At 37.2% G+C, this 576,716-nt stretch overlaps 2 protein-coding genes and 1 long non-coding RNA gene across 6 annotated transcripts; 2 read left to right on the forward strand and 1 right to left on the reverse strand.

The window, feature by feature from the left end:
- NEIL3 (nei like DNA glycosylase 3) lies at window positions 120,584-336,824 on the forward strand. 4 transcript variants are annotated; one of them, XM_021076035.1, is made up of 12 exons: window positions 120,584-120,652; window positions 251,710-251,893; window positions 263,179-263,410; window positions 303,599-303,726; window positions 313,011-313,145; window positions 313,438-313,651; window positions 316,142-316,216; window positions 317,763-317,929; window positions 326,831-327,000; window positions 328,743-329,130; window positions 334,829-335,003; window positions 336,420-336,824. In XM_021076035.1, the coding sequence occupies exons 3-12, from the start codon at window positions 263,291-263,293 to the stop codon at window positions 336,600-336,602; spliced, it is 1,755 nt and encodes a 584-aa protein (XP_020931694.1). In that variant the 5' UTR covers window positions 120,584-120,652; window positions 251,710-251,893; window positions 263,179-263,290; the 3' UTR covers window positions 336,603-336,824. The 4 variants fall into 4 exon arrangements, with proteins under 4 accessions (XP_020931694.1, XP_013839462.1, XP_013839465.1 ...); XM_013984008.2 differs by lacking the exon at window positions 120,584-120,652 and adding an exon at window positions 245,452-245,598; XM_013984011.2 differs by lacking the exons at window positions 120,584-120,652; window positions 251,710-251,893 and adding an exon at window positions 271,865-271,995 and having other exon boundaries at window positions 263,305-263,410.
- LOC106506213 lies at window positions 337,207-400,198 on the forward strand. Its single transcript, XR_001301379.2, has 7 exons — window positions 337,207-338,866; window positions 341,187-341,320; window positions 345,629-345,747; window positions 368,826-368,866; window positions 378,838-378,953; window positions 388,875-389,030; window positions 400,097-400,198. It is a non-coding gene; the product is annotated as an uncharacterized LOC106506213 (long non-coding RNA).
- AGA (aspartylglucosaminidase) lies at window positions 407,411-419,077 on the reverse strand. Its single transcript, XM_001927332.7, has 9 exons — window positions 417,759-419,077; window positions 415,338-415,491; window positions 414,180-414,292; window positions 413,005-413,117; window positions 411,752-411,866; window positions 411,070-411,145; window positions 410,185-410,292; window positions 409,087-409,220; window positions 407,411-407,683 (listed from the first exon to the last, which is right to left on the reverse strand). The coding sequence occupies exons 1-9, from the start codon at window positions 417,874-417,876 to the stop codon at window positions 407,583-407,585; spliced, it is 1,032 nt and encodes a 343-aa protein (XP_001927367.2). The 5' UTR covers window positions 417,877-419,077; the 3' UTR covers window positions 407,411-407,582.

The following is a 576,716-nucleotide window of genomic DNA, read 5'->3' on the forward strand; positions in this document are numbered from 1 at the left end:
GTACATCTTGTAGTCTACGTTACATCCAATAGTTTTACTTTCCACTCCCTATCCTTATACTGCCCCTCCCCCATCCCCACCAGTAACCACTAGTTCATTCTGTCTGCTTCATTTTTTGTTGTATTCCTACCAGTAACCACTAGTTCATTCTCTGTCTGCTTCATTTCTTGTTGTATTCACTAGTATGTTGTATTTTTTAGATTCCACATATAAGCGATATCATACAATACTTATCTTTCTCTGTCTGATTTATTTCACTAAACATATGCCTCCAGGTCCATCCATATTGCTGCAAATGGCAAAATTTCATTCTTTTTTATGGCTAAGCAGTCTTCCACTGTATATGGCTACCACATCATTCTAATCCCGTCATCTGTTGATGGGCACTTAGGCTGCTGCTGTATCTTGGCTATTGTAAATAATGTAAATAATACTCCTATAGGAATTCCCATTTGTGGCTGAGCAGAAATGAACACGACTAGTGTAGTGAGGATGCAAGTTTGATCCCTGGCCTTGCTCAGTGGGTTAAGGATCTGGCGTTGCCATGAACTGTGATGTAGGTCTCAGACATGGCTTGGATCTGGCTTTGCTGTGGCTGTGGTGTAGGCTTGCAACTGTAGCTCCGATTCAAATGCTAGCCTGAGAACTTCCATATGCCATATCTGCAGCCCTAAATAATAATAATGATGATAATGATAATAATAATACTGCTATAACATTGGGGTGCAGAGATCTGTTCAAGTTAAAAATAACAATTATTTTTAAAAAGTTTTGTAACACTTACCACTCTTTACAAGCTACTTTTTGTTTTTTTCTTTTTTAGGACCGCACCTGTGGCATATAGAATTTTCCAGGCTAGGGGTCAAATCAGAGCTGCAGTCGCTGGCCTACACCACAGCCGTAGCAATGCAGCATCTGAACTGCATATGTGACTACACCACAGCTCACAGTAACGGCAGATCCTTAACCCATTGAGCGAGGCCAGGGATGGAGCCTGCATCCTCATGGATACTAGTCAGGTTCGTTAACTGCTGAGCCACGAAGGGAACTCCCTACAAGCTACTTTTACTTTTAACCACATTTAACCTAATCAGTATAAAAATATCAATGCATACATTATGAAGATTCTGAAAAATATAAAAGAAAAAGAGACTCTATTGCTAACCCAAGATGTAAAGACTAAGATTTTTGTGTCTCTTTCTATGTACTTTCTCTTCTTGCCATGTCTAAAAATGCAACAAAATAAGTGGGATTTTAATGTTCCATCTATGAAAGTTCTTCAGACATTTGAAATCCTGGATTTCTTTTTTTTTTCATTTATAATTTTTATTTTTTCCATTATAGCTGGTTTACAGTGTTCTTTCAATTTTCTACTATACAGCAAGTTGACTCAGTCACACATACATTATACATTTATACTTTTTCTTTCTTAAATAGCAGCGCCCCAACATAGTATCGATTTGTTAAGAGCATGAAGTAACAATCTCAGCCCTTGTTATTTTGAAATTCATATAATTTCACTGGAATCTTCTATATTTAAAAAAGATTATTTTGTCTGTCCCTGTTAGTGGCAACAGTGGTTTTGTTTTCTTTACCCTCAATAAGGTTATTACTTCCTATAATCTTGAGGTATAACTGTAACTTTATACTATAATTTATATTACTGGCACTAAAGCTTAGCTAGATAGAATTCTCAAGGACATAAAACCCTTTTAATTAAATTTTTCAACACATACCACAAACCCAGTGGTCAAATAAGATTACGCATTTTGGCATCTGCTTAGATGTTTACAGCTAAATGTACTTTGGACTTGGGGTAGTGCTAAGCCAGTCCCTTCTTTGGTAATGAAACACTAAATTTGAAACTGGAAGTTGACTCCTGTCTTGTTCTGCTACTAACTCACCAGGTGGTAACTGGAATTCAGTCTCTCTCTGTGTAGAACGTGATAAACAGGGAAGATCTTTGGTCATTTTGTGATGTCAAATCACCTCTTTTGTCTCATCACACATTCCAAGTAACCTAGGAGGAGCTATGAAAGTTATTTTGCAAAGGGTAATCTTCATTGGTGAGATGCAATAGAGATAAATACATTCAAAGGGACAGGTTGGAATCAACCCCTCAAATTTCCACCCTCTCAAATAGAACATTAGAGCGGTCCTCTCAGAAGATGAGACAAACTCGGTCTCCCCCTTTGCATGCTGCTGCTTCTGTAAACCAGGGCAGTGCTTGCCAAAAAGACAGACAGATGCCTTTGATTTGAACAAGAATGGCATAAAATTGTTGCCTCATCCTTTTTCAAAAAAGGAAATACATATGTGTACATTTTTAAATCCATTTAGAGTTAAATCTCAGTACCTGGAATAGATGGGAAGAGAAAGGTATTGGTAGAAACATATAGCACTTTGGAGGTGGAGTCAACTAAGGAACAGTGTGATACAAAGGGACAGAACCGTAAAGCTGTAGGGGTAGAGAACTCTGGGTGTGTTTTTTCACTTACTGCATCACCTGAACCACACGAGAGGTCTCCTCTAAAGGTCTTCCCCTCAGCTGATAATCTCTTAGACTGGTAGGCTTCCACAAATGAATGAATGCTTGGTATCAAAGAAGTGCATCTCTGATAATATTATGACTTAAAAATCTGGAGAAGAGGGGGCTCCCAGTGGTCTGGTGGTTAGGATTCAGCACCTTTACTCCTGTGGCCTGCCTTCAGTCCTTGGTCTGGGAAGTGAGATCCCACATCAACCTGCTGCATGCTGCAGATGAGAAAAAAAAATAGGAGAACATATAGGAAAACATTTGACTGCTGTCCTTTAAAAAAAAAAAAATGCAGGGGCATTCCCATTGTGGCTCAGCAGGTTAAGAACCTGACATAGTGTCCATGAGGAGGCAAGTTCAATCCCTGGCCTTGCTCACTGGGTTATGGATCTGGTGTTGCCACAAGCTGCAGTGTAAATCATAAATGTAGCTTAGATCCAGTGTAGTGGCTGTGGCATCGGCTGGCAGCCCCAGCTCTGATTCATCCTTAGCCTGGGAACTTCCATATGCTGCAGGTGCCACCATGAAAAGAAAAAAGACACAAGGATACATACATTCTAAAATAGAGAAGCAGGATATCAAGTTGAGAATAGCCTAAAAGGAATATAGAGACAATGGCCAAAATACAAAAACAAGAAAGAATAAACCCCAAAGACAATCAAGGTCCATATCGGGGTGCATTAAAGAGTGAAATTGCACTAGAGAAAACTTAAAGAAACAGGTCGTGGTAGGTTAAACCATAGAAGCATCATCCAGCATAAAAAAATAAAAGGTCAGAAAAAATAAAACTGAGACAGATGATTAAATTTCTGAAGTAGAAAGAATGAACATCAAATCAGAAAAGTATAGAGTATCCCAAGTATCAAGCCAGAACAATAGAAGCAGAAAGAATACAACAATAAGACTCATTTCTGAGGCCTGGATTGTTTGCATGCCTGCCTCCACTCAAGATCCAAGAGTTGCTCTGTCTTGTGTGTCTTCAGCTGGAAATAGAGTTTCCTTGATTGCCCTGCAATTTTTGCACTGGCATGGCCATTTCCTTAACCAAGAGAAAAATGAAAGAAACAATTCTTTGTGCTCTGGGTCACCATATTTTCTTTTCTTTTATTCTGACAGTTGGTCATATACTTAGGCCTACCACCTACCACATGTCAGAACTCTTTCTAAAATAAGAGCCTTTCTATACTCTGTGCTATTGTGTGTGGTATTTTCTTGTCATAGCATTTCTACCCCAATAAAGCACTATTGCTAAAACTGTCAACATATTTCATGGCTACTTAAATGTGTGTTACATATTAAACTGAAATTTCCAAGCAATTGCTTTCTACCCAATATTCTGTGGGTGTAATAGCATTATTACTGGTAATCTTATATGAAAATCACTGTTATTATTATTTTTGTCTTATTTCTTGGGCCGTTCCCTCGGCATATGGAGGTTCCCAGGCTAGGGGTCGAATCGGAGCTGTAGCTGCCGGCCTACACCAGAGCCACAGCAACATGGGATCCGAGCTGCGTCTGCAACCTACACCACAGCTCATGGCAACGCCAGATCCTCAACCCACTGAGCAAGGCCAGGGATTGAACCTGCAACCTCATCGTTCCTAGTCAGATTCGTTAACCACTGAGCTGTGAAGGGAACTCCGAAAATCACTATTAAATTGAAATTTTAAACGAGGAGGCTAATTGTGTGATTAAGGAACTTTTGAGTTGTGTGTATCTTAATTATATCCTAGCAACATCCTTATACTTGGCAATTATTGTATTTGAATTTGAACACAACAGTACAAGGGCATTATGCTTGTATTGTTTCCAGCATTTATATTGCATTAATTGAAATTCTTGAAAAAGAAAAAGCAAACACATTCTCTGTTTCAGGTCGTCAACAGTTACCACTTTTGTTGTTTGGACAGTAATATGTTTACAGTGCTAATTGCAGTTGACACTGTCATTAAATATTAGTCTGAAGTATGTGTTTCTCTGGTTTCCTATAGCGTGCTTCACTGAGCTGGTTTATTTAAATTTCTGAAAATAATTTAACAAGTTTCATGTCACTGTCCAGTACAAAGACAAGGACTGTTCTCTCAGTCTAATGCTATTTCTTTTTACTTAAATCCTATGAAAAATTGATTTAATGGACACTGAATTATGTATATTCCATGTGAGACAAAAAGGGCATTTGTTTATCATACTTCAAACAAGAATGTTTATTTTTTTATTTTTATTTTTATTTTTTTGCTTTTTTTTTAGGGCCGCAGCTGTGGCATATGGAAGTTCCCAGGCTGGGGTCTAATCAGAGCTACAGCTGCCAGCCTATACCACAGCGATAGAAACACCAGCTCTGAGCTCTGTCTGTGACCTACACCACAGCTCACAGCAATGCCAGATCCTTAATCCACCGAGTGAGGCCAGGGATTGAACTCTCAACCTCATGGTTCCTAGTTGGATTCGTTTCTACTGCACCACGAGGGGAACTCCCCAACCAAGAATGTTTAAAATATGATATCTATGATATCTAAGCCTAAGTCTATAGTTTCTTCATGAGACTCAGAAATAGATTTCAGTTGATTTCTCCAATATCCAAAGTTTAAATATGATGCTTGCTTTTTTCTGACAGAGAAATACTTGGTTTATCCATTCAAGGTCTCCGAAATTTAGATTAAAAATTAACCGTGGTAGGAGTTCCTCTTGTGGCTCAGCAGTAACAAACCTGACTAGTATCCATGAAGATGCAGGTTCTATCCCTGGCCTTGCTCAGTGGGTTAAGGATCCAATGTTGCCATGAGCTATGGTGTAAGGTGCACATGTGGCTTGGATCCCACATTGCTATGGCTGTGGTGTAGGCCAGTAGCTGCACCTCCAGTTCAATCCCTTGCCTGGAGACCTCCATATGCTCTGGATGCAGCCCTAAAAAAGACAAAAAAAAAAAAATTAATGGTGGCAATGAATAGCTAGATATTATATAATCAGAGGTATGATATCTAGACAAAATTAAAGATTAAAACCTTCAACAATATTTTCTCATTGGCCTTTCAGTCTAGCCACATGAATTCTCCAAACATTCCAAGAATTACCTGAGTAAAGCAATGCTGTTGTATAATTACCATCCAACCAATATTTCTCTAAATACATTTCAGTTTTCCTGTGACTTTCTGCCTCCTGATGATCTCTAGTCTCCCTACAGGAGTGTCAGGGTATTTATGGTAAAATGACATGAAGTAAAGACTATGGATGATAATACAAAAAGCCCAAGATGACTGTTGGAGTTTTGTGGGAAATGATATTACAGCTACTTTTCGAGGTTCTGACAAGTAGGTGATTAGCCTTTGTCACTAGTCTTTTCCAACCCTGGTGATGAACTAAGCATTTCCCACAGCAGGCTGTCCTCTGGAGAGTGTTAAACACACTTTTTTGAAAAAAAAAACAGCCCCCAGTACCTGTTTATACCATTGATGGCACTAAAGCCAACAACAAAAAGTCCAGACTTGACTTAACAACTTGACTAACAAGAAAAAGAAACAACTCTGGTGTGTCAGGAGGTTTCCAGAGGATTCCAAGACACTTTTCTTATAAGCCCTGCTCTTTGTAGACACAACATTTGAAATACATTTCCAAACTTACACCTAACGTTATCTTGAAAAATAAAGCTCCTTGCACCAAGTCCACTTTTTGTATGAAAAAGTAGAAACAGTGCTTTTATGTGGAAATGAAGGAACTGAGAGCCAGTTTCCAAAATGACTTTTGCTGGATTCATTTCACCGTGAGTCCATCACCTCAAGGTCTCCAAAGCTGCTGAAGTTTCCAAAGAGAGTGACTTCTCTCTTTGCATTCAGGAAGCTAAACTTCATTCAGACAGCAGCTCAATTGTTTCTATATTTACAGTCTCCTGTGGAGACATTGTCTTCAACTTTTAACTCCCATAGACATCAGCTCTAACACAGTGAAGAAAGTCAAGGACAATTTCCTGCTCACAGTGGCAAACAAAACAATCTGGGAGAAAGCCTAGGTGGTAGGTACAGTGACCCACAGCACTGTTTCCATTTCTTTTCTTATGTAAATAGAGTAAACACAGAGGCTAAGAATCTCCAATCTCTGTTGAATTTGATACATAACTTCTTTAGACCTCTGATTTCCCTTTTTCAGACATTTTCATCTCATCTTACCTTTTAGAGTCTTCATTAATGAAGTATTCTTGGGCTTCTCTTTTTATGAATCATCATTTAGATAAGCTTTTTCACAACGGAGTATTCTTTGGAATTTTTATACAGTTGAGCGTATGTATTTGTGATGAGATCTCATAATGTCACTTCCTTAGGCTTTAAAATATGAACTTGGTTTTTAGCTTTGTAATGCAGCTACTCCTCAACTATGGAATAAATAGGTAGAATTTTGTTTCCGTGACCATTCACATTGCTCTTTAGAACTTAATACATAAAGGACATGAATTAACACTGCTTCATGGAGACAATTTTGTTGAATTTTTGGCAGTGACTTCTGTCTTTCAGGCTTGGCCTTGCTGCTGCTTCTTTTCTGGTGTTTCTTTTTCTTTGACTTATTCTTTCAGCAGTAGTAAAAATGACAGACTATTAGCCATAAGTAATTTTAAATAGTATGCAAAACTGGTAGAAATTTTTAAGAGTTATGTTAGGAAGGATGTTAATTTTCTTCACATTCGAACATTTAGATGCCAACAAATCATTTTATTTGATGTTTTAGAAAGACATTTTCAGAATTTTTAGTATTTTCCTTTTTTTTCCATGTGAAAGGACTCAGTTCTCTAGGGTTGATTCTAATAAAACCTATCCCCTAAAATTTGGACAAATTCATAAGCTGTCACTGGAAGAGAGGTAATACTGTGATACATTTAGATTTTTTTTCTCTAGAAAAGGTGTAACTTTAAAGTGCAATTGCTATACAAACAGTAACCATAATAATTACTTCCAAATTTATTGATCAAAATTGTGTGGTTTGAGCAGAAAAGTACTAACATTAGAGAGAAAGCAGAGGAAAAAAGACACAAAGAAAATTTAAACTGGTACGTTTTTCTCAATATGGATCAATAGCCATTAAAAACTGACCCAACTGGGAGTGTTATACATCTTACAAGTATGGTAGTTACATAAGGGCACATGCATATGTAAAAATTCATTGAGAAAGAGTTTTAAAAGTTTACTCAGCACCCACTTCTGCAACACTTAGGAATACATACTCAATATAGAACTAAAAATATGCAAACTAATTATGTAAAAAAGATGGTTTTAGTAGTGACATACAATGGTTGACTATTAGAAACATCTCAGATGTCCATTAAATTAATTTTTGTTTATGTAATGGTATACCATCCAGCTATAAAGTTACATTATTTTACAAAAGACTATTCAAATGATATTTAAATGTTTTCACAGTATATCAATTATTAAATTATAAAAATATGTCTACAGTATAACAACTTTTTAAACCAAATTTATGGATATATTAGAAAGAGGTAGACCCATCTCCTGAAAGATATATATAAACTTTTAATAATGCTAATAACTTTGGTTAGATTACAGGTAACAGTTTTTCTTCCTTGGGGTTTTGTGCTCTTTCCCAGTATACTATAATGAATAAATGATTCTGATAGAAAAATACTAAAGGAATATTATTTTATTTTATTTTATTTCTGTATTTTTAGGGCTGCACCCCCGGCATGTGGAGGTTCCCAGGCTAGGGGTTGAATTGGATCTGTAGCCGCTGGCCTACACTACAGCTACAGCAATGCCAGATCCAAGCTGCTACTGCAACCTACGCTACAGCTCTCGGCAACGCCAGATCCTCAACCCACTGTGAGAGGTCAGTGATCGAACCCACATCCTCATGGATACTAGTTGGGTTCATTAACCACTGAGCCACAATGGGAACTCCTAAAGGAATATTATTTAAAAATATGTGTTAGGAGACATCATTATTGCTCACTCCTCTGTCTGTGAAAGAACATTTGTTCTGGCCCTGCTTCTTCCACCTTTGTGGTCAGCTCCTTCTAAGCCTATCTGGGTGGCTGCCATTCTCCATCCGCTCCAAGTCTGAATAAAACAGTACTTTTGGGTGAGATACAGGAAACTAGTTTCAAAGTAAATATGAATTTTTTTTCATAGTAGAATTAATATGCTGACAGTATGTTAGAAAGAAGTCCAATTTGTAATATAAGCACAATAGAGTTTTATATTGTTATCAATGATTATATTTATATCAATCTATCTACATATGCAAGGAATAATTTATCTATCTATATGACACGTATATATGACGGTATGAAAAAGTAAAACAAAATACCTGCAAAATTTAAGCAAGAAACCCCTGAAAGTGACTGACATTAACCTTTTAATGGATATGTGAAAGATGTGGCTTTGGCCTGGAGTAGGAGACACTCTGTGTGGATGGGAGAGAATAAAATGAAAAACACAACCACTGAAGCTGAGTACAACTGCGCCTTTGGACAAGCAGTTAACCTCCTCATGCCTGTAGTAACTCATGCCTCTGGGGGTCTTTGGGAGTGAAATTAGTGCAGGTAGGAGTTCTGTGCTCGAGAGAAACTGAGATGTGAAATGGGAACTGGCTAGTTTATTCAGGTTTTCACATTCCCAGTGCACCACCACCTTCCTGACACATCACAGAACCAGAGACTCCTTGCCTAGCAGTGTCTCCTTCTAATTCAACCTTACCTTCAAAGGTCAGGATTTCAGGAGTTGTTTTGTGGAGCTGAGGTTATTGACCATGGTATCTAGTGCTTACAACTCAAAATCTGAGGATTCCCCATTATTGTATTTCCTGAGCCCATTAATAATCACCAGGACTGGTGTCTAGCCTTTATATACATTGCCTAGTAAAAGTAGCCAGTACCCCCAGAAGGAAATGAACTCATGGCCCAAAATACTACCCAGATATTGAGGGGTACAACTTTTTCAAAAGGGAAATGCCCAGTGTTTTACAGATCACATTCTAACCAGAAATGTTACTAGACAAGGACCAAGAAATTAAAATTAGCCTAGTAAACCTTTAAGAGAGGTAGATGAGGGCATTAATAATGGGAAACAAGAATAGAAGAATATAGAAGAAAAATTAAAGAGTAGAAATATGAAGTGAAAAAAATAATAGTTTGAATAAACAGGAGACTTTCTGTAGAGGGCAGAAGTAACGCTTCAGATAACAATTTAGGAAAACTCCCAGGAAGAAGGAGGGAAAAAGAAAAAAATAGAATAGGTAATAGGAAAGTTAATATCAGAATTAAAATATAAGTTCTAATATCTAAACAGGTGTCCCCCCAATAGCAAGAAATTAAATTTCAGAAAAAAGAAATTTTTTGGTGGAGATAAATTTTCCAGAATTAGAAGGGAAAAAAAATTAAGCAATTCAGACTAGAAGTCCCCTTAAAAAGCCAAAGGAAAGTAATAAAAAAAGGCAAAAAACAAACACCTCATCAAATCATAGTAAAATTTTTTAGTGTCAGCTTATATTAGAAACTGAAAGCAACACAGATTATTATTTACACAGACCAAATATTGGTTTAATAATACGTTTTTCAATAATTAGCAATGCAAGATGATTATGAATTAGTATTTTCAAAGTGCTAAAGGAAAATAATTTGGAATCTAGAATTTCATATTCAGTCAAAAAACTACTGAAGTCAAGATTCACCATTACTTCTTGGCATTCAAGGCCTGAGAAGTTTTGCCACATAAAGACCAACACTGAAAATAGTTTTGGATAAAGTAATTTAAATAAGGGAAAGAAAAATCCCAGGAGAGGCTTAAGATTTAAGATAACAGACATAGGTATGAATATATCCATACTTACAATAAAATTGTATGGACTAATCTCACTAATTAAAAGACAAAGATTGAGAGTTTGATTTTAATAGTTCCACATACGGGTTCTTATTTACAGGAAGACACCAAAAGCATGAGAGTATGGGAGAAAAAAAAAAGAATGCAAAGAAGACAAAAAGACATAGGAAAAGACCAAATGAAAAGCAAGTTACTATGATGTGTTAAAGCCAAATAAAATAAACAGCACCACCAACAGAACATGAGGAGTGGGGAGGCTTGTTACTTAATGGTAAAACGTTCTAGTAACTGAGAGGCTATGGTAATGTCAAAGACTACACATCTAAAACAGCCTAGAAATATGAGGCAAATTTGATGGAACTACAGGAGAAAATTCCTAAGAGATTATAATTAAAATATTTTCTTAATAATTATGGACAAACAAACAAAAATAGAATATCTAAAAATTACAGTTAACAAGAGTGACCCACCAGGAGTTCCCTGGTGGCCTAGTGGTTAAGGATCTGGCATTGTCACTGCTTCAGCTTGGGTTCAGTCCTTGACTTGGGAACTTCTACTTGCCACAGGTGCAGCCAAAAAAAGTGACCCACTGGATACATAGAGTGCTGCATCCAAAATTTTTTTTAACATATGTTTTCCCTCTAAAACTTAGAACATTTATAAAAACTGATCAATACTAGGCCACAAAAGTCTCAAATTTTAATGAACAGATTCACATAGCACGAGATTTTACAAGTCGGAAGGTAATAGAGAATGGTAAAGTAGTTTTGCTGTTTCAACTCTCAGAAATCAAGGAAAATGCAATGCAGTAATAACCATCAAAATCAACAGCATTATTTTAGTTTTCTCTGTTTTTTTGTTTGTTTGTTTGTCTTGTTGCTGTTTTACCGTTATCACATTTTTTTTCAATAAATGATGAGGATTTTTATCTGCCTTTCTGTCAATTGCATATTGCTTGCTTTGTTATTTTACTACCTGTTAAACCTCTCAAAGTCTCCCTCTTTAATTCTCATATTGATTTTCATTTTAAAAAGTAGAATAAGCACTGAGGAGTTTATATTATCATTAAAATGTTCCATCTAGGTTTTATGTTACAAACCTCTTAAGTTTGGCTTTCTTATGTTTTTGTAATATCAAAACAAAAATAGAAGAAAAATCAAACAAAACAAAGTGAAAACTTGCTGAGTTAAAGCAGTTATTTCAGACAGTTAAGTAATAATATAAATGGGTCATTGGTGAATATTTATAATTGAAACCGATAATGGGGAATGGAAAAGTTTACACAAATACATTTTTAAAATCAATAAATATGGAGCTCCCGTCATGGCACAGTGGAAACGAATCCAACTAGGAACCAAGAGGTTTTGGGTTTGATCCCTGGCCTCGCTCAGTGGGTTAAGGATCCAGTGTTGCTGTGAGCTGCTGTGTAGGTTGCAGACGCAGCTCGTTTCTTGCATTGCTGCGGCCATGGTATGGGCCAGCAGCTACAGCTTCAATTAAACCCCTAGCCTGGGAACCTCCATTTGTCGCGGGTGCAGCCCTAAAAAGACAAAAAATTAATATAAAATGAAATCAATAAATATTCAGTTTTAATCCCAGATTCTTCAAAGAGTGATAAATTAGAACAAAAAAAAATTGTGGGAGTATGATATATTATTTCCAGGAAAAATGCTAACGTATATTCTGTGACTTAATCAACAAAATAGTTTTCTTTCCTGTGACAAGATAGAGTTTTTAGATGGAACTCAAGAGGAATTAATACTGCTTTGCCTCCCTGGAAGTATTCAAAATTCCTCTTCTTATCTTTGTTCCTAAGAGTTTTTACTTTACTTGTTCATTGCCAACTGGAAGGTAAATGGGTCTACAGAAAGTACTCTTAGAAGTAAATGAGAATTTGTGGAGGGACACTGAGCTTCTCTGGCTGGTAGTTTGCTTGATTAGTTGCATATAGTGTATGTGTTCATGTTATTCTGAGATTTCTCTTGTGCATACTTTCAGATCATGTGTCCTTTTTTCCATATGTTTCTTATCCTTTCTTCCCCTTGGAAGGAAAATGTTGCCTGTGACAACTGAAGTTATATATTTAGTTCATTTATATTACTTGCTAGAACATTCGTTTTTTTCTTCCAGAATGAGGTGGAATGTAACCAAAATGTATTCTTGTATCAGCCAAATGTCATCCTCACTTCTCTCCACTAAAAGTTGTGGCTCACTTTTTTAAGACTCTGTGCCAGAGGCCAGAGAAAATTCAAGCTGGAGTCTCAGTTAAGATAATCTGCTTTTCTCAGTCCAAAATTTCTCAATCAAGATTATGTTACTTTTCTAGGTCTCTATGAAAAATTCATGGCATACAAACACCACACACACACACACAGGATGTACCCATACCTGTGAATACACATACATTTACAAGAAAAAAATTTCAAACTCTCACTTCATTTTTGAAATCAAGACTATCTCAGAAAATACAATATATGTGTTCAAAAACAGCTCTTATATTGTTTAAACCTACTTGGCTTTTCTCTGTTTTTTAAATTTCAGTTTTTCATAGTGAGAGTAGATGTCCACTTGTAGTTTAGGGACATGATTTCAAATTTTTCTTGTGTCTACATCTAATTGTATTAACACTAACCTCCACCAAATAAAATCCCACTTAGTGAATATCGAACTATCCATTCAACAATGTATGATTCAGTGTCTGGCTTAGTAACATATGTAAGAAGATCTTTGATGGTGCTAGTTAGTAAGCTATTTTCTCTGTTTCAAATCCCACCTTCCGTACTCAGCCTTGGGATGCTAAGCTTGGCACCCTGCAAGCCACACTTTCCTTTTGCAGGTGGTTCCAGCTGTGCCAGGAGGGGGTGGTACAGAGACGGGGTAGGCTGGATAAGAAGAACTCTTCATTCCTGTTTTCCACTCTATCCTGTTCAGATCCACCCAGCAATGCCCCTTCTGCAGGCTGTAGTTTAATAGCAATTTTCCCAACACTTAAAGAAATACCTCTCTGGGGAGCATCATCCCCAGGGGCGTGGCCTGCCTTCTCCAGGATATCAATCCTGGCTCCACAGGCCTCTGCTCTAAGCCTCTGAGGCCTGAGCCCCAGCCCAGTGTTGTCCACCTCAGAGATTTGAGCCTACGCTCCTGCAGATTTCTAAATTTCCAGACTCTTCCCCCTCTTGTCCAGTCCTAGTGAAGCTGCTGGTAATTGTTTCCTGAAGTGATTACCTCTGTGGTACTTGAGTGTTCCCTTTATTGCCATTTATCTTTAATATCTGGTTAATAATCCTCTATATTGAATTACTCTAGAAAAATGAACGCTGCACTTTCTGTCCTTTGACTCAACACCAGTACAATGCATCCTGTTCTTATATAAGATCAGAATCTCCACCACTTACTAGAGTAGATATTGTTAACACCTACATATAACCTATATAATATCGACATATGACATACAACTGTCAGCAAACCTTTTATATATTTTAAGGGAATGGCTTTTGTGACAGAGGGTCCTAGACACATCATCAGGAGGTTATTTACAAACATCATTTAAGGGTATTAGCTAAAATTAAAAGGGTATGGTAGTTAAGAAGAGTTCACTATAACCAACTTATCCAAAGAATCTGCTATATATATGTATTATTGGAAGTAAAAGTCATGTTTAAATTGGGAGTTCCTTCTTGGCTTAGCAGATTAAGGATCCAATGTTGTCACTGCTGTGGCTCTGGTTATAGCTGTGGCATAGGTTTGATCCCTGGCCCAGTAACTTCTACATGCTGTGGGTGTGGTATATATATATATATATATATATATATATATATATATATATCTGTAAAACCTAGAAATAATTATGTATATTTTAGTCATAAACATTGAGAAGCTTTATCCATGTATATACCATATCAGTTATTTTGTTTTGTATCACAAGGCATATACATCAGTACATATTAGGTTACAATGATTAAAACCTAACTTTCTGAAATTAGGATGACTACTTTATTTTTATGGTTTTTTTTTTTTTTTTTTTTTTTTTTTTTTTTTTGTCTTTTTAGGGCCATACCAGCAGCATCTGGAAGTTCCCAGGTTAGGGGTTGAATTGGAGTTGTAGCTGCTGGCCTACACCACAGCCACAGCAACATCAGATCCGAGCTGTGTATTCAACCTATACCACAGCTCAGTGCAACACTGGATCTTTAACTCACTGAATGATGCCAGGGATCGAACCTGTGTCTTCGTGGATGCTTGTCAGATTCATTTCCACTGAGCCATGATGGGAACTCCTATTTTTATCTATTTTTTAGAGCAGTCTATACATATAGGAAAAAACTAAACTAAAAAGTCAAAATAGCACCATTTTCAGGGACATCTTATCCATTGGAAGTTCAGCCACCGAACTGAACTTTATTTATAAAATTGAAGAACTACATTGACGTAGTCCAATGTATATCCCTTCTCTCTACCTTGAACATATTCTTTGGTTTTAGCTACCCCAGATCCCACCAGTGTGGGTAATTCATCAACTGCCTAGTCTACGGCCATGCCACCACCTTCAGACTCCTCCTGTGAATAGAAACTCAACGTATTTTATATAATCAAATCAGCCAGTGTTAGACATGCAGGAGAGTATGGAGAGGGGCCACTGGAAAGGGCCACGTGGCACCAGGGTGGAAATGGAAATGCATGGTGGAGATTGGGAGTTGCATTAAGAACCATTGGCCCTCATCTTACTAACAGGACTATAATGACCATATTCTCAGTCAGGCTCTGTATTTCCCAGATACACTGGAAGCTGGTTCAAACAGTGTAACTAAGTGCAGTTAATGAAGTGTAATCAGAAGTGTTATGTGGTGTTTTCAGGGTGTTTAATCAAAAGGCAGCAGGTGGAAAATACACTTTGGGTAGAATAGATTAGATAGCAGTAGAAGAGCATTTCTGTGAAACATAACTGAAATCCAGTTAAAATACAGAAGCAAAATGTTTAATGGCAGTTAAAAGACAAGAACTGAGGAAAGAGAGCTGGAAATAGGTGGTCAGGAGCTCAGCTGAGCTGGGAAGGAGAAGGCTGAGCTTAGGGATTACAGAGCTGATTAGAGCAACAAGCCAAAAATGGAAGAGTTAAGCCTTTAATCACTTCCTGAGATGGTGTAAGTAAGAAGCTAAAGCCAAAGAAATGCCGACTTCCCTGTGGAATGGGCACCCGTTGAAGGTCAGGCCGATCAACCAGATGTGGGAGTGTCCCACAGATGAAGGGGCCCTGAACAGAAGGCTCCCGCAGTTTTACAGACCATGGGGTCTGAGTGGGGTGAGGGGGAGGTGCAGGAGTGGAATGTGGGTACTGAGTCAGACAGGGGAAAAGTGGTTCCCCTCCCCTCATAAGGAGACCTTGGCAGAGACACCCAAGGCCTCAGATAAAGAGATCTAGGAAGGAAGGCATGTGGCTAGGCATTTAAATATGTGAAGTGCATGGCCAGTCAAAGGGGCCCAAGTCCTTGACCGCAGCTCCTTTCAGAGATGTCAAGGCACTGGCTGTGTACCAGATCTGAGTCTGTCAGTGAAAACCTTGGTAATGGCCTATGGTGAGGCTGGAGAGAGCACCCAGAGCGTTCAGTCAGGAGCCACTCCTTGGATGTAATCATTTGTGCATCGCCTTTAACTCTGGGGTGAATGGCTCTCAGAGCACAGGGGGCTCAGAATCTAGGCTTTTAGCCCCTGGAGGATGCTGCTAGAGAGCACTGTGGGTTTGTCCCTTTCTCTCCAGGGGCCATCTGTCAAGATCTGCAGACATCTTTGGTTGTCACAACTGGGAGGGTACCACTGGCATCTAATGCGTAGAAGCCAAAATACTACTAGATATCCTACAATAGACAGCGCAGCCCCCAGAGCAAGGAATTATCCAGTTCACATGTCAGTACTGCCTAAAAGGGGGAGAAACCTGATGGAAATGCCTGACTGATTGATTGATTACCTTGAATGGAAAATAAATAAATAGAAATGAACTAATATAGGGGAAAAACTATTTTAAATGCAGAAAAAAATACTGAGTTAATTTTGTTTCTTAGCAATAGAACAAGGTGAAAATTCATAATTTTAGCTACTTTGGGAAGTCCACACATTTCTTGTAATGCAATGCTATGGCACTTTTTTAAGATTAAAAAATAAATACTTTTTCATTCCAAAAAACAGAGTAACTCCTAAAGAGACTTAGAATAACTCCTAAAAATGTTTCTAATTAGCAGTTACATTTTTTATACAGGTAGGGGCCCTGTTTACATTTTTTAGTAATTTAAATGACAATAATGTCCTAAAGTATCTAAAATAGTGGAAATCTTAATGTGAAATGCTCCTTCTGTATCCCCTAGCCCTTCTCTCAACATATATCCCTTAAACCCTATTATTTTCACTCTCAGTTTCACAGCATATTTTTTTCATGGAAAGGACAAAGCAAGTTTCAGGAAAAATATAGCATGATAAATAGAATAAGCATTTACAATACATTGTATAATTGCGTATCTTTCTGCTAATTTAAAAAATACGTTGTTAGCATAAAAAGCATTTCATGGAATCAACTTAAATATTTTATTAAGATGATAAATTCAGCTATAGTGGTTAAATGCAGACATATTTTTTATAGTACATGTTAAAAATTTGTATTAGGACAATCCAAACCTTCAGAAATGTCCTGTATTTAACTCTGTCCCTTTCAAAGTGAAGGTTATCTGCCATTTCATTATTTTGTTATCAATCTGGAATAGTCATTTGGGGGAATGTCATAGCTATAATTCTGTTGATGTATTCTAAACCCAAGCTAAAGTTTAGACATAAACATAGTAACACAAGACTAATTTAAGATTAGATATGGGGTATCTCTCTTAATGTTGTTTTAGTTTGCCCAGTGGGAAAAAGAGAAACTCTAAAGCTTAATCCTGTTAATTAGCTTTTGGCAAACACAGCTACAAACAATTTAAAAATCCTATCTCACTCTAGAGTATGAAAGTTTAATAAAACATGCTGATAGCTATAGCTTGCCCTTACTGCTCTAATTTTAATCACTCTTCCAGCTCATTATTACTGTGGCTCCCATTCTACAAAGAAGAGAATCAGAAGAAAGGTGGGGCTGAGGTTTATTTTCTAAAGATTATCTTAAAATGTTTCTTAAAAGGGCTAACCATATCACATTAGCTCTACAACATCTGTCAATTCTGGTTTTATTATATGGTGAAGTCTGAAGTGACTTGGTAAAAATAATGTCCAGAGCTGACTCCCCATCATGGCACCATGAAGGACTGAGAAGCTCTTACAAATATAATTAGGAAAGACTATGAATTACCACACAACTAGGCAAGCATTGCTTAAATGGAATCTAGTTCTTATAATCAGCTTCAAAGAACACCATAGCTCAGTTGGTTCAACCCAGAGGAAGAGCTGATGGAAAACACCTCAGTGAAAGAAATACAGAAAGAGATAAACCAAGGCATATGACTGTAGTTGGAAAATGAACATGGAATGCAATTCCTGTGAGCTTTGTCTATGTTCCCTAATTATTTTTAGGCACAAAGAAAATTTGTACTTTGGGCATTTAGATGTATAGCCCTAAAGGAAGAAAGTATATACATGTTGAAAATAAAATCACTAGACTCTTACTGTAGAGTTAATTGTCTTAATAGGACAATTGCCAACATGTTGAAGGGAGCAGATTTTCTATCACTATTTTTCTTTACTCCTGTTTTTGTATCATTAAAGTATATTAAAAAACAACTCTGCACAAGAATTTCTATGACCAATTGTACCTCTCACATTTCGATCTTTCTCTTATATTTCTCTTTTCTTTTACTAGTTGTTTCCAGTTTATTTTAGTCTCTAAAATCATGTATTGAGAACTTACTATACACTAGGCATTGTGTCAAGCACTTAAAAAATGTGTTTTCCTTTAAATCCATGGCAATCTCATGCTAAGTACTATTACACACCACATAGTTGTGAAAAATGAGGTTTACAAGTTTAAATAATCACTCAGTCATTCATCTAGTAAGTGACAGAATTAGAGTTTAAAATCCCAAACTCTGCCTCTCACCACTTTCCATATCACTTGCTCCTTCCATACTGCTACATCTCTCAATGTTTTTCTCTTGTCTGAATGAAAGCTGTGTTGCCTACGTCACAGGATTCATGTGTGTATTGTAAACCCTCAAACAGGACTTCCTCTTTGAACCACCTAAATTCCTTTCATATCAAAAGTAACTTAAAAAAAAGTAATTTGAAGAAGAAAGTAGAGAGTTTATGTATGGGTAGCTGTAGAGCAAACCACAATAAATTATCACTATTTTATTATCAGCATGATGTGGATGACTTTTGCATAGCTTAAATTATCTCGGTTTTTAAATGTAAAGATGATGACTGACATTGTTACCTCAAGGGGAAGCTGAGATTATGCCAGGAATGTTCTAAACTCTTGTCTCTTTCATAGTAACCTTCTCATCCAAGAGAAGTGTCACTGCTGAAATGAACGCAGATGCTAGCTGAAAGAGAGAAAAAGGTTGTTTAGGGCTCAGCAAACTGAACATCTACCGAATTCAGGGGCAATACAATTACTGGGATCAGATATGGCCACCATCTCATGAATGAGGATACTAGAGAAATCATAATCTGGAAACAAATGTGTGGGTGTCTGGAGGAAATATCTTGGCTCAGCATACTTTTCTGAATGGCAGATACTATGCTAGCTGCTCCCTCTCTAGGGAATTTCACCATCTATTGTGATTTATAAATAAATCTGCACAGTGCAGGTCTAGAATTATATTTATATATTTTAATTACATATTTTTGTATGTAGTGATCCTATCCTAGGATAGTATAACATGCTCACCTGTTGGTTACCTCATCTTACCTTTCTCCAATTCAAAAATCATGTGCTAACTCCTACCCTAAAATAGACTGAGCTTGTAGTAGAAAGGAATCCTAACCATGCAAGGCCCTAGTCATTCTGGTCCAGCGTTTTATCTCTGAACTTTATTAATGGTTAAAACATCTTAAAATTTAGATAACTCAGAAACCTGTGATGCAACCAGGAAGTGCTATCTTAGCACATTGTTTGCTAGTATCTACTGTTGACTCTGTATTTAAAAGAATGTTATCCTAGGTAAGTCAAAGTTGAAAGATAAATTCTGCTATTCACTTCTATAGCACAAAAGATTACAATACGTGTACAGTGGCTGCGTGTGACAGTCATATGTAACATTAGTGTCACAGCTGGGTAATCTGAAATAGTTTAGGTAAAAGGGTGGGATTGTTTTCAGGATAAGATTACTCATATGACTGAAGGGCAGGCTTAGAGATGGATGTCAGGAGCTACAGGAACAAAAAAACTGCTCTCATCATCTCTTACATGGGCTTTTTTCTTTCATGCTGCTTATAGCAAATGGCAGGAAACATGCCTCCCACCACCTACTGACCTTAAATCCATGAAACCATGAGGCCCTACCACAGAGGGATTTACTCCTGCCCAGTAGACCCAAAGAAAGACTCAGATGCAGCAACTTAGGTCACATGCCTATCCCTCAATGCAGTCGCTCTGGCCATGAGAAGGTGTGGCCCAGGCTATCAGCCAATAGAGCACCATGCCTCAGTGGGCATAGTAATAATATTGATCACTTGCTCATGTCCCACTGCCAGGTACAGTTTTGAGTAATGTGCGTATATGGAAATGGATTTAATCTCACATTCCTTAAGACAGACCATGTTATTATCATACTTATTTTACAGATGAGAATCAAGTGAGACCTAGAGAGTTTAAGACACTTGTTCAAAGTCTGAGGAACTTGCACAGTTAAGTCGTACAGCAGAATTCAAACCCAGGCAATCTTTTTTTTTTTTTTTTTTTTGTCTTTTTAGGGCCACACCTAAGGCATATGGAGGTTCCCGGGCTAGGGGTCAAACTGGAGCTGTAGCCACTGGCCTATGCCACAGCCACAGCAGTGGGAATCCAAGGCGTGTCTGTGACCTACACCACAGCTCATGGCAATGCTGGATCCTTAACCTGCTGAGTGAAGCCAGGGGTTGAATCCACATCCTCACGGATACTAGTCAGGTTCATTACCACTGAACCACAAAGGGAACTCCAAACCCAGGCAATCTTTGAGCTTAGGTCCCATTTGAAAGCAGGGCTTTTGAGACCCTTAGTATATTACAGTCTGTTGTACAGTGGCACTTAGAGGTGAGGGTAGAGTTTTTCTTGGCTCATTATTTTACCGAATGTTGCTTTTTAGAGTCCTGGCTCTGTTCGGAGATTCATCAAACTTCCAAATGTGTGCTGACCCTAGATGTTGTCTCCAGTTCTCTGTCTGTCTGTCCCATTAAACTCAAAACTTCCAAGCTACAAGCAATGGGCAGATGTTCTCAGGGCAATTATTGGCTTTAGAGCCTTGTTGCTTTTGTGAATTATACTTTCTTATAATTTTTGATCTCCTGTTTTCCAGTCCAGATATACATTTTTAAGAAATTTTATGATATTTTTTATTCAGCATAAAATTTGATCTTTATCAGTAGGAACTACCAGAAAATGAAACCCTATGATATATTAGGTATGTAAATAACAACAAATATTGTTTATTAAGAGTGAACACTTAGTAAAAGTTGATAAACCTATTGTGTCATGCAAAAAAAATGCACAGGGAATATCTAATTCTTAGCAGAATGGGATCTGAGAAAAAATCAATGCCTGCTAAAACTCCATATTGGCAGCATCCATCAATTAGTAAATTTGCAAACTATTTAGTGATTATAAATAACAGAAATCTCCTAGAAAAATCTAAATATGGAGGTGGCATTTTTTTTTTTTACCTGAGTATTACATTCATCTATATTTTTTAATTGGCCAAAGCATACTAATGAATGTTTTTGAAAGTAGATTTTGTCCAAGTGTCTTGAGGCTAGGTGGTTTGTGTCTAATTTTCTTAAAGATGACCAAACTGGGAGATGAAGAGGATGGGAGAATAAAGAGTTCTTCCAATACTCTGGAAATAAAAGCAAAAATAGGAATTATTTGAGAAACTTTAGAAGTCAGTTCATAATGGGTTAAATAAAGGAAAACAATTGTTTTTGAGTTTCAGATGAATTTACATTTCCTTTGGCTATAATGCAATTGATTTTAGCATCTAAGGGGAGTATGATCCACTTCCATTTTCACAAACATGTGGAATATATTGGTAGATTCATGCTTCTGGGAAAAGCAACAAAAATTTTTATATAAAATATGAAAAACATGTTTTTAATGTAACTGAATGTTAATAAGAAAGTCGGGAACACTAAGGCTAGGTCCTGCATGAAGGTGGCAACACTGAGAGGCTCCAAAATTATTTTTTCAGATCCAAATGGACTTGAACACATGTTTTCACACACTTTGCAGAGTTTTCTGATAGAAGCTATCAAACTCCCCACCTCAAAACTTCTCAGACTCCAAAAGGGCTGTAGCCTGAAGATGAGAAGTAGAAATAATTCCGGTGTACCACAAAGAACTTCAAGGAAAACACTGGCATTGTCGTACTTCTCCTGAGCAGAAGGGAAAAGAATATTCCTTTGAGAACAGGTAATGAGAAACCTGTCTTCTCAGAGGATGATAGCCTGAATTCACACTACCTGAGTGACACACAAGTGGACTAAAGGTAAAAATGTGGCTAAGTGAGCTGGACTGTATCTGCAGAAACAAATGCCAGTCTGTTCTGGAGAAAAATATCCTGGGCATCAAAGTACTTCCATATATAAAGTTTCAAGGCAAATTGAGCACCTCATAGTAAAATAAAATCATAAAAATATAGATAGAAACAAGGTACCCTAAACAATCCTGGAAGAAATTACAACAGCACAATCTGGGTCCTGCAAAAACACAATTTAGGAGAATTATAAGCATTTTATAAAACCAGAAAGAACTTTAAAAAATAGTAAAGAACAAAAAGATTGGGGGAAGAATCAAAAGAATTCCTAGAAATAAAAATAATAACACTCGAAGTTTTAAATTAGATTAAATCAAATTAAAAACTGAACAAAATATCTAGAATTCAGCCCAGAGTAATAAAAGAATAGAAAGTATGAAAATATTAAAGACATGGAAAAGTTGAAAGACATAATAGTTCCTGACAGAAAGGAGGGAGAGAATTGAGGCAAGGGTATTTTCTAAAGGTATAATGACTAGAACTTCCCAGAATTTGAAAGACACCAAATTGTATTAATTGATGAACCCTCATGATTTTTATATAAAAATAAATATAATATTAAAAAACAACTAAAAAACAAACCTACACTTAAAACATATGATAGTGAAATTAAAAACACCAAAAACAAAGGCCAAACATTTAAAGCAGCCAAAGAGAAATTTAGATTATTGAAATGAAGCAATAATTAGACTGACATCTGACTATATATAAAAAATGAAACCTTAACCACAATGGGATAATATCTTCTGTATACTTAATGAAGATAACTGTCAACCTAGAATTCTGTAGCCAATAAAATAGTCTTTTTTTCAAGAAAGAAGGAAAAATAAGGACAATTGTAAATAATAAAAAACTGCAGTTGCCACCAATAAATCCACATTATTGTAGCCAGAAAAAATAGTGTTTTTAGATAGATGGGCTGGATATTACATAGGTGTTGGATATTACAAAGCTAGGAAATTTGCAAATATGTTGGGAAATCAAAGGAAACATTCACAGAAAGAAGCTCTAAAGACTGATCATGGGCTTAGACTCTGAAGCAAACAGTGTGCATTGAAAAATCTGACTCTGTCCTTTCATTGGTGTGATGATGTCAAAATTAATTAAACTTGGTCTGCCCTTTTCTTCTCCTTTGTAAATTGCTGATAATAATACTATTTCCCTTACAGGTTATTAATCAGGGGGATATTAAAAGAGTATGGTAAAGTGTTTTGGTAAATATCTGAAACATAGCATGTGTTATGATTATTATTACTGCTTTATAAAACAGTTATGGCAAAGATGTCTAAAAGATCTTAAATTTCATTAAAATAATAGCCTCAAGCCAGGAGTAGAGAATATAATTATATTGTTTAGGAAAGGGTAAAGATGTTGATTTTTAATTTTTTATAAGTATGCATGTTAATAATTTCTGTAGGAACCACCAAAAGTATAGAAATAGAGTTGAATGCCTCCAAAAAAAAGTAAGCAAAGACTAGAATGAGAATCCTTCCAAAAGCTCTCTTGCGGTTAGGTTCAGCCAGTGAGAGGCGTTGCCAGGAGATTGGAAGTGAGAGGAAGAAGGAACTCAGATATTTCTCCCCTTCACTTTCTGCCCAGAAGATTGTTTCTTTCATGGTTCCCCCCACCTCCCCACCCTTGGCCCCAGCCAGCTGAATAGACTCACTGCAGTTCTAGTTTTGGCCAGTTGACCCAGTGGGCTCTATAAACCTACTTTCTTCTTTACTCTCTCTAGTCTAGGAAAAGTATAGTAATAACTTCCCACTGTTGTTAACACTGTCTCCTAGTTAGTCAGTCTTTTCCACCATTATATGTTCAACACAGAGAGTGGTTTCTGTACCTTCGTTCCTTCCCTAATAGGATAGATCCATAAAAGCACAATAGCAAATGGCAGTAAATATGTAATAATTTATTAATTCTCTTTGCTCTGATTCTCTGCTCACTGAGTAACTTTCCAACCATAACAAGATTTTTTTTTTTCAGATAGCTTTCTTGAAAGAGTCAATCAATGTACTAGTTATATCTGAGAAGGCATTTTTATTCTTTGGACAGCTATGTTCTTGAGTTCCTGTAAACTTTGAAACAAATCTCTGCTATAGAAAGGCAAACCTGCAATGAGTACTGACATTTAGATGTCTGATTTTACAATATTGAAGATCAGATCCAGTAAGAGAGTTAATTCTATTAGTGAGGTCTTTTACCTGATAGCCAATTGGACTTTCCCAGTGAGCTAACAACCAGCCCCATTATTTAGATTACTTTATGCAGTTTTGTTTTTTTGTTTTTTTTGTTTTTTTGTTTTTTTTTTTGCTTTAAAGAGTGCTCTGGGAGTTCCCGTCGTGGCGCAGTGGTTAACAAATCCGACTAGGAACCATGAGGTTGAGGGTTCGGTCCCTGCCCATGCTCAGTGGGTTAACGATCCGGCGTTGCTGTGAGCTGTGGTATAGGTTGCAGACTCGGCTCAGATCCCGCGTTGCTGTGGCTCTGGTGTAGGCCGGTGGCTACAGCTCCGATTCGACCCCTAGCCTGGGAATCTCCATGTGCTGCGGGATCAGCCCAAGAAATAGCAAAAAGACAAAAAAAAAAAAAAAAAAAAAAAAAAAAAAGAGTGCTCTGAAGATAAGCCTATCAATACTGCTTGTAGAAAATAGGAAATTCAAGACACACTCGTTTTCTGATGCCAGTGGAAGTATGGCTCTTGGAGATAATAAATACTCTCTACTTCTACATAGCCTTTTACAGAAAAACAAGATTTTGAGAGTCTTAAAGGACAGGCCTTTAAATATTTTAAGAGTATCAACTCTTTGAAAAAGCCCTTATCTTTTTATTAGGCAATCTAAAAATTTCCAACCCTATATAAACAGATGGGAAAGGAAATTTCACAATAATAAGTTAGTTAAGAACTTTGCAACTCTTAATTAGTGTGTAAGACTTAGATGGCAATGCTTTCCTTTGCTCAGTGTATCCTCAATACATTATAGTTCACAGATGCTTGCTGATGGTGTCAGGAAGGGCCAAGAGGCAGCCCCAAAGGAGAGCACATAGGAGGAAAAATCTTCATGAGCTTCTTAAATGACATATTCCTACCTTTATAGCCAAGAATTCTCAGCGTAAGATTATGTGACAGAATCAACTATTTCTAATAAAATATTAAATTAAAAACATTTGTCTTTGAGTTGAAAATGGCATGATATTGTTTTTTAGGCACCTTGTGAAATGCCTGTCCCTGTTTTTTAAAAAGGGCAAGATATTAGAGGTCTACGTGGAAGATAAACATGTTCAAAATTTTATATTCTTACTGTAGAAAATTCGATGGGGTAGAAAAAATGAGAACTCAAAAGACAATTTTTGCAAAATACAATAAAGTATTTGAAGTTTATGAAACCATCTAACAGTTAATTAAAAGGTGGGATACACTGGGGACATGGAAGAGCCATTAATTTAGCAAGCAAGAGGGAAAATGATCTCATTTGCCTCCTCTGCTATTAAAGAACCTGGTCAGGATTGATTTAAGTAATCAACTGATGAATCTTTGAATGAGAAAATAAATGCTGGTAAAGAAAAGAGAAGAAAACACACCAGTAAACACTCTTAGAAGATGAAGTGTTAGAGCAGCAAGGAGCATTAGAAAATTCTTTATTTCATGTAATAAGCTCTTCCACATATAACAGAAGGAATCTTGGAGATGAGGTGACTCACTCAACTGGCCAAGGTGGTGCCTAGTTCAGAGTATGGGGTGCAGGAGCCAGCAGCATCCATTATCACCTGGCAACTTGTTAAAAATGTGGATGCCCTGATTCTACCCCAGATCCACTTGACCTGAATCTGTATTTTATCAGATCCCAAGGTGATTCTCATCACATTAAAATCTCAGAAGCATTGCTCAATAGTGTCTCATGTTGTTTTCCACAGCTGTCTTGTTGCCTGAGAATGTCAAGTCCCCATGGACAGGAATTTATTCTCTGCTTGTTTGTGTATCTCCTGGCAAGCACTTAGAATAGCAGAACATCTTTTGTTCTTTTGGTCATTTTTGTTAGTGTATGATAATGAAATAATTGGTAAAATGTATGCCCCTCAACAAATATTAGTTGATTTGTGAGCAAGATTATTTTAGATACTATATCCCTGGAGAGCAGAGTCCTTGAAAGACATGGAGCCACCAATGGACTAACTTGATTCTATGGATTCAAAAGATCATGAGGAATTGCAATGGGTGAAAAAGTCACTTCAAATACATTTTTGGAAATAGGTAAAACATAAATAATAATTTTTTTAAAAAACAAACTTTGTAAGCTTGGCACAAACATGCAGTTATTAAATATTGTTTGGATAAAATTATCAAACATGCCTTTACTGGATGTATATTTCTATATCATCAAAGTATTAGCTAAAATTTAGAGGAAATGAACTAGCTGATTGAATATTTCTGTGCCTTTTGATTTTTTACCCGTGCTGTCTATCTTTCCTGACAAACTGAAGGATTTTAGTTTTTTTAAGAAAAATAAGTTTGTGTGATTAATTTTCTCTCATTTCAGTGTCATGTCTATAGACTAGTGGGTAGTACTTATTGTCAAGTGCCCCAAACTCCATGAAGAATACATGGCTGTAGGATTGTGTTTATACAATTATGAATTTTAGTGAGAAATATGCTGATTTCATGAACCCAAAGTAAGAAGTAACTAATCAGTCATTTATGTATGCAGGTAGGAACACTTGTGCAATGTCTCTGGGCCAAGCTTGTTTTTATAGATTCTTCTCCATCTGATTCTCTGCTCAGTGTCCTTAAGCTTAAACAGAACTTTCTTTCTTGAGCTGATTGACTTTAATCTATAGTTATTTGTGCATAACATTTTCATTTTATCCTAGCTACAGTATCTTGGGGAGGAGGAACACAGGGAGGGCTAATGTTTCACAATCAAAAATTGTTATTAGGATGTTTTCTTCAACATAGAGTCTTTTTTTTTTAAAGAAAAAAATTTCTCAGCAATTTGAAGAATAGGAATCACAATATATTTCTAAATGTATTCACATAGTAAGGGTCAAGTTTGTGCTAGCTACAATAACAACTCATACTGTGTGAAAATCAGAAGTGTTATATACAGGCTGTAAAACAATGAAATAAAAATAATTTTATCTAAACAAGAAGTATGCATGATATCCTACTGCCAAAGTCTAATAGTGGTATGGTAGAGATAAGAAAGTTAATTGAGTAACAGAAGAGAAGTAATTAATTCAAATCACCATCATTAATAAGTCCACAAATAACAAATGCTGGAGGGGGTGTGGAGAAAAGGGAGCCCTCCTGCACTGTTGGTGGGAATGTAAGCTGGTACAACCACTATGGAGCACAGTATGGAGGTATCTTAGAAAACTACACATAGGACTACCACATGACCCAGCAATCCCATTTTTGGGCATATATCTGGACAAAACTTTCCTTAAAAAAGAAAAGTTAGTGACTGATTAGTTACTTCGTACTTTGGGTTCATGAAATCAGCACATTTCTCACTAAAATCCATAATTGTATAAACACAATCCTACAGCCATGTATTCTTCATGGAGTTTGGGGCACTTGACAATCAGTACCACCCACTAGTCTATAGACATGACACCCACATGTTCATTGAAGCACTATTCACAATAGCCAAGACATGGGAACAACCCAAATGTCCTTCTACAGATGATTGGATTAGGAAGATGTGGTATATATACACAATGGAATACTACTCAGCCATAAAAAAGAACAAAATAATGCCATTTGCAGCAACATGGATGGAACTAGAGACTCTCATACTGAGTTAAGTAAGTCAGAAAGATAAAGACAAATACCATATGATATCACTTATATCTGGAATCTAATATATGGCACAAAGGAACCTTTCCACAGAAAGAAACTCATGGACTTGAAGAACAGACTTGTGATTGCCAAGGGGAAGGGAGAGAGAGTGGGATGGACTGGGAGTTTGGGATTAACAGATCCAAACTATTGCATTTAGAGTAGGTAAGCAATAAGATCCTGCTATATGTAGCACAGGGAAGTATGTCTAGTCACTTATGATGGAGCATGATAATGTGACAAAAAATAATGTATATATGTGTGTGTAACTGGGTCACCATGCTGTACAGTAGAAAAAAAAATAGAAAAAAATTAAAAAAAGAAGAAAAAAAATGAAGTGGTTGATGTACCTGAAGAAGGAAAATGTGATCTCAGCCTTGCATTTGAACATGTCAGGTGAGGGCTAAGACATGGTAGGTAGAGGTTAACATCATGAGGAAAGGTAAGGAAGAACAAATTATCATGCCTGATTGTGAACAGATTGTAAACTTACAGTGTTTTCTATCTATAGTGATTATAGTTTCAATGAAAAGCACAAGATATATACATTTTATATGCAGATACCTGTAGGTCATAAATATGCCTCAATAACTTTGATTATGAATGTATTCCTTTTTTGGTATCATTCACCTACTTAAATTTTGATAGACTGAACTTTAGAGATTGAACTGAGAATTTCTCTCTTACATAGATTTTGTCCACCATAAGTTTTCACTGATGTCTTAATACTAAAATGTTTTCCTCTGTTCCACTCTTAAGATCTTGACAATTTCTCATGCCAAAATCAAATTTAGCATGATTATCAATTTGACATATTGTCTCATACTCTTCTTCCCTAATGATACTTCTACATTAAATTTATTAATTTTATTAAATTATTAATTAAAATAAATTGAATATACAGTAACATTAAATGAAGAGAAAAATAAAGATATGAACAAAGAAAACTTTAAAAATGAACAGTTACTGTAGCCTAAGATTAAGTTATTAAAATCTCCCTTGTAGGAGATTTTTAGTTTCTTCCTCATAGAAGGCTGGACATTCTGTTGAAGGAATATTTGTTTTCTTTTTTTAAGGGCTGCACTGTGGCACATGGAAGTTTCCAGCCTAGGGATCGAATTGGAGCTGCAGTACTGGGTTACACCACAGCAATACCAGATCCAAGCTGCATCTGCTCCCTACACTACAGCTCATTGCAAGGCCAGATGCTTAACCCATTGAGTGGGGCCAGGGATCGAACCTGGATCCTCACAGACAATAGTTGGGTTCGTTACTGCTGAGCCACAATAGGAACTCCCAACATTATTCTGACTGACCCTAAACACATTCTATTTTTCAAGAAATTAGAATCAGAGATATCTTTATCAGAAATATATTGGAGAAAGATCCTAAGATTGGAAAAGACTGTTTTTAAAAAATATTTGTCTTATCTTGAATACTTAGCTCGCCTACTACAAAAGAACTGAAGTGATGCTAATTTTAGATAAAATTTTAAAACTTTGATAACAAGAAGGGATTGGATTCTGACAATTGCCAGTTTGATATTGTTACCAGTAATGAAGAGGGGGGAGTAAAAACTGAAGGCATGCCTCTATTCTAGAAATAAAAGCAATTTTATAAGATTAATTTAGCCTAAGATTTCAGAGTTGCATTACCTTTTGAATTCACGCCTACTACAATAGCACACATTTTCAAAGCAAGCCCTCAGAAAATCTTTAAAGTCCATACAGTCTATGGGGAATTATCTAGCAAAAAATGGATTTCTAAAGATGTGTCTTTAAAACATGCCTGTGAATAATCACTTTTTAAAAGTTTCCAAGATTTCAGAGAAAAGGAAATTTTTGCCATTGGAAATTATGTTTCTTAGGGCTTATTTTACTGAAAACAGTAATAAGTTTTATTCAGTCCATTTTCTAAGGAATTTTGGCAAAATTCTACAGATATGTTTATATGATTTAAGGGTAATTCTCAACTGAAGTGTCTTTCTTTTACTTCAATACTTATGGTCATTAACATTCATTATAAACCCGATATAGTTTATTTTCATTACAGAAACAAAATTGAGTGTTCAAACTTTATAGATATGTGGTTGTATCTATCAAATGACAACCATCAATGAAAGGTAAAGATTTTGCTAAAATGTGTTTTTAGTATTTCTTTGTCTCTACCAGGACATGTAAGTTGTATGAATTATTTTCATACTTTTTGTTTCTGTTTCAAAAAATTAATTCCTACTTATTATACAAGGACATTCAGTAGCAAAGCTCCATTGATACATGAAGATTGCATTCTTACAGTGTGAGGGTCCTCCATACAGAAGGAGATATATTTTGATGTGACTTTGTGTGCTGAGAATGAGTAAACTAGGACATAGGAAAGGATAGCAAAATACTTGGAAATGAATATATTGAAACTGCAGTGCCATCAGATCAACTTTTCCATCTGGCCCAATTTGGCAACCATGTGAGTGTCTCTGTTTTGCCAAAATATGACTAAAAATTAAACATAAAAATTATTGGAGCTAAATCTTGGGTGGATAAAAGTGATCTTGTAAGGGGGAGGACACAATATATTTCTAATTAACATAAACACACTATTGGTTGATATTTTGTTTCCAAAGCTTTATAAAAACACTTGACTCGGCTGTTGCTAAGAGATTTATAATTCAATAAGATCTACAATCATCAACAAATATCTTGTTTATTATAAAATAATGTAATACAGTAGGTTCCCCCATGTGGTCATACTGTTGGCACGTTATTCTTGAGGAGATGACATTAATTTTTGAAACAAAGTGATACATGTAAAAATTCTATTAGCATGAGACCATATTTATAATCCACAAGCTGAAAGAAAAACTTATAACTCTGTTATGTCTAAACAATATATTAGAATTGACTGGCTTTCAATTCCTATTCAAATTACTATTTAATATTATTCTACAGTGATTTATGCCTCAGAACATAAAAAGTGATGATACTGGGCACATTGATGGTCTTGAGAAGAGAGCTTTAGCCATAAATTCTGTATAAACTCAGTATAAATTTCAGGAATTTTAATATCTGTAAAAATGAAAACTTATTTGCCTACACTTCCATATGGTGGCCATATAAATTAACTTACCAATATCATGATCTAAGTGGCTAGTGAAGAGAATTTATTCCTTGCATAAATACCCTTTTATTAATATAAGCTTCCTTTATCCATGAATTAACTAGCCCTCAATAAACCAACTAACCATGATTTTTTTAAAAAAGCATACTAAACCTATTTAAAATAAACAAAATTAAGGGGAGAGGAAAATATTTCTCTCCACACTCTACCTTTTTAAATAAAATCAACAGACTTCCAATGCTTCTTACCTAGCCTCTAATAACTTATTTCCTCAAAGCAGGAGGACTGTTGATCTGATTCATCAGAACTTGAGTTATTAAGTCACAATTATTAGTACTCTGAATAGTTTTACACATACAAAGGTGTCGCCATAAAATAATCAGAGGATCTCCCAGCAGAATCTTTGCAAACCACAAGGGTTCAGAATAATATATTTAAAGTGTTGAAAGAAAAAAAAAAAAAAAACCTGTCAAACAAGAATACTGTATATAGCAATTGACCTTTAAGAATGAGAAATCGAAAAGGAAAAATTAAGACTTTCTAGGATAATCAAAAGCTGAGGGATTTCATTACCACTAGACTTGTTCTCCAAAGAATACTAAAGTCATCCTATCAAATTAAAATGAAAAGATGGTAGATAGCAAAATGAAGCTGTCCCTAAATATAAAGTTCTCCGGTAAAAGTAAAGAAGGGCAAATACTATAACTTATACTATTGTAACTTTGTTGCATAGAATGTAAATGACAAATACATAACAAATATAAATCTATGTATGTGAAGATAGAATTTGATTTCAGTACTATAAACTGTGTGGTATATGCTGTTTACAAGAAACTCACCTTAAATCTAGATTTAAAGTGAAAAGATGGAAAAAGATATTCCTATGCAAATGGTAACCAAAGGAGAGCAGGGGTGGCTATGAAAACATCACACAAATTAGACGTTAAGTGCAAATTTTTATAAGAGACAAAGAAAGACATTGTATAATGATGAAACTGTAAATTCACCAAAAATATATAATAGTTGTAAATATTTATGCACCAGATCTCAGAGCTCCTAAATATATATGAAACAGACTTGGACAAAATTGAAGAAAGAAGTAGACAGGAACATGATAATAGTGGGAAGCTTCTTTAATGGACTAAACAACCAAACAGAGTATTAATAAGGAACTAGGGGACTTGAACAACATTATAAGCCATTTGAACTTAACATACATATACAGAACATTCCACCACCAACAGCAGATTATACATGCCTGTCAAGTACAGATGGCATATTCTCCATGATAGAACACATGTTAGGTCACAGAAAAAGTCTTAACAAATACAAGAAAAATCACACAAAATTACTTCTGATAAAAACTGAATAAAACTAGAAATAAATGGAACAAGGAAAAGTGGAAAATTTACAAATATGTAGAAATTAAACAATCAGTAACTCAAAGAAGTCCCAAAGGAAATTAAAAAATACCTTGAGATAAAAGTAAATGAAAACACAAAATTCTAAAACTTGTAGGTTTCAGTGAAAGCATTGCTAAAAGGGAATTTTATACCTGTAAATGCATACACTAAAAAATAAGATCTTGAAACAACAACATAACAAACAACAACCTTACCTAAAAAAATTAGAAGAAAAAAAAATTCAGAGTTAGTAGAAAGAAGGAAATAATGAAAACTACAGCAGAGATAAATAAAATAGAGAATAGAAAAAGTAGAGACAAAATCAACAAAACAAGGAATTTTTAAAAGATAATCAAAATCGACAAGCCCTTAGCCTTAGCCAAACCAACTAAGAAAATAGAGACAACTCAAATAACTAAAATCAGAAGTGAAAGATAGGACATTATGAAGATGGGATTAAGATGGTGGAGTAGAAGGACTGGAGCTTACCTTCTCTCATAAAAGGAACAAAATTATAACCAACTTCTGAACAACCTTCAACCAAATAGACTGCAAACCATCAGAAAATATATCCTATTCCAGAAGACAAAGAGGCCACATCAAAACAGTAGGAGGGAAGATTACATGATATAAGCAACTCCATATCCAATGGATGGGCAGCCCATAGAATGGAAAGTAGCTGTATCACAAAGACAAACCCACAGGAGTGAGAGTTCTGAGCCCCAAGTCAGGTCTCCATGCCAGGTATCTGGCTTTGTGAGAAGGAGCCCCCAGAGCATTTGGCATTGAAGACAAGTGGGGGTTGTGTAAAGGAGCTCCACAGGACTGAGGAAAACAGAGAGCCATTCTTGAAAGTGCACACAGGCTTTTGTGTACACTGGGTCTCAGGGCAAAACAGAGACTGCATAGGAATCTGGTTCAGACCTGACTGCAGTTCTTGGAGGATCTCCTGGGAAAAGAGAGGGTGACTGTGGCTTGTTTTAGGAGAATAACATTGGAGGCAAACGTCTCAGGAAAAATCATCAGTGTGTGCTGCTCTAGAGGTGATTATTTTGGAAAAATCTGGCCCCACCCATCAAGACTAAGAAGCCCCAGGCTAAACAATAATCCTGGTTGGATCACAGCCCTACCCATCAGCAAACAGGCTGCCTAAAGACCCCCAGGCACACTCTCCATCTAATCTCACCAGAGACAAAGCCCCACCCACCAGAGGGATAAGAATCAGCTCCATCTACCAGTGGGCAAGCACCAGTCCTTCCTATCAGGAAGCCTACAGCAACCCCCCATACCAACTTCAGCCAAAAGGGGGGGCAGACATCAGCAGCAAGAGAGGCCATAGCTCTATTGTCTGCAAAAATGAGATGACACCAAAAATCTATACAAAATGAACAGGCAGAGAATTACCACTCATGAAGGAGCAGGAAAAGCCCCTAGAGAAATAGCTAAGTGATCTGGAGATGATCAACTTGATGAAAAAAGACTTTAGACTGAGGATGGTGAAGATGACTCAAGACATTGGAAATAAACTTGAGACAAAGATTGGTAAATTACAAGAAACACTTAGCAAAGAAATAGAAGATTTAAGGAATAAGCAAGAAGAGATGCAAATTAACTGATACAAAAATTCATTAGAAGCAACCAACAACAGAATACAGGAGGCAGAAGAATGAATAATTGAGGTGGAGGACAGACTAGTGGAAATCACTGATGTGGAACAGAAAAGAGGAAAAAAGATTGAAAATAAATAAAGACAGTATAAGAGAACTCTGGGACAATGTTAAATGCACCAACATCCATATTATAGGTGTGCCAGAGGGCAAAGAGACAAAGGGCCAGAGAAAATATTTGAAGAGAAAAGCTGAAAATTTCCCTGACATGGGAAAGGTGTCACGCACTCAAATTCAGGAAGCATAATGGGTACCATATGAAATAAACTCAAGGAGGCACATGTTAATCAAACAGCCAAAATTAAAACAGAGAAAATATTGAAAGCAGTTAGGGAAAAGAAACAACATAAAAGGGAACCCCTAAAAGGTTATTGGCATATTTTTCAGCAAAAACTCTGCAGGCCAGAAGGGAGTGGCATGATATACTTAAAGTGATGAAAGGAAAAAAAACCTCCAACCAAGATTACTTTACCCAGCAAGTTTCTCATTCAGATTTGAAGGAGAAATGAAAATCTTTACAGACAAGCAAAAGCTAAGAGAATTCATCATCACTAAACCAGCTTTACAACTCAAGGCACTTGCCTAGGTGGAAAAGAAAAGGGCACAACTAGAAACAAAAATATTACAAATGACAAGGTTCATGAGTAAAAGCACACATATAGTAAATGTAAGAAATCATCCACACGCAAATATGGCATGAAAATCAGGAATTGTGAGATTAAGAGGGTACAAATGCAGAATACTGGAGATGAACTTGCAATTAAGAGACCAACAACTTAAAACAATCTTGTATATATATAGACCCTATATCAAAACTTCAGGGTAACTGAAAACCAAAAATATACAATAGACACAGATAAGAAAAAGCAATCCAGATACAACACTAAAGATAGCGATGAAACCACAGAGAAGAGAACAAAAGAAGATGGGAAGGAAAAAAGAGCAACAAAAACAAATCCAAAGCAGTTAATTAAATGGCAATAAGAACATACATATGGAGTTCCCATAGTGGCACGGTGGTTAATGAATCTGACTAGGAACCATGAGGTTGTGGGTTTGATCCCTGACCTTGCTCAGTGGGTCAAGGATCTGGTGTTGCCGTGATCTGTGGTGTAGGTTGCAGATGCGGCTCAGATCCTGTGTTGCTGTGGCTCTGGCGTAGGCCAGCAGCTGCAGCTCCAATTAGACCCCTAGCCTTGGAACCTCCATATGCCATGAGAGCAGCCCTAGAAAAGGCAAAAAGACAAAAAAAAAAAAAAAAAAAAAAAAGAACATTCATATCAATAATTACCTTAACTGTAAATGGACTAAATGCTCCAACCAAAAGAAATAGACTGGGTGAATGGTTATAAAAACAGTATCCATATATATGCTATCTTCAAGAGACCCACTTCACTTCTAGGGACACACACAAATTGAAAGTGAGAAGATGGAAGAAAATATTCCACGCAAATAGCAATCAAAAGAGAGCTGGAGTAGCAATACTCATATCAGACAAAATATACCTTAAAGAAAATTATAAGTGACAAAGAAGGTCATTACATAATGATCAAAGGATCAATGCAAGAAGAAGATATAACAATTGTAAATATATATGCACCCAAAATATAATCACCACAATATATAAGGCAACTGCTAACATTCTTAAAAGGAGAAGTTGACAATAACACAACAATAGTGGGGTACTTTAACACCCCAGTTATAGCAAAGGAGAGATCATCCAGATAGGAAAACAATATGGAAACACAGGCCTTAAATGATGCATTAGACTAGATGGATTAATAGATATTTATAGAACATTCCATCCAAAAGTAGAAGAATACACATTCTGCTCAAGTGCACAGGGAACATTCTCTAGGACTGATCATATTCTTGGCCACACATCAAACCTGAGTAAATTTAAGAAAATTGAAATCATATCAAGCATCTTTTCCAACCACAACACTATACGACTGGAAATCAGCAACATGAAAAAAACTGCAAAATATACAAACATGTGGAGACTAAACAACATGCTACTAAACAACCAGTGGATCACTGAAGAAATCAAAGAGAAAATTAAAAAATACCTAGAAGCAAATGACAACAAAGACACAACAATCCAAAACCTATGGGATGCAGCAAAAGCAGTCTTAAGATGGAATTTTATAGCAATACAAGCCTACCTCAGGAAACAATAAAAAACTCAAATAAACAACCTAATTTTACACCTAAACCAACTAGTGAGAGAAGAACAGACATGACCTAAAGTTAGCAGAAGGAAAGAAATCATAAAGATCACAGCAGAAATAAATGAAATATAAATGAAGAAAACCATAGAAAAGAGCAATGAAACTAAAAGCTGATTCTTTGAAAAGATCCACAAAATTGATAAAACCTTATCCAGACTCTTCAAGAAAAAAAGAGAGAGGACTCAAAATCAATAAAATTGGAAATGAAAAAGGAGAAGTTACAATGAAATCACAGATGTACAAAGCATCATGAGACACTGCTACAACCAACTATATGGCAATAAAATGGACAACCTACAATAAATGGACAAACTCTTAGAAAAGCACAATCTTATAAGACTAAATCAAAGAAATAAAAAAGATGAATGGCCCAATCACAAGTACTGAAATTGAAACAGTGATTAAAGTCTCCCAACAAAATCCAGGACCAGATGGCTTCACAGGCAAATTCTATCAAACATTTAGAGAAGAGCTAACACCTATCCTTATGAAACTAGTCCAAAAAATTGCAGAGAAAGGAACACTCCCAAACTCATTCTATGATCCCACCATCACCCTGATACCATAACCAGACAAAGGTACCACAAAAAAAGAAAATTACAGGCCAATATCACTGATGAACATAGATACAGAAATCCTCAAAAAAAAAAAAAATAGCAAACTGAATCCAACAATACAGTAAAAAGGTTGAACACCATGATCGAGTGTGATTTATCCCAGGGATGCAAGAATTTTTCAATATCCACAAATCAATCTGTATGATAGACCGCATTAACAAACTGAAGAATAATAACCATAAGACCCTCTCAATAGATGGAGAAAAAGCCTTTGACAAAATCCAATACCCATTTCTGATAAAAACCTCCAGAAAGTGGACATAGAGGGGAGGTGCCTCAACATAATAAAGGCCATATATGACAAACCCACAGTGAACATCATTCTCAATGGTGAAAAGCTGGAAGAATTCCCACTAAGATCAGGAACAAGACAGAAATGTCCACTCTCGCCACTACTCCTCAACATGGTTTTGGAAGTCCAAGCCACAGCAATCAGAGAAGAAAAAGAAATAAAAGGAATCCAAATTGGAAAGGAAGAAGTAAATCTATCACTGTTTGCAGATGACATGATACTATACCTAGAAAATCCTAAACATGCTACCAGAAAACAATTAGAGCTCATCAAGAATTTGGCAAAGTCTCAGAATATAAAATTAATACACAGAAAGCGACTACATTTCTATATACTAACGATGAAAGATCAGAAAAAGAAATTAGGGAAACAATCACATTTACCATCGCATCAAAAAGAATAAAATATCTAGGAATAAACCTACCTAATGAGACAAGAGACCTGTATTCTGAAAACTATAATATGCTGATGAAAGAAATCAAAGATGACACAAACAAATGGAAAGACATATCATGCTCTTGGACTGGAAAAATCAGTATTATCAATGACTGTACTACCCAAGGCAATATATAGGTTCAATGCAATGGAGAAAAGACAGTCCCTTCAATAAGTGGTGCTGGAAAAACTGGACAGCTATATGTAAAAAATGAAATTAGAACACTTCCTAACACCATACACAAAAAATAAATTCAAAATGGATCAAAGGCCTGGATATATGACCAGATTTTATAAAATCTTAGAGGAAAACATAGGCCAAACACTTGCTGATCACAGCAATATCTTCTCAGATCAACTTCCTAGAGTAATGACAGTAAAAACAAAAATAAACAAATGGGACCTAATTAAACTTAAAAAATTCTGCACAGCAAAGGAAAATGACAAGACAGCCCACAGAATGGGAGAACATATTTGCAAATGAAGCGACTGTCAAGGGATATATCTCCAAAATTTATAAACACCTCCTCCAGATCAATACAAAAAAAAAAAAAATCAAAAAATGGACAGAGATCTAAAGAGACAGTTCTCCAAAGGAGACATATGGATGGCCAAAAAACTCATGAAAAGATGTTCAGTTTCACCAATTTTAGAGAAATGCAAATCAAAACTAGTATGAGTTACCACCTTATACCAGCCAGAATGGCCATCATCAAAAAGTCTACATACAAAAATGCTAAAGAGAGTGTGGAGAAAAGGGCACCCTCTTACACTGTTGGTGATGATGTAAATTGGTGCAACCACTATGGAAAACAGTATGGAGATTCCTCAAAACACTAAAAACAGAATTACCATTTGATCCTGCAATCCCATTCCTGGGCATCTTATTAGAGAAAACCATGACTCAGAAAGATAAATGTATTCCCATGCTCATTGCAGTGCTATATATAGTAGCCAAGACATGGAAGCAACCTAAATGTCCATGGACAGAAGAACGGATAAAGAAGATGTGGTACATAAACGCAGTGGAATATTACTCAGCCTTAAAAGGGAAAGAATGGCATTTGCAGCAACATGGATGGACCTAGAAATTATCATGTTGAGTAAAGTTAGACAGTGATACACCAACCTCATATGCTATCACTTATAATTGGAATCTTAAAAAAAAAAAGGATACAATGAACTTCTTTGCAGAACAGAAGGTGACCCATAGACTTTAAAACTTATTGTTTCCAAAGGACACAGGTTGTGGGGTGGGGAAGATGGGCCTGGGGTTTGGGATGGAAATGCTATAAAATTGGGTTGTGATTTTATATGATTGTTGTATAACTATAAATGTAATAAATTTTATTGAGTTAAAAAATAAAATTTATTAAAAGAAAAAAAGGACATTAAAACTGATGCCACAGAAATAAAATGGATTATTAGATACTGCTATGAATAATTGTACTCCAAAAATTGAATAACCAAGAAGAAATGGACACATTCCTAAAAAATGCAGTATCTACCAAAGCTATCTGCAGATTTAGTGCAATCTGTATCAAAACCCAAGGGCATTTTTGATATATAAAAATTTAATCCTAAATGTATATAAAATATCAATGGATTCCAAATAGCCAAAACAATTTTGAAAAAGAGAGACAAAGTTAGAGGGCTCACACTTTCTGATTTCAACACATATTCCAAAGCTACAGTAATTAAAAAATATTCTATTACCCTTAAGACAAAAGATAGATGAAATATTATATTACCCTAAAGACAAATAGACAGATGTTATTTATGTCCAGAAATAAATCTTTGTGTAGATAAATCAAATGATCTTTGACATGGGTGCCAAGAGCACTCAGTGGGGAAGGAAAGTCTCCTCAACAAATTGTGTTGAGAAAATTGGATATCTGCATTGCAAAAGAATGCAGTTAGACCTTTATTTTCTACCATAAGCAAAAATAAATTTACTATGGATTAAGGGCTGATATGTGAGATCTAAAACTCTAAAATTCCTATAAGAAAACATAGGGGAAAAGCTTCATGACATAGGACTTGGCAATAATTTTTGGATATAACATCAAAACCTCAGCAACAAAAGCAAAAATAGAGTTACTGGACTATGTCAATGATAACAACTTTTGTGCATTAAAGGCCATAATCAATAGAGTGAAAGGCAACCTATGGAATGGGAGAAAATATTTGCAAGTCATCTATCAGATAAGGTAGTATCCAGGATATATGAAGAAGTCCTAAAACTCAACAACAAAAAGTCAACTAAACCAATTGAAAAATGGGCAAAGAACTTGAACTGACATATCTCTGAAGATGGAAGATGAATGGCCAAGAAGCATAAGAAAAGATACTCAACATCTCTGATCATCAGAAATTGACAGATGAAAACCTTAGTGAGATATTACCTCATACCCATTAGGATGGATATTATAAAACAAAACAAACTTAACAATCCCCAGAAAATAACAAGTGCTTACAAAGAAATCGGAATCCTTGTTCACTGTTGGTGTGATTATAAAATGGCACGATTGTAATGGAAGATAGTACGGAGGCTCCTCAAAAAATGTAAAGTAGAACTATCATATGATCCAGCAATCCCACTTCTGTGTATATATCCAAAAGAATTGAAAGCAAAGTTTCAAAGCAGTAGTTGAACACTTGTGTTCATAACAACACAGTTCACAATAGCCAAGAGGTGAAAGAAATTCAAATATATATTAAACAAAATGGGATTTACGCATACAGTGGAATATTGTTCAGCCTTAAGAAGGGAAAAATCCTGTAACATGCTACACAAGTGAATTTTGAACACATTATGATAAGTGAAATAAATCAGTCACAAAAAGATAAATGCTGTGTGATTCCATTTATATGAGGTATCTAAAGTTGTCGGATTTATAGAAACAGAAAGTAGAATAGTGGGTACCTGGGAGTTCTTGTTTAATGGGTGTAACATTTCAAATTCCCATGATGAAAAAGCTCTGGAGATCTGTTTCATAATGATGTAAATGTACTTAATTCTGTTGAACTATACACTTAAAATGGTTAAGATGACAAATTTTATGTTATACATTTTTTATCAGAATAAAAAAAAATTAAAAACTTAGATATGGAACTAGAAGGTGAAGAAAATTAACTGGTTTTTACTGTTACATGATTTCCTTTAGTATTTTAAACAATGTTTTGATTTGACTATTTCCATTAATTTATTATCATATGACTTATAGATATGACAACTAGGATTTAGAGTGAAGTCCACCTGTCCCAAGCCTATGTTCTCACTCCTCTGCTATGTTTCTATAAAATAACTTCAGAAAATATTTATCAGGGATTTCAGATAAGTTTTTGATATATCATTTTGTCAAAGGATATCATCTAGCTGCATCTGTAGATCACTATTTGGCTAAAATGAATATTCGGTTATTTTTATTACTTAAGCATACTTATTGGGATTATTTTTTATAATCTTGTGGATATTTTATATTTTCCAAAGATAATATCCAAAATAATTGATACTGTAGCAAACAAACATTTGGGAAACAAAATTTAGGGTCCAGTGTTTTAACAAAATGTCTATTAGGAAAAGAGACAAAATTAGAGTCATGTTAATAAGCTTTAATTTATAAATACTCAAATATAGAAGACATGTCTATGGATATTTTCTGTCAAATTACTTAATTAAAATACAGTAACATGGAGACCAGACTTGAAAATTCTCCCATCAGACAAAACTAGTTAAGCCACATAAGCCATATTTAATCCAGCTTAGTTCATGACTATAAGTAAAATTTAGCTTAGGTTATTTGTTGTAAATGCTTTTAATAACCATAAACTAAACTTAAATTGTCCTCCTAAAATGATGTAAGATAATCACTTTTAACCAATCCCAGCTGTCTGGAAACTCCCATTGTAATAACCACCAATCACTGGTCAAACAGATTCTTCATTCTTTGTAAGGCATCTGTGACATCATGCTTCTGAGTCATATACCACTTTTGGGTTTTGATGTGTTCCTGTTTGAGGACAGTTAGTTTCTTACTTGAAATATTTATAGCAAATAAAGCTCTCTGATTTTTTTCTTTTGACATGTAGATAATGGTTAAAAACAGTATTTGCATCATGTTTTCTCTTTCTCTTTTGCAGCTTTTTAAAAAATTAATTTTAAAATAAAATTAAAGTGTGCTATAGGAGACAAATACAAAACAACTAAACAGAGCAGATAGAAAAATGAAATAAAAGTTTGAATGAGGAACACAACATGTTTATTGAAATCATGTAATGTTTCATGGATCTATGAGCCCTGGAACACTGAGGAAAAATTAATATTATTTGTTTTATGACTTAGAGGAGAGCATGGAATGACAATGAAACTCTCTTAATGCTGTCTATCAATTCTGAGGCTGTGTTGCGCTTGCAGAAAGGGAGATATCTTTTGATCATTACTCCTGGGTACTTTTTGTTGTTTGTACTATAATTTTGGAACTTATATGATACTGATTGTTTAAAAACACACGCTATTTTCTTCTCTTCATTATAATATCTGAAAATTGCTTTACATTCTTTGGGCAAAGTCAATTAGATTTTTTTAAGCTATGTAAACTTAAAAATAAAAAGAGGTCATTTCCCCTTCTTCTACTCTGGATCTTGCTCTCCTTTCCCAAGACTATCTTGCAAGTTGCTACTTAACTCTTTGCTTCTTGGCCCCATCAGCATTAGTTGCTCCTTATCTTTTTTATCATTCTCATGCAAACATATCTCATCTTAAAAGATAACAAAAACAATTTTCCTTTCTTCTCACGTACCAGCTACCTCTCAATTTCTGTCCTTGAAACTGATGATTCTACTTGCTTCTCTCTCAGTCATTCTTCAGATTACTACAGTCAGGTTTGGTCAAAATATGCAACAGAGGAGTTCCCGTCGTGGCGCAGTGGTTAACGAATCCGACTAGGAACCATGAGGTTGCGGGTTCGGTCCATGCCCTTGCTCAGTGGGTTAAGGGTCCGGCGTTGCCGTGAGCTGTGGTGTAGGTTGCAAACGCGGCTCGGATCCCGCGTTGCTGTGGCTCTGGCATAGGCAGATGGCTACAGCTCCGATTCGACCCCTAGCCTGGGAACCTCCATATGCCGCGGAAGCGGCCCAAGAAATAGCTAAAAAGACAAAAAAAAAAAAAAAAAAAAAAAAAAAATGCAACAGAAATAAATATCGATATCACCAGTAAAATCCAATGAATCCCTATCCATTCTCATCTAATTAAAACATCTGCAACTATTGTGCAATTTAAAATTTGTTAACATTCCTCTTCTAACACCTTTTTTTGGGGCTTTCATGATGTCTGTCTCTTAGGTTGCTTTCTACCTTCCTAGCTCCTCTTTCTCACAACTTTGAGCATTGCCTTTTCTTACTTGATATAGAGATCAGACCTCAGGCTTCTTTCCTTATGCCCACTTCCTGGGTGATGACAATTTGAAGTCCTGAGGCTAAGAAGAACAAACTTACATTCCTGACCTCCTCTGAAATTCATATTATTTATTTAACTACTACTTGGGATTTCCACTTGGATATCTCCTAAGCACCTGAAAGTGACATTTTCTTGCTCTTTTCCTATCCTCCTATTCTGTTCCATTTCCACTTTCCCTTGTAAGTAAGAGGAATTATATTCTGTTGGACTTGTTTTGGCTGGAATCATCCAGGATCCTATGATTCTAACTCCAGAATACATCTCAAATCAATCTAACACTGCCTATCTTCACAACCAGTGTCTTAGATCATACCATCATTATTTCTTGCTGAAATACTAAGAAAGCCTCTGGATGCAGGTACCTGGGTAGAAAAACATGGGACATTAGAACTTAGTAATTGAAGAAGGTTTTTGACAAGGAATTATTTGCAAAGCTATTGGCAGGGTTTATGCAAAGACAATGAGGGGTAGTAAAGATCTCCCAACTAGTCTCAAGGAAACAAATGTTAAGAAAGTGTTATCAGCACCTGGGCAGAGAGCTGAGTGCTGAGGGCCATAGGGCAGTTACTTCAGCCTCTAATAGAGGGACACAGCCAGGTGTGGCAACCTCACAGAGATTCATAAGTGTCTTTATCTTACTTTCTCCCTCTCTCTCATTTTCTACCCATGGTCCCCACTGGCCAAGCAGAGCTGGAAGCCGCAAGGAAAGGAATATTGCTGGTGTTTCAGGCCATGTAGGTGGCCTCCCGGGGCCCAGGAAACTATGAAGAAAGGTGGAGAGAGTGTATGTGGGGGCCAATTAAACTTGATGCCCACAATCTACTCACTTCCGATTTCTATTCTTAGTCCTCATCCTTTTAGCATCTAGAATGACCTACTTAAGGGGCAAAGTGGATTTTATCTCTCCTCTTCTTGAAAGCCATCACTATGATCTTATCAAATTTAAAATCCAAAACTCTTACCACCTGCTAGACCCAGGATAATTTGGCTCATACCTCCCTCTCCAACTTCATTTCCGTTTACTTCCTTTCATGCTCACCCTGTGAAAGTCACCTTGCCTTCCTTTTACTCTCTCTGGCAGAGCAAGACCTTTTCCACCTGTCTGGAACACTCTACCCTACAACCTTTTCCTGCCCTGCCCATAGTAGTCCTTTAAGTTTTAATTTAAATGTAGACTCCCCAGAAAAAAAGTTTCTGATCATTCTACCTCATGTGGATCCAAGTACCTCTCCTTCATTACCCTTTATTATATCATTCTGTTTGTTGACTAGTTATCACTAGCCTCAGTTGCTCATTATTTCCTTTGCATGAATGTTTATTTTTTATCTCCCTCACTATAAACTCCACATAGTTGGGAATCATGGTTACCTTGCTCATTATTATACCATTATGACCTTATGTAATGCCTGACATGCAGTCAGGAACCACATTTATAGTTAAATTAATAAGTTAAGTGTGTAAGTGAATGGTTGCACATTTTTCAAAGTTTCTGTAACAAATAGTGAAGTGATCTACTGCCAACTAACTGGCTCAGGTGGAGTCTAAATTTTTAAACTTGACCTCATTACCACTACCCACCATATGAATGATTGAGATTTATGGTTTGGAGTTCCTACAAAAGAAAGGCTCTTGTAGTTTAGCCACAAAATCCCCCTTCTCCGCTTTGCTGTAGGAGTAATGGGGTGGAGTAATGCAAGTGATAAAGGATCAGACTCCTCAGAGCTACAAAATACACAGTGATACGTCTTATGGCTGATAGTTCATTTAAATCATTACCTTCTCAAGCTGGAAAAAAGAAACAAACAGATTTGAAGTCCTTACAGCGGGCAGAACTTCTCTTCCTTCAAAATACAGGCCCCAAAGAACACCCATTTCCTTATAGATTTATGACTTAAAATCTCCATCCTCTTTTGGCTGTGGAAAGATGGGCTATTCATAGAACTCTAGAGAATGTAAAGCCAATTCAATATTTTATTTAATATTTGAGCAGTTCTCCACAATCCAGGGTATTCTGGGATTTTCAAAGATGTGAAAGAAAAATACTGTGTAATTATGAGCTTCCCGAGTGGTACCAGCACATTCTATGACTTACAAGTGGAATGCTGGTGGGGCAAGTAAGATGCATCTGCAATGGTGAGGTCACTGGACTTATTTCAAGGGACACAGTCAATTCTCTTTAGCAAGTAAAAGCATCCATAACAGTGAGAAGTGTCGACTTAAGGATCAAAACCTCTTGTCATGATTGCAGAACGTGATAATGCTTGCTTTTCAGAAAGTGTAATTTCTTCTTCTTCTTCTTCTGTGTGTGTGTGTGTGTCCATCTTTGTCTCTCTCTCTTTGTCCTATCTCTCCCCACCCTTTTTCTTTCAGAATAGTATCTTCTGAGAGACAGACAAGCAAAAAAAAAAAAAAAAAAAAAAAAAAAAAAAAAAAAAAAAAAGCAAACCCTTTGTGACTACACAGGCTGTGGAGTATATCATGAAATCTACACTGAACTCTTAGGAGTTTTTTCTACTTTGTTGAAAAGTTGGAAATGTTTTTAGGTTTTCTTGTTCTTAAAAGCTTCTTCAAAGCACTGTGTTTAAAAATGTTGGAGGACTCAATAATGAACCATTCAGAAGGTGAAATCAAAGCAATCTGAAACAAAATGACCAGCCAGTTATATAACAACCTAGGATGTACTACAGAATAGGCAGTTAGAGCCCTTCTCTAGCTTTTTAATGGTGTTAATTGGTTCCAGAGAAAGACCAGCTGTATGTACACATACAGTCAGCTGAGCACACATTACAGGCTCAATTCAGTAAATAGCTCTATGGAGCCATCAGATTTACACAAACTATTTCTGACAGAGTTTTTAAAATTTATATGTAAAAAATAGAATTTATACGTAAAAATAAAAGTGTTTACATTTACAAAATTAGTTTATGGCCAGATAAAACCATTGAATACAATAAAGAACTTAAGTCATAGTTTGTGTTATAATTATTCTCACCTTCATTAGTATTCTTAAATAACTCCCCTGCAGTAAATGTGGAAAAAAATTAATAATATCCTTGCAAGGAATTTGATTGAACATTTAGAAAGGAGAATTAATGAGAATATTTTGTTTCTATAATTAACTTAAAAAGGTAAATTCTGAAAAGGTATTTCTTTTTCTCCACCCCAAAATTTTGGCAACTTCAAATAAATGAGCAAAGAACATTCTTTCATTATTATTCTTTTTGTTGATAAAGGTAGGAGAAGTGATTAAAGCCAAATTCCCCAAGTGACTTAAGAAGATAATATTTTGTTAAGGTTTTGAAGGTTATGAAAGTATCTGCTTTTTTTAAAAAATAAATCCTACATCTAGTAGTGATATAGAAAAGTAATTTCATTACCCATTTTAGATAAATCAGTGAAAAAAAAAATACATTGGTTACTTTTTACCCAAAACCTGTTTTATATACTTGAAAATGCCTAGAGTATGCCCGGGATCAGTGTGTTTATAAGATCATCAAGGTCAGGAACTTTGCAGGGTATGAGATTTTAGACTAATTGCAGTTAACCTTTTGTTCTGCTAGTTTCATGGGTTGCAGCAGAAGCAGGAGAGTGTTGGATTTGAGATAAAGTACCATTCACAATCCATAAAGCAATATGAGGGTTCTCCTACATCCCCAGTTACTTGGATGTGATGCAGATAGGTCCACATGGTACATGAGTGGTAGGGATGCATCACAGCTGAGAAGCTACACACACAACCTAGCGTTAAACATACCTGGCGTTTGTTCTAGAAGAAGACATTATGTTTATTACACTGAATGGAAAGAAAATCTGCCCTTTGCTCCAAATGGAGCAGACATTATATTTTTCAAAGTTGTTTAAAGCACATAGATCTTTGAAAAGACAGCCTGGGACCAAAGGGCTATTTGTGCCTTGTTTGTGAAATGTGCAGAAATACCAGAAGCTAATGGCTCCCGACAATCAGGAGCTGATTGTTAGTTTACATAACTAACAATTGTATTAAATGTAACTTACTAGATTTTACTAAGCTGTTTTGCCCTCTTTTAAGTCATATACTCAGTGAATGATAAAGAAGCAACCTCATATTATAACTGTGCCTGAAGTAAAAGTAGAAATGCATATTTCTTATGGATTCATTGTATTTTATGTTTAATTTTTATTTGGTTTTAGACATTAAAGAAATTTATTGAGTCAGTGAGTAAATAAATAGTTGCTGTGATTAATCTGGCATTTAATACTGGGACAATTTCTGGAATCCGTTGATAGTCTCTCATTAGAAGATCTCTGATGTTAAAGTTTTAGGGCAAAGAGGACTAATTTATAACCTCCTAGCATAATTTTTATAGGCCCTCTTGTGCAATCTCTCTGTTTTAAAGTCACCTAATTTCGACCCTCAGTACACCGGTAGAATCCCTTCTCAGCAATACCTAGACTACTGCATGAATAATGGGAATAAGGTTTGCTCAGGGGGCTGGCAGTGTGGGAGCCACCTTAGAATTCTGCCCACCACACTGACCTCATACCTTTCTGAAAGTGTCAGAACTTCAACACACTTGGGTCTATTACACTGTCTTCTAGGAAGTGTAATTTCAAAATAAATTACAGTCATTTCATAACTGGCATTGAGGTACCTTGCAGCCAGTGGCAATTAGCTACTCCTGTGACCCCTTTGGGGCCCTTGAATCTCTGAAATGGTTCAAAAACCTGGTGCCAACATCCAGTTCTCCAGGGTACCCACCCAGCCCTCTCCAATCATTTTTCTTTCTCCCATTTTCTCTCTGCCACAGACCAACAAGTAAGCCCTACTCACTAGAGACCTCTTCATGTTTAAGCAAAATCATTTCTTTTCTCCAGCTATTTTCAAGGCTTTCTTCTTTCTGTGCTTCTTTCTGGGAGACCTTACTTACACACTGCAAAAACAGTGCCCTCAGGTAGTTTTTGCAAATGCTCCTGAGGTAAAGGAATAGAAGGATCTCAAAGATTTTATTTAAGGAATAAGATGAAAAGAAATAAGATGCAATAAAGAAAATAAAAAATATATCAAGGGAGGGACAAATTCCAAGTATGTGGTTAACAGATACAAACTACTATATGTAGAATAGATAAGCAACAAGGATTTACTGTATAGCACAGGGAATTATAGCTGATATCTTGTAATAGCCGATAATAGAATATAATCAGAAAAAAATAACAGAATCACTGTGCTGTATACCTGACACTAATACAATATTGTAAATCAAGTATACTTGAATAAAAAAAGAAAAAAATTTATGTATCAAATTATCATGTCAAAAATAATTTTATAAGAGTTCCCTCCATGGTGCAGTGGGTTAAGAATCAGACTGCAGTGGCTCAGGTCACTGCAGAGGTGCAGGTTCAATCCTTGGCATGGATCAGTGGGTTAAAGAATCGGGCTTTGCCACAGCTGTGGTGTAGGTCAAAGCTGTGGCTCGGATTCAGTGCCTGGCCTGGGAAACTTCATATGCCTCAGGTGCAGCCATAATATGAAAAAAAAAATTTTTATAGTGCTGAAGGGCGTCAAGATTGATTCCTTTGGTTTTACAACTGAAAATGAACTGAACCATGTTAGTTCTAGGAAGAACTAACAGTTTGGGCTAGGATTTGAGTTCTAAGTGTCTGTACATAATAGAGCCCTTTTTGAATCTTGTCTGAGTAAAACAGGACTGCAAAGTAAAAATTTTTTAAATGAACTTTAAAAATAAATTTTAAAAGTAACAAAATTTTGAGTGTATCAGATAGTTTAGAAGCAGAAGTTTCATACTAGCATTGGTAAGGTTCTCCCACAAACTCCTAAGAAGAGCCTCTGGGCTTATCCAGCAGAGCTGTAATCACTCCATGTGCCACACTGCTGTGTGGAAGGGTCGTGTGCTCAAATAAAGTTGAAAAATGTGTGATTTTAAAACGCTAATCATTTAACTTATGGCAGGACTTCCAGGGAAAGGCAAATGTAGCCTACTCTTGCCTGTCTAACAAGAAAATTCTTATTGACTTTTTAAGTCTCAACTTATGTACTGACTTCATAAGCTTTTCCCAAGTTTCCTGGAACCTTTCTGCAGCCTGAGCAATTAGCTATACATATGACTTCCTCAGCATAGAAACTTCCAAAGCTTCTTAGAGTCAATTTCTAGCTCGTCTCTTATCCAACTCAATGGTTTTTATCTTTGTATTCATAACTTCTGGTTTGATGTCGTACACACAATATGCACTGAAAATGGTTGTTTAATAACTGCTTGACAAATGGGAAGGGTCCATGATACGTGGGAGGAGATAAGCACATTAAGGATAAGCATTCCTTTGGGGGGAAAAGGAGGACCACTTTTGATTCTATAAATAAGTATGTAATAAGTAATAATAGTAAGACTAGTAATAAGAAAATAGGACTGTGAAGTAGATGTCAATACAATTGTATTGTGGGCATGGAAAGTTAGAGGGGTTCATTCCTGTTGGACTCTGCTTTTTTAGGGCAAAATTGGTTGGGGGGGGAGTCACAATGGATGGGAAGAGTGTGTCAGAAAGTTTTAGAAATGTAGTTTAGGCTTAAAATAGTTGTGGGATATGGAAGAAAGAAATAGCTGGAAACACAAACAATGATCCCTCCATGACATTAAGAACCTCGATGCAGCTGGATGACATTAATTTTTAAAATGACAATGCAACAGGGCTTATACCACTTGGGGGGATGCGTAAGGATATCCACTGTCCAGGTAAAGAAACACTGTTCCAGGTAGCTAGGAGGCCACAGGGTACATACCTACAAATATACTCATCAAGGAAGAGTTTCCAACATTGTCTATTCATAGTCCATGAAGAGCTTACAAGAAGAGAATGTAAGCAATTAATCCTTGAGAGTTGCTCCATCAACAGATGTCTGGCACTCAACCAGCTGCCATAAATTTTGAAAAAATATACAAGGACAGGAAATTAGCATGAGGCAGTTCTAATAGTGAAACAATAGACAGTCTATAGTAATGAGGGGGGAGGGTCCAGCTCCTAGAAGAAGAATCTTCCAAAGAAAGGTATGTAAAATTGCTCCTGGTCTAAAAGTGTGACATGAGTTAAAATTTTGTACCAAATACCAGATTTGGGCCATGGTTTATTCCACTGGCAAATTAATATGTGCAGTAGGAGAGTCCTGATATTTATCGTATTTACTTTTCATAAAATTGGATGTATGTTTTTTTGCATAGTTTTGGAATAATAATTTAGAAATGTGAAATTTTTATCAAAAAATGTTTTCCACACCTCTTCATGTTTGAAAAATGTGATTGATAAGAGTTACTAAATATTTCCCTCTTCTTTTTTACTTAAAGAGGAAGTAATTGAGGAGATTCATTCTTAGAATTGCAAACAGCTGGATAATCAACATCAAGTCCCTATCTCTTGCGTAGGTTGCACGTTGAAAAATGAATGCCTGTTGTTTTCTTTGCACAGCCCCAAAGAGGGTCTGAAAGTGATTTATGGTTTCATAACTAGATATTTATGAAAATTGATAAAATTCTACTGGGGACTTACAAAGATATTAGCAACTTCCAACATAAAACAAGATTTTCCTTCCATTATTATGTTCCAAAAAATTTAAGTTGTGTGGTAATCCACATTTTTTTTCTGGAACATTCCTAATTAAAGAGAAAATCATTCAATGAATTAAAATTATTTCCCATGGAGTTCCCATTGGTGGTCAGCGGTAATGAACCTGACTAGTATCCATGACAATGTGGATTCCATCCCTGGCCTTGCTCAGTGGGTTAAGGATCTGACATTGCCATGAGTTGTGGTGTGTACGTTGCTGATGCTTCTGGGATCCTGCGTTGCAATGGCTGTAGTGTAGGCTGGCAGCTATAGCTCTGATTCAGTCCCTATCTTGAGAATTTCCATATTCTGAATGTGTAGCAAAAAAGCAAATATATATATACATATATACATATATATATATATACACATATATACATATATATATATACATATATACATATATATACATATATACATATATATATATATATACACATATATATATTTTCCATGATCTATCCTTCAAGCATTTTTTTTTTAACTTTTAGCTTCATACTATCTACTTCAGAGCTACATTTACAATATATTCCCTAGAGATGATTTCATTCTGGTAAATGCATAATATATTTTAGTTTACTAGGAAAGATGTTAAGGGAAAAAGCTTCTTTGTTATTTATTACCATGGTCAAGGACTTAATAGAAGGTGAAGTCCAAATCCATGTCTCTTTTTTATTATAGAAAGTGATTTTCTGGCCTCTCAGCTTATTAACCGGTACGGAATTAAAAGAGTCTCCATTATATTCTTCTACTTTATGCTGTAACTTTGGGGTTATAGATACATTTTTATCCACACAGAAATTTCTATTCCATCCATATAATGTATAATAATTGCATTAAAAATTATGAGAAATACTTCAATCAAATTCGAATAAAAGAGGCAAAGTACTTCCAGAATTTCTACTGTGTCTCAGAGGAAGTGAACCCGACTATTATCCATGAGGATGTGGGTTCAATCCCTGGCGTTGCTCAGTGGGTCAAGGATCCAGCATTGCTATGGCTATCAGCTGAAACTCTGATTCAGCCCCTAGCCTGGGAACTTCCATGTGCCTCAGGTGCAGCCCTAAAAAGCAAAAAAACAAAAAACAAACAACAACAACAACAAAAAAAAAAACTAGGAGACAGAGAATAAGAAGCACAGCCACATGTAAACATCCTTACAAATTAGAAAGTGTTTCAATGGGGCGTTAACAAAGTGGCCCATTTTATTAGAATCAGCAGAATTCCTCATCTGTCCACACTCAAGTTCTCACATCTGCACATGAAAAGTATCTCTTTCCTTCCCAAATGTCACCAGTGGTAGACCACCCCTTCCCATAGCCCTTCTTTACTCTTTCCCAGCCTGTGCCAAAATAATTCCACTTTTCACAGAGTAAGTGCACAGGGCCTTAAAGAGATAAGCAGATGGGAAGACCTGAGAGTCTCGTCTTCTCACACCCAGCTTTTGTTGTACCTCCGAGTCCCTAAACTTGAGACTGTGTCTCCTGACACCCAAGAGAAGCACTAAGTGAGGGCTCAGCCTGCCAGCGTTGCTACATCAAGAACCAATACAGGGCAGCAGAAACATGTATACTCTTAACAATCCAATAGAACTTAAATGTGCTATAGTGTAGCATTTTTTCTTTTCCCCTCATGGCAGTCTATCCAGTTCATGAATGCAAATACAACTACATAACAAATGAATTGGGGTGTTTCTGCATTTAACTGGACACCACAATGAATAGCAAGTTGGTAACCTGTCAAGCCAGAAGGCTAGAATCATAGACAGTGGGATCCAAGCCATGTCTGCGACCTATACCACAGCTCATGGCAATGCCAGATCCTTAACCCAGTGAGTGATGCCAGGGATCGAACCTGCATCCTCATGGATGCTAGTCATGTTTGTTAATTGCTGAGCCATGATGGTAACTCCCCATTATACTTTTAAATATTGTGAATTTCAAAGAGTTTCCATTTATGTAGGGTACATCTATCGGTATTTATTATATTAGGAATAAAAATGAGAATTTAAAAAATATTTTATATATTAAATCATTTTAATAAGATTTAATAAAGTCAAGATATCCACTGAGGGTTAACATGAATAAAATGTTAAATGAAACAAACTATATTTTCCAAAAACACACAGTGAGAAGAATAGCATTGTTTTAACATATTTGCAAATGTCTGTCTTAATAAAAAAGTGTAATCTCAGATTTGCATCTGCATTCAATCTGTTGCAATCTGTTGTTTTAGTTGAGGTATATAAAGAAATTATGGCCTCACGTGTAGTGCAAAAAGGGAAGAGTATTTTAACAACATTTTCAGATAATTGTAAATATTCTTTTTTTTTTTTTTGCTTTTTAGTGGTGCACTTGCGGCACATGGATGTTCACAGGCTAGCGGCTGAACTGGAGCTACAGCTGCCGGCCTTTGCCACAGCCACAGCAATGCAGGATCCGAGGCATGTCTGTGACCTATACCACTGTTCATGGCAATGCCGGGTCCTTAACCCACTGAGCGAGGCCAGAGATCAAACCTGCAACCATATATTTCCTAGTCGGATTCGTTTCCACTGCGCCACAATGGGACCTCCCTGTAAATATTCTTCTTGATACTAGATCAGACTCTATAAATGGTATATTCTTATAGTTACACTGTGATCTCTGAAATTATATCAGTGAACTTTATGTACTCTACTACATCAAAATCCATTGGTCTGTCTTTCACTACGATGAATCTTTTACCCATAAATGCTTTTTAAAATATTGTTCAATGGGCATTGGAAAATATTACTTTGATGAATTATTCAGATATATCATCCAAAAAAAAAAAAAGGATAGACTTCCAAATGTTGGCACCTTTCTTTATATAATTTTTTTCTTTATATATAATGATTTTAATTTTTTCCTTTATAGCTGGTTTACAGTGTTCTGTCAATTTTCTACTGTACAGCATGGTGACCCAGTTACACATACACGTATACATTCTTTTTTCTCACATTATCATGCTCCATCATTAGTGACTAGACATAGTTCCTAGTGCTACACAGCAGGATCTCATTGTTTGTACTACTCAGCCATAAAAAAGAACAAAGTAATGCCGTTTGCAGCCACATGGATGGAACTAGGGACTCTCATTCTGAGTGAAGTAAGTCAGAAAGAGAAAGACAAATACCATGTGATATCATATATCTGGAATCTAATATATGGCACAAATGAACCTTTCCACAGAAAAGAAAATCATGGACTTGGAGAATAGACTTGTGGTTGCCAAGGGGGAAGGGGAGGGAGTGGAATGGTTTGGGATCTTTATATAATTTTTAAATTTTTATTTTTTTATCAATGATATCAGAAGAAGTCTTCAAATGCTAAGAAACTCTCAATCTCAGGATAATGGTTATACAGCTTCTAAAAATCCTGATTTTCACTTGAAAGTTCAGTTTTCCCTACTGACATGCTATCTGTTGTTTTTCATCACTGGCATTTTTCAGGAAAATATTGCCTGAAACATAATTCCAAGTAACATATCTCTCAGTCATTTTTTTTCAAGTAAAAATGGTATTCCTTGAAAATAGTGAATAGTTCAGCTCACATCTCAAATAATCATACAAGGGCTTTTCTAGAAACAAATATCATACTTTAACATGCAGCAAAACTGCTTTACATGTAATTCCATTTTGTCACATGGAATATTTAAAAGATATGTATCAAGAGTTAAGACTTAACAAAAAATAACCATAAAATAACTGCTTTATAAAAATGGTTATCCTTAGGTGAAACTGGCTTTTTTTCCTTTCTGTTTGGTGTCTTTGGTAGTGAAGGTTACAGTGATCAACTCACACATGTCAGTGACACTGCCTTTCTTTTGTACTAAGACACTAGCAGTTTTCCCTACCATTTCTTCTGTACCATTTAGTGCAAATATCAACACAGTGAAAAGTTTTTCTCCCTCTGTTCCCTTCCCCTCCTAATGATGATGACAATTTTAAAAGCTTTGACTTTACAGACTCCTGAAAGGATCTTGAGGACTCTGAGGGGGTCTGTGGACTGCACTTTGAGAATCACTGCAAAATACCATAATGATGTGTTTTAGAATATCTTTCTTCTCTCCCTCCCTTCCTCCTTCCTTCCTCCCTCCCTTCCTTCTTTCTGTCTTCGCCACATTCTTTTCATTTCAATTAGACATGGCAAAACATTTGTATTCCTGGTGGTGTTAGGTGGCATGCCTCAGTTATTTGCTAGCTGTGTGGCCTCAGATGGAGTAATAAAAATGCCGAGAGCTGGTAAAGAGTCAGTGTTCTATTGTCTGATTCATCGATGCAATAGTCTCTGAATTCCCAGGTTTATACAAAGGGCCAACTTTTAGATCTATGTTGTCCAACATGGTAGTCACTAGACATGCTTGAAACAAATACTTGAGCACTTGGAATATGGCTAATCTGAACTGAAATGTGCTGTAAGGGTAAAATACTCATGAGATTTTGATGACACACAGAAACGTATGTAAAATAATCTCATTAACATTTTAACATTCATTATATATTAAAGTGAGTATGGTTTGGGATATATTGGGAAAACTGGACATAATAATTTCACTTAGTTTTTTTAAAAAAATTTAGTGTGACTACTAGAATTTAAACTTTTCTAGGTGGCTTGCATTATATATTTCTTGGATAGTGTTGCTATAGCCCTTGACAAGAATGAGACTAAACCAACCTCTATGTAACCTGGGATCATAATTAATTTGGTTGTTTTTATTAAATAAGACTGAATGAAGTAAGTCATAAAGAGAAAGACAAATACCATATGATATCCCTTATATCTGGAATCTAATATATGGCACAAATGAACCTTTCCACAGAAAAGAAAATCATGGACTTGAAGAAGAGACTTGTGGTTGCCAAGGGGGAAGAGGAGAGAGTGGGAGGGACTGGGAGCTTGGGGTAAATAGATGCAGAATGTTGCCTTCAGGTTGGATTAGCAATGGGATCTTGCTGTGTAGCACTGGGAACTCTGACTAGTCAATTATGATGGAACATGTAATGTGAGAAAAAAAAATGTATGCATGTATGTGTAACTGGGTCACCATGCTGTGCAGTAGAAAAAACTAAAGAAAAATAAATAAATAAATTAATTAATTAATTAAAACTGCAAAAAAAAAAGACAAAAGCTCTGTCAGTTAATTTTATATGGGAAACTATTGACATTTCTCTCTAATTAAAATGCTCTCCATATCCATTGGTATATGTAGATAGGTGTGCAAATATGGCTACATTTTTTTGTTACTATGATTTCTTTTTCTTAAGAAATATGTAAGCACAAATGCATGCACATATAAACACACTCACCTTTCTAATAGATTATATTAGAGAGAGAAAAAGAAATAAAGATAGCATAATATAAGGACCAATGTCAGACATTTCTGATGAGTATTATTTAGTATTATTTCCTTTATTCTGCCATATAGCAAAGTGACCCAGTTATATATATGCATTCCTTTTCTTATCTTTGACCATGGTCTATGCCAAGAGATTAGATATAGTTCCCTATGCTATATAGTAGGACCTTGTTGTTTATTCATTCCAAATGTAATATTTTGCATCTACTAACCCCAAACACTCAGTCCATCCCACTCTCTTCCCCCTCTCCCTTGGCAACCACAAGTCTGTTCTCTATGTCTTTGGGTCTGTTTCTGTTTTATAGACATGATCATTTTGCCATATTTTAGATTCCACATATAAGTGGTATATGGTATTTGTCTTTCTCCTTCTGTCTTACTTCACTTAGTATGATAATCTCTGGTTGCATCCATGTTGCTGCAAAGGAAGTGAGAGAAAGTAGTTGCAAACTATGAAAACTACAAAGGCTTAATCTCCAAAATATACTCAACAACAACAAAAAACAACCTAATCAAAAAATGGGCAGAATACCTAAATAGACACTTCTCCATACTGATCCAGTAGGCACATGAAAAGTTGTTCAACATTACTAATTATTAGAGAAATGCAAATCAAAACTACAATGAGGTACCACCTCACTCTGGTCAGAATGGACATCTTATAAGTCTACAAATAACAAATTCTGGAGAGAATTTAGAGAAAAGTGAACTGTTGATAGGAATGTAAATTGGTAAAACCACTATGGAAAACAGTATGGAGTTTCCTCCAAAAACTAAATATGGAACTATCATATGATCCAGTAATCTCACTTCTGGGCATAATATCCAGACAAACCTGTAATTTGAAAAGATGCATGCACCCCTATGTTCATTACAGCACTATTCACAGTAGCCAAAACAGTGAAAGCAACCTAAATGTCCATTGACAGAAGAATAGATTAAGATGTGGTGCATATATACAATGGAATACTACTCAGCCATAAAAAGACCAACCACATATTTTAAATGTTTACTACTTCTGTACAGTGAAAGGCAAAAAGATACTGGGAAATATGTGTGTGCATCTGTGTCTAACTACATGGATATCCATATTAGAAATTAGAAATCACTAAGATATTTGTCTTTACAGGCCTAAAACATTTAAAATTCTTTCATTGGCATCAGTTTGATTGATGATGAATTAAGTAGATTCAATTCTAATTGTCTCTTGTGACAATTAGAGTTCCCATCGTCACTCAGTGAGTTAAGAACCCTACTGAGGTAGTCATGAGATGCGGGTTTGATCCCTGGCCTCGCCCAGTGGGTTAAAAGACCCCACGTTGCTGCAAGCTGCCTTGTAGGTTGCAGATGTGGCTTGGATCCAGTGCTGCTGTGGCTGTGGTGTAGGCCGGCAGCTGCAGCTCTGATTCGACCCCAGTCAGGGAACTTCCATATGCCACAGGTACAGCCACAAAAAGAAAAAAAAATCTGTGATAATTAGACTGAAGTAAATCTATTCCCATTAGCCCCTTTCCATCAAAGAACTTACTTTATAGGAAATGTGGTGATTGAGGAGGGAGGAATGCTTGATTAAAACCCAACTCCATCACTTACCAGCAAGTTACTGCACAGTCTAGGTCTCTTTACCTCAAAAATGTACACAGTCTCTTTCACAGGGATTTTTTTTTTTTTTGAGACTCTAGACAAGATGGAATCATACATGTAAAGCATCCAGCATAGCACCAGAAATGCCTGAAGGTATAGAAAGCACTTGGAAAAAGTTCCTTTCCCCATTTTACTTCTCCAAAATTAATAAAATAGGTGTCTTTCCTGACAATGATTTTCTTTTGGCCCCCTGAGCCCTTCCTTCCATTCTTTCTCTCACTCTCCTTTTTTTCAGGTTAAAATTTATTTTTCTACTCACTCTCACACTGTTGTGTAAGCACACATTTTGTTCTTTGTGATTAAACAGTCCCCTTTGATTCTAGTTCTCAGCTCCTGGTTTATTGTTCCTGCTCTCTGATGTGAATTGTCCCTTAATAGTGAATTATAGGAACCAAGAATATCTGTGAAATTAGCTTTTCAGAAAAGGCATAAAAATCAAAGATGAGCTAGAAAATTGGTTTTATGTTTTGTAATGACTAGAAAATGTTGTTTGGATGGCTGAAAATGGCATGATAAACTTTCAGTCACTTTTAATTGTTTTAAATAAATATGCATCAAGTCTCAGAATTTGATCCCTTTTGAGCAGGACATAAATTATATCATCCATGTGAGCAAATCACAATATGATCAGGGCTGCAGAAAAATCAGACAGGAGCCAAAGATCCCCCAGGCAGAGTAAGGATAAAGGAATCAGAGATTGAAAGTCTCAGAAACATTTGATAATTTCCATATCTAATTGATTTTGTGAACTTGCCAGGTTTGATGAGACCCACTGACTTTCCTACATATTTAAAAATTCTGTCCAGGTAGATGCGTGTGCTCCGAGAAATACCTGAAGTTGACCGACATCAGAAAAATCTGGGTAGAGCTAAAACAGAGATGGAACTGGTGAAAAGTGCTTATGAGAGTCGCAGATGTTTTTGTTAATTGTCTGGGACTGCAATTTATAATATGGTACCTTAAATTTTCCTTTATTTGGTGTCTTGTATATTTCCCAGAACATAGTATATAGCTCACATGTTCAAATTGGAAATGTATGTCTGTGTGTGTGTGTCTGGTGTATTGCAAATCACACACATTCCCAGCTTTCTTTACTAATCCTAGTTAGTGCTCAAAATAGTGCCAACCTGACATCACTAGACGTATTACTCTTTTCCCCAATCCTGTACCATAAATATACACATTCTTATCTCCTCAATGCTATGGGAATTTCCTATGAGGACTCTATGAAGTTTCTCAAAGCATTCCAGTGATGAGAAACTGTCCATGTCAGTATCAGAGCATAAATTTCAATCTAATTCCTCTTTGCCAAATGTTCACAGGATTCTTGCCTTTGTATGAGAACATATTGCAATTATACCTCTGCTCTGCTGTGTATCCTGTACCTTTAACAAGCTTTAGGTTACATATGCTGGGTGGACCATCTTAGAGATATCTATCAATTAGTAAATGAGATAATTAAGGCACATTTGAGGGATTTAATTCCTTATAATTTGATTCTTATAATGGCATGCCTTAAATTGCAAATTATTTTTTCATATGATAATTCTTACATTTTCTCAAGACCACTTTCTGATATCTTTTCATGTGCTCCAAATTATGCTTATTTTTCTATTGAGCATTGCTGTTACTAAAATGATTTTATTATCACTTAATTTCAACATAACTCAGTCAACAGAGAACTGTAATGATGTCAAGCACCAAAACTGTAGTGAGTGACTTTGCCGGCATAATTAAATAATTTTCTCGAATATCTATTAGCTGTATTCTTGGTAGGCCTTCATCTCATGTATATCTGAAAATATTTTCATTTCAGTAATATATATTAAAAAATACTTCTTTTATCTCACCTCATTAGGAATGCCTGTGGTGTTTGAGCTGGTATTTAAGATAAAACATTTCCCTGCATGTTGCCCTTGAAGAGGGGTTTGGAAAATTATTCAGTAATGAAATTTCACTTGACCTACAGAGATTTGTTGCAGATATGCCCACCTTTACTTTGACCATTTCACTATTGCCCTTCCTGGGTGGGCATCACTCTTCTAACTGATCTTTCTTTTAAGAGGAGTAAACAGTAGTTGGTCACTAGCATGTCTCTCCATTTTTCTACACTCAGAGAAAATAAGTGGGAAGTTATTTGCAAAGAATGGTGGAATATAGTTCCTACCTTATGGTTTCACTGCTGAATCCTCATTACGTTTTTTGATATATTTTATGTCAGTCTTTGGGAAAGTTATAATTTTAACTGTTAGCTTCTAATTATTTGGAGAGATGGTTATGGAATTAGAAATATCTTGAGCATGCATTTTGGTTATATTCTGCTGTATAACAAACCATTCCTGATTTTTGGTAAATTAAATCAAGAAATATCACTTCTTGGAGTTCCCATCATGGCTCAGGGGTTAATGAATCCGACTAGGAACCATGAGGTTGCAGGTTCAATCCCTGGCCTTGCTCAGTGGGTTAAGGTTCTGGCATTGCCATGAGCTGTGGTGTAGGCTGGCAGCTGTAGCTCCAATTAGACCCCTAGCCTTGGAACCTCCATATGCCATGGGAGCAGCCCTAGAAAAGGCAAAAAAAAAAAAAAAAAAAAAAAAAGAAATATCACTTCTTTGACTCGCGTATGTGTACTTGGTACAGGGATCCTGTGTGTCTCTGCTCCACACAACATCACTTAAAGGGGCTCCTCTGCAGGACTGAAGTGTCTGTTTCCAGTATAGCTTTGCCAGAGGGCTCCCAATTTGGTGCTGACTATTGGCTGGGTCCATTGCCAGCTGACAAAGGCATCCTTTTCTCTTCATGGGGCTCCCCTATCATCTTTCTCACAACCTGGCAGGTGGATTCAGAAATGAGTATTCCAAGAGGCCTGGGTAGAAGCGACAATCTTCTTATGACCTAGCTTCACACTCACTGTGTCCTCTTGGCCAAGCAAATGACTCCAGCCAGCTGGATGCCAGGAGAAAGGAATCAGACTCCCTTTCTTAATGAAAGGAGTAGTGAGGAATTTGTGGTCATAGTCTCCACATCAACTATTCTGATGCCGTTATTTACCCTTATCTCACATCTGAAATCAAGGACATTTTTGGTAGTGGTAGTCCTTGGATTCCATGCTGTTTCTTTACTCTCTCCAGGCTGATCTCTTCTGTGTCTCCCTTTTCTCCATCGTTTTAAGAAGGAGGAAGTTCACTCCTGGATGAACTGAAGAGTAATGAGGGTATAATACACAGAAATAGAGTTTTATTTAAACCAGTTATAATTTGTGTTGCTGTTTCCCACCATTGCTATACTCAGTAAGTGGAAGGAGGGATGTTATCTGAAGAAGTTCATAGCAAGATATTCTCAAGAGGAAAACTTGGGAATAAGAAAGAGAAGGCTGTCATAGGATTGTCAACAGCCACCAATCTCAAGAGTTCTAGGAGGCCCTCAAACTAGTCTGAAAGGGGAACAAATTCAGGCAGTGAGAGTATTCATCACGCAGCAAAGGTAAACACCTTGGAATAAAGCTTCCATCAAGTTGTTACCAACAAGCAGCCTTTTTTATGGAGCAGAAGTGTAGTCAGGTCATATCAGAGACTGTACTGATATATTTGAGGCCACAGAGCCTTGGGGTTTCATCACCAGCTGATGTTCCTAAAAGAATTGTCCTTATCTCAACCAGTTGACTTAGTGTACCTCTTGCCTTTAACAAGACCTTTCAAGTCATGTCAATCACTCCATCCAACATACCATCCAACATTCAGATTGTTGTCACAATCAAAAAAATAATTTTAAACTTGTTTGATGTAGCTGTTACTGAAAACTCCCTCTGGGCATTGTTGGGAGTGTCCATTCTCTGAGAATGTCAACAACTCAGACTGTCATGGGGTTTCCCCTCAAGCTTATTGACTCTTCTTCCTTCACTCACCCCTTAAAAGATGAGAAGGTCTCAACATATGGCTTCAGGACTCTTTTCTCATATTCTATACTCTCATTGAATGGTCCCATTTTCCCCAATAACTTCAACTCTCATCACTACATGGATGGCTTGAAAATTTGTATCTCAAGCTCCATCCTTTTCTTATTCTTTCAGAACCATAATTTTATTTGAATTTTCCTTAGGAAATGTCTGTTAGCATCTTAAAATCAACAAATCCAAGACCAAGCTTATTTCCTATTCCCCTCTCATGAAAAACTATTTTTTCTGTTTTTCTGTTCCTCATAAGATTATTGTAGGCCTATATCCACTTGAGGCTCTTCTTTCTCTCTGTTCTTATAGTCAGTTGTTGCCTGAGTCTAGTGCTTTACCTCAGAAGTTATCTCTGGCTCAGTAGTCCTGATTCTCCTATAATTTCTGCTTAGCTCTGACCCTCATCTCTCATACTTGGCCCAGTATAATAATCTTGACTACTCCTACTCTCTCCTGACCTATCTAATCATTCCTCAGCACTGAAGGTCACATTACTGGACTAAGTACACATTTGATCACATCAACCCTCTTTCTTAAACTTCTTTATAAGTCCAGTTATCTTACTGAATTTATAAGTTCAGCCATGATCGGACCCAGTACACCTTTCAATTTCATTATCATCTTCTTGCTCTTCCTTCCTCCTGGACTTTGGCCAAAACAGACGATTTACCATTCCCTTAAAGATTCCATAAATTTTCACAATTTGGACTTCCCATACTTTATCTACTCTTCCATGAAATTCCTTTCCCTATGCCAAATCTGAAAAAAAAAAAAAACCCTCTCATTCCCAAAGACAAAACTCAAAATATCATAGGCTTTATGAACCATGACCTGTCAGACGGAATTTATCACCTCCTCCTCTTGTTCCTGTGGTACTAGGCAGCTTGGCTTGGCTATGGTGCTAAGTAATAGTTTCCATATAAGCTTTCCTCACTAGATTAGACAAGGCAGTGTTTTATTAATTTTTATATTCATATTTCATAGTGCACTAAATTTTCATTCAATGTCAATTGATAATCTGAATTAAATGATGGGAAAAATAATTTCTTCCATATATTTTAAAGGATTAAAACTGCTATACCCTTTTAAGAAGTCAAGAGACTTTACCATGTTCATACTTGATTTTTTTCACACTTGGAAATCCATCCTCAGGGAATCCTTCTAAATATGGAAAAGGCTTTATGACAAACAATAGAGCAAACACCTTGAAACCAATTTTTATATTTTATTCATCTTGGTATACATAGCATTTAGCACAATGTTTACCATCAGTTATTTATTAAGTCAATCAACCAATAAGATAATATTAAACAAAATTGTTTATCACTACTTAACCTAAATGTACACATCTCCAAGGAAATGACTGATTTCGCATATATACTTCATGGTATATTATACAGTCATTAAGAAGTTATTCACTCTATCTCTGGCCTCAAGAGGATGCTGGTTTCCCCAGGAATCATTCTCCAGGGGAAGCTCATGTGAGGATGAAAGCCCAAACCTCACTTTTTCCCAGCCTAACCTGCAACTCACCTTCTCATCATTCTTGTCCTTATCTCCTTACTATGCCTTCCCTCAGATCTTTATGTAGCTCTCCATATCATTTCAAATCATATTTCTAACTACAACTATCTCTAATTAGCTGAAAATAAATATTCTATTCCTGGTACCGACACCATTACCCATAAGAGCTAATGAGATTTGGGTGCCAGATATGCCAAATCTTATGCAGATACTTAAAAATGATCTGGATTTGTTATGAACATTTTTATAAAGGTTATTTAATCCACATTGAGGCAAATGACCTACTTAAGTGTGGGAGATTAAAGTCATGACTTTCTTGACAAATACTTACCTGTCTTCCATTGTTCTCCATGATTAGGTACTCATAATTCTTCTCTGTCTCCTAATTTATGCCACCCTATTATAACTCACAGCCCTTTTATGTGAAGTTTTTCCTTAATCATTTGCTTCCTTGATAGGTAAGAATTACATAGTTTTTGTATTTCCAGGTCTAATTTCTAGAATGTGTTCCAGAATGATAGAATTGCATTGTTTCCTTAGTCCCCACCCTGATATAGCAAAGCATTGAAACAGCAGGCACGTTACAAATTTATTAAAGCAAAAGTACATTTTCAGAGAGAGAGCACGCAGGCTGCCCTGTGAGTGAAAAAGAGGGCCTGCCTTGCTTTGCAATTGTTTTTATATCCCCATGCTGCAGACCTGAGTGGGGACCTGATTATTCCCTCCCCAGCCCAAGGATTCTTCCCCACACACATACCCCTGGACCACTCTGCAGGCATGCATAAGGGCTGGGTGTTGACCGGCCTTCGTATGGGTGGGTTGGGACATTTTGATCCTCTGCTAGGTCTCAGGCGGGATACCTTATTTGCATGGGGAATGGGCTCTATAGAGGCATGAGGGGTGGGACATATACTTTCCCAGTGGGGAGTAGGAAGGAACAGGCCAGGTTGCTCAAGGAGGTGCCAGGAGCATTACAATGAGACAAGGCCAGAGGCTTTTGAGTTTAATCTCCTTGAAGGGAATTTGAAATATTAATTCTGCGTGTTACAATATACAGAGAACTCACCAAAAGGAGATTTTATCACTGCATGAGACCAATTTGCCCATACTTTTCTAAATTTAGAATGACAAGCTTGTTGATTTTTTTAAAAATTTATTTACTTCCTGACTTTATCTTTAAGTAAAATTTATTTACTTCAACACAGGCTCACTGCCTGTGTTGAATTTGTTACAGCATTAATGTTGGGAGAAATAGATTGTAAAACATTGCAGTGGATAACAGAATTTTTAAAATATTTATCTTACACTTAAATTTTCTTTTTCATTTATATTTGTTTTTTAAATTTTCCTTTATTTTCATTTACTATAAGTGTCTGCTCCTCATTTCCCCATATGCCACCTAGCTCAGCACTAGGTGTGCTCAGCATTCTTTTCTCTCCACATTGCAGCTTTTGATCATCATCAATCCTTTTTTTTTTTTTTTTCAAATTATGAACAAGCATTCTCCCCAAATCTGCTCTTCTGCTGGCCTCCTATCTGTCTGTAATATCCCATCCCTCATCTTATTATTTCTACTCACCTACTACAGCAGAAACTGTATCCTTCTGGCCAGCCAGGTTTCACTTAATGCCAAGAAGTGGACAGTGTGCTCAGCTATGAGAGAGTGGATAATGAGGAGAGTGTTAGCCATTGGATTTGGGGGCAGTGGGCAGGGTCTTAGTGGGCAAAGAAGGAAAGTCTGGGGTGGAAGAGAGTGGAAGGGGTTTGGGTCAAGAGACAGTACATTGCAGTACAGAAATAAAAATAAAGAAAACCATGGGGACTTACATTTGTGATATGAAAAATGATGTGTTGGACATCTTAATATCCTTAATGTCATGGCATAATTAGCTGTCTTTTAGCATTTCTTTTACTCCAAATACATGGTTAAATGGATTGCATGTCCAAGAGTGATTGTGGATTAGATATGACAGCAGCCCTGCGTGGATGAGGGGTGGTGGTGAGAAAGCCAGCCAGGGAGCAACTCTAGAGAAAGACAACTAGAATCCGAATATGTTATATTTTAAGACAGCTGTTAAGCAGTAGAACAGATTCAAGCCCATCTCATTTGAAAGCCATGCTATTTCCAGTATGCTCCTCTGTAGTGTTTTTTTCTTCAGATTTTGAAGATGAGATACATATATATCCAATAGTAGTGATTATAGAACAATTAGGCAATGGAGATCAACAGCCCATTTATCCCCCATTTATTCTGTCTGAGGCACAGAAGGAGAAAAACCTATTCACAAAGGATGTCCTTTGGAGGAAATATTGGGTTTCAAAAATCTGAAAGTAAACACCACTAATTTAACTCAAACTGTCTCCTTGAGGTTAGAGGGATGTTAGGGCAGGGAGCCAGATAAGCCTTTAGTTATGGTGGAAAGAATATTTTACTTGGTGTCTAAATTAAGGGTTTGACTTCCAGCTCTTGTCACTAGCTGTGTGGCTTTAGGTCTAGTAATCTCATGTCTTTCAAACTTCTCTGAGCTGCAGTTTCCTTATCTATATAATATTTGTTGGATGAATGTGTCATGAAGAATACATTTTCTCATTACAAATACCAAATTTGTAAATTTTGACAAATTGGAGGCTGAGCTAGACAATAATGATTTCATCATCTTGTTCGTGTTTACCAGGTTAATCTCTTAGTTTGAACATAATCCTACCCTGATTCACTCTATCCAGAGGAACATCTTTTTCAGTCTGATTCTCAAGGAGTCTCTAGTCTACTTAGAACCTACCTTTCTAGCATAAGAACCTGCCCTTTTAGCATAAGTTCCTACTATTTTTCAACATAAATACTCTGGTCCAGCTAAGCTGGTTTATTTGCTACCCATTAAGTGCACCTAAACTTTCATCTCTAACTCTGATTTTCTCATGTGATCATTTTGTAACAGGTACAGATCTCACCCCATCTCAGCTTTCAGGACATTAAATTTGATTACTCTAGATTTAATTTTGTTAAGAGATTTTCTTCAGGCAAAGAGTTAGAGACTTATTCTGTCAAATTCCCCTTTCCTCTCCTCCCAAAATGTTCAAAATTCTTTTTCCTTCTTCCTCCACAAAAAAAAAAAAAAAACATTAAAAAAAAAATCAAGGGTTCTATCTACTTTCCAAAGGAATTCATCTGGTTTGGGTAATCATCTATGCAAGCTAGAATTTTCTAACCTCTCAGTTGTCTACCCAGCATTGGGTCTGTTTGGTTCTCTCTGTTTCAAGCCACTTTTGGAAAAATTAGAACCTCATTCCCACAGGGATCCTGTGCAGCTTTCTCAGGCTCATCAGCCTTAACATTCCAAACACTTTCTGCTCTGGGGTTTTGTTATTTTCCCAGGAAATTCCTATGAGTATAAGCACAAGACCTCTGTTTTCAGATACCTGCCCTTGAAACAATGAGTGAAAAGGATACTCCCTCCCAGTGTTTACTGACTTTTTGATTCTCACATGCATGTTTCATTTTCTCCAACTTAGAGGAACTTTATCTTGGGGCCAAAGGAGACCAATAGGGATTGGTTCAATGACACTTCCCTATTTTCTCAGACATGTATTGTCTGGGATACAAGCTCTACATGCTCCTATTAGGGGTAGGATTTGAAACACTCTCTGTTTCTTTTGTGTTCTATCTTCCCTGGGAAAAAATCTCTGTAAAATGGTTAAGTGTGAGGTTAGAAATGTGGCCTAATATTGGAGTAAGCTAGTGCATGCAACAAACCCTAATGTGAGGATGTCTTTTGCTTGAGGAAGTAGGTGGAAAGGAGTGGGGCTCTGGACCGTGTTGTGTGGTGGAGAAACATGCACTGGGGCCCTCTGGTCCACCAGGTGCCAGGGCTAGGATCACATGCTTTAGTTGCAGCATTGAGAAAATGAATGGGGAAAAAAAATCAGATTTTTGGAGTGTTAGCTATTTCTTTTGACTCTCCATAAAAAGACTGAAAAAAGAAAGAGAATTAATCTAAAACAGATCAATCTGAAGGCATATAAGGGGAAAAAGTACATAGCTCTGCTAAAAAGAAAAAAAAAAGGTGTATGTTGCTTTCAAACAATCATCTGTAGTGCCTCAAATATCTGTAATTTGAAATCTGGTAGAGTATAAAAGCCAAATACTTAACCCCAAGCTAGAGTCCCTGTGAGCAGAGGTGGAGAGGTAGGATTCACCCAGAAAAGAAAAGGTTGGGCTAGGTACCCCCAGGGGTCTCAGAGGCACATTTTATGAAACACTCTTTGACTTATGAAAGAGAACTCAGTCTCACTCTGAAGATGTGCCTGGGATATAACATGGGGACAAGAGGCAAATTATTAGCACCTCCCTATTAGAGGCGATTTTTCCATTTGCCCAGAGGCAAATTACAGGATGAAGTTAAAGTCTGTTGCATGGACAGCCAGAGGAGATAGACTGTGCACAGATGCCTATTACTACGGAGCATCACTGCAGAACAGAAACTCACAGGTTCGAGGACCTGGGGTCAACTCCATCTCTGCCTCTGGATGCAAGGCTGTGGAATTTACCAAAAGCAAATAGACCAAAGCTGGCTACATTTTTATGTGCCTTGGATCACCAAAGAAACCTCAAACTTGGGTGAAACCAGTCAGTGATTTCTTCATTCCCCCCCAACAAATCTCCTGAAACCTGAAATCATTCACTGACCTGGGAGGTGGTGCACTGCCTGGAAAGGACATTGTCCCCAGATATGGCCTATGATGGACAAGGAAGATCTTCCCAGAAAGCAACTTCCAGAGTAGTCACTGTCTGATCAAAAGACTGACTCCGTTTCAAGGAGAGGGGAATCCTTCTGGCCAGCAGCATATTGTTTTGTGCTGTGGAATATTGATGAGTATATGTTATTTCCCACTCCCTCCTTTATCAAGTGAGAATTTTCATTGGGGTAATGTTATTTCCCCATGATAACATATTTGAAAAATCAGTTATAGATACAGTATCTTTTAGCTGTAGGTCACTGGACCATAGAGAATTTCAGACGGTGCAGTGAAGAGGTTGGCATATCACCAAGAGGCCTTGCATGTGGATCTGAATGCAGCAAATAAAACTGCCTGACATTATCCTTTGGGGAGAATTAAATATTTTCCTATAGTTGTAGGACTTTTTGAAAAGTACATATAAAATTGTGTGTGTGTGTGTGAGAGAGAGAGAGACAGAGACAGAGACAGACAGAGAGATAGAGAAGCGAGAGGAGATAGAATTGGAGAAACAAAAGAAGCAAGCATTGTGTTGATATGCTGCCCGAACAGTCTTTCCATTGCAAATCCCCATGTGTTTTGGGGGTGGAGGGAGACACAAGATTCAGCCTGCTTCTATCTCTAAGCTGTTTTCAAACCTCTTGCCACAAAAGTAAATGCAGGAAATCAACAGCTAAGTCAATCAGTGCATAATATTATTCTGGGCAAAGTGATTTCTTGACTTAATTCAGACCAATTGTATATAAGAGTCTTCTGGTTTAGAATGTTCCTCATTCTTCTGGTCAAGCCTGTAGAAGCCATTGTTCTTTCTCCTTTTGGATGGTGTGCTCTAAGCAAATGAAACATCTGGCACTGCTGTAGTTTTCTTGCCACTATGAGGGAAGACCACCATAGGATGAAACTGTGACGGTGGAAGGTGGAACCCTGAGAAGAAAAGAGAAAGTGCTTTTGATTCTATCATTAAGCCATTGTAGCACTGAAGTCTGGCAACCTTCCACTTACATGATACAATCAGTTTTACTGTTTAAACGAAGTTAAGTTTTTGTGTTATTTGTAGCAGGAAAATTAACAGGTGTGATAATGGTTATTACTATTAATAAATAATGAATAAAACTTAGCTTTTATAATTTCTAAGGTGTTATAATTGCTATTATTAATAAATAATAAATAATATAATTTAGCTTTTCATCTGTTTCTTCTTTTTCACCTAACTAAAGGGTACATTCTTTGAGAGCAGAAGCTATGTCTTATATTACTGTTTCTAGCATAGCACCTCACACATAATAATGGCTTACAAATAGCTTTTAACTGGATCATCAAGGGGTCTGACATGACTGGGTGGTTTGGCCACTGATACAGCATTTAGATGTTTCCGAATTCTTATAAAAACAATAGTACTGAAAATAAACCTTTATTGAAATCAAAGAGTGGTTTATACTTGATGCTAAAGCTGATGTTTTTCAAATCATGTTTTCTGGCCAGTTCTTTAGGGTGATCCATTTCTTTCTAGTCACTGTCTGCAGAGAGCCAGCTCCCTCAAAGTCTGACTCAGTACCCTACTGAATCTCTGCAATGATGAATAGTCATAGATTGACAGTGAATACACTACCTAACCTGGGCAATGAAATCAGTCTTTGAAGATAAAGGTTATTTTTAATTTTAAATGTTTCTTTAAAAGTATCTGAGGATTCATACAGTTTCCTTCTCCAATTGCAGAGCATGAAAAAAGGTATTCTGTGGTCAAATTAACCATTGCAAGAAAAACCCCAAATATTTAGGAAATTTTCTCTGTGTGTAAATATTGATCTCAGATTGTTTTGCTTCCTCTAATGAAGCAAGAGTATTATTTATAGGGTCATGGCCCAATTACGGACCATTTCATTTGCTCAGCTCAACCTCATGACTGCTCACCAGAAATCCCTGAAGTAAAATTTATCATTATTTTTGTCAAGTTGTTTGAAAAGTCAATGTTAAATAAAATAGTTTCATCATATCTTGCAGCTTGTACATTTTTTTGGCCCTAAAATACAAAGACTATAGCAGAGATCCAGCCAAATGTCTCATATGAAGCTTTAAAATAATGTATTTTTTGAGGTAATCAAATCTCTTCCATCCAAAAGTCATATTGGATGGAAGTATAAGTGATTATTATTACTTTTTAAAATTATGGAGTCTAAAGATAGCCAGTTTTTCTTAAACTCTTTCAAGGTTATTTTGTCTTTCCTATTTTTAGTGTAAAGTTTCATGGGGTGTTACCATCTGTTATAATTCAATGCTGGATCATTGTAGAGGTTTTTAATATCACCTGTTTTCTGCTGTTTTTCATGAATCCCTTGTTAATTTTCTAGACATTTGACTCCTCAGTCTAGAAGCCCTTGTCTTATCATTTGTGTATCTGAAGGGCACCAAAAGAAAGCATGAAAGAACTCCAGTTTTTAGTTTTACTATTTCTTTTGTTATTTTTAATATCTGAATATTAGTGACTTTCCTACAAAGTTCATAAACGACCACAGTTTGCTAACATCATAACAAAATGGTTTTAAAACAAAACATTTTAATAAATTCCTCTCTGAAACTTCTGGTCCAGGTATTTCAAGCCAATTGTAGTTTGCTTTTTTTTTTTTTAATATAAAGGACTCTGTACCATTGTCTTTTACTACCATAGAGATGTGATCAACAATGAAATACTGATTTTCCCAAGATATGATCTCTCTGAGCACATTATTCCATTGTTTTCTTCTGTTCCCCCCACTTGTTCTTATTTTCCACTTATAGAAACACATGGAACCTACTCCAGAAGCCTATAGTTTAAAAAGGTATAATATGAGAGTCTCTAGTTCCATCCATGTTGCTGCAAATGGCATTATTTGGTTCTTTTTTATGGCTGAGTACTATTCCATTGTGTATGTATACCACATCTTCCTAATCCAATCATCTGTTGATGGACATTTGGGTTGTTTTCATGTCTTGGCTATTGTGAATAGTGCTGCAGTGAACATGCGGGTGCATGTGTCTTTTTCAAGGAAAGTTTTGTCCAGATATATGCCTAAGAGTGGGATTGATGGGTCATATGGTAGTTCTATGTATAGTTTTCTAAGGTACCTCCAAGGGAGAAGGAGTTGGATGGATGGGGTGCTTGGGGTTAATGGATGAAGACTATTTCCTTTGGAATGGATTAGCAATGAGATCCTGCTGTGTAGCACTGGGAATTATGTCTGGTCACTTATGATGGAGCATGATAATGTGAGAAAAAATAATTTATAGATGTATGTGTAACTGGGTCACATGCTGTACAATAGAAAATTGACAGAACACTGTAAACCAGCTATAATGGAAAAAAATAAAAATCACTATATATTTTAAAAATGTATAATATTATATGACTCACTTTATTTTTTAATTTTTTTATATGAGTTACTTTAAAAAGTTGAAAACAGCTTGCTTGAGAAAGCAAGGAAGGCAGAGTGATACTGTGAATGGAACTGAGCTATGAGTCCAGAAAACTAGATGATCAATTTTTCAATAATGGTCGTGACATTAAACAAGTATGTCATAGCCACTATTCTTTCTACTTTCGCTAAATTCTAGAATTAATTCACCAAGCGCTGCACCAACTGTTATGACTACACACAAGGCAGAAAGACAGATGATGTGTGTGGCTACCTGGGTTACATCCTCACGGAGACCCATTAGTACAAAGACACTTACATGGGGTCAGTGCTGCATACAGGGAGCCCAAGGGCCTGCAAGAAATCATGATAAGCCCTTACCACTCTCCATCTTAGGGGTCAAGGAAGGCTTTTCTTAGGGAAAGACATCCTATAATTTGAAATTGAATAATTAGTATGAATTTTGTCAGGTAAACAGATGCAGAGAAGGAGTCCTCCAAAAGCAAGAAATACAGGTGGGGAACTAAATGACATTCATTATGGATGTGTCACAGAGCAGGTGTCTGGCACAAGGTCAAGGGAGCAAGGAAGCAAGGGAGCAAGGGAGCAGGGGGCTGAATGCATATGATAAGACTGGATAAATACAGGATAGCAGGGGTTGGATACATATGGTAAGACTGGGTAATAAGCATAAGCAAGAGGTGTCTCTTCGAAAGAGAGAGGAAATTGATTAGGGAAATGCAGAGGGATTCTGGGTCAGTGCTGAGAGAACTGTCAGGTCAGAGAAAGTGAAAATGGTGCGCACTGTTCTTGATCATTTGTATCAAGTGTAAACATCACATCCAAGAAAGCATATAATGTTTTCTTGTCTCTATAGCAATCTTTTTTTCTGTTTGGTTTATAAGTATAGGAAAGAGTCAGAAACAACTATTAAAAACCAACAACAAATGAAGTACAAGATCCTTGAGACAAATAACTCAACTTTGTCACCTTTGTCCTTGAATTTTGGTACTAAATTTTCCCCTCTTGCAAAAACAATGAGGTTTGTGCAAACCATGATAATTTAGGAGTTCTTGGAATCATAGAATTGTAGAACTGAAAAGATAATGAGCAGATAGTTTAAATTGGGTATTTTTAGGTGCCTATTTTTTCTCGGTATTAAAACTGTCATATGTTAATGATATGTTTTAGCTTCATAAAAAAGGGGGAGAAAAAGAAACTATTCACCCTCTTCCAATATCATTTTGGAATATCATTCTAGAATATGTCTTTAACAAAATTGACATGCTTGTGCTTTACATATAAGCTTCTAAATTTCTTTTTCTTAATGTTATGTCATACTTAGGTTTCCATGGTATTACGAATTCTTTATAATATCTTAATACTGTATAATATACCATAAAGTGTGTGTATGTATGTATGTATGTTAGCCATTTTCCTAAAGATATATACATTTTTAGTTTGTATTATTTAACAGGTTGATTTATTTAATAAGTAATTCATGTTAAACATTGTGCCAAGTGCTATATATACAGTGATTGATAAGAAACAAAAGTTGGTTTTAGGGAGTTCGCCATTTTCTTGTCAAAAAGCCCTTTTCATATTTAGGATTAGTCCCTTAGGATCGATTTCCTAATGTGAAAGAAAAATAAAAGTATGGACACAGTAAAGGCTCTTGATTTCGTAAAAGTGTCTACCAATTCACAGTCTTTTCAAAAATCTATGAAAGAAATTTATTTGTCATCATCCTTTAATCCAGACCCTTTTTGTTATAACTGACATAAAGCTAACCCAAACTGGAATAAGTGAAAAAAGCAAAGTGGTGATGGTGGGATGGGAACATTGATATAAGCTGGAGTAACTGAATAATAATTGGATAATGTTGGCTTGGAGTGTTAAGAGATCCAAGGGCTCAAACAAGGGCATCTGGGTTCATTATCTCTCTGTATCACAGCTCGGTTTTTTTTTTTTTAATTGTTTGTTTGTTTTCTATTATGCCTTCATTCAGGCAGGCTCTGTTCATTTGGGAATACAGATATTATTCCAAGTTTCTTCCTCCTCATTTCAATTCTAGCAATAAGAGAGCTATTTGTACGTTTCAGTGGTTTTACCAAATGTCCCACAATTGCCTTTCATTGGCTTGGCTTGGTCCTTGTTAATCTTGGAACAGATCCCTGTGCCATAAAATGATATATGCTGATTGGCAAAGCCTGGATATCACACATGCCTCAAAAGATGTGACTGTGCATCTGAGAGGGGTTGTTTCACAGTGCAGACGAGGCTGCCCTCATCAGAAGAAGATAGGGTGGGTACTGGGAGTGCAAACATGATATCCATGGAAATTACAATATCATGCGTTAAGCAGATGAAAAAACCAAACAAAGGAGATAGAATAACTCAATGTCATCCTGCTAGTTAGGTACAGAACTGACAATAGGGTCCAAATATATGTGCTCAGACTTCAGTGGTATTTGGATGATGCTATGTTTCCTCTTTTCATTATCAACAAATAATTGGGTACCTGTCCTATATAAGGTTCTGGCTCTTTAAAGCAACTTAAAATTTAGTTGGAAAAGACAATAAGCTATCTTCTACATGAGCAAAATAAATAGATAAAGGTAAAGCCAAGAGAAGTATAGGGAAGCCTTACAGCTGAGATAGCAGAATGGGGCAAACCAAAAATTATACTCTTTGTTTTGATGAGCAGAATTTTTGTGGAGGAGGCTCTATCCTGTCTCAAAAAACAAGCCAAGCCAAAACAAAACAAAACAAAACAAAACAAAACAAAATCATTTCTCTGAGAAGGTCTCAGTCCCCTTTCCCCCATCATAACAAGTGTATAGCCCTACTAGTCATGCGTGTACTGTGTCACTTGGGACACTGAGCTCAGGCTACTTTATGGACTGAATGTTTGCACACACACACCCCTAAATTCATATGTGGAACTGTAAATCCCCAGTGTGTTGGGATTTGGAGGTGGGGCCTTTGGGGAGTAATTAGATCATGAGAGTAGGGCTCTCATGAATGCGATCAGTGCCTTTATAAGAAGAGACATAATACAGATAATCTCTCTCACCACCACGAGAGGGCACAGCAAGGTGACAGCAATCTGCAAGGCAGGGGTAGATGGACCATAACCTCACCATGCTGGCACTGTGATCTTGGACTTCCAGCCTCCAGACCTGTGGGAAACAAATTACTGTGTTTAAGCCACCCAGTTATGATATTCTGTTCTAGCAGCCTAGGCAGATGAAGACAGGTGGATTTGGTCAAGAGTGGACACTTGATCCAAACTGAGCCAGTAGGAACCTGGCTCAGTTGAGAAAGTTCTGTAATCTCAGAAAGAAACCAGAACTCCCCTGAGGGCTGACCCTGTGCACAGTTAAATGTTCAGAAAGGAAGCAGGGTCAAGAGATTACCCGGCCCTGAAGAGATTCCTGGATTTCCATTGACTTCTCAGTTTGCAGTTCTGGCTCTTGTGAGGCACAGCCATAGTTCTGGGCAGTCAGTGCATCACATCAATTCCCAACCTTTATTTGTTCAACTCAGCTTCTAATATTTGTTTCCAAAAAAAAAAATATTGGCTATGACTTTGGCCTCACACTCATCTTTCTTTCTTTTGGCTTCATACTCATCTTTCAATTCAACTCATCATGAGTTGAATTCTAATATCTCCTTATTTTACTTCACTCATTTCAAAATCTTAGGGCAAATCGTGTTTCTAAGAGGTTTTGTTCATGTAGATCTTTTTTGCTTTCATTTTTCCATAAGCTCCAAGCAATTTATAGTATAAATAATTTTGTTTACCTTGTGGGCTTTTTAAGTTTCAGGCAATATGTCCTAAGAGAAGGAATCATTTTTTCAAGTTTGTTAAATTTTTGCCTAACTTCCTAAAAGAAGATGTAGTTTATTGTTCATAAATAGTAATGGACAATCTATTTAGAAGGAATTTTGCATAATTATTTTACATAAACAGTCTTCCAGTAACATAAATATCCATAATTAGTTAAATACTCTTCTTATATATGAAACTACCCCATACAACCACACAAATACTACCTTTCCCACAGAAAATCCCTGAGTAGTGATGAATTGCTCAACCAGAGGCAGGTCCCTTGTTAGAAGCGCAGTCTGTATGTGGTGCACGTGCATCTAGGGAAAATCACATTCAGTATCTCCATACTCTTTCCACCAAACTTTGTTTAAAAGCCCAGTAGATTTAAATAAATATGAATGATAGCTGTGGTAAACAAACAAAAAATATAAGAAGTGGCATTTTCCACAGAACTAGAACAAAAAATTTTTAAATTTGTATGGAAACAAAAAAGACCCCAAATAGCCAAAGCAATCCTGAGAAAGAAAATGCAGCTGGAGAAATCAGTCTCCCTGACTTCAGACTCTTCTACAAAGCTATATTCATCAAAACAGTTTGGTACTGGCATAAAAACAGAAATATATATAAATGGAACAGGATAGAAAGCCTAGAAATAAACCCATACACTTCTGGTTAACTAATCTATGACAAAGGAGGCAAGAATATACAATGGAGAAAAGAAAGCCTCTTCAATAAATGGAGCTGGGAAAACTGGACAGCTATGAAAAGGAATGAAATTAGAATACTCTCTAACACCATACACAAAAGTAAATTCGAAATGGTTTAAAGACCTAAATATAAGACCACAGTCACAGCAATGTGGGATCTGAGCCACATATGTGACCTACACCACAGTTAATGACAATGCTGGATCCTTAACCTACTGAGTGAGGCCAGGGATCAAACTTGCGTCCTCATGGATACTAGTTGGGTTCATTACTGCTGAGCCACGATGGGAACTCCCAGTATGTCTTTTAGAGAGTTTGTTCTCAGAGGAGTGTAGAGGAAATACTGGAATGGGAAAGACCTCAGACCAGAGGGACTGGAGACTGGGTATGAGTTTATAGACATACAAACCCAGGATAATGCCTGTTGCAGCCTAAGCAGTCTGGCTGGGAGGGTGGGTGAGTGCCTGCATTTGTCAGGGACTGTGTTGCGCTTTTGGACCCTCAGTGCCAGCCCTCTGAGCAGTCAGCCTAAATGGTGTCACATGCTATCCTGTGTCCCTACCTGTTTTCCAAACAGGAAAATATGGCTTGAGGACCCAGACAAGTCAGGTTCCCACTTTTTTGTGAGTTGCCCAACTAGGAAATAGATTTGTGACAATTTCCTGTCCCCCATCTTTTGCTCTAAAAGAAACATGGCTTGTTTAGAGAGGCCAAGTTCCCACAAAGCTTCTCACAGACTTCCTTGCAAACACTGTGGCCCCATGATATGTTCTGGCCAATAAGAGGGCATTCTACTTGGGCAGGCAAAAAGAGAAAAGGAAGCAGAATAAGAAGCATTCAGCTTTGTGTCCTTTGCTCTTGACCCTCTTTTCTGTCTGTAAATAACACAGGCTGCCCGGAGGTGGAGCAGCTGCCTTACAACCATGGAAATGGAGGAGGAGGAAAGAAAAAAAGGGAAACTGAGTCCTTGGTGACTTCATGGAGCTGCCTTCCACGACTGCTGATACGTGACAAAAATCAACCTGTGTGTGATTAAAGCCCTGTGGTGGGTTTCTTCTGCATTCACCTGAAAACAGTCATGACTAAACCAGCCGTTTTCTTTGTCATTGGACAGAGCCTTCTGGTATTCTTTTTTATTTCCTTTCCTTTTTTTTTTTTTTTTTTTTTTTTTTTTACTTTTGTCTTTTTAGGGCCACACCAAAGGCATATGGAGCTTCCCAGGCTAGGGGTCGAATCAGAGCTGTAGCTGCTGACCTACACCACAGCCACAGCAACATGGGATCTGAGCCACATCTATGGCCTACACCAGAGCTCATGGCAACACCGGATCCTTAACCCTCTGGGCAAGGCCAGGATTCAAACCCATGTCTTCATGGATACTAGTCAGGTTTGTTAACCCCTGAGCCACAATGGGAACTCCCTATTTTCCTTTTCTATTGAAGTAGTAAAACAGAAGATCTTTAAGTGAACACATGTACTTTCCACCTCAATTTTTCAGGCACAGTTTTGTGATGGAAACATTCAGGGACATCTTTAAGGTCTCCGATGAAGCTGGGATAATCTTTCACCAAAAGAGTCTGTGGAAATATTGCTTCCTTTCAGAGCTGTGGCCATTTACAATTTTCCCAGTCACAAAGGGAGACTCAAAGCAAATTTGATTTATTCAGGTAAATAAATTCATTTTCACAACATAATAGTAAAGAAAAAAAAAAAGATAAGGTTTAACTCATTCATGAAACCTGACCTGTTTTTCAGTCGTGTAGATATGCTGTCTGTTTCAGAGACCTTGTCTTATCTTTGGAAGGTTACAAACCCCGCATGAAACCTCTGGCCCCTCGCCTACCTAATCCTGGTATGAAACGGTGTGCTGTTCATGCATTCATGTAGTTCTTCTTTCACTAAACGCTTCCTAAGTGCCTGTTCTAATTACTTGCATTGTACTGGCTATTAGAAATCAAAGCCCCCATTCCTGACTTTAAGAGGTACATTATACCAGGAAGTGGGGAGACACTTAACAAGCCGATTGTGACACAAGCCCCTGTGTAGTGCAGCTGGACAGGGAGCAGGGGTGAGCCGTTCTCATTGGAGATGAACAAAGTGTCCAGAGAGGATGCAGTGCTTCAGTGAGTCTTAAATCTGCAGCATATTTGCTAGGGAAAGGGGAGGAGTGTGGATGTCAGGCACAAAAAGCAGGCTCCTCAAATCACATAGTCAGAAATGGCCTATGGCACATGAGGCTACAAAAATTATAAAAGGAAGGTTTCAGGAGCTGAGGCTGCTTGGAAGGACATGAGGAACTTGGGCATGCAGGAAACTGTGATGTGATCAAATCTAAATCTGGGTGTTAGGAGGATCATTCCAAAATCACTGATGTGGATAGTCATGAGGTCCCTCACTGGACAAAGAGAAATGATCTATTTTTGACACCCAAGTTTGAAATCATGAGATTAATAAATTTCCAAGAGTGAAGTTTTGTGTCAGGATGAGAAAGCAGATATTAAAATAGGAAGAATATAAATGGTGTGAAGCTAATGATGGGAAGCAGGAGATCAGAGAAAGTCAGTTCCAGAGAAAATTCCCAAATTTCCTTCTCTTCTCTGAAATAGGAACTAGAGAGAAAGGAATAGGTTGGAGGAGAAAGGTTTCAATATGGTTTTAGAGATCAGGAAGCAGAGTGGTCTAATGGAAAGGTACATTTAGGAGATTGAATTGAGTTCAAACCCCAGCTCTGCAATGCAGGAGGTCTGTAGTCTGGGTCTCCCATTAACCTCCTGAGCTATGATTCCATCTGTAAAATGAGAATCATAATTCCTTCCTTGCAGAATCACTTTTTCCAAAACTTCATGGAAGAGTCTAACCATTTCTTCCTCCACCTTGGCTGTTTTTATTTCTTTGACAGTGAAGTGCCTACATGAAATCCAGGTGAAACTCTTCAGTGGTTGTTGGAAAGCAGAGATATATCAGTGCTTGTGTGTTTGTGCGCCGTCAGCAGCAAATAAATGTTTATTAAATTTAAGTAAATCTCACACTATGAGAGATGTGGTGAAGAGAAAGAGAGGATGGATGTCTTTCTTCAGGAAGGAAGGAAACATCTATTTATAAATTACTTTGGGCTGGGCAAATTTATATGCTTTTTCTCATTTCAATCTTAAACCCAGTGCTTTTGTCTCAAATTTAACTAAGAAAACTGAAATTCAAGAATAGGAAGTGGCTTTCCCAAGGTCATACAGCCAGTGGTCCTTGGGAATTGAGTCCTTTTTGACAACAAAACCAAGCTGATGTCACCATACCAGTGTGTGCATTTTTCCTCTTCTCGATTCTTCCTTTTCCCATTTGCCGCCAATTTTTGATGGGGAAAGTTACACGCTCAAACAATGGTTTGTCATGCATGTGGCTTAATGGTACAGGGAAAGGTCAAAACACAGGCCTGTAACAGAGCTCATGAGCACCAGCACTCTCATCATAGGCACTGTTGCAAGTGCAAGCAATTTGTAGAAGGCCTAGGGAGAGTGTAGTGTTTTGTCCTGGGAAATAAATCAAATCAGATTTTTTTAAAACATGGTGGTTCCTTCCTACATAATAAATGCCCTGCAGGTGGGATGTATCTTCATCCCACATAGGAGATTCTGTCTCAGATGCCTTTGGTCTTGTGCTGTTGCAAGAGCAGAAAGAGCAAGCCCGGCACTCTGCCTTCTGCTGAGTGAGCTTCCTGATGCAGGGGAGCCATTTATCAAGTGAGTGCTTTTGTTCTTACACTATGATGTGTAATTTCTTTATTCTCACATTTTACTTGTGTGATTTCACAGAGTGGTAAGTGGCAGCAACCTGTAACCTTCCTTTAAAGATACAGAAACAAAGATGGACATGCAAATATTCAGGCCTCAAAGCCAGGCATTCTGACTTTGCCCAAACAGTCTCTGAGTGAGCCCTTGTCAGCGACTCCAGTGCATGCAATTCACTTGGGGGTTTGTACCAAACAAGCCTGTCGCCAGTGACTCTGACTCCAGTCTGGGACAAAGGCCCTGAATTTGCATCTTTTAACAAATAAACACATATGCTGAGACAGGTCTACCACAGACCACGTTTTGACAAACAGTGACCTACAGTCCTCTCAGAGCTCCCAGAGTTTTACAGAAAGCTGATTTTCCAGGAACTTGAGTTTGTAATTTCTTTCCTCCTGTATCACGCTAAGCCACGTAGGCAGCCTCTTGAGTCTGTCTCTCCATCTATGAATGCTAAGTGCTTCCCACACAAAATCTGACCCTTTGTTACTTCTCTGAGTTTATGAACAAAAACGTATAGCACTTGTATGTTGTATTTCGTTTATAATGCATGTCTCAGAGGCCTCATTATTTTTAATCATAACCAAAAATTAGTAAACGGCCATACAGGTTCCCTTGTCCAGAGGGCATGCATCAGAAAACAAGTCTTGAGGACTGAGTAACAGCTGGTGAGGGCAAGACCTCACTTAAGCCTGATTCTTCTGACTTCAGATCCAATTCTCACGTTGCTACATACTCTGTCACCAGAAGCTTTTCTCGAAATTCTTAGGCCATATGTTTTTAACTAAGAAGTAAAGGCATGCTGAGTTCTCTCAGTGCCCCGCAAAGCTTTGGTCAAACTCAAGGGAAAACTCTGGAATGTTTCTCTGTTCTTCACAGTAAAGGTCCCTCACTTCTATAGAATGTTCTGCAGATATTACCGGGTTTAGCGCTTGTGCATCTGGTGACCCACACTTTGACCGAAATATAACTGCTGCTCTAATTCCAATCAATCTCAGCCCAAGACATATCTTGAACATGGGCTCCCATGACAGGCTAAGTTTAAGAGTTTTCCTGGCTAGAAACATACTTGTTCTTAATTTGATATAGAGTCTTAGAGATTGCATTTGACCCAAACACCCAAAGAGCCTCTTTTCCCTGCCTTTAAATCACAAAAATGTAGAGATTATCTCTATATGATTTATACTAAAAGTAAATTAAGTTTGGAAGTGGTTTTACAGATAGGGAAGCATTTATTCACAATTTGACTCTTATAGTCTATGTGTTAAGAAAGCACATTCACCAGCCCTTTTAAACATCTGTATCTCTGAATCCTGAAGTAAGAGAATCTGTTAAGAAATGTTAATATAAAAGGTGAGGTGGCTTTAAGAATTTTAAGGTCCCAAGCTTGTTTTTGCACAACTGAAGTAGAAAATCAAGGAAGGCTTTAAAAGAGAAGGGAAATTCAGCTATAATAAAAATAAGTAAATTAAATAAACTAAATATAACTTCTCTATTTGAAGAAAAAAGTCTTCCCTTAGGGTATCAGATTTTTTTTTTTTTATAAAAATGTAGATAGAAAGTTGAACTTGAAAGTTGCTAAGTCCAACCAAGGAAAGAAACTATCCAAGTAAAAAAAAAAAATTACACTGTATCACTAGATTTTTCAGGTCAAAATTTGGGTCAAAATGCAATTGTAGTCAGCCTTCTATTCTCTGAGCTGTCTAAAATAAATTCAAAATGCCTTAAAACTCCACAATGCAGATCAGCAGGAAAAATAAGACATGGAGAGATGGAAGGCGTTTTCTAAAAATTTGGTCCTCAAATCATAGTATAAAATTTGTAATAAGATAGTTGCCTCTCTTAGGAGTGATTAAATAAAATTTGCACAAACATACACAGCCACTTACTCAAAACACACTGTCTACAGGCCTGATGAATGGATAAATCTATTTAAAAAGGAGCTGCATTGGACATACATCTGACATAATTACACCACAGCTTTCAATTCAATAAATTTCTAATAGTCAAAACAAAACAAAAGCACTCTGCTCAGCTAAATTCCATATATTCATAATGCTTGATCCAAGAATACCTTTATACACTCTGACTTCAAATTACGTAATCTCTAACATAATACAAACTTGGTTATTTATTTCTATTTAATTAATGTTAAAGTTAGTTAAAAAAAAAAAAACTCTCAGGAAATCCCACATCAACTGTCAACATTAACAACACATATTTAATTGTACTTCCTTCTCCAATAAAACACCTCTTCCAGAAAATATCATTCTAGCTCTTTTCTTCAAAGACAAGGATAAATGCCTATGGTGGTTTTGCTTATTCTTTTTCTGGCGTTCGACCTTGTCCACTTTCTTTGTTTTTCTTTTTCTTTTCTTTTTTCTTTTTTGTCTTTTTAGGGTCTTCCACAGCATATGGAAGTTTCCGGGCTAAGGGACAATGGAAATTCCCAGGCTACAGGTTGAATTGGAGCTGCAGCTGCTGGCCTACACCACAGCCACAGCAACGTGGGATCCAAGCCATACCTGCAACCTACACCACAACTCATGGCAACGTCAGATCCTTAACCCACTGAGCAAGGCCAGGGATAGAACCTGCATCCTCATGCATGCTAGTCAGTTTCACTAACTGCTGAGCCATGATGGGAACTCCAACCTTGTCCACTTTCTATCATCACTCTTTACTTTTTTCTGTGCCAAGGGAGGCTAAACCCTGTATTGGGCATGAACCAGACTCCATTACTGGCTACTTCCAGTTGGCATACTCAGCAGGAGGCACTGTGGTGGAGACCAGAATGCAGGAATGGCTGTTCCCTCCCTGCTTTGTCACCTCCCTGCCTCTGGCTCCTACTGCGTGGCTCCAGTTTTGGATGGATTCTAAAAAAATAATTCTTCTACTTCTCCCTTTGACCCTGGAGTCATAAAAGCTTCCACTGTCTCTTACTTCAAAATAGCCCTTCCCCTACATGGTAAGGAGGCAGTGTGAGAATTCTGCAAGGTGCTAAGTATATCTATTCTGACTCTGCATTCAGAAACTTGGTACGACCCATGTGTGTTTCCTTGGGCTCACAGAACCCACTATGAGATAACTTCTGCCCAAACTCTACCTGCCACCTGACGTCTAAAGTCACCAGGCTCTTCCCTAATCCTTATAACCATTGGATCCTGGTGATGCGTCAAGTCATCAGGGATTAAGATAAACTCAGAGCCAGTGTTGGGAAACTCCTAGGGCATCTGGATATTTACTATTTCCTCATTCACAGTTACTGTGGTCAATGACTGTTGTCCCTCTAGTGAAGCACAGAAGAAAATGTAAGCATATGTTTGAGGTGTGGGGGAAAGCCCTCAATAGTTTATCCCTTCATCAGTGTACTCTAAGTCCATGAACTGGCTCAGTTCTAAGAAGTGAGTGAAAGATTTTGAATTACTACTATGGCAGTCCTGGTATTTTCTGCCCACCATGCTGGAGTCTTTGCAAATGATTTAGCTTAAGCGATACCCTTTTAGGCTGCCTACCTGGTATTATTTGATCCAGCAAATCATAAGCTGAGCACAGGCATCAGTATTTCATTGCTGAATGTCCTAAGCAGGTGCATAAAATATGAAAGAATTGCAGGAGCAAGTGTGCCAGATCCACACTTGCTGTTTTGTGGTCTTCCTCAGCTTACATCTGTGACTTAGTGGGACAGCCACCTAACCAGTACAACCAGTTATCCAGAGAGGGGAAAGTTAAGGCATAGTTTTTGTTTGTTTGTTTGCTTATTTTTTGGTTCATCGGCATAAGTTGTGGTTGGGTAGAAGTGGATTTATTGTGTTATAGCCCACTCAAAAATGCCCTTGATAGATGGCTGTGAAATAAGATTTTCCTGGTAGTGATGATCATGGGAACATATCTGGTGGTCCACATCGTTTTGTAGAAAAGGAATTTGACGTATGAATTTATACTGAATAATGAATATTGGATAAGGATTTGGCCAGGTGAAAGAATAAGCTTAGCGACAAAGTGATCTTTTGAAGGAGTCATTGTTTCTGTTTTGTGGAGTGGGCACAAGGTGCATAGATATCTTTGTGGTATAGAAATGCCCACAAGGACATCTTCTGCAGAGGATGCTCTCAGCATCAGATGACCAAGAGACACTCATTTTCTAGATATTGGGTAACCTCACTAGAACCAGAACCATGACGCTCAATGAAGGTTATAAATAGGCTCAATAGCATAAAATTCCCTCTTCAAGGCTGATATGGATACAGAGACTGCTGATATTTAGTGGCCTATCTACCAACTGTGAGTATCACCATAGAACTTCCAGCCTGGTGCTGATTTTGAAGTGATCAGGAGAGGCAAGTTACTATCCAGCCAAGTGGTAAGTTCATTACTCTGGATCCTTCCTGCTATGAAGTGCAGTAATTAATCCTTATGGGAAAAGATGCCTATCACTGATAGAGATGTGCCTTCCTGGTCTGCACAGCTTCTGCTTGCATCATGATCCCTTTTAAAAATTCTTCATTGTTGTATCCTGTGCAACATTATTTTAAGAAATTAACAAATTTTTTGCTTCCTTCCCTACAACTTCGGGCACACAACCCTTCTGCAAGGCATAAAACCATAGTTCCATTAATGTAGAAGCTAAATCTGCTTTTCAAACACTTAAAACTCCTCTTATTACTGAACAGATGGGCAGAGATTGACTTGTATTAATAAGAGGAAGTTGGTTGCTGCTTTACAAAGTGAATAGGGAGTTCTATATCTAGATTCCAGGGTATTCTTTGGAATACCTCTTAATAGTCCCATGACCATTAATAAAACTCAGTGGAAGGCTGTAAGGAGACAAAATAGAGAGTCTACAAAATCAGGGACTTGTGGGGTTGGGAAAACATTCCTCTGGGCAACAAAGGCTGATTAAAATTTAGCCTTGAAGGAAGAACAAATCAAGACTGGAGCTGTTTATTCCCATTATTAAAACCCTTTGAATAGATTAAGGTAGCACACAGTAAATCCTTTCAATTGGATAAAATAGCTCAGGGAAAAGAGATTAAAGGTGTGGATTGCCCACCTCAGCCTGATTGCCTAAGGCCTGTAATTAAGTTGAGAAAAAGAAAGTATAGGGCAGGAAGCAAGGAAATACTGTAACTCTAAGAAATGTATCTAGAAAGTATCCTGGATGTGGCCATTGGCATAAGTAACTGACTAAGTCAAACATCTTTAAAATTACTAAGGTTTTCAGAGAGTTTACTGCTGAAGAAAATATGAGCATGGAGATATATATATGTGTCTGTATATGTATGTATATATGTGTATGTGTGTGTGTATGTATATATAGAGAGAGAGAGACAGAGAGAGAGAGTGTGTGTGTTAAGGACCAAGATTCTTGATCTCTAACTTTCTAGGAGGCTGGCGAACCAACTGAGAAAGCTGCTTAGCCTTCAAAAAGGACATAGCATCACAGTCTCATTTCTAGATGAGCATATTTTACTTTCTAAGAAGAAGAATAAAAAAGGAATAAACAGTAAGAAAGAATAGACAAGAACCATTGAGAAAAGGTAGTAGGTAGGAACCAGAATTATAGTCTAAACTAAGAACATTCTCCACTCTCCCAACAAAAGGGCTCTTCCTGACATTTCTTTAGCATGATTTTAGAATTCCTACAGACCAGTAATTTCACTGTTTCCCATTCCTCAGCATTCCTGGTGATAATGGCAATCTTGCTTCTACCACTGCATGTCCCTGTTGGCACATGAGGGGGTGGTAGATGACAACTCATCTGTTTGGTATGTAGGTCTCCAGGCAAGGAGATAGTCTGGATGAATATAGACACTTGGCATCATTTGGAGATCATGGACATTGAAGAAGAGCCATGACTTGATGGGACTTTCCTTGGGAAATATGTTGGTATATGTTTTTATAGTTAGAAGGAGAAGAATTCAAATAGTGACCAGAAGGCAAACCATTGTAGTCATTAATAATGGTCACCAAATATTGTTCTCCCTCCCTCTTGGGCACGTGGATCAGATTATACCCTCTGACCAACTTGAAGTTGCTGTGATCAATGAAACATCAGCTGAATTCTATCTGTCACTTCAGGACAGATTTTACATATCAGGGCACAATTTGCCACCCCCTCTCTTTCACTCTGTCGTAATTACCCATAATACTCCACAGAATAATTTTTTGATTCTTCTTAACATAATAGTTTCTGCTTAACATTTTTAACCCAGCTACATTGATATTAGTTATATAGTATGTTTCTAAATAAATCATTTCTTAGGTATAATAAAACTCAAACCTTTGAAAGAAGTAATGAAACTGGGTCTGAACAATTATATACATAGTTAAATGGTACATGCTTGTGTCTTAAATCAAATTTAAGAGTTCTCAACATTCAGACACTGGCAAGGTGGATGTAAGGCATGAGATGTAAGACACGTGAGTTTCCTCTGTCACACTGACAGTGTGCAGAAAAGAAGAGCCATCATTACAGTTATCATATTTTATTGCCAAGAACAAATAGTGCTAGGCTTTTGTTTTAGTCATAATCATCATTCTACTCTAAACTGTGAAGCATCTTTGAGAATAAATCTGTTCCTCTAGTTTTTCTTTTCACAATCAGTGGATTTTATGCCACCATAAGTAGAAGCAGATAACTTGGTCAATACATGAACAAATTACAAAAGCAAGTAACCTGGACTTGATTTTCCCACTTCTTCAAGGACTAGTAAATGGAAGATGTTGTATCAGGGAGATGTCCTCTGCTGTTTTTAATAGATGAAGTTCTGGGCAAGTTTTGGAGACGTGCACTTTATAGACCCTTCTACATTAAAGTACACAGGTGTGAGGGACAGTAGGAGTCACATGCTGTAAGACTGGACAACCAGCCAGAGGACCTCCGAGATGCAACTGCAGCTGAAGCTGACACTGGCCTCTCATTTCTTAAAAGACCAGTTAATGATTTCTATGCATCAGAATCTTCTAAGGAGCTTTTTAAATCAAGAGATCACTTGATTCCTCATTAGATTAGTTATATGATAAAATAGTTAACATTTATCCCAAGGACTTTAGCAGGATAGAATTCTAGTCAAATTCAGCTTGGCTAATATACAAACACCTCTCTGTATGTGTTAATGATTGTGTAATACTTTCCACCACTCAAGATATTTAAAAATAGTTCTCCTTTTTATACTATTTTCATTCAACTTTAAGTTTCTCAGGGAAGAAAAATCCATACAAGAATCATCTATGAACAGAATTATTTCTTTTTCTATTATCTCACAAGGGTAGAACTAGAACAAATTTGAACCAAAACACAGTGGAGAAGTGAAAGAGGACTGTTTTGTCTTCCTCTCACTTTCCTCCGACAATGCCCCACTCTCTCTGGCAGTTCACATTTCTGATCAGTCTGGTGTTCAAATGCCAACTCCAGTTGTGGTCTGATCATGGATTAAGGTGTTAGCCCTCCCAGAGTTATTTGCACTTTAATAATGAATTCAAAGGATCACATAGCTTTAAGAACCCAAAGCCTAAAACCATCTCCTTGGACACAGTTCCCTGCCTTTCAAGTGCCTCTCCTGCACAGCTGCCTCTCCTCTCTAACAGAGGGCTTAGATGTAGGTTGCATGCTCTCCAGCCTCCCTGCAAGCCTTGTGCATTTTCTCCTATGGATGTTTCCACTGCAAGCCTGACCAGAGGTTAAAGAGTCAGGTGATTATTGTTCATAAACCACCAAATGCAATTACCTGACAGCATCTGTCAGAATAAAGGATAGTCAAGAGACATTTATGCCACCCTTAAATATATTAAGTTGTTACAGCCTATAAACATAATACTTCAACTAATACCACTTGCGGTGTCAGGATAAATATATAGAGGCAGTTCATATTTTACACTTAATTAACGTGTAATAATAGGCTACTTTCTCCATAATCGAATAACTGAGTCTTCTGATATGCTTTGGGTCATAAGCTTGAGTGGCCTTACTCAGGTTAGTTTAAAATATACCTGCTAATGCCTTTTTTTTTTTTTCTTTTTGCACAGATATGGGTGGTTTAGCAGAGTAGATAAATGTCAGGGAAGTCCTTTTGTTATGAACAATGAGTCACAAAAAGTTATGGGCATCAGAGGTCATTTATTGTGGTTCTAGGGCATTTTGAAACTGATCATTAGCATAATATGGTTGTGAATCTTTCTGATTTCTACATGTGAGGAATTAAATGGGAAAAAGGCCATCAAAGTACTATTCACTTTCATGCTTGGCTAAGAAATCCTACATAAAATAAATTTAAATTTTATGGCTTAAGTTTTGGGGATAGTTAGTATTTTATGAAGATGCTTCCATGTTTATAAAGACAGGGAGAGATATATAACCAAAAACCAAACCTCTACTTTATCTTAAATAATTGATCCAGGTTGAAAAGGTAATGATGTTTGGGAGTTCCTGTCATGGCTCAGCAGTAATGAACCTGACTAATATCCATGAGGACGCAGGTTCATTCCCCGGTCTCTCTTCGTGGGTTAAAGGATCTGGCATTGCCATGAACTGTGGTGTAGGTCTCAGAGGCGGTTCGGATCTGGCGTTGCTGTGGCTGTGATGTAGGCCAGCGGCTTATAGCTCTGATTCAACCCCTAGCCTGGAAACTTCCATATTCTGTAGGTGTGGCCCTAAAAAGACAAAAAAAAAAAAAGAAGGAAAGAAAAAAGAAAGAAAGGGTAATGATGTTTGCTACAAGTTTTCAAGCATGTTTGTGTGCTAGGCACTCTTCATCCTTTATCTCATTTAATCCATTTAAGACAAGCCATGAATAAGGTATTTATATTTCCATTAAACAGTTAAAAATATTGAAGCTCATAAAGGCTAATTTGCCTACTTTGAAGCTCAGGGTATCCTAAATGCAAAGCGCACACATCTCCCTCAGTGCCACACTGCTACTCTAGTTATGGCAGCATTGTGGAAGGGACAACATAAATGTTTTGATTCATTTAGAGCTATTTCCCAGTAGTTACCAGCTCTTTACTATACGCTTCTCTAAGCCGACCACGCTTGGCTTAAAGTAGTGGTCCTCGAGCAAGCGGCTTCTATTATCTGACTTTCCAAAGGATATTGAATCCTACCAGTCTTTCCTTCTTATAAGAAATAAAACAAATAAACTAGGCCTGAGATAAAACCTCTTAGAAAGAAATACACTATTTTTATAGCAAGCTTTAAGAAGCAAAATACACCAACTATTCGTAATACCATGCATGTTGCATTTTTTTATAGATAAAATACAATCAAACTTTCATGGGCGCCTCAAACCTCCTCTGTGACTATCACACATTTACATGTACAACAAATGGTTTAGTGAAAGAGGCATTCTCCACAGTGTTAGTACAGATGTTGATACATTTTACAAACTAATTTTGATACTTAGCGAGATTATGCATAGATTAAATATAATATTTTACTCCTTTAGGAAGATATTAGAGTACTTCTTGGGATGGAATTTTGCTTTGAGCTTCTTAGACACAGAAAACAACAGAGCTGAATTTTACTTGAAAGGTTTTAAACACTGAATATCATCAATCTTCCTATTTCTTTAGAAAATACTTTATGAATTTTTTAAAGAATATGCTCTAGAAACAGATATAAATGTGTGTATATATTCCTAGAAAACAAGCTTTAGTCTTATAAAACAAATACAATAAAGATGAAAATTGTTTGACTGACTGATACCTAAGGCAATAAGCTGGTTTAATGTATATTCAACACGAATATGTTTTCTGAAACTTAAAAAAAAAAACAAAAAAACAAACACATCTGTTAAGTCTGTGTTTTCAGAAGAAATTCAGAATGGGAGCATACCCTATATCCAGATTCTGTAATTAGCTTAAACTGAATGGATAGATAGAATTACTATATGAAATTTAGCAGAAGGTTTTATTATCTAGAAGGACCCTTTGCATTTCCTCTCATAAAAGCCCCTTGTTCTAACTTTTATATTCTTGGGAAGAATGTCTTCATGTTGATTTATCTATCAGTTGTTAGGACAGCTCCCAGTGTTTCATTCCAAATAAACAGTGTTACCTCTTGCCTTGATCCTCCTCCTTCTCACCGTCACATTATCAATGTCCACACCTTGTCACCCATGTAACACAATATAATCCATCACTCACCCTTTTATGATGGGCTTCTTCATGATCTTGCATTATCAAAGTGACCCTTTCTCTCACACTAGTTTTGTTCTTTTTACAAGCTACTGTCCAACATTTTTTAGCCTGAAAATATGAGGATAGCCTTTTTTTGTTTGACATATGTTACAGCACACCAAATAATTTCTTTAACTTATCGAAAGCACTTATAAATATTTTAAGTTTGAAGGGATGGGATCATGCATATTAAAGGTACTATTTTGGAATTTTTACTGTATTTGAAGGCTACAGTGATATAATTTAAATCATTAGATCTCAGCAGAGATATATATTAAATTTTACAAGCATAAATATTATAAAAGTGGCTTTTATAACTATGATTTTTAGAATTTACTGAAGACCAATAAATTCACAGCAACATTAAGACAAATATCATAATTTGACAAATAACATAATTTCACTTTGTGTATGTGCATATATATTATCATATTTTACATATAAATGCATATAATTATATGAAAAAAGACTTATGTATCATGTGTTTGATTATATGTAAAATTTTTTGAGGTCTTCATAATAAGAGGCAGAAGCATATTTTGTATTGAGTGTGATTTATATAAAGATAGTTATGCTGTGCATTTCAGATGAGGTGTTACTGTTCTCAATCTGGAAAAATATTTAGACCTGGGTTCTCTGCTTGACACCAGTTTCAAAAATAAGGAGGTTTTTATATAAATTGACATAATTTAATAATCATACATTTGTGTTTTTATTTTGGTTTATAAAATAATTGGTGTAAAAATTATATGACTTTGTTATGAACAACAGATCAAGAAGTGTATAGGCAGTCTGGCTTATAGATCAAATGCTCTATATTATACCCTCCACAATAGTCCTCTCAGAATATTCTGGATTCCAAACATAATTCACTATCCTCCATTTAATTCTCTCTTCATGTTATTTACTGGCATTTGAGTATATATGATAATGGCCTAATGAGGAGAATATAACTCAAAGTATTCAGGATATCACCATTTGATGAAAACAAATGTAAATCACTTGTACTAATTTAAAATTAAATTCAAAATTTGCTAAATGATGCTTGTGAACAGAATAGTACAAAATTATCTCCTTTAAGTTTTTTCACAAAGGACAAAATACTTTGTATAATGAGGACCAAAATAGTGATGAGAGCGAATTTTTTTTAATTTGATATAATTGATATGTTCATTATCAATGAAATAAACCAAAATGTCAAATGACAAAATATTAATATGTAATATCACATTTGAGTGTTTAGCTCATCTTAAGTCCTATTGTAATGCAGAAATCTTGGATGTTTTTAACAGGCTTTTGCTTTGGTAATAGTGTTGATTATTCATTGCTAGATATGGGGCAGTGTGAATGGCAATGGAAAAAATTTATACTAGCAGATTCTGAAAAAAGAGGTATAATATATTGGGATATAGCACTTAATTTTATAAGACTCACCATAGGGTTCAGTTTTCTCTCTGAACTAGCTCTCGTTTCAGGTCTTCTTAAAGAAATTTGTCTTCTCACTAAATGTTTAAAATTCTCCTGACTTTGTGCAACACAGAGAATCCTTATGGGGAGAGACAATGTTGCAAGGTTTTGCAGAAAGACCCCTTGAAATAGAAAGAAAGATCTTTGCAGAAATTCTCAAATTAACATTTTGCCAAATGTAATCAAGAGATTATCCTATGTTATAATGACGGTGATTTAAACTGAACCTTAAGATTCACGTTTGCACAAAGATTTTTCTGTACCAAGAATGACCAAAACTAGGTTTAAATATATATGTGTGTGTGTGTGTGTATACACACTGATACATAAAGATGTGTGTGTGTATATATATTTATACACAGAGATACATAAAGGTGAGTGACCAAAACTAGGTTTAAATGTATGTGTGTATACACAGATATACGTACACACACACACACACACACACACCACACACATGCATACATACATTAACACATGTTTCCCCACTGTCTTAAAGTAAAACATTCTCAATCCCAGCTCTGCCACTCAACTAGCTGTGTGCAAACCACTTACTTTCCCGGGTTCCAGTTTCCTTCTAAATAACAACCTACCCCATTGCATTATATAAATAGCAACCTTCCTTATTGTATTATTTGGATCATAGCACCAATTGTTAGCCCTCAAAACATCAAGCATTTTTAATACAGCTACCACATGATCCAGTAACCCCACTTCTGGGTATATATCCAAAGGAAAATGAAAGCAGGCTATCAAAGAGGTATCTACACCCCCATGTTATTACCGCATTAGTCACTGTGGTCAAGACGTGGAAACACGCTTAGTGGCCATCAATAGATGAATAGATAAAGGGTTAGGGTTATGGTTAGGGTTACCACAATGCTTATATACAGGCCAGACAGAGAAAGACAAATATTGTATTATATCACTTACATGTGGATTCTGAAAAGGCTATACTTGCAGAAACAGAGAGTAGAATGGTGTTTAACAGGCCTGGGGGATAGGGAAATTGGTGAGATGTTGCCAGTGGGTATAAACTTGCAGTTAGAAGATGGAGAAATTCTAGAGATCGAATGCACAAAATAGTGATTACAGTCAACAACTATATTATAAACTGCAAAATTTCTATGAGGCTGGATCTTAAATGTTTTCACAATAAAAAATAAATTATCTGATGTGATGGAGATTTAGCTAAAGGTACGGCAGCAATCATATTACAATATATAAATGTATCAAATCAACGTACACCTTATACTTAACCAATTGTTATATATCAATTATACCTCACTTTAAAAAATAATTGTACAGGAGTTCCCGTCATGGCTCAGCGGAAACAAATCTGACTAGGAACCATGAGGTTTCGGGTTCCATACCTGGCCTTGGTCAGTGGGTTAAGGATCTGGGATTGCCATGAGCTGCGGTGTAGGTCGCCAATGCGGCTCAGACCGTTGCTGTGGCTCTGGCGTAGGCTGGTAGCTGTTGCTCTGGTTGGACCCCTAGCCTGGGAACCTTCGTATGCCGCGGGTTTGGCCCTAAAAAGCAAAAAAAAAAAAAAAAAAAAAAAAAAAAAACAAGTACAGACAGATTTTTTTTCATAGAAGGGCTTAATTATTTCTCAATAAAATAACATTTTCAATTTCTGGTGGCTAAGGAATTTACTAAACTAAATATGGTGGTTAAACAGGGATGTAACGTTAGTTGCATTTTCTGACACATAAACACTAACATTTGTTCACCCTTTCCCAGTGGCTAGAACATTACCGGTCACAAGTAGATCCACTTAATAAACATTTATTGAAACAATGAGTCACAGAAACAATATATCATTTGCTACTTATTTATTTGGTTAAAAAAATAACAACAATAAAACACAATTCCAAGTCTTTATAAATTCCCATGAAGCCAGGGTGATCAGGTACCTGTGGCTTAGGCAACATAAGAAGCTGACACATTTTGTTCCACCTTCACATTCACTGTCCCCCACAACCCCCCTGCCTTGGTTTTTCCATCCTGGTGACAGGCTGCAAGAGAAAGAGGCACACAGCCAGAGAGAAGGGAAGAAGAACAGTCTTGAATATACATTCACCCTAACATCACACTTCATCTTGCATGTTATAAATCTTGTAAACCTGAACATCTCTGGACTAAGTTTTCTGTAATTGTTCATAGTGTCCAAGAGACAGTGATTTACATAGACCAGCCTCTCAGCTATGCCGGTTTGTGTAAAGGACATTGATGTGTTTCTATGTCCTGCAGAGAAATCTCCTTGTTTAGAGTTATATTCCCTTTGAGCCCTCATATCTCTGCTGTCTGAGTGTCAGAAGGAAAGCAGCTAATCAGAAGAGTAGAAAAGTTACACGATATTATACCATGGTTCCCTCAGAGGTAGAAGAAAGTGGTCAACTAAAACAAGACAGCTTGCAAGAGGGCCAAGAATGTGAAGAATTCATTCTTCTGGAAAATGCACAGGGCTTGGTGACAGGGCAGACTGGAAGGCTGAGTTAGGAAAGAAGGAAATAATTAGAGGAAAACACTGTTTGGAGAGATTTAAGACTTGAAGGGGAGCTAAAAAAGGGCAGAGAAAAAGTAAACTGGAATCCTAATATTATGAAAAAAGTAAAACAGAAAGTCAGAAAAAAAAAGTCTGAAAAAGAAGGAAGAGAAATAAAAGAACGAGGAATTGAAAATCAAAAATAGTAAAAAGATAAAAAATAAAAGAAATTAAAATCAGACAAATTGTTTTCATACACCTATAGTGTATCTTATTTGATTTTCTTTGTGCAGAAGTGGAAACTGTAAGGAAGCTATTCTTTATGAAAACCAAATAAGCATCAACAGGCAGTGATTCATATATGTCATTATCGAATGCTGTACTGACCCTCTCTCAGCTTTGGAGGGAATAGAATAAATAGAAAAATACAAGCCAATAACACACTTAATATACTCTGACCTTCAATATACACCTTCTATGAAATTTTGATTTGAGCGGGGGGGTAGGGAGGAGAGGGGGTTGAGCTAGCAAGAAGAGGGATTTAGATCTGATGCAACTATGCAGCTTGTCTGAGATAAAAGAGCATCTGACACCCAGGGGGCAGTAGTGTGGCAGGAAGGAAACCAGAACTTGCTGATGGAGATGTTCTATGTCCTAAAATCTGACCAACAAGTGCCCAGGCACTCAGCCAGCCCAACAGATGGGCATTAGTCCTGAAAGCAGTGTGACCAAGGATGCTCATCAAGGTTGTTTTCTACAGAGTGGAATTTTCACCCACACTTGTTCCAACAGCTGTTCACACTGAGCTCATGCACTTCCAGTTGGGACGAGATGTCATGGCCTGTTCATCTTTAAGTGGAATAAACTTTCCTCATGAAAAAAGAAATCACCATACAAAGTGACCGACCATTCAACGAAGGTAACTGATGCAAGACAGTGCTGTTGAAACCCCCAGTGGGGAAGGTCCACTGGAGAGCACTTCTGAATTTGTGAAAGATTTTTCAGGACTCTCAGACTCTACCCTCCAACTCCCAAAGTACTTTTATTTCTTTATAGTAGGTTCCCATATGTGTGTAACAGTATTTTCACAGACAAGCCGGATATTTGGTTTTACTTCAAATATGGACTTCCCAGAATAAGGATGTATTTTGTACACCACAAGGAACACTTAAGGTGCAAAGATTCAAATAACCTAGAATATTATTATCCCTTGTGGGAAGTACAGTCTTAAGACCACACCTGACAACAGATATTCCAGAGCAAAGCCTAGCTGGGATAAGATGGGGTGGTAAAAAGGGATGGGTCACCCACTCAGGCTATAACCTCCTTTAACAGAGGAAACAGACTTGTGTTCATCACTGAAGACTGTAGCGTAGTACCCGTCAGTGAGGAATACTCAGTAAATATATGCTGAATAAACATTATATATTTTACTTGTATTATAAACTCTATTATTTCCTAATGTGAAAAGTGTGTCCTTAGTTCCTCACGTTCTTATATAAAGGCTCTGCATGTGTGCATTAACTCTGATAGTGAAGTGTGAATTGTGTTCTAATTCATTTCAGCACCTCTGAACCATGGAGAGGGCTTGATTCTGCTAGTAGTATAAAGCAAAGCATACTCATCTGTTTTTTTAATTGATGTTGGTTGAATGGCTACCATCTTCAGGATAAATTATAAATCACTCAGGATGATATCCAAATTGCTTTCCATTTCTCCAGCCTCATCTCCCACTAATTTCCCAAGAAGACCCTCTTACTAAAAACTTGCAGCTCATTGAACACTCCCCGGATTCCCTTTTCTGCACCTTTGCATTTCATACCCTCTGACTTCTCACTACAGCTTAGCCTTCAGTTCTTCTTGTGTTTCAAGCTTTGATCCAGTGGTTAGTGTCCAGATGCACCTTGCCAACCCCATTCCTGCATCTTCAGGTTAAAGAAAATGCCTTTCAGCAGCCCCTCTTTATAGCAATTCTCATTATTTAAAAAAACATTACTGTAATAATTACCCTAGATCAAACCCAAGTGTGTAATAATTCATATATCTGTGTATGTGTGTATATATATATATATATATATATATATATGATCTAATTTAATCCAAACAACAGACTGTAATGTAATCCACATTTCATTGACAAGGAAAATTTTCCCCAGTCACATAATTAGTAATTGACAAATCAGAGGGATTGGAACCCATACATGTCCGTGTGACTCCAGAGCCCCTGTTCTCATCCACCTTGACATTTGCTATTTGATATTCAGACTTCTCAGACAGTAAGTTCCTTTAGGGCAAGAACTGAATTTTTTATTTATTTATTTTTTTTACTTTTTTGTCTTTTTAGGGCTGGCACCCTCGGCATATGGAAGTTTCCAGGCTAGAGTTTGAATTGGAGTTGCAGCTGCTGGCCTATATCACAACCATAGCAACACTGGATCCTTAACCCACTGAGCAAGGCCAGGGATCGAACCTGAGTCCTCATGGATACTAGCTGGGTTTGTTACTGCTGAGTCACAACAGGAATTCCAAGAATTGCTTTTTTTGTTTCTGTATCACTTGTGCCTGGTATATCATTTGTCATTTAGCATATTTTCAGTCAATTCTTACATTTTGAATGAATGTACCAGTGGATGAATGGTAGTTCTCTGTTATGTAAAAGAGGAGGAATGAAAATCCATCAGAATTGTCTGGCTTAGCTTTCCATTAGAATAAAGCGATATAATTTAACTAGTACTCAAACAAAAAAAAATGCCTTCTTGTGAATACATGAGTTTACCTCAAAACAAAAACTTTTAACATTCAGTAATTTAAACGAAAAACAGTACACAGTTCATTTAGTAATCTTTAAAAACTTCATTTCTCCATTAAATAGTCCATTCTGAACTATAGGCCTAAATCACAAAATCTATTTGAAAGTCTTCTCTAGGTTATTAATGGACTGTTGGAAAATAATCATCAACAAGAGCTTAAAATATAGACAGTATTAAATGAGAAGATTCATGCTGAGTCAGTTATCTTGGACTTGGTTTTATAGATAATTATTTCTCATTCCCACCCAAATAAAAAAGTTTATTTTTCAATAAACATTTTAGCTAAAATTTGAAACCTTTGAAATATGTGGAATGTTAGTCTTCAAGTTAGCATAGTACGTTGTTTTTCTTTATTTTAAAAAGCCTACAGGAGTTTCTGCTGTGGCAGAGTGGGTTAAGAATCTGACTGCAGGGGTTCAATCCCCAGCCCTGGCACAGTGGGTTAAATATCTGGCATTGCTGTAGCTGCAGCATAGGTCATAGTGGTGGTTTGACTTCAGTCCCTGGCCCAGGAACTTCCGTATGCTGTGGGTATGGCCATTAAAAAAAAAAGCATTCATATTAATAAATTCAACAGTCTTAAAAATAAAACCAGTAAAATGTATATGTAATAAACTTGAAAATGATGAATTCTGTAGGATTTTTTCTTTTATGAGCTTTAGAAATAATAGGTTATATAGAGTATCTATATTACTTTCTTCCACTTTTCTTCATATTTATTTCATAATTATTACTTCTGATATATCTCTTAATATTCTGTTCTCTAGAGACCAATAACTATATGTTTGATAGTTTCATCTGAAGAGTCTACTTTAGTTATTTATTTACAAATGCCAATGCTATTAAACAGCAAGAAGAAAGGGAAGAAATAATATAGCATTACTGAGAGTAAATAAGGAAGTACTTAACCTTAAATTACTGACATGTAGTAAATCATGTGTTTTGGTTCTGCAATTAGTTATTTTGATATACATTAACATTTGCCTACTGTCAGTCAATCAAAATTTATAGTGGAGTTATTTCCTACAAGATAAAAATCGTTTATCTTCTTTCCTAAAAGTATTTGCATTGACAATTTAGAATTAATAGGGCCACACACAGTTTAGTTTGCTGGGTCAGTCAGAACAGGTCAGGGTTTACTACATTAACAGGCAACTCCCAAATCTTAGTAGATTAAAAGAGTTTAGTTTTATTTCTCAAGATATGTGTCTAACATAGCATATCAGAGGAAATCAATTTATCATGGACACTTAGTAACACAAAATGATAGAAGCTCCATCTTTTTATAATTTTCTCACCATGATGGCAGGAAAAGAATAATAACATAGGAGGCAATTCAACACTACAACCTGGACATAATGCATTTCATTTCTGCCTATGAACTATTGCTTAGAACTAGTAATTTATATTGCCCAACCTGCAAAGACAGCTGAGAAAAGTAATTATTTTATATATCATGAAGAGAAGAACCAACATAGATGAACATTAGAAGTTTTTATTTCAAAAAAAAGAAGTTTTTATTTCATTTGCAATGCCAATGTAAAGTCATTCTGTATTTATTTACACATAAAAACTGAGCTTTCCATTTTGTAAGGAGTCACCTGTATGTCCTAGAACTTCCTGAGGATAAGTTCTTAGAGGTGGAAGCTTCTTACAGAGCATGGTGACCCTGCACCTTCTGTACACATGGGGGAAAGGCTCAAGGTAGCCCAATGCCACTAACAGATGAGTTGGTTCTAGAACTTATTTTTTCATTCCCAGTCTGTTTATGAATATTCACTGCTGTCTCATGTGCCCTTTCTTTAATGAATATTGGTAATTTTTGGTGGGTCAATCCAGCCCTCCTCACTAATCCCAGTAAAGCATACCCTTGCAGAATCGAAACTTCTTTCCAGTTTTCATCCTGCAGAGACTAAGTTAAGGGTGTCAACTTTCAAATGGCGCTCTTGGCAAACTCTAGGCACAAGCCCTCACTCCTCGCACTGCAACTACTTAACTACTTGGAAAGTTATGTATCCTGTTATAACCCAGTGAGGAGATGAATAGTTGCCAATGAACAGGGGTCTTTTCAGTTTCCACGTCCTCAGGTTGCATCATCTGACAGTGATTTCTGTCCATCATTCTTGCTTTTCAGCTCTCTAATTGCTATTAAGCCGTTCATTTAATGCCATTTGAATGTGTACATGACTGTCATTGCATATTAATATTTCTATGTATAATTCACAGTTTTAATTAAAAATAACTGTATATTGAAGTTAGAGATATTCTTAAAGGAAAACTTTAGTACAAGTGCTTACTACAAGTATTATCTTAAAAATTCACATAAGTACATTTTCTAAGAGTACTCTTTATGTTAGTATTAGGGATTTGAGTGTAAGGGAAAGGAAAATCACACATTTTGGAAGACATAAGTGGCAGCAGTGCCTTAAGACCAACATGAAATATTTTTTTTGAGAAGCTAACATGCATCTTTTAGTCAACTTATGGGAATTTGAAATTCTGTTTTTGTCATAACATGCAGTGGTTTAACAGTGAATTGTGTCTAGTTCTTCATTAATGCAACCAAAATAGCTAAATTGACCTCCAAATGGCTTTCTGGTCAGCTGTGGAGGGAGGCCTTTATATCCAAACAGTAATTTAGGCTCTGCCTCATTAAATCACTAAGCAGTGGTTTTATGTATCCTACATAAAAAAAGGCCCAAGGCTCAGCTAGCCAAGACAGAATGTTGATTTTCTTAGTTCTGATCAGTTCATCTAGGCCAGACCTTTGTATGAAATGATGGTCATTCAGTGTTTTCTGGAAGAATCAATCATAATCTGCTTTTGTTTTAATTATGAACATTTAAATTTTGTGCTTGACCAAAATGAACAACTAAGGGATTATTCTGTATAACTCTTTCAAAGTCCAGTTTAATAATATGCAAACCACTTTCTATTATTAGATGACAGGATTGCCAGAGTTGTAAAAGAGGATTATAAAGGAAAATATAAAAAATTAAAATCCTTTACATACATAAAAAAATGTGAGCAAACTGAAAATTTTGTATTCTGTTATCTTATAAAATTGAACACAAAGTTAGAAATCAACATCAAAATCGCTAAGATCAAATGCAAGCATCTTGGAAACAAAAGATAGTGCTTTCATCAATGTTTATCTAAAAATCAAGATCTTACTCATCTCTTTATCACAACTAAAGTTTTTCCTCTACTTCTTCCCTTTTCTGCTATCCTGTTTCCTGGATACACACAAACACACACACACACACACACACGTTTTTAATAATGTAATCACCAATTAATTTAGACAATGTCAAAGAATAGTTGAAATATATAATTAAAATATAATAAAACTATTGTTATGCTGTATTAACCTGTGTACTCATTTAATTAAAAAAATGCTGACCGTATTTAAACTTTCTTTGTATTATACTTGATTTGTGTGTCTGTGTGTGTGTGTGAATGTGTGCATGTAGATCACTGTTTCTGACTGTGGGCAAAAGCAGACAGTTAATAAAATTCTTAAGACCATCTAGAAATCTTCAGGAAAATTATTTCTCATTAAAAACAAATTATCTTTATTAGTTCTGAACCTCCTCTTCATGCTTGTGAGCCTGATGCAGCAGAGTTGAAAACTCAGTAAACAAAGTTACCGTAATCAAGATGAAAGTAATATTTCATTCAAGTTGTTTATAGTTTTTGCCCAAAAGACCAATGGACCCAGTCACTTAAAAAATAGTGACTCTTACTTATCTCAAAAAAAAATTTTTTTTTTTGGCTGTGCCTGCAGCATATGTAAGTTCCTGCAGGGATGGAACTTGAGTCACAACACCAACCTGAGCTGCTGCAGTGACAACACCAGATCCTTAATTTGCTGCACCAGAAGGGAACTTCCAATATACTTTTTAAAAATAGTAAACAAAAAGTCAGAAGCACCATCAGTGCTAATCAGGAAATGATTTTTTTTCATTATCTGCTCAATGTTACATTACATAGAGAGGAATAAAATTCTATTCAAACTATTTTTATCTAGCTATATTTTCATAAGATATTTTTCAGATTTAAGGTGTGTATTTCTGGTCCATTTTCTTTTTAATCCTACCTAGATCTGTCTAGTATATCTATTTTTTTCTTATTACAAATATCATTACTATGTGCATAAAGCTTTCTAGGAATGACACACTCCAATTAAAACTTTACCATCACTTAAGAAACTGCCAGTGTGTTTCACTTCCACCAATCCCCTAAGGGTAAACATAATCCTGGTTTCTAACACCGTAGATTAGTTAGGGTAGGGTAGGGATTACATTAATTACTCATTTACATGAGTAAGCTCTCATTTATTGAGCACTTACTATATGCAAGGGTAAGAGCTATTATTTTTAGACATTATCTCTTTTAATTTCTATGAAACATTGTGAATTAAAGGTATTATAATCTCTATTACAAAAAAAATAATATAAGCATTGAAGAGGTTTACATGTTCAAGATCATACACCTAGCTAGTGACAGAGTCAATGGTTGAGGTTGTGTCTGCTTTATAGCACAAGTTCTGAATCAGCTTAACACATGCTATGCTAATATCTGGGACATTGTTTGGAAGGAAGATGGGAAAATTTTCTTTTTTCCAATTATGTTCCAAAAATGTATTTTTAATATACATTACACATTAGTGGAATTATATGTTTTGGTTAAACTCCTCTGAACTATCTGTCAACTCCTTCACTAGTCACACTAGTTGAGCTTAAATTAGTTAACATTAAATAAAATAGACTTCTTCCCAAATACCCTTGAATTTGAAAATAATACATGTATGTACAAAACTAACTAATCTATGGTTTTAGAAACCAAGATTATGTTTACCCTTAGGGGATTGGTGGAAGTGCAGTGGGACACTGGCAGTTTCTTAAGTGATGGTAAAGTTTTGTTATTTGACCTGAGCACTAATTACATGGGTACATTTTTGCCAAACTTCTCCCTTCTAAAGGTTGTGACTCATGCCTTTTTCGATATGTATGTTATACTTCCATTAAAAGTTTTCTTAGAATTAGTATATGCAAAGCTGTCTACAGAAGCTCCGAAGTATTTAGATTTTGGAAATAGCAGTTCATGTTGTAATGAATGGTCTACACTTTGAGTTCTGGAAATGCTAATCTTCCCCTTAACCTGTTGGACCAAACCTAGTCACTGCCTTGTCCTTACTCCCTAACATCTCTTTCTGTAAATGGAGTTGATTTTTTTTTTTCTTTTGAAGTTCCTGTTCATTCTGATGGCTGGACCCATGTTCATGGTCAGTGGCCAAAGTTACTGGTAGTTATGTCAGAGATAGCAAATCAAGAAGAGGAATGTCAGGGGCTTTTGACTAAACAATATTTCACATCTTTTGTTTTCATGAGTTAAGTTTGGCTTTTGGTCAACTGATGGTTAAATTTGAGTAGGGATATAAATTTTGAAAGAGATGTCTCCAACCAGTAAGTAGCTATTAGTTAAAAGGATAGGATGGTAATCCTAGTAATCACCCAGCTGATAACTACGTTTGTGTACAGAAAACAAACACAAATGGTTATCATTACATGAGTCATTCAACAGATAAAGCAAATAGTTTTCCATTCTAATATATATATTAAACACCTTGGATACTGAGAGAAAAAGCATCTACTTAAATTAATTCATGAAGTGATACTTCTGGACCACCAACCCAGCTAATTTCTCTTAAGAATAGAAAATTAAGCTTTGCTTTCCCAGCGTTCATATTATGACAGTGTGAAACTATCAGATTGGTTACGAAATCCAAATGAAAGACTGTTATGACCATGCTTCATATGCTAGCCTAATCACACTGGTATTTGATAAACAGACTGAGACATTTGGCTTTAGGTATAAAGTCTGGCTTCTTAAAGTATTTTCAGAACATTAATGCTGTCACAGTATCCTGATCTTGAAAAGATGAAAAAGGAAGATGTGAAATATAAGAAGGAAAAGAAGGTGTAAAAGAAAAAACTTTTTGATGTAGAGGAAGTTCGTAGCCTGTCATCCTTTTCTTCTCTTCCTTGTTGTCTTGTCATTGGTCCTGTTAATTTTTAAGTATGAACAATGCCTAATTTGTCAGCTGTGCTTTATGTAGGTAATTCTATTATGGCCAGTTGACACATGTGGGAATAGATGCAATAAGTGCTATAAGTGCAATTTTAAAGCTGTGAGTTAGGATAAAATGAGAGGGATACTGTTACTTATGAATAGGTGAATATGGCCAGTCGGCATGAAAACACAGCTTTACCATCATTAAAAATTCAACCTATTAAACAAATCCTGAGTTACAAGTTAGTTGCATCATATAATAGAATGAAATGTACTCTTTATTCTGGTAATAATATAAATATACCAGCATATCCAGAAATGTATTTTTGATCTTTGAATAATGAATATAGATCATATTATTATTAACATCACTATTTTAAAGTAATTCCTAAAGAAGAGAATGAAAAGTAATACAAAATTGGAATTTTTAGCTATTTTTTCAAAACTTTGGCAAATAAAAAAAGAATGATTTCAATCATTGTCTTCAGTAAATACATTATTTGGCTTCCTTTACTGGTTTGAAATTCTTTATACATTTCACAACAATATAATATTATGATTAAATATGATCTATTCCCTGGACTTCACAGAGGATTGTGTATCAATCATAATTATTCTTAACAAAAAAATGTGCCCATATGTTTTTTGATTTTTGAGTCAGGAGTAACAATCACATCATATTCTTACAGATGAAAAAAGAAGTAGCATTAAAATACTAAGTATGTAACAATATATTTAACATGTCTTTATATTAAATTTTCATTCAGACTTAAAACTCTATAGCTAAATAAAAGTGTAAAACAGAAGCATACAAATGATCTACATTTTCCAGAAGAATTCATGTGCTCACAATAAATGCTCTGAAAAGAAATTTGGATTATTCTTTGAGATTATTTAGATTTTATTTTGACATGTTGTTTAAGGAGGGCAATTGTGAATTAGACAAATTCTTATTTCATCACTTGGACAGTTAAGATTTGGATTGCACATTGTAATATGCTGTACATTAGGTCAATTAATACTAGTGAACCGGAACCAATATCAATGAAGTAGTAAACATTCAGACTAAATTCTCTGGGTCAACAACTTCCATCACCTATGCAGAAACATATTCATGGTTTGATTAATCTCTGCGGCCAGGATATTAAATATCTATTGAAGATGTCACTGCTGCCTCCCTTGTCCTATAAACTTTATATAAAAATTTCCAGAGGTGACTAATTACACCTTAATGACCTAACAGTTCCCTATTTTGCCAAATACTTAATTTCCACTGAGTAAACACTGTCAGGACTAACTGTAGCATTATATACACACAATGAAATCTTATGTCAAGAATTCTTAGAATTGAAGTATCTGAGGAGCTGCTCTGAGAGTAAATTCAGAAAAGCCCTGTTAATTATAAATAATGCATCACATAGTATAATTGGTTCTGGAATTAGAGACGAATGCTTATTACTTGTTAACTGTGTAGTAAAGAGTACCTGAATAAAAAGTTCTGTGAATCTTTTCACAGAATATTTATAAGAAATCTAAATGTATTATCATATAGCTATATATAATTTGTCATTAAAACTCACATTTGTGTCTATTTAAATAACTGTCACTTTTTAATTTATGCATTTTATTTGTGCCTCAGTTTTCTCATTTGTAAAAAAACAATCATTTGACCAGAAGATTCAAATATCTTTCCTATTAGACCTCCTAAATTCATGCCACAAAGATATTTCCATCTTGATTCCCCTATTTTTATGCCATTGTTGATGCATTAAAATAACAATCTTATCTTAGATTTTTATTTATTGACTAGGGAAATAAATGTATGGCAAGTTACCAAATAAATGACATTCTTAAATGTTGGAAACCTGCCAAACTTGCTTTTAATTCAAACTGTATTTAGAATGTGTGGGACACTAGGACTATATTTATGTGAAAGGAAAATGACCTCTTTCCTGGTTTGTTCTATGCCCTGTAAATCTGAGAAAGTTTGAAACATCATTTTCTAATAAATAAGACTTCCTGACTTCCCACATACAAGTTTCTCAGAGTCAAGGATCATTTTTTGTGAATATATACACATTCCATATATATACGGAATATATATATATATACACACATACATATATATATATACACGGAATATATATATATATATATATACGGAATATATATATGGAATGTATATATATATATGAAAAGAGAGGGAGAGCAAGAGAGAGGATGAAAGAAATAAAAGAAGGAAGGAAGGGAGGGAAGAAGAAAGATCTACCAAAGACCATAGTAGGAAAAAGAATGCTGCAAAACATAGAAATAGACCCTACTGAATATACAGTTTATTGGGGATCAGAGTCAAAGACCTGGAGTATGGGATTAGTAGATGTAAGCTATTGAATTCAGAGTGTGGATAATCAATGAGATCCTGCTATATAGCACAGGGAACTGTATCTAGTCACTTGTAATAGAACATGACAGAGGATAATGTGAGAAAAAGATTGTATATATATATGTGTGTGTGTGTGTGTGTGTACACACACGCACACACATATGTATGTGAGTCACTTTGCTGCACAGCAGAAATCGACAATAATGTAAATCAAGTATAATAGAAAAAATGAAAACATAAATAAATAAAAACATAAATAAATAATAAGTCAGCTTGAAAAAAAAAAAAAGAGTCAAAGACCTGGAGTTTGGCCCAACATTAAAAAACAATTTTTTTTTTAATTGGGGTTCCTGTAATGGTGCAGTGGAGACAAATCTAACTAGTATCCATGAGGATGCAGGTTTGATCCCTGGCCTTGCTCAGGGGGTTAAGGATCTGATGTTGCTATGAGCTGTGGTGTAGGTCACAGGTGCAACTTGGATCCGTGTTGCCGTAGCTGTGCTGTAGGCTGGCAGCTGCAGTTCCAATTCGACCCCTAGCCTGGGAACTTCCATATGCCATGGGTGTGGCTCTAAAAATGCTAAAAAAAATTAAAGTGTAATTGATTTACAATGTTCTGTTAATTCCTGCAGTACATAAAAGTGACCCAGTCATACATATATATACATTTTTTGTCTCATATTATTATCCATCATGTTCTATACAAGTGACTGGATATAGTTCCCTGTACTATACACCAGGACCTCATTACCTATTCACTCCAAAATTCTATGGTTTGCATCTACCAATCCCAAACTCCCCATCCATCTCACTCCTTCCCCCTCCCCCTTGGCAACAAGAAATATATACTCCCCTGTCTGTGGATTTGTTTCTGTTCTGTAGATAGCTTCATTTATGCCATATTTTAGATTGCATATATGTGATATCATATGCTATTTATCTTTCTCTTTCTGACTTACGTCGCTTACTATGAAACTCTCTTTTTGCATCCATGTTTCTGCGAATGGAATTATTTCATTCTTTTTATGGCTGAGTAGCATTCCATTGTGTATATGTATTACATCCTCTTAATCCACTCATCTATTGATGGATGATGTATAGGTTATTTCCATGTCTTGGCTATTGTGAATAGTGCTGCAGTGAACATAAGTGTGAAAATATCTTATTGAGTGAAACTTAATGAATGAAAATTTTGTCTGGATATATGCCAAGGAGTGGGATTGCTGGATCATATGGTAGTTTTATATTTAGTTTTCTGAGGAACCACCATAATGCTTTCTACCAGCAGTGAAGGATGGTTCCCTTTTCTCCACACCCCACCAGCAGTGAAGGAGGGTTCCCTTTTCTCCACACCCTCTCCAGTATTTGTTATATGTAGACTTATTGATGATGGTCACTCTGACTGGTCTGAGGTAGCTCATTATAGTTTTGATTTGCATTTCTGTAATAATTAATGATGTTGAGCATTTTTTCGTGTGCCTGTTGGAGGCATTTCTTTGGAGAAATATCTATTTAGGTCTTATACCTATTTTTTATTGGATTTTTTTTATTCTTGTGTTGTATGAGTTTTTTCTATATTTTGATGATTAAGTCAGTTACATTGTTTGCTCCTATTTTCTCCTGTTCATTAGGCTGTCTTTTCTCTTTTTTTTATAATTTCTTTTGCTGTGCAAAAGCTTGTAAATTTGATTAGATCTCATTGGTTTATTTTTGTTTTTATTTCTATTGCCTTGGGAGTCTGACCTAAGAAAACATTTGCATGACTGATATTGGAGAATGTTTTGTCTGTGTTCCCTTTGGGAGTTTTATGGTATCATGTCTTATGTTTAAGTCTTTTTAAGACATTTTGAGTTTCTTTTGTACATGGTGTGAGAGTGTGTTCTAGTTTCCTTGATTTATATCCAGCTGTCCAGTTTTTCCAGCACCACATGCTAAAAAGATTGTTTTTTTCCCATTTTATATTCTTGCCTCCTTTGTTGAAGATTAATTGACTGTATGGGTCTGGGTTTATTTCTGGGCTCTCTATTCTGTTCCATTGTTCTGTATGTCTGTTTTTGTACCAGTACCACACTGCCTTGATTATGGTAGCTTTATACTATTGTCTGAGGTCTTGGAGAGTTATGCTTCCTGCTTGTTTTGTTTCCCTGAGGATTGCTTTGGCAATTCTGGGTCTTTTATGGTTCCATATAAATTTTTGGATTGTTTATTCCACTTCTATGAAAAATGTTATGGGTAATTCGACAGGGATCACATTCAATCTGTAGGTTGCTTTGTGTAGTATGGTCATTTTAAAAATACTAGTTCTTCCAATCCAGAAGCATGGGATATCTTTGAATCCTCTTTAATTTCCCTGATTAATATTTTATAGTTCTCAGTGTATAAGTCTTTATTCCTAGGTAATTAATTTTTGGGGGGTGCAGTTTTAAAAGGTTTTTTTATACTCTTTTCTAATATTTCATTGTTAGTATACAGAAATGAAACTGATTTCTGAATGTTAATCTTGTATCCTGCTACTTTTAGAATTTTATCAGTTCAAATAGTTTTTGTGTGGAGTCTCTAAAGTTTTCTATACATAGTATCATGTCATCATCATAGGGTGGAAATTTTATCTCTTCTTTTACAGTTTGGATACTTTTTATTCCTTTTGTTTGTCTGATTACTGTGCCTAGGACTTCCAATACTACATTGAATAAAAGTGGTGAAAATGGGCATCCTTATCTTGTTCCAGATTATAGCAGGAAGGCTTTCAAAAATTTTTCTTCCCCTGCATTCTTGTCGACAAACTTTACGAACTCTAAGAAACCATCCTTCTATATTTATGTTTATCATACATGTAAGATGTTAATATACTCTTGGTCTGAGTTTGCAGATTCTGTTTCCAAAATGTCCTCATTAGGTTCTCATGAGCCACTCTTTATAGGAAAAATTCATTGTATATCTCTAAACTCATTATAAACCTTTTGGTTAGAAACGTAGTGAGGTAAAGCCTACAAGTGTGAAACACAGTCAAGAGTAAGATGGGCTAGGACGTCATGTTAGGATAAAACAATGGATTATAATCATTGACCTCTTCAGTTATTCTTTCATTTCTGATTTTCATATTACTTCTTTCTCTCATAAGTCATGTAAGTGTAAGTGTTACTATCTCTATTTTTGGTTTTGGTCATAATTCATACTAACAAATATCAAATCTTTAAGTATTTCACTTAACCTCATCATATCATGTCTCCATATCTACACTGTGGAAATCCTGACCCCACTTACTGTATTATCACAGACCTTTAAAGTATTTGCTCTAATAATAAATATCTTTAAATGAATAACCCAGGAAAAATATCAGTATAACCTTGCCTGTGAAGCTTGGAGGGGTTACACTTAACATAAAATTTAGTGTAAATGTTATGATGGTGGTAGGTAGAATTCACATCATGATGTATTCCAAGGTGAGTAGGCAGCGAGAAGGTAAAATATCAAGCAGAGAAAAATTTTTCATAAAGTTTGCAACTGAATAGGAAGAAATGTAGCAGGGACTTGAGTGAAATATGAGAGTATATTCACTGGATTTAGCTCTTGCAAAAACCTATCTCTTTGGCTGTCCATGAGATTTTTTTAGGCATCTGTGAAGTTAAAACTATATTCATAAAAATACAAAGACATTATTTGTCCTTTTCACTCTCATTCTTACATGAGTGTGCAGTGAGTTTTTCACAGGCTGTTTGAGGTGGTGTGAAATTGCAATATGATGAATGTAGAAGCAGACAAAAGAATCCAGATTTCTTTAATTCAAACAAGACTTCCATGATGTAAAACAATCCCACCCTTCTCTTTAAATACCTTTGTTTTGGAAAATGTAGTTATCTAATGTAGTTATTATAAATAAGAAATGAGTTTATTGTTTTAAGTAAACGTGACTGATTTTAATATTCTCTGTTTTAATTTCTCATATGATAAATATAAAACAAATTAAAAACTCTAGGATTCTCAGTTATCTTTAGGAGTGTAAGGAGGCATGAAAACGGAAAGATTTGAGATTTACCTAATTATTTGGTACTATAATTATTTGCATAACTAAATGTTTTCTAAATTCAGTGTCTAGGTCTTGTAGATTAATAAACAAAGGAATATTTGAACCTAGACTTCAAACCTGAAAGAACTATCTTTATTTAATATGTTTATGCCTTATTGAACCTTCCATTATGTATTTATATTGCATGTCTCTCAGGTGAAATAGAAAATTAATTTTTTATTCATTGACTATAACTTGTGAATAGAATGCTGTTGAGTGGGAAAAATTATACTTTACAAACTACAATGAAAGACTCAAGTTCAGCAGTTTCTTGTAGTGTATATTTTATATTGTTTCTTAAACACTATAAAGTCTAACAGTATAGAATCAATTTGTCAAGGAATACAGTATTGTGATTATGCTGAGAATTTTTATATCTCCAGGTAAATGAGCTTTTTGAAATATTTTCATTTTAAACTTGGAAGATTTTTGTTTTGTTTTCCTTTCTCTAAAAAAATGCATTAAAGATATATTAACCCTTCATTTGTCACATAGACTACACTTCTATGTAGTCATTCTTTAATGACTAATTTTTAAAAATTGTAATAATAGGAGTTCCTGTCATGGCACAGTGGTTAACGAATCCGACTAGGAACCATGCGGTGGCAGGTTCAATCCCTGGCCTTGCTCAGTGGGTTAAGGATCCGGCATTGCCATGAGCTGTGGTATAGGTTGCAGACGCGGCTCGGATCCCGAGTTGCTGTGGCTCTGGCGTAGGCCGGTGGCTATGGCTCCGATTAGACCCGTAGCCTGGAATCTCCATATGCCGCAGAAGCAGCCCTAGAAAAGGCAAAAAAAAATTGTAATAATAATAATGATTTTACTTTGAGGTAATATTAAGTTATACAGAAGATATATTCTGTACAATAGAAATACAGAAGATATATTCTGTACAGTAGAAATTGACAGAACATTGACAGAACATTATCAACTATACTTTAATAAAAAATTTTAAAAACAAAAAGACATCAATGAAGTCATTTCGAAGGGACAGAAAGTCAGGTTGGTATTATCTTAAGAGTAATGTACAAAGGAAGAAGACAAAAGACAAACATTTTGAGGAACTGTGGGAAAGAATGCATTGCTAAGACTTCATGTCCAGTCAAGTGGTCAAATAAAGTAAATCAGTTGTAAACACTCAAATTTTAAGGATGCGCAACTGCATCAGAAGTCTTTCATGAGAAACCTATTGTGGAATAATAATCACCGAAGAAGCAGTGCTTTGGAAAATTGGCAAGGGACTGATTATCTTTTTAGGCCAAACAGTTTACACTTTAATTTATATCACTATTAAACATCTGAAGTTAGACTGAATCCACAACATTTGGAGTAGGTAATTTATTAGTGCTTATTATAAAATTCTATTTAAAGCTATCCATTCCAAATGTAATAGTTTGCATCTCCTAAAAGGGGAGAGGGGAGGGAATTGGATGGACTGGGAGTTTGAGGTTAGAAGTAGCATTTTTTAAAAACTTTTGCTTCTTGGGGGGCGGAGCAAGATGGCAGAAGAGTAAGAGGTTGTGCTCACCTTCTCCCACAAACACATCAAAAAAACACATCTACATGTAAAATGACTCACACAGAACATCAACTGAAAGCTGGCAGAAAAACTTAAACCTCCAAAATAGCAAGAGTTTCTTGACATAACTGGGTAGAACAAAGGAAAAAGAGAGAGAGAGAGGGAAAAGGAATCAGGACAGGACTAGCATTCCTGAGAGAGAACAGTGAAGGAGAAAAGAAACACACATCCCGGAAAGCCACCTAACTGACGGAAAGATCAGCCAAGTCAGCAGGAACGCAAAGTCTCCAAGAAAAGCACAGCAGCTGGACTGAGAACAGCAAAACAGAATGAGAGCCGCACAGATCATCTGAACCACTGGCCCCAACACTACAGCCTGAGATGCTCAGCGGGAGCTGGGCCCTGAGACTCAGGCTCCAGAGGTCAGTCCCAGGGAGAGGACTGGGGCTGGCTGTGTGGGGATAGCCTGAGGAGCAAAGGATCAGTGCGCCACTGGCAGGGGTATGTTATACCACGGGCTGAGGAGGGGAACACCATGGCAGAGGGAACCCAGGAGAAGGTCTGGACCTGCAAGAGAGGCAAGGTGCCATTGTTGGGGGGGGCGAGAGGAGGAGGGATGGATGCCATAAGAAACTCCCTGAACTGGAGTGTGCACATGCCTGTGGACTCTCAGAGGGCAGAGGGGCTCTGGTGCAGGCTGTGGGTGGCAAGAAGCCTCTTGCTCATTTAGGGGAGATTGGGCACTCCTTGTGCAGGCTACAGGTGGCCAAGCACCTCTTATGTAGGCTAAGGTCATCAGGGGGCTAAGTGTGATGTGGTGCCTCTTGCATGATCTATAGGTGGCAGGGACAGATCAAGGTGGTTGTCTCAGAGGCCAGAGGGAGGCATGGTTTCCCACCACTGGGGGCCTGTGAGTAGGCTCCACCCGTGACCCCAGTCTCCTCAGGGGTTGGCAAAAAAGAAAAAAAGAGTGCACTGCAACCAAGCACCATATGCTGTTGCTTTAGCTTCCCTGGAAGTACACCTGCCCTGAAGCTGCCAATGCCAAATGCTCTGGCAGCACGCAGACACTTGGTCACTGTCCCTTTCCAAGACCCTACAACTAGGGCCAGCTGGTGCAGCACCTCCTTCATGGGCTAAGAGGGACAGCGTGCTTTTTGCGTGGTCTTCAGGTGGTGGGGGCAAACCACCACAGTTATCCCTGATTCCAGAGGTGGGTGTGGTCCGCCAATGCTGTAGATACCTGAACAAAAATCACTTGTGGCCCCAACCAGCTCAGAGGGTACCACAGAGAAGGACATTGTGATGACACACCACCTGTTGTTGCTCTCGCTTCTATGGGAGCACATCCGCCCTGCTTCTGCCACTGCCAAACACTCTGGGCAGTTCCCAGATGCTTGATCACTGTCCCTTCCCTGGAATCTGCAACTAGGAGCAGCCTGTGCAGTACCTCCTGTGGGGGTTAAGCAGGATGAGGTGCTTCTGGAATGGTCTACAGGAGGCAGCAGCAAACCACCAGAGTTATCTCTGGCTCCAGAGATGAGAGTGGCTTGCCACCACTAGGGGTCTGTGAACAGACACCACTTGTAGCCCAATTCACCTCAAGGGCACCACAGAGAAGAGCACTGTGACCGAACACCACCTGTTGGTGTTCTTGTACCCCCAGGAACACACCCGCCCTGATGCTGCCACTGCCAAATATTCTGGGCAGTATCCACACACCTGATGTCTGTCACTTCCCAGGAACCTACAACTAATAAAAGCCTGTATAGCAACTCCTATGTGAGCTAAGTGAGATGGGTTTCTTCACGCATGGTCTACACGTGGCAGGGGCAAACCACCACAGTTATCACTGACTCTAGAGATGGTCATGATTTGCTCCCACTAGGGGTCCCTGAACAGGCACCACCTGTAGTTCCAATCACCTCAGAGGAGGGCATTGCAGTCGAACACAAGCTGTTGTTACTCTCACTTCCCTGGGAACTCACACACCCTGCTGCTGCTTCTGCCAAGTGCTCTGGTCACCTTGAAGATCTGCCAAAACTTATTACCACTTCCCAAGGCCATGCAACTAGGTGCAGCCTGTGCCACCTTCCTGGAGGTTCTTGTTGCCATTGAGAGCCCAACAACCAGGCACTGAATGCTGGCCCTACCCATTGCCTCCTTCTCCCTGAAAACACCCTGAGCATCCAGGGAATAACAGCCTGCTCACACTGAAGAAAGAGACAGCAAATATTTAAACTCCCACACCAAAAATAAATAGTAACCCCCCCAAAAAATACAAAGGGGTATTCTTGCATAGAGGTAGCCTTACAAGACTATAGTTTGGTTTCCCCAAACTCAAAGAAAAAGAAAAACAGAAGCAAGATGAAGAAGCTCAGAAATGATTCCCAGTTAAAGAAATAGGAGAATTCACCTAAAGCAGTCAACAATGAAACAGACCCCTGCAGTCTGACAGACATTGAGTTCAAAAGGGAGAGAGTGAAAATACTGAAGGAATTAAGAGAGGATATGAACAGTAATGCAGTTTTCTTTAGACAGGAACTAGAAAATATAAGGAGGAGCCAAGAAAAACTAGAAAATTCACTTGCAGAGATACAAACTGAGCTTCAGGCAATAAAGAACAGAATGAATAATGCAGAGGAACAAATTAGTGACATGGAAGAGAGAATAATGGAAATCACCCAATCAGGACAACAGACAGAAAACTAAATGAAAAAAAAAAAAAAAAAACATGAAAGCAATATGAGACCTATAGGATAATGTAAAGTGGGCTAATCTATGCATAATAGGAATTCCAGAAGGGAAAGAAAAAGAAAAGGGGATTGAAAATATATTTAAAGTAATTATGGCTTAAAACTTTCCAAATCTAAAGGATTGTGATATTAAGATACAGGAAGCACAGAGGGCACCAAACAAGTTGAACCCAAACAGGCCCACACCAAAACATACTGCAATAAAAATGGCAAATGTTAAAGATAAAAGAGAATTCAAAAGACAGCAAGAAAAAAGCTATCAGCTGATTTCTCTACAGAAGCACTACAGGCCAGAAGAGAGTGGAAAGATATATATAAAGTGCTGAAAGGAAAAAATTTGCAACCTAGAATACTCTATCCAGCAAGAATATCATTTAAAATAGAAGGGGAAATAAAGAATTTTTCCAACACACACAAACTGAAAGACTACAGCAATACTAAACACATTCTAAAAGAAATACTGAAAGGGCTTCTCTAAATAAAAAATAAAAAAAAGAAATAAGAAGAAATAGGATGGAGGAAACCATATTTGGAAAGCAATCACTTAAATAAACCAGCATACAGATCTAAACAGGAAGATGTTTAAAAAAAAAAAAAGACTTCAAAATCATACCATGTGGGGAAGGAAAATAAGAAAATATAGACTTTTTTAATTTTAATGATGTATTTGAGCCTATATGACTATGAGGCTAAAGCAAGCAGATATAGGAAGGGATTAACATACTTAAAAAACAGGGCAACCACAAATCAAAATTGAACATTACATTCACAAAAAATGAAAAGAAAAGTGCTCAAACATAAAATAAATGGAAACCATCCAACCAAAAAAAGAAGAAAAGAGAAACATATAATTAACTGGAAAACAAAGTTTAAAATGGCAATAAATACGTATCTATCAACAATCACCTTAAATGTCAATGGACTAAATGCTCCAATCAAAAGACACAGAGTGGAAGAATGGATAAAAAGCAAAAACCTGCAATCTGCTGTCTACAAGAAACTCACCTTAAGGCAAAGGACACATATAGATTGAAAGTGAGGGGGTGGGAAAAGATATTTCATGCCAATGGATAAGACAGGAAAGCAGAGTTGCAATACTCATTCAGACAAAATAGACTTTAAAATGAGGGCCATAAAGAAAAAGAAGGACACTATTTAATGGTTAAAGGATCCATTCAAGAAGAGGACATTACAATCATCAATACCTATGCCCCTAATATAGGAGCACCCACATACCTCCAACAAATACTAATAGACGTAAAAGGAGAAATTGATGGGAATATAGTCATAGTAGGAGACTTTAACATCCCACTCACATCAATGGACAGATCCTCTAGACAGAAAATCAATAAGGCAACAGAGATCCTAAAGGACACAATAGAAAATTTAGACTTAATTGACATTTTCAGGACATTACATCCAAAAAAAATCAGTATATACATTCTTCTCAAGTGCACATGGAACATTCACAAGAATTGATCACATCCTGGGGCCCAAAGCTCACCTCAACAAATTTAAGAGTGTAGGAGTTATTTCAAGTATCTTCTCTGACCACAAATGGCATGAAACTAGAAATCAATCACAGGAAATGAAATGAAAAAAACTTACTACATGGAGACTAAACAACATCCTACTAAAAAACCCATGGGTCAGTGAGGAAATCAAAAAGGAAATTAAAAAATACCTTGAGACAAATGATAATGAAGACACAACCACTCAAAATCTATGGGATGCTGCAAAAGCAGTGCTCAGAGGGAAATTCATAGCAATACAGGCCTTCCTCAGAAAAGAAGAAAAATCTCCAATCAACAACTTAACCCACCACCTAAATGAATTAGAAAAAGAAGAACAAAAAAAAATCTAAAGTCAGCAGAAGGAAGGATATCATAAAGATCAAAGAGGAAATCAATAAAATCGAAATTCAAAAAAAAAATAATAGAAAAAATCTGTCACACCAAGAGCTGGTTCTTTGAAAAGGTAAACAAAATTGACAAACCTCTGGCTAGACTCACCAAGAAGATGAGAGAAAAAAACCAAATAAACAAAATAAGAAATGAAAAGGGAGAAGTCATAACAGATATTACAGAAATACAAAAAAACATAAGAGAATACTATCAACAATTATGTGCCAACAAATTCAACAACCTAGAAGTAATGGACATCTTTCTAGAGACCTACAGCCTGCCAAAACTGAATCAAGAAGAAATAGATCATCTGAACAGACCAATCACTAGAAATGCAATGGAATATGTCATAAAAACACTCCCTACAAATAAAAGTCCAAGGCAATGGCTTCACAGATCAATTCTACCAAACATAGAAAGAGGAACTTGTACCCATCCTCCTTAAACATTTTCAAAGGTTGAAGAAGAAGGAACACTCCCAAAGACATTCTATGATGCCACCATCACCCTAATTCCAAAACCAGACAAAGATACCACCAAAAAAGAAAATTATAGGCCAGTAACTTTGATGAACATAGACACAAAAATTCTCAAGAAAATTTTAGCCAACAAAATCCAACAACATATCAAAAAAATCGTACACCACGACCAGGTGGGATTCATCCCAGGTGCACAAGGATGGTTCAACATATGCAAATCCATCAACATCATACACCACATTAACAAAAGAAAAATAAAAAACCACATGATAATCTCAATAGATGCAAAGAAATCATTTGATAAATCCAACATCCATTCATGATCAAAACTCTTACCAAAGTGGCTATACAGGGAACACTCCTTAACAGAATAAAAGCCATATATGACAAGCCCACAGCAAATATAATACTCAATGGAGAAAAGCTGAAAGCCTTTGCATTAAAATCTGGAAAAAGACAAGGATGTCCACTCTCACTACTGTTATTGAACATAGTACTTGAAGTCCTAGCCACAGCAGTCAGACAAACAAATGAAATAAAAGGCATCCAAATAGGAGGAGAAGAGGTAAAACTCTTACTGTATGCAGATGACATGATACTATATCTAGAAAACCCTAAGGACTCAACCCAAAAACTACTTGAACTGATCAACAAATTCAGCAAAGTAGCAGGATATAAGATTAACATTCAGAAATAAGTTGCATTTCTGTATATTAACAATTAAATATTAGGAAATGAACACAGAAATACCTATAAAAATTGCACCCCAAAAAATGAAATACCTGGGAATACACCTGACCAAGGAGGTAAAGGACTTATATGCTGAGAACTATAAAAAATTATTCAAGGAAATTAAAGAAGATGTAAAGAAATGGAAAGATATTCCATGCTCCTGGATTGGAAAAATTAATATTGTAAAAATGGCCATGCTACCCAAAACAATCTACAGATTCAATGTAACCCCTATCAAATTACCCATGACATTTTTCACAGAACTAGAACAAACAATCCAAACATTTATATGGAACCTCAAAAGACCCAGAATTGCCAAAGCAATACTGAAGAACAAAAACCAAGCAGGAGGCATAACTCTCCCAGATGTCAGGCAATATTACAAAGCCACAGTCATCAAGACAGTGTGGTACTAGTACCAAAACAGACATACCAACCAATGGAACAGAATAGAGAACCTGGAAATAAACCCCAACACCTATGGTCAATTCATCTTTGACAAAGGAGGCAGGAATATAAAATGGGAAAAAAGACAGTCTTTTCAGCAAGTATTGCTGGGAAACCTGGACAGCTGCATGTAAATCAATGAAACTAGAACACAGCCTCACACCATGCACAAAAATAAACTCAAAATGGCTGAAAGACTTAAATAGAAGACAAGACACCATCAAACTCCTGGAAGAGAACATAGGCAAAACATTCTCTGACATCAACCTTACAAATGTTTTCTCAGCTCAGTCTCCCAAAGCAACAGAAATAAAAGCAAAAATAAACCAATGAGACCTCATCAAACTGGCAGGCTTTTGCACAGCAAAGGAAACCAAAAAGAAACCAAAAAGACAATTTACAGGATGGGAGAAAGTTGTTTCAAATGATGCAACTGACAAGGGCTTCATCTCTAAAATATACAAACAACTTATACAACTCAACAGCAAAAAAGCCAACAACCCAATGGAAAGATGGGCAAAAGGCCTGAAGAGACATTTTTCCAAGGAAGATACACAGATGGCCAACAAGCCCTTGAAACAATGCTCAACATCACTGATTATTAGAGAAACGCAAATCAAAACTACCATGAAATACCACCTCACACCAGTCAGAATGGCCATCATTAATAAGTCCACAAACAGCAAATGCTGGAGGGGGTGTGGGGAAAAGGGAACCCTCCTGCACTGTTAGTGGGAATGTAAGCTGGTACAATCACTATGGAGAACAGTATGGAGATACCTTAGAAATCTATACATAGAACTACCATATGACCCAACAACCCCCCTCTTGGGCATATATCCAGACAAAACTTTCCTTAAAAAAGACAGATAGTTTTCTTTTTTGGTGGTATCTTTGTCTGGTTTTGGAATTAGGGTGATGGTGGCATCATAGAATGTCTTTGGGAATGTTCCTTCTTCTTCAACCTTTGAAAATGTTTAAGGAGGATGGGTACAAGTTCCTCTTTCTATGTTTGGTAGAATTGATCTGTGAAGCCATTGCCTTGGACTTTTATTTGTAGGGAGTGTTTTTATGACATATTCCATTGCATTTCTAGTGATTGGTCTGTTCAGATGATCTATTTCTTCTTGATTCAGTTTTGGCAGGCTGTAGGTCTCTAGAAAGATGTCCATTACTTCTAGGTTGTTGAATTTGTTGGCACATAATTGTTGATAGTATTCTCTTATGTTTTTTTGTATTTCTGTAATATCTGTTATGACTTCTCCCTTTTCATTTCTTATTTTGTTTATTTGGTTTTTTTCTCTCATCTTCTTGGTGAGTCTAGCCAGAGGTTTGTCAATTTTGTTTACCTTTTCAAAGAACCAACTCTTGATTTAATTGATTTTGCATCATTAATACCTCCATAAATAACAAATGCTGGAGGGGATGTAGAGAAAAGGAAACCCCCCTGCTCTGTTTGTGTCAGTGTAAGCTGTTACAATCACTATGGAGATCAGTATTGAGGTACCTTAGAAAATCATACATAGAACTATCATATGACCCAGCATCCCCCTCTTGGGCATATATCCAGATGAAATTCTCCTTAAAAGAACACATGGACCCACATGTTCACTTCAGCACTATTCACAATAACCAAGACATGGAATCAACCCAAATGTCCACTGATAGATAATTGAATTAAGAAGATAGGGGTATATATACACAATGGATTACTACTCAGCCATACAAAGAAGAAAATAATGTCATTTGCAGCAACACGGATGGAACTAGAGACTCTCATCCTGAGTGAAGTAAGTCAGAAAAAGAAAGACAAATACCATATGATATCCCTTATATCTAGAATATAAGATATGGTACAAAGGAACCATATCTTTTTTTTTCCCACAGAAAAGAAAATAATGGACTTGGAGAATAGACTTGTGGTTGCCAAGGAGGTAGGGGAGGGAGTGGGAGCTTGGTGTAAATAGATGCAGAATGTTACCTTCGGGATGGATTAGCAATGGGATTCTGCTGTTCTGTCACTTATGATAGAACATATAATGTGAGAAAAAAGAATGTACACATGTGAGTGTAATTGGGTCACCATGCTGTACAGTAGAAAGAATTGTATTGGGGCAATAACAATAAAAATTTTTTTAAATAAATAAATGAAATCTTTCACTTCTTGAAACTTGATTTTGTCTTGACTTTCATTGTTTGATCCTTTTTAAAATAAATTTACATTATGAAGTCTGCTTTTCTGCCAGTCTCTTAAATATCAATTTCCACCAAAGCATGGTCCACCACTAATTCTGATTCTACTTTTTCCTGCCCGGATGAGCTTATCTAGCATCATATTTTCAATTCTTAATCATAGGTTGGTGTCTTTGTATCTCCAGGATATCCTCCCCCATTCAATTTCTATAGATCCAGCTTCTCAATGAGTATATTTACAGGCATATTCAAGAGCCTCCCAAACTCCTAATATTCTTCCCACACCTCCTCCTCTTTCTGTCCCCTTAATCTGCCATCTATCAGGTTTTGCATGGCAAACACTGCAGTGGTCTTTCTTAAATTTTTTTTATCCCAAATAAACCATCCAACTGGTAACCAAACCATTTGACTTATGTCTAAGGAGCCTTTCTAACTTCTGTCTCCTGTCTATATCTGCTGCCACTTACACTCTGAATCCCTTTTCTAATTCACTAGATTTTGTTATCGTTTTCTACTAAGTCTTCTTTCTCCAGTGCTTTTGGGCCCAACTCTCTTCTCTTGTTGTTACAATAATATTTTTTATAAAATTCTAACTTGATTATCTCTCCCACTAACATACAAAATGTAATACCCTTAAAAAGTCCCCAGTAACCCACAAGAAAAATTAAAAGTCTAATTTCAAAGGGGTTTACAAAGATATATATTGTAGAGAAAAACAGAAGCTATCATGTTTTAAGTAAAATTAGAATATAAAATTTGATAATGTAAGAGGTAAAATTAACTTATACATATGTGGAGATAGGATTCAAATCTGGCTGTAACCTTCTAAGTAATACAAAAAAAGAGTTGAAGTATCATATGTAAGATTGAGGCTTTTTTCATAAGACTTTTTTTCCTTAGAAGAAAGTAGGTACTTGTGAAACTGTGTTTTAAGAGAAATTTCTCCCCTGGATCCTCACAAAACCATTGTTATGTCACATAATGGTCAATTTCCTCAGACCTGGCTCCATGATAAAATGCAGTCGTTTTTGTGGCATGTTGTCAAGGTAAAATTCTCTAGTAAAAAATGATTACGAGTTGAGACAAGGCAGTTGCAGTCTACCTGGTTTTCTGGTTCTCTGGTGAATCCGTTTCATCCAAGGATAAAATCTAATATTTTTGAAACATTTTGTCAGGTATTTTATATGCCCTGAAACTGATATTCCATGATATTATTAAACATTTGTTATGATTTAGGCAGCAACAAATTTATTGCATTTTCTAGCAAGTGCCTGCAAGACATTTTTTTAATGGTTTTAATTAAGGACAGATTTATTGTCCTTGATGTTGAAGTTGACAGGTGTTAAGATTTTAAAAGAGATGAGTTCATTTTTTTTTAATTAAGAACACAAATTGACTTGTATCTGAAGAGATTACTTTTTAATTCTCTACAGAATTTGGCAAAGTGAGTACCTGCAGATAAGGTCAATATTTCCCTCAGAAAACAGTTTGAGATTATTCAGCATCCTAACTGGTAAGTAAATATGTAAGTTACTGTGGCTACGGTGTACAAAATGTGAATAATGGAAATAAGAAAGGTATAAATATAATAACATAATAACTATAATAGTGACTTAAATGAAAGACCAAAAATTTTGCATATATTCTCACTTCCCTGTTTTTCTGCAAAAGTACTTACTCCTTTGCTTCAAAACTTTGAAAATTCAACACCTGTGGTATATATCTAGACTTTTCTCTCTCATATTGCCCCCAAAGGTGAACATGTTGATTTTACAATATGTAGTCAAATTTAGTAATCATAGTAGAAATGAAAACCTCACAGAAATCAAATCAGTATTCTATAGTTAATTTAAAGTTACTTTCATCTTCTTAATATATAGCTAGTGGCAAAATAAATGCACTGCTACCAAGCCAGCCTAAAGCACAATCAATAAATTTAATAGCATAAATTTTATAATAAAAATCATATATTGATAGTTAAGCCATTTGAAGGTGCTTAGATTGCCAAAAGGATATTGGGTAATTTTTAGTTTTGCATCTTTCTCGAGAGAAAAAGGAAAAAAAAAATACCCCTGAAAAAAGTCTACCTAAATCTTCAGAGTGATCATCTGAGTGATTTCTGACTTAGTATTTGTGCAGATTGATTCTTAAGATGGCCAAAATGCCAAATCAGCTTTGTTACTCTAAGCTAAACATGATCTTCCTAAATGTAATTTAAAGATTACGTTAATGCCCAGGAAATGAACACTCGATATTAAATTTGAAAGGAACACCCCTAACTTACTACTGTATTTATTAGTTGGCAGATTCTTTCTTCAAGTCTGTTTTAGATGAAAAACGTGTTTTAGGCTGTGCAGAAAGGTTTCCAGCACACAGAATAAATATATCACTGGCTTGTTTATTGGCCTAAATTACCCTATTATCTCTATGTCAAAGACTTACCATGGAGTTTACTATCTCAGTAGTGCTTATTCCACTAATCCTACCAACTGGAGTTTGTTAAAAAGCTGCTTATACTCTGAGTCATTGAGGAGAACTGTAGTCTGTGTGTTAAAATGTTTAAGAGTCACTCCACAAGTCACACTCTGTGCTACTAGCACTTTAAACAAAGTCATGCCGCATGACAGAAATAACTGATGGTTTGCAAATTACACCAGGCAATGGGTCTCCTGCATATTTGGCTTTGTGTCCTTGGAGTGATTTTCAGCATCATTAAGCAGAAAGTACATCATTTCCTAAGTCACAAGGAATGAATCACACAGAGAGATTGACTTGGCATCTCTTACATAAACTTTCTGTTTTAGATTTGCAGAATTTACATAATATTGGAACAAAACAATACCCAAACATATTTGTGGTGTCAGTTCAATTTCCCCACAGTGCCATTCTGTGGTCAACCCTGCCAAGGGTTTGTCTGGCTGTTAAATTTTATGACATGATTTTTTTAATGCAAAAATATCCTCCACTTTAAAAAAAATAATTATTTCAGAGGCTTTTTCCTACATAATAGATGTTATTTGAAATTTAGGATGATTGGCAATTATTTCATATATTGGAAAATATTTTTAGAATGGGCTGGTCATCAGTAATTTTTGAGATATCCACAACTCTTCTACTACAAAATTAGTCTCAACTAAAACCAAAGGAATTATGGTTTACGTATCACAGGAATTTTACATATGTAAAGGTTTTATAACTTTTCCTTTGCAAGTGCAAACTCTGAGCTGTATATAATGTGTTAAAGATTCTTTTTTTTCTTTGGGAGCTCAAAAACTATACCTCCATCTGCCTTTTGAACATCTCCACTTAGGCACCTGGCCTTTAAAATAGAACTGGATGTATTATCTACCTAATACACCTCTATCACCTCTGTAGAGGATTTGCCCATTACCTTTGCTCCTATAGGAAAAATATTTTTACCATGGAAGGATATTATTTTATTTATTGTTTTTGTAGGCAGCAATCTCTACTAAATAATATTTTATGATTAAAAGTCTGATCATTTTGATAATTAGAAAGGATTTAATAAAATCCCTCTCCTTCCCATGAAGATTGCAAATAAACTACGAACTTGCTTTGGTGAATGTCAGGAATCATCATATTGAATATATGTATGACTAGTAACTTCTACATAGTTACTTAGTTTCCCTCAGAAAACCCAAAGATAAAATTTAATTGCAGGCAGTTTATTTGGAAGCAGATTCTTGGAAGCATCAGTAAGGAAATGAGGAAGAGATACTAAGGAGTGGAGGGTGCTTATGTTGATACCATGAGTGGAGTGCAAGGCTGCTGTGGTCTTCCAGGAGATGGTAGATCCTGCGACTTAGAATTGTCTCAATCAGAGTATAAGGTGTTGGGGTGTTTGTGCATTTTTAGAGGTTGCATGAACATCTGGGCATATCTAGTTTTTTCTACAGCCAACATTGTGCATCCTTATTGAAAAGCCAGAGACAAGCCATGGCTAGACTTTCTGGTATTCTTCTCTCCAGTTCAGCCCAGGGCCCATGTGCAGGGGGCACATGGCACAGATTTGTACATTATTTTGGCAGAACTTTTTCTCAGTGGCTATAAACACCCACCCTCCTTCTCCAGGCCATAATTTTCAATCTCAGTGTAGTTGGTATTGAATTGATCATCTGCTAGGCAGTTGCTACTTCATGACAAGAGCAGTGGTTTTGGGCGGGACTGAGAAGTTGGTGAAGCATTTGGTGGCATCCAGCTGTTTTTGGTATATCTTGTTTTGACGTACAGACTTTGATGACAAGTTGGGCAGGTAATCATATATAGTGGAAATGTTATACATAATATAATGTGAATGTTTTCCTTTCCATCTTACCTTGGATTTACTGGAATAGTCAACATTATGCCAAACAAGGCATATTTTTAAATACAATTCTGAATTACTTAGGTTTTGCCATCAGAGTGTTGAAGGATGCCCAGGATTGTACTGACCTATCTGAAATCTCTCTCTGGTATATCTTACGTAGAATTTCTTTAATTCTCATGCAGATATTTTAAAAAATTTTAGGCCACTTAGTATTCTGAGGGCAAACGTACCATGACAGATGTGCTGACACTTCCACGATAGTCATCAAAATAATGAAATATCATGTGGAATGTTGTGTCCTTGATGGCGGGAAAGAGGGAAAACATTAATGAAAGCTTGGAGGTATTTCCTCCACTTTGTGCAGATCAATTTCTCCTTGGGAAAAATATTTAAAAATAAGTATTAGAAATGTACTGCTAAGAGGCCTGGACCTTCCCCTTCCAGAGCTAAGACTCAAAGGAGGTCAAGACAAAACCCAACCAGCCATAGACGCATCAGTTAGGACGGAAACTCCAGCCCCTGTCGTTCTTCACATCTGTGACTTCCTGTACTGACTTGGCTGCCAGGGAACACAGGTGGGAAGTGCTGGTTGACATTGTTCTCTGCAGGATCAGAGCAAAGGCAATGGGCTATCTCCACAGCTGCTCACAGGACAGTGTCATGATTGTTACCTGGCACACTTCCCTCATGGGAGGGTCACCTGAGAGCACCAACTTCACTTTGCAGCATGTTATGACTTTTGCACATTACAGATTACTAACACACTAAGTCAAGTCAGTGTTCTTTGTAATTTCTCCTTTGAGTCACATCCAACACTAAAGCCATTGCCCATACTTGCTCTCATGTATTTCCATTGAATAGCTGCTCCAGAGCTCTGCACTTGACCCTGCACTTTGGACACCCAATCCTGGCCTTTAGTCCCACAGCCCAGAAAAAGCACCACAGGCTGAACTGAACACTCTGGATAGGGATTGCAAGACTGAGGGATAGAGCCAGAGTATCAGAAGTGCCAGAGTGTTTTTAGTTAGAATTTCTGGGATTTTTCTTCCCTTTCTTTCTGGCTTGTGTTTGTGGGTGGACTTTCTCTCTGCGGTTGAAAGCTAAGGGATGGCGGAATCCAACTGTGTCACATCTTATTCTAGTTGGATTTGTGGTGGCAACCACATTTGATGTTCATTCAGCTGTCCACGAGCTGTTATTAGTGAATTTCCAGAGGTTAGCGACTCAAAATAAACAACGCTCCCATTTTTCCTCCTCTGCTGCCAGGGAAGTTCAAAAGAAGTCAAGCTATTTTACTTTAGATTTCGGATCCATTTCCACACTGCCTGGAGGGTCTTTAAGGGATTTTATCATGTAATTGGCCAACTACTAATCTAAACTGTACTATACTTTTATGGAAAGTTTGATGAAATTCGTTATCACTTGCAATCTGAGGTTCATCCTTTCAACAACAAAGCATGTTCCTGGAGTTGTGTTTTTATGTGGAGGAGAAAGTGAGACATGAAGTTCTGTCGTGAAGTGTGTTGGCTTTGCAAGGGAACACAATACAATGGAAGGTGTGATCTTATTGTATTCCAGTTTCTCATTAACATCTTACACAGTTTTTGTCTAAAATGTACCTTCCTTCATTACATTCAAAAGCATTCTTTGTCTTTACAAATACTAGGTTACCCAGGTTATAAAGAGCAGAGAATGTTTTTGAAGACAGTTTATCTGACTTCAAATATTTGAAAATAAATTTATGAATAATCCATTAACATTTTGAAAAGCTAAATCTCCATTAGTTCATAGTGGATTTTTAATTGATCTTCATGGCCCAATGTACTTAAAAAGAGTTTGAGGGAGCACATGGGGTTTAAGTTTACATAATTTCAGTCATCATTATCAAGTTTATTTTGGTTTTATTTTGTTTTCTGATTTGCAGTATGTGGGGATACTGGTGGTTTGGGAGAACTATAAGTATTATTTCAAATTCTTTGCAAATGTTTCATAAAATAGTCCCTGTGACATATCGTTAATATTAAAAACATAAAATAGAGTCCTACTAAAAGATAATCAAAAGATATAGCCTATTTAGGAAATCAGTGAAAGATCATGTTTATTTCAAGTTGCCCATCTGCAGATTACAACTAGAGTATTGATTTTATAGTTTGAGCCAAGCATAATGGAAATGGAAATGTATGTTCATGGAAATGTATGTTTTCATGGCAATGACTTCTATGACAAAAGAAGGGGATCCATCTTGCCTTTGAGATCCATCTAATTTTTTCTTAAAGGAGCATCTAAACAATAAGACCATTATTTGCATGTGTTCGCCTGCTGATGAAGCTGGGTCATGGTTATCTGGACCATCAAGTAGTTTCCATGGCACCATGGGCACTGTCAGTGTGGACTGTGAGAACTTTCAGTCCTCACACTACATATGTAGGCACTGCTTTTCTGTAACTTGTAGAAATTTCAGCTTTAAATTTCAATCTCACCCTATTCCAATTCATTCATTCATTTAACCAATACTTATAGAATGCCTTCCAGGCACTGTCCTCAGTGCTAAGTAGAAAGCAATGAGCAAAGACAGACACAAGCCCCATTTCTAATAGAACTCCTCATCTGTCGAGAGGAGGTGAACTTTCATTAAACAAGTACATGCATATAAAGTCTTAAGTTATCCTCAGCCAACACAGGGTGGTCTTCAGAGGGTAGCTGGTGGTGGGGCAAACAGAATTAGATAATCAGGTCATGAAAAGTCTCTGATCAGGGATCATGTTGACATGAGCACTGAGTGATGGTAGTGCAGACATGGAGAAGGGATTTCCTGGCCATGGAAAAACCAAGACAAATGATGAGAAGTGAGATTGAGCTTGGCCTGTCTAGGTATGGAAAGAGGACAGTGGAGCTGGAGCATGATGACAAGAGGGCAGAGCACCACACAAGTCTGAAGACAGGTGAGGACCAGCTGGGTAGGCCTTGTAGAAGTTCAGACTTAACTTAGATTGAAATGGAGAGTATTGGGGTGGGGTTGGTAGCAGAGGAACATGTGCTGACATGCACTGTGAGCAATCACTTTATAATCTGCCACGCAAACTCTTCCCAATTTCCTGAATACTGTTTCAAGCATCACACTGCCTATTTAGAATTCCCAAGTGTCTCTTCAGTTCCATCAGAATGAAATGACAGTTTTCATGAACAATAGTCTTGACCTCCCACCATGTGGAATTTATGGGAACCCTCAAACCTATTGAGCACAACTTCCATTCATGCACTTAGTGCTGCACTCAGGCTCTCTGGTCAGGATCTTCCTAAGTGTATTATTTCCTTTCTTGCCGTCACAACTGTGTCCATCACCCACTTCTCACCACTTCATAGATCATTTTTATTTCCCACAACTCTTCCCATTTTGTTCCTAATACCTGAACATTTGTATGACTGTCGCAGATCATTCTTGAAGAAATTGTTTCCTCCCTTATCACTCATTTGGCACTTAGTGAAGCCTGTCTTTGCATCATGGTACATGAGACCAAATAAATCAACTGTGAATTGCTGATCAGTGACTATGATTTTATCTTCTTTTTTCTTCTCCCATCACTTGCACATAATTCTTAATATAATGGATGCTCTTAAAGGCTTGGGGGAAAAAAAAAGTACTGTAACTAACCCATGATGCCATTTGCAGAAATGTGGATGCAACTAGAGATTCTCATGCTGAGTCAAGTAAGTCAGAAAGAGAAAGACAAACACTATGTGATATCACTTATATGTAGAATCTAAAACATGCCACAAATGAGCCTATCTATAAAAGAGAAACAGACTCATGGACATAGAGAACAGTCTTGTGGTTGCCGGAGGGGAGTGGGGAAAAAATGGGAATGATGGGGAGTTTGGGGTTGTTAGATGCAAATTGTTACATTTAGGATGGATAAGCAATGAGGGCCTACTATATAGCACAGGGAACTATATCTAGTTTCTTGAGATAGACCATAATGCAAGATAATCTGAGAAAAAGTATGTATGTATATGTATGACCGGATCAGTGTGCTGTACAGCAGAAATTGACTCAACATTGTAAATCAACTACACCCTAATAAAAAGTAAATAAAACAAAAAACAAAATAAAAAGCATGTGCTTATCTATCTAAACTTTTGTTGTCATTAAACTTTGAAGCAACAGACACCCTGAGATGGCTAGTTGATCTGGCATATAGCCCATGATCATTAAATTAAAAAAAAAAATTTAAACATGTAGAGGAAATGAGCCAATAGCCTTGAATTCACTGGCATCATTTTTAAGATTTCTGTCTAATAATTGTGGAATGTTAAATGTTTTTCTTTAGGGAAATAAAGAACAACATCCATGAAGGGATCTATTAATTTGTCTGAGATAGTTTCACCTCAAGCTCAAGAATTTTGTAAATGAGTGGAATGAGTTCATTTTCCTCCCAAATATCTATTTGGAACACAAAGCAACCACTTGCTGGAGTTTAAAAATAAATCAACATGGTCAGCTCTGGCCTTTTCCAGCACTTTCCATCAACCTTAAGTCAATGAAATAGATTTAATTAGCTTGTTTTGCTTCAAAATAAACTACAAGAAAGTCTTCAATATTAATGGCTCTCCTCCTCCTGGAGTACAAAGAAAAATTGATTTTAATGGAATATACCAACAAGGAGTGAATACTTAAAATGGACTGAGATGACACAGAAATGTAAACTCTCTGGCACTAAATGTCAAACTGACAATAGCTAAGGTTTTCATTTTCAACATTAAGAAAATAGAGTGCTTGTTGGTGTGTAATCTGTTGCTAATTATTATGCAGCTGGGAAAGTATGGTGCTATTTGGATATCTGATAATTATGCATGCTATTCACTGAAATACTTTATCAGTCATGTTTGAACTATGTAGAGCATGTCATCCCAGAAATAAAAATACTTTGAGACTAATTTTGTGAGCTCATAGAAGATGAATACCTTTATATTTAGTATATGTATTCTATCAGTGAATTTCAAAATCACTTTAAAAATTACTGAGAAGCGATCCTGGGCCATGGTATAGAAGAAACACACATGTATACATAAAGGGAAAAAGCTTCATTTAATATCCTGCTTTTTAAAAATATTTCTTTATCTCTGCTTTTAAAAAAATAAAAAGTGAAATTAAATGGGAGGAAAAAGAATGGGCTTATGATGCTGTGATTGGTATTTGTTATATGTTTCTATATCTATTTAAATAATAAATGTATATTATATATATCTATTCATATATCCCTATATCTACCTATTGAATCTATCTAATCTATCTATCTATCCAGAGAGAGAATGTATGAATACATTAGTGGTTTCTTAGGTATGAGGGGAAGGAAGAAAATTGGGAAGATTAGAGAATAATGACTAAGGAATGTGGGGTTTCTTTTATGAGTGATGAAAAAGTTTTAAAATGACTGTGGTAGTGGATATGCAAATATGTGAATATAGTAAATACGTTTGAATTGTGAACTTTCAATGGGTGAATTGTACAGTATATGAATTATTTCACAATAAAGTTCTTAAAAGTGGAGTGAAAGTAGTGACAATTCGATCAAGCCAAGATGAGAAAAAAATAAAGAAAATTTTTATATTATGATTAAGATGGCCAAAAAAATGCCAAATATATAGTAAACTCAGTTTCTACATGAAGGTAAATGAAAGGAGCATCTCTTCTTCCACAAATGAATGATCACTAACATTTTCTTCATACACATCATCAGAAACAAGATGAGGAAAAGTTCAAATTCAACTCAGCTGAAAAAAATCACACCTTCTAAATATTTATTTAGTGTTCATCTTCCTTGGGTCTCCTGAAGTGACTTCTGCCAAATTGGAGGAACATTTTTATTGCTGGAACTCAAACTTCCCCAGCCAGATGTGAAATTGATGTTTATGAGAATGCAGAGCCTAAATTATTCCATAATCAGTTTAATAACACAAATGTGAATTTTTTTTAATTGCGTGTATTCAATGTCTCTAGTATGGTATTTTAGGAGACGCAGATTTTAACCTAGAAATTAGTTTGGTTGTTTCTGTTTCATCATATGACTAATACGTGTCTGGCTATGTCAGGCTTCATCAGATGACTAATACATGTCTGGCTATGTCAGGCTTAACTCCTGTTGTACCTGTCTCTCATCCTACGTGTATACTAGTCTAACTCTTAGTAAGACTATGGGGGATTGCTGGAAATTTTAAACCTGCAAAATATACCTATAATTACCAGAGCCAGTGAGCACAGGGATAAGTCAGGAAATAAACTGCCAGCTGCACAAAACTAGCTTTCCTACTTGGAATTCCTCAAGTTGAGCAAAAATGTTTTTCTCCTCATATACATAACTATCTTTTTTGTTTTGTCTTGTTTCCTGAAGACTAAAATTCTGCAGGATGGTATGAAATCTAGCTGCCTTTTTTTTTTTGCTTTTTTTTTTTTTTGCTTTTCGGAGTCACACCCACGGCATATGGAGGTTCCCAGACTAGGGGTTGAATCGGAGCTACAGCTGCCAGCCTATACCTCAGCCACAGCAGCATGGGGTCCAAGCTGTGTCTGTTATCTATGCCAAAGATCAGGGTACCACCAGATCCTTAACCCACTGAGTGAGGCTAGGGGTAGAATCCTGGTCAGATTCGTTTCTGCTGCACCATGACGGAAACTCCTCTAGCTGCTTTTTAAAAGGACTTTTCGTCTCATACTCTAAGCCTCATCATTTGTGATCATTTGTATATGTTTGCTTAGCATATTTCTTTATAACTTCCATAGCCCAGATGCAACCAAGAATAAAACACGACATTAAAAGGCAAAGCAAAATCCTCATCCTAATGTTATTCAGACACTTTACTTATTAATTCCACATTGTAAATGTTTGAGTAAACCAAGTGTTTTCTCACTTTGTATTGCCTAGAAAAGGACAACCTTGAAATATTATTTGGCTTTTCTTCACAGAGGGCTATGTTCTTTGGAGCACTATTAAGTAAATCAAAATATCAATTTTAATTGGGAGAGTAACAGAATATTTACTATAATACACAGCAAATAAAGTATTTTTGTATTATTACACATCTGAGTCATCTCAAGTGAATTTGAACCAATTTAATTTCATAGCATTTCTTCCATAAAAATTAAAAGTGCTTCAAATTTTGTGATACTGACAACTACATTGAGTGTTTACAGGGGTGTGTTTCCCAACATGTTTATTCCCTTCTTTTTTTCCCAATTCAAGTGAATATTTAAGGAGCCCTCACAAAATGGACATGGTTACAAGATGCCCCTCCTCTGTGTACCATTCCCTCCACCCTGCTCTTTACCCTCAGTTGGGTTCATCCTAGTCCTTTGCAATTATTATGCCCTTCTTTTCATAATCAAATTTCAGGATGGTCATTCCCCACCTATAGAAAGCACATTTGGGGGATTTGCTTTGATTATCGAAATATGAATGGTAGGGATATTGAGGTGTTCTTGCAGAAAAGTCTTACCCTGAATGGCCTGACTTACCATGTTTGCTCTTCCTGTCTCAGCGTCAGTCTAAACGGTAGCTTTCTCAGTCTGGGTCCATGAGAGACTAGAGTAAGACAACCCTTTCCCACCAACCTGCCTCCAGCTCGTCAAGTGCATATGAAATAAATAGTTTGTGTATATGGGGCAAGGGGGTTTAAGCTATTGTAAACACTAGCCAATCCTAGATAGCCAATCTAGTACATTCAGAGGGGAAATAATCATAATAATTTAAAAAAGAATAGCATGGAGAGATGAGAAAGCAATGTGGATCAAATAAATAAATAAATAAAAGAACCATAAAACTTATAGCTACTGCACACAACAGTTGAAGAATACACATATATACATTCTTTTTAAACACATATAGAATGTTAATAAAAAAATGATTGGATATTAAGACAAAAGTCATCCTAGATATGTTTTGAAATGACTCATAAAATTATGAAGAATTAGTATCATACACTTTCTCACAAAGCAACTATTAAGTAATTAAGGGGTTTATTTCTAAAGAAGTATGGGTCAAGAAAAAATTATGAAAATTTAGGAACTATAACTCAATAGTGACAAAAATGAAATATACAAAAACATGTGTAATACAGATAAAGTAGAACATATGGGCAAATTCATTTCCATAAAGTTTATATTAGAATAGAAAGCTGAAAGTTAATGGGTCAATTACCATCTAAAGACATTGTAAGAACAAAAGCAAAGCAATTCAAATAAAGCAGTAACAAGGAAATTATAAAGATAAGAGGAAAAGCTGGTAACATAGAAAACAAACATATAATAGGATACAAAAACAAAATTAATTCTTTGAAAAAAATTAAATTGATGCAACCTGACTTGACTGATTAATTTTAAAATGAAAGAAGGCACAAATAAATGGTACTAAAAAAAAGGAGACACAATGATTGGTGATACAGATATTAAATAGATGATAAAAGGGTGTTATGAAATAGCTTTTTGTGGTTAATACTGAAAATTTCAATGAAATGGACAAACCCCCTAAATTATATACTTGTTAAAAAGAAGAACCTATGTTTACATTATCAAGGAATTTAAAACAGTAATTTATAATCTTCACACAATGACAACTCCAAGCACAGACTTTTTTTTTAAATTGAATTATAGTTTACTCACATTATATTTGTTTCAGGTATACAACATAGTGATTCAATGTTTTTATAGCTTTTACTCCATTTAAAGTTATTACAAAATATTGGCTATATTCACTGTGCTATACAATATATCTTTGTATCTTATCCATTTTATACTTAGTAGTTTGTATATCCTAATCCCATAACCCTCTCTTGCCCCTTCCCCTTTCCCCCTCACCACTGATAACCACTATTTCTGTTTTGTTGTATTCATTTATTTCATTTTTTTAAATTCCATGTAAGTGTTAACAAGCATTTGTCTTTCTCTGATTTATTCTACTAAGCATATACCCTCTGGGTCCTTCCATGCTGTTGCAAATTGCAATATTACATTCTTTATTATAATGGAGTAGTATTCCATTGTATAAATAGAATATATATATATACACACACACACACACATATATATGTATATATGTAAGGGTATGTGTGTACACATCTTCTTATCCACTCATCTGTTAATGGACACTTAGGTTGCTTCCATATTTTGGCTATTGTAAATAATGCTGTAATGCTGCTATAAACATTAGGCTGTGTGTATCTTTCCCAAGTAGTATTTTAATTTTCTTTGAACCTATACCTGGGAGTGAAATTGCTAGGTAATAAGAAGTTATAATTTAATTTTTTTGAGAAATCTCCATACTGTTTTTCACAGTGGATATACCAAAACTTTGCCAACGTTTGTTAATTGTGGTCTTTTTGATGACAGCCATTCTGATAGGTATGAGGGGATATCTCATCATGATTTTGATTTGCATTTCTTGATGATTAGTGATGTTGAGCATCTTTTCACCAGGCACAGAAATTTGATTGGGAGATTCTACCAACTTAGGAACACATAATTCTGATGAATCACAAGTTATTCCAAAGCACAGAAAAGTGAAGAATAATCTCCAGCTCACTTTATTGAGCAAGTGTAATCTTGATACAAAATTTCACACAGATAAAGGAAAAAAGAAAATTATAGTTTGATATCATCTCATTCATGAACATAAAAACAAACATCCTAAAGTAAATATTAATTAAATAAATCTAAAAACTCCTAGGAATTTAGTTTTCTTTTAATGTTAGATAATAAATACTTGCAATTTGTTACACTAACAGATTTTTTTAAAGCATACATATTATTATTGTATTAAATTCAGAAAAAAATTGATAAAATCAAATAAGCAATCATGATTTCTTTAATGTTTCAAAACTAGCAATAGAAAGTTTTTAGCCTGATAAGGAGTATCAACAACAATCCTATAGGAGACACCTTCTTTAATTGTGAAACATTGAAATGATTCCTTTAAGATCTGAAACAAGACAAGAATGACCCCTAACTTCAATTCTATTCAACATTATACTTTAATATTTATCCCCTATAGTAGAGCAATATAAAGAAATACTGCAGTTCTTGGAGGACCTCCTGGGAAAACAGGGGTGAATGTGGCTTGTTGTGGGGGAAGGACAATGGAAGCAAAGCTCTTGGGAATATTCATCAGCATTGCCTTTCTCTGGAGGTGGGCATTTGGGGAAAATCTTGCCCCACCCATCACTACTGAGAAGTCCCAGGCCAAACAACAATCCAGGGGGATCACAGCCCCACCCATCAGTAAACAGGCTGCCTAAAGAACCCCTAGGCACACAGCCACCTCTAATCTCACCCAGAGACAAAGCCCCACCCACCAGAGGGATTAGAATCAGCTCCACATACCAGTGGGCAGGCACAAGTCCCTACCATCAGGAAGCTTACAGCAAACCCCTGTACCAATTTCAGCTACAAGGGGGGCAGACATCAGAAGTAAGAGAGTCTACAACTATATTATCTGTAAAAGTTCACCACACCAAAAAGCTACAAAATGAAAAGACAGAGAACTATAAATTGGATAAGGGAGAAAGAAAAAAAAAAAAAAAAAAAAAAACAGAAAAAATAGCTAAGTGACCAGGAGATTCTCAGCCTCCAGGAAAGACTTTAGACTGTTGATGCTGAAGATGCTGCAAGACATTGGAAATAAACTGGAGGCAAAGATGGATAATTTACAAGAAACACTGAGCAAAGAGATAGAAGATATAAAACATAAACAAGAAGAGATGAAAAATACAATAACTGAAATAAAAAAAAAATCATTAGAAGCAGCCAACAGCTGAATACAGGAGGCAGAAGAACGAATAAGCGAGATGGAGGACAGAGTAGTAGAAATCACAGATGTGGAACAGAAAAGAGAAAAAATATTGAAAACAAATGAAGAGTCTCAGAGAAATCTGGGACAATGTTAAATGCACCAATATCCGCATTATAGGGGTGCCAGAAGAAGAGAGAGAGAAGGAGACAGAAAAAATATTCCAAGAGATAATAGCCAAAAACTTCCCTAACATGGAAGAGGAAACACTCACTCAAATCCAGGAAGCACAATGAGAACCATATAAAATAAACCCAAGGAGGAAAACCCCAAAATACATATTAATCAAACTGACCAAAATTAAAGATGAAGAGAAAATATTGAAAGCAGCTAGGGAAAAGAAACAAATAACATACAAGGGAACCCCAATAAGGTTATTGGCAGATTTTTCAGCAGAAACTCTGTAGGCCAGAAGGGAGTGGCAAGATATAGTTAATGTGATGAAAGGGAAAAAACTCCAACCAAGATTACTTTACCCAGCAAGTTTCTCATTCAGATTTGAAGGAGAAATGAAAATCTTTACAGATAAGAAAAAGCTAAGAGAATTCAGCAAAACTAAACCATCTTTACAATAAATAGTCATGGAACTTCTCTAGGCAGAAAAGGCCACAACCAGAAATAAGAATACCACAAATGACAAGATTCACCATTAAAGGTATATATACAGTAAAGATACAAAATCATCCACACACAACTATGCCACCAAAATCAGAAATCATGAGGAGGGTACAAATGCAGGACACTGGAGATGCACTTGCAATTAAGAGACCAACAACTTAAAATAATCTCTTATATATATAGACTCCTATATCAAAACCTCAGGGTAACTGCAAATCAAACTTCTACAATTGATACACACACAAATAAGAAAAATCAACTCAAATACAACACTAAAGATAGTCATCAAACCACAAGAGAGAACAAGAGAAGAAGGGAAGAAAAAAGAGCAAAAAAATCCAAAGAAATTAATAAAATGGCAATAAGAAGATACATATCAATAATTACCTTAAATGTTAATGGACTAAAAGACCCAACAAAAAGACATAGACTGGCTGAATGGATACAAAACAAGACCCACATATATTCTGTCTACAAGAGGCCCATTTCAATTCTAGGGACACTCACAAATTGAAAGTGAGAGGATGGAAGAAAATATTCCAAGCAAATGGGAATCAAAAGAAAGCTGGAGTATCAATACTCATATCAGACAAAATAGACTTTAAAATGTAGAACATTTTAAGGGACAAGGAAGGTCACTACCTAATGATCAAAGGTCAATCCAAGAAGAAGATATAACAATTTTAAATATATACACACCCAACATAGGTTCACCACAATATATAAGGCAACTGCTAACAACCTTAAAAGGACAAATTGACAATAACACAATAATAGTGGGGGACTTTAACACCCTACTCCCACTTGCAGCAATGAACAGATCATCCAGACAGAAAATCAATAAGGAAATACAGGCACCAAATGACGCATTAAACCAGAGGGACTTAAAAGATATTTATAGGACATTCCATCCAAAAGCAGCAGAATACACATTTTTCTCAAGTGCACATGGAACATTCTCTAAGATTGATCACATCCTGGGCTGCAAATCCAACCTCGGTAACTTTAAGAAAATTGAAATCATATCAAGCATCTTTTCTGACCACAACACTATACAACTGGACATCAACAACAAGAAAAAAACTGAAAAAACACAAACACATGGAGACTAAACAACATGCTACTAAACAACTAATGGATCAGCGAAGAAATCAAAGAGGAAATTTAAAAATACCTAGAAGCAAATGACAAAAAAGATATGACAGTCCAAAACCTGTGGGATGCAGCAAAAGCCATTCTAATAGGAAAGCTTATAGCAATACAAGCCTACCTCAGGAAACAAGCAAAAGCTTGAATAAACAGCCTAACTTTACATCTAAATCAGCTAGAGAGAGTAGAACAGACAAGACCTAAAGTTAGTAGAAAGAAAGAAATCATAAAGATCAGTGCAGAAATCAATAAAATAGAAACAAAGAAAACCATAGAAGAGATCAATGAAACTAAAAGCTGGTTCTTTGAAAAGATCAACAAAATTGATAAATCCTTAGCCAGACTTATCATGCAAAAAAGAGCAAGGATGCAAATCAATAAAATTAGGAATGAAAAAGGAGAAGTAAAAACAGACATCGCAGAAATACAAAGGACCATAAGAGGCCACTATATGCAACTACACACCAATAAAATGGAAAGCCTAGAAGAAATGGACAAATTCTTAGAAAAGTACAATCTTCCAAGGCTAAATCAAGATGAAATAGAAAAGATGAATAGACCAATCACAAGAACTGAAATTGAAACTATGATTAAAAAACGTGCAACAAACAACATTCCAGGACCTGATGGTTTCACAGGTGAATTCTTTCAAACATTTAGAGAAGGGCTAACATCTATCCTTCTGAAACTATTCCAAAAAATTGCAGAGGAAGGAACACTCCCAAACTCATTCTATGAGGCCACATCACCTTGATACTAAAACCAGACAAAGATACCACAACAAAAGAAAACTACAGGCCAATTTCACTGATGAACATCAGTGCAAAAATCCTCAACAAAATAATAGCAAACTGAATCCAACAATACAGTAAAAGTATTGAATACAATGATCAAGTGTGATTTATCCCGGAGATGCAAGAATTTTTCAATATCCACAAATCAATCTGTATGATAGAACACATTAACAAACTGAAGAATAATAACCATATGACCCTCTCAGTAGATGGAGAAAAAGCCTTTGACAAAATCCAACACCCATTTCTGGTAAAAACCCTCCAGAAAGTGGGCATAGAGGGGACCTATCTCAACATAATAAAGGCCATATATGACAAACCCACAGCTAACACCATTCTCAATGGTGAAAAGCTGAAAAAATTACCACTAAGATCAGGAACAAGACAAGGATGTCCATTTTCGCCACTACTATTCAACATAGTTTGGGACGTCCTTGCCACAGCAATCAGAGAAGTAAAAGAAATAAAAGGAATCCAAATTGGAAAGGAAGATTTAAATCTATCTCTGTTTACAGATGACATGATCTGTAAACAGAAAATCCTAAACATTCTACCAGAAAACAATTAGAGCTCATCAATGAATTTGACAAAGTCACAGGATACAAAATTAATACACAGAAATAGACTGCATTTCTATAGACTAACAATGAATGTTCAGAAAGATAAATTAGGGAAGCAATCCTATTTACCATCACATCCAAAAGAATAAAATACCTAGGAGTAAACCTACCTTAAGAGACAAAAGACCTGTACCCTGAAAACTATAAGACACTGATGAAAGAAATCAAAGATGACACAAATAGATGGAAAGACATGCCATGCTCTTGGATTGGAAGAGTCAATATTATCAAAATGACTATAGACCCAAGGATATCGACAGATTCAATGCAATCCCTATCAAATTAACAAGGACATTTTTCACAGAACTCAAACAAACTATTTTAAAGTTTGTTTGGAAGCTCAAAAGACCCAGAATAGCCAAAGATATCCTGAAAAAGAAAAATGGAGCTGGAGGAATCAGGCTCCCTGACTTCAGACTATACTACAAAGCAATAGTCATCAAAACTGTATGGTACTGGCACAAGGACAGACATATAGATCAGTGGAACAGGATAGAAAGACCAGAATGAAACCCACGCACCTACAGTTAACTAATCTATGACAAAGGAGGCAAGAATATACAACAGAGAAAAGACAGCCTGTTCTGTAAGTGGTGCTGGGAAAACTGGACAGCCATATGTAAATGAATGACATTAGAATACTCTTTAATACCATACACAAAAATAAACTCAAGATGGATTAAAGACCTAGATATAAGACCAGACACTATAAAACTGTTAAAGGAAAACATAGGCCAAACACTCTCCAACATAAATGACAGCAACATCTTCTCATATCCACCTCTTAGAGTAATGACAGTAAAAACAACAATAAACAAATGGGACTTAATTAAACTTAAAAGTTTCTGCACAGCAAAGGAAACCCTAAACAACACAAAAAGACAACCCACAGAATTGGAGAACATACTTGCAAATGAGGTGACTGACAAGGGATTAATCTCTGAAATGTATAAACAGCTTCTGCAGCTCAATACCAAGAAAACAACCCCATCAAAAAGTGGGCAGAAGATCTAAAGACAATTCTCCAAAGAAGACATACAGATGGCCAAAAAACACATGAAAAGATGTTCAACATCACTCATTATTAGAGAAATGCGAATCAAAACCACTATGAGGTACCACCTTACAGAATGGCCAGAATGGCCATCATCAAAAAGTCTACAAACAATAAGTGCTGGAGAGGGTGTGCAGAAAAAGGAACCCTATTACACTGTTGGTGGGATTGTAAATTGGTGCAACCACTGTGGAAAACAGTAGGGAGATTCCTCAGAAAACTGAAAATAGAACTACCATTTGACCAAGCAATCCCACTCTTGGGCATCTATCCAGAGAAAACCATGACTCGCAAAGACACATGTACTCCAATGTTCATTGCAGCACTATTTGCAATAGCCAAGACATGGAAACAACCTAAATGTCCATCGACAGAGGAGTGGTACATATACACAGTGGAATATTACTCAGCCATTAAAAGGAATGAAATACTGGCATTTTTAGCAACATGGATGGACCTAGAAATTATCATGCTAAGTGAAGTCAGCCATACGATGAAACACCAACATCAAATGATTCCACTGACATATGGAATCCGAAAAAAGGACAGACGGAACTTCTTTGTAGAACAGTCTTCTTTCTTTCACAGACTTTGAAAAACTTATGGTCTCTGGAGGAGACAGTTTGGGAGGTGGGGGGATGCACTGGGGGTGTGGGATGGAAGTCCTGTGAAATCAGATTGTTATGATCATTATACAACTACAGATGTGATAAATTCATTTGAGTAATTAAAAAATTAAAGAAAAAAGGAAACAGTGCTGTATTTTCCCAGTGATTGATTGATTGATTGATTGATTGTCTTTTTAGGGCCATACCCGCAGGATATGGAGGTTCTCTGGCTAGGGGTCAAATAAAAGCTGTAGCTGCTGGCTTATGCCACAGCAACGCCAGATCCGAGCCATGTCTGTACCTACACCACAGCTCACGGCAATGCCAGATCCTTAACCCACAGAGTGAAGCCAGGAATTGAACCTGCAACTTCATGGTTCCTAGTCCGATTTGTTTCTGCTGCACCATGACAGGAACTCCTTCCCAGTCTTTTAAAGTTGGTTCTTGTTTCATAATCTGAAAAGAGATCACTAGTTCCTAAATTTCCAGATCAATTCAATCCAGAACTTTATGCCCAGAGAGGCTCTGGCAAGATCAACACCACTTTCTTTAGAACCTCCTGAATACGGCTTTATGCTCACTGTCAAATCAGAGTCATGTGAGAACATACTAGAAACAGTAGGAATTTTGTCCTTAACTTCCAAGTTCTGGGGGAGTGCTGCTTTGTCACCCTCCCTCCTCACTACCCTCTAGCCTTGCTTCACACTGTCACAGAATGCTGCTAACAAAGGATGTGTCAGAACAACTTTGATACCAGTCTTCAGTATAGCTGTGTGAATAGATGTCACTGGGTGGGTTTGCCATAGGATATGTCACTGTTTTAATTACTATATTATATTTTGATCTCTGTAAGAACAAGTTTCTTTGTTATTTTACTTTGCAAAAATTTGTAATCAAGAACAAAGATTGGAGTTCCTGTTGTGGCTCAGTGGTAACAATCCTGACTAGTATCCATGAGGACATACAGGTTTGATCCCTGGCATTGCTCAGTGGGTTAAGGATGAGCTGTGGTGTAGGTCATGGCTCAGATCCCGTGTTGCTGTGGCTGTGGCTGGCAGCTGTAGCTCTGATTTGACCCCTAGCCTGGTGATTTCCATATGCCATGGGTACAGCCCTAAAAAGGCAAAAAAAAAGAAAAGAAAGAAGAACAAAGATTAGTATTAAAAATTAACTCTTCGTATAGATAGGCTCTGTACGTTGATACACATTATGTTGTTAGATGTGACTTCATTTCATCTAGTTCGTTTTATAATTTCCTTTTCTCTTTTCACCTTCCCCTGCCCGATTTATTATTTTCTTTTAGTTATCTAGATGTTTGAAAGTTTCAGAGCATATTTCTATTCATATGGTCACCATTATATTTTTACAAAGTAAATTTAATCTACATTTTCTATCACTGTAGAAAATTATTAAAAATCTGTGACCTCTTTCCTAAATAAATTGAGACTGCACACTTTTGCTGTACTTGATCTATTCCTCCTTTACTCTTAGTGTTTGTTGACATTTTCCAGGACTTTAAAATCAAGATTCTTTTTATGATTCTTATTTTTTATATTGTTATTTCTACTCTCTTAAAATTATGTTATTCTTTATAGATGTGTTACCCCAGTTACCTAAATTTCATTTGTTGAAGAATCTCTCACCAAAGTAAAATATCTGAGTAAAATCCCTTGTATCCTAGAAGTTTTCTCAGTGCCCCTCTCTATTTGCATTTCTCTCCTGGCCACCAAATATAATTACTATCCCAGATTCTATGGTAATAATTCTACTAATTTTTTAAAAATGATTTTGTCAATGAATGTATTTGTAAATGATATATTAGTTTTGCCTGCCTTTCAATATGAATGTGACTAGCTTATAAATATAGGAAACATCCTTCTTTCATTTAATATTATATTTTTTGATTCATCACTGTTGATATATTTAGCCTTACTTCTTTCACTTTCTTTGTTCCAGAATATTCCACATTCTGGCCTAAATATTCCATCACTGCATTAGCCATTCTATTATGGCATTACTTCTGGATTGGGGTAATTATGAGCAACTTTTCCTAGGAACATATTTGTATGTGTCTCCTGGTGTCACACGTATAGAGATACAGAAGTGGAACTGCTCTGGCGTCTGATTTGCTCTTGTTCAACTTAAATAGGTAAATACTAAGCCATTTTTCAGTTCAGCTGTACCAATTGACACTCCGCTAAAGCCATTGAATGTTTCCTCTGTTCTACATCATCTACAGAATTTTATATTTTCACACTAATTTTTTTTTTTTTTTTTCAAATTAATGGGAGTAAAAAACTATCTCACTGAGGGAGTTTCCATCATGGATCAGCAGAAACAAATCCAACTAGTATCCATGAGGACATATATTCGTTCCCTGGCCTTAAGGATCTGGCATTGCCCCAAGCTGTGGTGTAAGTCACAGATGCGGCTCAGATCCTGTGTTGCTGTGGCTGTGGTGTAGGTCAACGACTATATCTCCAATTCGACCCATAGCCTGGGAACATCCATATGCCACAGGTGTGGCCCTAAAAAGATTTTTAAAAAAAAGCTATCTCATTGAAATTTGCATTTCCCTGACTTCTTATAATGTTCTACATTTTTCAAATATTCTCCTATTGGGTTATCTTATTGACTCAGATTTTTAAAATATATATTTATCCATTATATGTTTTCCAAATACGTTTGCATAATTTGTGTTCTATTTTTTCACTTTCTTTGTGGTGTCATTTAATGAACAGAAGTTCCTAATGTTACTGTAGTCAAACTGAATAATTCTTTCCTTTGTGGTTTGTACTTTTTATAATTAAAAAATTTAAGAAATCATTCCCTACTTATCTGTAAGATTACAAAGAAATTTTCTTCTAGAAAATGTTTTGCAGTTTTACATTTAGGCCTTTCATCCGCCTAAAGTTAAGACTGCCAGTCTAATTGTTTTTCAGGTTAACGAAATGCCTCAGCAGAATTTATTGTCTGGTGTCTACCATGCCTGCTTAGTCATAAATCAAAACGCATGCATTTCTGCATGAGGCTATTTCTGAGTTTTTCACCCCATTCCATTAGTTTTTTTCTACCAGCAAAAGACCTTAACATTCATTTACTATGGATTCAAAAGAAACCTTTATATTTATTTGGACAAATGTCATCTTAATGTTTGTTTGTATTCATCTCTTTGATATTCTTGGGTATATTTTTTGTGTGATTTCATTAAAATTTAAGAATAAGCTTGTTAAATATCTTGAGGAAAACCCTAAAGAGTTGGGTTTTTTTTTTTTTGGCTTTCTTATTTATTTTATTTTATTTTTTTGGTTTTTTGGGGCCACACCCATGGCATATGGAGATTCCCAGGCTAGGGGTCCAATTTATCAGAGCTACGGCTGCCAGCCTATACAACAACCACAGTAACGTGGGATCCAAGCCGTGTCTGCAAACTACACCCCACAGCTCACAACAATGCCAGATCCTTAATCTGCTGAGTGAGGCCAGGGATCAAACCCACATTCTCATGGATACTAGCTGGGTTCATTAACCACTGAGCCATGACAGGAACGCCCCTACTGAGATTTTGATTGTTTTGCTTTGTGTCAATAATTCAGTTTGGAGAGAAATGTTTATCTTTATAATATACAGGCATCCAATTCCAAACGGTGGTATATTTTTGCATTTACCTAGGACTTCAATTTCTTTCAATAAAGTTTTAAAGTTATTTCATTGATGGTTATACACCATCACACAGTATTTTATTTTTGATAGTTTTGAAAATATCTGTTTGAAAAAGTTATTTTTAAAATTTTATGGTAATGTTCAATTGTTATTGATATATATGATTTATTTTTCCAGATTGATTTTAAATCAGCGCACTTGCTAAACTTTTGCTAAACTAAATGTGTAAATATATACACATGCTCTATATTTATCTGTAGGTTCTTATACATTTTGTATGAATATAGTCATGTCACAAAAATGAATGGAAGGTGAAAATTTGTTTTCATATATTTTTTGATTTTTTTATTATAGTTGATTTACAATGTTCTGTCAATTTCTGCTCCTCAGCAAAGTAGCCCAGTTATACACTTATATACATTGTTTTTTTCACATTATCCTCCATCATGTTCCATCACAAGTGATTAGATATGTAGTTCCCTGTGCTGTACAGCAGGAAGTGTGTTGGATATTAACATGGCGGAGATGATTGTCACAATAATGAGATCCAAGAACTGGGGTTCTTTGTGCAGCTAGAAATTGTGACTGTGGAACCCTTGTGTCTTCATGATGATATTTGGTCACACAACAAATATTTCTTGAGCTTCCCTCAGCACTGGGGCTATCCTAGTGAACAGAGCAGATGAAACTGCCTGCTCCATAATCTGGCGAGGGAATCCAGACCATAAACAAATTAAGTAAATAAAATATGTCCACAGTGGGCAGACTATTGGCTGATCCTGAGTCCTCTCAGAATAAGGCACAAGATAATACCTTCCTTGGGTTGAACAACTTTGCAGAGTGTCCACACTGCCAAGACAGAGTTTGGGTACTGAAAAATACAAAGCGATGTAAGCCTTACTATACGTATAACTAGCGTGTTAGACAGGTTCTTTGTTAAAATTGAATAAATTTTGTAGTAGACTTTGTTGGTCAGCTCAACAGCCATTACCAAACATTTTCTTCTTTGTGTGGTAGAGATCCCCATATAATCCATTTCTGGTCATTCAAATATATAGGTACCTTCTGGAAAATACATAAGAAGGGAGGCATAAACATTGCCAGTTCTGCATTTGCACTTGATAATGTGAAGATGTGATTTCAGGAGCTGTGGCAGTTTTTTTTGCAAGCTTGAGTATTCACGCCAAAGTGCAAAAGCCATTGAAGATGACCAAATACAAGGACTGAATGCACCTTGGCCCTGAAACCCTAAGCAGCGGAATTAACAGTGGGACTACCTATCCAACTTTGATTCAGTTTTCTTGGAATTGAAGTTGAAAGTATCTTTAACTATATATAAATATTTAATATATATATATTTATATACTAAATATATATTTCATTATATATATAATTATATATATAATTATTCAGTGAAATTATTACATTTACAGTTGTACAATGATCTTCACAATCCAGTTTTATTCTATTTCCATCCCACACCCCCAGTGCATCCCCCCACCTCCCAAACTGTCTCCTCCAGAGACCATAAGTTTTTCAAAGTCTGTGAAAGAAAGAAGACTGTTCTACAAAGAAGTTCCGTCTGTCCTTTTTTCAGATTCCATATGTCAGTGGAATCATTTGATGTTGGTGTTTCATCGTATGGCTGACTTCACTTAGCATGATAATTTCTAGGTCCATCCATGTTGCTAAAAATGCCAGTATTTCATTCCTTTTAATGGCTGAGTAATATTCCACTGTGTATATGTACCACTCCTCTGTCGATGGACATTTAGGTTGTTTCCATGTCTTGGCTATTGCAAATAGTGCTGCAATGAACATTGGAGTACATGTGTCTTTGCGAGTCATGGTTTTCTCTGGATAGATGCCCAAGAGTGGGATTGCTTGGTCAAATGGTAGTTCTATTTTCAGTTTTCTGAGGAATCTCCCTACTGTTTTCCACAGTGGTTGCACCAATTTACAATCCCACCAACAGTGTAATAGGGTTCCTTTTTCTGCACACCCTCTCCAGCACTTATTGTTTGTAGACTTTTTGATGATGGCCATTCTGGCCATTCTGTAAGGTGGTACCTCATAGTGGTTTTGATTCGCATTTCTCTAATAATGAGTGATGTTGAACATCTTTTCATGTGTTTTTTGGCCATCTGTATGTCTTCTTTGGAGAATTGTCTTTAGATCTTCTGCCCACTTTTTGATGGGGTTGTTTTCTTGGTATTGAGCTGCAGAAGCTGTTTATACATTTTGGAGACAGCACTGTTTCCTGATCTAACTTTTCACATCTCCTTTTCACTCTGTCATCTCCAACTATTGTCCCTAAGGAAGAAACTCTCCTTTGCTATAAACCTTCCCAACCCTTCTTGGCCTTGACTGAAACATAGTTCTCCTATTCCTTCTGCTGAGCCATTCAGAGGAAGATGTTCTTTCTGTCCCATCTCTGGCCTCCTCTCCTCCAGCAAATGTGAGATGGGATCTGGGCGTTTCATGCTACTTTTAGATGATCAAGTCCCCACTCATTACAAATGCAGGTGTTTCTTTGTGGTTTCTCCCTGCTGACTGTACCACTTTCTATTCCATTCGTCTCTGTCCTCAATCCACTTCCTCATCCTGCTCCCTCAGTATTGGAAATGCCCACACTTGGTTAAGAATCTCCCTCTACCCCAAGCCCCACCATAAATCTGAGCTATGTCAAAATGTTTAAAGACAGTTCTTCCAGCATCTTAGTTTCTTTGCTACCCATGCATTATTGTATATGCAATACATCCCAGCTTCTCCTCTCATGGATACATCCCAGAATGTCTTATCATTTGGAAACATACCACCTATGAAATAAAATGCCAAACTTCCTGCTACTGGTCATTAACTTCAATCCTTAAATATCAATTGCTTTATCTTTATCAATAAACTTATTTCTTAAAGCATTTCAGAACATCGGGCTTGACTCCCCTCCTTTCTCCTTATCTGTCTATTCCTGATTGTATGCACTCACCATCTGGTAAAAATGAATAGTCAAGAACTTCACTTCCCTTTGACTAAAAGTTTAAATGCCCTTGAGGAAAGTTATTTTGTTTTATTTGCCTAGTAAACCCCAGTGAGCTCATCCAATTGTCTAAATTGCTCCTGTGCCCAGGTTCTGAGTGTTGCTAGAGTAAATGCACAAAAATACAATAAAAATTGATACTGCTATGATATTCAGGGTCGTCATGATCGATTATGAACTCAACATGGCCTAACAGTCTTATGATATTTCCCTGGAACAATATATTTCTGGTTCTCCACTACCATATTGTGCAATATCTCCTCCCTTAAAATGTCTTACTCAGTGGGTTAAGGATCTGGTATTACCATGAGTTGTGGTGTAGGTCACAAATGTGGCTCAGATCTGGTATTGCTGTGGCTGTGGCGTAGACTGGCAGCTACCACTATGACTAGACCCCTAGGCCAGGAAATTCCATGTGCTATAGGTGTGGCCCTAAAAAGAAAAAAAAATGATTATCTTAGAAATTGTTAAAAGTGAGCTTTTCCTGTTAAAATGTTTTTGGTTCCTTTGCATTGCCACTCTTATATGTGACTCTACATAGTTACAGTGTTTCAATACCATTGATTTTCTGTAGTTTAAAACAGCCATTAATTTACAGTCTCAAACCATATTTTAAATTCTTTGTATCCTGCTTCGTGTTGACAACATCAAGGAACACATTTCCTATCTTTTCACTCACTAATTCATAAAAAGTATTGTTGTCTATTTTCTCTTGGTTTATTTATATTTGTATATTTAAGAGAAATGATTCCTACAATCAAGCTAATTAACATATCCATCTTTTCACATAGAAAAAGAGGTTTATTAATCCCCTACATCCTTATAGAAAATAAAAGGTAGACAATAACTCCTGAAGAACATTTTTTTAAAAACACTGTCTTCTTGATATATTATTCCCTTCATTTATTAATTTAATGAGCATTTTTGGCACTCCAGGCACTGTGCCATATATCTAATAAACAACCAGTGATAACAGTTTGCACATATTACATCTGATGATTTAATTTTAAAAATAGAATCCATGTAATCTCAAAAATAAGTTCAGCATATATTTAAGATGAACTATAAATATCTTACATGATGAAAAGAATTTAATAGCTAGAAACTTCTGTCTAGTATAATTGGAATATAAAATCACATAGTGGAAGACCCAAGGGAGGAACTACCTTGATTTAACACTGCCGGCACCTCCAGGATTGGGCTGACAAGCAGTGAACAATCACTGAAAAGAACACTAAGACTCACTTGCCATTTTCCCTCTGTAAGCTGAGAATCCATATGTTGCACATGAATCCAGAAAAATAATGAGGGTAAGGTGACCCCCAAACAAATGCTGACATAATTTTCTCTAGATGTAATCAGAGTTTTAACTAAAGATTGGAAGTAATAGAAAATTTGTCTCTGTAATCTGAAAAAGAATTGAAAGGGACAATAACACTCAAATTTTTCTACCAGTGGTTTTATGGACTGCATTAGATATACAAGATCTAATATGAAGAATTATGTTATATTACCAACATAGGATAACATATAGTTTTATATATATTTATGTAAACCACAAGAATAAGATAATTTGCCCTATATAGTTAGCATTGTCTTCAAAATGCTCAGTTAACACCAAGTCTTCAACCTTTTTACTAAAACTAAGAAATTTCCATTATTTGCTATTTAAGAAGAAAACAGTGAAAATTGGATTTTCACTGTTTTCTTCACTTTCCATGATCTGCAGGATACTCATAGAAGCTTGAAAACAAAATGTATTTCCTTTTTCACCCTGCTCCTTGCCATTGTTTCACATGTTTCAAATTAGCTGAATTAACATCACTGGATTTGTATAGCAATGACTTCAAATAACTGGACCCTTTGTCAGGCATTTTTTATATACCAGCACTATTTGTGATATTATAAAAGAAAAACAATATTTTGGGTAAATGCTGAGCAAAATGGCAGTGGGGATGATGGCAACAATAATCAAGAGATGCTGGTAAGGAAAGTTAAAACCAAAAATATGGACTTTCAGAAAAAACATTTCAAAGATGTGTGTGAATAAATATCTTCAGAGCCAGTTTCTTTTAGTCATAGGCTAAACATTTTCTCTTCTAAAATGTATTTAATATCTGCACATTATTCTATCATGATTACATGAAACAGACCTTATTTATCCAAATCCACTGGCATTTTATTTATTTTCAGTATCCTGTCATCATGAGTGACACATTTTTGCGTGGGTTTCCGATTATTTTCATAAGATACAATCCTTGGGTTGCAGTCACTGAGTCACAGGGCATGATCCTGTCATTTGGAATTTGGGGAGTTGGTTCCACATTGCAACGCCCATCAGTCCCAGGCAGGACCACCCTGCCACCTTAAAGTGGCCCTGTGTAAGCTCCCCACTGAGGTCGACCAGGTGTTATTAAAAACTCAATCTTCTCTGACCCCATAAAGCCTGATATTTTTTCTTTTTTTTTTTCATTTTTAAAAGCTTTATTGAGATGTAATTTTTTTATAATGCTGTGTTGGTTTGAGGTGCATAGCAGAGTGATTCAGTTAAACATATACATGTATCCATTCTTTTTCAGATTCTTTTCCCATATAAATTATCACAGAATATTGAGTAGAGTTTACTGTGCTATATAGCAGGTCTCCATTGACCATCCATTCCATATACCAATATATCTTTTCTCTCTGCCTTTCCCCTTTGGTAATCATAACTTGGTTTCTATGTCTGTGAGTCTGTTCTGTAAATAATTTCATTTGTATCATTTTTTAAAATTTCACATATAAGTGATATCATATGATATTTGTCTTTCTCTTTCTGATGTCACTTAATGTAATCTCTAGGTCCATCCATGTGGCTGCAAATAGCATTATTTCATCCTTTTTATGGTTGATAATATTCCATTGGATGTATGTACCACATATTCATTATTTTCCTCTGTCAGTGGACATTTAGGTTGCTTCTATGTCTTGGCTATTGGAAATAGTGCTGCAGTGAACACTGGGGTATAAATGCATACATCTTTTTGAATTTGGTTTTCTCCAGATATATGCCCAGAAGAGGGATTACTGGATCATATATGTGATTTTATAGAGCTTCCTAATCATACACATGTTTTGGTAGCTGACCCACTCCTCCAGCTTCTTCAATAAAGATAATTAGTTTAAATTAATATTAAAAATAATAACATTCTGACTTCAGAAAGGCTTAAATCCTATTTATACCATATAGAATAATTTAATGTTCTTGAGCAAGTATATTGACTTATTTAGCAGTTTGTATTTTCAGATCCTGAGTAGTGATATTTATTTCCATTTGAATGACTAGGAGAGTATCTGATTAAATTGTGAGTTGTGTCTACTTTGAAATATTCCTTTTCATGGATAAATTGAGAAATTAATTTGAATATTGAATAATAATTTGTCTTAACAAGTTAGTAGTAAATGAAAGTAAAAAATAACTAGCTTCCATTTCTATATAACAAAATACATATATTTGCCATACCTCCTTCTTGACAACATATTAAGTTGACTATTAAAAATGTACAAATAGGTAAGAAAAAAGAGCAAATGTAATGATGCTGTGGGAATTCCTGCATTTCCTTTTTCACAGCCAATGTGCTCATCCTCAAGCTGCCACAAATATCTGTTGCTGATTGGCTCACAGCTGTGTTTCTCACATGGAAACAGATTCCTCAATGAAATTTTGGATATGAATCAATTGCCAGATATCTGACATTAAGGACTCCATTACCAGTGGTGGATGGAGATGAGATAGCCCATGACTGCTCTAATAATGCAGTTGCTCAACATTTATCATGAGTGGACTGGAATGGAAAAATGGTGTGATGGAATGTATCAGCCAGAGCAATATTTCTGCACTTGAGAAGTTTGAGGGGATAGATTGTTCAATTGTGCAGCTGTGACTGAGTACTATTAATTCAGTGAAGGAAGATAATGACAAGCCCAGGATGATTAATTACCAATTAAGGACAAAATCTGAAAGCCAAGAAGCTTCCTTTCCAGATTTTAAAGAAGCCCTATCTCCTGCAAAAAGGAGAGCAGACAGAACAGAGTGCTGGGCTCAAGATTAAATCATAGGAATGGAGATGATTTCAGAGAAGATTTAAATACTGCAGTATTTACAACAGGGTCAGATAAGTGAAAGTGGTCACAAGATTCCATGAAGCATGTTCATGTAAAGCATTTCATAAAGACAAAGGATACAGCACAGAAGGACTAAGCGGACATAAGGGCCTAGGAGACTTCCAAGTGTAGCTACTTAGGGCATATTCCAACAGGGCTTCCTTGTCTCTGCAATGAGCCTCCGAGATTTGTGCAAACTAGGTTCTTGGATATCTTCAGCAGGGTACTCCATTTCCTTAGAGTCACCCTAGTCAAGTCAGGCCTTATAACCAGTTATGCCAAATAAAAGCCATCCATAAACAAACCTAGCCTAGGTAAATCTACTCAATAGTTTGTAATAACCTATATGGAAAAAAAAGTACAAATATATTTATATGTATGGCTGATTCCCTTTGCTGAACATTTGAAACTAATATGACACTGTAAGTCAACTATACTCCAATAAAATGATATTTTAATTTTTTTTTAATTAACAAACCTACCTGGGTCCCACCAGAGAGTTCCAGGCTTTGAAGAGTATGTTATGTGTCATTAGTTAGCTTCCTACCTATCGGGCCGAGAGTCAGTGCTGCACTTCTGATGTCCCCAGAGATAAGCATGGAACTGACACAGTCCATCTGTGAAATAACCATCCTACAAAATACTCAGCTTCAGGAAGTCTCCTAAGCCAAAGTCAAATCTCTAATAATGAAGAAATTGGACCTGGGGAAATGAGATGTGAATTTCTTAGTAGATTCAGTTTAAAAGTTTGAACGCCAAATTCCCTTGATCCCACTGGTCAGGCAGAAGTGGCCCGTTTCTCAGTAGAACATAGTGGCCACCATGTGACATCAGCATCATGGCAGCATCGGATACTTTTTTTTCATCCCCCCTTTAATGAGTAATATTTGGCATCCATCCACAAACAGAAGTGCCTCTGGGGAAGGTTGAGGGGTCCAGCACCTGCTGCCAAGGGACCTGGGAGGATTCTTGCCCACTTGTCCCACTTGTGTGGACATGGGTAACCGGCAGACAAATGTTGGAATGGGCTGTCGAACTAACCCACAGAAGCCTGTGAACCAGTTCCTCATAGCCCTCGTCTTGGAGTACCTGCAGAATGCCAACCTGGGCAGACATCCTTGGACCAGAGAGCCTTTGGAGGAGTCCAGGTGTCAGAGGAGAAACTCTGGTGTGCTGCTGGAGAAGAAATGCAAGTTTGGATGCACTGGAGAGAGGACAAGGGGCACTTTGCCAGCATTACCCCTTCCCCATGGCGGCACAGCTTTGTGCTGCGGAGGTCTGTGAGTATGTGCCAGGCTCCCCAGCAGCATATGGTTATGAAAAAAAAGAAAAAGGCATGTAAGAAATTCATGGTACAAATACAAAGCTAATTAAAATGGGTCATCATTTCAATAGTAATTGAAGGCATGTAAGAAAACATCATTGTTTTGACCTTGACCCAGGAACAGGTTTGTTGAGGCAACCCAGCAATGATGACATTGGAAATATAGCTATATTAAAACAATAAAAACAATTAAAACAATCAAAACTATAAAATGTAATCGTGACCACTCTCTAAAGAGAGCTACATTTATCAAGCCATATGTTTTTCGATGCTATGTTATTGGTTTTCCACTTTTAAAATCAATCTATAGATAAAACATGAAGAAACAAAACTACCAAGTTGGTAATATAAAAATAAAGGAATAACTGACAGAATGTAGAAGATATTTTTGGAAGAAGAAAGGAGGTTGGAAGGGTATGGCTAGAACAGAGAAACAGGGGGACATGATAAATTAATTGGAATAAAATAGAGTTTTAAATATATTTTTTAATCTACAGTGTATAATAAACAAGGAACAAATATTAACTTTCAAGTCCATCTGCTGGAAGAAGAAGAGAAATGACTGTGGTGTGAAATGAGACAGATCCTTTTTTCCTGAAGCAGGAAATCAGATGTCTTAGTGCGTTAGCATCAAATGACCCCATAAACTCATTCTTGGAATTTTAAAATAATTGCATAAAATTCTTTAAATAACTTGTAACTGCTTATGTTTAAACTATTTTAATGGCATCAGATCTGAGCAAACATTCTGAGTACAAATAATTAATTGCACTTTAGATGTCAGATTGAGGCAGTTTAAGTTGCAAAAAAGGTTATTATTTTGTGATTGTGTAAAACATTTATTTTTAATATTGCCAAAATATATGACATCAATTGTGTTAATAACTATGGTGAAAACCTGGATATTCCTGAAACTCCTGTAGCCATTATCTGATCCATAGCTTAAATTTTAAAAATCCTGGGTGGGGATCACAGAAATTAAAAGTTATCCTACACGTTTATATGATACATGGGTAGCCTGAAGTCTGTTCAAACCAGAATGGAGTGGTTTTTTGAAGTTATATCCTTCACAGCTGTGTGACCTTGTACTTAATCTTCTCGGATCTCAATTTCCTCACTTGTAAAAATAAAATAATATTAATTCTTACCTTACAGTGACTGTGACAGTAAAATGAGTTAATTAACATAAAATTACTCAAAGATTTCTTGACACATAATGAGCACAATTAATTATTATCATCATCCCAAAGAAAGAATGAGGCTTTATGAGTTTAATTTAAGTACAACGTAAATATATGGAGGGCAGTAGTCTGTGTCATGGATAGTACTGTAGCTGTGGGATCAGCTTGAAAACTAGCCCTGTGGATGCAAGTATGTACCAGAAAGTGGGAGAGAGAGAGAGAAAGAGAGACTGACTTACTTTAAAATTAAGTAATTTTTCTAAAATTTTAAAATGATAGGATACAAATAATGCTGACTTGTGTCAAGCCAAGGAGGAAAATGTCATTCTCCATCCCTATAGACACCTCAAGTCCCCAATTTTACCCTGTACCATATGAATAATGACATAGTGCAGCCTCTGGATAATGGCAATGAACTTCTGTGTTCAGCTCAGTGGCAAGAGAAATGACAGTGCTGGACAGGTCAGTCTGAAATGAGGTGATGTCCAGCAGGCTAGATGGCATATGAAGCAGGGTAATGAGAGCACCAGAGGCTGGACATTACCCTTCTCTCCCTCAACCCCTACTCTGCCCCCACAACTATCTCTCCAAAGCATACTCTCTGTTGAAAGGATGGCCCCAAATGTAATCATTACTCCAGAAATGAAATGTTAGACTTTCTTCCATATTGACAGCTGTCAAAGTCCCCAGAGTAGTTCAAGAGACCTACAGGGTAAAAATGTTTACATTTATCCGCATTTGTGAAAATGCCCTCTAAACACATCCATGAGTTAAAATCCATGGTAGATGATCATGGACATGGAGAGCAGAGTTGTGGTTGCCAGGGTGGAGAGGGGAGGGAGTGGGATGGACTGGAGTTGGTAGATGCAAACTCTTACATTTGGAATGGATAAGCCGTGGGTTCCAACTGCTAAGCACAGGGAACTATATCCACACTCTTGGGTTAGAACATGATGGAAGATAATATGAAAGAAAAATGTACACATATGTGTGACTGGATCACTTTTCTGAATAACAGAAATTGAAGGAACATTTTCAAATCAACTATAATTAAAATTTTTTTAAATTTTGAAATGCAAAAAAAAAGTAAGTAAATAAAATCCATGGTATCCAACAGAAACTTCTGTTCTAATATCAAAGTCCAAAGAAGACATATGTGCTTCAGGGAGGAAGAAATTGAGAGAATTCTCCTCTGTGATTGTTCTATAGATTTAATTCTGGAAGATAAATAGGTGATTCTAAACATTTTATAACTATTAGAAACCCTGACTTGCTGTTATGTCACAATTAATTTAAATGATATTCTTGCTTTCAATACAGAGCTTCAAATAAAATGTAATGACCGATTCAATTGTGTTTCCCTTATCAAGAAAACTAAGGTTAAATTAACTTGGACTCAGGTCAGTCTCTAAGATATAGAGTTTTATATTTGTTAAAAATGTGCACATTTAAAATAAAATTCCAAATTTCTCTTGCAGTTCCTGCCACAGTGTAGCAAGTTAAGGATCAGGCGTTGTCTCTATGACAGCATGAGTTCAATCCCCATCCCAGCACAGTGGGTTAAGGATCTGGCACTGCTGCAGCTGTAGCATAGGTTGCAGCTATGGCTCAGATTTGATCCCTGAATGAGAAATTTCTATATGACGTGGATATGACCAAAAAAAAAAAAAAAACCCCATATTTCCCTTTGCAATTAAGTTCTGACTAAAGGACAAAGCTTTTCAGCATAGGAAACAAAAATGCCCTTGTCTTATCTTCCTTCAGAATTTAAGCGCAGATGTTTCTTGGATTCATAAAACCACTGGGAAATGTTATTGGTTACTTCAAAATATTTTTAATAACTAAAAGGATATGATAATTTTAGTAAATTTCAGAGCTAAATAATTTCATCAATTTCTTTCCACTCCAAACCCCATCTGATCACTTACCAATCTCCTATTTACCAATTTCTAGGCAATATAAATAAACTTTACTATGACAAAAATAGTAAACTTCAATAATAGCTAAAGAACTTTCAGTTATTCCCCTAAACAAGGAGTCTGCTTTCTTCATTAGATACAAATGAGCATATTTTTATCATTGGGATATTTTGTATTTGGCTGAAAGTGATCATTTTAAGCTTTCTCACCATATAACCAAGTCTGACCTATACATGAGTAGAACAGTGATATTATAGATATTAAACTTAAATGGAAGAGGATTCTCTCCTAGTTCTTCTGTAATATTTGGAGAGTTTAAGAATCTGTAACATTTTGTTCATGCAGTCTTTTGGGAAAGCTTCCTGTCCTAGTTAAGTTTCAACAGATTGAAGTCATGCAGGAAAAAGCTTTGACTCCCCTGTCACTAAGCAAATAAAGAACTGACCATCTGGACTCCTGGTTTGATAAAAACTCAGGGAGCCAGAAAAATCCTGGCAAGTAAAAGAACAACTCCAATGGAACTCAGAAGAATTCCCAAAGACATGTTACATTCAGATACTGTTTTATAAATGCTGTGGACTTTAATACACATACACACACACACACATACACTCTTCTAATAGTAGGCTTTGTATTTGACAATTAAGAATGATGATTTGGTGACCATATACTTTATTGTTCTAATCAGGACTTTTTTTAAGTGTGAAAGGGAGTACTTTTTATTATTATTATTATTTTGGGGGCCTCATCTGTGGCATATGGAAGTTCCCAGGCTAGGGGTATAATCGGATCTGCAGCTCCTGGCCTATGCCACAGCCACAGCAACGTGAGATCTGAGCCACATCTATGACCTACACCACAGCTCATGGCAATACCAGATCCTTAACCCATTGAGTGAGGCCAGGGATTGAACCTGTATCCTCAAGGTTACTAGTCGGATTTGTTTCTGCTGAGCTACGACGGGAACGCCAGGGAGTACTAATAATTACTACACCAGGAGTGCTGTAAATCAGGAAAATCCCTGACCCATCAAATGGTGCAGTCACCCTAAAGTGAATTAAAGGAGAACTGGGTGATGTTCTCTTGGCTAAATAAATCCATGAAAAAGATAAAGAATATTTATGGCTGACAGGTGGATTCAGTCATAATAATATTTTATGCTACCTCTAAATATAACACATTCCCAAAGTTCACTCTAGCTGTGATGTCATAATTTAATCTATTATCAATTTTGACCAATTTTCCAAATGCGAAAATGGCTTCAAGAGAAAATCACTTGCCAATAGATTTATTTGGATATTGCTTGATGTAGTAGGACCAAATCCTTGCTAAATGAATAATCAGTTATAAATATAACTCCCACAGCATGAACACCACATTTTTTACTTTATTTTTTATTTTAACTTAGTAAATTTTATTACATTTATAGTTGTACAGTGATCATCACAATGCAATTTTATAGCATTTCCATCACAGACCCCCAGCCTATCTCCCCCACCCTCCAACCTGTCTCCTTTGGAAACCATCAGTTTTTCAAAGTCTGGGAGTCAGTTTCTGTTCTGCAAAGAAGTTCATTGTATCCTCTTTTTTTTTTTTTTTTTAGATTATCACATATAATTGATAGCATATGACAGTGGTGTCTCCCTGTATGACTAACTTTACTTAGCATGATAATTCCTAGGTCCATCTATGTTGCTGCAAATGCCATTATTTCTTTCCATTTTATTTTGAGTAATATGTACCACATCTTCTTTATCTACTCCTCTGTCAATGGACATTTAGGTTGCTTTCATGTCTTGGCTATTGTATATAGCACTGCAGTGAACATTAGAGTACATGTGTCTTTCAAAGTCATGGTTTTCTCTGATTATATGCCCAGGAGTGGGATTGCTGGATCAAATGGTAATTCTATTTTTAGTTTTTTGAGGAATCTTCATACTGTTTTTCATAGTGGTTGCACCAATTTACGTTACCATGGAGAGCATAAAAGGGTGCTCTTTTCTCCATGCCCTCTCCAGCATTTATTGTTGGTTGACTTTTTGATGATGGCCATACTGGCTGGTGTAAGGTGCTACCTCATACTAGTTTAGATTTGCATTTATCTAATAATTAGTGATATTGAACATCCTTTCATGAGCTTTTTGGCCATCTGTATGTCTTCTTTGGAGAATTGTCGGTTTAGATCTTCTGCCCACTTTTAAAAATTTTTATTTCTTTATATATATATTTTTTTCTACTGCACAGCATGGTGACCCAGTTACACATACATATATACATTCCTTTATCTCACATTACATGTTCCATCATAATTGACTTGTCAGAGTTCCCAGTGCTTAAAGCAGGATCCCATTGCTAATCCATCCTGAACACAACATTCTACATTTACCCCAAGCTCCCACTCCCTCCCACTCCCTCCCCTTTCCCCTTGGCAACCACAAGTCTATTCTCCAAGTCCATGATCTTCTTTTCTGTGGAAAGATTCATTTGTGCCATATATTAGATTCAAGATAAAGGTGATATCATGTGATATTTGTCTTTCTCTTTCTGACTTACTTCACTCAGAATGACAGTCTCTAGTTCCATCATGTTGCTGCAAATGGCATTATTTTGTACTTTTTTTGGCTGAGTAGTATTCCAATGTGTGTGTGTGTGTGTGTGTGTGTGTGTGTGTGTGTGTGTATACCCCATTTTCCTGATCCAAATATCTAGCAGTGGACATTTGGGTTGATTCCATATCTTGGCTATTGTGAAGAGTGCTGCAATGAACATGCAGGTGCGTGTGTCTTTTTTAAGTAGAGTTTTGTCTGGATATACGCCCAAGAGTGGGATTGCTGGGTCATATGGTAGTTCTATGTATAGATTTCTAAGGTATCTCCATACTGTTCTCCATAGTGATTGTACCAGCTTACATTCCCACTAACAGTGCAGGAGGGTTCCCTTTTCCCCACACCCCCTCCAGCATTTGCTGTTTGTGGACTTATTAATGATGGCCATTCTGACTGGTGTGAGGTGGTATCTCATGGTAGTTTTGATTTGCATTTCTCTAATAATCAGTGATGTTGAGCATTGTTTCAAGGGCTTGTTGGCCATCTGTATATCTTCCTTGGAAAAATGTCTCTTCAGGCCTTTTGCCCATTTTTCCATTGGGTTGTTGGCTTTTTTGCTGTTGAGTTGTATAAGTTGTTTGTATATTTTAGAGATGAAGCCCTTGTCAGTTGCATCATTTGAAACAACTTTCTCCCATCCTGTAAATTGTCTTTTTGGTTTCTTTTTGGTTTCCTTTTGGTTTCCTTTGCTGTGCAAAAGCCTGCCAGTTTGATGAGGTCTCATTGGTTTATTTTTGCTTTTATTTCTGTTGCTTTGGGAGACTGAGCTGAGAAATCATTTGTAAGGTTGATGTCAGAGAATGTTTTGCCTATGTTCTCTTCCAGGAGTTTGATGGTGTCTTGTCTTCTGTTTAAGTCTTTCAGCCATTTTGAGTTTATTTTTGTGCATGGTGTGAGGCTGTGTTCTAGTTTCATTGATTTACATGCAGCTGTCCAGGTTTCCCAGCAATACTTGCTGAAAAGACTGTCTTTTTTCCCGTTTTATATTCTTGCCTCCTTTGTCAAAGATGAATTGACCATAGGTGTTGGGGTTTACTTCCGGGTTCTCTATTCTGTTCCATTGGTTGGTATGTCTGTTTTGGTACCAGTGCCACACTGTCTTGATGACTGTGGCTTTGTAATATTGCCTGACATCTGGGAGAGTTATGCCTCCTGCTTGGTTTTTGTTCTTCAGTATTGCTTTGGCAATTCTGGGTCTTTTGAGGTTCCATATAAATGTTTGGATTGTTTGTTCTAGTTCTGTGAAAAATGTCATGGGTAATTTGATAGGGGTTACATTGAATCTGTAGATTGCTTTGGGTAGCATGGCCATTTTTACAATATTAATTTTTCCAATCCAGGAGCATGGAATATCTTTCCATTTCTTTACATCTTCTTTAATTTCCTTGAATAATTTTTTATAGTTCTCAGCATATAAGTCCTTTACCTCCTTGGTCAGGTGTATTCCCAGGTATTTCGTTTTTTTGGGGTGCAATTTTTATAGGTATTTCTGTGTTAATTTCTTAATATTTAATTGTTAATATACAGAAATGCAACTTATTTCTGAATGTTAATCTTATATCCTGCTACTTTGCTGAATTTGTTGATCAGTTCAAGTAGTTTTTGGGTTGAGTCCTTAGGGTTTTCTAGATATAGTATCATGCCATTTGCATACAGTGAGAGTTTTATCTCTTCTCTTCCTATTTGAATGCCTTTTATTTATTTTGTTTTTCTAATTGCTATGGCTAGGACTTCCAAGACTATGTTGAATAACAGTGGTGAGAGTGGGCATCCTTGTCTTGTTCCAGATTTTAATGCAAAGGCTTTCAGCTTTTCTCCATTGAGTATTATATTTGCTGTGGGTTTGTCATAAATGGCTTTGATTATGTTCAGGAATGTTCCCTCTGTACCCACTTTGGTAAGAGTTTTTATCACGAAGAATGTTGGACTTTGTCAAATGCTTTTTCCGCATCTATTGAGATGATCATGTGATTTTTGACTTTTCTATTATTAATGTGGTGTATGACATTGATTGATTTTTTTTTTGATTTTTTTTTTTTGGTATTGGCTGGAGGAGGTGTTTATAAGTTTTGGAGATTAATCCCTGTCATTCGATTCATTTGCAAATATTTTCTCCCATTCTGTGGGCTATCTCATCATTTCCCTTTGCAGTGATGAAACTTTTAGGTATAATTATGTCCCATTTGTTTATTTGTTTATGTTTGTTTTTATTGTCATTACTCTAGGAGGTGTATATGAGAAGATATTGCTGTGGTTTATGTCAGAGAGTGGCCTATGTTTGCCTCTAAGAACTTTATAGGTCTTATATTCAGGTCTTAATCAATTTTGAGTTTATTTTTGTGTACAGTGTTAAGAAGTGTTCTAATTTCATTTTTTACATGTATCCATCCAGTTTTACCAGCACCACTTATTGAAGGGACTGTCTATTCTTCATTGCATTGAACCTGTAGATTGCCTTGGGTAGTATGGTCATTTTGACAATATTGATTGTTCCAGTCCAAGAGCATGGTATATCTTTCCATCTGTTTGTGTCATCTTTGATTTCTTTCATCAGTGTATTATAGTTTTCGGAATACATGTCTTTTGTCTCTTTAGGCAGGTTTATTCCTAGATATTGTATTCTTTTTGAAGTGATGGTAAATGGGATTGTTTCTCTAATTTCTCTTTCTGATCTTTCATTGTTAGTATATAGAAATGAAGTTGACTTCTGTGTATTAATTTTGTATCCTGCAACTTTGACAAATTCATTGATGAGTTTTAATTGTTTTCTTGTAGCATGTTTAGGATTTTCTAGGTATAGTATCATGTCATCTGCAAACAGTGATAGATTTACTTCTTCCTTTCCAATTTGGATTCCTTTGTTTTTTTTTCTTCTCTGCTTGCTGTGGCTCAGACTTCCAAAACTATGCTGAATAGTACTGGTGAAAGCAGACATCCTTGTCTTGTTCCTGATATCAGCAGGAATTCTTTCAGCTTTTCACCATTGAGAATGATGTTCGCTGTGGGTTTGTCATATATGGCCTTTATTATGTTGAGGCACCTTCCGCTCTATTTCTACTTTCTGGAGTGTTTTATGAGAAATGGGTGTTGGATTTTGTCAAAGGCTTTTTCTCCATCTATTGAGAGGGTCATATGGTTATTCTTCAGTTTGTTAATGTGGTCTATCATACAGATTGATTTGTGAATATTGAAAAATTCTTGCATCCCTGGGATAAATCACACTTGATCATTGTATTCAATCCTTTTACTGTATTGTTGGACTCAGTTTGCTATTATTTTGTTGAGGATTTTTGCATCTATGTTCATCAGTGATATTGGCCTGTAATTTTCTTTTTTTGTGGTACTTTTGTTTGGTTATGGTATCAGGGTGATGGTGGGATCATAGAATGAGTTTGGGAGTGTTCCTTTCTCTGCAATTTTTTGGACTAGTTTCATAGGGGTAGGTGTTAGCTCTTCTCTAAATGTTTGATGGAATTCACCTGTGAAGCCATCAGGTCCTGGACTTTTGTTTGTTGGAAGTTTTTAAATCACAGTTTCAATTTCAGCACTTGTGATTGCACCATTCATCTTTTCTATTTCATTTTGGTTTAGTCGTAGAAGATTGTGCTTTTCTAAGAATTTGTCCATTTCTTGTAGGTTGTCCATTTTATTGGCATATAGTTGGTTGTAGCAGTCTCTTATGATCCTTTGTATTTCTGTGATGTATGTTGTAATTTCTCCTTTTTCATTTCTAATTGTATTGATTTGAGTCCTCACTCTTTTCTTCTTGAGGAGCCTGGTTAAAGCCTTTCAATTAACCTGGTTAAAGGTTTATCAATTTTGTGGATCTTTTCAATGAACCAGCTTTTAGTTTCATTGATCTCTTCTATGGTTTTCTTCATTTATATTTCATTTATTTCTGCTGTGATCTTTATGATTTCTTTCCTTCTGCTAACTTTGGGTCATGTCTGTTCTACTCTCTCTAGCTGATTTATATGTAAAGTTAGGTTGCTTATTTGAGCTTTTGCTTGTTTCCTGAGGTAGGCTTGTATTGCTATAAACTTTCCTCTTAGAACAGCTTTTGCTGCATCCCATAGATTTTGGAGTGTTATATCTTTTTGTCATTTGCTTCTAGGTATTTTTAAATTTCCTCTTTGATTTCTTTAGTGAGTCATTGGTTGTTTAGTAGCATGTTGTTTAGTCTCCATGTGTTTGTGTATTTCACAGTTTTTTTCTTATTGATTTCCAGTCATATAGCATTTTGGTTGGAAAAGATGCTTGATGTGATTTCCACTTTCTTAAATTTACTGAGGCTTGATTTGTGGCCAAGAATGTGATCAGTCCTAGAGAATGATCCCTGTGCCCTTGAGAAGAATGTGTATTCTGCTGTTTTTGAATGGAATGTTCTAAAAATATCTATTAATCCATCTGGTCTAAGGCATTATTTAAGGCCTGTGTTTCCTTATTGATTTTCTGTCTGGATGATCTGTCCATTGCTATAAGTGGGGTGCTAATATTCCTGCTATTTTGTGTTATTGTCAGTTTCTCCTTTTAAGAGTGTTAGCAGTTGCCTTATATATTGAGGTGATCCTATGCTGGGTGCCTATATATTTACAATTGTTAATATTGCAATAATATTCAATACAAAGGAATGATCCTTTTATCATTATATAATATCCTTCTTTGTCTCTTATTAAATTCCTTATTTTAAAGCCTATTTTGTCTGATATGAGTATTGCTACTCCAGCTTTCTTTTTTGTTTTGTTTTGTTTCTGTCAATCAAGATTTTTTTTTATAATTTTTTTTATTTTCCCACTGTACAGCAAGGGGGTCGGGTTATCCTTACATGTATACATTACAACTACATTTTTCCCCCACCCTTTCTTCTGTTGCAACATGAGTATCTAGACAAAGTTCTCAATGCTATTCAGCAGGATCTCCTTGTAAATCTATTCTAAGTCGTGTCTGATAAGCCCAAGCGCCCGATCCCTCCCACTCCCTCTCCCTCCCATCAGGCAGCCACGAGTCTTTTCTCCAAGTCCTTGATTCTCTTTTCTGAGGAGATGTTCATTTGTGCTGGATATTAGATTCCAGTTATAAGTGATATCATATGGTTTTTGTCTTTGAAAACCAGCTTTCTTTTGACTGCCGTTTATGTGGATTATTTTCTTCCATCCTCTCACTTTCATTTTGTGTGTGTCCCTAGAACCCAAGTGGGTCTCTTGAAGACAGCATATATATGGGCCTTGTTTTTGTAACCATTCAGCCAGTCTATGTCTTTTGGTTGGGGCATTTAGTCCATTTACATTTAAGGTAATTATTGATATGTATGTTCTTATTGCCATTTTATTAAAAGTTTTTGATTTGTTTTTGTTGGTATTTTTTCCTCTCTTCTTCTCCTATTCTCTTTTCTTGTGGTTCAGTGACTATCTTTAGTGTTGTATTTAGATTGCTTTTTCTTATTTGTGTGTGTTTCTATTGTATATTTTCAGTTTTCAGTAACCCTGATGTTTTGATACAGGAGCCGATATATACATATAGAAGATTATTTTTGAGATGTTGGTCTCTTAATTGCATGTGTATCTCTGGTGTCCTGCATTTGTACACTCCTTCTGTCATGATTTCAATTTTGGTAGCATATTTGTGTGTGGATGATTTCCTACCTTTACTGTATGCCTTTATTGGTGAACCTTTTTTGTAATATTTTGTTTCTAGTTGTGGCTTTTCTTTTCCACCTAGAGAAGTTCCTTTAGTATTTGTTGGAAATCTGGTTTAGTGTTGCTAAACTCTTTTAGCTTTTGCTTGTCTATAACACTTTTCATTTCTACTTCAAATATGAATGAGAGCCTTGCTGGGTAGAGTAATCTTGGTTGGAGGTTTTTCCCTTTCTTTACTTTAAGTATATTTTGCCATTCTTTCTGGCCTGCAGAGATTCTACTGAAAAATTTGCTGATAAATTTCTCAGGGTTCCCTTTTATGTTATTTGTTTCCTTTCCCTAGATGCATTCAATATTTTCTTTGTCTTTAATTTTGGTCAGTTTGATTAATAAGTGTCTTGGGGTACTCTTCCTTGGGTTTATTTTATATGGTACTCATTGTGCTTCCTAGGTTTGAGTGAGTGTTTCCTTTTCCATGTTAGGGAAGTTTTCAGCTATTCTCTCTTTGAATATTTTTTTATGTCCCTTTCTCTCTCTCTTCTCCTTCTGGCACCCCTATAATATGGATTTTGGTGTATTTAATGTTGTCTCAGTATTCTCTTAGACTATCTTCACTTCCTTTCAATCTTTTTTCTCTTTTCTGTTCCACATCAGTAATTTCCACCTGTCTGTCCTCTGCCTTACTTATTTGTTCTTTGCCTCATGTATTTTGCTTTTGGTTGCTTCTAATGAATTTTTTAATTCAGTCATTGTATTTTGCATCTCTGCTTGCTTAATACTTAAATCTTCTATGTCTTTTGCTCAGTGTTTCTTGTAATTTATCAGTCTTTGCCTCTGGTTTATTTCCAAGATCTGAATCATCTTCACTATCATCAGTCTAAAGCCTTTTTCATGGGGTTGATAATTTCCAGATCACAACATTTTTTCTGGGTTTTTTTTTCTTGAGTCATAAGTCTCTGTCTTTGCATTTTGTATAGATTTTTGGTGTGTCTCCTTTTAGCAGACAATAGAGTTGTAGCCTGTCTTGCTGCTGATGTCTGCTCCCCCTTATGGCTGAAGTCTGTGTGGGGCTTGCTGTTGCCTTCCTGATGGGAAGGACTGTTGCCTGCCCATTGTTGGTGGAGCTGATTCTTATCCATCTGATGGGTGGGGCTTTGTCTCTGGGTGTGATTAGAGTGGCCTGTGTGCCTGGAGGTCTTTAAGCAGCCTGTTTGATGATGGGTGGCAATGTAATCTCATCCAGAGTACTGTTTGGCTAGGGCTCCTCAACCCTTATGGGTGGGGCCATATTTTTCCAAAATGGCCACCTCTAGAGGAGCACACACTGATGATTATTCCTGAGACCTTTGCCTACAATTTCTTCCACCACAACCAGCCACAGTCACCCCCATTTTCCCAGGATATCCTCCAAGAACCACAGTCACATCTGACCCAGATTCCTATAGAGTCTCTCCTTTGCCCTGGGACCCAGTGCACATGAAAGCCTGTGGGCACCTTTCAAAAATGGGGTCTACATTTTCCCCAGTCCCATGGATCTCCTGTGCACCAGCCCCACTGGTCTTTAATGCCAAATGTTCCAGGGGCTCCATCTCCCAATGCCAGATCCTGGGCATGAGGAACTGTATGGGGCTCAGAACTCTCACTCCCATAGGTGAGTTTTGGTGATACAGTTACTTTTCAGTCTGTGGGCCACCACCTGTAGGTATGGGGTTGTTTATATCACACAATTGCCCCTACTACTGCTTTGATGTGGCCTCTTCTTTGTATTCTAGAATAGGATATCTTTTTTGATAGTTTGAAGTCTATTTGGTTGAAGTTTGTTCAGTGGTTGGTTGTAATTTTGTTGCTTTTTGGAGAGAAGGTGAACTCCAGTCCTCCTCTTCCATCTTAATCCCATCTTTTGAACTCCACATTTTTAAAAGGGAGTTATTATCATCACACAATTGAAAACTTATTAAAACTCAATATATCCTAGGAATAAATCAATCCTGAGAAATCTTTCAAAAATAGTGTTACTGATTTGGAGTTTGGTCTCTCTGCTGTAGAAAACTTGGAGGAATACAAATGTGATTTTTCAGTCTTCCACCAAAAAGGATTCATGCAAGAAGAATCTCAAACTATCCAAGAAGGGAATGAGATAAGCTCTTTCCTTTCAGAAGAATGTGGAAGAAACCTGACCCAGAAAAAGAGTGAATTCTCAGAGAAATGAAAGAGAGCAAGGTAACAGGATCCAAGGGTACATGACCTCAGTTGCTCTCTTGAAGGTCACAATTGGAAGAATAACCCTCCTTGGAGTTCCCATCATAGCTCAGTGGAAGTGAATCTGAATAGTATTCATGAGGATGCAGGTTCGATCCCTGACCTTGTTCAGTGGGTTAAGGATCCAGCATTCACATGACCTGTGGTGTATGTCACAGATGCAGCCTGGATCTGGTATTGCTGTGGCTGTGGCATAGGCTGGCAGCTGCAGCTCTGATTCAACCCCTAGCCTGGGAACTTTCATATGCTTTGGGTGTGGCCATTAAAAAAAAAAAAAAAGAATAAACCTCCTTGAAAGGACAGGGCAGCAATAATACCTGAGATCTTAGGAATAATTACCATGGGGTTACAATCCTTGGGAAAATTCCCAGTGGCCATATTAGCATGGATGATTGGAAACCATAGCTTTCCTTATGTGAATAGACATCCAGGCTGAGACACCTTGTGTTCCACCACACACTTCTAAGTCTATACTGTCCACCAATCATTACTGCATAAATAGCTTCCAGCACTTTATCTTGGTCCCACTGGGCATCTGATGCTCTTTGCTCTGGGGCATGGGCCATGCTTGCAGTCATATACATAAGGTTACAAAAGTATGAGCAAGTTGGGAACTCAGGAAGCAAAGTTGACCTTTGGAAGATAGAGGTCAGTGGATAAATAATAAACCTTTCATATCTCAGATGAAAAATTCTAAAGTGCATTCTGCAAAGCTCCTCAGAAACAGAAGACTGAATTCTACATACCCACTCAAAATGGATTCTGAAATTGGCTTCCCCTCTTCCTCCATTTCACTCTTCCAAGGCTCTCACTTCTCTGGGATACCTTCTCTGTACTTCCGCCTGCTCCCCCCAAAAAAGAAAATCTTATGCAAAGGTTAAAAGCAGTTAGAATGATAGTAATTTGTCCTCAGATGGATCTCCTCCCTCTAAGCATGGGGGCAAGAACAAAGTGGCATAATATTTTTTAAGTGTTGAAAGAAAGGAACCATCAACTCAGAATTCCATCTTCAGCAAATGTATCCTTCAGGAGTGAAAGGAAACTCAAGACCTTCAGAGATGAAGGAAAACTGACAGAATTTGTTACCAGTAATTCTACTATAAAAAAATGGCTAAAGAATTTCTTGAAAACATAAAGAAAATGATAAGGGAAAAAATCTTGGGACATATGGAAGTTGCAAAGGACAACAGAAAGAGTTCAAATATGAGTAAATGAAGTAGATTTTCCTTTTTCCCTCTTGAGTTTTTAACTTATGTTTAATGATTTCAGTAAAAAGTATAGCAATGTTTGATGTGGTTCTCAATAACATGTAGGAAATATTTAAGGCATTTATATTATAAATGGGGAAAAGACAAAGGATGTAAAGGGAGGTAAGATTTCCATCCTTCACTCAAACTGGTGTAGACACTGGAAAATAAAATGGAAGTTTCTTGAAATTCTAGCCATCAGAGAAAATTATGCAGCAACCATACTCCTGGGCATTTATTCTAGAGAAGTAAAAATTTATGTTCACATAAAAACCTCTACACAAATGTTCATAGCAGTTTTATATGTAATACCCAAAACCAGTATCAACAAAAATATCCCACTATAGATGAATATCACACACTGATGTACATCATACCACGGAAAGCCTCTTAGCAGTAAAAAGGAATGAAGTATTGATACATACAACAATTTTTGTGTGGATCTCAAAGGCATTATGCTAGGCGGGGAAAAAAGCCAAATACGAAAGACCGTATTGTATTTTCCTACCTATATAATCGTCATCATACAATCGTATTGTATTTCCTACATATATAATCATCAGAATGACAAAATTATAGTTATGAAGAAATAAAGTAATAGTTGCTGGGGGTTAAGAGTGTTGGTAGAAGGAAGGGAAGGGGCTACATGTTGTCTTACTATAAAGGGGTTACACAAGGATGATGCAATATTTATGAATCCTTATTGAGGTGATGGTTACACAAGTCTATGTGTGACACAATAGACTAGAACTATACACATCCATTGGGCCAGTATCAATCTCCTGGCTTTGATACTGTAATATTGTTACTTAAAATGTACCCATTGGGAGAAAACATGCCCTTTCTGTACTATCCTTGCATCTTCCTATGAATTTATAATTATTTCAAAATAAAAATTTAATAAAAGAATTCAAAAAGAAGGCTCACTATGGCAACTTATTAAAATTTATCTCAGAGAGGTACCTCATAAATGCCCACTTTTTGTCACTTACAGATTTCTTCTCCATGCTTTGGTAGCTTTCAGAGTGATTCCAGTTCTGCCTGAACTGCTTCCTTATACAATTTATCTTTCTTTTTGCTGCTTCACTCTAATATCTGCATTAAGGTATTTTTGCCTATCTTCCAATCCTCTTTAGAAGATGAACATTGTGTTCACTTCTGTCTTCCAGCATAAACATGTATTTTTCCAGAGTTTCAGTTAATGCAGAACAATTTATGGGCCCAATTTTTCTAAAGGAGCTATTAGCTCCTTTTCAGTATTGCCTCAGTAAAATTATTTAAAAGGAACTATATAATTTAAATAGGTTTGAATAGCAAAAAAAATTTTTAACATTTTTTAGTATATATATTCTATATGCATGTAAATTAACCAATAGTAATGTATGCATACACACAAATATATATGTAGACCTACATATATATACAAATTAATGCAAATTAATGTGGCCTATAGAGCAAATAAGTTCATTAACACTGAGGAAATACAAAGCAAAAGTGTTATCAGAATAACTGTTAATCAAAAAAAATTTACTTTATTTGAAAAGTACACTGAGATGCGTACCAGCCTCTAAGACATGATGAGGCTAGTGGTCTAGGAAAGAAAATAAGATTAATTACTAGTTATCACTCTAACATGTCAAACTCTTACTTCAAGATAACCAACTCCACAATTCTATACTTAACTCCCTACTAAAGACAAAATTAAATTTCTTAAAAATTTAAGCTAAAGCCCCCTAACCTTTATCATATGGCACACTTTTGATTTGTCAGAAATCTACTGAAAATGTTACTTTGGAGCAGGTGATCCCAGGTGACTGAACAGGAATCCATCCTCACTCCTCACGTCTACAACTTGGAAACAATCAGGAAATTCTAAAGCAGCCACCCCCAAATACTTTTCTCTCCTTTTAAGTTTTTTTCCATAACTGTTCTGTCAGTAGAGATAAATTGGATTAATTTAAAATTTTTGGAATGATATATTGTCTTTAGGATTGCTTTGGAAGTTTCCTTGCCCCTAAATATTGAAGGTAATTTGAAAGTAATTGGAGGTAACTTCACTAATCCAAAATGTTATTTCATCCAAAAAACCACAAACATTGAAAACAGGTCCTACCCGAATAGTACAAATCTTTCAACAATGGAAAGAGAGTTGACTGAATTATGAAAACTGATACGGTGATGAAGGAAAAACGCAGAGGAATTGGAAACCAAACACCATCTTAATAAAAACAAATGAAGACAGATTGGAGCACAATGCCTCATGGAAATTTACCTGGTTAATCATCACTATTAAAATGAATATATCCCTGTCAGAAAAGAGGGGTGAAGTGAACCCCCCAAAATTATCTACACAATATTTTTTAAAATGGTGTTTTAGAACATAAAATATTTCAGTTCTTCCTACTACAAACTCCTCAACCAAAAGAAAATAAAATAGGCTGGAATCTAAACAGCGCAATATTAACTAGACGTTTAAATGCACATAATCAGCTTACTATATGCAAGGCAAATATACTGAAAATACAAAGATGAGTAGGAATCTTGTTTCTACATACAAATTGCCAAGTACCTGATTACCTGATTAACAAAAGAAATACAGGTAATTGAAGAACTAGTATAATTTCCCCAATCTATATACCATGCATATATACCAAATAAATAGTCTTTCTCTATACATTGAGGTATGTGACCAAATCCCCAGTTCACTTCTCTTTGAAAAATGCACTGAAATATTGGTTACTTGTAACACATTCTTACCAAGGTGATGATATAATTAAGAAATACTACTCAGTCTTTCAGGTTATCCCTATAGCACATAAGGTTTTTTTCAACTAGTACGAAAGGCACAGTCTTAAAGAAATCAATTTGCATTTGTGTTTCTCAGCCTCTTTCTTTTGTGTGTGCTTTGAGCTCCGCCACAAGGACTATCTGACTGCTTCTCTTAACTACCTCCCTTTCCTCACTCCAGCCACACTGCCTCCCTGGTGGTTTCTCCAACAGGTCAGAGGTGATCACACCTTAGGTCTCTGCATAGGCTATTCTCTCTGCTTGGGGCTTCCTTCCTCAGGAATCATCTCTTTTAAGTATCTGTTCAAAGGTCACATACTCAATAAACTGTGTCTCTCACCCTATTTAACAGTGCAGACACCTTCCCTGCCACACCACATTCTTGATTCTCTCTTAACATTCTCTGCTTTTTCTTTTTTCCACTTCTCTTGTCAGTAACTTATAAACCTTATCTCATTCATGAGATCTGTTTTTCATCTTTTCACTTGTTTTCCATTTCCTCCCAGTGTAAACTCCATGGGAGAGGAGTCTTTGACTCTTTTATTCACTAACCTAACTCAATTTTCCAGAAATTCCTGGTGCAGAGTAGGCACTTGTGATCCATAAAGATTCGCTGAAAAAAATGAATGAATGAATGAATGAGTGAATATCTCACTTATCCTGAATCTTACTCAAAATATTGGTAGAGATTAAAATGGAGAATGACTCTCAACAGGAAACAGATCCTTTGCAATTCAAGTTGTTCCAATTCATTAATTGGAATACAACTAAAGAACATTTAAATAGCACTTCAGAAGACAATGTAAAGAAGTAATGGGGATATAGAGACTTTTCAAAATTATCTTAGATCATAAAATAAGCTCATAGATGAGCAAAAATAGTTAAGACCTCTGCCACAGAAAAGATCCTAAAAGGCAAATGTGGAGGATACTGGCAAACTGCTTATCAAATCCAGTTCCTCTTTTTCTAAGGCTAGCTCGTTACAGAGACCATGTTACCAAGTCCCAGACAGTAGATGAGAGAGAAACTGAAGTGCACTGCTTCCAGAACCAGCCTTTTAAAAGCTCCACCCTGGTGATTTCCATACCCTTCTCCATCGCTGGCTTGATGCAGATAAGCATGGGAGCCCACGGAGCCACTTGCTGAGCAGTGTGGAGCCACCAAATGAAAGAGGCCTTGGCCCTCAAATCACTACGTGGAGAGAGGTGCATGCCATTGTGAATACCCATGTGGATGTCACATTAACATGAAGTGTATATTGCCTGTTTTAAATGACTGAGAATTTGCAGTTCAGGTATTATGGTAGCTAACATTAAGTCATATAGGAATGTTCCCGCTGTGTTAAGCAGGAACTTTTTTTCTTTCAGAGACTAAAATTCTGGCATATTTAAATGTGCAGAGTCCAGATGTAGGTCTGAGAACCCAAAAGATATAAAAGATGTTTTCCTTAGGAATGCAAAATCCCATATGGTAAAGGCTTCAATAAATGTTTCTAATAGGTCTCCTCATCTTTCGAACACAGCCAACATTTTTGTGATAATAGGAAGTACAGCTGGATTGTTTGAAAAACTTACCTCTGAGAGGGATGAGATAGGAAGCTCATGGGTTAATTGCAGAAATGTTCACTGTGCCATCATGGGACTATTTTTAAAACAATCTTTTTTCCGGGGGGTGGAATTTCTTCTTGAATCAGATTTGGTTTTTAGTAACTGCTTGCCTAACCTAAACCTCTAGAATTTAAAATCTAATCATTATGTAAATCCAGTATTTAAGAAGCCCTCTATAATTTTTTTTCATTTACAAGTTTTAACAAGACAAATAATTAACAGATCTTCAATTTAGTAAAAGGAGATTTTGAAAATAGTAGACCCCCGAAAATAATACATGAGTAAATCTGGTTCATCTGTAGCTTCGAAGGGTTTTTAACATGTGAATCTTCCTCTAAAAAGTCATAATTTCACATATCCTAGAAAAGAAACATCTGTGAAATACAGTTATTTCCTTCATATTTGCTAGTGTAAAACTAGGAAATGGTCAAGCAGCTTAAATTACCAGCTGTTTATGAGGATGTTAGAATCATATTCTTAATTGACACCTCCCAATCTGGAGACATTGTATATTTTTGTCGCCTAAAATAACTATAGCCTCTTTAGAAAAATAATGATGAATATTTTAAATAGTGGCATAAAAGGTTATATTTTTCGGTTGTTTTCCAATATATATGTCCTCATAAGAGTTTACTTTTTATATCATGTGAAAGGATAATTGGTTCCATAAAGAAGCGAAGATTTATACCAGGAAAATCACTAACAAAAGAGAATGTCTCTGCATCTATAGGAACAGATGTTGCCTCTGCCTCTAATGTCCCTCTTCCCTCCTATTAAACCTCAGAAACTCAGATACTGCCACTTGTAATCACCCCTTTTCCCTCTTTACATGTAATTACACCTTCTTTTGTACTCCCTGAGAAATTAAGTTGTACATTGATTTTAGCATTTAGTTACTATATTATAATTAGTCACATAACTGATTTATCTAACCAATTGTAAATTCTCATATTCTTTTTTCTGTGGCTTGATATTTTCCATGCTGGCATATAGTAGGTTCTCAATGGATAGTTGTTAAAGCTAGAGGTTTTTTCCCTCAGTAAAACCATTTTATGCTGTTGGGCAAATTCAGGTATAATATTAGAGATTTCAAAATTAGATTCTCCCATATAGTTAAAAGTATGTCTGAGAAAAAAATATTTCTACATGAAAAAGTGTTTGTATAACATTCAACACCAAATGGCTTGGATTTAGTAGCTACAGAATAAAAGCAGGCTAGAGAGTTGTACTGAGTGGATCAAAGAATGCATCTGTAGTTGGGACCAGAGCCAACCAAAGGACCCAGAGAGTAGAGGCCATAAGGAGAGGCTTTGAGATTGTATCCATAGCAAACACCACACATATCCATATGCCATGAAATTAAGCAGAAACAATGAACAAAAGGGGAGAAATGTAAGATCTTACCAGAGGTTAGGTTACTGAAAACAAAGGGAGAGAACAACAAAGTCATCACCAAAGTGGAACAACAGTAGAAAAGTATTAAAGGGAAGAGTGTAGATTTTCTTTTCAAAAAATGAGAGACTAATTGCTTATGTGGAAAGTCTACACTCTTCCCTGGATTTGGACTCTGCAAAGTGAATTATACAGTTACCCATAGATGAAAGAACTGTGAATTACACAGTTACCCATAGATGAGAGAACTTTTGTGGAAGTCCAGTTTCCAAAGAATGATTTCTAGCATTTCACTGGAGCTAAATACATGAGTTTAGATGCATTGAGATCGTTAGTAGAAACTGGAAGAAGTGCTTGTACTTCATAGACAGAAACAATGCAAAAGTTTAAAGACCATGAACAATCAAGGTAGCATGACACCACAAAAGGATCACCAAAACTAAACACATGATGATCTGTGATTTACCAGGTAAGAATTCAAAAAATCTCTTTTTAGGAAACTCAATGAGCCAACATAAAATAGAGAAGGGAGGGGGTTCCCATTGTGGATCAGCAGATTAAGAACCTGACATAGTTTCTGTGAGGATTCAGGTTCAATCCCTGGCTTCATTTAGTGGGTTAAGGAACCAGCATTGCTGCAAGCTGTGGCACTGGTCACAAATGAGGCTTGAATCTGGCATTGTCATGCTGTGGCATAGCCCTCAACTGCAGCTCTAATTCAACCCCTAGTCAGATATGAGTCATTTTGCTGTATAGCAGAAATTGACACAACCTTTTATACCAACTATACTTTAATTTTAATTAAAAAATAGAAAGATATCAACTAAACAACCAAACTTTACATCAAGGAGCTAGAAAAAGAAGAACAAACTGAGCTGAAGTTTAGCAGAAGGAAAGAAAGAAAGAGTGAAAATAAATAAAATATAGACTTAAGGACAATAGAAAATACCAACAAAACCCAAAAGCTAATTTTTTGAAAGATAAAATAGACAAAACTTTAGCTCAAGTACAAAAAAATAGAGAAGAGTAATAAATAAAATAAATGAAAGAGGAGACATTATAATTGATAGCACAGATATACAAGGTATCATAACAGGTTAATATAAACAATTATATGTCCATATTGGATTACCTAGAAGAAAAAGCCAAGACTGAACCATTAAGAAATAGAAAATATGAATAGACCAATAACACGTAAGTAGTTTGAATCATTAATCTAAAACCTTCCAAAAGAAGTGAACCCAAGACCAGATGCTTTCACCGGTACATTCACATAAACATCTAAAGAAGAATTAATGCCAGTCCTCCTCAAATTCTTCCAAAAAATGAAAAGTAGCAAACACTCCCAAACTCCTTTTAAGAGGCCATAATTACCCTCATATCAAAGACAGATTAGGACACCAAAAGTAAAGAAAACTACAGACCAATATTCCTGATGAATATAGATGAAAAATTCTCAGCAAAATACTAGCAGACAGAGTTTAGCAGCACATTAAAAGACTCATATACCAAGATCAAGTAAGACATACCTATGGAAAGCAAAGATGGTCCAATGTACACAAAGTAATAAATGTGATACCCTACCATTAATAAATGAAAGATAACTATGAACATCAAAATAGAAGCAGAAAAAGCTTTGGCAAAATATATCATTTTAGGATTAAAAACCCTCAACAAAATGATTGTAGATGAGGAGTTCCCATCGTGGCGCAGTGGTTAACGAATCCGACTAGGAACTATGAGGTTGCGGGTTCAATCCCTGCCCTTGCTCAGTGGGTTAACGATCCAGCGTTGCCGTGAGCTGTGGTGTAGGTTGCAGACTCGGCTCAGATCCCGCGTTGCTGTGGCTCTGGTGTAGGCCGGTGGCTACAGCTCCAATTGGACCCCTAGCCTGGGAAGCTCCACATGCCACAGGAGCGGCCCAAGAAATAGCAAAAAAAAAAAAAAAAAAAAAAAATGATTGTAGATGAAATATACATCCATGAAATAAAGGCCACATGTGATAAACTTATAGCTAACATCATTTTCAATGGTGAAAGACTGAAAGCTTTTCCTCTAAGATTAGGAACAAGACAAGGGTGCCCACTCTTACCACTCCATAGTCTTGAAAATTCTAGCCAGAGTAGTCAGCAAGAAAAAAAAAAAATAAAAGGCATCTGAATCAAAAGGAAGAATTAAAATTGCCTCTGTTTGCAGAATATATGATCTCACATATAGAAAATCCTAAAGACTACCAAAAAGAACCCCTGCTAGATTTAATCAATAAATTCAGCAAAGTATCAGGATAAAAAATAGACATACAGAAATCAGTTGCATTTATATACACTAACATTAAAATATCTGAAAGAAAAAGAAAACTATTTAATTCACAGTAGTATCGAAAACAATAAAATTCTTAGGAACAAAGATAACATAGGAGGTGAAAAATCTATAGACTGAAAGCTGTAAGACTTTGATGAAGAAAACAGAAGAAGACACAAACAAATGGAAAGAGTTAATATTTGTGGTTAAAAGATTAATATGTTTAAGTTAATGTGTCCATACCACCCAAAGCCATCTATGGATTCAGTGCAATCCCTAACAAAATTGTCATTTTTCATAGAACTAGAAAAAATAATCCTAAAATTTGTATGTAACCACAAAATATACTGAATAGTGAAAGCAATCCTGAAAAAGAACAAAGCTATGGTCATCACGTTTCCTAATTTCAAACTATACCACAAAGGTATGGTAATAAAAACAGTATGGCATTGCCATTAAAATGGGCACATAAACCAATGGAACAGAATCAGGGGCCCAGAAATAAACCCTCATAATAAATGGTCAACTAATATTTGACATGAGAGCTGAGACCATACAACATGGAAAGAACAGTCTCTTCAATGAGTGGTTTCAAGAAAACTGGCTAACCATATGCAGAGAAATGAACTTGGACTTCACCCTTGAAATCTGATCCCCTATGTCATGTAATCAAATTCCTTATCCTCACCATTCTCCAAGTAGCTGATTACCTTTGCCTGCCTTCTACAAAAATCTGTAAAGTCTGTATAGCCAGAATCCTCCCTTATCACTGATGTTACATCTTAGTAATTTTGTATCCACTACCTTTCAGCTGCTCTTGGCTATAAATCCCCATTTGCCCATGGTGTGTTTGGACTCGATCCCAGATCTAGACTGAGGTCTCTTTTCCCCTATTACAGTAGCTCCTTAATAAAATACGTTTTTACTACTTTACTGTCCACCTCTGGTTTTCTTCAACAGTCAGTGGAAAGTGAAAGAATAGAAAATGACATACTATGCAAAAAGGAACTGATAGAAATGAGAATACCCAAATTAATATCAAAGAACATTGACTTCAGATCAGGGAAAATTACAAGAATTAAAAATGATAAAAAGGTCAGTTCATTAATTACACATAACAGTTTTAAATATGTCTTCATCCAAAAATGAAACTTCAAAATACATAAAGAAAATCTGCTCAAACTGAAATGAAAAATAGACATACCCACAATTGCAGTTGGAAACTTTAAAACATTTCTGAGTAATTAATACAAAAGATAGATGGACAGCAAGAATATAGAAAATATTTTTTAATTGGGCTTCATCAAAATCAAAAACTCTTGCTCTGCAAAAGACATTGTTAAGAGAATAAAAAGACGAGCCACAGTCTGGGAGAAAATAATTACAAATCATGTACCTAACAATGAAATGAAATGAAAACAATGAAAATCATTCAGAATATATAAATATCTTTCAAAAGTCAGTAATAAGAAAATGACCCAATTTTTAAAAATGGGAATATTATTTGATAGATACTTCACAGATGACATTTGAATATCAAATAAGTACATGGAAAGATGCTTAACATCATTTGTCACAATGTTAACCATCATAAGGGTTGTAATAGGCTCAAAATGAAATAATATTCAGCTGGCTAAACTGTTTATATACTAGAATAACAAAATACCAGAAGAAGCTCAATGTTTTACAATAAAATATTTACAACCTTCCTTTCATTTTATGTTGTACAGAAATAGAAATATAAGAATATCATAGAGTACAAAGTTTTAAAATGAGAATATGGGAAATATTGTATCTTTGTGTATGTGTGTGTGTGTGTATATATATATATATATATATATATATAGTTAATGTATCATTACCATTTCCAAATAGAGTAGCAAATAAGCCAAAATTGCATTTTCTTTATGCTATTGACTAAAGAAAATATTCTTACTATAACCCAGAGTCCCTGAAATCTAAAGTCTAAGACTTCTACTGAAAATATCTCTTCAGCTTGGATACACAGAACATTTTTGCTAGGGTAAATTCATTTTCAAAGTCTAACTTAGTTTAGATATAATTACTAGCAAATAATTATTTTCTTCAGTTTTCATATTCTTTCTGCAGTGGGTATTATGCAGGAAAATAAAAAACACTTTCATATACTTCTGGGTGGTGTGTATATCCATGAAAAAAAATATAGAGGGCAATCTTTGATTTTTAAAATAATTTTGAAAATAAAAGAATCATTTTGCCTTCAGCATATAACTTTAACAATTATTAACTAATATTGAGCACATAATACATTCTAGGCACTTTGGCAAATAAATGAACTTTATTATCTTCATGAATCATTTCAACAAGTGTATAAAGTAGGCAGTATTTTTGTTATATCCATTTTATCTGTGAGAAAATGAAGTGTTTGAAGTCTTATTCAAGGTCATACAATTAGTAGAAATAGAGCCATGAGGGGCTAAATATACATAAAATTCTTAGCATCATACCTCTCCAATAGTAGATGCTTAGTAAATGTTTTCTTAATAATTTTAAATGATTTTATACTCATTTTTCAAAATTACTACTAAAATCTCATTTATTTGGATAAAATTTGGAAAAAATGATTGCAGATATTTCTAGAGAACATTGTTTGCAAGAGCAAATGTAACAAAATGTGTTTAACAGTGAATATTTTGTAGTGAATCTGCTGATTGACTTAAAAAGGTCTGCTGGGGAAAGCATATTTCTTGAGGCCAAGGAAGGAAACAAGCATTGATTAGAAAGGAGATAATTAAATTCCTTGGTTCTAGCAAGAATAGAGATTGAGAAGTGTCACTTCTGTGGTTAAAACATCATTTGAACCTTTGCTAAAGATGAAGAAGTGAATTATGTATTTCCTCTTCTGCGTGCTTTACTTCTATTCTTCTATTCATTTTTTTTCTAAAAAACTAACTGAAACATATTTGCTGATAAACTTTTTTATTACTTTGACATCTACACAGCCTTCTTTCCTAATTTTTCAATGTAAATATCATATTAATCCTAAATTTGTATTTCCATGTAACGGGAGGTAGAAAAAACACTTCCTAATTGTTTCTATAATAATTATTTTTTGCAAACATCCCAAACACTCTGGACTTCCACTGTTATAAATGAGCTTAATGGAGGAAGATCTGGCTGGCTAATATCTAATTATAGTGCCATGAGTGGTAACAGTAGCATCACCTCTGCTTTCTTGCACTGTTGCTCATCAGGTAGCTTCTGTGACCTCTTGTCCACAGACCATAGGGCATTGATCAGTAATAACTGCCATTAATTTAAAAGACTGGAACTTTGCTTCTTAAGCTCATTTAGAATAATTTCCTGATGTTAATTGCTTTACCTTTTTGCACTAGGTTAATTTTCCTTTCTTTCAAAATAGAGCAAGAGTAAGTTACATCTTAGCAAAAAAAAAGTTCATCTTCAGCAGAAATTACTGGCCTGAACTGTTAAAGATTTCTTAAAACTATCTTATTTATTCTGGTTAGTTTGCCACTAATCATTAAGTTTATAGAAAAATTCAACAAAATATGAACAATATCTCCTTCTTTAAAGTATGGGACATGGAAATATAGTTTCAGTGATTCCCTTCTTTATTATCCTCTTCAATTTCTGTGCCAAATAGGAAAATGATACTTCTCACTCTGAGTGTAAGGAGTTGTCAACTATCATCATCTCTAGATTTTCTTCTCCAATAAATCTAGTATTCTTTCCTTGAAATGCATGCCACTTATGAAAAAAGAAAAAAATTCTGCTTTTCATTTGAAAACAGTGTCTTGACTAGAAGCTCATTAGGAAGAACCAACATCCTCTCTTCCATCCATATCTTCCAGAAATCCAGAAAGACTTTTTTATCTCATTCACACTTGCAGCCAGAGTACTTTCTTTATCTAGGATGCAAAAGAATTGAAAGTGAGATCACTCACAAGGAAGAGGAAAGGGAAATGCTCACCACAAAATGCAGATGGAGAACATAGTCCTCCCTGGCCCACCAAGGCATGAGGGCAGAGTTTACTGCAACAAGAACTCTGGAATTTAGTGTATTCCTTAGACCCAGAGTGACAGAAAGATTCCACCTCAGAATTGCTGAATGAGGGTCTAGGAGAAATTTACTTTAATTCTGTCCATAGAAACCATTCTTTCTCTCTATTTCTAAGAAAGGAATTTCAGCAAGACTCACGTAGCCAGTGAGAGATTCAAAAACATTCTGTACTACCTGTCTCCTCTAACTACCTCACCTAAGCAAAACACCCTTAGATCGAAAGGCAATGAATAAAATTATTTACCGGGAACCATGCAAAAACATTTCAGGTCAAGGGAAAGAAGAGGTAAATTTCCAAAACAGTTTGGGGAGTTCTCACTGTGGTTTAGTGGTAATGAACCTGACTAATATCCATGAGGACACAGGTTCGATCCCTGGCCTTGCTCAGTGTGTTAAGTATCCAGCTTCGCCGTGAGTTGTGGTGTAGGTTACAGATATGGCTCAGATTTGGTGTTGATGTGGCTGTGGTGTAGGCTGGCTAGTTAATAGGATTGGGGGGAGCTCCCTCTGCGGCTCAGTAGTAATGAAGCTGACTAGTATCCATGATGACACAGGTTTGGTCCCTGGCCTTGCTCTGTGGGTTGAGGATCCGGTGTTGCCATAAGCTGTGATGTGAGTCTTGGACTTGCATTGCTGTGGCTATTGTGTAGGCTGATAGCTGCAGCTCCAATTAGACTTTAGCCTGGCTTGAATATGCTGCAGGTTCAGCCACCCCACCCCCCGCAAAAAAAAAAAAAAAAAAGTTAAGACAGAGGATATTTTTTAATGGACTTGTAAAAGAGATATAGCCAAATATTTAATGTTGTTTTAAGGTCATTAAATAGGTGTGAGCCCAAAATAGCAATGATATCCAACTGGACATCCTAAAATACTAAATATTTAGGCTTCTAGTTACAGGATGAAGTGTCAGGTCACTAAAGCCCATCCCTTCTGCTGCACACAAGGAAATTTTCAGACAAAATTTAAAGAACAATTAATTACCCAAGCTCCCTGAAGGTTAAACAAAACAAGTGGATTATATTCAGGGGAATCAAAACTTGGAGAAGCAAATGAGTGGAATGGATTTTCCATTTTCCCTCTGTCTCAACTTTGCTCCCTTTTCTCTGGCACCAAGAATAAATTCTGTTACTAGGTGCATATATGATTATGAAATGTTTCTTTTCATCTCTGGTTATAATCCTATATTGAAATCTATTTTCTCTAATATTAAAATAGCCATTCTAGTTTATTTTTCATGCTATATGTTTCTTTCGTACATTTATTCTCAATCCATCGTTGACTTTATGTGTAAATCAACTTCCCAAATTAATGTTTAGCAAGTTTTCTTATTACAAGGTGCATATAAAGAATCAATTCTTTCTACATATTAGCAACATATAAGCGAAAAATGAAATATATAAAATAATGCCATTAACAATAGCATCAAAAAAGTCAAATACATAAAAATCAGTTTAACAAATATATGGAAAACTATAAACAGAAAAGTTATTGAGGGAAATTTTGGTTTTTTTTTTTTTATCTTTTGTCTTTTGAGGGCCGCACCTGTGGCATATGGAGGTTCCCAGGCTAGGGGTCCAGTTGGAGCTGTAGCCGCTGGCCTACACCACAGCCACAGCAACACCAGGTCCAAGCTGCATCTGCAACCTACACCACAGCTCACAGCAACACTGCATCCTTAACCCACTGAGCGAGGCCAGGGATCGAACCCACAACCTCATGCTTCCTAGTCGGATTCATTTCTGCTGCGCCATGATGGGAATTCCATTATTAAGGGAAATTTTTAAAGACCTAAATAAATGAAGTAATGGATCAAGTTGATGATTAAGAAGACTTAACATTTTAAAATGTCAATTCTCTTCTAATATTCTTTAGATTCTGTGTATTCACAATCAAAATCTTTATATGTATTATATGATAAACTTGTATTAAAATTTCCTGCTGTATAGCACAGGGAATTATATCTAGTCACTTCTGACAGAACATGATGGAGGATAATGTGAGAAAAAGAATGTATATATATATGTGTGTGTGTGTGTGTGTGTGTGTGTGTGTGTCTAACTGGGTCACTTTACTGTACAGTAGAAATATGACAGAACACTATAAACCAAATATAATGGAAAAAATTAAAATCACTTTAAAAATAAAATAAATAAAATAAAATGTATGTGGAAAGTCAAATGAGTAAGTCACTCTTGAAGATGAACAAAGTTGGAGAATTTCCCTACCTGATCGAAAAACTTCCTGTAGATATCAAATCTATAGTAAGAAGGCAGTGTAAGTTTAGGACAAGGTTTGAGGGAAATACACATCTGGAACTAAAGAGGAAGCTCAGAAACGCACACATGTGTGTATGGCCCCCTGATTCACAATCCAAGTGACACTACAGGGATGATTTTCAATAAATGGTGCTAGACAAGCTGGATATTCACATGAGAGTGAAAAAAAGTAAGCTTGACCCTTACTTTGTTCCAAAAGACAAATTCTGGATGAATCTGAATTTAAATGTACAAAATAAAACATTAAAGTTTTAGAATAACATATACAAAAATATCCTTATGACTTTGGCGCTTGGAAGGATTTTTGACAGGACTCCAAAACTAATAGCCATAAAGAAGAAAAAATGACCTATTGGATTTTATTACAATTATTCATCAAAAGTTACCATGAAAGAGTGGAAGATATATACACCTATTTTATGCATATAAATGTATATGCATATTCAGAATATATAACAAACATCTACAAAGACTGTCTAATAGCCAAATGGACAAAAAATACAATCAATGAGCTCTTCACAAATGGCCAGATATGTTCAATATCATTCACCATCAAGGAAATGCAAATTAAAACCATGTGCTCATGAGAACACTCATGCGAAACACACGTGATAAAGGGTAAGTGATGATTTGGAGCAACTAAAAATATGTGTAGTGCTTTTGGGAACCTGAGTTGATAAAATGACTCAGAAAAGGATTTTAGTTATCTACCAGTTCTAAACTATGATACAAGAATTTTACTGTTCTATACCCAAAAGATGTGTATAGATACTAATGGCAGCTTAATTTATGATGTTCACTTAAATAAATATCAAATGAAGAAAAATACTCTTTGGTGATGGAAATCAGAATAGTGATTACTTTGGGGAGGGGGAGGGAGGAATGATAAGGGACAGGCTTGAGGAAAATTTCTCTGGTGCTGATAATTTTCTGTTTGTTCTGCTGAGTGAAGGGTTTCCAAATGCATCCACTTAATAATCCATCTTAGATCCATCCGTATAATGCAGTTATGCTTCAGTAATAAAAGTTTGCTCAAAAAGATGAGATAGACAATGTAAAACTAAACTTAAAGAATTGCATTTTAACTTATCAACATTTAATTTAGAATCCCACCTGGTTCTGAACTCCAAACCCCATGTGGCTTAATCATTCTATGTTGCACTTCATTAACACGCAAAATATAGCATTTTCATGATTAACTTTCATTCAGTAATTTTCATCATTAATTTTTCTTATTTTATTAACTTTTATTAAGCCTCTCATGTCCATACTGTGGACATCTTTATATGTATACATTACATCCATAAATATTTATATGCCTCCAACACCTAATAAAATTCAGAAGAGTTTGGTATTTTTTTAGAAATTAGAATTAGTGAGAATATATTATTGAAAAATTCCATTTTCATCTCTATCCAGCTGTTGAACTGAGCAAATTGTTATTCTCACTGGGTGGCAGATATAATCGTGGTTTGAGCCTGGGACAGTCAGTCTCTCTGCTGTGTAGGTGAGCCATCAGTAAGCAAAAGGCCACCTTATTTGGTCACTGAGGTTGATTCTAACACACTATGATTCCAGTTTAATAGGTTTCCCTGAGAGAAAGTATCTCAACCAGTCTTTTTATTACTGTCTGATATAGGAGATGCCTCATTTCCTCCATAATTTGCTTGAATGATCAAATTATGAATTAATTGAAACCAGATGACTATTTCTGGCTTGCCCAGAATCAAATATATTGACTTTCCTTTGTTTGGTTAAGTTTTACTTAGTACTCTCTAAGTCATAATTAATAGGCCATGCCTTAGATTTTCCCAGACATATTAATCACATGACAGATGTTTGCTGCCTGAAGAGACACTGTCTTATAAACGATAATTGTAAATAGGAGAGAAGAGTTAATTAAGCCTAAAATCTACTTGTTAGATTCTATGAATGTGGAATCATTATTGCAATCTAGCAAGACTTGTGCTTTTACTATATTTTATGAAGGAAAGTTTAAAAATCTTTCTTCGAAAAGGCAAATTAACCTGTTTTATATTTAAATGATTTTAATTATATCTCCCGATCTCTTTTAGAGTTATTTTCAGATTGCAGTGTGACATAAATCAACAAAACATGTTACTATTGAATGCAGCATGAATTTAAGCAAAGGGGATATGTAATTTTATAGAGAAGGGGACAAGAACATTCTAAGCAAATCAAACTGTATGCACAGAATCACAGGGACCCCCAAGAGTAAGTCAAATTTCATCAATCAAACAGACTAAGAGAAGCACATACTGAGAGATGAAGCCAAAAGAGAGTTTGCTAAGATCATAAAGAGACTCCTATGACACAGGCCATTTTCCCTTCCAGGCACTGGTGTCACCATGATCAGGAGGCAGTCACAGATACGAGTGGTACTTAAGGAAAATTTAACCTGGTAGAAAATTTGAAATGTAGTAGTAGAAGGGTTTTCTGAATTCTCCAGTTTTAATTATCATTGTGCATACCCTGATTGTTCCCAAATATTTATTGCTAGCCCTTTAATCTCTTTAATTCTCATTCCATGTGCAAAAATAAAAGTACAAATGCATGGTTATCTGACAGGACTCTCAAGGTTAACAAACACGAAACTCGAAATTTTACCTTCAAACTCTTGTTCTGATCATATTTCCTATTCTCTTTAATAACAACACCATCAGCATCACTCTAAACCTAGAAGCCTCATCCTGCATCTAATGAATGTCCAGTTGGTTTTTCTGCCTTTTACATCCCTCTCATGTCTAGCTTCTATGGTCCCCATCTCCTCTGTACTGACTGAGGTTAAGGTTACATCCTTACAATTGGCCTCCAGCTGGTATTTCTCCCTTCAAAACCTTCCATCTTTCATTTATGCTATACCCTGTTGCTCCATAATTTAAAACAATGAAATACAAGTAAGCAATGAAGGAAATAAGTTATAAGCAAAAGTTCGAGGTAGCCAATTCATTCATGTCATTGTTCAAGTCTTTCAAGTCTCTTGAATCTAAAGGGCAAAGTTCATACATTTTTACCTATCACACGGGAGGGTGATAGTCAAAAACGTAACTAGTACAAGGTGAATGCAGAATCATCTGCAGATTGAAAGTCAATTCAGAAGGCAGTCTGCCTCTAAAGAGCCAGTGTGCTGTAATGATGAGCCCTGAACACAAGGTCCTTTGTGGTCTTACTCCTGCTTCCCCTTCAGCCAGTGCATAGCTGCTTCCACTGACCCACTTTGTGTTCCTAAGTTCCATCTTGGTCCCTGGAAAGTTCAGGGCTTCAGAACTCATCTTATGCCCAACTTTAGTAATTCCTTGGCATATCAGAGCATGCATTTCAAAGCACATATTTTCTTCTTCATGATATCTTATTTCGCTACTTCTCTCAATGTGTCCTTTGTCATAAATAGTAGTCTTAAAATATATATACATATATTTCTATTTTGTATGAATCTATATATCTTATATATACATGATAGGTAAGTGTTTAGGATATAAACATACACACATAAACGTGTGTGTGTGTGTGTGTGTGTGTGTGCATGATGATGGAATACCACAGAGCTCTTTCTCATTTCCACTCACTCTCCTGGAAATCTCAACTTGTACCGTGGCTTTAAAAGACTTCCAATTGTGTATCTCCAACCCAGAATTCTCTCCTGAACATCAGGGATATATCCACCAACTACTTGACATTTTTCACTTGTGTGACTGATGAATGTGTTATACTTAGTATATGCATAACCAATCTACAGATATGCCTCCAAATATTCTCCAACACTGCTGTGACCATCTCACCAACAGTTAATTCCATCCTCACTCATTCAAACATCCCAGAGTCCTATTTGACTTCGCTTTCTCCCACATCCCCATCCAACCCACCAGGAATTCATGCCAGGTCTATCTTCAGGTTAAATCCAGAACATGACCACTTATCCTTATCTCCACTGCTGGGACCTGAGTTCAAGTGGCTGTTTTCCTCTGGATGTACTTCAGGAAACTCTTTCCTGGTCTCCTTGCTCCCAATTTTTCCTCTGCAGTTTATTCACAACACAGCACCTAAAGTGTCCTTTTCAGACCTGTCTAATAACATCACTCTTTGCTCAAAAACCCTGCAGTCACTGCTGACTTCACTTAGATAAAAAGCTGAAGTCCTCCTGATGGCCTCTATAAGCTCCTTTGTGATCTATGACCCACAGCCCCCTTCGCTGACCTCTCCCTCACCCCTGTCTGTCCTTATATCCTCTCTCCCATGCTCATCCTGCTTATCCTGCACCCAACACCTGCTTTACTCCCTCTTCAGCCTGGAAGATGCCAGCCCTCTCTATCTCCTTACAGCCTTCATTCACCATTCCCTTTTACACCTTCATTGACTTCAAGCCTTTGATCAAATCATACCTTCTCCATGAAGCATAGCTTGTCTGTCCCATTTAATGTCGCCATATCCACATCCTCCCCATGCCAGATGTCCAACTACCCACTACACTGTTCTCCACAGCACCTATCATTTTTTGACATACTATATAAATTACTTATTGGGCTTATTGCTTTTGTATATACTTCTGGCTAGAAATTAAGTACCAAGAGCAGTAGGATATTTGTTTTGTTAACTGATGTGAACAGGTGAACAAGTGCCCATAATAATAACCAGGAGACATTAGGAGCCCAGTTGCTATTTATTAAAGATTGAATATACAAATAAATACCTTGAAAGTCACCTCATGGATCCTTTTTACGAATGAAGAGTGAAACTTCCCTGCCATGAAAATACCTCCAGATCTCATATGCTGCCCTCTTCTCTGCCTAGAACACTTTCACCCACTCAAACTCCTCACCACTGTGCACACCACACACATAAAACCTTCGGACTCAGGTCAGGTAGTACCTTTTATTTGAGGCTTTTCAGGCTTCCAGAAAAAGGAAATTGTGGTTTCTTCTCTAAAAACACTATAAGCTGTACCTATCTTAACAGTAGTTTTAATGTATTTTATTTTTATCTTCTATTCAAATGCTTGTCTGGAGGACATTTCTCTTTAAACATGTATCCACAGACCATGAGTTCCTAGAGGGCAAAGTCCATGTCTTATTCATTTTTGAATGGCAGACTTAAGACAGGATAAACATTACTTCCATGTTCGTTGAATGAGGAATTAATAAGGTGCTAGGATAGAGAAAACCAGAAGTCACATTCAGAGTCAGTTTATAACTTGCTCTTCTGCTGGCGCTGCCCTGTCTGCCTAGTAAACAGAAGCCTAGCCTTCTAGGCGTCACACTCAGACATCAAGGACCAGTGTCCTGAGATTATGACCACACTCGAGCATCATCTTTAGCTGAGCATTTCTTCTTAGACCATATTTGGGGGCAGTTTCTACTTTCTTTTATCAATCAAGGCACCACGCTCACAGTGGTCTATGATGACTGGGTATCTTTGTGCTGTGAGACATGCCACCTATGGAATATGTATTAAAAATTCCTGGGACGTTGAGGATGGTCCTAGGACTTAAGAAATGCCTATAGATAAGCAAATAAAGCTTGTTCAATGCCTTGCTATACTTCATGACAAAAGAAAAGCTTTGAGACACTACTCAATCTCTATTAGTGAGTTGGTTAATATGCGTTAAAAGTAAAGCTAGTTATTTTAATGACAGTTTTTAATGGTAGATTGTGTTCCTTCTCCACTTGTCATTCTGTGAAACGAATTGCATTTCATAAATGGGGTCGAGTTTTCATGAACCAGCAGATGGACACTGAGTAAAACCTGCAATGAGGCCAGGGAACACATGACGTGATGCATCTTTTTGAGCCTGTATAGAAGACCCTTTGCTAACATTCAGCCTAAGTGGAATGCTTGGTCTAGATTCCAATGATTTAGAATAAACATTTTAAGAAAAGCTTGGATAAAAGGCTTCATTTTCCAAGTTTAACAACAATGTTAGCAAAACAGCATCAACTTGTATAAAAATCTCTGAAGAAAGGGTTTTTTAAAAATCTATGTAATACTCCATTTTGAGAAGATCAATATAAAGTAAATATTGCTTGAGGTACTCAAATGTCACATATCCAATAAACCACACTGTTTGCATTGCTTTCAAAATGTGTTTATTTTAAACATAATATCTTGTCATTCCATAGTGCATTTATGCTGCACATATGACAAAAATGAATTTTCTTGGATTATAAGCATTTAAATCTCTGGTGACAGAAAACAGCAATGGTTGCCTTTGCCTGAGGTTGAAGTGGGAAAATTATTTGGGGAAGCCCCAGGGAATATAATTGGAGTAATGGAAATATCCTGTATCTCGATTGTTGTCCTGGTTACTAAGGCGTGTATAAATTTGTCAAAACTCACCAGAATTTACACTTAAAATAGGTACATTTTATTGTATGTAAATTATACTCCAATAAAGTTGACTCGTGATAAATAAAATGTACAACGTATCAGAATTTAAGAATGATAAAATATTAAATTTCTTCAAATGGAAACAAGGTCTAGAGATGAAGAATGATTGGTCAAAACAAAGAAAAGTAACTACAATTTATTGAGCACTTACTAGGTGCATTCTGCTAAGCCTTTGAATGCATTATTTTATGTTTTTAAATTAATCTACAGGGTATTACCATTAATCCCACTTTACGGGTGAGAAACTAGGACCTAGACAGTTTATGCTGCTAGACACCATGCCTGTTATTATACCCAGTAAAGCAGCAATGCTAGGCCCTGACTGTAGCCCTGCATGACTCTAAACTACTGTCATATTTTACCATAATTTTCATGATATTTCTTAAGGAACAAGAATAGAACCATTGAGAGAAGAATCGTAGAAGGATTTTATATTTAGAAATAATAATGTGCAATTGAGAAACTAGATTACATTCCACATACTTTCAGTATTGCTTAAGCATGGCTGAGAGTTTGGAATCCTTTGCTAAACATTTGTGCTCTGTCTCAGCTGACACAAACAAATGAGAAAACACAATACAAAGAAGTGTTGCAGTACAAATTCCAGACCTCAGGGTTTCAAAGGAAAGTGATTTAGCAAAAACCCCTGAAAACTGCCCACAAGAGAAGAGAAGGCAGTAGCTGACTGGTTTCCAGGCACAGATGCTCACTCTGTTTAGGGGCATCAATCTGAACCACAGGGAAGCTGGTCTTCTTCAGTAACTCACCCCTAATTGATCTAGAGTTATCTAGTGGAGGCGGTGTGGGGTCATGAACTGATCTAAACCCAAAAATCTGCATTCCTTTGTTAACCCTGAAACCATCCCAATTTCCTCAAATTCCTTCGGATCAGTGGCAAATTATCTAGAACAAAGTTTGAAGTTGTTTGGAACAAGCCTGAATCTAAAAATACCTGCTTGCTAACTTTTATCTAACTTCTAGTATTTTGTTACTATTCAAAAGACAGGAAAAATAGATATAACTTTTTTTCCTCCAATTCTATTGCCATGTTCTAAATATGAAGCCTTCATAATTAATTAGTTAATTATCTCATGGAGGAAATAATGCTAGACTCTATTTAAGGATCGAGTCATCTTCCATGAAGAACATATATTTATCTGTCATAAATTTAAGTATCGCAAATTGAGTTTTAACAAAAGAATTTAGGCCTCTGTTATAAGACGAACACTTGTTGATAAAAATAGTAAAACTAGAGTGCTTTACGGGTTTTTTTTTTTCCTATTTCTACTGGGAAAAATCACTGCCTGTTCAGAAAAATTCTGGCTGATATTAAAATGAAAAAAACAAACCCACTAATTTTAGAACAGATTTAGTATATTTGGATCCAGCATTGGCTATGAAGAAATTTCTTCTTTCAGATCTTTTAACACTGAAGCACCCAGTGGCTCAGACCTTGGTCTCTTTCTTTGCCTGTACTCACTCCATGGTGACATCATTTCTTCTCCAGCCTTTAAGCATCATTCATAGGTTGACCTTTCCCACATTCGTCATCCTCTCATGTAACCTTGCTGAATTGTGTAGCCTCCCCGTCATTTAACCTCTGCACTGGCATCTTCAAATAAACATGACCTCACCATCTCCACCCCAGCACACATTCACCCTCTGACTTGATTGCAACTCCATCTTTCAGTCAATCCGGCTAAAACCTTGGAGTTCTCTTTAACTCCTCACTTTCTTTCAAATTCCCATCCAGGGCATCAGCAGAACCTGTTGGCTATGCCTTCAAAATACATTCAGAATCCAGCATTTTTCCCCATCTCTACTGCTACATCCTGATTCAAGAGACCATCTTCTCTTGCCTGAATTCAGAAGCCTTCTTTCTAGTCTCCTTGCTTCCACCCATGTCTCCCTAAAGCCTTTTATGCACACAGCAGCACTGTGATCCACTGAAAGCAAAAGTAAGATGCTGTCACTCTTATACAGAAACCATTTGAAGGCTCTCCCAGCTCCATCACCACCAAAACCAAAGTAATGACTGGTCAGAAATGCCTACGTTGTCTGACTTGCTCTAGCTGTTTCTTTTGGGAGGAAAATCCTTTATCTGGGTATCCAAATAGTTAATACCATCACTTGCTTCAATTCTCCCCCAAATGTAACCTATTCAATAACGTCTAAACTTATTATTTATTAAAATTGCAGACCACAGTCCCTCGGCACAGCTTATCCTGCTCCATGTTTTTTTCTCTACTACGCATTTCTTTCTAAAACACTACATAATGTATTATGTTTGTTGTTTATTACTGGTTTTCCCACACTAGAAGGTAAATGCACAAGAGCAGGACTTTTTATTTGTTTCTTTTTTTACTGAAGTATAGTTAATTTACCATGTTGTGTTAGTTTCAAGTATACAGCAAAGTGATTCAATTATACTGTACATATATATATATATATATATATATATATGCTTTTCCAGACTCTTTTCCATTGTAGGTTATCATGAGATATTAAATATAGTTCCCCATATTACACATTAGGTCCTTGTTATCTGTTTTATATATAGTAGGGTGTATATGTTAATCCCCAGCTACTAATTTATCTCTCTTTTCCCCCATCCCCCGCTATCCCCTTTGGTAACCATGTCTTCTGTCTGTTTCTGTTTTGTAAATAAGTTAATTTGTATCAATTTTTTAAGATTCCACATAGAAGTGATACTATATGATAGTTGTCTTTCTCTGCCTGACTTAATATGATAGTCTCTAGTGCATCCATGTTGCTGCAGATGGCATTACTTCATTCTTTTTTATGACAAACTTTACATTTTATATATATAATGTATATATATGTATGTACTATATATATATATATATACATACATACACAAACACATATATACACACACACATATCACACCTTTTGATGCTGAAGTGTTTAGATAGAGGTTACCACTTTTAAGCCAGTTTTGGAAAAGCAAATTGAGGAGAACATACAATGTGGGAAACCAGTATTGTGAAGAGGTCTGTGCAATGAAACAGTCAGGGTGTCATTGCAGAGTAAATCCATCTGCCCTGATTTTCAGTACCCTTCCTGGACCAGTGCAGAATTGACAGGTGTGGACCAGATGAAGCCAGTCTAAGTCAGAGACAGTGGAAAATATGGATTGTTGATTATAGCAGAGAATGGTTCTTTTGGTGAGCTTCCGCTTTATATCCACTCCTGTTGCCTATGCTCTGTTACTAAGCTTGATAACCCATACATCTTACCACTATCTTTTAGAAATTTATTTATTTTTTTCATTTTTTTCTTTTTTTTCTTTTCAGGGCTGCACCTGAGGCATATGGAAGTTCCCATACCAGGGCTCAAATCAGATTTGCAGCTGCAGGCCTACACCACAGCTGCAGCAACACTGGATCCTTAACCCCCTGAGCAAGGCCAGGGATTGAACCCACATCCTCATGGATACTCTTCAGGTTTGTTACCAATGAGCCACAGGAACTCCTCTTTTAGAGTTTTAAAACTCCACCAAATGAATAAGTAACCTCATCCTTGCTCTTTTCTGACTTTTAATCATAAAAGTCACCTAAAATAGGGAATACTGTATTCCCGCTTTAAAAGAATCGTTAGTAAGAAATTGATATAAACATTTTAAAAAATCTTCCCATTGAGAAAGAAAAGCAAAGCTGTAGGTTTCCATTTCAGATTCTGAATATCTATTTCTTACTGACTTTGCATACTATCAGATCACCACATCTAAGACATGACAGTGCTATTTAAGAAAGTATTGTGGCTCATATAAGCTGGATGAATTAAAGTACCATGTTATCACTGTGGTAAATTAGATAAGATCTTTTTTTTTTTTTTCATATCTCAAGCTAGAAGTAGTCAAATTCTTCTGTGAATTCCAGAGAACATTGTGTAATCCCAGATACCATGAGTATGTTCCAAAGCCAAGAGCAAATGGTGTCTGGAATTAGGGTCCTGCCAGTTTTACACATCTTGAAGTAATATAGCTCTTAGTAACGTAGAGAGATTAGCTGTCATAATATTCAAGTGGCAATTGGCTACACAAAGGAATGTTATTTTCACACATCCGCCGATTCCTTCCTTAGCGTCTTACCCTTATATATACTGAACATTCTGTCAATACATTTTCCTATTTTTTCGACATTTATCCTAAGTTAGAGACGCGTATCTTTGAATATAATAGTATCCATGGTTTTGTTTCATTATGTTTAAGAGTTTTTGTTCCAAGGGTGCAAAGAAATATGAAGCAAAAATTATTAAGGCAAAGGAATATAAATTAAAAGATTAAGATAGAACTAATATTGAGGGAAGCATAATATGTGACACCCTGGAGCCCAATGCTGTAAAAGCCATGAGGGAACCCTCACCTTGGCATGAGCTTTTCTGGAAGCCAATGAGAATATGAAAGTATAATACAAATATCTCTCTAGTATTTATAAGTACTTATAGGATAAATATCTATTAAGTGGTTATAAGATACAAATGAGTTGTCATTCAGGTTAGGCCCAGCCATTCCCAGTACTGAGGGAAGCACAAGGGACAGTTTTCCCTTGTGGCTTCACAGACAGGACACTTCTTAACAATCTCCCCACAAGGACCACATTCATCTGAGAACTAATCCCAGCCTGGGCCCATTCCAATTTCTCCTTCATTCCTCAGGCAGGAAAAAAAAAAAAGAAACAACAAAAAACTTTAACACTAAAATCTGATGATGTTGCCCTGATGCTTAAATTCCTTAATAGGCTTTCCATTGCTTTTGGCAAAAAATTGAAATCCTTATGGTCACATTTAAAGTCCTTGGTGTTCTGGGCCTGTCTGCCTCTCTAACCTGCATCTCAGTTGAATCCTTCAGTAAAGTCATGTTCCTTTTTTGGGTGGGACTTCATAGACCCAGATATCTTTGTTCCAAGACGGTCATCTCTGTTCTTAACTCTACATTTATTCATGTGATGACCTAATTAATGTCTGTCTCTACACTGGAAGTTTCAGGAAGCTGGGTCCCTCTTTTGGTTAGTTTCCCTGGGCCAATCACATTTCTGTCTCAGTAAAAATGTGAATTTCAGTTGTTGGATGGATAAATGAATGAATTAGCAAATAAGGAGTGAGTGTTTTGTCCTTCAATGATGTTGTAAGTTAAGGGTAATTTTTAATACTGATAGGAAAGTATGAAATACATATCTATCAGGCAGTCTTCCAAAACTATTTTTTAAGTTTTATTAAAGTATAGTTATTTTGCAAGGTTGTGATAATTTCTGCTGTACAACAAAGTGACCCGGTCAAACATATACTTTCAGATTCTTTTCCCACATAGTTTATCACAGAATACTGGGTAGAGTTCCCTGTGCTATACAGCAGGTCCCCTTTTGCCAATCATTCCATATACACCAATTCCAATCCTCCAGTCCATCCCTCCCACCCCCCTTTCTCTTTTAGTAAGCATAAGTTTTTCAAAGTCTATGAGTTTGTTTTTGTTCTACAAATAAGTTCATTTGTATCCTTTTTAAAAGATTACACATATAGATGATTTATTATGTTTGTTTTTCACTGTCTTACTGACTTCACTTAGTATGATAGTTTCTAGGTCCATCCATGTTGCTGCAAATTGCATTATTTCATTATTTTTATGGCTGAGTAATATTCCATTGTATATATGTACCACATCTTATTTATCTATTCCCCTGTTGAAGGACATTTATGTTGCTTCCATGCATCTTTGAATTTAGAATATAATTTCAAGTATATTTTAAATGTATCAACATAAGATATTATAATTTTTAATGTGTGTTAAATATCAAATTTCAGGCTCTGACAATCATCTGACCTAGGTGATTATCTGTGATTCTAGATTGACTCACTGAGAAATATCTCTATGTAGTTCATCACAAGATACTAGGTAGAGTATGTAAAACCACTTTGACTTAAATGTCCCATCTGCATTATGAGGGGTGGGGATCAAGCTTATCTGGAGAGGATTATAAGAGATGATATTTCCAAAGTGGTGCTCATTATTTCAGAGGACACCATGTAAAGGGTGGTGATAAGTAGTAATTACATATATGACAGAGGTCCACTTCTAGTGATATTGATGCAGTGACTTTTAGAAGTAGTATTTTATCAGGTGAATTAATCTCAACTTGTGTTAACAGCGGTATCTACTTAGTGGCCTAAGGACAAATTTAACTTGAACTTACCAAAAAATTTATAGTTCCATGTTGGTTTCAACCTCAAAGTGCCTTTTTCTGGAAAGCTTATCAACTTTCCTTAACTGTTTATGAATTAGTATTATAAGAAAAAAATGTGGACATTTGTAACATTTACCAGTCTTGGTGGCTTGAGAAAAGTCCAAAAACAGTTGAAATAATTTCCAGTTAAAAAGCTAAGGAAAGGCTGAAAAAAAAAAAAAAAAAAAGAAGAAGAAGAAGGAGGAGGACAAGGTACTTCATGCACTGCACACAGTAGGGATTGGATGAAAGAACTCTTGAGTTTGTTGATCATGTTTGTGCTGTTTGCCCATGAGACATTGTAGAGAAGTTGAACATGTCCTAGCAGTTGCAGCACAAGGGTTATGTTCCAGGTCCTCAATTGCTTAGTAAGGCAATGCCAAATTAACTGACATCAAAAGGAGAAAGGGGAGTTCCCGTCGTAGCTCAGCAGAAATGAATCTGACCAGTATCCATGAGGACTCAGGTTCAATCCCTGGCCTTGCTTAGTGGGTTGAGGATCTGGTGTTGGCGTGAACTGTGCTGTAGGTGGCAGATAGACATGCCTCAGATCCCGTGTTGCTGTGGGTGGCATAGGCCAGCAGCTATAACTTTCTCCAATTTGACCGCTAACCTGGGAACCTCCATATGCCTCGGGTGCGGCCCTGGAGAGGGAAAAAAATAAATTAATTAATTAACAAAGGGAGAAAAGCATCTGGAAACTGTGTTGTTCTAGGTTATCAGGGTTTCCACATGATCCTGTAAAGCAAAAGGAACACTTACTTTACATGACTTTAACCTTTCTGATGATAAGTGAAGTATGGAGAAGGAATACAAATAAAAGACAAAAGTAGAAGGCAATAGGAAAACCATCAAGATGAACCTGACTTTTGCCAAAGCTAAAAAAGGAAACACACTTCCAGTGTTCTTTTGGTCCTTTTGTTTACAAACTGCAGGGTTCTTGTCTTCATTGCCTTCCTGCTCCCTCTCTGTACTTTTGCAGCCTGACTCTTGTCAGTGTTCCTGGGAACTGGGATGGAGTTCCCTGGACTGCTGATGGTGAATGCGGAAGGAGAGTTCAGATGTGCCTGCAATGCTCCTGCTCTGCATCTCTGTAGTCTGTGGGAAGAAACTGGGACTTCTCCCTACTTGCAGATTTGGCCGTTGCTATTTTCTGGATGATAGCAGAAGGCACAAGTCTCCTGTGTCAGTGACAAAAGACAAAAAACTCTAGCAAAAGCTTTAGCCAGTGATGGTTCTCAGGCCCCCTGATTCCACAAGGATGATGCAAAGGCCTCTTCATGGAGCCTGTGCACCCAGTGAGTTGTGATACAGGATGGGAATGCGGAGCTTGGGGGCTTGCTGCTTTCACAGTAAGAGCAGCAGGCCTACTCTGTGTCTGGGGGAGACCATATCATATCCCAAATTTGTACTCTACAAAGACAATGCTGGGGCTGGCCCAGGTGAAGGGGATCCAGGACCTGCATTCCTTCCACTTACTCACTTCAGGAAACATTTAACCACTCCGTGCCTCAGTTTCCCCATCAATAACTGGGACAATAATAAAGCCACTTCATAGGATTAAATGAGTTAATACACATTGCCTTTAGAACAATCCCTGACACATGGTAAGTGCTGTTTCTGTCTTAGTTTGTGTTTTAACTCGCCATTTACCTTTTGGGCAATTTCATATTTTTTCATTCAAATTAATCAGGATTTTATGGGACAATTAAGCCCTAACACCCCATGACCCATATTGTCAGCAGTAACTTAACTTTTCTCCTCTGCATCTAGAATAGTACTAGCTGTGTGCCTTCCTGGGAAGAATTGAGAAAATACTGATGGGTTGTTTTTGATGCTCTGTAGTTCAGCTTTGGAATTCCAGTTTAAAAAGTTAATTATTTGGAGTTCCCATCATGGCTCAGCAGTAATGAACCCAACTAGTATCCATGAGGATAGCCTTGCTTGGTGGGTTAAGGATACAGCATTGCCGTGAGCTGTTGGGTAGGTCACGGACGTGACTTGGATCCTGCAATGTGGTGGCTGTGTTATGGGTAGCTGCTGTAGCTCTGATAAGACCTCTAGCCTGGGAACTTCAATATGCTGCACATGCAGCCCCCACCCCCACCCCAAGAAAAGGTAATTATATTTGCTGTCAAGGAGCAGAGCATTTCATGCTTGTCTGGCCAGGGGCCACCCAGTTCAGGCAACAGCCTGGTGCCGTTTGCCTCAGCCTTTGCCTTGTTCACCTGTGTGTAATCAGAGCCTTGTACCAAGTCTGACACCAGCAGACACAGCAGAAGGATGTATTTATTCAGAGAAGGGTGTATCCAGGACCATGACTGAGAGTTTATCCCCGCTTCCCCAACCTGATCTTTTTCTTAGACTTGACTCATTAGTGTATGAATGATTTTAAAGGACAGCTCTTTTATCTCTTTTGCTGGGTTCTGTAAAAGGAAAATAGAGAACTTGGGAAATTCTCTGAGGATCAGTACTTTCCCTAAGATAAAATTTTTGTAATGCCCTTAGCTAATTTTTGCAATATGGATGACTTAAGATAGTTTATACATATCTGTGAGATCATGGAAAATATATTCCAGGTGCATTGCTTTCTGATGATAAAGATTAGAAATCTAGGAAAACAGTTGACAGATTCTAGATGATTTCCTTATAATATCATCTATCTCAAACAAGCTTTCAGGAAGTCCTGGATCACATTCAGCTCAGATTTGAATGTTCTGACATGAGATCCACATGCTTTAAATATCAGGCTGTCAGAAAGCAGAATTCCATTCCGCTGTGCAGCTTTTGGCACTTGACAAATTACTGGTCTCGGGAGCTATCACACTTCCATCTGAAGTTGGCCACAGGCTATCTGAAAATAGTTTAAAATGTTTTCTCAGAAAGGATGTCTTTTAAAGATATTTGAACACTGATAAATCCCAGTTCAGACCCCAGAATTCTGATTCACATAAAGAATAATTGATTTCATCTTGAAAAATTTTAGGACATTTTATTCATCAACAACAATTATTATAGATTATGTGTCTAAGTTCCTAAGCAATCAATACAAAAAATTTAGAGAGCATTTCTGAGCTCAGGGCTGAGTTAGTGGGATATGGGAAGTTCAGGTCTGTTTAATCTGCCTTCAAGGAACTTAACTCTGAGTCTTCACCCCAGATCCTCCTGTATCTACTCCTGCAAGCATCTGGCTAGAAAATCTACCCCTTCCAAAAGGGGATTTACTTTAGCTGAAGATCACTTTCTTTAAGGAAAAAAAAAGGCAAACTAATTACATGTTTCAAAAAAACCAACTGTTACCCATTGCAATTATTTTGGAATTTTACTGGATTCCTACTTAATTGTAAACCCAAGCTATCCTTCTCCATTACATTTCTGAAATCAGTTATAATAATTATATGATCTTTTCCTCAGGTGAATTTTAATTCTCTAAGTCTTTATGAAATCCAGAACCGTTTTGGCTTTCTTGTCATCTTTTAAACTCATGTACATTACAAACTAAAACTGCACTGCTATAAAAGTGAACCTAACTTTCTCCTACCTCAGAGTGCCTCCTGACCTATAGCAGTGTGTGTATTTTGATTTCTGCTGCAGATCCGCTGCATACAGAGTTATCTGGTTTTTGTTTTTAATTTCCATGAGCCACCGAAATGAAATGTGTTCCCAAAAGTGCTCATGATTTTGCATTACAGGAAGAGAAACTGGACTAATTAACTGTTGTTCACACAGGGCTTCTTTATATTTATTTATTTATTTATCTTTTTAGGTCCACACCCACGGCATATGGAGGTTCCCAGGCTGGGGGTCAAATCAGAGCTGTAGCTGCTGACCTACCCCACAGCCACAGCAATGCCAGATCTGAACTATGTCTGCAACCTACACCATACCTCACAGCAACACTGGATCCTTCACCCACTGAGCAAGGCCAGGGATGAACTTATATCCTCATGGATACTAGTCAGATTCATTTCCACTGAGCCATGATTGGAGTTCCAGGGCTTCTTTAAAAGACAGTGTTTCTATAGTTCCTGTTGTGGCTTAGTGGTGATGAACACAACTAGTATCCATGAGGATGCATCTTCGATTCCTTGTCTTGCTCAGCGGGCAGGGGATCTGGCATTGCCATGAGCTATGATATGGGTCACAGACACAGTTCAGATCCTGCATTGCTGTGGCCGTGGCATAGTCTGGCTGCTGCAGCTCCAATTCGACCCTTAGCCTGGGAACTTCCATTTGCCACATGTGTGGCCCTAAAAAGAAAAAATAAAATAGAATAAAATAAAAGGCAGTGTAATTTTCTAAATGCTATAGGTAGAAACTCTACTGCAGGGTCCTCACTGTATGGGGCAAATTGAAAGCCTTGTCCACAACCAACTGTGATCATTCCTGCTGTCGCTACCACGTCACTGATGGGGAGGATAAGGAGGATAATACACAGTGTTACATTAACTGTTGCTAAAGTTTCCCAAAGGTTCCTTTTTATGCATATCTTCACCTTCAACTATCAAATATGGAGAAGACACTCTGCATTGCACTCCCTTATCTGCCCTTCTTTTCTATAGAATAATAAAAATTTGAGCAAGGTAAAATTTGGAGATTATTTATTCCATCATCATTCACATGAAGAAATTTAAACTAACAAATGTTATAACTTGTTCAAAATTAAAACTAGAAATGACTTCTATGCATTAAATGCATTTGTTAAAATTGAGAATTACTATATGATCCAGTAATCCCAGTCCTGGGTATCTATCTGGAGAAAACCATAATTCGAAAAGATACATGCACCCCAGTGTTCATTGCAGCACTATTTACCACAGCCAAAACATGGAAGCAACCTAAATGTCCATCAACAGATGAATGGATAAAGATGTGGCATATATATATATATATATATATATATATAGTGGAATATTACTGGGTCATAAAAGGACATAATAATGCCATTTGCAGCAACATGGATTGACCTAGATATTATCATACTAAGTGAAGTAAATCAGACAGGGAAAGACAAATATTATATATAACTTATATGTGAAATCTAAAATATGACACAAATGAACTTATCTATGGAACAGAATCAAATTCTCAAACACAGAGAACAGACTTGTGGTTGCCAAGGAGTTAGGGAGGGATGGATTGGGAGTTTGACATTAGCAGATGCAAACTAGTATATATAGGACGTATAAGCAACAAAATCCTACTGTATAGCACAGGGAACTCTATTCAGTATCTCGTAATAAACCATAATTGAAAAGAATATGAAAAAGAATATATATATACACACACATATATACATACAAATATAAAATATTATATCTGAATCACATTGCTGTAGAGCAGAAATTAACATACTGAAAATCAACTCTACTTATAAATAAATTTAAAAAATTTTTAAAGAGTATGAAGTGCATTCACCAGTTTGTTTTTCCTAATATTTAAACATAGTGAATTTCAAAGTACATTTCCTTGGCACATGTATATGTACATATATATACATATATCTATATATATGTATATATATGTACATATATATATATGTAAACTCCCTAGAATTTACTAATTGAGTTGGATTGACATAAATTTATTCTTTCTTTCCTTCTTTCCTTCCTTCTTGCACAATGAGCTGTGAGAATGTTCCAGGCACTGCATTTGTCACTAGAAATTTTCCAAAGGAATGAGAAATAATTTTTGCCCTCTAAAAGATCAGGCAGATATCCAGTGCACTAAGGTTTTCTGCCTTAAAAGGTAAAGTTGCAATTAATATTCTCTCATCCAGAAATTTTATATGTTCTTTGGTTTAAAAGGAAATTACACATCAAGTTAGGTACTTTTCTTTTGCTATATATGGCACTTATTTTTTACTGCAAAAAATATTAATGTGAAGGTAGAAAAGTAATGGCAAACTCTTTTTATGGCTGACTCTGCAGAGCGTTACATCACAATTTGATTAATACACCTAGTTAACATTGAAGTGTCTTAAGAGAAATATTTTTCTTGTTTACAGCCCACATTTCTTCCTTCCCCCAAGCTTAATTTAATGCAAAAACTCCCACTGATATAATTGTTAATGCTTGAGTATTTTTGTTTCTGTTCACAAAGCATGAGATACATTTTTATGTGCTGTGTACTATATGTGTTGAAGCAGCAATAACATTTTTCATAGCCTTGCAAAAATAAAACTAAACTAGTGTGGTGATTTCAACAGCAAAAATGCTACGTTTAATTAATAACAAAGAACTACTCTTCCAAAGATTAAGTGAAGATTTTATTTAAGTCCAGCTCAGCAAAGAAAATTGGGTTCTTAATTGTTATTTGGTATCTGTCATATAGATTCTTAATGACTTCATTTTATTATCTGGAAGCAAAATTTTACTAAAAGTAATTTTCTGATTGACTTGCATTCTATGACATATGAATTATTAAAAATAAAGTTTAATTAATCAGACTTCATAGTATGTAACCAGGACTGTGCATATTCCAGTCTCTAGCAGCAATGAGTGTGTGAAAAGATGGTTCCTGAAAACTGTTTTATACAGGGTATCTGGATTCAGTTTGTCTTTTGTATGTATGGGAAGTACACTACTTCATGAAAAATAAAGGATTTCTTTTTGTAATGAAAACGGAAAGTTAGCCTGTTTGAAGTTTTTTGACAGACTCAAATTTATAAATTAACATAATTGCCAATGAAAGTTTCATTTTTTGTGAAAGAGTTGGATGCAGGAAGATAAAGTTGCAGGTTTTATATTCCCAACAAAGAACACTATTATTAATTCATTTAAAAAATTCATACCTGCAATCAACTCATATTAATAATATTTACTAAGCACCTACTCTATGTAAAGTTTTTTTTCCTGTCTTCAGATTTCCTAAAATGTGTTCATGTAAGATTATATGAAGCTACTTAGACAACATTCTTGCCTTTAAATACTAGTGCTGTGATTATACAAAACAGAGACATAAAAACATTTAAACGTAAAAAAATAATAAATATGGGAACTGGCAGTTTGGGGGATTTTTTTAAAAGATAGCAGATTTGGGAGTTCCTGTTGTGGCACAGCAGAAACTGAATCTGACTAGGAACCATGAGGTTGTGGGTTCAATCCCTGGCTTTGCTCAGTGGGTTAAGGATCCAGTATTGCCATAAGCTGTGGTGTAGATCAGCGATGTGGCTCAGATCTGCTCTTGCCATGGCTATGACGAAGGCCTGCAGCTGCACCCCCAATTTGATCCCTAGCCCAAGATACCATATGCCAAAGATTTGGCTGTAGAAAAAAAAAAAAAGAGAGAGAGAAAGAAAGAAATAGAGTCATGTCTACAAATGGTTCAGATATGTGTGTGTTTGTGTGTGCGTATAGATTAATTGTGAGGGTACAAGTGTTTGTTATAACAGTATCAACTTTTCAACAGTTTGATGTTTTTCACAATGAAGATTTGGAGAAAAAAATGACAGATGTGAACACTGCCTGATTCCTATTGCCTTTCTTTCCCACCAACAATGTATGAAAGTTCACGCTCGTCAATATAATGGAAAGTGAAAGATATCTCATTGTGGCTGTGATTGTACATCCCCACGCACAATGCATTTAAGCACATATTTATGTTGCTTGGAAATTTGGGGAAATAAACTAGAATAGTCAGTCACTTTTGAGGACAATTTGTCCGTTATATATTAAAATTTCAAATTTTCATATGACTGAGCAATTCCACCTCTCTGTATTTATTCAAGAAATAAATTAATTCACATCTACAAAGAGGTATGACTCTCGATGCTCACGGTAGTATTGTTTGCAATAGAGGAAAATGGGAGCCACAATTATGTACATCAATAATGGCATGGCAGGAGTTACCATTGTGGCTCATCAGAAACTAATCTTACTGGTATCCATGAGGATGCAGGTTCGATCCCTGGCCTCATTCAGTGGGTTAAGGATCCAGCATTTCCATAAGCTGTGGTGTATGTCACATACATGGCTTGGGTCTGGTGTTGCTATGGCTGTGGCCTAGGCCAGTGGCTACAGCTCTGACTTGACCCCTAGCCTGGAAAACTCCACATGCTTTAGATGCAGCCCTAAAAAGATAAAAAGACAAAAAAAGTGGCATGGCAAAATAGAAACACCTGTATTGTGAGTTCATATGTATAAGCATGTTCTGTAATTGTGGTGAAGACTGAGAGCTGATGAAAAAATGTGCTAAATATTCCATATTTTAAATAAAGTCTAAGCAGGTGAAGCCAACCATCTCTCTTCAGGGCTCCTGAAGAAGGGTCAGAAGTTGCCCTAATGCCTTTTCTGCTGGGGCCACGCCTCCTCTCCATCCCACTTTAGGAGTATCCCTAAATAGATATCTATGTAGATATATATAGATATGTATATGATGTCTAATCAAAGGTATATAATTTCCTTTATCAGGAGTACAGTATTTCCATCATAAGCTTTCCTTCATCAGGGTGATGAGAAGACAGGGATTCCAGGAGAATCACTTCTAAAGATAGAACATGCTTGTAAGGAGAGAGAACTGGAATTTTGTTCTCTAGATGGAAATTCTTTAGTTAGAAAATGTCTTAAACTACCCCTAAACTCTGAAGAAAGGAGAGGAGATTTGCAGAGAAGCAGTTGGTGAGAAGACTGGCAAGGACTTAGGAGGCCTGAACAGTGCCCTTGAATTCCCAGGTCCTGAGGGATCCAGAGATGTGTGCACAGGCGTGATGCCTGGAGCTGGCAATGATGCAGATTGGGAGTGAGATGTGGCCAGGACAGGCACAGCATGGAAGGGAGAGAGGCAGTCTCAGCAGAGGAATGCTTGTGAATGGTGCCAGCAGGATGAGTAGAAATGGCAAGCAAACCTCACACTCGGACAGACATCAGCACCTGGAGGAGGTGCGCGGAAGTAAAACCTCACATGAGCGCAACGTCCAGCACGATGTCCATGCACAAAGCTTATAAAGCACAGCTGCTCACCCATAAGAGAACTGCAGCTTCTGCCAGTTAAGAGGTGTTTTCCATTTTCCCGTTTTCTTCTCCCTCTCAAAAACACAAGAGGAGCTAGTATGGAGTAAAGGTGGAAAAACTGAGCTAAATCAAACCATAATGTCTACAAGCTTGAGATCTTAGGAAGGCTGTATTAGTGCGGTCAGATGACTCTCCTGACTGTCTCTCAATTTTATATCTCACAATGACTTTAGACCAGTAAACTCGACTGGCTTCATACCAAACTACATCACTTGCAAAGATGCCACATAAACCACGAGGACCTGAAGATACCCAGGCCCAGGCCCTCCATCTCACCACCCCATCTTCAAGTCATGAAAGTAAAAGTCGTCCATCTCAAAAGAGGATACACTGCTTTTGTGGCGTCCCATAGATTTTGAGCCGTTGTGCCTTCATTATCGTTTGTCTTGAGGTATTTTTTAATTTCCTTCTTGATTTCCTCACTGACCCATTGGTTTTTTAGCAGCATGTTGTTAATAAAAAAAAGTAGGAGTTCCCGTCGTGGCGCAGTGGTTAGCGAATCCGACTAGGAACCATGAGGTTGCGGGTTCGATCCCTGCCCTTGCTCAGTGGGTTGAAGATCTGGCGGTGCCTTGAGCTGTGGTGTAGGTTGCAGACGTGGCTCGGATCTCGCGTTGCTGTGGCTCTGGCGTAGGCCGGGCGGCTACAGCTCCTATTCGACCCCTAGCTTGGGAAACTCCATATGCCGCGGGAGCGGCCCAATAAATGGCAAAAAGACAAAAATAAAAAATAAAAATAAATAAAAAATAAAGTATACATGAAAAGCTGGAAAAAAAAAAGAGGATACAAAGTATAATTGCCTACTGTATTTAATTCCAAACGAATTTAACATTTCTGATTTTTCTGTTGCAATAATTTTTGTTTTGGAAAATTGGCAGCAACATGAATAAGAAACCTCTGAACTGGGAGCAAGAAATGTTGGCTTTTAATTCTAGTTCTACAGTTTGGAGAAAAACAGTCATTTAACCTGTTTGGTCCCATAATCCTTATCTTCATAAAGATTAAGATTTATCTAGATAAGTTATTCTTGAGTTTTTTAAGTCAGGAACTACAGTGGAAATCATGTGAGCCTTTCTAATTACATCCTGAGAAAGCTATGGACATTCACACAACAATTATGCTCAGACATATGAACTGAAAACTTTGTATGATATTTGAACAGGTTATGGACTCTCTGAAGTGATCAGATTAAGAGCCCTTAAACAATCTATATTTTTCTCATCTCCAACTCTTCATGAAATTTATAACTTTTGAATCAGAAGTTTTTCTTAAAGAAAAAAAAGTTTTCCATATAATGTAGGAAATGAGTAATAAATCTTTGAACAAAAGTATATGGTTAGCCCGAATCTTTAGTTGTGAGGTTTCTGTGGCCTAAGAATTATTGTAAAATAAAATTTGTTTCCAATGCTCTTTTATATCAGAAGTTGGTGAACTTTTTGTATAGATCATAAATATTTCAAGTTTTCTAGGCCAAATAATCTTTGCTGCAGCCACTCAACTCTGCCATTGTAGCATGAAAACAGCCAGGTACAATATATAAACAAGTGAATTGTGGTTCTTTTCCAGTAAAATTTAATTTATAAAAACAAGCAGTGGGTGAGGACTGGACCATAGATTACTGGCCTGTTTTTTTGAGGTATAATAACATTAATAGTCTAATTAATTTTTGTTCTAATATTGAGAAATAACAATAGCTGCAGTCTAAATTCCTTATTTGTACTGTACAAGTGTATAGTTGGGGGGAAAATAGTAGCCAAAAAGAATATCTTTTAATATATCCTACCTTTTATATATGTTAGAGCTACAGATTCTAAGAATTTAATGATTTAATTCATCTAAAATTGCATCCAATTTTCTTTTATGCTTTGCTTCATGAGTGGTATGTCAGAATAGTCCTTTTTTGCAAGGCATTACTATCAATTTGGTTCATCTAAATTCATAATTTAAAAAATAATAACTAGGTAGTAACTGCAAATGTTACAGATGCACTAGTAGTTATGGGATTTGTTGTATTGCTTAGGCCTTTAAAAGTGGGAAGGAGACTTTCAACAGCTCAGAGAAGATAGTAATCATTCAAGTAACTTTTCTATGTTTGAAGTATTTTCCTTGACTAAAGAAGGGATGATAAATGGAATCAATATTTTAAATACACAGCATTGAAAATCCTGCCAAATGTTACTGTACTGTCATTGGAGCTGAGCATCAGTCCAAGTTATTCATTCTGTTTCTGTGCCTTATTTTTAATAAAGTAGTTTAGCCACACATCTCTCCATTGAGTACACAAGTTCAATTTTTCATAATTCTGTCCTTAAGAAACATTGCATTCTTTTAAGAGTAAAGATTAATTACAACATAAATTAGATTGTTTCAGTTCAAGAGACTTCACAGATTTAACACTCCATTCTGGTCCATGAAAAATCCAAGATTCATTTCTTGAAGTTAAAAAGTCGATGTCCTTTTTCTATAGTACTTTTACAATGTCAATTAATTATTTTTATCTCCTACTTATCCTGAGATAAATATTTTTAATGCTAATTGAAGCTCAACTCTAGTTAACTGCCAAGGAAAACTTAAGCCTTAAACCTTCATTTTCTTATATACAGTTTTTTGTAGTAGCAGTTTAAATAATGTCTTATGTAAAGTGTCTTGGAAGAAGAAATACCCTTGGTCTGTAGAAATTTTATACTTGATATTATTTTTCCAGATCTCACAAATCTGCTAAGTACTTTTTACTGACTTTTTTCCTCTTTTCTCCCTTCAAGAATTTGAACTGTACTTTCTCTAGGATCTTTCCCCAAAACCCTAAACTTTGTGATAAATCATCTCTTTTCCCGTTACTTTCAAGTCGTAATTTTTTTTTCTACAATTTGCACCTCTATTGCTCTCTACAATATTGGTTAGGAATAGAAAGTAAATAAACCCCAATACAATTACTAGAGAATTTTATTGGCCTCCAATCATTTCACTTTTTTTTTAGTACATCTTTTTTTTTCTATTACTCAAATGAATTTATCACATCTGTAGTTGTATAATGATCATAACAATCTGATTTCACAGGATTTCCATCCCACAGCCCAAGCTCATTTCACTTTTCTGTTCTCTTTTGTAAACCATTCTAATATTTCTTCCTCACTTTCAGGTTTAGCTAACTTACCATTTTTTATTCCTCCAATCTGTGAGAAAGGTCATTACTAGGTTTCTGAGATTATCACTTTTCTCTATCTTCTATTAAAAAGACCTTCTGACTGACTTCTTGGTATTTGATTGGTCTGTCTGTTTCAAGTTTATGTTGCCTCACATTTGTCTTTATCCCAGTGGAACACCTTATATCTAGACAGCCAAGGTAGTAGTCAGAGGCTATGCCCTCACACATTTCAGTGCAAAAATAATGAACCACTATGCTATACACTTGACACCTAACACAATATTGTAATGCAACAATACTGCAATAAGAAAATGATTTGACCCCTGCATTGTCATCACAGTGGAATAGAAGATTAAACATCTCTTTTTTCTAGTCTTCTATTCTTTCAGTTCTTCCATTGATTGTGCAAAAGAGTGGACCCAGCAGCTCATCCCACAAATTTCATTCCACTTCAACCTCCTTCTTTTAAAAGAGCTTCTCTTTTAAAAAACAGAAAGAGAGTTACCATTGTGGTACAACAGAAACAAATCCAACCAGTATCCATAAGGATTCAGGTTCGCTCCCTGGCCTTGCCCAGTGGTCAGGGAGTGCCCAGTATTACCATGAGCTATGATGTAGGTTGTGGACATGGCTAAGATCCTGTGTTGCTGTGGCGGTGGTGTAGGCCAGCAGCTGTAACTCCAATTCAACCCCTAGGCTGATGAGAACTTCCACACACCTCGAGTGTGCCCTCCCCCCCAAAAAGGAAGAGAATGCATATCTGCGTGCCCGTATATATATCAGGTGATTCCATACACAATCTAATTTTATATTTCCATATTATATTCCCCATTTTACAGATGATAATGTCGAAGCTAAGGTGTTATTTTCCCAAAGTCATAAATATAGTTAGTGGCTCATGATTTAAGCCCTTATAGGTCTGCTTTTAAAATACCAGTTTCTAATATGTATCCGTCTCCTTAAAGAGGAAGCTATTGCCTTGACCCTATTATAACCATTTTGGATAAAGACTTAAATAGCTTTATTATAAAGTTTGGGGACTTCTAAGTGAACATTGCTAATATATTACCTTTTACAGTGTTTCCTGACTTATTGTACTTGCCTAAGTAGGAGAGGGTAAGAAATACATTTGTGATACTGAACAAAATTACAAATGAAGCAGTATTTTTGTTCATTAACTTTGTGATTTTATTTTGGGATGCAAAAGCTGAAAAGAACATTCTAGGAAAAGGGATGTAAAAGGTTTTATCTACTGAAATCCTAATATGCACTGTATAAGATGCAAGGCATTTTCTCATGTGTATTGGTATTTATTCTTTCTATAACCACCCTTATGAATGTTGTCAGTGGACACTCAGTCAAGCTTTTTCTAAGACTTGGAAATAAGGAAAACTGCATTACCCCTGACAAGTAAAGTATGAGACCAGCACATAAAGGATGACAGTAGAACTATTCACCATCATCTGCCAGGCCCCTAAGACTAAACCAACGCCGAGAGGACATATGAATTGGCATGAGAGTTGGGCAGAACCGGAGACTACAGTAATAACTTCTACTTAATGAGCAGGGACCCTGGGCCAAGCAGTGTGCTAAGCATTTTTCAGTCTTTTTCCAGCACTCTGAGAAAGGTGCAGTGTGGAATTTGCTCCTAGTCTGTATGACACTGGCGCCTGTGCTGCTGGAATTACAGTTCCCACCACCAGCTGTGGGGAGAAGATACCCACTGCAGCCATAAGGAGTCCTGGTGAATTTTTGCCCCCCTACCTTTTTTTGTTGGCTACCCAATATCAATCTCTGTTTCTACACTTGGGCCATTCATAGTGTGTGTCTTAGTAAGGGGCCTGGCCAAGCTGAGGTACTCCCAGGCCTACTGTGCAAAGTTAAGGAAGCAGAGTAGCAGGAGCAGTAGGGACATTGTTCTGGGCACAGGGAAGCCACAAGCCCATGAGTTTTAAGGAACCTCAGTGTCGGGGATGCACTACTAGCCCTGTGACCAGTGCCCATGGAAGCCTTGGACAGCACAGCATGGCTCTCTCGAGTGGCTTCCACACGGCCTCACTTCATTCCTGCTTATCATCTGATCCTGGCTCCTGTAACCTTCCTATGACCCTGAGAGTTAACCCACAACCTTTCCAACAGTCCTTATCCTTCTGTCATAACAGTGACCAACACGAGCATCATTGTCAACAGAACTCCAGGAATCCCTGTGGGAATGGTTGAAAGGAGCTATCACTGCCTCGCCCACTAAAAAAACTTAGTCTTTTAATTCACTCTCTTTGTTCTTCTCACCAAGGCAACTTTTGATCATGATTTGGTTTTGATCCATTGAGAAACATTGAACTAGTCGTGCTGACAGGAGGATTCCATTTGCCAGCCTGGTTCTCATCGATTTCTGTCTGGGCTTTTTGACAGGGTTGGAGTTTGGCTAATGTGAATCTGCTTTTGAAGGCTATATTCACGCTAATGTGCTAATATTGCATCTGCCAAGGGCCAGAACAAAAGGATTTTGGTAAATTCACCAAATGTCCACCAATATAGCCTCTTTGGGGAAAAAAAAATGCCCATTTCCCAGCATTGCTATTAGCTCAGCCTTGCCTTTCTCCAAACTTTTCCACCATGGAGATGAATACAAACAAATTAGTGTAGAAAAAAAATCTGGCAATATAACTGTCAAAAAATAAAAATTGAAAGTTTCATAATTCATAATTTGCACATGACCCAAGTGTTAGAAACTTACCAAATTGTTAACAATATCAGAAAATTCCAACTTTTAGGAGTTCCCGCTGTGGCACAGTGGGATAAGAATCCCACTGCAGTGGCTTGGGTTGCTGCTGAGGTATGAGTTCAGTCCCCGGCCTGGCACAGTGGTTTAAAGGATTTGGCATAACCACAGCTTCAGCGTAGGTCGTAGCTGTAGCTCAGATGCAATCCCTGGCCTGAGAATTTCCATATGCCATGGGTGTGGTCATTAAAAAAAAGTGAGGGAAGTTCAGATGGAGAGGTAAGATCCAAATTTCATCTGAAGGTATGGGGAGCCACAGAAAACTATAAATCATGTCTGAGTGTCCATGGTTAGGACTAGAGAGGATTCCTTTAGTAAATTACAAGGCAAGAATGATCTGAAGGGAGATTTGGGAGGCAGAATTTAGCTGAAGTTTTTCAAAGAGCCACAAATAAAGAAAGGAACTTCAGCTCACATGAATGGATAAAGGAGCTAATCCATGGCAAATACTGTAGCTAAGATTTTATCAGTTCCTAGAAATATGTAAATTAATTAATAAACCTAAGGATGAGGGGACAGCTACAATGGGAATTGTGCATCAGGAAACACTGGAGATGAGGGACCAGCTTGGAACTGTGGACCCAAACTACAGGCAATGGATGTTAAGCAAAAGGGGAAGAAAATGGGTTTTGTAGTGTCCATCAATCTTAATCACAGTGTTTGTAAAATGTGAGACTGTTTCATACCATGTATAGTACCAATGACTTCCAGTGCCTCAAGTCAACCTTAAAAACATGTGTTAAAATCCCCCAATCAGAAAAAAAAGCCCTTTGACATGGGCAATGGCATTATTTTCAAGATATGACACCAAAGATGCAAGCAACAAAAGTGAAAACAAAAAAGTGAGACTACATCAAACTAAAAAGCTTCAGCACACCAGAGGAATCAATCAACAAAATGAAAAGGCAACCTACAGAACAGGAGAAAATTTTGTAAACCACATATATGAAAATTTTGTAAACCACATATTGGTTACTATCCAAAAAAAAAAAAAAAAAGGAATTCACACAACTCAATAACAAAAAAAATGCAAATAATCCTGTTTAAAGATAGACAAGGACCTGAACAGACATTTTCCCAAAGAAGATCTTCAAATGGCCAAGAGGTACATGGAAAGGTGCTCAGCATTACTGAGTACCAGGGAAATGCAAATCAAAACCACAATGAGCCATCATCTCATACCTGTCAGAATGGTATGAGGTGACATACCATTGGTACCTACCTGTCATCAAAAAGACAAAAGATAAGTGCTGGTGATGATGTAGAGAAAAGGGAACTCTTACATAATGTTCTTGAGAATGTAAACCAGTAAAATCACTGTGGAAAACAGAATGGAATTTCCTCAAAAAATTAAAAATAGAACTACCATATGATCCAACAATCTCACTTCTGGTTATATATATGAAAGAAACAAAATCTGTTTCAAAGAGATAGCTCCACCCTCCTAATCATAACAGCATATACAATAGCCAAGACATGGAAATTACCTAAGTGATCCATCACCATTAATGATAAATAGATAAAGAAAAGGTGGCATATGTACAATGAAATATTATTTAGACATAAAAAACAAACATTGCCATGAATGGTTGAGGGTCTTATGCTAAGTGAAATAAGTTAGACAGAGAAACATAAATATTGTATGATCTCACTTAAAAAATGCCCTCATAGAACAGAGAGTAGCTTGGGCGGGGGGGGGGGGGGGAGTAGTAGGGGAGGGCATAGGCTCAACATCCTCAAAGGGTACAAACTTTCAATTATAAGATAAATGAGTTCTGAGGATTCAATGTACAGCATGTTGACTATAATTACCAATATTGCATTGTATGTTTGAAAGTTGCTAAGGAGTTCCTGTCGTGGCTTAGTGGTTAACGAACCCGACTAGCATCCATGAGGACTCAGGTTCAATCCCTGGCCTCGCTCAGTGGGTTAAGGATCTGGCATTGCTGTAAGCCGTGGTGTAGACTGGCGGTTACAGCTTTGAATGGACCCCTAGCCTGGGAACCTCCATGTGCCACGGGTACAGCCCTAAACGACAAATAAATAAATAAAAGGAAGTTGCCAAGACGGTAGATCTTACCCCAGCAACACAAAAATTAGCTGTGTTAGGTGCTGGATGTTAACGAAACTTATTGTAAACATCATTTAGCAATATATACATATATCAAATCATTGTTTTACACCTTAAATGTACACAATTCTATGTGTCAATTATATCTCAATAACACAGGGGAAAAAATGAATTACAATAACAAAATAAACAAATAAGATCCCCCAAAATTTTTGTTCAAATTTACTGAAAATGTGTGATATTTTGACTCCTTCTGTTTAAATAGTCTTGAAGTGTGAGGTACATTAAATAATATCAATTTATTTAATCTTTGAGTACGAATTCTCAGGTCCCCAAGTTAGATTTCATGCATTCAGCTGTCCAGCTGTAAATTCTAATTTAAAACCATTTATTATAGCTTTTCTTTTGTTCCTGTTAAAAAGATATCAGGAATTTCATTTGTTGACTAAATTGCTGCTGAGAAATTGTTTTTTTAACCCATCTCAGAATAAAACAAAAACAAAAACAAAAAACTCTTAGGTTCAGCCCAAGGCTTATCTTGTCTGTTTTGTTTTGTTATTTAAAACAGTCTACCACCAACAACCCAATATTTTATACTGTGCTTTTAAAAATGTATGAGAATGTACTCAGATAGTATTGTCACAAGTCTCGAGACATCATCCATCTTTAAGAATCATTTCCCTAAATCTGCACCATTGTTCTCAGGTCATTGTAAAACATACCTTTTCAGATTCCCAGCATCTTAAAAGCTTCCAAAGAGTTTACCTTTGAAAGTTTTTAAAAATGGTTTATTGATCTAAAGTGGCTCTTGAGAAGGTCTAATTTATATTTCCCATTTATGACCGCATTGTCTGTAGTAATCCATATTCTTCTGTTTGACAACTTTATTTTCTACCATACTTAGTATTTTCACTTATTCCATCTTTTCAGACATGTTCCATCAAAGCTAAAAACCAATAAAATGAAATAAAACAAAACAAAAAGGGAAAGAGAGACACATTGTACACAAAAGTATAATTATTTCTTTTATTCTAAAATCTCAATAGCTACTATCTGACAGTGAGTTTGGCTTCAGATAAAGAACTGACCTGAGTTGAATAAGTTATTTTATTTTAAGAAAGTCAACAAATGAAAACTAATTGTACTCCATTACTCCTAGGAAATAAAGAGCCATAATCAAGCTACAACTTAGTGTCAGTGGATTCCACCCCAAGAGTAATGTTAACTTATATAGTTTTATTTCTCAATGTTTCAATTACTTTATATATATTATACATGAATTTGAAAATCTATGTACATTCTTATGTCACTTAAGCAAAAAATAATGTGACAGTAGGTAATACCTCTGGAGTTAACTAATCCATCCACATAAATTAGATAAAGCTAGCAATTGGTGACAACACAGATCTTGCAATACAATAATAAATATGACTTCAACATTAATTATATTTCTTTTCCAGACCATTTTGTTAGACATTCACTAAGATAGGATGCTGTTCTAGAATCTCTCTCTAATGGTCTGATGCATTGAATACCATTAAGAACTTTAAGAGATGTCTTTTACCTCTGAAATGAAACACACATAATATACTCATGAAATGTATGAAATATAAAGTCCAAGGAAAAGCATTAAAATATTGATTACTGACAGAAAGTTTTATGCCTTTCTCTATATCTTTAACATATCACAATTTGCATTTATTTTGTTTCTTTTTTTGTAGTGGTTGGTTGTCTTTCCTTTCGTTTGACTATTAGTTCCATGAGATCACACTGATTTTGCTACCTGTCATGGCTCAGAGTATCACCTGGTAGCTGGCACAGACCTTTTGAATGAATGATTAAAAGGATCCAATGTTTGTCAGACATGTTTCTAATGGATCAGTGGTGAATCCAGCCCTTTAGAACTTCAGCTACCTTTGGACTATACCAAGAAAGAAAAAGTGTGAGAGAACAAAGATTGAGGTTTATTCTTTTCCCATGCTGCACAGCTGTATGGTTTCTTTATGCTGTTCCCAGACTTCCTCTCAAGCAGCAGTTATTTTCTCTACTTATCCCACACACCCCAGAAACAAGTGGAGCTGGAGATGCTGCAACAGTCACTCCATGTTGATCTGAACAATAAAATGAGAAATAATGACTAGATTACAACCAGCCCATGGTCAACTGGTTTGTTTTATGATCAAATTGCATCATTGTGCTAAGAAAATGAATTGTTTATCATTCTAATCCTCTCCCTCAGAATTAGTAGATTTTTAACTGCTGTTATTTAGTAAAATATTAATTATTGGCTAGAGGTTTCCAGTTAAGCTCCACGATATTGCACCGTGCCTGCAGAGGACCCACTCCAGTCCTGGGTATAACTTCCAAATTGACTTTAGCAAAGAAAGCCTGGTTGGCACTATCTGATCAGAGTTAGGATGGAGTTGAAATCTATTGTTCATCCTTCTATTGGTAACTCTGTCTTGTCATGTCAGAGTTGGGGGGATGTGTTCTTTCCACTACAGTAAAATAGCTAGAATGATTCACAGATACAATGCCACAAATTAAAATCCACTCCAAATACTGGCAGAAGGCATATACGAAGTGTATCAGGAGTTTGACAGAAAAAAATTTTAGAGCATTTTTCATTATGTAGAAATTGGATCAAAATGTTAATGTTTATGATACTTCTAGGCTAATGCATAATGTATATTAAAATTTTTAAATGCATGAAGAATTGTTTTAAGGAGAAATTATAAAGAAAAATGCACCAGAAAAAAAATGTATCTCTGTGGTAATGACTACTTAGTAAAATAATATTTTAGTGGGAAAAAAATGTGTGATCACTAATGAGTTGGTTTCTCTACCTGGAATTTAAACAGGATTCCAGGGTAAGTGTACAGAAAAAGTACCACAGGTGAAATTCATTCATGGCCCAATTCAAAAAAAAAAAGCAATTATAATCAATTAATTAAAAGTTGAAACTTTCAGGATGTCATTCATGTTATTAGTTGGTTGGGTTTTTTTGTTTTTGTAGTTTGTAGATGAATCACAAAACTTTGTTATAACATGGAGAAAAACCATGAAACTATTTTGCATAACACAGATTTGGAACACTATGTTTGTGTCAATGCAAAACATGGAACTTACTTTAAGCTTTCCAAATATTACAAATTCGGCAAATACATACTTGGGAAGAACGAATGATCCAGTTGATGAATGGATCATTCATTCTTCCAAGTATATATTGACAGAAAGTTAAAGTCCCAAATATGTAACAATTTTGGTAATAGTAGCTATCAGTAGTAAGATATCGAGCAGTGCCTTTTGAAAAAAAATCACATTTAACTAAACTTTTCAAAGAAATAAAGGACCCCTTACAATAATTAAGAATGTAACTGGTTATTTTTAGGATAACATTTTATTTTTTAAAAAAAAAACTTTCTAGAATGTATATATGTATATGTCACTGGGTCACCTTCTTGTACAGTAGAAAATTGACAGAACACTGTAAACCAGCTATAATGGGAAAAAATAAAAATCATTAAAAATTTTTTCAAAAGCTTCTGTTGGAGTTCCTTCTGTGGTGCAGTGGGTTAAGAATCCAACCACAGCGGCTCCAGTCACTGCAGAGGCACAGGTTCAATTCCTGGCCCTAGCACAGGCGGTTAAAGGATCCAGTGTTGCCCCAACTGTGGCATAGGTCACAGCTGTGGCTCAGGCTCAATCCCTGGTCCAGGAACTTCTATGTGAATCTGTCATTAAGTATTCCTTTTTGCTGAAAATAATATATCACTGCTTTTGTACCATGATTAAGTAATTTGTGAGTATTGGGGAAAGCGAGTGAGGCAGATGTGGAAACTCTACATGATATGCAGTTTCTCCATAAATTTAAAATTATTTCAAAATAAAATGTTTTGTTAAGGGTGCTCATCACTTGGTTAGGACTTATAGCTGATCTATGTGAAGAAAATTTATCATGATGAAAATCAATTTTATTAACTACTGTGGAGAGAATAGATAAATCAAGAGCATTTCAAAAAATGATTTAGCCATGCACTGAGTAATGCAGATTATGTGTGAGAGGTGACAGCTGAAGTGCTTCCAGAATGATCTCAACAGAAGAATAAATGTTGACCATTTTACTGGAACAGTAGACATGAAACCAGCCATGTGTATACAAAAATGAGCTAATTGATAAAGACAGCTAATGTTTATTGACTCTTATTTGCCAGGCATATTAAATCTCCCAGAAAGCTGATGAGTTAAATATCTGATTTGACCTCTTCAAACAGTCAAATCGCTTCCACAAGGTTACACAGCTAACAAGAGACTGAACTGTGACTTCGTTTAAAAATCCTAAACTGTGATTTCAACACAGGCAGATGAAGCTCCAAACCAGTGAATGTGACCACAAGGCTATGTGATATGCCTTTATTCTCTGAGCTTTAAGTTTATTCTGTAGCAGACATGCTAGATTTGCATTTCACCACATTCTGTGGCTACCATGAAGAGCAGCAGATATCTGTGAATAGAGGACAGCCTACAGTTTATGGTTGCAGGGCTGAGTTTCTCTTTGAGAGGCAGGGAATGATCACAATCTTGAGTTCATGGTCGCCATATACTAACCCATTCTACTAAATTGGCTTGAGGACTCTGATGCCACAGATATGCTGTGAAAGCAACTGAACCTGTCTGAGCAATAGAGCCCTCTTCAGAAGTCATAAACTCCATCTAGTGTTGGAAGGCACCATGCTGAACCACATCAATACAAGCAGAGGAGCAGCCTTTCAGCAGACCATGTTTTATGTTTCATAACTGCATTATTTAGAGTTTTGTTCCATGTATATCAAAAGCCTCGATAGCCCTAATTTCTAGTCCCTAGAATTTCTAAAACAGCATGTGACATTTCCATAAATGCAGACTGTTGTTGCCATCTTAGGGTTGTGCTTCAACGCAATTCATTATTCATTGAGGAATATGAGACAAAGAAGTATCTGGTTCTTGGCAATGCAGAAAAAAATAAACATATAAAAATGGAAAAAAAGAGCAAAGTTTAATATGAAATAACTGTATCTTGTTCTACTACTGCTAGCAATATTAGCTTTCTTGTACGAAAAATTTGCTGAATATACCGTAACGGTGTTGAATATCATTTAAAGGCTAAAATTTTGACATTTGTTTCTTATTCATAAAATGGAAAAAAGAGGGAGTTTCCAGTCCATAAAATGAGGGGGAAGGAAGAAATTAACATGGGTACTTAGCCAAAAGTGATCTGAACCTTCCTAACCACTGAACTAGAAAATCTTAAAAGAGCTGACTTCTAAGATAAGCGGTACCTTGTGGTGATGGCCAGTCATAAGAGAGTGCTAAGTCAAATGTTAATTCCCCAGTATTCCCACTATTTAAATCTCTGATTCAGGGAGTGAAAGGGTCATTTCTAACTATAGAGGGACTTTTTTCCTAGCGGTTTCTGCCAAAACTTGAAATAACCCATCACATGATTTCTGGTCAACATAATGAACTTGTGTGAACCTCAAAAAACATTGCAAATCTGCTTCAGTTTGGTGGTATTCCTGAAAGTGATTTTTAAATATGAAAATATTTTAAAGTCTATGGAAATATATTACACTCATCATTGTTGCATAGGCTTTTGTAAAAAGTAGAATATAAGAAGAACTGAGTTTGAGTTAATTGGACCATAGAATATTTTCTTCAGCTTTTACTAGATCATTTGTAACAATCACCCTCCTCTTCCACTCCCAGACTATCCTCATTCCAGGGACCCTAGAATCTCTAATTCAGTGCTAATTAGATCTGTGCCTTTGGGAAATTTGCTTAATATCTTTGGCTTCTGGTTTAGTATCTGTCAAATGAGAGCTGTGAGTAACTTCAAATGTACAACTTCAGTTTTCAAAAAAACATTCTGAATTTAAATTTCATCTTTATAGAAAATAGATATTAACATTTTAGGGTTCGTGGGAATGTATTCCCTTACAGTGTTTTATACGTTTTAAACTTCAGCTGTGTTATTCTTTTATCTGACATGGTTCGAAAATAATTCAGTGAGGTCAGTCAGGACACCAACATCATATGTAGGACACCAACATCATATACTATCACTTACATGTGGAATCTAAAAAATGAACAAGAGTTCCCACAGTGGCTCAGCAGTTAACAAACCAGACTAGCATCCTTGAGGACGTGGGTTCAATCCCTGGCTTCACTCAGTGGATTGAGGATCCGGCATTGCCGTGAGCTGTGGCGTTGGTCACAGACACAGCCCGGATCCCGTGTTACTGTGGCTATGGCTATGGCATAGGCCAGCGGCTACGTCTCTGATTCAACACCTAGCCTGGGAACCTCCACATGCAAAAGAGTGTGTCTCTAAAAGAAAAAAAAGACAAAATAAATAAATAAATAATTTTAAAATAATTAAAAAAGGACAGAATGAACTTTGCAGAACAAATACTAACTCACAGACTTTGAAAAACTTATGGTTTCTAAATAAGACAGAATAGGGGGTGGGGGAACGTGCTGGGGGTTTGAATAGAAATGCTATAAAATTGGGTCCTGATGATCATTGTACAACTATAAATGTAATAAAATTCATTAAAAATAATTCTACAGGTAGCTTGAAAGAGGTATTAATCAGTTTAACCACATCAGGAATTTCTGGGGAAAAAAAAATTATATGTGACTAGCAAGCCAAAATTGGAAGTGCCAGGTGATATTGACGGCTTTAGGCGTGTCTAACTGCCCATTTTTGTGCCATCCTGTATGTATAGAAGGACCTTTTCCTAAAGCTCTTTCTTGGGCACCAAATGCATGATTAAAGAACCTTTGTCATAAGACAAGAAAAAGATGTAGAGGAGGTATCTTACGTATAATTGAATCACAAAGGGTTATTCATTAGCTGCCTTCTAATGGACCATAATCTTTCATCAAACTAGGCCACATACAAAACTCTGTTCTTCCTTTCTACCCTCCTCCATCTTTCTACAATCCCTTATAATTATTGGCTACAAAAATACAATCATGTGATGCTATAAATCTCAAAATAAAAACCAAAGGTGTTAAGGAGAGAATGGAGGTTGTTGGCAAGAGTGTTGGGTTCCTTTTTGTAATAGGTTCTCCTTTTTTCAGGGGTAGGTCTTTGGCCAGGATTTTGAGGTTACTTGGTAAATAATGTTCCCAGTATGTTTTAGAACAGTATGTTTGAAAATTTAGATTTTCAAATTTGATGATGTATGTCCAAGTCCTGATTCATGTGTCTGAGATTTCCTTGCCCCTGAGCAGTTCTCACTGTTAGCGTCTCCTCAATGATGGAAGTGCAGGAGATCACCAAGGCTCAGTCAACACTGTTCCTGCTTCTCCATGAAAAACAGAGGAGACAGTTCTTGATATTCTTTAGCATTTTAAATTTTGAAAGAGAGAAAAGTTTTTTTTTTTATTGATGGTGATTCTTTATTTTTAAGTGAGAATAGAGGACTGATACTCCCATCTGTAACAAATGACATAGATATTGCCAGGATGGAGGTCACATCACTGTTCACTGTTGTCATCTTTGGTCCTGAAGTTCTATCAGTGTGATGTCCTCTCCCCCTTAGATATCTAAATGTATGCTCAAATTTAATCTGTGCCTTCTCTACAAATAACTCATGTCTTTTGACTCTCCTGGTAGCATTGATTCCACCAGCACCCCTAAATCAGTCAGGTGGTTATGCGTGGAGTCACCTTAGATGTCTGTCTGTCTTACTGTCTTCAGCAGCTCCTACCATTGCGCATCAAGCCTTGATGCCTTTCCCCACAATGCCTCCATTTTTCTCCAGATTTCTTTTCTAGACACCATGTGAATTCAAAATCGAATCACCACTGAGCTCGTGGAATACCAGTTTATTCATTCTATCCATGAAAGTTTACTAGCAACGTTTAGAAAGTTTAGCAGAAGAAAAATGAAGAGTATGAGTTGAAGTTATAGAAAGAGAAAGGGGAAAAGATGGAGTTAGCACAAGATGGAAAGACATAAAGATAGACATAGGGATAGATTAGGGATGGGGTGTGGTACAGATACATATTGGGTAGAAGGTTTTTCAACAGCTTTGTACCTACAAAATTGTAGCAGTAGAACTGATAAGAGAGATCTTATTTCTTTCAAAGAAAGCATTCATAGTGAAAGCTTGAAGATAAGTGAGAAAGGAATAGGTTTGAGAAGAACCCCAAAACCTTCTAGAAAAAAAATCAAAGCTCTCTTCTCAGAGATAATTTTCATGTAAGTTGGGATGGAGGAAAAAGTCTTTTGCAATATCTTGTGGTAAAGAAGCACGAAGGACAGTGAAGGACACCAGATCCCTCCAATAAAATCCTTGTGAAAATCAAAGCAAGGGTGAGAGTGACAACTCCTAAACCAGGATGGGTGGTAACAGAGGCTCTTTCAGGGTTACTGGCACAGCAGACTCAGACCTCTGAACTGCAGGGTTTGCACCACAGAAAGTGGTCATGCTCCTAAGCAACTGAGATCACAGTGTCATAAGGTGAGTCCTGGAAACCCCAGTCCACTCGGCACCGTGGGACACAAGTTAACACTGAGAAGGAGGCTTTGTCTCTTGCTGAGAGCCCATAGTGAGGCCTTCAGTAGAAGGCAGCTCCCATCCATCTACCAGAACATTAATTCCAGTGGCCACTGGGGCCACATTAGACCTCTGAGTCCTGGCAATGGGGTCAGGGTGCCATCATTGAGAGTAGGCCGCTCAGTGGATAGAGATTTATTTCTCTTTTTTCCTTCTTTCCTTTTTTCTCCACTTCCTCTTCCTTCTTTCATTCCTTCCTTCTCCCTCCCCCTTTCTTTCTTTTTTCTTTCTCTTTCTTTCTTTTTTTCTTTCTCTTTTTTAACTGTAGAAGGCAATAATAATAATCAGGACTGATTGCCTAGGGAGCCAAGAAATCTTTAGCTTTGGAAGTTCACAGCAGGTCATAGAGAACCTGTCATGAGCAGGTCATAGAGAACCTTGATTGTGTATTTCAGAACCTACCTAAGAGCCAGTTTTCTCCCTGGAGATGTTAAAAATGTGACCATTTTATTTACAAAGGAAAATGCTAAACTGAGCTAGGACAACTGTCTCCTGAAACAATTGGCACTTTGCAAATCCTTTAATTTTTTAAAGCTGTAGGAAAGAAAATGTTCTACTTGGGGACCTGAGTCTCTTTTATCCATGAAAACTCTAAGGATGGTTAACCTGAAAGTTTTTGTCTGAAAGGGAGGGAACTTAAATCTGTGGATCTGATTTTTTTTTAATACCATGCCGGATAATAAACTAAACTTTTATTTTTTTTTTACATCTGCCTGATCAAGAAGAGTTAGATATTTTCATGGTCTTTGAAAACCTCCAAAGAAACAAGATATGCCCAGCCATTTACTCAAACAAATGACTTCAGTTTAGCATAATGATTTCTTAAACATCACTTTTAAATCATTGTTGAAGAGAGCAAGTCAGCTCCATTCAGACCTTCCCGAGCTGTGTGGGGCTCTGTTGCTCTTGTTTAACCAAATTCAGGGGCTGGTATGATTAGGCTGCTGGGACCACTGGTCAGGAAGAGCGATGGCCTTGGCTGGCAAAGCTGGCTGAAGATGTGCATCTTCTTTTTGTGCTTTAAAAGCTTGTATAAAAAATGTTTTGCTCATCACATCTCCTATCATTTATAATAAACATCTGTATGTCTTAAATTCCATCTTTTAAAAAAAGTATAACTAATTTATTTGATAACTTCATCCAATATGAAATTGAAGCCAACACAGTGTGTAAGAGGAAGAGAAAGTCAACTTTTGTAAAAGTTATAACAGGAGTGGACTAGAGCTAAACAGATATGATTTTCAGAAGAATTGGCATGAGAAATAAGACCATAATGAACTTCTGCGAAGGGCATTTCTTTTTCCTCATTGAGGCTCCTATGTGCAATTCTTTCTCGATGTGAATACAGAAAATACCTATTATATTATTGTGAAATGAAAGTCATCTCTTTTATAAAATAAAGTCAAAGAATGCAACAGCAAAGTTTGACATGTGACAAAATGCATTCAGCAATAACCAGTAAAGTGCTGGAAACCCCGAAGGATAGGAGTTGTATTACATGGCACCAAGTCTGGGATTTGGAAGTTATTTTGTAAATATTTGTTGTCGGTCTCTGGAGTGTATGTTTCGTGTATTTCTTCCTTTTTACCCAGAATATAGTTTTGCTTGGGTGGTGACCATGAGAGAATCACGGCTCTGTGGGAAGAGGGTCATGTGGTTTTTATTGCAGTTTGATCAATACCAGTAAACAGTTTGTCTGAAAACTATTCATATAAAAATAAACTCTTTAGTAGCTATTATTCCAATGCTTAGAGAAGTGAACAGTTTACCTACAGGAGAGAAAGTGTCTTGAGCACAAAAAATGCATCAACTAACAACAAATGTTCTCTCAAGACATTGTCTTTACAGGAATCCCGCCCCCCATCATATTAAAGCATTAAAACAAAATTGACAGTGAAACAATCGTCACCAATGATTTAAATACACATTTAAAACTTGGCTTAATTATGTGGAAAAATCAGGTGAAGACTGAACGGGATTATATGTGGGTTTAGATTGGCAGGATAATCCGGGATAGAATTATGTATTGGTCATTGACAAGTCGTTCCAGGGTGCTGACATTGTGCCTGCCCCTAAATCTTGCATGTCCCTGGACTCATAGTTATCCTACTCAGTCCTTGATATTAGAAACTAGGGATTCAGGTTTCACACTTGCTTTTTTTTCCTCTCTCTACCTCATTCAATCATCAATTTTAATTTCTCCTCACTTGCATTTCTTCTTTTCCGTATCTCCTACTGCCAGTTCAGGTCCTCTTGTCATTTACCTGAACTCCTTCCGTGGTTTCTTTGTCTATTCCTATCCAGAATCATGTCCCACTCAAATTCATCTTCCAAACAGGCACTAAATGACAAATGAAAAGTAAATATCCCAATGTCAAAGTACACTTAAGACACAAGAATGACACATGGTGTATAAAACTTCTGTGATCTACCTATGCCTTTGTATCTTGATTACTCTATGTCTCAAACATGATTCAATTTGAAAATATTTAACATCATGCCATTCATTATAATAGCTTCATTTTTTAAAATTTTTATTATAGTTGTTTACAATGTTCTGTCAACTTCTGCTGTACAGCGAAGTGACCCAGTTATACCTAAATGTAGCACAGTTTCTTCAACATTAGAGAAACCTAATGCATATTGTACAACCTTAAATATCTCCTGAGTGGGTTGACCACAGACAACATTCAACCCAAGTTAGGATCTTGTCTGGATGCTGTAACAGCTTCTTAACACTTCTTCCAATACCCAGCCTGTCTTCCTTTCCTTTGTTAAATGCCTTTGATGTCTTGGGTCTGAGTTTAAATTCGATTTCTTAGTGCAGCAGTCCCTGACCCTCTTGACTGGGTTAAATTATTTTTCCCTGCATTACCATAGCATTGCTCCATAGCACTCATCACACTTGTAATTACTTGTTTAATGTCTGCAACTTCCTGAGAGAGACTCTCCCTAATCCCCTTGACAAGGGGAAGTATCTGAATTAAACATTCTCCTAGGTCATCGAACTTCTCCTTAGCATGCATCACAGTCCAATAAGTATTTGTGGAGTTGAATTGAAAATGTATCTCTAGTCCTCAAGGAACATTAGAGTTTGGCTCCAGCAATTGCTATATACCCCTAGCTAACAAACTCTTTCTCATTAAATCTCAACTGTCAACAACTCAAGGAGCCTTTGCTAATCAACCTTTACACCACCCCCAGGTAGATCCCATCCCTGTTCTTTGTACTCATGTAATACCTGTGCGCATTTCTGTCATCACACTTGCCAGAATGTATTGCAGTTATTTATTTATGGATCTGTCTTATTAGACAGTAGTTTCTTCCAGATTAAGGTTCATGTCTTATTCAGGTTTTATATTCCAAATGTAAAGGAATCAACATCCATACCCACTCAATGACTATCTAGCAAATGGATGGATGGATGGATGAATACATGTAAAGTAGGGATTAGATGATCTCTTGCTTCTAAGTAATATGCCATCTCTAATGGGAGTGAAGAGCATCTCAGTGGCAAACCTTTATGGACTGAAGAACTAGGACCCTCCTGGGCACTCCTCACATACCCACTCCCTAGACCTTGACATTTTATGGACACTTGGCTGAAATTGTGTTTGAGGCCCTTATAAAACAGTGATCAAAAGATAATTTAAACCAAGTTATAAAGAATAAGTAGCATCATATTATCTTCATCCTAAATTTGTAAGCTGAGAATTATATCTCTTAGATATATATGTAGGTGTGTAGGTATATATTCTACCTGTGGTGGGTAGAATGATGGTCCTTCAAAGATGTACACATCCTAGTCCCAGGTGAATTTGTTACTTTATATAGCCAAAGAGATTATGCAGATGTGGTTAAGGTAAGGATCTGGAGCTAGAGAGATGATCCTGGATTATCTGAGTGACCCAGTGTCATCCTAAATCCTTATAGAAGGGAGTCAAGGGTGTCAGAGTTGGCGGGAGATGTGAAGGTGTTATACAGCTGGCTTTGAAGACGGAGGAAGGGCCAGAAGCCAGGGAAGGCAGGGGGCCTTGACACACTTGGAAACACAAGGAATTAAGTTTTCCTTGAGAGCCTCCAGAAAGCACACAGCCTTGCTGATAGCTGTAGCGCAGTGGCACTTCTGGCCTATAGAACCATATATTCATGTTGTTTTAAGCAGGCAAGTTTTTGGTAATTTGTTACTGCAGCAATAAAGCAGCATATACACGTATGTCACAAATATGATGTGATATGGGTTTGTATCTGTATTGTATTTGCCAGCACTGCAGTACTGCTACCTTTCCCTTGAGTAAGGGACTAGAGGAAGAGAGAGCCAATAACAAACAGACACAAATAATCACATATTTAGAACTGTGGCAGGTGCTAAGGAGAAGTACAGCCACCCATGCTTTAACCCCCAGGCTTCCTGGGTCAAGAGGATTGGGGACAAAATTTATACACACACACACACTTTACAATAGCCCAAAGTTATAGACACAGAGTTAGTCATCTCTTTATATTTCAAGAGGATTTGCTTTTTTATCATGTATATAAATTCAAAAAATAGTTGTCCAGAAGAGGAGGAGCATGGGAAGTTTTGCATCCGCCTTTATTTGTAACTATACCTTGTTTATGTCTGTAGGGTCCATTCAGAACTGGAGAGGATTCTAACATGTTTTCTAAAAAAAAAAAAATTAATAGAGATTTCAAAAATAAGTTTTCTGGACCTAGTGGAATCATGTGAGATTTTAACAATTTGGAATATTTTAATGTTTAATATGAAACATCCCCCAAATCCCCTATATTACCCCTATGTGAGGATACTTTGCTGATGAATAGTTAATCTCCTTTCCACCTGAGATATTTTATTTTTAAATCACCAAAATATTTGTGATTATGTGTTTTAAAAGACTTAAAAATAAATTTCTTTACCTTTTTTACTCACATTAGGGTAACATTGTTTCAAAAATAAAAATAATTACATTGGTATTTCTCTGTTATATCTAGATTATCATGATTACTTTTACTGTAAGAAATAAACCATCTTCCTCACTGAGAGCCAATTATATTCTTCCAGAAAAAGATTACTGCAAATTCTGCACAATTATATGATGCAGATTAAAAATAATGAAGATAAGTAACAACATATTTACATAGTCATTAGTTGGCATGCTTAAATAAAAAAGGAAATATACTTAAAATCACAACCAATCTGCCCTACTTAATCCTGGGCTGAGGATTGTTGTTTTTATTGGCATAATTGATTCCTTGTTGTGTAATAAGAAATGTGCAAAAAATTTATGTGAACCATTTATCACAACTTGCATCACATGTTATTTTTTTAATATGCTCTTTCAGGAGGATGTGTGGTAAGGGCCACAGAAGACAAATATTAGAAGTGGATTTTTTTCCTAGTTTTCTCAAAATACTAGTATTTTTAAATATGTTGGTATTTCACATCAGAAAATCTGAAGTTAATCTTTCCCCCATAGGTTTATAATAAAAGAGATAACTATTTTGATAATTTATTTGGTTTTGTAACAATTGAATGTACCTTCTGAAATTGTGTTGAGAGAGAAACAGCCCTTAAAGGATTCAATCTAGGGAAGTGAATAAAAAAAAACCTGAAATTCAACCTATATAGTTGATTTAAAGTATGTGTCTAAGTCTAATCATCCTCCGAGGGTAGATCTCTTAAGGAAAGGACCACGTACGGAGTCCCTGTCATGACTCAGTGGAAACGAATCTGACTAGCATCCATGAGGATGCAGGTTCGATCCCTGGCCTCACTCAGTGGGTTAAGGATCCAGCATTGCCATGAGCTGTGGTATAAGGCACAGATGTGGCTCAGATCTGGTGTTGCTATGGCTGTGGTATAGACCAGTGGCTATGGCCCCAATTAGACCCCTAGCCTGAGAACCTCTATATGTCTTGGGTGCAGCCCTAAAAAAAAGAAGGATATAGGACTATGTAAGTAATTCTCACAATTTTCATTTGTAATGACTATACTCAGTAGGAATATTAGGATTTAAGGTATTCCCATGGTATTCTACACAATTTGTGAAAAACATAACATTCCTGAAATGAAGAATATATCAATATTCCCTAAAAGTATTCTGTCCTATTAAACATTTTAATTAAATATTAATAGATAATATGAAAAATGTACTTTTGGTCAAATATGTCTGAGAAATTCTTGATATAGAATATTTATTAGATATTTTTACTATAGGACTTATCAGAGCCTTAAAGTGTTAATGAGTACAGTGAATTTCTAAAAAAAAAAAGAAAGAAAAAGCGGGGTTGGGGGAAGAAGAGATAATATGAAGTGTTTCTTCAGCTAGGTAAATCAGTCTTCTATAATCTTTCACTCTATAATCCATCAGGTAAATGTTCTAAATTGAAATGATGTTATCCCCAAATTCTCTTGGAAGATGTTTTAATCTCTCTTCCTACCAAGAGTTCTAGGCACAGAGAATATGCGTTAACTTGAATTGTGGATCTAAACTGAAATTCATTTTATGGGCTTACCCTCAGCATTCATTCATCCTTATGTGGAATTAACCTCTGGTTTTTAGAGGATTCTGCCTCTTATTCACACTGATGAGGAAGGATTTCCATCCTGGGGCTGACATTGGTCAGAGGCAGCCATCAACATTTCCGTAGTCATTTATGCTCATAGCCAGTGGAGGATGATGTGGCCACACAGAACCACGTGGAGGCACCTGGGGCTGAGTGAACAACCAGGGACTGTGCAAAGCAGGCTTTGTGGCTTTTAGGGTCATTCCCACAGAAGAATGTAACTAGCCTGTTTGAATTATTCCGCAGGCTGGTAGGGAACTGACACTCAGGACTCAGGGATAAGAAGGACCTGTATGTGGTCTTCTTGAGGAAGAGGGATGTTTGGAGAGGTGACCTTATCTGCAGAACATGATGGGGACACAACCTGGTGGTTCAGCTCTTTGAGGCCACCTGGTTACAGACGTCAAGGCAGCATGCTCTGTGGGGTACAATTCCAGCCTTCTGCATACTCCCTTGCATCCACACTCAGTGCATATGGCGTAGGTAAGGCTTATACAACCCCTGGGACCAAACAAAAGCATGCAACCAAGTTTAAATGTATTGCAGCCCACATCCACAGAGATTAATTCAGGAATGAGGTTATCACCCAAAATGGGCTGATGATAGTCAAGCTAAGGATTTTTAAATGGGACTTTGAGGAAAAAGATGTGATATTTTTGAATGCAACTGCTAGCAGTAAGAATGGTGCTCTCAGGGACCCTGACACAGAGCCTGAGAATGAAGCCAACACAGACAAATCAGGGCCTAGAAACAGGAATAGAATAGTCTGCTGACCTTATCTGTTCTGTACCCAGTCATGTCTGATGCCTCTACTGCCAGCCTTTCTAGGCATGTGAAACATTCCTTTTCCATTTTTGATTAAGCTGATTTGAGTTGAAATTTGCCATTTAATATTTTAGTAGTTCTGTTTGATATATTAACTAATTTGAATTAGTGCCTGTGGACTTACACTGAATGGTTTGGTAAGAACCACTTCACTGTGTTACCTCTGGCAATATTTTAGAAATCTGCAAGGTCCTCATTCATATATATATTCTTTTTCATTTTTCCATTGTGGTTTATCACAAGATATTGAATATAGTTCCCCATGCTATACAGTAGCATTTTGTTGTTTATCCATCCTATACAAAATTTTTTGCCTCTGCTAATCCCAAACCCCCAATCCTTTCCTTCCCCACCCTACCCACCCTGGCAACTACAAGTCTATTCTCTATATTCTCTATATTTTGAGTCTGCTTTTGTTTTGTAGATATGTTGATTTGTGTCATATTTTAGATTCCACATGTAAGTGATATTTAGTATTTGCCTTTCTCTTTGACTTGTTTTGCTTAGTATGATAATCTCTAACTCCATCCATGTTGTTGCACATGACAGTATTTTGTTCTTTTTAATGGCTAAATAATATTTCATTGCATATATGTACCACATTTTCTTTATCCAGTCCTCTATCAATGGAGATTTAGGTTGTTTCTACGATTTGACTGTTGTATATAGTGCTGCTGTGAACATTGGGGTGCATGTATCTTTTCAAATTATAGTTTTGTCTGGGTATATACCAAGGAGTGGCTTTGCTGGGTTATATGGCAACTCTATTTCTAGCTTTTTAAGGAACATCCATACTGTTCTGTATAGTGGCTGCATCAATTTACATTCCCACCAGCAGGGTAGGAGGGTCCCCTTTTCTCCACACCATCTCCAGCATGTGTTATTTGTAGACTTATTAGAACTGGCCATAATGATTGGTGTGAGGTGGTAGCTCATTGTAGTTTTGATTTGCATTTCTCTTATAATTATCAGTGATGAACATCTTTTCATGTGCCTACTGGCCATCATAGGTCTTCTTTGGAGAAGAGTCTATTTAGGTCTTCTGCCCATTTTTCGATTGGGCTATTTGTCTGTTGAATTGTATGAGCTGTTTATATATTTTGGGAATAAAGCCCTTTTCGATCATATCATGTGTAAGTATTTTCTCCCAGTCTGTAGACTCTTTTTTCCTTTGGTGTGAAAAAACTTATGTTTGATTAGGTCTCATTTGTTTTATTTTTGTTTTATTTCTATTGACTTGGGGAAAGGTTCTCATTCATTACCTAAACTAAATCACAGCTCCCTTTCCAAAGTCACCTCATCGGATAGTTCTTCCTGCAATGTTCTTCTTATATGAGATTGATCAGCATTTCCACTTTGATGCAATAAATAATTTTTGATGATGATGTGCATGAGAATAAGGACAAAATGGAAAAGAAATGAAAGATAATTATTATCATGACACCTATGTTAGCAGACAGAAAGTGATTTGATCAATTCAGTCAATTAATAGATCTCAACTTACTAATAATTTGAGCAAATATTACCTTAAACCCCCCAAACAAAAACCCTCAGAGTTCCCGTCACGGCACAGAAGAAACGAATCCAGTTAATGTCTATGAGGATGCCAGGTTTCATCCCTAGTTTTTGCTCAGTGGGTTGGGAATCCCAAGTTGCCATGAGCTGTGGTATAGGTTGTAGACGTGGCTCAGATCCTGCATTGCTATGAATATGGTATAGGCTGGCAGCTGTAGCTCTGATTCGACCCCTAGCTTGGGAAATTCCATATGCCATGGGTACAGCCCTAAAAAGGAAAATAAATAAATACATGAATAAATAAAATAACCCTCATCTTTTTTTGCAGGCATTAATGAACTCTTTCAGATTTTTTTTATTCATGTATAGTTGATTTATAATGTTGTATTAGGTTCAGCTATACAGCAAAGTGATTCAGTTTTATATACCCATTCTTGTCTCAATTTCTTTTCCATTATAGGTTATTAAAAGACACTGAGTGTCGTTCCCTGTGCTTACAGGTCCTTGTTGAAGAACTCTTATCTTAATAATATGAAATTAAAAATTAATTTTAGTTGGCACTTTTCGTTAAAGAAAGACATGTTGGAATTCCTATTGTGGCTCAGTGAGTTAAGGACCCGGTATTGTCCCCATGAGGATATAGGTTCCATCTCTAGCCTCACTCAGTGGATTAAGGATCCAGTATTGCCATAAGTTGTGGTGTAGGTCACAGATGTAGCTCAGATCCAGTGTTGCTGTGGCTGTGATATAGGCCTGAAACTGCAGCTCTGATTCAACCCCTGGCCTGGGAACTTCCATATATCACAGGTTAGGACATAAGAGGATAAAGGAAAACGAAAAAAAGAGAGAGAGACATGCTGGAAAAGTGAAGAGCAAATAAATGTGATAACTCTGGCTGGATGAATAACTTTGAAACATAAGTAAATCAAATGTTAGAACTTGTGCCTGTAAATTTAATGTTTTCCCAAAGAAAACATTCGGGGAAATATCAACAACATTTACACACTCTTTGATATTTTCATCCAGATAAATCCTGCAGCTCATAGCCACTCAGCAGTGACTTGAAGCAGCAGAGCTGTTCTTAACATTTACACTTGCTTGATGAGAAAATGTTGAAATACTCACAAGTACACTTATTAAGCAAAAGAAATGACAGTGCACACTGGCTGTCTCTAAATGTTGACAAGGGACACAGAGGTAAAGGAGGAAAACACTTGCAAAATGCTAAATCCTACATGGAAAAAAGGAGGGGGCAGGCTTCTAGTGTTTCTTCATACATACTCCCAATACACCTTTGTTTATCACAAATATATTTTATCAATACTACAGTAAAATATGTTATCAGAAAGCAATTGAAATTAATTTGAATTGAGAGGTTCACATTATCCATCATAGGTGAAAAGAAGCCCCAGGACACAAATTAGTCATTCATGACCACTTGCCTCTGGTGACTTCAGGCACAGAGGCTGTAAGTGTGTAATGCATTTATCTGTGAAGTTAGTCATTTACTTGATGGATATGAGAGAATTTCAAAGGAAGGTTATGATGATGTTGGCATATGCTTTTCCAGTGTACCAGAAGATCTGCAATAAACACAGCATGGAAAAATTTTAAATATATTTAAAGTCCCAGAAGTCGAATTCATGAATAGCACTATGAAGGTATATCAAGCAGGAGAGGAGTGTAATTTCTTTAAAGTGCTATGTATAGGTATGAGCCATATACTTAAGGTCATCCAAAGAGCTGCAATCAAAAGGAGATGACTCTGAAATATTCAGTAAGGACTTCTGTTGGACCCATATTTTCATTTCTTTCACTTCATGATTTTGAGCCACAGAAGGTGAGGTTAAGCAGGCTGAAGGTGAAACATTGTGATGGTAAGGAATTCTTTACACCCTATAAAGTCCATTTACAGTCAACCAACCTTTGAACAGTTTTTTTTTTTTTTTCCCCTTTTCCAGAATGGGAGTTTCATAAACCATACAAGTCCTTTTTTTTTTTTTTTTTTTCTTTTTCTTGGAGCTAAAATATGAATCAATGGTGTAATATCCAGGAGGCATGTTTTAGAGAATCCTCTGGTTTCATGAACTTTAAATCTGTATTTATAAGAAAATATGTAAAGTAAAAATGTTGGAGTTCCTGTTGTGGCTCAGCAGGTTAAGAACCCAACATAGTATCTGTGAGGATATGGGTTCAATCCCTGGCCTCACTCAGTGGGGCTCAGTGGGTTAAGGATCCGGAATTGTCATAGGCCAAGGTGTAGGTTGCAGAAGCAGTTTGGATCTGGTGTTGCCATGGCTGTTGTGTAGACCACAGCTGCAGCTCAAATTTGACCTCTATCCCAGGAACTTCCATATGCTGCAAATATGGCCTTAAAAAGAGAAAAAAAGTCCCTGCCTCATGGAAGTTAATTAGCTTATTTCAAGTATAGAGGTGATGGAAAGGTATTGTTTATTGCTTGGATTGCTATATTTTTATTAAAATTTATATACAATATAAAAGAGTCAGCATCTTAATAGTGACACTGCATTCCTTCAATTTCTCTCAAAATAATTTAACCTCATTTTTATCGTGGATAAAATTTACACACTTAATTCTCTTGGATTAACGATTATATTTTTCGCAAGCAAAACTGTTGTCAGCCTGAAATCAGAGCCAAGAGTCTTTCTGTATTTAAATGTGAAACAATATTACTATGGCACAAATGAATGGCTTAATTATGTTCAAGTTGCAAAGAAATACATATGCCTTATCTATGGATTTGCAAATACGAAGCAGGGGCTCCCTCTGCACAACCATCTGTGCATTGCTTTTGTCTTCAAATTTTATAATACAAAAATAAAGCCAGATTCTCTGTAAAATCAGAAGTTGATAATTGGGACATGAGGCTGATTACATGTAAGACCATGATATTTCCTAACCACTCAGTAAATTTGAAATGACAGTAGTTGCAGTAGTACATGTATTTTTGAGAAAATAATCTACTGTTGGGCCATGGCAAAAAAGATATATGAAAATATTAAATATTTCAATTGCAAATGAAAAAATAAATTGCCAGGCTGCTAAACTGAAGACATTCTGGAAATATCAGCTTTGCAATCTTCGTGTTGCATTTCATCAAAGAGATAAAATGCAAAAGGATTCTCAATGTGTTCTAAGAACAAGAAAGGTACATTGGTTACATCATGTATCTAATGTCACCACCAAATGTGTGGCTTCTGTAGATGAATTACCCAGTAGTGTAGCTCTCCACTTACTCACCAGCAACTCCAAAGGCAGATGTTTCATTTTCACTTTTACAACCCATCCCTTAACCCACTTCAAGACTACAGCATCCAATCCTGCTTGTGTTCCCAATTTGCCTCCCTGCCCTGTGACATTGACTCTCACCTTGGTGTCCAGCCTGCTGGCACGAACTACGTAGTTCAGACTTGCAAGACTTTCAGTCACGTGAGCAAGTTCCTTCACCTCTCCCTCTCTCTCTGTCTATTCAGGCTACCATAAAAAAAATACCACAGGCTATGGCTTAAACAGCAGAAATGTATTTCTCACAGTCTGGAGGCTGGAAGTCCAAGATCAAGGCTTGCAGACTGCACCTACTTGCTGCACCCTCCTGTGATAGAGAGGAAGAGAGAGCAAGCTCTCTGGAGTCCTCTCTTATAAGGGTGCTAATTATGAGGTTCCCCACCATCAAGACCTCATCTAAACTTAATTACCTCCCCAGAGTCCCATCTTCACATATCATCACTTTGGGGGGTAGGGATTTAACATATGAATGAGGCATCACAATTCAGTCCATAATGTCTTCTCTCCTCACATCGATCTATCTACAGATATATATCTTACTATTCTATGGAGAACACTTACTAATCTTATCATTCCTAGAAAATCTAAACTCCAAAAGGGCTCCCTCTGACTCAATCATATTTCCAGATCACTTAATTTTTTTTATTAAAGTATAGTTGACTTACAGTGTTTTGTAGATCACTCTCTAACTGTCGCTTCAGCTGTCCTTCATCTCCATTGAGACTTCTAATCCCTGGGCCACTTAATTCTTTCAAAACCATCAGCTGAGCACTCAAGTTTCTAGCTCCAATTTCCATCCTCCTTCAAATCACTAAGGTTATCAATAGCTTTTATTTTTCCCAAGCAATCAAAACTTTTCTGCCCTCACTTAAGATCTTTGTGTCTTTTAACTCTTGATTCTCTTGAACACTCTGTCTGTAGACATTATTTTTGCTACAAACATAAAGAACATGTAAAGGAATTCCCGTTGTGGCTCAGAGGGTTAAGAACCCAACTAGCATCCATGAGGATGCGAATTCAATCCCTGGCCTCACTCAGTGGGTTAAGGATCTGGTGTTGCTGCAAGCTGAGGTATAGACCACAAACATGGCTTGGATCCTGCACTGCTATGGCTGTGACATAGGCTAGCAGCTGCAGCTCTGATTTGACCCCTAGCTTGGGAAATTTCATATGCCGCAGGTGCGGCCCTAAAAAGAAAAGAAAAGAAAAAAAAAAAAGAATATGTAAGGATCTCTTTTACTACAGGATGTATCTTACATGAAGGTCATGAGTCTTCACTTTATTTTACGTGGCGCTCCAGTGCTTAGCACAGTATCTGGTTAGTAGAAAGTAGGTGCTTAATAAAATCTCATTGAATGAGCAAGCCCTTTCATGAAGAAAACTTCTACACCAGTTAACAGTCATGATCAGTCATAATAATGGGTTTTACCATTAAAGTAGAAAATGGGGAAAATGTTGAGGACAAGGTATTTAGTTAATGATAATACTTCTTCCTCTTATCTTTGATAAGTGGCAGATAGGAGTTCATTTAGCCCATAGGACAATGATGCAGAAATGCCACACACTCCATTCTATCCTACAAGTTAAGCCAAAGAGACATGAACTTTCCTATACTGTGAATATTGTAGTAAAAGTACCATCTCATATTCTTTAAAATACATTCTCAACAAACATGATGCCTAAAGACACAGCCTGTTTCAGTGGAAAGCAGACCTCAATTGTAGCTCTGATTCTGGCTAATTTGCTATGTTTTGTAAGGGAAGTTAGTTAACTTCCTTAAAATTCGATGTCATTACTAGTAAAGGGACTGGATTTGATTATTTCTAAGATCTCTTTGAGCTCTAAATTTCTATTCTAGTCCAATGAGATTTAAATTTTTAAAGGTCTTCTTACTTTTTAAAAAATGTAAAAATTGGAGTTCCTGTTGTGCTCAGTGGTTAATGAATCCGACTAGGAACCATGAGATTGGGGGTTCGATCACTGGCCTTGGTCAGTGGGTTAAGGATCCGGCATTGCCATGAGCTGTGGTGTAGGTCACAGACACGACTCAGATCTGGCATTGCTGTGGCTCTGGCGTAGGCTGGTGGCTGTAGCTCCGACTGGACCCCTAGCCTGGGAACTGCCATATGCCGCGGGAGTGGCCCTAGAAAACGCAAAAAAAAAAAAAAAAAAAAAAAAAAAAAAAAAACCCAAAAAAAATAAAATAAAAAACGTAAAAATTACCACTGTGGTACTTTTCTTTGCAAAAAAAAAAAAAAGGTTTTTTTGTCAGCATTTCCATATCCTTAGGCATAAAACTTTACACACTCTAACACTAAAAAAATGCTAATTTTTCAGTCATCCTAACATTTTTAGACTTCATAAAGTCTGTCACATTATTAATTATTCTTAGTGGGACTACTAATGAATAATATAAACTAAAACTTTAGAGTTGGTATATATTTTGCCTGTTTTTTCCCTCTTAAATTGAATGTTACAAGGAGTTCCTATTGTGGCTGAGTGGTAACAATCCACTGGTATCCATAAGGATCCAGGTTTGATCTTTGGCCCCACTCAATGGGCTGAGGACCCAGCATTGCCATGAGCTGCAGTGTAGTTTGCAGAAGTGGCTCAAATCTGGCATTGCTGTGGCTGTGGTGTAGGCTGGCAGCTGCAGCTCCAATTCGACCCCTGGCCTGGGAACTTCCATATGCCATGGTTGAGGCCCTAAAAAGAAAAAAAAAAATGGTTGTTACAATATTTTACAACAGATTATTATATCAATTAAAACAGTGTAAATGCAGGTATATAATATCTACTAATACCTCATGTTTATAGGATCACTTTAAACATATTGAGAATGGTGTCCATTTGCTTTACTATTTTGATTCTCAAATGAGGATTAAAATACTACCACCATTATGGTCTCCGGAGGAGACAGTTTGGGGGGTGGGGGGATGTGCCTGGGCTGTGGGATGGAAATCCTGTGAAATTAGATTGTTATGATCATTATACAACTACAGATGTGATAAATTCATTTGAGTAATAAAAAAAAAAATACTACCACCATTAATATATGGTATAATTCAGCAGTTCCTCTCAGGTTTATAGAATCACATATCATTAAAAAATTCTCAATATAAAAAAGAATATTTCTAATCCTTAATTGATAGACAGTTATTATGGGCATTATTTAACATAGTCATATTATACAAGCATGTTGAAATTAACTTTTTAAAAGTCAGTAACCAGGACAGAGTATGAAATGTCACATAAAGCTAATTAAATTCAAAAATCCTGATTTAACTCTCTTAGTCTGCTTTTCCCCATCTGTCAAATAAAAGGCTTAGATTAGATGATTTGAGACAGAATATTTTGTGACTCCATGAAGAAAGGAGAGTTGAGTAATGAATGATAATGGGATTTAAAGTAGACCTGGAAACATACAGGACTGTCATAGAAGAGGGAGACAGGACCCCCAGGCAGAAAGTACAGCTTACTTATGTCCTGCCTCATCTCTTGTTTAAACGATAGAGCTAAAATGAAAACTAAAACTCTATCTGCATAGCCCAACATTTTAGCTACTAGTCAAGTGCAGCCATTAAAATTTAATTTTAAATTAATTTTTAAAGGAATTTTTAATTTTTCTTATTTAAAAAATTTACTGGGAGTTCCCGTTGTGGCGCAGTGGTTAACGAATCCGACTAGGAACCATGAGGTTGCGGGTTCAATCCCTGCCCTTGCTCAGTGGGTTAACGATCCGGTGCTGCCGTGAGCTGTGGTGTAGGTTGCAGATGCGGCTTGGATCCCGCGTTGCTGTGGCTCTGGCAAAGGCTGGTGGCTACAGCTCCGATTAGACCCCTAGCCTGGGAACCTCCATATGCCGCAGGAGCGGCCCAAGAAATGCCAAAAAGACAAGAAAAAAAAATTTACTATAGTTGATTACAATGTTGTATCAATTTCTGCTGTACAGCATAGTAACTCAGTTATATATATATATATATATATATATATATATATATATATATACACACACACACACACACATATTTTTTCTCATATTATTTTCCATCATGTTCTATCCCAAGAGACTGGATAGTTCCCTGTGCTATACAGGTAGACGCCAACTATTAAATTAAGATTTCATTTCCTCAGTCACACTAAACACATCTCAGGTATTCAGTAGCCATATGTGACTACTGGACATTTCAAATACAGAACATTTCTATCACAACAGAAAGTTCTATTGATCAGAAGTCCATCTAGGTAATAATTTTAAAAAATAGGGATAGGGAAATCCAGTGTCTATTTGATGATTTATCAAATAGAAATAAAATAGAAATAACTTTAGACCTTATCTTAAAATATATAATTATGTTTGCTTAAAAAAATAAAATTTATATTCTTTTCCATGCATGTAGAGAAAAAGAAGGGAGTGTAGAAAATGATTAACCCAATGGAAGTCATGTAAGAGAAAAGGGGGAAAAGGTAGATTTGTTAAGATTGGATGCAGCTACAAGAAACACACACAGATACACACATACATTTGATATGGATTTAAATAAGGAAAATGTGGAGTTCCCATTGTGGCTCAGTGGTACCAAACCCAACTAGTATCCATGAGGACCTGGGTTTGATTCCTGGCCCCAGTCAGTGGGTTAAGAATCCAGCATCACCATGAACTGCAGTGTATGCAGCAGATGCGACTTGGATCCCACGTTGCTATGGCTGTGGCCTGGGCCAGCATCTGCAGCTTCAATTTGACCCCTAGCCCAGGAACTTCCATATGCCATGGGTGTGGCCCTAAAAATAAATATATAAGGAAGGTGTTTATTTTGTGCTCACGTTAATCACATAAATGTCAAGAAAAGGAGACCAGAGCTAGTATGGTCACTCAGTTCAATGCTGGCCTGAGAAACTAACCAACTCACCATTCTGCCATTGCTGGGGTATGGTCCTGGTCCCCATGGTCTAAAGAAGCATCCATTTTTCAGACATGATAATGTTGGGAAAGATTTAAAAAAGAAGAAGAAGAAGAAGAAGAAGAAAGCAAGAGCATCCTCTGTAGTCTCGTAATAAAGTCTTGGGAAGGCTAGTCGTCTTTATATCCCATTGGCCAAAATGTAATGACATGCTCACGCTCAACTCCAGGGCAGCTGGGACATGAAATTTTTACTGCAGTCATCCATGTGCTCAGCTAAGGGGTCCGTTTATCCAGAAGAAAGGGAGAATGGCTATTGAGGAACACTGCCAAAGATAAAAACATGAAATATGTTTTAAAACTATGACATATCAGTAATTTTAAGTGTATATTATAAATATTAATGGATTAAAGTTTTATATGAATAGATAAAAATAGTTACTACTATCTAATCCATCTATAAACTCCTTGTAAGAAATATATAGAAAACAAAAATATACAGAAAGGAAGAAAATAAAAGAATGAGAAAAGTATACTGTGCTAATAATAATTTAAAAGATAGTCTAGTAATATTAAAATTAGACAAAATAATATTAACGACAAAGGGCATTAATAGGGATAAAAGGAACACAGAATCTTCCATGACATAGAAAAACTATGAGCTTGTATGCACCTAACCACACAGCTTCAAAATACATGAAGCAAAACTAGATTACTATGGTGTTCTAATGGCAATCCACTATTTCCTCACTTGTAATTATTAATTGGAATTTTTCAGTAAGAGAGCCATTCTCTCTCCCCACCTATTTATTTGTTTATATTAGTATGGACTTGTGGATTCTTTTTTTTAATCTATAGGTTAAAATACAATACTATCATCATTTATTTTGTTTCTCAAATTGCTGCCCCTTTGTTCATTGGGACCACCTCAGGTTAGCTCCTTTGCCTTTTCAACCTGCCCTTTCTTTTTTGAGAACTTCCTTACTTTTTGACATCAGACAATGTTCCAGGCTCACGTCTCATTTTCCCTACTTTAGCTGTGGAAAATACCACTTCCTCAAGGAGCCTTCAAAATGGTTAATTGCTTGTTGACAAAATTATTTTTAAAATTTCAAAAAGTGGGAAATATTACTTCACCATAATTTCAGCTGTTAGGTTGTTTGTGCAGCCACTGCACAGAACATCTGCACCATTAAATGGACATTCATTTTCAATTACAGTTTCATAAGGAGAAAAATGCCTTAAAGGAAGTTAAATATGTAAAAATTAGAGTTCATAGTTTCCTTCATTTAAATTGTTCAATAATGTGCTCTGAACAATTGCACAAAGATTAGAATTATCATGCAATCGCCAACATTCTGCCATGTATTGCTTAAACTGTATAAACATTTGTTGGTTCAAAAAGTACTGAATATTCTTTCTTGAGTAGCTGATATACTTTCTATTAATATGCTAACTTCATTCTCAATTCTAATGTAATCCTCAAATTTATTGTCCTACATATTTAATCATTTAAAAGTTTATAAAAGATTTTTCACAGTATTAACATTTTACAGTCATTATTAGTTACCACACTACTGTGCTTTTGCAATAGTAAATAAGTATTTTTATTTCAAAATAACAGATTTTCATCACAAAAACAACATAAGGAAAATTTTCTTTCTGAGTAACATCTAGAATATTTACGTATATTTGTAAATGAATATTCAGATATTCACAATAAATCCAAAGATCATGTCTTATTTGTATAACTGATGTTGTAACCTTGTTTAAAAATGAAATAAACCTTTGATATCACAGAATTATTGATCATACTCTAGTTCAGGAATATCAGAAATTATATTGAATCTGGCTTACAGCAATTTAATCTATTAAGGACCAAGGTTGAAATCCCACTAAATAGCTGGTTTTGGCCAAATATCAAAGGCAAACAAAATCTCCATGCAACTCTTATAACTAGGAGTAAATCTAACATAAATTATGATAACATGCTGAATAATATTAATAAGGATTTGTATCAATGGAAATAAATCATGCTTGTGGTTGCAATAAGATAAAAATATAATTCTCTTCAAATGAATTATTAACCTCAACTCAATTGCAAGCAAATTTCCAGTGGGGTTTTTCATAGAACTGGACAGTCTTATCACAAATTTACATAGGAGAATAGCAAGACAAAAATAAGTTAAAAAGAAACAAGAAAGAGTAAGGTGGGGGTGTCTAAGGCCATCTTGAGGAAGAGGAATCATTTTCTAACTTGAACAATGGTGCCACTTGAGTTTGCATGGCTCAGTGGGTCTTGTCCTCACAAATGGCAAGCCTTGGTTTAAATGTATAAGTTAGACCAATGCAATAAAAGTAAGAGGATAAAAACAGACCCATGAATATTTAGAAAATTGATATAGGACAGAAAGTCCATTAAAAATAAATGAAAAAAAATGAATAAATAAATAAATAAATAAAGGAGTTCCCACTGTGGCTTAGCAGGTTAAGAACTCAGCATAGTGTCTGTGAGGATGTGGGTTCGATCCCTGGCCTTGCTCTGTGGCTTAAGGATACAGCACCACTGCAAACTGGTGGCTCAGATCCAGTGTTGCTGTGGCTGTGAAGTAGGCCTGCAGCTGCAGTTCCAATTCAACCCCTGGCCTAGAACTTCCATATGGCACAGGAGTGGCCATAAAAAGAAAAAAAAAATTAAAATTAAATAAATATATAAAGAGTTTTCTATTCAATAAATTTTACCCAGGGATAAGATTTTATTACACATAATAAAAGTAAAATTAGAGATATACCTTACAAACCATTCTAAGTGAATGAAGACCTACTCTGTAAAATTTTGGAAAGAAAACAGTAGATATCTTTATAGTTGCAAGATAAAGATTTCTTCAACATGATTCAAAAGCTCAAAACATAAAAAGAGAAGATTGATCAATTTAAATACCCTAAATTTTTAACTCTTCAACTGAAGACCATACCCAAGTGAAAAGACCAATTGCCAATGGGAAGAGGCTATTTGCAATTCATGTAATTGACCAAGAATTAGTTATAACTATATATAAAGTGTTCTTAGTTAATAAAAAAATTGGCCAATAACCAAAAAAGTGAGAAAAAATGAATAGGTAATCCAACGACAAGCTTATGTCAAATAAATGTATGAAAAGATACTCGAGCTCATTTCTAAGTAGGGAAATGAAAAAATAGTTAAATATTATTTAATATCCATCAGATTAACAACACTGAAAACGCATTATGATATTAACCTAGGTAAAGTTGTGGCAAAATAGGGAAATTTTATACACTGCCAAAAGTGTAAAGCTATACAAATACTCTGGAGGGCAATATAGCACTGATCCTGATAAAGTTGTTGAAAAGCACATTTGAACATAGCAACCCTAGCACATGTAACAAGCAGCAGACATAGGGTGGGAATTCATGTTTATAATAATGAAAAACTGGACCCAAGCCTAACTGCTCATTGAATAAATCGTGATGTACTCCATCAAGGCATAATGTGCCAATACATAAGAATGAATAATTCAGGAGTGTAGGTATTAACATGGTGAAAACCCAAAAACAGAATATTGAAAACTACAGGCAAATTAAATATGATATTCACAGTCAAAGACTGTATAAAGACTGAAAATATACACGTCACATAGCGGGTGTGGATAGATCCTTGTGCAATAATAGAATAACTGCATGCATGAAATTGACAAACATTCTAGTGAACAAAATATGAGTGGAGGGCAGGGAGGCAGTCTGGAAAAGGCAGTCAAGTTCTGCAATTCTTTCTGTCGTCTTTTATTTCTTTAAAAAACCCAAATGTATCAAATTGTTAAATTGCTAAAGATTTGATAGAGCTTAGTGTGTTCTCTTGCATGATAATTATATCGTTTGCATGCTTTTCTGTGTGCTTGAAAAGAACTGCTGATAAAAAGAGAGGTTTTACCATGTTCAATTAATAAAGAATGATGATAGAGCCAGAACTAATGTAGCTATCATAGTAAACACAGATGCAAGATAAAGGACGTAAGTCAAAAAAATAAATAAATAAAATAAAAGGAGTCACAGCAAGCACTGCACAACCTTCCTCCTGTATATCTGTAAGTGCTACTTTTGCTTAATAAGGAAGGTTGCACAAGAATGAGACACAGCTGCCTTATAAACCAATCAGCAAAAGAGAAGATAATAGTCTTTAGCATTGTGTGTGCAGGAAGTGAATTTCCTATCATAAATAAAAGCCTCTTGTCCAAAACTAAAATAACATGACTATAATGTGGCTAATGGCATAAAGAATCTAACAGCAAAGAACAGAAAGAGATTCTTCTGAAATTTATAAGTTACAGTAGAGTTATGTTTAGGTAGGAAACAAAGACTTGGGGGGGGCACACTCGCAACATATGGAGCTTCCCAGGCTAGGGGTCAAATCAGAGCTACAACTGCCAGCCTACACCACAGCCAGAGCAACATGGGATCTTCGACCTACACCATAGTTCACGGAAACCCCGGATCCTTAACCCACTGAGCAGGGCCAGGAATCAAACCTGCATCCTCACGGATGCTAGTCAAATTCGTTTCCGTTGAGCCACGACAGGAACTCCCAACAAAGACTTTTTTAAAACTGAAAAGTTAAAGTTAAAACTGAGTTATCCAAGGAAGAGCATAACTAGTTCTTAAGGCACGTAAATAACTGATCATAATGATTTTAATTTACCAAAGTCATTTATTTCACAGGTAACTGATTATTTCTCCTAGACTTCCAATTGCACTTTCAACCACATACACGGTGATATTGGCTAGTGCCAACGTTTCATCTATTTATAAAATCTCATGGACCCTGTTGCCATTTAGCACAGTGAATACTCATTTGTAAACAAAATGGTGATGCATTATGATAGCCAAAGGGCAGAGCTTTACCTGGACAGATTCATCATGTTTTAACGTGGCACGGCTTGATGCTCACACTAACATCAAGCACTCTGAAAGGTGCTTGCCGGAGATTGATGACCTAAACGATTACTGAAACTTAATAATAGCATCAGCAACTGCAGGGTGCTGTTGCCCAGAACAGAAATAGTACTTTCAATTCTCAGCCATGCTTATTGTTGACCAAGTTATATTAAATACTTTAACCAGAGAAAATGTTAGAGAAAACTGTAATCTTACTCTATACTAGTCATTACATCATATTTTGATATGGTCTTAGCAAATATTGTATCAAAAATAATTCCCTTGCATGTATACTCAGCAGTAAGATTGCTATGGGACTTCTATTTTTTAATTTTCTTGAGGAACTGCAATACTGCACTCTTTTACATTCCCACCAGCAATGTTCAAAGATTCTAATTTCTCCACATTCTCAAAATGAAATTAGGATCTCAAAGAGATATCTGCATGTTTATTCTAATAGCCAAGCTATGGGAACAACCTAAATATCCATCAACAGATGAATGGATAAAGCCAATACGGTATATACATACATACACACATTCAATAGAATATTATTTAGTCTTAAAAAAAGAAAAGCCTGTCATTGGCAACACGTCTGAGCCTGGAGGACATGATGCTATGTGAATTAAGCCAGTCACAGAAGGACAAAGAATGCATGATTCCAATATATGAGGAACTTAATATAGTCAAACTCGGAGTACCCGATGTGGCTCTGTGGTGACGAACTAGTATCCATGAGGATGTGGGTTTGATCCCTTGTCTTGCTTAGTGGGTTAAGGATACAACACCGCTGTGAGCTGTGGCGTAGGCTGGCAGCTGTGGCACAGGCTGCCAGCTGCAGCTCTGATTTGACCCCTAGCCTGGAAACTTCCATATGCCATGGATGTGGCCCTAAAAAGTAAAAAAAATACAATAAAATAAAATAGTCAAACTCATAGAAGCGGAGAGTAGAATGGTGATTGCCAGGGCCAGAGGCGGGGAATCTGGGGAGTTACTGTTATACAAATATAAAATTTTGTGTATACAAAATAAATAAATTGTAGAGAACAACTGCACAGCATCATGCCTATAGTTGACATACTGCATTGTGCTCTTAAAAATTTGATGAGGTAGATGTCATGTTAAGTGTTCTTACCAGAATTTTATGTTAATCAACCATAAACATTATAAAACAATATATAAATGTGTTTATCAAGATAGTATTTCATTGACTATATGACACACGGGAGGCACCAAATGGAAATCTAGAAAGAAAATAACATAATCCTGGTCATATACATATTTAATATGAAACATATCCCCAAAAATCCATCCTATACTTTATTTATGTAACCTGCAGTATACATCTATGAGATAAAGGTATCAAAGAAGATGATTTTTTTGGTTTTCTTCTTTTTTACCCAGAAAAAGCTTTTACTTCCTGTTATTGACTTGATAGTTTGATAAAAATATATTTTGCCAGAAAGTGCCTCTATTTGGACCAAAGATTTTCCCGTTGTATAGTTTAGCAAATTTCAGTAATTTCACTGAGAAGTATCAGAAATGATGGCATGATCACTGTGAACAAAGCATTACAAGGTGAAGATACAGCTTCTGTAATATTCCAGAAGTAGCTGAGTTGTACATTTTAACACTGTGGTTGATTCACACTCATCCCAGAGCTTACTATTTATATCTTTTTTAGAGCTCTTTGCATGTCTATAAAATTTGAGGATACAATTCAATAAAACACAAGTCAGTGAGTGAATTTTTAATTTAAATTTTGTTGTGGGCATTATCAACAAAGGCAGGCCATTAAAAAGGCTGTTTCTTTACCAGTGAATTAATGATAGAAGGACAACTAGTGTAAACCATTCTGCCAACAGGCCAATAATGAAAACACAGTTAAAGCAGTAAAGCTTGCCAACTACTGATGAGACTCAGGAGAAATTCCTTAACAGATGTTTCCCTGAGCAAATATATACTTTGCCTACTCTGATTATGGTGGTCTTGAGAATTCGTGATTTGATTCAACATTCAGCTGCTTTTCAGCGGGCTCATAAAAATATGATTCTTACAAAGAGTATATTCTAAATTTTCCTTTTCTAAGAACCAATATATAACATATTTATGGTTCTCAGTCCCATATGGCGAAGCAGTGGTCCAACAGCACTGTTTATAACACTATAATTAAAGTGATGTCAGCATTTTATTCTGAACGAAAGGAGGCAATGCCTTTCTCTTTTGCTTTGTTTTGTTTCATTCTGTATGCTCCCTTTAGTTGAGTGCCCACTGGCTGCAGTAATCTGCTCCAAACTCCCATTTGCCTCCTGCTAAGAATGTCTCATGTCTTGCTCTTGGCTGAATGATTTGCGTACAAACAGTTTAAAAGAGCTTTGTTTTTGAACACTGAGAGATTGTTCCTGCCACACAGTTCCACCTTTCAGGTTAATCTCTAATCATGATAGTATTTTGAAGACTTCTTTCTGGAATGAGCATTAGCACGAAATAGTTGGCAGTTTGTAAAAGCAATACAACCAAATCTACAGGGAGGAGAGACCCACAAATTATTGAGTCCCGTTATGATGCCTGTCACTGGCATCTCTGTGGCTTTATTAATGTCTATTTGTGTGTATTAAAGACAAAATTATTTTAGTTATTTCTTTCTAAAAATCTTCTGTCTTCCAGATTTTTTTTATTGAGTGAGAAACACCAAAATATGCACTTAGTAGTTGTGTGACATTGGGCAGTTGATTTAATTCAGCTCAACCTCAAATTCCCTGAGGATGGGGTGTATAATAATAAGAATACTTACTTCATCAGATCATGTAAGGATCCAACTGGATAACCCATGCCAGGGCTGAACACAAAAGCCCTCCGTGAAAAGGGCCCGCATCCTCCCCCCTCCCTACCTGGAGCAGCTCCATCCTGGTCACCACCATCACCCCTCACTCTGCAGGTGCCTGAAGACAATTCCATGTATCTAACTCTCTACCCAAAGCCAATCCCTTTTTTTTTGCTTTTTAGGGCCACACCTGGGGCATATGGAAGTTCCCCAGGGCCAAATCAGACAGAGCTGCAACTGCCGGCCACAGCCACAGCAATGAGGGATCCAAGCCAAGTCTGAGAACTATACCAGAGCTCACGGCAACACCATGTCCTTAACCCACTGAGCGAGGCCAGGGATTGAACTTGTATCCTCATGGATAATAGTTGAACTTGTTTCCGCTGAGACACAACAAGAACTCCCAATGGCAATCCTTTTTAAACAGTTTAAACTCTTTAAAAAAAATTCAAATGAAAGCAACAAATTAACCAAATCAACGACTGCTGTTAAGATTAATAATTATCCTCTAGGTTCCATGAAGGGGCAAATCCGTGTCTGTTTTCTTAGTGCAGTGCCTGGCGAAGAAGTTATGTGCTTCATAAAATGGTCTTTAGAGTCGTTAAAAAAAATTGTGATCTTACGTGCAGTAACACAATTTGCTTAAGTGAAAACAATTCATTTTTGAGGCTGTTCTGGTTGGTAGTGAAAAAGTCAGCCTTGCTCTGGTATTACTTGATTATCAGCTTCCACACGAATCTAGTATTAGAACCGATATTAATTCACACTTTCAACAAGAGGCTTTAAGCTAAATCTGGAAGACATGCCATGATGTTATCAAAGAGCACTAAGCAAGCTGCTAGACATGGTGATTGGCAGGGAAACAAAACCCACAGAAATCCTGAGGCAAAGAACTGTCCAGTACTACTCTTTACACCTCCTGGCTGTGGCCTGAAAATGTTAATTGCTATTCAGTGCCTCTTGTTGATAAACCACAGTTGTCCCAGCTCTCCTAATTTACATTTGCAGAATTCATACTTCAGGAGCATCTCATATCCAACTCCATTTAAAAGAATAATTGCATCTGTGCCTCATTAAAAGAAAAAGGGTTCTGGCTAATAATATTTCCCACTTATCTTTTGAGTATTATATATATTTTAGGTCACCTTAAAATATGAATGAACAATCTCCTGCACAATTTGATGAGAGCCCAGTGATCATTTGGCTGTACTGAAAATTTATCAACAGTAAATTAACCACCAAGAGGACAGCCTTTCACCATAACAACAGAATCACAAGCACGTATTCTAGGCTGAACTCACAGGTGTTTTTATATTTGCATTCTCAAAGTTGACAGGTGGCAGATTCAACAATACAGCCTTTAAAAACTGCCCTTAATGCTTGATTATCACAACCACAATATTTCCACATGTCCCGAGAGGGAAGAACATTCAAATCTTGGAAGGATTTCCCTGTTATCAAGAGATAATTCACAGGTGCCATCTTCCCTTACCAGTTGTAACATTTTCAGAGGTTGAAAGCTGCTAGAATCATTAACTGACTCTGCATTATGCCATTTCTCTTGCTGTCTCACCTGTCACCTTCTGGCTCCTCTTTCCTTGCCTTACTGTCTCCTCCTCAGAAATGCCACCAGGATCACTGCTTCCTTTCCTCAGGCAGCCTGACAGGCTGCTGTTTTGCTATCGTCCTCAAGGGGGCGCTGGTGGACCGCGAGCCTGTTCTACATGTTTCGAGCGGGAGTTCCTGCCGATCTCCTTCCAGCCCAGAAGAGAAATACTCAGAGCAATAGTGGCTGCTTTGAACCAGTGCTATAGGCCACGGTTTTTACTTCTGATTCCAAAAGATAACTTGTTTATATGAATGAAATGTGAGTATCCAGCATCCTAGAGGTAGCTACCTTCTTTTTCTGGGTGGTGGTTTTGCAGAGTCAGTGCAAACCTGTTTGTCTTAGAAGTTGATTATACGAACTTCTTTTTACTGAATCCCACTAAAATGCTGGCTTTTCTTTGGCTTTTAAATCATTGTATTTAAAGTATGAATTAAGTAGTAAACCTGAGTCAGCTTGTTAATGCTATTATAGAATTATGTATTAATAATTATAATAGTTTACAGTTATGTCATTATAATTACATCGTAATTGCATATTGCTGCATCAGTAACCTTTATAGTAAGTATTGTCTAAATATTTAAATCCACAAATGTTGACATGTACCTAATCTACAGTGAGCATCATAATAGCTTGTAACTCTTATCAACAATACTATGAAGCACTTAATAGTATCTGTCACATATCTTCTCTTTAATTTCATAATAACATGTAGAGATTTTCTAAATTTGCTTTTTATACATATCATAGTTATTTATGTTTGAAAAACATCTGATTTCAAAACAGTTTTAAAGATGGTTTCTGTGTTCAAAAGCATCTTTCACATGGTGTCTGTGATACAAGTGAACTAGCTGAAATAATGAAGAAAACATCTGTTAAAAGGGATAAATACTCTGGGATAAATACTCTGTCAAAAATGTGCCATTAATCATCACAACTATTGCTATAAAAGTATAAAAAGCAGAATGAGTGATATTTATAAAACATAAATAGGATCATGTCACACATCCCTACCAAAATCTTCCAGTGACTTCCCCTTGAAATAAAATGGTATGCAGAAGTTAAAGAGTCTACGAAGCCCTGCATGATCCAGTCCCTCCTACTCTAACCTCTCCTTAAGGAGTCCTGCTTTCCTCTTCCCTGTGCTGCTCTCATCACAGTGCCCTGCTCCCATTTCTGTAAAAAGCATTCCTGCCCTGCCTTGGCCCTCTTCTCCTGAGCAAGAACCTCCCACCCTTTGCCTGGCTCACTGTTCCTCTCCTTTCAAGTATCAGCTTAAATGTCATTTTCTCAGAGTCCTACACTGCTTCTCCCTCCATTACACTCTTTTTTAACACCTTCTGCTATTCCTTCTTGACACGTGTTACATTTGTAATTTTTGATGGGCTTTTCAGGATTATGTATCTTTCATTTCCACAAAAGTTCGAGTAGGGGTCTTAGCTTACTGGTTAACAATATAGCTAACTAGAGTCACAATCCCAGCTCTGCCAGTTACTTCCTTTGTGGCCTGTGTGTCTCCTATGTAAAATGTGGTGAAGATTGAATAAGTAAAAGGCCCATAGTAATTACTATGCAAATGCTTATGCAGTATTTTCATCTTTATTGTATTGGCTTTAATGGCTACCACATTATAAGCCCTCAGAAGTATTCACCATCTGAATTAATGAATGAGAATCTTTTCCTTGTCCTTATAGAGAACTGTACACTAAATGAAGGAACTCTTCCAGTTCCTGGGACATGGATCTTAATTTTCTTGAGCATTGTGGGACAAAAATGCATATGAAAAATAAGAGGGTTGGGACTCATAGGCCTTGAAATTGATTTCCTTTCTACTTTGCCTGTTTCTTCTGTTATGCTCCAGAGTTGAGAACAAATCCGGTGTATATTAAGGCCATGACTTATGATACCTGTTTAATTCACTCCCTCATCAAGTATTGTTTGAGCACCTACTATGCTCTAGGCATTATTCTAACTGCCAGGGATATAGAAAACCACCCAAACAAAATTCTGCCTTTGTGGAATACACACTCAGTCACAGCAGGAAAACTTTGGCTTATCTCCAACTCTTTGTGGATTTCTAAAGTAAATATGATGAAATATCGTGTACCCTCTCTCTCCCAACCCTGGAAAATTCCAGAACTATTTACTCAAGTTTCCCTAAGCAACTGGGGAATTTCAGAGCTGATCTGAGGTCTGCAAATACAGCTATAGAAAATCTAACTAAATTAATGAAGTGTTTCTCAAAAAGTATAAAATTTAGTAGAGTCTGTTACTCAAAATGCACAATCCATGGACAGATGTGTATGGAGAACAATAGTTTTTTTTAAAGCTTTTAAAATTACCATTACTGTGGCTTTTCTTGCTTTGTTATGTTTCATCTTGCCTTGACTTTGGGACCCTCTCATTAACATAGCCGTTTAAATACCAGATCAGACTTTTCCTACTGTGCACACTTGAGCAAGGTACTAGACTTTTCTAGGTGTCAGTTTCCACATCTGTAAAATGGGTATAATAACAATTATCATTTCATAAAGTTATTGAGAATTAATGAGTCAGTCATGTAATTTGTATAGTTCAGAACTTGACCCATGATGGGGACTCAGTGTTAATTTTGTTATTGTAATTCTTGTTATACACCTCCCAATGAACCAAGAAAGTCTTTATTCCAGGAATTGATCTCTATAGAACACACTTGGGAGACAGTAAACTTCATGAAGACATTAAACATGCAGAAAATGCCAATTAAGTTCACTCTGGCCACTTCAAAAGAAGCCCTGGGTCAACAGACACAGACAAATCAGCTCTTGTAAGAAAGGCAAGTAGAGTAGATAAACCCCAGCCATCCATGCTCCAGGGGAGGACCAAAGGCCCCTGCAAGGACAGTGAAATCCTGTTCCAACTCAGACGACCTCCGTGACACGACAATAAACTGCAATGCACATGAATAGCCACACAGCCTGGCTATATTTAAAGTTAAGAGCTCTAATATTACTAATGAGATCACTTAGGTTTCCCCCAAAAATTGTGAATGTAAAAATGAGAAATGCATACAGAGTCTTATCATAACGAATGCCATTTAACCAAAAGCTTTTTTCCATGTATAACCAATAAATGTACGAGGAATGTCCTGCCTGTAAATATTGTAGAAGGCAATTCTTCTCTTGCCTCACTCCCAAATAAGTCATTTAAAAATTGTCAGTCTCAAACTCCCATCCTATCAGACTTAAATCTCTGAATGAACAACCACATAGAATAATTTAAAAAACAATCTTGCAGACAGAGAAGAGGTAAAGTTTACACCTTTCATCTTCTTATTTTCTCTACCAAGTCATTACACTAGGCTGATAACCAGTGCTGATGGGGGAAAGGGGTTAAAGGAGTAAATGATTTCAAGAATAGAAGTCAGATGAGGAATCAGGAATCTTGATACACAGATATATTAGAAAACAAGACAAGAGAAGTAAAAATCCAAATGTGGTAGAGGTGGGGGCTTGGTTATATGTGTTCACAGGGTTTGTAAAGCAGGCACCAGTTGGTAGTTTGCACCTAATTTAGTTGGTTACCCAGCCTAGCTTTACCTGTATGAGGTATGGTTATAAAAGTCTTCTGATGCTGAGACTTGGAGGTTCATATCAAAAAATAAAGTACATCCTGGCTGACTGAGGAAGGACGGTGAAAGACTGTGCCTGGAAATATTCATATGTCTCTACAGTGATGATCCTCTGTGAATTCTTTCTCCTGACCCTTGCCCTTTATAAAGGGCACCTTGTCTTTACCTAAATACCTGTCCTCCTTTCAAATATGCAACCCAATGTAACCATTACACCAACCTAGCTGAAGTATTTCTTTTCATTGCTAATTTCAAGGGTTAAATATGATGCTTGGTTCTATTGGTCCTTCAGTTCTATCCCACTAGCAGTGCAACTTATGCTAACATACTACCTAGATCTAAGTTCTGCGGCAACAAAATTCAGCTACCTCTTCTGTTTCATGATAATGCTATTTTGTATGTTATTTTCTGTCTCTGCAGTTGGGTGCTATCATTTTGATTTTTGTGATAGAATTCAAAATATCTTCAGTCAATTTAAAAATACCATGTGAAACAGTGTTTACAATTTTGTGCCATATGTCTATTAAGAGTATCCTTTTCATGGAGTTCCCGTCGTGGTGCAGTGGTTAACGAATCCGACTAGGAACCATGAGCTTGCGGGTTCGGTCCCTGCCCTTGCTCGGTGAGTTAAGGATCCTGCGTTGCTGTGAGCTGTGGTGTAGGTTGCAGACGCGGCTTGGATCCCGTGTTGCTGTGGCTCTGGTGTAGGCCAGTGGCTACAGCTCCGATTCGACCCCTAGCCTGGGAACCTCCATATGCCCTGGGAGCGGCCCAAAGAAATAGCAAAAAGACAAAAAAAAAAAAAAAAAGCAAAAACAAAAACAAACAAACAAACAAAGAGTATCCTTTTCCAAAGATTGGTCTACATTGTTCAGAGATTTGCAGAATGGAGTGAGTCTTATAGACACTCGGTCAGAAGAAAAGCTGTGTTCTTTCCCTGTGACAACTGGTATTTGCCACCCCAGCTTGGGCTGATGGCTTAAAAGCAGTCAGAGGACTTCACTTTGGAAAGGTGTTTTTTTGGTTTGTTTGTTTGTTTGTTTTCTTTTTTCTTTTTTAGGGCCACACCTACGGCAAATGGAAATTCCCAGGCTCAGGGTGGAATCCGAACTGCAGCTAGAGCCTACACCACAACCATGGCAACACTGGATCTGAGCCACATCTGCAACGTGTGCCACAACTTCTGGCAATGCCGGAAACTGAGTGAGGCCAGGAATTGAATCCTACTGGCATCCTCATGTACCAGTAGGATTCTACCTGCGCTGAGCCACAGCGAGAACTCCTGGAAAGTTCTTAAGTGTCAACTTCTCCAACACAAAAGGCCGGATAGTAATTGAAATTTGACTCTAATATGCAGCCACCTTACTTTCTTTCTTATATTAAGGAAATTCTTCTTACATCAGAGTTTAGGGAATGCATATTCTTAGGCAAGAATTACAAAGGTATTAACTAGTGAAACTTTGCAAACATAAGTTAAAATGTAAAGTGAAACTAAATAATTTACCACCAAGTGAAAACTTTTAAATAAGATATCAGAAAGATACTTTTTAAAAAGTTTCTTCTCTTGGTCTTTCATCCCTTTCAGGGAATTTCAAATAATGAGTGAGTCCTTGCTTAGAAGAAATAAACAAGTGTAAATAAAACAAACACAATGAATGTTAGTTTATGTCTAGGCACCTCTGCATCAGATAACTTTGTAAGGCAATTGAGCTTTCTTCCAGGGTTTCCATGTGGTTGATAATGTCTGTGCATTATCTTTCAGGTGAGTCTTTCATAATAAAACAAATCCCCCAGAGCCTCAAAACCAATTAACCTACAGTTCTATTTTTCCTTTTTTCCCTATGAATCTCTACTTCAGTTAAAAATACAGTTACTGATAAAAATAACAACCATGGCATCAAAGACATGTTTGCCACACACCTGTATCAACAACTCTATCATTTTAGCCAATCCGTTAGTTAACGGCCAAGAGGACACCATGTGGTTGGCATACTCAGATTGACCCTACTGCCTCACTGAGGAAATAAGACTATTTTTGACTGTTGGGTGGAATGGTGCCCACATTACCATATTGTAGAAAGATTGGTTGGGCCTTGTAGTACCTGAAGTGCAAATATATTAATGAGTCCTATGCAGTTATTGGTTGATTGACTTGAATATATCAAGGCTTCGTTAGAAAAGAAAAATGCATTACCATTAAGTATAAAGCTAAATACCAAAATCCCTTTAGCCATGAGCTGGGTGCTATCTATTTTTATGTTTCAAGAACATTAAACAAAAGAGGAAAACAAGTGTCACAGACTTCAGTCTCGGAGAGTCCAAATCATCTATCTTATGAGTTTTGTGATGTATGGTTTATATGTACATACTATGAGAACTGAGTCAAGTATTTGCTGCTTATAGCTCTCATTAAAAGTAGATAAGTGGGTTTGATTGTGCCTGCATCTAAGTGGTAAGTATGGTCATCCTTGATGGTGAGCCAGGCTAAATACAGGGGTTGGCTTGCTCAACTTAGATTCTATCCTATCTCTGAGATTTGGGAAAACTGAGAACAACATTTATCCATGGCCACTAGGATTCAGGATGCAAATTCAGCTCCTCAGACTAAATGCACTTGGGTGAGACTCGGTAAGTGAAAATGAGGTTGAAACCATTTCCTTGTCCCTTTTGAGTTTTTTTTTTCTAATGAAAAAGAGGTCATGGAAATATGAAGATTTTCTGCCCCATTAATTTTCCTTCTTTCTGCTTCTTTTGTTTTCTAGGAAATGCATCAGAGGTGCAGGATGGTGTTAGCCTTATGGGACTAGATCCCTACACCCTGCACCTTGGCGACTCTCAGCACCACTGGGTTGTCCCAGTACATTCAGTCTCCTATGAATCTGCCCTTGATGGTGGAAGTCATTCATGGTGACTCAGCTAGAATTTGTCCTTCCAGTCTTCCTTAACGTAAGCCCATAATTCTCTGTGTTTCATCCTTTCCTCTTTTAAAGATATGGAGTGGACCTTGTTTTCATATTGAATTCTGACTGATACAGAGTCTGGCACTAGAAACAGCTGCAAGCAGAAGTCCTCAGTGATGGGAATTTGGGAGTGACTGTGGGACCTATTGGGGTGTGAAACAAGGATGATGCCCTTTTTTTTCCATTAAAAAAAGGAAAAACATTGTTGATCACATTATCACATCCAGTCACTTGAAATAAAATGCCTACTGGAGGGAAAGCTTTAGTATACCAGATACCTGTTGGGATAGAGTGCTGGAGAGGAATGTGGACTGAGGAACCCTGGCTATTTCCCACGACACTGGAGAATTTAAAGAAGAAGCACACACTCTGAGTCTTAAATTCTCAGCCCAGGATGTGGTTAGAAAACTAAGGAACATTTGCAGCCAGGAAACTGACATAGCTGAAATCAGACAGAGTCAGTTCCTATAATTTGCTAAATCACCATATAAATTGAATGCAAAGTCTTGCTGTGCCTCTTGTGTCAAAGCTTCAGTATTTATTAAGAGAAAGTGTAGTCCTGACTGAGGACATTTCGTGGACTCAGATGGATTTGACCACTTATGCTTACATATTTTGGTATAGACTTACAATTATACAGAAAATATGCATAGTTATATATATATAAAACATATGTACTTATATATATGAAAGGAGGGAAGGAAGGAAGGGAGAAGGAAGGGGATCTTTGTTTAGAAGAATGCCAAGTATTGATTGGTAAGTGTGAAGGGAATGCTGGAGTTATAGTAAATATAGTAAATACTTGTTGTAGTAAATATTGGTACAGGCAAGAATCATTAATCGATGCTAAAACCAGGGGGACAGATTTTGATAAGAAGCAAAATATTTGTCTGATCTGAAGTTGTCCCTCTAGATTGTTTACTAACTGCAAGGCCAAGTGAAGAAATCTGACAGCACATTGACAGGGTGATAAAGATGAGATAGACATTGTGTGCCTCTTGATTTGATACCCTGAGAAGGCTGTCAATCATGATGTCCTTTACGTAGTGTTCTGGCTAGGAATATGGAACCTAAATCTAATCATGAGGAAACATCAAACTCAGAGTAATGACCATTCTCTTCTATTTTCTGAAAGGTAGGAAAGGATCGTATTCTACATAAATGTTAGTAATAGTAATAAATAATAATACAAGACAGAGAAAAGCTTTATAAATGTCTCAAATGAGTCTCCAAAAACATGACAACTATGTGCAATAGCCAACTCTAGGCTACATTTTATACCAGAGGACAAGCGAACTCAATACAAGACATTATTGGATCAATGGACCAAATGGGAACATGGATGATAGATAAAAGTATGAAATTTATGTTAAATTTACTTAAAACGATAACTGCACATTTATTAGATGAGAATATATCTTTTTGCTTAGGAAATAAGTTTAGTGCAAAGGACCAAGAGGTATGCGAATTACTGTCAAACGATTAGGGAGAGTCCACTGATAAAGCAAATGGAGCAAATTATTTAAAATAAGTGAGCCAGTGTAAAAGGCACTTTGTTGTTCTTTGTATACGCTTGTTTTTGCACCTTTGCTTTATATTTGAAGTTATTTCCAAATAAAAAAATGTTAACATATATTTTTATTTAAAATAATATATACAGCACCTTGAAAGATGTCCCCAGTAGGCCTTATGTAAGAAGGTCGGAAATGCTGCCGTTGATATAGTCTCACTGATTTCACTGAGGATGATTGGATCCCAGAGAGAATAAGACAAAGTGGCAGCAATTAACTGCTAGAAACAAGGTGCTCATGATTACAAAAACAGGCAGTGGGGACAGAAAGATAATCAGAAGGATGTTCCCCTTAAGGATCTTTAGTAGCTTCTAATTCACCCCAGACCAAGTTGGTCTGAGTCAACTTACAAAACTTGAGTGTTGGAGTTCCCGTCGTGGTGCAGTGGTTAACGAATCTGACTAGGAACCATGAAGTTGCGGGTTCAATCCCCAGCCTTGCTCAGTGGGTCGAGGATCCCGTGTTGCCGTGAGCTGTGGGTGTAGGTTGCAGACGTGGCTCAGATCTGGCGTTGCTGTGGCTCTGGCGTAGGCCTGCAGCTACAGCTCCAATTAGACGCCTAGCCTGGGAACCTCCATATGCCACAGGAGCAGCTCTAGAAAAGGCAAAAAAAAAGACAAAAAAAAAAAAAAAAAACCTTGAGTGTTGTAAGCAAAAGCCTAACTTTGACATCGTAAAAGGAGTCAAAAGCCACCTCCTCTAGTTCTTAGGGGAAAATATTTCTCAAGACTGTGAGTAAGAGTATACAGAAGTTCCCTAGTGGTTCAGCAGATTAAGGCTCCAGCACTGTCACTGTTGTGGCTCTGCTTACTGCTGTGGCATGAGTTTGATCCCTAGCCTAGGAACTTCTGCCTGCCATGAGGATGGCAAAAAAAAAAAGGTAAAGAGTAAGATAGATTCCCTTAAGGAAGGACCTGTGACTGCTGAATCTTCTTTCCTGTGACTGCTGAATCTTCTTTCTAGTCTTTCCCAAAAGGACATAGGGCCCCTTACCATGGAACTGGAGTGGTAAACCTTGCAGGTTTGAGCTGGGACTAACTACTGAGCTTGGAGTAAAACATGGTTTGTTTGTTGTTTTTTTTTTTTTGTTTTTTGTTTTTGTATTTTTGCCTTTTCCAGGGCCACACGTGTGGCATATGGAGGTTCCCGGGCTAGGAATCTAATTGGAGCTGTAGATACCGGCCTATGCCAGAGCCACAGCAATGCAGGATCCGAGCCATGTCTGTGACCTACACCACAACTCACGGCAACGCCAGATCCTTAACCCATTGAGCAAGGCCAGGGATCAAACCCGCAACTTCATGGTTCCTAGTCAGATTCGTTAACCACTGAGCCACGACGGGAACTCCAAAACACAGGTTTTTAAAGATCCTAGTATACTTTGCCTCTGTCTTCCTTGCCTGAGTTCAGAATCATTTGGCAGTCAAAGGAGATTTAAATATCTATGTATCTTTTTGCTTTTTTTGGCCGTGCCTCAGGCATGTGGAAGTTCCCAGGCCAGGAATTGAATCCACACCACAGCAGTGACCTAAGCCACAGCAGTGGACAACTCCAGGTCCTTAACCCACTGAGCCATGGAGGAACTCCTTGATGTATTTTTAAAACTAATAAATATATTGGAAAATTTTTATCAGATGTGGTCCAGTAGGTTAGGCATACATCAGTCACCCCAGGTCCCCATGGTGAAATTAATCAGACACTCATGTTGGAGCACAGCGTAACCGTCTGTTTCATACAGACGTTTTGGCATGAGAGTTGCCTAATTAACAGCATCATTGGAGGCCATGACTTCAGTTGACAAAGTTTGAGACTAAACAGAATTGACTATTTTATGACCTGCTTGGCCATTTGGCCCTTTATTTACAAGTCACTGAGGGGATAAATTGTTAGGACAAGGCATCTTAACCACTCGAATGGCTCACTGAATTAAAAAACAAGGTATAGAATTGCTATTAAGGGAACAAATAAATACTTACCTATGGAAGGTTTCAAATTCTCTTTCATTTTCAGATCAGGGAAAACATGAGGAGCTATGAATCATGTCAAAGATATAAAGGGATTACTGATAATGCAAATTTTTTTCAACCTAACAGCTGTGCGGAAAAATTTTCATAATAATGATTGCATTTAATTACATAAAGAGCGGTAGAGTCTCTTTCATTTTATCTCAATAATGAAGCTTTGATTTTGAAGATAATCCTGGCCTTTCTCTGTCAAGGCCAGTATGTGAGCAACAGTGAATTCAATTCCATCTTAGTTATCCTGAGAGGATAAAGCAAGAAAAAAATTTCACATACATTATGAAGATGAAAACTATTACCACAGGGCATATTTTCTTTAATATGCTTTAAAAATATATATATATATATGTATACATCTATATATGTGTAAATAGATATCCAAAAAAGAGAAAGAACTAGCTCCTGAATCTTTAGAGTTCACTGTTACATAATTCAACAAAAATTAAATGATACGAAAGTCTTTAAAAAAAAAAAAAAAAACAACAGTAGTTTGTTACATTTTCTAGTACCCTCAACCTATTTGAGATTTAACAATGGCTCTTATGACTTACATCTTCTTTCACCCTTTGTTTCTGGAAAGATCACTAGTTTTATGAAAATAATTAGGGAGCCCAGCTCTGCCACATAAACTAGAGTCTTGAGGTTAATTAAAATGGAAAGAACACTGCACATATGTGGACCACCAGGAACGCCTGACAGGCAGGTACACAGACTTCTGTCATCCACTGAGAATACCAGTGAAGGAAGATAGTGTGGTGAATTAACGGGGGACCTTCATGTTTACACTTTCTGTTATAGTCTTCAGTTGACATTGATATCTGACACATTACACCCATAGAATGAAGAGTTGCTTACTCCACTGATTTTATACACAGTATTCAAAAATTTCCAAAATATTTCTATGTATTCCTAATAAGGGGTGAATATTTTTCCCATGTGTTTTTAAAAGAGAAATGAATGGAAACATTTTTGAATAGGCTCACTGATTTCAGGTAAAATGTCAGTTGTTGTTCAGCCTCTTTAATTGGCCACTTCTCACAAAAACTCTATTTTAAAAATTAATAATTTCTAAGAGTTCCCCTTATGGCTCAGCAGTAATGAACCCAGCTAGTATCCATGAGGATTCAGGTTCGAGATCTCCAGCCTTGCTCAGTTGGTTAAGGATCCGGTGTTGCCATGAGCCGTGGTGTAGGTCACAGATATGTCTAAGATCCCACATTGCTGTGGCTGTGGTATAGGCTGGCATCTACAGCTTGGATTCAACCCCTAGCCTGGGAACTTCCATATTCCTCAGGTTCGGACATAAAAAAAAGATTTAAAAAATTTAACCATTTCCAAAAGCCATTCAAAGCCATGGTGTCAACACCAAAAAACTAGTTTCTTCAAAGGAGAATGACTCCTGAGCCTTGGTTTTTTTCAATATGAAATTGACACAAAAAGCCATCCCTTGTTGACTTGATGGAGTTTTTATGAAGATAAAATAAGAAGTATGAATGTACTTTATACTGCAAAATACTGTGTACGTGTTAGCATTTCATTATAGAAAATATACCCTTTTTTCCCTTTAGATGAAGAAGTTTTTTATCCTTAATTTGTTATGTGAGAGCAGTTTGGTGAGGGACAAGGAATTGTCCCTTCACAAATTCAGGAAGTATGGACCCCTGCCAGGTGGTTAATTAAAAGTTCACAAGAATGGGCAGAAATAAAATAGTGCATGAAACTTCATAGATTAACCAATAATAGAAAGACTATAAGTCAGGATAGATGAGGATGTGGAATGTCCATCCAAAGAGTTATTTGTGCCAATCATAAAATTTACCTGCAAGCTTTCAGAAAATATGCACTCAAACTAAAATGAATGTTGGTTTGTAGTACGGTGTGCAATTGTTAACAAAGCTAATGTATAGACAGCAGAAGTCTGAAGAGTATTATTCTGCACTTGTGAGCCCTGGGGGGTTTCCCAATTGGCAGTGAAATTGCAGTTTGTCAAGTTGGGATGTCAAAATGAAAAAATAGGGAGTTCTCTTGTGGTGTATTGAGTTAAGGATCCAGCATTGTCACTGCAGCGGCCCAGGTCGCAGCTTCGATGTGGGTTTGATCCCTGGCCTAGGAACTTCCACATGCTGTGAGTGCAGCCAAAAAAAAAAAAAAAAAAAAAGACAGAAATAGGATAAAATAGTATTGGGATAACTTTGCATTTTTATCCATCCTGAAACAAGCTTTGAGGGAGGAACTCAGAGCTCTTAATGAATTTCAGGAGCCTGGACTTTAGAGCATGGATTTTTAACCTCTTTACTGAGAGGTCAAAGGGGTTTTTCTCCTTAATTCCTAGTCCAATATGTTCTGAACAATATCTAGCTAAGTGTAATCTAAGCATTCTATGATCATACTGAACATATGAAGAAACACACACACACAAGCTGACTCCTTAATCAGAGAAGTTAAATTGATTTCATGGTTGAGTTCACTCTGCTCTCCAAGTGGTTACTTCTCAAAGTTAAGCCCAGATGGTTATGCCCAAGATAATGCAATACTAGGTTATGTTAATCCCTGTCTGGATTACACTGTAATTTAACTCGTGACTCCAAATCATTTGAGAAAGCTCCTCATGCCAAACAGACTTTTAATAATTCAGTCCATCTCATTCATAGAACAAATTTGCAACCTGAACGAATCAAGATATTTTGGCAGCAAGTTTCAGAACACACAGTGAACAACAGCCTAAACTATAACACCATGATGTTTCACCACCGAAGAAGAAAACCAGAAACAGGTGGTTGTGAGGTCAGTGCGGCTGCTCAACAGTGACAGAAAGCTAGGTCAGCATCACTGTTGATTGTTTGGTCTTTCATTCATGGTTAAAAGATGATGACTAAGGATCCAGAACGCATCGGCACATAACCGTGTCCCAAGGAAGAAAGATCGGAATGGGAGCAAACATGTGTAATCCTTTCTCTATGTTTGCTCTCAAGGATCTTGCAAGTAAGATCCTTTCCAGATGTGTCCCCGAACTTTCCCCTCCTGTTTCATCTTCCAGGACTGAGTCACACATCTACTCCAGACAGACCCCTAGTGGAGACAATGGAATTGCCAGTAACTTTGACCTACCCCACAGGTATGAAACAGTTCTATTAATGAGAGAGGAGGATGACTTTGAATAGGCAATGACTGGGGTCTCACTCCACAAATTGGTCTGAGTTCTGGCTAAAGTATGTATAAAAAATAGTTGTATATTTAAGAATAAAAATGGATCTGCAAACATTTTTCTATAAAGAGTCAGGTGGTAAGTATTTCGGGCTCTGTGGACCCTAGAGTCCTCGTCACATTCTTCCTTGTTATTTTTAAACCCATTAAAATATTTTTTTAAAAAATTCTTAGCTTGCAGGAGACATCAAAACAGGCCATGTGCTGACCCCTGGCTCAGCATATGATATGTATAGTTTGATGAATGTTTGATACAATTATCATCTGACTAAGTATTGGGGACACAGCCATGATGATGTGGAGCATATTCCCCAGAAAAGCTCACAACCTAGGAGGATATGCACAATAAACAAAACCCAAATTTAAGCTCATCCTTCATTTTCCCAAAATGATTCTCCTGAAAGGATTTTCTTTGCAACTTTATTTATTTATTTATTTATTTATTTATGGTCTTTTTATCTTTTGCTAAGGCTGCACCCATGACATATGGAAGTTCCCAGGCTAGGAGTCCAATCGGACCTATAGCCGCCAGCCTTCGCCGCAGCCACAGCAACGTGGGATCTGAGCTGTGTGTGCAACCTACACCACAGCTCACAGCAATGCCGGATCCTTAACCCACTGAGCAAGGCCAGGGATTGCACCCGCAACCTCATGGTTGCGAATCCTCATAGTTGGATTCGTTAACCACTGAGCTACGATGGGAACTTCATCTTTGCAACTTTAGAATATAAATTTTACAGCTAAAAACAGTCACAATGTTACTTACAAACATTTAATTAACCTGGGGAAATCACATGGTTTCTAAGGGATTCCACACTTTTGAATCATTTATGACTTTCCTGTGAGGAACAGAGAAGAAATGCAGAGCAGGTGTAGGGTTGCAGAACAGGCCACTCCAAAGTCCACCCTGTGGTTTATGGATTCCTTGGAGCTGGAGGCACTTGGAAAACAGCAAAGGCAGGGAGAGGCTTTCTCTGAACTCCCTTATCTGCCTCAAGACAGATTCCCCAAAAGGAACCAGTTGCATGAATCCCCTCCCTGGGGGTTTCATTAGCCAGAGAAGTGGAGACTGGAGGTGGACACCACACCCCCCCACACACGTTGTCACAGATTATCACACCTCCCATCAACTCTTCTAAGAGCCCTTTCATCCTCCTAAAAATCATTTCCTCTCCCCTAATAGGCCCACATCCTCCCTCCCTTTCCCTAATAAGCTGATACTCAAGCCTGAGTCCTAAGCCGCACGGGGGAGTCACTCATTTTTCCCAGGGCATCTGCCACGTGCATACTGAGGTCTACATGTTAATCAAATGCCTTGTGTTTTACTCTTGTTAATCTGTCTTTTATTACAAGGATTTTTGGCTAAGAACTCAGAAGGGTAAAGGAAAAATTATTTTTCCTCCCCTACATAGCCAAATCTGTATACAAATGTCCTAAAATATTGATGCCATTGCTGGTCCTGGTGCCAAATTCTTATTAATTTCTTGTCTAAAAAATAAATATACACACATGTATATACATACACTAAGGCCTAATAGCACAAGTTTAGAAGGCAGAAAGTCAGTAACTTTAATAACAGTAGTCGTCAAAAGAAAAAAATTCATATGCTGAATGTAATAAAACTCAGGATAGGCCACCATAAGTAAATGGAATCCAATTCTTAATGTAAGATATTAATATCTTATTCCCAAGATTTCAGTATTTTTAAAGGGATTTTCCTAAAAATACTATGGAAGACAGATATTCTCAAGGAAGAAAGAAACCATTTAATCTCAATCAGTCTGACTGGGTCAGAGTTTGAAGCATATTTGAGCTTAATTTGAAAAGTCTTTACCAGCATCACCAGAAGTACCTGCTTGTATTTAAGAGATGCCCTCAGTCTATTGCTTTGAGGCCATCAGAGAATCATTTGTTTGCTTATTCTTTTCCTTTTTCATGGTGACTAAGGAGGCACACTATACAGCCTTTCTAAGCAACCCAAAATAAAACAGCAACAACAAAAAAATCACCCAGGCATTTCTGAGAAAGAATAAAAGTGTCCTTCGGAAAACTGAAATTGCGTTTGGGAACTGCATGTTCTGTCTTTAAACAACACAATTGTTGCTCTCTTAGAAACGGTTTGTTTGTGATAAGTGAGCTTGCTTTCTATAGACAAGGCCCCCTGAGAAACTTTCCATCACCAGCGTTTTCTTTCTTTGGACTTGGGAAACGAGAGTCTGCAGATAGCATACTTGCCCAAGAGGCACAAAAATGTTACAAACTTCTGAACAGCTCTGGGAAATAGTGTCCCACAAAACTCCTGGCGAGTGCCCCAGAATGTTTATGGGAATCCTAACCCTCTACAGCCATGTGTTCGAAGCTTGTGGTTAAGTTTCTCAACGGGCCTTCCTGGAGCTTTCAAGATGAGGATGTCTGAGGCTGTTTTACAATTCTAAACACCATGAAATTGCTAGAGACAAAAATTTGAAGTACTCACAATACAATCTGTTGAAAATAACGTGACTCGATAGGTCAGGTTTAAACACTTGTGCAGTTTCAGTGATTTGCCAGAAGCAGCCTGGAGTCATTGAAAAGATAATGACTCTCAAGTCAGAAGTTCTAGTTTCCTTACCCATCTCTACGACCTTGTGAAATAGTCTTCAGTTAACCCGCCTGATTCTTTCTTTTCTCACCTGTCTAATAGGGATAATGTCATGAGCATCCAATGTAACAGTGCTTTAGTTCATTCTCTCACTGGGTGAATATGTGAGTCAGGAATTTTGTGTCAGCTCTAAGGCTCTAAGTTAAAGACTGGGAACACTGTGAAGACAGCCACAGCCCTGCCTTCTGGCAGGAGAAAAGCTTGGGAAACTGTAAAGCCATCTGCACAGGCTGATAACTCTCATGAAAAGAAAGATGCTGGTGTGGTTGGAGACGCAATAACGGATTCCTTTTCTGATAATCCATGACAAAAATGACTCAGCACTGAACAAATCAAAAGAGAAACATGTACACATACCAGGTGGAGTTTTCTTTCTTTGTTTGAAGTCCCTGAGATAAAGCACATGTGGTGATAGAGAAATGAAATGGTTCCTTCTACCAGAGTCTGATCAGTCCTTTTCAGTTAGGCTACTGATTACAGTCAAATTAGGCTACACAGTTAAAAGATTGCTCTCATAGGCAGTGAATTCTGAATGTGCTTTAAAAAGCCCAGTGCTGGGAGTTCCCATTGTGGCACAGCAGAAATGAATCCGACTAGTATCCATGAGGATGCAGGTTTGATCCCTAGCCTTGCTCGGTGGGTAGGGGATCCAGTGTTGCCCTGAGCTGTGGTGTATGTTGCAGCCGCCGCTTGGATCCCGAGTTACTGTGGCGTAGGCTGGCAGCTGTAGCTCTTATTCTAGGAATTTCCATATGTTCTGGGTGTGGCCCTAAAAAGCAAAAAATAAAAATTAAACATTAAAAAATAAGAAGCCCAGTGCTGAACTTCAAGTATGTATCAAGTTAGATTGCTGAGGGGTTGTATTTCAAAAAACTCTAGGAAACAGTTTAACAAAACTTAGTAACCATATACCAAGTATGTTTTTTAAGTGTTTATACTAACCAATGAAAGGACACTATTTATCTCCTAAAGCACTGTAGAGTTGAAATATTTTTAAGTCCTAATTTAAATCTCATAAATTATATTTAAATATAGATAAATAATACAGAATCTGTTATCAAAACTAAACCTTATGCTTTAAAAAGTATCATAGAATTTCAGAATTGATCTTAAAGATAACTTTCAGATAAGGAAATGAAAGAACAGAGAAGTGAAATTTTTTTGCTTATTTTCCCATAGCTTTTTTTCTTTTGTTTGTTGGTTTTTCTCTTTTTAGGACCGCACCTGCAGCGTAGGAAGATTCCCAAGCTAGGGGTCAAATCTGAGCTACAGCCGCCGGCCTAGATCACAGCCACAGCAACACGAGATCCAAGCTGTGTCTGCAAACTATGCCACAGCCTATGGCAATGCTGGATCCTTAACCCACTGAGTCAGGCCAGGGATCGAACCTGCTTCCTCATGGATGTTAGATTCATTTCTGCTGAGCCATGATGGGAACTCCTCCCATAACTTTTTAATGGCAAACTTGGTGTCTGAACATGAATACATGTTAATCTATGTGTTCCTCCTATAAAAGGTTTATTTTAGTTCATAAATAAATAACATAATATTTAAAAGACTATGAAAGTCGTGAATGCTTGAAATATCTGCCTGAAGAGCATTGTCTTTAGTCAGGAATAAAAATAAAATATGGTTTCCTTTATGAAACAGTCTTCATTCACCCATTACTTGATTCCATACTTTTTTTCTGAATAACCATCCAGTAACCATCTCTGTACACACAAAAAGAAATAAGACACACCCCTGCCTTTTTAGGATCCCCCACTGTAGAATGAGATAGGCACCCAGTCGGGTCATATAAAACATCATATATAAGGACTCTAATACTTTTCAGGGCAGTTTCAAGGTCTGAGGAAGAGCAGAACCCAAGAACTGCACTCTCTGCCTGCAGACACTCTGGAGAACAGGAGAACTGGGACCATCTGGGGAGCAACTGCCTGGAACTGATGATGGTGGATGAGTTGACCATGGACCCAAGGATGGCAGGAGAAGCTGACTGGGGTGAATTCCAGGATAGCAGCCTTGATCCCCTGCCCCTAAAATGGTATCAGTACCGAGCTCATAAGGTGTGTATAAAGAATAAAATAGAGGAGTTCTTGTTGTGGCTCAGCAATTAACAAAACTGACTAGGATCCATGAGGACACAGATTCGATCCCTTGCCTCGATCAGTGGGTTAAGGATCTGTCATTGCTGTGAACTGTGTTGTAGGTCACAGACGTGGCTCAGATCTGGCGTTGCTATGGCTGTGGCTTAAGCTGGCAGCTGTAGCTCTGATTTGACCCCTAGTGTGGGAACCTCCATATGCTGCGGGTACAGCCCTGAAACAAAAGCGGGGGGCAGGGGGAAATAGAGAGTGTCATGATGATGGTATTGATAAAATACAGTAATTCTAATATGGGTAAGTCCCTAGACAGCAAGAATGCAGATAGGAGGTGACTGGTGGTGGGCAGGTGTCCTCTGCAGCAGAACTACCCAAGTTCATTAGCTTTACTGCAGTAAGAACAATTCCATTCCCGCCTCCCCACCCGCTGCCCCAGGGCTATCTCCACCCTCATTTTACATGGCTGAATTTTTTGCTACCTTTATAGCATTGTGGTAGGTTTTTATTTTTCTGTTAAAAACTATTCACTAATTGTTTACATTATTTCATGCACTGTCTTCATTTAATCTTTACAACTCTAGGAGGGAGAACTCGTACCCTCTTACAGAGGGTTTAAAGAAGTTAAATAATTTGCCTGAAATCACAAGGCTCAGGAGGTGAGAACTGAGAGTCTCACTCTGTAGGCCCCCACAGTCTGATTCAGAGGTTGGCCAACAAAGCCCACAGGCCAGATCCTATCTGCCGCCTGTTCCTGCTCAACCCACAGCTGAGAATGGCTTTCACCCTCTTAAGTGGTTGGAAGTGCTACCCTTAACTACAATTATCAGGCACTGGCTGGTTGGAAATTAGCTTTTAGTGCTGACTGGATAACATTTTGTAATGAATTTGACATCAAATTACAAGGAAAAAAAGTGCTTATCTGCCAAACGTATTCTGTAGTAAAGTCATTTCTGTGATGACTGAGGCTGTTTGAAATAAAATAAAATAAAGCTCCCTTATACACATCAGGTACTATTAAAATTTAGAACAAGAAAAAGAGGTCTCCATTCCCACACAGATTTGCAGTAGTAGATAGTTTCCAAGTTCAAACTATATAGTTCTAAGAGCATTTTTCAGACCTTGAACAAAATGCAAGAAAAAATCCTCCATTTTTCAAAATCCAATTAACAGTGCAATGGAGGAACTTCTACCTAATCTTCCCTTGGAAATTACTAATATGTGATATAATATGGCAAGCTAAAATCAAATATCAAGATAAAAATATAATAGTATTCTATATGTCTTCCACTCAGTAAATATGCTCAGTTAAAAGGACATGCTCCTATATTGACATGTATTTAGTGATACCTATTTGTATGAAAAATATTCCCAAAGATGAAATACTTAAAATCTCATTTTGAGAAGTTCCACTGTGGCTCATTGGTAACAAGCCCAGCTAATATCCATAAGGATGCGGGTTCCTGGGCCTAGTTCAATGGGTTAAGGATCCAGTGTTGCTGCGAGTTGCAGTGTAGGTTGTGGATGTGGTTCAGACCTGGCATTGCTGTGGCTGTGTTGTAGGCCAGCAGCTTCAGCTCCAATTCAACCCCTAGCCTAGGAACTTCCATATGCCACAGGTTCATCCCTAAAAAGAAAAAAAAAAAAATCTCATTTTGAATCTGCAATTGATTCTGACCATAGTGAAAACTAAGTTTGAACCTCAATTAAGCAAAATGGTATCACCCCCCCCCAAAGAAAATTGCATTCTTCTCACTAGTAGGCTTATTGTTTTATAAAGGAACTTAATTATCATCCTTATATTTTGAATTTCATCCGTTAAAACTTTGTGCAAATCTGTCTTCCCTTTTGTCACATAAATACTACATAATATATTCAATGTTGCCTCATAGCTGGCAAAGCCTAAAGTATTTACCCTCAGACCCTTTACAGGAAAATGTTACCAACCCCTTGTTTAATTGCAACAATTGCTGGCTTCATATAATTTCTCTTTCAAAGTTGTCTGCTAGTTATCTTTACCTAGACAGCAATCCCTACCCTAAATTCACTTGCTTCAAAAGCTTTTGGTAAAAATTACAGGGTATACAAAAAATTTTATCCAGTTCCCTGGTGGCTCAGTGGGTCAAGTATCTGGCATTGTCACTGCTGTGTCTCTGGTTGCTGCTGTGACATGGGTTCAATCCCTAGCCAGGAACTTCTGCTGGCTACAGGTGCTGCAAAAAAAAAAAAAAAAAAAAAAAAAAAAAAATTTTTTTTTTTACACAGCTGCACCTGGAGCATATGAAAGTTCCCAGGCTAGGGGTCCAATTGGAGCTGCAGCCACTGGCCTACACCACAGTCAAGGCAACACCAAATCCCAGGTGAATCTTCGACCTATGGCACAGCTTGCAGCAACACTAGATCCTTAACCTACTGAGTGAGGTTTGAATCTGCATCCTCATGGAGACTATGTCAGATTCTTAACCCAGTGAGGGATTGAATCTGCATCCTCATGGAGACTATGTCATGTTCTTAACCCACTGAGCTACAAGGGAAACTCCCTCCAAAATTTTTTATGAACTTTATATCCCATTTTACAAAGGCTTCATGCTGCTGACCAGTCTCCTCCATCCCCTGCCCCACATCATCTCTACAGATGCTCATTGTTCATTGCCCTCCTGCCCATCAAATGTTCCTTGGACTCCAGTTTCTCTTCTCTCTTCCTGACTCTGTCACAGATCTTATATCTGAGTGCTTTTCTGTCTCAAGTCTTCCCCAACTTGTGTAGGCAGGGTTTTGGATCCCCAGGGAGTGAGGATCCCTGCCTCCAACTAACTCTTCTACCTTCCCAAGGGAGCTCTCCAACTGGATGAGCTAGCCCATCGATCTCATACTATATTTTATCCAAAGCCTGAGAAACAACTATCCATGAGCCAGTGAGCTATGAACAACTGGCTCCCAAGGTTTGAGGCACGGAGCCTTGGATGGAGGCAAAGAATAGCAGAAGGTTGACAAACTGCCTTTCAACACCTGTGCCTATGGCAAGCTGCCAAAGGGCAGGAGAATGGAGGGTACTGAGACTGCTTTTCTCGGAATGTCTTCTGAAATATTTCCTCTCCTCTCTGGCCAGCTTCAGAGAATTCTTATCCTCTCTGGTCCCCTGGTGTCGTGATCCAGGGAGCAACAGGAAGAAAATTGTGGAAGGAGGAGGTCCATTAATATTCTGATTAAAGACATTCACCCAATATGCTACAATAAACTAATCTTCCTAGAGTTATTTTTTTAAGGGAAATATTTCTGCACAAATGGATGTCTAATTGGTAATCTAGGAGTTCCCATTGTGGCTCAGTGGGTTAAGAACCCAACATAGTGTCAGTGAGGATGCAGGTTCAACCCCTGGCCTCGCTCAACTCAGTAGGTTGAGGATGCTGGCATAGGTCACACAGATGCAGCTCCAATCCGGTATTGCTGTGGCTGTGGCCTAGGGCTGCACCTGCAGCTCCAATTTGACCCCTAGCCTGGGAATTTCCATATACCACATTTGTAGCCCTTTGGGAAAAAAAAAAAGTAACCTATATGCAGGATGTATTTCTGAACAGTGGCTCCCCACTTTAAGAGCTTCTTGTTGAGCCAGTGTGTGGCTATCCCTTCACATAGCCAGTGTTTCATATGTAAAATTCTTGTCAATGGAGAGGCTTATTTATTTAGAAGTTACCAAAAGACAGCTTAAAAAATTAAAACATGGAGTTCCTGTCATGGCTCAGTGGAAACGAATCTGACTAGCATCCATGAGGATGCAGGTTCGATCCTTGGCCTCAGTGGGTTAAGGATCTGGTGTTGCCGTGACCTGTGGTGTAGGTTGCAGACATGGCTCGGATCCCACATTGCTGAGGTGTAGGCCAGTGGCTACAGCTCCAATTCAATCCCTAGCCTTGGGACCTCCGTATGCTGTGGGTATGGCCCTAGGAAGACATTAAAAAAGAAAAAAAGAATTAAAATATGAGAAGAGCAGGAAATTTAATTATCTTTAAGTGTTTCAATGTAGTACAATAAAAAGAAATAACTATATGTTCTTATTAATGGAGACATAGTACCAAAATAGATAAGCTTAAGTGGCAGAAGAAACTGACATAAAAATAGAAAACTAAACTTTCATAAAGTCAAAGCAAAGATTTCTAGACTTTTAAATTCATATAGATTATCTTCCTTTATGCATTTTATTGCATACACTATTTTTTTCTGCAGCCTTCTGTTAGTGTATGAGTCACATACATGCTGACTGATAATAATAGCATGTGATATAATGCTTTCCAACTACGTGTTTTATCTGTTATATTCCATGACCAGCCTCAGCGGTAAATGGAGCAGGCCTGCTTTACCCCAGAATACCTACAACACTCATGTGCAGATTTACATACTTATAGCAATCTAAGTCCCTTCTTGGTTCTTCTCCTGATTCAACAGTTTTGCTCACCTGGCTGGGCCCCCAACCCAGGCTGGCACACCCGCACACTTGTCTGGCCCATGGTTTTGACAGGGGCAGGTCCAATGTCAGGCTGCCTTATTCAGTACCTACTTAGTCATTTGCTGTGAGTGAGTCTAGTGCTTGCTGGTTTTCTTTCAAATGGGTGAAAATTGCATCATGATTCTGTGAGTGAAAAATATACAAAGAAGTTAACGTGTAATTTTCATGTATTTTTAGGCATCTATTGTTGTTTTGTTCCTCCTTTACATTTAAGCTCAAGTTTATTTGGTTTTGTTTGTTTTTAATGTAAGTCTTCTTTCCTTCACTTGGTCTATTTATTTCAAAAGTATATTCAGATGTGCTATTATATTTTATTTTGGTCTCCATCAGACTATATTATATAGCTGATCTTTTTTTCTACTAACCATATAATATTATATTTTATTTTCATCTCCATCAGATTATATTATATAGCTGATCTTTTTTCCCCCCTATTAACCATATAATCGTAAGGAAGTACATGGGCCAGAATATTATATTCTAAAATAATCATGCTTATCAAAGTCAATGCCTGAATATCAAGACAGTATGAGGCTAATGAAAAATGCTTTGAAAAGCTATAGACATGGTGTATCTCATGTTACCAGATGGGAAATGTGGGTTATAGGCCGGAGAGTGTGGAATAAGAAACAGGAGAGATTAATGCTATACCTCTGGGCTTTAGTCTCTAGTATAAACACTTCCTGTGACTGAGAATGATTAAAGAAAAGAGCAGCCTCTTTATACCAAAATCTGTAAAGAAGGAAACATGCAGAAAAAAGATCTTTAAGATTCCTTTTGAAAGTGATGATAGAGTTTAAAATCATTACAGATGGAATTATTAGAAACCGGGAAGACCATGACACTATGAAATCAAAGGCACAATTAGATTTGATAGCAATCACAATCTGCAGACACTCAGGTTCTTCCTGAATTGTTATTTAAGTGAGCAAGAACCTCAAGCTGTAATAAGTGCAGAATCTGAGACAATAAAAACTCTACAGAAAGGCCATCTACAATTGTAAAATACAGAGGGGAGAGGGAGGATTCTAAAACATACTCAGGAAATAAATGTGCAGTTAGTACCACTCAGAAATAATGCAAGAGGAGAATGTGGCTGATGTGAATGAGGATGAAAATTATGAAAGCACTCAAACAAAAGTAAGAAAGCACAAGTCAAATATAGCATCACTAAAACTGCTACTAAAAGAAAGAAGAGTTAAGAGCCAGAATAAACTATTAGGAAAACTTACACTTGATGGAGGACTCATAAAGTAAGCAGAATAAAGATGTAAATATGTACAGCAGAAATAAAGCACAATAAACAAGAATAGAGTATAATTTTAGTTCTGCTACATTAAAACGTACATAGTACATCATATACCTTGAAGAAAATAATACGCCTTATTCCTGAATTCTGTTAGACTTTTTAAGTCCCTCCACTTACTTGTGAAAGCACCTGTTCTCATGCAGAGTAACCACTGAGGTCAACAAGAGGTGAGGGTCTTTCCTTTCAGGTTAAACTGAATTCACTAGTGAGGTTGGGTTTTGTGACCCCTTGGTGAAATATTCTAACACTTCTTAAAGGACATTATTCTGTAGTTGAAAGATAATTAAATGAGAACCCAGGTTCAAGGTTAGTTTTGATCTTTCAACAGTTTATGTGACTTTGGACAACTAACCTAAACTTTTTTACCCATCTGCTGCTTCATCTGCAAAGTGTATGTACTGATTACACCTTCAGAGAAGTAACTCAAGAATGAAATATAAAGCAGTTAATACTGTTTCCGGGACTGATAAAATATTAGCTCTTTTTCTCCAAACCCCTTGAAGTCAGCAATGCCATTGCTGAGCTCTACAACGAAGAAAACAGTACCTGCTAATAGGCATGTTGAAAAAAATCCATTAATGATGAAGAAACTTAGCTATAAAGTGGTAGTGTCACTGTTTCATCAGATTCCTTCAGGGACGGTCCGCAGGATACAAAGCTCCACCTCTAGGTGACCGACAGCAGTGGATAGCACTGCTTGCAGTCAGAGAGAAGCTCAGTGTAAATACAACATCTAACAATCCGGGAGCAGAAGTAGGACAGTAAACATTTTGCACAGTGCAGTGCCATGCCCCCCGAGGAGACTCAAAAATATAATTCATGGTGATTATGACAATGAGGAACAGTCTCAGGCCCTGCAATGGCGTTGGAGCCATTAGCAAAAAGCTGTGCACTCAGGGAGGGGCGGTGACCACCTCTGTGGCCTTGACCAAGTCCATTTCCACACGCTGGGTTACAGGGCAGTGATTTAAGAAGCTAAGGGCTGTGAGACGACAGGAAATGGCCTGTTTTGTGACCCAGATAAAATGCTGACAGTCTGTCATGAAACCATTTTCAATTTGTGCCCTGAAACTTCATTTACATTTTTTCCCCTAAAGGTTCTATCTTAGGGATACTAAATTCTCCCAGGGGGGAAAAAATATATTTTCTGCAATTTATTTGAATCAGAAAGCTATCCACTTAAGGATATAGCTTCAGAGTTGCTTCAACTATCTGATATAAGGCCACAAAAGTCTCTTTTCAAATAAGGTATTGATTAGGAAACAGAGAGAGAAAGCCTAAATAAGTGAATAATAAATGGAATAGAAAAATTGAGACATGCTTCTCTGTTTTTCCTAATTTTTCTGTAGTAGGCGTATATAAGAATGGCTTGTCACTTGCCACAATCTAGTGTCTCCTTCTTCCTTGCTAAAAGAAACTCCAATTTTGTTGGAGATGATTATCAGTGTTCCCAACTAAATATATAAATATCTTCACTTCTGCAAGTAATTTTGCAGCTAGGGGAAACCATGTTACCCAGTTCTGGCCATAAGATATAGGCAGATACATCTGGGGAAAGCATCCCTTTTTCCTTTTTAAGACAAAATGAAGCCTTATGAGAAAGTCTTCTGAATCTTTCCCTTTCTTCCTACCTGGGATCAGAATGTGATGCCTGGAGGGGCAGTAGTCATTTTGCAAACATGAGTGCAAAGGCCACACTGCTGAAGAAGGCAGAATAGGAAATAGGAGTTTGAATCCTTGGAGGGGGCCTTCAGCTCCAGCAGCCCAGGATTCCCTATTTCCACAGTGTCTTGTATGTAAGAAAAATATGCCCTGTGTTTGCAACTGTTTTTCAGGTTTCTATAGCTCAGAGCCAAATATGATGCTATGTAGAGCATGTGTTATTGGTGGCTTCCTTTTTAAGTACCTAACTTTTACATGCATTGGGAAACCAAAAAGTTGCTGTCACTCACTTTATTGCAATAATTTCTTTTTTATCATGATCTGCAACCAAACTGGAAATATTTCCAAAGTATGCCTGTATTTATCAATGTGTAAAAATGCACACATATTTATATATTATATATATGTACATATATACCCACATACATATGTACACATAGTTATGTATTCATGTATATGGATGTTTGATAGGTACTTGCATACACAGAGAAATACCTAGTATATTTATTTGATTTGTTCTCACCATCAAGAAAACAAATCCATTTTTAAGTGGATATCAAAAGAATACTATATTATGAGTAGAATAATCTGAAACCTTAAATATAAATATCAGGAAGGAACCCTAGGTAATATATGAAATACGAAGTGAAGGGATTGATATTTTCAGTCCAAAAGTTGACCAAAGGAGTTCCCCATGTCTTAAACTTCATGCACTTAATTCCATTACCTACAATAATTAAAGGCTATATTTTCAATCCTCTCTGGCTCATGTACACAGACACTTAAAATCATAGAGTTGGAAGGGACTTAAGTGGTCACTTTGTCCAAATTCTCTGATTTTATGGATAATGAAGCTGAGATCCCAAAACAGAGGTTATTGTCCTGTGTGGCAAATAGGTCAATAGCTGAGCTACAACTCAAAACTTTTTCTCTGACATTCTTTCAGGCACAGACCCACTCCTATAATGTAGGTCCCTGCCTCTGTCAGCATGTGTTTGAGCCCTTCGTGTCACTTTCATGGACTTGAGAACCAGGGAACAGCCGCAAACATGATGATACCTATGTTGCTTGTTGTCTGTGAGTAATAAAGTCATTTGTCTCTGGCCCAAGTCCCACGTCTTCTGCCAGAATCTGTGAAACAGGAATAGGCTAATTTACTAATCTATGAAATAGGAATAGGCTAATTTACTAAACTGTAAGTCACAAAATATCAACTGCCAGGCCAGATATAAGGTTTATAGAAAAAGTTGGGACTTGGTAACTCCTCTATTTTATGTAAAACTATCTATAGGATTTGCATTATTTCCTTTTCAAAAAATTAATAGAATTCATCAGTAAAGCCACTTGGGACTCAAGTTTTAATTGTGGGGAGATTCTGATGGTAAATGCAATTCCATTATTATTGGGCTTCTCAGATTTTCTATTTTGTCAGTTTGGGTAACTTGTGTTTCAAGGAATTTGTCCACTTCATCTAAATTGTCATATATGTTGGCATAAAGTTGTTCATAGTATTCACATATTATTCCTTTAATATCTATAATATATGGAAAAAAAACAATTCTCATTTATTCCTAAAAGTAAAAGTTTTGGTTTTTCATTTTAACATTTTTGTCTTTATTGAGAGAAATATTTTATTTTTTAATTTTTTTTTTTGTCTTTTTGCCATTTTCTTGTGCTGCTCCCACAACATATGGAGGTTCCCAGGCTAGGGGTCGAATCGGAGCTGTAGACCCCGGCCTACGCCAGAGCCACAGCAATGTGGGATCCAAGCCGTGTCTGCAACCTACACCACAGCTCATGGCAACGCCGGATCCTTAATCCACTGAGCAAGGCTAAGGATCAAACCCGCAACCTCATGGTTCCTAGTCGGATTCACTAACCACTGAGCCACAATGGGAAATCCCAATCTTTTTTACTTTCCCAATTTGAGAATTTTCCTTTAAGTATTACTTTACAACATCCCACAAGTTTTCATAAGCCATATTTTCATTATAATTTTACTCAAATGAAGTTTTCTTTTTCTCTGTGGTTTTTATCCCTTGACCTCTTTGATATTTAGAAGAGAGTTCTTTAATTTCTAAATGTCTAGGCTTATCTAGATATGTTATTGATTTCTAATTTAAGTCTGTTATTATCAGTTAACATGCTTTAAAAGTCAAGCCTTTTAAGTTTATTGAGTATGGGTCTTTCTCAGCATATAGTTTATCTTGGAGATGTTACTATATACACTTGATAAAAATCACTGTGGGATTTGTCTGCTTATCTTATGAGTTCTACCAGTGTTTGCTTTGGGTTTTTTTGGTATCCACGTGGTTTATTCTTAGGTTTCAACTCTCAGGGCCATCATATGAGGAATGGTGTCATACTTGCTTTTGAATTTGATTTCATATCTGGGTTGACAGTCGAACATACCTTTCCAGCCTCTCTGCATGTATGAGTAGTTTGTGGTGGTGGTGGTGGTGGTGGTGGTGGTGGTCGTCGTTGTTTAGGAGCCCTGTGGAGGAATGAACTCCTGAACAATAAGCCTTCACGGTGTCATTATTCCCTAAGAACATCAATTCTGTGCATCAAAGTTCTGTTGAATGAAATCTACTTCTAATCAAGCAAAATAAGGACAAAAGAGCATGGTGTACGAAATAGCTATTGGAAAGTCATGGCAATGCCAGAACAGAACAGACACTAGTAAATATGTGGCAGAACATGCTGTTCGCCTACCCAATATCCACTCTCTCCTTTGTTTTTACTAGAAGAACTCTCATTTTCAATTTTTATTGGCCAGGCAGCCAAAACATAAGCCAAAAAACAAAACAAACAAACCCTACCATCTCTCAGACTGTTACAGCAGAGGCTGACCCCAGGATGTGGTGTGGTCGGTGAGATTAGCTGAAACCTAACCAGGAATGCCTTGTAGTTTTGCTCTCCTGACACAGGTTTCTCATTCTTCCTGCTTGGCACACAGAAGGGAGGCTAGTTAGGGGCAGAGAAGACTCTTTTGCAGCCATGACGAAACCATAAGGATGAAGGAACGAAAAGACAAAATAAACGCAGATGCTGATGATATTACAAGGCCACTATACCCACTTTGCCCACTTATGTCTATACTTCATATGTGAGAAGAAGCCTTTAACTGATTAAGCCACCATACTTGTGTTCCTCTTACATGCAGCTGAACATAATCCCTAGCTAATTTCAAAAAAGAAAGTCTTAAGTAACTCATGACTATCAGAAGCCAAATTCAAACTTCTGCCTGAGAATTATTCTTTCACACTTTCTACTCTTCAAGAATAACCTACAAGAAGTAAACCTAGGAGTTCCCGCATTGGCTCAGTGGTTAACGAACCCAACTAGAAACCATGAGGATGTGGGTTCAATCCCTGGCCTCGCTCAGTGGGTTAAGGATCCGGCATTGCTGTGAGCTGTGGTGTAGGTCGCAGATGCAGTTCGAATCCCGCATTGCTGTGGCTATGGAGTAGGCCGGCGGCTACAGCTCTGATTGGACCCCTAGCTGGGGAACCTCCATATGCCTCGAGTGCAGCCCTGAAAAGAAAGACAAAAAGACCAAAAAAAAAAAAAAAAAAAAAAGAAGTAAACTTAAAAACTCTCTATGTTATCATGCAAAGAAATCAGTGCAGACTTGTACCCATTTTGCATCATTTGGGTAATCAGAAGTCCTTTCTGAAATGACACCCCTTTTTCTGAAATGAAACATTAAGCCCAGGCTACACCAAGGAAGACTGTTGACTGCCCTTCTGTAAGACAATTTGACTCCCTACAACAGTTTGAAAGACATGGCAAGGTGAAATTTGTACAAAATTATTTTCTTATCTGGAATCTCTGCAAATGTGTTTCTGTAATTGCCATGCCCTTTCCTATCGGACCTGATGTCATACTTAAACCTTTTCTTCTGGGAAGTTCTGAATCCTCAAAGGACAGTGCGAATCCCTTTCCCATTAGCAGTGATCCTCGGAAGCAAGTTCCAACGTGCATATGCTGGCAAATTAATCAAACCATTTATAATCAAGCTGTCACATGAATATTTACTGATGCAAACTTCCACATCTAAAAAAGACAGCAGTTCCAGTCCGAGTGCCCTCGTTGAGAGTTAGTACATGAACAGAATGCAGTATTTCTCAGCTCTGCTAATCTTAATTAGAATACTTTGTAAAGGTTAGTGTTTATCCCTGAAAGACTATAAAACCTGTATGTGTGCATGCACAAGTATACACACACTACACACACACACACACACACACACACACACACACACACACACCCTAGCATTTCCCAATTGCTTCACAAATGAAAATAGCAGAACGGTAAAAAACCTAGGAATCAATATTTAGCAAGTAATCAAAAAGTGAAGCATTTTAAATACCTAATAGCTTTGGGTCTGATAAACCTTTCAAATCCAAGAGATTAATAATGGAAAATAGAGCCTACTGTGAATTAATCACTTGTCAAGATCAGGTCCAGGCCAATAAAAATTAGATCAGAAATGCCACAGAATCCTTCCTGAGATTTAACAGATAAACTCTGAAACCTGTCTGCATACTACGAACAGGGTCAAAATATTGTTCTTGTTATTCAAGACATCTACAAATTACTTAGCACTGAGTTTTTCTATTGGCTTTATAGTTGATTAAAATTGTATATTCTAAAAGTTTGGCAAGAAGCGATCTTCTATTTATCTGCTAAAATTGACCCTTCTGTTCTGCTAGAAATATAACTATTTTACTATATTATGACCATTGTGTTCTCATTAAGACATCAAATACAATAAATTGGACTCAATTATCTCTTGAGATTTTCATTTGTTCCATTACATAGGTAGAAATGGATACACATAGAGCCAAAGTTATATCCTGGGTATATAAATGTGATTTCCAAGACTAGAGCATGCCTAGCTGTCTTAAACATCCTCACTATATTTATATCTGACCTTTAGTTAATGACCTAACCTGCTTTGTATGATCCGTCAAGCTCAGGATTGAGTATTTTTGCTTAAACTGTACACACCTTTGATTGCTTCATGTTAGCAAGGTCTGTCTGTTGCTGTCATTTCACAGCTATCAATTTCAATGTTACCTAATCACACCCTGGTACAATCCAGCCGAACTTGGAATGTCTACAAAATTGATAACATGGTATAATGTTACCAATTTCAGGTGTTTCTGCTCTGAACTCCTGGTCCATTCTCAAGCTCAAGACCTGTCCTGTGCTCTTTTTCTTCTTTGTGGTGGCCACAGGGCCTTGACTTAATCTCCTCTCTTCTGGTCTGCTGTCACCTCCCTCTCTGTCTCCATTTCTCTGAATGCATTGATGTTCCTAAAACAGCACCAGGCTGCTAAGGTCCTAAGAGTTTTCCGGTTGCTCATTTTGTGAAACTGGCAATCATTTAAAATACAACAATGAATCTGCAAAAAAAAGATTTCAAACCTCTTATAATCTTCATCTGAAATGCCTGAGTTGCTACCAGAAAGCTATTAAGATTTCTGTTCTCAAATTTTATTTCTTAGCTCCGCACTAAACCCCTCCTCCACATTCTGACCCAATCGAGGCGACAGTGGTTGCCCTTTGCTTCATGGGGCAGAGCCTCATTTTTGAAGAATATCTTTGATGTAACTTCTCACTGGAACAAATGTGCTCACCACCAGAAATCTAATGTTTATAGTAATTGCCTTCTGAGACTTGATTTCCTTTTGCCTCTCAGTTTGCCCAATAAAATTTAGTTTACGTTGACATAGTTACTTTCATTCTTTTCATTAGTTATCTGCCAAGAATTGTGGGGAAATTGTTTTTGAAAATGGTTGGCAACTAAATGATAATGCATACAAAACATGCTAATGTTTTTATCCTTTCCAAAATTGCCAAACACTACATATTTCAAAATTCTGCTCTGAAGCTTTAAAGCTTACTTATCTTATGATGAATTGCAGAAAATATTTAACTGACTAAATATGTTTTCTCTAGAAAATGCCATAGTACAGTTTTGGTATCCTTCCTTTTCTTCTTTGGTAACAAAATACCTTTTTTTTTTTTTTTTTTTTTAGGGCCGCACCCACAGCATATGGAGGTTCCCAGACTATAGGTCTAATTGGAGTTGTAGCCTCTGGCCTACACTACAGCAGTGCAGGATCTGAGCCTTGTCTGCAACCTACACCACAGCTCACAGCAACGCCAGATCCTTAACCCACTGAGCAAGGCCAGGGATTGAACCTGCAACTTCATGGTTTGTAGTGGTTTGTTGACTGCTGAGCCATGAGGGGAACTCCTGGTAACTAAATACCTTTGAGTTAGTTGAAATAAGGCCCTTTAGGGTTTAAAGAACCTTAAAGTTTAAGCGAAATTTTAAAAGGCAGATAATTTTATCTCATGCAAACTTTTCCAGAAAAAACTAAGACTGCACAAGTCATTTTATGAGCTTAATATCTTCATATTAAAACTAGATAAGAACAATACAAAAGAAAAAGGAAAATAGTCCACCTCTGAACACAGATGATACTAAATAAAATTTTAGTCAAATAAATTCATGATCTATTAAAACAATACAATGTGAACTTGTAGGAATTACCTCGGGAGTGGTACAATGGCTTACTGATCAAAACTGTTATCAAATTGTAATTCATCACAACAGTGGACTAAAAAAGAAATCATCTCAGTAGATACAGAAAAAGCATTTAGTAAATTTTATACTTATTTAATGATAAAACAACAGAAACTAAGAAAACTGGGAGCAAATATGAGTTTTTAACTTGATAAAAGTATTAATTTAAAAGGCTCAGATAGATAGTGTTTATTGAAGAAATTTTTAATTCAACAAAGCAAGGATATCTTTTATCACCACTACTATTCAATGTAGTACTGGAGGCCCAGCCAACACAATAAGACAAGGAAAATAGTTAGCAATAATAAGAATTGGAAAGGAAGAGATAAAACTGTCATTATTTGTAAATGATAAGACTACTAAAAAACCCAAGAGAATGAGCTAGTTAGTTTATATAATAAAAGAGTTAAGTGAAATTGCCAGATACAAGATAAACATTAAAGATTAATAGCATTTTTCTACACCACTAGTCTCAAAATATTAGTTCCTCTAAAAGTTGATAAGTAAAACTTTAAAGAAACATATAATCCTTATCTTTAAAAAGTATGCCAACTCATTGTATGAGCCTAGTATGAACCCAATATTTATTTATAAAGTGCAATAATGTAGTTTGCGAACCACGTCGCATAGAGACTAAGGGTAAGATTGTCTTGGATCCAAATCTTGGTTCTGTAACTTACACCTGTGTGAACTTAGGCAAGTTATATAACCACTCTCTGCCTCATTTTTCTTGCCTATAAAGTGATAAAAAATGATCACTTTGGATATTGTGAGGATGGAATGAATTAATACTTGGAAAGCATTTGAATAGTAACTAGCACAAAGTTGGTGTCTAATAAAAATTAGCTATTGTTATTATTGTAGAATTAATGTATTCATACTTAGGTTCTATTTACCTAAAAACTAAAATGTTAAAATGAAATAAAAAATAAGCATTTATATAGAAGTGCTAATACTTTCTTCTCTTCCTTAATTGGGTGAACACTGTTTACATCAGAGTCCAACACCTTACACAGTAAAAACCAACTAAAAATATGAGAGGATAATAGGCCACTCAAAAACATCAGTCTGAACTATGAAAGACCTAGGAATTAGATCAATGAAGAAAGCACAATATCTTCACAGAGGAACTTATAAGATATCTAAAGTTAATCAAATGAGACTTTCATAAAAGAAGTCATGTTAACATTGTAAAGCTTTTAATGGTTTCCCAGGTTTATCTATAAACTCAAGGTAATCAATATCTCAGCAGAATTTGCAGAAGAACATGAAACCTATTTTAAATATAATTTGAAATTTCACAATACAAAGCTAATGTAATTTTAAGAAGTAAGACTAAAAGTGGGAACTCATATTTAGACACAGTATAATATTTCAGTACCAAAAATAGTATAGAATTGATATGGGAACAGATCAATGAAACCGAATCGAGAGATCAAACAGATACCTGTATATAACAATGATGGCATCATAGATAAAAGGCCTAAATGTAAACATAAATGTTTTAGACAGATTTCCCGAGGATATACGGCATAACAAACCATACCAAAGTCTCAGTGGCTTCCAACAGTGGACCCCTTATTTCACACTCACAAGTTTATAATCAGATAAGAGAACTTGCATTCAATGGATCAAAAGTTGCCCATGGCCAGTCCTGACAGTGGTGTGGTGAAGTCTGTTCTTTTATAGGAATACATGGCAAGAATGGGTTAATAATAGTGCTGTGGGTCATTGGGAGTAATAATCAATCCATGATAATAAAACTATAAGCAAAGTTAATAGAAAACAATGTAGAGAGACATTATATGACACTACAACACCTTGCATTGTTCAGGGGAGGTACAGTTCATAATGTGAAATACTAAGAAATTCAAATCAAAAGTAAAACTGTCAAGACAGAAAAAGTCAGAAGATGTAAAATGGATTAGGAAAGGAAGTTAGCATTATTCAGGGTTATTTTCTGAAATTTAGGAAGAACTCACACATACAAAACATGCACACACACAAAGCCCTATAAATTTGAAGGGAACAGAATTTTTTCTCTGCCTGGATCACTGTTGTATCTTCAGTGCTCAGGTGCCTGGCAGAATTGATACCTTCTCACTGTTTATTCTGCCTTAAGATTCGCTTCCTGTCTGTCTGTCCTCCAAAGCATATATTAATCTCCTATTGCTGCTGTAACAGTGTCACATGGATAGTGGCTTAACACAACACAAATGTATTCTCTCATCGCTCTGAGAGGTCAGAAGTCCCAAAGCAGCCTCACTGGCCTGAAGTCAAGGTGTCAGCATGACTGGCTCCATCTGGAGGCTGTAGGGGACCTTCAAGTTTCTGGAGGTTGCCTGTTTCCTTGGCTCCCTGCTCCCTCTTCTGATTCCAAGGCATCACCCCCATCTCCCTCAGTGACTGGATCCGTCCTCACATTACCTTTTCTGTCTTTGACCCTGTGCCTCTCTCTAATCAGGACCCTTGTGATTATGTTGGGTCACTCTGATAAGCCAGGATCATCTCATTTCACAACCCTTAATTTAATCACATCTGTCCTTTTAAGGACACACATTCACAAATTCCTTGAATTAGATCATGAACATGTTGGGGGTGGGGTGGGACACAGGCATTAGTCAGCCTTGCATGCCAGGGTTTCTCCACCTTGGGATAATTAATTATTTGTTCCAGTGGCTTGTCCTGCGCTTTATAAGATATTTAGTGGTATTCCTGTCCTTGACACGTTCGATGCCAGTAGGACCCCTTTCCCCTAGTTGTGACCAAGCATCACCATTGAGACCTACTGCTTCACACCACCCTGAGGATCGTTTAAAAGAGCAAATCTGAGTATGTCAACCTCCTGCAATTCTCCATTTGTTCTCCCCTTACTTTCGACATTTTACCCATTCTTCTTAGCATCCCTAAGATTTCCCATAATCTGACTTTGCCAACTTCTCTTGGCCCTGTCTGCCCTCATTCCTATCCACTTGTCCTCCTGACATTCTTGGAGTTCCCCGAAGTATGAGGTTCTCTCACACCTCCTGGCTTTGTAAATATGTGTTCCCCCATCTCCCTAAAAATCCCCTCTTCCTCTTCCTCATGCCACAAACATCTACTTATGTCTCCTGGAAGCTGAGCTGAGCTGCCTGGGATGGAGGTCTCCTGGTGTGTGCCCAGAGCACTCTGAGGTTCCCTCTGTCAGTGCACAGCCTTTTATTTCCTCTTGCCATGGCGTTAGTCCCTGTTCAGATCCCTGACTTTTCTCTGTACCTATGGGTCTAGCACTATCCCTGCAGCTAATTAGTTGCCCAAGAATTGGTTTTTGAATAAATGAGTAAGTGGTGGGTTTCATGCCTCAATCTGAATATGCTCTCCAGTGTCTGAGATGGATGAAGAATGTTGCTTCAAAATGTTTACAAAAAATAACCTGCTTTTCTATTTCAAGATAGACAAAGAGTTAATGCTCTTACTCTCTGTCAAGGAGAGAACCCTTCACAAAGAGATTATTTGGGCTCTTTTGTGAGTGTTTAATAACTATTTAGTTATTTTCCCAAATTATGTTCATGCTCAGAAACTACCTTTGCTTACTAAATACGCTTAAATTGAAAAATAAATTAGGGAGTTCCTATTGTGGCTCAGTGGCTTAAGAACCCAACTAGGATCTGTGAGAACACAGGTTCGATCCCTGGCCTCGCTCAGTGGGTTAAGGGTCCAGCGTTGCCATGAGCTGTAGTGTAGTGGCAGATGTGGCTCGGATCTGGCATTGCTGTGGCTGTGGTGTAGGCTGGCAGCTGTAGCTCCAATTCAACTCCTAGCCTGGGAATTTCCATATGCTGCAAGTGTAACCCTTAAAAAAAAAGCCAAAAACAAAAATTTACAAAATAATTTAGAATTTAAAAATTCCAATTTTATTATCATTACTATTTATTAGTTTATTATTTATTAATTAATATTTACTATTTTTATTAAAAACAAAAAATAAATCCTTTCCGTGGAGAATTTGGCAGAATCAAAGCACCCATTCCTAGATGTCACAGCACTGTAAAAACAGTAGGTATGTCAGAGTATACCTCAGGAATTACCTAAGAGCCCAGGAGTGACTCCGTAATTTACATTTTGACTTTGCAAGCAGAAAACTGTCACCTGGCACTTTCAGCCTTCACAATGGAACAAAACCCACTGCTATGCAAAGTTCCAGCTTTTGATATATGCTTCAAATAACGAAAGTGTCAAAAATGGTTTCTCTTGCTGTGCATTTTATCATTCTTCTGGTAGTCTAACTTTAAAAGTTTCTCTTAATGGGTAGCAACTGGAGACTCTTTAGTAAATACCACCGAAAACACCTGCATGTAATGTTCACTAATGACTCCTCTATTTAGTGCTCAAATTAAGAGGATGTTCAGGGAGGATGGATGTTATCGCTCTACTTGTTAAATATATTCAGGTAATTTATGTAAAACATGGAAATTAAAGAAATTTCCCCCATGCTACATTTTTATCATTCCAGCTAAAACTCTGCCCACAGACTTTGTAAAGGGAGGGTAAAAACAGTTTCATTATCCAAAATATGTCAAAACTTAATATGGTAAAGGGAGGCTTTGAGATTTTAATTTCCGTAGAAGGCAGACTAAAAGGTCCTTTTCCTCTAACCCACCATTTCATAAGTTGTTGCTAAAAATATCTGGGTTGAGGGCTAGTGTAATATAATTGATGTTGCTGAAAGTATTTGGCTAAGATCATAGTTTTTCTGGTTGAATCCCAACTCTGTGACCTTGATTATGTTCCCAACCTCTCTGTGCCCCAGTTCCTCATTTGTGAAATGAAGATAAGAATAGTGGGAACTTCAGAGGATTATCATGATTGAAAGAGTCTGTATTTGCAAAACACTGTGAAATTGCCTGGCACATAGAAGCACAAAATAAGTATCTGGGATTACTATTAGTGAAAACAAAAATTTTGAACTAAGGGCTCTTCAAAGTGTTAGGAACTCTGCATTGTGTAAAAAACTCTACCCACCTGCCAGCCACAGCTGTTCTCCATCTGTTTCTTATTGAAGAACAGCCAGGTAAGGGATCCCAAATGCAGAGCAGATTCCTCTCCAGAGCTGGAATGGAGTCCTGGTTTTTGGTTTTCGTAGCTATGTTCTGCGAACATGGGAGCTTGAGGTCGCCCCACCTGCTCAGCGGTTTCATTGGCTGCCTGTTATCCCAGGAAGATGAATTCTCCTTTTCTTTAGCCAGGGTTCTCCACAATACGGTCCCTATAAATCTCTCCAGTGTTTTCTACCACTTCCTGATCTCTGCTGTGACCACTGTGTTGCATATACATGACATACTGTATTCTTCCTGCTTAGAACTCCTTTCATTGACCTTTCTACTTGCCTAGGCTACTTCCTCAAGGCTCAGCTCAGTTCCCATCTCTTCTCTGGGCGTGTCCTAGACTATACTGCTTCTGAGTGATGTGTTCCTTCTGTCATTTCCTATAGTTTCTGTCTGCTTTTTGTGTGCATAAGATCTCTTCATTTTATTACATTTTTTTCTGCCAGTAACCCTGACTACTTTGTCCTTTTTTGTGGGCTGAAGCTCCTCTATGTTGCTTTTTGCAGCAGAGCCCCACTCTGAGCCTCACACAGAGCCAGCATTAGGTATATTTTTATTAATGATAATCTTTGGAAGTGAAATTCATGTTTACTTTCAGCTTTCATCTGTATCCTTTTGGCAATTTCTCACCCCTTTCAACACTTTTTTGCACTAGTGCTGTGTACTTACATGCTGTATATTGGCTACTTGAGGTCCTGAAGAAAGCTATCTTTTCCAATGTTTTAGACATTTTAATTTCATCCACACTTATCTATGTTGTTAGTGAAAAGAATACTGGTGTAGGAGTCAGAAAATTTGGGTTTCCTTTTCGTCTCTTTGTGGGCTCCTACATGTAATCATGGAAAAAATAACTGCTCTGAAACTCAATTTTTTCATCTATAAAATACTAATGATATTATCTACCTATCACACAGGGTTATTGAGAAGATACATACTTATAAGTTAATGTACACAAATGAGTGCACATAGAATTGGTCTGACTTCCTCAGGTATACATCAAGGTTACTGATATGCTGATCTAAGAAAAGTAAGTATGCCACAGGACAACTTAATGTATTACCTATTTTTGTTATCATTTAGTTTAGAGGAGCTCCCATTGTGTCTCAATGGGTTAAGAACCTGACAAAATGTCTGAGGATGCAGGTTTGATCCCTGGCATTGCTGTGGCTGTGGTGTAGGCCTGCAGCTGCAGCTGCAGCTATGATTTGACCACCAGCCTGGGAACTTCCATATGCTACAGGTGTGACCCTTAAAAGAAAAAAAAAAAACTAGTTGAGAAGGAACTTCTGAAAATATAAAATATCAATTCATTAAGATGACACTAAAGATATTAGGAAAGATATTTGGGGATAGAAAGGTCAATTTTTTTCCATCTTACATTAATAATCATAATTAAATTTAACAAATACTAACTGAATGTGTGCTATGTTCAAGAGCACCCTGGATGCTATGGGAAGTATAAGGATGACAGGACATGCAGTCTTCTGTCTTCAAGGAATGAGAGTTGAGTCCAGGAGGAGACCACTCTGTCCCCAGTTCAATCTAACACAAGGTAGTTTGGTAAAATCTATGGAAGAACCAGCTTCAGAAGATAAGAGATTAACTCTGTCTGTACCTGGAAGATTTCTTAGAGAATATGCATTCAACTAGGACTCAAATATCAGACTTTCAAAAAACTGGGATAAAGATTTTTTTAAAAGAAAGGCGAGAATAACAGCATGAGCTAAGAAGCAAAAAGGACAGAGCATATTCTGGGAATAGCAAATAAAATTTATCTTTATTCATTGAATTTGTAGTATTTTATAGTTTTGAAAGTGCTTTCATATTATTGGAGAATTAAAGCTATTATAGGGAGGTTTAAAGGAAAGGTGTATTTTATTTTACCTAAGAAGAAAGTGTGTTTTAGAGACAATGAATGACTTTTATAAAGTAATCAAGTAATTAATGTTTAAGACAAAATCGAGACTATACCAGGGTAGGTTTGCTTGCAATGGTGAGACTGTAAATGCTGCAGATGCACAATGTATGTGATTTTGCTCTTAATTGGCTGTAAGGAAGGATAATAAGGAGAAGCATCAGAAGACTTAGAGGCTAGTCACAGATAACAAAATCTGGCTTGGACTTGCAGGGCACCTCAGTGACATTGTTGAACCTCAGTATTCCTGCCCAGCACTTACTCAGCTCCCTGGAGATGGTAAACCTAGCTCTTGAGGAAGATTTTATTTGCTGTGAATGTGCGCCAGTGACAATAGCAACAGAGAATATGTCCATGATGAATCAATCAGACGAATGAAGATTGTGATGGTTTTAAAATGTTTACAAGTTATTTGATACTCTTCTTTTCAAGGGATAAAGCCTAATTCCCCACCCCTATATGGCTATATGACATAATATAATGACATAATGACAGGATGGTAATGAATCTAAGTAGTCAAGGTGTGGCTGTGTCACTTCGGAGACTAGGCAGTAAAGTCCATTACAGCTTCCTCCTTCTCCGATCACATATTCTGGGGATGTCATCTGCCATGGCAGAAAAACAGCCAAGCAACAGCTATGCAGAGACTCATAAAATGAGAAACTAAGGCCTCCTGCCCAGAGCTTTGTAAGAAAGCCCTTTCAGAAGTGGATCTTCTAGCTACAATCAGACCTTTAGGTGACTGCAATCCTGTCCTGTCCTGACCGCAACTGCTTGAAAAGCACTGAGCCAGAACCACCCAGCCGCACTCCTGCCAAATTCCTGACCTGAAGAAACACTGAAATAACAAATGGGATGATTTGTTTGCAAGCGGAAAATAATAAAAAGGTAAAGCGAATAAGGTGTGTGAGGACTATCTTCCATCAAGGATTCTTCCTTGATTATGCAGTAACTTGAACTAGAAGAGTAAACATCGTTAAACAAGGAAGTATAAAGAATCCTGAACGTGATCCAGCTAACTTTCTACCACTAATCTTTCTCCCAACAAATTTTTAAATTCAAGTCTCTATAAATTCTCCTGGTTTAATGACAGCAATGATATGCTTATTAAATCACTTATAAATTGACAATATTTTAATGTGATATACTTTTAATTTTTTAAAGGGATATTTTTCATTATTTACAAAATTGTATGAAGTCTTAGCTTTATATGCTGACATGCATGCATCCTTGTGTAAATCTGAAAAGCTATGCATTGCCCTCAAATTTACATAAAGCCCTGTCTTTGACAAAGAAATTTCAAAAAGTATTCATCTCAAGCAACCCCTACAGAATGATTGGATGAATTTTGGTAGGGCTCTCTCAGTTCAGCTATCCAAAATGAAGGGGATTTTAAGATAGATAATAAAATGTATTTGGCATATAAAGCCACGTTTTCTAAGACATGCTAACTCTATAGGAGAAAAAAAGCTGCTTGTTTTAAAAAACCCTCCTCTGAGTCCCTCCCCTCCCATCCACTTCCAAATAGGGCCTGTAGAAACCAGAGGCTTGCCAGCCTGTCTACAGCAACCTCGGATTTCAGAGCTGAATAAAAGCCACAAAATGTGTGTATACTGAGTAGTTCAAGGACAAGGGCAAAACCTCAAAGCAAAGAAAACAAAGTTGGAGCTTCAGAGGCTCCAGGCGGCTCTGACTTTAGAATTAAACCCCGGGGCATGGCAGTCAGGACTCAGGAACCCAAAACTCATTTGCTATTATAACCTCACTTCCGTACCGAAGGGGTGTGCCACTGCGCTTGCGCCCCGGAGCCCGGCCCGCCGGGGCGGGGAGGGTGCTGGCGGGGCGGGGCCAGGCGCGCGGGAGTTTTGAACTTCCTCTCCGCGGAGTCCACCCGCCCGGGGGAGTTTTCTCAGCAGGGCCTTGCAAGTTTGTGGGGCAGAGTGCGGGCCCAGGGATGGTGGAAGGACCAGGTTGTACTCTAAATGGAGAGAAAATTCGGGCTCGAGTGCGCCCGGGCCAAGCGGTGACGGACGTGCGGGGCAGCGCGCTGCAAAACGCGGGGGGCCCCGGCTTGCCTCTCTCAGCCTCGGAGACTGTGGTCCCCTCACAGGTGAGCCTCTCCTGTATTTTTCTGGGGGCCAGCAGGGGAAAAAGAAATAACCCCATCAAGTTTTCTGGGGTCCAAGGCGTCTTGTCCTTGCTTTGATCCTGGGCCCCCGCGTTTCCCAAAGTTTACTTTGATTTCACCTGTGGGAGAAGGCCGAGCTCTTGAGCCTGCGCAGTTGAGAGCTGTTGGACCGCTGGGCTCAGATGGCCACGGAGATGCCAGGTGGAAAGTGATGGAAGGTGTTTTGTTTCATATTACCTGTTTAACTTCTTTACAACCCAGCAAAAGTCTATAGCTACATTTTGTGCAGTTAATATTATCAGATCTCTGCAATTTCTGACGTGTTTTTTTTCTTTTTTAATACTTTTTAAGACAATAAGTTTTTAGGATTTTATCCTAAGCTTTTAGAATAAAATTCTAACTTCTCACTTGCGTAATATTCTGCAGTTAAGGTGTAACTCTGCAATTAATTTATAATTCTAAAATTGCACATGGACGATTTAGCACTAATCTTCCCACTCAACTTAATATTGCCGTCTAATGAAGGGGTAGTGAAACCCGTTCTGGTTCCCTTAAGTAAATTTCTTTCTTTTTAAAAGAAATCTTAGCACAGCTTTTTGCCACTCAGGCATGCATTGCAGATGGTGTGATATTCATTTGGTAAGAATTTAGAACTTGTAGTAAAAATTTTCTGATTAAGCCATCATGCCTTAAAAGCCCTTTAGATGTACAGATGATTATATTTCCTGGATGCATGCAATATTGTGCTGCACTTCAATTTCTCCTGCAAGGCTTCATCATAGCCTTTGGTCCTGGAAGAAAGTTGCCTGCTATGAAATTAGCATATGCTTACAGCTTGAAAGAAATGAGGTTCTAAGTCTGAGAAAATACATTTTCAAACTTGGCAAAAGAGCAAATTTCGCATCTCCTTCCAATTGCCCTTGTATTTTATATATTTTGACTTTAAATGTCAGGTAGTACTCTGCACCTGTATAGTATTTCCAAATTCATTTCAAGGTACCACAGAGATGGATCTTGAGTGGTCTCTTAGGAATATTAATGTTTATAAAAATGACTCATTCAATGAAATTTTGACAACTCAAGGGACTTGGGGAACAAAGACTAACACTTCCACTTGTAGAGTCTATTCTTTAGTTGGGAAGATATATTCATTAAGAACATAAAGAATTATGAATTGATAAGTTTTCTAAGGAGGAGATACATGGTTTCGTAAGAATTTACAGGAAGTTCAGGGAGGGCTTTGCCAGGAAATGAACAATTAAGCTGAGGTACCAAAGGATGAGGAGATACAGCAGACCTGAGCTGAAGGCTGGCAGGCAGAACGCATCAGGCAGGAGGATAGAAAAGAAGAGGGCTTCAGAAGTGTGAGAGATTGAAAGAAACCTGGTGTGGCTGGAAGAGGGAGGATGAGATGGAAGGTGGTTTGAAATAAGAAAAGGGATTAGTGGGTCATAGTCAGACCTTGGGGGTCTTTGTAGACTGACTGGGTAGGGACTTCCTATTCATTTTGGGAGTAATGGTGGTCTGTGAAATGTGATCCATTGACACTTTGAAAAGATCACTCTACTTTGCAAAGGAAAAACATAAGATGGAGGAAAGCCAGAGTAGATGCTGCTTCCATAGTTAGGCACAGACAGCAGGAATCCAGAGGGGTGTTCCTAGAGTCTGGAAGAGAGTAATGGTGGCAGAGATGAAGAGAAGGGAACGGAATCACTGTTTTGGAAGTAAAGGCAATAGGGCTTGGTAATGGATATGGCATGACTGTGTTATGGGTATCATAATTTACATCATTCAACAATACTGTGCTTCGTGTTAGGTTTTATGCTTGCTTCTGGAGATAACAAAGGTGAATAAGATAAACTTCCTTCTGTGAGAATGCCACTTAATGTTTTAAATAGACATCACCTCATTGGTATTTAGGCCAAAACAGCATGAACATTTCCTTTATAATCATTTGGGATTATCTCTAGGGGCAAGGTGTAAAGTGCCTTTGAAGTACTGTTCCATTTCATTTAGTCATGAGAAACATTAACCCTTTGATAAAGGATTAACCTGATTGTACAGATGAAGAATATGAGCAAGGCTTGGAGTAAGTTTGAATAAAATGTCCAAAATCACATGATTAGGAAGGGGTTTAGTCAAGGGTTGATCTCCCTTCTTTCAAACTCCAAAGCCTACACTCTTAACCATAGCTCCTCTCAGTTATAAAAGGTTTAGAAGGAAAATGGCTAATGTTTTATCGGCAGGAGTGCCACATTGCTCAGCATGTAGTGGTGATTATTTATTATCCAGAGAAGTGAGACCTTAAGTTTTTGCCTGTGCCTGGCGCCATTTTTAGTTTTGTTCGTTTTAGTTGATTCTGTTGCCTACTCTGATAATTCTGTGATGAATCCCATATTTCAAAGTCTTCTATTTCCATGTTCACAGTGCAGCCTGATGATAATAATACACCTGCTTCATCAGTGGTTGGGCAGTTATTAATTTCACTTGGAAACAATATTAAATGAGCTGTACCCCTTAAATAAAAAGCCCTTCCACTTAAAGCTAGTATATTTAATACCTTGACATAAAGAGGTATTAAAAATTGGGAAGGTCTTTATGATCGGGACCAGCAATCTGGTTCTCCGGGAACTGGATTTGTAAATCAGTGTGGAATGAATAAACCTTTTGTGGTTATTGGGAGTATTCTAATTATTTTGTCATGCCTTCACTTTCTGGGCCTTTGATCTAAAAACTAATAATAGTCTTTGTAAACATGAAGGATCTTTTTGCGTTTTAGAGTGTCACTGAATCCGTAGTAAATTTCATCAAAACGTGATAGCTTGTCACACATCTCTGGCACAATCATCACTGTAACAGGTGATCCTGTGTTTCCTAGGCCTTCATGACAGAGAGTTAAAGCTATTTAAAATTTCTGCTACAGGCTTGAAATCACTCCTTTTTACAAGGCAGCAGCTGAAAAATAATAACTGCATCAATCTTCTTTATACTGCAGTAAACATGAAAAAATAAAAAAATGCAAAGGAAAGTTAAAGAAATATTACTTGAGTACTTAAAATAAATGATTTAAACTTTAGATAATCCTTGTCCTAAAAAAACAACCAAAAACACCCTTACCTATGTAGCTACTACCGTAATGAACCAGTTACTCTGGCATATAACCTCCCCTTTGCTCCAGCTTAAATTTCATAGAGAACACATTTTAAGACATGTCTCCTTGTGGGAAATGATTCTCATTTTGAGGAGAAAAGCCTAGCCATAGAAGGTCCCAGCATCGGCTTGTCGTGTATGCACTGTATTATTTCTCTTAGTTCTGATCCACTGTCTTGTCAGCATAAGATTATGCAACTCTGTAAGCATGTTGCATAAAACGCTGCTGGAGTTTGTGGAACCTTATGGTAAGAAACAACATTGGAATATAAATGAATATGCCTGGGTTAATGAGCTGTGTAGAGTCAGTCCTCTGATTTTAATTGTTGGGTGGATACAATATTTTGGTGAAATTGGTGTGTCATCTGCCTATGTTTTTTATCTCCTTTCACAAAACAGGATATGAAACAAAGTTTCATTATAAGCATTGGTTTCTTTTGAAACAGGATCCTCTGGCTACTCCATCAGTCCTTGAGGTTTGACCCATGTGTTTAACATGCTGGCTACTTTCATTCATCTTGATCTGCCCCTGGCAGTGTTTTGAACAGAGTAGACATTTAGTAAACATTTGAATGGATGGAGATGAGCAACGTTTTAAATAGAGCAAAAATAGTTTTGATGAAGGATTTAAAAATAAATTCAGTTTAGAATCTTTATGAATGTGTATTCTCTTACGTATGTTAAATGGAAATTCCACTTACAAGAAAATAATGAAGCCACATAGTAAAAGTTTTCCTCCCTCCTTTCCCTTTTTCGTAGTGGGGGGGAAAATCCTAGCTCATTTTATTGTCATTATATAAAGGAATGAGCTAATCCACAGGGATTCATTCTCCAGCTAAATGAAGCTTTTTTGTTTAAATCCAAAGAGGTTTTAAAACTGTGTAGCAGGTGCATTTAGTACTTACCTTCTTAAATGGATATTGAAGATGTTTCACCTTGATGACCCAGGATCGTTATTTTTCAGTATTCAGCATTATATGGGATCACGGAACGAGAGATAACAGAACAGGTAACAATTCTGCAGATGAGGAAACTCAGGGAGATGATTTTCCATCGCCTTTGGAGCTTTTAACCCAACACTGAAGTTTTGGGTGTGATATGGAGAAAAGAACATCTGATCATCTTGATTTTGAATACTAGCTCCTTTGTAACTTCCTCAGCTGGAGGTGCCTGTATGCATATTTTTGCTTATTTGGTCAGGATTAGATCAGAGGACGTACAAAACTCTTAGTTTACTACCTAGCAAAGTAAACGTCCTGGTAATTGTTTGAATTGTTTGTTTCTTTTTCTCACAGATGAGGGCTTTCTCACTAGACCCATTTATCTGAGGCATGCCCTATTCCCTTGTGAAAGTTGTAATCTTTTGGTGCCTTCCAATTGTGTACAAAGCATTTAGCCTCTGAATAGGTATTTAAAACCTCTGCTCTTACAAAATTTTAGAGTATATTTTGATGTAAGGACCTAAAGACCTCTATTTGGGGGCTTAGAGACCATTTTAAAATTAGGTTCTTTGATGGCTTAAGTTGGTAGGTGAGTGACTTCTCTAATTACTGAAAGTATTGTTGAATTAGGAAGAGAAAGCATTAGGGTAAAAAAGGAGGAGAGACTATGAATGTAATAAATACGGTATCATTTTTTCTCTTTGGAGAAAATATGCAACTGCACCAGAGTTGAGACATTTATCTATAGAAAAGTCTTACTCTGTTCTGAAAAGTTCATCTTCCTTGTTCACTCATGGATAGGCAGGATAAATGGTAATCGGCACAATAAATCATGTACTGTCTCTGAAGATATATGTTGTTTTGACGATTTCATATTATTAAGCCACTTGAAAATGGGAAGGTGAACCCTTCTCAATCATACTTAATATTGTGGCAAAGGAGATTTTCGTCTCTATTTCAGGGGGAAAAAAGAGGATGAAATGTTCAAATAATACAGTAACAGGATTATAAGGGTCAACATGAGAAAGTCAAGTATATATTGGGCAATTGTGTATAGTTACAGCAAAGATAACAGGCTTATGGGAATTAATTTTTGAATTTGTCTGGGCAACTGAAGCTTATACAAAGAGGTGATAACCCACATTCTACAGTAGGACAGTGAATATCTTGTGTATCTTAGATTTATTGCAAAAGCCTTGCCCAGTTTCTACACAATAACTCTCAAAATAAGTGGAACAAACCATCACTGGTATACCAGAATTTTCCCCCTAAAATGAAGTTATATTAAAAAAAAAAAGTTTAAAATATATGCAGGTGCTTGAGATGGGTGAAACAAGTTATAAGTGAAATTTTTATTTTGCCCTGAGTATATACTATCCAGAGCTGATTATTTTAGAAATGATAGCATATGGAAAATCAGGTGATTTGGGTCAAGTGCTCATATGATGGACAACTGGATAAAAAAGATCTTTTTGTATCATCTCCCTCAAATAAGCTAATGGAATAGATACCTTTAAAGCATCTATTTAAATGCTGAGTAAACATCACAAATAAAAACCAGGGCACGCTGAGACTAATTGCTGAAAAATACATTAATCCCTTCCTCAACCTTCCCATAAACTTTCTTTTTACTTTATGGGAAAATCCTGTTAAATATAGTATTTTACTTCCTTCTAGCTTTGGAGAGTCATGAAAATTTGGACCCCTCATGTTTAAGTCTTACTCCATTGCACAAAATCAGAAGATAAGAGACTAGGGTGTTAAATTTCAAAGGAGATGAAACAGGTGGTGGAATAGAGTTTTCATCAAGAAACCTTAGGAAAGGTAAAGCAAAATGAGGTTGGTGGATGGGAAAGACAGTGAGCCTGTGTTTTAAAGCCATACTTAGTTTTTAAGACGGAAGGAAGGAGGGATCTGATTAATCCCACAAATGTTTTCTTTTTTTTTTTTTGTCTTTTGCCTTTTTATGGCCACACCCACAACATATGGAGGTTCCCAGGGGTCAAATCAGAGTTACAGCTGCAAGCCTACCCTACAGCCACAGCAATGTGAGATCCGAGCCACGTCTGTGACCTACACCACAACTCATGGCAATGCCGGATCCTTAACCCATTGAGTGAGGCCAGGGATCGAACCCAAGTTCTCTTGGATACTAGTCGTGTTAGTTAACCACTGAGCGATGACGGGAACTCCGATCCCACAATTGTTTTCTGAACTCTAGGTATTGGGTAAGGTCACAGGGCTATTAAACACAGGAGTTACTATCCCCAAGGAGCTTATAGACAAATAAGGGAGAAACGCAAGTCACAAACAATCATTCTGTTTGGTAAGTACTGTTATAGTGGTTGTAGTGCTGGGTCCCCAGACAGAAAACCTCAAGATGATTCCACTTCCCAGGCTGGGAAATTCTAGTACCAGAGAAAATGACAAACCACATATGTGAGCAAGGAGGAGGTTATACTAACGTTGCTTTTTAACTCCCCTGAAAATAAAACAATACGTTTAATCAAATATTAAAAAACTGATTCGGAAGCATGGTCAAGCCAAGGGCACATGGCACAGCCTCTGCTGACTGACCTCATTTGATAGTGTCAAGGCTCTAAGTTTTCACAGTACCTCTGTCTCCGGAGACCTGTGGTCATTCCTGCACTTGCCCACTGCTGACATCTGTGTTATAATAGTCACCTTCATCAGACCGTAAACATCTTCTTTCAGTATTTATAGAACCTTTAATATCATAACTTTCCACATTTCTTTTTTTGATGTCATAGTGAATGTTATTTTTAATTATGGAGAATACCATAATTAAACACCAGCAAAGTAGGTGAGACATCTTATCACACCGTCAAAGATTTGGTCTGTGGTTCTTTATGGCTCCGTCAGCCAGGACAATAGTTCACTTTTTATGGGCTGCTGTGTGAAGAGATTTAGTGGTCGCATGCATTGTAAGTATATTGGCCTTTGTGTTTTTTGATTCATCCTCCTATGTACAGTGGAACTTATTTCCAACTGTATGTACTCCTCTTTGTCTAGTTAATAAGTGGTCCATAACCATAAAGTTTTGGAGGGCCATCCACTGAGTCTTTCTTTTGCTAAATAACCAAATCTCTCATGCTTAAATGTTAGACTTTCTAAAATCTCTGATGGTTGACAATAATTTGGAGAGTATGACTGTTTGCAATAAACCTAAGATTTACAAGATATTTGCTTGTCCTACTCTAGAATCTGGGGCTATCACCTCTTTGTATAAGGGATTAATCCTGGATAGAAAAACATTTTTTTTAGCCTACCCCTCAGCCTTGGTTCTGGAGGGTATTTCATCTGTGCTCTCTACAAGCTCCACATGGAACCAAATTCCTCACAGTGCGGGTTCTATGCAGTCCTGAGGCAGGATCTAATAGATCCATTTAGTGCATAATTAGAAATTCCCTGGGGAAAATCTAGGATAAAAATCAGGATAAACTAGGTTTGAATTTCTTCCTAATAGACATTATTAGGAGCCCTGGGCATATAACTATTTAGGCAAGAAAAGGTAGAAGTTTTCATTAAGTATCCATAGTTTTTACCAGGTTTTTGTAGTTTAATTGATGTCTTCTGAAATATATGTCATAGTGGTTTAAGAATAAGTGGCACAAAATTTTTGGTATGAATTGTACTCAGATATTTTGTTTATATTCATTATAACAAAACTCAGTGATGTATTACTGCTGAATTACATTTGGGAGTTTTGATAATGGAGAAGTTTCAGATGGCCCAGTCCATCTGAACAGTGAGCAGTAGTCCTTGCAGAGTGGAAAACTTCACCAGAAAATCATCTGGGTTTTCAGAACACATAGAATCAAAAAATAAAAAAATAAAAAAATAAAATAAGTCAGGGAAAACTATGATCCTAGTGGGCACATGATTATATAGGCAAATACAAACAGGCCTACTTCCTTTCAATAAGATCTATACCCTCAACTAATGAGCATTTGGTTGGTGTACATAAAAAAGTTTACCTCATATGGTCCTATATGGTGAGACTTCATGAAATTTCTTCACTAATGTGACTACAGTGAAACCACTGACACCATTTGTATGAGGCCATTGGCCTCTGCCTATGAATGATGAGACTGGACATTTGTCAGAATCTGAGAAAGTTGAGTGCTAATTAATTATATGCTATATATAACCTTAGAGGATCTGTGTTCAGGGGGCCTCCCTTCTTCTCAGTTGATGACCTTGATTCCTGCTTTACTGAGAAACTGAATCAACCCATAGGAGAATTTTCACAGGCACATCTACCTACCTATCAACACCTGTACTCCCTCTAATCTGCCTTCCTTCCTGAGGCTGTACATAAACTGTCCATGTTCCTGTCAAGACCAGTAAACCACATATATCTTTGAACCCTCTCTTCTTGCCTAGTTAAGACAGTCTTCCACTGTAGAGTAGCGTTTTCCTCTCTGCTGAATCTTTCTATTAACATACAGACAAAACCCATCTTTTAAGATGGCTAACAGAGACACTCCCCTTAGCCATCACCCCATGTCTGTGTTGTCGTTTACAGATTTGTGTATTCACACTGCCTCTAATTCCTCTTTTCCTCTTGCCTCTTTTTTTTTTTTTTTTTTTTTTTTTTTTTTTTTTTTTTTTTAATTTTATTTTCCCACTGTACAGCAAGGGGGTCAGGTTATCCTTACATGTATACATTGCAATTACAGTTTTTCCCCCACCATTTCTTCTGTTGCAACATGAGTATCTAGACATAGTTCTCAATGCTATTCAGCGGGATCTCCTTATAAATCTATTCTACGTTGTGACTGATAAGCCCAAGCTCCCGATCCCTCCCACTCCCTCCCCCTCCCATCAGGCAACCACAAGTCTCTTCTCCAAGTCCATGATTGATTTTCTTTTCTGAGGAGATGTTCATTTGTGCTGGATATTAGATTCCAGTTATAAGTGATGTCATATGGTATTTGTCTTTGTCTTTCTGGCTCATTTCACTCAGTATGAGATTCTCTAGTTCCATCCATGTTGCTGCAAATGGCATGATGTCATCCTTTTTTATGGCTGAGTAGTATTCCATCGTGTATATATACCACATCTTCCGAATCCAATCCTCTGTCGATGGACATTTGGATTGTTTCCATGTCCTGGCTATTGTGAATAGTGCTGCAATGAACATGCGGGTGCACGTGTCTCTTTTAAGTAGAGCTTTGTCCGGATAGATGCCCAAGAGTGGGATTGCAGGGTCATATGGAAGTTCTATGTATAGATTTCTAAGGTATCTCCAAACTGTTCTCCATAGTGGCTGTACCAGTTTACATTCCCACCAGCAGTGCAGGAGGGTTCCCTTTTCTCCACAGCCCCTCCAGCACTTGTTATTTGTGGATTTATGAATGATGGCCATTCTGACTGGTGTGAGGTGGTATCTCATGGTAGTTTTGATTTGCATTTCTCTTATAATCAGCGATGTTGAGCATTTTTTCATGTGTTTGTTGGCCATCTGTATATCTTCTTTGGAGAAATGTCTATTCAGGTCTTTTGCCCATTTTTCCATTGATTGATTGGTTTTTTTGCTGTTGAGTTGTATAAGTTGCTTGTATATTCTAGAGATTAAGCCCTTGTCAGTTGCATCATTTGAAACTATTTTCTCCCATTCTGTAAGTTGTCTTTTTGTTTTCTTTTGGGTTTCCTTTGCTGTGCAAAAGCTTTTCAGTTTGATGAGGTCCCATGGGTTTATTTTTGCTCTAATTTCTATTGCTTTGGGAGACTGACCTGAGAAAATATTCATGATGTTGATGTCAGAGAGTGTTTTGCCTATGTTTTCTTCTAGGAGTTTGATGGTGTCCTGTCGTATATTTAAGTCTTTCAGCCATTTGGAGTTTATTTTTGTGCATGGTGTGAGGGTGTGTTCTAGTTTCATTGCTTTGCATGCAGCTGTCCAGGTTTCCCAGCAATGCTTGCTGAATAGAGTTTCCTTTTCCCATTTGATGTTCTTGCCTCCCTTGTCAAAGATTAATTGACCATAGGTGTCAGGGTTAATTTCCAGATTCTCTATTCTGTTCCATTGGTCTGTCTGTCTGTTTTGATACCAGTACCACACTGTTTTGATGACTGTGGCTTTGTAGTATTTCTTGAAGTCTGGGAGAGTTATGCCTCCTGCTTGGTTTTTGTTTCTCAGGATTGCTTTGGCGATTCTGGGTCTTTTGTTGTTCCATATAAATGTTTGGATTGTTTGTTCTAGTTCTGTGAAAAATGTCATGGGTAATTTGATAGGGATTGCATTGAATCTGTAGATTGCTTTGGGTAGGATGGCCATTTTCACAATATTGATTTTTCCAATCCAGGAACATGGAATATCTTTCCATTTTTTTACATCTTCTTTGATTTCTTTGATTAAGGTTTTATAGTTCTCGGCATATAGGTCCTTTACCTCTTTGGTTAGGTGTATTCCGAGGTATTTGATTTTGTGAGGTACAATTTTAAAAGGTATCGTATTTTTGTATTCCTTTTCTAATGCTTCATTGCTGGTATACAGAAATGCAACTGACTTCTGAATGTTAATCTTATATCCTGCCACTTTGCTGAATTTATTAATCAGTTCAAGGAGTTTTGGGGTTGAGTCCTTAGGGTTTTCTAGGTATAGAATCATGTCATCTGCATACAGTGACAGTTTGATCTCTTCTCTTCCTATATGGATGCCTTTGATTTCTTTTGTTTGTCTAATTGCTGTGGCTAAGACTTCCAAAACTATGTTGAAGAGCAGTGGTGAGAGTGGGCATCCCTGTCTTGTTCCAGATTTGAGTGAGAAGGCTTTCAGTTTTTCCCCATTGAGGATTATATTTGCTGTGGGTTTATCATAAATGGCTTTGATTATATTCAGGAATGTTCCCTCTATACCCACTTTGGCGAGGGTCTTGATCATGAATGGATGTTGAACTTTGTCAAATGCTTTTTCTGCATCTATTGAGATGATCATATGATTTTTGACTTTTTTCTTGTTAATGTGGTGTATGATGTTGATTGATTTGCGTATGTTGAACCATCCTTGTGAACCTGGGATGAACCCAACCTGGTCATGGTGTATAATTTTTTTGATATGTTGTTGGATTCGGTTGGCTAAGATTTTGTTGAGAAGTTTTGCATCTATATTCATCAATGATATTGGGCGATAGTTTTCTTTTTTGGTGGTATCTCTGCCTGGTTTTGGAATGAGGGTGATGGTGGCCTCATAGAATGTCTTTGGGAGTATTCCTTCTTCTTCAACCTTTTGAAAGAGTTTAAGGAGGATGGGCACCAATTCCTCTTTATATGTTTGATAGAATTCACCTGTGAAGCCATCTGGTCCTGGGCTTTTATTTGTAGGGAGTGATTTTATGACCTCTTCAATTTCATTTCTAGTGATTGGTCTGTTCAGTTGGTCTGCTTCTGCTTGATTCAGTTTTGGCAGGCTGTAAGATTCTAGAAAATTGTCCATTTCTTCCAGATTGTCAAACTTATTGCCATATAGTTGTTCATAGTATTCTCTTATGGTTTTTTGAATTTCTGCTGTATCCGTTGTGATTTCTCCTTTTTCATTTATAATTTTGGTGATTTGGGTTCTTTCTCTCCTCTTTTTAGTGAGTCTGGCCAGGGGTTTATCAATTTTGTTCACCTTTTCAAAGAACCAGCTCTTGGTTTTATTAATTTTCTCTATTGTTTTTTGAGTCTCTATTTTATTGATTTCTTCTTTGATCTTTACAATTTCCTTCCTTCTGCTGACTTTAGGACTCCTCTTGCCTCTTAAACCCACTCCACCCAGGCTTTTGCCTCCTGTCGCTTTTCTACAATTCTTGTCGCTCCTCACCTAGATGTTGCTGAATGCAATGGTCAGGTCTCAGATTTCCTTTTTCTTGATGTGCTAGCAGTACTTGACTCCTCTTCTCCTTGAGACATGTTCTCCCTTGGCTTCCAGGATACACCCTTGCTTTGTTTGCTCCTACCTTGCTGGCGGCCTTCTCGGTCTCCTTTGGTGGCTCCTCCTCCCCAACATGATAACATTACAGGGTTCTCAGTGTCAGTTCTTGGGCCCCTTTCCTTCTTTATCTCTGTTTTCTTGCTCAGCTCATCCAGTTTCAAAGCGTTAAGAGCCATTTGAATTGCTGACCACCAAATTCCTGTCTCCAGCCTAGACCTCTCTCCTGAACTCCACACCCATATCCAACTGCTGACTTGACCTCTCCACTTATGTGTCTATTAGACATTTAAAACTTGATCTTCCTCTCCCGTCTTACCCCAGATTCCATCTTCGCAAACCTTCATCTCAGTTGATAACACTGCTGTTTTTCCATCTGTTCAGGCCAGAAATCCCCTGTAGTCAGTGTGCCAGCGAGTCTCCTTTGTTCACCTTCAGGACGCATCCACAGATCTGGCCCAGATATGGCATCCGGACACAGGTCTCCTTTGTCTCTTGTCTGCTTTGTTGCAGTAGTTGCCTTCTGTTGCGTTTCTGTTGGAGAAAAAGCCAGACCTTAGAGTGGACCTTGTGGGCCACAAGATCTGATTCTTATCTTGTCAGACTTCATTTCTCCACCATCTTCCCTATTTTTAGTGCTCTAGCCACCTGGCCTGTTTTCTGTTCTACATATACCAGAAACACCTGCCCTAGGACCTTTGCATTGCCCTTCCTTTTGCCTGGATCATGACTTACTTGCAACTCCTTTAAGAGTTGCGTAAATGTCATTTTCCCAATGAAATTATACCTACTTCATTTAAAATTGCCCTTACCTAGTCTTGATTTCTTTTTTTCATCTTGATTTCTTGTAAAAATGTTCTGATAACATTGTTACTCTGTTTCTTCTTCCTCTTTCTCCTCAGACTATAAACTCCATAAAAGCAGGAGGCATTTATTTTTTTCATTGACATCACTTGCATTTAGACCCCACTGTGTGTGAGGTTGACAAAATTTTCTAAAAATCCAATTCCACAGCCAAGAATGGTGCATTTTTAATGGGGAGGGTTGTGTCCAGATGTCTCACACCACCTTTGTCCTCAGAGGATGTCAAAGCTGTAGACACAGTGAAGTGAATAAGATGAACTGTGGTAGCTGTTGACTGTGAGTTTTAAATTAAATGGTGTACATTCTCGTCAAAGCTATTAATTTAGTGATATGAGCAGACTTCACAAGAGGTAGTTGGGACCCATTTACTATTGTATTAGATATTGTGACAGCATTGTTTATTTCAAAATTACCTTGCCTGTCTCTTTGCCAGGAGCCATTATAAAACATGGTAAAGTAAGAATAAGGTTAGGGATAGAGGTCTGACAGGAAACAGAGATGTCATTGAGTGAGAGCAGCTCAGTCATGTGGTTCCCCATTTGAGGAGGTAGCAAAATGATGTGATTAGATTTAGAGCAGAACAGTGAGAGACAGTGATGTGGCAATCACAGAAGAATTTTCAATCATCTATTGATTGGTATTCAGTCAATCATCTATTGATTGGTATTCATCTATTGATCAAGTATAGTGGTTTCACTGTTCACTGGGTGGTCAGGCCGTACCAAAGGATAGACTAGAACATGGGTGTGACTACAGTCCAAAGGCAGATACATGACCCTGGAAGAAACTAGTGCCCGATGCCACATTGCTGAGAAAAGACAACATGCACACCAGGTTCAAGGGGTACAACGTTTGCTTACAGCCAGAGGAGAGAGTGCATGGGGCCCCAGTGGATCTAGTCCGGGTCACTGAGGGCAGTGTAATTGCACCTGCCCCACTTTCTGCCCTCCCCCTCGGGCTGGAACCCAGAACACTGGAGTGGGGGTGTGCCTGAGGGCCATTGACCCAAGCAGGTGCTTAAACTGGACATAGGAGTGAACTTGAACTGGGAACAGGAAAGGAATTCCTCACAAGGGGTCAAGCACAGGCCTTGAGGCTTCTGCCTCTCCCAGAAAGAAGAGATCCAGGTCCAAGACAGGGTGAAGGGTGTGACAGTGACATGATGACCTTTTCCTCCATATTGGGTAGATGTTGGGCTTTCCATTTAACTTGTGAAACTTAAGGGGTAATGCAAGCACTGGGGTGACAGACCCTCCCAACCAAGAAGTAGAGAATGCCACTGTGGTATCTTGGGCTGTACAGATGAAATGGGGTCAGATCATACCCAGCCTCTGCTGGGAACCCTGACAGAAACCAGAGGACTTCAGAGGGCATGGTTAAAACCAGCTGCTAGTAAAGTATTTGGGGAGGGGAATAAGAGGTGCTTGGCATGGAGCAATGGAAACACAAAGCCCTGAACCATTAATTTAGAAAATGAAGATTTAAAATGTCACAAGACCTTACAGCAGAGATCCTAAAAGTGTAAAGCCTAATATCTTGAGGCAGAGATTACTCATAACAGATCTATATCTGCTCTGTATATCATCATCTTCAGAGTCTCCTGGCTAGTTTCTAAGAACTTTCTACCTACTAATTGGTTGTCATGGGAATGCACCTTGAAACCTATCTTAATCTTCACTTGGCTTGAAGTGTATATAAGTGGCAGCGTTAAGTCTTGTTAGGTAGAAAAACATCAAACTCTTGGTGCTTCTCAGTCCAGGGTTCTAACTGATTCATTTACAAAAACGAGGCAAATGTGAAAGATACATTTCCCTCATGAGTACTCAGGCTCGTGCCAGTGCTTGAGCATCACTGATTTGCCCTAGAGTTCATCCAGGAAAGAGAAATCAGAGGCAGATGCTCTGAGGACATGGTGACACATGTGCCTGTAGTTCCTGATGCTAGATCCTCCCACAGTTTCTTTTTTGTGATTCATGCAGAACTGCAAGGCTGTAACTTTTAGGTGCTTCTGTGCATTTGTTCATTGGTCACTATAAGTCTGTGATTGATTCCCCAGTTTTCATTTTGCAAAGGAGGGTGTGTAAAGCCAGTTCCCTGAACTTCACACAGTTGAGAGATTCCAGCATTGGCTGTAGCCATTCCACTTGTGAATGGATTTAATGGGAGAATAGCGTGTTCTTAGTCTCCTCAAGCTGCTGTAACAGACTGGGTGGCTTGAACAACAGAAATTTATTTTTTCATAGTCTTGGAGTCTAGAAGTCCAAGATCAAAGTTCCAGCCAGTTGGTTTCTGGTGAAGCTCTCTTCCTGGCTTGCTGATACCACTTTCTTCTCACTTGGCCCTCCCTCTGAGCACGCAGGAGGGAGAGAGTGTTCTTGGCCATCTCACTGTATAAGAATATTAATCCAGTTGGATCAGGGCCCTATCCTTACAACCTGATTAAACCTTAATTACCTCTTAAAGGCCCTATTTTCAAATATAGTCACAGTAGGGGTAAGAGCTTCAGCATGAGAATGTTGGAGAAGACCCAATTTAGTCCTTAGCAGTTCTCAATATATATTTATATATACTTTAATATTTATTATCCCTTTATTCCTTTGAGCTAAATATTGCAGTTGTGTCTTTTTAAACACAGACCAATTTAGTAAAGAACAGAATAGACATATGCGCTTAAATACCCAGAATGACAGGTGTCTGTAAACCAAAAGTCTGAGAATCATTGAACAATACCGTTCTTCCATAAGTGGAGGGCAAGTTATTATTTGCTCATAGACTGTATCTAAAACTGTTTTATAATAGTCTCCCTGACACACATGATGGAAGGCTACCACCACCTCACCCATACCTCACCAGGATTTTATCCTGGATCTTCAGAGAATCCTTAAGTCCATCTGAGAGAAAAGGAAATAAAAGTTAAAAGTATTTGAAGATATTACCTTAGATGAAGTTATGTCTTAATACAACTATATGTACCTACTGCATCTTACATAACTGTCATGTATTTATAATATTTTAAAATTTTATTACATTTGAATACAAGTTAAATAATATTTATAAAACTTATGTCTCGAGAATAAAAAAAGTGACGCCAATATACATACTGCCCAGCTTAAGAAAAAGAGCATTATATGTGTCATCATTTTCTGCAACATTATGTCGTTGTTACTCAGAAGGCTAGTTGAGGTATTTAAAAAAATGATGCGTTAGCAACTTCTCAAGGGGATCTAAACTCAATCCATTCCTTTTCCTCACCTACAGAAGAGCTGAGATTTTGAATTTATAATTTCCTTGATCTTCTTTGTAATATTCAGTACGTGGATTGTAATCCTAACAATAGTTCTGCATGGTGATAATGGAAAAGTGTAGTGGGTTCTTTTCCTTTATTCTAAACATTGCAAATGGGGAAGAGAGAGAAGCAGACCTCAAATTAGTTTTGCCTGCTCAGGGGGACCCCAGGCTTTATCCCTCAAGGACCATGAGAACTGAAGCCCTTATACCTTAGCGCTGGTAAATGCCTTTCTGATAAAAGCTAGCTTCTTGCCTTTGGGGTTCTCTCTCACTCCTACTTGGTTTTTGACCTCTTATTCTTCCTTTCCTGGCATGTGAGTTCATCTTTACAGGTCAGAATATCTTGTTTTCCTATTTTATCCCCCATTTTTTGGTTGTTTTTAATCCGAATGCTCTTCCGAGGACCTTGGCTGTATTGCTGGAAATGAAATGCTCTGTGCCCAGCTTTTAGCTTTAAAGCATTCACATTATTTTTCTGTGCTTTCTTTTTATATGCACAGAGCTATATGGTCCTAGAAGAAAATCATTTTGATTGTGTGCCAATTACTTTTTTTTTCACTTAATTATTTTTTGGCCTCTCTTAAAACGACTACAATAATTTGATAAAATGTATGTAAACAACTGATTACATTACTTGACTTGTTGGAGATTCTTCTTGCTGGGATGCACCTGGGCATGAAGTTATATAAAAACATTAAGAATTAAATTATGATTTTGTTTTGAGTTTGTATGTGTGTGTTTACATGTGCGCATGTATTTTCTCTTAGGCTATTGCACTGAATAATAATAAACTTTGCAGCCAGAATTCCTTGAGACTGCTTAATGGACACGTTTACAGTGGTGTGGAGACTCTGGGGAAGGAGCTCTTTATGTACTTTGGGCCAAAAGCTTTACGGTAAGATAAACTTGTACAATACATCTTATCTCTCTATGTTTAAAGATGTGTAGAAGGCTTTTCTTGCAGTTTGCTGCATGTCGCATTTAATCATGTAGAAAGTACTCTATTTTTAAGAGAGCTGTAACACAAGAGGTTGAGATTCTATCCTGGAAAGCAATAAGCAGAAGAGGCATAAATTGTGATGTCATCCCTACTTGGCGGGCTAGTCAATTTATTTCTTTGAAAAAAAAAAAATGATAGTCTGTCAGAGCTTTCCAAGGGATATTTAGAGCAATACAGCTCTGTTTTGCTTGTCTCCAAACTCTCTCTGCTGCTCTTTCCCCATCTCGTTTTCACCAAATGTTTATTGCATTTAGCGACATCAGTTTCCTTATACTTATGACAGCTCCTAGGTTGGCTTAAATGTATCTCTGGATTTTTATATTTTTCTGCCTTCTTTCCCTGAAGCCTTGTAAAGAAATGGAAACTTACTTATAAAATTAAAAACTTTCAGGAGTTCCCTGTTGGCTCAGTGAATTAAGGACCTGGCATTGTCACTGCTGTGGTGCAGACTGGATCCCTGGCCCAGGAACACAAACTTTGCACTGATGTAACCGGTTCTCCGCTGTTTCACAGTGCTTATAGAAATTCATTGGCTAACATGTTGATTGATTCAATGATAAAAATGTCAAAATGTATCTTATCATCATCTAATTTTTGCAAAAAATACAAAAAAAAAAAAGGCCTGAGGATTACCATGTCTATCAAATCTTTATCTTCTCAGAGTTTAGCCTAAGCTATTGCAAACTGTAAAGTTTGGATCACTTCTAATATTACTTTAAGATATGAAACAGTTTTCAACTCCTTAAAAGAAAAGTTCTGTTACTGGACCCCATACTTCTAACTGAAGGTGAATAATGGACACAGAGAGGTGACATGACTATGTGATTGCTATTTATCGCATCTCATCTATCGCAACATTTAGCATTCATGTAATTGCTTTTCCTTTGAAGTATAATGGTCACAGTAATAATGGTCACAGAGAGGTGATATGACTGTGTGATTGCTATTTATCGCATCTCATCTATCGCACGTTCAGCATTTACGTAATTGCTTTTCCTTTGAAGTATTCTCTCTCCGTTGTCAGCAGCCGCTGTCCTTGGACAACATTGTCCCTTCGTGGTTTCTTTTAGTCTGGAATTGATAACCTCAGCATTCGCCTACCGGTCTGTGCAGTAGTGATCAGCCGCAGGCTACATTATTGTTGTATAGATTGATGTGATTGAAAATTCTTTGCTCTGAACAGAGTAGACACAGTGGGAGCCATGTAAGATAGTTGAAAACATTGATATGTTATTGATCTCTGGTGTGAGGTGCAGATTTATTTCTCTAGGATGAGAGGGAGGTTTTTATCAAATGTTCTCCACAAGACTGATAAGAAGGGAATCATTTCTCAGTGCAGGGCTGTCAGTAAGCATTCCATGAAATTCTAAACAAACTAAGTGAACTAGTTCCATCCCTGGTAGGTACGTGTGTCAATATATGGATGGGGAGCAGTGCAGCTTACTCCCTTTCAATTCCCTTCAGCCTTGACTACTGTTTGATGTCACAGCTCAAAGTCATTGGCAAATCAGCAGTTTGAATATAAACAGAGCAACCTAAAATCAATCAACTATAGTCTCTTTCACAATTTAACATAACCTATAGAAATGCTCTCCCAACCTAAGCTTCTTAGGAGGATGGATGACTATGGCAGAGAAATGGGATCCTTGTGTGAGGCTGCAGGTTAGGGACTGTGAGATAGAGATATAGTCCTCATTTTTGACCTCTGTTTTCTACACTGGTCTGCACTTTCAGAAAGCTGATAGCTGGAAACATACTTAACGATCACTTACAATGTCCCCTCCATAGGCAGCTTTTCATAATTAAAATTGCCCATGGATTTCAGTGCATCTTATAGGCCAGGCTATGAATCTTCCTGGGATTCATTTGTTATGAAAGTGGAATACCAGCCTAGCCTTCTGGAAGAGGAACGTGGAAAACCCACGCTTCAGAAAGATACAAATTAGAGTGTGACTATTTCTGTTGCTGAAAGATGTATCAAGTGCTCAGAATAGTGCCAGAAACTAATAAAAGTGATTGGGTATACATTTATTTTAGGAGCACAGTTGTGATGTTATATGTGATTAATACCTATACTATTTCTGAACACTTTATAGAAGCTCTCCATCTGTAACACAAAAAAAATGATTTTTAATTTTTTGTTAAGCCTGTATCAAATACTCATTAGAGCAAACTGAGAAATAATGAACAAACAAGAATAAATTTATACCGTCATAATCCCACTACTGAATATAATGCCGGTTAACTGTATTGCCAGTCCTATGCGTGTATATGTATCTGTTAGTCTATTCACCCACCCTACAAGCTGCTATTTTCAATCAAAATGAATACAGCTTATGTACTGGACTATATGTGTATAAAAGATATAAATATCTTTTAAATGAATGTCTTTTACCAAAACACTTTTACCTTTCCAATTTGTGATTTATATGACTCTGATTATTGCAATTATCACACATACTCAGAGACTAGAAACTTGTCTGAAATATTTTGGAGGCTTTGCCCTTTGAGAGAAGCATTGATGTTATCACTGTTGTCATTTTGTGGTTTATTGGGGTTTGAGTGATAGGATCCTCTAAAGAGAAATGAAAGACATAATGTGACAATCCTTTTAGTTTGCTGAAAAGTCTTAAAGGAATCCATGACATGCTACTTATTTGTGAGTTTTACAGTTTAAACGTAGTTGTAATCTGTTGAATAATATGTTAGGAAAAGTTGGCATGTGATAAGGATTCTAAACTAAATTACATACTTTAGAGTAGTAAATAACCTGCTGTTTGTCTGTCCAACATGCTCACTTTTCTTTGGGAAACAGCATTTCTTTTAGAGACTCGTCATCTGGCTACCATCACCACAGAGTTCACAGAGTTCAAGTTGAATTTAACATAATCTCATACACAGTCGATTGGGTGAGTCTAGGTTCTTTTGTGAACCTTCTCATCTGGAGCTGAGAGCATTAGGCTGTGATGGAGGCTGGGGTGTGAGGCCTCAGGACTTCTAGGTGGCTATTGGCTTGTCAGGAAAGACAGTGTCAGGGGATGGAAAATCTGGCCTCCATCAGGCAGAGAGAGAATCCCTTATTCCCTCTGTTCCCAAGATCTTGCCGCATTCCTGCTTTTCTTGCAGTTTGATTCTTCAGCCTTTCCTAATAGTCCACAAGCTACCAAATAGCCCTTAATGCCTAAACCTTTTTGAGTTGGATCTCTGTCTCTTGCAATTTAAGAAGACTGACAAAGTAATCTATAGGTAGAAAAATACATATTTTTAGTTTTTGAGGTGGTATAACTTTTATTTTCTATTTCAGTTATGATAATGCTTTCATATGTAACTGGAGAAAATATGGAAATCTTTACCTCAATCATTTACTTTCCTTTCTGCACTTGGCAGAGCCTACAGGGTCACTAGTTCTACCACTTTCTTTTTCTTCTTTCTTTTCATGATATACATCATTTTATTGCAATTTTCCCTATATTTTAAAGTAATATATAAGCCAAATATAAAACATTTAGTTCCAAAAAGGCTAAAGGAAAAAGTATATATATATATACTTATATAATTACTTATATAATTATATACATATATAATTACTATCATTGAAAAAAATACTTAAGTTTTTATAAATATCCTATATAAAATTCAGATTGTATACATACCATATGTCCATATAATTTACATTACATATGTGTGACTTACGATATTGCATGTTACAGTTTTTATGTAAATAGGAATTTTAATCTACATTTGTCTTTTTTTTTTTTTTTTTTTTTGCTTTTTTTAGGGGCTCACCCATGGCATATGGGAGTTACCAAACTAGGGGTGGAATCACAGCTACAGCTGCCAGCCACAGCCACACCATAGCTCATGGTAATGCCAGATCCTTAACCCTCTGAGTGAGGCCAGGGATCGAACCTGCATTCTCATGAATCTTAGTCAGGTTCATTACTACTGAGCCACAACAGAAACTCCCTATATTTGTGTTTTTTACCAATTATATTGGTCAGTGACAAAATATACACATACCATACATTATTATTGTTATTAATGTGCACAGAATGTTCTGCTATATAGATGTATCATTTTTTTTTAGTCTAACTGCTGATTAACATTTTCTCTCATTATTCACTTTAATAAATAACTTGCAGTTAACATCATTTGAGCACATATCTTTTACCATTTTGATGTTTTCTTAGGATAAATTCCTAGATATGAATTTGCTAGTTCTTGGTTGCTGATGTTTTATTATATCCATTTTGAAGGCATATGGGAATCTATCATGAATGGAAAACAAAGCATCTGCTGCTGGCTGCACAGGAGGGAATGACCTGTTCATGGTCTGCCGCAGCTCTGACTGTGGAATATCGATCCCCACTCGTGCAAGGTTTTACAACTCGAGAAACATGTTAATACAAAATCCATGTGCAGCATTGTAATGCTTGTGGAAGGGGTGGAGAACCTTATAGCACATTCACCTGGCATGGTTTTCTCAACAAATAATTTCAATTTTTAAATTGATTTTAAATTATTTGCCTCATAGCTTTAACATCTGGGACATCTTTGGCTCTGGTTCTCTTGACTAATTTGGCTCTTGACACTGTTTTATTCTTTATCTTATTTTCTTATGTGTCATAATTTTGTGGAATCTCAGATAGCATGCTTCAAAGAACAATAGAGAACAAGTTATATAATATTTAAGTCTAGAATTAGTAATGCCTCTTCTATCAGGTCATTAGTGTGGGGGATTGAGTGAGTCTAGTAGGTGGTTGAGCTTGGTTGTGTTTTGCTGTATTGTAGTACCTTCAATGCCCCAGCAATTTCAAAACCTTTAGGTGCTCCTGTTACTGTATGCCTCAGTTGTGGCTTGGCTGGCTTCTCTGTTTTTCCTCCACTCTTAGCGTTCAGCAGGCCCTGCACATCCTTTTCCTAAGGGAATCCCTCCCCACTCCTCCCCCACCTTCCTTGATGGTGAACTGCTTTTGCCTGTTGCTCAGGGAGAGGTTCGTGATGTGGGAAATGGAGATTCTTGTTTCTTCTGTACCAGCTTTAATCTTGGGCATACCCTGAGCACATGGGCCTCAGGGTTGCAGTTTTCTCAAGGCTGCTGCCCCTCTACTCCCTAAGGTAGCTGCACATCCTCAGGTGATGGGGTGGCCTCAGGTCAGAGAGAGTCTGCTTCCTCTCTCCCACCAGAACGGATACCTCCCTGTATCATGGCAGGATACCATGCCAGAATCCATTCCCCACCTCACCCCTAGAGGCAAATGGCCTTTGCTTCCACTCATCCTTACCAGTAGTGTACTTGGCCGGGGCCTGGAGGCAGAAGGTTTCTTGCCATCCCCAGTGGCAGCCTGCTTGTCCCTGTTACTTGGTGCAAGACTTCCACTGAGGGCAGGAAGTTTCCCATTGCTCCTTCAGGTACAGATAGCTTTTTGTTTGTCCCTCTCCCTCAGCTAGAGCAGCTTAATACTTTTTAAGACTTCTGCTTCATCTAAGAAGCATGTTCGAGAAGCAAGGAGACAGGGTTTCATACAGGCAGGTGCCATGCCACCAAGGGTGACTTTCAGGTTCCCTGCCATGACTCACATCTTACTTGTGTGCAACTAATTTGTGAGTGTGCCCATAGAAAAGAGCTTGCAACTGATGGGGTACTCTCCTTGTGTCTGGGACTCTGGGGGTTGTAAATTGTCCTACCAGCCACACTCCAGATTTAAAAGTTGATTACAAATATTAGCTGTTTTCTTATCCACTTTTACAATAGCTGTCTCTTTCACCCGTACTCTGCCATAGATGGAACAACTTATGAGTCTTTCTTACCAAGGAGGGGCATGTCACTCTTGAGAATTTATTTTACCCAGCTGCCTGTTACCTCATGTCTCTGATGGGCTCAAGAAAATTTAGAATTTTGTAAATATTGTCACTTTTCTCTTCTTGTTAGCATAGGATATATTTTCACTTATACATCCTAAATAGAAGCAGAGCTCCCTTCCTTTTCAACATAGTGAAGACCACATCTTTTTTTTTTTTTTTTTTTTTTGTCTTTTTGCTATTTCTTGGGCCCTTCCCATGGCATATGGAGGCTCCCAGGCTAGGGGTCGAATCGGAGCTGTAGCCACCGGCCTACGCCAGAGCCACAGCAACGCGGGATCCGAGCCGCGCCTGCAACCTACACCACAGCTCACGGCAACGCCGGATCCTTAACCCACTGAGCAAGGCCAGGGACTGAACCCGCAACCTCATGGTTCCTAGTCGGATTCGTTAACCACTGCGCCACGACGAAACTCCAGACCACATCTTTTTATACTCTTTCTCTGAATTACCAGCATGAGTTTTACAATCTTTATATTCAACTATTTTAATGCTATTATGCTTTGACCACTTGATCATTTTCAAAAGCAGCTGCCTTATTTGCAGTGTGTAGTTGTCATTAATCTGAACCTGTGACAGTACCATTGTTGATGCTATTTATGTTTGCTGAAAGATAGTCAGATTGTTCTATAGTGATAGCCAGGAAGAAGGTGGCTGATGGCTAAAAAAAAAAAAATAGTATCAAGTCATATTTATTGTTTTCTTTTAGGCAGTTATTTCAAACTAGAGGAATTTTCATGCTTTAGTTTGGACATAATTCTTCTATTAGAACTTTGGTTTCAGTTTAAAGGCCGGCTCAAACAAGTTCAGTAAGTTTTATGAGACTAAGTGTTTTGTGATACATGGAGATAATGCAGTCAGGCTTCAGGTAGAGATGGAAGCAAAGACTAGATGCTATGAGGACTTTGCATTTCTTGATTCTGTTCCACACTGAAATGCGCTCTAGGCTGCCTCCGCAGACAGGCTTGCCCTGGTTTTTCTGGAGCCTGTATCAGGCAGCACTCCCATTGACAGCTCCCATGAAAGATCCCCATCCTAACAAGAAACTCATCTCTCTCTGTCCCAGATAAATTCATTTAGAGAACCCTGATGAATCCAGCTTGACTCAGGTGTCCATTTCTGAATCAGCTGTGTCAAAGGCATGGGATCTGAGGAGGGATAGAGATCACTGAAGGCTGCGCCTAATGCCCACTGTTGGCAGGCAGGGTCATATTATACAGGGTGAATGATCTCCCTCAACCAGTTAGATTGGGGGAGGGGAGCTTGGGAGGATCAAGAGATAGAAATAAGGATCTAATAAAGTTGTTCTAGGAGTTCCTTTTGTGGTGTAGCGGAGATGAATCTGACCAGTATCCATGAGGATGTGGGTTCGATCCCTGGCCTCACTCAGTTGGTGGGAAATCCAGCATTGCCGTAAGCTGTGGTGTAGGTCGCAGATGTGGCTCGGATCCCATGTTGCTGTGGTTGTGGCATAGGCTGACAACTGTAGCTCCAATTTGACCCCTAGCCGGGGAACTTCCATGTGATTTTAGGGTGTGGCCCTAAAAAGAAAAAAAAAAAAAGTTGTCCTAGACTTGGTTGATAATAATGAGGAATCGTCTTCTTTTTTTTTTTTAAGAGCCACACCTGCAACATATGGCAGTTCCCAGGCTAGGGGTTGAATTGGAGCTATAGCCTACACCACAGCCACAGCAATGCCGGATCCTTAACCCACTGAGCCGGATCCTTATCCCACATCCTCATGGATACTAGTTGGGTTCATCACTGCTGAGCCACAATGGGAACTCCATAATGAGGAATCTTGAAAAGCAAATCTAACTCTTGAATGTAAATGCAAATAGGCATCTGTCTTAATCTAAAATAAAAGGTACTTAATGATAAACACACATTTTTTTTTTGTTTATTGGGGCCCAGTTACAACATTTTGCTGTTTCATAAAAATAATAAAAAGAAAATGTAATTACTATAAAATAGTATAAATCTATACTAAATAGATTTATAAGACCAAAAAAGGCATGCTTATTTGATTCGTAGTTCTTACTGGGGCTACTCCTGCATTTGAATTGGGTCTTAACCTTTGAGATTTTATATGTGGATGCAGTTTCATTATAGAAAGTGATTTAGAATATACTTTATGAGCCATGCAGCTGAAAAGATTTTAGGTATGATGGCTTTTGGGCATGACAGTTGTACACCTTTCACTGGGGTTGAACCTCCATAAGCTAAATTATGAAGTACTTACAGGCACACATTTTTCCTGTCAAGAACTATGGGGCATGTAAAATGTTTTTATGATTGATAGTAGGGCACACAGAGTTTAAAACCCACATTTTAAAAGTTAGACTGGTTAACCTTGTACCATACTATAACATGGTGCTTTGGAATTAGAAGCACAGAGCAGCAACATTTGCTGCCAAAAGAGCCGTATTTATTAACTCAACAAAGCTATAAGGAGAAAGATTTGAAAGGCAGAACACAATATTTCATCTTGAGAATCATTTCTGATCTTCATCATCAGAGGTCTCATAAAACCACTTTCTTTTTCTTTTTTTTTTTTTTTTTTTTTAACCGGACATGCTAATCAATCCTGTAAAACCTGAAAGGCTATGAATTTTTCATCACTGCATTGTGGCTTTCAAGTTAACCGTAAATATTTATAAATCCCCTCTTCCCAATATGTATAAAAGCAGAAGAAAACTGAAAGAATTGAAGACAATAGTATTTGACTTGTTCTCTTTTCTTTTGATTTGAAAGATTTTACAAAAAAATGGTTTCATTGTGTTATCCCAAAGCAGGGGGGTAGAAAAGAGTCAGTGTCTTAAACTGTAGATCTCATTTTGGAAGAAGTAAACATTTCCAATCCTCTGTGGCTAAAAACTAGGAACGTGAATGTTGGTGACTTTGTAAAATTCATAAGTACACCAACTATAGGCAATTTAAATGTAGTCTTATCTCACCTCAAGCCTTTGAATCTGAGAAAAAGCTGAGAGACAGTAGGCTGCTCCGTGAATAAAAGATACTTCATCTGACAAGACAAGAGTACAGGGATGTGTTTTCTTGGGCTTATTGTCACGGCCTTATTATTTCTCTAGGAATTTATTTTATTTGTAAGTTGAAAAATTGATTTCCACGTCTAGTTTTATTAGGCTACAAAGCCATTAACAGAAAAATATATATTAGCTACTACCATTTTGTGCCCTTTAAACCCATCTGTTTTGACCAATATTTATTTGCATATATTCCAAAAAGTGAAGGAACAAAAATAGGATGCATGATATACCTTCTGCCATTCAAAAATGGGTTTTCTTTTGTTCCAGGATTCATTTTGGAATGAAAGGCTCTCTTGCGATTAATCCACTTGAGTCTAAAAGTAAAAATGGAGTTTCTCCTGTTTTTGAAGTGCAGCTCACCAAAGATCTTATTTGTTTCTTTGACTCATCAGTAGAAATCAGGTAAAAAGTAAAATTAAAAAGGGCTCTAGCTGCAAAACTGCATAGTTGGTTCTCAGTTTGCTTTGGGATGTCACAGGTGGAAATAAATAAAAATTTTAAAAAGTGGTTTATATATTGATAAAATCTTATTTTAAAAGAGTTTTCAAGTAGCATGTGTTGGGGTCTTCATCGTTTGGCTCTATAGCTCCTTGGCTGATTAACGTAAAGTGTTTATATCAAAGTTCGTTTTAAATGACGCTTTGTGAATTGTAACCAGGCATATGATTAATCTGTTTTCTCTTCCTTTCTACAGAAACACAGCAGAAAGCCAACAGAGAATAAGGATGATGGAAGAATTAGATGTATGTTCACCTAAATTTAGTTTCTCAAGAGCAGAACGTGAAGTTAAAAAGCAGGGAGGACGAATGCTCTGTGATGTGTTAATGGATCAGAAAGTGTTGCCGGGGGTGGGGAACATCATCAAAAATGAAGCTCTCTTTGATAGTGGACTCCACCCTGCTGTTAAAGTAGGTTTTAAGTGTTTTTTAATACTCAATTTGTATATTTGTAAATAGTGTGAAGGAATCAACGTGGAATACTTAAATCTGAGTGGCAGTAACACATCCTCCCCAAACAGATTTCAGAGGTCTTTGCTCATGTCAACTTCTCCACAAGGCCAACTGTGACCACTGTATTTAAGATTGCTCTGTGCCTCTCCGCTATCCACTCCCTCCCCCTAGTCTTCCATAACTTGCTTTGCTTTTATTTTTTCCACACTATTGATCACTTTAAATATAGCCAAGTATTTCACTTGTGATGTATGTTATTTAAAATTTGTCTTGGGAGCTCCCATTGTGGCTTAGTGGGTTACAAACACAACTAGTATCCATGAGGATGTTGGTTCCATCACTGGCCTTGCTTAGTGGGTTGAGAATCCGGTGTTGCCTTGAGCTGCAGTGCAGGATGCAGTCATAGCTCAGATGATCTGGCATTGCTGTGGCTACAACTTGACCCCCTAGCCTAGGAACTTCCATATGCCACACACATGGCCCTAAAACGACAAAACAAACAAACAAACAAACAAAACCATGTCTTCTGCTAGAATGCAGTCTAAAAGAGAGAAAAGTGTCTGTTTTGTTCATTGATAGATCCGAACATCTAGAATACAGTGTCTGGCATTAAATATTTGTTGAATGTATGTATGAGTGAACTAGGCTCACAACTTTCTGTATCTGGCATATTAAAATCATACTCTATACACACTCATATATTCCTGTTTATAGCTATGTGTGACATAAAAAAATTCTGTTTTGTTGGAATGGTAAGAATAGAAGTCAGGTAGGAGGGACTAAGGAATAAGTGATCAATGAGGAAATAGAAGCAAATTTAGAGTGATTGTTAAAATAGCTTAGATTTGAGTGAAGGGAAAATATTAGATGCTAGAGGTGGGTGTCATGATAAGAACTGGTTTTGGGTTTTTTTTTTCTTGTTCTTCAACTGGAGAGATGTGAGCTTATTTATATGTTGGGGGAAAAAGTGGCAGAATGAGAGAGTTAAAGTTGTTTAAAAAAAAAAAAGAAAAAAAGGAGAATGGTGATTAATAGGACCAAGTTGTAAGATGGTCAGAAAGGTTAGAACTCAAACCCAGGTAGTATATGTATTTTAGTTTCTACAGGGGTGGGGGTGGCGGGGCAGGGAGAGGCTACGTTAGGGCTTTTATCTAGACCCAAATAGTCTCTATTAACTGTCATTTTTTACATGACTCCAAAGATATTTATTTTGTGTAATTACTTTCCAGATAGTTTGTGTAAAATCCAAATCAGTAGGAAATATGTTTTAAAAGAAAGCAGTGAATAATTGTTCTAGTTTGTTTTTTAACACCTGGAACAAGCTGGTCGAATTTCTATAAAATGGGAATAATGAAACAATTTTAACAAGAATGAGCTTATGAACTTTTAAAAATCACCTAGATCTCTGTGAAAAAAATGTCTTTGGAAAAAGAACCTAGATCATTGTTACCTAAAGCATTGTTAATATCTTTGATAAACCGATGATTTACTTGTCATCAGTACATTCAGCCAGCCATTTATCTAGTAAAAGATCATTTGCCCATAATGCCTGGAGGTTTAAAAATTAATGATATTTTTGAAGTTTAGCTATTAGTCCCCTAAAAGCCCATGCACAATTAGTGAAAAAGTGCAGTTTTAGCATTTTAAGATCTGACTGAATATAGTATATTAGATATGATAAGAAATAAATGAATTTTAGAAGTACCTATATTTTAAACCTTAAATAAATGAAAAAAATAGGTCATACTTTTAGAATTACTGTGTTGACTACATGGTTTTAGATTTTGTGATCACTGATAAACTTATTTTTGCTGTATATGAATATATGTATGTATTCATATACACACAACAAAGGTGAGTCACCGGACAGAATTTCTTCCTGAATTACCATTGAAACATGTGCCAAATGATAATTCTGCAAGGGTAACCCTGAGATTTATGCTAAGCTGTGTCAGAAAAAAATTCTTCAATCAGGTCTCTTTCTGAGTTCTTCCATGTGTTAACAAGTACTTTAATATTAATGCACGTATATAAATTCATATCTTTTTAAAGCGTGATAGTGACCTTGATGGTCATCTACTCTTGAGCCTATTTCCTCCCCCTCTTCTTTCTGTTTTTTTTTCTTTTTTCTTTCTTTCTCTTTTTTTTTTTTTTCTGCAAGACTTTTCAGGGTGGTTGGTTGACCATGCTGGGACTTTGAAGATGTTGGGTACAGAATGGATATTCCATAAATACTTTAATTTAGAATTAAAGTGTATAAATAACAATGGTATTTTGAATCCATAGTACTGTTACTTAAAAATACTTTTAATGGCACTAAGTAGGTATATGGGTTCTAGAAGAGATGCATATATTTCAAATCTATTTTCAAGTCTCTTAGAACTGGCAAATGGTATTATTTTTCTACAGTAATGAATAAGTTGTCCTGAGTCATTTTTCTATTTTAAGGTTTGTCAGTTAACAGATGAACAGACCCATCACCTTGTGAAAATGATACATGATTTCAGCATTCTTTTCTACAGGGTAAGAGCAAAATTTTTTCAACTATGTAAAATGTCAATTGAACTTTGATCACACCAAAACCATTAAGGCTCTATATAGCCATCTAGTGGTAAGAGCAGAGAGGTACAGTAGGAGAGTGTGATATGGGCATAATTAACACCTTGAAATTTTAGGTCGTAGGTCAGTCCAAACTTTTCTTAGTATAATTATTTAAATTATCTTTATACTAAGTTGGGGAACAGCTTTGTTAGCAGTTTCTAGGCCCTTGTTCTATTTTCGGACATATAAGAGTAAAATATAGGTAGCCTAGAGAGAGACTCAATAATTTGGAATAAATAGAGATTTCAGTTCAATCGGATTTGGTCACTTGCCAACTGTGTGGTTAATGTTGAGATAATTTAGCTTTAGTTGCTTTATCTGTAAAATGAGGTAATAATATTTCTCTGTCTACCACAGCGATTTTTGAGCATAAGTCCTCACTAAACTGGAAATTTTAAAAGTTGTGTGTATGCATATATATATATATATGTTTTACCTGTAAACAAGGCATCATAAATGTCGTTTTACTCTACAGTTCATCTATGGATTCAAAGTGTTTATTTTACTGTTGTCAGAAAGTCAGGTATTATAGGATTCTTCATTAATAGGCCTAGAGTGTTATAATGGGACTCTTGCTTTACATACGTGCCTACCTATGACTATTTTAATATTATTTATGCTCAATTATTATTCCAGGGAAAGATGATTACAGACAGCTACCCATCTTCTGCCCAGATTAAGATGGGCATTTCAATACTTTGCTTAAATTAATACAAGTTATGTATTTTTCAGCTTATGTATGGTGAGCCTCATTTCTGGACTTTTAAATGTTCACACTTCTGATGTAAATCCCAGAGATTCTCTTTGTAGGAGCTTTAAATGTATGTGAGTCGAATAAAACTGTGATAGAGAATATCACCGTCTTTTGAAATAGAACTTATGCTAAAACAGAATATGTTCTCTCCTAGGATGGCATTTGGATTTTTCTTTTTCAGTGATTCTGTAAGATTAAAAACGAAAAACTGTCCCTTTTCAGGTCAACAAAGAAGATGATCTTGTTAAATTTTTCTCCCTAGAAATAAATTTTTTGGCTGTTGAAACAAAGTGAGCAGCTTCGGTGGTTCTGAAAATAATCAGATTTAAAGCTAATCTGGTCTTTTTCTTATAACCACATAATTATGTTTAATTATAAAAACCTTAAAAGCATGAAAGGCACTTTAAATTATAGGACTTTTATATCCCATTTAGATAAGAGGGTAAAGCCAAGCAAAGAACAATGTTGAATACTAATAAGTTATAAAATAATGACTTAATTATTTCACACAAATCTTACTTGACAAATATTGCTGAATCTTGTCAATACCTTTTTCTTAGATGGAAGAAAAGATTATGAGGACATATGTACAAACATATGTAAATTTTTAACAAATTATTTTCAGAAATAACTTTCAAGAATGTTTCTTTGGCTCCTTAGCAACCCCGTTTTGTAGATAACATTATAATGTTTGGGTTTTTTTTTTTTTTTTAGTGCTGTAAAGCAGGATCTGCTGTCTCTAAACACTATAAGGTTTACAAGCGTCCTAATTGTGGTCAGTGCTTCTGCAAAATAACTGTGTGTCGCTTAGGGGAGAATAACAGAATGACATATTTCTGTCCTCACTGTCAGAAAGAAAACCCTCAACATGTTGACATATGGTAAGAAATCTAATTTAAAGTATACCGTTTGCCCCAATTCTCTAACCAAAAGGCTATTAATAAGAAAACATAACAGAATAACTATCAAGCTATTAAGAACAGAACATAACTCACGAGTATTTAAACCCCTGGAAGAAAGTAGTAAATAACATCATCCAAAACCCAGAATGAGCTGAAGATGATTTCTGGACCTCTTCTGAATTCAATAGAAAAATCTCTAGCTTGGTTGTTAATATCCAGGCTGTGGCCTTAATCTCATCCTGGTAAAGTGATTACCAGGAGGTGTAGTTTTGTCAATAATTGGAAAAATTCAGCTGTCTTCAAAAGCTCTTGTGTCATTTAGAAGAAATATGAATCATAACCAAGCTCTCTTTACAGAATTGCTGTTTTGTTGGTGAAACAGCTGACTACTTATTAAACACAAATGTGGTAACTGAGCCAGTGTCTGAATAAGTCTGTTCCCATGATACATTCCAAAACTGGGGAAGTAATCATGGGATGGGTTCAGGGACCCACTGAACCTGTTGTGAGATGAACTTGACCTAAAACCCCATTCACTGATCACTGACTCCACCTGACTTGTGAAGTACAGGGACATTTTGGGTCTTTTGGAATTACCAGCAGACAGAATGAGTGTCCAGTAGTCCTTAAAAGTTTTGATGATTTCCTTTTCCCCAGTGTACACTTATCCTGATAAGAGGTCAAGGGTCCCTTTGGAGAAGGCCGGGCCAAGTATTAGCAATATAAAGGAGCTGCATAGCAGTATATGGGATTATAAGCCAAAATAACCAACATAGACATGAAACATTTTAAAGGCTATGAGAGTTTGGGGATGTTAGAGGTTTATACGTACATAGAATCCTTGGAATATCTCATAGAAAGAGTATAATTTGAAGTTTCATTTAAAAATATAGCTGGAATTTTGAATAAATAAATGAGCAAATAAACATTATTTAATGGGAAAGAAGGAACATGACAAAAAGCGTTTAAGTCATAACACTGGCCAAGTCAAATGAGGTCTCCAAGTTGTTAAATAGTAAAAGGTAGTTTTATAGGTAGATGGGATCAACCTAGTCATCAACCTAGTTTGGGGAATCGTTAATTCTTTCCCAAATCAATAGATTACGGACTTTTAAATGATTCTAGCATAGTTAGAATTGAAAGTGAAGAGGCTTAAAGAACATGCAAAGCTTGTTCAGTGTAATGCATGAGAGATAGTTACCAGGTCTGAGGTCAAGACTCTGGAAATGGAGGAAAAAATAGGTACTTCATTTTTTTTTTTTCTTTCCTTTTTAGCTGCACATGTGGCATATGCAAGTTCCAAGGCTAGGGGTTGAGTAAGAATTTCGGCTGAGGCCCATGCCACAACGCTGGATCTGAGCCACAGGTGTGACCTATACTGCAGCTTGCAGCAATGCTGGATCCTAATCCACTGATTGAGGCCAAGGATCAAGTCCGCATCCTCACAGACACTATGCTGTGTTCTTAACCTGCTGAGCCACAATGAGAGCTCCTGTTACTTTAATTTAAAATGTTAAATGTCAGCAGGAATTATGACAGTTTTTTTTTTTTTTTTTTTTTGTCTTTTTTTTTTTGCTATTTCTTGGGCCGCTCCCACGGCCTTTGGAGGTTCCCAGGCTAGGGGTCTAATCGGAGCTGTAGTCTCCGGCCTACGCCAGAGCCACAGCAACGCGGGATCCGAGCCGCGTCTGCAACCTACACCACAGCTCACGGCAACGCCGGATCGTTAACCCACTGAGCAAGGCCAGGGAACAAACCCGCAACCTCATGGTTCCCAGTCGGACTCGTTAACCACTGCACCACGACGGGAACTCCAAGGAATTATGACAGTTTTGATATGTAGAGTAATGCATAAAGTTGCAGGCCCAAATAATAGAAATTTTCACTTTATGGGTCTGGGAAACATGGGTAGAATGGAAGAATTAAGTTGAGGATTTGTGAAGTATCTGGAAAACATGTCATACGGGCCACGTTCAGGGTGGGAGATAATGGCTTGAGGGTTATCATCACCATAGTGGTCTTAGTGGAAGTATTAAAACAGCATCAGTCCCCTGAAAAAGCATAAAGAAAAAGAACCAGTCTGAGCTTCAGAGAACACCTGTAACTGCAAAGGAGGAGGAAGAGAATAAGAGCGAAACCAAAATGATGTGGTCAGAAATAGGAGGACAAACGGAAGTGAGTACTTGGCTGTGTGGAAGCCTGGGAGGAAGGAGGTGCCACCTTGTCTGTGCAGAGCTTGGGGCAGCCTGAGGGATGGAGGGAATGTCCAAATACCTGTCACATCATAAGTATATCTGCAGCTGTGTTTTTCCCTCCTTATTTCTGTGTTTCATTTTCTTCATCACACCTCTCGTTCTCAATTACTTTTCTCTAAACCACACCATATCCCCCTTTTTCTCAGTTTCCTCACATGAGTTTACATGTCACAGAGATCTGAAATATGTTTAGATAATAGGTTATATTACACAGATCTATGGGTTTTTTTTTAATTTCTTGATGAATTTTATTACATTTATAGTTGTACAATGATCATCACAACCCAATTTTATAGCATTTCCATCCCAAACCCTCAGTGCATCCTTCTACCCTCGCAACCTGTCTCATTTGGAAAACTTAACTTTTTCAAAGTCTGTAAGTCAGTATCTGTTCTGCAAAGAAGTTCATGTGTCCTTTTTTTAGATTCCACATGTAAGTGATAGCATGTGATGGTGTCTCACTGTCTGACTGACTTCACTTAGCATGATAATTTCTAGGCCCAGCCATGTTGCTGCAAATGCCATTATTTCTTTCCTTTTTTAATTCCATTGTGTATATGTACCATATCGTTTTTTTTTTTTTTTTTTTTTTTTTTTTTTTTTGTCTTTTGTCTTTTTAGTGTCGCTCCCGTGGTATATGGAGTTTCCCATGCTAGGGTCCAGTTGGAGCTGTTGCTGCTGGCCTAAGCCAGAGCCACAGCAATGCACGATCCGAGCCATGTCTGTGACCTACACCACAGCTCATGGCAACACTGGATCCTTGACCCACTGAGCAAGGCCAGGGATCAAACCCTCAACCTCATGGTTCCTAGTCAGATTCATTTCCACTGCACCACAATGGGAACTCCTGTACCAGCTTCTTTATCCACTCCTCTGTTGATGGGCATTTAAGTTGTTTCCATGTCTTGGCTGTTGTATATAGTGCTGCACTGAACATTGGAGTACATGTATCTTTTTGAGTCATGGTTTTCTCTAGATAGATGCCCAGGAGTGGAATTGCTGGATCAAATGGTAATTCTATTTTTAGTTTTCTGAGGAATCTCCATACTGTTTATCACAGGGGTTGCACCAATTTACATTCCCACCAACAATGTGATGGGGTGCCCTTTTCTCCACACCCTCTCCAGCATTTAATGTTTGTAGATTTTTTGATGATGGCCGATCTGGCCGGTGTAAGGTGGTACCTCGTATGGGTTTCTTATTTTTAATATTATAGGTGTACATTTCTTTGACCAAAAGTGCATAACAGTATTTATCAGGTAGAAGACATTCAATGTATATTTGTCTACTGGATAAATGATTAATGTTCCATATGTATTTGTCTTCTATGAATTGATAGCTTTTGAAATTTTAAAAGTTATTATTCTTTCAGGTTATCAAAATTTTTTTATTAATGTGTAGTTGATTTACAATGTTTTTTCAATGTTTGTTGTACAGCAAAGTGACCCAATCATACACAGTTCCCTGTGCTGTTCAGTAGGGCCCTGTTGCCCATCCATTCCAAATATAAGAGTTTGCATCCAAAAAAATCCCTGAACTTCCCGTCCATCCCACTCCCTCCCTCCCCCCACCCCCCGAAACCACAAGTCTGTTCTCCTTGGCTGTGATCTGTTTCTGTTTTGTAGCTAGAAATCTGTGCCACATTTTAGATTCCACAAATAAGTGATATCAGATGGTGTTTGTCTTTTTCTTTCTGGCTTCACTAAGTATGAGAATCTCTAGTTCCACCCATGTTGCTGCAAGTAACATTAGTTTATCTTTTTTATGGCTGAGTAGTTTTCCATTGTATATATGTACCACATCTTCTTAATCCATTCATTTGTTGATGGGCATTTAGGTTGTTTCCATGTCTTGGCTATTGTGAAGAGTCCTGTGATGAACATGGGGGCGCATGTTCAATGAAAGTTTTGTCCAGATATATGCCCAGGAGTGGGATTATCAAATAAATACATTTATCATGTAAATAAAATCATTGTCTGTTCCAAAGGCTTTTTTGAAACTAGGATTCAAAGCTTCAGGTGTTTCCTGAGAGAGACTTGCGAATTACCTAGGAGTCAGGGAGGCCATGCTACACTGTCAACGTCCTGGGCCCTGCGGTCCCCCCTCCCTCCTTGCCTAGTTCTGTTTTATATATCGGCATCCAGCTTAAGACTCATTGCAGAATAAGTGTATACATAATAAAACATCACTTTGTTGTACAGCAGAAATGATCACAACCTTGTAAGTCAACTATACTTCAATAAAACTAAAACATGAAAAACAATTTGCATAGTCCCTTAGGACTCAAATAAATTTGCTATAATAGAAAAAAATAAAACATTTAAAAATCAGTAAGATTTGCTCCACTCTTAGAGATTTCTGTAATTAAATATATTCCATTCATTTTTTTTCTGTATTGAACACTTTTTATGTTGACTACATTTTTTTCATTAATTTAAAGTCATTTCAAATTAAAATATGAAAAACCCAATAATGTCTAAATTCTTGTGTTCCTTCAGTTGCTAAAGGTTTGTCTCACTCCTTCCTGAAGTCCTCCCCAGATTTTCCAGTTTTTATTGATCACACCACACTTTGAATACCTATACCATTTATTGTTGGCTCTTCTTTTTATACCATCTCATGTGATTTATGTGAGTATTGTTTCCTTGAGGGGAAACTGTTTGCTTTGTTCTTTGTCTTCACGAGAGTCTTTATCTTATTTTTCATGGTGTCATTTTCTTGCTATTTACTTCATTAGGGTCTACTGTACATCAGGTCCTGGGAATACAAAGGCAAAATAGAGTACAGTTGCTCAAAGTGGGTATAATGTGGGGAATAAGGAGATCCTAGGAACCTCATAATGGACATGCTACAAAGGGGCACATTTGTGCTAATGGCAGTGGAGGTATCGTATGGAGGAGGAAACCTCGAGTTTCTCTGAGGAAGTGACATTTGAGTTTGGTGTGGAAGGAAATAGGACCTCAGCAAAGATAAGAGGCAGGAAAGGGATTTCCTGGAAGGGAAAAGAGCCCCTGACAAGGTGTGTGGGAAAACACCATGTGCCTTTGGAGAGATGCACAAGAGAGAAGATATTCTCTTCCTCTAAGAAGACCTGTTCAGGTCTTTGGAAACCATCTAGTTTGGAAATGTGCTGAGAGCTGGTTGCTAGTTAATGAGAATCCAGTGTTGTTTGCAGACCAATTCTTAAGCAGACCTGACCTGACAGAGATTTTTCTGGGAGATGGACTATGACAGGGATCTTGGGAGAAATGAAAAAAAAATCTGTGCTGGGTTAATCTGGACAGGATAGCCCTATTTGGGGAAGAGAGTTTGATTACATGGTTGTCATGTTTAAAAACATAATTTAAAAAGGACTCTTTTGATTACAATGAAAAAAACCCAGTGCAAATTATATTAAAATGGGAATTTGTGGGTCATGTAGCCAAAATGAATATTGGGGTAATTCTCAAAATTAATGAAAAAGCTATAAAAACCCCTGTCTTGGGGATTGGAACTCATGAAGGTGACCTTGCCTGGGCTCTCCACAGATGGAACAAGTAGAAAGAATAAAGTCAGGTCTCAGCTGCTTCTTGCTTAAGCTTCTCATTTCAAGTCTCACAATAGTAGATTCACGGTGGTTTCAGAAGAAGAAACATTCTGGAGGGCTTCCTGGAAACATGGGTACTCTATGACCAAGGGATTTTAGCAGTTGATTCTGTGGAAGTATAATTTGTAAAACTTACTGGACCTCACCCCCAGAGTTTCTGGTCCAAAGGTCTGAGGGAGGCCTGAGACTCTGCATGACTAACAAGTTCCCATGTTGTGTTGGTGCTGTGGGTGGAGAACCTAACTCTGAGAACCCCAGCCATTGCTCAACACCACCCCCCACCCCGCCGCTGTCTCTCACTTGCCACCTCCACCAGGCTGTGACAGGTCAGTGGTGGGTGGTGCAGGTGTCGAATGGACTTGCAGCCCAGCTCATAACATCCCCTAAGCAAGGAGGTGTAAGACAGTCCACTTGCTCCTTGGTGTCACCAGGGCTCATGTCCCTGGGCACTGAGCAGGTGCAAGGTGGTGTGGGCAGCACGGGGGTCTCACCTGGAACAAACCCCAGGACTGACACAACTGACAGCACTCTCTAACACCTGCAGCAGTGTGATGGCTTCCATGGTCCATGCTCCCCAGTCCCCTCTACAGGGGCAGCATGGCAGCCCTGGGAGCTTCCTTAGCTCCTGGTAAATTTGACTCTGCAGCAGTGCCCACAGCATTTGCTGATGGAAGGATGTGGGGAGTCAGGGTAAGGAGTGTTAAGGACCACTTGCATGTTTCATGTGCACTCTACTGAGTGCAGGGGGATGCCCTTTACTGGGATGCAACAAACAAGCAGATTGGGGGCAGAAGGTCCTGAATTTTATTTGTAATAGTTTCCTGTGGCTGCCATAATAAATTGCCACAGGAGCACGTCTGATTGCTCAAAGCAACAGAAATGCATTCTCTTGTGGTTCTGGAGGCTAGAAGCTCAGCATCATTTTGTTGGGCCAAAGTTAAGGTGTGGGTAGGGCTGTGCCTTCCAGAGGCTCTAGGGCAGAATTTCTTCCTTGCCTTGTCCAGCTTCTGATGGCCCGCCAGTGTGCATTTGTGGCCACATGACTCTAATCCCAGCATATGTGGTCACATTGCCTTCTCCCCTTCTGTGTTGCTCTCCGTCTTCTATGTTCTTCCATGTCTTCTCCTCTCCCTCTGTCTTTTGCTCAGAAGGATACTTAGGTTTGCATTACGAGGTCTCTGATAGTCCAGCATCATCTCCCCATGTTAAGATCCTTGATTACTTCTGTGAAGATCCTCTTTCTTTTAAAGTAACATTTTACAGGTTCCTGGTATTGTGGCCTGCTATCTTTAGGAGGCCATTATTCAGCCAACTGTGGCCATGTCGAGGTTGAAATTCTTGTTACACATCCAACTGGAGATGGGAAAGAATTTATTAGAAGGTGATTAAGAAATGGAGCAGTAAGGAGGAAATGCTTGCAAAACTCCCATATGTAGCAAATATCCCCTCATAGTTTATGAAATTTATAGGATAAAAGGTGAAAATGGTGAAAAGATGGAGCACATTGTGTTTATTTGATTATGAGTAAATGCATGATGCTGCCTCTCAGTAAGTTAGCAAAGGGCAGGAATTAGGCCATGTACATACTGTAGAAGGTCTCTTGTCCCATAGGAGCAAAAAAATACTGAGTGGCATTAAAAGCCAAGGGAAGAAAAGATAAATGAACCGTAAAGAGCTGTGTCTTACTTTCAGATTTTCTTATGCTGTTTATGATTTTACCAGACAAGCCTGAATTTAAAACCAGATGTAATTATGTGTAAGTAGCAAAATGCTACAGAAGACACAACTACCTTTGAAAGTCAGAGAACTCATGTTCTGAAATGTAAGGTACAAAGCCTTTACCAGAAGAGCCCCTTTTCAATTTAATGTTTGGAATCATGAAAGGAATCCATGACACTGATGTGGTTGTTTAAACCATGTGCTGTGCTCTGCAGACCCAGAGCTGTGTGTTGAAGAACAGGACTGTATCACATATAACAGTATACTGTTACATTCCATATAACAGTAGAGAGTTAATTAAGAATTCCAGCTAGAAAATCATGACTTAGGTTTGTGGCCAAAAAATCATGGTTGGTTTTATCATTGCTTACTAATCTGTTAGTTAGATATCCAACAGTTTTATCTGAAGGGAAATAAGGCATTATGGATGAAAAACATATCTCTAGAACAACTAATTGATATAATGCCTAATGTATTTTTTTTTTTCTTTTTAGGGCCACATGCATGGCATATGGAGGTCCCCAGGTTAGGGGTCCAATCGGAGCTACAGTTGCCAGCCTTCACCACAGCCATAGGAATGCAGGATCTGAGCCACATCTGCGACCTACACCACAGCTCATGGCAATGCCAGATCCTTAACCTACTGACCAAGGCCACATATCCAACCTGCAACCTCGTGATTCCTCGTCAGATTCATTTCCCCTGCGCCATGATGGGAACTCCCCTAGGGGATATTGAGAAATTCTGGAGATGTACAAAGTAAAGGTAGAACTTTCTCACCCTGCAGTCAGTGCGCTAATTTCTACATAACTTTTTTCTTCCCTAGTTTGGTTGAATAAAAACATTTTAGTTTTGCTTTGGGAAGAGTCCCACTTACTTAAAAAATTAGTTGAGAAATGCTCCCTAGCAGTTATGTCACATGTTTTTAGTTGGGGAGTTCTCTTGTGGCACAGTAGGTTAAGGATCCAGCATTGTCATTGCAGCAGCTTGGGTCGCTGCTGTGGAGTGAGTTTGATCCTAGGCCTAGGAATTTTCAAATGCCATGGGCACTGGGCAATAATATATATATATATGTTAGTTGGTTTAAAAAAACACACAACTCCTTGACTCTGAATTAGATCTGTTATTTCTGTCTTTTATGGCAATCAGCAGGGCCCAAGTGAAAACATGTCCAGATAGCCAGATAGGTAGAACTCTAAGTAATAGCAAACATGTAGCATTTGAGTGTTACTAGTTCTGTCATTGTTTCTAGAATACCCAGCATGTAGAACAGGGCAATAATAAAAGTGATAATGAGTAACTTTAGGAATTCTTTTATAGCTTGCTACCAGCTAGAAACACTTTCGTCCCTTGGCCATCCAGCAGGGAGAATCATTTCACAGACTGTGTGGCTCGGAAATCTGAAGAGCAGTGGACGTGTGAGGTCTGTACACTAATAAATAAGCCATCTTCTCAGGCATGTGATGCTTGCCTGTCTTCAAGGCCTGTTGGTAAGACTGAATTTTGATTTTGTGTTCATTCCATTTCAAAGAGGGTTAATTACACAAAGTCAGGTATATATCTTGTCCCCACCTTGATATTTCATAACTAAAATGCTTTCTTTCTGAAAGGTTTAAAGGAATTGCCAGCCTCTGCATGTAAACCATGCTGATATTCTGTTGAGTACTTTTTTTTTTTTTTTAAACAGGGAGGGAAAACATGCTTGTACTAAAAGAGTATGTGCCTTTGTATCTCAAAAAAAAAAAAAACTGAGATGATCACATCTGTTCTCTACTGTTTCTAATGAATTATTCAATAAAGCTTTGTTTTATGCAGATTTCAGCAACTTTTGAGTTTGTTATTCAGTCCAAGCGTTTGATAAATTGAAAGGGAGGATTTCTGTAAGAATATCTTTGCAGGTGGAATAGAAAAATGCTGAATTTTTTCCTCTTCTTTATCCCTCCTACCCCTTGTTATTAAAATCTTTACCCAGACAATTGTACTGATTTCATTGAAATCCTTCAAAATAACTCTTTAGAGCTCACAATTTCATGCGTTCAGAGAATGTAAAACCTCAGAGGAAACCCGTGATTAAGAACCATCTCATTGACGCAGCCTCTATTGTGTTCTCGAAGTGTTCTTTCTTTCTTCAATTAGAGAGGAGAAAGTTCAGTCTTGACTTCTGGACCCCGCATTGTATGAGCTGTCGTATTCTGTTTTGTTCTCTGGGCCGGAAAGGCGGGCATCACCCTATCTACAGCATTGCTGGTAGCAGAAGGGATGCTCTCCTACTTCCATCCCTCTCCCTTCAGTAGCATTCAGCAGAGAGCCCTCAGAAAAACACAGTTGAGGTTTCCATACTCATTTTGACATTCTGAAATGCCTTTACACATCTCCTTAATTATTTTCTTATTGCTGTTTTTCTGAATATGATGGACATATATCTTAACTGCAATTTAAAATAAATTATAGTACAGATTCCAAAATCCTAGGATGCTTTGTTAAAACATTTAGTAAATGTTGTCTTTGTAATTCATCTTATTTTTAGTAAGCCTTTTACTTGGTCTTGTCGTTTACAGTAATATTCCTCATCATTTAGATATAAACTTGAATCGCTGATTGAAAGCTTTGTGGCGAGTTCCCATTGTGGCTCAGTTGTTTAAGAACTGGACTAGTTTCCATGAAGATGAGGGTTCCATCCCTGGCCTCACTCAGTGGGTTAAGGATCCAGCGTTGCTGCGAGCTGTGGTGTAGGTCACAAACACAGCACAGATCTGCTGTGGCTGTGTCTGTGGCATAGGCTGGCAATCAGCAGCTCCGGTTTGACGCCTAGCCTGGAAACTTCTGTATGCCACAGGTGCAGCCTTAAAAAAGATGAGAAAGAACAAGAGAGAAAGCTTTGTGGGATGTCACCTCTTAATTAAACTGCATAATATTTGGCCTAGTGGTTACAAAATTGATAATCGAATAACCTTAAAATACTTAAACATAATGTAAAGTGTAATAACTATAAGTCTTTTTTAAGCCCACCTCTGAGTCCCTGAAAGTTGTTGAAAATTTGCCCTTTATATAATACTTCATTCCCTAAACAAGAAGATGTTTAGTTCTCAGTTGCTCAGACTAACTTTGTTGTATTAATTCTCTGTATTAGGTCACTGTAATACATGAACTAAAATGTTTTAGTTAAGTAAAAAGATGTTTCATGTCAGTGTATTTATAGGAATACTGCAGAATTACTGGTCTCTCTTTCCAGATTCAGTGCTTGAGAATAAAGAAAATCCAACTGCCTTGAACAACTTAGTGAAATACCCTTGTAATAGCTTTGGAAAACCAAGGACAGAAGTGAAGATCAACAGGAAAACTGCATTTGGAACTACAACCCTTGTCTTGACTGATTTCAGTAATAAATCCAGTGCTTTGAAAAGAGAAGAAAGCCAAAAGCAGATTTTAGATGGGGAATTTCCAAACCCTCTCTCCTCCCCGGAGAGAGCAAACTATATAACTCAACTATCTAACAAAGTAAATGTATTACCTATGATCTGCACTCAGTCTAAAATATTTAGTCCAGCATATACAAATTTAAAAACAACCCACTACTCATCACCAGATCACAAAACTTGCAACCCTGGATTTTCTAACAGGTATGATGCTTCTAACCTTCATCTTTAAAGTATTTTCATGGAGTTTTAAGAATGCAGAAAAATCATCCATTGCTAAGGGGGCTGTATTGATTTGGGAAATGTAAATCAAATCAGTAAAGACTATTATAGTAATTGGCATCCCTTGCCTCCCCTAGCTGACAATATTAGAGAAGGAAGGGAATGAAAAACAGAATTTCCTACATCTGCAAAAAGTTTGCTTTTTCTGGCTATAACCATATATATGCTTAATACAGAATGTTTGGAAAATATTGGAAAGTATAAAGCAAAGTGATTAAATCCCCCATAATCTTACTGGTTATCCATCTCTACTGTTAGCAGTTGTTTGTCGTGTTTGTTTGTTTTTAACTCCCAATGAAATATAGTTCTTCTGAAAGGGAGACTATCATTAATAATATTTAATCAATGTCTTTTGTTTTAAAGAGAGAGATCTGAGATAATTTTAGTGACATTTCTGCTAAAAGAAGTGGCTGTATTTCAAACAACCAAGGGCGTGAATGGTGGCCTTTGTTTAAGCCAGAAAGGCTCAAAGAACATGCATACTCATTTTGGACTTGAAATTTAAAAGTTGTAATTCCGATTAATAAATACTACCAGACTGGATGTATTTTATGAGACTACCTGCCACACATTCAGAAGACCCTCAGGTGCAATCACCAGAGATACAGAAATTTTAGTAAACAGTGTTATCCTTGTTGCTTAATGATTAGTGGCATCCCTTTCTTTCCCAGCCTTGTTTAGTCCCTTTATCTGGGCCTCCTCACTGTCACACCTGATACCTCCATTAGGGAGCGTCATCTCTCCACAATTTCCTTTTCCTTCACAAAGCAGGTGCCGTATATCCAGCTTCTTTAAATGAGGGGGAGAACATTTTAAACGAAGTGAAGGTGAAGATTCTTCCTCTCCTGTGCCTTTTCTTGCTGATGGGAGGCGAACAGAGGAAGAGCTACTGTGGATGGGATCTAAAGTCATCTCAGGAGGGGTTCTGATTTCCAGCCTCTCCTCTGATGATCTATGTACATCTCTACTGATGGATAGATTCTTCCTTTGGGCAGTGAGATAAAGGACCATCTGTGTTCACATCTTGAACCAACTTCTGGGAACCCTTGAAGCTTATTTCATAACAGAATCCTGAGACAGGTTTTGGTCAATAGATGCTTTAATCTCGAGTTTCCTATACTAACTCTAAACTTACTATCAGTTAATCTTGATGACTTATCCTTGGCTGATTTTTTTTTTAATTTGTTTGTAATCATTTATAATAACTGGTTTGACTTTTGTCCATAGTACTCACAAAATGTAGACATTTGAATTAAGCTTTGGAGGGCAGACTTTTAACTGCCTGGGTCCGTACGCTATCTTCTCACTTGAAACCTAATTAATGTCTCATGATGAAAGTTCAGGAAGGAGCTAGTTAAAAGTGTCTGAGTCAGGGGGCTCTCCTGTAAGAAAATCATTTTTTCACAGCCTTTTCTGTTGTCTAGCTTAAGTGGAAAGAAGCAGATGTGATCATTTAAAAACAGTGTGGCTTTTGTTGTACTCAAATGAAGTATCTCAGCATATTTTTATTTCCTTAGTGCTTTGTAGAAAATCTCAGACAATTTAACTAATGAATTAGGGATTTAAAAAAGCATTAATGTAACCTTAAATTTAAATTATTTCTTCATAAGTCATTAGTAATAGGGTCATATGATTAATCACAGTGCACAGCATTACTTAGAAACACTACAGCATGTGTATGTGTTGAAAATAAGAACCCCAGGAATGAGACTCTAAAATCAATCAAGATCAACTAGCAGAATAAATGTCAAGTGATGAAATACATTCACCCAGCAGCCCTTCTGCACCCAGCTACTTTACAAGGAATAAATTGCAAATTACTGTCATTTATTTCATTTTTCTCCTTGTCTGGCAGCTACAGTGTTCATCTTGTGGACAAGATGCTGAGCAGACGCTCACAACATAATAGAATTAAAGCAGGTGGTCCACTCAGAGAATTTATAGCCAGTTCATTTTTTCTTTAATAATTATATGGTAATTAATTTGCCTTTTGTTCTCTTAATTACTGATCTCATCACCACATGATACATGCTCTGTTGATGGGGCATATTTTCAGATTGGTCTTTAGATAGACTTGAATTTTATCCAGCTACCAGGTTATAAATTGGATAGTTGGACCAATTTTTAAGCAGTTAAGAATGACTGTTAGACAGTGGTAAGTCTTTGATCCAATTATTGTGACTACAGAACGAAATACAGTGATACTTTTTCAAAGAACACTACCTGTGTTTTAGGTGTAAATTTTTCCTGAGCTGACACAAAGGCTCATGTAGATGAGGAAAGTGACATGAATATAATCACTAACATTTTCTCGGGTCTGCTGCCAGCAGCATTGCCAAATTCTACCTCTAATCACCAGTGAAGCACTGACACCTCATACGTGCTGCAGGTCACCTTTTGGAGTTTTCAGTCCCCAAGGATTTCAGAACCACCTGGGACCATCCAGGATGAGTCATTTAACCTCTGCCTGTTTGTTATTATCCTTGAAATACTGCTGCACTACAAAATTCACGTTCAGTGAGACTGATTAGTTCAAAAAATTTTAGTGTTTTTATTATAATGAACCACCCTATCTGTAAAATAAGTTAAACCATGGTAGATGGATCACTGAAAAAATACCCACCTGAAAATTACAGACCTGTGCTTGGGAATGTCCTCTTTCTTGATAAGAGTTTTTATCTAATCTCTGTTTGGGGGGGTGTTAAAAGATTTATTGAAGTATATTTAATTTACAAGTCTGTGATAATTTCTGTTGTACAACAGTGACCCAGTTATACATGTGCATACACATTCATTCTCTGATTCTTTACTCCCATAAATTGTCACAGAGTACTGAATAGAATTCTCTGTGCTATACATCTGGTCCCTGTTGGACAGTTGTTCCATATTTGAACAATATTTATTGAACATGTTCAGTGTTTACTTATTAATAAGTATTTATTGAGAACCTATTATGCGTTAAGCATTGGCCTTGGTTCTAATGACCTCTACCTCAGCAAAGTGCAGCCAGAGGGGCCAAATTCAGCTCACCACCTGTTTTTGTAAATAAGGTTTTATTGGGACACATCACATTCCCATTGGCTTACATCTTCTCTGTGGCTGCTTTTCATGCTCCAATAGCAAATTTGAATATTTTGCACCAGAGATCATAAGACCAACAAGCGTAAAAATATGTCCCTTCTGAGAAGATTTGCCAACCCCTGATCTATCATATTATATTGACCATTTATAATCCAGTATCAGTATTCAAAATGATGGTCCTAGTTATCAAAATAAGTTAAAGTCTTCTGTATGCTAAACCAAGAAAATGCTCATTACATTTTAGAGTGTTTTTAAAGCCATGATTGAAGCAAAGAGGAACAAAGATGTCCTCAATTAATCAGAACATTTAATTATGCTGGGTGATGTTTGCTATCATAAAATGAAGATTCCCTGTGCATATTTAGACCCGATGTGATCCCAGGTGGCATCAGTATCTTGGTTATATTAAGTCAGTGCTTCACAACTTAATGCGTATACACATCCCTTGGGAGTCCTGTTAACATGCATGTTCCGATGCTGCCAGTGGACTGGGTGGAGTAGGGACAGGTGATGCTATAGGTCTAAGGAGTGCGCAGGTGATGCTGATGCTCCTGGTTGGTGGACCACACTCTAAGGGCTGAGATAAGATAGCATAGGGCAGTTCTTTTCTTTAACCTTATCCTAAGGGAGAAACAGAATGGAAGACAGAAATGAGGAACCAGTAGGAGATACTGGGATCTTTCTTTTCTGCCTTAATCCCACCTTCCATCTTGCTTGTCTCCAGAAACCTTTACTAGTAAAAGAATCTAAACCTCTCCCTGGATTTGTGAAAACCTGGAGATTTCTAGGTTGAGGCAAGTGGATTCAAAAATGTTTAATTGTTATCTCTGACAGATTTCAACAGACTGTATAAAACTGTTTGCATGTGTGTACTTTTTAATTATTTTAAAATATGCATCATTTTATTTCTGTTAAAATTCTTACCCTTCTTTTTTCCTCCTTTAACATCTTTTTAAGCACAATTGATGGTTTATAACCCACATGCTTCAGTTTTGAAATCCCCCGACTTCTCTCCAGCCATCCAGATGTTTAGCTTCTCTTCAAGTTATAGTTTTAATACTGCTGTTTTTTGGTGGGGGGCTGGTGAAATGAAGGGGGTGGGGAAGAGAAGTCACCTTCCCTATTTCTGTTTAGTGTCTTCTATGATTCTAAAATGTAAGCTACCATCCCCCACCTTGAAAATGCTACCAACAAAATAGCTGCTGGAGAAATATTTAATTATAATGATTTCTTTAGCAAGGCCCACAGCTGCTTTGATCTTACAAATGCCTGCTGCACAAACAGCTTCAGATACTAGCCTCAGTACATTTGAGTTCATCCCAGACGTTGGGATGTTTAAGTCCATTTAAGGCAATATATTTAAGCATCTGTTATATGATTGTAAACCAATTTCCTCACAAATGAAAGATCTCATACAAGTCAATTATATCTCAATAAAACCAGGGAAAAAAGACTTCATACTCTGAACATTTCGATTAGATATGATGATGCCTTGAGGCATCATTATAGGAACAAGTCTGAGAAGAATGTATTTTAGGAGGCAAGGAAGAGGAGAACCACCTCTGATTTATAAATTTTTTAAAAAATCATTTAATAATGATTTTTTTCTTTAGAAATTAACAAAAAAAGAAGCTTTTTATCATTCAAAAGTTAAAACAGGGCTATTAAGGGGAAGGACTTCTAGTTTTAATGAGGGCTTTTTCTCTTCAATTGGTTTATTAAAAAGACTAACTATTATAAAGGCATTATCAAAAATATGCAAAATTTAAAAAATTAAAAATAGTCATGAAGCACCTCTTCAAAGAGAAAATTCTGTATAGCTACAGTGGAAGCCTGGCTTCTGGCCTTTCTCTGCTGTATGCAGGAATAACCTCTAGACACTCTTGATCCTAATCACAGGGGAGAATAAAGCTTCCTTGCCAGTTTTACAAAACACACATTTCTGCTGTGCCCAGCAGCCTGGTCCTTGCTGAAATATGATTGCAACTATTATGGTAGCCTTGATCAAAGCAGAGCATAGAAAATTGTCTTTAACGTGGACAGTAGAAAGAGTGATCTCTTTGGCCTTGTCAGAGCCATTGATGAGAGCTTGCTATGGATGAGAAAATAATTAGACAAGATTGTAACTCTAGTTCCTTTGGGGTGTGAGAGGGGAGTTGGACTTGAGAATATTTTATAAGAAATAAAAGTGGCCACACTGTCATGTTGAGTAAGAGAAGAGCCAAATATCACAAATGAAAACTAAGAAAATTGGATATATTGGATATGCAGTTCAGCTCCTTTCGTTCTTGAGAAATTTAATTTAAATTAGGCATTTAATTTAAATTTCGGTAGGTAGCTTTGGAAGGAAATGAGAGTTACCTAGGAAAAGCAAGAATTAAAAAGACAGAGGAGTGTATATAATCACGTAGAGTGGATCATGATCACTTTTTGGTATAATTTCATTGTACAGGCAGGATTCCGGCGTGGGGGTGGGGTGGTGTGAACAGCCCCTTTTAGCACCATGGTGCTGCAGTTATTTTGTAACTTGTCATTACAGTGAACTTCAGATTAATACGACAGATGGTCCTCATACATTAAATGCTGGCAGTCCTCGCTGCAGTAAACACGGCCGCCCCTGCATTCTCCGAGTGGTGAGGAAGGATGGCGAAAACAAGGGCAGGCAGTTTTATGCTTGTCCTCTACCTAGAGAAGCACAATGTGGATTTTTTGAGGTACCTGTATGAATTATCAAGCTTAATGATAATATCATGGAATACTTTGGTTACTAAAATGTAACCGATGGCAACCCATTTCCGGCTTAACCATGACATTTAAAAGCCATATTGAGTCCTAAAGCCTGAATGTTGAATAACTTAAAATTCAAAGAGGGTCATCACAGAAAGAAAAATTAATCAAATGATAGCTATTAGATTATTAAGTGTATCATGTTTGTAAATCACAAGGGTAGAAGCATTGCCCCCTTGGTTTACAGAGAGAAAGTTATTGAGTCACTACTCAGGTGGCTGATGATCCAAGATATAAATGTATGCTTCCTAACTTCAGTGCTACCTCAAAACCTGTGCCTTATGGGTTGGATAGAGGCACCTGGGAAAAATAATATACTGTCCCTGGATTTATAACAAACTTAGCAAATCCTACTGCATAAGCATACCCAAAGAAAGTGATGGCACAATAGCAATTTAGATTTAGGCGATTCCCCATGCCTTTCAATAGGTGTGTCCCTGCAAAGAAATGTGAAATAAGAGACAGGAATCTGGGCCCTTTTGGTCAGTCCCACATTCTGTCTGCGTTCCTGAATGTGAGCCTCTCTCTCACTGTTAAGGTTTGAAGATACGTAATTTTCCCCACTGCTTCATCGGATACCTAACTGGAAAAAGAAAATAGGGATCTGTTTCAGTGCTGGAGCAAAAGTTTTCTGGTTGCACATATTGAGAGAGAAATGATCTGTCTTCATTGTGGTACCTTCCTTAGGCATTCCCCAGGGAATATTGACAGTGATCTTAGAGCTTAACCTTTGCCCGAGATGTGGCTCCATCCTACTAAACTTAACTCATTTCCTCCTCTAGAAACTTGTACAGATGGGGAAAACATTATTAGCAATATCAATAATATCATAGCCTTCTTTGTAGCTCTCTTGAGGCCAAGATTAATATGGATAGGAATAATATAATGGAATCTGCCTAAATTAGTCCAGGTAATTCTATAGCAAATTCTTTCTTTGCCTGGAAGACTAAAGCAGTTGAGTGTTAAAGGCATAACAAATCTTTGGTCTTAAGAGCATTAACTACAACAGACCTGTAACAGGAAATTTGGTGGTTGTTTTACAGTGAGATTCTAGTAGTTTTCAACTATTTGCAATAAAGTGAAGGAACTTCTCTAAGTACTGTGCCTTTGGATTGAGAGAAACTTGAAATTACGACAATTTTCTGTGTGATTAAGGCAAATTTGTTATAGATGCTTCTCATAGGATATAAGGTTTTTAAGGGCAACAACTAATGACTTGCGTGTATTTTACAATGTCAAATTAGTAAGTGAAGACAATACATTACTAATCAAATGCATCCAGACTCAGCCTGTCTATCATTGTAACATCCACCTAAACTTTACAATCTGTTTTTCCCCCCTAGTGGGCAGATTTGTCATTCCCATTCTGCAACCATGGCAAACGCTCCATCATGAGAACAGTGTTGAAGATTGGACCAAATAATGGAAAGAATTTTTTTGTGTGCCCTCTTGGGAAGGAAAAACAGTGCAATTTTTTCCAGTGGGCAGAAAATGGGCCAGGAATAAACATTATTCCAGGATGCTAATGTTTTCTCCTTCTGTAGAACACCTTTTAATCCTTTCAAACTATAATTTTAGGTTTATTGTAATATTTGATAATATTTGATAACTTTCATTTTAGTTTGTCACCTTTCCATTCTGTGGCTGTATTTTTTATTGTTGTTGTGTTTCATCGAATATACAATATATTCCATTTAAAATGTATGTTTAATGCATTTAGTAATGACAATAAAGTATTTTTAGCATGTTCTTGGTCTCTTGTAATTTCTTTGGGGACACAGTGATTTTTTTTTTTTTTAGGAGAGGAGTATACAGTACAATCAAATATAAGGTATTCTGTCTGTAATGAATAATTTCTCCGGTATGACCACTATTCATGATATATGATTAAAGGAACTTCTTGTTTGCTTAAATGAAATGTGAGAAATGAGATCTTCTTCATAGAAAATAATGTTTTTTACTCTGTGCAACAAACATCAAGTTTCTCTAGATGCTATAAACATGCCAAACACTTGTATAGCTTCAAATGCATTTTCGCGCAAAGCTATGGGGATTAAAAATATAAAAGTAACATTTAGAAACAAAAGAAATTGTACATTTTTAAAAGAGAAGTTGGCTTAAATTTTTCTGATTTTATTTTCATACCTATTAATTTTTAAAAAGTTTATTTCAAAAGCTTGCTGTGCTATTTTTTTTTTTTAGTTTTAGTTTTAACTTCTTTTTTTTTTTTAAAGTTTATTTCAAGTAGGATTATTTACCAAAAGAAAGGACAAACATTAATCTCAAGGCATTTCCGCATGTTTGTGGAAAATTCCATTTAGAGCTGGTTCCATCAATTTCAAAAAGGACAGCATGGAAGATTCCTTGAGCCCTTTTCCCCTTCTGTCACTAAATTGCCAAGCAGAGCTCTAGAAGGTAACGGCATGTGAAATTACAAGCAAGGCCGAGCATATCATTCCTATCTGTGTTTGAACCCAACACTGAAGAGACAAAATTAGAACCAACCAAAGATCAGTGACCTTTACCCAAATTGCTCAACAAGGTAATAACTCTCCAGATCAGACCAGGAACTGGACTGGACCGTTGATCTTAGAGACCTGATGTGAAGTACACAGGGTGTGCATTTGGAAGGAAGGCGACATATTCATTGTGCAAATTAACTGCAATGAAAGATAGGCAAGTGACACGCAACAAATTTCAATATATACATTTAGAGGTTTATCCACTAAGAAATGTGCAGGATTTATGTGAAGAGAATTTTACTGACCAGAATCAAAGAACTGGATGGATAGACAAAATAAGATCTTATTTGGAAAGGATGAATGTTTAAAAAATGTTATTCTCCCAAACTTATTTTTTTTTTATTTTCCCACTGTACAGCAAGGGGATCAAGTTATCCTTACATGTATACATTACAATTACTTTTTTCCCCACCCTTTGTTCTGTTGCAACTTGAGTATCTAGACAAAGTTCTCAACTTTGGCGAGTTTTAGCAAAATTTCCCATTAAAATTTCAAGGGGGTTTTTGTTTCTGTCATGGAGTAAGATCCAACTGATCCCAGCTCTAGATTCTGGACAAAAATCAAACAGAACTAGGGAGTGAACCAAAAGCAGACAATTCTGGAGGGATATAAAATTTGGAAGAAGAAACCAGCCAGAGGTAATTTCCTATTTTTTTTTTTTCACACTTTCTATCTTGAGGGCAGGACAAAGACAATTTCAACCCACAGTCTTTCTAGCTTGAGGAGCCAGCAGACAGTCTAGGCAACCATAGTAGCTACTGGGAAGGAGGAATCTCAGAAGAGATTCAAGAGGGTGCACCCCAGGTTCTGTGTTTAAACTGTCCAGGTCCTTGACTGACCCCTGAACCACACATACATGCATGGGGCAGACAACACAGAGCAGCTCAAGAGAGAAGAACTGGACCAAGATTTGATCTGTCGCCCAAGAGAATATGCAGTTTGAAACCAACCAGATCTATTGATTTGCTGAGACAAAGGGACCAATATTCTCTAGAGGAACATTCCAGATCCAGAGGTGCTACCACATCATACTAATATATGCAAGATCCAGTTGGAATTGTGCAACATAGGAAGGGCCAGAGTAATCTGACCCAGATTTGGAGAAAAGACTAACAGCCAAGACCAACTCCACAGTGACCAAGATGTGGGAATTAACCAGGGACCTTAAAGCACCTGCTATAATAATGCTCACTGAGGTAAATGCTAAATGGAGAGGATGCCAAATGGAAATCCAGATCTTCAGGAGGCAATACAGAAACTCTGAAATGGTAAATATCTAAATAACTATAAAATACTATTTTTGCCTCTTTGTTTTGTTTTAATACATGAGACTGTTTAAAACAATAACATGTGTATGTGTATGTATGTATATATATATATATATATATATAGAGAGAGAGAGAGAGAAAACCTCTAAGATTTATAATATGTGTAGATATGACAACTACAGCATGAGAGGTCAAAGGAACTCTACAATTGCAAGTTTTCTATATTTTATGCAAAGCAGTTTCATATTCTAATTGTAAAAAGTTAAGGGTATATATATATGTAATAGCTATTACCAGATTTGGAAAGTTTTCAACAACTCTTTCTTTGAGTATTTTTTTAGTCTCACACTCTTCCTCTCCTTCAGAGATTCCATTTACACAAATATTGGATTATAAGATTGTTATTACCCCTCAGATCCCTGGACTCTATTTCTTTTTCATTCTCTTATTCGAATTGAGTCAATTTTATTGATCTGTTTTGAAGTTCACTGACTGTTCTCTGTCATTTTCATTCTACTATTGAGATCATTTAGCCAATTTTTTAATTTCAATAATTGTAGTTTTCGGTCCTGTCATTTCCACTTTTTTTTTTATAACTTCTATGTCTTTATGAGATTTTGCATTTTTCCTATTGATTTCAAGATAATTTATAGTTGATTCCAGAAGCACTTTGATAATGTCCACTTTAAAATCCTGAACAGATAATTCTTAATATCTGATTTACCTCAGGAGCTTCATCAGCTGAGTGTTTTTTCTTCTACAGATATGGTTTATCCAGTTTGGAACAGGACAGGTGATTTTTTTTTTTAAATTGTATCCTGAATGGTTATTATGTTCAGAGACTACGTTCTATGTAAATGGTTTCTTTTAGCATGTAGTCATCCTGTTTGGTTGAGTGTGTAGGTTCTGACTTATCTAGTTTTTGGAGCCATTGCAATGCAGTTCGGGTCTGCTTTAATCTGGTCCTGCCTTGGGTCTTCATCAAGCCCCCTGGTGCTGTCTGCAGGCTGCCTGGTGCTTCTAGGACATCTTCTGCAGAAGAGTGAGGGCAGAAGCAACCGTGCCCGTGTCCCCTTATGTCACCAGGTGGAGGGAAGCAGGTATTATTATTGTCCCCATCAACACTGGTTTCTGCAGCAGCAGAATCAGGACCAGACGTCAGCCCTCCGAGCCTGCCTCTGTTTGTCATCGTGCTAAATCTTTGGAAGGTGCTGTGTGGTCTGCTGATATTCATCACTGTGGAGTTTATCTTCCTACATCTTAGTATTTCAAGCCAATATATGAATATAAAGGCTTTTCATAATTTAGGGAAATCTGAGAGTGAGATGGAGGGTGAAAATGCAGAAGATGATTTTAAGAACTATTGTTTCTGAGCCCTTATTTTGTGACACCTGCTGTCACTTTGCATAGATTATTTCTTTTAATCCTCTTGACTACCCCATGAAATTTATTATTATTTCTAATTTTCCAGTTTAAGAAAGCTAACTTTCTGTAGGTTAGGTCAGAAATGTGTCACGTGGGCTGTGGTTTAATTGGAGTTTGTATAGCACTAAAACCTGCATTCTGAATAAGCTTCTCTCCTTTTCATGTATTAAGAAAAGGTGGCTGTACCCAGAATTGCATGTTATTGATATGAGCAAACATCATTATACACAAATGAAAATAATCGAGGGATGATGATAAGAAGATGGTCATGTTTTTCTCTAAACATTGTCATGTTAAAATTTCTATAAATTTATTTTGAATTTCCACTACTTTCCATTGCTTTTATTTAAATCCCTTTAATTTTTTTTAAGAAATCCATTATTTTCATGTTCTTTGTAAAGGTACCTGCCATTGCACATTCTAGACCATGATTATTAGCAAGTTGGTATGTAAAATGAAAAAACAAATGTTCTAATAAGTTTTCCCCAAAACTTAACCTTCTTTTTCTTCCCAGCACTTAATATCTCTTCTAAAGCCTGTGCTAGTGTTTGCCTTATGTTATAATACTTGTCCTATATGCATTTCCTAATGTTCACCTCCTTAAGGGATTGTATGTAGCTCTTCTTTGTTCTACACCAAATCTTACCAAGGATTGTGCCTTGTACACAGTATAAACTTGGTAAACATTTGTTGAATCTGATAGATGAAGGTTTAATATCATGTCAGTCTGCTGAACATTTTTAACCTTGTTACCACTGTTCAAACATTAATGCACTTAAATGTTATTGAAAAGTGTCTCTGGTTTATTATAAAAGAGAAAGAAACGCCTCGGTATCTAAAAGCTATTCTTTCTAGTAATTTAAATAAAAGTCTTTTTTCTTTTTTTAATTTTTAGAAATTTGCTTACACATGTACAGGCCGAAGCTAATCAGATCAAAGGGTATGCATTCATTGGAAAGGAAAGAAGACATTAAAAATAAGGCTGCCTTAGTGCTACACCATATTCATAACATAAAGATGAAAAAAAATGTGAGTACGCCTCAGGACACCCATGAGTTTGAACCTCTTCGTTTTACAGGAAGCCAAGTCACCTGGTTTCAATTACTTCTTAGCTTTTAATTCATTTAATCTCTAGTGGGCATCTACTATGTGAAAAATTCGATGACATATTTTAAAGTAGATCTTGGGAATGCCTGAATGAATGATAAGTATGGAGTAGAAATGATGAGTGTGGTAGCTCTGTAAGCAAAGTGCAGATGGAGCAGGAAGGGAGAGCCCACAGCTGGCTGAGGAGCTGGAGGAACAGTAGTAGGAATTTCACCTTGGTGAAGATTTGCATATGGAGAAGGGCATTTTGGGCTGTAGGTACAGCATTAGGCAAAGATTTCTCAGAGCACAGGGAGTGTGCAGGGAATAGAAAAAAGTCCTGCTTGGCTAGATCACTCTCCCCCTTAGGGATCTCATGCCAGAGAAGCAAGCCAGTGCACACTGGGACCTGTGCTGATTAATGATGCAACCAGAGGGCCTTCTGAACAATGAAAAAGGGGATCTATGCTGCAGTGTTATGCAAGATGGTATGCATGGTTTACTTATTTTCTAGGAAACAGTTGGGTTCTGGAGTCAGACTGCTAGTTCAAAAACCTGTGCTATCACTTTCCTTGACCTTAACCCTGTGACCTTGAATATATTTTATTAGTTTTGGGTATTGTGTGCTGAGTTTTAGCTACTTTATCTGTTACAAGGTGATAATAATGCTACCATCTCACAGCATTGTTTTGAGGGTAAAGTGCAAAATCCATTTAAAGAGCTGAGCATATTCCCTGGCCATCAAAACACAGGAATTCATTTTATTATCTTTATTATTCCTCTTCCTCCTCCTCCCCACACAACTGTTATCACAGAAAGCTTCAGAAAGGAAACAGCAGTGGTAGTGGCCTTAAAAAAGGACTTTAATTTCACAAGAGAAGTACTTAGGATAGACGGGAGCAACGTGAGGAAAGCCTGGGAGCAGAAGGAAGTACAGTTGTATTGGAGAGAACTGAGAGCCTGGAAATGTAGAAAGATGTTATTAAGAAGAAGATGTTGGGCTGAGTTTTATGTTTCCAGTGATGCATCAGAAGTTTAGGGATAGAAAATGTGAAAGAACTACAAAAAGCCTTTATTCATGAAGAATCAAGAGAGCCAAAATTTTATAGTAATTCAGGGATCCACTATCCTAGATAGAAATCATATATTCCAGCAATGAATGTACGTCATTATCAATTACAACTACTCACATGCTATTCTTGCCCTGTTTCTCTGACTGCGGAGGAGGTTCTGGCTCTGAGTGCCTGGAAACACTGTATATACAGTATTTCCAGAAAAGCAAGTGGGTAAGTCTCACACTTTCATGCAGTGATGGGCTCAAGCAGTGTGCAGGGTCCCATTCATTGAAATCTATTTTTATTTTTTTTTATTTTTGTCTTTTTGCTATTTCTTTGGGCTGCTCCCATGGCATATGGAGGTTCCCGGGCTAGGGGTTGAATCGGAGCTGTAGTCACCAGCCTATGCCAGAGACACAGCAACGCTGGATCCGAGCCGCGTCTGCAACCTACATCACAGCTCACGGCAACGCTGGATCATTAACCCACTGAGCAAGGGCAGGGACTGAACCCGCAACTTCATGGTTCCTAGTCGGATTCATTAACCACTGCGCCACGACGGGAACTCCTGAAATCTATTTTTAAAGGGATGAATCCAGGGCTCCATAAGGCAGAGCAAGGCCCCCAACACACCAAAGAGTAGATGAACCCTCTTGTTCTCGAAGTTGCAAAAAAAAAAAGCCAAAGGCTTGGAGATTGAAATATTTTCTATTTATTATTTGAATCCTATTTCTTCTCTAATAAAAGAGTACTGAAAGGTTGGCGGCAGAGGAGGGTACAGAAAGGTAAAAGAGATGAAGAAAGGAAAATGTGATGGCAGAGAAAAAAAATAGATCTTGTGAACAGATAGGGAAAGATAAATGCCTAAAGCATCTTTGCGGACACTATGTATCCGTTTTTAGCAATCAGAAAAACAAATATATGGATAGTCAACAAAAGAACAGTCTTGTAAATTTTTAAAACTATACACTAGCTTCTTGGACTAAATGCTATCATAAAATGGGAAACTGCCAAGCCAATTAGCTGTGCTGTTACAGCAGTTCCACACCTATGTCCATGTGTCTATGTTCATTGCTGTGTCACTTCCAATTGCTAGCCGTGGCATCTTGGTTTACATATTAATAAATACGCATCTGCTTTTAATATGCATATATCTTTCTCATTATTGTATTATTACACTCAGCATGTTTGGCACCATTTAAAAAGAATTTATTTTGCTATCATTGGCAGAAAACAATTTAGGAAGCTGAACATTCAGAGCAGAAAAAACGGTAAATCTAAGTATTTGAGTGGGTTATGGACTCATTAGTTTAATAACTTGTTTTCTCCAAACTTGAATAATTTGAATGCATTAGGAATGATACAGCATTTTAAAAAGTGCGTTCTTAAAATGGCAAACACTGGATCTAGGATCTGAGTTGGTAGTTGTTACTTATTTAAAATAAACAAGCAAATTCTGTTGAGATATGGTCTCATTTTCAGGAATGGTCTATTAGCAGGCAGCAGTGAGTGCAACAATTAACCATATCAGCGCATTAAAACCTCATGTGTAAACTCCACATAGCTGCACACACGCATCCTACCATGGCCTATTAAGTAATCAGAAATGATTGCAGATAATTAGTTTGTGAACAGCTGCATAAACTCAAGTATCCCATTTTTTATCAGACATGGAGACTTCAAGTGGAAGGGAGGTTTATCAGCTATGTCTTGAACTGGGTAGGGGTGTCACCATGAGAAAAAAATTAAGGATGATTATAAGGCTGGATGGCAGGTGGCCACTTGAAATTGTCTTCTGATAATACTCTTAAGGTTCCTGTGAATATCATTCTATAAATGAAAAGTATGGAAATAAGGATACTACCAATGACCAAATTGAAATAACACAGAGATCAATATGTAAAGTTCTTTTGGTGAGTGTATATCATTCATAGTTGTTTGTATTTTTTACTTCAAATTTGATTTGCACATTCCCATATATCCCTTCTGGATGAGATTATATTCAGATATATATCTGAGTGGTGATACAGTAAATATATAGATACACTTGATTTAATAATGTACTTAATAAGTATTTCTTTCTTAAATTAAAAAATGCAAAACATGGTTTCCTTTTTTTTTTCTTCTGTCCTAGCAAGGAAACATGCTGAATGTACCATGATAACCATCTTTAGAAATCCAAGAGACTGATAGAGAAAAGAGTTATGTTTATTCCATACAAGTCCAGAAAAACATGAGAGACATGGAAAACATTCCAAAAATTAGAGTTCTTAAAATGGCAGTGATACACTGTAAAGTGCTTAGGTCCTGCCAGGAATGTCATCAAATAATTTCAGTGACTGACTTCCCATAAGGGTGGATGTGGTCAGAAGGACCTCAGGTTCTATTAAAGGTTTTTCCTCCCATTGTCAAATCCTAGAAACTAAACCCCTAGAGAAGATGATTCAGCAGCAAATGAACGTATTATCCCCAGTTGCGCTTTGGATGGTACTTTCTGAGTACTTACATTGAAGATTTTGTATCATGTGGAATTACATTTATTGTTTTCTGACAGAAGTTAGTTTTCATTTTATTTATAGGCCTACCAATGATAAAACGGATGGAATAGAAGGATGGATGGATAGTTGGGTAGATAGACAGATAAAAGATAATGCATATATAACTAAGAGGCATGAATTTTACTCACAGAGAATTACTTCTATCATATGTAACATTTATTTTATCTCTAGTTATCCTCATTTTAAAAAGCATTTATTCAGCAAATTTTATCAATGTGCCTATTACTGTGTGAAGCTGGAAGTATAGATGTAGAATCAGGCCTCAAGGAGCTTAAAGTCTTGGGGAGGGAGTAAGTGTTTGAGGCAACCATCACATCTAGAGTTCAGTGTGACTGAGAGAGGGTGCAGAGAGAAAATGGGGGAGAGAGTGCAGTGAGAACCTGAAAGACACCAGGAGGTAAGGCTGGGGGTAAGGAGTGTGCCAGGTAGAGCTTAGGAGGAGGCGGTAGGCAGAGGAGAGTTTGTAAAAGGCTATTTGTCCTGGCAAGAGGCTCTTGATGATACTTCTGAAAGATGACTCAAGCTAACACCTACTAACTCTGGTGGTGATGATTCCCTTGTGTTCACGCTGCAAATTGTCGGTGGTTCTCATCCACATTTCCAAGAATGGCTACTTATTACTACTCTCTGTCTCCTAGGGCAAGGGCTAGGAAAAGCGCTAATAAAAATGTGGGCCAGCAACATCAGCATCACCTTGGAGCATGGTAAACATTCCAGGATTGAGGCCCAGGAATATTTGCTTTAACAAGCTCTCCAGGTAATGTTTCTACAAGCTCAAGTTGTGAATCACTGTTTTGGAGCAGGGTATCTGCTTATGTTTTAGAAACATTTAATATATTAGAATAAACATGTGACACTTTTTTTGTTTGAAGTGTGTTGCAATAATTAGGTAATTTGAAGTGGAATGGGAATCGGAGGTTGAGAAAAACAATGAATGGACTGGGAATCAGGCCACTTGGTTTCTAATTCCAGATGTGCCACTAAATGATAATAAAATACTTGTGACTAAATAATATGTAACTCTGCCCAGGTTACTGAACCTCTCTTGGACCTCACAGGCTTCAGCCATAATATGGGGAAGTTATATTGGAAGATTTCTAAAACCCTTTACCAAGTCTAGAATGCTGTGGTTAAAAAGGGGTTTAACATAAATTATTCATGTAATTAAATAATGTGATTGTGCCAGGCACTCTGCAGATTACCCTCAATTGTTTTCACCTCTTGTGTCTTTTGAAATCACTTCTGCCCTTGCTCTCTGCTGTGTTTCTGATCCATTTTTTTGACTTTTTAAAAAATTACTTAGTGAGGAGTTTCCGTCGTGGTGCAGTGGTTAACGAATCCAACTAGGAACCATGAGGTTGTAGTTTTGATCCCTGCCCTTGCTCAGTGGGTTAAGGATCCAGTGTTGCCATGAGCTGTGGTGTAGGTCGCAGACACGGCTCGGATCCCACGTTGCTGTGGCTCTGGCGTAGGCTGGCAGCTACAGCTCCGATTACACCCCTAACCTGGGAACCTCCATATGCCACAGGAGCGGCCCAAGAAATGGCAAAAAGACAAAAAAAAAAAAAAATTACTTAGAGAATTTTATTACATTTATATGTGTACAACAATCATCACAACCAAATTTTACAGCATTTCCATCCCAAAACTTCAGTGCCTCCCCCCACCCGCTAAACTGTCTCATTTGGAAGCCTAAGTTTTACAAAGTCTGTGACTCGGTATCTTTTCTGCAAAGAAGTTCATTGTGTCCTTTTTTTAGATTCTACATGTAAGTGATAGCATTTGAAGTTGTGTCTCATTGTCTGACTGACTTCACTTAGCATGATAATTTCTAGGTCCATCCATTTGGCTAAAAATGCCATTATTTCTTTCCTTTTATTGGCTGAGTAATATTCCATTGTGTATATGTACCACATTTTCTTTTTTCTTTTTTTGTCTTTTTAACTTCTAGGGCTGCTCCCACAGCACATGGAGACTCCCAGGCTAGGGGTCTAATCAGAGCTGTAGCCACTGGCCTACGCCAGAGCCACAGCAATGAGGAATCCGAGCCACGACTGTGACCTACACCACAGATCACAGCAATGCCAGATCCTTAACCCACTGAGCAAGACCAGGGATCAAACCTGCAACCTCATGGTTCCTAGTTGGATTCGTTGACCACTGCGCCATGACGAGAACTCCGCACCACATCTTATTTATCCACCCCTCTGTCGATGGACATTTAGTTGTTTCCATGTCTTGATTATTGAATATAGTGCTGCAATGAACACTGGAGTACATGTGTCTTTTTGAGTCATGGTTTTCTATGGATAGATGCCCAGGAGTGGGATTGCTGGGTCAAATGGTAGTTCTATTTTCAGTTTTCTGAGGAATCTCTCTACTGTTTTCCACAGTGGTTGCACCAATTTACATTCCCACCAACAGTGTAATAGGGTTCCTTTTTCTCTACACCATCTGTAGCACTTATTGTTTGTAGACTTTTTGATGATGGCCATTCTGGCCATTCTGTAAGGTGGTACCTCATAGTGGGTTTTGATTTGCATTTCTCTAATAATGAGTGATGTTGAACATCTTTTCATGTGTTTTTTGGCCATCTGTATGTCTTCTATGGAGAATTCTCTGTTTAGATCTTCTGCCCACTTTTTGATGGGGTTGTTTTTTTGGTATTGATCTGCAGGAGGTGTTTATACATTTCAGAGATTAATCCCTTGTCAGTCACTTCATTTGCAAGTATGTTCTCCAATTCTGTGGGTGTCTTTTTGTTTTGTTTAGGGTTTCCTTTGCTATGCAGAAACTTTTAAGTTTAATTAAGTCCCATTTGTTTATTGTTGTTTTTACTTTCATTACTCTAGAGGTGGATATGAGAAGATGTTGCTGTCATTTATGTTGGAGAGTGTTTGGCCTATGTTTTCCTTTAACAGTTTTATAGTATCTGGTCTTATATCAAGGTCTTTAATCCATCTTGAGTTTATTTTTGTGTATGGTATTAAAGAGTATTCTAATTTCATTCATTTACATATGGCTGTCCAGTTTTCCCAGCACCACTTATGGAACAGGCTGTCTTTTCTCTGTTGTATATTCTTGCCTCCTTTGTCATAGATTAGTTAACTGTAAGTGCATGGGTTTCATTCTGGGCTTTCTATCCTGTTCCACTGATCTATATGTCTGTCCTTGTGCCAGTACCATACAGTTTTGATGACTATTGCTTTGTAGTATAGTCTGAAGTCAGGGAGCCTGATTCCTCCAGCTCCATTTTTCTTTTTCAGGATATCTTTGGCTATTCTGGGTCTTTTGTGCTTCCAAACAAACTTTAAAATAGTTTGTTTGAGTTCTGTGAAAAATGTCCTTGTTAATTTGATAGGGATTGCATTGAATCTGTAGATCTCCTTGGGTCTATAGTCATTTTGATAATATTGACTCTTCCAATCCAAGAGCATGGTATGTCTTTCCATCTATTTGTGTCATCTTTGATTTCTTTCATCAGTGTCTTATAGTTTTCAGGGTACAGGTCTTTTGTCTCTTTAGGTAGGTTTACTCCTAGGTATTTTATTCTTTTGGATGTGATGGTAAATAGGATTGCTTCCCTAATTTATCTTTCTAAACATTCATTGTTAGTCTATAGAAATGCAGTCTATTTCTGTGTATTAATTTTGTATCCTGCAACTTTGCCAAATTCATTGATGAGCTCTAACAGTTTTCTGGTAGAGTGTTTAGGATTCTCTAGGTATAGTATCATGTCATCTGCAAATAGTGTTAGTTTACTTCTTCTTTTCCAATTTGGATTCCTTTTATTTCTTCTCTGATTGCTGTGGCTAGGACTTCCCAAACTATGTTGAATAGTAATGGCAAAAATGGACATCTTTGTCTTTTTCCTGATCTCAGTGGAATTCTTTCAGCTTTCGCCATTGAGAATGATGTTAACTCTGGGTCTGTCGTATATGACCTTTATTATGTTGGGGTAGCTTCCCTCTGAGCCCACTTTCTGAAGGGTTTTTATCAGAAATGAGTGTTGGATTTTTGTCAAAGTCTTTTTCTCTGTCTGTTGAGAGGGTCATATGGTTATTATTCTTCAGTTTGTTAATGTGGTGTCTCACACTGATTGAGTTGCAGATATTGAAGAACCCTTGCATCCCTGGGATAAATCCCACTTGATCATGGTGTACAATCCTTTTAATGTATTGTTGGATGTGCTTTGCTAGTATTTTGTTGAGGATTTTTACAGCGATGTTCATCAGTGAAATTGGCCTGTAGTTTTCTTTTGTTGTGGTATCTTTGGTTTTGGTATCAGGGTGATGGTGGTCTCATAGAATGAGTTTGGGAGTATTCCTTTCTCTGTGATTTTTTTGGAATAGTTTCAGAAGGATAGGTGTCAGCTCTTCTCTAAATGTTTGATAGAATTCGCCTGTGAAGCCATATGGTCTTGGACTTCTGTTTGTTGGAAGTTTTTTAATCCCTGTTTCAATTTCAGTGCTTGTGATGGGTCCATTCATCTTTTCTATTTCATCTTGGTTTAGTCTTGGAAGATTGTACTTTTCTAAGAATTTGTGCATTTGTTCTAGGTTTTCCATTTTATTGGTGTATAGTTGCATATAGTAGTCTCTTGTAATCCTTTGTATTTCTGTGTTGTCCATTGTTATTTCTCCTTTTTCATTTCTAATTTTATTGATTTGAGTCCTCTCTCTTTTTTGCTTGATAAGTCTGGCTAAGGGTTTATAAATTTTGTGGATCTTTTCAAAAACCACCTTTTAGTTTCATTGATCTTTTCTGTGGTTTTCTTCATTTCTATTTCATTGATTTCTGCTCTGATCTTTATGATTTCTTTCCTTCTTCTAACTTTATCTCTTGTCTGTACTTCTCTGTCTGCTTTAGATGTAAAGTTAGGTTGTTTATTTGAGCTTTTTCTTGTTTCCTGAGGTAGGCTTGTACTGCTATAAACTTTCCTCTTAGAACTGCTTTTGCTGCATCCCATAGGTTTTGGAGTGTCATATCTTTGTTGTCATTTGCTTCTAGGTATTTTTTAATTTCCTCTTTGATTTCTTCAGTGATCCATTGGTTGTTTAGTAGCATGTTGTTGAGTCTCCATGTGTTTGTGTTTTTTCAGTTTTTTTCTTGTTGTTGATGTCCAGTTGTATAGTGTTGTGGTCAGAAAAGATGCTTGATATGATTTCAATTTTCTTAAAGTTACTGAGGTTGGATTTGCAGCCCAGGATGTGATCAATCTTAGAGAATGTTCCATGTGCCCTTGAGAAGAATGTGTATTCTGTTGCTTGGATGGAATGTCCTATAAATATCTATTAAGTCCATCTGGTCTAATGCTTCATTCAGAGCCTGTGTTTCCTCATTGATTTTCTGTCTGGATGATCTGTCCATGGCTGTAAGTGGAGTGTTAAAGTCCCCCACTATGATTGTGTTATTGTTCATTTCCCCTTTTAAGGTTGTTAGAGGTTGCCTTATATATTGTAGTGAACCAATGTTGGGTGCATAGATATTTAAAATTTTTATATCTTCCTCTTGGATTGATCCTTTGTCCATCATGTATTGACCTTCCTTGTCTCTTCAAATAATATTTATTTTAAGGTCTATTTTGTCTGATATGAGTATTGCTACTCCAGCTTTCTTTTGACTCCCATTTGCTTGGAATATTTTCTTCCATCCTCTCACTTTCAATTTGTATGTGTCCCTAGAAGTGAAGTGGGTCTCTTGAAGACAGCATATATGTGGGTCTTGTTTTTGTATCCATTTAGCCAGTCTACGTCTTTTGGTTAGGGTGTTTAGTCCATTAATATTTAAGGTAATTATTGATATGTATCTTCTTATTGCCATTTTATTAATTGTTTTGGATTTGGTTTTGTGCTCTTTTTTCTTCCCTTCGTCTCTTGTTCTCTCCTCTTGTGGTTTGATGACTATCTTTAGTGTTATATTTGAGTTGATTTTTCTTATTTGTTTATGTATCAATTGTAGAAGTTTGGTTTGCAGTTACCCTGAAGTTTTGATGTGAGTCTATATATATATGAGGTTTTTTTAAGTTGTTGGTCTCTTAATTGCAAGTGTATCTCCAGTGTCCTGCGTTTGAACCCTCCTCTTCTCATAATTTCTGATTTTGGTGGCATAATTGTGCATGGATGATTTCACATCTTTACTGTGTATGTACCTTTACTGGTGCGCCTTGTCATTTGTGGAATTTTTGTTTCTGGTTGTGGCCTTTTCTTTTCTGCCTAGGGAAGTTCCTTTAGTATTTATTATAAAGCTGGTTTAGTTTTGCTAAATTCTCTTAGCTTTTGCTTATCTGTAAAGCTTTTGATTACTCCTTCAAATCTGAATGAGAGCCTTGCTGGGTAAAGTAATGTTAGTTGGAGATTTTTTTCCTTTCAGCACATTAAGTATATCATGCCACTCCCTTCTGGCTGCAGAGTTTCTGCTGAAAAATCCGGTGATAACCTTATCGGGGTTCCCTTGTATATTATTTGTTTCTTTTCCCTAGCTGCTTTCAAGATTTTCTTTGTCTTTAATTTTGGTCAGTTTGATTAATATGTGTCTTGGGGTGTTCCTCCTTGGGTTATTTTATATGGTACTCATTGTGCTTCCTGGATTTGAGTGAGTGGTTCCTTTCCCATGTTAGGGAAGTTTTGGGCTGTTATCTCTTCGATAATTTTTATGTCCCTTTCTCTCTCTCTTCTCCTTCTGGCACCCCTATAATATGGATGTTGGTGTGTTTAACATTGTCCCAGAGTTCTCTGAGACTCTCTTCATTTGTTCTCAATCTTTTTTCTCTTTTCTTTTCTGCATCAGTGATTTCCACTAGTCTGTCCTCCACCTTGCTTATTTGTTTTTCTGCCTCCTGTATTCTGCTGTTTGCTGCTTCTAATGAATTTTTTGTTTCTGTTATTGTATTTTGCATCTCTTCTTATTTAAGTTTTATATCTTGTATTTCTTTGCTCAGTGTTTCCTGTAAGTTATCCGTCTTTGCCTCCAGTTTATTTCCAATGTCTTGCATCATCTTCAGCATCAACAGTCTAAAGTCTTTTTCCTGAAGGCTGATAATCTCCTGATCACTTAGCTGTTTTTCTGGGTTTTTTTTTTTCTTTCTCCCTTGTCTGAGTTATAGGTCTCCGTCTTTTCATATTTATCGGTTTTTGGTGTGGTGACCTTTTTGTGGACAATAGAGTTGTAGCCTTTCTTACTTCTGGTTTCTGTCCCCCTTGTGGTTGAAGTTGGTACAGGGGCTTGCTGTAGGCTTCCTGGGACTGGTGCCTGCCCACTGGTTGTTGGGACTGACTCATATTCCCCTGGTAGGTGGGGCTTTGTCTCTTCCCGTTCATTATTTTTAAACCTCCCTATCTTTGTACCTTCCAGCTCTTGGGTCAGTAGTTGGTTTACTACACAGTTATTTAAAATGAGATGCTCTTACTTTTATAAATATTAAAACTCCCATGAAAACTCCTTAATTAAAACTCCCCAGTAGACTTTTAGAAGAAAACAAAACAAATAGCGCTCTTGTTTCAGGGTGTGAAACATCCTGTGTTGAATGTCATTTGAACAATTCACAGGGGATGGGAACTAAGCAGAAAGCAGTGTTTGACCGAAGCAGGGACCCAGGGAAGAATTTAACTCTTCCCTTTGCTTTGTACACAGTGAGTTAGACTTAGACTTTCCCTTCTTTCTCCCTTCCTCCCTTCCACATTTTTTTGTGCTGATTTCCTTTCTATAGAGCTGGGGTTTTTTTGTTTTTTGTTTTTTGGTTTTTTTTGGTCTTTGTCTTTTTAGGGCCACCCCCGAGGCATATGAGGCATATGGAAGTTCCCAGGCTACGTGTCAAGTTGGACCAGCAACAGCCAGCCTACACCACAGCCACTGCAATGCAGGATCCAAACCACATCTGTGACCTATACCATAGCTCATGGCAATGCAGCTCATGTCAGTGTCGGATCCTTAACCCACTGAGCAAGGCCAAGGATCGAACCCATGTCCTCATGGATACTAGTCAGTTTTATTAACCACGAGCCACAGTGGGAATTTCCTCTGTTGAGCTGCTTTGTCACCAAATCTTTCATATGTGAAACTAAACTTCCCAAAGGCATAATTTACTCATTGCTCTCCCTCATAATACTTAGCATAATACTCAAACAAATAAGTTCTCAATGAAAGTTTAAAGGATGCAGACTTAAAGAATCAGTGCTTAATGCCTTATACTCCGAGCCCCAATTAGTAAACTGGTTTTCTCTACAATCCTTGGAGCATCCCTCCAAACTATTTTATCTGTATTTTTGTAAAGAGGTCAGGTTTTTGACTGACTGTTTGCTACTTCATGTGCTCCTGCTCTCTTTCTGTTAAGATCTGTGACTGGAAGCTGACATATCTGCACCCTCCTTCTGTCTTACACAGCACAGGGTTTTAGCAACTGACTCCTAACACATTCCTGGGTAATTCAGCTTCTGCTCCAGTGCCCTTGAGACCCACTTAGAGCATGTGCTTGGTTTATCTAAAACTTTTCAATAACATTTCTCCACCACAGATAGGAAATTACAGGAAGATGCTCTATTTCAGCATCACTTTGCCATCATTCTACCTCTTTCCCCTCCAGTCTTACATCCCCAAATCAGTCTTATCTGCTGTAGCTGATTGTCCAGCACTTTACAATGGGCTGCACCCAAAACACAATCCCATAACTCTTCATTTTGTTTCAGAAGGGAGCATAGATAATTCTGATCCCTGATCACTCCAGGGATCTAACATCTTCAAAGCAGTTATCTGTTCTAAAAATATCAGAAAGCATTCATTTCTGAATAGTATGTCATCTTTGGAATGTGGATTGCTAAGCAGGCCTCTTTTAGAGGCACTCTTAAAGAAATATTGACAGTAATCTTTCTAAATAGTCTCCGTGGATAATTGTTTTGTCACTGATCATGTTTAGCTACTATTGTCACCACTATATACACAGTATTAACCTAATTTTATTCCCTCAACTTGTATTTATTTTCATCTTCCTCCATCCTTTTCCCCTTTAGAAGCCATGCATAAGCAACCATTTGGGGATCCTCATGAAAGCTTTCTGTAAACCTCAGATCAGTTCAGAGGCCCTCTGTGGATTTTTTTTTTTTTTTTCTGTTCAAATGAATCCTGTGTATTTTCTCCCTAGAAATAATAACAATTGTAACAAAATACTGTATTGGTTAATTAATTGTTTAATATCTCTCTTTTTTAGAATGAATGCCCCATGCGGGCATGGATTTTCTCTTACTCAACACCCAATCCTCAGCTCCTAGGCCAGAGGCTTGTCTATAGCAGGCATTCCACAAAAGACTGTGGAATTAACACAATCCTATGACTTTATTAATTTTACTGACTGGTCTTTGGCTGTTATTATGATTCTGAGAATGCAGTTCTTTGGCTTCCAAACTGATAAGGACAGCTGCTTTGCTGCTAAGCATGGAGCTCTCCAGAAGGCAAATCTACATGTGAATAAAGCCTTTGAAATACAAATTACTATTCAGTCTGTCTGGGAAGTGGAATGCTGAGGCTGCCCTTCTCTCGCTGGAGGGAGCTGGAGTCACAGATAAACACTGGCTTCGTAGGTCCCCACTTCCACACAGATGCCCCTACCATCCTTCATACATTCTTTCTTCAGGTGTGTTAGGACAGAATTGATTGTGATTAGAGTACTTAATCTATTCACTATAACTGATTAAGTTACTGCTTGATTGTGTTACAGCTCCATCCATTTACCTTGATTAGATTGTTGCTGGAAATATAAGGATACAATCAAGCTTCTTGCCATTGTCAAATTCCTCAGGGTGTTTCTAAATTTCTCCAATAATCTTTTTGGCTATTCCTTAGGGTATGTCATTCCTGCAGATAACTAATCTCATGCCTTTTGAATCTTCCTGATTTTATTCTTGGAGGGCAGCTTTATCCCAAACTCCCCAGTGACTCTCCTGCCCTCCCCAGTCCTGACCACACCTGGCAGATAATGGTTGGGGCTCTCTCCTGGAGGTCACAAACCACTCTCCTCTTTCTTCTCCTCTCCTGCCTCTTCTTGGTCTCAGAGGAGTGGTGGTGCAGCCTTACTCATGTATAACTCCCCACAAAGCATAGGAGACCTTCTCGTGAATTTTCCATCACAGGCCTTGAATGGAACTTCCTTGCATATATTAGAGGAGCAGAGCAGGCAGAGCAGAGTTCATTAAAAATAATGATAAAAAGTTTCTGACTGCTCAATGTTACACATCTTAAACACACATTTTAGTGTCTACTCAACCACTCACATTCAGGATCACCTTTTCCTAGGTGAAGGGGGGTCAGGTGATAGTTGCAAAAATCCCTCCCTCCAGCTTGCCAGCTGTGGTGACAGCAGTTCAGAGGCACAGAGCCTCTCCGGTGCCAGAGTTTGAGGCCAGTCGGCCACCTGACTCCCTGTGCTTGTTCTTTTAGGAGGTCAACCTACTCTTTTAGGAGTAGGTTGTGTTCATTTGTATATTTGACTTTATAGAAACTTCTCCTTTTGATAAGAAGTGGGAAGATTTCTCTGGGTATGCATAGCAACCAAATATTAGAGACTTCCCTATGGCTCCTCCAGAAATATTATGTATAGTCCAGTGAGGCATTGTCTGAAAAATATTTTTTCCAAAAGATTCAACAGAGGATGAAGGATCTCTTGGTAAATATTACTTTGGGGCTGAAGTTCTTTTAGTCTGTGAATGATGATTTTATCGGGCCTCTAGTCTTTCGATGCTGTCAAAGTATAGATCAAGAGTCCTTGTTTTTCAGCATTTCTGAGATCACTTCCATTTGTATAGTCAGGTCCACCCCCATGCTCTGTCTCCAGGCCTATTTCTTTCCTTTTTTTTTAATTTTTTTGCTTTTTAAAGCTGCATCCATGGCATATGGAAGTTCCCAGGATAGGGGTTGAATCAGAGCTACTGCTGCCAGGAATCAAGGTTCATAATGATGACACTGGGTAATCAATTCAGTAAACACGTAATGACAGATGCCTTGTGTACAGCATTATGTTTTATATTCAGTGCCCAACTCATTTGCTACGGGGGTTCAACTGTTATAGGTTGAATAATACTGTGAAAATACATTTCACAGAAACACAATGGAGATTATTATGATTTTTTTTCCCAATGTGACCATTTCAAGGGAAGGGTATAAGAAGGTTTAAAAGATATTGAGAATAAAGCAAGTGAGATGGTAGCTGAGAGTTACAGAGAAAAAAAAAATGAAAAAGACATTGAAGATTATAGGAAAAGGTCAAGAATATAGAGCTTCAAAAAATGCAGAGGTAACAGTGTAGCGGAAGAACCCTTCTGAAACTCTCAGATTAAAGATTTAAGAAGGCTGTAAATGAGGTAGAGGTAGTATTTGATATAGAAAATGATTAAGATATAAATATGAATCTCAGCAGAGGCAAGACTCTGGTAAGGCCATATATTAGACATGTTCAAAGGTGGATGACAGAAGAATAGGCAGAGGAAGAAATGGTAGGTTCAAATCCAAGGATACCTATTTCTTGGGCCGTGGGAGCAATGTAAAAGGAGAAATTTTGTAGGAAAAAGAGCAAAACCAAACTACTTATGGCATAACTAGAAAGTAGATTGTATTCTTCAAAAAGGAAGAATGAATTAACATAAAAGTTTAGGAAGATAACAGATTTAAACTGAAGGATAAAAGAAGTAGATTTGAGACCAGTAGAATTGTTAATTCGACAATTATATCAGACTTATACAGGGAGATCCAAATTAGGCTTAATTGCTCTTGTGAAGGAAGTATTTAATGAGTTAAGACTTAGAAATATTTTTGAAAATTATAGAAAAATGCACCAAAAAGAGACATTGTCAGGTGGCCCAAGCAGCATCTTGTTATTGGTGGCTCACCTACCGCTAAAGCCTAAGTGACTTAGTTTGTAATAAGCCCACTTCCTTTGCCCTTCTAATTAAAAGGTTCTCACAACTGGGAACAATACCTAAGAAATTTGGCAAAATTTTGTACATACATTGCAATCGCTCTTGCCTTACCAACTAGAATTATTTTACCAGATCTGCCTTCTCATTAGTTATGAAAAGAGAAATAATTGTACTTGGTGCTTTACAATAAATATTCAAGAAACCGAAACTGTAAAATATAACCTGGCAATTTAAGTGATTTACTACAATTGCATAATGCTTGAGACATTCGTATTAACTGAAAACTTGGAATATTTCAAGTAAAACACTTAAAGCAGGACATAGAGATTATCATATTAAGTGAAGTAAGTTGAACAGAGAAAGACAAATATCATGATATCCCTTATCTGGGAAATCGAAAAAAAAATGATATAAATGAACTAGTTTACAAAGCAGAAACAGACTCACAGGGTTCAAAAACAAACTTACCAAAGGGGAAAGGTGGGCGGGGAATAAATTAGGAGTTTGGGATTAGCATGTACACACTACTATATATAAAATAGATAATCAGCAAGGACCTACTATATAGCACAGGGAACTCTATTCAATATTCTGTAGTAATCTATATGGGAAAAGATTCTGAAAAAGAATGGATATATGTATATATGTATAACTGAATCATTTTGCTGTACACTTGAAACTATTACAACATTGTAAATCAACTATACTCCAATATAAAATAAAAATTAAAAAATAAAAAAAAAATACTTAAAGCAATGAAGGTACCTTTAAAGAAAACCAAAGCTCTTATCATTGAGAAAGATAGATTCTTCTTTTTCTCTTCACACAAACATCACCAAAATAACCCTTTACCATATCCCATTATATAAGCAGCACAACTTTGCCTAATGCTGTACATAATAAGACCAGGAAAACAGCAGAAATGAGTTGCTTACTGGATAACTTCCAGTCATTATAAGAAACAGAATTAGTATATTCTTTCACCATAACTATTGTTTCATGCTGCCTGAGTTTGTTATTAGGTGGTGCATATGTGTGGAACATTGTTCTAAGAAACAAAAACAAGCAAATTCAATGAGTGGTAAGACAAACATTTTGCAATATGTCTTTTTTTTCTCCAAAAAGATGGTATTCACTTATTGTAACTTCCCAGACATTCATAACTTTCTGGTGTTCAGTTAACTCTCTTGAATGGAAAAGGACTACAGCAAAAGAAAGAATAACCTATTTCAAAATGCATTTATATTTTGTTTTTATTTCTGAAAGAAGATATAGCTGGTCTGGTAATTCTTTATAGTTGAAAACAACAAAGTCAGGCATAATTTTGCAGGAGGCTATAATCCAAGTGTTCTGGAACTTAGAGATTTAATTTCTACCCAGCCTCAGAATATTGGGGATAGTTCTTGACTACAAGGGAACATGGGAAGAAAGAAAGTCATGTTAGAGTCACAATATGAACTGCACTTTCCATTTGGTGCGGTTTAAATAGTATGCTGTTGATGGAAGAAGAGACAAGTCAGAGAAACTATAGAGTCATATTAAGCCTATTCAGGACTAAAAAGTTTCAACTCAAAAAAAAAAAAAAAAAAAAAAAAAAAGGAGTTCCCTGGTATCCTAGCTGTTAAGGACTCAGCATTGTCACTGCTACGGCTGGTTTAGGTTACTGCTGAGGACACACCCTCCTGCCCCCATCCCAAGGTACAACTCACTGTGCACTTTTCTCCAAAGTGAACACTGCAAAGTTAGCCTGAAGGCCAATACTTTTTAACCTACTGCCCAGTCTGGTACTGCTCCACGTTTTAAACTATTTGCCAGCATTTAAAAGTGGAATATGTCACCTGAAAGTCCAGATTTATGGATTCTCTTTAAATCCAAATCTTGTAACAACAGATCAATATTCCACACAGACAATCTGCCTCTTTCTGTAAGATTCTTGCTCACATTTATCCCAGTAAGGTGAATTCTTGTCTCTCCAACACAGAGAGTGTCAGTTGTCCTTCAACATCTCACCAGCCCATTCACTGCTCACATTTACAGCACCTGCCAGCCAGCACACCAGCATTCGAAGTCCATTCTCAGAGCCTAGAGGACCAGTGCTATAGTGTCACATTCCTGGCTCCTCAGTCACATCCTGAAGTCCAAGCCTCCACTCTTTCCCAAAATGTCATCCCTTAGTGCTTGGGGTAACTTCAGAGACCTTCTCTCTGTCCTTTCTATTATGGGTTTCCACTGTAACGTATCTAAATTGAGTTTATTTTCTTTTTTTGTCTTTTTTTTGTGGAAGTTTTTGTTCATTTGTCTGTCTTTTCTGGGGCCACACCCACGGCACATGGAGGTTCCCAGGCTAGGGGTCTAATTGGAGCTGTTGCCACAGGCCTATGCCAGGGCCACAGCAACACGTGATCTGAGCCTCGTCTACAACCTGCACCACAGCTCACAGCAATGCCAAATACTTAACCCACTGATGGAGGCCAGGGATTGAACCTGCAACCTCATGGTTCCTAGTCAGATTTGTTAACCACTGCGCCACAAGGGGAACTCCTGAGTTTATTTTCATTCATCTGCTTTTCATTTAGTGGGCTCTTTTATATGTTTAGTATCTTTATGTCTTCATTAGAGGTGAATTACTTTTAGAGTCATATTTTAATGCATTTATTCTCTTGAATTTTGCCTGGTCTAAAAGTTGTCACATATGTTTAGATTTTATTTCAGAGTCTGTGCTTTTCAACATTTTCAAGTATTTCTTTTTCCTAACCATTTGTTTTTTTAATGTCTGTGTGCTTTGTTCCATGATTTCTTGTTCTTTTCATCCTTCATGGAGGGTCCTAAAAATACGTATTTTAATATAATTTTCCAAGTATTCTGTTATTTTCATTTTTTTCTGAAGTGAATTAATTTTTTTTTAATCTCATTGTCTTTCCTGGTTTATGCTTTTCCTCATATGTTTGGAATTTTGATTTGCTTGTGCTTCATGGATGTTAGTGTGTTCTCTCCCTCCCTCCTCCTCCTCATCCTTCTCTCTTCATCCCCCCCCCGCCACTTCCCATTCACAAACATTTAATCCTTCTCCAAATGTTTCTAAGTGCATTCACTTAGCTCTGACCCCAGACCAACTCACAGATCTGAAATGAATCCTCATTATAATGGTTTGGGGTCCTGTTCAAATGATGCTATATTATCACAGCTCTACTCATTGAGACAAAGGAGTCTACATTCTGGCTGCAAGGCTGTTTCTCTGTCTGCCTTAAAAGCAACAGTGGTATGTGGTAGTTTCTTCAAATATTCCTTTTACAGGCAGAGCTATCTCACCTAAGCTCCTAATTTCAGAAAGTGCATTGCATTTGCTCCCTGCTTTGATGGGAAGGGGCAGCTTCCACTTTATGTTCCTCTGAAGAGGTAAAAAAGATCTCAAGACTGCCTGCCTGTCCCTGCTACTGGTTTCAGCTCCAATGCCCATTTTGTGTTTCTATGCCATATTTGATCCATAAAATAATGATTTTATGTTGAGCTTAGTGAGACTTTTTATTTTCTTTTCTGAAATCTATTATTGCTGTGTTACAAAAGTAGAGGAGTTTTCCCTAAGACAATATGTAAAATATCTTCCTACCTGGAAATTTTCCCATACCTTGCTCTTCACTCTCTAAAGGTACTCTACCATCCTCTATCTCATTCCCTCTTCCCTTCCCTCTTGAAAACACATGAATCTCACAGCTGTAATCAGCACAACCTAATCCATCTTCAGCTTTCGCTCTAAACATCTCATTTACCTTCTTTGGTGTTAGCTAGAACTTTGATGAAACCTAAAACTGTTTTTTGGCAGCCCTTTCAAATGAAAACTCACTTTTTTCCCCCCCATCTTAATTAACTCAAGGTAAAGGATTTAACTTCCTTACTCTCTATTGCCCCCTTTAAAGTATTCTCCTCCTTTTTCATGGACCATTTCCAGCTCCTTTACAATGATTTGTTCCTGTCTTTTGACAGTTTTATATAATTCATTGTCTCCTATGTAGATATCATTTAGTTTCTCCCTTTAAGCCACTGAAGTCATCTTTCTTATTTCTAGAAATTTGCCATACTAGATGTTTGAAACAGCCTCCCCCTAGAAATCCCTAGAGATGCTGGATAATAATAAGAAACATCTTTTTAAATGCCTTGCTGAGTTCACAAAAAAACAAGGTAATTTTATTGGCTAAAGCTAAAAGCAAGTAAAATTCAGAGGATTAAGCAAATACCAAAAATGTGAAACAGCTTTCAGATCTTTAACCTAGAGATTTGGATGTAAAGGCGGACCAAGGGACAGAATTTATAGACGTGGAAGACATAATCAATGAAGTTAAAAATAAAATGGAGAAATTCAATGGCATGATAGGTAGGGCTGAATGGAGAATGTTAAACTGGAAGACAGAGGCAAAAGAAATCACTCAAAAACAGTACAGAGAGCATATATGTAGCACAATATATGGACAATATGAAATGAAGTTTGACACATTTAAGGTAGATAAAAAGATGAAAAATATTGCCCAACAACTATTGCATGCCATTGGCAGTAATTCTCAATCTAGTTTAGAAACCTTTAGATGTGAAAATAATTTAACTTACAATTGACAAAATAAGGTAAGAGAGTGTAAGAAAATATTTTTAAGGTAATAAAAATTTTAAATCTGTGATCTTTATCATATCTTTATGAATCATCAGATTTAGAAGTACAGTGAATTTCAAGCAGAAAAATAAAAATAAATATGGACATAGACATATTTTTGGGTAATAACGCCGAAGATAAAGAGTCCTGAAAAGTATTCTGAGAAAAAAGATTTCCTACAAATACAGGAAATTAGATAACAGAATTAACTTTCAACAGCACTAAGTGAAGCAAGAAACAATATAATTAATTCATCTGAGAGGAAATAACTATCACTTAGCAACTGAATACCTAATAAAATTAACTTATAAGAATGAGAATTAAATTAGAAGCATTTTCAGACAAAATTTGAGAGAGGTATTCAACATAGATCTAAAAGGGGTTTGTTTCCCTCCTCCCTTCTCTATTTCTAATTTTTTAAAATATACTTTAATGTGGTTTAAAATTCTAAAACACAAAAGGAAATGGAGTTAGAAGTCTCTGCTCGACTGATTCTCAGCCAATCATTTCTCCTCCTAGAGACAATCAACATATATTTGGCATGTATATGTATGTCTGCGTGTGTATATGCCTATAAAGATATGTTACAAATATATAGGCAAACATACATACATTGTTCTGCATGTGCATTTTAATAAAACTATAATATTCCATAAGGTTTTCTATAGTCTAAGGTTTTCTATACATGAAGGCTGCAGTGAATCATCTTTTGCTTAAATATAATTGATAAGTTATAGAAGGTAAATTTTTTAAGTAGAATTATTAGATCTAAGGTATATGGCAACATAGCTTTCCTTAAAAGTTATATGAATTTACTTCTACCAGAAAAAATAAAATGACAATCTTTTCTGCATCATCACAAAAAACAGTTTTCAAACACTTTGATCTTTGCCAAGCTGATACAAGATAAGAGTTTTAATTTTGAATTTATCATATGATATGTAATGCTCAGCACATTTCCACATTTGAAATTCATATTTTAGGTGAACTTTTATATTCATTTTCTATACTTGTATTTTTTGGGGAACTTTCTTTTGATTTATGGCAAACTTTATCTCAGCCTAATTAGCCCATAGTGTTGTTATGGCTTGGAAAAAATTTCTTCAATTTTTTATGTCTTTTTTTGTCATTGCATATATAGGAATTTTCAATTTTACTGTGTTTAAATATAACACTTTAAAAAAATTTATGGCCTTTGTTTTTGTGTCATATTTAGAAAGGCCTTGACCTTTGAGTTTATATTAGTACAATTTTATTACACTTATTTTATCAATTTAGAATCTATTCATATATAGTTCAATTAATGTAATGATCTTTGATGGTCTTCACTTATTCTAGAGTTTTTATTCTGTTCTTATGATCTAAATGTTCATTCCTGCTCTAATATTAAAAAGTTAATTATTTAACCATTGATACATTTTTATTTTTCCAATAAAATTTTGATTTAATTTTAGTTCTAAAAATATCTTTTTAATGAGTATATTAAATGTTTATTATTGAAAAATATAAATCTCTTACAGTTATTACATTTTTGTTCTTCCAGATAATTCATAGAATTATTTTATTAAGATTTTTTTCCAGGAGTTCCCGTCGTGGTGCAGTGGTTAACGAATCCGACTAGGCACCATGAGTTTGCAGGTTCGGTCCCTGCCCTTGCTCAGTGGGTTAATGATCCAGCATTGCCGTGAGCTGTGGTGTAAGTTGCAGACGCGGCTCGGATCCCGCATTGCTGTGGCTCTGGCGTAGGCCAGTGGCTACAGCTCTGATTGGACCCCTAGCCTGGGAACCCCCATATGCCACGGGAGCGGCCCAAAAAAATAGCAAAAAAAAGACAAAAAAAAAAAAAACGATTTTTTTCCAAAAATCCTTTAGGATTTTGATTGTGTCAAATTAACATTCTAGGTTAATTTAGAAATAACACATTTTCAATGAGGAAATTTCCTTTCTAAGAACTTGATATTTGTTGTCTAATAAAATTTATATTTTTCTGTTGCACTTTATAGTTTAATTCACAAGCACTGAGTAATAAAATTTGCTAAGTTAACTGTGAATACTTTTGACCACATAATAAAAGGTTAGGCCATTTCCCTCTATTATCAATATATATGTTATTTTATTCCCTTGTAAGAATAGTTTGAATATCTTGGAATAGAAAAAAGAATCAAGGGAAAAATTACTCATTTGGATGATAAAACACAGCCCCATTTTCATTCCTCATACCAAATGAAGTTCTAGATGGATCAAAGTTTTAAAACACTGAAAAATAAAAGTATCAAACTAGATTTTTTAAATATGCCAAATCATTTTTATAAACTTGTCATGGAAAGACCTTTCTAATCATGATAAAAAAGAAACACAAGGATTAATTTACACAAATATCTATTCTTTATAAAAGAAGGTCATAAGAAAAGCTTAAGATAAGTGGCATATTGAGAATTCTAATACTCCCTATCTGTAAAGATCACTCTTGTAAGTTCCTCAATTCCAGCAATGTTTCTAGTCAACCAAGACCTACAGTTACTAGGTAAAAAAATAGTAAAACCTACTTTTTTTTTTTTTTTTTACTTTCATTTACCCCTATTTCCATGTTGCTCTTCTTCTTTTCTAACTTAAGTTCAAGGTCAGTACTAATAATCATCATGCCTGCTTGGTTAAACCATAATCCTGGTTCAATTCATCTCTCCATCATGCACCAGTATCTCTGAATCTAAACCTGATTGATTTCAGTCACACTGCAAGTCTTACTTTCAGCTCACAATTACTCAAAACAAGGGGGCTTTAAATACCTTTCAGCAGTCGCGGCCATTCTCTTTCTACTCCCATTAATGTTCCTTCATATCTCCTCTTCTCCTCAGACATCAAACCTCTGACCACCTCCTCCACATCCTCACTTTCATCTCATTATCTTATTCCCTAGGTCACTACAGATATAGAAACAATTAGGAGAGCCTCCAAGAGCTTCCTTTCCCACGTCAAACCACCCACCTGCATCAAGCAGGTTAAATCTTGAGCATGACTCCTCCAGAGAAATTCTTCTTCTGTGCCAGTTAACAGTATTTTTCATTTGTGCAGTGGAGTCTTAACTGATGATCAAAAAATCTTTTATAGTCAATAAATTGGAAAGAAACCTTTATTTTGATCAGATCTTTCCATAAAATTTTATTATTCCACTATCAGTGCTATTAATTCAAATATTTGAGACCACTGGTAAACATCATCCTGTATTACAAATTTAAAGTGTCAGTAGTTTTGGGGGTCCATGCTATTGCCTTCAGCATTAGCTTGCTCAGAAAACTATTTAATGGACAATATTGACCTCACTGATCTTGATATATTTCTACCATGCTTTCCCAGTTGCATCTGTTGGAGGCCAGTTTGAAATTATTTTCCCCCAAGTGGGATTACAGAATGAACCCAGTATTAGTAAATCTGTGCCATTTAGCAAATTTCTTTCAAGCTGACTTTTTATATCTGTCCCTCAGGAAATGGGGTGCATGCCCTTTTCCTAGAGGCCACAAAGGCAGCCTCTACACATCAGTGACAGGTGACTATGATGCATGGATCTGATGAACATAAAAGGGTTGGAAGTAGGGAAAATGCTTCCTTTATTCTGAGACTATAGGAGACCTCTTCAGCTGTTCCTGAGAGTGTAAATACTATCGCTGAATAAAGACATGTTTAGTCAAGGAGAGGTGTGTGTGTGTGTGTGTGTGTGTGTGTGTGTGTGTGTGTGTGTGTGTGTGTGCGTGCTTCATACTGTGCTTGGCCCTTTTATTTCTCAAGAGTAATCTATGGTAACTTCCTTTGGCATTCTTTCCATGCAGGCAAAATCTCAGTAGCAATATCAAGCTGGTTGCTTTTTGTTCTTCTGTGAATGGCAACCTTCACCAATCTATTTCAAAGGATAATACTCCAAGCAGAACACATGATGCAAATGTAACGTGGCAATTTGATTTTCAGGGAGCCCTTCATAGGAAGCACAGTTAGGCAAGAGGAGCGAGCCAGTCAGCTCCAGAAAATATATTATAGCAAACCTAATGACGAATCCCAGAATAAAGGAACAATCTTAATTTTCTCAAAAACAGATCCCATCCCAAAGATGGAGACAATCTTGTTCACTGTAATCTTAGCACACAACCTGAATTCTTTGCCTTTCCTTGAGCATAGTTTGATGCTCTTAGACCCCAAGCTGAGGGGCCTCAAACTCCACTTTAGAGACTCCTGCCTGATTTCTCTTCCCCACTCCCAGAGTTTTCAAACCTGTAAATATCCATTGTATAACACGTTCAAGATGGAGATAGCAAACAACTAAATGGATGTATTCAGAGATCCCCACATATGCAGGGTAATATATTAAAAATGGGACAGTCTGTTTTAAGTTATCACAAAGAATTTGGGGGCAGAAAACAACCTTACCAGGGCAAAGCAAGATTTCATTTCTAAGGCACTTCTGTAAGACTTTCTAACCGCTTAAGTAACCATGGGGCGTATGTATCAGTAGCTGCCAACCAAAAACAAACACTTAGAGTGAATTCAGACTCTTGCCTTAACACTTGGAATAGGAGTTCCCATTGTGGCTCAGTGGGTTACAAACCTGATAGTATCCATGAGGATGTGGCTGGTTTGATCCCTGGCCTTGCTCACTGGGTTAACGATCTGGCCTTACGGTGAGCTGTGGTATAGGCTGGCATAACGTTTGCATTTTCCTGTCCACACATCACAACCAATCTCTAGTTCAGATCTGTGACATGGTTCCTCAAAACTCTCCTAGTATCCATTGACTTTTTTTTATCAACTTCCATGCCCACTCACTCAGTTTCCTTCTGTTTAGTCATAGCTATGTTGCAGCATTCATCTGACTGGGCTTTGTTACTTGTCTCTTTGGTTTAGGGCAGCAATTCTCAAATATTTGGTCTCAAGACCCCTTACACACTCTTAAAAATTTTTGAGAACCACAATGTTGATGTGTTGTTCATCTATCAATGTGTGTTACATCCATCAATATTCACCATGTTAAAACTTACAATGGAGACATTATTAAAATCTATAAAATAAAAAACATCTATAAAAATAATAAACTGATTTCATATTAACATGAAATATTTTTTGAAAAATAGCTAGATTTTTCAAAACAAAAATGCATTTAGTGAGAAGAGTAATCTATCACTTTACATGTTTGCGAAGCTCTTTAATGGCCAGCTTAAAGAAAGGATGCTGGATTCTCATTTCTGCTTCTGAATTCAATGCTGCCATATGTTCTTTTAATTGAAATTCCAAAAGAAACTCTGGCCTCATATAGCTGTATCCAAAAAAGGGAAGAATATCTTAATTGCCTCTTCGTCTGATCTTGGGTTTTCTTCTTTGATGCAACACCAAATCTTGGCAGGTTGTAATTTCTTAAATGCCACTTGCAACATAGAAATTGAAACTATATCAATAAACTTCTTTTACTCTATTACATTGAAATCCATTGGCTTATCTTGTACTTGGAAGGATTTTTGTTTAACTATTTATGATAGTGTAACATGCATTGGTCATTTGACAAAGTTAACTGATTTAAGCAGCTCTTACAAATATTGATAATTTCATTACATAAAATAAAAAAAGAATATTTATTACTGTAACTACTGAACTCATAAGAAAAGTCTTTGTAGTAAGAAGCTGTTAAACCTCATAGTTGTGAATGTAAGTATTCCAAAATTTAATTTTCACATTAAAATTCAAATTTTATCATTGATAATACATACTGCAGTTCTTTTTCTTTGACATATCGGGCTTACTTTATTCATTTTCAATATAATGTCCACCAAAAACCCAAATCTGTATAACCATAGTTTAGCTATTAATCATTCATTCAAATAAAACTTGGTTTTACAAAAAAATTGGTTAATTTTAGCTCACAACTCAAACAATCGCAGTTTTCCTCACAACATCATATTTCACTATGAAGTTAACATATGTTATTTGTAGTTTCCATTTTGTCACGTAGAATGTTAAAAAGATATATGCTCAAGGGTTGACATTAATAAAAATTAATACTGTTCTCTGCCTTATCAAAGACATTCTTAAACTGGCTTTAAAAAAAAAAAAGACAAAAACCACAAGTGTGTGATGGAGAAAAATCAGATGATAACTAGCATAGTTTGATGCTGCAGTCTTGATTCATGCTAATATACTAGCCATTTTACCCCCATCATTGCTTTTATACCATCATCGTCAATGTCATCTCAGTGAAAAAGGCAAATGATGCCTTAATATTATTATGACAAGTGTTATGACATCATGGATGAGGTAGAAAAGTCTCAGGAACCCTCAGGGCCCACCAACCACACCTGAAATACTGGCCTAGTCCTAGGGATGCTCATCACTTGTTACGATATTAAAAGAATCTGGATAGCTTTTAAAAATACTTATGCTCAGGTCCCAAGCCAAACCAATTAAATCAGAACAGGGAACCACTGAGAGTGAGGCTTGGGCATCAGTATTTTTTAAAAGCCTCCAGATATTTCTACTGTCAGCAAAGTTGAGAAACTTCAGTCTGGTGTTTGGATCTGTTTTCAAATCCATGGTCCTTCTTTTTTGCTTTATTTTCTGATTTTTCCCATGTTCTTTGATGTGCTAATACTTACCAATCACTCTTCTTACTCATTCAAATCTCATTATTCTGTAAGAAAACTTTTCTGACTTTAAGGAAGGTGACAAAAATAGAGCAATGCAATTAACTGGTGATTTTTTTTTTTAACCTCATCATTGTTTTTAATCAAAAAAAAATCAGTGGTCTAAAGTTGGAGTAAGTATTGGTTTCATTCTCTTGTAATCACTCACAAAATGGGAATGATGATCAAAAGGCTCTTTTCTCAGAGTAAAAATATCTGTATCACAAAGAAGCTTATTTGTGGCCCCAGAGAAGTACTAATACAGTTTTAAAACATGCCTAACAGGTGTTCCTGCTGTGGCACAGCAGAAATGAATCCAACTAGGAACCATGAAGTTGCGGGTTGGATCCCTGGCCTTGCTCAGTGGGTCAAGGATCCAGCATTACCGTGAGCTGTGGTGTAGGCCACAGATGCTGCTAGGATCTGGTGTGGCTGTGGCTGTGGCATAGGCCAGTGGCAACAGCTCCAATTAGACCCCTGTGCTGCGGGTGCAGCCCTAAAAAGACAAAAAAAAAAAAAAAAAAAAAAAGATAAAATGTGCCTAACAATGGATACATTTTTAAATGTTTTCTTTTTGGCTCATCACAATAGTTTGTCTTGAAGCCATTTGGTTTATTGAGAATTTATTTTTTTACAGGATTTAAAATCATTATTGATACTACATGAACTTGTTCTTGGGTAAGTATGAACAATTTTTATCATATTTGTGAATATGTGAATAAAATCATATTGCATATTGTAACTTTCCATGGAAAACAAACTCATGGACTTGGAGAACAGACTTGTGGCTGCCAAGGGGAAGGGGTAGGAATTGCAATCGGCTTGGAGTTTGGGGTTAATAGACGCAAACTATTGCATTTGGTGTGGATAAGCAATGAGATCTTGCTGTATAGCACAGGGAACTATATCTAGTCACTTGTGATGGAACATGATGGAGGATAATATGAGAAAAATAATATGTATATGTATGACTGGGTCACTTTGCTGTACAGTAGCAATGGAAGAACACGGTAAATCAACTATAATGGAAAAATAAAAATCCTTTAAAAAATTTAAAAAAGATAAATTCAAAAAAATCATATTGAAATTTATTAAATTCCTTCTTGTGCATAGCACTTTGCTTGACTTTTGATTTCATTGGAGTCTCTCTGGCATCAGTGAATGAAGAGTTAAGCTCATCGACATAAATTATATGATAGTTCTCTGTATGTGACAGAATTGCCTGATAAATATTAAGCCACAAAGCAAAGGTTAACAGTAAGTGTTATAAAAATAAGATTTCTGCTTATGACATCTTTTCCTATGAAAAGTATAAAACACTTTTAAAGATAACCTCTTGTTTTTTATGCTAACCCTCTCACATCTGAGCATGCTTTTTTTTTTTTCTTTCCTTAAAAAAAAATTAAAAATGCCTAAAGAGACTCAGATGACCAATGACACCAAGGAATCTCATGGCAAAACCCCACAAATCCAACTTGTAGGCCACAGGGTACCAACCCTCAAGCATGGTTGATAAAACTATTCACAAAATATCATTGGAACAGTTGAAGAGATGGAACTTACGATAGGAATTGGTGGAAAAAAGTCTTTTTCCCCCTTCACATGGACTGCAGTTTTGAACTGTTATCAAGTTGTCTGATTTAACACCAAAGAGTGACTGATACTCAGGCCCTGAAAGAGAAGGAGAGAATCCCTCCAGGTCAGAAGAAGAAGATAATGATTTTTTAAGAGTGTATCAAGAGATTGATGACATAAAGAGGAATTTCAGGCAGGCGAAGGAAATGACTGGAAATAAACGTCTCAAGCTTTGCTGGTCTTCCGCCGTCGTCTTTCAGAGCTGCCACAGGCAACAACTTCACAGCCTTATTGACCATGAAGCAGAGATGGTTTCCATTAAAATTTGCGAAATTAACTCTCTGGATGCTTTTGGACAAAGAACAAAAAGTCAGGCCTGAGGTTTCACTGACTTAACAATATCCACTTTTCTTTTATGTATTATTGTGATTTTTTACTCTCCTCTTTTAAACAATCATTGTTTCAAGCATTTTTAAAACTATCAGTACATCAAACTTCTATGAATTAGGGAAGTAATATTAAACAAATTCGATCATGATGCTCCCTTCACAGATCATGTTTACCCTGAATTCCAGCCCTAAGCTTTCTGTTCTCTTGCTGGACCACTGAGAAGGAACTTGTAAGCAGTGTGAATTTGAGACCACACTTTCATCTGTGACAGTGCGTAGTGTCACTTTCGGAATATCTTGGGAAAAAGAAGTTATAACTGTGTATAATTTTGTATCTTCTTATCTTCCTTGTAGAGGGTTACCAAACGATTCATTAACTTGTCAGATTATTTGGTTACTACATGTCTCAATCATTTCTACTCATTTAATTTTTCACCTCTACACTTTGTGTTAACTGAGCAACTTTGATGTTTAATTGTTTGCCTTTCCTTACATTATGGATTTCTTATTTGAAATATCCTGGCTTACTTCCATTTTTATAATCCCTCTGCCCCTCTCTGCCCCTTCCTTCCTTCCTCCTTCTTTTCCTGCCTCCTGGTTCTCTCCCTTATTTCAAAATAAGGGGAGGGTCATAGATTTCTAACCCTTATTCAATATTTATCATGTGCTAAGTATAGAGGTAGATATATATGTATCTGTATGCATATTTACATATATAATTCTTTTTCTAGTTTCACAGTCATACTCTGAGGTAGGAATTATCATCCCCACCTTGCCCCGCCAGTTTGCAGATAGAGCTTAGAAAGCACAGGTGAACTGACCCAAGTTAGGAGATGGCAGAGTCAGAGACGGTATCAAACTAAATACTTCCTTTCCCTATAGAATGAGATTCTTAACCATTCTGCCTATGCTTTTGACCAGAGCCACAGAATGTCCTTTAAAATAGGAAGTTAGGAGTTCTCCTTGTGGCACAGTGGTTAATGAATCCGACTAGGAACCATGGGGTTGTGGGTTTGATCCCTGGCCTTGCTCAGTGGGTTAAGGATCCGGTGTTGTTGTGAGCTGCGGTGTAGGTTGCAGACGCGGCTCAGATCCCGCATTACTGTGGCTCTAGCATAGGCCGGTGGCTACCGCTCTGACCCTTAGCCTGGGAACCTCCATATGCCATGGGAAGCGGCACTAGAAAAGGCAAAAAGACAAAAAAATAATAATAATAAAATAAAATAAAATAAAATAAAATAAAATAGGAAGTTAAAGAGTTCCCTTCACGGCTCAGCAGTTAACAAACCTGACTAGCATACATGAGGACGAGGGTTCTGTCCCTGGTTCTCTCAGTGGATTAAGGATAAGGTGTTGCTATGAGCTGTGGTGTAGGTCGCAGACATGGCTCAGATCCCACATTGCTGTGGCTCTGGCCTAGGCCAGCAGCTACCACTCCAATTTAATCCCTAACCTGGGAACCTCCATATGCCGCGGGTGTGGCCCTAAAAAGACAAAAAAATAAGTAAATAAAAATAAATAAAATGGGAAGTTAATGTTAGTTATTAACTAATATAGATATTAACCTCAAAAGAATTAAAGTGTATTCCAAATAGCCAAAGCTCCCCGTAAGTGTTCCTTTATAGGCTATTATCTGTAGACTTATCCCAAGCCATCTTGAAGTCATTTATGCTTTTTATACTTAGCATCTCACAGAGTAGAATTTTTAGAAGTTTATTATTCATCCTGTTCAACTGTTCTTGTTATACCTTTAAATATTCTCCACTCATCACCCCTTTCAGCCTCATGGCATTTCTCTAACTTTCTGCCTTTATCTGTGTTCACTCCTTTCCCCTCTTCTTATATTATTGGCGTCTGCCATCTCATCTCAGCTTTGACTCTTCAGAGTCATAGTTCAGTCATTCTGTTACCACACTGTTGTTCCTCCATCTTCTTGATGTTTTTAATCACCCTTTGGATAATTTTCCTATCGATTCTATTTTTCTGTAAGTACAGATCAAACAGATTTCACAAATTTTTTTCTGCTACAAAAGATTTGCTTGGGAACTACTGTGAAGGAAGGGTTGAAAAAAAAAAAGGAGTTTAATTTCTCAAAGCTCTTGCAATAATTGAGAAGTGATAAGGCCTTGCTGGGGGAGTAAGTGAGTTATAATGAAAGGAAATCAAGATAATGAAAGAGATTTTGGTTAAGATCCAACTCTTAGCATTTGCCTGCTGTATGGCCTTGGGCAAGTCAGCGAAGGTCCTAATCCTTTCACTTCTGGGAGGAGAGCTGTAATGTTTACCTTACCTATTGTTTTGAGCACTAGAGGAAATATATTCACTTAGATTTATAGGAAATAATCTGGAAGTTGTAGTTATTATAATCCAGATTTGGGGAAGTTAGTTTGAAAAGGGAGAAATAAGAGATAAAGGAGAAAAGAAAGAAAAAGAACTCCTGAGAGACTGGATTATACTAATACACGTTTAATTATTTCTGGGCTTGGAGATTTCTAGTTTGCCACAGTAAATGGGATTTTGGTTCTCATTTGGAAAAATTACTATCTTTGAAAAGATTCCTTTTTGAAAATACTGGCCTATTATTTGCCTGGTAACTGTGCTTGCATGAGTTTCTATGTGGAAGAAGTTTGGAAAGGCGACAGTGACGGAAGAAATAAGTGTCAGAATTAGATAGGTAGGAGGGAGAAGGATGGGACTGGAAGGTGGGAGATGGTTCTTTTTGGTTCATAACTTATACTTTTCCTGGGTTTGCTCTAGGGTGTTTCTAAATAGTGTACAGACTCCTTGATGATTATTGATTCTGCTTTTCAATACCTATATTTTATCATAGTTTATTTCCTAAAATTGAATAACCAAGTGATAGATTTTTTTTAAGTGTTCGTTCTCCAAGAAAACATTGATTCCTATTATACTGTGGCTTAATACTTCCAGTGAGGATTTCTGTTGACTGCTCAGGTTCAAGGCTCTAGCCATTTATCCTTCCCTAAATTATTCTTGCCCAAAGGAGAGATTTCACCAATAGAGCAGTAGGGAAAAGGCTTACCTTATAAACAATCACTAAGTTGTAAAATCTGCATTTCGCCCGATCACTAATCATACTTCTAGCTTAGAATGATTTATCCTTGTCAAATTTCTGTGAAGCATTCCATTGCCATTTTAAAAAATAGTAGATGGACCTACACCAAGTACATACTTTCACAGTAAGATTGCAATACCACGATACTTGCTGCTTTTCCCTCTGAAGTGCTTTTCCTCTTCCCATCCTTCCTGTAGATGTTGTGATCTGCATGCTCTGTATCTTCTTTCATCTTCCAGGCATCTTCCATTCAAATTATATCCAGGCTTTCCCTTACTGCTGAAACACATACTTTAATGGGTTTTCATTAGGATTCTTCACATGTGTTTTAAAGAATTTACAGCCCATCTTGGCTTTTCTGTTTCCTCTCACAGTTCAATGGACCAATATAATAAATAATTGAATACTTTGTTTTCTTTAAACACTCTATAAAAATTCCTTATTACTCTTAACTGAGCCTTAGAATCTAAAAATCTTACTTTTTTTAAAAGTTGACTTTATGGGAGTTCCCATCGTGGCGCAGTGGTTAACGAATCCGACTAGGAACCATGAGGTTTCGGGTTCGGTCCCTGCCCTTGCTCAGTGGGTTAATGATCCGGCGTTGCCGTGAGCTGTGGTGTAGGTTGCAGACACGGCTCGGATCCCGAGTTGCTGTGGCTCTGGCGTAGGCCGGTGGCTACAGCTCCGATTCAACCCCTAGCCTGGGAGCCTCCATATGCCGCGGGAGCGGCCCAAGAAATAGCAAAAAAAAAAGTTGACTTTATGGAATTTCTTTTTTTTTTTTTTTTTGTCTTTCTCTTTTTTTTTTTTTTTTTTTTTTTGGTAGGGCTATACCCATGGCATATGGAAGTTCCCAGGCTAGGGGTCGAGTCGGAGCTGCAGCTGCTGGCCTTCACTACAGCCATAGCAATGCCAGATCAGAACTGCTTCTGTGACCTATATCCCAGCTCACAGGAATGCCAGATCCTTAACCCATGAACAAGGCCAGGGATCGAGCCCACATCCTCATGGATACTAGTCAGGTTTGTTACTGCTGAGCCACCACAGAACTCCTAGAATTTTTAATTCAAGAATTATTTCCCTATAATTAAATTTAAAAAAAGAATTATTTTCCTATATTTAATTGATTTTATCAGAAGCTAAATTCAATCTTGTTTGGGGTGAAGTTCATCTTTCCTTAATTAGTATAGCAGGCACATTTATTTCCTAAAAAAAACCTTGTCATACAGGCACTAAAACTCTTGCTTGCATTTATATGGGTTGAATTTATTAAATGTTGTCTTAAGAAACACCGTTCAAAGTCTTGGATTTAATTCTTCAGTCTATTAACCAGAATGGACCATCAGCCTCTCCAACAGCATTGGTACCTTCTCTGTGCCACTGAAATCCTTTTAGTCAAATGGCAACTCTTCCCTGTGTCTGCTCGATCATGGTCTGATATATTTGTGTCAGGAAAATCAATCCTTCAGGTTTCACAATTATTATAATTCTAATCATTTATAATTCTATAATTACTTCCATTACATAAGTCTATTTCAGAATTCCTGAACTTAACACTGAAGCAATAGCTAGAAGGTAAATTATATCAAAAATGCCTTTATTCAGAGTTCCCATCATGGCTCAGTGAGTTAAGAACCCAACATAGTGTCAAAGAGGATGTGGTTTCAATCCCTGGCTTCACTCAGTGGATTGAGAATTGCATTGCCACAAGCTGGGTAGGTTGCAGATGTGTAGGTTGCAGATGTGGCTTGGAACCAGCATTACTGTGGCTGTGGCATAGGCCTGCAGCTGCAGCTCCGATTTGAACCCTAGCCTGGAAACTTCCATATACCACAGGTATGGCCTAAAAACAAACCGGAAAAAAAAAAAAAAAAAAAAGCAACAATAACTGAGTTCTTCCCTGTCATCTGAAGGTCACCCTCGCCATCCTATTTCCCCTGCAGTCCTGAGAGATGACTGCATGTGCTTTTGACTCTCTCATCAATCAATCTCAGAAAGAAACCATGCCATGTTATTCTGAGAAAAATATACAAAATGTTAAATTTGTAAGTTTCAGGTGACATATGAAATCTTTTTTAAGATTTTTCCCAAAGTTCTGAAAAGCCATAGCCAGGATCATGATGTAATAAGACATAACATTTTTCCTTTAAAAAAAATTTAAGAGCATGTGTAGAGTTAAGAAGCTGTTGTACATTTATGATTTAATAAAATAATTCTAAAGGAAAAAATATACAAAATTTGGTAATGAAAAACTGTTCATGTACCCCTGCGTTTAAGACCATGGACAGTAACCAACATGAGGCTTGATTTGTATAACTGAAGTTTTTGGCTATTATCAGAGTAAAAGTACCTACAATGAACATTCATGATTGTTGAAAATGGGGAATGAAGAGAGGGGAGCAGCAGCAGAAGACCTCTGAGAGGCAAAGTACACCAAAACTGCACCCACAAGGAGCTGCCTGCAGTTAAGAAGAGGTAGGCAGACATGCGGATGTGCTGTCCAGACTGTTTCTACCTCCCTCTGCAGCCACTCCTCTGATCTACATGGGCAGTTTATTCCAAGGTCTGGATTGGCTGCAGGGGCATACTAAAATTCATTGGCTGTTTGTACAACCATCTTTTCACTTTCACTATATAGATACATCCTCTATCACTCATATTTCACAATATATGGAATATTTGATTTTGTAAACTTGTAAAACTTGATCCACGATCCTATTTACTTATATATTGAATACATTTTTGTGTGTGTGATTTGTGTATTAAGGGAAAAACACAATATACTTTAACAAGTGGGATTTCAAAATGCAAAATGTCATCAATGTTAGTTCATTAGTTCTACTAAATGTTTTTTTATTTCAACAGAAAGCAAAAGTGGTATTCTATTTTGCCTTTGCTGCATTTGTTTAGGACAAAGACCTTGTTTTCTCATTTTTCTTTCTTCTCACCTCAGGAGCAGCAGACTTACAGAAGTTTTTGTTAGAAAGTCAATCACAGCAAATGTGGAAAAGGGGATAAAATCCTGTGTTTTAACATTAGTAGAAGAAAAAATATATATACATATATATATGTATATATATATGTATATAAATTTTTTTTTTGTCTTTTTGCTATTTCTTTGGGCCGCTCCTGCGGCATATGGAGGTTCCCAGGCTAGGGGTCCAATCGGAGCTGTAGCCACTGGCCTACGCCAGAGCCACAGCAATGCGGGATCCGAGCCGCGTCTGCAACCTACACCACAGCTCACGGCAACACCGGATCGTTAACCCACTGAGCAAGGGCAGGGACCGAACCCGCAACCTCATGGTTCCTAGTTGGATTCGTTAACCACTGTGCCATGACGGGAACTCCAGTAGAAGAAAAAATATATTAAATGTGATTGCATTAGGTTTTCCCCATTCATCAATTCTAAGCAGCTCAACTGAATTTAAGAAATAATTCCTACATGGAGCAGCCTGTTCTGCATGGGTACCATTCTTTGGAAAATGTTGAATCAGCTGCAGAGCATCCTGAGGTAGGCACCATTTGTTAGACGGCATTTTTAAAATCTAACTAGGTGAGCTAAGTTCTTTCTACTCAGTTTCAGGAAAAGGCACTGAAATGTCATTGGAAAAAAACTGAAAACTATTATATAAACTTCACAGATAAGCTCCTGTTTATCTATTTACTCTGTTATCTTTTTGTCCTTTATGCAGAAGTTACGTTTCACTCACAAAAAAGCACTGGGCTGACCAGGGAGCAATAAGAGTTACTAAGAACAAGCTTTGTGATCATATTTTTTCTTCTTTTTGGAATTATCACTTTCTTCTCTTCTTACTCTGCGGACCTGACTGATTTTAGAATAGCTTCTTCTGAATCAAAATTGTTTCATTTTGAACACAAAATGAAATCAAGCAGGTCTGTTTCTTAAAATTACTTGATGGAATCAACTATAATTTACTTCTAAAGGAATGAAGTGGTCTAGTGATTTTTTTTTAATTTTATTAGAAAATTTATCAAAAATTTTTGTGAGAGATATTTGACTCAGATGAAACCAGAGTGTTGTATGTCAACTATATCTCAATAAAACTTTTAAAAAGGAATTCCTGTTTTGGCTCAATGGGTTAAGAACCTGAAATAGTGTACATGAGGATGCAGGTTTGATCCCTGAACTGTCTCAGTGGGTTAAGGATCTGGTGTTGCTGCAAGCTGTGGTGTAGGTCATAGATGCGGCTTGGATCCAGTGTTGCTGTGGTTGTGGCAGGAGTCTAGAGCTGCAGCTCTGATTTGACCGCTGGCCTGGGAATTTCCATATGCTGCAGGGACAGCGTAAGAAAAAAAAAAATTAAAAATATTTGTTTAATTCAATCATGGGGAAGTGACCTTAGAGACTGTGATGGTTAAAAATAAAAGGCTAAAATCATTTCACATTCCTGACTTCAAAAAAAGCTTGAGACTGCTCTAATGAATATGCTGTAGTGAAAAAGACGGCGTGATTTCCCAGGCTACATCACAAAATGTTACACCTTCTGCTTCATTCTTTTTTTTTTTAATTTTTTTTTAGTAGTTATTTCCCCAATACATTTTTTTTTCTACTGTGCAGCATGGTGACTCAGTTACACATACATGTGCCCATTCTATTTTCACACTTTGTCATGCTCCATCATAAGTAACTAGACATAGTTCCCAATGCTACACAGCAGGATCTCATTCCAAAGGCAATAGTTTGTATCTATTAACCCCAAGCTCCATTCCAAAGGCAATAGTTTGTATCTATTAACCCCAAGTTCCCCAACCACCCCACTCCCTCCCCCTCTGCATTGGCAACCACAAGTCTATTCTCCAAGTCCATGATTTTCTTTTCTGTGAAAAGGTTCATTTGTACTGTATATTAGATTCCAGATATTAGTGATATCATATAGTATTTGTCTTTCTCTTTCTGAGTGACTTCACTCAGGATGAGAGTCTCTAGTTCCATCCATGTTGCTGCAGATGGCAGTATTTCATTCTTTTTTATGGCTGAGTAGTATTCCATTCTGTGTATACATACACACCACATCTTCCTAATCCAATCATCTGTGATGGACATTTGGGTTGTTTCCATGTCTTGGATATTGTGAATAGAGCTACAATGAACATGCAGGTGCATGTGTCTTTTTTAAGGAAAGTTTTGTCTGGATATATGCCCAAGAGTGGGATTGCTAGATCATATGGTAGTTCTATGTATAGATTTCCAAGGTATCTCCATACTGACCTCCAGAGTGGTAATACCAGTTTACATTCCCATCAATAGTGCAGGAGGGTTCCCTTTTCTCCACACCCCCTCCAGCATTTGTTATTTGTGGACTTATTAATAATGGCCATTTTGACTGGTGCGAGGTGGTACCTCATAGTAGCTTTGATTTGCATTTCTCTAATAATCAGGGATGTTGAGCATTTTTTCATGTGCTTATTGGCCATCCATACATCTTCCTTGGAAAAATGTCTATTTAGGTCTTTTATCCATTTTTCCATTGGGTGGTTGGATTTTTTGCTGTTGAGTTGTATAAGTTGCTTGTATATTCTAGAGACTAAGCCCTTGTCAGTCACATCATTTGAAACTATTTTCTCCCTGCTTCATTCTTTTTAAGGGAAGTCAGATGTCACAGAAGAGGTCCTGCTATACCGAGACAACACATTGGGGAGGGATCCAGAGAGAGAGCCTCAGCTCAGTGCCCAGCCAACATCCAGCCTCCAGTGCAACCACGTGAGTGATGGGCTGGGATATCAGCTGAGGACCACAGCCCTAGGTGAACATCTGGACCATAACTTCATCACCTTACCAGACCCCTGACCCACAAAGCCATGCATGAGCAAAATAAAATAAAACACCTCTAAGTTTGGGAATCACTTCTTATACAGCAGTTGTAACTAGAATGGTAGCTCCCAAATTTATTTATGTGACTCATAAATAAATGGTGGTTGGTAAGGCTAATGTACAATTTTCAAACAAAGTTCCTACTCCTGGTTTTGTCGATCATGAACCTTGGGAACTAGCCAGAGTGTCATTTTAATGCCTTGGTTCCTTTGCCTATAAAGTGGTAATATCTTTTTAAAGTTATTAGAAATTTTAAATGGGAATACTTGTAAAAATCCTTTCAGAAGGGAGACTGTGTAAAGTATTATCCTCCTACTAAACTTAACTAATAAGTAGTAACTATAATGTAAACATAGAGATAGGATATCAGTTTTTCTTACAAATCAAATTTTCAGAGAGATATTTAAGATATTTTCTTATTTTCCATAATAAAATATATTTTTGCATTGAGGGAGTGAAATAATACAAATTCAATCAAAGTACATAAAAGCATATGCCTATTTCAAGTTTCATTTTCTTTTCCCTTCTTATGTGGTATTACTCAGCATGATGTATTATGGGTTTTAGGGGTGATTTGTATTCATCATAAAAATTTCCTTCAGTATTATTAGAGCCCATTGTGCGATGCTTAGGACTGTCTGAAAGTCATTCATCATTCAGAATTTATGATAAAACCACTGTTAGGCAGCTTCTAGACACTCTGTCATATTTACACTTTTGGAAAACAACATAGTGAAAACACATTTGGGAAGTGACCTTGATGCTTTCATATTGTGCTATTGTGATAAATACCCTCCATGCTAGAATTTTTTAACATCAATCCTATCAAGAATCAAATGGTAAGATAGCTGAAAAGCTATATTCCCACATTTTATTTCTGACTGTTTCCCTCAGAGTGCAAATGAGCTGTTTCTAGCAAGCTTGGCCCTTGATGTGGCATTGGAGTGTACTTTCAAATCATTGACATTTACTAAGGTCTTTCAAGAGACAAAGGCTGCTGCAATCTCCAGGCTGCATTTCTGGGAATTACATATATATTATATATTTAGCTAGGCTTCCTTTTATGTGGAAGGAGACTTACCGTGCAAAGTAACTGAGCTGCCCTCTTGAATGAGTTCCTATGCCTGACACACAGTGAGGCCAAACAAAGGGAAACTGTTGTTGGAAGCAGAGAAATGTTTATTACAGGGCTGTGCAAGGAGAATGGTGGTTCATGCCTCACTCCACTGCAAAACAAAACAAAACAAAACAAAACAAAAAAAAAAACCTCTGAACTCCCTGAAGGGTTTCAGCAAAGCATTTTTTTTTTTCCTTTTCTAGGGCTGCACCCACATATATGGAGGTTCCAATGCCAGGGGTCTAAATGGAGGTATAGCCGCTGGCCTATACCAGAGCCACAGCAATGCCAGATCCAAACTGCATCTGTGATCTACACCACAGCTCACGGCAACACTGGATCCTTAACGCACTGAGCAAGGCCAGAGATCGAACCTGCAACTTCATGGTTCCTAGCTGGATCTGTTAACCGCTGAGCCATAATGGGAACTCTGGCTTCAGCAAAGCATTTTTAAAGGCAAGGTGAGGGAAGGGCATCCTGGCATATGTGATCAGCTCCTGCACAATTCTCTGATGGGTGCATGTTGAGGTCAGAGAGCGGTTAATGTTACCAATCCTTACCTGCCAGATAGTCTGGGGTTTGAGTCATGATCATCAAGCAGTTAACTTCTTCCACGGTGGTTTTTTGCAACTGAGAAACTCCGGAAATATGTGTGAAATACTATTATTTGGGTAATTCAGAGAGGAGCTACAGCAGAAGATGGGGTGGGGGTGGGTTATCTGTCCCAGGAAGGCCCCCTAGGGTCCTGCTCCTTAGAAGGGAAGCTGCGCTTCTTCCCCTGGGCAGATATTACCATGTCCTAGAGTCCTAGGTTACCCATGACCAAGAGGAGATGCCCTGATTCCTCATCATCCTGGTGAGACCATGCAGCTTACACTCAAGAGGGCGGTGAACGGTGCCCTGAATCTGTAGTGCTTCTGTGCATGCTTCCTCTTTCTGAAAGCAGAAAAGAAAAATTTGTCTAGAATCTTGAAGACAATGCCAATCCTTATTTTAGAAGAGTAAAAATTAATCTATTAAGTCTTATTGTTTTCTAGTACCAAAGCTAAATTAATCTATTAAGACTTATTGTTTTCTAGTACCAGTGCAAAGTACAAAGTGTGAATCTTGTAAAAAAAAAAATCCAGAGTCCCTGTTGTGGCTCAGCAGGTTAAGAACCTGACATAGTTGGAGGATATGGTGGGTTCGATCCCTGGCCTTAGTGGATTAAGGACCCAGTGTAGCCACAAGCTGTGGCCTAGGTGGCAGATGCGGCTCGGATCCTACGTTGCTGTGGTGTAGGCTGGTAGCTACAGCTCTAATTTGACCTCTAGCCCTGGAACTTCCATATACCACAGGTGCAGCTATAAAAAGAAAAAAAAAAATTCTCCATGTTTCTAATGAAGAAAAGCAAAAATTACACAGAATTTAGAATCTTCCCATGTGTAGATGCTTATTATTTATTCCAGGTTTATATCTCCTTCTCTCCTGCTGGCCCTACCCACTGCTGTAACCAGTCTCTCATTGCCAAACATGCTCTTAGATTTTACACAAACTACTCCCACTGCTAAGAATACACTTCCCTGATATTCCAACAGTTGAAAAAGCCCAAGCCTTCACTAAATGCTCCATTCAATTCTAATTTCTAAGGTTTCTAACCCACACGTTCTCCAAGCAGAATTATCTGCCCCTCAGACATACTTTCAGGGGAACCTGTTTATACGTCTATTAACGGTCTATTGTAAACTGTACTTTGTCATTCTTTATAGACCGTGTTTGAAATTAAAAATACTTAACATGTTGGTTGTCAAGTATTGGGAAGGGTCTGAGATTTTATCTGGATAAAAGCTAACGAATGTGCCTAACAGATTCATGAGTGCTAGAAAAAGACATGAAACTCCAAGTTCAGAAACAAAGGACTTCATCACACATAGAAATAGCAGTATCCAGAGTACTTGTATTTGCCCATCTCTAAACCCTAATTCCCAGCAGGTGACATGAAGAAGGCGTGTGTTCCTGCATAGGCAGTAGTTTGCCTAATGGAGAGGAAACCAAATCCTTTCTAAGGAGCATTAAGCCTGCCTGACCTTTGCCCAGAGAAAGACATTATTTTTATTACACTGGACAGTGCACAGACTGCCCTTTGCTACAGAGGCAACTCTCTTTGCTGTCTTCCAAGTCTGTTCACTGTGCAAACATCCTTGGAAAGACAGCCAGTCCGAGGAAAAGGCATTCAACACCACTGCTCTCAATATGTGAAGTAACGTAGCTGATTCATGGAATGGTGTCTCCCAATATTAGTTTGTTCCATTTGGCTCATAAGAACTTCTCCCTGTCCATTATGTACTAATAACCTAGGAAGAATGTCTTATTCATAGTGCTCACAGAATATATATTGTTTACTGAAGAAAGTTCTTGAATTCTTCTGAGTAAATATAGTGGTAGACCAAGGATGTTAAGTATTTCCTCTGTCTCCACCCTGTTTTTAGAGAATCTTCTTTGCCCATAGCAGCACAGAAGCCACTGAGAACATATTTTAGTTTTGACGGTACAGCCTCCCTATTATAATATGTTTTTCTCATTAGGGATGATCAATCTCAGGCCTTCCAAATTCTATTCATCCCACTCCCTGCTGCAAACATAGTAACCCTCCTACTCTCATCCCTGGTCTCATCAAGACCAGGGCCCAGGGAAAGAAGTAAGATGCATTTCATCAGGGTATAAATGCTGATTCCAGCTTTTGTACCCAGGTGACACTGACAGTAACTTAAGTTGAATAAGAAGGAAGTAAAAAATTGGGAGAATGTGGACAATTGCTAACCACTATAGTAAATAGAAATTTATGACTGTTGTTCTTGAAATTGTGCATTCATAATACATCAATGAACATCTACCCTGCCTATGCATAAGCTTGGGAAGTGAGTACCAACAATATAGGGAAATTAGTTAATATTTAAATAGTCAAGAGCGGAAATATGGCATGTTGACTATCATATAAGACATAGCTCTGCTCTTTGAAAGTGAGTACAGAATAATGCAAAACAGTTCTGAATCACAGACAAAAATGTTTCTTGCCAAGGCAAACATTGAGTATAATCTTTTTCTAAGGAAAACTTTCTAAATAGCCCAAAACATGTGCTTGTTTTTAAAAATTAACATTGAGAGTGCCAAGAGAGTATGAAAGGAACTATAATCAATACTGGAAGACCAAAAGGGAGGATGATTTCTTTTTTTTCAGGGCTGCAGATGAGGCATATGGAAGTTCCCAGGCTAGGAGTTGAATGGAGCTATTACTGCCAGCCTACACCACAGCCACAGCAATGCCAGATCCGAGGTGCATCTATACTGCAGCTTACAGTAACACCAGATCCTTAACCCACTAAATGGGGCCAGGGATCAAATCCTCATGGATACTAGTCTGATTCCTTTCTGCTGAGTCACAGTGGGAACTCCTGATGATTATCTTAACAGGAGAAATATGCCTGAGTATGAGTAGTAACTAGATGGATTTTATTTAAAACAACAATAATAATAATGCCTAGGACATACACTGCCTTATATGTAATGCAGCATTTATATGGAAGTTGCCAGAATGCTCAGAAATACTTTAAGTAGTATGTCATTTTGAATCTCCATCTGTATAGAGACAATGATAATAATTATAACCAATTTTGATATTTAATATTCCTTGCAAATTATCAAACTCCATATTTTCTGTGCCTGGCTTCACTGAACGTTCAGCTCTCAATGCACAGTTTCCACCTCAGAGAAGACCTCTCTGATCAGCCAACGTAAATCTGCATCCAGATCTTCCCAATGAGTCAGGGTTGATCTCCTTGTTGTGATTGTCTATTAATAATGTCTTCCTCCCCACCTCATCCCCAGCTACAGGAGATTCATTGGAGAGGATCCTTGTCTGTTTCTTCATAGCTCTCTCTCATGGGCATAGAAAAATCAGGAAATAATCAAAGAATGAATGGAGCTGTTGAGTTCCTCCTTTAGGACCCCAGCTGGGTGTTGTGTTTTCAGATCTCTTTCCATCCTTAGTTTTTGGGGCAGCTGTCAATTGTTCTCCTTGGTGTGCTTGGTTCTCAAAATAGATCACAGGTAAAATCACATCTTGGCTGAAGAGGAAGAAGGCCCTTTCATCATTCCATGCAAAGTTACTGTGGCTTCCTCTTTCCCATTCTAATGCTTTTCTGTATTAGTTACTGAATTCTCATTTTTTTTCCTGAGAACAGTCTTTCCTGGCCACTCTAGGATTCTTTAGCAGATTACCCATTTCACAAACCATCTTCCTCTCAGCCTCCCTCCCACTATATCACACAGCCTCCAGCAGCTTGTGCAGGATGTATGCTTACAACTATGTTACACAAATGTACACATGTTGCATTTGTGTGTGTCACATGTTGTGCATATTTTGGTCTGATAAAGACACAAAAAATAATGATGAAGGCATGAGAAGGATACAAGGCTATGGATTTTCACTTTTTAAAAGCAGATATTAATTTTATAAGGGCAATTTTAGAAAGTAAATCTTATTTTTCTATTTAGAGATTAGGTTAGGTCCCATAAAATTGGAGTTATGTCAAAGTTCAGATTATTTGAGTCACATCAACCTTTGGATTAGTCAGGGAGAACTTGGGCAGAATTCTAGTACATGTTCCTAGGAAAAGTGTCCACTCATCCCTTTCATCATCAGCTCCAAAAGAGCACATGTAGCTTTTTTTTTTTTTTTTTCTGGTATTATTTCTACACAAATCATACTCCCATTCACCCATTCCCCCTTTGCTCTTTCTAAATTCCTTCTCATTTCACATTTCTTGCAGAGGTAGATTTCCTGAAGGAAAAACTGGGGAGCGAACACGTGCTATTAGCACAGCACTTGACCTAGGAAGGAGCCATGCATTTTCAGGTTGGACATATAATTCATCTCCCTGTAGATAACCAGCTGTTTCCTTCGGTGTCCTTAGGGTTTTCCTCATTCATCTTGCAGATCAAACCTGGTTACTCAGAGCCTGAGGTGTGTTATGAAGGACAGAGAAAGATGTTTTTAGGGGGAAATGTCAGCTACCACTTACAGAAAAAGGTACTTAGCATTGGCAAATCTTTCTTCATTCCTTTGCAGGCTTTCCTTCTTTTCCCTATTTATCTATGTTAATTTTTTTTTTTCAGGTCTGTTTCTAATGTTAAAAAACACAGTTTTGATTTCCTGCTCTGTTTTCCTTTTCCGTCTCATTCAGTTCATCTCCTGTTTCTGTTCGCTAAACCTAAAGTAATAAAATTACTATCTGGTCCCTTCTTGGCTCCAGGAAAGGCCCTGCTGATTGCTCATTATTCTGAAGAGACTGGGTTGCAAATAGGGGGACTTCTTGAGAATGATTAGGGGAGATTTCTTTTTCTGGCAATGCTTCAAGTGCTGAGCTGAAGAAAACGGAGGTCCAGAGGTAATTGTTACAGACCAGGTAAATACTGAGGGGAAGGCAAGACCGGAAATCTCCACTGGAAATGTTGCATTTTTATTGAAAGGCCAGTAATCAACTAAATGAGAGTTAGGACCTAAGACTATTTATATCTGCAGGAATTCTTCTGTCAGTAAAGGAAGAAATGTATTCAATATGGTGCTGAAAATGATTCAGAGGTTTTTATTTTTGATAGAAAAGATGAACAAATCTAGTGATCAGCAGTTCTCCCTGGTAAGTTATGTTCCACTGTGGCAGTTCAGAAGCAGTTCTTACCTTTGTAGCTTCCATTCTGTGAAAAATTAAAAGAATCCAGCTTAAATTAAGAAATTGTACCCAATGATTTTATATCACAATAGCCTGATCTCATACAGCAATATAATCCATAAGGCAGATAACTTTTAATTTTACATCTAGCTGTCACTTTCTGCTTCATCCATATAAATAACCACTAAGTTTCCTCTTTAATCTTACCTCTGTAAGCAGTTCCACCATCTTACAAAGTTTTGAGGGATGTATCCTTGCCTTGGAAATATGGTTAACATTTTATATATTTTTTAAATTCTTATTATTTATTTATTTTTGCTTTTTAGGGCTGTACCTGCAACATATGGAAGTTCCCAGGCGAGGGATCGAATTGGAGCAGCTCACGGCAACACCGGATCCCCAACCACTGAGAGAAGCCAGGGATTAAACCTATATCCTCATTGGATACTAGTTGGGTTCATAACCTGCTGAGCTACAATGGGAAATCCCTAATTTTTATTTTTTATTGGAGGAGAGTTGAGCATTTTATATTTTAACTGTGATTCAGATTCTCTCCATTTAATAAAAAGATAAAGGTGATTTATCAGGAAAAGTAGGAAATGTACCCTTAAAAAATAATGAGTTCCCATTGTGGCTCAGTGGGTTAAGAACAAACTAATCTCCATGAGGATGTGGGTTTGATCTCTGCCCTTGTTCAGTGGGTTAAGGATCTGATGTTTCTACAAGCTGTAGCTTGGGTCATTGTAGCTCAGTTCCAGCATTGTGGTGGCTGTGGTGTAAGCCGGTGGCTGCAGCTCCAATTCATCCCCTAGCCTGGGAACGTCCATATACCGCAGCTGTGGCCATAAAGAAAAAAAAAAAAAGCCATTATGAAATAAAAACGGAACTAAAAGAAAACTAAACTCAACTTCACCAGGTAACCAGAAAACGTAGACAGTTCTATATAATCAAAGGGCTTTGAAAGAGTCACTGGTAAAGTCTTCTTCCACCAATTCACAGCACAAAACATATAAATATGAAGACACACATTTGCACCAGATATTATCCAATCATTGTCTCTACTCTCTCACCCTGTGGCAGTAAGAACCTGATTTTTCTGAGATATGAGGTATCATCTGACTGTAAGAAAAAGCAGAGGAGGATTCAAGTGCCATGAAGAACACCTTCCAGTACCTCTCAGATGTGGAATGAAATCAAGTAGAACATTACACTGACTTTGCCGATTTATGTCCTTTTTAAAAACAAAAGTTGACATTTGCCTGGTAATCTTTCAGCAAATTTGGTAGGAAAAAATCCATTCAAATATTTCAAAAGAATTCTATCTGTCTTTAAAAAAGTTCTTGGAGACCCATCAATGACAAGAAATATCTTTCAAGCCCTCCCTCAAACACTGCCACATTTACCAGGTGACATTTTCTTCTGCTTCCCATAACTTCTCTGGCACAGCAGCGTATCAGCAATATACTATAGGGAAGATAATTGGAATCAAGAAAGCTAATCTACCTTTCTGCTTCAACTGTCAGAGGTGGAAAAAAATGAAGTCACAGCAAATACTTTTAAAAGCACAACAGTAGAATGTCGATTTCCTGACTCAGCAACCCAAACAAAAATGGCAAATCTATTCACGGAGCCGTAGGAACCTGCCACATCTGGGATTCAGTGGCATAATGCACTTTCATTGCTAACTTGAATGGAAGTTGGAGGAAAGAAAGATGTGACAGACCCCTTGCCCCAACCTCCAAGTCAGGCTATGATGCTCTGCATGTGCACAGACTGTCCAATAAATTCAGCTGAGTTAAAGCAGACATCTAGTACTTTGGTCTACTAGAGCAAAAGTTTCAGGAAAGTGATTTCAGGTATAAGAAAGGACAGTGATTTTCAAATAAATCCAGTGGAAAACAGTGTCACTTGTCTGCAAAGTTGATTAGGGAGCAAAATGGACCCAGGCAAAATCTTAACACCGTGATATTCACACACGTGCACACACACACACACACACCCACACACCCACACCCTTTCTTATGCCATGAAGCAAAGAGTCCAATCCATTAGGCCAAAATGAGCATACTGACTACAGAAATTTCCCTGCGTGGAAGACAAAAGCAAATCTGACTTGATGAGCATATTGTTCCTATTTCCGTCATACTAAGAAGCAAATCTTTGAAGCTATAATTATTTAGCTAAGGACAATTCTCACAAAATGTTTTTTCTTCCTCCGTCTGTCTGTCTCTCTGTTTCTGGACAGGAAATCCCTGACTTAGGAACATCTACCCACTTTATCAAGATGCTGGACATACTGTTCTTAATGTTCAAGGGTAGTGTCTTAATGGGAAAGAAAATATCTTTATGTCTACTGGGCTAGCAGTCACTGTATGAAGAAATTCCCTTCTTTTTAAAAAAATTATTACTATTGTGGAAATTCCCTTCTTGAAAGGTACACTGGGTGGTGAGGCTGACAGCTAGCTACCAGGAAGCTGGGAGTGCCCCTGCCTTTCACTCCATCCCACCCTGATTCTTCCTACCTGGCCAAGTAAGGCAGAATGTAGTTAGATTCTAAAACCAGTTCATGAAAGTCCAGAAGCTAAATTTTTTTTCCCAGTTCCTTTACTCTGTTTTATACTTTGATCCTAAAGTACTTAAAGGGAAGGAATCTAGGAAAAAGATTTTTACATGGAAATTTGAAATTTAACATTTGATAGACTTGGTTTAGAATCCTGGCTAGTGTCAAGATGACACCCTATTATCACACTTGTACAAAATACCTGAGCATGAATTATTGCAGACTCATTCACAACCTGTCACACCTTACTACTTAATTGTCACGTATGATATCAACAGAGACCATTTTTGTCACTAAAATGTATTTTTATTGTGAAAGTTTTAATATAATTAATTCTCTGACTTAAAGCTTGAGAGAGCAGGATCTGTGCTCCTACAGGTGTACCCTGAGTAGTTAATAAGACTGCCTTTCCCTGCCCTTTGTAGCCACGACTTGGAGCCACGAGAGTGGATGAAATAGTAAGACAGCAGTGGAAGAGGAAAATACTGCCCGGAACCAAGCTCTGAGGAAGACAGACAATCAAGGTAGAGGAACAAGAGGAGAAATCTGAGAAATGTCCCAGAGAACAGGAGCAAAAGCAGGTGAGTGTCATCAATAAAGTGTTCTGGGCTCATTCCCCTATTTTTCTATAAGTTTTATTGAAGTACAGTTAACTTGCAGGGCTAGGATGTGATCATTTATGCTGTATAACAAAGTGACCCAGTGATATATATACACATATCCATTCTCTCAGATTCTTTTCCCATGTAGATTGTCACAGAATACTGGGTAGAGTTCCCTGTGCAATATATAGCAGGCCCCCTTTGGCGCATCATTCCATAGACCTCAGTGTGCATATGCTAGTCACAAACCCCAGGTCATCACTCCCACCCCCCTACTTGTCTCCTTTGGTAACCATAAGGTTTTCAAAGTCTATGAGTCTATTTCTGTACTGCAGATAAGTTCATTTTTTTTTTTTTTTTTGGTTTCAACATATATGTGACATCATTGATGTTTGTCTTTCACTGTCTAACTTCACTTAGTATGATAGTTTCTAGGTCCATCCATGTTGCTGTAAATGGCATTATTTCATTATTTTTTATGACTGTGTAATATTCCATTGTATATGTATGTGTACCACATCTTCTTTATCCATTCCTCTTTTGATGGCCATTTAGGTTGCTTCCATGTCATGGCTATTGTTGGCAGTGCTGAAGCGAATATTGGGGTGCATGTATCTTTTCAAATTACAACTTTCTTCAGATAGATGCACAGGAGTGGGATTGCTGGATCGTACAGTAGTTCTATTTTAGTTTTTTGAGGACCTTCCATACTGTTTTCCATAATGGTTGCACCAATGTACATTCCCACCAACAGTTTAAGAGGGTTCCATTTTTTCCACATCATCTTCCAGCATTTATTATTTGTGGACTTTTTGATGATGGCTATTCTGGCTGGTGTGAGCTGGTACTTCATGGTAGTTTTGATTTGCATTTCTCTAATAATTAATGATGTTGAGCATTTTTTCATGTGTTTTTTTTTTGCCATCCATGTGTCTTCTTTGGAGAAATATCTATTTAGATCTTCTGCCCATTTTTTGATTGGGTTGTTTGTTTTTTGACATTGAGCTACAGGAGGTGTTTGTATATTTTGGAGCTTAATCTCTTGTCAGTCACTTCATTTGCACATATTTTCTCCCATTCTGTGGGTTGTCTTTTTGTTTTGTTTATGGTTTCCCTTGCTGTGGAAAAACTTGTAAGTTTACTCAGTCCCATTTGTTTATTTTGTTTTTATTGTCATTGCTCTAGAAGGTAGATTTGTAAATATATGGCTGCGGTTTATGTCAGAAAGTGTTCAGTCTATGTTTTCCTCTACGAATTTTTTAGTATCCAGTCTTACATATAGGTCTTTAATCCATTTTGAGTTTATTTTTGTGTATAGAACATATGAACATTTGGTGTTGGAGAACATTTTAACTTCATTCTTTTGCATGTAGCTGTCCAATTTTCCCAGCACCACTTATTGAAGAGACGGTCTTTTCTCCACTGTATATTCTTGCCTCCTTTGTCATAGATTAATTGACCTAGGTGCATAGGTTTATTTCTGGGCTCTCTATCTGCTGCATAAGGAGGGGGTGAACATAGTTGAAATGCCTTGCTTCAGCACCACCAAGACCAAGACACAGTGGGCAGACGTTTGGACTTCTATTCCTTGTGGCCAGCACTGTGACAATTTTTTGCTCCCTTGCTCATGGTGGGAGTCTCCCCAGGGTTGTGCAGGGTGTCCTGTTCTCCTCGATTTGGTGGCCAGTACACAGTACTAGGGGCTCTGCTCTACAGCTATGCACAAGGGTGAGATCTCTTTCTCTCTTTGCTACCTCTTAGTAGGTTGCCTGTGATGCTATTCACATTCTGGTTTGAGGCTTATTCCACAAGTGGTTTTATTTCTCTCCTACATTTACAGTGAGGATTTTTGGGTTAGGAGAAGACTTGTTTTTTATTTTCCCAACATCAATTTTCACAAACCCTTCTCCTTTTTCTTTCTCTGTGATACCATCCTGCTTTCTAGCAATCATTTGTTCCTTGCTGCAAAATGATTTTTTTTAAAATGTGAATCAGACGATACTAAAACCAAGGCCCTTCTCTGTCCCCATAGCCCTTGCTTAAAGTACTTCAGTGACTCTTAAGATAAAAATTAAAAGCATGGTGGCTCTGCAGGTTAAGGACCCTATGTTGTCTCTGTGAAGACACAGTTTTCAACCCTGGCCTTGGTCAGTGGGTAAAGGATCTGGTGTTTCTGTAGCTGCGGTGTAGATCACAGCTGTGGATCTGATTTGACCTATAGCCTAGGGACTTGCATATGCCACAGGTACATCCCTAAAAAGAAAGAAAAGAGAAGAAGAAGGAAAAGAAGAAAAAGAATTAAAAGCAGCCAATTTACAAAGTCCCACAACCTCAGGCTTCATCTCACACTGTTGCCTTTGTCTCCAGCACCTGGTCTTCCAGCTTCTCAAATGTACCATGCACCCAAAGTCTGGAAAATAACCCTCTCCAGCACCTGGTCTTCCAGCTTCTCAAATGTACCATGCACCCAAAGTCTGGAAAATACCCCTCTCCTCAGCACTCCTACCCCATTTTGCCTAATTCGCTTTGACTCCCTGGTATGCTATTGTCTTTGGGGGAAACTTAGCTACTATCAAAGCTGGGTCAGGTCTTCCTGGTACAGTTATCAGGGCACGACATGTAATTACTGGAACAAGCCTGCTGCACATTGTGTTGTGGGATTATTTGTTGCTGTCTTTCCTCTCCACTTGACAGTAAGCTACTAGAGGGCAGGATCTTGATCTATTTTTATTTACATTGCATGCCCAAGGTCTCAGAAAGTGCCCAGCCAATGGTAGGAGTTCAAGATATGTGACATTCATCCTATTCCTTACGGGAATAAAATGTTGCTATTTGCATGCAATAAAAGAGAAAAAAAAAGTCAGAAAATTCAATCTTTTTTTTTTTTTTTTTTTTTTTTTTTGGTCTTTTTGCCATTTCTTGGGCCGCTTCCATGGCATATGGAGGTTCCCAGGCTAGGGGTCGAATCGGAGCATAGCCACCGGCCTACACCAGAGCCACAGCAACACAGGATCCGAGCCGTGTCTGCAACCTACACCACAGCTCATGGCAATGCCGGATCCTTAACCCACTGAGCAAGGCCAGGGACCGAACCCTCAACCTCATGGTTCCTAGTCAGATTCATTAACCACTGAGCCACGATGGGAACTCCAGAAAATTCAATCTTAATTTTCTTCAGTTATCTTCCTCTTGAGATTTAACTCTAAAGGTATGTATCTAAGAAATCACCTGTTAGCTTAAGATGTGTTTCCTAGGTATTCCATTGGCAAGATCTTATCTTTCTACTTAGATGACAGCTGCTTATCTATTGCTAAGAAATCAACATAAAACTTAGTGCTTTAAAACAGAAGTTAAACTTTTTCTGCAAAGGGGCATATAGTAAATAAAGATCTCTATTGCAATTACACTGCAAACAGAGGAATGAGGCTGTGTTTCTGTACAACCTTATTGATGGATACTGACATTTGAACTTCATAGAATTTTCTTGTGTCAAAAAATATTATTTTGAGTTTATTCCACCATTTAATAATGTAAATCCATTTTTGGAGACCATACAAAAACCTTATCTTCAACTATTTGTGGATGTTGAACAGTAGTATTGAGGTTACAAGAACAGGGGGCTTTGTTTGGGGTCTTAGGATTGCAAAAGAAGGTTCAGGTAAAACCAAAAGAAAGTTCTTGGGAAGAGACAGAGTCAGAGGCTTATAAAGGCAAAAAGCCACAAGCCTGTCAAAGTTGCTTGGGGAGAATTGCGATTGATACATCAGGAAATACTTGCCCTTAAGGAACCAGGAGTTATTTTAGGGTGGGGGTCCAATAAGTATCTTCAGTTTCTAGTAGATGTTCTAGATGCTTTTGTTAGGATAGTAAGTGGTCAAAAGGTCAGATTCCCATCCAGGCAAAGATGTGTGTAAGTTATATTTCCTCAGTGACCTTCCACCTCCATATTATTATTATTGTTATTATTATTATTATTATTGTTAGTCTTTTTAGGGCTGTACCCACTGAACATGGAACTTCCCAGGCTAGGGGTTGAATCAGAGCTACAGCTGCTGGCCTAAACCACAGCCACAGCAATGCCAGATCTGAGGTGTGTCTGCAACCTACACCACAGCTCACTGCAACGCCAGATCCTTTAACCCACTGAAGAAGGCCAGGGATCGAACCTGCATCATGGATACTAATCAGGTTCATTACCACTGAGCCACAACAGGAACTCCCCAGCTCCATTTTAGAGAGATCTCTTAGCAATACTGGCTCTGTTTCAGTTTTCCTTCCACAGGGGTTAAGAATTAGGATGGAGCTAGTGGGGTGATTCTTCTGCTCCTCTTGATGTTGACAATGGCCACTGGGTAGCACTTGGTTTGGGATATGCTGGCCTGGAGGGTCTAAGACTTTATTCAGATACCTGGCACCTTGGTGGGGATGCATCGGAGGCTGGTCTCAGCTGAGATCATGACTGAAATGTCCAAACTGGCTCTCAGAGAGGTTCAAGATGACTCACATACATTTTGGCAGAGGGTGGGACTTTAGTATGTAAAGTGCGTCAGGTTTTGAGAGGCAGGATGATGTTTATCAGCAGTAACAGAGTACCATGGTACAGGTTTCTTAGTTTCCTGCTAAGAAAGTGCTTATGCTAATACACACTGTCAGGTTTTGTACAGCTGTTCACTTTTCATCTGATCATTTGCTTTTTTTCTTCATCCTTCAATTGCCTTTCCTTTTCAGTTCAAAACAAGCCTACGGAGTAAATGCTGAAGCATAATCCTGTATTAATTTATGGGCCGTGGTGTGGCTTACTAGAAATGAAACGCTCTGGTCCCATGAAATCCTAATCACTTTCACAGCCAGCAGGTGCCAGAGTTAAAGCATTTCCAGTGAAGTGAACAAGAACATTTAATAAAACGAGGGCTGGGGACTGGCTACATTTTAGTCAGAAGAGGAAAGTACTGAACTCCTGATCAAAGCTTAGCCGGGGGAGGCAACTCTGTTTGGCTTTAACTCAGTAGGAAAGGCAGTAACTTCAAATCCATGGTCAGTTCAATTCAATTTATGAGAGACTTACCCTGTTATTTCTGTATTGCATACCAAGCAGAGAGGTTCTGAGCAGGCTTATAAAAAATCTCCCAGGTGAAAGAGATAATATAGAAGTGTCCCCTTGCAAGTTCTTTCAACTACCCCCGACCTTCGAGCCCTTCTCCCAAAGCAGATGAGAATCTCAATGAAGAGGAAAGGACTTCCTAAAAGCCATCTGTGTTTGTAGTGGGTGGCTCTGGTCCCGTTCCCTGTAGAAAATATCTCTCTGATGCAGGATGAGTGGTAGGAAAGCTCTTCCTATTAACTGCTAACCAGGAGTTGCCCAAATGAAAGTAGGTTTTGGAAAACACAACCCTGGATGTGCTGGGATTAATGAATTTTCTGAAGTTACAAGTGGTTGTGAATGATTTTTCTAAAATCTAAGAACAATAGAAATCTTGAAATGCATTGAAAATCCGAAAGAAGATCTATTAAGTTAATTCTAATCATCAATTATGCCAATCTAAAACAACTTCAAAGCTGGCAAAATTTTTTCATGTATCGTAAACAACAGAGTAATGTTATATCCAAAAGAATAGTGAAGAGAAATAGAAATAATAGATAATAAGAAATTTTCTGATGTAATATTAGGTTTGAATACCTGCTATGAAGACCTTGGCAGGAAATCTATCTTCTTAATGATCAACTCATAGTAATATTAGAATCAACTTGTTTTCCCTGAGTTCAACTTATGGCATCAGGCAGGATATTGCTCATGTTTTAATTTTTACTTTAATCTTGATTTTGAAGGCCAGTTTTATTTGAAAATGATTTTAAAAGTGATGTAAAATAGTTCTGTTAATGCATAAGTATGTAGCATAGAAACTTTAGAATTAAACATACTACAGTCAACTGTAGTGCCACTTCAAAATTTAATACAGTATTTAGAGCTGCCTTTAATTACACAGGGAGTAATAGTCACCTTAGCCAGGGGCACCATACAAAGATGTACACAGAAAAACCTAGGAGACATTTGTGCATGCTGTGATATGAATAGGAAAGGATTGGGAAGAAATTCACAAGTTCCACATAAGAAAGGACAGACGAAGGTGAGAGAAGATTTTGAATTGGGCCAGTACATACTCAGGCATGAATTCTCTGGAGTAGACAATAACCCAGCAGGGGGAAAAAAAAAGGAAATTGTTCCCACGTGGCAGGTGAGTGTACGTATGTGTTCAAACTGGATAATGAAATTGTTGTCTGGATTTGCAAGATGACAGAAGGAAACCTTTTGGATGCCTTTGCATTTGAAACCTTGTGTTGGCCTACCATGAAAGAATAGCTACAAGCGTATTTTATTAGCAAAGGCCTCCAATCCTCTTCTTTCAACCAGTTTTGTCAGAAATCGTAACACAAATTATTCATTTTTCAAAGGCAAAGCTGTTCAAGAATGTGACTGCTAATGGAACACTTGAAAGCCCTTGTTGTTTTGACAAGTCAGGTTCAAATAGTATTTGCGGGCACAAGAGCGTGGTTTGTTTTTATCTATATCCAGACAACTTATCGTAGGAAAAGTTTTGTGCATGATTTTTTAAAAGAGCTACTGTCTCAAGTTTTGACAGTGTTCTTGGCTGATAATCCTTAACCAATTAAAGAGGACCCACCAGAGACCGTGTTCATAAAAGATTTACAGAAAAAGTCACAGTGTAGTTGAATTCAAAATGAAAAGTGGAAAGATGAGTGAACGTTTCTGAATAACAACATATTCAGTAAAAGACAAAACATATCACCTCAAAATACAATGGAATAGCATTTAAAAAGATACCTTGGGAGACATTTCTCTCCCCTAACAACTCTTTAGAATAAACAGATTTCTTCGGGGTTACTTTGAAAGACTGAAAACACTTACTAGGTAATTGGGTCGACAGTTGCCCCATTTTGAGAAAAAGCTCTAGGGATATGCACGTCTTGCCCAAAAGTAACCGCATCATTTTGATAATTCGAAAAACAGAAATGTTAGCTGGATTGTTTCCAGCTGAACTGACAGTAGTAGAGGAGGGAGGGTGCCGCTTTATTTCTAAGGGGTATTGCGCATCAAAGCCCAGATTAATTCCATTTGCTGCCACGGATAACTATTAGTTTTTAGAATGTGATGTTATGTTTGCAAGATCTGATAATTTATGTTTATTTTCTTAAGTTGGGGGCAAAGGCAGTGGGAGATGAGGTCTGTGGCAGGAAAGGAGATCTGTAGAGTCATAGAATATTGGTTCTGCAGGAGAGAGCAGGCAAGAGAAGGGACTTAAACGATATTCAATTTCTGTTGTATGCCAGGCACTGTCGTAGGTGCTTCATAATTTATAAACACAACAGCCTTATAAAGCATGTAGTAATAGACCTAATTTGATAGATGTGAAAAAAGCTTAGAAAAGTCAAGGAATTTCTCCAGTGGCACATAGATAATGTGGTGGCAAAAAAGAATTCCAATTTAGGGCTATCAAATTCTACTGTTGTGTTCTTCCTGATTCAGGAGGCTGACTCATCAGGGAGGAAACTTGGCATCCTATAGCTCTGTGCTGCCAAATTCCAAATTTGTATCAATCAGCTGAGCATCTTGTGAAAATGCAGATTCTGAATCAGTAGGTTTGGGGTGAGGTGGGGGAGCGCTGAGAGCTTGCATTTTTTAATTAGCTCCCGGATCCTGCTGACATGTCAGTTTGGGGACTAAGAGAAGCCAAGCCTCTAGTAGTTACTCTCTTGGGTTCCACCGTGGAAACAGTTCAGGGTTGAAGTCCCTAAGAACATCAGGGCTGAGTGTGAGCCAGTGTCAAGGCCAAAAGGTGGTTTGGGAGGAGGAGGAGGAGGCCTTTCTGCTCCCCAAATTTATGACCATATAAAAATGCACATGCTTGCTGTGTACATGCAATTACAAGAAGGGCCCGAGTCCCGTTCTCATCGGCTCACAGTCCCCACTTCCAAGCAGAATCTGGAATTGCCACTTTCAAGAACTTTTGTTTTCCGACTTCCAGCTGATGCTCTTTCTAGTGGAGCTGGAGTATAACATCTCAAAGTTGCCAGGTAAACAGTGTCACTCACCCTCAGGCTCTGTCAGGTCTGAGTCATTCACCAGGGTAGCTTCAACATTCCCTGAAGGCATTTTGGGGTGCAGGTTAAGAACAGGTGCTCTGTGCTTTGGGAAAGCTGGTAGAACAGGCTTTCAGATAGTTAGATATTTTCAGAAGAAAATTTTACAACCTTGGATTTTTGCATCTTCCCATACTTATTTAGACAAGTACTAAAACCAAGAACTGAGATATCCAATCCTCGTGACTAGTAGCAACCTTCTACAAAGATGGGTGCTTGGTTGCATGTACCTTCTTCACCAATATCACATGCATACCAATGTGCCCACTTTGGAGCCATTTTTCAGAGCTATCTGAGAGGCTGTCATGCAGGCTATTGTCCCAAGTAAGCCAGTGAATAAACACTACTCACAACTTTGAAGGTGTGTGTGTTTGTGATTAGAGTTGACAAAGTGTAATACACAAACAAGTTATGGAAAGAATCTGTTAACAGTTCTTCTGAAACAGGGATCAGAAGCTCAGATGTCCATGGCCAGGCAAATAATGGGAAGGACTCAGCAGGCCAGGCTGCTACCAACAAACCTGAGCATTTGTGTTCATCCCAAGAAGTCAGCCCAGACAAACTCCCAGGGACGACAAGGAAGGAAGCAACACGGGGACAATGCAGAACCTGTAGATGCCTTAACCAACCCCAGAGTGACTTTCTAAGCTGGGATTTCCTTAGCAGAGTAGGTTTATCTCCAAGCTAAACAATTAGATTCTAATTAACTCAGAAAGGCTAGTTCAGCCTAAACTCTGCTACACAACCCTGTTTGCATCTTGTTTCAATGACTGTGTCTTCTGAGAGCACTGAGGATCCTCCAGGAAGTTGGGAGTGACTGGGAGTGAGGCATCTTCATGCAGTTGTAGATCATAGGATAATTATGTGTTTATGCCCTTCCTACACTTCACACTCTCAGTCATGTCAGGGACTTTCTTTCCCTCCATTGTATTAAGTCTGTCATAGGAATTCTAATTGACTTGTGTAATTTGGCTTCAAAATGCTCCACTGAATTGGAGATTTTCTTGCTGTCAACAGACTGTTAGAGAATTTTATTTATTGAATGATATCAGCAGCTAGTGGTTCTCTTGCAATACCAACATCTGGTTGGTTAAGGCAACTGGGTCAGCTACAACAAAAAGTTTTTATGAAATGAACCAAACCTAAGGGAAAAGATAGGTATTTATATATATATATACATTTTTTTTTTTGCATGTTACTTTAACTGTCAAGGATATCAGGTAATCGGAATAAACCGTCTTATAAGATACTATATATTTTTAAATATTACCCAATGTATAATAATCCTTACTAAATGCCCTTAGGTTCCATAACCACAATTCAAAATCAGGATTTGTCCTCTGTGCCTCAGAATATCAGAATCATGGATTCAATGAATTTATTTCCTATATCTGTAATTTTGTGTACAAGGTAAAGTTTTAGAAGCCTAGTGTCATGGACTGAATGTTGGTCTCCCTGCTACCCCCAAATTCATATTTTGAAATCTAGTTCCTGGTTTGACTGTGTTAGGAAGTAGGACTCTAAAAGCCGATCATGATTAGATGAGGTCCTAAAGGTGGAGCCCTTCCAAGAGTTAGCTGCCCTTATCAGAGTTGTCTCTCTGCCGGGTGAGGACACAAGAAAACAGTCATCTGCAAACCAGGAGAGGCCCTCACCAGATACCCGACCTGCTGGCACCTGAACTTCTGGCCTCCAGAACTGTGAGAAATAAATATTTATTCTTTAAGGCACCAGTCTAGGGTTATTTATTATAGAGGCCAAACTAAGGCACAGGTAACTTAGCAAGAACATGGAGTATTGAACAAAACATGCTTTGTTAAAGAATAAGGATACCTAGGTTATAATTTACATTTGATCTAATGTCTTTAGAATTATATGAATATATTGGAGGATATTGAGCCTCATATCTGATCTATGATTTAAGAACCTTATAGACTACTCTGTCCACAAGTTCACTAAGGTGTATGTGTGTATATAAGAACCACAGCTTAAATGATGATTCTTTTTTTTTTTTTTGTCTTTTGTCCTTTTAGGGTCACACCCTTGGTATATGGAGGTTCCCAGGCTAGGGGTCTAACTGGAGCTGTAGCCGCCGGCCTATGCCACAGCCACAGCAATGCCAGATCCCAGCTGCATCTGCGACCTACACCACAGCTCATGGCAATGCCAGATCCTTAACCCACTGAGCAAGACCAGGGATTGAACCCTCAACCTCATTGTTCCTAGTTGAATTCATTTCCAAGGTGCCATGTGGGGAACTTCTTAAAGGATGATTCTAATAGTTGAAAATCAGTGACAGTGCTTACCTCATTCTATTGATACAGTTTTGTGGGGATGCAGTGAAGGGAGACGCAGAGGGGTTCCTTAAGATATTTGAGCACTGACTCTGCCTTTTTATTTTTTTTTTTAACGGCCACATCAACTACATATGGAAGTTCCCAGTCCAGTGACTGAATCCAAGCCAAAGGTGCAAGCTACACCACAGCTGCAGCAATGCTGGATCCTTTAACCCATTATGCCTGGCCAGGGATCCAACCATCCTACACCTCTGTAGTAACCCAAGTTGCTGCAGTTGGATTCTCAACCCACTGCACCCCAACAAGAATCCCTGCTTTTTACCACATTCGAAGATGGGGCATTTTTTCGTAAATGGTAATATAAATCCTGACTATAAACCCTGACTTCAGCAGAAAACAAAATTAAACTGTTCACATCAGACACAATCCTGCTTTGTATGGAGAGCATCACCAGCAGCTGCCGGCCCCTTTTGGGGATGAAGGGAAGTGTCATCAGTCATCCCCTTTAGCTTAACTTCTACATCCTTGGCAAAATCAATCAAAAACTTGGACTGCAAAAAATGTATGGTCTCTTTTTTCACCCACCCTTAGCCTATCTGAAGTCTCCAGTGATTACCGTACAGCCAAGAAAGATTCTCTGTGTATCAAGGTATCTCCAGGTATTTTTTGTCTTGAAATTTTTCTTTCTCTTAATTTCCTGCCTCCCTCCCCCCTTTTCTCCCCCACCCTCCCTCCCTTCCTTCTCTTCCTTCTCCCCCTGCATTTCTCTCTTCTTCACTTGCTCTTCCTTCCCTCAGTTCCTCCTCCCTGGCTTTTTACCTCCCTTTTTCTAATTAACTTTATTCTAGCCTCTTTTATTTTTTTTTTTCACATGCAGTCAGCATTCCAGGCCTGCTATACAACTGCTATGACTGAACTCATGAGTTGGTAACCACTGTTTCTTTGGACTCACTTCTCCTCCCTTACAAATGTTACACCCACTCTGCTGGAGTATATCCTGAAGTAACTTCTTAAGACAGGATGTATGGAAAGTAAGACATCTGAATCTTATATGTTTCTACAGATCTTCATTTTAGCTCTTATGCTTGCTTGGTAATTGTTTGTTTGTTTGTTTATCTTTTGTCTTTTTAGGGCTAAACCTGTGGCATATGGAGGTTTCCAGGCTAGGGGTCGATTCAGAGTCGTAGCCACTGGCTACACCACAGCAACGCCAGATCTGAGCTGCGTCTGCAACCTACACCACAGCTCATGGCAACACCAGATTCTTAACCCACTGAACAAGGCCAGGGATTGATCCTGCAACTTCATGGTTCCTAGTTGGATTCATTTCCGCTGCACTAATGACAGGAACTCTGCTTGATAATTTTTTAATGTTGATCATTTTAATTTTTCCTGAAAAAAAGATGGAAGGTGATGGTTGCTTCATCATTTCCCAGCATTTGGTATTTCTAGGAGCTGACAGATCTGACACTAGTCTGATTCTCATTCCATGTGTGTCAACATAGTCTTCTATTTGGGAACTTTTAGAAACTTATCCAACAGGAAATTTCACAAAGTCTGAACATGTGTCTTTTTTCTTTTTCTCTGAAGCAAACTCAGTGAACACTTTAAACTGAGGGAAATTTCTATGAGTATTAAGGAATTCATTTGCCCAGTTTTTTCTTTATTTTCTTTTGTTGAAGATTTTCTTTCCTCTACCTTGCTCCTTTTACATACTATGCTGTTCTTGTTTGAAGGATACTATATTTTTAAAAGTCTCATTGAAAATACTTCTTGTACTTTTTCTTTTACTGTTGTCTTGTGTCCTCAAGTCATTTCTATTTTCTCATGCTTCATGCTGGGGTGTATGATTCCTTCTTCATCAAGAAAACAGCTTTCATTTTGTAGACTTTTTCCCTCTATCTAGTAATCCTAGATTTCCATCTAATATTTAACAATGAGACAACTGTCAGAAAGCCAACTCTGCTCTGAAAACATGGGCAGGACTTGGCAACTGGCAGTCTTTAGGATGAGCCAGCTAGGAGCTGATGGTGTTAATTGCTCCATGCAGAGTGCTTGTTGGGGAAAAGGAACTCTGAGCTAGCTTGCCTAGCTCTTTCTTCAAGTTTCTCCAAAATGTGCAGCCTTTTTGTTTAGGGGGTGGGGGCAGAGAGGTGGAGGGCACTTCTACACATATTTTCTTACCTCTAACTCTGCATTTCAATAGTTTCTTATATTATTACAAACATCTGATTTCATAATCTTCCCAGAGTTTGTGAGCAGATCCGTGTTCATCACCAGCTCTGGCTATAAACTCCTTTACTCTACCTTTTCTGACATCTCTCTTCTTCTACCTCACAAATTTACTTTGAAGTCTTCCACTGGTCTCCTTGCATTCCCTTTGATATAATGGGCTTATTTTAATTTTTCTTCTTTTTTAATCATTTTAGAGCAGTAGAGGGGAAGGAAATAATGACATGTATTTATTGTTTTGATGCGTAAGCTCCCCAAAAGGTGTTACTAACCATTAAGAGGATTGTGAGAAGCCATTTTTTTGAGTAAGACGGTGATTACTTATGTGTGAAATGTTGCTTGATTAATCACCCCCAAGCATCTAAGTAAGTGGGTTCTCAATGATGCTCTTCCTGCCTTGGGTTTTTTCCTTGCAGAGAAGATGCAATGGGAAAAGGAAGGAAAGTATGTAGGTGTGTATAAGTGCCCCCTTTGCTGTCCCATGCAGAGACTAATGGGCACAGGCAATTGCATATTCATGTGTGATTTTCCAGTCCCAGAACTAAGTGCAGTGAATTAGAGGCTAAGAGGCCCAATCCAGTGCAAATGGTGGCTCGTAAAATAAGTCATATATCAGGTACAGTTGCTTAAAATATTACTTAAAATCTGATTGCTTGCTTCAGTCTAGATAATAACAATGATACTAGCCACCATTTACTAAGCACTGTCTGTGTGTGACACTGTTCTAAATACTGTAGACAAATCTCCCACAACAATCTGATAAGGGTAGGTACCATAATGATCATTATTCCCATTTTATAGAAGAGAAAACCCAGGCACAAAGAAGATAAGTTAACTGCTCAAGGGCATACAGCTAGTAAGTTATGGAACCAGGGTGGAAACTTAAGCAATTAAGTTCCAGAGTGTGTTCTAAGATCTAAGACTGTGTGTGTGTGTGTGTGTGTGTGTGTGTGTGTGTGACAATATCTCAAAACACTTTTAGCCAGTGATACGCTGGTAAACTGTCTATCCAGGAAGAAAACAAGCCCTAATTGGTAATGTTTGCTGACATAGGTGGTATTAATACTCCTCCCATGGCTGGTTTCAAGACATTAACAGTTTAATTGTTGGCTACCTAGTGAAAGGGTCTCCAACACTGCTTTAGCATCATTAGAACTCACGTGAGCTTAGATTGTCTAATATTGCTTTTGTTCTGAACTCTTTGGTTTAATTTTCAATCAGCCTTTATTATAATAAACAGAATGAGAAAGTTAAGATGAATGATAGTGGTTTTATCTAGGAATGGAAAGAAGTGTTTTGACATTTATGGTGCTTAAGGATTTTGCACAAATTAGAAAGAAATCGAGATAGATTGCTAGCAATTGGAAAGGGCTTTGTTTTTTCACATCTACTCTCATATCTGACTTTCTCATAATATTATATGTTACCATCTGCATTATAGAAACCAAATTTTAATTAAAAAGAATACAGGAGGAACCACATCTAATGCACAGCATAGAAAGTTCACAAGTTTAGGAGTTCCCGTTGTGTCTCAGTGGAAACGAATCCAACTAGTATCCATGAGGATGCAGGTTCGTTCGATTTCTGGCCTCACTCAGTGGGTCAGGGATCCGGCATTGCTGTGAGCTGTGATGTATGTCACAGACGGCAGCTCGGATCTGGTGTTGCTGTGGCTGTGGTGTAGGCTGGCAGCTGTAGCTCTGATTCAGCCCCTAGTCTGGGAACTTCCATATGCCATGGGTGCGGCGCTAAAAAGACAAAAAAAAAAAAAAAAAAATAGGTCACAGGTTTAAATCAATTGACCAATTCTTTAGTACTCTGTCTATGCATTTGAACTATATGACTTCCTGTCCTTTTAACTCAGAAGCAAATAAGTTGATCATGGTAGCTTTAACTTTCATTACACACATTTTGAATGTGGCAGTTATTTTACCCTTCAAATGGCTATGCTCTTCCAAATACTGAAATATGGCCTTTCTTTACTGGCTGACTGATATCATCTGAGATATCTATCCATTATTTGTATAAAAAATATTTATCATCTAGCACATATAGAGCACAATTTGTAAGCGAACAATTTTTGTAGACGTTATCTCATCTTTTAAACTTCCTAAGACAAGGGTTAGATATATACCAACACATAAACAAGCTAATACTTAAGAAAACAAACAAAAAGTTGAAGTATGCCTTTTCAGAAGCTTTTTTTGAAGGTCTAGGGATCTTTTTAAAAAAGTGACATAAATAGGTTGTAATTTATTTTCATAAATAGCACCTGATTAAGATATAGTTATGTCATCAGTTTTTATTCAAACTAAAGTTAAACTATTAAGATACTAGATGAGTTCAATTATGTCCTTAGGTCTAAATTCAATCAAATATAATGACACTTTAAAAAGTTCAACAGTTAAAAATTATGATCTTTAAAAGTATATTAAAGTCTGTATATGATATCTCAATTAAAAATACATTATGCTTGGAGTTCCCGCTGTGGCTCAGTGAGTTACAAACTCGACTAGTATCCATGAGGATGTGGGTTTGATCTCTGGCCTCACTCAGTGGGTTAAGGATCCAGCACTGCAGTGAACTGTGGTATAGATTGCAGATGTGACTCAAATCTGGTGTTGCTGTGACTGTGGTATAGGGCAGCAGCTGCAGCTCCGATTCAACCCCTAGACTGGGAACATCCATATGCCATAGGTGCAGGCCTAAAAAGCCAAAAAAAAAAAAAAAAATTATATATATATAAAATATATATATATGCTTATTATTTGCCTTTTTGAATCAAAGGAATCATTTGAGCACTGGGATGGGAAATAGGCTCTTTTTTTGGTTTATATGTATACAGCATACACGTATATTTTAACAACGTCAGGTTAGAATTTTGTTAGAGTAAATCAGGATCTGTTAAGAATAGTTTGAACAGGGGAGGAAACTTTAATCATCTGAGATATCTATCCATTATTTGTTATGCAATATTTAGTAGCAAACCTGTTATAATTTGAATTACATTACTGTCTCTTTTGACTATTTTGTTCAAAGGAATGAGGTTAATATTTACGTGTTTCAGATGGGATTCTTGGATAGAATAAGGGCTCCTGTTGAAATTTTATCACCATTCAGTGTTCATTGTGTGAGCAATCTCAGAGGGTGTCTTTGTTTGTTAAACCATTTTTTTTCCCATCCCACTGATTAATCAGAGCAAGCAAATGAAGAGCATGAAAATACCCAAATCTTTACTATGTATTTGTGGTTAAGACTTTCCTCTTTGTCTACCAAGAGGTTTGGTATTTGTCTAAAAGTACCAAACACTTGCATGAAGTTCACCTACCATCTCTGGGGGTAACAATCAAGACACTGTGATAATACAGATATCAAAATCACTTCCCTTTCCTAAGTGTGGTTTTAAAACAGAGCTAGGGCAATGTCCAAATGAAAACCCGTTGCACTCCTGCTCTATGCTAGGACTGGTCTGACATGAGCTGCAAAGAGGTGAGAACAGAATTAACCAGTAAGTGCTGTGTGTAGGATTATATTTACGTAGTATAGAAAATCTAATAAAAATTCAAGTGACAATATTAATCACCTAGAGTTGATTAATCCATATGTGCTGGGATGATTTAATTTCACCTAAGTAGTAGGCAAATATTGGAAGGTTTTCTATAAAGTCATAGGAGCTGGCAGGATGGGGAAGAAAGCTTTGCAGCCACATGTCTTACCTTCTCCTTGGGCTGTGTAATGACCATGCAGTGGATACCACCACATAAGAGATGTGATGAAAACCACAAGCTGCTTTTGGCCATGGAAAGTTAAACTATTAATTTTTTAAAGCTTTCCTTCCCAAGTAACTTTCTTGCTTTAACCAAAGTCCAGTGAACCATTTCTAAGTTCAATTTATGATTGGCTCACATGTTTTATGATTGGCTTCACGAACTGTGCTATTTTACCAGTTTTTTACAAGCCTCTCCTATGACTCCATGAACACTGACATCAAAATGTCATCAAAGACCCAAGTGTCCTCCATGCCCATCATCACCAGGAGGAAGAATTTCTAATTTTTCAAGAGAAAAGACAACACATCTGAAGCATTTAAATAATATATTCAAATCTAGAATTGAAAGAAAATGTAGTTCCAAAGATAATTCCATTTCTGCCTTTCTACATTAAATAAATAGGGAAATTATTTCCACTAGGAAGAATGTGGGTTAAAGAGAAGATAATCTTTTATAATACCTTTTATCAACACATGGGATGGAGTTCCCTGGTGGCCTAAAGGTTACCGATACAGTGTTGTCACTGCTGTGGTTCGGGTTCAATACCCAGCCAGGGAAATTCCACATGCCATGGGTGAGGCAAAGAAATAAATAAATAGACAAAAGTGTTTGGGTTGTTTTTGTCAGCTGAACTTCTAATTTGCTAGGGAGTGTCAGGCCTTGAAGACTTCCAAATTCATTTTTCTTGTGGTACATGGCTGTGTAACATATTAATGGATGGCAAACACACACAATGGACATTCCGTCTTGAAATACAATACACTGCAAGTTTAAATCTGGTTTCTTTTCCCTTGTTCCGAGGCCCTGTATCAGACCCAAGCAAGTCAGTGTGCCTCGTGGGAATCCACAAAAGTAAGATTTTCTTTTCTGCTCTGAGTGTGAAGCTGAGGGATTATTTCTTTGTTAGCTTTCAGACTGCTATTAGCTGCAGCTAAGTCCAGCTACCAAGTTCCCATTTGTGAAAAGGCTGAATGGGGGAGACAGAACAGAGGGCATTGGTGAAGAGGCTCCCCAGACAGTGATGAAACATGACAGCTCTCAAAACTACAGCCTTCTAGCCCTAGTGACAAAGAACACTAAATGTTAAGATTAGTGTAGAAAAAAACAGAGCAGATGCACTAAAGGTAGGGGACAGTATTGTACATAGTTTTATTAATGATGCCTGATGTAGAAGACAGTGAAGACAAAGATGACACTGAGAAAGCACAGGAACAACTCTCTGTAGTTGTCTGCAAGTGGCTGACGAAGCCTCAGGAAAACACCAAGGTAGCCAACAGTTATTGCCTCATTTCTAATTGCAATCACCAACCTCTGCACAAGAGGTCAGGAAAAGCACATTACAGATCAAGCTCCTGAAATCATTTTCAGAAGAAATTATCAACACTAAATATTTGTAGCTACAAGTTCAGAGATTTTTGTGGCTCAAAAACCTTCACACATTGAGAGCTCCATCAGAGGAAGAAGCCCAAGAAAATCAATACAATTGCTCATCAGAAGATTGCCCACATTTTCTACTACGTGCAAAACAGAAAGCACCTTTATTATTAATAGCATTCTCTCCTCTTCAAGCTAGTAGGGAACATTATGTAAAACTGATCATCAGTGTTAAGAGACATATTACTGTAAGGTACTGAGATTCAATCAGGACTAATCATGTTGGGATTCATCATTACTGTTTTCTTTGGGTCTAAAAATCCTGGATACTCTAATTATTTTAAGTATCCCCAAAATAGATGATTTCTTTTGGCTTTACTATATCACTATGGAAATAAGTCCCCAAAGTAGCAGTTTTTTGAAATACTATGCAGAAACCAAATAACACTTAAAATTTAAACATATACGAAACACATGTATATCCATTTTCAGGGGATATACAAATCTTAAATAAAAACAGATAAAAACATTTTTGGATATAGAAAATGAAAATGCTGTTTCAGCATAAAATTTATTTTTCTGTGCTTATTTTACACAAAGACTCTAGGATACATGAGGCACATTACACCAGTGACGGTAAGTAGCCTTTTCAGCCTCTGTTTCTTTCTTCTTTAAATATAGACACTGACAGCAAAGATGGATTAGATGCAGTCTACTATTTCCTCAGTTGGCTCGCTTTTTAGAGAATTATAAACCATGAAATGAAACTGAGTAAATGTTGAAAGTTTATTGCAAGCAGCACCTGAGGCCAAGAAAAGAGAAACTTGGTTAAATAGAGAATGCACATATTTGCATTCAATACAGATGCGTATCCCCTCCTGGATGTGGGCTGTCGCATGCCTGCTGTCCAGTCAGGCCACAGGGATGCGTATGTGCGCCCTCCTTAGTGCTGATCAGCTGACAGTCCATGAGAGGAGAGAGAGGCAGTGGGAAAGCCAGTTCTTTGAACTTCAGAATATAGGCTGATTTTTTTGATCCTTATACACATGCTGTCATTGTTATTATTTACTGTTTTGATATCCTTTTCATAACAAAAAAAAAAAATTCAGGCACATGCTAAAAATTTTATTTCCCTAGCTACCAGAACATTCCCTTCACCCATCCATAAATTCTCCCCTTCCTGGCTTCCTATTCTTTTCTACTCTTCTGCTCTGCTGCAAAGTGAGGAGGCTTATTTGTCAAGATGCTCTCTGTCACACAGAAGTGATTTCTTCTTCTGCTCAAATGCCTGGAAGGCCCCTTCTATTGCCATTACTTTAAATATAAGGAGCTGGTCAATTCTAAATTCATCTGCAATTATATAATTATCATTTTTACATTCTGTTAAATCCAACTTTGAGCCTTCTAAGGTTTATTTCCTAAGAGGGAATCAATGAAGCAGACTCATTTGAGACATAAAGCCTTTCCCCTCCGTAACTTATATTGGCTTTTATATTTCAGTTCTTAAAAAAAAGAGTAAGGAATTCCTCAAACAAGTTTTCAAATACCAAACTGTGGGAAGTAAAAGATCAAAGCACAATAATAAGCAGTCTAACCTGATAAGTTATATTGATTAGTAGACTGTGTATCTTCCCCATCTGAAATCTCACTAATGAGGAGCAGTAGTGGTTGATCTTGAAATGCTTTGAAACTGTGATAGGCTCATATAGAAAGTAAATGAAGCAAAGAATATGCCTCAAATATAGTGCAAAAATAATTCTGCTAACGCCTTTGGTTTACTAATTAGTAATACACTCAGAGCCCCAAGATCTAAATGACTGAGACATTTAAATAATGAACAGAAAAGAAATGGGGGAAGATAATTTATTCCTACCTACTTCTAATTAATAAAAGCATTTGACTAGTAGCCCATCTCAGCATGTACTTGAGCTGAAGTTAAACTTTACTTAGGACAAATGTCAAGGGTAAGAGCTAATAGCCAAAGACTGGATCAAAACCACTGCCAGTCAACAAAGGAGGGTTTCAGGTATATTTTTATCACTTTGAGGGCCTTGACACATCAACAATTAACATTTATCCAGTGCCTACTCCATAAAGTCCCTGTTTTCTCCTGCAGAGGAATAAACTGCACTGCAACATTTTAAAGTGTCTGTTCTTATCAACAGTTGTAGGTACATACAAATATGAATTCCACATAAAACCTACCATAACTTCCAGTCACGTTGGCACATATAACAGCTCCAAAGAAGTTTGGAAAATACTTCTGGATTCTTGAAATAACTTTCTGGCATGCTGTGGTTGGATCTTTTCCTCTTCTCATATATTCCACAGCTTGGTAGCTGATTTAAACAGAGGCAAAACTTTGATATCACAGAATAAACTAATTCCAAATTTGGTTACTTGAGGTTAGAAACTGAAAACCATCAAAACTGCTACCTTTGATAGAATACAGTGCACATAAATGAACAGAAGTCCAACACTCCTGTGACAGTACCAATAGGAAAGGAAGTAAATTCTGATACCATGTCTATCTTTTCACCTAATCCACCCAGTCATTTCAGATGACTATCATTTTTGACTGTGGTTGAATAATGGTTAATTAGTAATAATAGCATGGGGCCAAAGTATAGAGGTTCTATGTAAATAAGAAATGGGCAGAGTTCCCCTTGTGGCTCAGTGGTAATGAAACCGACTAGTTTCCATGAGGATGTGGGTTCCATCCCTGGCCTCGCTCAGTGGGTTAAGGACCTGGTGTTGCTGTGAGCTGTGGTGTAGGTCGCAGATGCAGCTCAGATCCCGCATTGCTGTGGCTGTGGTATAAGCTGGTAGCTGCAGCTCTGATTTGACCCCTGGCCTGGGAACTTCCATATGCCTCGGATGTAACCCTTAAAGGAAAAAAAAAGAAATGGGGCTATAATCAGTGGGGAAAGCCCTGGGCATAAGCAACATATCTTGTTGTAAGGATTATCTTTAAGTAATTAATTGTAAACAGCGACTGCATTTTCCACTTTTCTCACTAATTATCACAGCTCCTTTATTCAGTGGTCTTACATAAATTATTCAAGTGGATCATAAGTATTCTCATCTGTGAAGTAGAGCGGACAGTATTATTCTATTTCAGAGGACTATGATTACTTAATTTGAATGATTATGATGGTCAAAATGATAACGTAAAGAGTTGGTAAGCAGGGTTTCTCAAAGCTCTCATACACACATATTCGGATTATGTGGCACAATGATTTTCTATCTTGACAGACAATATTGCCTCTAGGTCTGTAAAGTCACAGAGGCAGGAGGTCCCACCTTGGGAGAAAGCGCATCAGAATGTCACCATCCCCAGTGGCGGCAGCGGCTCCCGCGGTGTCGTCGGCGTAGGCCCCAGACCCAGGGATTGGCGAGTCTCCTATTCGACTTTGGAAGAGCACAGCAGGAGAGTTCAGGAGGAAAATCCAAGCAAGACAGTTATTTTAGGAAATGTAGCTACTCAGCCACTGACTACTGTTTCAGTAAATTCTTTATCAGAATACATATTTTTTCCTTCATTTTTCAACCTGGTTTTCAAGAACCTGCCTTCATTATACGAGTCAGACATAACAGCACAGGTTCATGGTGACTGTTCCACCATCTCCATCCTTTATCGCCTCAATTCTGGATTATCCCAACAGGTTCAAACTGGTTTTCCTCACCCAAAATCTATCCAGTGCCAGTGTTTTACCAAGGTTTTTCCTTGTAATAAACCTTCCATGCTTTTCTACTACTTTGGAAGAAAATCCAGAAATCCTTAAAGACCCCCTGAAATCTGGCTCTGGTCTTCCTCCCCCACAGCCTACAGACATGTTGTTTTGTCCCAGCCTTTGGAGCCCTGAACCTGAGCATGTACTACTGTGGATCCTTTAGTGACTTGTTCTGGATACCCCTGTCCCTCTCTTGGCTCAGGGTCAGCTCCCAGCACCTGTCCTGGCCTAATTAACCAGCTTAATCTGATCACATTGCATCTCTGACAGCTGCAGCTCTGGCTGACACCCCCCTCTCCTTTGCACTTAACAGCGACTAATTTATCTTCTGTCACAAAATCTTAGCTGTGAGGGTGGGGCTGTGCTTTGCATTCTGCATCCCCCATAGCACCAAGGACATACTGGTTGATACTCAATACATAGTTTTGAGATCTGTTCTTTTAGAAACACTAACCCAGGTATTTTGAATTTTATACCATTTGTAGATGTACCAGCAGCAGTATATCCCATCTTATGGATGACAACCATGCCTAGAAGTTAAAAAAACATATATCACTGTAGGTATCAGCTCTTAAGTGTACCTCAAATATAACCAAATAAAATAGAGCAGTTGGTCACATAAACATCCTCTACCACTAATTTCAGGTAGAAGACAGTCTTGGGAATACTGAAAATTATACTAGTGGTATAATTTGTGCTTTTTCATGACCTGGTTTCATAGCATCATTTCATAGACATCCTGTATCCTCTTCAAACTGAACACTTTTCAATGCCTTTTCAAAGGTAATGCCAAAGAGAATCACTGCTGTAGACTAATGGAAATTTTCAACATTATAGGACATGATTAGAAAGATCATTTGAATGTGGCAAACAACATAAAATTATTAAACAACTAAATATCAAAGATTTAAAAATTCCTAAGTGAAGAGTCATTAGATTTATATATAAGGTAATTTACCAAAATATACAAATATGAAAAGAACATGAGTGAGTGTGTGTGTGTGTTTTTCCTTTAGTAAGAAGTTAATCAGAATCACCCTCTGGTACATGAATAAGGTTAAAGAAATTAAGAACTACAGGAAGGCAATTAAAAATGGCTAAAGATTAACCATAAAACTATATAAAAGGCAAATTACCAATAGTATCATGACCGTAACTATCTCCTGTTTCTTTATAGGTAGAACCATCTCGCTTTAAGATATTAGGTGGTTTGTAGGGTCCACAGTATTTGGAGGCATCTGGTATAACATTCTGTAAACAAAATTTAAGTTCCATTTTTTTAGAAAGGATGACTTTAGAAATCAGCAAGGAGTTATGTACAATCGTAAACATTAGCAAGAAACCAAAAGGACATCTGGTAACTGAAAGATACGAATTCAAAGCCAAAGATTAGCTATGTCTTATGTGAACAGATGGATATAATTTTACTAAATAGCTCCTCTTGTCTTAGAATCACATAATATGGAATAGGCATCTATAATATCTGGAAAAGATCACCAGTTTTTCTCTATATATGCCAAAAATTCTCAGCATAATAGAAAATATAAAGGAAGGTTTTTTTAGATTAGGTTAGTTTTTTTTTAGATTTCCCAAAGAAATTAGGTACATGACCTGACCTTTAAATTTTAGAATTTGTTCCCTTGCTAAAGAATAGTTATTCAGAAATGTAAGGCAAAATCTATTTTAAAACCATCTATTTTTCAAAGGTAAGTTTATGTGAACATATTCTTTTATGAATGTTAAAGGCTCAAGAAAATAATCCAAATTCATAAATTTAGGTTGTGTACACGGATTGGTATTAAAACAAGGAAACTACAACTCATGTCTTATTCAGTCTCTCACTCAGTGCCTCCCATGACCTGGTTTCATGCAGCTGCCTCTCTCAAGTGACTCCCTGGTTACTCAAAGGTACTTAGGATTTGGCCAAGAAATAGATGAGAGACTAAGACAACCCCAGAAGGACTCTGGATGGCAAAGACAAACTGATTTAGGCTAAAAGTTTCATTGGCTTAAAGACAAATTATCTTTCTAGTATCATAATAGACACCTAACAGTATAAATCGTCAAGTTAAATACGGGCAAGACACTGAGTATGTTTCACATAGATAAAATATAAGAAATATTTTAGACTAATAGTTTCCAAACTTTGCCTTCACTCTTTGAAACCACTCCCAGGGACCTAGCAGTTCCCCAGTCCCAATGTGGACTGGACGCGCAGCCTGGGAGATTTCAAGAACATTCATGCCCAGACTCGGCTTACATCATTGGTTCCAGAGTGCAAACAGGGTGCTAACTAGCCCTGTAGGCATCAGGTAGGCGACTGAGAGCAGAAGGGATGTCAACTAATACTTTCAAATAACTTACTTTAAGAAAAATCATACATACGTACCCTCCAGTAATTTGGTTGGCAGTTCTGAGCAAGCCAGTCTGCATGGAGAGCCTGAGAAACACTGGTGGATAAATCCTCATTGATAAACCCCATGCTTTCGGCAAACTTGGTGGCTGGAGATTGGGAAGAAAAATGTAGACGAGTTAGGTATTGTCCTTTAAATAAAACATCTGTACAGGAAGTGCTGTGGGTCAGCCTTCTCATACATGGTGCACAACCAGGAGCTGTAGCCACTGGCCTATGCCACAGCCATGTGGGATCAGAGCTGTGTCTGTGACCTACACCACAGCTCAGGGCAATGCCGGATCCTTAACCCACTGAGCAAGGCCAGGGATCAAACCTGTGTCCTCCTGGATACTAGTCAGATCCGTTTCTGCTAAGCCACAACCAGAATTCCAAACAGACTTTTAAGGGAGGATTCAGACATGAAGAGTTGTGTGGGCTTCAGTTTCTAGACCTCAGCTTCCATACGTCCTTCCTAACATGGATCTGCTGAGACCCTTGTTTGTGGGGGGGAGTTCTTTCCCACGTCCCCTACAGAATCTTCCCTCTTCTGTTTTTTTTACAGAAGGAAAGGCACACCTGAGCAGCAGTGGATCTCACTGCTCTAACTGAGGAGGAAATGCCCAGTGTGTGAAAAATAGGAGATACCAAACAAAGGGCCACTGGCTTCCCTGAATGAGGGACAGATCCTTTGCCAGGTAGTTTTCATTTTGTACTTTAACACAATCTAAGGCTGCCAACTGGAGCTGTTCACTAATACACGGTTAAGAATGCTTTTTGATTACAGATCACTGTATGATTTTTTTGATTTATATAACCTGGAATGTGTTCAAGGAAGTGTCATTGCTATAGCAAAACTCCTTCTGTCCCTATCTTCTGTTACCCTACACCCCTTGGGTCTTACACCCATAAAGATGTAGCATGAGAACAGAAATAACACTGATTCCTGTCTCCCTCCAACAGCTACTCATCTGTTGGTAATAAACTGATTTTTTTTAAATCCTATTTTAAACATGAAGAAAGTACAATTAGAAGTAACAAGTAGACATGAAGTAAAACAGCTCACATTTGACTTAGGTCTGCTTTTCGCCACTATTTGATACTGAGTCCTTTTTCACAGTGAAGACTATAGACAAAAGACTACATAAAAATTGAGTACAGTTAAAATATACCTGCCTCTCCTGCTAATAGGGTGTGTGTGGTATGTTCCAGTACTTTCCGTGCCACACCAATGGCATTTTTAATTCGTCTAAGATCTCCTACTGCTCCTACGTTCATCGTAGTGCTGTAAGAAAAAAAAAATGTAGTAAGGTATACTAAGATATCTTTATAGGTTTGTATATTTTTAAAAAATTGCTTTAAAGCTATAGTGTTTTGTAGGTTAAACTCCACCGTCTCAACATAGAAGTGACGGCCCATCCCTCAAGTTCCCACAAACTTCCATCACTGGACATATTAACGAACAAACAGAAAATCAATTTACCACATAGTCTCAAAGTACTGAAATTCTCAGTTTCTCCTGGCCAGTTTTAAATAGGGCTTTTGAAGGGGGTTTTAAGGCTTCAGGTCAGGGAAACCACAGCATTTATGGTTGGCAGGTAGAGGATGGTTTACCAGGTCAGAGGTGTGTTTTTGTACCTCGGAGTGCTCCCTGTTCTAAGGAGACTACCTACTCCATGTACTCCTTCTAGGATGATCATGATTTTCTTCCTTTCTTTTTTCAAAAAAAAATTTATTGAGGTAGAGTTCATTTACAATGTTTTATTAGTTTCAAGGATATAGCAAAATGATTCAATTATACATACATACATATATATATTCTTTTTTAATATTCCTTTCCATTATAGGTTTTTATAAGATATTGAGTATAGTTCCCTATGCCATACAGGTCCTTGTTCTTTACTTATTTTATACATAGTAGTGTGTATATGTTAATCCCAAACTCCTGATTTATTCCCCCTCTCACCCCTTTAGTAAGTATAAGTTTGTTTTCTATGTCTGTGGGTCTATTTCTGTTTTGTATAAACTCATGATTATTTTTTTAGATGCCACAAATACATGATATATATTTGTCTTTTTCCACCTGACCTCATTTAATATAATCTCTAGGTCTGTCCATGTTGCTGCAAGTGTCATGATTTTTTTTATTTGAGAAGGAAACGCCTTGTGTTTGGAAAGGCCAAGTACAATACCCTAGGGGTTTTGATCTACAACAAAACTTACAGATTTGTCCACCTTGTTCTCAGTAGAAGACTAATCAACTATAAATGTAATTGGACATGAAGCGAACACACAGAGATAAACAAGGTTCTGCTGAAGGGCCTTCTTACCCGTCCATGATCATGGCATCCAGCGTGGTCTCTCCAGATTCATCAGGACTGCCCCCAAAGCCCACGGTGCCATCACACTGCTCCCTCTCACATGCCGCACAGCCACTCTCAACCGCATCCAGCGCAGAACCTCCAGATGCTAATGTCCTCCATGCTGGTAATCAGATCCCAATATACTGACTTTTCTTTCAATGCCAAATGCAACAAACCAAAAATATCCTGAAAACTCCTATTTTAAAGAATGTTTTCACATTTACACTAAGTTATAGCAAAGAAGAGTGATATAGACAAAATTGTATAACAACCCTTTCCCTTGAAGAGATCAAACACTTGGCTACTGATGCAAAGTGAGAGGTTTTTCACTTATTAATATCTGCTTCTACTGTGTGTGAGAAAATAAGTATTCTCTCCTTCAGTTTAAAAAGAAATTACAATTTAAGCTACTAAAAGACAAATTGAAAATTCATTAAATCAGAGCTTCATCAATTTCTTCTGCATAATCAGATTTTTAAAAATATACCTATGGGAGTTCCCACGTGGCTCAACAGGTTAAGAACACAATGCTGTCTCTGTGAGAACGCAGGTTCCATCCCTGGCCTTGCTCAGTGGGTTAAAGATATGGCATAGGTTGCAGAAACGGCTTAGATCCCGTGTTGTCACAGCTGTGGCATAGGCCACAGCTTCACCTCCAATTTGACCCAGGGCCCAGGAACTTCATATACCACAGGTGCGGCCATAAAAAGAAAAAAATGTGTATATATATGCCTATGTTTTTATTGAAGTAACATCTATCATAGGAAGTCTCAGTCACAAAGAGTAACAGCAAATAATTACAACGTGAACTTCAAGTAAATTAATTCACTTAATCTTTGAGGTACTGTACAATTACTGTCTTCATTCTAAATAGGAGGAAATAGACCCAGAGAGGTTATTTGGTCAAGGTCACACAGCTAGTAGGTAGCAGAGGCCACGATTCAAAAGTAGTCATTTTCGGCTCCAGTGGCCATGCTTTTAGCATTAAACTAAGCTCTGCAGAGCTCCACACATCAAAAAAGGGGGGAAATAAAACCCTTCAATGGTTGATTTCCTTTTTGGAAATCCCACGGCATGTGGTAGTTCCTAGGCCAGGGATCAAATCTGTACCAACGCAACAGCTGGAGCCACTTCAGTGACAATGCCAGATACTTAACCTGCTCCTGTTCCCTTAACCAAGGGAACTCCAATGGCCAATTTATTCATTTGTAAAAACAGAATTCCTTGAAAGTTAATGCTAGTATTGGTAAGAATTTAAGTATCATTACTGAATACTGACAAGTTTGCAAGTATATTTGTAGAATTGAATAGAGGCCACATACCCAGAATCGTCCCCTGCCTGGGAGCCCTGCACTTTCTTTTCTGTCTCATTATTGCTGGAAGTTTCTCTCACAGCCTTTTTCCTCATTTTTTCTGAAGTATATACACTGCTTATAGCATGCAAACTTGGCTCCATCAAGTTCTAAAGTCAGTTCAGCCCAGAAGATGATATTAGCTGCCTCAAACAGCAGAGAAGAGGTCTGAAACAACCCCTAGGGAAGTATGCCTTGAATGAAACAGTATACAGAATAATAAGAAAAGGGCAAGATAATAGTATGTACAGGATGACAACAAAGGACATAAGACAGGCATGTGACTCAGATTGAGCCTAAGGACAGTAAATCAGGGAAGAGGTGACACTTTAGTTTAGTAGTTCTCAATCCTAGCTGCAAATCAACATCACTTAGGCAGCTTAAACAAACAAAAAATCTGATACTTTGGTTCCCACAGTGAAATCAAAATCTCAGGAGGTGGGGCCCAGGGACAGGATTTTTGAGATCTTAGGATGACTTTAATGTATAACCAAGACTGGAACCCTGTATTTCAGGTGGAAAATACATGTCAGCATGTAGCAAAAAAAAAAAAAGTAAATGTAAATGTAAGAAGAGTACGCTTTGGAAATTATTAGGCATTTGTCAAGCTTAAGAAGACCGTATTGGTTAGATGTAAGGGGTTAGAAAAGAGAGGTGGGCAGGGAACACAACCCCTGAAAAGACTAGATGTCAGGCAAAAGACGGCCTAGGAGCTCAGTGGAAGAGTTTGAGCAGAAAAGCTATAACTGCTTTAGGTCAGCAGCAGAGTGGAAAATATCTCGTGACTGGTGATTATAGGGGCTGAATAGAGGGAGTCGTCCAAAAATTGAGGCTCTAAAATGCAGCAGCGACAGGGTGGATGGTCAACTGCAAGAGACGCCGCGACGTAGCGGGTGCAGGCGAGACTGCGGAACCCGTGGCCGGCTCTGGCCGGCGCCGCCCTCCCGGCTCCCAGCACCTCGGTGGGGAAGGCCGGCGGTCCGCCCCTCCCGCAAGCTGTCGCAACAGAGTCCCCGTACAGGCTGCCGCCCCGCACCTGCTTGGGTTGCATTCCTGAAAGGCCAAGTGTTGACGATCAGCGGCAGAGGGCTGGAGCTGCGTACCGGGGCTGCGCCGAGCAGCAGCATCAGCAGCAGGATCGGTTTCTGCGCCATGGCTGCGAGCCAGGAAGGAGCTGAGAAAGGTCACAGCCGCCACCAGAGGTCACAGTAGCCGTGGCCGCCGCAGATCCCCGGTCCGCGACCCAAAACTCGCGATCCCCGGAGCCCCGCCCACCTGGACCCACGCCCACTTCCTTGGGGCCCGGCTCGGGCTCGTCAAACTCTCGCGAGACGTGTTTTACTCCCCGGGTCGCCTTGGGTTCCTCTTTAATTCCGTTTTATGTCTACGCAGATGATTTGATTTGATTTTTTAATGCTCAAGCGAAAGTTAGCATGAAATTACACAGCCTTGGCTTACACGACCCTTGGAACTTTTGAGTTTGCTTTTAACTTGTTAGCCTCTTATTAAAAATTGGAGTTGGTAAATTTATGACACTCGCAGTGTGCTGGGTGGGGTTCCTGGCCGCAGAGAGCTGGGTGGTTAAGTATAGGTGAAACGTGAGTGCTTAGAGCCAGGTTTATTTTAGTTTTCTCCCGCCCATGCCTTCAGTCTTCTTTCCACCGCTTCTTTTTGTAGGACGTACTCTCGTTGTTAATCTGTGAGTCGGAAGAAAAAGAAACTGCCTGAAGAAGCAGAAATTAACTGCACAGTTTACTGAAGTGTACCTACCTTCCTGCACCTCCAGGGCTAGAAGCCACCTCCATTCCTTTTTGAACGTGTTTTACCTCCTGCCTGCACCATTAAGTACTTAATAAACGTTTGAATGAAGGCAGAATGGAGACTTTACCTTGTTGAAAGATGAACTGAGGCAAGTTAAAGATTTTGGAAGCTTTTTAAGTAGCCATACCATGAAACATAAGTATTGTTGAAAAGTTCATTTATAACTTTTACATATGTATTTAGTCTACTTGCTCAACATTTAGATTTGCTCTTGGAAATGTCATGACACAGTAACAGCTAATTTTAAGTTATCTTTCTTGATGACAAAGTCTGCAATAGCGATAATGAGCTTATTTATATTTTAGTAAACCGAGGTAGAATAAGAGTATTATATTTAATGCTGATAGCACCAAAGACTTGCCTATTGTAATTAAATCGACAAAATTAGGTTTTATTTACTGGGGATTTTCCTACATCACGTGAACTTGAAAAACATTTGAATTAGTTTCTATATTTCTTCAAGTATACTTGATTTATGTAGTGTTTGTCTTTAAGCCAGTTAAATATAGAGCTCTTTACAAGTTAATTTTGGCAATGCCATCCAGAGGTTAAATAGAAATCACACATCTGGAGAGAGGACAAGATGGCGGAGGAGTAGGGGGACACGCTCGCCCTCTCCCACAAACACAACAAAAAAAGCACATCTACAGAAGAAATGACTCGCACAGAACAACAACCAATCGCTGGCAGAGGAACCTAAACTCCAATAACGGCAAGAAGTTCGTGACATTATTGGGCAGAACGGGAGAAAAGAGGAGAGTGAGAGAAGGTGAATCCGAGCGGGACGGGCGCTCCCGAAAGGGAACTGCGGAGGAGAAAGGGATCCCGCACCCTGGAAAGTCTCCTACCGGGGGAAAGATCAAACGAACGGGAGGAATCTCCAGATGCAGAGAAGAGTGTAGCAGTAAGTCGGAGTACGGAAAAACGATCAAGAACCCAACGGACCATCTGAACTACGGGCACAGTCACCAAAAATTGAGACGCCTGGGTGGGGGCTGGGCACCGAATCCTCGGCTCCAGAGGTTAGTCCCCGGGAAAGGGCCGGGGGACGCCTGGGTGGGGGCTGGGCACCGAGACCTCAGCTCTGAAGGTTGGTCCCCGAGAGGGGGCCGGGGGACGCCTGGGTTGGGGCTGGGCACAGAGACCTCGCCTCCGAAGGTTAGTCCCCAAGAAAGGGCCGGGGGGCGCCGCCTGGGTGGGGGCTGGGCACCGAGACCTCGGCTCCAGAGATTAGTCCCCGGGCTAGGGGGCGGGGAAGAGCGGAAACTGCTTGGGAGGTCTCTAAACCATTTGACGGGGCAGAGACTGCCTGGGAGACTAGAAAACAAAGCTGTCGCAGAGGAAGGGAGCAATACTCTAGGGGCGGGGAAGTGGAAAGCCGCCTCAGAGGGAACCTGGGAGAAGAGCCTGGTCTGCGCCCGTGCTGGGGAGGGGAGAGAAGAAGGGGTGGGTCCCCATAGAATACCCCCCACGCCACAGCAAGCTTACAGGCCCGCTAGCTAGCAGAAAGCTGTGCTTCCCAGTGCATTCCCTCCCCCCACCCCCGCCACCCCCTACGCTCTCGCCGAACCTGGGGCTGCCTGCCATCCAGGAGGGCTGGCCTCAACAATTGCCTGAAGCCTACCACCGCAGGGGCTCTCCCTGCACAGGCCTGCTTGCCCTTTGGAGGGGCTACACTTCCACAGAGCAGCACCAAACACCACCAGGCCCCTAGAAAAGGCCTGCAGCCCAGAAAAGCTAGAACAAGCCTAGCCAGGCCGTGAATAGATCGACCTAATTCTCCGACGGTTTTTCTGAGACGGGCTCCCCCGGGGAGGAGCCTCTTGAGTCTCCAAGGGCCTTGCTACACGCCCAAGACCCCAGGGGGTGCTAAGACCTAGTGGACCAGCTGCATAGGACTGCCAGCTCCAGGCAGGACCCCCTGCAGCCCAGAAAAGCTGCAACAAGCCTGGCCGAATTGGGAAAAGATCTCAGACGGTCTCTCTGAGTCGGGCTGTCCTGGGGAGGAACCTCTTGAGTCTCCAAGGGCCCTGCTACCCGCCCAAGACCCCAAGGGGTGCTGAGACCTAGTGGACCAGCTGCATAGGACTGCCAGCTCCAGGCAGGACCCCCTGCAGCCCAGAAAAGCTGCAACAAGCCTGGCGGAATCGGGAAAAGATCTCAGACGGTCTTTCTGAGTCAGGCTGTCCTGGGGAGGAGCCTCTTGAGTCTCCAAGGGCCCTGCTACCCGCCCAAGACCCCAGGGGGTGCTGAGACCTAGTGGACCAGCTGCATAGGACTGCCAGCTCCAGGCAGGACCCCCTGCAGCCCAGAAAAGCTGCAACAAACCTGGCGGAATCGGGAAAAGATCTCAGACGGTCTTTCTGAGTCGGGCTGTCCTGGGGAGGAGCCTCTTGAGCCTCCAAGGGCCCTGCTACCCGCCCAAGACCCCAGGGGGTGCTGAGACCTAGTGGACCAGCTGCATAGGACTGCCAGCTCCAGGCAGGACCCCCTGCAGCCCAGAAAACCTGCAACAAGCCTGGCCGAATCGGGAAAAGATCTCAAACGGTCTTTCTGAATCGGGCTGCCCTGGGGAGGAGCCTCTTGAGTCTCCAAGGGCCCTGCTACCCGCCCAAGACCCCAAGGGGTGCTGAGACCTAGTGGACCAGCTGCATAGGACTGCCAGCTCCAGGCAGGACCCCCTGCAGCCCAGAAAAGCTGCAACAAGCCTGGCCGACTTGGGAAAAGATCTCAGACGGTCTTTCTGAGTCGGGCTGTTCTGGGGAGGAGCCTCTTGAGTCTCCAAAGGCCCTGCTACCCGCCCAAGACCCCAAGGGGTGCTGAGACCTAGTGGACCAGCTGCATAGGACTGCCAGCTCCAGGCAGGACCCCCTGCAGCCCAGAAAAGCTGCAACAAGCCTGGCGGAATCGGGAAAAGATCTCAGACGGTCTTTCTGAGTCGGGCTGCCCTGGGGAGGAACCTCTTGAGTCTCCAAGGGCCCTGCTACCCGCCCAAGACCACAGGGGGTGCTGAGAACCAAGTGAAATCTGCTACCATCGTGGGGTGGACCTCCCAGTCCTGTCTGCCCTCAGGAAGTCCTCCTTTGCTTCAAAGAAACACTGTTAGCCCCATCAACACTCCAGAAAAGCCACACTGCCTCAAAAAAAGATTGACCAACAACGACAGCCCTCAGGAAATATTCCAGGGCAGTGACAAGGCAAACACTACCCGATAACGGAGAGTACAACTCCCTCAGGAGAAAGAAGACAACAAGCAAGATGAAGAAGCTGAGAAACCACCCCCAGTCAAACCAACAGGAGAACTCACCTAAAACAGTCAACAATGAAACTGATCTCTGCAGTCTGACAGACATGGAGTTCAAAAGAGAAATAGTGAAAATACTGAAGGAATTAAGAGAAGATATGAACAGCAATGCAGATACCCTCAGAAAGGAGCTAGAAAATATAAGGAGGAGCCAAGAAAAACTAGAACATTCATTTGCAGAGATGCAAACTGAACTAGGGGCAGTAAAAACCAGAATGAATAATGCAGAAGAACGAATCAGTGATATGGAAGATAGAATAATGGAAATCACTCAATCTGGTCAACAGACAGAAAACCGAATCAAAAAACTGGAAAGCAATATAAGAGACCTATGGGATAATATAAAACGGGCCAATCTACGCATAATAGGAATTCCAGAAGGAGTAGAAAAAGATAAGGGAATGGAAAATATATTTGAAGAAATTATTGCTGGAAACTTCCCAAATCTAAAGGATACTGGATTCAAGATACAAGAAGCACAGAGGGCCCCAAACAAACTGAACCCAAACAGACCCACACCAAGACACATCATAATAAAAATGGCAAAAGTTAGTGATAAAGAGAGGATCCTCAAGGCAGCAAGAGAAAAACAGAATGTTACCTACAAGGGAACCCCCATAAGAATATCAGCTGATTTCTCTACAGAAACACTACAGGCCAGGAGGGAATGGCAAGAGATATTTAAAGTGCTCAAAGGAAAAAATATGCAACCTAGAATACTTTATCCAGCAAGAATATCATTTAAAATAGAAGGGGAAATAAAAATTTTTCCCAACAAACAAAAACTTAAAGAATACAGCAACACAAAACCCAGGTTAAAGGAAATATTGAAAGGGCTTCTCTAAACCAAAAAGAAAGGAAGGAAAGGGAAGAAAAAAGAAAAGAAAAAAAAAAAAGAAGAAGAAGAAGAGGAAGAACTAGGACTGAGGAAGATACAATCAGAGAGCAGTCACTCAAATAAGCCAGCATACAGATTTAATCATGAACATGCTTCAAACAAAATAAAATTAAAAAGAAAAAAATAAAAGAGTCATCAAAACCATAAAATGTGGGCAAGGGATGTTAGGAGGTAAATAATCCTTTTTGTTTGTATGTATGTCTCTCTTCTTAATTTTAATATAATAATGAAGTGTTTGAACTTACAGGACCATCAGGCTAAAACACACAATTATGGGAAGGGGTTAGCATACTTAAAAAACAGGGCAACCACAAGCCAAAACCAAATATTGCATTTGCAAAAAATGAAAAAAAAAAATACACTCAAGCAGATAATAACAGGAGACCATCCAACCAAAAAAAAAAAAAAAAAAAAAAAAAAGAAAGGAAGAATGGAGAACCATAGAATCAACTGGAACACGAGGATCAAATGGCAATAAATAATCATCTATCAATTATCACCTTAAATGTCAATGGACTGAATGCCCCAATCAAAAGACACAGAATGGCTGAGTGGATAAAAAGGCAAAAACCTTCAATATGCTGCCTACAAGAAACTCACCTTAGGACAAAAGATACATATAGATTGAAAGTGAAAGGCTGGGGAAAAGTATTTCATGCCAATAGACATGACAGAAAAGCAGGAGTTGCAACGCTCATATCAGACAAAATAGACTTTAAAACAAAAGACATAAAGAAAGACAAAGAAGGACACTATTTAATGATTAAGGGATCCATCCAAGGAGAGGATGTTACTATCATCAACATATATGCCCCAAACATAGGAGCACCCAGATACATACAACAAATATTAACAGACATAAAGGGAGATATTGATGAGAATACAATCATAGTAGGAGACCTAAATACCCCCCTCACATCAATGGACAGATCCTCTAGACAGAAAACCAATAAAGCAACAGAGATCCTAAAGGAAACAATAGAAAAGTTAGACTTAATTGATATCTTCAGGACACTACATCCAAAAAAATCAGAATACACATTCTTCTCAAATGCTCATGGAACATTCTCAAGAATCGACCACATATTGGGACATAAAGCGAATCTCAATAAATTTAGGAGCATAGAAATTATCTCAAGTATCTTCTCTGACCACAATGCCATGAAATTAGAAATCAACCATGGGAAAAGGAAAGAGAAAAAACCTACTCCATGGAGACTAAACAACATGCTACTAAAAAACCAATGGGTCAATGAGGAAATCAAGAAGGAAATTAAAAACTATCTTGAAACAAATGATAATGAAGACACAACCTCTCAAAATCTATGGGATGCTGCGAAAGCAGTGCTCAGAGGGAAATTTATAGCAATACAGGCCTTTCTCAAAAAAGAAGAAAGATCCCAAATTGACAACTTAACCCTCCACCTAAATGAATTAGAAAAAGAAGAACAAAGAAGTCCTAAAGTCAGCAGAAGGAAGGAAATTGTAAAGATCAAAGAAGAAATCAATAAAATAGAGACTCAAAAAACAATAGAGAAAATTAATAAAACCAAGAGCTGGTTCTTTGAAAAGGTGAACAAAATTGATAAACCCCTGGCCAGACTCACTAAAAAGAGGAGAGAAAGAACCCAAATCACCAAAATTATAAATGAAAAAGGAGAAATCACAACGGATACAGCAGAAATACAAAAAACCATAAGAGAATACTATGAACAACTATATGGCAATAAGTTTGACAATCTGGAAGAAATGGACAATTTTCTAGAATCTTACAGCCTGCCAAAACTGAATCAAGCAGAAATAGACCAACTGAACAGACCAATCACCAGAAATGAAATTGAAGAGGTCATAAAAGCACTCCCTACAAATAAAAGCCCAGGACCAGATGGCTTCACAGGTGAATTCTATCAAACATATAAAGAGGAATTGGTGCCCATCCTCCTTAAACTCTTTCAAAAGGTTGAAGAAGAAGGAATACTCCCAAAGACATTCTATGAGGCCACCATCACCCTCATTCCAAAACCAGGCAGAGATACCACCAAAAAAGAAAACTATCGCCCAATATCATTGATGAATATAGATGCAAAAATTCTCAACAAAATCTTAGCCAACCGAATCCAACAACATATCAAAAAAATTATACACCATGACCAGGTTGGGTTCATCCCAGGTTCACAAGGATGGTTCAACATACGCAAATCAATCAACATCATACACCACATTAACAAAAAAAAAGTCAAAAATCATATGATCATCTCAATAGATGCAGAAAAAGCATTTGACAAAGTTCAACATCCATTCATGATCAAGACCCTCGCCAAAGTGGGTATAGAGGGAACATTCCTGAATATAATCAAAGCCATTTATGATAAACCCACAGCAAATATAATCCTCAATGGGGAAAAACTGAAAGCCTTCTCACTCAAATCTGGAACAAGACAGGGATGCCCACTCTCACCACTGCTCTTCAACATAGTTTTGGAAGTCTTAGCCACAGCAATTAGACAAACAAAAGAAATCAAAGGCATCCATATAGGAAGAGAAGAGATCAAACTGTCACTGTATGCAGATGACATGATTCTATACCTAGAAAACCCTAAGGACTCAACCCCAAAACTCCTTGAACTGATTAATAAATTCAGCAAAGTGGCAGGATATAAGATTAACATTCAGAAGTCAGTTGCATTTCTGTATACCAGCAATGAAGCATTAGAAAAGGAATACAAAAATACGATACCTTTTAAAATTGTACCTCACAAAATCAAATACCTCGGAATACACCTAACCAAAGAGGTAAAGGACCTATATGCCGAGAACTATAAAACCTTAATCAAAGAAATCAAAGAAGATGTAAAAAAATGGAAAGATATTCCATGTTCCTGGATTGGAAAAATCAATATTGTGAAAATGGCCATCCTACCCAAAGCAATCTACAGATTCAATGCAATCCCTATCAAATTACCCATGACATTTTTCACAGAACTAGAACAAACAATCCAAACATTTATATGGAACCACAAAAGACCGAGAATCGCCAAAGCAATCCTGAGAAACAAAAACCAAGCAGGAGGCATCACTCTCCCAGACTTCAAGAAATACCACAAAGCCACAGTCATCAAAACAGTGTGGTACTGGTATCAAAACAGACAGACAGACCAATGGAACAGAATAGAGAATCTGGAAATTAACCCTGACACCTATGGTCAATTAATCTTTGACAAGGGAGGCAAGAACATCAAATGGGAAAAGGAAAGTCTATTCAGCAAGCATTGCTGGGAAACCTGGACAGCTGTATGCAAAGCAATGAAACTAGAACACACCCTCACACCATGCACAAAAATAAACTCCAAATGGCTGAAAGACTTAAATATACGACAGGACACCATCAAACTCCTAGAAGAAAACATAGGCAAAACACTCTCTGACATCAACATCATGAATATTTTCTCAGGTCAGTCTCCCAAAGCAATAGAAATTAGAGCAAAAATAAACCCATGGGACCTCATCAAACTGAAAAGCTTTTGCACAGCAAAGGAAACCCAAAAGAAAACAAAAAGACAACTTACAGAATGGGAGAAAATAGTTTCAAATGATGCAACTGACAAGGGCTTAATCTCTAGAATATATAAGCAACTTATACAACTCAACAGCAAAAAAACCAATCAATCAATGGAAAAATGGGCAAAAGACCTGGGTAGACATTTCTCCAAAGAAGATATACAGATGGCCAACAAACACATGAAAAAATGCTCAACATCGCTGATTATAAGAGAAATGCAAATCAAAACTACCATGAGATACCACCTCACACCAGTCAGAATGGCCATCATTAATAAATCCACAAATAACAAGTGCTGGAGGGGCTGTGGAGAAAAGGGAACCCTCCTGCACTGTTGGTGGAATGTCAACTGGTACAGCCACTATGGAGAACAGTTTGGAGATACCTTAGAAATCTATACATAGAACTTCCATATGACCCCGCAATCCCACTCTTGGGCATCTATCCGGACAAAGCTCTACTTAAAAGAGACACATGCACCCGCATGTTCATTGCAGCACTATTCACAATAGCCAGGACATGGAAACAATCCAAATGTCCATCGACAGAGGATTGGATTCGGAAGATGTGGTATATATACACGATGGAATACTACTCAGCCATAAAAAAGGATGACATAATGCCATTTGCAGCAACATGGATGGAACTAGAGAATCTCATCCTGAGTGAAATGAGCCAGAAAGACAAAGACAAATACCATATGACATCACTTATAACTGGAATCTAATATCCAGCACAAATGAACATCTCCTCAGAAAAGAAAATCAATCATGGACTTGGAGAAGAGACTTGTGGTTGCCTGATGGGAGGGGGAGGGAGTGGGAGGGATCGGGAGCTTGGGCTTATCAGACACAACTTAGAATAGATTTACAAGGAGATCCCGCTGAATAGCATTGAGAACTATGTCTAGATACTCATGTTGCAACAGAAGAAATGGTGGGGGAAAAACTGTAATTGTAACGTATACATGTAAGGATAACCTGACCCCCTTGCTGTACAGTGGGAAAATAAAATTAAAAAAAAAAAAAAAAAAAAAAAAAAAAAAAGAAATCACACATCTGTAACATACATACATAGGTACCATAGTCATATGGACAGATGCAAACAGATATTTTATAGCTTCTGTTTTAAAATTTTAGTCATGAGCTAGGTATGATAAGGCAAAATTCACTAGTTTATACAAGAACATTAGATCCAAATTGTGTTTCTGGCAGATGCAGTAAGTTGGGGTTATCTATTTAAATTGCTTTTTTACTAATATTTTTGAAAGAGACTTTTAAGATTTTTCATAGGCTTGGATTTCAAAATAGCTTTTCCTTTTTTTTTTTTTTTTTTCTCCTTCTGATAAGAATTACCTTGGTTTCTAGAGAAGACCAAGTAGGACAATTAAATCTCAAAAGGCACAGAGAAGGAATGTAAGTTCCAACAGGAAGGACTCTTACTCCCTAAGTCCAGATCACTTACAAAATCAGCAAGCCTTTTGAGATGAATTGGGGAGGTTTGAGGATTTGTTTAAAAAAAAAAAGATGAGTGTTGTTTGGATTGTTTCTAGAGCTACTTTTCCTGTAAAGACTCAAGTTGTAAAGCAAGTACAGATGTTTTTAATTCCTCAAATATTTGGGTTGTAACTTGAATAAAGAGACTGGCCTACCCATCCAACTACTTATCTTTAGTTTGCTTCCGTATCAGGGAGAAGATCTTCAACTAAGATAGAAATCAAAAGATTCCCATATTCTAGATTTAGAGCTGTGTGGCTTTGAAATGTTTTTAGTATATCCTTCCACAAAGCCTTCAGAATGTTTCTCTTTCCATCTGGTACATAGTTTCATTTTAGTTTAGAGGTTAAGACCTAACAGACCTAACAAATTTGCTATCAGGCTCTAAATATCTGTTTCCAATTTGGCCAACTTCTGACCCTAGAGCTACTATAATAAAAGGAAAAACAAAAACAAAAAAACTTCCAAATATCTTGTCAGGTTTTGGCTGGGACAGACGGTAAATATTGTTGGCAGTATTGAACAAGCACTTGAATGCAAGAGGCATCCCCAGAAGTGTGCAATGGAAATTACCCTCCCAAGATCCAGAGCCAGAGATGGACAAAGACTCAGACAATTCCCCTGAGAGCTGGCAACAGTCAGTAGGACCCAAGCCTCAAATGGGCATCCCCCATTTCTGCTAGGCCATATCTGGGGGCCCCCAACATGACAGCTGCCAAGGCAGGTTCTCAGGACACAAAGCAAACAAATAAGCAGGCATACTTGGCTCAGGCAGGGAAAGAATGAATGACCAATAGGCATAAGAAAGCTGAGCCACAAAGTCACAATTCAAAGATCTAATTCTCTCAAATGTTTTTTCCTGCCAAACTAGATTTGGAAAGAAAGGGACAACATGAAATTTTACCTCTTCTCTACCAGGTACTACAGTAGAAATCTAGGAAAACTGTCTTTAGTAAAAACTGTGATACCTTGCTGGCTTTGCCAAGTCCCCAGGCTCTGGAGCAAGTGAGACTGTCTCATTGGGTTTAATTCTAGTCCCCAAAAACTTCAGAGGAAAAACAATGTCCCCTCTCCCTTTCCTGGTGAGTGCCTGACGGAGACCCCCTTTTCTCCAGGGCACCTCCTAAATGGATCAGCTCATATGGGGTGAAAGTTCTCCACTTTCACCCCATCTCTATGTAATTAGAGATGATCCTTGGTGAGTTTAACCTGCTTGCACAGCCTGCAAACAAAATTGGCGTCACCTGAGGCTCCATAATGGCCCATGTCTAACTCAAGTCAGTCCCAGTCCAACCCCAGACCCACTCTGGTTTCTAAGTTGGACCCAGCCTGACTTCAAGTCTTGACAAAGAAATGCTCAAATTGAAGGCTGAACTCAGACTAGGATCCACGCCCACACCCAACTTCCAGAGCCTCCGGTGGCTCAGCAGGTACCCATATTTGCTTACTCTTTGTTCCTGGGGACTGTCAAGTGTCGCCTTTGTTCTCACTTCTGCTATTAGAACTGTTGAAAGATAAACTGAAGCATGTTAAACTTTTTTTTAAATTTATTTGAGCCAAAAATCAATTCAAATCAGGCAACATCTAGTCGTGCATCCAGAAAGCAGCCTGGAGGGGCTGTACAACATGAAAGACTTTTATAAGTAGAAGGGCCGGGAGCAAGATAGCTATGCTGGTAAAAAAAGAAAGTTGGTTATTTCAAGGTTACTTTCCTTCAGGTGGAGGGCAGATGTCTACCAAGCAGATGACCCAAATAGTATTGACCAGGCAATTTCTGATTGACTGGTTTAAAATTCCATTTCTGGGAGATCTGAAACTGTAAGTCAAGTTTGGTGATGTGGGGCTTAGCATAAGCCACTCCATTAGGGGGCTGTGGTCTTGTTTTCAGCAATATGCATAGCTTGATTTGATGGTTCAGTTGTCTGGGCAAATGGCAGAGATGAAACTTTGGGGCTCCAGAAAGCCCCAGAGGAAGCCACGTCATCAAATGATTTGGAAGAGCATCTGTAAATCTATCCAGACTTTAAAAATACTAACTTGGTAGGAGTTGCAAGGTTTACAAAATCTTCAAGACTCTTATTGCTACGAAATGAAATATACAATTTAAACAGCGTAAGATAACCTAATTATCCTAAGCTAGGGAAGTGCTATGGAAAAGTTAGATGTAGTTAAGTAGAAGTGTTATAAATTTCTGCTAGGGGATTTTGGAGGAGGAACAAGTCACCCGTGCTGAGGTAATTAGGATAAACTAATGCCAGCTGAAATTTAAAAGCAGATAAATGGTAAGAAAGCAAGGAAAACCTACGTTGTGTTTTCAATTAATTTTCATTAGCACCTGCACTGAACCTTAGTGTTCTTGATATAACCTTGGGAGCCAGGTCAAGGCTTCAGAAAAAATAAAAAATGAATTGTGTAATACAATACATGAAAAAAATAAATAGGTCTCCATGCCCACTGCTCTCTATGGCTTTCCCTAGTTCTTAAGGCATGTGTGTTTCTTCTGAGCAAAAGAGCCTGAACTTGTTACCACCTACTAAGTCCACTCTTTTCTAAATTTCCTCTCTCTACTTGAAATCAAAATTCCTATCAGAGAGATTCAGTTCATCTCTTGGTTGTAGGAAAACAGCTGAATTATACTATAGTGGGAGAGTCTGAGAAAAGATCTCAATATATTAGTTTACCCAAGGATATTTGTATTTAAAATAATTAGTGTGCTGGAGTTCCAGTCATGGCTCAGTGGTTAAGGAACCCGACTATGATCCATGAGGATGTGGGTTCGATCCCCAGCATCACTCAGTGGGTTGAGGCTCTGGCTGGCGCTGCCATGAGCTGTGGTGTAGATTGCAGATGTGGCTCGGATCCTGAGTTGCTGTGCCTGTGGTATAGGCCAGCAGCTGTAGCTCCTATTCAACCCCTAGCCTGGGAACATCCATATACTGCAGTTGCGCCCCTAAAAAGAAAACAAAAAAATTAGTGTGCCATCTCAAAGGAATCTAATTTATTTGGTGGCTTTCTCACATCTATTAAAATACCCAGTGGATCTACTCTCCAGTTTGCCTAAACTCTAAATTATCTCTGAAGCTATGTTTTAGAGTTGTTAAACAAGCCTGGATATTTGGGTTCCTTCTGGCTTAATTTTTCCTTGATTGACACTTGGAGAATTATTTGAGTTTTAGTCCTAGAAGTCACCTCAGTGTTTTTCTCAGGTTTCCATTTGAGTCTGTATATAGCCAAATGCTTATGCTTTATTTTGAGGTAAATCTAAATGAAAAGATTACCAAGTTAATCAACTTGGTAATACATCTTTTTAAAATGGTTTAGTTTTCCACATCCTCTCCAATCATTTATTATTTTAAATCATTAGTTATTTATAACAGCAGTATAAGTTATGTGGCATTACTAACAAAACAAAATTGTTACACATACTTTTTATTTAAATTTAGAGTGCATTACACAGTTTTCTTTGGTAGAAAGCCTTTGTTCCTGTATGGAACTTACTTATAACTAGCAATACTTTAGGAAGATCTCAAGGTCTGGATTTTAAAATGTAGGGCAGCAACGTAACAGCACAGTTAGTTCAGATTATCTTCCCTAGCTAAACTTTCCTCATCTGTGAAATGAGAAAATAATAGTGCTTTTCCTTATGTATAAAGTTTTGATAATGCGGTTGAGAAAATGGAAAAGTACTAGAAAATGCGATAAAATTATATTGTTTTATTAGCATTTACCAAGCAATTGATGTCAGGGTAAAGGCAGTCCAGAAATACACAAAGCAGAAAAAAGAAATCACTTTGAGATTTAGAATTTTCCATAGGAATGCTAAGAGTTGGCCAGATACCTATACCTTTGAAAGTAAGCACTTCTAATTTCCTCATCTGTCTTAATGGGAATCAAAAATCATGTTTTCCATCTACTAAAATTTGGTTTAAATTTAACCAGTTTTGGTCCATTGTGAGATTTCTGGAATGTCTTAAAAAACAGCATTCTCAAGCCTTACTAAGGAGACAGCCTCAGATGGAACCTTAACCTATGTTACAAACTGGGGCTTCCTGTGTGGGGTGAGGAGGGGGTGCAGGTGGTGGCAGGCCTCCCTCCATTTCCTCTAAACTTCATGGCTTTCAATTTATCAGTCTCAGAAGGATGAAGAGTTGAGTCTCTCCTGATAGCATTTGAAGCTGTGGTTCCACAGAGGATTTAACGCTATAGTCGCAGGGAGTCTAGGTATTTCAAATCTGAGGCTTAAAAAACTAAGCCATCCCCTCCGGCTTTTGCACTGATGCTGTGAAATCCATTTGAGAAACATGCTCGTGTTTTGCTACTTGTTCAAAGCTGTAAGCGTGACTTGGCATTGAAATAATAATTTCTTTTTCAAAAACTCCCCAATGAACTACTACCTGGGTTATCCATTTGATTGGCATATGCTCTTGTCAGTTTCGCCAACTGAAAGTAACAATTGTTGCTAATCTTAGAACATTGTGGCATGCATTTCTCATTTATGTCCATTTTTACCTTAATCCTGGAATGCTTGATGATTCTGATTGTACATTCTGGATGTAATTAGAGTCATTATATAGAAATAAGTGTTATTCTCTAAATGAAAAAGGAAAGCATTCTTCCTTTCTGAAATATTTTTCCTGGTTCATGCCCTTGAACCTATTTGTCAAATCATAGGAGATTCAAATCACAAACTTTTTAACAAAACTTTTTAACCTATTAAGTGATTTCCTATTAAGTGATTTCTTCTCAAGTTGTATACAACAAAGTTTCAATTTGTTATTTTAATACTGGGCCACTGCCTCAATAAAGAATAGAGGAGACCATTTTACCTGGTGGAATCTACTTTTATGACAATTGTTTATAGTGTTATGATGTCTTCATGACTGTGATCCATTATAATTTGTTATTTTAATTTGTTATTTTAATACTGGGCCACTGCCTCAATAAAGAATAGAGGAGACCATTTTACCTGGTGGAATCTACTTTTATGACAATTGTTTATAGTGTTATGATGTCTTCATGACTGTGATCCATTATAACAATCAAGATGGGAACAACAGAACAAGCTTTGTGGTGTCTTCCTACCACTTTAAACATCACTTTGACATCATTAACTAGTGTCACAGATGGTTTTAATGAAGAACTTTAACAATAAAAAACAAGATTCTAAAAAAAAGACTCACAGCAACTACTCTCACTGTTTAAAATAATACTCATCATGGAGTTCCCATTGTGGCTCAGCAGAAATGAATCTGACTAGGAACCATGAGGTTGCAGGTTCAATCCCTGGCCTCTCTCGGTGGGTTAAGGATCTGGCATTGTTGTGAGCTGTGGTGTAGGTGGCTGTGGCATAGGCCGCAGCTGTAGCTCCAATCCAACCCCTAGCCTGAGGACTTCCAAATGCTGCGGGTGAGGCCCTAAAAAGCAAAAAATAAAATAAAATAATAAAATAATACTCATCTATTGTTCATGATTTAAATGGGAAAATATTCTGATATGAACAAATGTATCTTGTGTATAACTGTCCAATTAGTCTGTTATTTCCCAAAGGTTCATATAAAGATTTCAAAGGAAATACTATTTTACATATGACTTAGGTGTTCATTTTTTTTTTTACTTCTTTTTTTGAGAAACACATATGTGTTCAACAATCTCTCAATACTCTAGCCTTTATTGGAGATATGGCATTAACATTTTGGTATATATCTGTTTGGTGAAGAATCTTTACAATACACACACTGCTGTGTAACCTGCTTTTTTTTTTTTTTTAAAGATATCTATAGTCTCTTTGCATATCACTACTATTCTATATACCATTTAAAATCCTTTTTTATTGTGAAATATAAATATAGAAAAGGACATAAAGCATAAAGATACAGCTTAAAGAATTTTGCACAAAATGAGTACCCATGGAATCCTCACTCATGTCAACAACCAGAATATTTTGAATACACAAGAAATCACTTCTCATACAACATAATTTTTAATGGAGGTATAAAATTCATTTATGGACTGAGCAAAAATGTTTTTTTTTTTTCCTGCTGTCTTTTAAATTGTAGGTCTTTGTGTATAAATACTTTTTTTCAGAATTATCCTGTCAGATGGTACATTGAGTTTGTATGATAGACTGGAAAAATTAAAATAGTATCATGCTAGCTCATAGGCGAAGGTCAATATTAGGAATTCACGACTTTCATGGCTTAAGTGAGTGAGCAAAGTTAGCTCAGCCTATTACTAATATGAGTTTCTAAAGACTCAGGACAGATTTAGAGATAAGGTAGGTCTCCAAATTCAGGACAAATTCAGGGAATCAGTAGTTCAAGGAAATGGTTTCACATGAGCTCTCATTTTGAGTAAGAGGCTTTGTGACCTTTCTACCATCTTTATCATTTTCTCCTGAGCACAGAACTAAGGAGCTGTGACCTGACTAGCTTTTAATTGCATCCCAAGGCCCTGAAGGCATTCAGTAGTTTAGCTGCCCTAACTACTGAATGGCCCCAACAGTAAACATTATAGCACACACCTTTAGACTCTGAACTTCACAGGTTTAGGGTTCTGGTAACTGACTTTAAAATATCTCATCAGCTTTAAGTGCTTTAAGTATCAAATAACAGAAAACTTAGTGGTGGTTTAAAGCAAATGGGATTTACTTTGTTGCACACAACAAAAAGTAAAAAGTAGGGGCATCAGTTCAGAAGCTGGAAAATGTCAGAACTTACTTATTGCCTTACTGTCACAAGACAGCTACTGTTGCTCCAGACATCCTATCCATGTTCAAGCCAGGGGGTGGGAGAAAGATCTGGTATCAGCCACATCTTTCCCTTTGTATCAGAAAAGCAGAACACTCCTAGACATGCCCAGCCCAGCAGAAAACAACTTCATTCTTATTGGTCAGAATGGTTTCACCAGGCTTTTTCTGTAAAAGCTCTCATTCAACACTCACATTTTTTCCTTTCCTTTTCTTTTCTTCCTTTCTTTTGTTTTTTTAAAGGAAGGATCTGGATATCACTTCTGGGCCAGTGTAGCACATAATAGGAAGGGCACATACAGAAAGAGGTCAGATACTAGGTCAACTTTGAGAATTTAAGACTTTTGTAAATTTCCAGAACCTTTTTGAAGGACTTTGGACTTCATCAGAGTGTAAACCTGGAGTTTGAGCCCATCTTATTTAGATCTCAAAGATCAGAGAACCCTCATTCAAAATCAGAATGATGACTAGGCCGTTCAGAGAGAGATTGAAAGGAAAAGGGCAATTCTTCCATGAAATAGCAAGATGATTATTTTTGAGAAGATATTAAAGGAAAATGGAGGACTTATGCCTGATAATCTTGATCTTCTCTAGCAGTAGTAAAAATCACCCACTGCAATTACAGCAAGTTTGAAATGGTGTCTAGAAATTGGTGAAGGTTTTAAAAGATTCATAAAGGTGGACAATAACTGAGCAGAACAGACTGTGGAGCATGACATCTAAGTAGCCTGATGTTGCCAAATCCTAATCACAGTCTTTGCCCTTCTCCAATATCATTTTAAAGCACTTGAATTACAGTGTAAAAGTGAGACTCCTCCCCTACTAGAGAAGGGGTCTACTTGACTGGTGGGAAGTTTATTGGCATTGCTGATAAGGTCAACATCCATACTAATGCTGTGTGTCTATGTGTGTGTGTGAGTAATGAAGTGAACAAACTGGGTGAGGGGAAGGTTTTGAGTACTGGAAGTCCTTGCGATAGTAGAGTATCCATTTGGTGGGTGTCAAGGGCTAGAGAGTTGGAAAGTAAAGTTGTAAGAAATGGCAACAGCCCTTTTCACATATGCTGACTTACATTTTCAGCTTCAAAGGCACATTCAACTCTCAAATTGAGGAGGAAACTTAAAATCTGGGGTGGATTTAGCCTTAGAAACCACAGTAATTGTTGCCTTTTTTCTTTTCTTCTTTATCTCTTTTTTCCCCCTCTCTCTCCTTCCTTTCTCCTACCTTCTTTCCTCCTTCACTCTTCTTCCCTATCCTCTCCTTTTTCACTTCTTTTCCAAAGTATTTATTGGCTGCTTATTATGTGTTGGGAAGGTTTTCCTGTGGTATAGATACAGTGGTGAACAAAACACAGAGGTTCCTCCTCTGGTGAAACTTACCTAGACCGGTAAACACTTCCATAGTAGGTTGAACAATAGTGGAAGCTATGGAGGAAAATGTAGCGGCATAATGGTGTTGCCTAGATGGGGTGTTCCTGGTGAAGGTGATGAGAAATGGTGAGATACTAGATGGGTTTCGAAAGAAAAGCCTACGACTTGCTAGTATTTGGATATGTGTCATGAGATACCCAGGTGTAGCCAGCTATCTTGATGATGTGACCAGAGAGGATTCGGGATGAGCAATGGGAAGAGGACCACATTTCTGGCTTTGGGTACAGAGGGGGTTGATTTAGTTGGTGTAGTGCTTGAGTACATCTCTGAGTCTCACGAGGGCGGAATCTATGTCGATCAAGGTGGTCTCAGGGGGAGACGCACAGGAGTGGTTGCCGGGGTTGAAGGAGGGGCTTCATCAAATGACCTTCCTTCTCACTGCTGCTCGCTTGCTCCAAAGAGAAGAGTCCATGGAGGACATCTGGGGGAGACCTTTCTCCTAATTGCTTACATGTCCTCTCGAGTTGAGGGTGTTCACTTAACTCTTGTCTTCTCATGCCTTTGTGCAGTGACTTGTTTGAGTGATAAGCTGGGGAAGACTACACCGGGCAGGATCCCCTTGTCCTCTGGAGCCTGAGCTGCTCCCAGGGACAGGCTTCTTGTCTGGTTCTGTGCCTTGTCACATGGCCCCGGGGGGGATGGCCCAGCCTAGTGTCGTGTGTGGAAGCCCATTTAATTTACAATGAAGACATATCCTCAGAGGCCACCTTGATGTTCTGTGAAAGTGCTCTTCAGGCCTCTCTGCCACTTCTAGGTTTTACATTGTGCTTTATTCAGAACCCTGGTAAGGGAGAGCAGTCCTAGTGGGTGGAGTCTCCTGGAACCACACAGCAGTCACGGTTACATAACCCCCCTTCCTCTGTTTCATAGAAGTTTAGAGAACAGAGTCACACCTGTCAGCTCCTCTCTGCCTCCCCTTTTGCAGGTGAAGGGATTGAAGTTTATCGCTGTTAATTGATAGGATCAAACTTATTGTTAATTAAAAGCAGCAGTGAGATTACATACCCAGGTCTCCTTACTGCTAAACAGAGTGTTTTTTTCTTGTATCCACAGTGACTTTGGATGTATATCAAGTGTACATTTTCTTTGAGTCCTTGGGGTTGTGGGCACATTCATCAAAGTCTGAGCAGCAGCATAGAACTTCTGTCAAATCATGAAAATCAAAACTTGCTGCTATATATTTTATTAAAGGCTTACACATTCGTTCATCCATCTCTCATTTGAAATGCGTCACATTTTTCATTCGTGTCTAAAATGTATTCAAATATATTTTCTTTGAGAGTTGCCTTTCATGTTTTTTTTTTTTTCTTTTTTTTTTAAGTGCTGAATTTTGGTATTAATTTTGTTATGTTTGTTGATCTGGTGAGATTTGCTACTCAACTGGGAAATGAATAATAACATCCTCAAACTATTGAAGAATTTCTATAGCAGCTGCTTTCCACCAAATACCACTGATTTCCTCTGTCTTGGCAGAATGCAATATCTATTAATTATTGCAGAATTTTAAAAGTCTCCAGCTTCACAATGGAAACTATGTAGTGCTTATTTTTATGTGAAGGAAAATCTAACATGGTAAGTACCTCGGAGAATCATTATGAGGAGAGAGTAGTACAGTATGAATCACCCTGGAATGCTTCCCTGTGGCAGAAAACTTATCTCCAGCCAAGACCCATCAACACAAATAGAAAAGGAGTGTGAATTAGCCATTGAGGCTGTGCATTTACTTTTAAGAGCAACTGTGCAATCTACTTTTCAAGACCTGTGCTACCCAAACACATTTTTCTGCATTACATAATGTTATCATTTAAATATTGTCATTCAAATGTGAAGACCAGCTGTGCATATCAGGACACAGCTGTCGGGTTGAGGTGCAGATAAGCCATCTGGTGCTTGGTTCTGGCTGGTTAAATTCCAGCCGGGGATTTAACTTTGTATCCAGCTGTGATAAAGTAAATTGAAGGCTGCGTATTATTCCTCAGAAATCACTCCTTTGGGAGAGTCCTCAGAAATAAATTTCAACCAGAGGTGTCATTGATTGGTTCTACACTTTCAATTATGGCATTTGCCAAAATAAAACCAAGCAGAGAATTACTTGGTCTTTGTATGAAATAAAACAAACTAGTTAAAGAGAATGAAGCTTTTTAATCTTATGCAAATTATTTGTGTACAGGGGCAATCTGCACCTCACTGCCTAGCCTTCACTCATCTCTCTGAGCAAGGAGAGGAAAACTCAGGTGCTCTGTAAAGACAGAAAAGGTGGTAATTAACTTGATTTCTAAAATCATTCTGTCTGTAGGTATGTGAAATATTAGAAAGCAACACAATTTTTCGTAATAGTCATTGCTGTGCTCAGACATACGCCTTCCTCAATACTAAGTGTTTTCAGGGAAGGATCTTAAAATGCTGCCTTGACATTTTATACGTGTGGTTAATCATTGTGTCCTCAGGAAGAAAAAGACCTTGAAAAATTAGACTACTTCAGCATCTTCAGGCATTTCTGTGTATAACTAATATGGAACTATGGACTTAATTTTTTTTTTTACTTTTTAACTCTTCAAAGGAACAAACTTTTATTATAACTTATTGCAATGTTTCACTTAGTAAATGCTCTATTGATAATTGTATCTTAGCCAAATAACAATAGGTTCTGTTAATTACTGAGAATAGAATTACACTAACATACATATTAGCTGTCAATAAATTAGCTGAGATTGAAATAGTTTTCTTTTTCTTTTTTACTTTCTTAGGGTCGCACCTCTGGCATATGGAAGTTCCCAGGCTAGGGGTTGAATCTGAGTTGCAGTTGCCAGCCTACACCACAGCCACAGCAATGCCAGATCCAGGTTGCACCTGTGATCTACACCAGAGCTCATGGCAATGCCAGATCCTTAACCCACTGAGCAAGGCTAGGGATCGAACCCAGCATCCTCATGGATGCTAGTTGGATTAGTTTCTGCTGTGCCACAATGGGAACTCCTAGTTTTCCTTTTCTTTAAAATTAATTTACTTTGTTCTATCTTGTGGCTTTTGATTAGAAAAACTAACCGTTTATCTCTATATGGAAGTTTCTTCTGAGAGCTGCAATTGCTAATTTAAACACACAAAAGTGAATGTATTTGTTGAGAAGTTATTCAGGAAAGAAGCTTTTCTTTATGATCTTTCCAAAGTATGTTTAGAGAAAATGTTGTAGGGAGAGTATGTGAGTAACCAAAACACAGACAACATGGCAATGCAAACCTGCAATGCAGGTGTATTAGGGTCTCCAGAGAATCAGAAACAATAAGGTACAAGTAGATAGGTAGAAGAGATGTAGTATAGAAATTGGCTCATGCAGCTTTGAAGGCTGACAAGTCTCACAGTCTGCTCTGCTGTCTGTGAGCTGGAGAACCGGAAAAGCCAGTGGACTGATTCAGTCCCAGTCTGAAGGTGCCAGAACCAGGAAATCTGAGATCAGAGGGCAGGAGAAGAGAGACCTCCCAGCTCAAGGAGAGAGTAACTTTGCCCTCCCGGTGCCTCTGTGTTCCATTTGGGCTCATGTAGGGCAGGGTGGGTCTCTTAGTCTAATCTCTTCCACACACACTTTTAGACATACATCCAGAAATAATGTTTTACTAGCATCTGTTCATCTCTTAGGCCAGTCAAGTTGACACATAAAATTAACTAACACAGTGTATATTTCAGGTCTGATGGGTTGATTTTCCTTTTGATTCTAAAGGCAGAAAGCCTTAAGAAACACTTTTAATTTTAATAATAGTGGTTTTGGAGTGGTGGCTCAACAGGTTAAGAACTCGACAAGTGCCCGTGAGGATGAGGGTTCAATCCCTGGCCTCGATTAGTGGATTAAGGATCCAGCATTGCTATAAGCTGCAGCATAGGTCAAAGATGCGGCTCAGATCTGGTATTCCTGTGGCTGTGGATAGACCTCAGCTGTAGCTCCAATTTGATCCCTAGCCTGGGAACTTCCATATGCCCCAGGTGCGGCTGTAAAAATTTAAAAAAAAAATTTAAATGGTGGTTTAAGTTCAGGACTGGTTTCTAGGTTTCTAAGAGGTCTGAAATAAACCATTGAGTGTATGGTTACAATTCATTTATAATCCTTTTGCATATGTTTATTGGGGAAAGAGAATTTAAAAAGAAAATAATTTTTAGAATGGATATCAGGGTTATAATACATTCATTAGTAATTTCTCTGAAATATGTATTTTAAAACCCCACTAATACTTGGAATACAAAATAAAGAAATCCATCTCTTAAATTTTTTTTGTCTTTTTTGTCTTTTTAGGGCCACACCTGTGGCATATGGAGGTTCCCAGGCTAGGGGTCTAATTGGAGATGTAGCCTCCGGCCTATGCCACAGCCACAGCAATGTGGGATCTGAGCCTCGTCTGTGACCTTCACCATAGGTCATGGCAACGCTGGATCCTTAACCCACTGAGCAAGGCCAGGGATCAAACCTGCAACCTCATGGTTCCTAGTTGGATTCATTTCTGCTGTGCCATGAGGGGAACTCCCATCCCCTAAATTTTATATATGCCCATACTCTATGCCCCAATCCCCAGACTTAATGGGGCTGAAAGTAGCCATTGAAGTAGCGCCATGGAGCTGGATGGGCTGCCCTGGAGGCTTTAGAAGTCAGGAGACAGCAGTGAGAAACAGCAAGGAGAAAACAAAGAAGCTTATAAAAATTCTAAATTAACAAAGTTCAAACTCATAGGAAATCTCTTATTTTCAGTCTTGAACTGTGGACAGTTGTTAAATTTTAGACTAATTCTCTTTTTGTTCTTTTCATTTTGAATACCTTAAAAATAATTTTATTATATGCTTTTGTAGCTCAAAGTGTAGAAAAATGAAAAACTGAAAATTGTTTCTACTTGGGGTTACAGGTTTCATTATTTGACTTAGAAAATTAATTTTACCCAAGTCACCAGGCTGGCTAGAAGCCCTTCAGTGATGGCAAGGATTCCATCTTTACAACAGGAAGATGATAAACTTGTGGGAAAAGTGTAAGGGAAACTAATTTTCAGGGACTTTGACTCTTCATTTTGTGAGTTTTTTTTTTTTTTTTAATGGGAGATGATGGGGATCTCCTGAATTAGTGAATTTTACAAATACTTGAAATGGTAATGGATATTTATATTATTCCTATGTTAGAGTGTGAAATTGTCAAGGAAAAAATGGAGAATGGTAAAATTACCAAAGTAAATCTGATGTTTCTGTGAAGGGACAGGTTGTAGAGTCAGACTTTCTACAATTGACAAGGAATTTGTGATGTTTTTACTTTGTCCTGAAGGGGGCACAAATTTTGGTTTCCAATTAGGAAGTGTACTACTAGCTGTGATACTGATGATGCCTATATATGTCGATATGTTATTTACACAAAAATGGCCATGATGCTGAGCAGTTACTGTTTGTTATGTACTCTGAATCCAGCACTGTTCTCAGTATTTCATGTGTTAATTTACTGAATCCTCTCAACACTATTATATCTACAGTGTGTAGGTGACTTGTGAATTTAACCAGAGGTTGAATAAATTGTCCAAATTCTTTTTTATTTTTATTTTTCATCTGAACCCACAGCATATGGAAGTTCTCAGGCCAAGGATCAAATCCGAGCTGCAGCTGCAACCTACACCACAGCTGTGGCAATGCCAGATCCTTAACCTACTGTGCCACATCAGGAATGCCAATAATTTGCCCAAATTTTTATAGCTTGTAAATGGGACAGCCAGAATACAAATTCATAATGTCTGATTAGAGAAACCACATCTTTTTATGGTAAATGATACTGCTTCCAAAGTATTATATTGTGTTATAACATATATAATATCTGATTGTGATCACATAACCAGGATTCAAAATGGACAAACACGTATAACACACATATGTGTGCACTCTTCCCCCCTTAAACAACCAACTGAAGAAGTTACTATGTTTAGAATAGGTTAAAGTTTGTAGATTAATAATTCTCTAGTTGCTTTCCTTTAACGCAAAGCATTTTTACATTTTGCAAAGAATTTGAGGAGAGCAGTTTAGAAGGTAATCAAGTGAAAAACAACAGAATCACTTAGCTACAGACATGAGCATTGGAGTTGAGAGAACACAAGTGTCTTGGACTTGAGGAAGGTTACCTAAGTGGAACTCAGATACATGAAAAACAGCTCAGGAATAATGAAGGACAAAGTTTCCATGTCCCTATCTACCCCGAAGACAGGACAAGAGGAAAATTAAATAGCTCGATTGTCACTCTGTGTGCCTTTTGCTCACAGAAAGGTAGATGTGGTTTAGACATAAATAAGTCTTGGCAGGATTTTGTGAAATAAATCTAAGCCAGAGAGACTCACTTGGTCCTGCCTGTCACAATTCACACGACTGTTAAGTGTTGACTGGATCGCTAAAATTCCCCCACTTCCATAATTCTGATGAACTTGACCAACAATGGTACCATCTTCCCTACCACTGCCCAAATTTGATTATAAGGGCTTATTGCATATAAACATATAGACTAAGGGTGATTACATAATCATTGGAACAACACAAGAAAAACAGTGTTGTTACTATACCATAAGAGCTCAAGGGTGGTGTTTTACAGTACATTTTGAATTACTTAAATAATAACTGTGGTGAACTCAATAAATTCTAACCAAACATGGGTTAGTTAATCGTGGGTTAACTTATTCATGGGTTAGAAGCCTCTAGCCAAGCATGTAGTTTAGGTTAAGAAAAAACATGTATTCTTCCTAGGAAATATTGTGATCCCCAAGATTACTATCTAAGAAAACACATAGTCCCCTATAAAGGAAAGATTTTTAAGCTAAAATTTTTAAAACAAAATATATAAATCACTTAATACTTAGTTGTTTGGAAAGAAGAACAAAAAATTTTCTTTGCCGTGCAAATAGAAAATTATCTTAGTTATTTGAACTTTATACAAATGGTAAGTTTTAGGGAGTATTCATTAATCTTACAAGTGTCGATCTATGTATATTAACCTTATCATCATACTATTAGCTGAACTTGCCACCTTTTCTAGATCATTCTTAGTTGTAAAACCTACAGTGTTGGTAAAATAGGGCTCTGAGAGCATAAAGGATCACTTCATCATTTTTGCTTATTTTTTTTTAAAAATACAAAGATATGGATTTGCAATACTGTGGTCCATGTCCTTTCAGGTTATAATTTCATATGTATGTTACTTGTTTGATCTTAACAAACTTTTTAAAAAAGTTCTTATCGCTTCATTAATTTATTATAGGTCACTGTAAAATTTTATCCCATCTTCCAGAATTCTTCATCCCTTTGGGCAGTTTTGGTGACACTTCAAGGTCAGTAACTTTTGAGGATAAATGGTAAGAAACCCTGGATAAGATGAAGCTTAAAGGATTAGGTTATTTAAACATGAGACATTTTTTGACAATGAGGGTTATTAGATATTAGATATTAAAATAGAAATTTCCCTCTTTGGTCTGTTGGTTATAAACATTCTCATTTATCTGATAGGAAGTACGTGTAATAATTTCAGAAGTCTTGGGAATGGAATAGATGACCTTAAAAACTCATTGCATGAATATAGGTATTACAGAAATGATATTGGGCATGAAGTAATTAAATGACATCTATTCCAAGAGTAGAATAGATTGTCTAATAGTGACAAATAGGAACTGTCATGACATATTTGTGTCTGCCCAGTGGAAGAGTTGTAGCTGACTCTTCCTACAGAGGGATTTTAGAAGGCCAAGACTCCCATCATTCTACCCAGAAAAATGCAATACCTTTGAAAAATTAAAGACATGCAGGACTCAAGCGGGAAATACAGAGCTGAAGAACCCTACAACCATACCCAGAGCATAATTAGAAGGGCACGGTTGTCATATATATTATTTGACATAGATTCAGGCTTAAGAAATATATTTTAAGCAAGTGTAAGCAAAGGTTAAGGGTATCAAAAGGAGATCCAAATACTTATTCCTGATTTCTTGGGGTACCAGAAGCATAGCAGAGTGGTTGAGACTACATACCCTGAAGTCAGTCTACATGCATTTGGACCCACCACTTAAATTTCATGGTTTGTTATGCAGAACTACATATTGCTAATTGCAAAAAGTTTTCATTTCTGGGCTTGAATTCCATCTTCTTCAATGGAATCTTTTATCACCTTCATAAAAGACGGCATAGATGTTTGGGCCAACAGGGTATGCAGTTCTATCACAATAGCTGAAGTCTCTTCAGAATAGCCCAGGTATCTGTTCTGATTGACTTTTGCTGATGGGTCAAAATGATAACCCATATGTGAATAGATGTGTACATACGTATAACTGAATCACCTTGCTGTACAGCAGATGTAAATAAACTGTACTTCTATAAAATTTAAAAATTGAATAGCTTGAATATCATTCATGGGCCTAAATATTACTGTATAGATATTGGATTTGGTTGTTCATATATGTCTAGGATGAGATACTGTCTCATTGTTGTCTTTACATGGAGCCAGAATTTTCCTGGCTCTGGCTTTATAAGCAGTTTTTCTTCTATTGAGAACTTGGTTACTCATGACCATTATTATGATTTTTCAATTTATCTACCTTTACTGAGGCATATAAATTATACTGTGTCTGTGTCTATAGCTTTCTATATATTTCTATAGAAGATATTTAAATATATCCCATGTGTGTATAAATGCATAAACATTAGGTATATAACTTGATGGATTTTTACATAGAACATTTCCAATGGCTGTCCTTGGTCAATTTCCATCTTCTTCAAAAAATAAACCCTTGGAGTTCCCGTTGTGGCGCAGTGGTTAATGAATCTGACTAGGAACCATGAGGTTGCGGGTTCGGTCCCTGCCCTTGCTCAGTGGGTTAACGATCCGGTGTTGCCGTGAGCTGTGGTGTAGGTTGCAGACGCGGCTCGGATCCTGCATTGCTGTGGCTCTGGTGTAGGCCGGTGGCTACAGCTCCGATTCGACCCCTAGCCTGGGAACCTCCATATGCCGCAGAAGCGGCCCAAAGAAATACCAAAAAAAAAAAAAAAAAGCCCTATTGTGACTTCTATCACTGTGGAATTGTTTGCCTATTCTTGAACTTTATATAAATGAATCCAAGATAGTTTGTATCCTTTTGTGTCTGGCTTTTTTTTTTTTTTTTTTTTTTTTCACTTCAACATTATGTCCATGAGGTTCATCTACATCATTGGAGTCATAAGTTCTTTCTTCCTCACTTGTGTGTAAAACACTGCTAAAAATATATTTTCCCACTGTGGTTACCCGCTACTTTCATGCCCATCCACATTCTCTGGTAGACTTAAGCACTCATTTCTGCAGTGGAGCTCTTTGCTCTCATGCAAGGTATGCCAAATAAGGTACCTTTCTCCATATCACAGATATCTGCATAGCATTAGAAAAGCATTCACTTAAACTCTCTTTGTTTAGGAATTTTGTTTCCTTGTTCATTTTATCTGTTACTTTATCTCCCCAGTAAATCTTCCATTTTACCGAGAAAGCAAAACCAAGTTGTAGAGATGTTCTCTGAGTTGTTCTTTAGACTTAAGCATGAGGCCCTTCAGAATGATGCCATAAGCAGAGAGTGTAAAAAAATAACTTACCACAAGGCCACCTTCTCAACCCAAATCCTCTGCTCCAGAAAACACAGTACAAACAGTTCAGAATATACCTGTCAGGAGTTCCCGTTGTGGCTCAGTGGTTAACGAATCCGACTAGGAACCATGACGTTGTGGGTTCGATCCCTGGCCTTGCTCAGTGGGTTAAGGATCCGGCGTTGCCGTGAGTTGTGGTGTAGGTCGCAGATGTGGCTTGGATCCTGCATTGCTGTGGCTCTGGCAGAGGCTGGCAGCTACAGTTCCGATTAGAGCCCTAGCCTGGGAACCTCCACATGCCACAGTAGCAGCCCTAGAAAAGGCAAAAAGACAAAAAAAAAAAAAAAAAGGAATATACTTGTCATTACCTGCAGCAAATTCCAACTCTTCCTACGCAAAACCTAAGAAGGTGCAAATCTTCTTTGTCACACAGCAGCCCTGATGGCTGAGAAATACCAGCTCTGCTCTGAGTCTCACAATCTTTACCTGCAGGCAGGGGAAGGAAAAGCAATGGGAATTAATGTCTGTGTAGGCTTACAAATTGCATTGGATGAAGCATAATGAGTTAGTTGGAAACATTTTTTGTCTTGTCTTAGGCTCAAAATTAACCTAGCACGAAGTTTAGAAGATCTTGAAACCCGACTCAGTAAGTGACATCTCCTTCCTCCCGTTGCTCAGACTAGAAACCTGGAATTCACCTTTGATTTTCTTTCCTCAAACCCATCTCCAACACATCATCAGCAAGTCCTATTGGCTCTTAATAGAACCTTTCAAATATAGGCACTTCTGCCACTTCTTGGTGCCTGTCCTGACTACTCTCCTCCCCCCGACCCAGCTCAGCCATAGCAGCCCACTCTCCCTCTCATGGGTCAGGCTGCTTTTGACCTGTTTCTGCAGTCTGTCATCCCTGCTTCAAATAGACTTGGTTGTTTTGCAAATATAAACTAGATAATGACCTTCCACTGTTAAAAGAACAGAAAAGACAAAGCAAATCAAAAACTTCCTGTGACTTCCCAAGGTATATAAAGAATAAAAGGCAGAGTGAGAGAAATTTTGCTTTGAGTTGGTGAACAGACACCAGTATGTCTATTTTAAGCAGAAAGGTATTTACTATAATAAGTGCTGGTAAGAACATAGCTATGATGTCACAAAAGGGCAGAACAATTTTTTCTTTTTAAATTGAAAAATGATGAGAAAAATCAAAGATGTCCTGAGTGTGTCTGTGGGCAAAATCCTTTTTCAATGAGAATGATTCTGAAACACTAAATGTGAATTCTGTGACATATGAACATTGGTGAATAGGTAAATGGGACAGAAAAAAAAAAAAAAAACAACGAAAAAAACAGAAAACAGACCCCCCCCGACTGTATACCATGTATAGAAACTCGACGTGAAACAAGTTCATTAATACAAAGTTCTTAGAACAGTTTCTGCAGTGTAGAAAGAGGTTAGTAGGTATTAGTTCAGAGAAACCAGAGATTGTTTACCATGTTGTAGGTACCAAGTAACAACTCTGGTCTCAAGCTACAGGTAGCTCACTACTTTCAAAACCCATTATATTTTTCCATTGTCAAAGCAAGTGGCAAGTCACCTGGGTATGGACAGCAACAGATTCTATATTTGGTAAGATGATTCTGAAAAGTGTTAAGTCTAGAGGTTCCTGCCTCAACAGATTCTTTTTGTTTTTCCTCCATCAGATGCTTTTTATAAAATTAAATCAAACAAAAGAAAGATATAAAGAAAAAAATTGAGAGGTTCATCCAACATAATTCCCCTTATTCTGTTAACCAGTGTTAATGGCTTCATGTCAATCAACACATTTTAAATTCAGATAATTTTTGTCTATTTGGGTAAAAGTTACAAAATAGAAACTAGAAGTAGAATAACATGCCTTCAAAAGAAGGTCATTTCAGAGGATTATTGGTAGAAATACAAAGACATTAAACTTAAATCCTTTATGGACTTATGAACAAAAGGATTTGGAAAAACCAAGTTATCTTTTGATATTTTCTTAGTTAATTCCAAAAATAAATTCTTATTGGTATTATTCTGGAAAAACGAAACAAACAAAACAAAATGGAATGAATGTTTATTAAACAAGACTGTGAGCTCATTAAGGATTAGTATTATCACAAAACCTAGCAAAGAACCTTACACATAGTGAGCATTTTCTAATCATTAAAATAGAAAAAAGAACATCTAAACGTTTAAAAAATGCTTCTTTTTCAAAATGTCAACCGAGTTCTCATTTTACATATTATAATTGCTATTTTCTCCACTAAAATCATTAAAATAATACACAAAATGTTTATATTCAGTTTATTAATTTGTTTCATTTAATTGAAACTATTGCAACATTTCAGTGAAGTCCTATGTATTTAAGAGCTTAATATAGTTTCTGTTTGTTTTATTTTGTGATAATTGAATATTTTTAAAGATGTAGTTTGCAGACCTTCAATATTCACTGTTTTTATAATAGTTCAAATAGTTTTTTTTTTTTTTAAACGTTAGCTTGTAGCTTTTTTTTATTAGCTGGGTTTCTCCTTGTTCTCTTTTCCTCTCTCCTAGGAGATCATGCCCCATTTTATTCATCAGGAAATCAAGGCCCTGGAACAGGGGACTGGGTTGAGATGGGGTGTCTGTCCCACTCAATATGAAGCATATGACTAAACTTAAATAATGACCAAGTCCATTGCTCAACCAATTGGTTTTTAATGAGATTCTTGCATATTTATATTTTAGTTTGTATCAGGAATAGGGTTCTTGTGCATCATTAACTATGGAAAGGTTAAGGAAGAGAAAATTGGAAATAAAAGTTTAAAACTATATAAGGTTAATGGAAATTTCAGACTGTTCTGCAATTAAGGCAATTCTAACTCAATTTGGTGACAATGAAACATGCTTTAGATTTGAGTAAGTTGTGGTTTCAAGGAGCAGATCTTTCAATCTGGTTAGTTCTAATTTTGCTAACCATACCAATGATTCAGAAAAAATGTCCTTTCCACATGGCTGTAGATAGTTTCTTTAGGGCAAATTTGAAAGCAAATGCAGGACTCTCTAAAGCTGGACCTTAACTTCTTTTCTTTCTAAAAGAGAGATGGTCAATGACAAGAACTAAATTGACTGAAAAATAGAACTTTAATTAAAGAACATACCTTTCTTATCCTGGAACAAAATAAAACCATATCTTTAAATATAGTCTAATATGGATGGGTTGAGAGGTTATAATAAAGATTGAAATATTACTCTTTTTATATTTACTAAAAAAAGTAAAACTAATGGATGGTAGTCATTATAAAATACTACTAAATATATCAATGATATATTTTTTTGTTGGTTGCTGAGTTTCCTAGTGAATGCTATATGAGACAAATATGTCTAATTAAGTTAAATTATTTAGGGGCAAACAGTTTTCTCAGCCATTTTTTTTTTTTAATGTTTCCATGACCTTATTACTACAGTTTTTGGGTTGGTTTTGTTTGTTTGTTTGTTTTAGTTTTATAAGCTAGGAATTTATTGTCAATGTTTGGTAAACAATACTATGAACTGATACTTGCAAGTTGAAACTTGACAGTTAAGTAGTTAGTATTAGTGATGCTCATATAGTGACATTAACTGAATCAAATCCTAGCTTTGGCACTTATTTGCACTGGGATTTGAGGTAAATAATTCAATTTTGTTTCCAAATCTATAAAATGTTTCTGCTTACACATGTGTGTGTAAATTGGCAATAAAAATTATAGCTCTTTTTTTCTGAGGACTAACTCATACAAAGCATTTATAATTCAATACATGTAATGTGGGTTTTTATTTTTTATTTATTTTCAACAGAAGTATATATATACTTTGAGCCAATTCTTTTTCCCAAGAAGACACATTGTCAAATTGTAGTTCCTGCCTTCCTTCCACCCAAGGATGGAGCATATATTCTGGGAACTTTGAGAGTAAGAGAGTTTTGGTGCTGGCACTGTGGACAAAGGATCTGACCCTTAGTCTTTGCTCATGCACTTGTCTGCTGAGATGAGCTGTTGTCACACTGCCTGGTCTTCACCATCCAGGTCATTTCTGATATGTATCTGATATGTCCACTGCCCATCTATTCTTGGTCACACAGAGAAACTGCAAGGCTGTTTGAGACCCCATCTGCCCAGACTTCCCTGGGCCTCCATTCCTGCTCCAATTCCGATGGGTCCTGAGCACCCCCTGGAGGGAAGCCTGGGCTCCATGCATTCTCTGACTCCACACATCTATCTGGCAGTTTTCACATGTAAATATGATGAAATTTAGAAGCACAGAAACATAAATATCTGAGATTTATTGAAGTATTATTATTTTGAGCCAACCCTTCCAAATTCCATTCCTTGGAGGGAGAAAGAAGATGCAAGGGATTAGGTTGTGATTAGGCTGTGCAGAGACATTACCAGGAACTCTGGACTCTTATTCCCGCTGAGCTCCTGCATGGGAACTTTCGTGAACACTTGATCAGCCTATGTTCTGACCATTGAATTACAGCAACAGGTGTGAAGGATCTGTGACTCTAAGAAACCACACCGTGGTGTTGAGCAGCATTCGTTGTTATGTTTATGATTTGTCAGATGAAACAATATTTGGAGAGCTTTCAGAGAGAGAGAGTTACCTCTGGCTAGTGACTCGGAGAAAGACATGAGAACAGAGGAGTAGGTATTTTGGAGAGATATGCAGGCATTTAAGCCAAAACAAATTTTGCAAAGAAACACTGTTATTTCCATTTTGTATTCAAAGCTTATCTTTTTTCATCCCCCATTTTAATAAGTAGAACAGTGCTTTTGTGGTGGGAAGCATGTAGATTTTGGAGCCATCAGACTTGGCAGTGACAGGGAGTACCTGGATGACCTGGGAAAATCAATCTCTGTAGGTGATCGTGACCTCTTCCTTCTGGGCTGGGAGGATCAAGTGTTGAAACCTGTGTGAAGTACCCAAGGTCCTGGGCCCAGCACCTGCAACAATTTGATACATGCTATTTTTTTCCCCTCTTTTGACCCCAGAGCTTTAATATAAAGTTTATTTAGTGTGTACTGAGGAAACAGGCAAAATATACTTTAGGAACCATGTTCTCTAAATAAGTATTTTATAATCATACTCCACTTTCTACTGGAAAGATCTCTGAAACACAAGACTTTTATTGCCATTGATACCTAACCCAAACCTGTATAATCATAAAATGGAACAAAATAGCTAAAGTAAGAAAATTTGTTTGATTTACAGGTTTTTTTTCCTTTAAAAACTAAATTCTACAGAGAGCTATTTTAAAGGGAAGTATTTTCGTAGAGCTAACATATAAGATTTTGCAAGTGATTGCATTTAGCAGAAAACATGATGTCTTCCCCCCCCCCGCCCCCGCTCCAGTTGGCCTCTTAAGTATTAGGTCACTGGATATCCTCTGTTTCCCCAACTGGACTTTGATAATGTCTAACTGGACAATTATGTTCCTTTGTTAGATCTTTTTGTTCTTGTGTAAAATTTACCCCAACTCACGAAAATGAAGCAGCTACCCTGGAGTACAGCTGGACGGCTTTACAAGCTTGGGGATGGGGGAGGAAACCAAGGACTAGCTTTCTCAGCCAAGTAGGCTAAGCTTGCAGGTATAGAATCCACAAATGTCTGCATAAAATTTTTGCATTAGCATGGAGGGAAGTTTCCAAGCTTGGTACTCTTTGGTGCGGTTTTGGGGATATCAAAAGAAAGAAAATCCACTGTAAATGGAGAGAAAGTCAAAATACTGCTCCATAAAAGTTCTTTTGGCTCATGCTAAGATAAAGCTCTTTATATTTATTCTGTTCAGTCCCATGCCTGAAATAAGTTTGAAATCACAGAATGACACAATTTATGATAAAAATCTTGAATTATTCCTAAATAAGAATATTCTAATAAAGCAAATAATTTTATCTGAATAAATTACTCATTAATGATGTCTGTACAGATAGGTATGTCTTGGAAAGAAAATGGACTTGGTTAATATTCTAAATAATTCAAATCCATTTATCCTCTGCAGAATTTTTCTCTTGCCAATATTAGGTATCTGTCTCACTTTGTGCCATTTGACCTGCCTCCTGTATCAGGTAATTTCAAATAACTGAGTTGTCTTTTTTTATTTTTTATTAATTTATTTTTTGTTTTTTTAAAATTATGGTTGATTTACAGTATTGTGTCAATTTCTACCGTATAGCATAGTGACTCCATCATACATATATATGCATTCTTTTGCTCAAATCATCTTCCATGTTCTATCTCAAAAGATTGGATATAGTTCCCTGTGTTTAGCAGTAGAACCTCACTGCTTATCCATTTTAAATGTAATATTTTGTCCTTACCAACCCCAAACTTCCCATCCATCTCACTCCCCCCCTCCTCCCCCCCTTGGTAACCACAAGACTGTTTTCTGTATCTGTGAGTCTGTTTCTGTTTTGTATGTAGGTTCATTCGTGCCATATTTCAGATTCCACATATAAGTGATATCATATGGTATTTATCTTTCTCTTTCTGACTTACATCATTTAGTATGAGAGTCTCTAGTTGCATCCATGTTACTGCAAATGGCATTATTTCATTCTTTTTTGTGGTTGAGTAGTGTTACATTGTATATATGTACCAAATTTTCTTAATCCATTCATCTGTGGCTGGACATTTAGGTTGTTTCCATGTCTTAGCTATTGTGAATAGTGCTGCACTGAACATAGGGGTGAATATATCTTTTTGAGTGAAAATTTTGTATGGATATATTCCCAGGAGTATGATTGCTGGCTCATGTGGTAATTCTACATTTAGTTTTTTGAGGAACCCCCATGCTGTTTTCCATAGGGGTTGTACCATGACCTGACTTTAAAAAAAGCAAAAACAAAAACCTGCTATGTTTAACTGTTTGGCAGAGGATATGGGTACACTGTTATAATTTGTAAATTATGAAACTATTTATGAACACCACTGAAAGTCCACTTTTGTGTGAATGTTTTTCTTCTGGTTTGCTTTTAATGTTGTCTGCACTTGTTACCTTGATATTGTCATAATATCCATTCCTTACTTGAGAGCAGTGGATTCGAGGCATCATTTCCTGTGATGTTGTAGATTTCCTTTTGTGTACTATTCTGTCTGCTTCTTCCTCTTCTTTGATGTGGCACTCTTTTGGTTCTTTTCACTCTTCTTGTTTTCTCACTCAAATTGTGTACTGCTTCTAATAGACAGACTTGAGAATTCTTCAGTTGTTCTAATTTGTAATACTACATTTACAGTTAGTCCAAGTCAATATGATATACAAATTTTTACTTTACTAGAAATATTCTGTTAACCTTCAGAATTATGCATAAAATGAGGCTTCATATTTTATTCATGCCTTCTCTGAATTATTCTAATAACTTAAACATTTCTTAAAGTATCTTCTATTCTACTATTTTGTCTACGTATCCCTCTCTCTTTACTAAATCTGATTTCCCTTTTATCCCTAAATCTGGAGCTGACACACTATGGCTTTTGGGCCAAATGTAGTCAATCTCCTGTTTAAAAAATTTTTCCCAATGTTGAAGTATAGTTGATTTATAATGTCATGTTAATTTCAGGTATATAGCAAAGCAATTCAATTATACTATATAGATATGCTTTTTCAAATTCTTTTCCATTGTAGGTGATTACAAGACTTTTTTTTTTTTGTCTTTTATCTTTTTAGGGCTGCACCTGTGGCATATAGAGGTTCCCAGGCTAGGGGCTGAATCAGAGCTGTAACTGCCGGCCTATGCCACAGCAACACCAAATCCAAGCCGTGTCTGTGACCTATACCACAGCTCATGGCAATGTTGGATCCAACTCACTGAGTAAGGCCAGAGATCGAACCTACATCCTCATGGATGCTAGTCAGATTCGTTTTCACTGAGCCACATTGGGAACTCCATTTTTTTTTTTTTTTTTTTTTTTGGTTATTACAAGATATTGAAGGAGTTCCCATTGTGGTGCAACAGAAATGAATCTGACTAGTATCCATAAGGATGTGGGCTCAATCCCTGGCCTCACTCAATGGGTTAAGGATCTGGCATTGATATGAGTTGTGTAGGTCACAGACACGGCTTGGATCCCTGCATTGCTCTGTCTGTGGAACAGGCTGACTCTGCAGCTCTGATTCAGCCCCTAGCTTGAAAACTTCTATATGCTGTGCATGCAACCCTAAAAAGCAAAAAAAGAAAAAAAATGCATAATATAGTACCCTGTGCTATACATTAGGTCCTTTTTGTTTATTTTATATAGAGTAGTATGTATATGTTAATCCCAAGCTCCTAATTTATCCCCCCTTTCCCCTTAGGTAACCATAAGATTGCTTTCTATGTCTGTGAGTCTGTTTTTGTTTTATAAGTAAATTCATTTGTATCACTTTTTTTAAGAGAAGAGATGAATTATCTTTTAATTCCCTCTATAGGAATTAAATAACTTAATAATATCTTTAAATGATAATGATTTTGTAATATTATCATTGAATACACAGCCAAAAATATAGGAAAATATAGATTATCATAAAATTAATTTGTAAAATATTATTTTTCTGGATTTAGAGGTGTTTGTGATACTCTTCAGCTTTTCAAAATTTGTAACTTATTGTAATTTTCTTTTTTTAAAATAAAATTTATTGTAGTATAGGTGACTTACAGTGTTGTGTTAGTTTCAGGTGTACCATTTGTATCAATTTTCTAGATTCCTCAAATAAGTGATATCATTTGATATTTGTCTTTGATTTATTTCACTTAGTGCAATAATCTCTAGGTCCATCTATGATCCTGCAAGTGGCATTATTTCATTCTTTTTTATGGTTGAGCAACATTCCATTGTATATCTATCCCACCTCTCCTTTGTCCATTTCTCTGTCATTGGACATTTAGGCTGCTTCCATGTCTTGGCTATTGTAAATAGTGCTTCTATGAATATTGGGGTGCATGTATCTTTTCTAATTAGTTTTCAAATTTTCTGGGTATCTGTTCAGAAGTGGAGTTGCTGAATCGTAACTCTATTTTTAATTTTTTAAGGAGCCTCCATACTGTTCTCCTTAGTGAATGCACTAATTTACATTCCTACCAAAAGTGTAGGAGCAACTGCCTATTTTCGAACAGTCCATGAGTAAAAGTGGTTTTTTCCTTCTCAATAATTCAAAAAAAAAAAAAGTCAGAAGAAAGTGGTATTTTGAAACATGTAAAAATTATGTAAAATTAAAATTTCAGTGTCTGTAAACCAAGTTTTATTGGCACTCAGCCACACTCACTGCATTCATTCATGGATTGTCTGTGGATACTTTCATGATACCATGGAGGTGCTGAGTAGTTGTGGCCCAGACTGTATGCCCTACAAAGCCTTCAATACTCACTACCCATTCTTTTACAGAAAAAGTTTCCAATCCTTAACCTGAACCATTGCAACAGTGTTTTTCATAGGAAGTCACAGGAGGCCTCTATAAAGGCCTCGAGGAATAAACAAAAGGGAGTTGTTATTAATAAATTTAAGCAGTTTAGATAACTGATGCAATATAGAGAATATAAAATTAGAACTTATCCTTTGGGATTTGAAGCTGAGAGCTCAAATCAGTACTGTGCTGCATCATTAATCCTGGATCAAGGTTGGTAGACACAGGGCAGAATACACAAGAGGATGAGCCAGGTTTTGAAATCCTGGAAAAGGTGGATACACTTGAATGCACTAAAAATTTCTTGCTTGGAAGTGAAATTAAAACTCTAAGAGTAAATTGAGAAAATTTGGAGTTTTCTGTTGTGGCTCAGCGAATTAAGAACCCGGCTAGTATCCATGAGGAGGCAGGTTCGATCCCTGGACTCAATCAGTGGATTAAGGATCGGGTGTTGCTGTAAGCTGTGGCCTAGGTCACAGATGTGGCTCATATCTGGTGTTGCTGTGGCTGTGGTGTAGGCTGGAAGCTGCAGCTTCCGAGTTCACCCTCCACCTGGGAACTTCCATATGCTGCAGGTGCAGCCATAGAAAAGAAAAAGAGAAAAAAAAAAAAAAAAAAAAAAAAAAAGAAAGAAAATTCAAACACAAATTTCAAGGATAAACCAATGAAAAGAAATAGTTTTATTTAGGGAAGATGACTTCTCATAGATTGAAAGATATGTTCATTTTGGTGTCAAACAAAGCAGACCTCATAACATAAAACTCACTTTCTTACTTATGGATTAGAGAAAGGGTGGAATAAAAATTTGATCCTTGTGAAAAAGATGAAGAGGAGAAGAAAACTTCAAAACCACCCTAAATAAGAAGGGTATGGGATGAATTTTCTCTCTCTCTGACTACCTTTAACTCCCAAGGAGGAATGGCCAAAATTTAAAGAGAAGTAGGAAACATTTCTTATGCATTCATCCTTAAACACAGTTTGTGATGATGTAGCACCAACCACTGAAAGCATAAGTGATTAGGGAAGCCGGGTTACCTGAGAGATGAATTTTCTTTTCTTTTATCTTCACATGTTGGTCAGGAGTTTCTGGCACTCATAGAGTTTTTACAGAACTTTGGTTTTTTAATAATGATTTAAAAGATATGATACCACTTTGTGCTTATAAAAAATTCATAAAAGAGAGGCCATTTTTAGAATTTTTTCTGAAAAAAATTACAGTTTTAAATAATTGGTATTTCATAAGAAATGTATATGAACACCTAGACTTGCTGTTAATTGCCAGGACAGTATTTTATGTGGAAGGTGTGCATTGAGGGCCATATGGGTGATGAGAGAATATATCATCACCTCTCTTCTTTCTCTTACCCCACCTACCATATAATTAGCTTGAAAATAACCCTCTGAATAGAAGTGAAAAGTAACGCACACTGCATGTGTGGCCCCAGTGCTCTAAGAATCCAGAGCAGAGGGAGATTCTGTCTGCCTGGAGTAATCAGGGATCACTTAGCAGATGAACAGGTTCTGGGAAGACTTTAATGGGTAAAGATGGGGATGAGCAATCCAAGTAGAAAGAATGGTAGGATGAAGTTCATGAAGGCAGCAAATATGAGCTGTCTTTAGAAAATGATATATCTTATCAAAGAAAAAATATATATTTATAGGGGAATAAAGGGAGTAAGTCCCAGATTAAAATAAAACCATATAGAAGATAGCATGAAATAAAGATTGCATAGTGTATTTTCTTGTTTAAAATCTATCAGATTCAACTTGGAGTGAAGATAAAACACTAAAATAAAATTGCATAGTAATTCTTATATGAGGAAAAAGCAAACAACAACAACAAAATCCAGCAAATGAGTAGTCCAAGGCTTCATCTGTGTGCTTTAGAAGGAAACATTTCTCTACAGAAGGAACAACAGCACTTTTGATAGGTCTTGTTATCATATGCCCAACCTGATAATTGATTCCAACTCCCATTTGCTCTGCCTTTGTAAAGAAGTCATAGATTACTTGGTTGCAGAAACATAAAAATAATTTGTGTATACAACTTCAATTTGAGAATTTCTGAGAAGGAGTCCAGAAGAGCAAAGACTTCTGGATATCAACATTCTGTTCTACTCATTATCCATCATAAAATTCATCTTTACTATCAAATAATGTTTTTGTACATAGAACTCTCTAAGGCTCAGGGCTGCAATCACCGTCATAGCTCATACCTTCATGAAAGAGTAACTTCCTCTGTTCTAATATGATGATAAAATTATAAAGATTTTCCGATAATACAAAAGATGAAAGAAAATATTACTTTTTAGCATAATTTGGAGAATGAAATGTTTACTTGATTTGAGAAAAGTAAACCTGATAATGAAAAAAAAAATGCCTATCAGTTTAATGGGAAAAGTTCAAATTTTCTGAATAGTTGGACCAAATCCCAAAATACCACATGACTTTATAACACAAAAAAGAAAACCATCTATTGTATTCAAACCATGTGTTCAGGCTAAAAGTTAACATTAACTGGATTTCCTGAATCCATCCTGGAAACTTTGATATCCTCTGTGCCACGTGGAGGCTTACTTAGAAGCCTCTGCTTGTGGAGGTTCTGTATGCCTTTTATCAGGCTGGGTTGCCCCTTATCCAGGTGTGCTCCCATTAAGTTCTGTTGTAACCCTTCCTGGTAAAGGGACAGAAGTTGGCTATTCTTTTCTTTCTCTCATTTTTAAAGCCATGTGGCTCAATCTACACCTGTGTATTTCAGGAATAAATAGATATGATGGACCAAGCAAAGAATAAGAATAGAATTGTGAAGTTGACCTAGCTAGAGTGTTTTTCCCTAGTAGCTTGGAGGAACAGCTGCTTCAATCTCATAGGATATTGGAGACTGAGCTTTGGAGGCTACAGACATCCTGAAATATAATTCACATAATATGAAAAAGATACATACTAAAGCTCCTGAAATGCGGTGCCTGCAGATTTTCATCTCTTCCTGTTACAAAGCTGAAATGATGGCCGTGCTCTTATCTGTGCACAAGGTGTGAACATTAATTGATGGCTGTTCTTCCTGAATTACATTTGGTCTATTGGGGAAAACCCATGTATAATCAGTTTAGAAATAGAGTGAGTTTGAATGTAATGTCACCGATGGGCAGTGAAACTTTAATTCATGCTTTTATGATTTCCAACTTGGATTACAGTAATTCTCTGCCTCCAGGTCTCCTTCAGGATCCCAATGGAAAAAGAAAAGATATGTTGGACAGGGAGGCCACCCCTGAGATTTTAAACATGCATCATCCGGTCAACCTGTGCTTCTCCTTGGAGAGTTTGTGTCTGGCTTCTTGTTAGGGCTGCGATGAAGGGTAAAAGGTCCCACGGATGTGTTTTTGAAACACGGCATGAATCCAAATGAATTTCAGGTTCCCTGCCGTCCAAGCCCAATTTTGCTTAACTGTAAAAATGTGGGGGTTTCATTTGTTCAGAACTGCTATAATAAATCACGATGCCCCAGAGCTCTTTCAAGCAGTTGTGGAATATAGTTTTCCCAGACAGATTCAGAATATCAGGCCCATCATTGAATTTAGGTCAAGACGAAAGTGACTCATTTAATTTGCTTTTTTTTTTAGCACTGTGGTACTCTTTACATGCATTCTGTGTAGCTTTTCCAGGAGTTTTTAAAACTCTTTTAAGATCTTGACGTTCTAATACTGAGGATGTTTGAAAGAAACACAGTTGAAATCTTGCTTAAAATCATGTTCAGTTATATGCATGCTCTGCTATGTTTGGTAACATCATAATCATGGCTCCTACCAGTTTCTTGTTGAAACAGAAAACCAAACATTCTACATTTTCCTTACAAGGTAGTTCTATTGTAGATGATATTTTATAAACATATTTTATCAGTTTTCATAGATTATTTTTACCATGTTCTGAAATCATCGTATTTTTGTCAAACTTTTTGAAAATAAATCATTAAAATACATTTCCACTTTGCTTTTTCAATATCTGGCAATAGAAATAGCACTAGGGCCTTTATTTCTGAATGCAGTTGAATAATTTGCTTTCTTTACCAAATGAATGGAAAAATTTTCCCATTTCTTTTAAACATGTTTCTTCTTCTATCTAGACACACATTTGTCATATGTATTGAAGCTGGTATAATTATTCTCCCTTTCTACCTCTTGGTCATATTTTGCATGTGGTAGCAGTTTAATGCAAATTAAATATTGGGAATACCTCTTTTAGGGAAAGGATGTACTATTACTGATTAACTATCTTGGTTTTATTCTTCGTGAGCATGGGATATTCCTTAGTGGTGTAATTATAAGCAGCACAGAATGAGAAACACAAATGAGATTTGAAAATGAAAATTGTGGGGTTTAGGGACAAGCCAGTTTGCTTTTTGAGTTATTTTCTCATCAGAGAGATAGTTGTAGGTGTTCCCATCATGGCTCAGTGGAAAGGAATCAGACTGGTATCCATGAGGACTCAGATTTGATCCCTGGCCTCGCTCAATGTGTTAAGGATCTGTCGTTGCCGTGAACTGTGGTGTAGGTCGCAGATGTGACTCTGATCTGGCGTTGCTGTGGCTGTGGCATAGGCTGGCAGCTGTAGCTCCAATTCGACCCCTAGCCAGGGAACCTCCATATGCCATGGGTGCGGCCCTAAAAAGAAAAATAAAAATCCATTTATATATTTTTCTTCAGTGTTTCTTCAGTGTTACAAAAACTAAACATTGGATTGTTCTTTTCCAGTTGATCATAGAGCCATTTTTGAACTTATCTCTGAGTTTTTCCTAGTAAGGGAAACATGAAGGTCAAATGCCTGCATGCACAGATGGTACCATGTGGATTGGGCCGGGAGTGGGGAGGGTATGAGCTCATTTCCTTTCAGTTCCTCTCATCCGTACTTTGTTTTGTGAAATTATCCTCCTTCTCTGTAGAAAGAAGTCATACCTACAGCTTTTCTAAGGGAACCACGGATGAGCTCCTTTAATTCTGTGGACCAAGTCCTTTTGCAGTCTACATAAAAGCAGTAACCATAGTGACTCCGATCCAAACAATGGGGCATCTTTTCCCTTGAACTGTTTTAAGTTCACAGGCTTCGTGGCTTCTTGCTTCACTGAATTTTCTCCCTGAAACTTTTCACTACTGATTTTTTTTTCTTCTTTCTTTTGTAGTGTATCATAGCCAAACCTTATATACATTAATTTTTGAAAAGAAATACTTTTAAGTGGGGAGACTTGTCTCAGAGGTAAACCAATAAGTTATGCATGCCCCTGTAATGCTCAGTCTACTTGGCAGTACCTCTGTGTATTAACTGTAAAACAGTCTCATGAGCCTTCAGACAGAGGAGTGGGGATGACCAGGAGCTGATGTCACACAAGCTTTAGGAGAACAAAACTGCATTCATTAAGCTGGAAATAATGAAAGATATTCCCACAAGAGGTGATAAACCCAGCATGGGCTATGTGGTCTCCTGCCCTCTTGGTCAGGAAGTGTTTAAAGCCCAAGGTCCATTCTTGTATGACTCCATAGTAGAAAGATTGCATGCCTGAGACTGCCTTTCCCAACATTGCTGCTCATATATGATTTGTGGTTGTGGTGCCCACCCTGATTTGTGGATTTTGCTGTATGGAATTTAGTTAAGACAATGGCTTTTGGGACAGTTCTCAGAAAAACTCAGACATAATGGCTTTTTTGTCAAGGCCCCAAAGTATGATTCACAGAGTATTTCTTACTCTTATGAGAAAGTGCTTTATGTTTTAAATAATTCATTTAGGAATAAACCATGAGGATGGATAATAAAATGATGGGAGGAAAAGTGCTTATTGAGTTCAATATGCATAATCGACCTACTTCATTAAAGATAAAAAGAGGGAAATAATGTCCTAAGACAAGGGGTGATGTGATTTCATTTGGTCATGAAGTATACAGATATATCCTCTTTCACCCAGATGGCTTCCATCAAACACACATAATTGAGATTTTGTTGCCAATTAACTTAGGTTGTGTGGACCTAGAAAATCTCCTTGAACCATGTGCTTCCTGTTAACTTTTTCTGAAGTGTATTTTGAAGAGACAACAAAAATTTTTTTCCTTATGGTTATGTTTCAATTAGAATTCCTGTGCTTAAATTGCACCTGACCTCCTTTAAATCCTTAATTTAAGTGAGGAGCAAAGAATTCAGCATTCTCTTACAAGGTCCATTCTGGCTACAACATTCTTCAATTCTGTTTTTCCAAAAGGTGTAGAGTTGTTCTGATTTGTGATTGGAGTGGCAGTGAACCCTTGTTCTCCCGGAATGTGAATGGTGAGGCACAGTCTCCTCACATCATTATAACCAAAAAATTATGTTTCTGTATTTTTATGACTAACAGAGAGAATAGAGAAACTTAGTTGTGAAAGATGTCTTGGTTAAATTAATGTTTCTAACCTACACAGTAAATGATTTTTTTGTTGGAAGAAATAATTATTTCTCTTGTCTCTGATTAGACTGTCTGCACACCACCAGCTTTTTATCCTAACTCTTCCCTATTATTTCTGAACCCTCTCTATTACTTATTCTCACTTTCTGTTTTGTCTTCACTTTCTCCCTCCCTACAGACCTCTTGCCTTTGTCTATAAAACAGAACAGAAATTCTCCTTTGGTCATGCTGTTTTCGCAGCGAACTGGCTTCTGATGAGCCCTTTAAATAAACAAAACTTTTTGAAAGAGAACATTTTCCCACCCTCAAATCTTCAACATCTGCTTTACCCTCTTATTCAGCAACCCTCAACAATCTGCCTTCCCCCTTAGGTGCAGAACAATGAATCGGCAAACTTTTTTTTTTAAAAAAAATTAAACTGTGGTTGATTTACAATGTTTCTTCAATTTCTGTTGTACAGCAAAGAGACCCAATCACACACAGTTCCCTGTGCTGTACAGTAGGAGCCCATTACTGGACTGACAAACTTGGTCGCATGTGATTGTATAATAACATAAACAATGGTCCTCTTACAGTTTTCATGCTCTTCGTTAAGCCCTTGACATCTAACACTGATCACTAACGTCCTTCATCCCTGTTAAGAAATCCAGTCCTCCAGACTTTCTTGACACAATATTTGATATTCCCCCTCTCTGGCTGCTTTATCTGTTACTATTAATTTTCTCCCTCTGTGATTCCCAAAATTCCATCCTTGGCCATCTTTTCTCTCTGTAGCCTTTTCTTGGCCTCTTTAGCTACTTACCCGACTTTAACCAGTTCTTTCTTCTTTAGTCACTTGTCCTAATGTCTCTTCTGAATTCAACACCTTACGTTTCTGATTTAGATTATTTTTTTCTTTTTATGACCTCACCTATGGCATGTGGCAGTTCCTAGGCCAGGGGTCGAATTGGAGCTTCAGCTGCTGGCCTACACCACAGCCACAGCAACGTAGGATCTGAGCTGCATCTGCAACTTACACTGCAGCTTGCATAATGCTGTATCCTTAACCCACTGAGCAAGGTCAAATATTGAACTCTCATAGTCACAGACACACAAATACAACATTGGGTCCTTAACCCACTGAACCACAAAGGGAACTCCTGATTTGGAAAGATGTTGACATTAAAAATGTCACTTTGTCAAAATTAGTTATTTTGATTATTTACTCAAATATCAAGAAAAGGAGAAAGTAACAAGAAATCATAGTCCTGTTATAAAGGTCCTTCCTTGCATATCTGCCCTTGCATACTAAAGCAACTGGGCAGTTTAAAAGCAGAAGTAAATCTAAGAACTACATGGCTCTTATGATGTTATCACAGTTTTCACACTGAAGTTTTGAGTTGAGCTTCTCCTATTAGAGTGGCTCTTGGAGGAAGCTGCTGCTTCTGCCCCCAGCAAAAGGCTGCCACTTCCTTCTGGCTTCAATACCAAGCCACCTCTGCCAAAATCAGGAAGCTGCCCAATAGGACATCCATCTGTTGAATCTTGAACATCCCACCACAGACTCCAGCTCCTGAGTGATCTGCATCTGCGCAGGTCAATCAGTTTCTAATCAGAATCCTGATGAGTTATTTGACTGGTATACTGAAATGATATAAGAGCTAGAGATGGAAGACTGAGAAAGGCAGGTTGTTTTAGAGGCTTAGCTCTGGAATGACAGGAAGGGATGCCAGCAGGGCCCTGGAATTGGTATTGGGTGAGCCACTTTGTACCTTGCAAGGCTCATGGCCCAATCAATAACTGTACACACCCATGTTCCCATTCTTAAATTTCAACAAAACAATAGACGCAGAAGAAAAATGCTCTTACCTCACCAGCTGCAAGTCTTCCTCATACAGACAACAAAATACACTCTATCAGACAGAAGGTTTCAAGTCTCCCCAGCTCCTTCATCCTTTTCTTGGTGACATCCCTTCCACACTGACATCCTCTAAGCTGTGGACCCTATTACAAAGGTAACCACTATTTGCAAAATTGGAGATTCTATGGAGAATGGAGAAAAGATAAAGGATATTACCTACTTAAGAGAAATTAAGAAAATATAGATAATTTCTAAGGCTTATTTTTCTACAACTTTCATAAGAATATAGGGAGTGTTTATAACTTCTTTCCTTTGCTACCTATATTAGGTAGGGTTCTCCAAGGCAAAAGACTAATAGAACCTGGTTCTTTCTGTCATCTCTCTAGCTAGCTGTCTACCTAGCTAGCTAGTTGTCAAGATTGTTATAAGGAATTGGTTCACATGATTATGGTGCCTGAGAAGTCCCAACATATGCAGCCATGTGGAGACCCGGGAGAGGAGACATTTAGTTCTAGGCCAACTCCAAAGGACTGAGAGAAGATGATGTATGGTCCTCCTTGAGAGCCCCTGGCCTCTACACACAAGAAGAGCAGATGTTGCAGACTGAGTCTGAAGGCTGGAGAAGACCACCATCCCACTCCACAGTCAGGCAGCAAGAGCTTTCTCTCATAAAATCAAAAGGAGGTGTTTGCTCCATTCAGGCTGACTGAAGGAGACCACCCACAGTACAGAGTGCAGTTTGCTTTACTTGGGCTATGGACTCGAATGGGAGCCTCATCCAGAAACACTCTCACAGGAGCACCCAGGACAGTGTTTGACCCAATATCTGAGCACCCTGTGGCCCAGTCAGGCTGACATTTACCCATTCTAAGAAACCTTTCCTCTCAGAAGACATAATCAAACAGAGTTCATTCTCTGTGTGTAACACAGCACTTCCTGGTCAAAATAGAATTGGGAGTCAACTCAGAGCAACTCCAATTTTCCAGACGTATTCTTTTTTATCCTTACTAGATAGCAGTCACTCTGTATCTCCTTTAACTGTATTAATCACCCCAGTTCATGCAGTAACTCCCCCTATCCCCACAGTTGGTCCAGGGACATGTGGACCCCCAAGTGACCAGACTTCATCTGCTAGGGTGGTGGACCATTTTCATTTTCTAGGCTGAGAGCACGTCTCCCTCGAGTACTATTTAACTGTCAGTGCAGGCTAACCTGCTGGAGTGAAGAAAGCCCCAAATATAGCCGCTCATACAAGGTAATTATTTCTCACTCACATGAGTCCAGAGTCTGCTGGTGGTTTAAGGCATAAAAATATCTACTTAATAAGATTATCCAAGGGTGGTGTCAGTCTTGTTCTGTCTTGTAGTCTGTAATGCCTTAGGGTCTTGTCTGCATAGTCCAGACAGACTCATCTGTACTACACCCATGAATTCCAGCCCACATGAATGTGGAAGTAAAGTTTAAGAATTGACCTTTTTTTTTTTTTGCTTTTTAGGGCCACACTTGCGGCATACGAAAGTTCCCAGCCTACACCCCAGCCCCAGCAATGCCAGATCCAAGCCGTGTCTGTGACCTACACCATAGCTCAGGACAATATCAGATCCTTAACCCACTGAAAAAGGCCAGGGATCAAACCTCCATCCCCATGGATACTAGTCAGGTTAATTTCTGCTGCACAAAAATGGGAACTCCTTGTATTTTGCTTTTTAAAGATTTGATCTGAAAGTTGCTTGGGTTGTTCTGTTTGCACCTTATCAATGAGGACTATGTCACCTAACAATGTGTTGATTCAGTGGAAAGCTGGAACTTGTAGTGGAAAGCTGGAACTGGGCAGCTGTTTGCTGAACAAGTACTCAGGATATCCTATTATTATTTTTTTCTTTTTTCCCCACATTCCTGGCATATGAAGTTCCTGGGCCAGGGATCAAATCCACAGCTGAGACCTATGCCACAGCTGCAGCAACACCCGACCCTTAGCCCACTGCCTACAGCAGGAACTCAAGGGTGTTGTATTAACATGTGGAAGGAGATCACTGACCCTGGGGAAATTATCAGTCTGTGCTGTGGTACTAAAACCTCTAAATATGAAGATACAAAAGCACTGGGAATGGAAAGCAGAACTATTACAAGAGGGGCAGTAGGTTTTAGGGTGAGAGATTCTGCTTGCACTCCTTGGTTTCCAGGCCTGTGTATTTTAGTCTTGGTGATACTTAGCATCACATGATGGATGGTGGTTTGAAGCATCTATCACTTCCTGAAGAACAGTTCCCCAGCCACACCAGAATTGGTGCCCACTAGGGGAATAAATCTTTCCTGCTGTCCATCATGGCTCCCCTGGTGGTCATAAAATGATGCACTGGTTCATCATTTTATGGTTATAACACATTGTTATATGAAACCAAGGTCAAATGTTTTCTTCCCCAAGAAACTGGCGGGGTACTTCTCATAAGACTGTGAGGGAGAGGAGGCAGTATACTAAGAGTAGGTGGTGAGAATCTGAGTTGTTTGTTCATGCAACTTACTATTATATTGATCCACAGATAACAGCACTTTTCAAAAATAGAGTTCAGAGATGGCTCTAAGATGGCTGAGTAGACATTCTAGAGCTCACCTTCTCTCATAAAAGCAACAAAATTACAACCAATTGCTGAACAACCTTCAATGAAATAGACTGCAAACTGTCAAAAAAGATATCCTACTCCACAAGACAAAGAGAAGGCCACATAAAAACTGTAGGTGGGGTGATTACATAATATAAGCAACTCAACCCCCCTGGGTGGGCAGCCCATAGACTGGAAAGTAACTGTATCACAAAGAGTCAACTAGAGGAGTGAGAGTTCTGAGCCCCACATCTGGTCCCCATGCCTGGGGATCTGGCATTAGAAGGAGCCCCTGGAGCATTTGGCATTGAAGACCAGTGGGGCTTGTGCTCAGGAGCTCCACAGGACTGGGGGACATGGAGACCCCATTCTTGAAAGGTGCACACAGGTTTTCATTTACACTGGGTCCCAAGGCGAAGCAGAGACTCCATAGGAATCTGGGTAAGACCTGACTGCAGTTTTTGGAGGATCTCCTGGGAAAACAGAGGGTAACTGTGGTTTGTTGTGGAGGAAGTATATTGGAGGCAAAGTTCTCTGGAATAATCATCAACATGTGCTCCTCTAGAAGCGGCCATTTTGGAAAAAAACTGGCCCCACCCATCACTGCTGAAAAACCCAGGCCAAACAATAATTCAGGTGAGATCACAGCCCCACCCATTAGCAAAGAGGCTGCCTAAAGACCCCAGGCACACAGCTACCTCTAACTACACCAAGAGACAAAGCCCCACCCACCACAGGTATAAGAATTAGCTCTAGTAACCAGTGGGCCGGCACCAGTTCCTCCTATCAGGAAGCCTATAGCAAGACCCTGTACCAACTTCAGCCACAAGAGGGGCAGACATCAAAAGAAGGAGAGTCTACAACTCTATGGTATACAAAAAGGAGACCACACCAAAAATCTGTAAAAAATTAAAAGGCAAAGAATTATGACTCAGATAAGGGAGCAAGGAAAAAAAAGAAAAAAACAGAAAAACAGCTAAGTGATCTGGAGATTATCAACCTCCATGAAAAAGACTAGAGTGAAGATGGTGAAGATGATTCAAGACATTGGAAATAAACTGGAGGCAAAGATTGATAAATTAAAAGAAACTTTGTGCAAAGCAATAGAAGATTTAAAGATTAAGCAAGCAGAGATGCAAAATACAATGACTGAAATGAAAAAAAAAATCACTAGAAGCAAAATACAGCAGAATGCAGGAAGCAGAAGAATGAATGAGTGGGGTGGAAGACAGACTAGTGGAAATCAACTGATGTGAAACAGAAAAGAGAAAAAAGATTGAAAAGAAATAAAGACAGTCTAAGAGAACTCTGGGGCAATGTTAAAGACATCAACATCCATATTATAGGGGTGCCAGAAGGAGAAGAGAGAGAGAAATCTCCAGAAAGATATTTGAAGAGATAATAGCTGAGAACTTCCCTAATATGGGAAAGGAATCAATCACTCAAATCCAGGAAGCACAAGTACCACATAAAATAAACCTGAGGAGGAAAACACATATTAATCAAACTGACCAAAATTAAAGACAAAGAGAAAATATTGAAAGCAGCTAGGGAAAAGAAAAGAAATAACATACAAGCAGCTAGGGAAAAGAAAAGAATAACATACAAGTGAACCTTGATGAGGTTAATGCCAGATTTTTCAGCAGAAACTCTGCAGGCCAGAAGGGAATGTCACAGTATAATTAAAGTGATGAAAGAAAAAAAACCTCCCATCAAGATTACTCTACCCAGCAAGGCTCTCATTCATATTTGAAGGAGAAATGAAAAGCTTTATAGACAAGCAAAGTTAAGAGAATTCAGCACCGCTAAACCATATTTACAACAAATACTGAAGGAACATCTTTAGGTGTAAAAGAAAAAGGCCACAACTAGAAACAAAATATTACAAATAAAAAGGTTAATCAATAAAGACATACATAAAATGGTAGAAAATCATCCACACACAATATGCTACCAAAATCAGAAACTGTGATATGAGGAGTGTACAACTGCAGGACACCAAAGATGCACTTTCAATTAAGAGACCAACAACTTAAAACAATCTTTTATATATATAAACTGATATGTGTGTGTGTGTATATATATATATATATATATATATATATATATATATATATAAACTTGATGGTACTGCAAAACAAAAATCTGCAATAGATACACACACAAATAAGAAATAGCAATCTAAATACAACACTAAAAATAGTCATGGAATCCAAGAGAAGAGAACAGAGAAGAAAAGAAAAAACACCAAAAAAACCCCCCAAATTCAAAACAGTTAATAAAATGGCAATGAAAAAATACATATCAATAATTACTTTAAATGTAAATGGACTAAATGCCTCAACCAAAAGACATAGACTGACAGAATAGATACAAATCTAAGACCCATGTATATGCTGTGTTCAAGAGTTCAACTTCAGTTCTTGGGACACATACAAAATGAAAGTGACAGGATGGAAGAAAATATTCCATGCAAACAGAAATCAAAAGAAAGCTGGAGTAGCAATACTCATATCAGACAAAATAGACCTTAGAATAAAAAATATAATAGACAAAGAAGGACATTACATAATGATCAAGGGATCATTCCAAGAAGTAATATAACAATTGTGAATATATATGCACACAAAATAGGATCACCTCAATATATAAGGCAACTGTTAACAATCTTAAAAGGAGAAATTGACAATAACACAATAATAGCAGGGGACTATAACACCCCACTTACAGCAATGGAAAGATCATCCAGACAGAAAATCAACAAGGAGACACAAATCTTAAATGATGTATTAGACCAAATGGACCTAACAGATCTTTATAGAACATTCCATCCAAAAGCAGCAGAATACATATTCTTCTCAAATGCACAGGGAACTTTCTCTAGGATTGATCACATTCTAGGCCACAAATCAAACCTTGGTAACTTTAAGAAAATTGAAATCATATCAAGCATCTTTTCTGACCACAACGCTATATGAATGGAAATCAACAACAAGAAAAAAAACTGCAAAAAACCCACAAAAACATGGAGACTAAACAACATGCTACCAAACAACCAATGGATCACTGAAGAAATCAAAGAGGAAATTAAAAAATACCTAGAAGCAAACAACAACAAAGTTACAACAATCCAAAACCTATGGGATGCAGCAAAACAATTCTAAGAGGGAAGTTTATAGCAATACAAGCCTCCCTTAGGAAATAAGAAAAAGTTCAAATAAACAACCTAACTTTACACCTAAAGGATCTAGAGAGAGAAGAACAGACATGACCTAAAGTTAGCAGAAGGAAAGAAACCATAAAGATCAGTGCAGAAATCAAAGACATAGAAACAAAGAAAACTATAGAAAAGATCAATGAAACTAAAAGCTGGTTCTTTGAAAAGATCCACAGAATTGATAAACCCTTATCCAAACTCATCAAGAAAAAAGAGAGAGGACTCAAATCAATAAAATTAGAAATGAAAAAGGAGAAGTTACAATGGACATCACAGAAATAGAAAGGATCATAAGAGACTGCTACAAGCAACTATATACCAATAAAATGGACAACCTAGAAGAAATGGACAAATTTTTAAAAAGTACAGTCTTCCAAGACTAAACCAAGATGAAATAGAAAAGATGAATGGACCCATCACAAGCACTGAAATTGAAACAGGGATTAAAAAACTTCCAACAAACAGAAGTCCAAGACCATATGGCTTCACAGGAGAATTCTGTCAAACATTTAGAGAAGAGCTAACACCTATCCTTCTGAAACTAGTCCAAAAATCTGCAGAGGAAGGAATACTCCCAAACTCAATCTATGAGGCCACCATAACCCCGATAGAAAAACCAGACAAAGGTACCACAAAAAAAAGAAAATTACAGGCCAATACCACTGATGAACACAGATTGAATAATCCTCAACAAAATACTAGCAAACCAATCCAACAATACAATAAAAGAATTTAACACCATGATCAAGTGGGATTTATCCCAGGGATGCCAAGTATTTTTCCATATTGTCAAATCAATCAGTGTGATAGACCACATTAACAAACTGAAGAACAAAAACCACATGATCATCTCAATAGATGAAGAAAAAGCCTTTGACAAAATCCAACACCCATTTCTGATAAAAACCCTCTAGAAAGTGGGCACAGAGGGAACCTACCTCAACATAATAAAGGCCATATATGACAAACCCCACAGCTAACATAATTCTCAATGCTGAAAAGCTGAAAGAATTCCTGCTGAGATCAGGAATAAGACAAGGATGTCTTCTCTCACCACTACTAGTCAACATAATTTTGAAGGTCCTAGCCATGGCAATCAGGGAAGAAAAAGAAATAAAAGGAATCCAAATTGGAATGGAAGAAGTAAATCCATCACTGTTTGCAGATGACATGATACCATACCTAGAAAATCCTAAATATGCTACCAGAAAACTGTTTAGTGCTCATCAGTGAATCTGACAAAGTCACAGGATACAAAATTAACACACACAAATTGACTGCATTTTTTTTTTTTATTACTCAAATGAATTTATCACATCTGTAGTTGTATAATGATCATACCAATCTAATTTCAGAGGATTTCCATCCCACAGCCCAGGCACATCGCCCCACCTCCCAAACTGTCTCCTCCAGAGATCATAAGTTTTTCAATGTCTGTGAGTCAGCATCTGTTCTGCAAAGAAGTTCCGTCTGTCCTTTTTTTCAGATTCCACATGTCAGTGAAAGCATTTGATGTTGGTGTCTCACTGTATGGCTGACTTCACTTAGCATGATAGTTTCTAGGTCCATCCATGTTGCAAAAAATGCTGGTATTTCGTTCTTTTTAATGGCTGAGTTATATTCCATTGTGTATATGTACCACTTCTTCTTTAGCTACTCCTCTGTCAGTGGACATTTAGGTTGTTTCCATGTCTTGGCTATTGTAAATAGTGCTGCAATAAACATCGGAGTACATGTGTCTTTGCAAGTTGTGGTCTTCTCTGGATAGATGCCCAGGAGTGGGATTGCTGGATCAAATGGTAGTTCTATTTTTAGTTTTCTGAGGAATCTCCATACTGCTTTCCACAGTGGTTGCACCAATTTACAATCCCACCAACAATGTGCCAGGGTTCCTTTTTCTCCACACCCTCTCCAGCACTTATTGTTTGTAGACTTTTGGATGATGGCCATTCTGGCTGGTGTAAGGTGGTACCTCATCATGGTTTTGATTTGCATTTCTCTAATAATGAGTGATGTTGAACATCTTTTCATGAGTTTTTTGGCCATCTGTATGTCTTCTTTAGAGAATTGTCTGTTTAGATATTCTGCCCATTTTTGGATGGGGTTGTTTGTTTTTTTGGTATGGAGCTGCAGAAGGTGTTTATAAATTTTGGAGATTAATCCCTTGTCAGTTGATTCACTTGCAAAGATTTTCTCCCATTCTGTGGGTTGTCTTTTTGTGTTGTTCAGGGTTTCCTTTGCTGTGCAGAAACTTTTCAGTTTGATTAGGTCCCATGTGTTTATTTTTCTTTTTATTGTCAATACTCTGATAGGTGGATCTGAGAAAATGTTGCTGTTGTTTATGTCAGAGAGTGTTTGGCCTATGTTTTCCTCTAGGAGTTTGTTGACTATATTTTTATACATTAAAAACAAAATATCAGAAAGAGAAATTGGGGAAACAATCTCATTTACCATCACATCAAAAAGAATAAAATACCTAGGAATAAGCCTACCTAAAGAGACAAAAGATCTGTACTATGAAAACTATAAGATGCTGATGAAAGAAATCAAAGATGACACAAACAGTTGGAAAGACATACTGTGCTCTTGGATTAGAAGAATCAATATTACCAAAATTCTATACTACCCAAGGCACTCTGCAGATTCAATGCAATCCCTATCAAATTAACAAGGACATTTTTCACAGAACTCAAACAAAATATTTTAAAGTTTGTGTGGAAGCACAAAAGACCCAGAATAGCCAAAACTATCCTGAGAAAGAAAAATGGAGCTGGAGGAATCAGGCTCCCAGACATCAGACTATACTACAAAGCTACAGTCGTCAAAACCATATGGTACTGGCACAAAAACAGAAATATAGATCAGTGGAACAGGATAGAGAGGTCTGAATTAAACCCATGCATCTACAGTCAACTAATCTATGACAAAGTAGGCAAGAATATACAATGGAGAAAAGTCAATCCCTTCAATAAGTGGTGCTGGGAAAACTGGACAGCTACATGTAAAAGAATGAAATTATAACACTGCCTAACACTGCACACAACAATATACTCAAAATGTATTAAAGACCTAAATATAAAACTGGATATTTTAAAACCCTTAGAGGAAAACATAAGCAGCACATCTTCTCAGATCCACCTCCTAGAGTAATAACAATAAAAACAAATATCGACAAATGAGGCCTAATTAAACTTAAAAGTTTCTGCACAGCAAAGGAAACTGTAAACAAAACAGACAACCCACAGAATGGGAGAAATATTTGTAAAGGAAGCCATGACGGAGATCAATGTCAAGAATTTATAAACACCTCCTGCAGCTCAATACCAAAAAAGCAAACAATCCCATCAAAAAATTGGCAGAAGATATAAACAGACAATTCTCCAACTAAGACATACAGATGGTCAAAAAACACATGATAAGATGTTCAAGACCACTAATTATTAGAGAAATGCAAATCAAAACTACAGTGAGTTACCACCTTACCCTGGCCAGAATGGCCATCATCAAAAATTCTGCAAACAGTAAGTGCTGGAGAGGGTATAGAGAAAAGGGAACCTTATTACACTATTGGTGGGAATGTAAATTGGTGCCATCACTATGGAAAACTGTACGGAGATTCTTCAGAAAACTAATAGAATTACTAACAGAATTACCATTTGATCCAGCAATCCCACTCCTGGGCATCTATCCAGAGAAAATCATGACTCAAAAAGATACATGTATACCAATGTTCATTGCAGCACGCTATGCAATAGCTAAGACATGGAAACAACCTAAATGTCCATCAACAGAGGAGTGGCTAAAGAAGAAGTGGTACATATACTCAATGTATTATTACTGAGCCATTAAAAGGAAAGAAATAATGGCATTTGCAGCAACATGGATGAACCTAGAAATTATCATGCTAAGTGAAGTTAGTCGAGACACCAACGTCATATACTATCACTTACATGTAGCTTCTAAAAAAAGGACAAAATGAACTTCTTTGCAGAATAGATACTGAGTCACAGACTTTGAAAAACTTGTGGTTTCCAGAGGAGACAGGTTGGGGGGTTGAGGGATGAACTGGGGGTTTTGGATGGAAATGCTATAAAATTGGGTTGTGATGATCATTGTACAACTATAAATGTAATAAAATTCATTGAGTTAAAAATAAAATAATGTAAAATAAAATAACTAGAGCTATCCAAATGAAAAACATGAAATGCTAAGTGAAGAATATAAATAGAAACTATTTTCATCATTGCTAAGGGATGAGAAGGCTCATATTAGGGATTGTCAATTTTTGCCACATCAATTTGTTGTAAATTCCATTTATTCTTAATTTAAATATAAGCAATATTTTTGAGAAATTGAAATCAGGATTTTAAAATTCATAGGGCATAATAATGGTCTAAGAAGAGCCAAGATAATCCAAAATGAATGAATAAAGAGATATGACATACCATGACAGCTAATAATATTTATTATAAGTATGTAGTGGTTAAAAGAATATAGCATTAATACAGGAATAAACAAAGAGATTGGTAGAATAGAACAGAAAGGCAGGGAAATCATGTACTTATATAATTGTCCTGGCATTACCAATCAGTGGGCCTTTCCAACTTTTGATGGATTTTTCAATAAATACCTTTGGTGCACTAAAAAAAAAAAAAAAAAAAAAATGGAGGTAATACTATCTCACCACTGCATTTCTTGGCATCTTGGTAAATGGTGTGTTAGAAGACAGAGTTGAGGGATGGGTTGTTGGTCACTCACTAAAAATCTAGCAGAAGTATTTATAATTTTTATAATTAGGATTTCTTTGTATTATTTTTACATTATGCAAAAAAAAAAAAGCTGGCCTCTTATTTTCATCCATCCTGGGCTATGATTGAATCTAGGTTTCTAGCTAGACACTTTTAACAGAGTAGACAATCAGAACTTCAGCAGGTGCTTGATGGGATAAAAATAAACTAGTCCCAAGATTTTGTTTCTCTTTCCCTGATTTAAAATCCTCAGCTTGGAATTCCTGTTGTGGCTCAGTGGTAACCTGACTAGTATCCATGAGGACACAGGTTCAACCCCTGGCCTTATTCAATGGGATAAGGATCCGGCATTGCCATTATCTGTGCTATAGGTTGCAGATGCAGCTTGGATATGGTGATGCTGTGGTGTAGGCCAGCAGCTACAGCTCCAATTCAGGCCCTAGCCTGGGAACCTCCATATGCCATGGGTGTGGCCCTAAAAAGACAAAAAAATAAAACAAAACAAAAAAATCCCTCAGCTTTCCTTTTTTTTTTTTTTCTTTTTCTTTTTCTTTTTTTTTTTTTTGGCCACACCCCTGGTATGTGGGTACTCCCAGGCCAGTTATTGAACCTGTGCCACAGCAGTAACCCAAGCTGCTGCTATGACAAAGCCAGAACCTTAATCTGCTGAGCTGCAGGAGAGCTCAAAAAAAGATCCTCAGAATTCAGAGTGTGAATTTTCCAGCCAGACTGTCTAGTTTTGAATGATGGTTTTACACTAACTAGCTGTGTTCTTGGATAAATTGCTTAACCTCCATTTGCGTTAGTTTCCTTATCTGTAAAATAGAATACCTACTCATGGATTAATTGTGAACACATTTAGAGAGGTTAGAATAGCATAAGTACAAAATCCATGCTGAATAATGACAGCTCTTTTTTTTTTTTTTTTTTTTTTTTTTTTTAATTGAACATAGGCCAGTATCTCTAGCTTGCCAGTAAAACGCCTTCCTTTTTTCATTCTGGTCTCAACTTCCACTGTTCCTATACACCAACCACGTGTTCTATTTTTGTTAAGTGGGACTACATCCTGTTTTCTGACAAGTCTCTCACTCCTGTGTTTTACGTGTCTTTTCCTGACAAGTCCTTTCATGGGACACTGCTTACTGGGTTTCACACATCTTCCGATGCTCACACCAGCTGCCACTGCCACTGTGAAATCTTTCTTGTGATTTTTCTGTCTGAATATGATCTTTCCTCTCAAAAATCTTCACTGCAGGTCAAATTTTGTTATATTTTTTCCAGGACTCCTCATTAATTCATTAACTGATTAGATAATTAGACACATCTTAAGTGAATACCCACCATGTTTAAGGAGACCTTTTCACTCTATGAAAGGAGCTTGCAAATGTAAGAGGAACAGATACATAGACAATTCCAGTACATGGAGTTGATGTTATGAGAATAATGGTTAGAGTTATCTAAGTGCTCAGATGTTGGGTTACTTAGCTCCAAATTTGGAAGCCAGTGAATGCTTCCTGGAGGAAGTGATATTAGAACTGAGTCAAAAAAAAGTTGTAAAAACTGTTAGGAAATTTGCATGTGGCTGGGTGGAGGGATCCTGAAAAGGAAGACACTGGAAAGGTACCATCCCAGAGGTCCATGTGTAAGAGAGTCAGAAGCTTGGACATATTTCTAACTGTGACTGAAGGCTTTCCAGCAGATTTTTAATTTCAACACTTCATCTTAGTAGTAGTATGGAAGTGGGGATTTGGGGCCAGCCAAAAAAAAAAAAAAAAAAAAAGATTAAAAATATATTCCAATCATCCAGATGTCAGATAGAAAGAGGAGGAATAGTAGGACCAAATGGAGAAGATGGAAGAATTTGAGAATTTCTCATGAGAAACATTATAAGGACTTTATGGTCAATTAATTCTGGAAATGAAGAAGAGGAAGGAAGTAGATATGTCTTGGGTTTTAAACAAGGATGACAGGGAGGTTAGTGATGCTGAAGAATGTAACCTAAATCTGAAACTAACAAAGCTCGAAAGACAAAAGAGCAGGCTCAGTATGTATGCTGTGTGTATAGTGTGGATCCCATCTTTTCTGATCTACTTGTTCATGGCACTATCACTCTCTGAGGGGACAACTTGAATACAAAGACAAAGGAGAATGTATCTTTGTATAGTGGTGTCCCTGAAAGTCTCTATCTGCATAACTACCTATGGTTCTTATCATCTTACTCATTATTGATGGAGAAAGCTGCCAAGGTAGGAAAACATTCATAATCTTAACCATAAAGAGAAAGGAATGAAAAAAAAAAAGAAGGAAGGAAATAAAGAATGAAAGGAAAAGGAAAAGAAAACATCTTTGTGGATGCTGAATTTATTTGAATGTAGAATTTGATATGGAAACTGGTGAATATGATCACAGATGAGTGAATACCTAACTAGATAATGAAAATTACTATTCCTTTTTGTCCTTATTTGTTTTTAAATTGAATTATAATTGATTTATAATGCTGTGTTAGTTTCAAATGTACAGCAAAATGATTCAGTTATAGATATATGCATATACATGTATATGTTTTTTTTTCAGATTCTTTCCCATTATAGGCTACAAGATATTGAATATAGTTCCCTGTGCTATATATAGGCCCTTGTTGATTATCTGTTTTATATATAGTAGGGTGTATATGTTAATCCCAAACTCCTGGAGTTCCCGCAGAGTCTCAGTGGTTAATGAACCTGACTAGTAACCATGAGGTTTCGGGTTCAATCACCGGCATTGCTTAATGGGTTCGGGATCGCCATTGCCATGAGCTAGGGTGTAGGTCTCAGACGTGGCTAGGAACCCACGTTGCTGTGGCTGCGGTGTAGGCTGGCAGCTGTAGCTCTGATTGAACCCATAGCATGGGAACCTCCATATGCCGCAAAAGCCCTAAAAAGACAAAAAGACAAAAATAAAAGACAAAAAAACCCCCAAAAACCCAAACTCCTAATTTATCCCTCTCCCACCCTTTCCCTTTGGTAACCATTAAATTTGCTTTCTACATCTGTGAGTCTTTTCTGTTTTATGAGTAAGTTCATTTGTATCATTTTTTAGATTCTGTATGTAAGCAATATCATATAATATTTGTCTTTCTCTACTTGACTTACTTCACTAAGTATGATAATCTCTAGGTCCATCCATGTTGCTCAAATGATATTATTTCATTCTTTTCATAGCTGAGTAATATTCCATTGTCCTTAAATACTATTTCTTCTTTATCCATTCTGTCATTGAACACTTAGGTTGGTTCCCTATCTTGGCTATTGTAAATAGTCCTGCTATTAATGGGTGACATATATTTTTGAATTAAGAGTTTTCTCCAGATAGATTTCCATGAGTGGAATTGCTTGTTCATGTGGTTTTCATTTACAAGCATCTAATTTCTACCCTCATTCTTTTATTTATTTTTTTTTTCTTAAAATAATTTATGTGCACTGTTTGGTACTGCAGATATTTCTCTTCATGGAACCTAAATGGTGGAGTGGAAGTATTGAAAGACTTACTGGGCTGAGACCCAGAAAACTGGGTTCTAGCTCTATTCCGTTATGCACTGTTGGACAAGAGACTAGGGCTCTTTAATCTCTTCATTAATGTCAACATTGTCTGTGTCCCCTGAGGTCTATATCAGTACTTGGGTTTTATAGTGAGGCCTAGACTTTCTTGATTTTTTTATTTTCAGTTACCCTCTTGTTGAAATCCTTTGACATTTACAATCCGATTCACTGTTGCATAGAATATTCACCTTCTTCAAAAATGCTTGTGAAAAGAGGTATAGCCCATGGGAAACGGACTCAGACCTGGCTGCCCATGAAAGCAGTCAATGCTAATATAAAATTATATAATAATATAAATTAAGGCTTTAGAGTGACTAACGTTAATTTCCATCTCCGCTAACACTGAAGCAACTATAGGGATAGAGAATAGCCATCACTCAATTAGCAGTCCATTAAGGCATCTCATTAGTAGGTTAAAGGGTTAACACCCATAAAAAATAATGCACCAGTCAACTTCAAGGGACAGAAGGAAAGGATATGGAAATGGGTTACTAGGGTTACTAGGTGAATGGAATCAGAAAGCATTTTACAGAGTAGATGTTTTATAAATATAAATTGAATACATGTATGAAAGAGCCTGAAGTCTTGGCTTACTTTTTGCTCTACGTTAATATTAAAAGTTTATATTATTATTAATGTTCTTTACAGGTAAACAGTAGTATCTGTCTGCCTTTAATAGAAGAACAGCCCACATTTCCTCATTCTCATCTGTAATTAACATGTGAAGAATTATAGGTGTGTGGAGAGGCTGGTGTTCAATTCTTTTTACCTGTTTCTAACCTAACAGCTGATAGATGATTCATTTTCAGTTGATTTTACACCACATGGGAATGTTGAGTACTGCTAGACTTAAACATTTTTGAAAAGAGGAAATCCTTTCTTTCTAGAAGAAATTTATATTTACTAAGATAAAAAGAGTTATGCTATGTATGACTGGCACAACATGAAACACTTAAAATTAAGAAACTTCTAGAAAACTTGTGGTGGCTGTAACTGGAATTCATTAAATTTCATGTTAACTGAAGTAAAAATGAATAGAGATGGCATCCAAGGAAGAAATGATGCAGATGATCTGATTTGGAATTTTTTTTTTTTTTGGCTAGAGTTTCACATACAATCTCTATAGATATTAGGGAGGAATGAGGTTGTTCACAAAACTGAAATTCAGTGGGGGAAGTGATTTGATTTTTGAATTTATGTTTAGTTTCTAGATAACTTTCCTCTTTCCCAACCACCATGTCCTTGAAAAGTTAATTTTCTTTTATCTCTGGGCATAAGAGGCTTCGCATGACAATGGAAGTTGAAAGCTTCCCAGGTAAAGATCCTTCAAAGAATAAGGGACTCATGATAGGGAAGGATAAAAGTCAACAGTTTATACCACTCAATTGCTTTTAAGATTTTCATCAAATGCATCCCCTGCAGTGGAAACTTACTAGAGAAGCTTCCCAGCAGAGTTAAAATCATAAAACAATGACATTGTTCTCTTTGTTTCTCTGAGCTTTCACACAGGAAAGACAGCAACCGAACTATGTATCAACTTACTTTCTTCCCTTTTGGTGTTGGGGAAAAACAAAACAAAACAAAAAAACTCTTACCCTGAGGTATGCGGCATAAGCCACAGTTTAAGCAAAAGATACTTCGTTTTTGTTTTTGGCTAGAAAAATACAGCTTTATTCTAAGAGTGTTTGTATTTTTATGGATTCTGGTGTGAATATGCCATGTATTTACTCAAGGACACAATCTTTCAAAACACAACAAAGGAGTTCATTGCAATTCTAAAAATCAATATTAACCTGTGCCTGAAAAACAAAAAAGTTTACTAATGCCTTTTCATCAGATGCCTAGAATTTGATTTTTGTAAAAATGTTTGTATATTTTATGGCAACGGTGATTGCTTATTAAAAAATAAGCATTTGCAGCAACGAAGGGGCTGTGCCTTCTTCTTTCTGAGGTGTTGCCAACCTGTGACCTCATGCTGATATTTGCTCTGGAGCCTGCCATGTGCAAATAAAGGACTTCCTCCCTTTCCACTTTTCTCTGATATGTTCCCTCCTGGGAGCAAAGCTATGAAGGGAGCACAGTGCCACAGTGTCCTCAAAATGCCACATACAGTTTTGAGTTGAGACTCTTTCTTTACATTGTAGCTCTTTCACCAAAAGATACAGAATGCTGTACAAGTCCTGCTTTCCACTCTATTGCAAACTAATAAAAGTTGAAATTAGTTATCTTAGACATTCATTAAGTAGAAGCTTGGATGTTGAATTGCCTTTTCAAGTTTTCATTTTTTAAAAATTCCTTGATGTTGGCACAGAAAAGACCCTGCCATAAGGTGCACGGGGCTGGATGATACTAATTTGGCTACCTTTTAAGTGGGTTAATTGCATTTTGCCTACTTAAACTTTTCTGGATATGATATTTCTCTTTATTCATGTAAACATCATAGTCTACTGAGTGACTGACATTGAGCACCTGTTACATTTCATTTTTTTAAAGTTTCTGAATGGTGGAAATTGTCACCACTTCCATTTCCGTGTAAATGATTTTGATTAGAATTACATTTAGAAGGAATTATTGTGCTATTTTATTATAGTCCATGTAATATGGACAAATACATCTGATGCAGGAATATTCTGCTACAATGGAATTAATACTGAAGCCGCAGCTTTACAATTTCTTGAAGAGTGTGTAAGCCATGCATTTGGCAGTGATGGTGAAGGGCACACAAGTTTTCATCTTGACATCTCAGCCCCTGCTCCTCCTGAGGAAAGCCCACATTTCAAGAAGCTGGCATTTAACTTGACAAAATGTCGAAAGAGTCATCAAGGAGCTGGATGAGCCTGTCACCTCTTTTCATTGTCTTGTGTAAAAATTTGAACATAGGTTGGACTTTCGTAGTTACTGTGGTGTCCTAGGAAGTTAGCCTAATTCTTCACAGTGTTATCCCTTAGCTGATGTTCCTCATGTCCCTCCTTAGCCATCTCACTAGACTTGTCAATGACAATGATTGCTTTTGGCATGTCTTCACTAAGTCTATAAAGCCTTCCTACAGGGTGCACCCAAACTCGTGGGACTTCTGATATTTCCTGGCAGGTAATGTCTAATTGGAGTTAGGGCAGGGGGCTCCCCAGTATCCTCTCCAGTATCTCTATCTGCTCTCCGGTCACCCACAAAACGATGAAGATAAGCCACATTTTGGGAATCTAAGATAAAATGTGCCTAGAGGCATATATGGACATTACCATTTCTTTTGCTGTGTAACAATAAACAACATAGAAGTAGTGTGCTTGTTTCTAATGGCTCCCTTACATTTCCTGACCAGACTCTCATCAAGAATTCTTGGTTGCCAGGATCAAATTCCTTCAGAGTTTCTATGACCCCAGTATTTACCTCCAGGCCTTCTTGTTTCTTTAAATCTATGCCAGTGGACCTCAGCTAGGCTCGCTGCACCCAGGCCACATGGGGCAGAAGATTACTGATGGTCCATGTCCACTCTATGGTCATCAAGATGTAATTATGATATGACCATACCTGAAGGCTGCCTAGTCATTAGTATATGGTCTTTGAATAATGCAACAATATGGTGTTGGGAGCACGCAAGAGATTGTACCCACAATGTGGAAGTTAGATTTGGGTAATTTGACTTATCTAGGTAGTTTGCAACCATAAGAGGTAAATGTCCCCTGGCTGGTTGGACACTAAGATGCTCAGATAACTTGGCATGTTCTTGGCTTTTGATATCTATCATGTCTCCCTCCTGGAAGAACTGGAGACAATTACCATAACCTGAGAGCATCTCCCTTGAAGAAAGGGGTGATGTGTCTACTGAGTATCCCTGGCCTGATGTCATTTGGCTCTTTGCTAATGTCTCCATCCTTCCAGCTAGTTGCTTTAAACTGCAGCTCATATAAAATTTATGTAGGAAAATGCTGATTTTTCAACAACCCCTAAGGTGAATTTCCAGCAGAACTGATTCACCAGTTTCCACCTTATGCCATAGTTGCAGCACTTGGATCACAATCTATGTTTCTTCTATGTCATTAGTTATTTTAGCATCAGTTCTAGTGATTCTTCAGGCTCCTTCCAGTTGCTCAGTTTCCCATACCCTGTAGAATTTTGTTTTTATTTCACATTGCCAGACTGGAATGACTGCCCTTTGTCCGAGATATTTTAAGGTATTTCTCAAGCCCTGAGGTCTTTCATCAAATTCTGTCCTTTCCTGACTCTCAGCTCCATACCTACTCGACCTTTCACAATGCTGTCTAAATTCCTCACCTACTCCCTTCTCACAAGGACCTATAACTTCTAAAACTTTCCTATTCTGCTAGACTAGGCACACTCCTCTGGGATCTCTTTTTATCTTCAGCTGTGTTCAAACTTTTTTGCTTTGCTCCGCCAGTGACTACTGGACTCCTTTACCCATCTCTATTCACCTCCAACCCAATACACACTTTTTCTTACTTAAAATATTCCTGTGACAGGACTTCATCTTGCTGGAGGCAGGTGAAGAACAAGCATTTTTCTTCTTTTATCCTTTGCTCAGTCACGCACATGATACCAAGAGTGGTTCCTCAGACCTGGACTTGTAATCTTCCTGCCCCAGAAAGTCTCCTCTATGATATTCATGTCATCTATGGCTGAGTAAATTGCAGCTCCTATCCTGTCACCCCAAAATGGCTTAAAATTTTTCCATTCAGAATAAAATGTTCATTTTCAAGATGCATGTTTGCATACTTAGTCAGATAACTAATTCTAAATGAAAGTGCACAAGTGAAGCAAACATGGGGAATGTGATTGTATCACAACCTTACATTATAGTCATTTTGTTATCTCAGTTAATTACTCTCAGATTATTTTCTTTCTCCTTAAGTCTTTGCATATTTTCATGTGTAGCATAATATATACTTTGAGTGTATTTATAGTACAAACTTACATTCAGTCAGTGTGCAGAAATTCAGATTCTATTTTATCAAATGAATATCAAATGCCTCCACTTCTGGTAGTGGTTGAATGATCTTCTTTTGTACAAGACTTGGAAATACTCTTATTTTTTATAGTAACCCAAAATTATTTATGACTCTAGACATAGTAGCTATGGTACTAATAGTTTGCAAACCTACTGGTAATATAGATAGAAGAAATGAGGGAGTACTCATTTATAAATTGATAAAGTGATAATTACATTTTAGTATTGGTTGGAAGGAGAGGTGGTGAATACTCAAGTGCAGAGTATATAGTAAGCAGTAACGGCAGGAATTTTATGTCCATGTTGGGGGTTGATACTGGTTTAGACATCTTTGTTTGTTTTGTTTTGTATCTCTAAAAGAACTAAAAGTACTTTTTCAGCCATTTTGCTTTTAGCAGATATAAAAAAATTGACTTTTGATCTTTGGAATACTGGAGGAACTATCAACCTGAAATATCACATCTAGAGTGGCTAATAATTAACATTTTAAAAATAGCATTTATTTAATAGTATGGAATATGTTAATAGGATTTATTTAATAGCATGGATATGACAAAGAAATTTTTAATTTAGAAGATATAACATTCTGGAGAGATAGCTGTAAGGTGTCATTCCTTTATACACTTATACAGCATTCTTCTAAGAGTTATTTTCTACAACTTTATCAGACTTATTTCTATCAAAATAATTGGTAAGTTAGGATCAGTTGCAGAGAAGGGAACAAAGATGCAGAGCTTACCTGAGTTTAAAAGAATAAGGGAAGAGAATAAACTGTACAGTGAAGACATCATAAATAAAGTGAACCCAGATTATTGATCAGTCAAGGCCAATAAAAACAAAGATATTAAAATTACTATATGAGCTACTAAGGCAGTCACACTGTTACCATGTAAAACAGCAGAACAATGGAAACTCACACAATGATCAGATCAACTTGAAACACGTGGGAATATGCCAGATTTAGTTACATAAGAAAATTGATTTTTAAAGTGTTTAGTTGAGAAGTTCCTGTTGTGGCTCAGTGGTTAGCAAACCCAACTAGCATCCATGAGGACGCAGATTTGATCCCCGCCCTTGCTCAGTGGGTTAAGAATCCGGTGTTGGCGTGAGCTGTGGTGTAAGTCACAGACTCAGATAGGATCCCAGAAAAAAAAAAAAAAAAGAAAAGAAAAGTAAAAAAAAAGTGTTTAGTTGAAACCATTTACTGATTTTTAAAATAATCAGAAAGTTCTTACAGTAATTGTGAGAATTTCTTTTTATTAGACAAGGTTCTACTAATTGTAATATATAGACTTTGAATGACCCAGACAAAGAATTTCAATAAATAATAAAACTGCAGAGAAATAAATTTGGTTTGGCTCCAAATTTTTTTTTTTTAAGGGCTGCACCAGTGGCATATGGAGGTTCCCAGGCTAGGGGTTGAATCAGAGCTGTAGCAGCTGGCCCATGCCACAGCCACAGCCACAGCAATGCCAGATCTGAGCCACATCTGTGACCTACACCACAGCTCATGGCAATGCCAGATCCTTAAGCCACCGAGCAAGGCCAGGGATCAAAACGCATCCTTGTGGATGCTAGTCAGATTTATTTCCGCTGAGCCACAGTGGGAATTCCTGGCTCCAAAATTTTTGTGATAAAGGTTACAATCACAGCTTAAATTACAGTATCCATAAAGTGTTTTGTGAAAGAAAGTTAGTCATTAAACCTCAAAAGTCATTTATGGAAAAGTCCATAATTCATGCCTTGAACAAACCTTTTTCAAGATCCTATTATGGTCAGGGCTGCTTGCCAAGTGATGGACAGGCTGCAAAATTAAATAAGACATGGAGGGTGCAGTCGAGGAAGATACAGTTTTAATGGTACAGTTAAGACATAGAAAATTGGGTCACTAACATGAAGAATTACAGCATTGACCAAGTATTTTTATAGATTTAACTTGCAAGATGAAAATAGCATAAACTTAGAATCTACATCTGGAGCCTAGATACAGACAGAAGCATCTATGAAAATACTGGAGGACAGTCATTTTTACAGTTACTCAAGACAGCAAATCAGTTTTTACATTTTTTAGTTGACATAACTTTGGGATATGGCCATGCGAGATGGAATTTTCTCCTTCTACTGTAGATCATCTGAGTTCACCACTGCACAATTTGAGTTTAAAACAATTTTGGTGCATTCTAAATAATTTTAAAATATTCAGGATGAAACTGAAGACTTTTTTGGAAAGAGGTTAGGTTATGAAAGAACCCGCCATCAGTTGGCAGTGGAATGAATTCTGTATGTTGCAAAGAGCTCATATGGGTTGCATCCTCCCTGGAGTGGAGCATAAGAGGAGGTATAATTGGTCAGTGAGCCAGGAAACTTCTGCTGGGGACAATACAGCTGCCATTTGGAGGGAACACAGACATAACTGTGTGTGATGACATAATTTCCATAATCCAAGCCCTGTTAAAACTTCTTACCATATTCCATTTTTCAGACTAGGTACATATACCATGTAGTTGGCTTATCCTACGTCAGTGGGTAAATATAGTGTTTCTTCTTGGGAAATTAATATTATTGCAAGATTTTGGAGGATAAGATTTTTGAAAATAAAATGTACACTGATATCATAGAGGAGAATGCACTGTTTGCATAAAATATAACAATTGATTTAAAAACGTCAAAGATAATTCATGCTTGTAGAGGTCTTTTCCACCTTTTCACTTGATCCCTATGGATGGACAGACCAGTCTCTTCTGCTCTTAAATGGACTTGGCTGAGGCCTTTGAGAAACAGTAACATGCTACCTCATTCCATCTCATGAGCACCCCTAGGTGGTGATAGAAGAGGGTTGAATCATGGAGACTCAGAGAATTCAGCTATTTGTTGGGCTTCAGAGCTGATTAATTCAGTTACATCGTCTTTTCTGACCTGCTGCTTCCCTGCAGTTTTCAAAGTATTTTCATATCCTTAAATTTCTTTAAATATCGTTATGACTGCTGAGTAGGTACTATAATCTTTTCCATTTTATGAAAGGAAAACCAAGGCTCTGCTGTCATGGGACCAACTCACAGAGGTAGCAGGTGTCAGAGATAAAGTCAATCCCAGGTTTCTGGATTCCCAGGATGGGGATCTTTCTGTTTCACTGATGAAGCCAGTTGGACCCAACACCCATACAGCTACTTCAGTGCTAAGTTTGGAGACACAGGTCCTTGTCAATGGACAAGATGTAATTTTTGTGCTAGTAGTCATAATAGTGAATACTGGTATGATGCTGTACATTTTACAAGGCTGTTTTTGTATACGTTAACTCATTCAACCCTTCCCCAAACCTCGGTGGCAAGAGTTCTATTAATCCATTAGATGTGGATTACTGGCATTGTTCAAGTGGGTAAAGGATTAGCATTGCTGTGAGCTCTGGTGTAGGTTGCAGAAGTTGCTCAGATCTGGTGTTGCTATGGCTGTGGTGTAGGCTGGTGGCTACAGCTACAATTTTATCCCCTAGCTTGGGAACTTCCATATGCTGCAGGTGTGGCCCTAAAAAAAAGAAAAAAGAAAAAAAAAAAAAGAAAGAGAGAGAAAAGAAAAAGAAAGAAATAGGAAGAGGAATTAAACTCTATTTGGGCACAATACTAACCTCTTAAGATAGATCACCTCATTTTATATTCATGACCTCATCACATTCATGACTTTGTCATCTTTTGAGAAAACTGAAGCTCAAAGGAGTTTATCATCATCTGTGTATCTGGTGAATCTAGTAAAACTAAAATCTAGTAAAATGGAAGAAAGCTCTCTAATGCAATGATCAGTAATTTCCTTACTAAATACTTGCCTCATAATAGTTACATGGTGAGGTCTATTTTTCTCCCTTGCTGAGTTCCCACCAAGGCTCCTGAAACAGTATCCTCTACCATCCTCATAGTGTCCTTTATTAGTATCCTTTATTAGTTCACCTCCACGCAGCAATGCAGATCATCTCCTTTCTGTTACTCATGGGGGGGCAGGGGTTATTGGAAAGTTTTTCAGTTAGAATTACTTGCTCTTGAGTAATTTCCTTCCTCTCTTCTCCTATCAGCATAATGTCCTAGGATACTTGAGTATAATAGGATCTTTATATCTCTAGGTGATACCTAATACAAATAAATTGCTATTTGCTGTATTTCAGGCAATGGACCCAAGCAAATGGGAGAATGACAGAGACACTGGGGAAGATAGTTTGGGTTTGGACAATTCATAGTGATCCCAAACCACAGCTTGTAGGTTGCTCAACATTTCCATTCCTGTGAGTTTTCCTTTCCTGTGACCTGGTCATTGGCTGGACATCAGATGATATAGTTTTTGATTAAAGGTAATATATATAAAGGATCAAAGTCTATGCCATTTCCTTAGCCTTGTGTGGCCTTTCTGGGAAGAGGCAAATATTGTGAGAAGAAATAGACATTCAGTACTTTGATTAAACTGGAAAGAGAAAATTTAAGTCAGGTAAGGATAGTGCCTGGGAAAAACAATTACACTGCCTGAGATTCTCACAGAGTGATTTGCAATCTTTTAACAATGTTATTTAACATGTTTAGTGAGATAATTCATTTGCTGCTTTTCTAAACTCTGTGGGACACAAATGCTAAAATGCTGAGGTGCCTAGTCAGGAATCAAATTTCACTAATCATTAATTATTGTGGGGTACCTTCATTGTGTGGGGGACCTTTGCGGTGTTAAGGGCAATATGGACATGAATGAGATGACTTCTGCTCTCTTTTATGTTTCTAGTCCATGTGGACAATGACAAATAAGTAAGCAGACAGTTAAATATCAGGTGAGGTCTGTACAGAGTTGCCACTTAGAGAGCTTGGTTCTTTTAATTCTCAGAATTACCCCATGAGGTAGTTTATATCCCTATTTTACCCAGGAGGACAGTAAGGCATAGGAAAGTTAAGAAACGTGCCCAAGGTTATAGAGGTGATGGAGTGTGAATACAGATAGCTGGTGATGGACACTGACTTAAGAGTTCATTCTCTTTACTCCTCTTCCTTATTTCCTATCTGTGAGATGTGGCAGAGATGGTCAAATATCGACTTAAAATATTTAATTTATTGAAGTTTATCATAATATAAGTTTTTACAAACTCATATAAAATAAGATAATTAGAAACATCACATTTTCACTTTTCTCAATTTCCATGAAACAGTTTATTCAAACTTCTTATGTGTTTTTCACCATGAGGATCTTTATCCCTACTAGAAACACTGTTTTTAGAGCAGTCTGTCTCGAATTCCATCATGTTATCTCATTTTTAAAATGTGTGTATGATGCCGTCACTGGAAAATGTATCCCTTAGCAAATTACCCATTTACGTTCTCATCTGTTCTGTGGTTGCATTTTTGTTACCTCTACAATGTAATCACTTTCAATACACTTTTAAAAGTGATTCTTAAGTTTTTTCTTAACACCTAATGCTTGTCACTGTGAGATCAAACTTCCAGAAAAATGATGAAATTTGCATTGTCTTATTTGTCAAAAAAAAAATTGATTCCACTTGCTGGTCTCTGTAAGCATCTGACATCAACTGATAATGGTCATTTCAGGCTCATGTCTTCTTCTCTAATGGTTCACTGTTGTTCTAGATAAAGAAATTACGATCCATTTCACAATATGAAAGTCTTGGTAGGGGGTTAAGTATAGTATATAGCCTCATATGTGCAGCCAAGTATGGTAGCCTAATGAATGGATTTATTGAGGCAATTAAGACAGGATAAGGTAAGGATTTCATATAAATGTGAAAGGAGAGAGTTACTTGAAGATACATTAAGAAGGTAAATTTTTAAGAGATGTGAAACTGGTAAAACGTGAACAGTGTCTGAGGATGACTGATGAGCACGTCAACCATACAACTCTCCACAGGTCATAGATTCCCAGTGCTAACCACTCACAGGTGTCAAGTCCGGTGCTTTGCTCAGGGATGCATAAGTCAAGCCATGTTTCCCTTAGACCAAAGCCTATGCTTTTCCTGTTTCTTCATGAGACCCATGCTGTTTCTTTGGATAGAATGGATATTTTTATGATATTAATTCTTCCAACCCAGAAACATGGAATATCGTTCCATTTCTTTGAATCCTCTTTAATTTCCTTGATTAATGTTTTATAGTTCTCAGCATATAGTAAGTCTTTCACCTCCTTGGTCAGGTTTATTCCTAGGTATTTAATTTTAATCTTGTATCCTGATACTATGCTGAATTCATTGATCAGTTTGAGTAGTTTTTGTGTGGAGTCCTTAGGGTTTTCTATGTCATCTGCATGCAGTGACAATTTTACCTCTTCTCTTCCAATCTGGATAGTATGCTGAATTAGTTGATCAGTTTGAGTAGTTTTTATGTGGAGTCCTTAGGGTTTTCTATGTATAGTATCATGTCATCTGCATACAGAGACAATTTTATGTTTTCTCTTCTAATCTGGATACCTTTTATTCTTTCGTTTGTCTGATTGCTTTTGGCTAGGATTTCCAACATTATGTTGAATAAAATTGGTGAGAGTGGGTAAACCATGATATTGTTTATGAAAAGAAAACAAATAAAAAAAAAACTCTAGATATTCCAAAGTGCTCAAACATTTTGAAAACAGGGAAAAGAAAAAAAAAATTACCCCAAAGTTCATCACACTAATAGCTATTAACATTTTAAAAAGTATCTCTAGATACTTTGTGTGTAATTTGTGATACTTTGTGATACATTGTGTGCAATTCTTTCATTTTAAAAATATTTATTTTGTTTTAAAAAATGTATCAGAGATTGTGCTGAGATTTAAAAAACAACAACAGGTGGGGGAAAAAACTGTAACTGCAATGTATACACCTAAGGATAACCTGACCCCCTTGCTGTACAGTGGGAAAATAAAAAAAAAAAAAACAACAACAACAACAACAAAATTCTTGCCCTTATGCAGCTGTGTTGGACAAAATAAGCTGCCCTCAATTAGTGTGTTGGATAGATAATAAACAAGTGAAAAGTAATTTCAAAAATTATAAATATTATAAGTTATACAAAGGAAGTGAATTAAAATAAGCTATTAAAAGGGGGACTATTTTAGAAAAGGTAGTCAAGAAAAATGGCTGTATGATTCCATAGATAGTAAAAAAGCAAACCATCTTAGAAATCTCATTTCATTGCCCAATATTCATTTCTCAATTCTAGAATCAGCATTTCACTTTCCTTTGGGGAAACAGCTTTCTACTGTGCATAATCTGTGTTCATCTTTCCAGCTTCTATGTGACCAGGCCTGGATAGTCAATATTCCATACCTTGGGACACAACAATTATTTGGGGGCTAGACATTGAACACAAAATAGGAAAATGGAATTGAATTCCTGGTCTTTAATTGGATCCACTGGGAAAGAAAACTTCCCTTCCTACTGGCAGGATGTAACAGCAGAGAATATAAATATCAGGATGACGTAAGAGCCTGATGGAAAAAAGCATCATCATAGAAGAAAACAGAGTCAAGTGGAGGAAAGATGAATGTGCAGAGGACATCACTTGTGCATCTATTTGCAACTGTGCCTGGTGAGATTTTCAGTTCTAGGATTCAATAAATAGTTCTCTTCCACCTTTTTTTTTTTGTTTTTAGACTTAACTAAGTTAATTTTGAAGATGATAGTTTAGTATCAGATCTGTTGCATTTAAGGTAACATAGGTGATCAAAATCGGATCTATGTGGTCAGTTGCTATGATGTACGTCTGTGCCTTCGTGGTAAGATTGTGGCAAATTTCTCCTATCAAATTATCAGTTTATCTACTTTAATATGTCATGGCTTCAGCAATGAGTAGATAAGATATTCTAATGTGAGAATATGGACCCACACACCCACACACAATTTATACATATGTGTAGTGTGTGTTTATATAACATACATGCATCTACAAATATACATTTTATACATATCATATATCTCTACATACATATGCACATATACCTACATCTATCTATCTATGTGAATACGTATATGTTCACTTATGTATACTGGCTTTTAACTAACTGTGGACCAACATGCCTAACTCTGTATATGCTCTGACCTATATCTATATCTAAATTTATATCTATATCTACTGAGAGAATTCAGCTGTGATCTAAATTTAGTGTTCGGAAAAGGAAAAAATTTCAAAGAAAAGGGAGTTTGAAGAATGAAAGAGGCTGGAGGGAAAGTAGGATGTCTTAGTAAAAGGAGAGAAAGACGAAGATAGAATTGATGGATCAAGGTCTTTAGCAGCTTCCGTGGTGGTGTCAGGCTGGGATGTGCCATTATTTCACTCCTGGCCCCACTAGTAGGCTCAGACAAGGGTTCCTGCTCTTGCTAAAAGACACTGGGAAGCACCTTTGTTCAGGCTGTAAATCTTGTATTTTTCTGCTAGCTGACTCTCAGATGCCAGAACCACATTCTTAACTCTGTATCTGCTTTGCCATCTAATATTTCTTGAACTCAGTCACCATTGTTTTCTGACCGCAATGTGTTTTTTGACTTTGGTGCCCACTTGATGAATGAATATGCTACTTACGTACAGTTTTTGCTGGACTGGTTTGTCTGACCCTCAGGACTTTGAAATTGACATTGTCTAGTCTCTGGGTTCCTTAAAATTTTGCTTTTTTATCTAGTCCTGGGGTACCTATTTCACTCCTTGGGTTTGTTCTACTTTCATAGCTTGGCATGAAATGCAGTGAATAAAGAATAAAAAGAACAATTAAAATGCTGTTGGTGACCATGAATAATGCAATTTTAGAAGAGTGGAGGGGTTAGAAACACTGAAAATTTTTTTATTTGTAACACATTCTAGGTCATCTGAAAAGAAAGATTAGAAAAAGAATAGAGGAGTTCCCGTCGTGGCGCAGTGGTTAACGAATCCGACTAGGAACCATGAGGTTGTGGGTTCGGTCCCTGCCCTTGCTCAGTGGGTTAACGATCCGGCGTTGCCGTGAGCTGTGGTGTAGGTTGCAGATGCGGCTCGGATCCCGCGTTGCTGTGGCTCTGGCGTAGGCTGGTGGCTACAGCTCCGATTGTACCCCTAGCCTGGGAACCTCCATATGCCGCGGGAGCGGCCCAAGAAATAGCAACAATAAAAACAACAACAACAAAAAGACAAAAGACCAAAAAAAAAAAAAATAGAGTTATATTTAAAAAAAAAAAAAAAAAAAAAAGAAAAAGAATAGAAAGAGATATTGTGGAATTCCCTTGTGGCTCAGTGGGTTAAGGACCCAGCATTGTTAGTGCTATGGCTTTGATTGCTCCTGTGGCATGGGTTTGATCCCTGGCCTAGGAACTTTCACATGCCATAAATGTGGCCCCACCTCCCCCCCAAAAAGAAAGCTATACTCTATTTTTCTTTACAGAGGAATAGCAAGAAGTAAAGGAGTGATTTGGTACATTTACAGTAGGAATGAAAAAGTGTGTAAGGAATACCTTTTATTTTTCAGAAGCACCAAAGATGAGGGTCGGGGTAGCAGCAAGCTTAAAGAGAACAGAGAATTGATTGCGACTTGTCAATGGGAGGCACATAAAGCATATTGAACAAGTTGCCCTCATTGTAAAACCTAACCAGAGACTGTGCATAAAGTATATTTAAATCTTTTAGGAATCATGACACAAATACACCCACCCCAAGTGTTAAATCATTACCCTACAATGAGCATTGCCTGGAGCTGTCAGACCTATCCCCCAGGGGCAGCTGACCTGGAAACCCAGACTGTTAGAGCAGGATTCAAGTTGAGAATTAAACTTGGGGCTGGTGGGAAAGAGGGTAGATCAGGAAGTCAGAGGTCAAAAGCAGTCCAAGGTCAAAGTGACCGCATTTCTCCAAAGCTCAAGCCTACCATCAGTGTGTAGGTCTGGGAGGGGAGGTCCACAAAGCCTGGGAGTAGAAAGGGAGGAGAGGACATTGGATCTGAGACAGACATGATTCACAGGGGAATTCTAATCCTTTTATTACTCTGGCAACAGCCAGCACGTGGTACAGGGTTGGAGGCAGCCTGAAACGTGGGGGGTCAGGTGTGCACTGGGGAGCCAGATCTTCATCAGTTTGATTTACTTCAGTCTCCCATGAACAAGAGCAATGGAGATATTATATAATATACCTGATTCCCTCACCCAGGTGCCTGATACAAAAATGAATTCAAATATGAACATTAATCAACCTCTGCTGCTAGGGAATTTTTGTAGCAATGTCCCATGTGAAGAGTTTCATTCACCTTAAGTCTAATTTATTTTGTTTCTTCCTATCAGCTACTTTAAGTGAAGGCAGGTTAGGTGAAGTAACCATCTATTGTGTGCTTATGGACCAAGTACTTAATAGAGCTTACTTTTCCCATTAAAAAATAAATAAATAACCAAGATCTAATTTTATCTACTTCTGTACTTATTTATTTATTTTTAATTATTATTGTTATTATTTTGGCTGTGCCCAGTGCCATATAGAAGTTCCCCAGACCAAGGATCCAACCCGCGCCATAGCAGTGACAGTGGGGGAGTCTTTGTCTGATAGGACACCAGGGAACTCCTCCCATTTTTTTGAGATCTGGCTCGTCTTCAGTTAGGATGGAAGGTATTAGTTTATTTTTTTCAGTTATTCTATTAGTTAATGCTAGATTTTGAAAGACCTGTTTTTGATATTTCTCACCCAAAAGACCACAAATCTTTTCAGGTTTACTGGTCTGCCTTCAAAGCATTTTGGTAAAGGAGAGTTCATTTAGTTCTCAAGGTCTGATCAACAATTTTAAAGCAGCTGGTGTCAGATGAGGGGTTATAATTGCATGAATTAAATAGCCAGAAATTAGGCGACCCACAGGCATCGAAAATGGAAACCTATATTCTCATGCAGTGACAGAAAAATAACATTTAAATCCTGAATTGCTTGGCTGCTCTGAGGGAAGGTGGTTAGAGGTTCCTCAGGTCGGAGAAGAAGCTGGTAGAAGAAGAAGGCCCAGGAAGCTCCCCCAGACAACCCCAGGTACTACTCTGACCATCACAGACTGCTCCTGGAATTACCCAGAGATGCCAACTCACCCTCTCGAAGCAGATCCTAACACCAACTGCATAGAAGGAACCAGCACCGTCTCCCCAGCTTACCGATGTTCTGAGGGTAAATTGTTGCAGTACTCTGTGGGATATTGTTGTACTTATAGCTCAAGATTCAGATTAGAGTCCACTTTTTTGGTAAAAGAGGCTGTCTCCCTTTCCTTTAGGTGTTTTGATTTGTTGTAACAGTTGCTGCATGTGATTTTCCCCTGATAATCTGAAACCATATTAAATCTGGGAGAGGCTAATGTCGCTGTTTTGCTATAGTACCTAATTAAACTGGGTTTACCTGCAATTTTACTGGAGAATACTGTATTTTTGGCCCATGTCTGCACTCCTGGTGTGTAGTTCTGATATGGGCGTGGGTCTACATGTTCTTAGGGAATGGAATAAAGCAGAGGCAGATATTTGAGTAAGCTGTTCTCTCCACCTTGTCTGTCCCTATGTCTTCACCCTTTTGTGTTGCCCAAGTCCAAAGCCAAGCAGTGATACACATACCCAGAGTTCTTAGCACAGTTGTCTTGTGTATCAAAATCCTGTCCATTCTCATTTAAGGAGTCCAGAACTGAACTCAGTGTCTCTTTTATTATAAAATAAAGTCAGTTATTATAGTAATGTGTGCCTCTTCCAATACCTGTACTGCATGACAACAGTTATCTGAAGGGAAAAAAAGAATGTCTATCTGTATCATTTTTCTTTTCAATTAGTAGACTTATCCCCAAACCTTGCCTCTGTATTGCCAAAATTCTGCTTTCTTATCACTGAATTTTGATGTTGGAAAATAAATTTTCTTTTTAAAAAACTTTCCTGAATTTTAACAATTAGCCTAGAAGCACCTGTCCACCTATTCCTTTTAGTCTCTTGGATCCTTCAGAGCTCTTTTTTCTTAATTATCTTTTCAACAAAATACAAAGCTGATATAATTTCTCTCTTTTTTTTTTTTAAATTAAGTGAATCTTGGCACTGCTTTATCACCTTGGCTTATTGTGTGCTCTCTCACATTGTAAATTAGACTTATTATACTGAAGGTCAGACAGAAAAATCCATTTTTCATTTTTTTTTTTTTTTTGGAATGAGAGCAAATTCTAAGCTATTCTCAGTCCCACTATAGCTTACAGTCTTTGGGGGTAAAGAAGTTCCTTCCCAGTTGCGACTTGCAAATCTGTTTCCACTTGCTATTTTAAAATGACTCTTGCCTGTGAAGGTGGGTGAATGTCTTCCTTTGTCGAAATGGCAACAATCCCTTTCCTTAAGATTTGGGACTGCACAAAGCTGTCAGTTTTAAAAATGACACAGTGGCACAGCCTTCCTTGAAGGTGGTGCTTTCATTTTTGACTCCTGCTGTTCCTGACAGTTGAAATGGCAGCAGGAGGCAGCGGCTAAAGTAAGTTCTCTTGGCATTTGCCCTCAGGTAAAATTAATAATAGAAGAAGCAGGCCTGTGCTTAAAACAGTTAGTGTCAGATGTCACGCAATGGACTGTGACCGATGCCCTAATGAGGTGACCCAAACTGTCCATAATTTTCCAGACCGAGACTTAATTCTCAAACTTGCTTACAATGTTCATCTGTGTCCTTCGACTTGGAGAGCATTTGATATGTTCTCAAAGATTATGTTCTATTTCAAGAAGCAGGCCAAAATGGCAATTGTATTTTTTGCTGACCTCTAAGTGACTTGGCCCCTTTGAATTTTATAAATTATGCAATGCATTTTTTTTTCTTTTTACTTCAACTGTGTCACTGATTTCTGATGAATTAAAACACATTTTTGTTTGGGGTTGGCATATGCACACTGTGGTAGATGGAATGATGGGCCAATGGGGACTTGCTGTCTAGCACAGGGAACTCTACCCAGTAGTCTGTGATAATCTATGTGGGAAAAGAATCTGAAAGAAAATGGGTGCGTGTACATGTGGAACGGAATCACTGTTGTGCAGCAGAAATTACCACCACCTTGTAAATCAACTATACTTCAATTAAACTTTAAAAAAGGAAGAGAGAAAAATGAAAAAAAGAAATTCATATTTTTTTCTCATGGAATGGCCTTATGTGATATCAGATAGCTCTGCTGATTTCATCCTAGACATTAACTCCAAGGCTTTACAGATTTATTGGGATTGTACAGAATCGCCGTGCTTACTAGTTTATTTATGAGTTGCTGCCTTTTGTTGTCTCTCTCTTCTTTGCCTGATGCCTTCTAGTTCTGCATCATCAGCTTGTTTGTATCTACTCTTTGCAATTCCTTTCTTTGGGGATGGATGATCAATTCCCAGGGCTTGGGATCTGGACATCCAGTGGAATGTAAATGATCCACTCCCAAACCTCACTCTGCTAGTTGAATTCCCATCTCCGCTTTGAGAATAAGCCAGGGCACTTAGCTATGTGGTTATGTATGAGATATATATTCTGGCTTTTTGCTTCATAAATTTTCATATCCGTTCCTCTGGTGCTTGAACAATGCCTTAGCATGTATTTTAAACTCTTGCACCATCTCCCTTTCCTTGCTTGTCACTGATGTATATTGATTTATTTGTCACTTCCTTAACTTCATTTTATAATCTTTTTAGCTCTCCCCAATGCCTCCTTCTCAAAGTTGATTACTTCTTGTTTTTCTTATTTCTCCATTTTTGTCAATTTTATTCAGGGTATTTTCCTTCCTTACTCTGAGGCAAGGTAAATTGTCCTTTAACAATTTCCCATTTCTTTTGGTTTTATATCAGTTATTGTTCACATATATTTAATTTTACTGACTTTGTAATCTTCCAAAATTAGGTAAACCATTAACCCATTTGGTGTTAGTTTGTTAATAATTGATTGGTGTCAGTAGTTTAGCTCTTTTACTATATCTTCCTAATCTGTCACTCATGTTGCTACAATATGTTGTTCCATTTTTACTATTTCATGTTAAAAAATCTAATATTTTATCCATACCCACAATTACTCATAGAATTTCTCCTTTAAAAATTAGACCTATATTGCTTTTGATATTTCACTTTGTAGGAATATACTGATCTGCTCTTATGAATTTCATTAAAATATTCTTCTTGGCCTGTTTTCTTCTTTGTCTATATATTTTTTTTTCAATTTGAGTAAAGGCAATCTTGTTATTTGCTCCCATGCAGAAGTTAGAAAACTTGTTTGTGTAGAAAAAATAACTCAGGAGCTTTGGAAAACTGAAGATTCCTAGAAATCCATTCTGGAATTACAGATCTGAATTTCCTTGGAAAGACCCCAAGGATATATAGAAAAGACCTGTACATTTGTAACAAGCCTCCACTGAGAATCATAGGTGGGTCAGTCAGGATGAGTGCTGAGACAAGCAATTGGGGATGGTTTCTAAAATGGTTTTCCATTCAGGACTAAGTGTGTTTAAATACTTGAGGGAAAGGAATTAATGAAGATAGGATATGCTTACATTCATGAGTGACTGTTGTGATCTCCTGTGTGGTTTTCAGTCTTTCCTGTAGACTATGATTTCTCTGAGATCAGGGGCCGGGGCTTGCTCACCACTAAATCCCTGTACATGGTCTTCATCTGGACATACAGAGACACTCCACACAGATTTGTTAAATATTGAAACTATCCAACCTGCTTCTTATCAAGGCATAGCTTTGTGAGAATCTGTCAGGACAAGGATGAAGGCAGTTCCTTTTAAAATGAAAGATTACTAAAATAAGAGGGAACCCTTTTCTAGGCAAGTAGGAGGGAGTGAAAAGAACACATGAGAGAGGAAATGAGCAGGGGGATATGCATGGGTTGGAGGCATGTGGGAAATGATTTTGAAAGAATTAAAATTTGACCTATGATGGCCAACTTCCTTTTAAGGTGACTGATCAAAAAAACTCAGTGTGTCAAAAATTTTTCACTGTTGTCACAGGAGAGAACCACACAGCTATGTCATCTTGTCTTTTGCCCACAAAAATGTAATTTTGGTGAAATAAAGATAAATATTCTTGATGAAGATTTAAACATTTATTTTCAAATTTCAGAGAGAAAAGCACAGTAATAAAAGGGGGTTAGAAACATTGTGCCCTATGAAAATTGATTTAACTTCTTAGTTCCTGAAGCAGTGACTAGTGAGGCTTTTACTGTGTATGTTTGAAAATGTGTGTGTTCATGTGTTTGTGTGTGTGTGATCTGTTCTACTTTTGAGGCAGATGAAACATAATCTTTCCAAGATTTATATATAATAGTATGAAATTAGCATATATGTCTCTGATTTCTCAGGAAAAACTTTCTTTCTCATTACCAAATACCACCAAATGAATAACTGAGTACACTGAAAGAAAATGAGCTACAGTATGCCAAGTTCAAGTTTTAGCTATAGTTTGCATGAGTGTCATAAGCATGTTGCGCAGGTTTGTTTTTTTTTTTTTTGTTTTTGTTTTTGTTAAAAATTTACAGAAATTATTACAAGGAGACTGTGTTTCCTAGAGGCATCTATAAATTGGCCTTCTCTTGCTGGGGAGTAGTCCTCACATTAAGCAAAGGAGCAACAGAGAAGAAGTATAATTGAGAATCCTCCCATCCAGTGTTAAAATGCCTAATTATTCATCCTCCTTTATCTAATGAAATCCGAGCAGATGTGATGTATAGCCCCCCCCCCCCCCCGCGCTCCGGGTGGGTGGAAGCTCAAACAGTGTTTATGAGTTGCCACCATTTCTTCTTCCACCTTGATAACCAGCAATGTTGCAAAAGTGGTCCCTCTGCCCCCTTGGGTCCAGGAAGACATGGAGATTAGAGCCAGACAACTTGTGGTGGACATGTAGTAAGGGCAAGCAATCAACTTTATTCTCTAAAGCTGCTGTGATTGGAGGGCTTTGGTTACTCCATCACTGCTTTGATTATCCTGATTGATACAAGGGATATGTAATGTTTTGGCAATTCACTAGTTGCTAGTGAAGAAAGTTTTAATTATTTGTTAAAGTTATTTGAGACAATACACTGTGCCTAAGGTTTGAAGCATATTGCAAAATTTGGTGGTGGACAGATACATTGGGAATATGTGAGTAACAGATACACACTGCTATATATAAAAGAGATAAACAACAAGTACCTATTGCATAGCACAGGGAACAATATTCAATATCTTATAATAACCTATAATGAAAACGCTCTGAAAAAGAACATACATATGTATGTATACATGTATAACTGAATCACTTTGCTTTACACCTGAATCAGAATTTGTAAATCAACTCTCCTTCAATAAAAAAGAAAATTGAAATTGAATTATGTAATATCAATGTTTTTTAAAAAATAGATAATATAAAAATGTATTCAATGATTACAAAATATAAAATCATTGAAATTTAATATTCAAGGAGACCTTAGGTGTTCTGTAATTACTGCCATGTGAAGGTAGAAACACCCCTAAATAGGGTCTTCCCTCTGCAGATACTTGGTAACTATGGAACTCATTGCCTTTTTGAGTTAGCAAATTGTATTGCTGAAAATTATAATTGTTAGGTAGAACTTTCTTAAATTTGAAGGAAATTATTTTCCCAAAGTTTAAGTTCTACTCTGATAGGAAATTGTCTTCTGAGTCAGCCAATTCTGCTCTGCTGGACAACTATAATTATAAGGTAGGAGTTTTTAATATATATTTAGCAAAACCTTTTCCTTTTGACTTAATTGTTGCAAGTTCTACCCTCAAGAAAAGTTTGGATTAAATCCATCCTGCTGTTCACATGGCAATTCTTAAAATATCTAGACAGCTGTCATATCCCCCAAACTCTATTCTATAGCCCTAAATATTCTGTTTCTTCAACCGTTCATTATAGGAAAACCTTACCACATCTTTTGAAGAAATTAAGTTCTTTCCTCCAAACAACCTAGGTTACAAATGTCTGTTTTAAGGTACAATAAGAACATATGACATGCCAGAAAGTGTATGACAGTTTGAGAGTATACAAGTGTCATTCTTCCTGGGTGTTTTTTTTTTTTTAATTGAAGAAAGAAATTGGATCATTTAAGTCTCCCAAGACTTTTTCCTCATAATTTGTTATCAAACTGAGATTTCACCTATGCTTTTCTTATGGAATTTTGGAAAGCGGCACAGAACTTTATTTGTAATAACTTTCAGATTGTCACTTTAAACATTACTTAAATTAATTCCATAGTATGAGAACTTAAACATTTAAGTTTGTGAGGATTTATAAATTAATATTATTGATTTTGTTCAGTGTTATTATTTTCAGCATTTCACCTGGGAGAGAGATTATTTCATCTACAATGCTGTCCTGATTTTGGTTACATTTTAGAGAAGCATTGTGGAATTTCTACAGTTCTGCCACTGCTAAAGTATTGCATCTGGAGTTCCCGTCGTGGCGCGGTGGTTAACGAATCCGACTAGGAACCATGAGGTTGCGGGTTCGGTCCCTGCCCTTGCTCAGTGGGTTAACGATCCGGCGTTGCTGTGAGCTGTGGTGTAGGTTGCAGATGCGGTTTGGATCCCATGTTGCTGTGGCTCTGGCGTAGGCTGGCGGCTACAGCTCCGATTCGACCCCTAGCCTGGAAACCTCCATATGCCGAGGGAGTGGCCCAAGAAATAGCAAAAAGACAAAAAAAAAAAAAAAAAAAAAAAAAAAAGTATTGCATCTGTAACAAATGTCCCTTTCCCACAGGTTTCCACATATGATGGTGCTATGTGCAACCAGGGTTGTTTTTGGAAATAGGTTCTGATTGAGAAGTAAGACCTCTTCACCATCTCCCATTGCTCCTTCATGCCAGGAAGAGTAACACTTCTTTACATAACTGGCTAAAGACTTATGTTTCCTTATGCTATTGGCTGCAGACCTTGCCTGCTGCTTTCATATATCTCTACTGAAATCTGTTAAAAGTGACAGAAGGTGCCCATTAAAAACAATTTATTGCCACTTTGCTTGAAGACATTGGACCAAACTCTAATTAATAGTAACTTAAAGAGAATAGACTCCATAGTGCTGGTGAATAAAGATAGAAAAAAAAAATCAATGAAGAGAAGCAATGAGATAGAATAGAAGAAGCAGACAAAGGGTGTTTAAAGAAGAAAGTAGGAAAAAAAAAAGAACTAAGGATGAAATGAGACATGAAAGATGTAAAGAAAATCAGATGAAAAGAAACAAAATGTGAAAAGGAACTCCCTTCCCTCCCATCCCTACCTCATTCCACCAGAGTCTCCCTTTTCCTTGTCTTCGTTTGCAACTTAGCCTGGTCCTAGGGGACAACTTACCTACCCCCAACTCAGGGAATCCTTTTTTGTTTACTTTTCACTTAAGAAAACCTATTTTAATTCTTTAAATAAACATGTATTGAGATCCTGGAGCTCCACTTGGCTCTGAGGCTATCAGGGAACTGTGGTATGCAAGGTCCCACCCTGGGATACTGGTCTCATGCTGGGTGACCTGTGGCCACAATGACCCTCACCCAGGATGCTGCACATCCAAGATGCTGTAACCAGGATCCTATTCCTTTGTGTTTCCTTCTCAGGATGATCTGACTGGATCACTCAATATTACTTATTTAAACTTATGAGGTTCTAAAATCAAACACGATCTTCATAATTCTCTGTGCGTTTGGGTGCTGAATTTTGTAAATGTATATATATATAGGGCTTCATAGGCATGTATACAAACCAATACCATTATATCTAGTTTATTGTGATTTCAGTCTCTGTTGTTCTGTGTTTTAAAGGTCAGATGATAGAAAAACAAACATTTCTTAAGTGCCTGCTTTCCATCAGTGCATTCCTGGAAAAGAAGGACTGTATAAACAAGACATGCAGTACATTCCAGAGAGGAATTAAAAGGCGGAACAACTACAACAACAACCCCCGCCCCCCGACCCCGCATCCTAGATAACTAATTCAGAAAACCATTGGTTGAGGAGCCCTGGTGGGTCTTGGTTTAACTTTTAAAATGTTGAAATAATTGACTTTTCTTATATCATGTGTGACATTTGCAGGTCTAGCTAGTCTTCATTTTGTAGTCACAAAATTTCTATGGTATGGCAAATGCCGATAGAAGCCTAGTCTCATGGGATCAAGTAGAGTTAGGAAAGCTTCACAAATAACTTGTGAATAAACTGACAAACAGTACTATGGGCCTCTCCCGCACTACACATGAGCCCGCCTTGCATAGTGGATTTCCTCAGGAACTCTGATACCCGAACCAGCTTGCTTTCAAAAGCAGAGCTGAGCTCTTTGGGAGCACATTACTTCTTAATTGTTTTTCCTGCCATCTCAGGATACCGCACGTGATGTTCTGACTACTTTAGAGGCCTGGGCAACCACACTCCATTCATCATCATCAGAGTGAAAAGAAATCTACGCATTACATCCCACTAAGAGTGTTTCTTTGTTCCGTTTTTGTGTTGCAATTTAAATCTGAGCAAATATTTTCACTGCATTTTGATATATAATTTCTACCTCTACTAAAATAAAATTTTTAAATCATAATGAGTTCCAGTCCATAACGACAGACTTAAAACCTCAGAAATATCTAGCATTTTCACTATTACAGCAAATGATTAATAATTTTAAGCAGTTAAATATTATCTCTAAACTATATTCTTTTATGTGGTTTACATTTTTAAAACATTTTTAAAATTGAAGTTTAATTAATTTCAATGTTGCATTAGTTTCAGGTGTATGGCCAAGTGATTCAGTTACAAACATATACATATACACACATATATATATCTTTTTCAGATTCTTTTCCACTATAGGTTATTATAAGATATTGAGTATAGTTCTCTGTGCTGTACAGTAGGTCTATACAGTAGGTCCTTGTTGGTTACCTATTTTATATATAGTAGTGCTTATCTGTTAATCCCAAAATCCTAATTAATCTCTCCCCTCCCTATCCTCTTTGGTAACCATAAGTTTGTTTTCTATGTCTGTGAGTATATTTCTGTTTTGTAAATAAGCTCATCTGTATCCTATTTTAGATTCTATATATAAGTGAGATCATATGATATTAGTCTTTCTCTGTCTGACTTACTTCACTTAATAGTGATAAACTCTAGGTCCATCCATGTCGCTGCAAATGGTCTCATTCCATTCTTTTGTACATGGCTGACATTTATACAGAAGGTATCAGTTACTAACAAAAATTATTTTGTTAAAAGCTCTATCAATACCACAGCATAGTTAATTCTAAATAATAAATAAATTAATGCATAGTTATTGGGGAAGTACTATGTCTCCTGTACAATTCTAGAGCTAGGATATCTAACATTTATTCTCTTTCTTGAGCAGAAAGAAAAATACAAGGGGCTATATAATTAAATGATTAATTTATGGCATAATTGTACTTGCTAGAGGGGTTCAGAGAAGAGAGAGCTGTGAAGGTTGAGGTAAAAAATGGTCCATCTGGGTTAAGGCAGACATGGATCAGTGGAAGAAAGTAGGAAAAATATTCCTGGCAGGTCTAGAAGCTTGTTATGGAATGTGAGTCTTTGACGAGACTGTGCACAGAACACCTGGTATATTTGAACTGTAGAAGGAGGGAAGGTTAAACTGGCTACTATGGCCAAATTCTTGAAAACCTTGAAGGCCATGAAGGCCAACATAAGTAAGAAGAAACAGAGATGGGTAGGAAAATAAACATTTACTTATTGGATCTATATTGCAAACAATACCAGGTCATATTTATTATTAGCTTATCCTGTGCCAAACACTGTTCTAAAGAGCTCACATAATTTATATTATGTAATTCTCAGACCAACCTTGTGAATATATATCATTATTATTTTTAATTTTAAAGATGAGAAAACTGAGACACATGGAGAAGAAGTCACAAGACTATTCTGCATATGTAGAGGAACCAAGATGCTCCTACATCTTCTGAGCCCATACACTTAAATACTTTGACATCCAGAATCACCAGGAGGCTCCAGGCATTTACACAATCTTGGGAAACAAGTGTCATTATCCCAATTTTGAGATTGGTGTGTTGAGTGTCCACAAGCTATAACTAAGTCAGTTACAATTGAAACTTCTACTTACCTGAAAATTCAATCCAACATTGATCTGAATTTCAATTGTGATGGAAAGAAAATATCTAATCAATACAATCAACGAATAATGATAGTTGGCATTGGTGTGCAATAGTTGGCAATAGTTGAGCGCTATCCGAAGTGCTGAAGATGCAACTCTGGGATTTGGTAATTAACTAAACATTTTATTATATGTCTCTGCCTTTACCTTTATGCATACAATTGATTGGTGACTAATATTTCCTTCTAGCTATTAACATTTACTTTGGCTTATTCCGAATTCAGCCTAATCACTCCTTATTTATTTATTTCTTGCTTTTTAGGGCCACACCCATGGCATATGAAAGTTCCCAGGCTAGGGGTTGAATTGGAGCTGCAGCTGTGAGCCTACATCACAGTCACAGCAACGCCAGGTCTAAGCTGCATCTGTGACCTATACCACAGCTCATGGCAACAACACATCCCTGACCCACTGATCGAGGCCAGGGATCAAACCTGCATCCTCATGGGTACTAGTTGGGTTTGTTTCTGCTGTGCCACAATGGGAACTCCCCTAACCACTCCTTATAACCATGCATTGAAGACAAGACAAGAAACAGGAACAAAAGGGCCCAGTATTGCATGTGGAACAGCTAACATGGCTGGTGAGAACAGACTGTTAAATATTTAGGACATTTGATAACTAGTGGTTACATAATCGTCAGCTTGAAATTAGCCATAGAGAGGGGTGTATCTCCATCATAAAAAATGGGCAGATGTTACAAACAGTTTTTTTTTTTTTTTTGAACCTGGTTTATCAGTACACCATTGTCCTACTTGTGCTTGATGATATCCTTACCCTTTCAGCTGGCCAGTGCACCTGTTATTTTCATTTTTCTTATCAAAGAGCACTCAGTAAAATTGAAAGGAACTGCGACATATCGAGTACTGTGTTTATTCTACATATAATTTGATATGACAACTCAGTGAGTTGAGTATTATTACCATTTTCAGACTAGAAAAAAACTGGCTCAGAAAACTCGTTACTTCCCCAACAATGTCAACCAGATAGTAAGAACTGGAGTTGAGTTTCTATGCAAAGTATACATGATTTCAGAGCCCACAGTCTTTCTACTGTCTCCCAATGAATCTGGCTGAATAGATCAGTAAATTAGCACTTTAGGTCCATTTAGAGTTACAAATTTTGAAATGCTTTAGTAAGTGATTAACGTAATTGCTTTGTTCATGTACTGATTCCATAAGTACTAAAGGAGAAGTAACTGGGTCCCAAACTGACAATGAGATGCCCATCAAATGCCCTATTTAGTAACAAAAGATACAACACCCCAACAGGAAAATTAGTGTGTGGAAAGCATTGCTTCCTACTCAAAAGCATGTAAAAGAAGCTTTGGGAGGAGGCAAATGTAGGATTTTTGACACCCCAGAAATCTTACCACATTCCTATTCCAGTTAATGCTGAGTCTGAAAGCAATACTTAGTGCCTGACCCGAGTCTCCTTCCTACCATTTGTGAGTATGACCTTGATAATGGAGTCTTTGTATACTAGAGCCAAAATGCTGATTTTTAAAGCAAAATTATAATTAAATTTTGGTTTTGATTACAGTGGAATTAAGCATGAAGATATATCAAGGTTATCCTTATTCTAAGAAGCAAATTTTGCAGATTTGTTGAAACTTAAAAGTACGAGTTTTCCACATCTCAGCTCTACTATTTATCACCTACTTATCACACTAAAACCATTGATAATTCATGAAATTTTTTGGACCTGCTTTCCTCTTCTGTAACTTAATGATTACAATAATTCTTAACTTCCAAGGTTGGCTGACTATAGGTAATGTGCATGCAGATACAACTCACTTTACTGTAATTCACAGATAATGTGTCTTTAGAAATTGAAGGCCTCTGGTAACCCTGCATCAAACATATGTGGGCATCATTTTTCCAATGGCATTTTCTCACATCATGTCTCTGTGTCACATTTTGATAACTCTTGCAATATTTCAAATATTTTCATTATTATTATATTTTTCATGGGGATTTGTGATCAATAAACTTTGATGTTACTGCTATGACTCACTGAAGGCTCAGACAATGGTTAGAAAATTTAACAGTAAAGAATTTTTATATTAAGGTATGTACTTTTTTTTGGCCTAATGCGATGGCACACTTAGACTACAGTATGGTATAAACATAACTTATAGGCACTGGGAAACCAAAAATTTGTGTGTCTTCATTGTGCTATTTGCCTTATTGTGGTAGTCTGTAACCAAACGTACAATATCTTGGAGGTTGGCCAGAAATCTTTCCAATCCACCTTTCTAACCAGTTTTAATCATGTCCTATGGAACCCTTACTTTTAGTAAGACTTTTCTTCTTACTATTCTTTGATCAGTCCCCTGAGCTTTGCTTTTCTGAAATGCCCTCTTTTCACTTTGTCCCTTATATCTGGTCCAATTTGAAGCCCTAAGTCACATTTGATTCCCCCACCCTCCAAGCCTTTCTAGGCCATGATATCTTTCTTCTTAAAACTAACATTATCTTTCCTGAGTTCAGACTTTGTTTTTCCATCTCTCATCTAATTATAATTATAAACTCTTTTTGACATCTACTGTGATGCTGCTATATGCTTTCATGTTAGTATTTTACATGTATCTTTTTCTTTCCTTTCCAACAAACTTTTCAATAGCCAGAGGATGGGGCTGTTACATTTCTGTCTATTTCTCATGGCACCAAGCAGAGCACTATATACCTGGATATTCTCAAAGAGCAACCACCTTAATATATATGAAAATTCACCATCCTTTCATGAGCGTTCCGTATGGAGCAGTGCACAGTGTGAATATTTAATAAGTATTACAGTAATACTCATATTACTTCTATTCTATTTGAAGCATGTTCTAAGAACCCAATCTTTGCAGCAGCTTTGCTCAGTGTCTTTGACCTACATGAATTCCCATTAAAATTCACCAAAATGGTCATTATGATCTGAATTGTATTCTCCCTGAATGAATACGTTGAAGCCCTAATTCCCAGTATCTCAGAATGTGACTGTATTTGGAGGCAGGGTCTTTAAAGAGGTCATTAAAGTGAAGTGAGGTCATTAGGGTGGGGTGCTAGTCCAGTAGGACTAGTGTCCTTATGAAAGGAGGAGATTAGGAGACAGACCTGTGGAGATAATACTTTGTGAAGACCCAGGGAGAGAACCACCTTCCACAAGCCAAGGAGAGAGGCCTTAGAGAAACCATATCTGACAACATCTTGATCTCAGACCCTCCACAGCTGGGAGACAATAAGTGCTTGTTGTGTGAGCACCGTCTGAGGTAGAGTGATGGTGGACCTAGCACACTAAGAACTGTTGTTAGTGGACGGACAGGTTTGTCTGCACCAGGTTTCCTTGTGGTGCTGGCCCTTTCCTGTAGGTTTTGGAAAAAGCCAATGAGTTCATTTGCTTAGTATTCTGTTTTAGAGAGTGCAGAGAGGCAGCCTTTGGTGCCTATGAGTAGATTCATTGCTCTTCAGCCAGACTTCTGGGCTGTGCCATCAATCTTCTCCCCTGTATATCCTTCGGCAAGTTCCTTGGTTGATTTTTGTCTCAGTTTCTTCACCTGAAAAATGAAGATAATCATTGGATCCTTTCATAAGAATGCTTGAAAATCATGACCTGAAACACAACAGTGCTTAGAATAGTCCTTAGCCAATAGAGATGGATAAACTCTAGCCATTACTTGAAGATATTAATGTTTAGTATATTATTTGTGGTTACTAAATAAAATTCTAGCAACTTAACTAAACACATTTTAGCACCAGAATTTAGGGTCCAATGGCTTTTAGCATATATTCCTAATATACTAAAAATCAAAATTATTCATCTCTTTAGTGTGTTCATGTATACACACACACACACACACACACAATTTTAGTAACATAAGAAGTAACCTAAATAGTACGTCCATTGTTAGAAGGAAAGCACGTATTTATACACATTATCAAGTTTCCTGGAGCTCCTGTGTCTCTTTTGTTTGGGTACCTTGGACAGCGGGACCTGAACTATCCTGTTGAATTAATGAGGCAAACTAGTTATGTGGTCAAATGCTGGTGAATGTCCTAAAAATGACTTCAATTGAATAGTTTTTCTTTTTATTGTCTATGTTTTCCTCCTAAATTAGTGCTATAAAAACCAGTTTTCAAAGGCATTTCTGTGATTTGAGGTTATTGCTGTTACTGTCCTTAGATTTTTTTTCCCAAGGGTGTTGCAGAATCAACTGCCTTTGCACATTTTGAGCATCTAATCTGTTATAATATGCTAATAAGTTTTAATATGATGCAGTCATGTGTTTATAAGCACAAACCTTCCTGTAAATGTCAAAAGAATTCAGATCTTAATATATCCCCTGTAGTGATATATTAATAAGGGCCATAGGAGCAAGTTCTGTAGGTAGTTGTTTCTTAACAGACAAGGATTTTTTGCTATTTGATTTGGAGATCAAAACCCAGAGAGACAATAAATAGTGAGCATTTTAATTTCAGGAGGTGATGTTTGCTCTCCCCACAGCATGGGAGAATTTCCCTTGAAAAGCCTCATTTATTAATTTACCATGACGGTGCCAAGGACATAATAGATTTTTTTTTTTTTACTCATAATTGTCAAATAATTGAATACACATTTCATATTCATCACTGTGTTACAATTACATACTATAGTAGCAGAAGTGATACTTGAGCTCATCTCACCTTGCACTATTTCTTTGTAGAGCAGAAAACTGAGGTCGAAGACATGGAATGACCATGGACCATGACTGAGTCAGATCCAGAACCCAATTTCCTTGACTTACAAGTCCAGTCTTAATTTTGAACTTTAATTACAGCACCTATAATAATGATTTGAGGAAAAGAGTCTAATTGTTAAACTTAATTATATTTTACTAAACATAGTATTTTTGAGAAAAATATGGAAAAATAAAATGGATCTAGTTGTTTACTCTTTATCCAACTATAAGCTCTCTTAGTTGGTGCCAATTTATTTTTTAAAACTTTTTTTTTTTTAACCTTGGGCAAGACACTATCCCTTATTTTTGTGCTGCTTCATGAATTGAATTCCATGAGATTGCTAACCTTAATCAGGATGGGGCCTAAAACAAAATGCTACTTAGCTGATAAATACTCTAGACATTGTTCTAACACTCAACATTGTCACCAGGAGGAAGCACAACCCAGCAATCCAATCAATGTTTTTATCCTTTGATATTTAATAAAGGGAAGAGTATAATATTGAGTAGGTAGATATAACCCCAAATTACATCATTTCACAGGTCTTTTGTGATATGGGTTTAAACTGTGGTGACTTAGTGGTGCAAGGGCAGTTTCAAGTAGCAAAAGACAGGAGTCCAGTTCTGGATGATTTGCCTCGTGACCACTAATGATGTCCAGGTTAAAGAAGCATATGTTCTTCTATGTTATCTCCATTTAAACAAGGTCATGCTGCTAATTCCTGCAATGAATCTCTTGTCAGATGTCATTGTGGCTTAGAGGAAATGTTATGAATTTCACATGAGGTATCCTGGCTTTTCCACTTGACTTCTTGGCCTTAATCTAACCCTCGGAGTTCTGGTTGTGGCTCAGCAGACATAGTCTCCTTGAGGATGTGGGTTTGTTTCATGTCCTCATTGGGTTTAGGATCTGACATACACACTGCAGCATAGTTTGCAGATGTGGCTGTGGTGTAAGCTGTGGCTGCAACTCCAAGTTGACCCCTAGCCTGGGGACTTCCATATATGCAGGCATGTATGTAAAGATAAAAAAATCTAACCCTCCTGGGCTTAACTTTCTAATATTAAAAATGGAGAGATGTGGTGAAGGAGATTTTCTTCCAATGATGTCTTGATTGAGGTCATATACTCTGTTTCTAAGAGGGAATGGGTGAGGAAAATGTGAAATTTCCTCCAGCACCGAGACTGACAGGAAATCTTCGTGTTTCTGTCCAATATAACTCAAGTAACAGAAGGATAATGGTCAAGTCAAAACACATCAGTTAACAAATATGGCACAATGCTCTTAAACCTGGAAAGATCCGGTCAGAGTACAAACTCAGTCTTGGCTTTTCACTGTAGGTTTCAACATCCTCAGAATGTGCTTCCTATTTGTAGACTTTAAGGTGCTTTAATGGAAGATTATTTCTGATATTTAGAAAACCGGCAGCCACATCTTGGAGGCTTGTAGCTGCTGTGATTGACAGCTGGCTTCAGACACATATTTTCCCTGCTTTGGTGAGGTGTGAGCGTATATCAAAATGAATTGCTGAGTGCTATGGAATAAAAGGGAAGGTGGGATTTTTCTACTTGTGTGATCTCTAAAGATCTTAAAGAAATCAGTTGTAAAACAAATTGGTCAAATAATATTTATAAAAGCCTAAGTAAAAGTTTATTTTTATATACCAGAGAGACTTGGGGATTAAATAGCAGAACTATTTAATGTGAATGTAAACTGGTTTGGGGGTAAGTAAACTGCTATTGAATTTTTCCTTTATTGTCAGTGTTTTTAGACTGATTTATTTTAGTCAGCAGATGGTTTCTTTGTTAGTTGCATTCATATGAAATGAAGCTGTATGTGCCTCAAACCAATCCTCTATTTACTATTTGTTTACATGGAGGTTTACAAAAAGTAATAAAATAATAATAACAATAATAATTTCAGTAAGGAAATCTGAGGTATAGGAATATTAAAGATTCGGAAAAATGTAAACAGTGATATTTACTGATTTTACTCACATCTATGTACTGCCTTTCAGGCTTCATTCACATTTTTTAATATTTTAAAGTCTTTTTTTTTTGAGATAAAGAATATATAAAAGTGGGAGGACCAAAAAGCAAATACTTCTTTCTATTTCCATTAGGAAGTGCTTGGATTCTGTTATGGTAAGATGTTTTCCATTGAGAGAAGGCAGTATCTTCAACTTTAATCAACACACAAATCTTTTACTTCCCTTTCTGTTACTAACCTTGGAAGCCTGTAACATTTGCCAAAATATAATTCTCACCTTTTCATGTTGGTTTTCCAATATGTAAAAATGGAAGTGAGTACATAGTATAATTTTTTTCTTCATGATTGTGAAGACTCTAAAACACTTATTTTTCCAACTGTCACTTTGGAACCCCCTTTACACCATTGGTTTGGGTTTCCTAGTCAGTCTCTCTAAACCAGGTCTCCTCAGTTGACTAGTTGACCAGATCACTGCCAAAGGAAAAGCATATTTTAGTGCTTCCATGGTAGGGCCATACAACTCTGTTTGGAGGATTAACTAATGGTTGTAAGGAAAGGTAAGACATCACTGGGGGGAAGAAAAATCCAAAAGTAATCAGATACTACGTAGTAAAAACACATTAGGGTTAGGGTTAAGAGCTCAATTGCGTTGACAAGAGACAATTAGGAGAGAGGACATGTTTCTTCTTTTCCCGTTGGTTTGAGACTTCAGACATACACTAATTTTAGCCCTTTTAAAACTGTTCAGTGCCTCAGTCCAGTAAGTTTCCTCTTGGAGGCAGTGTTCCTTAACAGCTGTATGGCAAAGTATGTTGCTGGTAGAAAATATTACAGTGCACATTGTGTTGATCTTAGTATGCAGCCCGTTGAAGACCATGCCTTGGATCTTAATCGCCAGATTTGTAGCAAATGTGGGTATTTATATGCAAAACTCAGAGTATGTCTCTTTTTTTTTTTTTTTGTCTTTTCTAGGGCTGCACCTGTGGCATATGGAGGTTCCCAGGCTAGGGGTCTAATCGGAGCTGTAGCTGCCAGCCTACACCACAGCCACAGCAAGCCAGATCCGAGCTGAGTCTGCGACCTGTGGCAATGCCAGATCCCCAACCCACTGAGCAAGGCCAGGGATCGAACCTGCAACCTCATGGTTCCTAGTCGGATTCATTAACCACTGAGCCACAACGGGAACTCCCCAGAGTCTGTCTTAATCCCACCTCAACGGCAAGAGTTTCAAAATTGTATTTAGTTTTTAGAATTTATAACTGGTAACAGGTATATAACACTGTGAAATAAACCAGCATTCCTTTATTGGTATGATTTTATAGGCTTTATTTAGCTTTCTTATTGCAAAGTTCTTTCCATCATCACAGTTATTAGGCTTAGGGGGCATAGTTTGAAATCCTCCACCATAATTAAAACAAACAAACAATTAAGTCTCTCCCCCATAAATAAAAGCTAACAAACAAGCACATAAAACCTCATGGCTCCCTGTTGGGTCTGTCCCTCTGCTGGCTTCCCCTGGCTTGATTCCTGCTGTCCTGTCCCTAAGCAGACTGTAGACTGGGTTCTCATCTGCTGCTAGGTCACAGCTGCCTCCTCTAAATTATGCTCCTTTCTTTCAGTCCCATTTCTAAATGACTGACTTTGCAAGCTGTTGCTTTTACCACCTGCCGAAAAGCTGACAAAACAGGTCTCTATTTGGAATCATTAGTTTTGAATATTCTTTTAAGACACAAATCTCACTTCTTATTTTCTAGACACACACAGTACCCGGAAAATTCTTTTCTAAAGTAATGCTATTTTTTTTTTTTCTTTGATAGGACTCAGGCCTTCAGGGAAGTGTTTGAAAACTAACCTAGAAGTAAACTTGTGGTAGATACCACATGAAGTCATATACTATAAATATTAATTTTTTTTCTGCCAGGGGATATGACCATTATTATAAGTTGATTTTTAAATTTTAGGATTTCCATCACTAATACAAAATTTGGACTCAGTATTTCCATTGAGAACGTTAAGAAGGAAAAAGGCAGCCAGAGAAGCAACAGAGCCAGGGAAACTGTTGTGTGTATTTAAAGAATATCACTAGACAGATCATCTGAGAGCCTAATCAGAGGCAAGGTTATCAAGGCTCATTCACCAAAACTCTCTCTTTTTCGGCCAAAATCCCTGTGGGTCCCAAGTTTCTGGGGAACCATTTTCACAAGTGATGTTTAATAGTGCAAGCCCATAATTTTCTATATTAAGATTTAACATTTTTTCATATCATATCTCCCAAAAATCAAAGACATAACACTATATTTTAATTTGATAATGTGATTTCTATAGGTATCTAAGATATGATAATCCATCATCTTTATAAGATCTCTCATAGGAATAAAGCTGAGAGACTCTAGAACAGCACAGTTCTAGAAATAGAATGCAAACCACTTAGGTAGTTCTGGTAGTGGTTAACTAAAAAAAAAAAAAAAAGTAAAACAAAACAGGTAAAATTAGTTTTAACAGTATGTTTTGTTTAACCTAACATACTCGAAAGAGTATTTCAGTGTGTAGTAAATAATAATTATTAGTGTGGGTTGTGCTACATTCTTTGATAATCCAGTGTGTTTTATACTTATAGAACATCCTCATTAAAACAAGTGCCATTTTAAGTGTCCAGTAGCTGCAGGTAACTAGTGGCCACTGAATAGGACAGGGCAGGTCTAGAGGAATGAAGAGCTACTGTGTCCCTTACTTACACACAGCTCCTTTAAAAATATCAGATAGAGCCAGCATGTTTGACTAGTGTTGAACCGCATTTGGTTGGTTGATTCTATGTAGGTGGCAAAATTGCATTCTCTTAGAAAATTTAAAAGCCAAATTTGTCTTCTCACTCAGATAGTCATTTCATTAAAGTAAAAAAATCCACTTTAGGTAAATTATGAGGTTCCACCCCTCTAACCCCGCTAGGGTGAGAGGACAACAATTACTTGAATTATCCCAATAATTGTTTACTTTCAGAAGTGATATTTGAGCAATGAATACCTTCATTATCATTTAAACTGCCACTACTTTCAAGACTATATATATATAATAAGACTTGAAATAGCCTTTCAAAATTTAGGCTATTCCTGTTGAGAATTCCCTGTGATAGAAATTGGCATGGTGATACATTTAAATTGGTCAAAAATTACATTTTTTTCTTGCAAAGTTAGTCTGTAGAATAACATATTTAAATGTAAAATAAAGAGAGAGAACAGTGGTGTATAATCTAGAGTAAAAAAAAATAACTACTTTCTATGGAAATAAAAGTAGTAAGTTTAATGGTGAAATTCCCTAGAAACATCACACAACTTAACATCTTATTCTTTCCAAGTAACATGACCTCTTTAAAAGCTCTCATCTCATTTCCAAAAGGAAATAGAAAATCAATGAAAACATCAACAAGTAAAGAAAGCCAGGTGCTTCGAAGAGGAAATAGAAAATCAATAATCACACAGCAAAGTAAGTTCTAATGGTGATATTTCCAAAAAAATTAATATGTTGGAGAAAGTGTATAGATATAAAATGTAGAGACTCAGTTAATGTAAACTATTAAAGAAATGTTAGTGTTTCAGAGAGTTTGTGCTGTGGTGCTTTGCTTGGTTTGCTGTGGAAGCAAAGAATAGATGGAATAAACATGGATACTTCATGATATAGAGTTAGAAACATGATTATAATTTAGATGCTATTTATACTAACTGATTCTTTCCATTCTATTGAATTGGCTTTTGATGCAGAACTGGTTATAAGATGCCAAAACCTAGACATTTCATTCTCACACATCTTTCTAGTCTTCCGACCATGCTGGCCAAATGCTACATGTGGATTTTTCCTTGTTTAGTCACAGGATAAATCTTACCACTGTTTTATCCACATGTTTAAAAAGATATAATGTTAGCTTTTCTAGAAGACTTTATATATTTATAGAACAAGGCTTAACATATGAATAAGAATCTAATTCATTTGAAATAGCTTTTAATCTATATAATTTATAATGACTTTTAAATCACCTCTAGATATTTTTAAATAGTAAAACCTTCAAATTATGAAATTGCATTTTAAGTTTAATATAGATAATATTTTAGTTACTTTGATACTGTAGGATGGGCAATAAAATAAATGTATTTGAAGAGATTTTTTTTTAAATTTCCATTTTTATCAAGAAAATGGGAGATATTAAGAAGAGGATTATATGGCTATTAAAATAAATTTTAAATCTCCATTTACTTTTCAAAATAAACTTTTAATTTTAGAACATTTTAATATTTATGAAAAAATTGTGAAGATAGTACAGAGTTTCCAGATACTTGACACCCAGTTTTCTCTACTCCTCTTACATGAATATGGTAGATTTGCTACAATTAATGAAGCACTATTGATACATTATTATTATTTTCAAAGGCTATACTTTATTCACATTTCCTTAGTTTTTACTTAATGTCCTTTTTCTGTTCCACGATTCCATCCAGGATATCCTGTTACATTTAGTCATCACATCTTCTTAGGCTTCTCTTGGCTGGGACAGTTTCTCAGACTTGCCTTGTGTTTCATGATGTTTGACGGTTTTGACAGTTACTGGTCAGATGTTTGGTAGACTTTCCCGCATATGGGACTGTCTGACAGTTTCCTTTTGTTTAGAATGGGATGGTGGTGAGGGGAGAGGAAAAAGTATGATAGCAGAGGAGTCTGTCATACACTATTCTCATTGGGTAATTCTCAGTGGACAGACTCCTCTGCTATCGTACTTTTTCCTCTCCCCTCTCCACACTGTGCAACTTTAGAAACAATCACTGTGTGCAGCCCACACTTAAGATGTGGGAAGTTGTGTTCTACTTCCTTGATGGTGTGATATCTTTGAAAATTATTTAGATTTCATTGCATAAGGAATTCTTTCTTTTCTTCCTCCCTTCCTCTCACCCTCTCTCCCTCCCTCCTTCCATCCCTTCCTCCCTTCCTCCCTACATTCCTTATTTAATTATTTATAACTATATGAACTCATGGATATTTTTATTTATTTGGGGATACAACCCAACACTATTTTGTTGCCATTGGGAACTCTTTCAGTTGGCTTCTGTGTCCCTTTGATACACCCACACATTGTTTTGGGGTTTTTGTTGGTTTGTTTTAATTTTCTGACTTTTTCCTTACTTTCTGGCACTATAGAATCCTCCAGGCCCCTCTTATCCTCTTATATATTTCTTTCCCCAAATCTAGAATCAGCCATTTTCCCCAAGATCCCTCATGCCTTTTATTTCAGAATCACATTAAAAGCTAAGACCTGGGTGCTCAATATTCTTGCTGCTGTATAAAACCATTGCTCTGGTACTCTCAGTTGACAGAGCATATACCAAGTACTTTTTTGATCCCTGTTTTCCTATATTTTTAGCCTATATATTAGTCACAGAAAGGCTACCTTACTACTACCTTATGTTCATATCTTTTAATAGGCTGATAATTATATACTACTTTTTTTTTTTTTTGCTTTTTAGGGCTGCACCTGCAGCTTATGAAAGTTCCCAGGCTAGGGGTTGAATTGGAGCAACGGCTGCTGCCCTATGCTACAGCCACTGCCCTCTGCTACAACCACAGGCCTACACTACAGCCACAGCAATGTTGGATCCACAGTGTGAATTCCCTGATATGCTACTTATAATCTCTTCTCTGTACCAGCCTTATTTTGTGGGTGGAGTTACTATTTGCCTATTTTTGTTTTAAATCATGGCTTTTTACTTTTCAACCAGATGGACCTATTAGAGATAATGGTCATTCAACATTCAAAGGGTAATGAGGTTTATGCCAGTTTTTGTGGAAGCACAGAAGAAGGGAAATTAGCTTAACCTGTGAGGTGAAGTTCAAGAATTAGTATTTAAAATAAACAAATCATAAAGACCTTTATGATTATTTTGAGTCTTTTAACAATTTTTTTTTCATTTGCTTACTCATGTACTATGTGCAGTTTTGAAAACTATTATATGGCATTACTACCAGGAAAGATAAAGGTTGATGTCTCACTTTGTCAAAATAATACATAAACTAATCTATGGAACTTTGTTTCTTACATGATTCTTATATTTTATTTTATTTTATTTTATTTTATTTTATTTTATTTTATTTATTTGTTGTAACAGCTGCACCTGCACCATATGGAATTTCCTGGGCCAGGGGTTGAATCAGAGCTGCACCTGAGGTCTATGACTGAGGCCAGGGATCAAACCCACATCCTCACAGAGACAACATTGGATCCTTAACCCTCTGAGCCACAATAGGAATTCCAACTTACATGATTCTTTATAGTGCTTGAATTTATATAGAATTTCTGTATTAATTTTTGTTGAGATAACAACAACAACAAAAAATCTCAGTGGCTTACTTAAATAAACACTTACTTCTGCTTGGCTTGGGTCCATGTGTCTTCTGGTTCTTAGACTCAGGCTGTTGGAGTAGCTTCCATGTGGCCAATGCTGGTCTCTGGACTGAGAGTTAGAATAAAACCAGGCTGAGACTACTGTGATCACATGGAAAGCTTCTGCTCAGATGCAGAAAGTGTCACATGGTCTCTCAAAGTCCAAGTCATGAGTCTGATAGGGCCATATGCTCCTACACGTGGCACAGGGAAATTTTCCTGAAAATGGGCAGAGATGTAGAAATAGATTATGGGGAGTGAGTAAGAATGGGAAACGATAGTCCATCCTCTCAACATTTGCCTAAATACTCTTGTATTAGGATGACATTGACCTATAAGTTTCAGACAAACCTTAAGAGAAAAACAAAGTAGGAGTTCCCACTGTGGTGCAATGGGATCAGCAGCATCCTTGGAGTACTGGGATGCAGGTTTGGTTGGATCCCTGGCCCAGCCCAATGCGTTAAGGATCTGGGCCGCTGTGGCTTGAGTTGCAAGTGCCTACTCAGGTCTGATCCCTAGCCTGGGAACTCCATGTGTTGTGGGGTGGCCAATAAAGAAAAAAGAAAAAAAAAGAAGAAGAAAGAAAGAAAGACAGACAGACAAAAGTGGCTCAAAACAAGATAGAGTTTTGTTTATTCTAAACATACACAAGTTCAAGTAGCTGGTCCATGGTCAATACAGCTTTCACATTGTCAAGGACTGAAGTCCTTTCTATAAGTGTTTCTCATCTCTGTGTGATTCATGGATTAAGGTGGTTCCAAGCAGTAGTTTAGAGGGAGAAATGAAGGACATGCACCTCACTTCTTTTTTCCTAAATATCTAGAAAACTGCTAAATAACAATTTTATTTACATGTAATTGTTCAGAACATAGTCACCTAACTGTATATAAATGCAAGGGAATCTGACAAATATAGTCTTTATGTATCTGTGCCCAGTTAAGTTTTTTTACTACTAAAGGAAAAATTAAAGAAATACTCTGGAATAAAAACATGCTAATAGGACTTGTAATTTCTTTGAATTAATTAAATCAAGTTAAATAAAGGGGAATGAAGGAATATAAGGTAACCTGAAAACACCGGATGAGGAGTTCCCATTGTGGCTCAGTGGGTTAAGAACTTGACATTGTCTCTGAGGATGCAGGTTCGATCCCTGGCCTACTCAATGTGTTAAGGATCTGGTGTTGCCGCAGGCTGTGGTGTATGTTGTGGCTCAGATCCAGTGTTGCCTTGGCTGTAGCATAGGCCTGGAGCTTCACCTCTGATTTGACCCCAGCCTGGGAACTTCCAAATACCGTGGGTGCAGCTGTAAGAAGAAAAAAATAAATTAAAACATCAGATGAAAAGCAGGAACCAGTAAAAGATATCCAGAAAATAATGGCTTGATGCAATGCAAAACGCAATAAATTAACAACAAACTTTGAACAGAGGAGAGATATGGTATGAGGATGGAAATAACTTTTTATTTTTGAAGAAAATAGGTACAGACCAGGTTCACAAAAAAAGCTAAAGTTCAGTGTTTTTCTGTTAAAGTAATGATCCATCTCAGGAATCTTAAGTGGACTAAAAAACGCCCCCAACTTGTTTCAGTTCTTATGATCCTTCATTTTCATTTGTTTAAAGTCATTCATTTTCCGCTAGTGTTCTCATCAAATTGCTTAAAAAGGGTCTCTGAGATTCCTGGAGTATGCTTAGCTGTTCAAATATTTTCTGAACAAATTAATGGACCTGCAAATCAGACAAGAGGGAAAAAGTTAGGCTGGAAACTGCATCATGTGCTACATAAAGCTGGAGAATTATTGTAGGTACTGTGTGTTGTTAAACAATAAACTGAGGCATATTAAAATTTTTAACAGTTTATTTGAGCAAAGTAATTCAAATCAGGCAATGCCAAACTGGACGCAGTTAAGAGCACTCCACCAACAAGAGCTCTGGGAGACACTTTTATAGAAAAAGGGCAGAAGCAAAGTAAGGAAATTATTGATTGGTTATGGTGTAAAGTCTTATTGGCTGTCTGTGATTGATTCTCCTTAGTTATCTGATTTCCTAACCTTGAGGCATTTGCTGGCTTAGATTTTAGTTTATTTACATAGGTTGCCATGACATTAGCACTTACCTCAGTCTAATGGCCTCCTTGTTTAATTAATTTAACAATTTCCCCTTTTTGGTTATCCTCCTCATAAATGAGAGATTGACCAAATATTGGTATTAGTGTCATTCATAGTCACCATCAGAGTTAATTTGTTCTTGTCTCATTGTGAAACTCATAGGTCATGGTATCAGGTCCATGGAAGAATGGTTTTTGCTCTTCATTTCATTATTCATGTTATTTCTGTTTCTCCAAGTGTAGTGAGACCATCTGATGTACTGCTGATGGCTGGGAATAGGCATTTGAGACCTTTTAGAGAACATGGCACACCAGGGAGATGACAGTGATAACTCCTAGGAAGATAATACCAGGAGACTGAAGGATCCTCCTTAGCCAGGGGTCCTGTGAACCAGACTGGTTAGTATCAAATAAATCAAAAAAGATAATCCATCTGTTTTAGCCAAGTGTCTTATTAATTTCTTGTATTTGCTACAACAGCAGATGTGTTGATGAAGGTACAGCAGGAGGTATTTGCTATGGCACAGACTCCTCCTTGTTCAGCCAGTAAGTAATTTAAATCAATTCTATCATCTGAAATCACCTTAACAGGAAAGCCTAAGAACTATTGTGCAGCCATAGCCTCAGCAGTAGATTTTATAGTTTCCAGAGTTAAGGAACATTGTCTTCTCATGCATTGGGAGAGAGAGAGAGAGAGAGAGAGAGAGAGAGAGAGAGAGAGAGAGAGAGAAAGAGAAAGTAGAAATAAGGCAAAAGGAACAAAGTTTTCATATTGGAGGTAAAGATCTTGACCCATGATCTTGAGAAAGCTGTCCACCTCAAGAAGCAGACTGTTCTGGGAAGGAGCCTCCTTAGTCATTTTGAATTTTAGATTTCAGCTGGTGTGCAGTTCTAACTCTGGAGGAGCCCTTTTCAATGGGGAGCGTGGACACAAGGTTCAAGTCCCTGAAGTTTGGCTCCCATCTGGGTAGTGAGGAGGATCTTTTATGGTCCTTTCCAAGGAGGTTCAAGGGAAGGCTTTGATCTTCATTATTCCAAATATGAAAGATGGGAGAAAATTGGAACCATTAGTTTGTAGAGTTGTAGCCAGAAACACTTGAGGATACTGGAAGAATTCAGGATCCAGTTCCATTTACAGATATATAAGCTCAGAGACAATGAACAGGAGAATATGATATCTACAAGGTTATGTAATAATTTTCTACTGAAATATAACTTTTTTTCCTCTATAATCACCATCTTTCCTATCAAAGATAATCACAGTAAGACTAATATGTTTGCAAGATAATTCTAGTGTCATTAATTTTGGCCTTGTTATATAAATGCAGCAGCACAATTAGTGACTGACTATATAGGTTCTTTTTAAGTATGCTTTGGTGGAACTTTTCATAAGGAATCTTAGACTTTTAAAAGCCTCTTCAGACTAAGAAGCCAAGCCAAGAACTCAATATCAGACTTCACATGCAATACCTAGAGATTTAGGTAAATTCTTCTTTTTTTGAGGTCCTCAAGACATCCTAAGGTTCCTGCGACTACCTGGTAAGGCTGCTTCAAATCCTATTAATAAGACACCAGGCCAATTTTTCCAAGGGGCTTTATTGACTCCATAAGGTCAACCATAGTTCTGTAAAGCCATATGGTCATATCTGATTTTATACATTTTCTCAAACATGACATTCCAGTCAAAGCCTTGGTAATATAACCAATATTTCCAATTACTTCCTGTTATAAGGAAAACATACTTTAACTGAATTTATGCAAATAACTATATTACTTTGAAAATAAGAATACTCAATAAGTTTCTGAATTCTAGTGGGATCAAGTAGAGGGAAAAAATAAATGTTTCAATTCTGTTTATATAGGTATTTATAAAATTACTGTAAGTCATAGATATTTTAAGACAAAAGAGGAAAAGTTTTCCTTAAATCAAGAAAAATAAAACATTAAGGAGCTGGCAATTGTTTCAAAGAAAAAGTTATAAAAATAATCATTCTCATTAGTTCATTCAATCCCATATTATTTATTTCTGTTCTTCTTGAATCCAATTTTTTCACTAGTTCTGGAAATTCTTACCCAGTTTATTTTTTATGATCTTAAAGTTAACAGAAACCTCTATTCTAGCATTCTTGTCAGAGTCTCATCCATGAATCTCTCTGAAGATGAAGCATCTTTTCAAAAGCCTCAGAGTTAAACAGTAACTGTCTATAGATGACAAATAATTTTTTTTTTAAAGGCTGCGGTTAAAAATCTGATGAGAGGAGTTCCCTTGTGGCTCAGAAGGTTAAGGATCTGGTGTTGCCACTGCTGCAGCTGGGGTTACTGTTGTAGCATGGGTTCAAACCCTGGCCCAAGAATTTCTGCATGCTGTAGTCACAGCCAAAAAGAAAAAGAAAAGAAAAGAAAAAAAATCTGATAAGAATTCATATGATAAGGAAATATAGCTATTTCTGTAACATACAACAATCAAGAATAATTAGACAATGAGAGTACTGACAAATTTCTAGAAATGTTAAACAATTTCTGAAATACCTGTATTAGTAACACATGTCCAAACACACATAACCTAAGAAGGTTTATTATCATTTCTTATTTGGCAATGCTTCCTATATAATTTACCATATTAAATAAACCTAATTAATTTAACATCTTTCCTCTACAAGGTGAGGGACAAAGTTTTTGAGATTTTTCCAGGGGTCCTCTGGGAAATATCAGAGTTGGTTTGAGATCAAAAATATTCCATTTGGATTTTGATTTGGGAAAAGTGTCAAATGGTTTGAACATTTGATTAATTAGGATCATAGTTATTATGAAATAATACTTAACTATTTAACCAAAGTTACAGTGGAAGACATTAAAGGCAAACAGAGATGGTTACATAGCTGTGAACAAAATTTGCTCTTTTAGAGCCTAGAAGACTGGGTTTTCTTAAGTAATCAAAGTCTGATAAAAACAATGTGAAACACAGTAAACAATTTTGGTAAGAAACAAAATCTTTGCTGTTCAGGCACATTATTTAAAAGGTAAAGAAAAACCTCTGTTTACAATATCTTATTAAGGGTATATTAATAATCTAAGAAAAACCTTGCTTTTTAAACAGAGAAAACCAAAATCTAATTTTGCATCAGTATACTTTTTTTGATATTAAAACTCACTTTTTAAACTTAAATAAGTTCATTCTAATCTTATCCAGCTCAAACACCCATAAAATTCCTTTCCCAAGTTCCCAAGTTTCCTTTTCCAGAAACCTTTTACAACTTTCTTTTTGTTGTCTTTTTAGGGCTGCACTCATGGCATATGGAGATTCCCAGGCTAGGGGTTAAATTGGAGCTGTAACTGCCGGCCTACACCACAGTCACAGCAATACAGGATCCAAGCCACGTCTGTTACCCACACTACAGCTCAAGGCAATGCTGGTTCCTTAACTCAATGAGCAAGGCCAGGGATCGAACCTGTGTACTCACGGATGCCAGTCAGATCTGTTTTGCTGAACCATGACAGGAACTCCCCTTCTATAACTTTTTAATTTCCACAAAACTTATACAGCTTTTTAATATTAATTCCAGTATTGTCCTATATTTTTTCCTTTTTCTCATTCTGGAACAATTAATCATTTTATTTTTCTTACCTACTTTTCATACACAGTTGTTTCCTTTCACCCTTATTATTACTAAGTAAGTTTTAATTACATATATTGATTAAAATTCTTAACCTGTAGAGTCCTTAGCTCCTGCTGAAAACTGAGATGTAAACAGCTGTGTACTACCTGTTGCACCAGCATTTTGTGGATCGGTAAATTTTTAAATACATTTCATAATTTCTAGAAGTATATTCTTCCTTATAGTAAATTTTTAAATGTGATACAAGTATTTACTAATAAACCCAAATATCTCTAGTTTTTCTGTAATAGGAGCTGGAGTTTATTAGTTAATGTTTCAGTCATTTATCTTATTTGGAAATGATCTAGATAGTCAATGAATGTCCATTATTTAACTTAACGCATCAAAAATCTAAGGCTTCAAGTGACTGAAATATTTTAGGAATCTGGAGTTCCCATTGTAGCTTAACAGTAGGGACCTCACTAGTATCCATGAGGACTTGGGTTCAATTCCTGGGCCCCACTCAGTGGGTTAAGGCTCCAGTGTTGCTGTGAGCTGTGGTGTAGGTCGCAGACACATCTCAGATCCTGCACTGCTGTGACTGTGTGTAGGCCGACAGCTGCAGCTCTGATTGGACCCCTCGTCTGGGAAGTTCCATATGTGGTGGTACGGCCCTAAAAAGACAAAAGAAAAAAAAAAAGGCTTTTAGAAACCATTTTTAAGTATACATATTTTACAAAACTTCATCATCATTGAAAATTTTACTTATACTTTGTCACTTGCATCTATTTAATTTACTTTTTCATAATGAATTCCTAGCGAAGACCAAGTAGAATATTTATATCTTGAAGGCACAGAGAAAAAAAATGCAAGTTTATTTGAGAAAAAAACTTTGTTTCCTGAGTCTAGAAGTTTATGATACTTACAAGAATTCTGAGATGAATAGGGGAGTTTTGGGGACTGATAAAGAGGATAGGTGAGTTTTTTCTGTTCTTGTAAAGACTCAATTTGTAAGAGAAGTTGTACAAGTTTTCCTCAATTTCTAGGACAGGGTTTTGTGTGTGTGTGCGGCCAAGTCCACAGCATGTGGATATTCCCTGGGCCAAGGATTGAACCCTCACCACAGCAGCAACCCGAGCCACTGCAGTAACAATGCTAGAGCCTTAACCCACTGCACCACAAGGGGACGAGGACAATTGTCTTTAATTCCTCAAAGAATTGTGTTGCAAACTGAATGATAACAAGAGGCCGACACATGCATCCAACTACTTACCCTTGACTTGCTTCTTTATATCTGGGAGAAGATCTTCAGGTAACATGGGAATCATGTTCTAGAATTAGGGCTGTGTGTCTTTGGAATGTTTTCGTAAATCCTTCTGCTAAGGCTTCAGACTGTTTGCCTTTCTCTCCGTGTACTGGAGGGGAGGATGATTTTCTTTTCTAACAGCCACACCCACAGCATATGGAAGTTCCTGGGCCAGGGGTCAAATCAGAGCTGCAACTGAGGCCTACGCCACGTCTGTGACCTACACTGCTGCTCATGGTAACACGGGATTCTTAACCCACTGACCAAGGCCAGAGATTGAACCCACATTCTCATAGACACTATGTTGGGTTCTTAACCATCTGCACAATAACAGGAACCTTGTTATAAGGATGCTTTTAGGTTGATTGCTTTTAAGAAACAGCAGACATAAAAGAAACTCAGAAAACTGAGTAGGACTTACCGTTTTGGAAGAGACATTTACAGTTACAAGGGAAATCTCCATTTGTGAGAGTGTCCCCATCTACAGAAAGAGAAAGATGATCAAATCTCTAGAAACTCTTATCAGTGGAGAAGGTACCAATTTAAATCTGCATAACAATCCCCCCCATTTTTTTCTCTTCTTAGGGCCGCACCTGCGGCATATGGAGGTTCCCCGGCTAGGGGCGGGTCGAAGTGAAGCTGTAGCTGCTGGCCTACACCACAGCCACAGAAATGCCAGATCTGAGCTGTGTCTGCAACCCACACCACAGCTCGTGGCAATGCCAGATCCTTAACCCACTGAGCGAGGCTAAGGATCAAACCTGCATCCTCATAGATGTTAGTCAGATTCATTTCAGCTGAGCCACACCAGGAACTCCATCCCCTTGTTTACTGCATTTTTTCTGGAACCTCCCACAACAACTCCCCTCCTTTTCTTTGTTTTCAGATAGAGGTGGTGTTTAAGGTGGTGGCTTGGACCATCTCAGGGAATTCCTCAGTCTTCCTGGGTCTCCCCCATGTACACAGGAGGTATTCATGTTATTAAACTTCTGTTTGTTTTTCTCCTGTTAATCTGTCAGTTATTACAGGGGAGTCTCAGCCAAGAACCTGCAAGAGCAGAAGAGAAATTATTTTTCCTTCCCTATAGTACATAGTTTCATTTTAGCTTTAAGGCGGACGCCTCAAGGAAGTTGAACCTCAATATCAGCTTCCAATTTGGCCAATTTCTGACCCTAGATCTATTTTTTAATTTTTAATTTTAATTTTTTTATTTTTTAGAAATAACTTAAAAAAAAGTTTAGGGGAATATAGTTGACTTACAAAGTTGTGTTGGTTTTAGGCATACAGCAAAGTAGATTGGTTCCCTTTTAGATCCTTTTACCATATAGGTTATTACACACTATTGAGTAAATTTCCCTGTGCTGTACTGTAGGTCCTTATTACCCATCTGTTTTACATATAGTAGTGTGTATAAATCAACCCCAACCCTGTCATTTATCCCTCCCCCACCACATTTCCCCTTTTGTAACCATGCATTTGGTTTGGAAATCTTTGAGTCTGTTTCTGTTTTGTTAAGTTCTATTGTATCATTTCTATTAGATTCCACATGTTAGTGATCCAATATGATATTTGTCTGACTCAACTTAGTATGATAATTTCTAGGTCCATCCATAGAGCTACTTCAATAAAAGATAAAAAAATCATTTCAAATATCTTGTCAGATTTCAGCCAGAACAAACAGCAAATATCCCTGATAGCACTGAATAAGCTCTTGGCTATAGCAGGCATCTGCTAAAAGGGTGCAATAGAAATTACCTTCCCAAGATCTGGAGTTTACCCTCAGAGATGGGCAAGGGAAAGACTCCAATAATTCCCCTGAGAGCTGGCAACAGTCAGTAGGACCCCAGCTGTCCATCCATATCTGGCTGAAAATGGGGCATAGCTCATCTTTCAGCCTGGCCATATTTGGAGGTCACCAAACTGAGTGTTGCTGAGCCAGGTTCTCAGGACCCCATAAAGAAGCAGGCATAGCTGTCCCTGTGAGAAAGGATCACCACCAGTGGGCACCTGATAGCTAAGACACGAGTCACAATTCAAAGCTCTGATTCTCACAAATGTTTTTGCCAGCCCATCTGCATTGGGAAAGGAAGGGACAACATGAAGAAATCTTACCTTCTTCTCCATTGGGCAACACAGTAGAGATCTGAGGGGACTTTGGTAAGAATTTCACCCTTTACTCACTTTGTCAGTTTCACCAGGACCCCATTTGTGGACTCTGCAGCAAGTGGGGGTGTCCCAGAGTGTTTTACCCTGGTCCCTAGAAACTGCAGAGAAGGAAAAATAACATTCCCCCCCCCTTCCTGGTGAGTGCCTGGCTGAGACCCCTTTTCTCCAGGGTACCTCTTAAATGGATCAGCTTATCTGGATTAAAAGTTTTCCACTGTGGCAACTGTAATTCAGGATGATCTTTGGTGAGTTTAACTGCTTGCATAGCCTGGAAACAAAATTTTATTCAATTAAAACTCACACTGGACCAAGTCCAGCTTAGGTTGGATCAGTCAGCCCTGAACCAGTCCAGTTTCTAAGTTGGATCCAGCCCCACCCTGGCAGGTTTCTGGACTTAATCTGGAAAAAATAAATGCTCAAATAAAGTCTCAAGGCTCTGATGCTAAAGCAGCAGATCTAGAATCCTAGGGTGACTTGCTCATGACCTTGGGAAATGGCAAGCTCATGGGCTCAGCAGGATTTTCACTTATTTGTTCTTTGCTGGGTGGTGGGGGTGGGGATGTTTGGTTTCCTCTTCTGGAACCAGAACTGTTAAAAGATAGACTAGGGACATAATAAAATTTAAAAGAGTTTATCTGAGCAAAAAATCTATTCAAACCAGTCAATGCCAAATCAGAAGTGTCCCATCCAGGACTGGGGAGAAACTGACACAGAAAAGGTGGAAGCAAAGTAAGAAAATGATTGACTGGCTGTAGTGTAAAGTCTTGTACTGTGACTTCTTGTCCCTGATGTTTTGATTTCCTAAACTTAAGGCATCCGTTGGCTTAGATTTTGGTTTGGTTTCATGGTTCCCATGGCCTTGGAGACATGGGTCTGGGTCTGATGACCTCTTGGCTTAGTTAATATATCAGTGCCAAGAAATTGACCTAGAACAGTGAGTGTGAATATATCTTCTAATGAAAACAGCAAATGATGGTTTAGAATAATGTTAGCACATTAGGACATAATGGAGATTTTATGCTGACGATTTCATTTATAACATTTCAGTTAGTAGCATTTTCATCTTATAGGCAAATTAGATACATGTCCTATCTATGCTACTTATATTTTGATGCCATTTTTCATATTTCTTAGGTGCTATTTAAGACAGATGCTAATATTTCTGGGGAATGTTCAGAACTACTTTTAAAGTATGTGTCTTTGTGTATGTGTGTGTGTGATCACCAATTGGATGTAACTGGTGCATTTTACACTGTGCTTGGATGGCATGAAGTTTTGGCTGGTGAATATAAAACAGTCATTTTCTATTTAGTCAGTTAAAAAAAAAAGTGTAATGATTGCTCCACGCTTAGGAGTTCTAAGGTTAGGCCTAAAGTTTATTTATTTTTTACATTTTACTCTTTTTTTATTCTTTTATTTTAGTATATGAAATAAATGTAGAAAATTCTAGCATTATACATCTGGGGACTACCATGACCTTTAGAAAGGCAACGTCAAAGGGGATCTAGGGAAATATACGCTATGAACATTTAATAATACCACAACCGTGACTTAGTGAATATGTCTATGCTTCTGTACTATGAAAATATAGCATTGGGACCATGGTTTAAAAGTTCAAAAATACAAAAGTTGAAGAACATGTGGCATTTGACATGTCTGCTTTAACTGTTCTGTGCAGTGTTTGGTTCTACTTTGCCTAGTTGGGGATTATATAAGTTTTGGTATGGCATTTTATAACAAGGGCAGAGTAAACAGTGATTATTATTATTTAAAATTTTTTTCAATTGAATTATATTCAATTTACAATGTTGTGTTAGTTTCTGGTGTACAGCAAAGTGATTCAAACATGTACATTTTATATAATATATTATATAATAGATATACCTTATTTTTCATATTCTTTTCTCTTTCTTTCTTCTTCTTCTTTTTTTTTTTTTTTTTAATGGCCTAGGCCAGAGCCACAGCAATATCAGATCTGAGCCAGGTCGGTGACCTACATCATAGCCTATGGCAATGCCAGATCCTCAACCCACTGAGTGAGGCCAGGGATTGAACCCACAACCTCATAGTTCCTAGTTGGATCTGCTTCCACTGCACCACGATGGGAACGCCTCATATTCTTTTCCACTGTGGTTTATTACAGGATATTGAATACAGTTCCCTCTGCTATACAGTAGGACCTTGTTGTTTATCTGTTTTACATATAGTAGTTTTTATCTCCTAATCCCCTACTTCTAATCTATCCCTCTCCCATTCCCCTTTGGTAACCATAAATTAGTTTTCTATGTTTGTGAGTCTAAGTGGTGATTATTTAATATTCATATAATTTAAAATGCTTTTAAAATTTTCAGGTTCCATTAACAGCATATTAATGTGCTAGACAATTTTCAGAGACACAGTTAGAAATTTATGCTCTGTGTTTCAGAAATGACCTGGCTGAACTCTTTTTACTCGATGTATTTCAATAGACTTTTTGCTTTTCTGACAAAGGACTTTGGAAGAATGGGTTGCCCCCATCCCTCTTTTCTTCTAAAAGCTGTGATCAGGAAAATGACCATTTTTCTCTTTGCCTGCCTCTGTGATTGATAATAGGATTTACAGGGGAAAAACAGCACATAGAGTTGCCCAAATTCCTTTCCCAAATAGTCATCCCGGCCAAATAGCTTTGGCTTTGCAAAATCATCGCATTGTTGGCAAAATGCCCAATGTTAATTGTTCTCCAACTTTCCATTGAGGAGACAAATATGTGGAATACTGCTCGGGGCCATTTGCTGTTCAAAAGACTTCAGATCTTCCATCCAGCCCCACCGATTCTAAGCCTTTGCCAGAGTTGTAGCTGCATGCTTTGCTTTTTTGACAGCAGGAATAGCTCTTTGGCCCACTTTCTCTTCTAAACTTTAGCTAAACTTCAAACTTCTGCATTTTTTTCCCTCTTTTGCTAAAGCTCATGATCACACGCTGAGTAAATAATCTATAGACCATGATCTGCTGTCTTGTCAGGCTTGTTATCCAGATTCTAAACCTCCAGTGTTGGAAACCTGCCTGCTAACTATTTCCAGGTAGGCTTCCTAACAACTAGGTTCTCCACTGGTTACAATCGTCACTGCTTACATACTTAGAGAACTCCCTTGTAGCACACTGACTATATTTGGAAGAACTAATTGGTAGTTCTGGTGTCTTTGTTAGGAAAAAGTGACACTTTTTGAAGTTAATAAAATTCTCTTCAGCTACAGCCTTTTATCAGATGTAACAAAACATTGTTTGAACAAATATGCTCTCAGTCCTAGTGACAGTTCATTTTTGCTTTTCCCAGCCATCAACAGTCTATTGAAAGAAAATGGGAGAGGTTCCTTAAAGGCATAAAATTAGTTTTTGAATAATGGTGATTTCTGATCGAAAATTGCTTTTCAAATCAATAACTCAATTAAATTAGGTTCGAATTAGATTGCATCAGCATCTTTATTTTATATATATATACATATATATTTAAGGACTATATTTCTCCACTGTCCTTAAGCAACTTTTAATATATACTTCAGTGCTCTGTATAAACATTTGTCATTATACTCTTGACTCTTTGGGAGGAAAGAAGCATATTTATCAAGTATCACAATTAAGAAAGTGACTCTGTGATAATTCAGGTGTGACACCAACAAAACTAAAAGGGGTTTCCTTTAGCTTTTACACATAGGATTTTCTTGAGAGAATGAGAGAGCGAGAGAGCAAGAGAGAGAGAGAGAAAGATGAAAAAGAGATCATACTCCTTGGGAATAGGATGTTCATCTCAGTAGAATAGAATTGGTTTTGCTCACTAGTCACTGGGGATTTGGCAAAATTAGTTTCTCAATATCTGAACTCTAGTACAAGACATACTTAAAACATTTTTATTGCCAACTTGTAAATGCTAAACCTTGTGTATTCTTTTCCAGTGAAAGAAACAGGCCATACAATTCTTTAGTGATAGGGCAACACCCAGGGGTCGCTGGAGGGAGGAGATCATTTGTCCTTGCTCCAGAATATCTGTCAACTACTCACAAATCACCCATATAAACACAAGACCCAATTAAAATAGATTGAAAACTTTAAGATTTTTCTAGAAGAATTCTGAAGTTCACTCCCAGTGCTCTCTTATCAGGTATTTTGATGATATGGGGAAAGTGAAAAATCTAGCTTATTCCTACAAATCTATCTACAATGCTACTTTTTAAGAGTTCTATTTTCTTTTAAAAGTTTAGATAGTTTTTAAAAAACAAGGAGGATATACAAGTGGTCTAGTTGTTTTAAAAATGTTTTATTTTATTATGATAAGGACACTTCATGTGCGATCTGCTCTCTTACTCTCTTACTTTTTTAAGTGTATAATATTGTTGACTGTAGGTACAATGTGGTTCAGAGATCTCTGGAACTTATTTGTCTTGCAAAATTGAAACTTTATGCCCATTGATTAGTAATTTCAATTTTCTTCTCCCTAGCTTCCAAGAACGTGGCAACCACCATTCCACTCTTGGTGTTATGAATCTGCCTAATCTAGCTATACGAGTGGAGTCTTGCAATATTTATCTTTCGGTAATTGGTTTATTTCCCTTAGCATAATCTCCCCAAGGTTTATCCATATTGTTGCATACTGAATAATTTGTTTCTTTTTTTTTTTTAAGACTGAATAGCATTCTGTTGTTTGTCACACCTCATTTTTTATATCCATTCATCTGTTGATGGACATTTACAGAGTTTCCAAATCTTGGTTATTGTGACTAGTGCTGCAATAAACATGGGAGTATAAATACCTCTTTGAGACCCTGATTTAAATTCTTTTGGATAAATACCCAGGATTACTGTAAGAGTTATGCCTTTTTGCAGTCTTACCAACAGTGTGCAAGGGTTCCAGTTTCTCCACATCCTATTTCTTTTTGATAATAGCATCCTAGAAGTTATGAGGTGATATCTTGTGATTTTTGGTTTGCATTGCTCTGATGATTTGTTAAGTTGAGCATTTTTTCATAAAAATTCTTGGCCATTTGTAAGTCGTCTTTGGAGAAATGTCAGTTCAACTCTGTAGCCCATTTTTATATTGTGCTATTAGGTTTTTGTTTTTATTTTTTATTCTTTTGGCTTTTGAGTCATAGTTCCTTATATACTTTGGGTATTAACCTCATCAGATATGATTTGCAGATACTTTATTGCATTGCATACGATGATCTAGTTGCTTTGCTTTGTTTTCTTTGTAGGCTAGTAGACTCATAAATACAATTCACTGAGTATTTACTTTTTTGCATAATCAAAAATTATATGTGAATATATTATATTTAAGCATACAAATATATGCTTTTACATATGTAAAAGTCATGAGCCTATGTGTTGTATACTAAGTACTATGAATGTTAACCCAGTAAAATTTAAAATTTGGAAATTAGTTCTCAACAAAAATAAGAGTGGGTATAACCAATCTGACAATTTTGAATAGCAAGCTAGCATTAGTAACTTTTCTACTGTACATTATCTTATTTTTGAAAAATTCAGCACTAAAAATTATAAAGTTAGTCGTTAGCTGGGTGTAGGTTGCAGATATGGCTTGGATCTAGCATTGCTGTGGCTGTGGTGTAGGCTGGCAGCTGTAGCTCTGATTCAGTCCCTAGCCTGGGAACCTCCATATGCTGTGGGTGCGGCCCTAAAAAAAAAAAAGAAAAAGAAAAAAATTATACAGTTTTACCTTACCAAGGTCAGAAAAATCATGAATTAAGGTTAAAAATAAATATTTATTCATTATTTGAATCATCTATTAATTGAACCATTCACTCAATAGAACTGTATTGCCTTTCATTTTGTACCAGTGATTGTATAAAATACAAATGGTACAAAGGAGAGTTGGTTTCTCCCTGCATCCAGTGACCTGAGAGAGTTAAAACATTTCATATTTGAAGAAAAACATAGTTTCAATGCAGGTAAAATTCAAAATCAAAACAAAAGCAAAAAGAAAAGCAAATTTATTGAGGTATTAGCACCAATAGATAAAAAGATGTGTTGTGGTTTATTTTGAAAAGTTAACTGGAATTTGTAAGTTGTCCGACCCATTTTATGGGATTAAACTAGGCAGTACTTTCACAAAGTATATTAATTAGTCTAAGGGGAAAAAAAACCTTTTTTCTTGGTTTGCACAAAAGAACATTAAAACAGGTTAAATAAAAAGTAGAGTGTTCAGTTGGCTAAAGATCAATGACTGGATACTTGTTTCTAACAGTTAAAACTTTTTTTCTTTTTAAAAATTTTGTTGGGGTATAGTTGATTTATAATGTTGTATTAGTGCCAAAATGTTGGTTTTGGCCTCACCCGTGGCATGTGGAAGTTCCTGGGCCAGGGATCGAATTTGCCCTGTAGTTTTGACAATGCTGCTTTCATAACCTGCTGCGTCACATAGTACCTTCCCCTCCTCCCCCCTTTTCCAATTTATCAATTTCTTGATCATCTCAAACTAATATTTTCTACTCTTCATCAGTTTTCTGCATGTTGGATACAGTAGAGATGATCTTTCTGAAATGTAGGGATCAGAGATTATGATGCACTCTAGGAAATTGTATCATTACTGTGAGATTTTCCTCAAAGAATTACATTTAGAAAATCTTGTGTTTGTTTCAATTCTGTGTTGTTGTTGAAACTAAAGACCTAAACAGAGATTGTTAAATTTAGAATGGCCTAGAAATAAATATAAATATGAAACTTAGAACTTAGATATTACTGGATTATAACAGAGGCTGGCTCATTTCTTCTATAAAGAGCCAGTTAGTAAAGACTTCAGGCTTTGCAGGCCATATGGTCTGTGTCCCAAGTACTTAACTCTGCTGTAGTGGTGAGAAATCTGCCGCCAACAACACATAAACGAACAGGCGTACATGTGTTCTAATAACATTTTGTGTATACAAACAAGCAGTGAAGGAGCTTTGGTTGGTGGGATGTAGTTTGCCAAACCCTGAATTAAAACATATAGGGGGTGAGTCAGCACTGACATTAACTGTAAATGTTAATGTGCTGTGTTGTAAGTTATTGCTTCCACGGCTGAGGTCCCTTACTGATGAGGGAGGCACAAGCTGCCTAGTTACTGAATTCACTGAAGAAAGAGATTTCACTTCTATCTTCTTCTTCCGTATCAGACAGGGTTCTTGAGGTACCCCTACTTCCAATTGTCCTTCCAGCAAAGCATTAAGGTTTCTCTAGAGCAGTGCCTACTCCAGTTCCTTTTCATTTTATGGCAGGTATGGGAAAGAATAAGCGTAAGATTTCTATAATCCATGTGGGTAAACGCATGAAACTGCTTGCTCGCAGATGATGGGAAATTCCCTCGCATCATTACCAGGGTGGACATGCTGGTGGCAGAATTTGCCCCAGATGGAGTCATTAGGGAATTTTGAAGGAGAGATAGAAAATGCAGCTGGCAATTTTGAGTATGTCCTTTAAGTTCTAAGAATTCTTACTGCATTCTCACTTCCTCTCCAATTCTTTTTGGGCTTGAGTTACATTAAATTTCTCAGGAAAATAAAGATTATGAAAGTATCCAGGAGTTTCTTTAGTCCTTTAGGATAACACAGTGTAACAATCCATCAAGGTTATTGTTCTAGCTCTGTCTCCAACTGTTTATGCAAATTTAGGGCATTCATTTAAAACTGTGGATGAAATGCAGAACAGAAACTGATCCACAGATAAAAACAAACTAGTGGTTACCAAAGGGAAGAGGGAGGTGGGAGGGACAAATTAGGGGTATGGGATTAACAAACTACAATGTATAAAATAGATAAGCAACAAGGATGTACTATACAGCACAGGGAATGATAGGTATTATCTTGTAATAACCTGTAATGGAGTATAATCTGCAAAAATACTGAATCACTATGCTGAATACCTGAAACTAATCTGATATTGTAAATCGAATATGCTTCAATTAAAAACAAAACAAACAGAAACCATGGGGCATCCATTTCCATTTTTGTAAAGAAATTAGGTAAGACAAGATGTTCTCTAAGGTCTTAATCAGGACTAGCATTTATGTATATCTGCCTTTTACAATTTAAGGTGTCCCTTTTTCTGTAGAATTTCCTGTCCTCTGAGCCCTTTTCTCTCCTGAGCTGTTACTTGTTTATTAAATCCTAATGTGCATGCTCTCAGCTTCTTGCTGAGGATAGTGGGCTCACTAAAATATGCAAAAACCATTTTACAGGAGCACCCAGCCCATGAACTCTCAGAAACTGTCTTAATCATGGTAGATCACACGTGCTGCTGAAATCAACAACCCAGTATTTCAGGGGCTTATCAAGTAAGGTATGTTTTTCACAAACATTCTTGTCTGTTGACCTGGGTCACAGTGGAATGTGTCAGAGATCCTTCCTCTGTGCAAGCATCAGTGGACCAGGCACCTTTAGCTAGTAGCTCTTAGGGCTTTAGAGTTCTCCACAGATTAAAGAATAGGGAGCAAAGGGAGTTTCTGTTGTGGCTCAGCACAAATGAATCTGACTAGCATCCATGAGGACGCAGGTTTGATCCCTGGCCTCGTGCAGTGGGTTAAGGATCTGTCATTGCTATGAGCTGTGGTATAGGTTGCAGACGTGGCTCTGATCTGGTGGTGCTGTGGCTGTGGTGTAAGCCTGCAGCTACAGCTCTGGTTCAACCCCTAGCTTGGGAACCTTAGTATGCTGCAGGTGCGGCCCTAAAAAAGACCAAAAAAAAAAAAAAAAAGAAAAAGAAATAATTAAAAAAAAATAGAGAACAAAGCTGGGTGTGACATACACCACTTCTACCCAAGTTCCTTGGGCTGGGACTTAGTTACGTGGCACTATGCAACTGTCACTGAGGCTTGGAAATACAATCTAGCTGCTTGCCTAGAGGAAATGGAAACAAAGTCTGAAGAATAAATAGTATCTTCTCTGCCACAGCCACCAAAACAAGTTTTCTGCAGAGTTGATGTTTGTAGGCACTTCCCACTTGGCTTGTGCCATGTCAAAATGTTCTTGTCTTAATTAAAGAGAAGCACAAGAGTAAGTCTTAGAATAAAATGACAGAAGCTGGCATTGTGAAACTCTGAGAGATAGCTGAGACAACCACCATGGAACTGGGGCTGAGCTTAGATCTCCAGAGGACAACTGTGAGTTTGAGCATCACAAGAGCACTCTAGAAGAGCCATGTAAAGGACACATTGCTGGTAAAATCAGGTTTAGTTGTAGAGATTTTATAGACATACATTCATGTAAACTGCCAGAACTCTTAAGTGTTAGCAAATCAGTCTTCTATAATAGATCAAACAAAAATGATTTAAAAAAGAACACAATGATGAATTGGTATATATTTGATTAATAGGTCCATTTTCTAGGTGCACTAATGTACACATGCCCACCCTGTTCTCCCCTGTCTCTCGTGCTTTCAAACTCAACTCTCACATGAAAAATTCTATATGACTTTCCTCCTAGACCACAGTATTTATGACATATGATATACTAGCACCTTTTAATATAATGGCTGTCAGGAATATTTTTGAGAATTATGGATGTGAGCAATGGACTGAGTGTCCTTTGTGCTTTTAAGGTTACAATTGGTGGACTACTTCAAATAGTCCTATTTGCTTACATAAGTCAAATGAAAAGATCAGTACCAAATATATACAATCGAATGATATATATAGGTTATTAATCCAAGTTATTTGACTTTCAAAGGATGATTGACTGTTTCTTCAGAAGTATTTTATATTTGTAGCATAGCTGGAAGTCAAAACATTAAATTCCCCAATCTAAAGCACAAGATACAAATTCATTTGTTGCATCTGTAGACATGTATTCTGACCATTTTCTAGTGACTAGATACTTGCACTGAGATGCACGGAGCTGAATAATAAGCGAAGCGTTATGTAACTTTTAATAAACTGTGATCTGTTTCATAATGCTCTGATGCCATACATGATCAGAAGATGCTATTAATGATCTTTTCCAAAATAACACTCATAAACTCTCTCAAAGTGCTTTTAACCCAGTCTATCCTTTGATACATGAAAATAATGCTTTACTGCAGGTTTTTTTATTATTATTTTTGTTGTTGTTTGACAAAATTGAGATGTCATGGTTGTTTTTAAAACAAAGTAATCTCACTTATTTAAAACTTACCACAGACTCCACAGACTATCATTTGCCAGAAAAACTGGGCAGCCGGATTGGTGATATAGGTACCTTGAAAAGTTCTGAATCATCCAGATGGAGAAGCTTCTGAAAAGCCCATTTTCTCTGCGTGTGTTTTACACCATTATTTTCTAATGCTACTTGTGTTCTTCTCAACTCTGCTTTCCTCATCTTATTTTCATTGGTCTGCTTTTTCTTCTTGTATTACCAATCACCTTTGAAAAGGCGGTACATGTTGCTTGTCGTGTGAATTGTTTATCGTCACTTTCCCCTCCTAACCTGCACATTCTAGAATCAATGAATGTTTTCGCCAGTCTCTGCTTCTAAACTGAAATAGGAATTTAACTGCAAGTATTACTTGTGGATCCCTTTATTAGGATTAGTCTTCTCTTTGCTCAAAACAACCAACAGCAGCAAAGATCACCCCTAGCACGGCTTTCTTTCAGCTGGTTAATAGCTCTGGTTAATAGCTTGTGCTCATCCCAGTTACAACCTGCCTGTCTGTGTCCAAGGACCTTGAACTCAGCAATCCACAATTCTTGTGCACCCCAGAGCATTGTCATTGAACCAACTCTTCTCCCATTCTCAGAGTTTCATTACTTAAAGCACTGAATCCCAAATTAATTTGAAAAAAATCCTTAATTTCCTTTGAAGTCCTCTCAAGTTCTTTGGGAAACAAGGTCAATATAAATAAATGCATAAACTTACTGTTGAAAACACTTTCATTTCCCATTTATTTGATTGGGGATTTTTGCTAAGAAAAGATTTTTTTTTTCTTATAGTCAGCGCATTAAGATCGCTTTATTTCAAGGCTATCCAGGGCTTGTGTTTCCCTTATCCACCATTCATTTTTATACAAATTAAAGAGTCTAGTTAAAACAATCACCAAGGGTGGCTTTGTGAGGAATGCTACTCCCCAAAGTCTAAGAGATCTGTCTATCAGCTGGAATTTGCTGAGGATTTGCTTTCTTAGTTCCTTTAGTGTCTCTTCTCCCTTTTCCCTCCAAATCTCTATCCTTTAGGTTACTGACAAACAGCTGGCATTACCTTGCCTTCCTGGTACTGAGCTCACTGCTATCACACCAGCAGCCATAGTTTTCAATTCTCCCATGAAATCTGAAGTCAATATATTTGATTAAACCAGCTTTAATATTTTTTATTTTTATTCATTTATTTTTTTGCTTTTTAGGCCTGCACCCTCGGCATGTGGAGGTTCCCAGGCTAGGGGCTGAATCAGAGCTGTAGCAGCCGGCCTGCACCACAGCCACAGAAACACCAGATCTGAGCTGTACCTGTGACCTACGCCACAGCTCATGGCAATGCCAGATCCTTAACCCACTGAGAAAAACCAGGGATTGAACCTGTGTCCTCATGGATATTAGATTCGTTTCTGCTGAGCCACGACAGGAACTCCAGCTTTATTATTTTTTAAACCCAGAACCCAGTAGTATAGAAAAGAATGTAGTGGGATGGACTGGCATGGAGCAGAGTAAAATACCAGCATACAGCTGTGTAGTAAGACTAAGTATTTCTTCATTTAAACAGCCATTTCCGTTGTTTACTATCTATAATAATATATGTGTTACAGGGTCAGCAAAGAGCATGCTATTGCTCAAGTTTAGCAATCCTTAACCAAAAACTATGATAGAGGATTAAGATTTTTTCATAAATATTTTGAAATTATATGTATTGTTGTGCCTGTGTATTTTATATGTGTGTGTGATTTGTTTGTTCTTTGAAGTAGAGTCATAGCTTCCTTCAGGCTTTCAAACTGGGCTTGTAAAGCACAGCTTTGCGAAACTTATTTCTAGGAAGAGATATTCTCATTAGAAAAGTCTTTAAGTCAGCAATAGAAGTCTATTAGTATCCAGTGGGCTTTTGGTGTTTCATATCAGGGAACCCATATTTTGTTGGTTTATTTGTAAGAATTGTGTATCTTAAAAAATAGTTGAATTTGATTAGGTTGTATAAAATTCTCCTCTTGAAAAGGTAATGCCTTTTTTGCCCCTTACAATTCATTTGACAAGAGCATCTGTTTGATATCATTCATATCCTGGCCATGCTCTGAACCTCAGAGAGGTACAGGTGTATAGTAAATATTCATTCTTAAAAACTTGGTGCAAGGCATAGTTCTAGTTGATTTCACATGGTTGTTACACAAACCTTGGGCAGGAGATAGTATTATCTGCTATGAGGAAATAGAGGCTTAGAAATTTCTAGGGAGGTACACAAATTCACCAACTTCATAAAAGACAGTACTAGAGTTGGAACGAATGTGCTCTGGTTCTAAGTTTACTTCTTGGATGTGTGTCAAGGGGATGGATTTCTAGAGGGGAAGCTATGCTGTCATATTTACCTTGCTTTCCATCCCTGGGTTGTAATTAGAACCACTGGATCAGGTGTGCCACTCTACTTCATAAACTATCTTCAGTTGATCACTTAATATATGGTCCAAGTTTGTACACATTTGAGTGTAAAAGTCCCTGTACTAGTAATCACCATAATCCCAAGTAAACTAGGATATATGGCTACCAAAAATTACATTAATATATCTTTTTGGTTCTCTCTGAAACATATTAGAGGTAGAAGAACAGCAAGTTTGTATTTGTGTATTCTGGTTTATCATATAAACAATTCATTTTGCATACGTGAACTGATTTGTATAATTTGCCTATGCTTTTCTGTTAGATATGTCCTTGATTTGCTATAGGTTTCTTAAAGTTCAGGAATGATGAAAGGATTGATTTAGGTAAGAATACCTGTCAGTGATAAACAAACATCCTATGAAGGAATTATTCCAATTTTCATTATAGATGTTTTGGGAAATTATTGAATGAGAATACTTAGAAGTTGCAAATAGTTTTCTTCATTGATTATAGACCTCATCATTATGTTAGTGGAAATAATTCTTAGAATACAAAGACGTAGGCTTGAATCTTGGCTTTATGGTTCAAAAACTGAAACTTCAGACAAAGTAATTTATGCCTTAAAGAGTAGTTTTCTCATTTGAAAAAGGATTTTACCAGCTTCTGTTCTATTTACCTCACAGAAATGCTATAAATATTGTGTAAGAAGATATGTAAGTACTTTGGAAATGGTAAAAATTAAAGATGTATGTATGCATTATGCATGTATATATACATATTTACATGTAAATTTTTTCATGTTTGTATTGCCACATAAATTTTGTATCATTATGCTTGATAATGGAATTGTAACCAGCACATTTTATAATTAAAAAAATATGTGTATATATGTTCCCTGACATGTATAAGGAAAAAAATCTGAAAAAGAATATATACATGTATAACTGAATCATTTAATTGTTCACTTGAAACTAATGCAACATTGTAAATCAACTACACTTTAATAAACAATAAAAAGTAAACCTAATACTTTCCTCCAAAATAAAGTATAAAATGAATTTATATATTCTTTAAAATAAATTTTTGAAAATTAAAAAATTATACATATGTATGTGAAACTTTCTATATCTTTAAAATAAATATTTAAAAACCCATCAAGAATATTAAATTCTCTTTCTAGAGTTGTTTTCTAAAAATGCCCTGAAGATGGCACAATAGGTACACTTTGGTGCAAACATTATTAAGGAAGAGGTTTTACGATAAATGTATATGAGGTTAAAACACTCATTTTAAAACAAACCTTTTCTAAGTTTGTGGAAAAGAACATTTCTGAGCCTTTTAACCAAGGCCCATTGTTCTAATGTTACAAAAGTCATGTGTTTGATTGGACCTGAAGGAGTAACAGGTAACTAGTCAGAAAACCAATAGAGTTTGATGTTACTGATGGAAGTCAGGTTAGTCCATGTCCTACAGTTTTATCAATACATTTGCCCTTGGAATTGTAAAACAGCTGATGCACTCATCTGGCATCCTCTGCATAATGTACAATCTGCACTTAAATGCCAGTTTTTATCAGACACATTATGAGGATAAGGGCTGGTGGAGAGAAGAGCTTAGTTGAAAAAAAAAAGTAGTTTTATTAAAATATAGAATACAGTAGGGCCTCTTTGTAGAAAAAATATTGACAGGTGGTATTATTTCTGTGGGGTTGTAATACTCGCAAGTTTTAAAAATATGTATCTACATTATACCAGCTTTACATTCTATAAGAGGTAGAATTAACACCGCTGCTGGCAAGTACACAACTGTGACAATATAGATCTGCTGTACTTACTGAGTGCCAGTTTATTTGTTCCCAGCATCTCTGAGACTTCCTCGGTCTTACACATGTTTAATACTTAAAATGTGTAGAGTGTAGGGTCTCCAATTATTAAGGACTTAAAGTCGAAATATAGCCAATGATATATTTGTATGCATTTACATATAAATAGCAGGCATAATTAGTGTTACGTATAAAATAGTATATATATTTGTTGTGAGTATAAATCCATATCTACTGTCTTACAGAATGTTGAGTAAATACACAAATGAAAACTTATTTTCACAAAGAAATTTACTTCCGAGTGGTGGGAGAGAAGAATTGCTGTTCTGTGGGTGTTGGCAAATTGTCTCTCACTGGAAGGAAACTCCTTGGCTTAAGCTGTTGAGAACTGAAATTTCCTCCCAACGAAACTGTCATTTGATAAGATTAGAATTTAATGATTAGAATTTAGTGCCTTTCAGGCAGCACTGTGATACTAGAGTGATTGCAATTCTCACGATGTGAAGCTAGTTATAAACTTACTTTATCCTGCCTCAATATCCAAGACCCCTGGAATTTTTGGAAATTAAAAGTGATATATTTTCGCCCTTTATAAATCACCAGAAAAGTCAATACCATCCTCTTAGTTTAGATGGATTGTTAAAAAATTGAAGTTAGGAGTGTGGAAATTTTACAAAATTAGAAACTGGACATCTTATCATCAGCCTTGAAATTTTCTTCTTGCATTTTCTTTTGGAATAAACTATTTGCTTATTTAAAATATTTTAAGCTTTTTAATGTTCATAATCCTTAGATAATGAAAATGGCCCTATGATTTTAGGAAATAATAGATTGTGATGCTTGCAAAGAAGCTGTCATAAGTTATCAAAGGAACAATAGTAAATTTTTCAAAAATGTCCAAATGCTTATTAACTTGTCAATAATGTCTTAGTTTGACTACAGGTGAATTTGACAATATGCTTTTAACGGTGTCAACCTACATATTCATGAATGTATTGTACTGCTTCTGTTAACAATGTTTTCAAAATTGTCCATTTGTGCATTTATCTAAGTGATCTTATCTAATGCATTTTCCACCAGCTTTCTCCATTTTCAAGAAACTTTAAGGAAATGAGCAAAATTGATGAACAAAGGAAATAAGCTAACAAAGAAAAATCATACACAAAGATGATTTTATTTTGTAACTTATTCTTAATTTAATCAGATAAAATCAAAGAATTAGCCCATTGTTTGGAATGTCTCAAAAGATTGTTAGATCAATTATTTGATTGAAAGGAAACATAACTTTTAGTCATAATCTTCATATTTCATTGAATTCAACTTTTTTTTTTCAGTTGTAGAGTGGCATTTCATACAGTTGTCAAGCTTATAAAATCTTCTGCCTTGATATTGTAGCACAGCCTACATATGTAGAACAAACACTTTCGTACCCTTTCTTTCAAAGGAGCCCCAAACATGTCATCATATCTTCACTAGGTTTTAAGATCCACAGTCTAGAATCCAGTGACTGGGAAGATTGTTGTATGTTAACCCAAGGAGCAAAACTAAATCATCTATATTATGATGAGAGGAATCAACAAATATCTGTGCATGAGAAATGCTGATTGAACTATTAGTCACAACTCGCAGCAACAAGTGGAAGTAGCTGAAAGCGTACTGATTTACTGTGGTGATATTTCATTGTAATTATTTAGTTGTTCATATTTTCTTGAATAGATTTAATTTTTTTTCCTGTATTACATAGAAAATAGTGCTAGATGAGATCAAGTCAGTTATCATTACCTCTGGTTAAAATCATGTTTATTTTGGAGGTCTCTTGGGGTGCAGCAGGTTAAGGATCCAGCGTTGTCACTCAAGCAGCTTCAGCTGCTGCTGTGGTACAAGTTCAATCTGTGGCCCAGGAACTTCCTTGGCAAAAAAAAAAAAATCGTGTCTATTTCTTAATTACAAGCTTTTTTAAACAATCTTTTCTAGTCTTCACATAAATTGTATCACAATGTTTTAGGCATTTGAAAAAAGAACCTAGCAAGCTTCAAGGAGAAGTGTTAGAAAATTTAATATGTTCTATTAATTTTCTTCAAATATTATTGCATTTTTAATTTTTTTTTTTTTGTGTTGGTGTCTTTATTCTGTAGTATGGAGAGTCTATCTCTAGTCATCTTTCTCTATAAAAACAGCAGTCTGTAAACCAGATATATTTTATAGTGTCTAAAGCTACTATCAATTAGAGAGTATGTCATCTTCCGTTCCAAAAGACTTTAAAATAGTAGCCATTATAATGATTTAGATGCGGTGTTATGTGAAGAAGAGAAGGTGCATGACTGATCGCCAAAGGTTTCTTAACAGCCTTGAGAATGTGTGATTTTTCTGAATGAAGTTTGGGTGTTCCCAAAGCAATACCATTAGTCATGGTAAGTTAAATTATTCATATAAGCCATCTCCTTATCTTGTCTAAATAATCAATGCTAGCATGTAGGAAGCTTTTCGCAACATCAGTGTTATGCCCCTTGGCAGAGATAAAAGGGATGAGCTGAAGGAAAAGGGACTCTAACTGTATTTGTGGAAGTGTCAGTCTGAGGTTTAGTAAAATGGTTCCTGTTTTCTGTTTCAATGATGTCTTCTTTAACTCGTGAAAACTCTAGAATGCCCACACCTTCCTTTATTTTTGTTTGTTTGTTTTTTTAATTTATTGGTGTGTAGTTGATTTACAATGTTGTTATTAGCTTCAGGTTTACAGCAAAGTGAATCAGCTATACATATGCATATATCCATTCTTTTTTCCCAGATAGGTTATTATGGAACATGGAGCAGACCTCCTTGTGCTAAACAGTGGGTCCTTTTAGGTTATCTATTTTATATATAGCAGCATGTACATGTTAATCTCATCCTCACGATTTATCTCCCTCCCATGGTTTCCTCTTTGGTAATCCTAAATTAGATTTCAAAATTGATGAGTTTATGTCTCTTTTATAAATAAGTTCTTTTGTATCATTTTTAAAATTAGATTCCACATATAAGTGATATCATAAGACATTGGTCTTTAGGAACACTTTCGTCTCAGAGAAGATTTAGGGACTCCAATGATAAATTCACACCAGGCAGTTTCTCCCACAAGTGGATCACCACTGCTGCCATCTTACTTTGGTCACTTGGGTATTGGTTCCAAGGATGGTGCAAGGCCCTAGTGATCTGGCTAATTTCTGTGAGTCTCTCCAACTCACTCTGGAGATCATTATCAACCAAACCATTCTTAAACACTGCTGGTATCATGACATACATGGATGAAGGTTATTTTCTTTTGGCCCAGCTAGTGAAAAATATATAACCCAATCTCTTTTTGTTTTAAGCAACAAAATTAAGAGCTAAACTCATACACAGTCAAGTAATCACTGCCCAGCTGTGGTTTCAAGTACTGTATAGCCCAGCATCTCTTCCTTCTGTTTCATTAAATTCATTAAGTCCATTAAATGCATCAAGCAGACTCTGCTTGGTTTTATTCCTGGATGCCTAATTTTGTGAGCTACTTCATGTCCTCATGGAAATAGGTGAAGTATAATTCTTAACCAAATAGATCTCAGTATTTTTCTCAAGAATGCTAAATGTCTCCCAATTTTCTACCATATCAATTCTAAGTTCCTCTGTGTGGTTTGTGAGATTGTCTGCTCTGTCTGTTTAATTTATCTTCTACTATTTCTCAAAATGCACTCTCTAATTAGCCTGTTTCCTTAAGATTCTCAGAGGTAGTCATACTCATTCTCACCTTTACTTTCCCTGGAGCCCATCACCCTGCCTCCATTGCTCTTTCTTTTTCCTTACTCTAGTGTAAATACCACTATTCTGTCCTTTTGGGACAAACTTACACCCTATCTTCTTTATGAAGCCTACCCAAATTCTTCATGGATCTCCCCTTTGCATATTAAAATGTTCAGTTCCTGTGCTGCAAAAAATAGCCCTTAAATTATTCACCTACATTTCACTAACTCCTTTACTGTATCATAACTTTCAGAATTTTTGTGGGTAGAGGTTATGTCTTCAACTCCTTATCTTTCCCTTCAGCATCTAAAATAAGGGTAAGGACTCATTCAATGAACATTTTATAATAGAGATCTGACCTCCATTAACCTTTTCATGTATTACAGATGTTTAGTATCCTTTAGTTAGGATACAGGGCAAAAACCAGTAATACACCTCCACCCTCCCTCCAATCCTCTCCATCCCGATGCTATTCTGGCTAATGAACTAGGAGCAGAGATTGCGGGTCAATATGAGCCCAGATAGATAAGAGCTGGTATATTTCCCTATCCCTCTGTCTTCTGATGTTGGAGGCACATGTTCCAGATGGCAGTATTGGATTTCAGGTTGTTGAAATTCAGGTGGATAAAAATATACCTATATCATTTTAAGCCATGAAGACTTTGAAATTTATCTCTTGCAGAAGTTAACTTAATTGCCCTCAAAAGGACAAGATGTCCTCGAGGAATTCAAGGTTACCAATTATTATTATATGATTTACAGAATCTTCAATTATATATATATATATATATGCTTTGTAGGACTTTTAAGTATTAATCCAGAGGTCTACATTAATCTAGAACTACATGGAGTCCTGCCCCTACTCAGGAACTTCTAAGTGAACTAGAATTGTTGTATCTATAGAAAACAGATGTACGCTTGTCATGATTTTCTTAGCATCAAAGAATGTTGGCTCCGACTTCATTTTGGCATTAAACATTGTCGATATCATCTCTGAGTCTTCTGAAAGGTTGTATTCTTAGTTGGAAATACTATTGGCTGATGGTGGGTCAAGGGGATTTTATTCAAAGTTCTTTTTCTGAACTTAAAAAGGAAATAGTTAAAAAACTTGTCCCATTTTAGGTTATATTGGAACATGACAAAATGTACAGAAATATTCTGAATTCTAAGAGAAGCTCCACATTATGTCATTTCAATATGTAATATAATGAAAAAAATCTGTGGATGAGAAAGTCAAGGAAAGAAGGTGAATTTGGTACTCTGTAATTTTACCTTTATTCTTTCATCATGTAGCTCATGGACAGTCACTGATAAGGAGTGTTCAAAAACCTCAACTATTAAGGAAGCTATACCTTTTATAATGTCATTTGAGGAAAAAAATGAAGTTTTAAGTCTCAGGTTTTAAAAGTTTTAATTTTGTTAATCATGCATATATGCTGTCATAGTGGCTTAATAGTAATTATTAGTGTACATAATGTAACTGAGGACCTTCAAATTTATTTTGCATATTCAAAACAAATAGTGAGACCAAGATAAAAAATCCAGATAATTAAAAGAAAAAAATATGATAATAAGAGATGCTTATAAGATAAAATTTCTCACATACTATTGGTAGGAATAAATTCTTTCTGGATTATGGTTGGAAATTTACACTATGATCCCTAAAAATGTTTGTATACTTTTCCCCAGTAATCTCAGTTCTCAAATCAATCCTAAGGAGATAATCAGGGATACTATCACATGTAGGTATATATTGATATCTTTTCTGATGGGTTTTTTTTTTTCCTTATAAATGCTGTCTTAGTCAGTTTGGGCTGCTATAATAAAATACCAGAGACTGGGTGGCTTAAACAACACACATTTATTTTTCACAGCTCTGGAGTTTGGAACGTCCAAGATCAAAGTACTGCCTCATCTGGTTCAAGGTGAGGGCCCTTTCCCTGGTTAGCAGAATGCTGTCTTCTTGCTGTGTCTCCACATGGCTGATCTCCCTTTTCTTATAAGGAAACTAATCCTTTCATGGGCGGGGTTCCTAGCCTCATGATTTCTTCTAAACCTAATTACCTCCTGAAGGCTGTACCTACAAATACCATGACATTGGGGGTTGTTGGTGAATACTTATAAATTTTGAGCAGACACAATTTAGTACATAGCAAATACCTAAGTGCAGAAAACCAGGGGCTTGAATTAACTAGATTTTGGTACATTTTGATGATGATGTATTTTCAGTTACTAAAAATATTTTAATTTATTTAGAGAAATGGGAAAATAATCACAACATTAAAAGAACAGGCATAAAATGACATACACTCAATGACTTCAATTTAATAAAAACTATGTAACTATTGAAAAACAAAGAAAATAAATACACAGAAATGATAATATCAATTATTTTAGTATGGTGGGATTGTTTAAATTTACGTATTTCTATCATAAGGATTTTCTACATATAGGACTGACGAATATAGAAGAACATATAGAAACTATTGTGCCATTAAAGTAAACATCAGTTGTTTTGGTGAGTCAAAATCACCACATTCTGCTCCAGCTATATTAAACTTATATCATATTGTTGTCTTTCTAAATGCATTTGCTGTTACCTCATAGCAAACAAACCTCAGCAGCAGAAAACCCTTCATCCTCCTGGGTTAGTGTATTCCATCCTGGCCATGAGGACAGTTGAGTGAAGAGCCCTTCCTGACTCCCTTTAGATTGGATTATATTCACTTCCCTCTTAGCTTTTGTTGCATCTGTAGAATTTTTATAGAATGGTATTCAAATGTAATTGATTCTCTTGGCTCTGTTCCCTGCTGGGTTGTAACTCTGTAGCTCTTTCAGATCTTGAATGTCTTCCATCATGGTGTTCTTAGCATTCTAGCACAATGACTGGAGCATAAACACCCAGTCATTTAACCTTAGCTGACTGAAAAATGCTTACAACTACTCACAGCAAGTGCGTATACAAACTGAAGTACTCTCTCTCTCTCCTTTTTTTTTTTTTTTTGGTCTTTTTAGGGCCACACCCAAGGTTCTTAGTGTAGGGGTCCAATCAGAGCTGTAGCCACTGGCCTATGCCATAGCCACACGGGATCCGAGCTGTGTTTGCCAACTACACCACAGCTCACAGCAATGCTGGATCCTTAAGCTGCTGAGCGAGGCCAGGGATCGAACCTGTGTCCTCATGGATGCTAGTCAGATTCGTTTCTGCTGAGCCCCAACTCCTGAAGTGCTCTCTTGAGGCAGCAACTCCTGATGTGATTTTATTCTAAGTTTCTGAAATTTTGTGTTTGAGTAGTCTGGAAGTCCTGTGTAAAAATATTACACATCAACTCTTGCTAGTCAAAGATGGTTTACATACTGTAAAAATGGATTAAAGGACTTTTAAAAGACATTTTAATATATTTTCTAATGATAAATTTGAGCCTTTAATCAACCTGAATCAACAAATTAAGCTTTCAAAAGCGGAGATATTCGTGGTAGTCTTTAACAAAAATTCCCATCTTTTTGTAAATGATAAAGCCCACTGGTAATAAACTTCTTAGCCCAATTCACAGTAATGCTTCATGAATTTTTGTGATACAGTTATTCATTAATTTGTATGAGAAAGACAGTTGTCATGGTAATAGTTTAAAGTTAACAAACATACAATCCTGGTCACCTTTACTAGAACAGGTTCATGTGCTCTATTGCAAAGTACTTATCTAAATTAGAAATAGCAAGTAAAATCCAAAGAATTAACATGAACATTTAGGAGTATTTTCATGATACAGATATTTTAAAAAGTTTTGAAAACCCCCTATTTAGAAAGCCATTTCTGTTATCGTCATCGAATATTTAGATCAATGACTTTTCCATAGAATGCAGATTTTTATTCAGAATGATCTAGGGCAACACAACTGGATTTTTTGATTTTGAGAGACCTGAGTTAATAAAATGGCTGACATGTGTCTGAATGAAAAAGAAGGCAAATAGACAAGATTATTTCTCTGGACAAAATATGTTATCTTCGATCCCCTCTTTGGTTTGTTGTAACTTGCCATGATGTTAATTGGATGACAAAATGAATGGATATGCTTTCATTGAAGAATGGCAAATGCTAAAATTAATAATAATAAAAAGGCAATACCTGAGCTCACATAATTTCATTATTGAGCATTCAGACAGTTTTCAAATCTGTGGAATTCCTGTTGGGAAACAATTTTTCCTTGCTGAATGATCATTAAAGAGTCCATTTACTATATCAAAAGAGTCGTATATATGTATGTATGTATATATACTTGGTAGATTATTCTCTTCAACTATGGATATATGAATTTCATTGATACAATTTAAAAAAGAATGAAAATTCTCAATACTAGTCTTTTCTTAAGGTTGCTATGTTCAAAAAGCATTTAGCAAATAACTTTGCTGATAGATTTGTGTATTAGGAACATAAAATACAATTATGTCCCTAATTGTAAGGCATATCTCATTATGTACTTGAATTAACTATCATATAGCTGTATTTTTAACAACAAATATTCCACATCTTAGAGCAGCCTCCTCTCTATTTTAGAATCAAAACCTCAAAACAAATCAAGTTTAAATGCATAAAATATTGTGTGTACATATTTTTAACTGATCATGAAATACAAATATATATTATATATTTTACATAATCCCCAGTCTTTAACAAATATTACAGTAATTTACCAATTACTAAGGTTCAAAATGTTAGATTAAAAGTAAAATTCTACACCAAAAATTGCTTGAACTATCATTTACTTTTTAATTAGAAGAAAATTATAATATCAATGATATATTTTAGATGCTATACTCAGAATGGAAGATACTTAGGTATTTTTAGACAAGAGTCTAGAAATCCCAACAATATGCGTATAATATTACCTACATGACACTGAATTTACGAATAAATAATTTAAATTATCCTAAATAGCTATAATTTCCCCTATATGACAGGTAATGGGAAAATATTTAGTAATATCCAAATAATTGACTTACTTCCCTATGTCTGGTATGTAATTGTCAGTATTGAAATACCAGGAAGATAGATGATTTAATTTTTGGATTACCTCAAATTCCTGTATCCTCAAAATGAGAAGAAAAAAAATGAAACCTAAATCCTAGACATTGCTTCTGTAGGTGAGATTTTAGTTACCCAGTAACAATAATGATTGTGCAGTGCAACCTTTAAAAATAACTTTCAGAGTGTTGATTTTCACAATTACAAATAAGTACAATTTAACTAGTAATTAAAATGGAAATGTTAGCAAATGCTCTACATTGATGCCTCATTTGCAAGTACAGTTGTGATCTCTGTTTTGAGGCAATCTGTCTCTGAGTTTAATCCTTATTTGAAAATTTCCCTGAGGATATTCCTTTTTTACAAAGCCAAGTGAACTATTTGAAAAACTATTAAAGCACAATTTTCTGTACTGTTCTTTTTAATAAATGAACAATTATTTGCATGATATCAGGGTATCAGCACTGGCAGAATTAATTTATTATGGTGACAGCATCCCTATCAATATGTATACATAGTTCTATTTAGTTTCTGGCATCTCTGTTCTTGTCATTAGAAAATTTTTAGCTGTAGCATTCACTAAGGCTAACATGACCATGTTTTAACAGCAAAAATGCTAACTTTTTCTTGAATAATTAAAACAAATTACTTCTTTTAGCAAAGTATACATCATCACTATCACACATTATCTTTTTAGTAAACCCACACCTGAAGTTTATTTGGACATCCTCAAGTTTTGTAATATTCTGTAAACTTAATAATTCAGTTCTTTCAACATATGATTCTCTAAATTACTCAAACATTTTCTTTTGTAAAGAAAATCTATTAGTATTTTATAAAGAATGTAACCTATGATTTTTCTAATGTTTCCAGTGGTTTTTCTTCAGACTTAAATCATATTTCCTATAATAAAACAAATTAAATTAACTCTTACATATATACCAGGTCAGTGTAGCAATTCCTGTGGGGTTTGACAGCCTTCCCATTTCAGTGCAGACACATCAAGGGAGTTATGTGCACATACAAGATTAGGGTAGAAAACACTTGGAAAATGAGAGAACTATCCTGGTTTATATAGCCAATCATGGGAAACAGAAGATATTCGAGATAAAGGTAAAAACATTGCTGAATTTGAGAGGCATCTTAAATCAGAGGAGACATTTAGGCATTCCTAGAGAATTGAGCAGACATCCAAGCAGAATGGTAGAACTGGAGAGTTATGGATTCAATCTTCATCAGTGTAGACACATCTGGTTATTATATATAACCTGCGAAATTAGGGCAACATCCAAGGATAGTGTGAAACTCTTGGGAATTACTCTCTAACTCTCTAGGTTATAGCAGGCAAACCTGGCAAGTTTGGGAAAAATCACTAGTCATTGTACACACAGCTGGAGGATTAGGGAGATAACCCCAGTTAGCCTACACACACCTGGGGAACAAGTGAAACAATGTAGAGTAAAAACTTCAGGGAATTAGGTTCTTATCCAGAGTCATGGTAGACACATTGGAGAATTAGGGAGTCATCCCCGGCCAGGGCAAACACCTGGCGAGGTAGAGACATATCAAAAAGAAAATTAAGTCATTTTCTCTAGAGTCACTATTACATGTGACTTTTGTTATATCATTTATAATTACATGATATATTGAATTTATGGAAAATGTACTCAAATTGGTATATTTTTTGAAAATTGGACTCAGAAGTGTATTATGTAAGAAAAATATGAATTGTGTGGCTGTTATGACTTTATATAAATACTTCAATTTAGAATTCCTTTTTAAAATATGTTTTTTATTATTTCTACTTGGTTGTATTTTTAGATACAGAAGAAATACATATCCATTTTTTTTTTTAATAAAACATAGTAGGTTGGATGTCTATGTCTGCTTTGTTTTAATGTGAACACAGAAAGCCAGAGAAGTTGTTAGTTTTTCCCTTTGGAGAGAAAGCAGTTGGGTAATGGATAACAAACCACCTGTCTTTGGCTTGGAGAATGTGCTCTTGTGGCTTTGTGTTCAAAGGGGCCCTCCTGGCACCCATTGCCATATTCTGTGTTGTAAGTTAATAAAGTTACAGTCTAATGGTCTTCTTGACGAAAGTACCCTTCTGAGGCTTTTTTGCCCAAAGGGTCCTCACTATTTCTAAAGCCATTTCCAGTCCTCCTTTGATATTTGGCTTTCAGTCCTTTCTTGTGGATGAATTAATAACAGTGAGATTAACTATTCGCTCCTAATGATGGGCTTTAGTGCATCTCAGTCACCAGCCACAATTAATATCTAGAAGCCAGTCATTTCCTGTCATGTTTGGTAGGTCTGCAAAAGTAAAAGCTAAACAGAGCAAAATCCCCCTTTTCTTAATGCAGAGAATGTTTACAATTTATTTTAGAAGTGTACTCAATTTTGTCTTTTTCCTTGACATGCTTTTCTTCTGGAATAAACTTTTATTCTCAATTAAGGCAAAATACTCGTTTCATATGCTATCAGTTAAATAATTTATTGAATTTATTTGTACATTTTTTCTCCTCCATTTATCTAAATTTATTAATGTCTCACAGTTTTGAAGTTGGAAATATTTCACTGGATTTATCTTTTCCAATTTTGATCTGTTTCTTATTTACTCATGACTGCTAAATTTACCCAACTAGTATTACTGAGATCATTTCGGTGAATAACAAAGAATTTTGTTCATCTCGTTTTCTTATATTACTGTTTAAAAAGGCATTGAAGAAAATCTGAATATTTTATAGTACTGATTGATTACATCAATGTATTTAACTCTTAAAAGGTTTTTCTTCTAGGACACATTGATAAATGATAATTAATACTCATATTTTATTAAACATGCATTTAAAATCTAACTTTCTATAAAGGGATATGATGAATCTTTTCTTATTTTGCTTTCATGACCATTCCAGTTTACATTCCCTGTACTCTGTTGCATTAAGATTCTTCATGTTGCAATACACAAATCAGCTAAGGAGTATTTATTCATTATGTACTATATGTTCAACACTGCTGGTCACTTGGTAATGATACATGCAAGTTCCTTTGTTACCTTTCCAGCTATTGTACATTTATCTATCCTGTTCCCACCACTACACACCCATCAGATCTTTTAAATTTATCTTATTTATCCCAATTTCTCTCCTCCAATGTGAGATGTCTCCTGTCTGAATCTTGAAGGGTGGATAGAAAGTCACTTTTTAATTGCTATCCATTTACTTTCATCCTGTAGGCTCTCAGAGGGCTTGCATTTCCACTGTTATTGTTTATAAATTAAAAACAATATTTTGAGTGGCTGCTCCCAGTGACCACATGATTTGTTATCCAAATTTTCTTTAAAATTAAATTTGAAGAGTCAAATTACAGAACTGCTGGCCCATATTAAATTTATGAATTCTGCCAAGAGAAACTTTTATTATTCCTCAGCCAGTAGGCATACTTCCTTTTCATTCTTCCTGGGATAACCTCTTTTTCCAGAATAATTTCTAAACTTGAGAGTGCAAAAATGAATAAGATTTAGCTTATTTTATTTGCTCTTTATGCTACCAAAAATTATTCATTTTCATGTTTCATCTATTACTTCTGGTTGTCCTCTATTTTGTAAATTGTACATTTATTTATTTATTTTTAATTGAATTTATTGGCATACAGCTGACTTACAATGTTGTATTAGTTTCAGGTGTACAGCAAAGTGAATCAGTCATATATATAAATATATCCATTGTTTTTTTTTCCATATAGATTGTTACAAACGATTGAGTAAATTTTCCTGGGTTGTACAGTAGGTTCTCATTAATCATCCATTTCGTGCAGTAGTGTGTATATGTTGAATTGCACATTTAAAATATTTCGTGACATCACATTTTTCACAGAAAATCTCTTTAATTTTTGTCAATGAACTTTCTCTAAAATTAAGAGTAATTCCTTTACTTCTGTTTCTGAATGTAATTACATTTTTACAGTAAAACTTTAGGTGCACAGTTACCAAGAGCTAGTTAGTTGAAAGGATTCAATATCCCGAACTGTCATATGGGAAAACTTCCCCCATAAAAGCATCCCAATTATTCTAGCTTCCTTGATTTCTCTACCTGTGAACTTTCACAGCTCTTGCAGCTTATATAATACAACTTTGTCCTAATTTTATGCTGTCTTGGATGATATCATGTGTGTTAGATTTGCCTCCTGAAATGATAATATTTTTTAAGATAAAGGGTATGTCTTATATTTGCACATTCCCTATACTTCTATAATTCCAAAGATTACATTGTTAGTAAAGGCACTGTGTTTGTTAGCTACTAAACAGACTAGCTATAATTTTTAAACAAAGAATATTGATGCAAGTGATTAACTTTTAACAATAGCACCGTAGAGATACAGGCATGGTAATTCAAACCTTAATTTTTATAGGAAAAGAAAATTATCCATAGAAGTTAAATGAACACTGAAAGATAACACAGCAAATTGTTCTGTTAGCCTTTTTGAAATTGTTGCTATTTTCTATAGTGTGCACTTAACAAATTGTTTCATTGCATCTTTATTGGTAGCTATGTAGAGATATTTATTTTATTTTATTTTCCCCATAATATTTTTTTTTTTTTTTTTTTTTTTTTTGGAGCTGTAGTTGCCTCCCTACGCCACAGCTCATGGCAATGCCAGATTCTTTTTTTTTTTTTTTTTTTTTTGTCTTTTGTCTTTTTTGTTGTTGTTGTTGTTGTTGTTATTGTTGCTATTTCTTGGGCCGCTCCCACGGCATATGGAGGTTCCCAGGCTAGGGGCTGAATCGGAGCTGTAGCCACCGGCTTACGCCAGAGCCACAGCAACGCAGGATCCGAGCCGCGTCTGCAACCTACACCACAGCTCACGGCAACGCCGGATCCTTAACCCACTGAGCAAGGGCAGGGACCGAACCCGCAACCTCATGGTTCCTAGTCGGATTCGTTAACCACTGTGCCACGACGGGAACTCCAATTTTCCCCATAATATTTTTTTATTAAACTATAGTTGATTTACAGTTTTGTGCCAATTTCTGCTGAACAGCAAAGTGACCCAGGCATACATACATACACATTTTTTTTCTCATATTATCTTCCATCATGATCTATCCCAAGAGACTGGATATAGTTTCCTGTGCTGTGCAGTAGGACCTCATTGCTTATCCATTCTAAATGTAATAGTTTGCATCTACTAACACCAAACTCCCAGTCCTTTTTTTTTTTTTTTTTTTTTTTAGGTGAGTGACTGCTAAAACATACAATTTAGGCTATTTAAAATATGAAACTTAAGAGTTCCTGTTGCAGCTCAGTGTTAATGAACCAAAATAAGTATCCATGAGGATGTGGGCTCAATCCCTGGCTTCGCTCAGTGGGTTAAGGATCTGGCATTGCCATGAGTTGTGGTTTAGGTCACAGACGTGGCAAGGATCCCGAATTGCTGTGGCTGTGACCCGTAGCCTGGGAATTTCCATATGCTGCCGTGTGGTCCTAAAAAAGGAAAGAAAGAAAGAAACATAGACAAATGATTAATCTATCATCAAATTCCAAATGTGTTAATTAATTATAGTATTAGTAAAATGTATAATTGACAGTTGACAGTCAAATTTAATGAGGGTTTAAAACATAAAGTTCATATTAAAGGTAAGATTTTTATGTATTTTTTTAAATCTTTCACTTCAGATAATTATATAACAAATTTCATCTAACTACCAGCATTTCTTTTTCTTCTACCTTAAATCTGTGAGAAATCAGCAAACACTGAGATCACATTTCAATGAAAAGTTAACATTGAAACTTAAAATGTTAAAATACACTCTATGTTTTCTTTCACCACACATCCACATAACTAAGCCAGCATAGCATAACTAATTTGAAAGTATGACTCTAACTGCAATCATGCTTATGTAAGGTAAAAATATACCTCAAGGAGTTCCCTGGTGGCCTAGTGTTGAGGACTTGATGTTATCACTGCTGTGGCTTGATAATCTCTGGCCTAGGAACTTCTGCATGCTGCAAGTGCAGCCAAAAAAAAAAAAAAAGCTAAAACATATATTCTAGCAATTAATTTGTCACACTTTTCCTTTTAAATAAGTGTTCATCATTCTGCTTTATTTAGGGACTAAATCATTAGGTAGCATTATAGCTGTATTTATTATTTGCACAATTATCTAGTCTTTGAATCACAGGCCTCATATCTAATATGTGCTTCAGAGTGATCTTTCCTCCGTACTTTTTTTTTTTTTTTTTTCCTGGCCTACAGGAGAACAGATGCAATTTCCTTACACAGATTGTTGTGCTGATTAAGATAAAGCAGTCCATGTACTGTAAGTACTTCACTGTCTATCTTTGTGCAAGAGAAACAAAATGTATTTTGTTCTCTCCAATAGGTGTTTAAATTAGAAGAACTGAACTATAAATAGGGAGGCTGGAGCACCCACTGCCTGGGGTGACACCACTGGGCCTGGCATGCTGCCCCCAGCACATCCCCTTTGCGGGGAGTTTAATCGCAAAGAAACCTTAAAGCTGCCCTTAGATCCTAAGCAATGGTCTTTTGTTCATTAACCATACACCCCTTGCTGTTCAGCTCTCATTTACACAATGTCAATATGCTTCTTGCAGTTCTTTTGCTCTCCTCAAACAAACGATGACCTTTAATTGAAAGGAGAAAATTAGTTGTGATACTGTGACAAGAGATACCTTGTGGAATTTGAATTTATCAGAACAGACAGGAGGTAGGAGTTTGGTGCCAGGAGAGAAGAAGGCAGGGGAAAAAAAATCAAGTAGGAATCCTTGGAATAAAGGTGACTTGTGAAATAGATTTATAATAAACAGATTAATAGGAAATGTACATTGAGAAAAAATAGATTAATCATGCCTACTTGTAGCGTTCATTGTCTTCTACCTCGAATTTTTATTGTGGGGACCTGACAGTAAGCTGCTTGTAGTGGCTTCTTCCTTTTCTTTCTGAAATCATGCTGTTCATGACTAATCAGTCATCATAACAATGGTACATGTCCTCAGTAGGAGCTTGTCCTCCTAAAAGCTTAAAGTGTACAAAATGCCCTGATTCACGCCTTGATTTTATTTTTCCTAAACTCTGTGTAACTCCCATTGCACAGCCTCTGGGCCTAATTAAGTGATTTTTTTTTTTAATTAGTTAGCAAAAAAGAAAAAAATGCCACTGTTTTCTTTGCAAAGACTAGATAATGCCTCTTCGTCGAGGAGCTGACACATAAAGTGATAATAAAATGATGAAAAGGCAATAGAATCTTTGCATGTTTCTCCCTCTCACCTTCCTTCTTATTCTTTTAGGAACAAAAGGCAGCTTTCCTTTTTCCATTATCTTCCGTCACAATCCTGACTGGCCTGCCTTGCAGAATTACCTCCAGAGTGACAGAGTTTATACCAAGTTCAGGGAGATGACAAAACTGAGGATCAAGTTATATCCAAATGAGAAATGATTTGGATATACTTTCAAAACATGAAACGCTTTTGGGTGTTGGTCCTGACTGGTGGTGCAGAGAACACATCAAATAGATCAGGGTTATTTTTCAATAATATTGACAAATTGTACATGTGCTGTGAAGACTTCCTCAACTTTCCAAGGCAGAATAAGTGATATGGGGTCTGCTTTTATGGTAAGCAAATTTTATTTTATTTTATTTTATTTTTTATTTTTGTCTTTTTGCCATTTTTTGGGCCACTCTGCGGCATATGGAGGTTCCCAGGCTAGGGGTTTAATTGGAGCTGTAGCCGCTGGCCTACACCACAGCCGCAGCAACGCCAGATCCGAGAGGCTTCTGCGACCTATACCACAGCTCACGGCAACGCTGGATCCTTAACCCACTGAGCAAGGCCAGGGATCGAATCCACAACCTCATGGTTCCTAGTCAGATTCGTTGACCACTGAACCACAAAGGGAACTCCAGTGGTAAGAAAATTTTAGCCCAATACCTGATAATCTGAAAGATCGTGAAGGATTAAAGTTACTGGATGTTGAAATAAAGGCCATCTGAAAATTCTGAAATAGATGATCCCATTTCTCTCCTGCAACATAACAAGCCACCCCAAACTTAGCGACATTAAATGTCAACTATTTCATTATGCTTTGATTTTCTGCAGATCAGGAATAAAAATGGCATTCAGGAATATTTGTCTCTGTTCCTTGTCTGGAGCTGCACCTGAGAGGACTTGGATGGCTGGGGTGACACCTTCTGAGGCTGGAGCCATCTGGAGGTCTCTTCACCTACAAGTCAGGGTCTCAGGTCAGGTTGACCAGAAGGCTTCTTTGGGTGTGTTAGCCAGGAACTTACAAGCAACTCAGGGTTCTCACTGCACGGCTGCTGCTGCGGCTGCTGCAAGGGGCTGTGTTCTGAGAGGGAGCATACAGGCAGCAAGCTTTCCAACAGAACAGATAGAAGGTGTATGTCTTTTAGGACCCTGCCTTGAAAGTCACATAACATCATTTCCTCTGTAATCTGTAGGTCAAAGCAGTCACAGTCCTGCCCATATTCAAAAGGAGAGGCATGTCAAAGAACTTGGGGCCATCTTTTAAGACCAGCACATTATATCCACAGTACTTTCTCCATACTTTTTTTGTAGCCTTTCTGCAACTTGGGTCCATGTTACTGTCTCTTTTCCCCAAATGGCTATGAGCTCATGTGATGTGATCATTATTTTTAATTTTTAAACAAATTTTAAATTCTAACAAAATATCCACTAAAATTAAACTTACTAAACATGTTGAATGAAACAAAAATAATGTTTGCAAACTCACCCAGAGAAAATTAAAGTGCTAGTAATTGGAAATGATCAAAATTACATGGTTTGTTCTTATTTAAATGTGGTTGGTTGTATTTGAATAACTTGTTAGTCATGAGTCTAGTAAAATTTCAGCCTTAAAATCAGGTTACTTACACATTCTTTTTTTTTTTTTTTTTCATGTATCACATTATTTCAGAATTTTCTTGAGATGGGGGGTTCAGAAAGGGACAGTCTTACCTGTTTTTAGGAAAGCTCTGTCAAAAAAATGCCTGGTAGGGAGTTACTGCCATGGTATGAATGGCGGGTTAAGAATCTGACAGCAGCAAGTCATGTTGTTTCCGGGTTGCAGGTTCCTGGCCCAGCGTGTGTGTTAAGGACCTGGCATTCCCACAGCTGTGGCATAGGTTGCAACTGCAGCTTGGATTCAGTCCCTGGCCAGGCAACTTCCATATGCTGTGGGAGCAGCCCTAAAAATAAAAAAAAATAAAAAAAAAAAAAAAGGCTGGTAGATAACAACAAAAAGGCTACAAGAAAAGTGTATGTCGCCTTGCCCTCCGGGTGCAGATTGAAAAGTGAATTTTATCATCAAAGTGGATCATGATATACTATTGTACATCAACTATACTGCAATGAAAAATATTAAAAATTCCAAAAGATCAATACCAACCCCCCAAAATAAAACAACCTTCATTACAATAATAATACAAATTAAACTAATCACACCAAAAAAACCACTAGGAAACTACAAGAACTTTAGCAAAAAAAAAACCTTTAATTTTTTGGTGTAATCAAATTAAATATGTAAATAAAGAAAGAAAAGTGGACCATGAGAAAAAAGAGGCTGTGACTCTGAAACTTTACATCCAGATTTGCCATTTATATTTAGGGTTCTCCTGGTCTTCTTGCTTATTGACCAGCAGGACAACACACACTTTCTGCAGGACCCCTGTACTTGCCTAGGTGCTATTATGCGTGGTATAGGTAGTATATTGTAGTGTAGTTTCCATAGTGTATGCGTCCCTCCCGCCTCACTCTTTCACAACTTTTACCTATTCATCCACGCATTACCTTTCCTAACCTCACTTACTGCCACCCCTGGTCCTATCAGTCACACTCTATATATTTTTGTCGTAGCATTTACCTGTTATAAAACTGTTTATTTGTTTTTATTTATGTCTGTCTCCCTCATTAGAATGTAAATTCCATGAGAATGGATTTATTTCCTTCTACATTTCCAGTTCTTAGAGCAGTGCCTGGCTTGTAGTAAGCAATTACCAGACACATTTGTTATATGAAAGAATGAATACAAAGAACATAAAGACAACATTCATTGTGCAAGAGCTTGGAAGATAATTGTCTTGAAATATTTAAGGATTTTACATTACACAATTTTAAAAATCACACCTAAGGAGCTTGATCAATTATATATATATATATATTTTGTTTGTTTGTTTTGTTTTGTAACCTTTCACTGAAGCACCAAAACAGCATTTAAGTAGAAATCAGGTGCTACCATATGCTAAAATGCTGTTTCAGGCCATCTATAAATTATTTACAAAGGAGGGGGCCTGAAGCTCTTTTTACACCATTAGACCACCACCCACATCTAGGAATATAAAAGTGGCCTAGAAATTTATTACAGGATGTTTTTAAATGAGAAATTCCTTGGACAAAAATTTTAGGGAGGCAAGATACATTTTCTCTTTAAACCAATTGCGAAGGATTTTGGAAAAGCACTTGGGGATCTGGACATGTACACTCTATGCTGTAGATGTCAGGTTGGTACCTGGCTCAGGTGTGAAAAAAAAGTCTAAAAGCTTTATAATTGCTGGCAGAGTGTGAAGAAGCCTGGCTAGTGGGAGATTGGCACATGCCCACTGATGTTAAGCAAAAGCGAGTGTTTCCATGGATGGACCTGGAGGGTGTTATGCTTAAGGAAGTAAGTCAGTCAGACAGGGAAAGTCAAAGACTATATGTTTTCACTTGTACATGGAATCTCAAAAGCAAAAGGAACAAATATAAACAAAACAGAAAGAGAATTAGATACAGAGAACAAATTAGTAGTTACCACAGGGGAGAGGGGAAGGGGTAGAGGCAAAATAGGTGAAGGGATTAGGATGCACAAACTAGCAGTTATAAAGTAAAATATATATTGGAAGTTCACTGGTGGCTTAGAAGGTTAAGGATCTGGCATTGCCACAGTTGTGGGGCAGGTTGCAGCTGCAACATGTGCTTGATCCCTGGCCCGGGAATTTCCGAGTGCTGTGGGTGTGACCAAAAAAATTATATATATATAATCATATATATATGTGTGTGTGTATATCTATCTATTATCTATTTATCTATCTATCTATCTATCTATCTATCTCATAGTGATATAATCTACAGTATAGGAAATATAGTCAATATTTTAAAATAAATATAATATATAATCTATAAAATATTGAATCACTATGTTACTTATCTGAAACTAATATAATATTGTAAGTCAACTATACTTCAGTTTAAAAAAACAAAATGCATGTTTCTAGAGGCCCAGACAAAAAGCACTCAGAAGGGAGCTGGACATAGGCACTTAATTTTGAAAGGAACCTCATCAAAAAGACCCACCTGGAAGTGGTCCTAAATAGAGGAGTGAGGAGTAGGGCTAAGCCTCTGAAGGCATCGTGTCTCTGATGGGATAGACAGGTAGGAAATCCCCCAATGGAAACCACCAAGGAATCCACAAACGTTTCTCTTCCGCAAGAGAGAAAATAATGATTTAGTGGTCTATTCCTAATTGTCTGAGACTGAGGAAGAGAGAATGAGAAAAGTAAATTCAATGAGAAATTCCTGTGTAGATATTGGGCTGGAAACGTTGTGAGTTCTTGTTTAATGCTGAGGAGTGATCCAAAAAAGGTCAGACCTGCCCAATATTTAATCTAGGAATGAATAATAACAATTTAAAATTGGAAAGAACAGTAGCAAAAAATAAATGAAATTATTTTCTGTTTTTAATTTGCCAACCCTGGTTCAGTCCACTTAAAGTTTATATACAATTTAGAAAATCCTATTAACAAAACATTTATGGCATAGTTTTGAGTAAAAAAACACAGCATTTTGCACTTTAGAAAAATATAAGCTCAAATTTGTTTTATATGTGTATGCATACATATTTACATATTTTATATAAGTATTTACACACATACACACACATATATGTACACATAAATACATACACACACACACACACACACACATATATATATATAGGTAAGCATTGAAAAAACCTGGCTATTAATACATCTGCCTAAATTTTTCCCCTTAGGATTGACTTAAATTTTCATCTTTATTTTCTCTGGGCTATGAGGATGTCTATACATTACTCATTCTCTGATGAGTCTTTTGTAAGCCTCGCCTGGAAAACTTGACTACATTTCCCACAAAGCAGGTGATGTTTTCTCCCCTAGCCACTTGGAATTGGATGGTCCAGCCCCCTGTCAGGTGACTTGGTCCTTTGAGAAGACGTAAATTTTTTGGGGGAAATATTATTTCCACGTAGCCCACGTGGGTTCACGAGAAGGACTCATATGCTCTTGCCTAGCTGATGGGGATACAGATGGTCTCTGTCAAGCTCTCTATCTCTACAGCACTCTCTGACAGTTTCCAAATCCTTCCACTTTTATTTCACAGACCTTTGTCAGACTGCAGTTCATTGTCCTAAAAATCCAGAACTCCTTGAAGCCCTTCTCTAGGCTTGAAATATTCCCAGCTCCTTCCTCATGGGGAAATTGGCACTTAGAGCTTACCGATGACTTCTGAAAAATCATCTCCTTGATTACTAACCTTGCTCACCTTCTCCACCTCTTTTATGATGGAGGTGGGGAGTGAGCTGGGGGTCATATGCATGTGAATGCTGCTTGGGTGGGGGATGTCTAGCTCTCTGTGGATTATGGGAATGGTTGATACCAATTTTCCTAGAATTTCAGTCATACATGTGGAAATAACTCCATTTGAATGTACCATTTTACTAGCTTACTAGGTCCAAAAATATAATTAGAAGTACTATATGATCAAATAAGGTTTGTAATAAGAATGGAGAGATGGTTTCACTTTGAAAAATTTTCCAGTGTAATTCAGCTCATTAATAGGCTGAGAAAAATCGCATAGCGTCAGTAGATGCTGAACAAGAATTTGGTGAAGTTCATTATCTACTTTAAATATTGAAACAAATAACATAAATACCGAAACAGTTTATAAAGTTGTGTTTCTATTTAAAATATGAACTTTAAAAATGCTCAGAAAATTTTAGAAAACTCTTGATGTGTAAAAGCTTATACCATAATTATAGCAAATGTCATATTTAAAGATTAATTTTAGACACATTATCTTTGATCAGGAGCAAAACAAAGTGTCCATTTTTCATTATTACAGTTTAATAAATTACTGGAGATTGGAAATAATTCTTTAAAATCCCATAAAATAATGTGATTTTGAGAAAATTTGAGAAAAATAATAAAAGTAAATTCTATCATTTCAGAGATATGATCACCATAGAGATCCTAGAAGAATTAACAAATTATGAATTAATAAGAAAATGGAATAAGTTTGATGAACATGAGGTCAACTTGATTATTTCTTCAGCATTTATCTAAATCAGTAATGAGTAATTTTAAAATGTAATATAAAACAACAGAAACAAAAATTAAAAATGTCAAAATTAACCTGGGAAAAAATATACAAAGCCCTTGCAACAGACATTTTATAACTGGTAAAATAAAAGGAGATCTGAATAAATGCAAAGACATGGTGTCTTTAACAATATAAAGACTTTTTAATACTAATTTATAAATTCAAGGTGAGTTCAACAAAAACTCATTTAGAAGAACTGAATATACATGCACAAATACCCTTGAAAAGCTCAATTGCCAAAAAAAGGTAAAATATCTCCTCAGAGGTATATAGATGTACTACAAAGACTAAGTAATAAACACAGTTAATACTATCATAGGAAATAGCAGATAATATAACAAAATAGAATTCAGAAACACACCCCTTGATCTGGGAGCTAGATAATAATGGAAGTGGCTCCATATCCAACGATGAAAAGTTGGACAGCTCATAAATTATTTTGAGAAAGCAGAATTCCACAATAAAGAAATAAGGTCGGCTCTCTATTTCATACCACATGCAATGATAAACTACAGGTTAATTGATGATATAAATGTAAATAGTAAAGCTATAAAAATACCAAGATGGTGAGAAAGTTCAGAACCCTAAAATCACATTGCATCTGTTTTTAACTCAATAGATATATCTACATAAAACTTTAGGAATTTTGTTCAGTGGAAAAAGATGGAAGACAGATTGCGAGAAGACATTTAGAAGAGATTAACATTGAAACTCTACAAGGAGTATCTTCTAAGCAACCAATAAGAGCGGGGAAATTAGTAAGGAAATTGGCAAAGAATATAAATAGGCACAAAATAACTGTTAATTCTGTGTAAGATGTGGAACCTCTTTCATAACTAGATAAACACAAAATAAAACAAAGAAAACCATTCACACCCATTGGATTCACAAAATGAGAAAGATTGAACCAAGCTCTGTCCAGAATATGGAGGAATGACACTTGTGATTGGTAGTCTGTAGGAGCACAGTTTGGTGTGGCCTTTCTGGAGAGAAACATGTAGTAGTGAATCTACAAATGCTTCTATCTTATTCAACAATCCCGTATTTGTTATTATACTCCTGAAAAATCTAGCCTTCCGTTCAGACAGGTAGGGATATGTCTGATTATGTCTGTGGAAATAGAGATTTGGAGCAACTTAGGTATTTATTATTAGGGGAGTTTAAAAAAAAAAAAATGTCTTGGTTCTATACCATGGAGTATGTAGCTTACATGGATAATCTTCAAAACTTTCATGTTGACAGAACCAAGTGAAAACGTGACTCCTGTTAGTATGTAATTCAGTTATCCAAACCTATGGTGAAACTCAACTATCAGCTTAAATTATATTTTAATACATAAGACAGTTGGTCATACAGATGTATTCTATTACATGATGAATCTTTTTTTGAAATCCCCTTTACAAAATGGAGTAGAACTTTCAGTGTTCTCCCTTAAAATTTTCTGCATATTAGGCTTTTAAATGTTAAGCATTTTTGATTGTGGTATGGGAAATCTCTGGTTCAGGCAATTTTCTTGTATGTCTTTACAATACCATCAAACACAAAACAGATACGGAAAACATTTCTGTGATCATACATTGGAAAACTGACAAGTCTATCATTCTCTTCTTCCAATACTAGCCAGTATTTTCACCCTAGGAATCTAAAATACACCAAGTCTGGGTTTAACTTCTGCAGAATTACACTTTACACTTTTGTCTGTTTGTTTCTGAGGGCTTAGTGACTAGCTATTCCTTCTGTAACACATTTTATGAACAACTCAAAATAATCCATCCTTCCCCCTTTTCTTCATCTTACTATTGAAATCAAAATCCAATGCTTTTACAAACTTACAAAATATTTTGCCAATCTGATGTACTAGTTGTGTCGCATACTATGATATATATTTATTTTCTTTAAAGTCACACTGGATTTTGAGCCATACCTAATTTGAACTTCTCTCTTTTTGCATTTTCATTATGTAGGAGAAATATGAATAAGAAATGCAATGTAGAATAAAGTTAAGAAGACTAGAAAATGCTTCCTGAAATAATTGATAATGAGTTATAAAAACATGGTATTATAATTCTAAAGCAAAATTCAAACATGATTGATAACTGTATTCATTTGCCAAGGATTAAAATCTCATTAGATAATAGCACAATATAACCTACAGGATAAAGTCTCCATGAAAGTAGCTAATAGTTTTCTCAGAATATAACATTAAAAACCAAGCAATTAATAATATGGGGTGGCCAGTGGCAAACAGTATTTGCATTGCGTAAAATATGCACAAATTCATATTCTTCCATTTCACAGAAACAGAAAACCTGTTATCTTACTGTATTCAATCTTTTCCTTTAGGGGAATGTTTTTAAGAGTAATAATTTTCGTCTTGAGTCCTCTGCTTCTGTTCTATGGCGTTTATCCAAGATAATTTTTAAATTACAGCAACATTCAAGTTACTGATTCTTATTAGTAGATTTATTTACTTTTCTGTCATTCTTGAATTTCAGAGATTTTCCTAATATGTATATTTTTCTACCCAACTTTCCAAAACCTTGTGTGGTATTTGGAACTTATATATGTGTTCCTTTTTGTCATCCTGGAGTTTTAGAATGCCAGATTCTAGTATATCCTTTGTCTATTATAAGTTAAAATATTTGCCATTCTTTAAAATACCACATTACCCATGGTTCATATTTTATTAAAATTAAATCCACTGACTACATGAGTATCATCTTATCTCTTCTTATTCTCACCTAAGAATTTAACAGTATAAATCAATGTGCTAGATGTTCTTTCATCTGTTACTAGGGAAAAATAACTGGCTTTTAAATGATTTTTAGTTGTAATTATAACAATAACTATACTTCTTCTCCTGATGCCTTTTTTTCCCCCAGGTGGTCTATTTTTATCCTGACATTTTTGTCCATCCTATGAATTTCATCATAGGGAAGAAACAGCAGTTTGTCTTAGAACAGCTCAATTTTGATCTCCAGGTGACAAGCTGATATTTCTTTCCTTTGAAGAAGCTTTTAATATGATGGGTTAAATGTCAAGGAAAAAAACTCTCATCATGTATTGAACCTAGCTAACCTCATTTCTCTTAATATTAATGACATATTGACATTTGATTTTTTAAAAGAAAACTCTTTTTTTTTAACAGATGTAAAGATTTTTAGAAGAATGCCTTTATTTAGGGTTCTTGTAACCTGGTATAAATCATTTAGTGCAATGTCAACATATTTGTAAATATGAAAGAAATTATCACGTCTTTACTAATCTCCCTGAGGTACTAGCTGTACCACTAGTTTAAAGAATAAAACTTGCAGTCTCTAGACTAAAAACTCAATGATAAACTTTTATTCATTTTAACTATAAATATGATCTGTTATGAAGACCATGAAGGAGGCAAAAGACAATATGACTGGTAGAAGAAATAACTTTTACTTTTTAGATTATAAAAAGGAAAGTCTAAAAATGATTTTTAAATGTTGCTGACTTCTTCCATAGACCCCATACAACAATGTTTTGGAAACATACATACTTTTTAATATTTGTTGAAAAAGTACAATGTTATAGTATTTGTTTACTGTTTACCTAAGGCCATTCATTGTACAACAAAATTTAAGCTTATTAAGACTTTTACCAACCCTGAAAGCTTATTTCTTTTCATAACTTTATAGCAGACAGGATGTGAAATAAGCCACTGCAAGGGACTAATGACCCTTAAGGAGCTTTAAAATAAGGAAGAGACATCAGGTTTTTTTGCCTGTTATATAAATGCTGTAATTACAGCTTACATGTTTTATCCTCACCACCAATTTGTACACACACATACGGGCCATAAACACATTTAAAATATCTGCTCTGCACTTTGCCAATGATAACCTCTAGCTACCTGAAGATATTTAGGCTTAAGTTTATTTATGCATTTATGTATTTATGTACGTATATATGTATGTATTTTGTCCTTTTGTCTTTCTAGGGCCGCACCCACCACATATGGAGGTTCCCAGGCTAGGGATCCAATTGGAGCTGTAGCCGCTGGTCTACGCCACAGCCACAGCAATGCCAATCCGAATTGTCTCTGCGACCTATGCCACAGCTCATGGCAATGTTGGATCCTTAACCCACTGAACAAGGCCAGGGATCAAACCCACAACCTCATGGTTCCTAGTCAGATTTGTTTCCACTGTGACACAATGGGAACTCCTAGGCTTAAGTTTAATTGGATTAATTTTCATAAAGTAAAAAGCTCACCTCATCATTTGCACTATTCACATTTTCAAGTGCTCTGAAGCCATTTGTGGTTTTTTGCTTCTGTGTTGAACAGTGTAGATCTGAAACATTTCCATCATTACAGAAAGATCTCTTGGGAAGCACAGCTAATCTATTTCCCAGTGAAGAAAGTGTCTTGAAATAACTTTGATTCTTTCATGATGTTGTCTCAGTAGTCTCAGTATGCATTCAGTGTTTTAGAACAGAGTCATATATTTCTGTCCACTAGCATGGAGCTGTGATGCTCATCCATTTCACAAACTTCAAATTTAAAAACATCTTCACCATTGTTTTGCTCCCAAGTCTAAGTTCCTTGTTTTTTTTTTTTTTTTTTTTTTTAATGGCCACACCTGTGATATATGGACGCTCCAGGCTATTGGTTGAATTGGAATGGCAGCTGCTGGCCCATGCCATAGCCACAGCCACTGGGATCTGAACCACATCTGCGACCTACACTGTAGCTTGTGGCAATCCTGGAAACTGAACCCACTGATGAAATTATGAAGCAAGATATTCTGAATAAAAATGAGGCCAAGGATGGAACCTACATCCTTGGGGACACCATGTCAGGTTCTTAACCCACTGAGCCACAAGAGGGATGCAACTCTAAGTTCTTAGCAATGTACCCATGAAATCACTGGACAGCTTGCTCGCCAGTCACACTAAAGACTAAGGGAAGTACATTTTCTTTGGAGAAATGAAGAGTAACATTTCATGTTTGTTTACTCAGTTTTGGAATTAAAACTTAAATCATTTACCTCGATTTGCTTAAAGACAAACTTAAAAAAAAAAGAAAGAAAGAAAGATTGCCTCTATTGAAACTTTTCTCTTAGAGTCATTTTTATTCAGAATATCTTGCTTCATAATTTCATCAGATGTCTGACCTTCTTTCTTTGGAGGAATTATCTTTTTCTAATCTGAGTAATTCTTGGTGACAAATAATGTGGAAATTTCAAATGGTAGGATCTCCATTATATAAAAACACAACAGCACAATTTACAAGGCCAGCGAGACATACTAGGTGTCATTTAAAAGTGATTAAGTGCTTTAACCAAAAGTTATTTTAAATAAAGTTAATTATCTTGATAGATAAATAACTTTATCCCTATTAGGGAGTAGTTACCCTGATGTTCAAAGAGGTTACCTAAATTCACGAAGGGAGTGATTGCAGAGTAAAGATTTAAGTTTATGTCCATCAAATATCCAAGTCTTGTGGTGTCAAATGTACAGCACTGATATCCTGGTAAACTGGAGATGGGGGGGGGAGAGCAAAAAAAGGCTATGATTTTCTGTAATGTAAATACTTCCACTATGGTCATAGTTAGACCACCAATGGTGTTAAACTTCACAAATCTCCCAAATATTTTGTTTTCCTCTCTTCTTGCCCTTTCTGAGCAACCCCAGCACAACCCTGTCACTCTGCTTCCATAATAAACAGAAAAACTTTGAATGATGGATGAATAGCAGACAGGTTCTCCTAAAACCAAGAAAGTTACAGAAGTACTTTACTCATCCTAAAGGAAAAGAAAAATTTTAGTATCCTGTCATTCCCAATTGCAAATCAGTTGGATTCTGTTTTCTGTTCTCTTGTGAACTAGAGATTGGCACTTGCCATCACTTGCCCTATGCCTCTACACGGATTGAATCATGAGCCACTGCAGCTGCCAATCCTAGGTACCCCCTGAAAGGAGCTCCAGGTGGAGATCAGGAGTGAGGCTCTTTGTGCTCTGGGGAAACTGGCAGAACAGGTCTTTAGGTAGTTAGATATTTTCAGGAGAAGATTTAATGAGCCCAGTTCTTGCATATCTTTTTATCTAGAAAAGCACTTCATGGTGCTATCTGCTCTTCATGATTAGCAGTAGCCTTTGTGAGACTAGCAGCAACCTTCTGTAAAAGATACTTATCGTTCCAGGTACCTTCCCCTTCATCAAAATCATATATATATTGACATCTCCCTCCACCCCAGAGTATTTTTCAGAGCTCTCTGAAAAGCTACCTCCTGGGCTAGAGTCCTCATTTTGCCTCAGATAGAACTTAACTCTCAACTTTTAAGATGTGTATGTATATTAACCACTGAGCCACGATGGGAACTCCAAGATGTGTATATTTTTTAAGACAACACTCAACATGCTTATGGCAGGCTGGTGCCTGACAACAGGTAAACAGCTCTGTAGAAGAGTTCCCGTCATGGCTCAGTGGAAATAAATCTGACTAGCATCCATGAGGACACAGGTTCAAAACCTGGTCTTTCTCGGTGGGTTAAGGATCCAGTGTTGCTGTGAGCTGTGGTGTAGGTCACAGACATGGCTTGGATCCTGAGTTGCTGTGGCTGTGGTGTAGACCAGCAGCTATAGCTCTGATTTGACCCCTAGCCAGGGATTCTCCATATGTCATGGGTGCGGACCTAAAAGGACAAAAGAAAGAAAGAAAGAAAGAAAGAAAGAAAGAAAGAAAGAAAGAAAGAAAGAAAGAAAGAATTCTGTATAGTTGAGTAAAACATGTGAGCACTTCTATGCAGATAGTTCCATGTATTTGATGCTAAGGTTTTATTTTCAGGATCAAGAAGAAGCCTTAAGACTCAAGTGATAATGTTACCTAATAAGTATCATAAAGAACAGGATATTATTAGCTATAGATGTTAAATGGACTGTTTTATTTTTTACAGATGTTCTCCAAATTATAATGACAACTAATCAGTAATAAAATTACACCAGGCAGGCTGATTTGTTCAATGACATGCATGCCTATCTTGACGCAAACTTGATTCTCTGGGCCTGTGAAACCTGTGCATCTGTTCTCCCATCTCTTACTGCATCCCCCACTGCTTATTTGTTATTTTAATTTTCTTTTTTAGAAAATTAAAAATTTTAGTGTTCTTTTTAAATTTAGTTATTATTTTTTATTTAACTTTATTGGAGTATACTTGACTTAGAATATTGTGTTAATTTCAGGCTTACAGACACGTGAATGTTATATGTTTTCATATAATCATTCTTTCTCAGATTCTTTCCCATATAGATTGTTAGAGAATATTAGGTAGATTACCCTATGCTATACACTAGGTTGGTTACTTATATATTTTATAGTAGTGTGAGGTGTTCCTGTTGTGGCTCAGTGGGTTAAGGACCCGATGTTGTCTCTTTGAGGATGCAGGTTCAATCCGTGGCCTTGATCAATGGGTTACAGATCTATTGTTGCCTCAAGCTGTGGCATAGGTCACGGATGCGGCTCAGATCTGAGTAATATTCCACTGTATATATGTACCACATCTTCTTTATCTAATCTTCTGTCAATGGACATTGAGGTTGTTTCCATGTCTTGGTTGTTGTAAATGGTGCTGCAATGAACATTGGGGTGTGTGTTATCTTTTTGAATTACGGCTTTCTCTGGATATGTGCCCAGGAGTGAAATTGCTGAGTCATTTGGTAGTTCCGTTATTTTGTTTTGTTCCCTACCAATTGGCCTTCAGGCTTCTTGAGAGCTAGGGTTGTGCTCATTTTGTGTACCTTATCAGTGACTTGCACACAGCAGTCACTCATTAAATATATCAAATGGATAAGGAGGAAAATAAGTTTACCTGCTCTAGAAATTTCCTTACTGAGTTATACTTTACTATGTTTTTAGGCCATTAAAAACAACTCGGTGCATATTTTAAAAGCACTATTATTGAAAAAGTAACCATCATGTTTCTGCATGTTCTTTACATAAGGACCCAGTTGATAAATCCTTTTAGAGAAAATTTCTCCCTTTTAAGGAATTAATATCATCATGGACTCAAAGCTCCTCTACTCAGATTTAAATCTTGTTTCCATCAATTACCATCCAGGGCAATTTTCTTAAAACCTCTGGGCTTCAGATTCCTTATCTTTCAAATGGGCTATAATCTTAACTACCTCTTGAAGTTTGACTGAATCAAGACATATAAACAACTTAGAATAAGAATAATAAGAAAACATTGTAAATGTTGGTTATTGTTTTTTAAGAGTTTAAGCTTTGTATTTCTCACATTATTTGTATCATCCAGTATTCTAGAAAGTCTGCAGGTAATTTTAATACCCATTCACAGTAAATGACCAAATCATTAGTTTATTTACTTTGCTTTTTGCTTCTTCATAGTTTAATATCTTATTTCCACTCTCTTGGGTTTATGTTATGCCTACATATGGTTTGATCTTTTCTTTCAAGCTGTTTTGAATAACATGCAGAGTAAAGAGCAAGTTATTACTAAATACTCAATGGTCCTGTGTGTTCTACCTTTTACTTAATGTATGTGCTCTCTATATGTATTTTACTTCTTTCTGAATTCTCACTCATAAGAAATCATTTCTTGGGATTGTCACTATATTCTACTCAATTTGGTCCTATCCTTTGGGAAAACCAAATAATCAGATAATCATTAGCTGCATTGTTTTAGGAAGGATTTTTCTGTGAGTTTTTAACCTTAGTAAGTCACTCAAGTAACATATATTTTGTATGCATTTTTGGTAGCTCTGCGTTTAAATGGACTTGACAGATAAATAATCCTGGATAAATGAGGTGTTTAAGCTCATTTATCCATTGCATTTGTTGGCTTTCCCAATGTAAAATCCAATCAGTAGATAATTTGGAAATATAATATCCTTAATGCTTGACTCAATAGTCTTAATAAAATATTATATTTTATAGTCTTAAAATTTTATTAGTCTTAATAAAATATTATAATTTATACATAATGGAAGCAGAACTCACATTAAAAAAAACCTTTTAGTACATCAAAAAGGATTAATAAAACTGAATTTTTAGAAAAGAGAAGAAAATTAACCTCTGACTTCGATTTCCTCTAATTTTTATCGACAATTTTTCAATCGATTGTTTCAGGCACATGGAACCTTCAACCATCCTGGAACAACTCTAGGAGGGGACCTTCCTAACATTTTCTCTTTACAATTTAATGAGATGCTTCAATTAATAGCAAATGCACCATACTATTTAACAGGGGAACAATGCATTTCTAAATAGAAAAAGAAGGGATTAACCTGAGGATTTTTGGGCAAAGTAAAGTGGGAGAGAAACTGAAAAAAATAAAGTTTGGCTTTGAAAAATTAACTCTAGAACAGTTCTGTTTGAAATAATGAACAGAGCTTTCTATCATTTAGCTAGACATTGAAGCCCATGTTGGATGAGCTGGGGTATCACCAGGAAAGACCTGGAGCTGGAGCTTATTATATCAATTTCCTTCCTTCCTTCTTTCCTCCCTCCCTCCCTCCCTTCCTTCCTTTCTACCTTCCTTCCTTCCTTTCCTCCTTCTTTCTTTTTTGCCATGGCACTGCATGTGAAATTTCCCCACACCACAGCAGCGATTTGAGCTGCTGCAGTGACAATACTGGATCTTTTAAACCTCTGTGCCACAGGGGAACTCCTATATCAATATTATCAATTTTCTGCTTCTGTGACCAGGTAGGTGCTGTTCTCAGGAGCTGCAAGCTAGTTATGGGACATGACAGTAAGACAAGTGGATGTTCGCATAGTCCTGATACTTACCTATTGCTTAAACTTAGGGTCACTTATGTTACTGTACAAGCACAAATAAGAAGGTGAACATATAACACTTGCCAGGGAAACTGACTTGTGTGAAAATGTGGAAAACATAATAGAGTTAAAAACAGGACCCATGTTTTCTCCACCCATCCTCCTAACACCCCCGCCCCCCAATACACTTACAAAATCATTTTTTGCTTCAGAGGAGGAGCTAGCACAGTTGGGAGCGATTATCCATTTTGATAAATCTATGCACATTCCTACTCATCACTCCCCATAATTGTGGAAGTTTTGCCCATTGATTCCTTCATTCATTGCTGTAGAACTTTTCCAGATCCTTCCTTGGGTTACTAGTTCCTGAGGATAATGTTATTTACTTATTTATGTTTGCAAAGTGCATAACATGTTTGCATTTGCTCAGACATCTGAGATCTTATTGTCTCTCAGTGAGTCTTTCAATCTAATAGGTAATGACACTGTGATTTCATCAGTAGTTTCTGAGTACCCTGGGGTAGGTTTCACCTGTCTGTTGACGTGAAAACATGTAGCTTGACTAAGTAGTCCCTCACCTTGTAAACTACTATTTGCTGTGGCTGTGCCACCACTGTTGAGACTTATGTGAGGTCTTTAATCACACTTAATCCTTTTGGGAAGAGGAAAGAAAATACAATTTAAAGTCTAGCATTTTGGATTTCCATTTTTATTTATTTAAAAACTGTGTTAATTTCTGTTGAAGGAGATTTTTGTCTGTGTATATAGAACCATCTTTGTACAATGGAAAGTAGTAGAATAATAAGATTAAGAGTGAGGCCATGGAGCTAAGTATCCTGGGTTCAGAATCTCAGCTTTGTTACTTACTATTATTTTAAGTATCTTTGCTTGTTGTATTTCTGTTTCTGTTTCTGTAAAATGGAGCCTTACTGGGACCTACATCACACCCACTTCATAAGGTGATTATAAGAATTAAAGAAGTTAATGTATAAAGCACTTAAAACTGCACATGGTGGGTACAGGAGTATTAATTCTCACATATGTATGTAATATTGATAGTATATCTATCACATACATCATTGCATTTTCTGCTTATATGCATATATACATAGAAACACTGCATTTTATTTCCCTTGTCTGTTGCTGTTTGTTTTATACACACACACACACACAGACACACACACAATAGGTGTTTAAAGACTAAATTAAAATATTTTAAAGATATAAGTGTGACTCTCATACAAATATAAAAAGAATACATGCCAAATATTTTGACATATCAATTAATGAAGGAACAAGGTATTAAAACTAATTCAAAGGAGGATTCAAAATGCAAACATGCACGTGCATAAACACATATATAGGATATTAAGAATGATGAAATACATTTGCTAATTGACCTACAGATATTTATGTAAATATATGTATGTATAAAGTATGCCCTGTCTAGCAAATATCGCTGTTATTTCTGATTTCTAACTCCCTTGTATTTTGCAATTTATTCCATATATTAATCCATAATATTTGGTATCTGGGTGCTTATAAACTTTATTTTACCATGTCCTCACTTCCCTTTTGTATAGAAGTTTTTGTTTCATATCTTAAAGAACTTATCCTTTTGCTGACTTGATTTCATTCACTGTCATATCCTGTTGAAGTATCTAGTAGTACTTCTATTTAAAAAATTACTTGCTCTTCATTTTTTCCTCTCTAATCCATGAGATCTTTTGTTTTGTTTCTCTGTGCGAACATTTGCATTTTTGGAATGCATTTACTTTTTATACAATTTTTTCTCAATTTCATGGATAAAATCCTAGTTGCTACTCTTCTGTTCTTAGACCATATTAAAACACCAAATGTCTTGTCGTCGTTGTTTTTGTTTTTGTACAGTGTATACCCTACAAATTTGTTACACCCCTTTGTCACAAATCCAATGGCCATTTCCAATTAGTTCTAGAAGTTTCTCTTCTTACTTGTTGTCTTCTTGAAATCCCATGTAAAATCTTTCTCACTAACACAGAACACAGTGTCTCTTTTGCTTCTTACCCTGCTTTTCTGGTAATATTTGAACGATATCTCACCAAGAGTTTTATTATTCATTATCATTGCTTTAATTATGTATTCCTATAATTCTTTTGTGAATGTGATTAAGTATCTTCTTTTCTCATTATTGTTCCTGGTACAATGTCTAAAATCTGCATCAGCTGATTGCTTTCTTCATCATTACAATTTAAAATCACCTCTTGACTATGTTCATTCCTCACAGAAATTAGTTCAAGTTCCCTCCTTGGATTAATGACTCCTCCTTGCACTGTGCTGTGCTCTCTTGTCTTTGAGAGATAAATAGATAAGTAGCCCACCACCAAGTCATGAGTATAGATGATAATGCTGGAGGTTATATAGAGTTGATCCCCTGGGTTCCAGATGGAAGGGAGGATACAGAAAGCTTCCCAGTCTGATGGTTATCTCTTCAGAAGGAGATTCAGGAACATCTTTTGTGAATACAGTTATATCTATGCTGTGATGCAGCTGCTAAAAATGCAGGTTCAATTAAGAGCTACAAATTCAAGTAAGTTTAAATCACATTACTGCCAATTATTTTTTGCTGGTACATGCCAAAGGGGAATATTAACCAGTAAATTAGCATGTTGAATGTTTCATCCATGTACAAATAAAATTCAAGCAAGATGTCTCTTACAAGGAGAGAGACCAAGCATGAATCCTCAGCTAACTTTGTAGGACAAGATGAGGCACCAGTTTTTAGACAAAAATAATTCACCTTTCAAATAATTTTTTTTTTTAATGGTAGAATTTAATTGTGTGCTAAGCGGAGAATGTTTCCTAAGTCAACACAAAGTTTTATAGGTTTTCTACCAACTTGCTTACCTGTCTTATAACCAATAATAACTATTTACTTGTGACTACTAAATTAGTCAGAGAACACTCCGGGTATAACCTTTCCCTTTTTTTGTGGGGGATGTCTCATGCTGAAATTGAATGGTGGATAAAAACAATTCAGAGAGGACCATGGAAGTTTTGCAATGTATTAATCAATGATACGAAACACTCTTAGAGCTGCTTATTAACATGGTACTTTTATCTACATTTTCTTCCCTTTCTGAAATAGCTATCATCCCTTATTTACCTATTAATCTTTTATCATTGTACTCAATTCAACTATCATCTTCTCTAGGAAATTTTCTCTGACTCTCAGTTTGGTTTGGAAAATTTCTCTGTGCCACCACCTTGCCCATGTGTGGGTTTATCATTGCCCTGTGTACCTTGAATGACTCCGTGGCTCAGTCAGCTGGGCTGAGCTGTGAAGTCCTTTGTAGGTGGGATGAATCTTGGTTAACCCTGCATCCTGGATGATTGATACTGTGTCTGATATTTAATAAGGAAAATTCTAACCCATCCCTCATTATGTTCTGGTCACTATAACATCAGCCCATTAAAGACACTGTTGGTTATGTGATAAAGAGGTTTAACAAACTCTTAGGGCATTTGTAGGACAAAAACTAAAATAGAACAGTTAAAAGTAACAAAAATACAAAATGAAACAAATGAAGAGATAGGCAAGAATAATTATAATAGGCCAGTAAATGAATTCAATAAATCCTCTATGAACTGTTTCATATTTGATGGGTATTTTTTGCTAGAGAAGCTTAAAGGTATGCTCCATTATCTTCCATTTTTAAAAGGACAACTTAGGTATGGGGGCTTTATGGAGAGGTGACCCTGAGAACATCTCATTGATGACTCTGTACCAGCCCTCCCCTGCAGCCACTTAACATTTCAAATAGCAGGTAATATGGTGGTGATGATGGGAATCTTGGAGGCAAAATTTGGTCCCCCGATGATGGTCTGAAGGATATTCCACTTCTCCATTGAAGCATCAAATTTCCAAGAGAAGCTTCATGTAAGTTCTTCATAGGAAGAGCCTAGGGAAATCTGTTTTTCTGGTGTAGTTTATAGCAAATGGTGAAGGGAAAGATGGGATTCAGGGACAGAAATGGGAGAAATCAAGACAGTGTTCAGATCCAGCATGTTATTGGGGTCAGGGAATAAAGACAGGCTGCTTGGCCAGATCCTACTGATGTTGCAAAGTGGGGGTGGTCATTTGTCCAGATGTCGCTCTTATTCCGCAGCCAATGGGAGGCACGTCTGAGACTTGACTGATGATTCTCTTGGCCATGTCAGGACTCTGTCTGTGACAATTGCCTGTCACAATGACAGCTCTTACAACACTTGTGCTTCCTTTCTTTTCATTTTTTAAAAATTTTTTATTGTTATTTCCTCCAACATACTTTTTTTTCCCCACCTTATATCATGGGGACCCAGTTACACACGCATGTATACATAATTTTTTCTCCCATTGTCGTGCTGCATTGTAAGTATCTAGACATAGCTCTCAGTGCTACATAGCAGGATCTTATTGTAAATCCACTCCATGAGCAATAGTTTGCATCCACTGACCCCAAGCTCCCAATCCATCCCACTCCCTCCCCCCACCCCTGGGTGACCACAAGTCTATTCTCTAAGTCCGTGATTTTCTTTTCTGTGGAAAAGTTCATTTGTGCTACATATTAGATACCAGATATGAGTGATAGCATATATTATTTGTCTTCCTCTTTCTGACTTAATTTCATTCAGTATGAGAGTCTCTAGTTCCATCCATGTTGCTGCAAGTGGCATTAT

Source organism: Sus scrofa, chromosome 15 (genome assembly GCF_000003025.6).
Source record: "Sus scrofa isolate TJ Tabasco breed Duroc chromosome 15, Sscrofa11.1, whole genome shotgun sequence".
In the NCBI taxonomy this organism is placed as follows: Eukaryota; Metazoa; Chordata; class Mammalia; order Artiodactyla; family Suidae; genus Sus; species Sus scrofa.

What these genes read in the sequence shown, in the direction of transcription:
- NEIL3 (XM_001926150.5), top strand. Translation starts at nt 286,476, where the DNA reads ATGGTGGAAGGACCAGGTTGTACTCTAAATGGAGAGAAAATTCGGGCT. An exon ending in CCTGTCTTCAAGGCCTGTTG is followed by an intron (nt 327,001 to 328,742) that starts GTAAGACTGAAT and finishes CTCTCTTTCCAG; the next exon opens with ATTCAGTGCTTGAGAATAAA. An exon ending in AACCCTGGATTTTCTAACAG is followed by an intron (nt 329,131 to 334,828) that starts GTATGATGCTTC and finishes TTGTCATTACAG; the next exon opens with TGAACTTCAGATTAATACGA.
- AGA (XM_001927332.7), bottom strand. Translation starts at nt 417,876, where the DNA reads ATGGCGCAGAAACCGATCCTGCTGCTGATGCTGCTGCTCGGCGCAGCC. An exon ending in TTACGGTCATGATACTATTG is followed by an intron (nt 411,146 to 411,751) that starts GTAATTTGCCTT and finishes TTTAACTTCTAG; the next exon opens with GCATGGTTGTCATCCATAAG. An exon ending in CTGATGCGCTTTCTCCCAAG is followed by an intron (nt 409,221 to 410,184) that starts GTGGGACCTCCT and finishes TGTTTAAATCAG; the next exon opens with CTACCAAGCTGTGGAATATA.